Source organism: Bos taurus, chromosome 16, assembly GCF_002263795.3.
Source record: "Bos taurus isolate L1 Dominette 01449 registration number 42190680 breed Hereford chromosome 16, ARS-UCD2.0, whole genome shotgun sequence".
Lineage (NCBI taxonomy): Eukaryota > Metazoa > Chordata > Mammalia > Artiodactyla > Bovidae > Bos > Bos taurus.
The window spans coordinates 28053367-28527849 of NC_037343.1; the positions used below are offsets into that span (position 1 = coordinate 28053367).

Consider the following 474483-nt stretch of genomic DNA (forward strand, 5'->3'; position numbering starts at 1 on the left):
CAGATAATAAGTGAAAGGACCTAGGTTTGAAACCTGTTCTTTCAGTGAAATTCTAGCATTCTTACCATATTCAAGACAGAATTCAGCAAATGCCACAGTGAAAAGAAAGTGCTCTGGGAGTTTGGAGGAGACTGTATAACAATGATTCCCCCCAAATTTTCAATGAATAATAGATGTGTCTCAATGTCTTCTTAGTAGAATCTCTGCTGAGTGCTTTTGATCCCATCATTTTTGTTATTTCCTTAGGAAGACTTTTTGTAGGTTTGCCTTCACTTCTTTGAGTTGGATTTCTGACATGTTCTCTCTCATTTTCACCTTTTCCCTCTGCATTCTTGAAGACCGGTTTAAATTAGACTGTCAAATCAGTTTCTCGGTTTTTGGCAGTATTAATTTTGCTCTTTACTGCCTCTGCTGCTAAGTCACTTCAGTCGTGTCCGACTCTGTGCGAGCCCATAGACAGCAGCCCACCAGGCTTCCCCGTCCCTGGGATTCTCCAAGCAAGAACACTGGAGTGGGTTGCCATTTCCTTCTCCAATGCATGAAAGTGAAGAGTGAAAGTGAAGTCACTCAGTCATGTCTGACTCTTAGCGACCCCATGGACTTCAGCCTACCAGGCTCCTCTGTCCATGGGATTTTCCAGGCAAGAGTACTGGAGTGGGGTGCCATTGCCTTTTCCATTGTTCACTTTTTCTGGTTCATCGTTCCTATTTCAGAAAGGCTATGTTTTCTTGTTTCCTTGAGAAAATCAAGTTGAAGTTTTCTAAAATTTTCTTTTATATCCTACATAAAATATTAAGAGAACATTTGCTTCTGAGTGTTTAGGTTAAAAATTAATCTAATTTTTAACATTAAAATTAAAACCTCAGTTGCTGTGTGAGTTGTCTAATCTCACAAACTTTCTTCATCTGAAAAACAAGGTTAATAATAATATTCCATGCACAAGATTGTTACAAAAAGTAAGCGAGTTGATACATGTAAAGTACTTGAAGTGATCTGGGTCCATTCAGGAGATAGAGATCACACAGTATGCTAAACTGGGGAAGTTGATATAAAATGTATTAACTATGATCAAAGAGTAATCTATGATGTCAGGAAAATCTGCATGGTTCCCTAGGGCTGAAGGAGGCAGGAAGGACAAATGTGGAAAGGGCTCAGACCCCCACTGGAGATGTGATTTAGCCCACTGAGTAATAGAGAAATTCACTGGTTTGGCCAGACTGGAGCTGAGGGCAAGCAATAGGCACCCTTGGGAATGCAAGCTGGCCATCAACAGCCAGTGACGTGGGCATGCAATGGGAGTGTGGACCTCAGCAGGAATAGGAGCCTTTCAGAGCACCTGGGCTATGGGGATCCATGGTTTCCCTGTTGAAGGGGCTGTGGAAAGGCTTTGCCTAGCTGGGGTTGTAAAGTCACAGAGGGACCAGTTCTGTGGTTGGAAAAGGGTCTGTTGAATGAACTCATACCTGTACCACTGACCCCAGTTTCTGTAACAAAGGGCAGGAAGTCCCCTTGCTTCAGCAGCAATTCTTGAGTGCTCTCTACTGAGAAAACTGAATATTGTGTTCAACTTAAAAGAGAAATATTCAAAGGAATTCTTGTTTATTCCAGAACATATGTTGAAAAGGTGATTCAGAGCTAGAGATGATATATTGATAACTGACACAGAACTCAAAACTGTGCCTGGCTCAGTAAATATCCCATTGCTGGAGATAGCATATGCTATTATTATTGTCTTCTTTTCTTTGCCTGTGTGTGTGCTCAGTCACCCAGTCCTATCCAACCCAGTCTTTGGGACCCTTTGGACTGTAGCCCACCAGGCTCCTGTGTCCATGGGATTTAGGCAAGAGTACTGGAGTGGGTTACCATTTCCTCGAGTTTCCTGCATCTCCTGCATCTCCTGCGTTGCAGGCAGATTCTTTACCAATGAGCCAACAGGGAAGCTTTCTTTGCTTAGTAATCTTTGAATAAGGAAACATTTAACCAGCCTGTTGTGGGTTGAGAGATCACTTATACTGAAAGTCTTTAGCTCTTCTCAGCTTTAATTTGAAAGCTAATGGCACCCCACTCCAGTACTCTTGCCTGGAAAATCCCATGGATGGAGGAGCCTGGAGGGCTGCAGTCCATGCTAAGGGTCGGACACGACTGAGCGACTTTACTTTCACTTTTCACTTTCCTGCATTGGAGAAGGAAATGGCAACCCACTCCAGTGTTCTTGCCTGGAGAATCCCAGGGACAGGGAAGCCTGGTGGGCTGCCGTCTATGGGGTCACACAGAGTCAGACACGACTGAAGTGACTTAGCAGTAGCAGCAACAGATACCTATATGTAGAATCAGTATTAAGGTTAATATAGACAATCCTTAGCCCAATTATTGTCTTAATAGGCATTTATCTAATGGGACCTCCCCTTCTCTTACAGCTGACTTCCCTGATTACCAGAGGCTGATGCTTTGTGTAGGATTTGGGGGGATACAAAATCAAAGAGACCCCTTTCTCACATGCCTTGCTGCCAGAATCCATCCCTTCTTGGCCCTGCCCACAGTGCTTCCAGGGTGTAATATACCACAGCGCATCCTTTTCTATACTGGACACTGCTAGTTCTGTGGTATTATAGCAGTGACAGTCTCTGAATGGAAATGTGGGGACAGGGAAAGAGGGCATCAGTCTACCTGAAGCAGGAAAACATTCTGGTGCAGTAAATGCATAAATGGTTTTCCGGTCAGTGGAATACTAGAGAATGAGTCTTTCCCTACCTTCTTTGTGGAATTATATTTGCTTTTCTGTTTTAGAAGATGGGATATGTAGAGTCAGAAATGTATTTCCAGCCAATTGCCATACATTTCATTGTTGGTAAGACATCCCAATAGACTCTTTCAGTCCCAGAGTTGCAGTTACTCTTTGTTGTTTTATGTATCTTTTCAATATTTTACTGGGAAGTTGAGAGAAGGAATATTAGGGGCAACTAATCATGCCATATTATTATTAAGTTGTGAATCTATAATGTGGTATCTTTCTGTCATTTCTTCAAAGTATAATTAATAGTAATAGTTATAATAACAAGAATAGTAGCTGTCATTTAATAAGTGCTTGCCATATGGAAGTTACTACTCATTTGTCATTCACTTTTAATAAGATATTATGAGATACAGTATTGTATTATTTTGCATTTTAATTTCATAAATTTTTGTTTTATTTTTCTTGGGAAGAGTATATAAACTTTGGGGTAGATTCAGTAATCCAGATGAGAGAGGGAGTGTCTTTTCTTATATAGTGGATGGATAAAGGAAGCTTTTGAAGGAAAGGTTAGGAAAAGCAAATTGTGACAATTAAAACAACAGTTTAGTTGCTCTGTCATGTCCAACTGTTTGAGACCCCATGGACTGCAGCATGCCACGCCTTCCTGTCCATCACCAACTCCCGGAGTCTACTCAAATTCATGTCCATTGAGTTGGTGATGCCATCCAACCATCTCAACCTCTGTAATCCCCTTCTCCTCCTGCCCTCAATCTTTCCTAGCATCAGGGTCTTTTCAAATGAGCCAGGTCTTCGCATCAGGTGGCCAAAGTATTGGAGTTTCAGCTTCAGCATCTGTCCTTTCAATGAATATTCAGGACTGATTTCCTTTAGGATGGACTGGTTGGATCTCCTTGCAGTCCAAGGGACTCTCAAGAGTCTTTTCCAACACCACAGTTCAAAAGCATCAATTATTTGGTGCTCAGCTTTCTTTATAGTCCAACTCTCACATCCATACATGACCACTGGGAAAACCATAGCCTTGACTAGAGGGACCTTTGTTGGCAAAGTAATGTCTCTGCTTTTTAATATGCTGTCTAGGTTGGTTATAACTTTCCTTCCAAGGAGCAAGCATCTTTTAATTTCATGGCTGCAATCACCATCTGCAGTGATTTTGGAGCCCAAAAATATAAAATCTGTCACTGTTTCAACTGTTTCTCCATCTATTTGCTATGAAGTGATGGAACCAGATGCCATGATCTTAGTTTTCTGAATGTTGAGCTTTAAGCCAACTTTTTCACTCTCCTCTTTCACTTTCATCAAGAGGCTCTTTACTTCTTTGCATATCTGAGGTTATTGATATTTCTCCTGGCAATCTTGATTCCAGCTTGTGCTTCCTCCAGCCCAATGTTTCTCATGATGTACTCTGCATAGAAGTTAAATAAGCAGGGTGACAATATACAGCCTTGACGTCCTCCTTTTCCTATTTGGAACCAGTCTGTTGTTCCATGTCCAGTTCTAACTGTTGCTTCCTGACCTGCATACAGATTTCTCAAGAGGCAGGTCAGGTGACAAAATGTGGTCCACTGGAGAAGGGAATGGCAAACCACTTCAGTGTTCGTGCCTTGAGGACAATTAGAAAAGGGTATATATAAAACTTGGAGAAGGAAATGGCAACCCACTCCAGTATTCTTGCCTGGAGAATCCCGTGGACAGAGGAGCCTGGTGGGCTGCTGTCCTAGGGTCACACAGAGTCGGACACGACTGAAGTGACTTAGCATGCATGAATGCATATATAAAACTGAGCTTTCCAGGTGGCACTAGTGGTAAGGAACCCGCCTGTCAATGCAAGAAACGTGAGAGACATGGGCTTTGACCCCTGGGGAAGATCCCTTGGAAGAGGGCATGGCAACCTACTCCAGTATTCTTGCCTGGAGAATCCTATGGACAGAGGAGACTGCAGGCTACAGTCCATACAGTCACACAGAGTCGGACACAACTGGAGTGACTTAGCATGCACCCATGCATATATAAAGCTCTGGATCTATAAATGGATTCCTTTAAAACCACCACCACCCTTACACTTCTGGAAGTCTGTGCTTCCTCTGGAGGTACTGGTTTGAAGGAACACTTCTTTCAGTGATTAATTAAAGCATCTATAAGGGCTGGAAGCTCAGGCAAGCAGTTGCTCAAGGGCTCCAGAGCTCAGCATGTGCAGGGTAGCAGGCCGTGGACACCATGTACAGGGGCCCTCTCGGCCCACCAGTCTCAGCCTGGGCCCATAAGCCTATAGCCCCGCTATTTTCATGTCTTTCAATAATATTTTTTGTCAAACTATGAATCTGTGGATTTAGCTCATTGAATCCCAGTAAAAATTCTGTCAGGTGCAGAACTAGCACTGCCAAATCAATTAGCTAAATTATGACTTTTAATCATAAAATTTGACTTAATTTTTCAGTTCAAATAAATTCATTAATAAACATTTCAAAAGCTATTACAGAAAGCTCTGGAAAGTGAATGCATTTTAAACAGATTAATAAAACCAGTCAAATCACAATTAAATAATGCAGATATAATTTATTCATTTTAATAGATTAAACAAGTAAGAATAAACCTATATACATTTCTCATCGTTTAAATTGTAATGATGCAATGTTATATGTAGTTAAAATATAACTATATATTAAAATATGGGCTTCCCAGATTGAGCTAGTGATAAAGAACCTGCCTGCCAGTGCAGGAGATGTAAGGGATGTGGCTTCAGTCCTTAGGTTGGGAAGATCTCCTTGAGGAGGGTATGGCAACCCACTCTAGTATTCTTACCTGGAGAATCCCATGGACCAAGGAGCCTGGTGGGCTACAGTCCATAGAGTTGTAGAGTTGGACACAACTGAAATGACTTAGCATGCATGCATACATATTAAAAAATAATGAAGGATGAGTAACTAATTAAAAGTAATTAAAAGCATGATATTTCCTTACTATTGAAAACTGGTCATCAGCTTTTGCTATAAAGTAAGAAAATCATAGACACTGCTTCATAAATAACTCTGTTAATGTCATATATATCATAATCAAAATATCCCTGTATTTAATGAGAGAGAACAGCGTATGAAGCTAAAAAATCTATTTGGCCCAGCATCTAGGAAGTCAATCTTTATAGCAGATAGCAAATATTACATATATCATGAAACAAAGTAAGATGATGATTGAATGTAATTGGAATATATAGTTCATGATATAATCAAATTATATGTTTTAACTTACTGCATGGCAGAGTGTATATGTATATAACACATATATAGCAGAATGAATTTAAAATAAATCACTTTACCTTTCAGTCCCTTGGTTTCACCCAGTGTGTTTCGAAGAATCTGATGCTCTGTAAAATATTCTAATTATATTAAAAGAATTAGAACACTCTTGGACATAAATCACAGCAAGATCCTCTATAACCCACCTCCTAAAGTAAAGGAAATAAAAACAAAAATAAACAGATGGGATCTAATTAAACTTAAAAGCTTTTTCACAGTGGAGGAAACTATAAACAAGGTGAAAAGACAACCCTCAGAATGGGAGAAAATAATAGTGAATGAAACAACTGACAAAGGATTAATCTCCAAAATGTACAAGCAGGTCATTCAGCTCAATACCAAAAAAACAAAAAACTCAATCAAAAAGTAAGCAGAAGGCCTAACCAGACATTTCTCCAAAGAAGACACACAGGTGGCTAATAAACATATGAAAAGATGCTAGCACACCATCGCTCATTATTAGAGAAATGTAAATCAAAACTATAACGAGGTATCACCTCACACCAGTCAGAATGACCATCATCAAAAAATCTACAAACAATAAATGCTGGAGAGGATGTGGAGACAAGGGAACCCTCTTCCCCATTGATGGGATTGCAAAATGATATAGTCACTGTGAACAGTACGGAGATTCCTTAAAAAACTAAGAATAAAACTACCATATGACCCAACAATCCCACTACTGGGTATATATCTTGAGGAAACCAAAATTGAAAAGTACACATGTACCCCCAGTGTTCATTGCAGCACTATTTACAACAGCTAAGACATGGAAGCAACCTAGATGCTCATTGACAGATGAATGGATAAAGAAGTTGTGGTACATACACACAATGGAATATTACTCAGCCATAAAAAGGAATGTGTTTGACTCAGTTCTAATAAGGTGGATGAACCTAGAGCCTATTATACAAAGTGAAGTAAGTCAGAAAGAGAAAAACAAATACCGTATATTATCACATAAATATGGGCTTCCCTGGTGCCTCAGACGGTAAAGAATCCGCCTGCAATGAGGGAGACCTGGGTTCAATCCCTGGGTTGGGAAGATCCCCTGGAGGAGGGAATGGCAAACCACTCCAGTATTCTTGCCTGGAGAATCCCCACGGACAGAGGAATCTGGCGGGCTACAGTCCATGGGGTCACAAAGAGTCAGACACGACTGAATGACTAAGCATACAATGCATAAATATGGAATCTAGAAAGACGGTACTGATGCACCTATTTGCAGGGCAGTAATGGAGACACAGACATAGAGAACAGACTTACGGGCACAGTGGGGGAGGGAGAGGGTGGGGCAAATGGAGAGAGTAGCATGGAATCATATACATCACCATACGTAAAATTAGATAGTCCGTGGAATTTGCTGTATAATGCAGGGAGCTCAAATTCAGTGCTTGGTGATAAGCTAGAGGGGTGGGATGGGATGGAAGGTAGGAGAGAAGTTCAAGAGGAAGGGAATATACATATAGCTATGGATGATTCATGTTGATATATGGTAGAAACCAACGCAATATTTTTAAGCAATTATCCCCCAATTAAAAATAAATTTTTAAAAAGGAATTAGTGTCACTACACTAAGCAGTACTGCTTCACACTTTGACGGTGCTTTTGTTTCCAGCTAATAAAATCTGATGTGTTAGTCACTCAGTCATGTCCAACTCTTTTTGGAGAGGGTTTAGGGCATGTTAGGATGGGGGCCAGTAGAGGTGACGCTGCAGGAAAAGGCAGGTGTGAGCTGACACCCCGCCACCTCCTCAGGTCACAGTCTGCAAGCTTTTCATCTTCTCTGTGGTCCACCTCCTTTCTCCAGGAGTCTAGTCCCTATGGGGGCCTCCCACCTTTGAGTCTGTGGAGGAGGAGTGGGTGGTCCCCTGATCTCCTGGGGGTTAAGACCTCTCCAGAGATGGGCCCAGGGGTGGGGTGCGTGATCTGTCCAAGGTTACTCAGAAGGTCGGTGGCAGGACTGGGACTCACACCAGGCCTCCTGGGCCCCCACAGGAGCCACATTCCCAGCACCTGAGTCCCCAAGGCCCCTATTTCACAAGGTTGGTCAGGGAGCTACAGCATACTCCTCCTTGACAGGCGAAGGGAAGGGGGCACCCAGGAGGTTGGTGGAGCTGGGGCACAGGTCCTCAAAGGGTGGCACAGCTGGAGTGGGGGGGGTCACATCATGGGTTGGCAGGGATGGCTGTTGGGGGTGCTGCTGCTGCTGCTGCTGCTTCTGGTTCACTTTGTGCTCCTTTGCCTGCCGATTTTGGAACCAGATCTTCACGTGACTTTCAGTAAGCCCCCATTAGCAGCCAGCTCTGATTTCCCCTGAATGGCGATGTAATGACTGTACAGCACTTCCTTCTCCAGCTCCAGGCACTGGTGATCAGTGTAGCTGTTTTGTTATTTTAGTCCCTAAGTTGTGTCTGATTCTTTTACAATCTCATGGACTGTAGCCCATCAGGCTCCTGTGTCCATGGGATTTCTCAGGCAAGAATACTGGAGTGGGTTGTCATTTCCTTCTCCAGGTGATCTTCCAGACCCAGGTTTTGAACCTGTGTCTCTTGCATTGGCAGGCGGATTCTTTACTATGAGCCATCAGGGAAACCAGTTTGGTGTAGACTACATAGTTTTTGTCTTTGGTCCTGGTCTTACCCCTGCCATTGCCACCTTCAGCTGCCACGCTACACCACATCCACTCACAGGAAGTCTGGCTTTGCCCTCCGGGTGAGGACGGTATGCCTGGGCTGCAGAGACACTGCACCAGGAGACCAGGGCCACACCCCCGGGGACTTGGGCACCACGCACTAAAGCTCCATGTGTGTACTGATCGCTCAGTCATGTTCGACTCTTGGTGACCCGTGGACTATAGTCTGCCAGGGTCCTTTGTCCATGGGATTCTCCAGGCAAGAATACTGGAGTGGGTTGCCATTCCCTTCTCCAGGGGAGTCTTCCTGACCCAGGAATCAAACCCTGGTCTCCCATATTGTCTTTACCTTCTGAGCCACCAGGGAAGCCTCTAAAGCTCAGAGGAGGCCTGAAAGCCAGAGAGGTGGACTGGCGGTGGGAGCCCATTTACCCTTTGGTGCAGCGAAGGGTGCATCTGAGTAGCTGGTGAAGTCTGGGTACTGCAGGAGCCTAGGGGTCGAGGTCAGGCTTGGGGTGTGGGGATGTAGGCTTGTGGGCCCAGGCTGAGACGTGGGCCTGGCGGGTCCAGGTTCCCAGGGGAATCATGTCCAGCCACAGCCCACCAAGCACATAGTCCATCCACATCAGGTACACGGTGTACACGCCTCTCCCTGCTGTGTCTGCTGGGCCCTGCGGGCTTGGCGCAACTATTCACCTGGACTCCTGGCCCTTGTAGATGCTTTTCAATTGACCATTGAAAGAAGTGCTCCTTCCTTTAAATTTTTTTCTTTTTCTGCATTGGCTCTGTGGTATCCTTGAGTTTCTTACACCTGGAAACCACCACAGTGGAATTCCAGGTAGGGGAGGGCTGGTCTTTTCTTATAAAGTGTGAAGGAAAATTTTGAAAGAAAGGCTAGGAAAGCCAAATCTTTATGACAATTAGCAAAGGCTATATATAAAGATCTGGATATATAAACAGATTCCTTTAAAATCATCACTACCCTCACACTCCTGAAATTCAGTATTTCCCCTGCAGGTACTGGTTTGAAGGCCATTTCTTGGCCTACCACCAAAACAGTAGAGGTGGACCAAAGTGATAGACAAGATACGTGTCGTGGGTAGAATCCACAGAACTTGATAATAAATTGAATTGGGGTAGAGAGTAAGGGAGAAGTGAGTGTCAAGGAAGACTCCAAAGTAGAGCTGCTATTTGTTGAGACAGAGAAGACACGGGAAGAAGATGGCTTCATAGTTTTTTTGTTTATCTTGTTCTGTTTTAGACAATTTATTGACTGATATTTTATTGAGTTATAACTCTAATGTTTTGGCTAAGTTTATCGAATAGAAATGATTATTGGCACGTAAGGTAACCTTATTTGCAAAATGATTTTCCCTTTTAAAATGTCTTTCCTCACCCTCAACATTCAAATTCTTAGCAGCTTCTCAGACTCAAATTCATCCTCAAATTTTATTGTGATGTGCTGAATGATTACATATTCAAGCTTAATTTATATGAATAGTGGGAAGTTTATTCTTAAACACAGTTTTAGCTATAGTAGAATGCAGCAAAACTCTATATTGCTTTTCTTCTGTGGCCCCTACCAAGAAATATAAAGAAGGGACCCATGTGTCCTGTGTGGTACATAGTAAGTGTTCAGTAAAGAAATGTTGAGTCACATATAGGATATTCACCTACTAAATTTTTTATAAGACATTTAAAAAGAAATGAGGCATTTTTACATAGACACATAAACACACAATTCAACTATTTCTTAGGATTCATTCCTTTAGCTTGCCAACCAAACAACGTAGCTCACCACCCAGTTCTACAAGAATGAAGTCCCTGGCCACTGCAGTCGCTGACCTTCAACACATCCCGAAAGGAGTTCCAGACAGAGAGCAGGAATGAGGCACTCTGTGCTCTAGGGAAATTTGGTAGAGCTGGCCTTCAGGTAGTTAGATCTTTTCAGAAGACTTCATGAGCCTAATTTTTTTTATATCTTCTCACATCTAGAAGAGCACTAAAATCATTAAGAGACATTTGCTCCTTGTGACTATCAGCAACCTTCTCTGCACTAGCAGCAAGCCTCTGCCAAAATGTATGCTTGACTGCATGTATTCCCCTTCATCAAAATCATACATACTGACCTCTGCCAGACTCCCACCTCTGGCAAGCAGTTCCTCAGAGCCATCTGAGAGGTTGTGTCCTGGACTATAGTCCTCATAAGCACCCCCACTCCAACAAAATGTAACTCACAGCTCTCAGTTTGGGCATCTATTTTCAGTCCACACACTCTTACACTCATATTATATGCCCATAGATAACCTTTTACTAATAACTGAGGTTTTTAAATGGTAAGTTTATGCCCACATGAACTTACTTATTAATTTAACAAACTTATTTAATAAACAAAGTTTATTAATTCAATAAATTTATTATTTAATAAACTTATTAAGTATTTTGTTCACAACATAAACGTTTTGAAAATATTAAAAAGCCATTTCTTTCAAAGGTCCCAGAGGGGCTCATTCTGCAATGTCTCCGTTTTTCCTGTGCAAGTGGTTGACATGTTAGACTGAGGTCTATAACGTGCAAAATATCATATGTGCTTTTAGTGCACATTTCTGCCTCCACCCTTTTCTGCACCGTCAGTGTCGTGATGCCCTTTGCGGCTGTGATATCGCTGGCGTGGGAACCTAGAAGGCGCTGGCCACTTCATTGGCCTGTCCAGTGTTGGCCCTGATCCTGCCCCATGCCCCCAGCATCCATTGCGCGGGCCTTGAGACCACACCCCTGAAACCGCTAGCCATGGCGCCCTGGGGTTTGCAGGTGGGTCTCCAGGCGGTCCTCTTTGGTTCTTCAAGGGCATCCTCGCCTGGCGCTTTCCTTTCCAGCATGTGCGGGCCAAGCCTCACTATTCAGCCCTAAAATGGGCCCAGGCGGCCACTGGGCCACAGAGCAGCAGGTAAGGGCCTCGGGGACTGCGTTCCATAACGGCTGGGACCTCGGGACCTCGGGGGTCCGGTGACCGTTGGTTTGCGGGGCTGCCTGAGAACGGAAGGCCTCGACGTCGTTACGCAGTCGTTGTGCACCGCCCTGCGCCAGGCGCCAGTCAGACGACTGTCCCTGCCCTCGAAGAGCTCGTCTTCCTGGCGCAGGGCTTGTTGGTTTCTGTTCATGAGGCTGAGTGAGCTCTCTTCTACTCCTGCCTCAATGCGAGCTTGGTGTTTATATCCCCGATAAGTGAGTAATGAACTCTTAAAAAATTTGCGTAATATATACTTACACATATGTGTGTACACGTGACACAAATATAGATGAATATGTGTGTGATTTTATGTGAGTAAACAGACTCTTCAAAGAATTAATATATTTTATTACATTATTAACATTCATAGATGTACTTGCATTCATGGGATAAACTCCACTAAGATATGTATCAGTACATGTGTATGTATCATATGTGTACATAGGCAGACATTGTTGGATTTGATTTGTTAATGTTTTATTTATGATATTTGCACTTACATTCATAAATGTTATTGTCTATGTAATTTTTTGGTGTAGTATACAGTTCTTGTCTTGTTTGGGAATCACTGCTCTTTAAGTTTCAAGAAATGAGTTCAATGACTTTCCTTCTTTACTTGTGAAGTTTGTATATCATAAGGATTTTCTGTTCTTTGCTTGTTTGATAAACCTCACCTGTGAAACACTTTCAGCCTCGTGTCTGTTACTTTTGGGAGTAAATGAGAGCCTTTTGTGTACTTTTCTGTTTTCCTTTCAACTTCATCAAGTTGATGAAGGAAATCAATTAATTTTATTGATCTTGATTGTTTTCTGTTATACTGATTTCCCTGCCTTTAAGCTTGTTCAGTTTCTAGCTTCTTTATTGAATCCTTTATTTACTTGCAATCTTTAAAATACTAAATTAATTTAATGCTCTTCTTATTTTTAATTCTAAGAGCTGCTAAAACTGCATCCACAAACCTTAAATATGTGATATTTTCTGAATGGTTCTAACTAGAGAGTAATTTCCATTTTTATTTTCTTTTTAATCTGTTACTTTATTTAGGAGTGCTATTTCAAGTCTTCAAACTAGACAGTTTTTTAAAAATCTGTTTTTATTTTTGACTTATTTATTTGCTTTATGTTAGAAAATGTAGTCTACATAATATTATATCTTTGAAGTGTATTAAGTCTTTGGTTACCTAGCATATCATCAATTTTTATAAGTATTTTATGTGATTTGAAAGGAAAGTAAATTCTTTTATTAGGTACAGGGTTCCCTCTATTTATATTGTTTTTGTTTAGTTGCTAAGTCACGTCTGACTCTTTTGCGACCCTATGGACTGTAGCCCAAGACTGTTCATTGGGAGGGTCAAATCTTGTGTATATGTACTACTTTTTTTGCTCACTTGATCTATAGATCATTGAGATAGGTTGAAATAGCTCACCATGTTTTTGCGAAATGTCGAGTTTCCTGTAATTCTGTCAGGCTTTGCTTTGTATATTTTGAGGCAATCTTAGGTACTTAAAAGTTATAAGTATTATAGCTCTTTGATGGATTGTCCCTTCTATTATTATGTTGAGTCTCCATTTCTCCTTATTAATGCTTTTCCTTTAAATTCTATTTTGTCTGATAGAATGTTGTTAAATCAGTGTTGTTTTTATTACCATTGGCATGGTATAGTATTTTCTGTTTCTTTGTTTCTTTATTGCACGACATAATATGTCTAAACGTATATTTCAGTGGCATTAAATTGTTGTGTGTCTATTACCACAATCCATCTTCCCAACTTTCATCATCCGCAACTGAAATTCTGTACTTATTTAATACTAACTCTTCATTACTGCTTCTATCTCCTGATAGCCAGTAAAATTTGACTATTCTAGAAACCTCATTCAAGTGGATTTCTAGAAATTTTGTCCTTTGTGTTTGGATTATTTACTTAGCATGATGGCTTCTAGGTTCATCCTAGAAGTATTGTGGTCTGTGTCAAGATATCATTTTTGATATTCTGTGATCTGTGTCATTTTTTAAGACTGAATAATTCCATTGTACGTATATACCTACTTTCTTTAGCCATTCATCTGTTAATGGACATTTGGGTTGTTTTTACCTTTTGGCTTTTATGAATAATGCTGCTCTGAACATTGGTGTACAAATATATGTTTGAATCACTGCCTTTGATTCTTTTGGTATTTACCTAGAAGTGGAATTGTTGGATCATATGGTAATTCTGTGTTTAATTTATTGAAGTACGATGACAGTTTTCCATAGCAACTGCATCATTTTCCTTTCTCACCAGCATCCATTTCTTTATTTTGAACTTTTTGATACGCTTTTGCTTTATGGATGTGTTTTATAAGCAACATTTTTAGCTACATTGTCTAGTTTGATTGTTCAATCTGTCTTTAAATAAATGGAATGAGTCCACTTTTATTATTGTGATTACTGAAGAAACAGGGCCAGATTTACTTCTCTTTTGTGTTTTTTGTATATCACACTTCCCTGTCTGCTGCTGAAATTTTCTGAATCATCTATACTCCTCCTGTCTGTCTGTCAGTTATTCTATGTGTTATTTATTTTTCCAGCTCTGTTTAGGCTCCATAGATTATGTTTATGTTATTTTAGTGTGTTACCTTAGTACATATTTGTCCATAAATTTTTTCTGACAAAGTCAGTCATTTTTTAAATATTTGTTTCTGTTGACAATAACAGTCATCTGTTGTTTTTTTTTTAATAACAAGGATCTTAAGGTACAATGCCCATTGAACTTCTTCCTACCCAACACTGTTATTGTTTCAGTATTTTAATTTTAACTTTTAAAATGTAATCTTTCATTATGTTTACTGACATAATACATATTTTTTTAAATGGTTTTTTCAGTAATCTTTTCTGATACAATGTTCTTTCATTTAAAAGACCACTTTTATGGAGGTTAATGGTGTGGATCCTGGATTTGTATCCAGGTCCACCACTTATTTTGTTCTTTGATTTCTTTATGTCAAGTGAGTGTAATACCATGTTAAGTGGGTTTAAGACTAGTGCCTAACTCAAAGAGGCTTTGTGAGCATTTAATAAGTGAATATATGTAACTGTGTCTTTGTCTCCCATTGTTAATTGGAATTACCACAAATTTCGTGGCTGAGAGCAACACAAATGTATTATTTTACAGTTCTGGAGGTCAGAAGGCTAAAATGTGTAAAATGTGTTCAGCATTCCTTTTTGGAGGCTCTCAGGGAGAAATCTGTTTCCTTAGCTGTTCTTCCCTTCAGAGGTTGCCTACATTCCTTGGCTTGTAGTCCCTTCTCTTATCTTTAAAGCCTGCAGCATTGTATCTTCTCTTCTCTGACCTTGGCTTCCATTCTCACATCCTTCTCTGCCTTTGATCTTCCTATCTCCCTCTTGCATGGTTCCTTGTGATTATGTTGAACCCACTGGATAATCCAGAATAATCTCCCCATTTTGAGATTTTAGTTTAATTACATCTGCAAAGTCCCTTTTACCATGTAAGGTAACTTATTCATGGGTTCTGGGTGGTTAGGATGTGGACACCTTTGGGGAGGCCATTGTTCATTCTGTCACTTTGTATACATCTCATCTCTATGTCACTTTGTGCTGAAGTACATCCTTAATTATTCTGTTAAGTGAGGGTCTGTAGGTGATAATCTCAGTCTTTTTACATATTCAACAATATAAACTTCTTGATGGGCGGTTATTTTTGTTTCAGCATTTTTAAGACATTAACCTATTGTCTGCTGGTAACTTTTCTAACAAACCAATAAATGATATACTTTTGGCCTCTTTGTTTTTTTTTTTTTTTTTTTTTTTACAGAGTGGGTAAGGATTTTCATATGCACCAGATTGTATTGTATTGTACTATATTGATGGCATCCTGTCATCATTGATCATTGCATGGGTCTTTAAAAACTAATAAATTGTATGTTCAAGTTATAAAATAGTCACCTGCAAATTCACCGCATAAGACAATAAGTAGGTTATTAGCAACATTTATCTTCAAATCTTTCTCTTATTTTATCTCTCTGCCTTCTATAACTCCTCAAGAATTTTGTGTTTATTATTGTCAACTGGAAGGACCACAAACTATAAAGAGGTCAAAAATTGATTAATGGGGGTCTTAGAATTGCAATTGGGGGAACCACAGTTTTGGAGGAAGCCAGAACAGTGTCCCACTGGAGGAAAATAGGTAGAGTTTTTGATGGGGGAACGGGACGTTCTTGCGGGTTTAAACAAATTGTTTATTGGAGGAACATTTGTTACATATATGCAATCGGCTTATCAAGCACATCTCATATGTTACTAGGGAAAGGTATATTTTCTTTAGTCCAGTTCTTAGCATATTTCAGCAACTCAGCAGCTGTTCAGCAGTTTTATTTTAGAGTGTTCAGCAAGAGTTCAGCAAGGGCAGTGACTATGGAGGTCCTCAGGTCTCCATCATCCCTGATTTAGTTCTTTTCATATTATCTTGAAGTATTAAAAGCTTTCAAAATCACACGTGTATGTCTACAGTATATTTCTTAGCTTAACTGTTTTTGAAGTTTACAAAAAAGAAAAATATTCTGAATGAGTTTTCTAATAATTCCTCTTACCAATGATATTTTACCAAGGTTAATTGTTTTATTTTTACTGTAGTGTAATATTTCATTGTATTATTAGATCATAATTTGTTTATTCTCTTAGTGCTGGGCTTTTAGTGTTGTTTCCAGCTTTTAGATATTATTCTCAAGGCTACTGTGGAAGATTTTGTACTGTTTTCTATTGCACATGTGAAAAAGTTTTTATTTGTGTGTGTGTGTGTGTGTATGTAGGTATGCGTGCATGCCAAACACTTCATCATGTCTAACTCTTTGCAACCGCATGGACTGCAGCATGCCAGGCTTACTTATCCTTCCCTTTCTCCTGAATTTTGCTCAAACTTGTGTCCATTGTAGGTATGTGTGTGTGTGCTAAAGTCGCCTCAGTCATGCTCTGCTCTTTGTGACCCTGTGGACTGTAGTCCTCCAGGCTTATCTAGCCATGGGATTCTCCAGGCAAGCGTACTTGAGGGGGTTACCATGCTCTTTGGATCATCCTGACCCAAGGATAGAACCCATCTCTTTTTTTTTTTAGAACGCATCTCTTATGTCTCCTGCATTGGCAAGTGGGTTCTTTACCACTAGCGCCACTTGGGGAGTAGGTATATTAGGATGTAATTGCTGAGATGTAGGGTAATGTTCAGTTTTTAAAGAAGATGCCAAACTTTTCTGGAGTGGTTATATACTCTTACCAGCAATCTAAGAGATACTACTAATGTCTATCCTCTCTGCTTGATGTTGTCAAACTTCTTTTGCCAGTTGAATTACAGAAATGTTGACTTATGATCTTAATTTGCATGATCCTGATTAGTAATGACATTGAACATAACTTGTTATGTTTATTTCTTCTTCTGTGAAATGCCTGTACATATCATTTGCCTGTGTAATTGTTCTAGTCGTTTTTTTTTTTTTTAGTGTAGTTCTTTTTTTTGTTCTTGAGACTAATTTTTTGTGGTATGTATGTTAGATGTCACTTCAGTTGTTTATTGCTGTTTAACAAATCGCTCTAGAATTCACTGGCTTAAATCAAGAATGATTTATTATTTCTCTAGGCTCTAGGCTCAGAGGGGTGTTTTTGTAGCTTCATATGGCCCTGGGTCACTCATCTGACTATATTTATTTGATGGCTGGGTGGGGCTGGAAGGTTCAAAATGTCTTCACTCATGTCTGGTGGTTCAGAACTTTTCTGTGTGGCTGATGACTTGGAGCATGTGTAGTCTCAGCAGGGTAGTTGGATTTCTCCCACAGTTCTTCGCTTTGAGAGGGAGAGGGGAAGCTGGCAGGACTCTTAAGGGCTAGGCCTGGAACTGGCATAAAGTTATTTTAACAGGTCTCTGTTGGTCAGAAGAAATCACTAAGACAAGCTCTGCTTTGAGAAAGAGGAATAGACTCTACTTTGTGATAAATAGACATGCATGTAGGAATTGTGGTTATCTTTGGAGACTGCTGCTAAGTCGCTTCAGTTGGGTCCGACTCTGTGCGACCCCAGGGACTGTAGCCTACCAGGCTTCTCTGTCCATGGGATTCTCCAGGCAAGAACACTGGAGTGGGTTGCCATTTCCTTTTCCATCTTTGCAGACTATGTACCAAATATATTTTGCAGCTATCATTTCACAGTATACAGCTTTTCTTTATTAAAAGTGAGATTTATCAAAAGTTCTTTATTTTAATACAGTTAAGTATATAGACTTTTATATACACTCTTGTTTAAAAATCTTTCCTTTCCCCCATCAGAGAAATATTAAATATATTTTAAAGTTTTAATTTTGATATTTAAGTACTTAATTACACTGGAGTTAAATTTTTATTTTGTTTGTATATTTGGTGTGAATGAGAAAATGTTCAGTTTCAATTTATTCCCATGTGGTCCTTTTTTTCTAGATCAGTTTTTCCCACTGACTTGACATGTCTTTTTATTTTTTTGTCGTTTTTAGTTGTGGTCTATTCTTTTTCACGTAGAGAAATCCCTTGAACATTTCTTGTACAGCTAGTTTGGTAGTGATGACCTCTTTTAGCTTTTGCTTGCATGTAAAACTCATAATCTTTCCATTAACTTTGAATGAAAGCCTTACTGAATAGATTATTACTATTTCCCCCTTTTATCACTGTAGATATATCATGCCACTTTCTTCTGGCCTGCAGAGTTTCTGTCGAAAGTTAGCTATGAGCCTTATAGCCTTGTACATAACTTGTTGTTTTTCTCATGCTGCTTTTAATAGTCTCTTTAATTTTTACTATTTTAATTACATGTGCCTTGATTGGTCCTCTCTGTGTTGAACCTGTTTGGGACTCTCTGTACTTCCTGGACCTGGAAGCCTTTTCCAAAGTTAGGAAAGTTTTCAGCTCTATGTCTTCTCTCTCTCTTCTCCTTCTGGGATCTCTGTAATGTGCATGTTAGTATGTTTGATGTCCCAGTGAAAGTGAAAGTAGCTCAGTTGTGTCCAACTCTTCAAGACCCCATGGACTGTAGCCTGCCAGTCTCCTCTGCCCATGGAATTGTCCCAGCCAGAATACTGGAGTGGGTAGCCATTTCCTTCTCCAGGGGATCTTCCCAGCCCAGGGATTTAATCCAGGTCTCCCGCATTGTAGGCGGATTCTTTACCAGCTGAGCTACGAGGGAAGCCTAAAGGTCTCTTAAATTGTCATCTTTTCTTTTTTTTTTTTTTGTCCTGTTTCTTTTCAGTTACTTCCACTACCTGTCTTCCAGCTCATGATCTGTTCCTCTGTATCATTTAGTCTACTGATCATTCCTTCTAGTGTATTTTGCATTTCAGCACTATATTATTCATCTCTGGTCCATCTATATTTTAAACTCTTTGTTAAAAACTTCTCACTCTGTTCATCCCAAATCCTCTTGAGTTCTTTGATCATCTTTATGATCACTACCCTGAACTCTTTCTCAAGTAGATTTTCTGTCCCCACTTCATTTAATTCTTTTGGGGTTTTATCTTGTTCCTTTGTTTGGAACATGTTTCTCTGTTTTCTCATTTTGCCTAACTTGTTGTTCTTATTTCCATGTGTTTTGTAGGCTTGTTACATTTCCTGACTTTGGAAACGTGGCCTTTTATAGGGATGTCCTATGTATCCTAATCGAACATTCCCCCTAGTCAAAGAGCTATATTGTTTAGGGGTGTGCCATATGTGAGCTGTATGAGTCCTTATGTTGTGGCAAGTTGACACTTGTGGGTGGTCTACTAGGCCTGGCTGGCCCCCGACCTGGTTGGTTGCCAGGCAGGCCCTGCCTTGGGTAGAGGTTGCTGGCTACTGATTGATGGGGTTGGGTAGGGTCACAAGGTGGCTGGCTATAGAGTCCTGGCAGATGTGAAGCTGATGTCAACCTGCTAGGAGGTGGGATTGGATCCTGGGGCCACTGACTGAAGGGACCAGTGTCCCAGAGCTAGTGTTGACTTGGTGGTGGTTGGGGCTTGTTCCTGGCACAGCTGGCTGAGGGATCCAGGGTGTCTTAGGGCTGGGATTAGCCTGCTGGCAGGGTAGTCTAGGTCCTGCCATGGCAAGCTGTGAAACTGCAGTGATCCTGGAGCGGATGCTAGCCAACTGGCACGTGAGGCTGGTACAGGACTAGTGCTGGCCCTCTGATGGGCAGTGCTAGGGCTTGAGGTCTATGGCTACAGGGGCCAGGGTTTGGAGCTGGTATTTAGGCCTACCGTAGGTGGAGCTGAGGCCCGGGAGGTCTCAGAGCTAGTGCTGGTTTACTGGTGTATGTAGGCTGGCCTTGGGGCTGGCTGCCCTCTGGTGGGCAGTGCTGGAATCTGGAGTCTCTGGCTATAGGGCCCTGGAAGTATTCCACCCTCTCCCCCCACTGGTAGGAGGGGACAGGGCCCAGTAGGTCCTGGGGCTGGTGCTGGTCTACTGGTGAGTGGGAGCTGGGTTCCAGGGTCTCTGGTGAAGAGGGTCTTGTCCTGGGGCAGCTGTGGGTTCAGCACCCCGATAGCAGCCAGCCTGCTGGTTGGTGGGGCTTTGTTCGCACTTGGGCTAGTTACTTGGCCTGAGGCATCCCAGTACTGGCGCTAACAGGTAGGTGGGTAGGGGTGAGTTCTAATATGCTAGAGAGAAATTCCAAAGTGGTGCTTGCTAGTGTCCCTGTCCTCATGATAGAAAAAGTTCCCTAAAATGACTACTCCCAGTGTCTGTATCCCCAGGATGACTTCCAGTTGCCTCCTGCTTCCCTGGAATGCTCTCCAGAATCATCAGATAAGGTGTGACCCAGGTTCCTTTCAACTTACTACTTTTGCCCTGAGTCCTAGAACATGTGAGATTTTATGTGCACCCGGTAAGAATGGAGTTCCTGTTTCCCTCAGCCCTCTGGGTGTCCTGAAAGTAAATTCTGCTGACTTTCAAAGCCATATGTTCTGGGGGCTCATGTTCCTGATGCAGGACCCCTGGACTAGGGACGCTGATGTGGGGCATGGACCTCTTACTCCTCTGTATTTGTAATTTGTGAGTTGCCCACTAGGGGTCTGAGACTTAACTGTACCTTTCCTATTTTTTTATCTTTAGTCACAACTAAAGATAAAGGTATTTTCTGCTAGATTCCAGTCTTTATCATCAGTAATAGCTCTGTAACTTTTGTGTGCCCATAGGAGGAGGTGAGCTCAGGGTCTGCCTTCTCTGCCATCTTGGCCAAATTCCTATTGATTTTGTAACCTATAACTTTACTGAATTTGTTTATTAATTCTATCTGAACTAATCTTTCCATCTTCAAAGCCAGCCAACAATAGACTATTGTGAAATAATAAGAAACACATTGGCCTCTGCCCCGGTTCCTGACACAGGACTGCTTGAATTTCTGGACTGCAGAAATTCTGAATTTCTGCTTGAATTTCTGGACTGCTTGAATTTCTGGACTGGTTCCCGACACAGGACTGCAGATTTCTGTAATATACCTTGAAGTCAGAAAGTGTGATACCTGTAGCTTTATTCTTTTTTCCAAAAATGGCTTTGATTATTGAGGATCTCTCGTGGTTCCAAGCAAAGCATTTTTTTCCCTACTTTTATGAAAAATGCTATTGGAATTTTGATAGAGATAGCATTGGATCTGTTGATTGTTTTGGGAAGTATGGGCATTTTAATATTAGTTACTGTAATATGTGAGCATGAGCTAATTTTCCATAATTTTGTGTTTTGCTTCGGTTTCTTTCATCAGTGTCTTATAGTTTTCAATGTACAGGTCTTTTAATTTCCTTGGTTAAATTTGTCCTTCAGAATTTATCTTTTTTGGTGTTATTGTAAGTGTGATTGATTTCTCAATTTCTTTTTTGTGTAGTTCATTGTTAGTATATAGAAATGCAATTGATTTTTGAATGTTGATTTTGATTCCTACAGCTTTACTGAATTTGTTTATTAACTCTAACAGTTTTTTTGGGTGGAGGATGACAGAGGATGAGCTAGTTGGTGGACATGAGTTTGAGTAAGCTCTGGGAGTTGGTGGTGGATAGGGAAGCCTGGCATGCTGCAGTCCATGGGGTAGCAAAAAGTTGGACACAACTGAGCGAGTGAACTGAACTGATGGTGGTTCTATTTTTAGTTTTTTTTAAAAACCTCTGTATTGTTTTCCACAGTGTCTACACCAATTTACACCTCCCACCAACAGTGTCAGAAGGTTGTCTTTTCTCTCCATCCTTGCCAACATTTGTTATTTGTATTCTTTTCTATGATAGCTATTATGACAGGTTTGAGGTGATATCTCAGTGTGGTTTGAATTTGCATTCCTCTGTTTGATTAATGATGTTGAGCATATTTTCATGTGCCTGTTGGCCATCTGTGTTGTCTTCTTTGGAATAGAGTCTATTCATACCTTCTGTCCATTTTTAAACCAGACTTTTTATATTGAGTTGAATTAGCTGTTTATGTATTTTGGATATTAACCCATTATGGGTCATATCATTGGCAAATATTTTCTCCCATTCAGTAGGCTGTCCTTTCATTTTATCAGTGATTTCCTTTACTACACAAAAGCTTTTTAAGTTTTAATTAGGTCCCATTTGTTTACTTTTGCATTTATTTCCTTTGCTTTAGGACAAGGATCCAAAAACATATTGCTGTGTTTTATGTCAAAGAGTGTTCTGCCTGTGTTTTCCTCTAGGAGTTTTATAGTATCTGGTCTTAACATTTTGATCTTTAATCCATTTTGAGTTTATTTTTGTATATGGTGTTAAAGAATGTTCTGATTTCATTCTTTTATATGTGGCTGTCCAGTTTTTGCAGTACCCCTTATTGAAGAGACTGTCTTGTATGTTCTTGCCTCCTTTGTCATAGATTTGTTGACTCTTTGCGACCCCATGTACTATACAGTCCATGGAATTCTCCAGGCCAGAATACTGGAATGGGTAGTCTTTTCCTTCTCCAGGGGATCTTCTCAACCCATGGATTGAACCCAGATCTCCTGCATTGCAGGCAGATTCTTCACCAGCTGAGCCACCAGGGAAGCCCAAGAATACTAGAGTGGGTAACCTATCTGTTCTCCAGGGGATCTGCCTGACTCAGGAATTGAACCGGGGTTTCCTGCATTGCAGGAAGATTCTTTACCAGCTGAGCTACTAGGGAAGCCTTTGTCATAGATTGACTATATGTGTGTGAGTTCATATCTGGGCTCTCTATCCTGTTCGATTGATCTGCAATATGGATGGACTGGAAATTAATATTAGTTACTGTATTAGTTACTGTTTTTGTGTCAGTACCATATTTTTTTAAAATTTTACTTTTATTGAAGTATAGTTGATTTACAGTGTTTTGTTAATTTCTGCTATACAGCAAAGTGACTCAGTTATACAAATCTGTACATTCTTTTTTATATTCTTTGCATTATAGTTTATCTCAGAATATTGAATATAGCCCCCTGTGCTGTACAGTAGGATGTTTTTTATTCTATATATAATAGTTTGCATCTCCTAACCTCAAACTTCCAGTCCACCCCTCTCCCACTCTCCTCCCCCTTGGTAACTACAAGTCTTCTCCATGTCTGTGAGTTTGTTTCTGTTTCGCAAATAACTTCATTTGTGCCATATTTTAGTTTTCACATACAATGATAGTTGTATTTGTCCTTCTCTTTTTGACTTGTACTTAGTATGATAATTTCCAGTCCCTCGATATTGCTGTAAATGGAATTAGTTCATTCTTTATTATGGCTGAGTAGCATCCCATTCAGAAAAGGCAATGGCACCCCACTCCAGTACTCTTGCCTGGGAAATCCCATGGATGGAGGAGCCTGGTAGGCTGTAGTCCATGGGGTCGCCAAGAGTCTGACACAACTGAGCAACTTCACTTTCACTTTTTACTTTCATGCATTGGAGAAGGAAATGGCAACCCACTCCAGTGTTCTTGCCTGGAGAATCCCAGGGATGGTGGAGCCTGGTGGGCTGCCGTCTATGGGGTCGCACAGAGTCGGACACGACTGAAGTGACTTAGCAGCAGCAGCAGCATCCCATTGTACACATGTGCCACATCTTTGTCCATTCATCTGCTAATGGACATTTAAGTTGTTTCCATATCTTGGCTATTGTGAATAGTGCTTCAGTGAACACTGGGGTGCATATATCCTTTTGAACCATGTTTTTCTCCAGATACAGGCCCAAGAGTGGAGTGGCTGGGTCATATGGTAACTCTCTTTTTAGTTTTTTAATTAATTAATTTATTTTAATTGGAGACTAATTACTTAACAATATTGTAGTGTTTTTTGCCATACATTGACATGAATTAGCCATGGGTATACATGTGTTCCCCATCCTGAATCCCCCTCCCATCTTGCTCCTATCCCATCCCTCAGGGTCATCCCAGTGCACCGACCCTGAGCACTCTGTCTCATGCATCGAACCTGGAAACCTCCATACATTTCTTAATGTATTTAAATGACTGAAAAAACTCACAGCTAAAAGCTAAGAAAATTATTCTTGGCTTAAATTATTTAGTTAGAATTTACTTCCATGCAAAATTTACTTTATTTTGAGACTTTCTGTATCTTGTTAAATTTCCCTCGGTAATCAGAAAGAGACTCTCTGTCTTGCATATTTCAAAACCCATTTCCTTTTGTTCTATTCTGTTCTATCTGAGGCATTCTGGTAGTACATGAATGTGGCCTTAGTACTTAGTGAATGGTGAAATGAGTTCGGTGTCTTAGGCTTCCAGTTCTGTTGACTTCCCTGAGTTCTTTCTGATGATTTATTCTTGGGGAGATGATCTTAAAACTTATTATATTTAGTATAGAATTTAAGGTCAATTAGAATTGTATGTATATAAACACATCAATGTAAGAAGGAAAAAATTGTCATAGAGAGGAAGTTAGACAATATGGACTGCCCTGAGAAAGATAGCTAGCATAGTGAAGGCTCTGAAAATTATATTACACACAAGAAACACTTGAAGGTAATGAGAGTATTAAATTAATAAGCCTACTGGAAAGTTGGGAACTATATATATACATATATATATGTATATATATAGTTTATAGAATCGGTAGTAATAGCTGTGAAATAATTTTTTATATTTTAAAAATAACGTGAATGTATTTTTTCAGCTCATCACTTCATAGTTTTGTTCAGAAAAATATATGGAGACATTCAGACCCAATGATTTGACACCAGTAAATAAAGACAGGAACAAGGATAAAGGAAACTCAAAACCAAGGTAAAATAAGATATAATTAAATTAAAATCTCAAACATACCTGGCTAGTGATAAGCCATTCTGACAATGGAAAATATAACGTATCACATGAGAATTGAATGAGGGTTGTGGCATGTAGAAAACCTTGGTTTCTTAGGAAGTTCTTCCTGACAAGATAGGCAAATCAACACTGACTCCTTCTCCCAGACCAACTTTGGATATGCCAAAAAGTGTGAAAGAGGTTGATGGGTATGAGAAACTAATCAACAACTGCGAAATCCCAGGAAGGCAGTAGGTGGTTTGGTTCTAGATATGGACTGTGGATAGAAAACGACAGCTCAGAGCAGAAGAGGGCAGCAGAGAGCAGATGAAGAAAAGAGTGTATCAGCAAACACTCAGAAAAAAATAGTGGAGAAGAAATCTTGAAAATATTTCTGAGTTGTATTTAAACATGATGGATTGGAACCCTTGTTTTTATGGCTGTCCTTCCTAAAACCATGTTAAAATGACAGTAAGGAATAAGAGAATTCAAGATGAGATACAAGCAAGTGGGAGTACCAGTGAAATTTTGAAAGCTTGAAAATACATGGATAAGTTATCATTAATTTAGCAGAGTGGAAATTATAAACCCAAGGTGTCAGTTGGTGTAGCCCAGAAACAGGCTGATTCATCCTCCCCCATCTCCTCCCTTCCATCACTATTCTCTCCAGTCCCACAAACTCAGGAATTAAGGATATTATGTACCTCTGAAAGTGCAGAGCAGCTGAGACTGCAATCAGTTACTTGAAAGTTTGTATAAGAAGCAATCAGAATATGTATCTTTCTTCACCTCTCACAGCCAAAAGATTCTTTCTTTCTTTATTCTCAGAAATAATCTGAGAACAGCTGAGAGTAGATTAATGTATTCAAATCAAAGAGATCTTTAGTTTTCTTCTTTTGTTTAACTATGAGAAAGCTCACAGCTAAAAGCTAGAGATTACTCTCTGGGAAATTGACCAGCCAAAAGGAAAGATGTGTAGATAATGTCAGTAGGAAATACCTAACAAAATTCCCAGATTGCCCCAAAGTCAAATCTACCAGTTGAAAAACACCAGTGCATGAAGAGTTGTTTCATTGTTATTTTAGTGGTGACTCATATACAACCAGCAAACTGTGATCATTTGAGGATTGTTTATAGAATGATAGAAAGCGAAACAAATCAAAGAAGCTTGGAGGAAATACATAATACAGGGAGAAGAAAACTTCAACAATCACCACCACAAAACTATCATTAAATGACTGAACAGTAACAGAAGAAACAGTTCACATTTAGAGAATAAAAAAAATGGAGCACTTGCATAAAAATAGTTTTGAAAATTTAATTATATAATAGCAGAAGTGAAGCTTAAGAGAACAGTTGAAAGGTAAAGTTGAAGAAATTTTCCTGAAAAAAAAAAAAGAAAAAAATAGAGATAAAATACAGAGAAACAACAAGAAAAGGGATCCATAGACAACAAAATAAGATGGTAGAAATAAATCCCCAAAATGTCTGTAATCACAGTAAATACAAATGGACTAAACTTTTTCTTTTTAAATGTCAAATTGAATTTAAAAAACGTACGGTGTGAAAGCATCCTAAAATGCAAAAGGATAACAACAGATAAAAAATCAAAAAAATAAAAGTTATACCTTCTATTTCAAGGTATATGGAACAGTTGTAATGCTGTGCCATTTAAGACCATAAATCTTGTTTAAAAAATTATCAATATACATTACATACTCTTTAATTACATTAGAACTTATTTATAAGAGTTTAACTAGAAACCATTTGGAAATGAAACATAATATCTGAAAAAACAAATACTTTTCTAAATAACTAGTTGGTGAAAGGAGGACCTCTAAAGGAAATTAGGAAAAAAATCTTAGAACTGAATATAGTAATAGAAAGAAGAAAAGAAGAATTGAAGGGAGCTTAAACTACTGCATTAGTAACTATGTCACACATATAAAACTTGTGTGTTTAGGGAGAAACTTATAGTCATTAAACTGTGTATTAAAAGACAAAAAGGGCTAAAAAAATTAATGAGTTAACAATCTAAGTAGTTAGGGGTGAGAATGTAGAACAGAATAAATCCTAAGAAGGCAGAAGGAAGAAGATAAAGATTATCAGAAATTAACATAATAGATATCAAAGATAAAGAAAAACCAGCAAAAGCACAAGTTGTCAATAAACTGACAATCATTTGATAAGATCAACCAGGAGAAAGAAAGGGAAGTCACACATAGACAGGGTTGTGACACTGCACAACCCCAGGAAGCACCATTCACGATGTGTTCTCTCCTGAAACACAGATGTGCTGCCTTCTGAAACCCAGATCAGGGGAGAGTAGGGTGAGTGACGCACCACGCAGTAGTGTCATACAGTGGCTTTGTAACTAATACAAATCAGAAAAGGGACCTAAGTACAGATCTGAATTAAAAGGATAAGAGTAAATGAACTGTTTTGTGATAATAAGTTGAAAGCTTACACAAAATATAAAAATTTTAAGAAAAATATAAATATATAAGATAGTCTCAATCAATAATAGAAATATGAGCTTTCTTTTACCACTTAAATTGTTGAATTAGTAGCAGTGAATCACCACCACTCCCATTCCTCTTTCTCTTACCACCACAGACCACACACATCAGGTCCAGAGAAATTGAGTTTTTGAGTTTCTAGAAGAGTGAATCCTATCATATATAACTTATTCTACAGAACAGAAAAAGAGAAAGTAGCCTCTAACTCAGTTTTTGAGGGAAGTTTGTATAATCCTACAAATAAGTTTCATGCATGACCGCAGAAGCAAAAAAATCCTAAATAAAATATTAACCTACCAATTAAAGCAAGGTATATTAATGGATGATACATCAAGATCAAATTGTGTAGTTTATTTCAGAAATGCAAGTTTCAATGTTAGAAAATCTATCAATACCAATTAAAAGATGAAAGAGAAAGATTTGATAAAATTTAGTATCTGTTAATGATAAAAACTCTTAGGAAACCACTTGATTAAGGGCATTTACCAAAAACCAAGAGCAATAACATATTTTGAATGATCAAGTGTTAAAAGCATTCCTTTTAAATTCAGAGGAGTGACAGGAATGCTTGCTCTGTTGCCATTTCTATTCAACATTCTATCATAGGTCCTAAGGAAGGAAAAGAAAAAAGACAAAGAAAGAAAGCTGTAAGGTTTGAAAGATCAGAAACTGCAATTATTCATAGATTGTCTACAAATAAAATACAAAATAATTTACAAAATTTTATAATAAGTGAATTTATTAGCAAGGCTGCAAGATTAAAATCAGTATTTATAAGTGTATTGCTTTTCTGTGGTCCAGCAATAGATCAAAAATGTAATTAAACCATAACTATCATTCATAATAATAATGAAAAATAAAGTACCTAAAAAATTCTTTTAAAAATGATGTGTTTGCATGAGAAGATACTCAACATCACTAAATATTACAGACATGTAGATCAAACCTACAATGACGTATCACCTCACACCAGTCAGAATGGTCATCATCAAAGTCTGCAAACAATAAATGCTGGAGAAGGTGTGGAGAAAAGGGAACCTTCTTGCTCTATTGCTGGGAATGTAAATTGATATAGCCAATATGGAGAACAGTATGGAGGTTCCTTAAAAAACTAGAAATAGAACTACCATATGACCCAACAATCCCACTGCTGGACATTTACCCTGAGGAAACCATAATTCAAAAAGACACATGTTCCTCAGTGTTCATTGCAGCATTATTTACAATAGCCAGGACATAAAAGCAATCTAAATGCCCATCAACAGATGAATGGATAAAGAAGATTTGGTACATATATACAGTGGGGTATCAGTCATAAAAAGAAATGAAATGGGTCATTTGTTGATGTGGATGGACCTAGAGTCTTTCATATGAAATGAAATAAGTCAGAAGGAGAAAAACAAATATATATTAACACATATATATGGAATCTACAAAAATGGTACAGATGTACCTGTCTGCAGGGCAAGAATAGAGACACAGATGTAGAGAATGGACCTGTGGACATGGGAGGAAGGGACAAATTGGGAGAGTAGTATTAGCATGTATACTACATGTATAAACAGATAGCTAGTGGGAAGCTGCTGTATAGCACAGAGAGCTCAGCTTGGGGCTCTGTGACGACCTAGAGGGGTAGGCTTTCGGGGTGGGAAGGAGAGGGGTGTGTGTGTGTGTGTGTGCTAAGTCACTTCAGTCGTGTCTGACTCTGTGTGACCCCAAGGACTGTAGCCTACAAGGCTCCTCTGTCCATGGTATTCTCTAGGCATGAATACTGGAGTGGGTTGCCATGCCCTCCTCCAGGGGAATCTTCCCAGGGATCTCACCCGCATTTCTTAAGTCTCTTGTGTTAGCAGGATGTAGCTCATTTACTTTGTTACACAACAGAAACTAACACAACGTTGTAAAACAGTTATACTCTAATAAAAAATATATTTGACCTTTATAAGTAAAATTACAGAATTTAATTGAGAGTGCAACAGAATGTATATAGAAAATCAAAGGACCAAGAATATGTAAGCACTTTCTTTGGAAAAAGACAATTTGGGAAAATTTGGGAAAAAGACAATTTAAAGCTATCAAAACTATAGTAAATAAAGTAGTGTGATATAGAAATGAGGATAAACAAATAAAAATAAAGAACCAGGAATGAATAATTGTACACACATTTTGATTGATGACAGACTTGCTGGTACAGATCAGTGAGGGAGAGGATGGGGTGTTCAGTAATGCTGTTGTAATGATCACAAGGGCTTCCCTGGTGACTCAGATGGTAAAGCATCTGCCCGCAACGCGGGAGACCTGGGTTCGATCACATATCCTTATCAGGAGGGTACAGAAATTGCATTTGTCCTCATCCCACAAATCAGTTATAAGACTTGTGAAAGGCAAAACCGTAAGGCTGTTAGGAAAATTTATGAGAATTTTGTTATCACTGTGGAGTAAGGAAATATTTCTTAATTAAGACAAATCATACACAGATAAATTAGACTATTTTAAAGTTAAGAACTTCTATTTGTCAAGAGTTCAAAGATAAGTCCAAAGTGGAAGATACTTTTAATACATATAAAATGACCAAAGATTACCACCCAAAATGTGAAAATAACTCCTCGGTATGGCTAAGAAAATGGTAAACAATTCAGGAAGAAAAAAAAAAGAACAAAGGATATGGAAAAGTTATGGGGATAGTCATTATAATGACAAGGCAACTGTTCAAGGTGTTTATAAACCGAATCAGTTCAGTTCAGTTCAGTTCAGTAGCTCAGTCGTATCTGACTCTTTGCGACCCCATGGACCGCAGTACGCCAGGCCTCTCTGTCCATCACCAACTCCTGGAGTTTACTCAAACTCATGTCCATTGAGTCAGTGATGCCATCCAACCATCTCATCCTCTGTCATCCCCTTCTCCTCATGCCCTCAATCTTTACCAGCATCAGGGTTTTTTCCTGTGAGTCAGTTCTTCGTATCAGGTGGCCAAAGTATTGGAATTTCAGTTTCAACATCAGTCCTTTCAATGAATATTCAGGACTGATTTCCTGTAGGACGGACTGGTTGGATCTCCTTGCTGTCCAAACTGAATGGCACTCACAAAGTCCTCAAAGAAAAACGAGTTAGGAATACCTAATAAAGTTATCCATCCATAAACAGGTTCAAAGAAATGCTTTATTGTCTTTGAAGAGAAGTATTACCATATTATTCAAGTGATCAAGTATTTTTGTTGAATATACCTAACAATGGTCTCTTTTCTACTGAGAAGTATATGTTTGAATTTTCTCTGCTTTGCAAAAGTATGGTATGTAGCTGTAGGTATTGTAGGCAGTCATTTTGGATTCTGTTCTTATGAATACATTTTCCCAACATTTACAAAGTAAACAGCTAAAGCAATGTGAAAAGATTTTGGCTTTAATCCTGATATAGGTTGTTGGTGATGGTTGCTGTAGTTTTGTTTTTTTTTTTTTTATAAAGGAGGGTAATTGTGTAAGGATTGAATTTCAGAAAACTATTCTGACCTCACCCTGCCACCAACTTCATTGGGTAACATTTCTTTTTTCTTGTTGCTTTTTGATTATTGTCATCCATCATTGTATTTATCTTTAATAATAAAGTATAAAATTTCAGATAAATATTTATGTGTGTCATATCAGAGGCACAGGAAATGGGTAACATTTCTTTATCATTTAAAATAAAATTAGATGAAGATTCTTAAGTCCCTTTCAGCTTTAAAATTTCAGTAATATCAGTTAGACCTATTTAGTATTTAACCAGACTCTCCATGTTTCAGATCTGCTTTCCAAAGTGCCTATCAAAAATTGTTTGACAGGATAGATATTTTGTTGCACTGTAAAGTACAGAAGAAAGATTTAAAATTTAAGTTATAGAGAATATTAACTATAGTATCTTATTTTCTTTGTCATGTTAGAGTTTTAAAACATGAAGAAGCAAAGTATTATCAAGATGTTCTACCATCAGGGAACCGACCAGCAGGAAAGGAGACACTGAAACATAAAACGTTTGGAACAATGTCTGTACCCTTGAAGTCAGAGAAAGCAGAAGAAATTTATCAAGATTACACTCCAGGCATGTTGACTTTTATTTGCTTTTGTGGAGATGGAAAGAAGTTTTCATAGTATTAAATTATATAAATATATATAAAATATATTGAAATGGTACAAGGTTTGGTACTTTACTAATTTCATTAATCATAGAAATTAAAAGAAATACAGAGCTTACCTTTAAAGGGAACACTAAACATAATAATAAAAATAACAACAATAATATCACTGTTACCACCAACAATATCTGGCATTTCTATAGCAATTTACATTGCTCTGTCATGCATATCATCTTATTTTGTATGTGTGTGAGATAACCCTAAAAGGAGGGGGTCAGCATTTCCTTAAATCCCTAGTGCCTTCTAGCTTTGTTGTGACCCCTCTTTGTTCCTCTTGTCAACCAGCGTCTTGATTGTTCCCTCCACATACCTCCATTTTTTTGTTTGTTTGTTTGTTTGTTTACCTTCTTCCAATCCCAAATTCTACCATTTCCAAAATTTACTTTTTTTTTAAAACCACAGCTTTCTTTTCTGTCCAGCTTTGTTCTCCATTCTTCACTTCTTCCTGGAGCAGTCACTCTGTGACCAGTAACTTCAACTCCATTTTCCCATTTCTTTCCTCTGTACCTGAATTGGCAAAATGTAAACTCTAATCAACAGTTAGAAGCAACAGTTAGAACCCTGTACGGAACAACTGATTGGTTCAGGTTTGAAAAAGGAGTACAACAGGGCTGTCTGCTGTCACCCTGTTTGTTTAACCTATAAGCTGAGCACATCATGAGAAATGCTGGGCTGGGTGAGTTACAAACTGGAATAGGCGGGAGAAACAGTAACAACCTCAGATATGCGGATGATACCGCTCTAATGGCTGAAAGCGAGGAGGAACCTCAAGAGCCTCTTAATGAGGGTGAAGGAAGAGAGCAAAAACGTTGGCATAAACGAAATATTTAAAAAAACTAAGATCATGGCAACCAGCCCCATTACTTCATGGCAAATAGAAGGGGAAAATGTGGAAGTAGCGACACATTTGCTCTTCTTGGGCTCTAAAATCACTGGGGATCGTGACTGCAGCCGTGAAATCAGAAGACAGTTGCTTCTTGTCAGGAAAGCTATGACAAACCTACACAGTGTGTTGAAAAGCAGAGACATTACTCTACCAACAAAGGTCCATATAGTCAAGACTATGGTCCTCCCAGTGGTCACGTAGGGTTGTGAGAGTTGGACTGTAAAGAAGGCAGAACGCCAAAGACTGATGCCTTTGAACTGTGCAGCTGGAGAAGATTCCCAAAAGCCCCTTGGACAGCACGGAGATCAAACCAGTCAATCTTAAGGGAAATCAACCCTGAATACTTGTTGAAAGGACTGATGCTGAAGCTGAAGCTCCAGTATTTTGGTCATCTGATGTGAACAGCCCACTCATTGGAAAAGTCCCTGATGCTGGGAAGGATTGAGGGCAGAAGGAGAAGAGGGCATCAGAGGATGATATGGCTGGATGGCATCACTGATGCAGTGGACATGAACTTGGGCAAACCTTGGGCGATGGTGAGGGGCAGGGAGGCCTGGCATGCTGCAGTCCATGGGGTTGCAAAGAGTAGGACACAGCTGGGTGATTGAACAACAAAAGCAAATTCCACAATGTAATTGTCAATTTTCCTTGGTTACCAACTTGGTAAGCCTATTTTGCAGAGCACTTACATAATCACATTGATTGGTTCTTTTTCCAATTTCATGGTCTCCAGTATCAGTGAGGCACTCAGTTCTGCCTTTTGTTGTTTTATGTCTCTCTTTAGCTCTCCTTTCTATTACATACAACATCTGTTTAAGCTGTTGCAATTTAACCATGAGTCTGAATTACTTGATTATGCCTCTACTTTATAAAAACCAGGCAAGAGTACTGGAGTGGGGTGCCATCGCCTTCTCCGAAAATTGAAGAGAGAGGTAATCAAATGGAAACTTGTCTGACTCGCAGCTCCCCAGTCTCACCTGCAGTATTTGTCTCAAGGAATAATTGTGCCTTCTCTCTTTAAGGTTATTCCTACCACCTCTGTTTGGAGCTCCTTTTCTGCCATGTCCTCAGGAACTTGGGGTCCGTCTATTATCTTCTCTCTCATCTTCCTTTCTATTGGCTTTTTTCTGTCAGCACATAAATATGCTACAAGCTTAAGGCTTACCTGTGTTAAACAAAAATGTCTGTCTCGTCAAAGCTATGGTTTTTCCACTGGTGTGTACCGATGTGAGAGTTGGACCATAACGAAGGCTGAGTGCCGAAGAATTGATGCTTTCGAAATGTGGTGCTGGAAAAGGCTCTTTAGGGTCCCTTGGACTGCAAGGAGATCAAACCAGTCAGTCTAAAGGAAATCTACCCTGAATATTCATTGGAAGGACTGATGCTGAGGCTGAAGCTCCAGTACTTTGTCCACCTGCTGCGAAGAGCTAGCTCATTGGAAAAGACCCTGATACTGGGAAAGATTGAAGGCAGGAGGAGAAAGAGATGACAGAGGATGAGATGGTTGGATGGCATCACTGCCTCAATGGACATGAGTCTGTGAAAACTCCAGAAGATAGTGAAAGACAGAAAAAGTTGGTGTGCTGCAGTCCATGGGGTCGCAGAGTCAGACATGACTTAGCAACTAACCAACACAAGGAATAAATTTACCCAAGAAGATGAAATACCTGTACACTGAAAACTGTAGGACACTGATGATAGAAACTGAAGAAGATGCAAATTAATGGAAAGATAATCTCTGGTTGTGGATTAGAAGAATTAATATTGTTAAAATGTCCATACTAACTGAAGCAATTTACAGATTTAATGCAAACCCTATTAAAATTCCAATGACATTTTTCACAGAAATAGAAAAAACAATCCTAAAATTTGTATGGAGCCGCATCAGATCAGATCAGATACATAGTAGACCTCAAATAGCTAAAGCAATCTTGAGAGTGAAGAATGAAGCAGAAATAAGATAATGCATAAATGGCCAATAATTTGACAAAATAGCCAAGAATATTCAATGTGGAAAGGACAGTCTCTTTAATAAATAGTGTTGGGGAAACTGGATAGCCAATTTTCAAAGAGTAAAACTATAGACATCTATTATTCAATACACAAAAATTAACAGAAAATGGTCTAAAGACTTGAAAATAATGTTGTTGTTGTTGCAGAACATAATATCTGAAAGCAATAAAACTAGGAGGAGACCGGTGTAAAACTCTTTGACATTGGTCTTGGTGACAGTTTTCATGAATTTGACACCAAAAGCAAAGACAACAAAAGTAAAAATAAACAAGTGGGACTACATAAAACCAGTTTCTGCACACCAAAGGAAACTATCAAGAAAATGAAAGGACATTCTACCAAATGGTAGCAAATAATCATATATCTGATAACTTGCAAATAATATATCTGATGAGAGGTTAATATCCAAAATATATAATGAGCTCATGCAACTCAATAGCAAAAAAACAAGCAACCTGATTAAACTATGCGCAGAAGATGTGAATAGACATTTTTTCAAAGAAGAAATACAGATGGCCAACAGGTACATAAAAAGGGGCTCAGCATCACTAATCAGAGAAATGCAAATCAAAATCACAAAGAGAGAATCGTCACACCTGTCAGAATGGCTGTTATAAAAAAGACAAGAAATAAGAGTGTTTGCAAGGATGTGGAGAAAAGGGAACCCTTGTGTACTGTTTGTGGGAATGTAAATTAGTATAACCACTTTGGAAAACTTGAGGAAAACAGTTTTCCTCAAACTAAGAATAGAATTACCATATGATCCAGCAATTACACTTCTTGATTTTTATCTGAAGGATATGAAAACTCTAACTTGATATATGCACCCCCCATGTTCATTGCTGGAGAAGCAATGAACATGTTCATCCTGGAAAAGGCAATGGCACCCCACTCCAGTACTCTTGCCTGGAAAATCCCATGGATGGAGGAGCCCAGTAGGCTGCAGTCCATGGGGTCGCTAAGAGTCGGAGACGACTGAGCGACTTCACTTTCACTTTCATGTTCATCGCAACATTATTTTCTGTAGTATAGACATGAAAACAACCTAAGTGTCTATTGATGGATGAATTGATCAAGAAAATGTGACACAAAAACTGGGATATTAGCCATAAAAAAGGAAATCTTGTCGTTTAGGGCAGCATAGATGGACTTCACAGCATTATGTAAGTGAGATAAGTCAGACAGAAAGACAAAAACTGTGTGGGCTCACTTATATATGGGGAAAAAAACCCAAACTCATGGATGGAGAGAACAGATGGATGGTTGCCAGAGGCAGAGGATGGGGGATGGGCAAAATGGGTGAAAGTGTTCAAAGGGAACAGACTTTCAGTCATAAATAATGCATAGGCATGTACAGACAGCCCCCAACTTAAGGATGGTTCAACTTAAAATTTTCCGATTTTATAATGGAAAATTGGTGCATATCCAGTCTTTGGATTTTGATCTTTTCCTGGGCTAGCAAAATGTAGTACAATATTCTTTTATAATGCTGGGCAGCAGCAGCGAGACACAGCTCCCAGTCAACCACACAGCCATGAAGGTAAGCAACCAACACATTTATAACCATACTGTACCCATACAGCCATTCTGTTTTTCACTCTCAAAACAGTATTCAATAAATTACATAAATTATTCACATTTATTTTAAAATAAGCTTTTTGTTAGATGATTTTGCCCAACTGTTGGCTAATGTAAATGTTCTGGGCACTCCAAGGTAGGCTAAGATAAGCTATGATGTTTGGTAGCTTAGGTGTGTTAAATGCATTTTCAACTTAACAATACTTTCAACTTTCTGTGGGTTTACCTGGACATTTTGCCATCATAAATGGAAGATCTGTCATTTACAACATTACTATTATTAACAATAGTAACCACTGTTAATAAGAGTAAATTTTAAAACTTCTCATGTAAAGAAAAAAATTTGTAACTATGTGTGGTGATGGATGGTAACTAGAATTACTACGGTGATTATTTTGCAATTATACAAATACTGAGACACTATGTTATACACCTGAAACTAATGTTATTTGTCAATTATACCTCTATAAAAAGAGGAAGATGTGGTCTAAAGTATCAAATGACACTGGTAAGTCTAGTAAAAGAAGGGAAGACAATGTCCATTGACTTTATTGACCTGAATAATATGTTCACTTGAATATTGTTTTAGTGGAGTTCCAAAGCCAGACTGGAATGGATTAAAAAGTGCATAGTAGATGAAGAAATAGAATAGAGACTATATGCAACTCTTTCCATTATTTTGACTGTGAAGAAAGGCAATTAACAGATTGAGAAGCTGCTTGGATATGAAAAAGAAAAAAAAGAATGGTTAATAGTGTAGGCATGAGGGGATATGTCTAACAAAAGGTGGAAATGATTGGTTTTGGGAGGAGGAGAAACAGACATCTCCTCTATTAGTAAGAGGGCAGAAGGAAAGCATTAGTAATAGACGTGTGTTGCTTGGCTTATTTGGCAATGACTATTTGAAGGTATTCCCATCTGACGCCTTTATGTTCCTTGGAAGTGTTGTCATGAGTTTAGTTGAAATTGGGAGATTGGAGCTCTCCAGGGAGCATGGAGAAAGTCTGAAATAGCTGTTGAAAAGCCCGAAGAGTAAGTTAACCAGAAAAATAACTGTGCAGATGTACACACAGAGGGCACATAGAGTTGGGTTCATCCAGCTCTGGTGTTTTGCCATATAGGAGAGACCAAAAGAAAGGGAAAGTTTAGGATATTGACAAGAGTTTTGTTGAAAGATAGCCTTGGCTGGATAAGGAGAAAAGTGAAAAAAAAAATAGAAGGTTGATGGATTGTAAAAAAGTAATGGAACAGTGAACTAGAGGTACTGAGGAGGTCAAAGAATGGTGATGTTGGGAGTAATAAGCAAGCTGGAAGGATAAAGGCCAGTGATGGCAAGCTTTAGGATATAGTCTTGATAGTGGTAAGTTGAAGTGGACAAACTTCAACTAAGATATGAGAGGTTGTTTAGAAATGGGGAGATAGGAGCATGATGTCAGACAGGTCTTAATTCACGAACAGTAAATTTTCTAGGGGGCTTCCCATGTGGTGCAGTGGTGAAGAATCCATCTCTAGTGCAGAAGATGTAAGAGACATGAGTTCGATCCATTGGTCAGGGAAGATCCCCTGGAGGAGGAAATGGTAACCCACTCCAGTATTCTTGCCTGAAAAGTCCCATGGACAGAGGAGCCTGGTGAGCTACAGTCCATGGTGTCACAAAGAGCAGGACACGACTGAGCACACCTCTAGAATCTTCAGTTTTTCTAGAGTTCTTCCCTAGAAAACTCTAAAAAAATCTTCTAGAATGATGACAGATTTAATATGGAGTAAGTAAGCCCTCCCTGGAGCCAGGGTTCCAGATTAATTGGGTGACCAGACAATTGGTGAATGTCAATGAAAAATGGAAGAATATGATATAACAAAAAGGCATGAGCTTCAGAGGAGTAGGATTTTTTTTTTTTTTAAAGGGCAAGTTGTAATGATTTGGCAGTGGTGAATGAGGAGTAAGGAGGAAAACAAGCCACTTTCTAATCTTGAGGTATATGAGGTAATGGTGTATAAACAGCCACTACTTGAGGAGGTTGCATGTTAATTCAGTGTTAGAGAATAACAAAACTAGAGTAGGTTGCCATTCCCTTCTCCAGGGGATCTTCCCTACCCAGGGATTGAACCCAGGTCTCCTGTACCGCAGGTAGATTCTTTTACCATCTGAGCCACCAGGCCCTATGTTACTTTTCAGCATTTGTATCTATACATTTTTTAGGCTCAGTTGTTAAATTACAGTTAATAAAAGGATTTTGTATGTATTTATTTCACAGGAGGATTCACATTTAAAAGGTTTGTTGTAATAATAAGATCTTAAACATTTACCTTAGTAACCACTTACTATGTACTTTGAGCTTATTAAATATAATAATTTGACCCTTGTAACAAGCCTCTGAGGTTCTCACAGTAACAGTCTTCAATTCAAAGGTGAGTAAAGTAAAGCAGACTGATGATTGGAAGGTAAATCACAGAACTGGTAGTGGTAAAGTCGCAATTTGACTCACTATATGCTGTCGAATACTATGATGTAATAATTAGCTATATTGATTGGTATATAGAATTATGTGGTATTATTTATAGCTCATGCAGATTATTCAATTAATAATGGTTTTATTTTCAGATTACCTTCAAGCAATTAGAATTCAACAAGATGTACTTACTTCAGAACCACTGCTTGGTAAGAAGAAAGAGAAATCAAAGGAAAAGGATCAAACTCATGCTTGTCCGAAAGTTAGGAAAAAAAGACTTGCATCATATGATAGAACAGGTATGAGATACTGACCCAGCTTGTTTAGAAGACGCTACACTTTAAAAAATTAGTCTGTGGTTTTGTGTGCTTATGATGGACACATTTTATTTATTTAGTTTTTAATATTTTACTTATATTTGGCTGCACTGGGTCTTCCTTGCTGCTCGCAGGCTTTCTCTAGTTATGGTGAGCAGGAGTTCCTCTTTGTTGTGGAGTGTGGCTTCTCATTGCAGCGGCTTCTCTTGCTATGGAGCGTGGGCTCTAGGGCTCACGGGCTTCAGTAGTTATGCAGCGTGGGTTTAATTGCTCTGCAGCATGTGGAATCTTTCCAGACCAGGAATCAAACCTGTGTCTCCTGCATTGGCAGGCTGATTTCTTAACCACTGGACCACCAGAGAAGTATAACACAGATTTTAGAAGAAACAGTTTTACTGAATTTTATGTGTTTGGTTGCTTAAAGAATTTTTAAATTTTGAATATAAATTTTAAAATTCTTTTAAAAGAATTCCTAAAATGTTGGAGAATTCTGTTTGAAAACCTAAAATATCACTAGATTAAAAAATTGACAAACTGTTCAATGACTACGTTTTTAATTAAGAATAGTCTCTGAAGGTTTTGATGTATAACTATCAGTTCAGTTCAGTTCAATCGCTCAGTTGTGTCCGATTCTTTGTGACCTGATGAATTGCAGCATGCCAGGCCTCCCTGTCCATCACCAACTCCCGGAGTTCACTCAGACTCACGTCCATCAAGTTGCTGATGCCATCTCATCCTCTGTCGTCCCCTTCTCCTCCTGCCCCGAACCCCTCCCAGAATCAGAGTCTTTTCCAATGAGTCAACTCTTCGCATGAGGTGGCCAGAGTACCAGAGTTTCAGCTTCAGCATCATTCCTTCCAAAGAACACCCAGGACTGATATCCTTTAGCATGGACTGGTTGGATCTCCTTGCAGTCCAAGGGACTCTCAAGAGTCTTCTCCAACACCACAGTTCAAAAGCATCAATTCTTTGGTGCTCAGCTTTCTTCACAGTCCAACTCTCACATCCATACGTGACCACTGGAAAAACCATAGCCTTGACTAGACGGACCTTTGTCGGCAAAGTAATGTCTCTCTTTTTAACATGCTATCTAGGTTGGTCATAACTTTCCTTCCAAGGAGTAAGCGTCTTTTAACTTCATGGCTGCAATCACCATCTGCAATAATTTTGGAGCCCAGAAAAATAAAGTCTGACGCTGTTTCCACTGTTTCCGCATCTGCCATGAAGTGATGGCACCAGATGCCATGATCTTCGTTTTCTGAATGTTGAGCTTTAAGCCAACTTTTTCACTCTCCTCTTTCACTTTCACCAAGGGGCTTTTTAGTTCCTCTTCACTTTCTGCCATAAAGATGGTGTCATCTGCATATCTGAGGTTATTGATATTTCTCCTGGCAATCTTGATTCCAGCTTGTGCTTCTTCCAGCCCAGCGTTTCTCATGATGTACTCTGCATATAAGTTAAATAAGCAGGTGACAATATACAGCCTTGATGTACTCCTTTTCCTATTTGGAACCAGTCTGTTGTTCCATGTCCAGTTCTAACTGTTGCTTCCTGACCTGCATACAGGTTTCTGAAGAGGCAGTTCATGTGGTCTGGTATTCCCATCTCTTTCAGAATTTTCCACAGTTTATTGTGATCCACACAGTCAAAGGCTTTGGCATAGTCAATAAAGCAGAAATAGATGTTTTTCTGGAACTCTCTTGCTTTTTCCATGATCCAGCGGATGTTGGCAATTTGATCTCTGGTTTCTCTGCCTTTTCTAAAACCAGCTTGAACATCTGGAAGTTCACGGTTCACGTACTGCTGAAGCCTGGCTTGCAGAATTTTGAGCATTACTTTACTAGCGTGTGAGATGAGTGCAATTGTGCGGTAATTTGAGCATTCTTTGGCATTGCCTTTCTTTGGGACTGGAATGAAAACTGACCTTTTCCAGTCCTGTGGCCACTGGTGAGTTTTCCAAATTTGCTGGCATATTGAGTGCAGCACATTCACAGCATCATCTTTCAGGATTTGAAATAGCTCAACTGGAATTTAGTGTGATTTTGTTTTATTCTTTTATTAAAACTTGATGGTATCATCATATTTAATAATTTTATGCCTTTGTCCAACTTAGTTGAAATTCCCAAGTGAAAAATTCATTTAAACAGATTTTCTTCCACTAACATTTTCCAGTTTGTGCTTCTCTATACCTGAAATTTTTATTTGTATTAATATTTTAAGTTTTATAGGGCAAAGTACACTCTTCTGTTTTTCACTGAACTACTATGGTCCAAGGAAGATTTATCATAAAACTATTGAAGTTTAGACTTCAGAGTCTCTCACTTACATAGGCTTCATTTTTTAAAAAGAAAATCCTCAAAATTATAAATGCCTGAGACTGGACAAAACCTGCATGGATGTGATGGTATTCATGCCCTTGTCTAATCCTTTCCCCTTGAGTGTGGGCAGGACCTGTGACTGCTTCTAATCAGTAGAATATGAAAAAGGCAATGGGCTGTTCCTCCTGTGATTATATTACATTATATAACCCTCTTGCTAGCAGACTTCATGAGTCTCTCTCCTCTTCTGGTTTTGAAGAAGTAAGCTGCTATGACTTCTATAGCTATAAGGCAATGAATTCTATACTAAAAGCTGGAAGCTGATCCTTTCCCATCTGAACCTTCAAATGAGAATCCAGCCCCAGCAAATACCTTGATTGCAAACTAATAGAGGACTGAGTTAAGCCATATCCAGACTCCCGACCCACAGAAATGTGGGTGGCTTTAAACCACTAAAATTGTGGTTTAAATTTAAACCACAGTTTAAATGTAAATTGTAATGCATTTAGACAGCTAGTAGTGGATCTCACTGCAACAAATACAATCACTGTTGCTATGCATTATGAATTCTTAGTATTGAATATATCATTACATTGTTCTTTAGTGTGTTGAACTTGGTATCAGTGTAATAAAGTAATAATTTAGGCTTAATGACTGCCAGATAAATAAAAACAATCTAATCCTTTAATGATGATATTTATTTAATTTGCTCTCCTCACTTAGCTTCTATAAATCCATGAAAACAGACTGCTAAAGACATAGGTACTTAGAATTTTTAAAAATATTTTTGAAAAGTTTCACACAGAAAAAGTAGAGAAGATAATAGCTATTCATGTACTCACTATCTGGATATAATACATGTTAAGATTTTATAATTTTTAAAGCAAATTATAATAGGCACAGAGCTACTCTGTTACTCTCTCCTTGTGCTCTGGAGAACAATGTATATTCTCCTTTTGGATAGAATGCTTTTTGTATATTAAGTTCTTCTGATCTAATGTGTTATTTAAATTCACTGTTTCCATATTGATTTTCTGTATGTGACGTGAAGTAAAAGCGTTAGTTGCTCAGTCATGTCCAAGTGTTTGTGACCCCATGACTGTAGCCCACCATGCTCTTCCTGTTAATATTTGCTTTATATACCTTTGTTGTGTTCCTCTGTGGGATGCATATACATTTATAAATGTCGTATCTTCTTGTTGGGTTGACCCTTTTATCATTATATAATGGCCTTTGTCTTTTATTATGGTCTGTGTTCTAAAGTCTCTTTTGTCTAATACGAGTATAACTACTGCAGCCCTCTTTTCCATTTACATGGAATATCTTTTTTCCATCCCTCACTTTCAATCTGTGTATATCCTGTTTTCTGGCGTAAATCTCTTGTAGGCAGCAAGCAGATGTCTTCTTTTTTTATCCATTCACCCCCTCTACGTCTTCTAATTGGTAAATTTAGTCCATTTACATTTAAAAAGTAATCATTAATTGTTGTGTGTGTGCCTGCGTGCTAAGTCACTTCAGTTGTTCCGGGTCTGACTCTTTGTGACCTGATTGCCTGTAGCTGCCAGGCTCCTATGGCCATGGGATTTTCCAGGCAAGAATACTGGAGTAGGTTGCCATGCCCTCCTCCAGGGCGTCTTCCTTATCCAGGGATTGAATCTGTGTCTCCTACGTCTCTTGCATTGGTAGGCAGGTTTTTTATCAATAGTGCCACCTGGGAAGGCTTAACCTTCATACTACCTTTATAATTGATTAATGCACCTCATTTACTTTAAATCTCACCTTTCTGGTGAGATTTATTCTTTTTTAGTACCCTTTCTTTTCAGCTAAGTCCCTTTAACATTTCCTTTAAGGCCAGTTTAGTGATGATGAACTTTTTTCTTGCTCTTCCTTTTTTGGAGAACTCTTTTGTTTTCTTCAGTTCTGAATAACTTTGTTGAATATTCTTGGGTGGAAATTTTTTCTTTCAGCATTTTGAATATTCTGTCCCATTCTCTTCTGGTCTGCAGAGTTTCTGCTGAAAAATCTGTTTGTAGTCCTTTGTGCATAACAAATTGTTTTCTCTTGATTCTTTTAAGATTCTTTCCTTAAACATTTGACATTTTAATTATAGTGTGTCTTGGTGTGGTACTCTGGGTTAATCTTGCTTGGAATCCTCTGGTTTTCCTGAATCTGAATGTATGTTTCCTGTCCTGAGTTAGGGAAGTTTTCAGCCATTATTTCTTCAAATTATTTTTCTGGGCTTTTCTCTCTCTTTTCTCTTTCAAGGAAACCTATTTTTTTTCTGCTTTGTTTTGATGGGTTCCATTGTCTTTTCTTTGAGGTCACTGACCCTTACTTCTTCATCTAGACTGTTGTTGAACCCCTTTAGTGTATTTTTCAGTTCAATTATTGTATTTTTCAGCTCTGTGACTTCAGTCAGTCAGTTCAGTCACTCAGTTGTGTCTGACTCTTTGTGACCCCATGGACTGCAGCACACCAGGCTTCCCTGTCCATCACCAACTCCTGGAGCCTACTCAAACTCATCTCCATCACGTCAGTGATGCCATCCAGCCATCTCATCCTCTGTCGTCCCCTTCTCCTCCTGCCTGCAATCTTTCCCAGCATCAGGGTCTTTTCCAATGAGTCGGTTCTTCACATCAGATGGCCAAAGTATTGGAGTTTCAGCTTCAACATCAGTCCTTCCAATGAATATTCAGGACTGAGTTCCTTTAGGATGGATTGGTTGGATCTTCTTGAAGCCCAAGGGACTCTCAAGAGTCTTCTCCAAACCATAGTTCAAAAGCATCAATTCTTCAGTGCTTGGCTTTCTTTATAGTCGAGCTCTCACATCTATACATGACTACTGGAAAAACCATAGCTTTGACTAGATGAAACTTGTTGATAAAGAAATGTCTCTGCTTTTTAATATGCTGTCTAGGTTGGTCATAGCTTTTCTCCAAAGAGTAAGCGTCTTTTAATATCATGGTTGCAGTCACCATCTGCGGTGATTTTGGAGCCCAAGAAAATAAAGTCTCTCACTGTTTCCATTGTTTCCCCATCTATTTGCCATGAAGTGATGGGACTAGATGCCATGATCTTAATTTTCTGAATGTTGAGTTTTAAGCCAACTTCTTCACTCTCCTCTCTCACTTTCATCAAGAGGCTCTTTAGTTCTTCTTTGCTTTCTGCCATCAGGGTGGTGTCATCTACATATCTGAGGTTATTGATATTTCTCCTGGCAGTCTTGATTCCAGCTTGTTCTTCTTCCAGCCCAGCGTTTCTCATGATGTACTCTGCATATAAGTTAAATAAGCAGGGTGACTATAATATACAGCCTTTACATACTTCTTTTCCTATGTGGAACCAGTCTGTTGTTCCATGTCCAGTTCTAACTGTTGCTTCTTGACCTGCATACAGATTTCTCAGGAGGCAGGTAAGGTGGTCTGGTATTCCCATCTCTTGAAGAATTTTCCATAGTTTGTTGTGATCCACACAGTCAAAGAGTTTGACATAGTCAATAAAGCAAAAGTAGGTGGTTTTTTTGGAACTCTCTTGCTTTTTTGATAATCCAGCAGATGTTGGCAATTTGATCTCTGGTTCCTCTGCCTTTTCTAAATCCAGCTTGAACATCTGGAAGTTCATGGTTTACATACCAATGAAGCCTGGCTTGGAGAATTTTGAGCATTACTTTACTAGTGTGTGAGATGAATGCGACTGTGCAATAGTTTGAGCATTCTTTGGTGTTGCCTTTCTTTGGGATTGGAATGAAAGCTGACCTTTTCCAGTCCTGTGGCTACTGCTGAGTTTTCCAAATTTGCTGGCATATTGAGTGCAGCACTTTCAGAGCATCATCTTTTAGGATTTGAAATAGCTCAACTGGAATTCCATCATGTCCCCTAGCTTTGTCCATCGTGATGCTTCCTAAGGCCTACTCGACTTCACACTCCAGAATGTTCTGGCTCTAGATGAGGCATCACCATCGTGTTTATCTGGGTCATGAAGATCTTTTTTGTATAGTTCTTCTGTGTATTCTTGCCACCTCTTCTTAATATTTTCTGCTTCTGTTAGGTCCATACCATTTCTGTCCTTTATTGTGCTCATCTTTGCATGAAATGTTCCCTTGGTATATCTAATTTTTTTGAAGAGATCTCTGTCTAGTTTTTCCCATTCTATTGTTTTTCTCTATTTCTTTGCATTGATCACTGAGAAAGGCTTTCTTATCTCTCCTTGCTATACTTTGGAACTCTGCATTCAAATGGGTGTTTCTTTCCTTTTCTCCTTTGCCTTTAGCTTCTCTTATTCTCTCAGCTATTTGTAAGGCCTCATCAGACAACTGTTTTGCCTGTTTGCATTTCTTTTTCTTGGGGATGGTCTTTTTTTTTTTTTTTTTACTAACTTGCTTCTTTTTTTTTTTTTTTTTTAAACTTTACATAATTGTATTAGTTTTGCCAAATATCAAAATGAATCCATCACAGGTATACATGTGCTCCCCATCTTGAACCCTCCTCCCTCCTCCCTCCCCATACCATCCCTCTGGGTCGTCCCAGTGCACTAGCCCCAAGCATCCAGTATCGTGCATTGAACCTGGACTGGCATCTCGTTTCATACATGATATTTTACATGTTTCAATGCCATTCTCCCAAATCTTCCCACCCTCTCCCTCTCCCACAGAGTCCATAAGACTGTTCCATACATCTGTGTCTCTTTTGCTATCTCGTACACAGGATTATTGTTATCATCCTTCTAAATTCCATATATATGCGTTAGTATACTGTATTGGTGTTTTTCCTTCTGGCTTACTTCACTCTGTATAATAGGCTCCAGTTTCATCCACCTCATTAGAACTGATTCAAATGAATTCTTTTTAATGGCTGAGTAATACTCCATTGTGTATATGTACCACAGCTTTCTTATCCATTCATCTGCTGATGGACATCTAGGTTGCTTCCATGTCCTGGCTATTATAAACAGTGCTGTGATGAACATTGGGGTACACGTGTCTCTTTCCCTTCTGGTTTCCTCAGTGTGTACGCCCAGCAGTGGGATTGCTGGATCATAAGGCAGTTCTATTTCCAGTTTTTTAAGGAATCTCCACACTGTTCTCCATAGTGGCTGGTCTTGATCACTGCCTCCTGTACAATGTCATGAACCTCCATCCATAGTTCTTCAGGCACTCTGTATCAGATCTAATCCCTTAAATCTATGTGACTTCAGTTTGTTACTTATATTTTCTTTCTCTTTGTTGAAGTTCTCACTGTATTCATCTATTCTTCTGATTTGGTGAGGATCTCTATAGCCATTACTCTGAACTCTTTTTCAGGTAAATTATTTATCTCCAATTTATTAAGATTTTGCCTGAGAATTTATTTTATTTGAAGTGTAGTCCTCTGTTTTCTTCATTCTTATTGACTTTCTGTTTTGGTTTCTATGTATTAGATGAAACAGCCACGTCTCCGTGTCATGAAATAGTGGCCTCATGTAGGAAATACACCTTGTTGTTCAACCCTGCCCTAAATCTTGGTTGCCTCTCAAATCTTTGTGATTGTCCAAGCAGCCTATTATGTTTTTAATACCTCCAAGTATTTGAAGCTGTAAGACCTGTCAGTCCAAAGGGGAGCATCTCAGTCAGAACCTAATTTTAGGCTGATTGAAAGCCAGACTCTCAGGAAGCAGTTCTTAAAATATTCAGATATATGAGACTACAAGTGTATGTCCCATGGGCTACCAGAGACAGGTGATCTGGAGTTGTTCCTGCATGGTAGTCACGATAATTGAGGCCCCCGCTAGTGTATAAACTCACTTCTGGGAGGTAATAGTGAGCTGTGGAGGCTGAGCTCCTGGGTCTATTGCCTCTTGATGTGCCCTGGAGGTGGTAGCTGTTTAAGAACAGCTTTTAAGCGTTCTTAAACACTTTAAAAGTGTTTAAGAACACTTTTCCTATTGGTTATAGTCCTGTGGGCTCCATGGGCATAGCTCTGCTGGACACATGATCCCAGGCCATGTAGAGGTGTCTCCTGGCAGCAGCTGCAAAATTTGGGGTACCAGACAAGTTGTTAACTCTTGTTTGGGAGATACCCTCAGCTAGAGCAAGGCAGAGAACGAGCACTTCCTGAGAGCACTTCCTTAGGCCACTAGACATGTGTCAAACCAGAAACCTGCCTCTCAGGCCAAAGCTCCTGAACAAGCAAATGGACCTCTTTCACAGAGACAGTGGGCGTGTATTTCAGTCTGCTGACTGTGTAGTGCCTTTAGGGGTAGTAGCCAGCCAAAAGCTGTCTCTTTGATCTTTACAGCCCCATGGAACCAGGAACTCAAGCTCCGTTTAGCCTCCAGAGCCAGATGATCAAAAGGCATTCCCTGGGTAGTAGCTTTAAAAAGTAGAGTACCAGAAGCATGTAAGGCCTCTCTTCTGGAAGATACTGGTACTCTGGAGTGTGGCAGAGGTGATCACTGGCTGTAATGGGTCAAAGGGAGGGCCCCCAAATAGTGCCTGACAGCTAGGGCAAGCAGAGGAAGAGTCTAAAGATGGTGTCCACCAATCTCTGTCCCTGGAGAGTGCTCCAGCAGGCTCTTAATGTGTGCGTTAAATTAGATGCCTGCCTCTCAGGCCAACCCTTTAATACATGCAAATGAACCTCTTTCCCTTAAAGTCTGAGTGTGATCAGCTGCCTCTGAGCTATGTTTCTGCATGGGTGAGTCCAGTGCACAAACCCTTTAAGAGCCATTTCTCATATCACTACACTCTTGTGGGTCTTGTGGACACAAACCTTGCCAGTTTTCAAATCTAGATTTGCGGGGGGGCGGCGGGGCTCATCCCTTAGGAGCAGGTCTTAAAGTTGGGTTGCCCAATGTGAGATTCAAAACCTTTGCTTTTCAAGGAAATGCTTCAGATTTTGAGTTTCAGATTTTGGGTTGTGGGTTTTAGGCTGCTGTGCCAGGAGTGGGGTTTTGGACAAGATTGTTATCTCAGCCTCTCTAACCACTTTAATGTGGCTATCTTCTCCTTTGTCCAATATGTTGTTATTGCTCTGCCAAAGGAAATTTTCAGAGGAAATTGTTTCACATGTATCAGTCATTTAGAAGAAATTGCTCCAAATTTAGATGTGTCCATGGAAAGAGGTTCAACATCTTCCTCATCTTAAGCCAGAACTCCCTATATTCTTAACTGATCTTGAAGGTGGATATACACCAGTCTCCTCACTTTTCTGAGATAAAAGAATTACTGTCTTGGATTAGACTGTCCACCTAGCATACTTAGGGAAGTGCATCACCTTCCAATGTTGAATATATAATGTAGTGTCTGTTTTTAGTAAATATCTATGATTTTTTTCATTAAATCTGACTCTTATTAGAAAGACATTTTCCCCAGCTTTTTGAAAGATATTCTTTAAACTTACTATATATTCTGGAAAATCATTATTCTTTATTTGTCCTAAATTACTTCCATTTCCCAACAATCTCTATTAAATCTACTAAGTCAGCCAAATTACCATCAATAATGAATATATTAATTTATACTTTTACATTCTTGCATAAAAGGATTACTTTTGCCAGCAGTCGATATTCCAGCTTTTAATTTTTTGCTAGTCTGATTGGTGAGAACAACTCTCTGATTTACTAATAAAGTTGAACATTTTTTACTGGCCATTTGTCTTTTCCTGTAAATTATTTGCTCATCTTTTTATCAAAATGTTTATTTCTTATTGATTGGGCAGAAGTCTTTAAATATTTGATATATTAATCTCTAGTCTTATACAGGTTATAAACATTTTCTGTCAGTATGTTAATTATATTTTAGTTTTGTTTATGATGGCTTTTCCTGTGTAAATTGCTGTTTGTGGAAGTCAAATTTATTATTGTTTTCTTTTTAACATGCTTTGATTATTTTCCAGGAAACTTTCACTACCCCAAGTTTATAGACATGGTCTCACATATTTTCTTCTAACACATCTATAATTTGCTTTTAAGCATTTACTTCTCTAATCCATCTATAATTTATTCTTGCATATAACCTCATATTTTTCCAAATGGCTAACCATTTTCCATTATAATTTATAATCATTCCTCCATTGATTTGAAATAACACCTTTTTTACTGAATGTTGTTCAGTTGCTCAGTCATGTTCAACTCTTTGTGACTCCATGGACTGCAGCACAACATGCTTCCCTGTCCATCACCAACTCACAGAGCCTCCTCAAACTCATGTCCATTGAGTCTGTGATACCATCCAACCATCTCATCCTTTGTCACCCACTTCTCCTCCTCCCCTCAGTTTTCCCCAGCATCAGGGTCTTTTCCAGTAAGCCCATCAGGTGGCCAAAATATTAGAGCTTCAGCTTCAGCATCATCCTTCCAATGAATGTTCAAGGTTGATTTCTTTTAGGATTGACTGTTTGGATCTCCTTGCTATCCAAGGGACTCTCAAGAATCTTCTCCAACACCACAATTCAAAAGCATCAATCCTTCAGTGCTCAACTTTCTTTATGGTCCAACTTTCACATCCATACATGACTACTGGAAAAACCAAAGCTCTGACTATACTAGGCTGTCTTTTATAAATGGTTTTATGTCTACTCTAATCTGTTCTACCAGACCAACTGACCTGCCTCTTGAGAAACCTATATGCAGGTCAGGAAGTAACAGTTAGAACTGGACATGGAACAACAGACTGGTTCCAAATAGGAAAAGGAGTACATCAAGGCTGTATATTGTCACTCTGCTTATTTACCTTATATGCAGAGTACATCATGAGAAACGCTGGGCTGGAAGAAGCACAAGCTGGTATCAAGATTGCCGGGAGAAATATCAATAACCTCAGATATGCAGATGACACCACCCTTATGGCAGAAAGTGAAGAGGAACTAAAGAGCCTCTTGATGAAAGTGAAAGAGGAGAGTGAAAAAGTTGTCTTAAAGTTCAACATTTAGAAAACTAAGATCATGGCATCTAGTCCCATCACTTCATAGCAAATAGATGGGGAAACAGTGGAAACAGTGGCTGACTTTATTTTTCTAGGCTCCAAAATCACTACAGATGGTGACTGCAGCCATGAAATTAAAAGATGCTTCCTCCTTGGAAGGAAAGTTATGACCAACCTAGGTAGCATATTAAAAAGCAGAGATATTACTTTGTCAACAAAGGTCCATCTACTCAAGGCTGTGGTTTTTCCAGTGGTCATGTATAGATGTGAGAGTTGGACTATAAAGCAAGCTGAGCATCAAAGAATTGATGCTTTTGAACTGTGGTGTTGGAGAAGACTCTTGAGAGTCCCCTGGGCTGCAAGGAGATCCAACCAGTCCATCCTAAAGGAGATCAGTCCTGGGTGTTCATTGGAAGGACTGATGTTGAAGCTGAAACTCCAATACTTTGGCCACCTGATGCGAAGAGCTGACTCATTTGAAAAGACCCTGATACTGGGAAAGGTTGAGGGCAGGAGGAGAAGGGGATGACAGAGGATGAGATGGTTGGATGGCATCACCGACTCAATGGACATGGATTTGGGTGGACTCCGGAAGTTGGTGATGGACAGGGAGGCCTGGCGTGCTGCAGTTCATGGGGTTTCAAAGAGTTGGACATGACTGAGCAACTGAGCTGAACTGAATCTTTTCTACTGACCTGTTTTGCTTTTCCTATTCCAACACCACATTACTTTGGTTTCTACAGATACGTATAATATGTTAATATCTAAGTATGTAATATATATCCTCTTGATTAGACATACGTAATTTGTGTCATCTCCTTACTAATTTTCAGTGCCTCCCTTTCTCTGTTTTATACCTAATGTTAGATATAAAATATTCTTATTATTAATGTATTTCCATGTATAAGCAACTTACAAGGCTCAGACTAGGGTGAAATAAATTAGGTGCCTAGGGAACAAAATATTATCAGAGAAATGGTTATTTATGATATGCCATTGGTTAATGGTTAATATGATATGCCATATTCTAGTCCTGACACTGTTTTATACAATAGCTGAAGTATCATTTAATTCCTAGCAAAGAAACTGTGTGATTTCTGGAGGACCAGATATCTTGAACTACTTGTTAGCATTTCAAGTTTTGTCAGCATGGCTTTTAAGTGCTAAGAGAACAATATATAAAGCATGGTGAATAAAAACCAAGAAAAGAGAATGTTTCAAGAAGAAGAGAATTGTCAGCTGCTAAGATTTCAAGAAGGATAAGGTCTGAGAGGTGTCTGTTGGATGAATTCTAGGAAGAATTCTTTCCATCTCACTTAGCCATCCCTACTTTTCTGATCCTGTTGCCTCCACGTAAGAAAACACTCAACTAGCTCCTGTTCCTGGTATCTTCTCTTGCTAGTTGTCTAATTGTGGAATTGTCTTTTGAAATATCTTTCTTAAACAGAAAAATATTATTCCTCCTTTCTAGCTGCTGTTAAAATTGAATTTTAAGCTGGATTTTCTTTCAATTATACAATGCTTGTGTAAATTGTAAGTATGTTACCATTTAAATTTTTCTCTATGTATAAATATTTAACATTATCCTTAAGTAATGTCCATATTTGCATTTATATTGGATATTGGATTTTTTACCTTCTAAACTAGAACCAAATGATGATGATGTGGTACGTCATATTATTAAACTAAGAGAAAAACTTGGTTGGCAAACAGTATTACCACGGCACAGTTTGGAATACAGATGTTTCAAAACTGCAACTCAGAAGATACTTCTAAAGGTATTATTCTATTTTGTTCAGTTTTTAGTATAAAAATTAAAATTTAAAAGCTATATGTAAATCTTTGTTTCCTTCATTTTAGATATTCTGTCAAAATCAGACATCATTACATTAATCAAATTGCAATCGTTGTTTTATAGTAATTGTTTACCAAAAATGTTTGATGTAACTTCATTTCACTTATTTAAAGACTGATGAACAGATAAGACATCTCCCTGAAATTTGTGTTCCTGTTGATTAGTTTTTTGTGATTTACAAAGAAATCCTGATGTATTAATACTTTGTAGCATTCTATCCTTCTTACTCTCCTACTCCTGGTACTGATTTTCTGTCTCCTCTTTTTTCTTATCTTTTGTATTTTTTTCTTACCCAGCAGCCTCCTCAGAGAGATTTTATCTTGTCCAAGGTCACATGACTAAAGGTCAAAGCTATGATTAGAAGTAAGATCTTCCTCCTGTGACCTCCTTTATGACAGGTGATCTAAGATGGAATAGGATCATCTCTTCCTACTTTTAGTTAAGGAATTCTCAAAGTGCAACCCCCAGGCAAGCAGCATCAGAAACAGCTTTCAGAATATTAGAAACATGTATTTTCATCTTCACCCTTGACCTTCTGAATCTAAAACTCTAAAGTTGGAGCCCAGACATCTGTATTTTATTAAGCTTTCTGGGTGATTCTGATGCACAGTTGAGAACCACTGTTCTAGACCAAGGGTCAGCAAAATTTATTTGGAAAGACCCAGATAATAAATATTTTAAGCTTTTCAGACTATATGGTTTCTGTTCTAGTTACTTAATTCTGTCATTATAGTGGAACAGTAGCGATAGTGTATAGAATGAGCATGGCTGAAAAAAAATTATTTAAGAATTGGACATCTGGACTTAGCCATAGTTTTCTTTTTTTTCATTTACTTTTTTTAAAATTTTTTTAATTTATTTATTTTTTTAATTTTATTTTATTTTTAAACTTTACATAATTGTATTAGTTTTGCCAAATATCAAAATGAATCCGCCACAGGTATACATCTCTGCTCTAGAATGTTCCCATGAGGATAAATGGTCTTTTGATTATTATTCAGAGGCAGCATTAATGTAAAATACATGCATGATGGAATCAGATTCACCTAGTTTTGAATCTCTATACACTCATTATGTTATTTTGGGCAAGTTCCTAACTTCCCTGAGCTTTAGTATCTTGGACCTTGAAGTAGAGATAGTAGTGCTTACTGTAGAGAGCTATGAAAATTCAATGAGATAATGCATGTGGCATGGTATCTGGCAGATAGTGGGCATGGTAGTTTAAAAAAACATAGCTGTACATGAGTTTACTATCATAAGCTCTCTATGGACTCTCTGATAGGATATGTTTCATTTGTATGTGGAGAAAGGATTGAGAATATAAAAAGTAACACTTGTTTTTAATTGAAAAAGAATAATTGGAACATATTATTATTCTGCTTCTGTAATTAGATTATTTAATTACATATATGATCCACCTAGAATAATTGTATCTACACTAAATTTCTAGTAATCTTAACTTTTTGGAGATGTAATTTAGAGTAGAAATGCCTCAAGTAGTCAAATAACTGTAACAAAGTTCATGTAATATATAAGTCATTACCCAGAGTTTATTATTTCATTTTATTTACAGTTTTTAAGGTTGTTTATTAAGGTTTTTAAGAGCACATTATATCAGACGTCAAAATAAGAAAAAAGAAAAACAGCTGAGACAGTTGAGAAGAACAGTGTCTTCAAGGAATAAAACCTTTTTTAAATTAAAACTGAATCTAAGATTTTAAATTACAGTAGTTAGAAATTGTTCAGTTACTAAATTCTTTTTATAATAAAATTTAGCTTTTCAAAAAGACTGATTGACTTTGATGTAGAATTTTTGTCAGCAAAGTTAAAAGTTTCAAAACTGAAATAAATAAATTTCTTTCAAAACTTTTTCTTAATGTAGAATGAATGATTTCTCAATAATGCCAGGTAAGTAAGGAAGTGATGTTTAATATATTGCAATAGCTCAGAATGTGGGTTTAGAATCAGAGTTGCATTCAAATCCTTACTTTGCTACTTCCTGACTTTATGACTTTTCTCAAATTACCTAACTTTTAATTAATTTCTGTATCAATTTAAATGAGATTAAAATGATCAAGCTTTAATCTCAAATTTAAGAGATGTGAAAACTAGGTGTATCATCAAGTTCTTCAGGTTAATAAGCACGTTAGTAAGTATATAGATCAATTCTCATGGATGTTTTATCACCACATTATAAGAATGAAAATTAAATACCTTCAATCTTTAAGAAGAGTGATTTTATTGAGCTTTGCATAGACACAATTTCATGTTAGCTTCATTCAGTGATACTATTCTTTTTTATTTATTTATTTTTAATTTGACGATAATTACTTTACAGTACTGTGATAGTTTCTGCCGTACATCAGAATGAATCGACTATAGGTATACATGTGTCCCCTCCCTGTTGAACACCCCCTCACTTCCTTTCCCACACCATCCATCGAGGTTGTCACAGAGCATTGACTTTGGGTTCCCTTCTTATTTTAATCTATGTTAAAATTGTTTCAGCTTATTGAATAATCTGTTTAACCATTTTATTACTTAATTTGGTCACGTTAATTACATTTTTTTCAACCTCAGGAACCTTTGAAAGATGATGGAGAATTTATATATTGCCTCCTTCGAAAAAATTCTAAAGCTCTTTATAATCCATATGATCTTTACGTAGTGTCTGCCCACAGAGCTAGACATTGCAAAGAATTTTGGATTATTACTGCTTCATTTATCTCAAAGGTAATATTTACAAGGATTTTTAAAAATTTCAGAATCATAATGGAAAAATCATTCATTTTATAACATAATTAGACAAATTCATCTTTTGGGGTTTCAGACAAATCTGGTCATTTGAGTAACAGTTTATGTTTAAGAGCCTCCTTGAACGAGTTATTTAATAGTGACTTTTTTTCTTTTTTGTAGAATTTTATGTTTGAGGATTCAATTTTAAGAATTTTTTTTTACCTCTCAGGTGTTTTTTTAATATTTAATGTAATTTATTAAAAGAAGAACTAGAAAACAGGCATTTGCTGGCATAGTAAGTATTGTAATAATAAAAGTAGAGTATTTTCTCAGATTTTTCAGAAACTTCATTCCCAGATCTAGAAATTTCCATATTATACTCTTAGAGAAAACCTTGATATTTACCACAAGTTGTAAGTACACAATTAATTTGTTTCCATCATTTGTTTAATGTCTATCTGACTTTTTCTGCCCTTTCATTCTCCTAACTAAACTCTTAGATGTACATGGGCATGTAAATGTAAATGAAGTAGTAGACTGTGCAGATATGGAAATACCTCAAACATGTATTATCAATTGAAAGTGGAATGAACAACTTCTAAATAAATAAAAACATGCATATAAATGCATATGTGTTGATATAGGCAACTTTTATTTATGAAAGAAATTTAAGAAAATATTACATTTAGATGGGGGAGAGATACTCTTGGGAAGAGAGGAAGCATATCTTGTTTTTTGAATGTCCAAATGGGATTATCTGGAGATTGGGATTATTATGCACTTAGAAACTGTTGCATCCATGTAGTTAAAATTAAGTTCATAAATATTTTATAGAAAATGTAAAAATTATGAGATTCAAAGTAATGGTTATTTGTGAAGGGAAATCAAGTTTGAGTGTAGATGAAGTGGCAGAGGTCAGTTACAGAAAAAGCTTACTATAAAGGCAACTAGCTATGAGCCAAATACAGCTTTTTGTAATTTCCTGAATATAGTGCATGGTTTTTTAAGAAAGTTGAGTCATGTTTTGTCCTTTATATATGCAGGTTACTAAAATAGGTGGTGAAGAAGAAATAGAACTTATACCTACTTTGGAATGGCTACTAGAAAGAAGATGTTACTATTTATTACAGCAATTCAAGATATTTTGCAATTTTCGGTGAGATGAATGAACATGAAACCAATTATTTGTAGTGTGATCCTGGTGAAATTGCAATTGCCTGGATAACATCTGGGTTCTACTACAGTAATGCAATATACATGGGGAATTACAGAGGAAATAGTGTATATCATAACAATTTTTTAGATAAGAGAAATGTACTCATTTAAGTATTAAAACTCTTAACCTTTTTGGATAAATACTTTAAGAAAAAGATATTTTATATTCAAGCAAACTTAAATTATAATTAACTTACCTTTTGATTTTCATGCATTTATTCATTAAATGAATATTTATGAAAGTCTGCTAAGAACCAGACATTATTCTAGATGCTGGGAATAATGTATTGAACAAACCAAGGAATTGTCTTACTCTCAAAAGAATGTAGATTATAGTGTGTGTGTATTTGTGTTAGTCGCTAGTCATGTATGACTCTTTGTGACTCCATGGACTGTAGCCCTCTGGGCTCCTCTTCCATGGAATTCTCCAGGGAAGAATACTGGAGTGAGTTGTCATTCCTTTCCCCAGGGGATCTTCCCAACTGATGGATCCAACCTGGGTCTCCCACATTGGAGGCAAATTCTTTACTGTCTTGAGTCACCAGGGAATCCCAGATTATAGTGCGTGAGAAATAATAAAAAGAACACATGAAAACGTAACATGTCAGGTGGAGACGAAATGGTATAAAGGAAAGTAAAACAGAATTAGGGAGGTGGAGAGCTTTTTAATTTAAGGTCATTTAAAAATTTATGTAGTTACAAGTTACATTTGGCATTGCCCTTCTTTGGGATTGGAATGAAAACCTTTTCCAGTCCTGTGGCCACTGCTGAGTTTTCCAAATTTGCTGGCATATTGAGTGCAGCACTTCAGCAGCAGCATCTTTTAGGATTTGAAATAGCTCAGCTGGAATTCTATCACCTCCACTAGCTTTGTTTGTAGTAGTGCTTCCTAGGGCCCACTTGACTTCACACTCCAGGATGTCTGGCTCTAGGTGAGTGCTCACACCATCATGGATATCTGGGTCATTAAGCTCTTTTATGTATAGTTCTTCTGTGTATTGTTGCCACCTCTTCTCAGTATCTTCTGCTTCTGTTAGGTCCATACCATCTCTCTCCTTTATTGTACCCATCTTTGCATGAAATGTTCCCGTGGTATCGCTAATTTTCTTGAAGTGTTCTCTAGTCTTTCTATTGTTTTTCTCTATTTCTTTGATATTTTTCACTTAGGAAAGCTTTCTTGTCTCTCCTTGCTGTTCTTCGGAACACTGCATTCAAATGGGTATATATTTCCTTTTCTCCTTTGCCTTTAGCTTCTCTTCTTTTCTCAGCTAATTGTAAGGCCTCCTCAGGCAATCGTTTTGCATTTCTTTATCTTGAGGATGGTTTTGATCAGGGCCTCCTGTGCATTGTTACGAACCTCTGTCCATAGTTCTTCAGGCACTCTGTCAGATCTAATCCCTTGAATCTATTTGTCACTTCCACTGTATAATCATAAGGGATTTGATTTAGGTCATACCTGAATGGCCTGGTGGTTTTCCCTACTTACTTCAGTTGTAGTCTGAATTTTGCAATTAGGAATTCATGATCTGAGCACAGTCAGCTCTGGGTCTTGTTTTTGCTGACTGTCGTATAGAGCTTCTCCGTCTTCGGCTGCAAAGAATATAATCAGTCTGATTTTGGTATTGACCATCTGGTGATGTCCATGTGTAGAGTCTTCTCTTGTGTTGTTGGAAGAGGATGTCTGCTATGACCAGTGCATTCTCTTACCAAAACTTTGTTAGCCTTTGCCCTGCTTCATTTTGTACTCCAAGGCCAAGCTTTCATGTTACTTCAGGTATCTCTTGACTTCCTACTTTTGCATTCCAGTCCCCTATGATGAAAAGGACATCTTTTTTTGGTGTTAGTTCTAGAAGATCTTATAGGTCTTCATAGAACTGTTCAGCTTCTTCAACATTAGTGGTTGAGGCATAGACTTGAATTACTTTGATACTGAATAGTTTGCCTTGGAAATGAACAGAGATCATTCTGTTGTTTTTAAGATTGCACCCAAGTACTGCATTTTGGACTTTCTTGTTGACTCTGAGGGCTTCTCCATTTCTTCTAAGGGATTCTTGCCCACAGTAGTAAATATAATGGTCACCTGAATTAAATTTACCCATTCCGGTCCATTTTAATTCACTGATTGCTAAAATGTCAGTCTTCACTCTTGCCATTTTCTGTTTGACCACTTCCAGTTTACCTTGATTCATGGATATAACCTTGTAGGTTCCTATGCAATATGTTCTTTACAGCATCCGGTTTTACTTTCACCACCAGATGCATCCACAACTGGTCGTTGTTTTGGCTTTGGCTCAGCATTTTCATTCCTTCTGGAGCTGTTTTTCCTCTCTTCTCCAGTAGCATATTGGGCACCTACCAACTTGGGGAGTTCATTTTTCAGTGTTATATCTTTTTGCCTTTTCATACTGTTCATGGGGTTCTCAAGACAAGAATGCTGAAGTAGTTTGCCATTCCCTTCTCCAGTGATAGCTCCAGTGATAGCTTGGAAGAAAGGCAATGACAAACCAGCTGCATGCAAAGTCACTTCAGTCATGTACAACTCTCTGCAACTCTATGGGCCCACCAGGCTTCTCCATCCATGGGATTCTCCAGGCAAGAATACTGAAGTAGGTTGCCATTTCCTTCTCCAGGGTATTGTCCCAACCCAGGGATCGAACCTGGGTCTCTTGCATTGCAGGGAGATTATGGTGTGAGCCACCAGGGAAGCTCCATGACAAACCTAGACAGCATATGAAAAAGCAGAGATTTTACTTTGGCAACAAAAGTCTGTATAGTCAAAGCTATGGTTTTTCCAGTAGTCATGTATAGATGTGAGAGTTGGACCATCAAGAAGGCTGAGCGCTGAAGAATTGATGCTTTCGAACTGTGGTACTGGAGAAGACTCTTGAGAGTAAGGGAGATCAAACCAGTCTATCCTAAAGGAGATCAACCCTGAATATTCATTGGAAGCACTGTAGCTAAGCTGAAGTTTCAATAATTTAGCCACCTGATGAGAAGAGCCAGCTTATTGGAAAAGACCCTAATGCTGGGAAAGATAGAAGGCAGGAGGAGAAGGAAATAAAAGAGGACAAGATAGTTGGATGGCATCACCGACTCAATGGACATGAGTTTGAGCAAGCTCTGAGAGATGTGAAGGACAGGGAAGCCTGGCATGCTGCAGTCCATGGGATCACAAATAGAAACAACTAAGTGACTGAGCAACAACTAGTTACATTAAATTACATATTACATTACATAGTATCAGGATTCCTGAGGCTCTTTGAACAGAATAGTACTACTTTCACAAAGTAGTCCCAGAATGCTGATTTTTCAGGGTGTATACCCGGCAACAGTTAGAACTGGACATGGAACAACAGACTGGTTCCAAATAGAAAAAGGAGTACGTCAAGGCTGTATATTGTCACCCTGCTTATTTAACTTATATGCAGAGTACATCATGAGAAACGCTGGGCTGGAAGAAGAACAAGCTGAATCAAGATTGCCAGGAGAAATATCAATAACCTCAGATATGCAGATGACACCACCCTTACCGCAGAAAGTGAAGAGCAACTAAAAAGCCTCTTGATGAAAGTGAAAGAGGAGAGTGAAAAAGTTGGCTTAAAGCTCAACATTCAGAAAACTAAGATCATGGCATCTGGTCCCATGACTTCATGGGAAATAGATGGGGAAACAGTGTCAGACTTCATTTTTCTGGGCTCCAAAATCACCACAGATGGTGGTTGCAGCCATGAAATTAAAAGGCGCTTACTCCTTGGAAGGAAAGTTATGACCAACCTAGATAGCATATTAAAAAGCAGAGACATTACTTTGCCAACAAAGGTCCATCTAGTCAAGGCTATGGTTTTTCCAGTAGTCATGTATGGATGTGAGAGTTGGACTATAAAGAAAGCTCAGCGCTGAAGAATTGATGCTTTTGAACTGTGGTATTGGCGAAGACTCTTGAGAGTTCCTTGGACTGCAAGGAGATCCAACCAGTCCATTATAAAGGAGATCAGTCCTGGGTGTTCTTTGGAAGGAATGATGCTAAAGCTGAAACTCCAGTACTTTGGCCACCTCATAAGAAGAGTTGACTCATTGGAAAAGACTATGATGCTGGGAGGGATTGGGGGCAGGAGGAGAAGGGAATGACAGAGGCTGATCATCAAGTCGGTGATGGCTGGATGGCATCACACTGACTCAGTGGACATGACTTTGAGTGAACTCTGGGAGTTGGTGATGGACAGGGAGGACTGACGTGCTGCAGTTCATGGGGTCGCAAAGAGTCGGACACGACTGAGCGACTGAACTGAAACCTAGTTTTATAAAATTTTGTTTCATCCTTAATGTTTTCCTTTTTGTGCATTTTACTGTGTGCTAAGGAAATAAATAGATAATATTTTAAATAGCTACACTTAATATAGTAAATAGTTGAAATAACTAAGAACCTGGTAACTTTTCAGTAAGAGAAGTGAATGGATCTTATGGCAGAGAAGTTAGTCATGTAGTGAACAAGTATTTATTATGTATTTGCTCTGTTTTTCTGTTTTGGGCACTGGAGATCCACCTGGGGAAAATTATGCAATGTCTCTTTACCTATAGAATTTATATTCTAATGAAGAAAGATAGATATTGAATAAGTAAGATAATTTCAGATAGTGATAAGGACTAGAAAGATAATAAAACAGAGATGTGTGTGTATATGTGTGTTACTACTTTAGATAAGATTGTCAGAGATGTTTTTAAGTAGAGACCTCTATGTGGTGTAGAGGAGACATCCATGTGGGGTCTTGAGAGAAAGGAGTTCCAGGCAGACAATATAGCAAGTTCAACACTTTTTAGTCAGGAATAAGTTTAATGTATAATCAAAGGTAGTAATGCTGTCCCTGAAGCACTGAAGAGGTTGGCAGAAAATGAAGCTGATTTTGTTACTGTTTGGAACCGAAGGCACATACAGTGGAGATGATTAACAATTCTGAGAAGCTTCTTTTCAAGAATATGTGTAATAGTTACTTCCCTGTATTAGGTACTATTAGTGAAGCTAGAAGTTTCTGATTCTAGATTTATTAGTTTATGATATTATCTGGGACATTACTTTCTATATCTATTTATTTAAACTGTAATCTTGAAGTTTCCACTGTTATCCTTGTTGTTTAGTCGCTAAGTTGAGTCTGACTCTCTGCAACCCATCAGGTTCCTCTGTGAATGGGATTCTCCAGGCAAGAATACTGGAGTGGGTTGCCATTTCCTTCTCCATTACTGTTATCCTTGCCTTGTAATAAGTTCTCAGGGTCTATTATGCCCTAAATAAGTTTCATTGATTAGAATTTGGATATCCAGTTGGAACTGGGATAAGAATCATCTTTTTATATGACATTTGGCATCAATAAGTCCACAGTCAAAATGATTGGTTTTCTTTATTGATGTTAAGAAAAATATGTTAAGTTTTAGTCAACTTTAAACTTCTGGGTTCATTTGATTTTTTTATTTTGATTTTTAACATATTTACCACTAATACTGTAATAAGTTATGTTTCAAATAGAAAAAAAAGATAAATATGAAAACAGTAATGACTTAGGCTGGTGATGCTGTATATACAGTGCAATGATGACTTTAGCATCATTATTGCCTTTTTACCTCATGAAACTTTCTGAAGTATTAATTTCTATGGCTTGGTGCATATACTCATTATACCATCAGTGGGTTCCCCTATGATTCATCTGGGTTTCCAGGTGTCTTCTAGCATCCTGAGGTACCATGACTCTATGTGTCTGGATTAGAGTGAGGTAAGATCTTGTTTATGTGTCTTTGGAGCCTGATTTAAGGTCAAGTTGCTAGATTTGTCTGAAGCATTTTGGCTTTCCAGGGCCTCAGGCTATTTCTGATTTCCAGGTGTCATTTCTATTTAAACGACATCACCAGATTCTTTTTGAACTGCTCGAATAGCTCCCGTCTGTCTTCTTTGATTCAAAATCAGCTAATGATGTCACTAAGACTGGCTGGCTATTTGTCTCCTGGGCAGTCTTAGCCCTGCCATTTTGCCTCCCCACTGACTCATCAACTACATCAGGAATCTCACTTTGACAAATAAGAATCACATTTCAGTGTTTGTTTAAGAATGACTGTTTTCATCAAGATGGAAAAACTACTGAGATTGTGATAAAGCACTAGACAGTTTCACAAGTGCATAAAATAGGTGGCAGTGTTCATTTAGAGAAGTTAAGGGAAATTTTTTAACAATTGAGCATGTTTATTTCATGTGTGAAAACTAAGGATGATGAATAATCATCAGGGAAACTTCCATTCCTTTTGATGTAGATTCTTTGAGCTTTTAAAAGTACCAATGCATATTTTAAAAACATAAGGATTAAATAATATCAAAATGACATGTATTATCTTAAATTTTTAAAATCTTATATTTTTATGCAATTTTTAAAGATTGTTTTCCATTTACAATTGTTAAAAATATTGACTGTGTTCTCAGTATTGTACAGTAAGTACATCTTGAGCCTATCTTACATGCGATAGCTTTTACCTCTACTCCCCAACCCCTATATTGCTACCTCCCTACTGGTAGCCAGTAGTTCATATAGTTCATTTCTGTACCTGTGAGTCGTCTTCTTTTTTGTTATATTCACTACTGGGTTATATAGATTCCACATATAAGTGATATTATAGAGTATTTGTCTTTCTTTGTTTGACATTTTATGTAGCTTAATGGCTTCCAGACCATGCGTGTTGCTGCAAATGACAAAATTTAATACCTTTTTATGACTGAGTAGTAGTCCATTGTGTGTGTGTGTGTGTGTGTGTGTGTGTAAGTGTAATCCACATCTTTTTATCCATTCATCTGTTGATGGACCCTGAGTTTGCTGCCATAATTTCACAATTGTAAATAATGCTGCTATGAACATTGAGGTGCCTGTATCTTGCTGAATTAGTGTTTTTGTTTTTTTTGGATATGTAATCAAGAGTGGTCATATGGTAGATCTATTTTTACTGTTTTGAGGGACCTCCACACTTTTCCATGGTGATTGTATTAATTTACATTCCCATAAACAGTGTACAAGGGCTCTCTTTTCTCCATATCCTTGCCAACATTTGTTCCACTTGTTGTTTTTGATGATAGCACTTCTGACAGATATGAGGTAAAAATCTCATTGTGTTTTTGATTTGCAGTTCCCTGATCATTAGCAATGTTGAGCATCTTTTCATGTACCCATTGGCTGTCTGCATTTCCTTTTTGGAAAAGTGTTCTTTTGCCCATTTTTTAATCTTTTCTTTGATGTTGAGATGTATAGTTGTTTATATATGTTGGATATTAAATTCCTTGATTGGTCATATCATTGGCAAATATTTTCTCCCATTCAGTAGGTTGTCCTTTTGTTTTGTCAGTGGTTTCCTTTGCTGTGCAAAACCTTTTAAGTTTAATTAGATCTCATCTGTTTACTTTTGCTTTTATTTCCTTTTCTTTAGGAGGTGTATCTAAAAGAAATTGCTGTAATTTCTGTCAAAGAATGTCTTGTTTATGTCTTCTTTTCCTCTGGTAGTTCTATGGTATAAGGTCTTAACATTAGTTCTTTAATCCATTATATTTGTATATGGTGTTAGAAAATGTTCTAATTTATTTCTTTTACATGCAGCTGTCCAATTTGCTGAGTATCACTTATTGAAGAGTCTATCTTTTCTGCATTATAAATTCTTGCCTCTTTATTATAGATTAATTGACTTTGAGTACTTGAATTTATTTCTGAGCTCTTTATGCTGTTCCACTAATCTATGTTTCTATATTTGTGCCAATACCATACTATTTTGAATATTGTAGTTTTGTATAATAGTATAGTGTAAAGTCAGGGAGCCTGAGTCCTCCAGCTCTGTTCTTTTTTTCTCAAGCTTATGTTGCTTTTTGGGGTTTTTTGTGTTTCCATACAAATTAAAAAAATGTTTGTTCTAGTTTTATAAAAAATGCCATTGGTAATTTGGTAGAGATTGCATTGAATCTGTAGATTACCTTGGGTATTATAGTCATTTTGACAGTGTTGATTCTTCCAATTCAGGGGCACAGTATGTCTTTCTGTCTGTGTCATCTTCAGTTTCTTTCATTAGCTTCTTATAGTTTTAGAGTACAGGTCTTTTGCCTCCTTCAGTTGGTATCTTCTTGGTGTTTTATTCTTTTTGATGCAATGGTGTGTGCATGCTCACTTAATTGTGTCTGATTCTTCACAACCACATGGACTATAGCCTGCCAGGCTCCTCTATCATCCATGGGATTTTCCATGAAAGAATACTGGAGTGGGTTGCCATTTCCTCCTCCAGGGGATCTTCCTGACCCAGACATTGAAACCATCTCCTGCAGGTGGATTCTTTACTGCTGAGCCACCTGGGAAGCCTTGATGTAATGATAAATGGGATTGTTTTCTTAATTTCATTTTCTGATAGGTTTTGTTAGTGTATAGGAATACAGGAGATTTCTGTGTATTATGGGATCACTTGTTGATCATTCAGATGTTCCGCAGGTGCTGAGTTTATAAAACCTGTCACAGGTGTGTAAATGTGCTATCTGTACTGTTGTAAGGAGAGGTTTCAGCTCATTTTCCTTAGTTTCACAGCTCCTATGTCTCAGCTGTGGTTTCAGCCCCACTTCTGCATGAGGACCACCTACGGGCATCTGTGCCTCAGACTTCCCTGGAGCATCTGAGCCTGCCAGTGGCAGTGGAGTGCAGGGGCAGGGGGTGGGGGAGATGGCAGTCACAAGCACAAAGAGAGCCAGCCCTGGCAGGATCCTTTTCTAGTGTCCAGGGAGGCAGGGGCTGGTGCATGGGAAGAGGGGCTGCAATGGCAGCCTCACACTTTGTGCTTCATTCAGCAATGGCACCTCACTTCTGTGGCTCTACAGGCTTTCTTTCTGCGTGAGCATTTCTGGTTGAAGAGCTACTCTCCCCCACCCCTTTGACTGTCTCCTCACAGCCAACAGCAGTCCTTTCCTGAGGTCTGCTCATCAAACCCCACAGTCCAGTACCTATGCTTTGTCTGCACTGGCAGACACATGTCTCAGGCTGGGGCACGCAGAGCTGTGGCTCCAACCTGTGTAGGTTTCACTCTGTTCTGCCACCACAGACTGGTTGCTGTGCTCTCCTCCCAGCCCTCAAAGCTGTCCTAGCTGATCTCCCCACCAGTAAGAGGGCTTTCTTGCATGCTGAAACCTCTTCTTTCCTTCAGCTCCCCCCAGGAGCACAGGTCCCAATCCACTTCCCCTCCTTTTCCTTTTCCCTTCTTCTTTCCTTTGTCTTACCCAGTTACGTGGGGATCTTTCTTGTCCCTTTAGGTGTCTGAGGTCCTCTGCTGCTGCTGCTGCTGCTAAGTCGCCTCAGTCGTGTCTGACTCTATGTGACCTCAGAGACGGCAGCCCACCAGGCTCCCCCGTCCCTGGGATTCTCCAGGCAAGAACACTGGAGTGGGTTGCCATTTCCTTCTCCAATGCATCAAAGTGAAAAGTGAAAGTGAAGTCGCTCAGTCGTGTCCGACTCTTAGCGACTCCATGGACTGCAGCCCACCAGGCTCCTCCATCCATGGGATTTTCCAGGCAAGAGTACTGGAGTGAGGTAGTGTTAAGTAAATGCTCTGTGAGAACTGTTTCATTTGTAAATATATTCTTGATTCGTTTGTGGCGAAAGGTGAACTCTGCATCCTCTTACTCCTCCATCTTGACTCCTTTGACTCTTCTTGAAGTATGATTCTCTTTTAAAACTAGTAACCAAATGAATCTATAATGAAAATAGTAGTTTTACAGGTTTTATACTTATTTGAATATTGGAACTAAATTAATTATGTATCTATGGGAAGTTTAATAACTTAATTTGCTTTGTGCTCTGTATTCTATTGATAGGTTGGGAAAAAGGTGATACGGTTTAATATTTCCTTTAGGTAGCTCAGGATGAATGAAACGTTTTCTAGGGAATTTTCTAGTATTACTAAGACTTTACTAAATTATTCATCTATTTTGTTAGTACTGATTTACGAATATAGAATTAAGAAGTGTTTTTCTTTTCAGAATTAATAAATTATTTGTTACTTGGAAACTGACCGTTAAAAGAATTAAGACTGATAAGAGCAGGTAAGTCTATGAAATACAATTATAAAAATTTTGAGAGGAAGCCTTATTTGAAATATGTAGTATGCAAATAGATATACATGAATTTTAACTCAGTGATTAAAAAGTCATATTCTATACCCCTTATGATTAAATTTAATCTATGTCATTTTTAAAAGACTATTATAATATTATATATATTTAACATAAAATGTGTTACTATATATATAAATATAGTCAGTTCAGTTCAGTTGCTCATTTGTGTCCAGCTCTTTGTGACCCCATGGACTGCAGCACGCCAGGCTTCTGTGTTCATCACCAATTCCCTGAGCTTTCACATTTCAAAAATCGTGTCCGTTGAGTCGGTGATGCCATCCAATCATCTCATCCTCTGTTGTCCCCTTCTCCTCCAGCCTTCGATCTTTCCAAGCATCAGGGTCTTTTTCAGTGAGTTGGTTCTTCGCATCAGGTGGCCAAAGTATTCGAGTTTTAGCTTCAGCATCAGTCCTTCCAATGAATATTCAGGACTGAGTTCCTTTAGGATGGTCTGGTTGGATCTCCTTTCAGTCCAAGGGACTCTGAAGAGTCTTCTCCAACACCACAGTACAAAAGCATCAATTCTTCAGCATCCAGCTTTCTTTATGGTCCAACTCTTACATCCATACATGACTACTAGAAAAACCAAAGCTTTGACTATACAGACCTTTATCAGTAAACTAATGTCTCTGCTTTTTAATATACTGTCTAGTACATATATATACCACAGCTTCTTTATCCATTTATCTGTCAGTGGACATCTAGGTTGCTTCCATGTTATAGCTATTATTAATAGTGCTGCAGTGAACATTGGGGTACATGTGTCTTTTTCAGTTTTGGTTTCCTCAGGGTATATGCCTAGTAGTGGGATTGCTGGGTCATATGGTGGTTTTATTCCTTTTAAGAAATCTCCAAACCATCTTCCATAGTGGCTGTATCAATTCCCACTGGCAATGCAAGAGGGTTCCCTCTTCTCCAGACCCTGTCTTGCATTTATTGTTTGTAGACTTTTTGATGATGGCCATTCTGACTGGTATGAGGTAGTATCTCACAGCCGTTTTGATATGCATTTCTCTAGTAATGAGTGATGTTGTGCTAGCATCTTTTCATGTGTTTGTTAGCCATCTATGTATCTTCTTTAGAGAAATGTCTGTTTAGGTCTTTTTCCCTAAAAAGGATTGGATTGGGTTGTTTGTTTTTCTGATATTGAGTTACATGAGATGCTTGTATATTTTGGAAATTAATTCTTTGTCAGTTGTTTCCTTTGCTATTACTTCCTCCCATTCTGAGGGTTGTCTTTTCACCTTGTAGTTTCCTTTGCTTTGCAAAAACTTTTAAGTTTAATTAGGTCTCATCTGTTTATATTTGCCTTTATTTCCATTACTCTAGGAGGTTGGTCATAGAAGATCTTGCTTTGATTTATTTCATCGAGTGTTCTGCCTATGTTTTCCTCTTAAGAGTTTTATAGTTTCTGGTCTTACATTCAGGTCTTTAATCCATTTTGAATTTATCTTTGTGTATAGCATTAGGAAGTATTCTAATTTTATAGTAAGCTAATTTCCTATAGCTTTTCAGTTTTCATATAGTTTTTCACAGTAGGTGAACTGTGAAATTCCACATATTCAAGCTGGTTTTAGAAAAGGCAGAGGAACCAGAGATCAAATTGCCAACATCCGCTGGATCATCGAAAAAGCAAGAGAGTTCCAGAAAAACATATGCTTTATTGACCATGCCAAAGCCTTTGACTGTGTGGGTCACAGCAAACTGTAGAAAATTCTGAAAGAGATGGGAATAACAGACCACCTGACCTGCCGCCTGAGAAATCTTTATGCAGGCCAGGAAGCAACAGTTAGAACTGGACATGGAACAACAGACTGGTTTCAAATAGGGAAAGGAGTACGTCAAGGCTGTATATTGTCACCCTGCTTATTTAACTTACATGCAGAGTACATAGTGAGAAACACTAGGCTGGATGAAGCACAAGCTGGAATCAAGATTGCTAGGAGAAATATCAATAACCTCAGATATGCAAATGACACCACCCTTGTGGCAGAAAGTGAAGAGGAACTCAAAAGCCTCTTGATGAAAGTGCAAGAGGAGACTGGAAAAGTTGGCTTAAAGCTCAACATTCAGAAAACGAAGATCATGGCATCTGGTCCCATCACTTTATGGCAAATACATGGGGAAACAGTGAAAATAGTCAGAGACTTTATTTTGGGAGGCTCCAAAATCACTGCAGATGGTGACTGCAGCCATGAAATTAAAAGATGCTTGCTTCTTGGAAGAAAAGTTATGACCAACCTAGACAGCATATTAAAAAGCAGTGACAGTACTTTGCCAACAAAGGTCAGTCTAGTCACAGCTATGGTTTTTCCAATAGTCATGTATGGATGTGAGAGTTGGACTATAAAGAAAGCTGAGCACTGAAGAATTGATGCTTTTGAATTGTGGTGTTGAGGAAGACTCTTGAGAGTCCCTTGGACTGCAATGAGATCCAACCAGTCCATCCTAAAGGAACTCAGTCCTGAATATTCATTGGAAGGACTGATGTTGTAGCTGAAATTCCAGTACTTTGGCCACCTGATTAGAACTGACTCATTTGAAAAGATCCTGATGCTGGGAAAGATTGAAGGTGGGAGGAAAAGGGGATAACAGAGAATGAGATGGTTGGATGGCATCACCGACTCAATGGACATGAGTTTGAGTAAACTCCGGGAGTTGGTGATGGACAGGGAGGCCTGGTGTGCTGCTGTCCATGGGGTTGTAAAGAGTCGGACATGACTGAGTGACTGAACTGAACTGAAATGATGCACAGTATCATGTCATCTTCAAACTGGTCATTTATTTTTGACTGTGCTGGGTCTTCATTGCTGTGCATAGGTTTTCTCTAGTTGCAGTGAGTGGGGGCTATTTTCTTGTTACTCTATGCAGGCTTCTCATTGCGGTGGCTTCTCATTGCAGACCACAGGCTCTAGATATGTGGGCTTCAGTAATTGTGGTACAAAGGCTTAGTTGTGCTGCAGCATGTGGAATCGTCCCAGACCAGGGATTGAACCTGTGTCCCCTGCATTGGCAGGTGGATTCTTTACTATGCTGCCAGAGAAACCCTCACTTGAGCTAAGTTTTGCCTCCAGGAAGGGAAATGATTAAATCATCCAAGATAGATGACAGTTAATTCTATATTACAGCCAGATTTTCTTGTTGCTGTTAAACTTTTACTTTGAGATAATTATGATGAAAATACAGTTGTAAGAATTTATATAGAGCAATCTCATGTGCCTTTCTCACCATCTTCCCCTGGTGGTAATATCTTTCAAAGATATAGTATGACCAGGATAATGACAGTAGTAAAATCAAGATACAGAACATTTCTGTATCTTTCATGTTGTCTTTTAATCCTTTAATAGCTATACTCTCTTCCTTCTCACTCCCACTCTCAACCTGTGGCAAGCACTAATCTCTTTATGATTTCTGTAATTTTGTCCTTTGATAGAATGTAATATAAGTGAAATTATGCATTATATAACCATTGGGATTGATTTTTCATGTAGCATAACTCTCTGGAGATTCATCCAGGTTGTTGCATATATTAATCATTTATTTTTACTGCTGGGTAACAGTCCATGGTTAGGATGTACCACAGTTTGTCTCTCTTGAAGCACACCTGCATGTTACCCAGCCTTTGCTTAATACAGATAAAGCTGCTATATAAACATGCATAAACAGGTTTTTGTGTGAACATAAGTTTTCATTTTTCTGGGGTAAATCACCACAAGTGCACTTACTGGGTCTTACTATAATTGCATGTTTAATTTTTAAAGAAACTACCAAGACATTCCAGAGTGATTATGCCTTTTTTTCCATTCCCACACAATGTATTAGTAATTCAGTTTCTCCACATTCTTACTACCATTTGAAGTTGTTGCTATTTTCTATTTTAGACATTTTAGTAGGTGTGTAATAATATCTTATTGTGGTTTTAGTCTGCATTCCCCTAATGACTGATATTTAGTGTCTTCATTTGCTTATTTTCCATCTGATTCTCTTCTTTGGTAAAATGTCTTTTCATGTCTTTTGTACATTTTCTAATTGAATTGTTTGTCTTCATACTGTTGCATTTTAAGAATTCTTTTTATATTCTGGCTATGAGTTCTTTGACAGATACAGGGTTATAAATATTTTATCCTAATCTTTGGCTTATCCTTTTTAAAATTTAAGAATGTCTATTTAGCATCTACTGCATGCCAGGTATTAGGCTAATAATTAACTTGCTTCTTCAAACCATAGAGAAACTATTTGACCTCCCTGCTTTGCTGAGCTAGGTGAACTTTTCTTTTCATTGGATGATAATTACTTTACAACGCTGTGTTAATTCTGCTGTACAACAATGCGAATCAGCTATCAGTATACATATGTCGCCTCCCTCTTGAGCCTCTCTCCTACCCAACTCACCATCCCAGCCCTCTAGGTCATCACAGAGCACTGAGCTAAGTTTCCTGTGCTGTATAGGTGCTTCCCACAACTATTTTACACGTGGTATATGTCAATGATACTGTCTCAATTTGTCTCATCCTTTCTTTCCCCCACTGTATCTATAGATTCACTCTCTATGTGGGTGACTCTGTTCCTGCCCAGCAAAGGTTCATCAATAACCATTTTTCTACATTTCGTATATATGCTTTAATATATGGTATTTGTTTTTCTCTTTCTGACCTACTTCACTCTGTTTGACAGGTTCTAGGTTCATCTGCCTCATGACAACTAACTCAGATTCATTCATTTTTATGGCTAGGTAATATTCCATTGTATATGTATACCAAAACTTCTTTATGCATTAATCTGTCAACAGACATATAGGTTGCTTCCATGTCATGGCTATTGTAAATAGTGCTGCTGTGAACATTGGGACATTCTTGTTGCTCTTCACTCACTAAGCCATATCCAGCTCTTTGCAACCCCATGGACTACAACATGCCAGGCTCCTCTGTCCTCCATCATCTCCTGGAGTTTACTTAAATTCATGTCCATTGAGTCAGTGATGCTGTCTAACGATCTCATCCTCTGCTGCTCTCTTCTCCTTTTGCCTTCAGTCTTTCCCAGTGTCAGGGCCTTTTCCAATGAGTCAGCTCTTCGCAACAGGTGACCAAAGTATTGGAGCTTCAGCTTCAGCAACAGTCCTTCCAATGAATATTCAGGGATGATTTCCTTTAGGATTGACTGGTTTGATCTCCTTGCAGTCCAAGGGACTCTCAAGAGTCTTCTCCTGCACCACAGTTCAAAAGCATCAGTTCCTTGGTGCTGAGCCTTCTTTATGGTCCAACTCTCACATCTGTACATGACTACTGGATAAACCAATGCTTTGACTATATGGACCTTTGTTGGCAAAATAATGTCTCTGCTTTTTAACAAGCTGTCTAGGTTTGTTGTAGCTTTCCTTCCAGGGAGCAGACTTCTTTAAGTTTCATGGCTACAGTCACCATCTGCAATGATTTTGGAGCCCAAGAAAATAAAATCGATTACTGCTTCCACTTTTGTGTCTTTTTGCATTATAGTTTTCTCGTGATATTTATGGACTTTAATGTGCAGACCTGGGCTTTTACTCAACTCCTCCTCCTTGTTAAAGTGACAGTCTTTGCTTCAGGGATGACTGGAGCAAAAAGTGAGGATGAGAAGTTGGAAGAAAGGGGATTTGTTGCTGGGTATTAGTTTCTTGTAGATAGCATATAGTTAGGTCACTTTTTTTTATTTTTTATTTTCTTTACTTTACAATATTGTATTGGTTTTGCCATACATCAACATGCATCCTCCACAGATGTACATGTGTTCCCCATCCTGAACCCCCCTCCCACCTCCCTCCCCATACCATCCCTCATGGTCATCCCAGTGCACCAGCCCCAAGCTTCCTGTATCCTACATCGAACCTGGACTGGTGATTCGTTTCTTATATGATATTATACATGTTTTAATGCCATTCTCCCAAATCATCCCCCCCTCCCTCTCCCACAGAGTCCCAAAGACTGTTCTATACGTCTGTGTCTCTTTTGCTGTCTCGCATACAGGGTTGTCATTACTATCTTTCTAAATTCCATATATATGCGTTAGTATATTGTATTGGTGTTTTTCTTTCTGGCTTACTTCACTCTGTATAATAGGCTCCAGTTTCATCCACCTCATCAGAACTGATTCAAATGTATTCTTTCTAATGGCTGAGTAATACTCCATTGTGTATATGTACCACAGCTTTCTTACCCATTCATCTGCTGATGGACATCTAGGTTGCTTCCCTGTCCTGGCTATTATAAACAGTGCTGTGATGAACATTGGGGTACACGTGTCTCTTTCAATTCTGGTTTCCTCGGTGTGTATGCCCAGCAGTGGGATTGCTAAATTCATCTACCAATCTCTGTCTTTAATTGGTATATTTAGACCATTTGCAGTTCATTATTTGTATCTTAGGGCTTCAGTTTGCCATTTTGTTTTTTGGTTTCTGTTTGCTCTGTTTTCATTTTGTCTGTTTTTTCCTTCCTGCCTTCTTGGAGATTACTTGAACACTTTTTAGAATTCCTTTTAGGGTTATCTATAGTATCATTGTATCTTTTTGTGTACTTAAGTAACAGAAGTGTGACTTTGATGTGTCTTGGTGTGGATTTATGTATCTTTATTCTTCTTTGGGTTTCCCTGGCTTCTTAAATCTCTGTTTTTGTGTCTTTTGACAAACTTGGCAAATTTTCTTTTTTAAAAGAAATTTTAATTTATTTATTTTTGAATTGAAGGATAATTGCTTTACAGAATTGTGTTGGTTTCTGCCAAACATCAACATGAATCAGCTATAGGTATACATATGTCCCCTCCCCATCTCAACCCTCTTGGTTGTTGCAGAGCCTCAGGCAAACTTGGCAAATTTTCATTCATTATTCCTTGAAGTATTCCTGTCATTTTTATTCTCCTTTTAAGACTGCAGACACAAATGCTACATATTTTTTTTTTTTATAGTCCCAATGATCCCTGAGGTTCTGTTCATTTTTCTCAGTCTATTTTTTTCTCTTGTTTAGATTGGATAATTTCTATTTTCTGTCTTCCAGTTCACTGATTTCTCTGTTCACTTCATTCTGCTGTTGAACCAATCTAATGAGTTTTTTCCTTAGTCATTATATTTTTCAACTCTAAAATTTCAATTTGGTTCTCCTTTATGTTTTCTGTTTCTTTAATGTGTGTGTATGACTTTCTGTTTCTTTGCTTTTTACCACCCAGTGAAGATAAAAGTCCCAGCTCTCTACTCAGCTTCTTCTGAAAACCTTCCATGGGGGCCCTAGAGGTGCCTCATTGAATCTTGCCAAGGATGGAACTCTAGGTTCTCCACTTCACCTTTTTTTCCTATGGTATTTGTCTAAATTAGAATGGTTATTCTTTTAAAAGTTTTCTGTCTTGACAGACTGTTCCTTCCTGTTCTTTTAGACAGCAGGCTTTTTTCTATACCTGTTGGCATTTCCAGGTTTCTGGTTTGTTCAGCTCCAAATCTAGGATGTATGAGGCAAAAGGTAATCCAGGAAACTTAGCACCATGTCATTCCTAGTAAGTTTTTCTTCTCTTTTCTACCTTACAGTGTCTTTTGGTTGATTTATATATAACGTGCAGAGTTTTTAGTGTACTTATTTAGCTGGAATAACAGTGAAATGTACACCTACTCTATTTTCCTAGAAGCCAGGACCTGGATTTTAATAGACTTCTGTCATATATTTTCTAATACTATGTTGTGTGTGAGTAAAATTTTGGAGAATGTATTTAGTTTTCTGCTACAACAGAATGAAATTTGTTAGTGATTTCCTCATAACATCTATACTTGAATAATTAATTGATACATTTTTTGTCAGACTTCACCATTACAACTCTAAATTTGTTCCCATTTTCCATTTCTTATTTTTATAAGGCACCCCCTGTTTATTTATACCTGTGCTAACATATAAAAACAAAATTGAATACATTTTTATAGGAAAAAAGAAAGCTTTAAACATTTAATGCTGAGTAATATGAGTTCATTACTATCTGAATTTTGATCATCATTCTTTTGTTAATAAATACCAAGATTGGGTTTGCTTTTTGTGACCTTTCTTTTTCTGGGATATGCCACTTGTTTTTAGTTTGACATCTTCCTTTTTATACTAGATGCTTAGAGGAATGTCAATTAACAAATTCTTTTACATCCAAGAATAGTTCCATGTTATATAAAGCCTATATAATTTGAGGAGACCTTCTTTAAGATAAATTGCAAGGCTTTGAAAGAGGTGGTGTAAATAAAAAGAGCCCATGAAGCTTAAGCTTCACTAGCTTCATGGTATATAAAGCTTTCACTTGTAAAATGGAAAGATGAGAAAGAACTAATTGTATATTGTATATTCATATATATATGAAGAATCAGTGAAGGGCAAAGGCCCCCCTATTCTCTACACACTGTTGCTCAGGGCAGTTTGCTTTTCTCAATCCAGTTTTTTTAAATTAATTAATTTATTTTAATTGGAGGCTAATTGCTTTACAATATTGTGTTGGTTTTTGCCATACATTGACATGAATCAGCCATGGGTGTACAGTTTTTAAGGAGCATTATCTCTTCCATTCTGCTCTTTTCCAATTCTGTCCTGTTCTTTGCAGAATTGTTAGCAGTGATTTGTCTCATCTTTGTGACTGTGATCAGATCAGTAGAAAAGGCAGAAAAAAGAAAAGCGACCAACTTCTCTATTTTAAGATATGGTGGTTGGAGAATTTAAGAAACATTATCCAAATGGTCGCTAATCTAGTTAATTTTTTTCCCTGTCATTAGACAAAAACTAAATTGAGGAAATTTATTTAAATTTAATAAATACAGGAATATAATTCTTTTTGTGTATCATTGCCTAATGTATCATTGCAAAATTTTTAGAACTCAGTGGCAGTTATCACTTGTTTCCCCTTCTGTTTTGTTCTTATCACACCCAGTCCCAAAATCTTGCCTTCAATATTATCAGCCAAACCAAACCAGTAATGCTTACTAATCTTTATCAATATTATTTAAATTATGGTACATGTAATACATATTGAATATTAACTGTAGGCATATGAAACAAACCATACTAATTAACTCTAAATTGATTTTATTCATTTCAAATGAGAGATAAGTCTGTGGCAATTTTTAAACTTTCAGGTCACTTTTGTATCGCAGTCTATTTTTTGCTGATGAGTTATTTCAAGGCTGTTTGCTTTATATAAAGGGACTTTGTGAAGATGCAGTTAGTCTCAAAAAAGGTGATGAAGATAATTCAAATGCCATATGCCTTGTAAAGGTAGGTAGAAGTATCTTACCATTAGATAATGTTGGTGTATAGAAAGTAGGAAAAACAAATATAATTTTAAATGGAAGAAATTCAAACTTCTCAATCCATAGTAAACCAGCCCTATGCATGACTAATGTTCTAAAATACCTACAAAGAACATTATTCCACTCAATTTTAACAGTTAACAATAATCTTTAAATTAATAATTAAGGGAAAAAATTTCTTCCTTACAAAAAACCTAAGCCTGTTATGAGGCCCTTTCTTATAACAAAAACTCTAACATGTAATATGTTTATAAATAATCAATTATCTGTAATACATAATTGATAGTTATCAGCTGTTCTCTTATTATAGCTTGTCAAGACATTGTAATAAGTTGCTACTTACAGTGTTTGGTTAAATTTATGTGTTCTCTTGTTACACAGTTCTGTAAAGGGTGACTTCTTAATGAATGATTTGATTTATATAGTAGAGTTCTTTCAAAGAAATTAAGTACACAGACCTGTAAATTTTACATATTTAACTGAGCAGGATTCCAGCATCTTTTACTTCACTTACCCACTGTGTAAGGGAGAAGAGTAAAATAGTCATCTAGTCTTAGAGAAATAGTTGAAAGGGCTTGAACAAGTTATAAACTTGACAGTCAGTGCAAAAATTGTGTGAACTATACACATGTAATAAGATTAACACTTGCAAATGAACAGCTTATTTTTAGAATCTATTATGTATAGTGACTGACACATAGTAGGTGCTCAATGAATAGTCCCTGAGTGAGTAAATAAATCAAAGAATTAGTCAAGAAATGTTACCAAACTCAGATCCAGTTGCTTGGCCCTTGAAAGTCAATAACCAAGAGAGAGGCAGGTGTTGGTGGAAAGCAAGGTTGATTTTGATCAGAATGTCAGCAATCTGGGGAAATGGTGGACTTAATGTCCCTAGAAACCTTCTCTGAAGATCCTGCTTGGACATGAATGTTTTCAAAGGGAAAAGGGGAGGTAATCTCAGTTAATCACTGAGATGGGAGTTGGAGTTTCGCCACCACCCCTTGTTGTACAAACTTGTTTTATTTCTTGTGATCTTTTCTTAGATGCTATCTTGTTTATACAGTTTGTTCACACAGTTTGTTCTTGAGATTACTGAAGGAGAAGCTAGGGAATTAATTAGTTGGCCAGATCTCTTCTGGTCATATGTTAGTTAATCCTTCTTCATTTCTACTTATGTGGTCTATAGAAAGAACAAATAGGTTAGGTCAGATATTGAAAAGTATATTTGAGCTGGAGATGAGCAGAGCACAGGGGTGCCTGATTTAAGGTTAGTTACAGTATAGCTTTGATAAAGTGATGAGACAGAAGGGATTTCCTGATGAGAGTGGTTTCCTGCAAGGAGATGCTTACAGAAATATTAGTTAATTACTACAGATGAAATATCATTTGTATAGTTATAGTAATAATACTATTGTTTCAAAAGGATTAAATTCAAGTTAAATATTTCACAGAGGAGTATTTTTAATATGGTTTTAATGCAAGAGGAAACAGTTGGACAGCTATAATATTACATTGTTTTATGAATAAATGAGTGACAGAATTTATCAGTTAACTTATTGATGGGTGGTAAGGCAAAGGAGATGTTAGAATATCTCTGATATCTATGACTAAAGTGCTAATAGATGGTAATGCTAACAGAGTGACCCAGAGAGGTTATTAGAGATCTTAAGTCATGTTAGCTTCCCCCTGGAACATGAAGCAGAAGGGAACAAACCTTTCCAGACAATATATAATATGTGTTAGTTATCTATTATATGCAAAATGCAAAGGAGATGGATACAGAGTAAAAGACAAAGCATTGCTTTGTTTAATCTGCTTATAGTTTATTGTGCTCAGTTGCTCAGTCTTGTCAGACTCTCTGCCACCCCCTGAACTGTAGCCAGCCAGGCTCTTCTATCTGTGGAATTATCCTGACAAGAAGCCTGGAGTGGGTTGTCATTTCCTGCTCCAGGGGAATCTTCCCAACATAGGGACTGAACCTGTGTCTCCTGCGGCTCCTGCATTGGCAGGCAGATTCTTTACCACTGAGCCACCTGGGAAGCCCTATAGTTTATTAAAAGAGATAATTCTTTACATATAAAAATGATAACTAATTCTAATCATTCTAGCTAATCAGTTAGCAAAATATAAGACAAGGAATTTTGGTTGCAAATAATATTTGTAAAATAGTCATACCACAGAAATTCAGAGGAAGTAGATATTAACCATTTTTAGAGATAAGGTTGAGGCATGCTTTGTGAAGGAAAGATATTATAACTAGGCTATGCTGGACTTGAATAACCAGAGAGGAAGGGAATAGGGCAGTTAAGTAAGGGATATGAATCTGTGTAAAATATTCAGTGCATGTTTGATTTGAAAGTTACATTGAGTCTTAAACATCAGATCAAGAACAGCAGCATAAGGGAAAAGTAGGAACTGAACCTGCCTTTAAGGCAGGGATGCTTCTAGTGGGGATTGTGAGGACATTTTGCAAGAATGGGAATTTCTAAGACTGGAGAAGCCAGGATCAGATGGAAGAAGAACAGAGATTCATAGACTGAGAACTGAGCCTGGCTCAGGAATTCGAAGATGGCCAGTTGTGCACTAGGTCTAAGGGACTACACAAAGCTGCGGATGCAGATTGCAACGAGGATTGACAATGAGGAGGGAAGGAGAATAAAGCGAGGTTAAGAATGCATATGATGGGATTGTTTAGAAGTTAATGCCATGAATGGAGTTTACAAGTGTGCCAGAATACACTGCTGGAATGCAAGCATATCTTTGTTGACTGAAAAAAACTGTATAGCCTAAAAGTTGAGACTGTTTTATTTGGCAAACTTTTTGAGAAATTAAGCAGAGGAGGCAGTCTGTCAGGTATATCTGAGGGACTGCTTTGAAGGGGTAAGGGAGGAGCCAGAGTATATAGGGGATCTTGCAATGAGAACCAGGTAGTTGGAAACACAAAAGATTATTATTATCTAAATACATCTCAGGTTAATGAATTTAGTGCTTCTCTGTGTATGGGAAGATGCAAGAGTCTGGGCCCATTGAAATCATTCCTTTGATATGCACCTTAACAATCTAGGGCTAGTATCCTGCTTATCTCCATCCTGAATCCCCTCAGGGTGCACAGTTGAGGGTGGCTGGATGGAGGAGCCTGGTGGGCTGCAGTCCATGGGGTCACTAAGAGTCAGATACGACTGAGCGACTTTACTTTCACTTTTCACTTTCATGCATTGGAGAAGAAAATGGCAACCCACTCCAGTGTTCTTGCCTGGAGAATCCCAGGGACGGGGGAGCCTGGTGGGCTGCCATCTGTGGGGTTGCACAGAGTTGGACACGACTGAAGTGACTTAGCAGCAGCAGCAGCAGCAGCTACTGACTTGATGGCCGCAATATCCTGTTTCATAATATGGCAGATGACATTCCGTTCACACCTTTAAAGGGACTGAAATGTTTACAAGTAGAAGGAAAACATGGAGAAGGAAATGGCAACCCACTCCAGTGTTTTTGCCTGGAGAATCCCAGGGACGGGGGAGCCTGGTGGGCTGCCATCTATGGGTTGCACAAAGTCGGACACAACTGAAGCGACTTAGCAGCAGCAGCAGAAGGGAAAGAACACACATGAATCATTTTATCTAAAACTTCACTTTCAAATGACAAACTAAATCCTAGATTGTGACATGTGCAAGACCACAGAACCAGCTGAAGAGTGTTGGGATTTTTTATTATGTTTTCTGTATAAGAACGATTGTGCTTTATTGGACACTGTTTTGAGTGCTTAATAAAATTGTAAAATTTTGTGACTCATCCCTTTTTGGGGAGGGTGAAGTGAGTGGCGCTAGTAATTTACATTTTTAACAAGCCAGGTGATTTCTGTGCAGAGTAAACTTTTAGAACTATTCATAAATAAAAACTTGAAAGTTTCTGAAATTAATGTGATAGTGATTTACAAGTGATTTACAAGTAATTTACAAGATTTACAAGAATAATTGAAACCAAGGAGATGTAGAATTATAAAGATCAGTTACTGTAGTACGGGAATAATGCAGGCGAAGTAATAAGGACTTCAGTAGGCAGTGAGGTCAGAAAGGAAGGAAGATTTTTGAGACATTATACTGGAAACTTGGGCAAACTCTGAGACAGGGTGAGGGACAGAGAGGCCTGGCCTTCTGTAGTCCATGGGGTTACAAAGAGTGGGACACAACTTGGTGACTAAACAACAACAACGAAACTGGAAAAATCAAGACCTGGTAACCATATGTGAGACCAGGAGAGGAAGAGCACAAAGAATTAATACAAAATTTGAATGCCAGAGCATTCCATTTTTTGTTTTTGGAAGCATATATTTATAAGGTATTACACTGGAGTGGGTTGCCATTTCCTTCTCCAATGCATGAAAGTGAAAAGTGAAAGGGAAGTCGCTCAGTCATGTCTGACTCTTAGCGACCCCATAGACTGCAGCCTACAAGGCTCCTCTGCCCATGGGATTTTCCAGGCAAGAGTACTGGAGTGGGGTGCCATTGCCTTCTCCGATAACTAGGGATAAAGATGTCCATATATTTGTTGATGAAAATGTATTTTGGAAAGAGAATTAACATAATGTGGGAAAAATAAAATACTGAAAAGAGGAAGAACGATGGAATATACACAAATAGGTGAAAATTATATGTATGTATTACTAGAGGAGTTCAGCAGCACAGTTGATGGAAATTTCTCCATGCAGGATTCTGAATAAATTCAGAATGTAATTTACTTTATTTAAATTATTTAATTTTAGTCTCTCTATCCTACATCTAGTGTTCATATTTTTAAGTTTTACAGATAATGGGAGCTCCAAAGATAAAAGCAATTCCTAAGATTGTCAATTGCCCTGAATTCATAGATATTTCATAAACATATCAACTTCTGAATTTTTCTGCTTTAGTTTAAAAGTTAACTAAAGCTAACTAGAATTTAACAATTAAAATGATGCGTTTTTCTGTCTTCTTTAAAGGTTTGCTTAGATTGAGTAATAGTGTTTAAATTTGAATAATATATAAGGCATATATGATATATATAAAACAGTATAAAATATGCTATTCTTTATGATATGAAGCAATGACCAAGATATTTTATTTTCTTTTTTTTTAAATGAATTTTGACTTTCAACACTGAACATTTACTATCATTTAATTAGCTGGATAAGTTTCGAACATATTCTCTACATGAATTTTGTGAAGAACAGTTACATCAGGCTACTCAGGCATTGAAACAACTTGAAGATGTCAGGGATAAAGCAATTTCAGAAATAAAACTTACAATTTTAAAGGTAATTCTTTGATTATATCCTCTCTGTTTATCAGTTTTATGTATCAACTAAAACTATTGCTCCAAATTGCATTCCTGGAAAAAGTGTTAGAAATGGACAGAGGGACAAACGTAGTTAATTAGCCAACCAACTAGTACTGTGAATTTACTATATGTAAGATTTTTCAAGGTGCTGTGTAGAATGCAAACACACACACACAAATGTATGTATATGTATTTTGTATTTATATACCTTCAATATGCTTACACTCTAATTTAAGCTGATATATAAAAGGAAACATTCTTTGTTACAAAGTTCACAGTGGGTACAAGATAAAACCTCATATTCAAGAGAAATAAAGCTAGGTAAAACAAAACTTCCCCAAGGATTTAATAAAGAGGATTTGATAATATAATAACAGTGTCCTCAAAGCATTCTTACCCAGTGTGTTGTGACTCATTTCATAGGATTATTTTATGTAGCTTCCCTGTATAGTTAATGACAGTGCATGAAATCATAATTCACAAAGTGCAATTCAGTAAGGAACTGATGCGATATCATCTAGTTATAGAACTTACTACCTCTGCTGCTTTGGCTGAATTTGAGGCTCTGGAGGAATTGGTGAACTAGGTCTCTCTCAAAAATTTTTAAATATTATTTTTCTGAATTGAACTTTTGATAGATATGGGGCAGCAGTAACTTAAAGGCTTTATGTATTGACAGGAAGATGAAGTGGACCTATTTTCTGTCAGTGAACAAAAGCTTCTTATTCCTTATCTTATTCCTCATAGTCCCCCTAACCTCCCCAAGCCCAGTCATATGAAGACAGATGGGAACAATTTGGCCAAGGGTAGCATAAATCAAAAAGGGATTAATAAAAATATTACTGAGATGTGACTGAGATGCTCGTAAAATATTGTTCTTGTTCAGTTGCACAGTCACGTCTGACTCTTTGTGACCCAATGGACTACAGCACGCCAGGTTTCCCTGTCCTTCACCATCTCCTGGAGATTGCTCAAACTCAAGTCCATTGAGTCAGTAATGGCATCCAACCATCTCATCCTCTGTCATTCCCTTCTCTTGCCTTCAGTCTTTCTCAGCATCAGGGTCTTTTCTAATGAGTCAGCTTTTCGCATCAGGTGGCCAAAATATTGGAGCTTCAGGTTCAGCATCAGTCCTTCCAGTGAATAATCAGATTTGATTTCTTTTAGGATTGACTGGTTGGATCTCCTTGCAGTCCAAGGGACTCTCAAGAGTCTTCTCCAACACTGCAGTTCAAAAGCATCAATTCTTCGGTGCTCAGCTTTCTTTATGATCCACCTCTCATTTCCATAACATGACTCTTGGAAAAAGCATAGCTTTGACTAAACAGACCTTTGTCAGTAAAGTAACATCTCTGCTTTTTAATATGCTATCTAGATTGGTCATAGCCTTTCTTCCAAGGAACAAGCTGGTCTCTCACTGGTTCCATTGTTTCCCCATGTATTTGCCGTGAAGTGATGGGACCGGATGCCATGATCTTCATTTTTGAATGTTGAGTTTCAAGCCAGCTTTTTCACTCTCCTCTTTCACTTGCATCAAGAGGCTCTTTAGTTCCTCTTTGCTTCTGCCTTAAGGGTGGTGGTATATGCATATCTAAGGTTACTGACATTTCTTCCAGCAGTCTTGATTCCAGCTTGTGCTTCATCCAGCCTGGCATTTTGCATGATGTAGTCTGCATATAAATTAAGTAAGCAGGGTGACAATATACAGCCTTGATGTACTCCTTTCCCTATTTGGAACCAGTCCATTGTTCTACGTCCAGTTCTAACTGTTGTTTCTTAACCTGAGTACAGGTTTCTCAGGAGGCAGATAAGGTAGTCTGGTATTCCCATCTCTTTAAGAATAGTCCAGTTAGTTGTGATCCATGCAGTCAAAGGCTTTAGTGTAGTCAATGAAGCAGAAGTAGAATTTTTCTAGAATTCTCTTGCTTGTTCTATGATCCAGAGGATGTTGGCAATTTGATCTGGTTCCTCTGCCTTTTCTAAATCCAGCTTGAATATCTGGAGTTCTTGGTTCATATACTGTTGAAGCCTGGCTTGGAGAATTTTGAGCATTACTTTGCTAGTGTGTGAAATGAGTGAAATTGTGTGGTAGTTTGAAGATGGGAAGGAAAACTTTTCCAGTCCTGTGGCCCCTGCTGAGTTTTCCAAATTTGCTGGCATATTGAATGCAGCACTTTCACAGCATCATCTTTAAGGATTTGAAGTAGCTCAGCTGGAATTCCATCACCTCCACTAGCTTTGTTCGTAGTAGTGCTTCCTCAGACCCACTTGACTTCACGCTCCAGGATGTCTGGCTCTAGGTGAGTGATCCTACCATCGTGGTTATCTGAAATATTACTCATATTGTGTCTCCTTTTCTCTCATTCAGCATCACTTGGATTTGGCCATAAATATTGGTTAAGATATTTTCACTTAAATCAATTTCAGATAAGAACCTACTAGACTTACTGCTAGCTCTGTTTTAGAAATTCACCAAACTTATTTACTCCATGGAAGTATGTAGACTTAATAAAGATGAGAACATCATAAAACTGAGAATGTGTCCAAATAAAAAAATTGTGAACTAACATTGGAAACGAAAGTATCAATAAAGCATATTTTTTCTTTTTTTCCATTAGATATTATTTCTCAGAGGCTTAAGCCCTACTTTGACACAGCTCTTTAATCTGGGTAATAGACCACTGAGTTACTGGGTTCCTTGTGGCTACATCAGTCAGAGAATTTTCCCTATTTCCCAATTTCCAGAATGAATGTCAGTTGTCAGTTCCTGGGAGTACTATAAAAGCTTCTCAAGTGAATCTAAAGTAGAGCTAGATTGAGAAACATTCTTCTGGTCAATGTTTGGGACAGCCTAGCTCTGGGAAAATATAGCACAGGTATCAGTTCAGTTCAGTTCAGTTCAGTTCAGTCGCTCAGTCGTTTCCGACTCTTTGCAACCCCGTGAATCGCAGCACGCCAGGCCTCCCTGTCCATCACCAACTACCGGAGTTCACTCAGACTCACGTCCATCGAGTCAGTGATGCCATCCAGCCATCTCATCCTCTGTCGTCCCCTTCTCTTCCTGCCCCCAATCCCTCCCAGCATCAGAGTCTTTTCCAATGAGTCAACCCTTCGCATGAGGTGGCCAAAATACTGGAGTTTCAGCTTTAGCATCATTCCTTCCAAAGAAATCCCAGGGCTGATATCCTTTAGCATGGACTGGTTGGATCTCCTTGCAGTCCAAGGGACTCTCAAGAGTCTTCTTCAACACCACAGTTCAAAAGCATCAATTCTTTGGCGCTCAGCCTTCTTCACAATCCAACTCTCACATCCATACATGACCACAGGAAAAACCATAGCCTTGACTAGATGAACCTTTGTTGGCAAAGTAATATCTCTGCTTTTGAATATGCTATCTAGGTTGGTCATAACTTTCCTTCCAAGGAGGAAGCATCTTTTAATTTCATGGCTGCGGTCACCATCTGCAGTGACTTTGGAGCCCACAAAAATAAAGTCTGACACTGTTTCCACTGTTTCCCCATCTAATTCCCATGAAGTGATGGGACCAGATGCCATGATCTTCGTTTTCTGAATGTTGAGCTTTAAGCCAACTTTTTCACTCTCCTCTTTCACTTTCATCAAGAGGCTTTTAGGTCCTCTTCACTTTCTGCCATAAGGGTGGTGTCATCTGCATATCTGAGGTTGTTGATATTTCCCCTGGCAATCTTGATTCCAGCTTGTGCTTCTTCCAGTCCAGCATTTCTCATGATGTACTCTGCATATAAGTTAAATAAGCAGGGTGACAATATACAGCCTTGACATACCCCTTTTCCTATTTGGAACCAGTCTGTTGTTCCACGTCCAGTTCTAACTGTTGCTTCCTGACCTGCATACAGATTTCTCAAGAGGCAGTTCATGTGGTCTGGTATTCCCATCTCTTTCAGAATTTTCCACAGTTTATTGTGATCCACACAGTCAAAGGCTTTGGCCTAGTCAATAAAGCAGAAATATATGTTTTTCTGGAACTCTCTTTCTTTTTCCATGATCCAGTGGATGTTGGTAATTTGATCTCTGGTTCCTCTGCCTTTTTTAAAACCAGCTTGACACAAGTATAGAACTAATGAAATGGAAATGGATAGTCACTATCAGTGATGTAAATAACCTAGAGCCAATATTGAGATATGTCTAACTTAAAGTATACCTTGAGATGATAGGGAATAGGTTAACCCCTCAGAGGCCAGCATTTCCATTAGCCTCACCAATACTCAATAAAAGACCAGCATTACTAGGCCTATCACAGTTTACTTTTGTACTGATATAGTTATTAAACCATTTAAAGCTAATTTGATATCAATACTAAAAATCTTTGTTTTGAATCGTTAATATACTCAGTTTCACTGTTTTACCAATAAAAAATTCAGGCATTATGCACACTAAGTTTTCAAAGCATTGAAAAGATAAACTTTGTAATAAAAACATAATCTATTAGTAAAGTTAGTATTCCATTTGTCAGATCCAGTGTGGCTGTGCCTGTAATTGGTGTAGAAATTACCCTATTTTTTTGTCCAGTTTCTTCAAGCAGCTGTTGCAACCATTGTGTCAATAAAGAACTCATTTTTATGGCTGGCTTTGCCCAGTACCAAGAGGGAACTGCTTAGGTTAGAAGAGCTTCTCTGGCCAGGATAGGAATGTAGTGAGCAGCCAGCTCCCCAGACTTTTGGGTCACCCCACAAAGAAAAGCTATGACCAACATACACAGCATATTAAAAAGCAGAGACATTACTTTGCCAACAAAGGTGCATGTAATCAAAGCTGTGGTTTTACCAGTAGTCATGTATGGATGTGAGAGTTGGACTATAAAGAAAGCTGAGTGCCAAAGAATTGATGCTTTTGAACTGTGGTGATGGAGAAGACTCTTGAGAGCCCCTTGGACAGCAAGGAGATCAAACTAGTCCATCCTAAAGGAAATCAGTCCTGAATATTCATTGGAAGGACTGATGCTGAAGCTGAAGCTCCAATACTTTGGCCACCTGATGTGAAGAACTGGCTCATTTGAAAAGACCCTGATGCTGGGAAAGATTGAAGGTGGAAGGAGAATGGGATGACAGAGGATGAGATGGTTAGATGGCATCACCGACTCAATGGGCATGAGTTTGAGTAGACTGTGGGAGTTGGTGATGGACAGGGAGGCCTGGCATACTGCAGTCCATAGGGTTGCAAAGAGTTGGATACGACTGAACGATTGAACTGACTGACATAAGTTCTCATTGTGACTTCACCCAACCAAACCAGCAAAGCTGAGAAGTACAGAGATTGCAAGAAGAAGGTTATTGATGCTAAGAAGCACTATTTTGGAGTCCCCACTCCAGCCTCTTAGCACCAAGGGAGTATTTGCCCATCAGTAGGCCAACACCAGATGAGACCACCTGCACCTAGATCTGACCCAGCTGGTACTCACCAATGGTATCAAAGCAGGGCCTAGCAGCCAAGAGGGTTGGGGTCAGCACCACCTACTAACGCACCCATGTAGTCAGCCCCAGCACAGCAGAAGGGCCCATGCAGCCCACATTGGGGCACATCTAAAGCATATAGCTTTGGTGACCACAGGGGAGTGTGCTGCTACACCCAACAGAATATTTCCTATGTACGCATACTTCTCCAAGATTGGGAAATGTAACCCATCTACCTAGTACACAGAAGAAAACATATAGAATCAGGCAAACTGAGGAAACAGAGGAATATAGTCCAGACAAAAGAACAAGACAAACCCTAGAAGAACTAAGTGAAGTGGAGATAAGCAGTGTACCTGATAAAGAGTTCACAGTAATGATCAAAAAGATACTCAAAGAATTCATGATAAGGATGGATGAACATACTGAGACATTTAACAAAGACTCAGAAAATATAAAGAAGTGCCAAACAGAGCTGAAGAATAACATAGCTGAAATAAAAAAAATATACTCAATCAACAGTACAGTAAATGATACAGATAAATGGATCAGCACCTGGAAGAAAAGAGTAGTGGTAGTCACCCAAACAAAACAGAAAAAAGAATTTCACACAATGAGGATCATTTGAGAGACCTCTGGTCAAAATCAGCCAATATTAACATTCCCATTTTTGGGGTCCCAGAAAGAGAGAGAGAGAAGCAAGACGAGAGAAGGGGCAGAAAGCTTATTTAAAAGAAATGCCAATAACATCCCCAGTCTGCAGAGGTTTTTGCATATCCAAGTTCATGAAACTCATAGGTTATCAAACAAAATCAACCTAGATTATTTCCAGGATTCATAATAAAGCTATCCAAATTCAAAGAATATTAGCATCAAGAAAAAAACATAGCGTGTAACTTACAAGGGAACTACCACATAAGGCTAGTAGCAGATTTCTAAGCAGGAACTTTATAGGTCTGGTGAGTCGGAGGACATAGTCAAAATGCTCTGTCTAGTGCTTCTTTATATTTTCTGATTCTTTGTTAAATGTCAAGAACTTCATCAATTGATAATCCATTCCTTCAGAGAGTCAACCAGTACTCAAAACAGTTTCCAAATTGGTAAATAGCTCACCACAAACAGTGATAGTGCAAAGAAATAGAGGAAAGCAGTAGAATGGGAAAGGCTAGAGATCTCTTCAAGAAAATTACAGATACCAGGGGAACATTTCGTGCAAAGATGGGCTCAATAAAAGACAGAAATGGTATGGACCTAACAGAAGCAGAAGATATTAAGAAGAGGTGGCAAGAATACACAGAAGAACTGTACAAAAAAGATCTTCATGACCCAGATAATCACGATGGTGTGATCACTCAGCTAGAGCCAGACATCCTGGAATGTGAAGTCAAGTGGACCTTAGGAAGCATCACTATGAACAAAGCTAGTGGAGGTGATGGAATTCTGGTTGAGGTATTTCAAATCCTGACAGATGATGCTGTGAAAGTGCTGTACTCAATATGCCAGCAAATTTGGAAAACTCAGCAATGGCCACAAGACTGGAAAAGGTTAGTTTCATTCAAATTCCAAAGAAAGGCAATGCCAAAGAATGCTCAAACTACAACACGGTTGCACTCATCTCACACTCTAGTAAAGTAATGCTCAAAATTCTCCAAGCCAGGCTTCAACAGTACATGAACTGTGAAATTCCAGATGTTCAAGCTGGATTTAAAAAAGGCAAAGGAACCAGAGATCAAATTGCCAACATGCATTGGATCATCGAAAAAGCAAGATAGTTCCAGAAAACATCTGCTTTATTGACTATGCCAAAGCCTTTGACTGTGTGGATCACAGCAAACTGTGGAAAATTCTGAAAGAGATAGGAATACAAGAGCACCTGACCTGCCTCTTGAGAAATCTGTATGCAGGTCAGAAAGCAACAGAACAGGACATGGAACAACAGACTGGTTCAAATAGGAAAAGGAGTACATCAAGGCTGTATATTGTCACCCTGCTTATTTAACTTATATGCAGAGTACATCATGAGAAATGCTGGGCTGGAAGAAGCACAAGCTGGAATCAAGATTGCTGGGAGAAATAGCAATAACCTCAGATATGCAGATGACACCACCCTTATGGCAGAAAGCAAAGAAGAACTAAAGAGCCTCTTGATGAAAATGAAAGAGGAGAGTGAAAAAGTTGGCTTAAAGTTCAGCATTTAAAAACAAAGATCATGGCATCTGGTCCCATCACTTCATGGCAAATAGATGGGGAAATAGTGGAAACAGTCAGAGACTTTAGTTTTTTGGGCTCCAGAATCACTGCAGAAGGTGACAGCAGCCATGAAATTAAAAGACACCTGCTCCTTGGAAGAAAAGCTATGACCAACCTAAACAGCATATTCAAAAGCAGAGACATTATTTTGCCAACAAAGGTCTGTCTAGTCAAGGCTATGGTTTTTCCAGTAGTCATGTATGGATGTGAGAGATGGACTATTAAGAATGCGGAGTGCAGAACAATTGATGCTTTTAAACTGTGGTGTTGAAGAAGACTCTTGAGAGTCTTGGACTGCAAGGAGATCCAGCCAGTCCATCCTAAAGGAAATCAGTCCTGAATATTCATTGCAAGGACTGTTGTTGAAGCTGAAACTCCAATACTTTGGCCACCTGATTGGAAGAACTGACTCACTGGAAAAGATTCTGATGCTGGGAAAGATTGAAGGCAGGAGGAGAAGGGGATGGCAGAGGATGAGATGGTTAGATGGCATCACCGACTCAATGGCATGAGTTTGAGTAGACTGCGGGAGTTGGTAATGGGCAGGGAGGCCTGGTGTGCTGCAATCCATGGGGTCGCACACAACTGGACATGACTGAGTGACTAAACTTAACTGAATTAATTTTTTAAAAGAAAAAAATACTAAAGTGGAACATAAAGAGAGGCAATATAAAAAGCTAATGCAATTATGGTTTTAAAAATTAGGGTACAAGTTGAAAACTTACCAAGAAGTTAAATACCAGTCTAGCAAAAATATAGAAAGCATGAATGACCAATAAAAGCACAAAAATTTCAAGTATTTTTAGAATTTTAAAGGTTCATCAGTCATAAAAAGAAATCTGTCTAAAAGGAACCATTTGGAATAACTTTAGAATTATTTTTAGTAGCGTAATTTAGAAATGTTTGGTGGTATTCGTAGTACTGATGCCACCCTGTATTTTTGATCAAACATGCCATTCTTTAATAAACTACTAAGTCAGTTGTCTTTAGATATAATTATCTGAATAAAACTCTAAGGTTAGATTTGATGAATTCAGAGTTTTTCTTAATTCTGTATTATTTATTAGCATGTATGTAATACGTAATTGCCTGTAGGCATTTTTTTAAGTCTTGTTGCTGTAGCCTAGCATAGGGGCGGCAGCGTTGGACTGGGTCTTAGGATGTCTTGTATTCAGATTTGACTGTCTTCTACTGGTAGCTCAGCGTATTTGAGGAGGGCCCCTCTATCTAGGAACATGTTGATATTCATTTGTATATACTTCCTGTTTGAGTTCCATAGACATATCTGCTTATCAGTGAGACACCAAACTTCATGGATTTCATAACACATGAGATGTTTTCTTTTTCTCTGACATTTAAATGCAGTGTAAGCAGAAAGTGAAGTTTTAATGAAAGTTGTTGATAATATTTAGTTCAGTGTTATTCAGACTAATGAAAATACTGTAAGTTAGAAATCATGCATATTATTATAGGAAATCATCACTTGTCTCTCAATTGTTTGTTGAATTGTAGGTGGCAGAAAAGAAAGATATTAAAGAATATTTTGAATCAAACCTTTCTGAAGATACAACACATTTTAAGCTGCCTACCTATCGACGCTTATTAGAAGTAATTTTTAGATTCTTGATGCTGGTTGACTATATGTTTCAGGAACTCATCCGTCAACTAATGAACACTGCAGTCACACTACTTTTAGAATTATTTAATAATTCTGCTAGAATGCCAGCTTCAGTGGAAAAAAAGAATGAAAATCTCATCAAGTAAATCATACTTTTTTAATTATAAAAGGAATTTGTAATCATAGTGTTGTAATATGTTGCCACTTACAATAATGTCAGCTGGAATTTTAAAATTCTCTTGTAGAAAAATTGTTTGTGCTCAGTTTTTACAATTATCTGAACTTATTATCTCCCATTGTTTTATTTAACATTATTTATAAAAACATGAGAAAATTTCCCCAAGATTCTGCATAAGTCAAGTTGCCATGTAAGTTGTAGGATACTCAGTAAAATTTGAAATTCAGATAAACAGTAAGTGCTGGTCACTCAATCATATCTGACTCTTTGCGACCCCATGTACTGTAGCCTACCAGGCTCCTCTTTCCATGGAATTCTCCAGGTAAGAATACTGGAATGGGTTGCCATTTCCTTCTCCAGGGGATCTTCCCGACCCAGGGATTGAACATGGGTCTCCTGCATTGCAGGCAGATTCTTTACCATCTGAGCCACCAGGGAAGCCTACTATTAAAAGACATTTCTAAATATAAAGACAGATCAACTTAAAAAGTATCAGCAGATACATGCTTGATTTTTTCTTATAATCTATAGACAATATATTAGAATATGTAATGAATCCATACACTTTTTCTGAAGGAATACCTGATAGTAGAAAAGTTAACAAATAGAAGTAATAGTAGTAAAGTTACAAATGACAGTCATCAATCAGATGGAATAATTTAGATGAATTTTGTCTCTCTTGAAGAGATGGGGACTGAGCAAAGTGGCCAGGAAGGAAATACAATGTACTTTTAACTTTGTATGAAAAATAATGTTCAGTTCCGTGTTGCTGAACATAGTTCTGTTTTTGCTACATAAATCTTCTACAGATTACTGTCTTGAGTATAATTTTTAATAAAAGCGTGTCCCAATTATTATCTATACTACCAATTATTGTTTATCTGAAATTAAAATTTTAACCAGTGTCCTGTATTTTTATTTGTGAAATCTGTTAATTCTATGCCTAGTACACTGTATTTTCAAAGTTCAGAGCCAGCTCTTTTTTTTTTATTAATTAATTTATTTATTTTCCTTTACAATATTGTATTGGTTTTGCCATACATTGACTTGAATCTGCCATGGGTGTACATGTGTTCCCCATAAAGATAATTGAGAATGATTCTGGAAGGAGCCTCAATGTTCAGTTGGAATTTGAGTCAATTTCAAGTAATTTCTATTGAATACAGAATATTTGCACCTTCTATTTGAATACTACTATTTAAAAAAAACATTTTTCTTATGTTTCACAACTAGATATATCTACTCTAATTTGTGAACATGGAATCTGAACTGAAATTTTGGAATACTTTATGTCCAAACTCTCTAATTTTAGCAACATCATTTTAGTCAAATAACATTACTTTGGCTATTCTGTGTCCCTTGAGTTTCCATAGTATTAAAGAATAAGTTTGCAAATTTCTGCAAAAAAAGAAAAGTCAGCTGGAATTTTGATAGGGATTGCATTTGATAGGTAGATAAATATGAGGAGCATTTTATCTTTAAAGTTTTCCAATCTATGTACATGAAATATCTTCCCACTTATGTGAAAGTCAGTTGTGTCTGACTCTTTACAACCCCATGGACTGTAGCCCGCCAGGCTCCTCTGTCCATGGGATTCTTGAGGCAAGAATAGTGGAGTGGGTTGCCATTCCCTTCTTCAGGGGATCTTCCCAACCCAAGGATTGAATCTGGGTCTCTTGCACTGCAGACAGATTCTTTACCATCTGAGCTAACAGGGAAGCCTTTCCACTTATATAGGTATCTTTTAATTTCTTTCAACAATATGAATTTGGCTTCCCTAGTGGCTCAGACAGTAAAGCGTCTGTCTGCAATGCAGGAGACCCGGGTTCAGTCCCTGGGTTGGGAAGATCCCCTGGAGAAGGAAATGGCAGCCCACTCCAGTATTCTTGCCTGAAAAATCCCATGGACCGCGGAGCCTGGTAGGCTACTGTCCATGGAGTCGCAAAGAGTCAGACACGACTGAGTGACTTCACTTTCACTTTCACTTTTAATTTCTTTCAACAATATGAATTTTATATTTTTTTTAAAAAAACATTGTTGAGGATTTTATCCTTTTGATGCTATTGTAAATGGAATTGTTTTTTAAATTTCATTTTTGGGTTGTTCAGGACCACAGTGAGATATCATTTCACACAAATTAGGGTGGGTATTATATTTAAAAAAAAGAAAAATAGTACCCATCCTAATTTATGTGAAGTGATATCTCACTATGGTCCTGATTTGTATTTTCCTGATAATTAGTGATGCTGAGCATCTCTTCACTGGCCATCTTATGTATCTTCTATGTGGGAATGTCTAGTTATTGATATAGTCTGCATATTAATGAGGTATAAGATTTTTTAAAGACTTTATTTTTCTTATCATTTCTTAACCTAGAATACATAAGGACATGTTTGCTTTCACTGGAAAGATGACAAGTGATTATGAAGAATTTGATAATTCAAACTTATATGCTTATTCTGTTCCAAAGTCAGAAGTAAAAACACAAGACAATGAGGTAAAATAGTCTTTGAAAAGTATAAGCATAGATATTAAATGTAAAATGAAAAATAACTTTTGGAATTAAAATTGTGATTTATGATTGAAACTGAAACACACAGTCACACACACACATCTGCTCACACTGTAGAAAGCTATAATGACATTTGTTTCATTTGTTCATGCATTACTGAGTACTTATAATATACCAGGCATTGAACTAGGCACTGAAAAATAGCAGTAAGAAGAAGAAATTCCCTGACCTTTTGAAACTTCTGTTCTACTGAAGGAAACAGATAATGAAGTGATGAGTACTGTGAAAAAAAAATAAAGGAAGATAAGGGAATGCAGAACAAATAACTATTTTATGTATGTATACTACTTTACACGAAAGTAGTTAGCGAAGGCCACCCTGTCTAAAGTAGCAGCTACCCTCTTCTTCTCCCATTACTGTATTCCTCTCGCTCTGCTTTTCTTCAGAGCACTTTTTTTGCTTGTGTTATTAACTTGAAAATGACATAAACAAAATATGAAATGTTTGACTGAGGAGGCGTTACAAATAGCTGAGAAAAGAAGAGACGCTAAAGGCAAAGGAGAAAACGAAAGATATACCCATTTGAATGCAGAGTTCCAAAGAACAGCAAGGAGAAATAAGAAAGCCTTCAACCATCAGTGCAAAGAAATAGAGGAAAACAATAGAATGGGAAAGACTAGAGATCTCTTCAAGAAAATTAGAGATACCAAGGGAACATTTCATGCAAAGATGGGCACAATAAATGACAGAAATGGTATGGACCTAACAGAAGTAGAAGATATTAAGAAGAGGTAGCAACAATACACAGAAGAACTATACAAAAAAAGATCTTCACGACCCAGATAATCACAATGGTGTGATCACTCAGCTAGAGCCAGACATCCTGGAATGTGAAGTAGCTAGTGGAGGTGATGGAATTCCAGTTGAGCTATTTCATATCCTAAAAGATGATGCTGTGAAAGTGTGGCACTCAATGTGCCAGCAAATTTGGAAAACTTGGCAGTGGCCACAGGACTGGAAAAGGTTAGTTTTCATTCCAATCCCAAAGAAAGGCAATGCCAAAGAATACTCAAACTATTGCACAATTCCAGTCATCTCACACACTAGTAAAGTAATGCTCAAAATTCTCCAAGCCAGACTTAAGCAGTATGTGAACTGTGAACTTACAGATGTTCAAGCTGGATTTACAAAAGGCAGAGGAACCAGAGATCAAATTGCCAACATGCATTGGATCATCAAAAAAGCAAGATGGTTCCAGAAAAACATCTACTTTTGTTTCATTGACTATGCCAAAACCATTTACTGTGTGGACCACAACAAACTGTGGAAAATTCTTAAAGAGATGGAAAGAAGAGACCACCTTACCTGCCCCCTGAGAAATCTGTATGCAGGTCAAGAAGCAATAGTTAGAACTGGACATGGAACAACAGACTGGTTCCAAATACGGAAAAGAGTACATCAAGGCTGTATATTGTCACCCTGCTTATTTAACTTATATGCAGAGTACATCATACAAAATGCCAGGCTGGATGAAACACAAGCTGGAATCAGGATTGCCGGGAGAAATATCAATAACCTCAGATACACAGATGATACCACCCTTATGCCTGAAAGTGAAGAGGAACTGAAGAGCCTCTTGATGAAAGTGAAAGAGGAGAGTGAAAAAGTTGGCTTAAAACTCAGCATTCAGAAAACTAAGATCATGCCATCTGGTCCCATAACTTTATGGCAAATAGATGAAGAAACAATGGAAACAGTGAGAGACTTTATTTTGGGGGGCTCCAAAATCACTGCAGATGGTGGCTGCAGCCATGAAATTAAAAGATGCTTGCTCCTTGGAAGAAAAGTTGTGACCAACCTAGACAGCATATTAAAAAGCAGAGACATTACTTTGCCAACAAAGGTCTGTCTAGTCAAAGCTGTGGTTTGTCCAGCAGTCATGTGTGGATTGAGAGTTTGACTATAAAGAAAGCTGAGTGCTGAAGAATTGATGCTTTTGAACTGTGGTGCTAGAGAAGACTCTTAAGAGTCCCTTGAACTGAAAGGAGATCCAGCCAGTCCATCCTGAAGGAAATCAGCCCTGCATATTCATTGGAAGGACTGATGTTGAAACTGAAACTCCAGTACTTTGGCTACCTGATGGAAAGAACTGATTCATTGGAAAAGATTCTGATGCTGGGAAAGATTGAAGGTCGGAGGAGAAGGGAATGGCAAAAGATGAGATGGATGGATGACATCATCGACTCAATGGCCATGAGTTTGAATAAGCTCTGGGAGTTGGTGAAGGACAGGAAAGCCTGGTGTGCTCTAGTCCTTGGGGTCGCAAAGAGTTGGGCACGACTGAGAGACTGAACTGAAGTGAACTATTTTACGTGAAAGTAATTAGGAAAGACCACCCTGTCTAAAGTAGCAACTACTTTCTTCTACTCCCATTACTATATTCCTCTCTCTTTGCTTTTTCTAGAGCACTTTTTTTGCTTGTGTTATTAACTTTAAAATAACACAGACCAAATATGAAAACATTGAAAGAATCCTAGAGACTTTAATTAAGAAATCTTTTCATGCCATGAATAATTATCACCCTTACCCACAGCATTATTTTCTTAGGATTAAATTTTACATGGTAAACACATACCCTATGTGGCAATAGTAGCCTTTTTTTATGAGCTAGCATGGTATAATATGTACTTTATATACTCTTTAAAAAGTATGTTAGGTAGATTTTGGGGCTTCCCTGGTGGCTCAGACAGTAAAGAATCTGCCTACAATGCAGGAGACCCAGTTTTGTTTCCTGGGTTGGAAAGATCCTCTGGAGAAGGGAATGACTACCCATTCCAGTATTATTGCCTGGAGAATTCCATGAACAGAGAGGATCCTGTCGGTTTACAGTCTACTGCGTTGCAACGAGTTGGACACAAATGAGTGACTAAGCACAGCACAGCATGCTTTGAAGTATAATTAAGTAAATACCCAGTGAAATGTCACCCAGACTTAAAAGGTCTTAAATATCTCCTGTATGTATATAATATATATATGTACATATATATATTCCTTCTTGATGAAGCATTAATAACACAGTCTACTTTTGATGGACATTTTGGCTGTTTTCAGTTTTTGTTTTATACATTCTTGTATATGTCCCTTCTACTTATTTATTACTAAGGAGTGAAATCTCTGAGTTCTTTATTTTCAACTGTACTGAATAACGTGTAATTGTTTTCCAAAGTGCTTATACCAGTTTAAACAGTCTTTAACAATTCCGTAATCTTTTATTGCTCCATAGCCTCACCAACTTTCACCAGCACTTAATGTCTTTGCCAACTGGATAGGTTTGAAATGGCATTTTACTGTGGTTTTAATTTTTATTTCCTTTTTAGTTGCTTGTGCATTTTTAAAAATTGGAGATTCATATTTAATCTTCCATGTCTTTTGCCTATTAACCTGTATATTGTTTTTTAGAAGTTACATATATATTCTATGTAATCTATGTTATATATGTGTGTGTGTGTATGTGTGTATGTATATATATATATATATGTAATCCTTCTACTGGAAAGCATGTTATTTTTATTCCTTGGATAATGTATATTGATTATCAGTAATTCATAATTTCAATATAATAGAATTTATCATTCCTTTCATTTATATTGGTGTGTGAAATTATCTACCATCCTGGAGTCATAAAGCTATCCTCCTATATTTTTTTATAAAACTTTTAATATTCTCTTAAAATTTATCTAGAAATATTTTTTGGTGTATGGTGCATGGTAGTGTTAGGTAGCTAGAATAGGAAAAAGGAGTCCAAAATGGCGGTGGCTAAAAGACAAAGAAGGGAAAAGCCGGCGGAAATAGAACAAAGGAAGGTCCGAAGACTGGAGTGAGAACCTCAGGTAAAACAAACAGCCCTCCTGGCTAGCCCAATTTAATGGGGCAGGCTCAAGGGGAGGAGAAAAAAAAACATAAAAAGAGGAGATAAAATTGAGTTGGGGGCTTCTCTTCAGTCTTTTGGGTTGGCCCGCCTTCACGCCTGGAGGATGTATTTTTCTTTGCTTGCCAATAAAACTGAGCTATAACGCTGGTCCGGCCAGCGCTTCAAATTTTTGTTGCGGCCAGACAGAACCAAGAAAATTACACACTCCCCTGACAGTAGGATCTATTTTTATTTATTTCTATACCAGTAACCATTGCCCAAACACTATTTATTTATATCCTTTTCCTGCTCATCTGAGGTGGCAGCTCTTTGTCATTTAATCATGTGTTTCAACATATGTCTTCTGTTTCCAGACTCTGTTCTATTGCCTATTGGCCTATTCCTGTGCCAGTCTCATACTGGAGGAGTCACTTCCTTTTCTAAGAGTGTCTTGCTTATTCTCAGGCACTTCCATTTCCATATACATTTTAGAATCAAATCCTACTTGGAGGTTGATTGAAATTGCCTAGATATATAGGTAGCTGGCAGGGAGGGGGACAGGGGAGTTAATATTTTATGATAATGAGTCTTGCTACCAACATTCTGCTATATAACTCTTCTTTAATGTCTTTTATATTTTTGTTTCCTTGAAAATCTTGTGCAAGTTTTTTTTTTTTTTTTTTTGGTTAGATTTAACCCAAGTGCTTTATATCCCTAACCTGTACTCTGTGGGAACTATTATTTTATTAATAGTTGCTTCTAGTAGTTGCTTTATACAAAGATTTAGGAATAGAAGTATTTCAAGATAAAAACATATGTACTGTTTTAATTTTTCCTTAGGAATAACATTAAATCAACACTATAGACTTTTTAAAGCTATTTATATGCATTGCAGAATTCTCTACAGACAAGGTTATACTAACTTCTGTTCTCTTAAAGATGGCCTTTTTAAGTGTGTCCTATTTTTTGCTAGTTATAGCCTATTGATAACTGAGACCTGGAATTAACTAGAGTTAATTTTATTTATGTTATTGATTATAATATTGAATATTTTTCTCATGCTTATTAGCCTTTTTATTTCTCAGTTTTGATCTTTTGATGTCCTATCTGCATTTTTCTGATGAAGTTTTCTTTTTTCCTATTGAATTACAAAAACCATTTAAAAATATAGACCTAATCATTTGCCATACATCAACAATACACATACTAATGTGTTGTTTGTTTTTTATTTTGTTAATAGTGATTTTAGTATGGAATTTTTTTTCTTTTGGTCAGGCGCCAATCATGGGTATAAAAAGTTCTAACGTAAGTAGAGAGCATTATAGGATTAAATACACATAGAGTGAAGAAAATTTCTAAAATTTAGAGGACAGAGATATCCGAATTGAAGTTGCCAGCTTTACATGCTTTTGTACTTGTCTTTTTATTTAGCCCTCTCAGTAGAACTACCAGGTCAACATTCTGAATAGGGGCATGGTGAGTATAGATCAGTGGAATAATTGCCAGGGAATATAAGTGTTATGTTAGAAATAATCTTTGGATCACCTGATCAAACGGACACTGACTCAAGAAATAGGAGCAGCATGAGTATAGAGGCAAGAATAAGAAAATATGAGCAGAAAGGGATAACATTAAGTCATGTGGAGCAGAGGATTCTTGGTGTGAATAGCACAATGTAGAGTTGAACAGATTATGAGGAGCTATAAATTCCAGACTAAATAGTTGGAATCCTAGTCTGATTCTCTGGGGCCATTGCCTTGGCCAAAATGAATATCTTGCAAAGAGGTGAACTTAACATTTTGGCATAATAGCAGTACATTGCTTTTTTTTGCCTTAGAGGTGGCCCAGCTGTGGATGGAGCCAAATCAAGGGACTTAACAACCTTAGAGTTTTATAGGCAGTGCCATCAGTAAGAGACAAAGCACCACAGATATTTGAAGGAAACAGATTAAACATGCCTGTCACTCAGATAGGCTATGTGGTAGCTTATGCAGACTGCTCTGCTCTCTTTGAACTGAATCTCTTGGGAGAAGCTTTAAAAGTGTGGCTTAAATAGAGTCACTGAGTCTGTACAGGCCAGGCTCTGAGTATGTCATGTGGGAATCAGGGTGTTTTGTGTCAGAGAATAGATGACAGTGTGAGAGCTGGAGGGTTGCATTTAAAAAGGAGAGAACATTCAGTCCTTAAAGTGTTGAACATTATTTTTAACATTTCTTCAGAAATGAGTCTCTACTCCAAGACTGAACATATTTGCATATTAATTATGTGTTCTAAGTTCTGACATTTAGTACATATTGCATTTAGGAATAACAAAGAAAACTTATAAAGGCATGTGGCAAGGTAAATCATCTGGACCTGGATCTCAAGTCATCTTTACAAGGTGTCATCCATTGCCAAGTAGATATGGTTGCAGAATGACCTTTCACACTTCTCACCTCCACAGTTACCAAAATCCATAGAAGCTCAAGTTCATTATGTAAAATGATATAGTATTTGTATATAACCTCCCTGATAACTCAGTTGGTAAAGAATCCACCTGCAATGCAGGAGGCCCCGGTTTGATTCCTGGGTCGGGAAGATCCGCTGGAGAAGGGATAGGCTACCCACTCCAGTATTATTGGACTTCTCTTGTGGCTCAGCTGATAAAGAATCCACGTGCAATGTGCAAGACCTGGGTTTGATACCTGGGTTGGGAAGATCCCCTGGAGAAGGGAAAGGCTACCTACTCCAGTATTCTGGCATGGAGAATTCCATGGACTTTGTAAGTCCATGGGGTCACAAAGAGTTGGACATGACTGAGCAACTTTAACTACACACATCCTTTCAGTTCAGTTCAGTCACTCAGTCGTGTTTGACTCTTTGTGACCCCATGAACCGCAGCACACCAGGCCTCCCTTTGCATCACCAGCTCCCAGAGTCCACCCAAACCCATGTCCATTGAGTCGGTGATGCCATCCAACCATCTCATCCTCTGTCATCCCCTTCTCCTCCTGCCCTCAATCTTTCCCAGAATCAGCGTCTTTTCAAATGAGTCAGCTCTTTGCATCAGGTGTCCAAAGTATTGGAGTTTCAGCTTCAACATCAGTCCTTCCAATGAACACCCAGGACTGATCTCCTTTAGGATGGACTGGTTGGATCTCCTTGCAGTCCAAGGGACTCTCAAGAGTCTTCTCCAACACCAATTCAAAAGCATCAATTCTTCGGTGCTCAGCTTTCTTTATAGTCCAACTCTCACATCCATACATGATCACTGGAAAAACCATAGCCTTGACTAGACGGACCTTTGTTGGCAAAGTAATGTCTCTGCTTTTTAATATGCTGTTTAGGTTGGTCATAACTTTCCTTCCAAGGAGTAAGCGTCTTTTAATTTCATGGCTACAGTCACCATCTGCAGTGATTTTGGAGCCCAGAAAAATAAAGTCAGCCACTGTTTCCACTGTTTCCCTGTCTATTTCCCATGAAGTGATGAGACTGGATACCATGATCTTAGTTTTCTGAATATTGAGCTTTAAGCCAAGTTTTTAATTCTCCTCTTCACTTTCATCAAGAGGCTTTTTAGTTCTTCTTCACTGTCTGCCAACAGGGTGGTGTCATCTGCATATCTGAGGTTATTGATATTTCTCCTGGCAATCTTGATTCCAGCTTGTGCTTCCTCCAGCCCTGCATTTCTCATGATGTACTTTGCATATAAGTTAAATAAGTAGGGTGACAATATACAGCCTTGATGTACTCCTTTTCCTATTTGGAACCAGTCTGTTGTTCCATATCCAGTTCTAACTGTTGCTTCCTAACTTGCATACAGATTTCTCAAGAGTCAGGTCAGGTGGTCTGGTAGTCCCATCTCTTCAGAATTTTCCACAGTTTATTTTGATCCACACAGTCAAAGGCTTTGGCATAGTCAATAAAGCAGAAGTAGATGTTTTTCTGGAACTCGCTTGCTTTTCAATGATCCAGTGCATGTTGGCAGTTTGATCTCTGGTTCCTCTGCCTTTTCTAAATTCATCTCGAACATCTGGAAGTTCATGGTTCACTTATTGCTGAAGTGTGGCTTGGAGAATTTTAAGCATTACTTTACTAGAGTGTGAGATGAGTGCAATTGTGTGGTAGTTTGAGCATTCTTTGGCATTGCTTTTTTTGGGTATTGGAATGAAAACTGACCTTTTCCAGTCCTGTGGCCACTGCTGAGTTTTCCAGATTTGCTGGCATGTTGGGTGTAGCACTTTCACAGCATCATCTTTCAGGATTTGAAATGGCTCAACTGGAAGTCCATCACCTCTACTAGCTTTGTTCATAGTCATGTTCCTAAGGCCCACTTGAGTTCACATTCCAGGATGTCTATACTTTAAATTATCTCTAGAGTATTTATAATACCTAATACAGTGTAAATAGTTGTCAGCATGTGGCAAATTCAAGTTTTGCTTTTTGGAACTTTCTGGAATTAAAAATATTCCTCAGATGGTTGAATCTATGGATGTGGAACCCACAGACAAGGAGGGCTGACTGTATATGGTGTATGCACAAAGTAATAAACTTTCAAGATATTCCCCAAATACTTATATATGTAAACGAGCTCTTGTTACATCTTAAATAGCAATTATAACAAAAAAAGTCTGTAATTTGGAATCAGATAGTGCTGAGTTCTAATATTAAGACTGTATAGTCTTCAACAATCCATTTTAATCAAACCAAACCTCAGTGTATTATCAAACAATTATAATACATACCTACAATGCTACTGAGAGGATTGAATAAGAAAGCATATAAAGCAAAAGTCAGTGGTGCATGGTAGGTACACATCATACAACTTTTAGTATATTGACTCATTGCAATGAATTGTCACTGTTTTAACCTTCTATGAGATTTTTTCCTAATATATCTAAAGAAAGGACCTTAGCATAATGAATGGATGAATGAATAACAGAACTTATTTACTAAATAATAAGCTCCTTTTTATTCTGTTGTCAGATTGCATGTTTGAAAAACGTTTACTATTAGCTTACTCGATAAGTCAATTTAAAATATTAGCTCATCTTTTTGAGCCCTTCTTACATGAAGGTGAATGTTCTTAGAATAGCTTGCTCATCTTATTCCATAGCCTTTATTCCTAATGCTTTTTGATCACTTTCCAAATTCATATTGGAGAAACAGAACACAAGCAGGCGGGTTGGAAAATCTGTCACCCCATTTATTTCCAGGCTTGACTCAAATGAACTGTCCACCAAGTAAATACTGCGTTCCTACATCACAGCTCAGAAAAAGGAGGTGACATCATCCCATCAATAGTTTGCAGCAAGTAGCTGACCTCTACCAGAGTCTTCAAATACTTAGGAAGGACTATTCATTAATGAAAGTGAAATTTAACGTTGAAGAACAGAGATCAAACATGATGACAAGTATCCATATAAGTGTACCCCCCAAATTGAGGAGATATAAAAAATATAATCCCAGAAATATGTCACATGATGAAAACAGCTATTGTTGAGGAAATCCTCAGCCCAACATATGCTTTTAAGGGGTAATTTTTATGTGATTCACTAAGTTTTGAATCCCAAACTCCCAGTATCTACCTGGTTCATTTCTGGGACTATTGTAGTGAGTCAAAAAATACTTAAGACAGGTAATTTGGATAATAGCTCTCCTTTTTTAGTTTGATGTCATTGCTTTAGAAGCATAGATGCCTTAGGATTCTTTGGAAACATGGCATGTTGGACAAAGACATAGTCTGTTTTCAAAGTCTCTGATAGAAACACATTATAACCAAGAGTTGTTTAGAGTCTAACTTCAACCATAATGATTTTTCGATGCAGCAACAATATTACTATAGATTTTAATTAACATTCCCTGTTGTCATATTTACAACAGAATTCTAGACGTCACTATTGCTTGGTTTCTCCAGGATATAACCCAGATCTTCAGATATTTTGCATCTCAGGAAAACAAAATGTATTTCATTACTTAAAAGTTTTTAATCACAAAACTCGCTTCAGCATTGTTTTTAGCAGCTAGTTCATAATAAAGTCAACTTCACTTTCACTACTACAAGAATAGCTATAAAAACAATATCACCACTGACCATGGATGTTGTAAGAATGGAACTGAAGCCATGTGAAAAGAAAACAGTCTTAGTGTAAGGAATTGTGAATCCACCTATACCCTTGATTAGCTTAAGAACTCGTCCAGGACACCCAACATTTTTTGTTTGTTTTTTTAACTTCAAAGCACATCTGATGCTCTTACAAGAAAATAGATTGCTTATTATTGTTCAGTCACTAAGTTGATGTCCACTCTGCAATCCTGTGGAATACAGCACACCAGGCTTCCCTGTCCTTCACCATCTCCTGGAGTTTGCTCAAACTCATGTCCCTTGAGTCAGTGATGCCATCAAACCATCTCATCCTCTGTCACCCTCTTCTCTTCCTGCCCTCAATGTTTCCCAGCATCAGAGTCTTCAAATGAGTCACTCTTCGCATCAGGTGGTCAAAGTATTGGAGCATCATCATCATCCTTCCAATGAATATTCAGGGTTAATTTCCTTTAGGATTAACTGGTTCGATCTCCTTGCAGTCCAAGGAACTTTCAAGAGTTCCTTCTCCAACACCACAATTCAAAAGCATTAGTTCTTCTGTGTTCAGCTTTCTTTATGGTCCAGCCATCGCATCCATACATGACTACTGGAAAAACCATAGCTTTGACTATATGGACCTCTGTTGGCAAAGTGATCTCTGCTTTTTAATACGCTAAGTTTGCCATAGCTTTTCTTCCAAGGAGCAAGCATCTTTTAATTTCATGACTGCAGTCACTGTCTGCAGTGATTTTGGAGCCCAAGAAAATAAAGTCTGTCACTGTTTCCACTTTTTCCCCTTCTGTTTGCTATGAAGTATGTTACTGGATGCCATGATCTTTGTTTTTTGAATGTTGAATTTAAGCCAGCTTTTTCACTTTCCTCTTCCACCTCATCAAGAGGCTCTTTAGTTCCTCTTCTCTTTCTGCCATTAAATTGGTATCATCTGCATGTCTGAGGTTGTTGATATTTCTCCCAGAAATCTTGATTCAAGCTTATGATTCATCCAGCTCAACATTTCACATGATACACCCTACATATAAGTTAAATAAGCAGGTGACAATATACATTCTTGACATACTCCTTTCCTAATTTGGAACCAGTCTGTTGTTTCATGTCCAGTTCTAACTGTTGCTTCTTGACCTGCATACAGTTTTCTCTAGAGGCAGGTAAGGTGATTTGGTATTCCCATCTCTTGAAGAATTTTCCACAGTTTGTTGTGATCCACACAGTCAAAAGCTTTGGCATAGTCAGTGGAGCAAAAGTAGATGTTTTGGGGGAATTCTCTTGCTTTCTCTATGATTGAATGGGTGTTGGCAATTTGATCTCTTATTCCTCTGACTTTTCTAAATCCAGCTTGAACATCTGAAAGTTCTCAGTTCATGTACTGCTGAAGCCTAGCTTGAAGGATTTTGAGCACAATCTTGCTAGCATATGAAATTAGCACAGTTGTATGGTAGTTTCACCATTCTTTGGTATTCTCTTTCTTTTGGATTGAAATGAAAACTGATCTTTTCCAGTCCTGTGGCCACTACTGAGTTTTTCAAATTTGGTGACATATTAAATGCGGCACTTTCACAGCATCAGCTTTTAGGATTTGAAATAGCTCAACTGGAATTCCATCACCTCCACTAGCTTTGTTCATAGTAGTGATTCCTAAGGCTACTTGACTTCGCATTCTGGGATATCTGGCTCTAGGTGAGTGATCACACCATCATGGTTATCTGGGTCATAAAGATCTTTTTTGTATAGTTGTTCTGTGTATTCTTGCCACCTCTTCTTAATCTCTTCTGTTTCTGTTAGGTCCATACCATTTCTGTCCTTTATTGTGCCCATCTTTGCATGAAATATTCCCTTTGTATCTCCAGTTTTCTTGAAAAGATCTCTAATCTTTCCCTTTCTATTGTTTTCCTTTATTCCTTTGCATTATTCACATAAAAAGCCTTTCTTATCTCTCTTTGCTTTTCTCTAGAACTCTGCATTCATTTGGGTATATCATTCCCTTTCTCCTTTGCCCTTCACTTCTCTTCTCTCAGTTATTTGTAAGGCATCCTCAGATCTCATTACATATTAAAAATGGTTATGCTGCTGCTGCTCCTAAGTCTCTTCAGTCGTGTCCAACTCTGTGCAACCCCATAGATGGCAGCCCACCAGGCTCCTCTGTCCCTGGGATTCTCCAAGCAAGAATACTGGAGTGGGTTGCCATTTCCTTCTCCAATGCATACATGCATGCTAAGTTGCTTCAGTCATGTCCGACTCTGTGCGACCCCATAGACAGCAGCCCTCCAGGCTCCTCTGTCCACAGGATTCTCCTGGCAAGAATACTGGAGTGGGCTAAAAATGGTTATGGGACGAACACATTTATTTTAAATGAATAACAACAATAGAAGATTTATATTGTTTACAGTGTTCGTTGTTGCTTTTAAATATTAGAATAGACTTTTTCTTTTCTTTTTTTGGTTATCTTGAGAAAGAGAATTTGTGATAACGGAATGAGTCCTTAACCATCTGCAGTGATTTTGGAGCCCCAAAATTGAAGTCTGACACTGTTTCCCCATCTATTTGCCATGAAGTTATGGGACCAGATGTCATGATCTTCGTTTTCTGAATGTTGAGCTTTAAGCCAACTTTTTCATTCTCCTCTTCACTTTCATCAAGAGGCTTTTGAGTTCCTCTTCACTTTCTGCCATCTGCATATGGTGTCATCTGCATATCTGAGGTTATTGATATTTCTCCTGGTAATCTTGATTCCAGCTTGCTCTTCTTCCAGCCCAGCGTTTCTCATGATGTACTCTGCATATAAGTTAAATAAGCAGGGTGACAATATACAGCCTTGACGTATTCCTTTTCCTATTTGGAACCAGTCTGTTGTTCCATGTCCAGTTCTAACTGTTGCTTCCTGACCTGCATATAGGTTTCTCAAGAGTCAGGTCAGGTGGTCTGGTATTCCCATCTCTTTCAGAATTTTCCAGTTTATTGTGATACACACAGTCAAAGGCTTTGGCATAGTCAATAAAGCAGAAATATATGTTTTTCTGGAACTCTCTTGCTTTTTCGATGATCCAGCGGATGTTGGCAATTTGATCTCTGGTTCCTCTGCCTTTTCTAAAACCAGCTTGAACATCTGAAAGTTCACAGTTCACATACTGCTGAAGCCTGGCTTGGAGAATTTTGACCATTACTTTACTATGGACACTGGGGTACGTTTATCTTTTCAGATTAGTGTTTTTGTTTTTTTCAGATACATAGCCAGGAGTGAAATGATAGGGTCATATGGTAGTTCTATTTTTAGTTTTTTTGAGAAACCTCCACACTGTTTTCCACAATGACTATACCAGTTTACACTCCCATCAACAGAGAACAAGAATTCCATTCTTACCAACATTTATTATTTGTATTCTTTTCAATGATTGCATTCTAATAGGTTTTAAGTGATATCATTGTATTTTTTATTTTCATTCCCTTGATGGTTAGTAATGTTGAATATCTTTTCATTTGCCTATTGGCAGTCTGCATTTTCTCTTTGAAAAAATGTCTGTTCAGTTCTGCCCATTTTGTACAAATGAATTGCTTGTTTTTTGAATGTTAAGTTATATGAACTGTTCATATATGTTGGATATTAACCCTTTATCAGTCATTTCATTTGCAAATATCTTCTCCCACTCAATAGGTTGCCTTTTCATTTTGTTGATGGTTTCCTTTGCTACACAAAAACCTTTAAGTTTAATTAGGTCCCATTTGTTTATTTCTTTTTTTAATATAAATTTATTTATTTTAATTGGAGGTTAATTACTTTACAATATTGTATTGGTTTTGCCATACATCAACATGAATCCACCACAGGTATACATGTGTTCCCCCTCCTCCCTCCCGTACCATCCCTCTGGGTCATCTCAGTGCACCAGCCCCAAGCATCCAGTATCATGCATCGAACCTGGACTGTCAAAACCTTTCGTTTATTTCTTCTTTAGTTTCCCTTGCTTTAGGAGGCAGATCTGAAAAAATGTTGTTGCAGTTTATGTCAAAGCTTGTTCTGCCTCTGTTTTCCTCTAAAATTTTATAGTATCTGGTCTTATATTTAGGTCTTTAATTCATTTTGAGTTTATGTTGTATATGATGTTAGAGAATGTTCTAGATTCGTTCTTTTACAAATAACTGTCCAGTTTTTACATACCTCTTATTGAAGAGACTGTCTTCTCCATTGTGTATTCTTGCCTCCTTTCACATAGATTAATAGGCCAAAAGGGTGTGGGTTTATCTGGTTCTTTGTTCAGTTCCATTGATTTGTGTGTCTGTTTTGTGCTAATACCATACTATTTTGATTATTGTACTTTTGTAGTATAATCTGAAACCAGGGAGTGTGATTCTCCCAGCTCTGTTCTTACTCAAGATTGTTTCAGCTATCTAGAGTCTTTGGTGTTTCCCTGCAGGTTTTGAAATTCTTTTCTAGTTCTGTGAAACATGCCATTGGTATTTAGAGATTGCATTGAACCTGTACAATGCCTTGGGTAGTATCGTCATTTTAGTAATATGAATTCTTCTAGAACATGGTATATCTTTTCATCTGTTTATGTTGGCTTCAGTTTCTTTCATCAATGGCTTAAAAGTTTTCTGAGTTACAAGTCTTTTACTTCCTTAGGTAGTATATTCCATATATTTTATTCCATATATTTTATTCTTTCTGAAGGGACAGTAAGTGAGATTGTTTCCTTAATTTCTCTTTCTGATACTTTGTTGTTAGTGTATGGAAATACAACAGATTGCTGTGTATTAATTTTGTATCCTGTAACTTTACTGAATTCATTGATGAGCTTTAATAGTTTTCTGATGACATCTTTAGAATTTTCCATGTATAAAATTATCATGTCATCTGAGAAAATGATACTTTATTTCTTCCTTTTCAGTTTGGATTCCTTTTATTTCTTTATCTGCTTTGATTGCTGTGTCTAGGATTCTAAAAGTATGTTGAATATAGGCATCCTTATCTTGTTCCTGATCTTAGAGGAAATGCTTTCAACATTTTACTGTTGTGGATGTTATTAGCTGAGTGTTTTTCATATATGGCCTTTATTATGTTGAAGAATGTTCCCTCTATGCTCACTTTCTGGAGAGCTTTTCGTATAAATGGATATTCAGAACTTTTCTTAAAAAGCTTTTCATGCATCTGTGGTTTTTAATCTTCAATATGTTAGTGTTGTTGTTCTTCAGTTGCTAAGTCATGTCTGACTCTTTACAACCCCATGGACTGCAGCATACCAGGCTCTCCTGTCCTTTACTATCTCCCGTAGTTTGCTCAAGCTCATGTCCATTGAGTCAGTGATGCCATCCAACTATGTCATCCTCTGTTACCTACTTCTCATCCTGCCCTCAATCTTTCTCAGCATCAGGGTCTTTTCCAGTGAGTCAGTTCTTCATATCAAGTGGCCAAAGTGTTGGCACTTCAGCTTCAGTCCTTCTAATGAATGTTCAGGGTTGATTTCCTTTAGGATTGACTGATTTGACTTCTTTGCTGTCCAAGGGATTCTCAAGAGTCTTCTCCAGCACCATAGTTTAGAAGCATCAATTCTTTAGTGCTCAGCCTTCTTTATGGTCCAGCTCTCACATCTGTGCATGCCTACTGGAAAAACAAGACCTTTGTCAGCAAAGTGATGTCTCTGCTTTTTAATACACTGTCTAGGTGTCATTGTTTTTCTTCTAAGGAGCAAACGTCTTTTAATTTCATGGCTGCAGTCACTGTCAACAGTAGTTTTGGAGCCCAAGAAAATAAAATCTGTCACTGTTTCCACTTTTTCCCCATCTATTTGCTGTGATGTGTTGGGACCAGATGCCAGGATCTTCGTTTTTTTTAATGTTGAATTTTAAGCCAGCTTTTTCACTCTCCTTTTTACCCTTATCAAGAGGCTCTTTAGTTCCTCTTCACTTTCTGCTATTAGAGTGGTATGCATTTCCGTATCTGAGGTTGTTGATATTTCTCCCAGCAATCTTGATTCCAGCTTTTAATTCATTCACCCCAGCATTTTGCATGATGTACTTTGCATAGAAGTTAAAATAAGTAGGGTGACAATGTACTAGCATTTAAAATGAATGCAATTTTATGGTTTCTTAATATGGTGTATCATAGCTGATTGATTTGGGGATCCTGAAAAATCCTTGCATCTCTGGGGTAAATCGTACTTGATCATTGTATATGACCCTTTCAGTGTATTGGTGGATTCAGTTTGCTAGTATATTTTTGAGGTTTTTTGCATCTATTGTTTGTCAGTAAGATTGTTATTTTCTTATTTTGTGATATTTTTGGTTTGGGTATCAGGGTGATGGTGGGCAAAAAGAATGAGTTTGGAGGTGTTCCTTTCTCTTCAATATTTTTGGAATAGTTTGAGAAGGATGGATATTAACTCATCCCTAAATATTTGGTAGAATTCACCTGTGAAGCCATCTGGACAGGAACTTTTGTTTTTGTAAATTATTGATTCAGTTTCATTACTGTTAATTGGTCTGTTCATATTTTCTTTTCCCCTTTAAAGAAATATTTATTTATTTGTTTGGCTGCACTGCATCTTAATTGCAGCCCTCAGGATCTTTAGTTGCAGCATGTGGGATCTCGTTTCCTGATCAGCCTGGGCCCCCTGCAAGGGGAACACAGATTATTAGTCACTGGACCACCAGGGAAGTCCCTGTTCATATTTTCTATTTATCCCTGGTTCAGTCTTGGGAGATTGTACATTTCTAAGAGTTTGCCCGTTCCTTCTAGATTGTTAATTTTATTGGTTCATTGATATTCATAATGATCCTGTGAATTTCTGTGGTGTTAGTTGTAACCTTTCCTTTTTCATTTTTTTTTTTTTCTTCCAAGTAGTTTTTATTTTTAATTTTTTTTAATTTTATTTTATTTTTAAACTTTACATAATTGTATTAGTTTTGACAAATATCAAAATGAATCCACCACAGGTATACATGTGTTCCCCATCCCTTTTTCATTTTTGATTTAATTGATTTGGGCCCTCTCTCTTTTTTCTTGATGAGCCTGGCTAAAGATTTGTCAATTTTGTTTATTTTTCAAAGAACCAGCTTTTAGTTCATTGATTTTTTTCTGTTGTTTTTTAGTCTCTATTTTATTTATTTCTACTCTGATCTTTATTTCCTTCCACTATTTGGGTTTTGTTTGTCCCTCATTCTCTTGTTCTTCTGTGTAAGGTTAGGTTGTTTATTTGAGATTTTTCTTGTTTCTTGAGGTAAGTTTGTGTTGCTTAGAACTGCTTTTGCTGCCTTTCATAGGTTTCGTATCATCATATTTTTATTTTCATTTGTCTCCGTGAATTTTTTAATTTCCTCTTTGCTTTCTTCCATCATTGTTGGCTCTGTTTTGTAGTGTATTTTTAGCCTTATGCTTCTGTTTATTACCATTTTTCTTGTAATTGATTTCTAGTTTCATGGTGGTGTGGTCAGAAAAGATGCTTGCTTTGAGTTCACCTTTCTTAGATTTACTGAGGTTTGTTTTGTCACCTATTTGATCTGTCCTGGAGGATGTTTCATGTGCACTTGAAAAGAATGTGTATTCTTCTGCTTTCAGGTAGAATTCTCTCTATATATATATCAATTAAGTTCATCTTATCTAATGTTCATTTAAAGCCAGTTATTGATTTTTTTCTAGATGAGCTGTCCATCAATAAATGTTGTGTTAAATTTTCTATTATCATTGTGTTATTGTCAATTTATCCTTTTATGTTTATTACTCATATTTATTTATGTGTTCCTATGCTGGATTGGAGAAGACTCTGATGCTGGGAGGGATTGGGGGCAGGAGGAAAAGGGGATGACGGAGGATGAGATGGCTGGATGGCATCACCAACTCGATGGACGTGAGTTTGGGTGAACTCCGGGAGTTGGTGATGGACAGGGAGGCCTGGAGTGCTGTGATTCATGGGGTCGCAAAGAGTCAGACACGACTGAGGGACTGAACTGAACTGAACTGAACTGATGCTGGATTGTGAAAGTGAAAGTGAAAAGGGCTTCCCTTGCGGCTCAGCTAGTAAAGAATCTGCCTGCAATGCAGGAGACCTGGGTTTGATCCCTGGGTTGGGAAGATTCCCTGGAGAAGGGAAAGGTTACCCACTCCAGTATTGTGGCCTAGAGAATTCCATGGACTGTATAGTCCATGGGGTTGCAAAGAGTTTGACATAACTGAGTGACTTTCACTTTGACTTTTCATGCTGGTTTCATGTGTATTTACAATTGTTATTTCTTCTTGAATTGATCCCTTGATCAATCCAATAATGATGCAGTGTCCTATTTCATATCTTATTACAGTCTCTACTTAAAGTCTATTTTGTCTAAATATTACTACAACTTTTGTTTCCATTTACATGGAATACTTTATCTCTTCAGTTTCAGTCTGTGTGTCTCTAGATCTGAGGTGAATGTCTTGTAGGAAGCATGTATATGAGTCTTATTTCTATATCCATTCGGCCACTCAGTGTCTTTGGATTTGGGCAGTTAGTCCATTTACATTTAAACTAATTATCAGTATGTATGTTCTTACTGCCATTTTGTTCATTGTTTTGGATTTGGGTGGTGGCATCTTTTTTCCCCTTTTTCTTCATTGATTTTCTTCTCTTGTGAGTTTATGGCTATTTTTAATGTTATGTTTGGATTCCTTTTTCTTTGTTTTTTGGTGTATCTGTTAGATTTTTGTTTTATAATTACTACGAGGTTTTTGTATAGCAGTCTATTATAAACATAGTTAAAGTTGCTTTTCCCTTAATTTCTAATGCATTAATAAAATGTGCTTTTGTGCTCTCATTTCTTACAATAGTTTTGATATCATATTTTACATTTAATTGTTTTATGTAGATCTTAACTGCTTATTATGGATATAGACGATTTTACTACTCTTGATTTCTGCTTTATTGACTATGCCAAAGCCTTTGACTGTGTGGATCACAATAAACTGTGGAAAATTCTGAAAGAGATGGGAATACCAGACTACCTGACCTGCCTCTTGAGAAATGTGTATGCAGGTCAGGAAGCAACAGGTAGAACTGGACATGGAACAACAGACTGGTTCCAAATAGGAAAAGGAGTATGTCAAGGCTGTATATTGTCACCCTGCTTATTTAACTTATATTCAGAGTACATCATGAGAAACGCTGGGCTGGAAGAAGCACAAGCTGGAATCAAGATTGCCAGGAGAAATATCAATAACCTCAGATATGCAGATGACACCACCCTTGTGGCAGAAAGTGAAGAGGAACTCAAAAGCCTCTTGATGAAAGTGCAAGAGGAGACTGGAAAAGTTGGCTTAAAGCTCAACATTCAGAAAACGAAGATCATGGCATCTGGTCCCATCACTTCATGGGAATTAGATGGGGAAACAGTGGAAACAGTGTCAGACTTTATTTTTGTGGGCTCCAAAATCACTGCAGATGGTGATTGCAGCCGTGAAATTAAAAGACGCTTACTCCTTGGAAGGAAAGTTATGACCAACCTAGATAGCATACTGAAAAGCAGAAACATTACTTTGCTGACAAAGGCCTGTTTAGTCAAGGCTATGGTTTTTCCTGTGGTCATGTATGGATGTGAGAGTTGGACTGTGAAGAAAGCTGAGTGCCGAAGAATTGATGGTTTTGAACTGTGGTGTTGGAGAAGACTCTTGAGAGTCCCTTGGACTGCAAGGAGATCCAACCAGTCCATTCTAAAGGGGATCAGCCCTGGGTGTTCTTTGGAAGGAATGATGCTAAAGCTGAAACTCCAGTACTTTTGGCCACCTCATCCGAAGAGTTGACTCATTGGAAAAGATTCTGATGCTGGGAGGGATTGGGGGCAGGAGGAGAAGGGGACGACAGAGGATGAAATGGCTGGATGGCATCACCGACTCAATGGACATGAGTTTGGGTAAACTCCAGGAGTTGGTGATGGACAGGGAGGCCTGGTATGCTGCAATTCATGGGGTCGCAAAGAATAGGACACAACTGAACGACTGAACTGACCTGAATAGCTTTGTGTGTGGGATATTACCTACATGTACTATACATTTGCCTTTATTGGTCACTTTTTAAATTTTATAATTTTCTCATTTCTAATTCTGGCCTTTTCTTTTTTCACCCAGTGGATTTCCTTTAACCTTGTTTGTAACGCTGGTTTTATGGTTCTGAATTCTAGCTTTTGCTTGTCTGTTAAGTTTTTGCTCTCACCATTAAATCTGAAGGAGAGTGTTGCTGGATTGCATGTGCTTGGTTGTATGTTTTCCCTTTCATCACTTTGAGTTTTATCATATCACTTCCCTCTGGACTGCAGAGTTTCTGCTGAAAAATCAGCTGATAGCCTAGCCTTATGGGAGTTCCCTTGAATATTGTTTCTTAGTTTAATATTTTCTCCTTATCTTTAATTTTTGTCATTTTAATTACAATGTGTCTTGGTGTGTTCCTCTTTGGTTTCGTCCTCTGTGGGACTCTGTATTCCATAGACGTGGATGACTGTTTCCTTTCCCAGGTTAGAAAAGTATTCAATTCTTATGTATTCAAATATGCTCTCAGTCCCTTTCTCTCTCTGTCCTTCTTCTGGGACTTCTGTAATGCAGATGTTAGTGTGCCTGATTGTGTCTCAGAGGTATCTTAAACTATCTTTATTTCTTTTCATTCTCTTTTCCGTTGAGTGGCAATAATTTCCTCTATTCTGTCTTTAAGCTCACTGACCTGTTTCTCTCTATCATTTAGTCTATTACTGATTTATTCTAGTGTATTTTTCATTTCAGTTATTGTATTCTTCAACTCTGTTTGGTTGTTCTTTATGTTTTCTCTTTGTTAAAAACTTCTTGTAATTTCTCGGCATTCATACTTCTCCCAAGTTATTTTGTTATCTTTAACATCATTAGTGTGAACTCTTTCTCAGGTTTCTGATCTCTGCTTCATCTAGTTCTTCTGGTGTTTTCTCTTGTTATTTCTTCTGCCAACTCATTTAGTGTAGGAGATCAGATATGGAGAGCTGAATTGATCATCCTCTTGATTTATGTGTATCAGTTCATCAAGGTCTCTTGTTTATTTTATTTTGTTTTATATCATTTTATTGTTTTATTTCTCTCCCTATCCCCCAACTTTAACACATCCTCCCCCTCTTATGAGGAGTCACTGAAATATCATTTTTGTATTTTTCTTCAATCCACCTTCCATAAAGTTACATTGAATTTAAAAAAAATCATGTCTTGGATTTTGTTATTATACATGTTAGAATTTACAGAAATATCATTGTGCTGCATTTCTGTTTTTACATATTTTTACTCAACATTGTGCTGTGAAGATTCAACTCATATATAGGTAAATCCTGATCACATGATAATATATCACTAAACTTCCCTTTGGTGAGGGACTTGTTATTGTTAAATCCCTTTATTTCTTAATGACTTAAACTAAAGGTTGAAGTTCTGGTAGATGATTCAGATGACCACTGATCTGATCTCACCTCAGTAAGTGAGAAACACTGGATGCCACAAGCACAACAGATTATTTATGGGATGTAAGGAATCAAAAGATTACTTGAGAACTTATGCCTAGATTGAAACTAAGAGCAATTATATTTTTGTAAATAAAATATTTATACTTAAGATACTGTTATTTTTCAGTGGAGATAGTTATACTAGTTATAATTACATTAAAGTGGACTTTAAAGACTTTAAAGAAAGATTAGGACCTGTTTTGATGAATTTGAAATATATTCCTGATGTCTGATTCTTTTTCTGTTATAAATAGATAACATTTGTATCATTTTTAAAAATCTAATTTCACATGAGTGAATTTGTGTTTATCTGACTTATTTCACATAGTATGATAACCTCTATTTTGTTATTTTTATTGCTGAGTAATATTCCATTATATATAAGCACTGCACCTTCTTTATCCATTCTTTTGCCATTGGCTATTAGATTCCTTCTATATCTTGGCTATCGTAAATAGTGCTGCAGTGAACTTTAGGTTTCATATATCCTTTCAGATTGTCTTCTCAGGAGATATGCCCAGGAGTGGGATTGCTAGGTCATGGTAGTTCTATTTTTAGTTTTTTAAGGAGCCATCATACTGTTCCTCCATAGTGGTCATGTGTGTGTATGCTCAGTTGCTCACTCATGTCCAATTCCTTGAGACCCCATGGACTGTAACCCATAAGGCTCTTCTGTCCATGGAATTTTCCAGGCAAGAATACTGCAGCAGGTTACTATTCCCTTTTCCAGGGGATCTTCCCAACCCAGGGATCCAACCCACATCTCTTGCATCTCCTGCATTGGCAAGCGAATTCTTTACCAATGCACCCCCTGTTGTACCAGTTTACATTCCTGCCAATGGTGTAAGAGGGTTTCCCTTTTCTCCTCACTTTCTAGCATTTACTGTTTTTAGATTTTTTGATGATGGGCTCTCTGACCGTGAAAGTTGATATCTCATTGTAGCCTTGATTTGCATTTCCCTGATTATTAGTGAGGTTGAGCACCTTTTCATGTGCTTTTGGGCCATCTATATGTCTTCTTTGGAGAAATGTCTGTTTAGTTCTCCTGCCCATCTTTTGACTGGGTTGTTTGTTTTTTTTTTGATATTGAGCTGTATGAACTATTTGTATTTTAAAAATTAATCTCTTGTAAGTCACTTCATTTAAAAATATTTTCTCCTATTGTGTGGGCTGTCTTTTCATTTTGTTTATGCTTTCCTTTGCTGTGAAAAAGCTTTTAAGTTTAATTAGGTCCCATTTCTCTGTTCTTGGTTTCACTTTCATTACTCTAGGATGTAGATAAGAAAGTATTCTGTGATTTGTGTCAGTGTTCTGCTTGTGTTTTCTTCTAAGAGTTTTATAGTGTCTGGCCTTAAATTTAGGACTTGATCCATTTTGAGTTTATTTTTTTTGTATGGTGTCAGAGAATGTTCTAATACAGTTTTTACAACACCACTTATTGAAGAGACTGTCTTTTCTGCATTGTAAATTCTTGCCACTTTTGTTATGGATTAACTGACCATAAGTGTGTGGGTTTTTCATAGAGTTTCTATCCTGTTCCATTGATCTGTATTTCTTATTTTGTGCCACTGTAGTACTCTTTTGATTATTGTAGCTTTATAGTGTAGTTTTATATTTTGTATTATTATTATTTTAATACAAAGGCCTTTTATTTGTAGACTTGACATTTAGCCAGCTGTAAACACATTTAAGGGGATTCAGCTACACTGAAATTCTTATCAGAATGTTTGGATGCTCTTGGACAAAAGGAAGTTTTTAAATTGAAGATTTACAATATTGTAAATATTGATTTACAATATTGTATCAATTTCGGGTATACAGAAAAGTGATTCAGTTATGTATATACATATTTTTATAGATTATTTTCCAATATAGGTGATTATATTGGATGTAGATACATCCAATATACAAGATATTGAATGTAGTTCCCTGTGGGTTTTTTATTTTTGATGTAGTGTAAATGGGATTGTTTCCTTTATCTGATTTGTTGTTCTTAAATCAGAGTACATGAGAGAATCACCTGTTCAGCTTTTAGATGTTTTAGATTCCTGGACCTTGCCCCTACCTTTTAAATCTTAGGATAGGGCCTAAGAAATTATATTTTTAGGAAGTTCTTAAATGATTAATATGTACCCACTATGGCATCAACTGGAAAACTACTGCATTATAATGTATCACTTATTTTACATTATTTTTTAAATGAAAATCAATTATATACCATTAGAATGTTATTCATTTATGCCAAAGTTATTAGTTTTCATTTAAAATTAGTTTTATATTGTTGTATATAAAAGAACACTTAACTTACATATTATAACTAGCACTCTCATGTATCTGTTAAATTAGATTTTGAATAGTATTAAAGTGAATACAAATTTGAGAAAAATATGTGCACCAATATTTGAAGTAAACCTACAATTGAGAACTCCTGCTGAGAGTGATTCTTCAGAAAATTCTGAAGAGAACTTACATGAGTCTGACAAGTGCTCTGAAAAATCTGCAATATATGAAGATACATCAGAAAATGAAGTCAATGTTTTCATTAAACAATCAAGTGAAGAACTACTTCCAATGAAGAAATCAAAAAGAATGAGTTACAGCTATGAAATTCTTTCAGGTAAAGTAAATGACACTATTAAAAGTGAAAGGAAATATCGTAGCACCTGGAAAATAACATGTGAGAGAAAATTTTAGTAGTTTATGTATTATCAGTTAATAGTCTATGATTTTTATAAATGTAAAAGGATAAATTAAAATAACACATGAAAGAAAATTTTAGTAGTTATGAATTTATCAGTTAATAGTCTATGATTTTTATAAATGTTAAGGACTCTTGAATTTCTTCTCAGATCTCCTTAATCAGAATCTGGGGATGGGGTGTACTGCTAGAATTCAGTCCTTAAGTAACCTTCCCAGTTTATTCTTAGGGTTTTAGAAAGTACTGACAATATAACCTTGTTAATTAGCTGACATAAATATCAGTTTTTATATAAAAATAAATTTTTATTCTGTTTCTTTTGATGGATTCTGATAGAACTAGACTTCGATACTGAGTTTGAGAAAAATTGCATGAATGATGAGTAAGTACTAGATATTTTTGAAATTACAAGTAATTGTATTTTATGTACTGTATTCTTCTTACATATGCTTTTATTATTTTCTCTTAGACTTCTAGAATTCCCTACAAATCTCTTTATAACTCCCAACAGATTGGACTTTTCAATACAAATTCAAAATATGGTGGCTGCTATTGAAAAATGCATAAGTAAGTATTTTTTAAAGTTCAGTTAGATTCACTGTCTTTCTTTGGCAACATCCCAGGAATGTGCAGACATTACAGTATATTAGAAAGTTATAAACTCACACTCTTTGGAATCAGTCAATGTGAACTTCAAATTATTTGAGGATGTGTGAATTATACATATGGCCATTGAGTGCCTAAGTGTTGGGAATTAGGTAAATAGCCCAAGGTTCTGATTTTTTTGATAATGTACTACAGAATTTTATAGACTTAAATAAGGCATGTCTTTTATGTCAGAGCATAACTGTTGTAAATATTATTTTCACCTTACATTTTTATTAATAGTTTTCAGCATATAGGTCTTTCATCTCCTTAAATTTTTTCCCAGATATTTTTTGGATGCAATTTTACATAGGATTTTTTTCTTTTTACTTTCCCTTTCTAAATTTTCATTATTAGTGTAAGAAAATACAACAGGTTTCTGTGTTTTAATATTGTATTTTGCTGAATTCATTTATTCTAATAGTTTTTGTGTGGATATTTTTAAAGTTATCTTTATGGAGTTTCATATCATTTGCAAATAGTGACAATTTCACCTTTTCCCTTCAAATTTGTATACTTTTTTCCTTTTTCTTCTCTGATTGCTGTGGCTAAAACTTTCAATACTACGTTGAGTCAAAGGAGTGAGAGGAGGCAGTCTTGTCTTGTTCCTGAATTTAGTGGGAAAGCTTTCAGATTTTCACTGTTGGGAGTGATTTTTGCTGTTTGTCATAAATGGCCTTTATTGTACTGAGATGACACCATTTATGGCAGAAAGCAAAGAAGAACTAAAGAGCCTCTTGATGAAAGTGAAAGAGGAGAGTGAAAAAGTTGGCTTAAAACTCAACATTCAGAAAACTAAGGTCACGCCATCTGGTCCCATCACTTCATGGCAGATAGATAGGGAACAGTGGAAAGAGTGAGAGACTTTATTTTGGGGGGCTCCAAAATCACTACAGATGCTGACTGCAGCCATGAAATTAAAAGACACTTGCTCTTAGGAAGAAAAGTTATGACCAACCTAGACAGCATATTAAAAAGCAGAGACATTACTTTGCCAACAAAAGGTCCATAGAGTCAAAGCTATGGTTTTTGCAGTAATCATGTATGGGTGTGAGAGCTGGACTATAAAGAAAGCTGAGCACCAAAGAATCAATGCTTTTGAACTGTGGTGTTGGAGAAAACTCTTGAGAGTCCCTTGGACTGCAAGGAGATCCAACCAGTCCTTCCTAAAGGAAATCAGTCCTGAATATTCATTGGAAGGACTGATGGTGAAGCTGAAACAATACTTTCGCCACCTGATGCAAAGAACTGACTCATTTGAAAAGACCCTGATGCTGGGAAAGATGGAAGGCAGGAGGAGAAGGGGATAACAGAGAATGAGATGGTTGGATGACTTCACCGATTCAATGGACATGAGTTTGAGTAAACTCCAGGAGTTGGTAATAGACAGGGAGGCCTGGCATGCTGCAGTCCATGGGGTTGCAGAGTTGGACACGACTGAGCAACTGAACTGAACTGATTGTGCTGAGATCTGTTCCCTCTGTACCCACTTTTATGAGTTTTTTTCACGAATGGATGTTCAATTTTGTCAATGCTTTTTCTGAATCTATTGAAATGATCATATGTTTTTGTCTTTCTTTTGATTAATGTGGTGTATAGTATTTATTGCTTTGTGTGTGTTAAACCATCTTTGTGATCTAGTAATGAATCCAACTTGGTCATGATGTATGATCCTTTTTATGTATTGGAGGATTTTTTTGAGGATTTATGCTAATATTTTGCTGAGGAGTTTTGCATCTGTATTCATCAAAGCTATCGGCCTTTAATTATCTTTTATTGTGGTGTCTTTGGTTTTTGTATCAGGGTGATGAGGAACCTCTGGAATACGTTTGAGAATGTTGCCTTCTTTTCAGTTTTGTAGAATAGATTGACAATCATAAATTATTTGTGTGTTTGGTAGAATTCCCTAGTGAAGCTGTTCAGTCTTAGACTTTTGTTTGCAGGTAGTTTTTCTAATTACAGATTTTTTTCACTTCTAGTGATTGGTTTGTTCACATTGTCTATTTCTTCCAAATTCAGTATTGGCAGGCTATATGTTTCTAGAAGCTTGCCTATTTCTTCTGGGTTTAACATTTTGTTTGCCTATAACTTTTCATAGTACTCTTTCATAATTTTTTGTGTTTTTGTGATACTGGTTGTTATTGCTCATATTTCATTTTTTATTTTGTTTATTTGTGTCCTTTCTTTTTGATGAGCCTGGCCAGATGTTTGTCGATTTTGTTTATCTTTTAAAAATCACCTCTACATTTTATTGATATTTTCTATTATATTTTTGTTTATATTTTATTTATTTCCTCTGATCTTAATTATTTCCTTCCTTCTGTTGACTTTGGGTTTTGTTTGTTCTTTTCCTAAGTCTTTTAGGTGGTAGGTAGCTTATTTATTTAAGAGTTTTTTGTTCTGTTTTGTTTTTTTGATGAAGATCTGTATTGCTATGAACTCTTAGAACTGCTTTTTTTGCATCCCACAGAATTTGTAATGTTGTGTGTTTTTAAGTTGCATATTTGGTGTTATTTTCTGATTCTCCTTTGATTTCAATCTTGACTCATTGTGTTTTTAGTAGCATGTTTAGTCATTGTTTGGCTTTTTTCCCATTTTTCTTTTTTAGTTGATACCTAGTTTCATATTGTGGTCAGAAAAGTTGATTGAATTAACTTCTGTTCTCTTAAATGTTTTGCGGCTCATTTTCCAATTTAGATTATGTTCTATGGTAGAGAACATACCAGGCAACCTTGAAAAGAATGTGTGTTGATGTTTTTTGGATGTAGCCTTCTGTTGTTGTTCAGTTGCTAAGTCATGTCCGACTCTTTGACTGCAGCACGCCAGGCTTCCCTGTCTTTCACTATTTCCCAGAGTTTGCTCAAACTCACATCCATTGAGTTGGTGGTGCCATCCAATCATTTCATCCTCCCTCATACCCTTCTTCTCTTTCCCTCAGTCTTTCCTAGCATCAGGGTCTTTTCCAGTGAGTCAGCTCTTCACATCAGGTGGCCAAAGTATTGGAGCTTCAACTTCAGCATCCTTCCTTCCAATGAATATTCAAGGTTTATTTCCTTCAGGATTGACTAGTTTGATCTCATTGCTGTCCAAGGGACTCTCAAGAGTCTTCTCTAGCACCACAATTCAAAAGCATCAATTCTTCAGCACTCTGCCTTCTTGATGGTCCAGCTCTCACATCCATACCTGACTACTGGAAAAACCATAACTTTGACTATATGGACCTTTGTCAGCAAAGTGATGTCTCTGCTTTTAACCCACTGTCTTGGTTTATCATAGCTTTTCTTCCAAGGATGAAGCATCTATTAATTTTGTGGCTGCAGTCACCATCCTCAGTGATTTTGGAACCCAAGAAAATAAAATCTGTCACTGTTTCTACTTCTTCCCCATCTGTTTGCATGAAGTGATGGGACCAGATGCTATGATCTTAGTTTTCTGAATGTTGAGTTTTAAGCCAGCTTTTTCACTCTCCTCTTTCATCCTCATCAAGAGGCTCTATGTAGTTCTTCTTCACTTTCTGCCTTTAAAGTGATATCATCTGCATATCTGAAGTTGTGATATTTCTCCTGGAAATCTTGATTCCAGCTTGTGGTTCATCCAGCCTGGCGTTTCACATTATGTACTCTCCATAGAAGTTAAAATGAGCAGAGTGACAATATGCAGCCTTGACATACTCCTTTCCCAATTTTGAACCAGTCCAGTTGTTCCATGTAAGTTTCTTTATCCATTCTCTCACTTTTTGTCTGTCTGTGCATCATTTGGCCTGAAGTGAGTCTTTTGTAGGCCACATATTTCAGGTTCTTGTGTTATTATCCAATCTGTCATTCTCAGTCTTTTGATTAAAACATGTAGTCTATTGACATGTTTTTGTAATGGCCACTTGTTTTGCCTCTATCACCACATGATGCTTCATGCTCATCTTGTATTTTCTTTGCCTCTGCCCTTAAATCAACCACTTTTTCAAGGAGCACTGGTTGGTTCCTTTTATAGGAGAATGAATTTTAGGAATAAAAGGAGCTAGACTGTAGATGTGCTCATTACTATAGCACTGTTATTGCTCTTAGATGCTATGGTGAAAAGATCTAGAGAATGTATGTATATATACTAGCTCATATATAACTTATGCATCTGTATGTCTATATCTATTTTTTGTTTGTTTTGTTTTAAACTATGAGTTCTTGAGGCTTTCCTTGTAGCTGAGTCAGTAAAGAGTCTGCCTGCAATGCAGGAGACCTGGGTTTGATTCCTGGCTCAGGAAGGTCCCCTGGAGAAGGAAATGGCAACCCACTCCAGTATTCTTGCCTGGAGAATCCCATGGACAAAGGAGCCTGGCAGGCTACAGTCTATGACGTCGCAAGAACCGGATAGGACTAAGCAACTAAGCACATGGCACATGAATTCTTACTGATATATCTATCAGATCCCAGTCTAGCACCTTCAGGGTTCATTCTCGCCTTCTACTTTTCCTAATATGTAACTTTTTTCTCTTTTGGTGAGAAATGTGGCTCACATAATCAGCAATATAGTTACTTATTTGTTATACCTGTATTATATTTTCAGAATTGCTATCCCTACGTCTTTAAGAAGGCTTCCCAGGTGACTCAGTGATAGTGAATCTGCCTGTCAATGCAAGACATGCAGATTTGATCCCTGGGTTAGGAACATCCCCTGGAGAAGTAAATGGCAACCCATTCCAGTATTCTTGCCTGGGAAATCCCATGGACAGAGGAGCCTGGTGGGCTACAGTCTATGGAGTTGCAAAAGAGTTAAACACAAAATAGTGACCAAACAACAGCAACCACCGCTTTAAGAAACAAATATATCAAATAAGTACAGTGTTTATGTAGGGTCCTTTTAGTGTCTAAACTTATAGTCTACAATAAAAACACTGTTTTCCAAAGTAACTTAAATCAGCTCTTTCCCATCCTCTTCAGTGTGGTTGTACAGTTCATTTGTAATGACTTGTGATGTTTGTTTTTTCAAATGCTTAAAATATATGTATTTTTGTATATCTTTTTAGATCTTTGTTTATTTTTTGTTGGGGTGTTTATTTATTGTTAGGTTGTGAGAGGTCTTAATATGTATTCTGGATACAAGTATTTTATCAGATACAACATTTGCAAAAATTTCTCGCTGTCTATGCCTTAACTTTTCATTCTGTTTTTATTTTTATTGAAATATAGTTGCTTTACAATGTGTGTTATTTGTTACTATACCACAAAGTGAATCGTTACATGTATACATACATCCTGTCTCTTTTAGATTTCCTTCTCATTTCCGTCCCCACAGAGCACTGAGGAGAGTTCTCTGTGCTATGCAGTAGTTTCTCATTAGTTATCTGTTTCATACGTAGTCATTATATATGTCAATCCCAACCTTCCAGTTCATCCCACCTCCTTCCCTGCTTAATATTTATAAGTTTGTTTTCTACGCCTATGTCTCTATGCTTGCAAATAAGTTAATCTGTACCATTTTTCTAGATTCCACATATAAGCAATATTATGCGATATTTTTCTCTGACTTACTTCACTCTATGACAGTCTCTAGGTCTACCCACATCTCTGCAAATGGCACTATTTTGTTCCTTTTTATGACTGAGTATTATTCCACCATAGGTATGTACCACATCTTTATCCATTCCTCTGTTGATGGATATTTAGTTTGCTTCCATGTTCTGGCTATTATAAATAGCACTACAATGAACTTTGGAGTACATCTGTCTTTTTTTAATTTATGTGTAATTGGAGGATAATTGCTTTACAATGTTGTGTTTGGTTTATGCCATATATCAACATGAATCAGCCATATGTATAAGTAGGTCCCCTCCCTTTTGATCCTCTCTCCCATCTCCCACCCTATCCCACCCCTCTAGGTTGTCACAGAACATGGGTTGCATGTATCTTTTTGAACTATGGTTTTTCTACAGGTATATACTCAGGTGTGAGATTACTGGATCATAGGGTAGTTCTGTTTTTAGTTCCTTAAGAAACTTCTATACTATTCTCCATAGTGGCTGTATCCATTTACACTCCATCCAAACAGTAGGAGGGTTTCCTTTTCTCCACATCCTCTCCAGCATTTATCATTTGTAGATATTTTAATGATGGCCATTGTCACTGGTGTGAGGTGATACCTCATTGTAGTTTCAGTTTGTGTTTCTCTAATAATTAGTGATGTTGAGCATCTTCTCATGTGTTTATTAGCCATTTGTATGTCTTCTTTGAAGAAATGTCCATTTCCACTCATTTTTTGATTGGAGTGTTGGAATTTTTTTTTATATTGAGCTACATGAGTTGTTCATATGCTTTGGTGATTCATTTGCAAATATTTTCTCCCAATCTGTGGGTTGTGTTTTCATTTTGTTTATTAAATGTAAGGCTGCACACTATAAAACTCTTAAAGGAAAACATAAGCAGAACATTCTTTGATATAAATCGCAGCAAGATCTTTTTTGACACACCTCCTAGAGTAATGAAAATAAGAACAAGAAAATGCGATCTAATTAAACTTAAAAGCTTTTGCACAGTAAAGGAAACCATAAATAAAGCAAAAAGACAACTATCTTTTCATTGATTCTCACAGAGCTAAATTTATTAATTTTGATAAGATACAGTTTGTCAATTTTTTTGTTTTAAGAATTATGCTTTTGGTTTTGTCTCTCACAACTTCTTTGCTTAGCTTAAGGTCACACATATTATCCCTATATTTTCTCCTAGAAGATTTATAGATTTGTGTTTTATATTTAGATATGTCATTTATTTTGAGCTGACTTTTGGACAGCGTATGCAGGGTACTTTGAAGGTTGTTTTTTTTTTTTTTTTTGCCTTAGACATTCAATTTGTTCAGCTTGATTATGAACTCAAGGAGAGTAGAGATAGTGTCTTCTAATTTTTGTATCCTCATAATGATATAATGCTCTTCACACAGCAGATACACTTTAAGTATTTGTTAACTTAATGATTTCTTCTGATTTTTTTTATCATACCTTGACCCACCACCCAGTACCCATGAGTGATTGTTTCTATAATAATTAATTCCAAATTTTTATACCTGCCTTTAAATTCCATTTATCAGTATAGAATACTAGATAGCCCTCAAAGGAAATCTGCCTCAGTTTTCAGTAGTTCTAAATGTCCTTGATAATTTTAAAGCATTGCTTTCAATGGAATTTCTGAATGTACTAAACTTTGAATCATATATTTTAGCCAAAATTATTCCTCTTTGCCAAGATCCCCGCCTGTCTATCTTTACTGAGTCAGCTTTAATTATGGATTTACCTAATAAGAAGAAAAATGTAAGTGACTATCAAACCAGATGGCCAGATTGTCAGGTCCTTTTTGAAATGGATCCTGCCTACCAAGATAAAGTAAGTTTAAAAATAGTTTGTCTTAAGGAAGGAATGTTTGGCTTAAGGAACAGAAATGCACTGAAATTTTCAGATGAAAGGGATTTATTGAAAAATTAGAGTATCATAATTAATGGCAATTGGAAAATCACTCCCAGCTTATCTCCCTATTTGTCTTCTTTATGATCTTTCCTCTTTGTTTGCCTCTGTATATTTTTTCAAACCTCCACTATGAAAATAATCTTTCTCTTTTATAGTTCCCTCATAATATTGGCTTGCTAATGTTGGCCCTGACTTTTCCCATTACTATCTAACGTGGCATTTTTTTGTTCAAACTCACAAAATAACCAACTTGCCTAGCTTGGGTCAAGATTCTATCCAAAGGCTGTTTTAAGAATTGGGTAAGGTCCCATAATATTTAGAACTCATCTTTTCTAGAGCTATGTGTGAAGCGTATACACTAAAACAAGGTAACAAGCCAAGGAATAAATGACTGATGTCCTTACTACATGGCTCAAAATAACATGCTAATTATAAAGTTAAATAACCTACTAAAGCTTTACATAAAACAAAATATAAAAAGCTATCTAAATTTCTTAAAGTCTTAAGTTTCCTAAATATTTAGATATTTAACAGACATTCTTAACAAAATGAACTTCACATAAAACCATTTTAAATGTTTTAACCAAACCATTAGATTATTAGATCATACTATTATCATTTTAAAAACAAAATCCTGATTGACTTTTTAACATTTTTACTTATAGATTGCGAGTTTCCTGACTATTATTGGAAGTTCAATGGGCCAAGTTAGTATTTACAGCTGCCAGTTTAGGAAATATTGTACTATGGTAGAGAAGGCCAAAATCATAGGTACCAAAATATCATCTATGGAAGAATTAACTTCAACACAGTTTAAAAGTATACTGTCTAAATTCAGAAACTACCTTCGACAAATTGTTAATATGGCCATTGAGAAGCGCATTGGTATTTTCAATGTTATGAGTTTTGATTATCAGTTACAATGCTTACCATATGTTGAGAACATCATAGATATGAGCCAAAATCTCTTGAGATCTGTAATTGAAAGAAAGAATGCAAATCTACTGGAGGTAAGTATTTTGAATATTCCTATTGCATGAGAATCAATTTTTTAAATTTGTAACACTGTATTGAGATAACATCAGCTTATAATATTATGTAAGTTTCATGTGTACCACATTATATTTCAGTCCTTTTCTTCCTATCCTAAAGTAGCCATTCTGACAGGTGTGAGATAATATCATTGTGGCTTTGATTTGCATTTCTGTAATAATTAGTGATGTTGAACATCTTTTCATGTGACTATTGGCCATTTGCATGCCTTCAGTGGAAAAAAGTCTATACAGCTCTTCTGCCCATTTTTAAATTGAACTGTTTGTTTTTCCATTGTTGAGTTGTATGAGTTCTTTATATATTTTGGATCTTCACCCCTTATCAGATTTAAGGTTTACAAATATCTTCTTCCATTGAGTAAGTTGTTTGTTTTTTTTAATTTTTTCATGGTTTCCTTTCCTGTGCAGAAGCTTTTTAGTTTGATGTTATCCCATTTGTTTATATCTGATTTTGTTTTCTTTGCCTGAGGAGAAAAATATTAAGAGAAATGTCAAAGAGTTTACTGCCCATGTTTCCTTCTAGGATTTTTATGGTTCAGGTCTTACATTCAAGTTTTTAATCGATTTTGAGTTGATTTTTGTGTGTGGTTTAAGGTAGTGGTCCAGCTTCACTCTTTCACGTATGGCAGGTCAATTTTCCCAAAACTTATCAGATAGACTTTTCATTTTCCATTGTATGTTCCTTGCTCCTTTATTATAAATTAATTGTCCATATATATGTGGGTTTATTTCTGGGCTGTCATTTTTGTTCCATTGATCTATGTATCTTGTTTTATGCCAGCACTCTGCTGTTTGAATTACTGTAGCTGTGTAATATGTTTTAAAATGAGAAAGTGTGATGGCTCTGGCTGTGTTTTTTTCTCAGGATTGCTTTGCTTATTTGGGGTCTTTTGTAATTCCATATAAATTTTAGGATTTTTTTCTAGCTCTGTGGAAAATGTCACACATATTTTGATAGGGATTGCTTTGAGTCTGTAGATTGTCTTAGGTAATAGGGACATTTTAACATTAATTCTCCCAATCTATAAGCATGAAATACTTTTCCATTTCTTTGTGTCTTCTTCAGTTTCTTTCATTAATGTCTTACAGTTTTCAGCATACAGCTTTCATGTGTCTGGTCAAATTTACTTTTATGCATTTTATTTCCTTGGTATGATTTTAAATGAGATTGTTTTCTTAATTTCTCTTTATACTAATTCATTTTTACTATATATAAGCACAACAGATTCTTCTGTATTGATTTTAAGGCCTAGAATTTCACTGTATTCATTTATTATTTGTAATATTTTGTGTGGAGTCTTTTGGGTTTCATATATATAAAATCATGTTTTCCACAGATAGTAATAGTCTTTGTTCCTATTTTCCAAGTTGGATACATTTTATTTTCCTTCTACAATTGCTTTGGCTAGGAATCCCTGTGTTATGTTGAATAGAAGTGGTAAGAGTGAGCCTCCTTTGCTTGTTCAGAATTTAGCAGGAAGACTTTCACCTTATTACCATTGAGTGTTATATTGCCCTTGGATTTGTTGCATGGTGCTTCCCGGGTAGCACTAGTGTTAAAGAACATGCCTAGCAGTACAGGTAGATGTAAGAGACATGGGTTCGATCCCTGGATTGGAAATACCTCCTGGAGGAGGGCACAGCAGCCCACTCCAGTATTCTTGCCTGGAGAATCCCAAGGACAGAGGAGCCTGGGAGGCTCCAGTCTGTGAAGTTGCACAGTGTCTGACACGACTGAAGAGACTAAGCATGCATGCATGGCCTTTATTATGTTGAGATATGTTCCCTCTAGATGCATGTTGCTGTGAGTTTTTACAATGAATGAATGTTGAATTTTATCAAATGCTTTTACTACATCTATTGCGATGATCACATGGTTTTTGTCTTTTGTTTTCTTGATGTGCTGTATCACTTTGATCGATGTGTATAAATGGAACCATTGTGACCCTGGAATGAATAAAACTTGATCATGGTGCATGATCCTTTTTATGTGTTGTTAGATTTTGTTTGCTAATATTTTGTTGAGGATTTTTGCATCTATATTCATCAGAACTGTTGGCATGTAATTTTCTTTTTTGGTAATGTTTTGGTCTGGTTTTGGTATCAGATGATTGGGACCTCATAGAATGAATTTGTGGAGAAGGTAATGGCAACCCACTCCAGTACTTTTGCCTGGAAAATCCCATGGATGGAGGAGCCTGGTAGGCTGCAGTCCATGGGGTAGCTAAGAGTCGGACATGACTGACCGACTTCACTTTCACTTTTCACTTTCCTGCATTAGAGAGGGAAATGGCAACCCACTCCAGTGTTCTTGCCTGGAGAATCCCAGGGGCGGGGGAGCCTCGTGGGCTGCTGTCTCAGGAGTCACACAGAGTCGGACACGACTGAAGTGACGAAGCAGCAGCAGCAGCAGAATGAATTTGGGGATGTTCTGTTCTCTTCAGGTTTTGGGGAGAGTTTGAGAATGATAGGTATAAGTTCTTTGTATGTTTGTAAGTTCTTCCCTGTGAAGCTATTCTGTCTTGGACCTCTGTTTGCAGGGAGTTTTTTAAAATTACAGATTCTGTTCCAATTCTAATAATTGATCTATAAATTTTCTGTTTCTTCTTGATTCAGTTTTGGCAGGCTTTATGTTTCTAGGAATTTGTCTGTTTCTTCTGGGTTGTCCATTTTGTTGGCATGCACTTTACATGCCTCCTCCTGAGAAACCCGTGTGCAGATCAAGAAGCAACGATTAGAACTGGACATGGAATAACAGACTGGTTCCAAATTGGGAAAGGAGACTGTCAAGGCTGTACATTGTCACCCTGATTATTTTACTTATATGCAGAGTATACCATGCAAAATGCTGGGCTGGATGAAGCACAAGCTGGAATCAAGATTGCCAGAAGAAATATCATTAACTTCATATATGCACATGACACCACCCTAATGACCAAAAGTGAAGAGAAACTAAAGAGCCTCTTGATGAAAGTGAAAGAGGAGAGTGAAAAAGCTGGCTTAAAACTCAACATTCAAAAAACGAAGATCTTGGCATCCGGTCCCATCACTTCATGGCAAATCGATGGGGAAACAATGGAAACTGACAGACTTTATTTTCTAGGCTCCAGAATCACTGTGGATGGTGACTGCAGCCATGAAATTAAAAAAAAAAAAAAATGCTTGCTCCTTGGAAGAAAACCTATGACAAACATAGACAGCATATTAGAAAGAAGGGACATCACTTTGCTAGCAAAGGTCCATATAGGCAAAGCTATGATTTTTCCAGTAATCATGTACAGATGTGAGAGATCATGTACAGACCAACAAGAAGGCTGATACAGAAGAACTGACGCTTTCAAATTGTGGTGCTGGAGAAAACTCTTGAGAGTCCCTTGGACTGCAAGGAGATCAAACCAGTCAATTCTAAAGGAAATCAGTCCTGAATATTTGTTGGGAGGACTGATGCTGAAGCTCAGGCTCCAATACTGTGGCCACTAGATGCAAAGAGTTTACTCATTGGAAAAGAACTGATGCTGGGAACGATTGAAGGCAGAAGAGCATGACAGAGGATGAGATGGTTGGTTGGCATCAACGACTCAATGAACATGAGTTTTAGCAAACTTGGAAATAGTGAAGGACAGGGAAGCCTAGCATGCTGCAGTCAATGGGGTTGCAGTCAGACACTACTGAGAAACTGAACAACTGTTCATAGTCTTTTCTTATGGTTTTCTGTATTTCTGTGACATCAGTTGTTGTTTCTCATCTTTCTTATTTTGTTTATTTAGTCATGTCTCTTTTCTTCTTGGTGAGCCTGTCTAGAGGAGATTTGTTGATTTTGTTTATCCTTTAAAAAAAACATCTCTTGGATTTATTTATTTTTCTTTTTTTTATCTTAATTTAATTTTTTCACTCTCTTTTTTATTTCCTTCCTTCAGCTGACTTAATTTTTATTTGTTCTTTTTCTAATTCATTTAGGTGGTAGGCAGGTTGCTTGAGATTTTTCATATCTTTTGAATAAAGCTTGTGTCATTATGAATTTTCTTCTTAGAACTGCTTTTGCTGTATCCCATAGATGTTGATAGTAATGTTTTCATTATTTGCCTAGAGTTATTTTTTATTTCCTATTTTATTTCCTCATTGACTCATTCTTTTTTTAGTATCAAGTGTTTAGTCACCATGTAATTGTGGTTTTTTGCTTGTTTTCTTTCTATGGATGATTTCTAGTTTCATGCCATTGTGGTCAGAAAAGATACTTTAAATAATTTCTATCTTCTTAGTTTGTTGAGGCTTATTTTGTGTACTAATATGTGGTCTATCCTAGAGAATGTTCCATATGTGCTTGAAAATAATGTGCATTTTGTTTGTTTTTTTGATACAGTGTCTTGTAGATATCAATTCTTGTTATTTAGCTGCTAAGTCGTGTTCAAATTTTTGCAACCCTGTTGATTGTAGCCCTCCAGGCTCTTTTGTTCATGAGATTTCCCAGGCAAGAATACTGGAGTAGGTTGCCATTTCTTTCTCCAAGGGAGCTTCCCAACCCAGAGATCAAACCTGCATCTCCTCCAGTGGCAGGTGGATTTTTTTTTTTTTTTTTTTTTTTACCACTGAGCTACCTGGGAAATCCATAATTCCTGAAGAAAATCAACCCCAAATATTCACTGGAAGGACTGTTGTTGATGCTGAAGCTCCAATACTTTGGCCATTGGATGTGAAGAGCTGACTCATTGGAAAAGACCCTGATGCTGGGAAAGATTGAGGGCAAGAGGAGAAGAGGGTGGCAGAGGATGACATGGTTAGATAGCATCACCAATTCAATGGACATGAATTTGAGCAAACTCCAGGAGATAGTGGAGGACAAGAGGAGCCTGGTGTACTACAGTCCATGGGGTCACAAAGAGTTGGATACAACTGAACAACAACAACAAAGTTTATATCCTTATCCTCTCTATACTTAAGCACCTTTATCTGTAAATTGGGGATAATATTTGTAATTGACCTACAGAAGTTGTGAGAATTAAAGAAGTTAATGATTGCAAAGCTCTTTTACCCTTTCTGGCACATAGTGAACTTATGTGAGTTACTTCTACAGTTAGAAGAATCATTGTTATTAGTTCCAGAAAGTTGTTTCTGAGCTATATGTATTTTTAGAAAGTGGTTCTGAAAGTTATGTTTATTTTTCTTCTTTCTGGCTTCTGCATGCCCCCAGGTGTGTTTTTATAAAGGGAAGTAGCTTCCCTTTATATAGTTAAGGAAATTCCCTTATTTGCATAAGAGTTCCTAACTTGATATGTGTTTTTTAATCATAAGTTAACTTTATCAAATCCTTATTCTTTTTATCTGTTGTGATAATCATGCAGTTGTTTTCCTTTAACCTTTTAATGCAGTTAATTACATTAATTGACTTTCTAAGTTTAATTTCATATCTGAATCAATAGATATACCTTACCAGTGTGCACATGCACATAGATATATTGCTACATTATTTTTTAAATTTTGCCTTTATGCTTGCTTATAAGTGAAATTGGTCTGTAATTTTCTTTTCTTTTACAATCCTTAACTGAATGTACTACTAGTGACAAAAAGGAAGTTTGGGAATATTTCATGTCTTTCTACTACTCTCTTCTATAAAAATGTAATTATCTGTTTTCTTTGGGATATGAGTTTAAGATATTTTTCTGGAATTTAATTGGGATTTGTGGTTGGAGTCAGGACAGTTGTCTTTACTCAGTCTTATATTGTGAGCATTTTCAGTAAAATTCAGCAGGCATCATTATAAACCCATTACTAAATTATTTTATTTGATTCTCAAAACTGTAATGAGGACACCAAGTTTATTAAAGTAAAGCTACTTTGGTTCATGCAGTTAGTAAATATTGGAACTAGGATTCAAACACAGGTCTCTCTGACTTTAAAGTCAGTTCATATTAACCCTGTGATAAAAATGTATATTCAAGAGCAGGTTCACGTATGTGCATGTGCACACATATATACCCATACACCATAAAATGGATACAATTTCTGCTTGGTTAGCATAATTATCTCTAGGTGGTGAAGTAATAGGTATTTTTATTTTATAAAGTTTTTTATTGCTGTTTTTGCATGAGCATATAGTCAAGTAGAATAAGTATTTAAAAAATTAGAACATACACAAGCAATTCAAGGCTGTGAGCTGAAAATTAAACTGATATTGATTCCAGAATTATGATTACTCATCAAGAGCCCTTGAAACATGAGGGAAACTATGGTAAAATTGTAATTTAAGTATAGGAATTTAATTCTTTTGAAAATCTAATGGAATGATATACAAATACTTATAAAAAGTGTGGATGTAATATATACACATATATATGGGCTTCCCTGATGTTAAAGAATCCACTTGCAATTTGGGACACATAGGTTCGATCCCTGGGTTAAGAAGATCCTCTGGGGGAGGGCACGGCAACCCACTTCATTATTCTTGCTTGGAGAATCTCCATGGACAGAGGAGCCTGGCAAGCTAAAGTTCATGGGGTTGCAAAGAGTTGGACATGACTGAGCGACTAAGCACACCACAGCACACACATACATTTGTGCATATATTTGTAATGACTGCGTATACTTACAATGGATACAAACAGGATTTGGAATCAGATTTGGGCTTGAATTATAGCTCTGTAACTCACTAAATTTCATATTTTAGGCTTATTAATCCTTCTGAAACTCAGTTTCCCTCTTTGCAGACTAGAGAAAATAACACTCAAGTAGTAAATATGTTTTTTAAAATTTCTTAAATTGAAGAAAGTAGGGAAAACCACTAGACCATTCAGGTATGACCTAAATCAAATCTCTTATGATTATACAGTGGAAGTGACAAATAGATTTAAGGCATTAGATCTGATAGACAGAGTCCCTGAAGAACTATGGACGGAAGTTCATGACACTGTACAGGAGGCAGGGATCAAGACCATCCCCAAGGAAAAGAAATGCAAACAGGCAAAATAGTTGTCTGAAGAGGACTTACAAATAGCTGTGAATAAAAGAGACATGAAAGGCAAAGGAGAAAACAAAATATATATCCATGTGAATGCAGAGTTCCAAAGAATAGCAAGGAGACATAAGAAAGCCTTCCTCAGCAATCAATGCAAAGAAATAGAGAAAAACAATAGAATGGGAAAGACTAGAGATCTCTTTAAGAAAATTAGAGATACCAAGGGAACATTTCATGCAAAGATGGGCTCAATAAAGGACAGAAATGGTATGGACCTAACAGAAGCAGAAGATATTAAGAAGAGGTGGCAAGAATACACAGAAGAACTATACAAAAGAGATCTTCATGACCCAGATAATCATGATGGTGTGATCACTCAACTAAAGCAAGACATCCTGGAATGCAAATTCAAGTGGGCCTTAGGAAGCATCACTACAAACAAAGCTAGTGGACTTGATGGAATTCCAGTTGAGCTATTTCAAATCCTAAAAGATGATGCTTTGAAAGTGCTGTACTCAATATGCCAGCAAATTTGAAAAATGCAGCAGTGGCAACAGGACTGGAAAAGGTCGGTATTCATTCCAATCCCAAAGAAAGGCAGTGCCAAAGAATGCTCAAACTGCTGCACAATTGCACTCATATAAGTAATGCTCAAAATTCACCAAGTCAGACTTCAATAGTACTTGAACCGCGAACTTCCAGATGTTCAAGCTGGATTTAGAAAAGGCAGAGGAACCAGAGATCAAATTGCCAACATCCACTGGATCATCAAAAAAGCAAGATAAGTCCAGAAAAACATCTACTTCTGCTTTATTGACTATGCCAAAGGCTTTGACTGTGTAGACCACAACAAACTATGGAAAATTCTGAGAGATGGGAATACCAGATCACCTGACCTGCCTCTTGAGAAATCTGTATGCAGGCCAGGAAGTAACAGTTAGAACTGAACATGGAACACAGACTGGTTCTAAATCGGGAAAAGATTATGTCAAGGCTATATATTGTCACCCTGCTTATTTAACTTATATGCAGAGTACATCATGAGAAATGCTGGGCTGGATGAAGCACAAGCTGGCATCAAGATTGCCAGGAGAAATATCAATAACCTCAGATATGCAGATGACATCACCCTTATGGCAGAAAGCAAAGAAGAACTAAAGAGCCTCATGATGAAAGTGAAAGAAGAGAGTGAAAAAGTTGGCTTAAAACTCAATATTCAAAAAAAAACAACAACTCAATATTCAGATCATGGCATCTGATCCCATCACTTCATGGAAAATAGGTGGGGAAACAGTGGAAACAGTGAGAGACTTTATTTTTTTGAGCTCCAAAATCACTGCAAGTGGTTAAAAGATACTGGATCCTTGGAAGAAAACTTATGACCAACCTAGACAGCATATTAAAAAGCAGAGACATTACTTTGCCAACAAAGGTCCATAGAGTCAAAGCTATGGTTTTTCCAGTAGTCGTGTATGGATGTGAGAGTTGGACTACAAAGAAAGCTGAGCACCAAAAAACTGATGCTTTTGAACTGTGGTGTTGAAGAAAAGTCTTGAGAATCCCTTGGACAGCAAGGAGATCCAACCAGTACATCATAAAGAAAATCAGTCCTGAATATTCATTGAACAGATTGATGTTGAAGCTGAAAGTCCAATACTTTGGCCACCTGATGTGAAGAACTGAGTCATTTGAAAAGACCCTGATGCTGGGGACGATTGAAGGCAGGAGGAGAAGGGGACGACAGAGGGTGAGATGGTTGGATGGCATCACCGACTCAATGGACATGAGTTTGAGTAAAATCCAGGAGTTGGTGATGGACAGGGAGGCCTGGCGTGCTGCAGTCCATGGGATCGCAAAGAGTCGGACACGACTCAACAATTGAACTGAACTGACTGAGTAAACATGCTGTCAAAACAAAATCAGATCGTGTACATAAAGAACATAACATATAAATGCTCAAAAAAATGGGAGCAATTATTACGCACCATTCACATTTCAGTCATAGCCTTGTTACTACTACCACATTTACTTCTTAGAACAGATTTACTCATAACAGTCCTTATTTATGTCTCATGTGCATGCATGCTGAGTTGCTCAGTCGTGTCTGATTTTTGCAACCCCATGAGCTGTAGCCTGCCAGGCTCTTCTGTCCATGGAAATACTGGACACAGGAATACTAGGGTGGTTTGTCATTCCCTTCTCCAGAGGATCTTCCCGACCCAGGGATCAAACCTGGGTCTCCTGCATTGCCAGCAGACTCTTTACCATCTGAGCCACCAGAGAAACTGTCTTTATGTCTTAGCAGCATTTATTTTATGTGCAGATTACATTCAAGTTCCTTCTGTTAACAATAGAAAGGATTTGATCTTGTTAATGCTCCGGTATTTAAGCAATACTTAGAATAGTGTCTAGATGATGTCTTTTTTTTGAAATTATAATTATGTAAGTTAGTGAAAGATATTGAGTAACTACTTTTCTAAAATAATGAAAAATCATTATATAATTGTAATTGATTTGTTAATGATTTTAGGTTATAGACTCATCCTTGCAGAAGCTGGAATATACTCCCACTGAAATAGAAGAATTTTTGGAATATTTTACTTTTTTGGATGCAATTTCTTCAAAAATATCTAAGTTAGAAAAAGAGTACACAATAGTTGCTCAGCTGTATTCTGTTGTAAGGTATTACCAGATCCATGTTTCAGAAGAGCAAATTGCCATTTATAAAATCCTTCTCATCAAGTTTGGTCAACTAAAAACTTCTGTGAAGTTAAGCGAAACAAATAAAGATGCTGCTATTTCTAAATTCAGAGACAATTTGGAATCATACATCACTGGTCTACGTATTGAAGTTAGTAATTTAAAAGCCAAAGTAAGTTTTGTTTCTCATTATGTAAGCCTAGCATATAGGTATTTCCTTTCTGTGGAATCTTAAGTAAATAATTTAGTCCAAGTATTCTTAACCTGGAATCCACAGACATAATTTTGATTTGTGAATTTGAATGAGAAGTGAAATTATGTGTCTGTTCTCACTAACCTCTAACTGAAGTTTAGCATTTTCTCCAACTTTGAGTTAATGTAGACAAGCAACAGTAAAGTGGTGATTTTTTTCCATAGGCTTCAACAGACTGCTAAAGTTGGCGCATGACATAAACAGAGCTAAAAAAAACCCTGGATACTTTTTGGGCCTTAGTCTAGGCCAAACGATAATAATTCCAGCTTCACTCACTTATGAGGAGCAAACTACAATAAACACCAACATTTACTGAGCTTTAACTAAGCGTCAGTGACCATGCTACGTGCTTTATTGTTTTTCTGCATGAAAACAAACAAACACCTGAGTTTTAAAGAGGTTAACTAACTTGCTTAAGATCACAGTGAGGGCTAGGGCTCCAGAATCCTTGCTTCTTTTCACTCCCCTCTATCCCCACCACCATTACAAGTTACTATTATCATATTTATTCAATATATTTTGGTACCTAATATGTATTAAGCACAATATTATGTATTACAATTAGTTGCTTTAAAAATTTTCTGCATCTATGCAGAATCTATACTGGCCTCACACAAATAAAATAAAGGTGAAAAAATAGGCATATGAGAGTACTTGAATGCATTCAATTGCAATCTTTAAAATATTACGAGAAATTTCATATGCATGTGTACCAAGGTTTCTAGTTCACCCTATTTATATGTTAAGTGTACTAGGTTGGACACTGAGATGGAATATCTGTGTTACAGTAGGTTCATTGGAAAGTGCTTCTGGCAACAGTGTGAGGGCTTGAAGTAATCAAGGTTGGACAGAAGGAAAAATTGAACTCTAGTGTCATTGCCATGTAGGTTTCATAGGATCCTATGCTCTATGCTTAGTTGCTCAATTGTGTCTGACTCTTTGCAACCCTGTGGACTGTAGCCCACCAGGCTCCTCTGTCCATGGGGATTCTCCAGGCAAGAATACTGGAGTGGGTTGCCATGCCCTCCTCCAGGGGATCTTTCCAGCCCCGGGATTGAACCCAGGTCTCCCGCATTGCGGGGAGATGCTTTACCATCTGAGCAACCAGGGGAATCTCTAAATTGGAATGACTCTGCAGAGTTATCCTGAATGAAGACAAAAGGGCTGGTTCTTTACACATCCATGATAGAGCTATAAGTGAAAGTGAAAGTGAAGTCGCTCAGTCGTGTCCGACTCTTTGTGACCCCATGGACTGCAGCCTACCAGGCTCCTCCGTCCATGGGATTTTCCAGGCAAGAGTACTGGAGTGGGTTGCCATTGCCTTCTCCTTGGATGGAGCTATAGAGGGGGTGTAATCTTGTGTGACTTTTTGGTAAAGGGCAACCCCTGGAGAGGGTCTCAGCTAGAGTAAGCATCTATCTTTAGGTTCACTGATTCTTTCTTCTATCATCTGCATGCTATTATTGAATCAAATCCAATGAACTTCTACTTTTGTTTATTGTGTTTCTCAGTTCTAAAATTTTCATTTGATTTTTAATTATATCTTTTTTTATTTTTCTTTGCTAAGACTTTCTATTTTCCCAATGGCTTCAAGAATATACATTATTTCTATGCAGCATTGTTATAAAACCTGCTTTATATTCTTTGTCAGATAATTCGAACATCTGTGTCATCTAGACATTGGTGTCTGTTGATTATTTTTTCCCATGTGAGTTGAGGTTTTCCTGGTTTTTTGTATATGGAGTAATATTGGATTAAATATTATGCTCTAAAGTTCTGTTTCATACCTAAATGCCATGTTGGTATTTTTGTTTTAGAAAACTGTTGACCTAGTCAGATTCAGGTCCCAAGTTCCAACCCACTTTCTTTGGGCTGTGGGTTTCTTTCCATTGTTATTTCCATTATCAATATCTCTAAGGTGCTGTTCAGACCATGTGTGTGCCGTCCAGTGGTCAGTATTATTCTGGGTAGTGGTATGTTAGTTTAATCTCAGAGTCTTTGATGTGCTGAATAGGATCAGATCTATATGTGTGTAGCTCAGCTGAGCCCAGGAGTTCACACAACTTTACGTAATTACTTTCCAGAGGTCCTTTCTGTTTACAGTCTTCTCCATATTTTCCAGATTCTCTGCACTCTTTTTTTCAGTCCTCTGTTAGAAAACTGGGACTTGTTACTGTACTCTGTCAACTTCCATAACTGCACCCACATCTGGGGCAAAGTAGTAGAACACAGAGAGAAAAAAATCAACAGGGTTGACCCTCCTTAGAACCACAGATTACCAAGACAGAAAGTAAAGTTCTCGTCTCTGAGTTTCAGCTCCTGAGGCTTCCATTGCCACCACCTTAAAATTGTTTGAGGACTGGGTTGTGAGAAAAAAGAAAGAGAGAAAAAGAGGATTTCCATACTCTGAGTATTAGGAGCTGTCAAAGAAAACCCAGAGTTGAACAGTAGTCAAAGTGGTTGGTAAAAACAGATTTTCATTCAGTATGATTGCAATAGGGGAAATGATCTGTTGTCTAGGATGAGCAGACACTGAGGATGGGAATTCTGGTTAAATTGACTTAGCAAGGTTCTTACTAAAACTTAATTTTATAAGGAAGTGCACATATGAGCCTAAAAGTTACAACCTACTTAGTAGTCAGTCAGAAAGAAAAGAAAGTGAAATCGCTCAGTCGTGTCTGACTCTTTGTGACCCCATGGAGCCTACCAGGTCCCTCTGTCCATGGGATTTTCCAGGCAATAGTACTGGGAGGTGGCGGGGAGTTGCCATTTGCTTCTCCAGGGGATCTTCCCGACCCAGAGATTGAACCCAGGTCTCCCACATTGTAGACAGATGCTTTACCATCTGAGCCACCAGGGAGCCTGACTAAAGTTTGGTCAAGCAAAGAATCTTTGTCAGAACCTTTCTTGCTCCTCAAGTCAGAATTGGTAAGTTCTCCTAGAGCTCTCACTGGTTTTGCCTCCTGAAAATTCCTCCCAGGTTTCTAATACATTGAGCTTAGGTCAGGGAGAAAATGGTAAACTCATTGCTAATTTGGTAGCATTTCAAGTTACCATCTTCTTCCCCAATCTGCCTTCTACAATTTATTTTCAGGTTCCTCACCTCACTGCTCCCTCCATGTGTTCTGTCCAGGTTTCACTGGGAAAGACAGGGTGGGGCATATTTACTCCATCTTCTGATGGGTGCAATTACATAAACTTTTAAATTATTTTATTGGTATATTTAGTGACATATCATTCTGTGAAGATCTCAATTAGAATACTGCTGATAGAGTTGACAAAACTTTACCTCCATCTAAGCAACTAAGATTATTTCTCCAAGTATTCCCTCCCCCCCAAAGATAGCTCATATACAAACATAAATAAATATTAATGAATGGAAATTGCAGGAAAAGCCTAAAGAAAATTTTGTGATAATCCATTATATAAGCATCACTGATATAGATTATTCTAAACCCTCTCCATCATCACAGATACTGTTTCTCAATTGCTTAAGCTTTTGTGTTACGATTGCTATCAGTACTTGTTGGATGACCACACTACACATAACACAATGGTACATGCAGTTCCATAGGTTTGATTTTTTTTTGAAGAATAAGGTGGTAGGATCCAAATTCATTACTTCTTCCAACAGCTTTTATGTATGATACTAGGTTCTAAGAGGTATACAAAAATAAATAAGTGAAATTATCCTTAATCTGCAGAATTTTATAATGTAGTAAGAAATCAGAACAAAATTTTACTTATATTCCTCTTTGGAGGTTATTGTTGCAAATGTCCACAATTTTCTGTGCAGTGGGAAAACTAATAATATAAGGTAGCATGTGATAAACATCATTCAAATAATACCAAGTTCAGCTTCATCAGAAAAAGCAAGTAAGTTTTGGAGTGCAGGCTATCATAGGGCCCTACCCTGGAACTGCCACTTACCATTAGATGATGGGAACCTCTGAACTTCTTGAAAAATCATGGAAAATATAAATTATCTCTCAAATTTCTTGTATGTACTTAGTAAATAAGGTCTTCAATGTTACTTATCACAGGACCTGACATACAGAAAGTACACAAATTTTAGGTATTATTGTAATAAAAAAGAATTAAAATTAAGCATAATCATAAATAAGTATAAATTAAGGACAGTCTTTTCAGATAATGATTGCAAATAAAGTTTGTTGACACTTAGGTGGCATATTAAAATGCTGTCAATAAAACATGTTTAAGTTCAGAACATTACACCCTCCTAAAAATGTTTTATTATTTTTTTAGATAAGAAATTCTATTTTGTTATGTGCTAGTACTCCAGTGTCAACAGCAATGGAAATGATCCAGACTCTTTCAGAGGAAGCTGCAAGTTTAGCTGTCAAAGCTAAAACATATTCAAACTATCAGGATTGTTTCGATGATTCCCAGTCTCATATGAATTTTCTTAATATGGAAGAGCTTACACAAATTGTACTTTCAGATATTGCTGACATTGACTATGACTTAACCTTAAGGAAAATATTATGGGATGCACAAGAGGAATGGGGAACACTCTTTTGGGAATGGAGGAATAGCACTCTTGACAGTATTGATACAGAATCAGTATATAGAAATGTTTCAAAATGGATGCAAATAATCTTTGTACTAGAAAAAGGTAAAGTGTCTTTCTCAAGTTTTTCTACTTAAGATTACACAAAAATGGCTACTAGACCAGCAAGATCATTGTCCTTGGCTTTGTTACTTTACCTGTTCCAAGGACTGACCATTAATGACTGAAAAGACAGTACAAGAGTATAGGTAGGAATCACTTCCTGAAGCAAGAAAGAGATTAAAACTTTGGAAAAAATTTTTTAATTAATTAGTAACAATTTTGTATCTGTTAAAAATTGATTCTCTAGGTAGAACCCCAAATACTTCCACCTGATTCTGGCTCTTAGAACCACGGATGTTTTGATGTTAAGGACCCACCTTCAAACCCTCACTGTGTGTGCAGATAGTATACTTTGGCCAATGCGAGAAACAGCCAGAGTCATTTTGATAGGTTTTCCTTCTGCTAATCATCAAATTTGAAATCTTGCCAACACAGAGATGCTGTGTTGCACACAGAATTTTGCAAGCAATTCTGTAAAATCAAATCCTTTCCAAATAGAAAGCTTTATTCCACTTGGCAAGATAATGCTTTTATTTTTTAAATTCCTCTGATCTCTCAGCTATACCTTAAGCTATAGTTTTTTTTATAGTTTTTTTTGTTTTATTGTTTTTTTTCCTTTCAAGGAAAACACCTTATTTTGCTTGTTTTTAAATTATATAAGAAATATGACTATCACAGAAACTGTAGAAAAGAGAAAACTTGGGGACAAATCACCCAGAGTGTTAAAGCAACACAACACTCATTTTGTGCATTCTCTTTCAATATTGTGTCATATATCTGTTTCAGAGAGCAACATATAAAGTAACAAGTAGATAAAACTTTCTTTTATCCATAGTTTCCCAGATTAAATCTTGTTCACCACAGTATAGACTTGCAAAAAACTTATTCTCATCTTTCTATCTGATCAAGTCTTGAAATACACTTTGTCATTCAACATAGCTTTATAAAATAAGCCTCATCTGTACCAACTGGATAGTCAAGAATATGCGTATAGTTTTCAGTTCTCTCAAGTGCCCTACTTTGGCTATTTCTCTGTCTCCTCCCTCTTTTATAAATTGAGTAAAAGGTTATCAGGGTTGGACCTTCAGCTGCACAGGTTTTGAGTCCTGCACCCTTTGTGTGTGCTGTGCTTAGTTACTCAGTTGTGTCCGACTCTTTGCAACCCTGTGGACTGTAGCCCACCAGGCTCCTCTGTCCATAGGGATTCTCCAGGCAAGAATACTGGAGTGGGTTGCCATGCTCTCCTCCAGGGGATCTTCCCGACCCAGGAATCTGTATTGTGGTGTGGTGTTAATGCCAGAGGAAAGATCAGTTCTGGTCTACAGCAAAGTTTTTACCTTTATTTTCTACATTTCAGTGTAAAGATATATTCTTTATGAAATGATAGTGATTGGCTTTTTCCCTTAATGTTCTTTTAATGAGCAGAATTGAAAAGCCCCAAAACCAAAATAGTCTTTTGAATTATTTATGTGTACCTCTCTGTCTGTATGTCTATCTTGTCAGGGAAAATCTGGGAAACCCTGTGGTAACTAGCTATCTCTAGTATCAAATTTTGCAAAATAACTTGTTCTGATAGTTTGGGGTTTTATTCACTAGTCCTGATTAATTATTTCTCTTTATTTTAATCCATGCTTGATTCTTATGGGAGAATGATGTTAATAAGCCTCATTATTTTAGTACAGATTAATAACTGATAAAGCAGTATTACATTAAATAGCAAATTTGTTTTCTGGCTTAGAAAATGTGGACTGTATGATAAAGCTGCTGACCCCTTGCTTCTTATAGGTCTACCTAAAAATGACATGGTGACACATCTTAAGCAATCAGTGATAGATTTTAAACAAGAGCTGCCAATCATCATAGCACTAGGAAACCCCTGTCTCAAGCCAAGGCATTGGGAGGCTTTCCAGGAGATTATTGGAAAGTCAGTGTCTCTTGATAAAAACTGTACAGTAGAGAATCTTCTAGTACTCAAGGTAAGTTAAAATAGTTTGAAATAAAGTTGGCATAGCAGAAGGCCCAAATCTAAGTAGGCAAGTAAATCTACAAGGAGTAGGAAATGAAAAATAAGACATTTATGGAATGTTAGGAAAAGCAGGAGTGTAATGTATTAGTAGATAGGTGATGCTTCATTGGTGATAGTTTAGTACAGATTAATAACTGATAAAACTAGTATTACATTGAATAGTAAATTTGCTTTTTGGTTTAAAAATATGATGTACATATTATAAGCATAAGCCATTCATCGTGCCATTACTACTAGGTGATTCGAAAACAGTAATACTGGTTTTCATGCACAACAAATGAAATTAAATTAGTGTTTTTATTTAACAGTGATACTTCTTGTGGAGAGTAAATTTTATAGGAATACAATCAAAACTACAGTATTTATATAAAATGAAGATATATTAAGAGCATGTTAGGGTGGCCCTGCAAATAACTTGATATTCTATTTAAAATATACAATTAGCAGCTATTTGATTTACCTGTAGGTTTTGTTATAAAAATAAAATTTTACTATGATTTTCATGGTTAAAATTTTTCTATTTTCATGTGTAGTTTACAGTAAGCTTCATTTATATTATATGTTCCACAGTTGACAATGTCTAATATAACCAAAATAATATTTTATGCCTATAATTTTCTACTAAATGATTTGCTATAATGAGGAAATGAAGAAAATTTTTTAGACAGGAATTTTAAAAGTGAACTTTAATTTATTTTAAAAATTAATTTATATCTCTAGCCCTAAATTCAGCTGCCCTCCTGAACTCATAGATCCACCTCCGCTTATATGTCTAAAAAGTATCTCAAAGTTAACATGTCAAAAATGCACTTCTCTTTCTCCATCTCCAAAGTTCCACTCTTCCTTTATCCTCCCCATCTTAGTTAATGGCACCTCCACTTTTTTTCTAGTTACTTAAGCTAAAAATGATGAAATAATCTTTGAATCCTCTCTTGCTCTCTTTCCTCATCCCATCTAAATGTTGCATCCTTCCCTGGATCATTATCAGAGTATCCTAGCTGAACTATGGTCCAAGAGTGAATTCATCAAAATATCTAGATAGTTTCAGACTATTTAATCAGTGCCAATGAGCATTCCAAAAATCTGGCACAATTTCAACCGTCAGTTCAGTCGCTCAGTCATGTCTGACTCTTTGCGACCCCATGAATCACAGCACGCCAGGCCTCCCTGTCCATCACCAACTCCCGGAGTTCACCCAAACTCATGTTCATCGAGTCGGTGATGCCATCCAGCCATCTTATCCTCCATCGTCCCCTTCTCCTCCTGCCCCCAATCCCTCCCAGCATCAGGGTCTTTTCCAGTGAGTCGGCTCTTTGCATCAGGTGGCCAAAGTACTGGAGTTTCAACTTCAACATCAGTCTCTCCAATGAACACAAAGGACTGATTTCCTTTAGGATGGACTCATTGGATCTCCTTGCAGTCCAAGGGACTCTCAAGAGTCTTCTCCAACACCACAGTTCAAAAGCATCAATTCTTCAGCACTCAGCTTTCTTTATAGTCCAACTCTCACATCCATACATGACTACTGGGAATAAATGGAGATATTAAATAGGATGACATATGGGAACAGCAGTAGAATCTTCTTTCAGCGATAAAAACAAGAAGGGCAGCTAGTTAATTCCAAGATGCAGAGAAGAGCAGGTCTCCAAGTATCTCTGTTCTGGTGATTGAATCTGGAGATAATATATCAAGATTTTGTCCAATGGAAATTGGCAGTCAGTGCACATGGAAAGGTCTGTAAATACTCCATTAAAGTATTTTGAGAGGCATTTATCCTTATGGAGCTGTGTCAAAGTGAAGCCATGGAAAGCTGTGTCCATTAGAGTTATATTCTCTCAGACTGTTATATCCCAAGAATTATCATAGAAAGTAAAAACTTGTCACAGAATAATTAAGCAATTGGCATTAGTGCAGAGAAAAGAAAGCTGAAAGAAATAATGCTATCTGCAGATCTGCAGAAGGTGCTGTTAACTCTTTTTTACACTGACTAGAATCAGAAGAAATAAATACTGAGTCAGAAGTTTTCACTGAGCAAGAAGAATGTGAAATAGAATGGTTAAAAACTGAAAAGGGCTGCTTCATGAAAGTTAGACCATGAAGTCTCTGGTTAGGATATAAACCTAACTGGAATCAAATTTTCAACACATTCATTTAAATCTTCCGTTTTAAATGTATCAGGAATTATTTGCTCCATTGGATATTAAATTTTTTTGTTTTAGATGTTTCAGTATGAAAATGAAATAAATGAGATATCAACCTCAGCAACTAGTGAAGCCGCTCTTGAAAAAATGCTGTATAAGGTTATTGATCTTTGGAACACTACTCCTTTACATTTAGTTCTTCATCACACCGAGGCTTACTCTATCCTAATAATTTCATCTATAGATGATATATTAGTTCAGCTGGAAGAGTCTCAAATCATACTTGCCACAGTTAAAGGATCTTCCTATCTCGGGCCCATTAAGGTAAATATTACGGCAGAGAGAAATGTCTTAACCGTCTGTAGTTTTATCACTTTAATTTTTGCATCGTGTAAGCTTTTGAATGTATAAATCATTCATGTACTCATATAGAAGAGAGATTGAATATTTAGCATTTTAAATATTAAATATAACTTTTTATGGCAACACTAATTATTCATCAGGAAATGTCAGAAACTTTAATTTGGGCAGACAAGGTAAATTGACATCAAATTAAAAATATGACCATTTAAACCATGGTTTTTGCCAGCAGCAGCACTGCTGCTACATACAGCCACAGTTCTGACAGTCCTCATGCCAAAACTGTTGCCTTGAGATTCTTTTTGCTGAAGTGATATGTTTCATTTTCATTCCCTGTGCTATTTGTCTCAAAGGTTAATCCCACCTCTATATTTGTGTATCCTTACCATTATTTTAACAGCTTATATATCTATTCTAGTATAATTAGAAATTGAACTATAGAGTCAGCTTGTATTCAGTGTTCCCTCATAGTGTGTGTGCTAAGTCACTTCAGTTGTGTTTGCAACCGTATGGGGATTCTCCAGGCAAGCATACTGGAGCGGGGTACCATTCCCTTCTCCAGGGGATCTTCCTGACAAGGGACTGAACCAGCATCTCTTATGTCTCCTGTACTGGCAGGTGGGTTACCTCTTGCACCACCTGGGAAGCTCCATCGTTTTAACAGCTTCTGTATCTATTCTAGTATAATTAGAAATTGAATTATAGGTCAGTTTGTAGTCCATGTTCCCTTATAGTCTCTCTCTGAGCAGCCCCACATCCATAACATAGCTAAGAGTCATTTTAAAACTTTAGGAATCACAATAAGGTATAATAATATAGAGATATCTAAGAGTGAAATTAACATGATTGATTATAGATGGATAAAAAAACAAGAGAGAAATAGGTACTCAACAAGTGGACTTCACATTATTTACAAACACACAGACAGTTAGGGAAAGTGTCACTTATTTGGACCTGAGAGAAGAAAAACTCAGTAAATTACAAAAAAGAGATAATCCAAATAGACTGTTCTCTAACCACATTCAGTAAAATTTAAAAATGAACAGAAGAAGTAGCAAAAAATAGACCAAAACCAGCAACAACAAAATCACCCAGAAAAAAAAAAGGAAATTAATAAGCAGCTATGAGAATGTACAGGAAATGTTAATCAAATTTTTAAAATTATAAATAAGCAAAAAGAAGAGAATTACAAGTCAAACCTCGTCACAATTGGCTAGAGTTCAGTAAAAATGAATTTAATAAATGATAAACTAGGCATAGTCAAGAAGTTGAAAAGAACAGACACACGCATCCACACACACCACTTCCACTTCTAAGCAAGGAGTATGGGGACCAGGTACACCATTTTGCCTGAAATACTCAAATCATAACAGAAAAAATACATCAAACATCCTGGTTTTAGGAAAATGGACAGCAAACACTGAAGGACAAGGATCCCTGAGAGTTGGCAAACAAGCAAGTTGAGCCCTATTACTGCCCCATCATTCTGTCATTAGTTTCCATACCTGGATTGAGAGAGAGGGGAGGAATCCATCCAGAGGATGGTAGACTCCCTGGTATTAGGAGATGCTGTTGAAAGACTAAGAAGCAAAAGGAAGATAGAGTTTGCAGAATAAAGTATCAGGGAGGACAGAGCTGCACTGAAAGAACTTCAGAGATCTGTGGAAGATCCCGAGTCAGGTTTGCAGCATACCTAATCATATGAATGTGAAGAAACTAGTGGAGACCAGGACAATGGGCTTGAGTGAACTAGAAGGAACCTTTCACACAGAGCTGGGAACAATACCCATATCCACCAGCTACAATGACAACAACAACAAAAAACCTTTATAGCGCACAAGCATTAGAGGGCTTAAAAGGAAAATGCCACAATAATGTGTAATAATTAGTCCTAGATTAAATGCAGTTCTTGTCCTCCTTAACAAATCTAAAAACAACACTACAAGTGATAAAATTGCTTCTAAGTAGAAGGCAATGGCACCCCACTCCAGTACTCTTGCCTGGAAAATCCCATGGATGGAGGAGCCTGGTGGGCTGCAGTCCATGGGGTCGCTAAGAGTCGGACATGACTAAGCGACTTTACTTTCACACATCGGAGAAGGAAATAGCAATCCACTCCAGTGTTCTTGCCTAGAGAATCCCAAGGATGGCGGAGCCTGGTGGGCTGCCATCTCTGGGGTCACACAGAGTTGGACACGACTGAAGCAACTTAGCAGCTTAATTCCATCCAGAATAAAGCTTAAAAATAGGAACACAAAAATATCTAGTACTCAATATAGTAAAATTCATAATGTCTGAAATCCAATCAAAGACTATCAGACATTTAAAGAAACAAGAAAGGAGGAATTATAATGAAAAGGAAAATCAACCAGTGGAAACTGATCCAGAACTGACATAGTTATTAATTAGAATTAGAGACAAAGACATTGAAAGAATTATAACTATATTCCACATATTAAAAAGTTAAGGGAATAATGGATGATATTTTTTAAAAGACCAAAATCAAATTTCTAGAGATAAAATATGTAATATCCAAAGTGAAATAGACACTGGATAAGATTAGCAGAAGGAAGAGAAGGAGAGAACAGAGGATGAGATGGTTGGATGGCATCACCGACTCAATGGACATGAGTTTGAGTAAACTCTGGGAGTTGGTGATAGACAGGGAGGCCTGGCGTACTGCAGTCCATGGGGTCACAAAGAGTCAGACACGACTGAGCAACTGAACTGAACTGAAGATCAACAGCAGATTAGACATAGAAGGAGAAGAGTTTAGTGAATTTTAAAATATGACAAACTATACAAAGTGAAAAAAAAGAAGAGAATTTTTAAAAATAAAAAGAGCATCAGTGGCCTCTGAGAAAATAAAATAATAGACATGTAATTGGAGTCCTCCAAGAAAAGTGAGAGAAGAAAGCAGAAAAAAAAATTGAAGAATTAATGGAAAGAATTGTTCTAAATGTATTTAAAACAATAAAATCGTAGATCCAAAGAGTCATTCCACTTCAATATCAAGAAACATCATGAATTACTAATATTGAAAGGGGTAATACACCTCCCAGAATATTGGAAATAAAAGCAAAAATAAACAAATGGGACCTAATTAAAATGAAAAGCTTTTGCACAACAAAGTAAACTATAAGCAAGGTGAAGAGACAGCCTTCAGAATGAGAGAAAATAATAGCAAATGAAGCAACTGACAAAGAATTAATCTAAAAAATATACAAGCAACTCCTGAAGCTCAACTCCAGAAAAATAAATGACCCAATCAAAAAATGTGCCAAAGAACCAAACAGACATTTCTCCAAAGAAGACATACAGATGGCTAACAAACACATGAAAAGATGCTCAACATCACTCCTTATCAGAGAAATGCAAATCAAAACCACAATGAGGTACCATTTCACGCCAGTCAGAATGGCTGCTATCCAAAAGTCTACAAGCAATAAATGCTGGAGAGGGTGTGGAGAAAAGGGAACCCTTTTACACTGTTGGTGGGAATGCAAACTAGTACAGCCACTATGGAGAACAGTGTGGAGATTCCTTAAAAAACTGGAAATAGAACTGCCTTATGACCCAGCAATCCCACTGCTAGGCATACACACCGAGGAAACCAGAATTGAAAGAGATACGTGTACCCCAGTGTTCATCGCATCACTGTTTATAATAGCCAGGACATGGAAGCAACCTAGATGTCCATCAGCAGACGAATGGATGAGAAAGCTGTGGTACATATACACTCAGCCATTAAAAAGAATACATTTGAATCAGTTCTAATGAGGTGGATGAAATTGGAGCCTGTTATACAGAGTGAAGTAAGCCAGAAAGAAAAACACCAATACAGTATACTAACGCATATATATGGAATTTAGAAAGTTGATAATGATAACCCTGTATGCGAGACAGCAAAAGAGACACAGATGTATAGAACAGTCTTTTGGACTCTGTGGGAGAGGGCGAGGGTGGGATGGTTTGGGAGAATGGCATTGAAACATATATATTATCATATGTGAAACAAATCACCAGTCCAGGTTCGATGCATGATACAGGGTGCTCAGGGCTGGTGTACTGGCATGACCCTGAGGGATGGGATGGGGAGGGAGGTGGAAGGGGAGTTCAGGATGAGGAACACCTGTACACCCATGGCTGATTCATATCATTGTATGGCAAAAACCACTACAATATTGTAATTAGCCTCCAATTAAATTAATTAAAATAAATAAATAAAGGACATAGATGTCCTTTACTATGTCTAGCAACATACTTAATGATGACAGAATGAACACTTTTCCCCTAAGATCAGGAAGGGTTTTGTCTCTCATTGCTTCTATTCTTCATCATATGGAGGTTCTAGCCAGTGTATAAGGCATGGAAAAGAAATGAAATAAAAGGCAACCATACTGGAAAATAAGTAAAATATTGTTTATATTCACATGACATAATTCCCCATGTAAAAGTTCAATAAAATTACTAAAAAAGTAAATAAAGCTCATTTTAGTAAATGTTCAGAATACATGATTAGTACACACAATCGACTGCATTCTGTAGACTAACAAGGAACAACTGGAGTTTGAAATTTTAAAAAAATCAATAAAAAATATGAGATACTTAGCAATAAGTATGAAGATATATGTGTAAGACCTATCCAGTGAGAACTACAAAATCCAGTAGAGAGAAAATAAAGACCTGAATAAACAGAAGATATACTATGCTCATGCATACAGACTCAAATGTCAATATTCCTGAAAGATCTAAATATAGTACAATAAAAATCAACATGCTATCCAACTACTGGTAGAAATTAACAAGCTGGTTCCAAAGTTCTTATGGAAATGTACAGAAACTAGAAGAGCTTCAACAATCTTGAAAAATCTTCTTTTCCAACAAAGTTGGAAGAGTAACACTTCCTGATTTCAAGACATTATAATGCTATAGTAATCAAGAGTTTTATCTTGGTTAAAGGGTAGACAGATAAATGGAACAGAATAGAGTACAGAAATAAGTTCACATATATATGAGTTTTCAACAAGGGAGTAAAGACAGTTCTGAGAAGAAACAATAGTCTTTTCAGAAATGGTGCTAGCACATTGGACAGTTACATGCAAAACAAAGAAATGCTTTAAGCCATATCTTGAGGATATACAAGATTTAACTCAAAAATGGATCATAGGTCTAAAGGCAGAATTTACAACTATGAGATTTTGAGAACACAACATCAGAGAAATATTTTGTGACCTTAAGCTAGAAAGTTTTCTTCAATATGACACTAAAAGAATGATCAGTAAGTGGAAAAACTATCAGTTGAATTTCATCAAAACTTAAAATTTGTTCTCTTCAAAAGACACCATTAAAGAAAAAAATATATAAACTACAGGCTGGGATAATATCTGCAAAGCATATGTTTAATAAAAAGCTTATATTCGGAAGATATAAAGGACTTTCAAAATAAAAAGAAATGGGAAAAATATTTAAATGGACACTTCACTAAAGATATATGGATGGAAAATGAACACATAAAAAGATGCTTAACTTTATTTTTCATCAAATGCTAAAATCCCAATGAAACACCACTATAAACCTTGTAGAATGACTAAAATTAAAAAGACTGATCGTCCCAAGTGGCGATGAGGATATGGGAGAACTGAAACTCTCATACATTACTGGTGTAATGTAAAATATTATAATAAATTTAAAATTTTCCTCAAAAGTTAAAAATATATGTACCACATGATCCAGACAGTCCACCCCTAGGTATTTATTCAAGAGAAAGGAAAACTTACTCCACACAAAGACTGGCAGCTTTAATTGTAATAGTGAAAAACTAGAAATAACCAGATTTACAGTTGGTGAATAATAAATGTATCAGATCAGATCAGATCAGTCGCTCAGTCGTGTCCGACTCTTTACGACCCCATGAATCGCAGCACGCCAGGCCTCCCTGTCCATCACCAACTCCTGGAATTCACTCAGACTCACGTCCATCGAGTCAGTGATGCCATCCAGCCATCTCATCCTCTGTCGTCCCCTTCTCCCCCTGCCCCCAATCCCTCCCAGCATCAGAGTCTTTTCCAATGAGTCAACTCTTCGCATGAGGTGGCCAAAGTACTGGAGTTTCAGCTTTAGCATCATTCCTTCCAAAGAAATCCCAGGGCTGATCTCCTTCAGAATGGACTGGTTGCATCTCCTTGCAGTCCAAGGGACTCTCAAGAGTCTTCTCCAACACCACAGTTCAAAAGCATCAATTCTTCAGCGCTCAGCCTTCTTCACAGTCCAACTCTCACATCCATACATGACCACAGGAAAAACCATAGCCTTGACTAGACGAACCTTTGTTGGCAAAGTAATGTCTCTGCTTTTGAATATGCTATCTAGGTTGGTCATAACTTTCCTTCCAAGGAGTAAGCGTCTGAAGTAGAATTACTACTCCACAATAAAAAGAAATGAACTTTTGATATATACAACAACATGAATGAATCCTAAAATAACTATGCTGAGTGAAAGAAGTCAGACAAAAAACAATAGATACTGTATGATTCCATTTATATAATATTCTAGAAAATGCCAGCTAGTCTATAGTTTCAGAAAGTGGTTTCCATAGGAATCACTGGTTTCCATAGGGAATCACTGGTTTCCATAGGAATAGGATTAAGTCAGTTGGGAGGAAGGTATTACAACAGGGTTTAAGAAACCCTTTCAAGGTAATCAATATGTTTATTATCTTGATTTTGGTGATTGTTTCACAGGTATAAGCATATCTGAGAACATCAAGTTGTACACTTTAAATATATGTGGTTTATTGTATCCCATTATACCTTAATAAAGCTGTTGAAATATAGATTCGTTTTAAAAGAAAGAAATATAGAAGTTAATCTCAGAAGAGAAATATAAATGAGTTACAAGTGGTTCCTTCTGAGAAGCCACAGTTAGGGGATAGACCAGTCTACTGATTTTTCAACAATGTGTTATTAATTGATTTTCAACCATTTTTCTATTATTTAGTACTATACTAGCTGGAAAAAGATGTCTTATTCACACAATAGAATTTCCTGGAGTTAAAATAATGAAGAATACTTAAAAGTATTGGCATAAAACCTCTACAAAGACACTGTTAGGTTAAAACATAAAGCAATTTACAAAACAGTGTGCATAATATGGTTACATTTATATAAACTGTTAGAGATATTATATGTACATACACATTTGTACAAAAATGTTTAAAGAAAGGAATGAAAGACTATGCCTACCAAAAATATCTGAATATTGTCCAATAAGACAATTGGATGAATAAGACATTTTAACCTCTCCCCAAACTAAATATAATTCAATTTACATTAATTTATGTGACCCTCTAGCCACCTGATGTGAAGAACTGACTCATTTGAAAAGACCCTGATGCTGGGAAAGATTGAAGGTGGGAAGAGAAGGGGATGACAGAGGATAAGATGGTGGGATGGCATCACTGACTCAATGGACATGAGGTTGAGTAAACTCTAGGAGTTGGTGATAGACAGGGAGGCCTGGCATGCTGCAGTCCATGGGGTCGAAAAGAGTCAGACATGACTGAGTGACTGAACTAAACTGAACTGAATGTGACCCTCTATTATAATTACTTTTTTTATGTCAGTGACTGATAGTCACCTTTGGTTTGTTTCTATCACATTACTCATAAGTAATTTTATGTATTTAGATTTGTATGTATGTGCATTTTTTTATTGTAGGATCTTGTAGATGAATGGGATCAAAACTTGGCTCTCTTCTCATACACTCTTGAGGAATGGATGAATTGCCAAAGAAATTGGCTTTATCTTGAACCAATCTTTCATTCTGCAGAAATACAAAGGTAAAAAACTTAAACTATGTCATGTACAGGTAAAAAAATGTAGTAATTTATTTCCTGTAATTTTTGAGAAATAATTTCCTCACAATCGAGTATTACTCAGCCATTAAAAAGAATACATTTGAATCAGTTCTAATGAGGTGGATGAAACTGGAGCCTATTATACAGAGTGAAGTAAGCCAGAAAGAAAAACACCTGTACAGTATACTAACACATATACATGGAATTTAGAAAGATGGTAATGATAACCCTGTATGTGAGACAGCAAATGAGACACAGATGTATAGAACAGTCTTTTGGACTCTGTGGGAGAGGGAAAGGGTGGAATTATTTGGGAGAATGACATTGAAACATATATAATATCATATATGAAACGAATCGCCAGTCCAGGTTTGATGCAGGATACAGGATGCTTGGGGCTGGTGCATTGGGATGACCCAGAGGGATGGTATGGGGAGGGAGGTGGGAGGAGGGTTCAGGATGGGGAACACGTGTACACCCATGGCAGATTCATGTTGATGTATGACAAAACCAGTACAATATTGTAAAGTTAAAAAAAAAAGAGAGAGAAATAATTTCCTCAGTGACCACTCTAAAACTATTCTACCTATAGGTATAGAAATATAATCTGCCAAATCATTATTATGTAACCATCTTCCTTTTTTAAAAGATTTAAAGTATCATCTTTATAAAAAAAATCCTTATTTCTCAATTATTGATATAAAGCTATTAAGTACTGGGAAATAAGCGACAAATGTCATAATCCTTAAGCCACAATGCTAGGTGTCTATTTAGTTCTGGAATATTAGTATGGTTTTCACGTGAACAATAAATATGTTTTTAATAGTATTCACACATTAATGATAGTCACTTGCTTTGAACCATGTGAAATAATAGAGGTCCTAACAATTCCCTTGGACTGCAAGGAGATCCAACCAGTCCATTCTAAAGGAGATCAGCCCTGGGATTTCTTTGGAAGGAATGGTGCTAAAGCTGAAACTCCGGTACTTTGGCCACCTCATGTGAAGAGTTGGCTCATTGGAAAAGACTCTGATGCTGGGAGGGATTGGGGGCAGGAGGAGAAGGGGACGACAGAGGATGAGATGGCTGGATGGCATCACTGACTCGATGGACGTGAGTCTGAGTGAACTCCGGGAGTTGGTGATGGACAGGGAGGCCTGGCGTGCTGCGATTCATGGGGTCGCAAAGAGTCGGACACGACTGAGCGACTGAACTGAACTGAAAAATTGTCTGAAATTCTACCATTTCTTTTATTTGTAACATTTGAATTAATTTGTCTTTAAGTGATAGCTCTCAAGAGTACTTGAGACATGTACTCTGTAGATAGAATTGAAACTACTGGCAGAAAATTACACAAGATAGTCTAGAAGCTGTTCTGAAATAAAGTAGGAAGACCTGGGGAAGGTATTTGTAAGGCATATTAGAACAGATTACAAGAATACCTTGAATATCAGGTTAACTATTTTGAACTTTATTTTACTGGCAAAGGAGAGCTATTAGAGTTTTACAAAAGGAACGGTCTAGATGTAAGTATTGCTTTGTAGGGAACAATACACATTTTTGTTATACATGTATGTCTCTTGTCATTTGAATGTTTTAGTCTTTCATTAATCTATGGGTATTCTGATAGTTCTCAAAGGTGAAACCACATACCTTTAGGGATATGTTCTTTATGACTACAACTTAATGTCATAAATTCAAACTTTAATTCTATTTTCTACTAAAGATTTCTTAAATGATGGCAAGATACAACTCCAGGTTAAGGAATTCACATTATCACCAAGTTTTTCTTTTCAGGATTTGCTGTGAGGTTAGAAATGGGGCTTTTAATTAAGGGATGCTGAAGCCTTCTATAGAGAAAATAATTCTTTAACGGGAATTTTTGAGAGTATAGTATGTAGTGCCATTTACCCTCACTCCCAACTAAATGTGAGTTGTACTAGAACCTCCCAGAGACATTGGGAAGATGCTAAACTGTAGGTGAGATTGAAGTCTCTCCCTGCTAAGATTTTTGCTGAGCTGTAGAAATTTTTGTTTTTATGTAGTGACTAAGTCATGCCTGACTCTTTTGGTGTGGGTTGCCCTATCCTTCTCCAGGGGATCATCCCAAACCAGGGATTGAACCTGTGTATCCTGCATTAGCAGGCAGATTCTTTACCACTGAGCCATGAGGGAAGCCCATTCCTAATTATTAGAGAAATGCAAATCAAAACCACAATGAGGTATCACTTCACATCAGTCAGAATGGTCATCATGAAAAAAATCTACAAACAATAAATGCTGGAGAGGGTGTGGAGAAAAGGAAACCTTCCTACACTGTTGGTGGAAATGTAATTGGTACAACCACCATGGAGAAAAGTATAGAGGGTACTTAAAAATCTAAAAATAGAACTACCAGTGGGATCTATCAATCCCATTAAACCATAATTTGAAAAGGTACATGCACCCAAGTTTTAATTGCTGAGCTATTTACAGTAGCATGGTAACAACCTAAATGTCCATCAACAGATGAATGGATAAGGTGTGGTACGTATATACAATGGAGTATTACTCAGCCATAAAAAGAACAAAATAAGCCATTTGCAGCAACATGGATGGACCTTGAGATTATCATAGTAAGTGAAGTAAGTCAGATGGAGAAAGACAAGTATCATATGATATCCCTTAATGTGTAGAATCTAAAATAATGGCTGAAATGAAGTTATTTACAAAACAAAAATTGAGTCACAAATGAGGAAAACAAACATGGTTACCACAAGCAAAAAAGCAGGGGAAGGATAAATTAGGAGGCTGGGATTAAATTGACACACTACTATATATATAAAATACATAACTTTTCAGGATCTACTGTGTAGCACAGATAACTCAATATTCGGTAATAACTTGTATGGGATAAGAATCTAAAAAAGAATGGATATATGTATATGTATAGGTGAATCACTTTGGTGTATACTTGAAACTAACACAACATTGTAAATCAACTATTTTCCAATTTAAAAAAATTTTTAGGCTTTCCCTTCAATTTATTCTCCACCTCAACCTCCAAGCCATTCAGATTGGAGCTAGGGTAGGATGGGAGAGGGAAATTGCGTGAGCAGAAAAAGTGAAAGAACTAGATCACACAACTTCTGAAAACACTTCCTTCATTAAACTCCAACAGCAATAGCAACAAAACTCAATATATCACTAGATTACCATGCCATGTGTGGCATTTGCTTCCTTTTTCCAAGGAGAGAAAATACTGATAATCTGTAAAGGAAAATTTCTATACTTATGTTGAACCTGCTTTACATTTCCTAATCTTCTAAGATTAAATAATTATTAATAGAACTCAGATTTTCTTATATGTGCCTTTATATTCCTGCTCCTAAGTCTAGTGCCCTCTCTGCAGTTCTCTACTCCTTTAACGCTCGGATCAAATAGCTTCTTCCCCAAAACCTCTCCCCAAATTGCATTTCCTTTCTAGGATTTCAGTAGCCCTTTGTTTTGTTACATTTTGTAGGACACAGATTGCTTCAACTTATTTTATATAGAACCTGGTATATATCTGTCTTATCTCTCTGACTCAGTGTTAATATTATCTTATTAAATGATGAATGTATGTCTAATTTATCCTAGTATTCCCTACCAAGTACATCACTTGTACATAATAGACATTCAAAAAAATCTTTAGTTAGTGATTGGTCAGCAAAAATATAATCTCAGTACATTTTATAAATTGAACAATGCTGTGCTGTGCTGTGCTTAGTCGCTCAGTCATGTCCAAGTGTTTGTGACCCCATCAACTGTAGCCCAACAGGCTCCACTGCCCATGGGGATTCTCCAGGTAAGAATACTGGAGTGGGTTGCCACACCCTCCTCCAGGGGATCTTCCCAACCCAGGGATCGAACCTAGGTCTTCCACAGATGGATTCTTTACCATCGGAACCACCAGGAAAGCCCTAAATTGAACAATATTCAGTGGCAAATGCATCTAGGTTATGGATTTTAATTATAGCCCCTTCAAAAACAAAATTATCTCAAATTTTCTCTCTAAAGGCAGCTCCCGGGAGAAGCAAAACTCTTCTCTCAAGTCATTTCCATGTGGAAAGAAATAATGTCAAAAATATACAACAAACTGGATGCTTTGCAAATAGCTACCTCTGCAGGAGTCCTTGAAATTCTGCAAAATTGCAATATACATCTTGAATATATAAAGAAAAATCTTGAGGTAAAACTATAGCAATTGTAAAGTGGAGAATCATTTAATCTGCAAAATGTAATGTACTACAGAAACTAATTCCAATGTAGATTTTCTTCTTTACTCTAGCAGCCAACAATATTTCAAACTCTCACCATGTATAAGTTTATGAAAATGCTATTAAAAACAACAAAAAAATGGTTGAATCAATCTAGATGACATTAGGCAAAGTATCAAATTTTTGAGAGCTTAGTTTTTCTTAACTTTAAACTGGGAATAACTCTTACCTTGAGGAGTTTTGTGTTAAATGAGATAATGAATTTAAAACACAAGAGCTGGCAGAAAGAAAGTAGTTAATAATTAATGTTATCTATATTAGCACCACAACTATTGTTAAGTTGATAAAATCAGTAGAAGTTGAAAATGAATATTTTGATGATTGTATAAATTAATATATTTGTATATTGGTTCATATATTTTTATATTTCCAGTACATTAAAATGTCAGCTAGCCATGCATATCTTTAAAAACTGGTTTTAATATTTGAGATTTGTGGTGGACATACTCACTTTACTTCATAAACCAAGATTTTTTTTCCAGGCATTCATCCCTTTTGCTTGTTGAACATAAGTCTTAGTGGTTATGATCACCCCTCCAGAATACCCACATATGGTAGTTACAACCTACAGAAAGCTCTCTGCCCATGCATGTGTGTATGTATATAATGTATATACTTAACGAGAGAATTTAAGAAGTCTGTTGCAACCAAGAAATTGAAGATATAGGAGAGTAGTAAATAAAACAAGGATAATTCACCCACATAAGTGAGTAGTATCTCTTCCTCTGAAAAGAAGAGTTTAAGATTGGTGTGAACACAGATAAATTGTGGGTAGGGGTGGAAATACAGGAATTCTCTGTATAGTAGAATGTGAAGTGGCCTGCTGAAATGATAACTTATTCTCCAGAAGGATAGGGAATTAAGAGCAGAAAGTTGGGAACACTGGAAAGCAATGATGATAATACTAAAATACAGTGCTTTATTAATGATCAATAATATGTGTGTGTACATGTGTGTAAGACTTGGATTTTTTGTTTTTGTTTTAAATTGCTTTAGTTATGGTTCCTTTTTTTTTGGTTAGTAATTTAAGTATAACTTTTGTTGAGCACAGTATGTTATTTTGACTGATACTACTATGTATACTGAAACTTTAATAATGTGCCTTTTGTATGTAAATGTAGGCACAATGATAATGTAATTAATATCATGATTAATCATATACTCTGAATTGTATTTCTTTTGAATCTGTACAGGACTATCTTGAAACTAAAAGAATGATATTCCCAAGATTTTACTTTCTTAGCAATGCTGAACTTCTTGATATTCTATCTGATAGCAGAAATCCTGAGTGTGTACAGGTAATATCATTCATTATTCTCTGTTCAGCAATGTTATTATCCAACCAAGTCAGAATTTTATAATGTTATTGACATTTGTTTCTGGCCCACAGCCTCATCTTGTGAAATGTTTTGAAAATATAAGACACTTATTGATATGGAAACAAGAAATTGGCCCTCATGCTGTGATAATGTTCATATCTGCTGAAGGAGAAACTCTTGTGCTGCCAAAGTATGATATCTATGTCGTAAACTAAGCATTTAGACTCTGTAAATCTTCATTATTTAAAACCTTTGCTTGGAAGTTTCTGACATTTCATAGACATTTGCTAATCAAACTATTTCTTCAAAGATAATTTACTTATGTAGAGTTTTACCTTTCCATATCTATATATATTAATATATCCTATGAGCCAACACAAAGTTTCATTATATGAATATAGGTAGGAAGGAAATTTGCTATTTCCTTAGGGTTGCTGATGCTACTCCCACTGCTGTTTCCTCTGACTTCTGGTTTTGTCATGAATGGTTTCCTGGCAATTATAGTAAATGAAGTTCTTCCATTACACTAGTACAATTTGCCACCCCTTGTAAGAGCTCCCTAGCCTTTGGCATGAGGTTCCTAAAGTGAGGTGATTAAAAATTACTATGCCCAAACCTTCCCATTTACAAATCCTCTAACCCGGCCCTGACCTTGGCTTGCTATTTGGAAGATTCATTAAGGAAGCCAAAAATGTTTTGTAATATTTATCTGTTTTGCAAATTCATATTTTACTGGCTCCTTTTAATTTTTCAGATTTATTGTTTTGATGTCAAAATTTCCAAAAACTAGGTGATCTATTTTCTAATTTAAGATCTAGAAATACCAAAGACAGTATAGAATTATAGTCCTTTGGCCCATGAATATTATAGGTGTAGTTTTAAGACAGTTTTACAGACTGACCAAAGGAATGAAACATGAATAAAAATAATAAAGAGAATTTTTCATAATAATTATTTTTGAAAAAATTATAGGAAAATCCGTATAAGAAGTGGTATAGAACAATGGCTGGTAAATGTAGAGAAAACCATGTTTGATCTGGTAAAAAAGTAAGTACAATTTTTAAATCCTAAGATTATATGTATATGCATACATATTTTTAAGCTTGTTTAATTATCTACTAATATAAGTGGGAAGTACCCAGAGAAATATATGGAGTATAGTCTTTTATGAAATGGGTTTTGATAGAACACAATGGCACATGACTAAAAGGAAAACACTCATTTTTGCAGTGTAAATGTCAGTTTTAGTGTGTACTCATGGACAACATCTGGACAGTCTTGTGTACCTTGAAATTCATAAGTCTCTGAAGACTGGCCAGGACTTGAACTGACATCTACCTCTGCCTGCTTTCAAAAAACCTAGCGCCCAGGAGGCCTCTGGTTGCAGCCCACTTTAGTACTCTGCACTTCTGTCCCACTTTTGCTTCCTAAGATTGATTATTTGCTTTAGTTTTTTTAATGCTATCTTCTTTATATTTCTATCATTGCATTCTGTTTTAAAGAAAGAGCCTCAGGGTATGAATTTTTAAAACTAATTTGACTAGATCAGTCTTTTACATTTCCAATTATTTACTCCTAAAACTGTTAAAATGCGTCTGAGGGGGGAGCTCTGAGGAGCTCCAGTTCTTTATGTCTCAGTGCAGAAAGAATTTGGTGAGAGGCAAAGTGATAGATGGGGCTTCCCAGGAAGAATCTGCCTGCAGTGCTGGAGACAGTTTGATCCCTGAGTCAGGAAGATCCCCTGGAGAAGAAAATAGCAACACACTCCAGTATCCTTGCCTGGAAAATCGGGAGCCTGGTGGGCTAAAGGCCATGGAGTCGCAAAAGAGTCAGACACTGAACAACTAAACCACAATAACAAAGTGATAGATAAGAAGTGACTTATTAGAATAGGTTGCTTGTGAGGCTTACAAGCTGGTGAGCAAAAGGGTGCCTCTGTTGAGAGGCTACAGTTTTATAATCGAAGGAAAAGTAGAGAGGGGAAAGACCACCTTCTTTCTCATTCTTGACTAGACATCACATTGCTGTCATCAGCTCCTCCTTTTCATCAGATGGGGGGGTTTTCTTGTCCCTTCATGGTCAAACTAGGACTATCATGGCACTACTCAAATCAGCAGAAGGATGGTATATACTAAAAATGGTAAATCATCTCATATTTTAGTATAATGTCACATTTTCCATTAGTACATGCAGAGGAGCATGTCTTAGGAACCATTAACTTACTGAACTCACTGGGCAGGATGTGGGTCTCGTGTCATCATTGTTTAATTGTTTGGGGGTATGTCTCATGCTTTCTTTGCATGTTTTGTTGCTAAGCAAGCCTGCTTCACTTTGTAGTTAAGTAAACCTGCTTTCTTGAGTGATCATTAACTTCAGGGGTCTCCCATACTTTTTTCTTTACTTACAGTCCTCTAGTGGAATTAACTATTTAATTACCTTGTTTCTAGTTTTATTGGGAAAGCTTCTAATGTTTCACCATTTATGATACTTAGGTTTCTGGAATATACCCTGTATCAAAGTCAAGTGTTTTATTCTATTCCAAGTTTGCAGAGTTTTTTCTTTTTTATAAATAAGAATGTTTAATTATATCAAGGACTTCCCAGGTGGCTCAGTGGTAAAGAATCCACCTTGCCTGGGAAATTCCATGGACAGAGGAGCCTGGCAGACTACCATCCATGGGGTTGCAAAGTGTTGGACATGACTTAGCGACTAAACAGCAACAACAGCAATTACATCAGATGTATTATGAATCTACTGAGAAACTCACATGCACTTTTGCCTTTAATTTGTGGATGTCATGAATTATATGAATAAATTTCCTTATGTTTAACTTTCCTCGATTTTCTTATTTATTTATTGGCTCTTTATTTCCTAAGATGCATGCATGCATGCTAAGTCGCTTCAGTCGTGTCCGACTCTGTGCGACCCTAGGACAGCAGCCCACCAGGCTCCTCTGCCCACAGGATTCTCTAGCCAAGAATACTGGAGTGGGCTGTCATTTCCTTCTCCATTTCTGAAGAAAGCTATCTTAAAATATTTCCTACTTTTTGTGGATTCATCCATTTCTTTTGTGTTTTTAATATCTATCATGTATTTTGATGCTCTGTTGTTATTCATAAACTTCTTTGTAGAGTGTTTTTTTAGTCAAATATCAGTATTTATACCAGTTAGTATTTTTTATTTAATACTAATAATGCCATGCTTGTTTCCATAATCACAAAAATTTATAACACTATGTTATTTTTAACATTTCTGTGTCATGTAAATATTTCTTGAATGAAGAACGGATTTTAATTCTTGCTTTTATTTTTTTTTACTTTCTACTAATACTAAAGTACTTTTCAGTGCTGGTTAGTATGTATGCCCGAAAGATCCATTCTCTGCTTTTTTTTTTTTGGTCTTATGTCCGTCTGGGATGCTCATGTCCATGAGTGCTCATATACATGGACTTCTTACCCTCTAGCTCCCAGTTGGGTAGGGCAAATGTGAGACTCTCTGTCTGCCTTACTACAGTTTTGACAGACTCTTAAGTTCCTTTACCTAAAGTCACAGCTTTTGACAAATGGCCCTTCTCCAAAGTCCCCAGCCCTCACCAGTTTCCAGTAATATTGTTCCCCTTATTCATTCAATCCTTTGGTAACAATGACCCCCATTTGCTAAAATGTGATACTTCAAGCCCTGCTGGTTCCTTTAACCCTGCCCTCATCCTCTGCAGAGTGTACCTTCATTAAACTCTCTTCAAGTAATCTTTTGAATGTGCTGTTTCCTGCTTACTGATATGCTGCCTTTAAGCAGTTATTTTTATTATCAACTCATTTGGACTCCTGCTTGCTATCCTGTTGTTTTCTAACTGGACTTTTGGTTTGGGGTTTTCTTTTCACTTACTATTGTTAGACTGAGTTTCTTAATCTCTTTTATTGTAGCTGTGCTAAAGTTACACTTTTTTTCCTAGTGAATACTCAATATTTTAATATACTTAGTGAAGCATTTTAATCAAATTCTATAGTATCTCTGATTTTTCCCCAAAGAGCATGAGTTAATTCATAATTCCCTCTCATCACCTTGTAATTATTTAGGATTTTATTCCACATTGCTCTTAGTTCTCTATTTATAGGTCAATACTTATCCATGCTTGGGCTTCCCTGGTGGCTCAGATGGTAAAGAATCCATTTCCTGGGTTGGGAAGACCCCCTGGAGAGGGAATTGCAACTCCAGTACTCTTGCCTGGAGAATCCCATGGACAGAGGAACCTGGTGGGCTCTGGTCCATGGGGTTGGCAAGAGTTGGACACGTCTGAGTGACTAACACTTTTAATTATCCATGATTAGCAAGTTTGTGGTTTGTTTTGTTTTCATTTACTTCCTCATTTTAGTTTTTCTATTGGAAAGGATTTCTGCTCTTTTTCTTGTTATTAATTTCCCTAAAATGTTTCACCATTCTTGGTTATCTGTTCATATTTATACTGGCTAGTCCCTCTTCTCCTACAAACAAATATTAGTTTCTAATTACAAATATTAGTTTCTAGTATCTGTACCTATCAGACTGTAGGTATTGCTTGACAAGCAGAATGTGTAGGACCTAGTCCTGAGTAGAGAGAAGAGTAAGTAAGTAAGAGAAAAGTAGCTTCTCTTTCAATGTATGGAGGTTGCTTTTCATTTCTGCTGGCAGTCACAAGCTACCCATGACATTTGACTGCCACTCTAGTTCCAGCACTGTTTCATTATTTTATTTCTTATGGAAAAATGCCAATGTCAGCTTTCTTTATTTCCTTCCTTCCTCTCTGTACTTCCTTCTCCTCCTTTCTTTCCTACAGTCTTTTAAAATGTGTGGAGTTATTTCAGGCTTCATTCTGCTTCTCTGTCCAGCCCCAAACCTACGAGAACTCTACCAAACACTTCCCTGGATTTTCATTCTGAATGGCTAATAGCAGCTCAGGATGGGGGAAAGGGGAATTGGAGGAGGCAGAGGCCCATTCGTTTCCCTATTGAGAAAGCCCTCTCTTAATTAATTTACCTAAAGATTTGTCCTGGGCTCAAATCTCAACATTTTTTCCATCTGTTAGGAAATTCTCAAGTTTTTAATGCACTAGAACATACTTTCTTGTTTTCCAACTCTTTATATGTGTAATTTTTCATGTATTTTCTCTCATTTGAAGGAATATGGTTCAGAATGAAGATAGGACTGTTTAGTTAGAAATCTTGATCCACTTTCTCCTGATAGATTTTTTTAAACTTAGAACAAATATTTCCAAAACTATGGAGGAAATAAATTATACTGCACTTGTGTGTATATTCATATAAATATAAACATGGAAAAAATAAATATCAAAATAAAAAGCAAAGAACTAACAAAACCCAAGCTAAATATCATAAATATTCATGCAAGTGTGTTTATTAACTGTTAATAAAAATGTTTTGTTTTGGGAGATGCTGTTTGGGAGATACAGCAATGCAATAAGTTATGAAAGAAACAGTAAAGGTATTTCATGAAACAGTGAAAATAAGGCCATTAAATTAAATAAAAGGTCATTTTAATTGGTGAAAGGTGCATTTTCCACTGATATTACTTTGAAATAATTAAGAAGTTATTATAAATATACTTCTCAGCAGCAAAGATAAGAAAGTAATACAAATAGACACTGTAATGCAGCAAACATTTAAAGAATATTCATTTAAAATATTCTAATAAATGTTGATAAATTTTTAAATGAAGTAATTTAAGCATTAGAAGAAAATAAATTAATTTAGAGTTGAGAATTTCTAAGGCATGATGTCAGAGATAAAGCACAAGATTGAAGAATTTCACCATGTAGAAACTTTGAAGTTCTGTATGAAAAAAGAAACTCACCATAACAATATTAAAACATGTACTTTTGGCACATAATAAGTGTGGTGTTAAATTAAAATGTGGGGATATTTTTCATAATTATATTTTCTTCATTACTTTTTAAAATTAATTATTTATTTAATTGGAGGTTAATTACTTTACAATATTGTAGTAGTTTTTGCCATACATTGACATGAATCAGCCATGGGTGTACATGTGTTCCCCGTCCTGAACACCCCCTCCGAACCCCCTCCCCATCCCATCACTCAGGGTCGTCCCAGTGCACCAGCCCTGAGCACCCTGTCTCATGCATTGAACCTGGACTGGCAATCTATTTCACATATGGTAATATAAATGTTTCAGTGCTATTCTCTGAGATCATCCCACCCTCACCTTCTCCCACAGAGTCCAAAAGTCTGTTCTTTACATCTGTGTCTCTTGTGCTGTCTCGCATATAGGGTCATCATTACCATCTTTCTAAATTCCATATATGTGCGTTAATATACTGTATTGTTTTCTTTCTGACTTACTTCACTCTGTATAATAGACTCCAGTTTCATCCACCTCATTAGAACTGATTCAAATACATTCTTTTTAATAGTTGAGTAATACTCCATTGTGTATATGTACCACAGCTTTCTTATCCACTCATCTGCTGATGGACACCTAGGTTGCTTCCGTGTTCTGGCTATTGTAAACAGTGCTGCGATGAACACTGGGGTACATGTGTCTCTTTCAATTCTGGTTTCTTCAGTGTGTATGCCCAGCAGTGGGATTGCTGGGTAGTATGGCAGTTCTATTTCCAGTTTTTTAAGGAATCTCCACACTGTTCTCCATAGTGGCTGTACTAGTTTGCATTCCCACCAACAGTGTAAGAGGGTTCCCTTTTCTCCACACCCTCTCCAGCATTTATTGTTTGTAGACTTTCTGATAGCAGCCATTCTGACTGGCGTGAAATGGTACCTCATTGTGGTTTTGATTTGCATTTCTCTGATAATGAGTGATGTTGAGCATCCTTTCATGTGTTTGTTAGCCATCTGTATGTCTTCTTTGGAGAAATGTCTGTTTAGTTCTTTGGCCCATTTTTTGATTAGGTCGTTTATTTTTCTGTATTGAGCTGCAGGAGCTGCTTGTATATTTTTGAGATTAATTCTTTGTCAGTTGTTTCGGTTGCTATTATTTTCTCCCATTCTGAAGGCTGTCTTTTCACCTTGCTTATAGTTTCCTTTGTTGTGCAAAAGCTTTTAAGTTTAATTAGGTCTCATTTGTTTATTTTTGCTTTTATTTCCATTACTCTGGGAGGTGGGTCATAGAGGATCCTGCTGTGATTTATGTCAGAGAGTGTTTTGCCTATGTTTTCCTCTAGGAATTTTATAGTTTCTGGTCTTACATTTATATCTTTAATCCATTTTGAGTTTATTTTTGTGTATGGTGTTAGAAAGTGTTCTAGTTTCATTCTTTTGCAAGTGGTTGACCAGTTTTCCCAGCACCACTTGTTAAAAGAGATTGTCTTTTCTCTGTTGTATATTTTTGCCTCCTTTGTCAAAGACAAGGTGTCCATAGGTGCGTGGATTTACCTCTGGGCTTTCTATTTTGTTCCATTGATCTATATTTCTGTCTTTGTGCCAGTACCATACTATCTGGATGACTGTAACTTTGTAGTACAGTGTGAAGTCAGGCAGATTGATTCCTCCAGTTCCATTCTTCTTTCTCAAGATTGCTTGGACTATTCGAGGTTTTTTTGTATTTCCATACAAATTTTGAAATTATTAGTTCTATTTCTCTGAAAAATACTGTTGGTAGCTTGATAGGGATTGCATTGAGTCTATAGATTGCTTTGGGTAGTATACTCATTTTCACTATATTGATTCTTCCAATCCATGAACATGGTATATTTCTCCATCTATTTGTGTCCTCTGATTTCTTTCATCAGTGTTTTATAGTTTTCTGTATATAGATCTTTTGTTTCTTTAAGTAGATGTATTTCTAATTATTTTATTCTTTTCGTTGCAATGGTGAATGGAATTGTTTCCTTAGTTTGCCTTTCTGTTTTCTCATTGTTAGTGTGTAGGAATGCAAGGGATTTCTCTGTGTTAATTTTATATCCTTCAACTTTACTATATTCATTGATTAACTCGAGTAATTTTCTGACGGTGTCTTTAGGGTTTTCTATGTAGAAGATCATGTCATCTGCAAGCAGTGAGAGTTTTACTTCTTTTCCAATCTGGATTTCTTTTATTTCTTTTTCTTTGATTGCTGTGGCTAAAACTTCCAAAACTATGTTGAATAGTAGTGGTGAGAGTGGGCACCCTTGTCTTGTTCCTGACTTTAGGGGAAATGCTTTCAATTTTTCACCATTGAGGATAATGCTTGCTGTGGGTTTATCATATATGGCTTTTATTATGTTGAGGTGTGTTCCTTCTATGCCTGCTTTCTGGAGGGTTTTATCATAAATGGGGTTTAATTTTGTGAAAGGCTTTCTCTGCATCTACTGAGATAATCATATGGTTTTTATCTTTCAATTTATTAATGTGATGTATCACATTAATTGATTATGTAAATATTGAAGAATCCTTGCATCCCTGGGATAAACCCCACTTGGTCATGATGTATGGTTTTTTTACTATGTTGTTGGATTCTTTTTGCTAGAATTTTGTTGAGGATTTTTGCATCTATGTTCATCAGTGATATTGGCCTGTAGTTTTCTTTCTTTCTTTTTTTTTTTTTTTGTGGCATCTTTGTCTGGTTTTGGTTTTGGTATTAGGGTGATGGTGGCCTCAAAGAATGAGTTTGGGAGTTTACCTTCCTCTGCAGTTTTCTGAAAGAGTTTGAGTAGGACAGGTGTTAGCTCTTCTCTAAATTTTTGGTAGAATTCACCTGTGAAGCTGTCTGGTCCTGGGCTTTTGTTTGGAAGATTTTTGATTATAGTTTCGATTTCCATGCTTGTGATGGATCTGTTAAGATTTTCTGTTTCCTCCTGGTTCAGTTTTGGAAGGTTATACTTTTCCAAGAATTAGTCCATTTCTTCCAAGTTGTCCATTTTATTGGTATATAGTTGCTGATAGTAGTCTCTTATGATCCTTTGTATTTCTGTGTTGTCTGTTATGATTTCTCCATTTTCATTTCTAATTTTGTTGATTTGATTCTTCTCCCTTTTTTTCTTGATGAGTCTGGCTAATAGTTTGTCTATTTCATTTATCTTCTTAAAGAACCAGCTTTTAGTTTTGTTGGTTATTGCTATAGTCTCCTTTGTTTCTTTTTCATTTATTTCTGCCCTAATTTTTAAGATTTCTTTCCTTCTAATAACCCTGGGGTTCTTCATTTCTTCTTTTTCTATTTGCATTAGGTGCAAAGTTAGGTTATTTATTTGATTTTTCTCCTGTTTCTTGAGGTAAGCTTGTATTGCTATGAACCTTCCCCTTAGCACTGCTTTTACTGAACCCCATAGGTTTTGGGTTGTTGTATTTTCATTTTCATTTGTTTCTATGTGTATTTTGATTTTTTTAAAATTTCTTCTGTGATTTGTTGGTTATTCAGAAGTGTGTTGTTTAGCCTCCATATGTTTGTATTTTCAACAGTTTTTTTCCTGTAGTTGACATCTAATCTTACTGCATTGTGATCAGAAAAGATGCTTGAAATGATTTCAGTTTTTTTTAATTTACCAAGGCTAGATTTATGGCCCAAGGCTAGATTTATGTGATATATCCTGGAGAATGTTCTGTGTGCACTTGAGAAAAAGGTGAAATTCATTGTTTGAGGGTGAAATGTCCTATAGATATCAATTAGGTCTAACTGGTTCATTGTATCATTCAAAGTTTGTGTTTCCTTGTTAATTTTCTGTTTGGTTGTTCTATCCATAGGTGTGGGTGGGGTATTAAAGTCTCCCACTGTTATTGTGTTACTGTTAATTTCCCCTTTCATACTTGTTAGCATTTGCCTTACATACTGTGGTGCTCCTATATTGGGTGCATATATATTTATAATCATTATATCTTCTTCTTGGATTCATCCCTTGATCATTATGTAGTGTCCTTCTTTGTCTCTTTTCATGGCCTTTATTTCAAAGTCTATTTTATCTGATTATGAGTATTGCTACTCCTGCTTTCTTTTGGTCTCTATTTTCATGAAATATCTTTTTCCAGCCCTTCACTTTCAGTCTATATGTGTCCCTTGTTTTGAGGTGTGTCTCTTGTACTGCATATATAGAGGTCTTGTTTTTGTATCCATTCAGCCAGTCTTTGTCTTTTGATTGGGCATTCAACCCATTTACATTTAAGGTAATTATTGATAAGTATGATCCCATTGCCATTTACTTTGTTGTTTTGGATTCGAGTTTATAAACCTTTTCTGTGTTTCCTGTCTAGAGAAGATCCTTTAGCATTTGTTTAAGAGCTGGTTTGGTGGTGCCGAATTCTCTCAGCTTTTGCTTGTCTGTAAAGCTTTTGATTTCTCCTTCATATTTGAATGAGATCCTTGCTGGGTATAGTAATCTGGGTTATAGGTTTTTCTCTTTCATCACTTTAAGTATGTCCTGCCAATTCCCCTCTGGCCTGAAGAGTTTCTGCTGAAAGATCAGCTGTTATCCTTATGGGAATCCCCTTGTGTGTTTTTGTTGCTTTTCCCTTGCTGCTTTTAATATTTGTCCTTTGTGTTTGAGCTTCATTAATTTGATTAATATGTGTCTTGGGGCTGTTTCACCTTGGGTTTATCCTGTTTGGGACTCTCTGGGTTTCTTGGACTTGAGTGGCTATTTCCTTCCCCATTTTAGGGAAGTTTTCAACTCTTATCTCCTCAAGTATTTTCTCATGCCCCTTCTTTTTGTCGTCTTCTTCTGGGACTCCTATGATTCAAATGTTGGGGCATTTAACTTTGTCCTAGAGGTCTCTGAGTTTGTCCTCATTTCTTTTAATTCCTTTTTTTCTTTCCTCTCTACTTCATTTATTTCCACCATTCTGTCTTTCACCTCACTTATACTCTGTTCTGCCTCAGTTAATCTACTGTTGGTTCCCTCCAGAGTGCTTTTGATCTCAGTTATTGCATTATTCATTATTGATTGACTCTTTTTTATTTCTTCTAGGTCCTTGTTAAATATTTCTTACATCTACTCAATCCTTGTCTCTAGTCTATTTATAACTCCCATTTTGTTTTCAAAATTTTGGATCATCTTTACTGTCATTATTCTGACTTCTTTTTCAGGCAGACTCCCTATCTCCTCCTCTTTTGTTTGGTTTGGTGAGCATTTATCATTTACCTGCTGAATATTTCTCTGCCTTTTCAATTTGTTTAGATTGCTGTGTTTGGGGTGGCCTTTCTGTAGGCTGGAAGTTTGTGGTTCCTCTTTATTGTGGAGTTTTCTCCCTGTGGGTGGGGTTGGACGAGTGACTTGTCAAAGTTTCCTGATTAGGGAAGCTTGCGTCTGTATTCTGGTGAGTGGAGCTGGATATCTTCTCTCTGGAGTGCAGTGAAGTGTCCAGTAGTGAGTTTTGGGATGTCTATGGGTTTGATGTGACTTTGGGAAAACCTGTATTTTAATGCTCAGGGCTGTGTTCCTGCCTTGCTGGAGAATTAGTGTGGTATGTCTTACTCTGGAACTTGTTGGCTCTTGGGTGGAGCTTGGTTTCAGTGTAGGTATGGAGGCTTTTGGATGAGATCTTGTCAATTAATGTTCCCTGGAGTCAGGAGTTTTCTGGTGTTCTCAAGTTTTGAATTTAAGCCTTTTGCCTCTGACTTTCTGTCTTATTCTTACAGTAGCCTCAAGACTTCTCCATCCATACAGCATAGATGATAAAATATCTAGGTTAATGGTGAAAAGATTCTCCACAGTGAGGGACACCCAGAGAGGTTCACAGAGTTACATGAAGAAGAGAAGATGGAGGAGGGAGATGGGGTGACCAGGAGGAGAAGAGGGGTGTCAAAAGGAGAGAGACCAATCTAGCCAGTAATCAGTTCCCTATGCTCTCCACAGTCTGGAACACCCAGAGAGGCTCACAGAGTTACACAGAGAAGAAGGAGGAGGGAGATAGGGGTGACCAGGAGGAAAAGAGGGGGAGTCAAAAGGGGAGAGACCAGTGTAGGCAGTAATCAGTTCCCTAAGTGTTCTCCACAGCCCAGAACACCCAGAGAGATTCATAAATTTAAGTAGAGAAGAGAAGGGGAAGGGAAGAGATAACAAGTGACCTGGGGGAGAAAGGGGAGAGTCAAAAGGGGAAAAAGCAATCAAGCCACTAATCACACCCCTAAGTAAAAATGGGTACTGAAGATTAGATTCTTAAAGGTACAAAATGGTTAACAAATACCAAAAAGCAAAGATTAAAAATCTAGAGTAGAAATTAGACTCTCAGTAATACAATATTAAAAATGCAAAACAAAATCAATCACAAAAATTATAAATATATATATATATATGAAATTTACTTTAAAAATAGGGTCTTTTTTTGCAAGGTAATAGTAGGTTAGAAAAATGAAAATTAAAGGAGTGATAAAGAACTTTAAAATTAAAAAATGATAATAGTAAAAATATATCTAGCAATTTCTCTGGAGCTGTTGAGGGCAGTATGGGGTCAGTTCAGTTTCAGATAGTTCCTTGTTCCAGCTTATACTTCTTCTTAAGGTCTATAGAGAAGACCCCTTCCAATGCTTAGTCAATGTTAACTACAGGGTTTTAATACGTTGCACCTGTCCCTTCCAGAGTGGTTCCCCCTTCTTTGTTTATTTTGGCTTCCTCTGTTTGCAAGTCTCTTCAGTGTCTAATTTCTGCCCTGACATAAGGCGGAAAAGGTGGTCACTTATTTAGGCTCACTTGTTCAGTTGTATTGTGGGGAGGGAGGAACACTGCAAACAAATATCACTGGTGTGTGTGGGGAGTGCTCCCAGTGTATGGACCACACTGGGTTTGCTCCAGCTCACAGTGGTGTGTGCTTTCCCAGTCTACACTGCTCAGGCTCTGCTGGGATACTGTTCAAAGCAGGCCCTGCATTTTATGCACTTCCCAGGTCTAAGCTGCTCAGGTTCATGTTCTCGGGTACTCCGCAAATGCACAGACTTGGTTGGACGTGTGTTCTGTGCCCTTCCCAAGCAGCTCAGGCAACCAGGTTCTTGGCAAGCACACTGTCCCAGGTGGTGTCGTAGCATCTCAGTTTCCCAAGTGCGCCACGAGAGCGCTGTCTCAGGTGTGCTGTGTGTCTCCTCTGGGGAGCTGGTCTCAGGCTGCAACCCTCCAGGCAGATGTCAACCGTCCAGGATCCCAGGAAGACTTGGTTAGCAACTGGGAGCCTGCTCACAGTTTGGTGGAGTACGCCGTCTCTGGGGCAGAGATTGCCCCTTGCCTTCTGGCTCTGGCTGTCACTCGCCTGCCTCTCTGCTTCTGGTGGGGGAAGGGACGGGTCCGCAGCCAGCTAGGTCTCCTTTGGTATTCATTCAATCCTTTTTTCTGTGAGCAGGCCAGGCTGCACCTTATGTTAGAGCTTTACGCAGGAAGGTTCTCTCATTTTTTTTTCTCTCTCTGGCTATCCCACAGTTTGGGTTGCTATCTCATGTTAGCTCCCTCAGATTGTCCCCAGGGCATTCAGGTCTGGTCCTTACCCTAAGCATGCAACCTGCTCCTTCTTGTCCAGCCCCCGCTAGCTGGTGGCGTACACAGGCGTCTGGGCTACTTCTCCGCTGTCAGTTGCAGTTAGGCACCTATTCTGTGGGTTTTTTTTTTCCTCTCCCAGTTATGTTGCCCTCTGAGATTCCAAAACTCCCCACAGACCCACCGATGAGAGGGTGTCCTGCTATTTGGAAACTTCTCCTCCTTCATGACTCCCTCCCCAGGACAGGTCTCCATCCCCAACTCTTTTGTCTCTCTTTTTGTCTTTTATATTTTGTCCTACCTCCTTTTGAAGAGAATGGTTGCCTTTCTGGGTGCCTGGTGTCCTTTGCCAGCATTCAGAAAGTTGTTTTGTGGAAGTTGCTCAGCATTCAAATGATCTTTTGATGAATTTGTGGGGGAGAAATTGTTCTCCCTGTCTTATTCCTCCACCATCTTAGGACCACCCTCCCCTCTTCATTACTTTTAAAAGTTAAATTATCATTACTTTTTAAAGTTAAATGTAGGGCTTTACTGTTAAAAATCACCTGATCATTTCAGTCCAATATTCAATTTTGTTGAAATTATTTCAAATACTGTTTTTACCATTGATAGTATTAGAAATTCAAAGCTAATAGGTGTCATCTCCTAGTTTAATATAGTCCCAGGTGGCACTAGTGGTAAAGAACCTGCCTGCAAATGCAGGTAGACACGAGACACAGGTTAGATCCCTGGGTCAGGAACATCCTCTGGAGGAGGGCATTGCAACCCAGTCCAGTATTCTTGCCTGGAGAATCATATGGACAGAGGAGCCTGGTGGGCTATGGTCCATAGAGTCACAAAGAGTCAGACTGAAGCAACTTAACACACATGCACACCATCCCAGAAACTCAATGGTTTTATTGGAAATGTGCAGATGATGTTAAAGAGGAATTTAAGGAATATACATTATGCATGAATTAAACCTCTATTATCTCTGCTTTGTTATTTATATACCTAAATTAGAACAGAAAACTCAGGGAGCCTAAAGGAAAATTCCTGTGTTATCTTATGCTTAATCATTAAATGGCCACAATCAGTGATTAAATATAAATATTATAAATTTTTTTTTTTGCTTATAGATTTATAAGTCAAGGAGTTGATGACTGGTACTACCAACAGTTTTCCCTATGGGTGCTGTCTCATCCAGGACAAGTGGTACTCACTGTGGTAAGTAAATACTTCTTTGATGTATCAGTATTTAATCTGTAACTACATGCCCAGAAAACAAAGATTTAGAAATAAACCATTATGAAGGTTACTGATATATGTAACTCTGAACTGCATCAAAAAATAAAATGGAGAGATGGTTGACTTGATGGACAGACACCTGACAAAGTAAATATTAACGTTTATTAAGGAACATAGTGATAGGTATATGGGTATTCATTTTATAATGTCTTCAACTTGTCCATGCTTTTAGAAATGTTCAGGATAAAATGTTGAAGGAATATAACTCGTGAATTATTTTGTTGTTTGTTCAGTCATGTCTGAATCTTTGTGACCCCATGGACTGGAGTCCACTAGACTCCTCAGTCCTCCACTATCTCCCCAAGTTTGCTCAAACTTGTCCATTGAGCAAGTGATGCTATCCAACCATCTCATCCTCTGTTGTCCCCTTCTCCTCCTACCCTCAATCTTTCACAGCATTAGAGTCTTCTCCAGTGAGTTGGCTCTTTGCATCAGATGGCCAAAATATTGGAGCTTCAACTTCAGCATCAGTACTTCCAGTGAATAGTCAGTGTTGATTTCCTTTAGGATTGACTGGTTTGATTTCCTTGCAGTCCAAGAGACTCTGAAGAGTGTTCTTCAGCATCACAGTTCAAAAGCATCGAGTCTTCAGTGCTTAGCCTTCTTTATGGTCCAACTCTCACATCCATACATGACTACTGGAAAAACCATAGCTTTGACTATTCATACCTTTGTCAGCAGAGTGATGTCTCTGCTTTTTAATACACTGTCTAGTTTGATCATAGCTTTTCTTCCAAGGAGCAAGCATCTTTTAATTTCATGGCTGCAGTCGCCAACTGCAGCGATTTTGGAGCCCAAGAAAATAAAATCTGTCATTCTTTCTACTTTTTTCCTTTCAATTTGCCATGAAGTGATGGGACTGTATGCCATGATCTTAGTTTTTTGAATGTTGAGTTTTAAGCCAGCTTTTCACCCTCCTCCTTCACCTTCATCAAGAGGCTCTTTAGTTCCTCTTCAGTTTCTGCCATTAGAATGGTATCATCTGTTTATTTGAGGTTCTTCATATTTCTCGTGTCAAGCTTGATTCCAGCTTGTGATTCGTCCAGCCTGGCATTTTGCGTGATGTACTCCGCATATAAGTTAAATAAGCAGGGTGACAATATACAGCCTTGATGTACTCCTTTTCCAATTTTGAACCAGTCTGTTGTTCCATGGCTGGTTCTAACTGTTGCTTCTTGACCCGCATACAGGTTTCTCAGGAGACAGGGAAGGTGGTCTGGTATTCCCATCTCTTTAAGAACTTTCCACAGTTTATTGTGATCCACACAGTCAGACTTTAGTATAGTCAATGAAGCAGAAGTATATGTTTTTTAGGAATTCCCTTGCTTTTTACACAATCAAGCAAATGTGGCAATTTGATCTTTGGTTCTTCTGCCTCTTCTAAACCTAGATTGTACAACTGGAAGTTTTCAGTTTATGTACTGAAGCCTAGCTTGAAGGATTTTGAGCATTATCTTGCTAGCATATGAAATGAGCATAGATGTATGGGAGTTTGAATATCATTTGGCATTGCCCTTGTTAGGAACGGGAATGAAAACTGACCTTTTCCAGTCCTGTGGCCACTGCTGAGTTTTCCAAATGTGCTGGCATATTGAGTGCAGCACTTTCACAGCATCATCTTTCAGGATTTGAAATAGCTCAACTGGAATTGGATCACCTCCACTAGCTTTGTTCATAGGAATGCTTCCTAAGGCCCACTTGACTTCACGCTCCAGGATGTCTGGCTATAGGTGAGTGACCACATTATACTATTTTTTTGTATGGTTCATCTGTGTATTCTTGCCACCTCTTCTGCTTCTATTAAGTCCTTGCCATTTCCGTCCTTTATTGCGCCCATCCTTGCATGAAATGTTCCCTTAGTATCTCTAATTTTCTTAAGTGATCTCTAGTCTTTCCCATTCTATTGTTTTCCTCTATTTTTTTGCATTATTCACATAAGGCTTGCTATTCTCTGGACCTCTGCATTCAGTTGGGAATATTTTTCCCTTTCTCCTTTGCCTTTTCTTTCTCTTCTTTTCTCAGCTATTTCCCCAGTCTCCTCAGAAAATCACTTTGTCTTCTTGCATTTTTTTGTATTGGGGATATTTTTGGTCACCACCTCCTGTACAGTATTATGATTCTCTGTCCATAGTTCTTCAGGCACTCTGTCTATCAGATCTAATCCCTTGAATCTATCTGTCATTTCCACTGTATAATCATAGGAGATTTGATTTAGGTCATACCTGAATGGTCTAGTTGCTTTCACTACTTTCTTCAGTTTAAGCCTGAATTTTGCAATAAGGAGCTCATGATCTGAGCCACAGTCAGCTCCCAGTCTTGTTTTTGCTGACTGTATATAGCTTCTCCACCTTGGGCTGCAAAGAATATAATCAATCTGATTTCAGTATTGACCATCTGGCGATGTCCATATGTAGAGTCGTCTCCTGTGTTGTTGGAAGAGGGTGTTTGTTATGACTACTGTGTGCTCTTGGCAAAACTCTGTTAACCTTTGCCCTGCTTCATTTTGTAGTCCAAGGCCAAAATTTCCTGTTACTTCAGGTATCTCTTGACTTCCTACTTTTGCATTCCCATCCCCAATGATGAAAAGGACATCTTTTTATTTTGATATTAATTCATAGAATCATTTGGCTTCTTTGGTATTAGTGGTTGGGGCATAGACTTGGATTACTGATGTTGAATAGTTTGTCTAGGAAACAATTCGAGATCATCTGTCATTTTTGAGTTTGTACCCAAGTACTGCATTTCAGGTTCTTTTGTTGGCTATGAGGGCTACTCCATTTCTTCTAAGGGATTTTTGCCCACAGTAGTATGTATAATGGTTATCTGAATTAAATTCTCCCATTCAGGTCCATTTTGGTTCACTGATTCCTAAAATGTTGATGTTTACTCTTGCCATCTCCTGCTTGACCATGTCCAATCTACCTTGACTTATGAACCTAACATTCCAGGTCCCTATGCAATATTGTTCTTTACAGCATCAGACTTTACTTTCGCCACCAGACACAAGCACAACTGAGTGTCATTTGTGCTTTGCCCAGCCTCTTCATTCTTTCTGAAGCTATTTCTCTGCCCTTCCCCATTAACGTATTGGACACTTTCCAACCTGGGAGTTGGCGGGGGGGTACATCTTCCATGGAGTGTCATATCTCTTTTCCTTTCATACTGTTTATGGAGTTCTTGAGGCAAGACTATTGAAGTGGTTTTTCCATTCCCTTCTCCAGTGGATCACTGGGCAAAACAGGTCTTACTTACTGGGCAGAAATCAGGGTATCAGCAGGGCTGTATTCCTTTATCCATTTCTTTGTCTTTTTTCCATCTTCTGGAATTCTTTGATTCATAGCCCCTTCCTTTATCTTCAGAGCTACCAGCGTCACCTCTCTTTGACCATTCTTCGGTAGTTTATCTCCCTCTGTGTAGAAGCAGAGAAAGTTCTCCAATTTTAAGGATACACATGATTACACTGGCCCCACTCAGAAAATCTAGAACTTCCCTGTCACAAGGTCTTAATCAACTGTTCCCATCATAAGGTGACATATTCACAGGTTCTGGGGATTAGCACATGGGTAGAAAAAAAAAGAAGGGGAAAAAAGAAAAAGAAGAGAAATTATGAGATTTGTTATGGAAGCTAAGGGAGGAGAGAGGGACGTTTTTTTTGTTTGATTTTTCTCTAGAAAAAGTGAGTGGTAATCATTTTTAAATGCTCTAGAAAGGTCTGAAAACTCCATTATGTCTGTCAGTTATTAGGGTCAACATGAACCTCAGAGATAGCAATTTTTCTGGAGTAATGAAAGTAAAAACCATATTGCCATGAGTTACTATTACCAAGTATTTTGAAAGTACACTTGACCTTGAAGTTCTCTGTTAAGTTTTAAAATAACATTACATTTTTTTACTTTTCCTTGACCCACCCTAATTTTCAAGTCTTTATTAAAATAACCTGGGGTAATGGACACAAATTCTGATTATCTGATTGGTCTCCTTTGTCATTCATTTGCCTGAATATTAATAAAGTGCTCTCAGATCTTAAGTCAAGGACTTATTTAAGCTGTTGTTTATGAAGACAACAAAATTATAATTAATCAATATGCACATTTCTGCAGTTTACCAGGCACTGAAATAATCAAATCTGCTGTACTAAGAAAGGATCTTTCCCAAACACCTGGTCTTCCAAACATGCTTAATAATTAGAAGCAGTCAGTAATCTGTTTCCAAAAATATTTTGTGATAGATTTCAACTTCACTTACTGAACATATTTTTGTTTTCCCATGTCTGCCTTACTTACTGCAAATTTCCCATCCTGGTATGAAATTTACAACTTCCCTTCCTCTTGTAAACACTTCTACATATGTAACATAACTAGGAACTATCTCTGAGTGGACACCTGTTGGGATAATAAAATGTTTACATGCAGTAGCCACTAAGAGAATTTCAATATAGATTTAATCAAACTATAGTGGTTGAGAAGTCCTCTTTGTTTAGCTAAATAAATAGATAAAATCTAGTTCATAGTCCCATTTACCATATCCAAACCTTCCCTCAACCTACATTGAGGCAGCCTCGGAGAGGGTCTCAGCCCACTGGTTGCTCTCTCCTGAGGCTGTGAATCTTGAATAAATACCTCAGGTGTGACAGCACAGTGACTTTTGATCAGACTCTTCTGTGGCATGACCATGACTATGGTTCCTGATGCCTGGCCTAGATTCTTGCTTCTGCCCAGTTCCTAAGCCTCAGCTCTCACCTCCAGCTAATCTGCTATTAGAGGTTTACAAGATGCTTTCGGGAAGTCAGAATTAGTTTCTGTTGCATGCTGCCAAAACACTAACTGATACATCAAGTTTCCCATGTGGGTACACTTATCTTGCCCTGGAAAGAAAAAAAATCTCACCATTCTATGTATTACCTCTTTGCTAATTATTCTAATATTTATTTCTTCATAGCTCCTCTTGTGTATTTCTTGAGAGTGCTAAGTAGCTTCAGTCTTGTCTGACTCTTTGTAACCCCATGGACTGTAGGTTGCCGGGCTCCTCTGTCCATGGGGATTATCCAGGCAGGAATACTGGAGTGGGTCGCCATGCCTTCCTCCAGGGGATCTTCCCAACCCAGGGTTAAAACCCACATCTTTATGACTCCTGCATTCGCAGGCAGGTTCTTTACCCCTAGTGCCACCTGGAAAGCCCATGTATTTCTTAAGCACTTCAAATTCAGTATATCCCAAATGAATCCATTGTGTCCCTTCACCTACAGCATGCTATTCCTTCAATAGATATAATATCTTAGTGAGTGGAATCACAATTCACTTAATTACAGGCCAGAAACCTATGGACCTCATGACATATCTCCCTCCATTAAATGCCAGGTCAATTTGACTTAAGCCAGTAGCCTTTTTAAAACTTCTCTGGTATGTATGGAAAGAGTGACAAAAGATGGATCAAATAATAGAAGTTATGTGAGGAACTAAAAAGCCTCTTGATGAAAGTGAAAGTGGAGAGTGAAAAAGTTGGCTTAAAGCTCAACATTCAGAAAACGAAGATCATGGCATCTGGTCCCATCACTTCATGGGAAATAGATGGGGAAACAGTGGAAACAGTGTCAGACTTTATTTTTTGGGCTCCAAAATCACTGCAGATGGTGACTGCAGCCATGAAATTAAAAGACGCTTACTCCTTGGAAGGAAAGTTATGGCCAACCTAGATAGCATATTCAAAAGCAGAGACATTACTTTGCCAACAAAGGTTCATCTAGTCAAGGCTATGGTTTTTCCTGTGGTCATGTATGGATGTGAGAGTTGGACTGTGAAGAAGGCTGAGCACCGAAGAATTGATGGTTTTGAACTGTGGTGTTGGAGGAGACTCTTGAGAGTCCCTTGGACTGCAAGGAGATCCAACCAGTCCATTCTAAAGGAGATAAGCCCTGGGATTTCTTTGGGAGGAATGATGCTAAAGCTGAAACTCCAGTACTTTGGCCACCTCATGTGAATAGTTGATTCATTGGAAAAGACTCTGATGCTGGGAGGGATTGGGGGCAAGAGGAGAAGGGGACGACAGAGGATGAGATGGCTGGATGGCATCACCGACTCGATGGACGTGAGTCTGAGTGAACTCCGGGAGTTGGTGATGGACAGGGAGGCCTGGGCGCTGCGATACATGGGGTCGCAAAGAGTCAGACACAACTGAGCAACTGAACTGAACTGAACTGAAAGATCCTAAAAATTACAAACTTAACCTATTTCTGAGTCCCACTCAGAAAACAGATATAATTTAAACAGATATAATTTAAGCTTGGAATTATGATACCGTTATTACTGTCCCCAGGTTCTTACTTAGCCTAAGTGATGATAGATAAAGAATATAAAATTTAGAAAATATAAATGTTGGTGATAAATATGTTTTCATTTATTAAAGAATAAGGCTCCCACAAGCATTAATCAAAGTTCAATTTCTAAGTGTCAAATGTATACAAATGTGTAAGCTCTGTCTTTTACACACATATGATGACTCTTGCATAATACACACCACATATCATTGTTCAGTAGCTCAGTCGTGTCCACCTCTTTGCGACCCCATGGACTGTAGCATGCCATACTTCCTTGTCCTTCACCATCTCCCAGAGCTTGCTCAAACTCATGTTCATTGACTCAATGATGCCATCCAACCATCTTGTCCTCTGTTGTCCCCTTCTCCTGCCTTCAGTCCACACCACACCACTCTTGAGAATATCTATTTTCATTTATAAAATTTATGCTTCAAAATTATTACTTTTATATCTTATTTTTTCAGAGCCAGATCATATTTTATAATGATTGTATCAAAAGTTTTGTGAGTTCTCATCCAAAAAAAGAGGTGGAAAAAGTCCATGCTCATATGATACATCATCTAGAAGAGGTTGCAGAGCTGGTGGTGCTGGATACTCATAACTCTCGAGCAAAAGTTGTACTAGGGGCGTTGCTTACCCTGTATGTTCACTGCAGAGACACAGTGAGAAATTTACTACTCAAAAGTATTTTCAATGCAGATGATTTTGAGTGGACAAGGTAGGTAGATCGAAATTACAACTCTAAAATAACTTCTCATATACCTATCTCAGGTAAGTTAATTCTCTACCTCGAATTTTGTCTGACCTGAGTTTTATCTCTCTAGGATTTATAGAAATTCTAAGCAAATTCCGCCAACTTAAGTACATATTTCTGTGCTTTCTTCTTCCTCTTTTCCATTGTTCTTCTCCTTCATTTTAAGTTATTTTTGTTTTATCTTCCCGAACTGACCACACTCCTCTTAGCTGTGTTTTCCCTTTTACCATTCAGCCAGAGGGCAGTTTTCAATGGGTAGTGAAAGAAGCTCTACCTCAAGCCTCTTCTTCCCCCCACGTGCTGTCAGTTCTGGGACAGACCAAGCTGGTAAACAAATCAGAGGACATTCCTAGCCAATTCTCTAACTCAGAACTCCCTTCCTCCTAAAAAGTGCAAGTCACTCAGTTGTGTCTGACTCTTTGCAACCCCCATAGACTGTACAGTCTGTGGAATTCTCCAGGTCAGAATACTGGAATAGGTAGCTATTCCCTTCTCCAAAGAATCTTCCCAACCCAGGTATCCTGCATTGCAGGTGGACTCTTTACCAGCTGAGCCAACAGGGAAGCCCAAAAATACCTGAGTGGGTAGCCTATCCCTTCTCCAGCCGATCTTCCCTACTCAGGGATTGAACTGGAGTCTCCTGCATAGCAGGTGGATTCTTTACCAGCTGAGCTACAGGGAAGCCCTTCTTCCTACCCAGGGGCAATAAGTATATAGTCATATACATGTAGTATTTCATATACAAATATGAAAGTATAGAAAAATAGTGCCATTGATTTTGGTGAAGAAATCAAACATAAGATTCCTATAATAAATATAGTTTCAAACTTCTGAATTAATTTTTTTCTTAAGTTTCCTCTCTTCATAGGAAAACAACTGCCTTACCTGTATAAAATCCTTGATTCTCAAAGAAAGTTTTTTATTTTTTAATAAATTCTGTATTAGCATAAATTTCCTGATTTTAGGTATGACAATTTCCTTTAAACTCTAAGGAAAATAGAGTGAAAAGAAGCTGTTGCATTTGACTGGCACCACTGTCTACTATGTTTTATCAGAATACTTTATATTGTATATATATATTCATATGTTTGTTTTACTGAAGTATAACTGTATACATTCTTAATTGCTAAAAGAATATGTCATGTCTGTGAGCCCTCACGCTGCATAAAGTTTAGCATGTCATTATTACTTTCTATTGACTGTCTTTAAAAGTGAAAACTAAAAGTGGAAGAGCATTTACAGAAAAGCAAACTAGGAGAAAGAAGATTCTATTAATACTAAGACTCTGAGTTATTTATGATTCCAAGGGTATAGCTTCCATATAGTGTGCCTTGGTGTCCCATGGCACCATAGGGCACTCACAACTGTAATATTTTTTAAACTTTTGAGAGACTATAAGGACACTATAAGATACCAGAGTTTCTTTGATGACTCAGTGATAAAAAATCTGCCTGCCAACGAAGGAGAGGCTAGTTTGATCCCTGGGTCAGGAAGATCTGTTGGAGAGGTAAATGGCAACCCGCTCCAGTGTTCTTGCCTAGGAAATCCCATGAACCAGAGGAGCCTTACAGCCTATAGTCTGTGGGATTGCAGAAGAGTCAGACAGGACTTAGAGACTAAACAAACAAGGGATATATAACATCAGTAAGATAACCAGCTACTAACAGTTTGAAGCAGTTTACAATGTTAATATCAGATCATGCTACAACCTTTCAGTGACCTCTTATCTTTGCAAAGGTAGGTTTTTGGCAGTGGCCCTGTTAAAAAGCAAGCACAGGAAGTAAGTAATGTGGCACAGGAAGTAAGATTGGCATGATCCAATCTCATTTCAAAGTTTGAAACATTATGCAGTGTACAACTGGTACACACAACCCTCCAGTTATTTAAGAATGAAATAAATACATTTTCTTTCAATGTATTTGTATAATTTAAAAAATTAAGCTACTGTAATTCATTAAGACAAAAATGCTTCTTAAGCTGCTTTGGGCCTAAAAATTAATAAAAGAAACTATGAAATATTACTTATACACTACAGGTATAGTGAAAAATCTTTTCCTAAATACATACAATATGGTCAGTTAAGCTATGACAAAGGAGGTAAGAATACAGGTAAGAAGACAGTTTCATCAATAAGTGGTCTTGGAAAAACTCAACAGCTCCATGGAAAAGAATGAAACTAGAATATTTTCTCACACCTTATACAAAAAGTAAACTCAAAATGGAATAATTACCTAAATATATGACCTGAAACCGTAAAACATTCAGAAGAAAGCATCAGCTCAGTTCAGTCGCTCAGTCGTCTCCGACTCTTTGCGACCCCATGAATCACAGCACATCAGGCCTCCCTGACCGTCACCAACTCCCGAAGTTCACCCAAACTCATGTGCAACAAGTCGGTGATGCCATCCAGCCATCTCATCCTCTGTGGTCCCCTTCTCCTCCTGCCCCCAATCCCTCCCAGCATCAGGGTCTTTTACAGTGAGTCAGCTCTTCGCATCAGATGGCCAAAGTATTGGAGTTCCACCTGCAGCATCAATCCTTCCAATGAATACCCAGGACTGATCTCCTTTAGGATGGACTGGTTGGATCTCCTTGCAGTCCAAGGGACTCTCAAGAGTCTTCTCCAGTACCACAGTTCAAAAGCATCACTTCTTTGGTGCTCAGCTTTCTTCACAGTCCAACTCTCACATCCATACATGACCACTGGAAAACCATAGCCTTGACTAGACAGACCTTTGTTGGCAAAATATATCTCTGCTTTTGAATATGCTATATAGGTTGGTCATAACTTTCCTTCCAAGGAGTAAATGTCTTTTAATTTCATGGCTGCAGTCACCATCTGCAGTGATTTTGGAGCCCAAAAAATAAAGTCTGACACTGTTTCCACTGTTTCCCCATCTATTTTCCATGAAGTGATGGGACCAGATGCCATGATCTTAGTTTTCTTAATGTTGAGCTTAGAGCCAACTTTTTCACTCTCCACTTTCACTTTCATCAAGAGGCTTTTGAGTTCCTCTTCACTTTCTGCCATAAGGGTGGTGTCATCTGCATATCTGAAGTTGTTGATATTCTCCTGGCAATCTTGATTCCAGCTTGTGCTTCTTCCAGCCTAGCATTTCTCATGATGTACTCTGCATATAAGTTAAATAAGCAGGGTGACAATATACAGCCTTGACGTACTTCTTTTCCTATTTGGAACCAGTCTGTTGTTCCGTGTCCAGTTCTAACTGTTGCTTCTTGACCTGCATATAGGTTTCTCAAGAGGCAGTTCATGTGGTCTGGTATTCCCATCTCTTTCAGAATTTTCCACAGTTTATTGTGATCCACACAGTCAAAGTCTTTGGCATAGTCAATAAAGCAGAAATATATGTTTTTCTGGAACTCTCTTTCTTTTTCCATGATCCAGCGGATGTTGGCAATTTGATCTCTGGTTCCTCTGCCTTTTCTAAAACCAGCTTGAACATCAGGAAGTTCACGGTTCACATATGGCTGAAGCCTGGCTTGGAGAATTTTGAGCATTACTTTACTAGCAGTGTGAGATGAGTGCAATTGTGCAGTAGTTTGAGCATTCTTTGGCATTGCCTTTCTTTGGAATTGGAATGCAAACTGACCCTTTCCAGTCTTGTGGCCGCTGCTGAGTTTTCCAAATTTATTGGCATATTGGGTGCAGCACTTTCACAGCATCATCTTACAGGATTTGAAATAGCTCAACTGGAATTCCATCACCTCCACTAGCTTTGTTCATAGTGATGCTTTCTAAGGCCCACTTGACTTCACATTCCAGGATATCTGGCTCTACGTGAGTGATCACACCATCGTGATTATCTGGGTCATAAAGATCTTTTTTGTACAGTTCTTCTGTGTATTCTTGCCACCTCTTCTTAATATCTTCTGCTTCTGTTAGGTCCATACCATTTCTGTCCTTTATAGAGCCCATCTTTGCATGAAATGTTCCCTTGGTATCTCTAATCTTCTTGAAGAGATCTCTAGTCTTTCCCATTATGTTGTTTTTCTCTATTTCTTTGCATTGATCACTGAGGAAGGCTTTCTTAGGCAGTATGCTTTTTGACATTTGTCTTAGCAATTTTTTTGGATATATCTCCTCAGACAAGTGAAATAAAAGCAAAAATAAACAAATGGGACCTAATCAAACTTAAAAGCTTTTGCAAAGCAAAGGAAACCATCCACCAAACTAGAAAACAGCCTACTAAATGGAAGAAAATATCGGTAAATGATACATCTGATAAAGGGTCAATATCCAAAGTATTAAATGAAAAAACCTCACACAACTCAATATCAAAAAAGACAACCCAGTCTAAAAATGGGCAGAGGACCTGAACAGATGTTTTTCCAAAAGAAATACAAATGGCCAACAGATGTATGAAAAGATGCTCAACATCACTAATCATGAGGCAAATGCAAATCAAAACCACAATGAGATATATCACACCTATCAGAATAGCTACTCTCAAAAAGACAGCAAATAACAAGCATTGTTGATGATGTGAAGAAATGGGAACCCTCATGCACTACTGATAGAAATGTAAGTTGGTATAGCCATTCTGGAAAACAGTATGGACGCTCCTCAAAAATTAAAAATGATCTACCAATTATACCATGTATATTTATCTGAAGAAAATGAAAATACTATTTCAAAAGATACATGCACCCCAACATTCACTGAAGCACTATTTACAATAGCCAAGATACGGAAACAGCATAAATCCATCCACAGATAAATGGATAAAGAAGATGTGCTATATACATCCAATGGAATTTAACCATAAAAAAGAATGAAATTTTGCCATTTGCATCAATATACATGAACCTGGAGAATATTAGGCTTAGTGAAATAAAGATAAATACTGTGTATTTTCATTCATATATGGAATCTAAAAAATAAATGAACAAATATAACCAAACAGAAACAGATTCATAGATACAGAGAACAAACTAGTGGTTACCAGAAGGAGGTTGCGATGAGAAGTGCAATAGAGGTAGTGGAGATTAAGATGTACAAACTACTAGATATAAAATAATAAATTATGAGGATGTAATATCCAGCAAAGAGAATACAGTCAATAGTAACTTTATATGGAGTATATTCTATAAAATTGTCAAATTACTATGAAAGTGAAATTCGCTCAGTTGTGTCTGACTCTTAGTGACCCCATGGACTGTATACTCCATGGAATTCTCCAGGCCAGAATCCTGGAGTAGGTAGCCTTTTCCATCTCCAGGGGATTTTTCCAACCCAGGATCGAACCCAGATCTCTGGCATTGCAGGTGGATTCTTTACCAGCTGAGCCACAAGGGAAGCCCAAAAGTACTGGTATGGGTAGCCTATCCCTTCTCCAGAGGATCTTCCCGACCCAGGAATTGAAACAGGATCTCCTGCATTGAAGGCAGATTCTTTACCAATGGAGCAGTGTACACTTGAAACTAGTATAGTATTGTAAGTCAACTACAATTTAAAAAATTCATTTCCTTCAACAGTGACTTCTGTCTCTTCATCTGAGACTTTCCAAGGCAGTAGTTTATAATTTTTAAAATTTTATTTTTAACTTATGTTTTAAATGTACTCATTTTTATATTTATTTATAATCTGCTTTGTTCTAGAAAGGATTTAAAAGGGTTTTATGAAGGATATACAAACTATTAGATGACAGCATAAACTAAGATATAAATGAGCTACCAATTTAACTCATAGTGGTTTCCATAAGAATGTAGTCCTGGACCACTAATGTAGTGGTTATAATGAATAATGTCTGAAACTACCTTCTTATGGAAGCCATAAAAACTTCATAGAGATGATTGTTATGTAAATCTTCCATTTATGCTGACCATCATACCAAAGTAGCATAATTCTAACAACGCCATTTTTCTCATAGGGAAGAGTGTTCATGTTTGTAGTCTTCCAAGTTCTAGTAGTTCCTGTCTAATAGAGCAATTGATGAATTATCCACCAGTCTTTTCATTTGATTTTTTGATGTTTTTAAATCAACATAATCTTACTATGTTTCTGCATGTGAAAAAAATTTTAAATCATTTTGCCCAAATAGTATGGTCATTTGAAATATTGTTTTCAGACATTTGCAATATAAATGGAATGAGAAACAAAAGTTGTGCTATGTATCTCAAGGAGATGCCAGCTTTACGTATGGCTATGAGTACTTGGGCTGTACCCCAAGATTGGTGATTACACCTCTCACTGACAGATGCTGGCTAACTCTCACTGGAGCACTACACTTGAACCTAGGAGGTTGCCCTGCTGGTCCAGCTGGTACAGGAAAAACCGAGAGTGTTAAAGATCTAGCAAAAGTAAGTGGTTTCTATATCTAGAATAAAAACTTCTTTTTTTTAGTCACACAAACTTTAAAAGTTATCTTAAGTTTACACGTCTCCTGTTGTTAAAGTACTCATAATATTTAGCAAACACATTAACACATTTGTTAATTCATACATCATCATTTAATTTTGAATGTTTAATGTGTGCTGGGACTTAGGATCTTGGTAAGTCAACATAGTTGACTTGGACTATAATAATGAACTAACGTCTATGTAAATGGTAGCTTTGTCCCCCCTTCTTTCCTGAAGAAGTGATTCATTTATTTTGAGCTCCATACACAGATTTTTGCCTAGTCTTTGTGACAAACACGAGTGTTTATGTGTATGTTTGTGTGTGTGTGTGTGTATAAGAAAAAGAGACAAAGAAGCAACTGATGAAAGCAAAGGGTATAGTTTATGATATTGCTGAAATGTTTTTTCTTAGTTTATTTGTTTATGTGTTTAAAAATATGACCTTAAGCCTCCATGCACTAATCAACTATAATAGTATCCGTGTGTTAATCCTAAACTGAGTCTTGTGGATTTCTAAATTTGGTATAAACACCTTTATATTGTAAAACTTTTCTTGAAAGAATAAAGATATTTTATTACTCTGGAAGTTTTAAAATTAGTATTTTGTGTCATAATTAAATAAATATGTTAAAATATCGTTTTTGTTTCCCAGTCCTTAGGCAAACATTGTGTAGTCTTCAACTGTTTTGAGGATTTGGATTATAAGGTAAAGCTTATTCTTATATACTCAGAAAAAAACTATTGTACACAAAAAAGAAATAATTCAGTGAGGATTAAAAGAATAAGGAAAATATCTTACACATTAAGTATTAATATAACTATAAATGCTATTCTTTTAAACTAACAGAAAAGAAGTTTTAAATGTAATTGAAACTTAAAACATTACACAGTTTACCTTTATTCAGCTGAACCACTTCTTAAGACAGAGATTTTCCAATGTTTTGTCAGGGAGGATCTTTTCAAACAAAATTGGTATGAAACATGAATATATAAAAAATTAAGAGTACTGCTTCAGTAATATAAATTTACATATTCTAACCTACACTTTTGTTTACTGAAAATAAAGAACAATGAGGCTACTATGAGTAACACAAAAATTTGAGTCAGAGGTTATATAAGTGATTACAAATTTATGTCAGCCTTATTTTGTTTTGGTTGCATATTATTTAAGATAGGTCTCATAGCATTCTTAAATATTTATTAAAATGTCATATGCCTCTGTGCCTATCACAAATTTCCTTAGTTTCAAAACACTCCAATTTATTTTATTTTGCAACTTAAGTCCAAACCTTTTACATTTTGCTGAGATCCTACATTTCCAATATGTATTCACCTGGCACATTAAAAATATCAGTAAATATGAATAAGCTGATTGAACTATTATTCTTAAAACACTTACCAAATAGCCTGTCTGTCCTCCCTGGAAAGTACCTTTACTGGGGCTCTGCAGGAGTGGGACTAGGGTAAGGTGAGTGACGCTCTTACCCTCTAAGCAGAGTTCAATGAGGAGCCAAAAACTTAGTCATCAAAATAAATAGTATTTTAGTGCAATGTATTTTTTAAAGAATCAAGGTATAACCCAGCAATCCCACTACTGGGCATACACACCAAGAAAACCAGAAGGGAAAGAGACACGTGTACCCCAATGTTCATCGCAGCACTGTTTATAATAGCCAGGACATGGAAGCAACCTAGATGTCCATCAGCAGATGAATGGATAAGAAAGCTGTGGTACATATATACAATGGAGTATTACTCAGCCATTAAAAAGAATACATTTGAATCAGTTCTAATGAGGTGGTTGAAACTGGAGCTGATTATACAGAGTGAAGTAAGCCAGAAGGAAAAACACCAATACAGTATACTAATGCATATATATGGAATTTAGAAAGATGGTAACGATAACCCTGTATGCAAGACAGCAAAAGAGACAGATGTATAGAACAGTCTTTTGGACTCTGTGGGAGAGGGTGGGTGGGGATGATTTGGGAGAATGGCATTGAAACATGTATAATATCATATAAGAAATGAATCGCCGGTCCAGGTTTGATGCATGATACTGGATGCTTGGGGCTGGTGCACTGGGATGACCCAGAGGGATGGTATGGGGAGGGAGGTGGGAGGAGGGTTCAGGATGGGGAACATATGTATACCCATGGCGGATTCATGTTGATGTATGGCAAAACCAATACAATATTGTAAAGTAATTAACCTCCAATTAAAATAAATAAATTTAAAAAAAAGAATCAAGGTAAATGCCCCCCAAAAACATGATAAACAAAATATCAAAGTTTTAGATAAAGACAGGATCTGATTGCTGCAGTCAGTGGGAGGAACCGACTTTTTCAGGCTTCTGAGCCAGAGGGGCTCTCTCCGACTCACATCTTGCCCCTCAGCAGCACCTAACAAAAGCTCCTCTTAGAGTTCGAGCATTCCTCAACAGATACTCAGTCCACAGACACTTTATCTGGCTTCTTCGTTTCAGTTTATAACATTTACATATCAACAGATTTCAACACAGACTTTCAGTCTCTCACAAGGACACTGGAGGATCTAGCCACCCTGGGCTTGCCCATTGTAAATGGCAGAAGCAGAGTAAGAGCTGCTTGCATTTGCTGTCCCCACTCCAGCCTGGCCCCAATCTTCCACTCCTCTTAAATTAGTAGTTCAGAGATCTGTGTTACTGAGCTTCCCTGGTGGCTCAGCAGAAAAGGGTCCGTCCCTAGGTCGGGAAGATCCCCTGAAGAAGGAAAAAAATCCCACAGACAGAGGAGCCTGGCAAGCTACAGACCATGGAGTTGCAAAAGATTCGGACACGACTTAATGACTAAACATCAACCGTCTGCATTACTACCAGGCATTGACCACTAACCCTTGAGTCTTGGCCAGACCTAGAAAGGAGAACTCTTCCAACCATCTGCTGGAAAACTTTTACTGCCAGTACGTGGTTCTGAGAACACGGCACCCAGGAGATTGCTCAGTTATGCGAATGTGAATTGTGCTTCTACTTTCTCACTCTTGTGAGCATCAGTTTGCTGCTGCTATGTTTAAACTTTTAGGGCTTTCCCGGTGGCTCAGCAATAAAGAATCTGCCTGCAATGCAGGAGACTAGGGTTCAATCCCTGGGTTGGGAAGGTCCTCTGGAAGAGGAAATGGCAACCCACTCCAGTATTCTTGCCTGGCTGGCTATAGCCCATAGGGTCACAGAGTCAGACAAGACTGAAGCGACTTAGCACGCACACGCATTTAGACTTTTACAGGAGACAGGCAGAGTAGTTGAGCGGTCTTAGAGTCTAAAAACTGCTGCTTTCAGCCCTACACAAATGCTTGAGAGGGAGACATGCAGTGTTGGCTTAGTTTGGGTAAAATGGGAAGAACTTGCAGAAATTAATGTCTCAGTAAAAATGCTCACCTAAATAATAATTTCATTAATCATTTTTTTAAGATAATGGGGAAATTCTTCTTCGGATTGGTTGAGTCAGGAGCTTGGTGTTGTTTCGATGAATTCAATCGAATTGACGTGGAAGTTCTCTCTGTGATTGCCTCACAGATGCTAACAATTAAGGCAGCAAAAGACAGCTATTCTGTCAGGTATTGGCTAAATGTGTTTATATTTTGGGAATGGAAATTTGATGTACACATACTGCTTAATTATTATTTAATATTTTTTCTACCATGAGTGTTTGGGTTTGTTTCTTTTGTTTTCCTAAGCACACACCAAAAAGAATGGCACTTAACTTGAATGTTTCCTTTGTTTGGCAAATAATATGAAAATATGAGTAGTTAGCTTGCAGACTCTTTGCCAAGCTTGGAACAGTATTCTTGGCTACCAGGAAAAGGAGGCAAATATGTTCTAATTACTTTTCTTTTTGAGTTTAAAATCTCTTAGTACCTATTCATTTGATGATATTTCATTTGAAGAAATCAAAGGGGTTTTTTTCTTTAATTCTACATATTAAAAAAAAAAAAAAAAACAGTTATACTGACCACACACGGGAACCCTTCTGTTGTTCCATTAGTCTGGATTAATATGCTTTTATTTAAAAAATCCTTTAATAACAATATTTGTATGTTAGGATTACTAATGTATACTAATCCAAGCAAAATTTTTTTTTCTTTTCAAATAAATTTAGGAACTTACATGATTTCCTTTTTTAGCATACTTGGATTTGTGGGTTTAAAATTTCAATTGCAATCTAATAATTCTAACTCAATCTAATGGGCACTCACTTCTGGCTTTGCTCTCAATGTTAATAGGCTTCACAAGTCTGTGGATATAACTAGAATTACAGTAATTCACACTTCACCAATTCTTCACCACATCTCAGCTTCTGCAAAGTTTTCCTCAATTCCTCATTTTCCTCATTTCAAAACCTTAGGTTTTGTCCCAGTTGTCCTTCCATTCCTGTTTGACCACCTTCATCGGTTCAGGGGGTTTCTCTCCACTGTCTCTTCCTCTGGTGCCAGCGGCATGACACTATCCATGCCGAGGTTCTACTTCACGATGTTCCCAGAATTATTTAAAATTGGGTGTTGGGAAGTGGGCTGTGTTTCATTTTAAAGCAAGAACTCTACTGAGGCCATTCAGTGTTCCACTGTGTCATCCAGGCAGAGCTTTGTGTCTCCTCAGATTCTCTTCTCTGTATAAGTCAGTTGATTCAGATGGGTACCCTCTTGCCTTGAGCCTCACAAAACTCTCTCATCAGTTCAGTTCAGTTCAGTTCAGTCGCTCAGTCGTGTCCGAATCTTTGCGACCCCATGAATCGCAGCATGCTAGGCCTCCCTGTCCATCACCAAACCCGGAGTTTGCTAAAGCCTGGCTTGGAGAATTTTGAGCATTACTTTACTAGCGTGTGAGATGAGTGCAATTGTGCGGTAGTTTGAGCATTCTTTGGCATTGCCTTTCTTTGGGATTGGAATGAAAACTGACTTTTTCTAGTCCTGTGGCCACTGCTGAATAGACATCATCAGACATGATCAAATAAATCTGAATCCCAGCAGAGCTCTTGATTTGACATAAAAAACCTTTTCTTTCCCTTTCTACTGTTTTTTTTTTTTCCCCCCAGCATATTCTGTTTGGATTTAATTGTAACACAGTCTCATGAAGTTTTGCAAACTCCTTTGTAGTTTTAAGATACTTTGGCTTACAAAAAGCAGTTGTCTTAATGATGAATACTGTAATGTCTTGTAGGTTTGTACTGGAAGGAAAAGAAATACGTATAAATATGTCTTGTGCAGTATTTGTCACCCTAAATCCTGGGTAAGTATCAGTTACATCTGTGGTAGGAGTTCAGTTCAGTGCAATCGCTCAATCATGTCCAATTCTTCATGAACCCATGGACTACAGCATGTCAGGCTTCCCTGTCCATCACCAACTCCTGGAGCTTACTCAAACTTATGTCCATTGAGTCAGTGATGCCATCCAACCATCTCATCCTCTGTCGTCCCCTTCTCCTCCTGCCCTCAATCTTTCCTAGCATCAGGGTCTTTTCTAATGAGTCAGTTCTTCGCATCAGGTGCACAAAGTGGTAGGAATGGACACAGGCAAAAATCCTTTTTTTTAATCTTATCCATAGACAGAGTTGGCTGACATTGTATATTCATCACTCATGCTCCATCATGCTTCTGAACCCCTCCACTGCCCACACCATTTATAAGCAGCTACAGCTCTGTATTTGTCCATGTGGATGATATCATATTAAGCTTCTGACCAAGGGAAATTTCCACTTTATGAATAGCCAGAGAGAAATGAAAAGGTTGGTAGTCTGTCACAAAGGGGACATAGGCAGAAAAGCTAATCAAAGTAGCAGGAGTAACAATATGGTAGTTTACATGGAGTGGAGACTGGGCAGACTCAATAAATGTGTTGATGGAATCAGGGAACTGATGTGAGGTGAACTGTGGGAGGAGGCATAGGAAGAAAAGAACATAAACTAGGAAGCTCTATGAGTTAAAAGCACAATAGAAACCATCTTGTAAACCTTTTGTTTTCAGATAAAGGTCACATAGAAAGGCAATAGAATTACTGTTTGGGAGAAATTTATGTGGTTCTCATTTGAAAAACTGAAAACTAATACAATATTGTAAAGTTTAAAAATAAAATAAAATTTAAAAAAATAAAAAATAAAATCAATACACCTAAAAAAAATAAAATAAAAACTGAAATATGATGTTTTCTGTTTCTCTGTTTTTCTTATCCTCTTAAGATACAAAGGTCGAGTGGAACTTCCAGATAACTTAAAATCTCTGTTTCGCCCAGTGGCAATGATGGCTCCCCATTATCAAATGATTGCTGAAGTAATGCTCTTTTCTGTTGGTTTCAAATCTGCAAAATTACTTTCTGGAAAGCTAGTTAACATTTACGAATTAGCTAGCAAGCAACTCTCGCAACAGGTAACAAACTGTTTTTATCAAAGCGAAGGTGATTACATGAAGCATTAAATGATAACTTTTCAGGTATTAGTCCAAGAATGACCTGGAACTAACATTCCTATCAGCATATTAAGTCCATGCAACTTGTATGTAAGGCAATACGTAAATCAAAGTTCCAAGCTTTCCCTGGGATCTGATCTGGAGAGAGCAGTCAAGTAGCTCTAATTTTAAATTATAGGCTACCTTCTCCATGCAAGGAAGATTACATCTAGAGCAGTTGTTTTCAAACTTTATAGTGCATCAGAATAATTTGCAGGACTTTTTAAAACATAAGTTGCTGGACCTTACCACCAACTTTCTAGTTGTCTGAGGTGGGGCTTGAGAGTTTACATTTCTAACAAGTTTTCAAGTGTTCATGATGCTGCTAGTCTGAATGCCCCACTTTGAAAATTATTGTTCTAGGACATGCCAACTTTGTGTTTATTTATAACCCAGAATGGTTTGGGCAGCTAACCAGATTATCTCCAAAGCGTTCATTTTTACAATATATTCTTTAAATGTAGCTCTCCATTTTAGAGAAAACTTAACTCAGATAATGATTTTTAAACTCCTTTGAAACTTGTTAATCTTTTTTTTTTTTTTTTTTTTTTTGAGAAGGAGACTTTTAGAAGGACAAGTTTGGGAAAGAAGTGAGAACATTAGAACCAAAACTGAGGGTTTCTTGAATTCATAACACTGTTTCTCTTCATAGCATAGATGATTAGTGATTTAACAATATACTATATGCATTTATTTTCAAGTTGTTCATTTTTCTCCAGAAACTTAATAACTCAAATATTTTAATATTTGATAGGATCATTATGATTTTGGCCTGAGGTCTCTGAAGACAATTTTAGTGATGGCTGGGAAGAAGAAACGGGAGCTTAAATGGTCAGTTGAATTTTGAATTGAGTGTAGATCAAAAGGGAGTTACATAATACTGGGAAAATACTGTGTGAAATTTTAAGTAATGACAACAAGATAAAATAATTCTGAGCTCCCAGACTCGAAATCCAGAAGCCATAAAAGAAATAATTTATAATAGTCAAAAATTACTTTTTGTGAAGTCAAAAAACAAATGAAAAACTAGAGTAAAGATATATGCAGCTCCTGTTGCAGTTAAATAACTCATCCTCTTAGTATATAAAGATTTCTAGAAAATTGGGGGATAAACAGTCATATAGAAAAATGGACAAAGGAAATCAACAGACAGTTCTCAGAAAAAAAGAGACATAAAAGTCCTTTAAATATATGAAAATACACTTAACCCTACCCATAATGAGAGAAATGCACATTACAGTTACACTGAAAATTGTTTCTCACTTATCAGATAGGCAAAAATTTTTAAGTGTTCAGAAATTTGTACTGGTGAGACCAAACAGAAGCAGGCATTCCTTTTCATTATTGGCAAGCTGTGTACTTTTTGTCTTGTCTTGATTTGGGGCTGTATTCATGTATCACCTATTAATTTTTTTTAAATATGTTACAAAAAGACATATCAATATACTATTTACATGAAATGTTTAAACAATAAATGTTATAGATTGTTTATAGGTACAGTAAAAAATACAAAATGTTTCATGGGAGGAGAAAACAATAGGAATAGGCTATAGCTCCACTGTAATATTTTATTTCTTACATAAAAGAACTGTAGCATATCTTGCAAAATGGCCTGTATAATATAGATGGAATGTAAATAGGTGTCTACTATGAAATGTCTTTTAATTTTATAAAATTAAAGATAAATAGTACCAAGTAATCAGCTCCCTGATGTCCTCATGTCCTTAGTCTTTTTTTTTTTTTTGGCCGCACCATGCAGCTTGTGAAATCTCAGTTTCCTGACCAGGGATTGAACCCAGGCCACAGCAGTAAAAACCCAGAATCCTAAACACTAGGACAGGGAACCCTCAAGTTCTCAGTCTTTCTTATGTTCACTTAATTCTGTGTGTGAGTAAATATTCCAGGGATAGTGGTACTCTTCTCATTTCAAAGTCCTTCGTTGTTCTCTGCAAACTTCACAGAAAACTCAGAGTTCTCACAGCTGCCTGCTGTTGGAGTTCCCATTTCCAATGTACTCTCTGTCTGTCTCCTGACACTGAAAGTAGCTCTCTTCTGTCTGTTGCAAGGGTAACAGCCACCCTTCTTTGATTCTCCCAAACCTTCACACACATGATGTGATTAAGTGAAGCTGACTGTGTTATGAAAAGGACTGGGGAATTTTTTTTTTTTTTTTGTCAGAGGAAAGTACAGTGAACAATTTAAAAATGAATATTAGACAATTTGCTTTTTAAAAGTCCCTTGACCCTTCCTAACACCTTAAATTTTAATTGTTCTTCTTGCCTCTCTCCTCTTCCCTTCTCTGTCCCTTCCTCTCCCTTGACTCTACCCAGTGCTTTGTAAGGTTTCTAATTTTGTCTCTTAGGCATGCAAGAGTACTACAATTTTTTCTCATTTCTTTATGCATGGTGATTCAACCCTCCTTTTTTTACACCTTCTCTTTCTAAATTATGTTGATGGAGTCTAACTTTAACCCCCAAATAGAGTTTAAAGGTGTTTATATGTAAGAAAATAATAAAGGTGTGTTAGTTTTGTAGGGCTGCTGCCATAACAAACTGCTACAAAAGCATGATGTCCAAAAACAATGGAAATGAATCTTCTCGTAGCACCTGAGGTCAGAGGTCTGAGACCAAGGTTGTGGACAGACCTGCTCGCCTTCTAGAGTCTCTTGGGAGATTCTTCCTTTCCTCTTTTAGTTTCTGGTGGTTGCCAGCATTCCTTGGTGGAAGGTCACATCACCCCAATCTCTGCCTTCATCTTTGCATCACCTTCTCAACTGTATGTCTCTGTCTCCTCTCTTATAAGGAACATGTGACTACACTTAGACCTGAATGATTCAGGATAAACTTCTTTCAAGATTCTTAACTCAATTAGATCTTCTGCCCTATCAATAATATTCACAGAGTTCCAGGGATTAGGAAGTGAATATATTGGCAGGGTTGGAGGGGTAGGGAAGAGGGGGGAATTTTTCTGCCTACCATAGTCAGCCTTATCTGTTTTTCTCTAAACCGCCCCTTTTGTTTAGAAAATAAACTATAAAACTGACCACAGTACTGGGTCACAAAATGTCTTAACTAATTCCAAACAACTGGTATCATGAAAACAATCAAAACGGGTTTAAAAAGTTACATTTAACTATGCTTTTCTTCAGCTTTAGTTGACCTTAGTCTAGAAGTTTTCTTTTTTATTCTTAAATTACAAGACAGTCCCCACAGTAATCTCAGATACCATCCCCTAAGTTGTATAATTTTAGTGAAAAACATGGTATTGTAACAATTTTACCATTTTTTATATAAGCTGTTATCTCACCTTGTCTATATCTAATAGTTAGTCCCCAGCCAGACACACTGTTATCCCTATTTTTAAAATTTCTTTTAATGTAAAGCAATATCTGTCTTGAGAAAAAAGTGGGAAAGGTCAAGGTTACTTACTAGATCCCCAGCAGGGAAGTGTGGGACCCTTTCTGTCCCTGGTGTGGCCCCTCACTTTGACTTCTGGTCCACTCTCGCCCTCTCTACCAAAACACCTTCAGAAAAAAGACTCACTGATGTATTTACAGAGGAATGTGTAAACAGCTGATGCCAGCTCAGTGAGTCTTCCATCGTAAAGATAGAGTGCTTACAGAAGTGGACTTTGACGTCAGAGAGACCTGACTGAATGCCAGTTCAAACATTTACCAGCTATATGACACTGAGTGTGTTATTTCATTTTTCTGAGTATCACTTTTCTTACTTCTTAGCTTTTGAAAAAATTAATGAAATTTCTTAAACAATTAAGCAAAAGGCCTGGTAAAAAAATACTCAATAAATGTTATCTATTAGCTCTTTTTATTATGGGGCAAAGGCTTAAAAGTTACCACCATCCCAATGAAGAATTTCAGATGTCAGTAGACAAGAGTATGGGAGGGATGCTAGGGCAGGGAAAACTTTTCTTCCTTTTTATCTCCAAAGTCATACTATACCACATGTAGTTACTTTTTCCCCTTTTGACTGCATGTTTAATGTATAAAAATGTGTACTGGAATGTTTAGTATATGAAATATATGTGGCAATAAACTGTGTGATAACAATATATCAAAAACTTTTGTTATAATTAACAAAAATATTAAGTTGGCTTAAACAGTAGAAGGAATTTACTTTTTCACCCAATCAGAAAATCCAGAGGTGGGGCAGGATATAATCACTTTGATTTGAGTTTCCCTTTTATTTCTCTGAGATATTCTAAGCACTGCAGTCCTCCCTGTCAGGGTTATTTTTAGACTGGCTTCATTTTGGGTAGCAGGATGGCTTCTAATAATAAATGGAACTATCTACACCATTGAACTGAAGTCCCAGACCACTCTGAGTGGACAATTCATTTGTCTACCCCTGAATCACTGTGTCCAAGTGACTGCTATGTATTGATTGATTAGAGCTGTGGTTATATTCACTTCTTGAATATTTGTTATGTCATATGCTTGCTTTCTGAAACTCTCTCAGACATACAACCTTGGCAAATCAGAGATAGCTACCCTAGAATCTGAACCTGAAACTAGAGGAAAAAGAAATAGGATATACACAGAGTCCACTCTGGCAAGGGTGACAGCAGTGGCAATAGCTGCCGACATTTAGCAGAAATTAGCAGAGACAGCAAGCCGCTCTAGTGCAAGCATCAGGCTCTAGATGCAACAGGCATGGCTCTCTGGTGGCAGCCATTGATGGTGGCAGCCATGTCTTCACAGGACCAGTTCTATAGCTCAACTTTGTTCCCAGCTACATAGCCTGCAAGACTAGTTCTCTAGTCATCCTAGGGATTTTTAATAAATCATTTTATTTTTCATTTGATGTTAACCTGAATACATTTCTATTTTGAGTTGGAAACAGCATTACCCTGAGTTCTAAGTCAGTCAGGGCCCATCCCTGGAGCTGGGAACCAGATTAACCTCACCCAAACCACATAGCTGCTTTGAAGTGGGGAAAGGAGGAAAAGGTATTGGGATAGCCGCCATTAAAAAAGAATATTAATGGTCTTTAACATCAACAAAACAAACTTGCTAACTTGTTCTTTGCTTTCTTCTACCATTAAAGTAACATCAGAGACATTTCTGAAACAGAGGAAACTCTGATAATTATTGAAGCTATGAGAGAAGCTAGCTTACCAAAATTTCTTCCTAAAGATGTCCTACTTTTTGAAAAGATTATGAGAGATATTTTTTGTGGAGCAACAGTTTCGAAAGTAAATCAGATTGTCCTGGAGGTAATAAGACCTTTGAAAATCATTACAAATCATTTATATGTGGAATATCAGTTAAGATAAGAAACTATAATAGATGTGAATTTAAAATGTTAGTTATTCCTGAAATTCTCTATTCATGTTAGAACTTGGGACATAAAAATACTTGGAGATATATATTTCCCATGAATGAAGAACTTTCAGTACATCTTGGCATAATGGAAACAAGAACAAATTGTGTACCTTTAAGGAAGGAAGGCTGTTAACACGTATTTTACTCCTCAATTTTCTCATCTTTCAAGTGAGAATGATAATGTCTGCTCTTCCTACTTTCCAAAGGTGCTTCAGTTCAGTTTAGTAAGGTTCAGTCGCTCAGTTGTGTCTGACTCTTTGCAACCCCATGAATTGCAGCACGCTGGGCCTCCCTGTCCATCACCAACTCCCAGAGTTCACTCAGACTCACGTCCATCGAGTCGGTGATGCCTCCAGCCATCTCATCCTCTGTCGTCCCCTTCTCCTTCTGCCCCCAATCCCTCCCAGCATCAGAGTTTTTCCAATGAATCAACTCTTCTCATGAGGTGGCCAAAGTACCAGAGTTTCAGCTTTAGCATCAGTCCTTCCAACTAGAGAATCAAATTATATCAGAATTATGAATAAAGACTTTAATGTGTAAATACTTTGTGATCATTAAAATGACACAATTTCAAAGCCATTTTTGGGGCTTCCATGGTGGCTCAGACACTAAACACACAAAGCCCTTTATACTTTCTCTTATGTATATAAAACCATACAGTCAAAGCCTTAGTTTAGGTAGAATCTCAGTGTCTTCTGTCATTGTGATACAACCTCCTGCTACTCCCTCCATTCTAATATATTGTCATATGGCCACCAGAGTTGCTTTCCTAAAACACGTTTGATCACTTCAGCAAAGCGGCTGTTGAAGCAACTTTGCCTCTAGTACAACAGTCAAATTAATTATCTTGGCCATAATGCCTTTCACAATTTGGTCAGACCAGATTATCTTTCTCATACTGAGCATTAAAGTAAGAAACTAGGAAAAAGAGCAATAAAACAAGTTCTCTGAAATGAAACCGATAAAAATAATGAAGGAAACGGCAGAAATCAACCAAATACAAATAAAAATTATAGGAAAAACAACAAAACCAAAGTTATCAGTTTGATTATATACAGACCTCAAGCAAGAATGATTAATAATTGAAAAAGAAACAATGATATTAGAGATTTAGAAGTGATGAGAACATTATGAACAACCTAAGTTAATAAATGTAAAGCTGTAGACATGTTGCATTAAGCAACAGGGAATGGGAAGTGATCAATGAGCAAAAACAATTTTTAAAGATACTCAAAGCAACTTCTTGCCATCCTTGCTCCCCAAAATTCAGACCCAAATGGTTTTATAGTTTTAATTGGAGATTATATGCTATAATTCATATATGTACCCTTTTGAGATAACCTTTTTTCAGATTTCCGATATCACCTAATAAATGGCTTTTTTTTTAAATTTTATTTTATTTTTAAACTTTACAATATTGTATTGGTTTTGCCAAATATCAAAATGAATCCGCCACAGGTATACATGTGTTCCCCATCCTGAACCCTCCTCCCTCCTCCCTCCCCATACCATCCCTCTGGGTCGTCCCAGTGCACCAGCCCCAAGCATCCAGTATCGTGCATCGAACCGGGACTGGCGACTCGTTTCATACATGATATTATACATGTTTCAATGCCATTCTCCCAAATCTTCCCACCCTCTCCCTCTCCCACAGAGTCCATAGGACTGTTCTATACAAAAGTGTCTCTTTTGCTGTCTTGCATACAGGGTTATTATTACCATCTTTCTAAATTCCATATATATACGTTAGTATACTGTATTGGTATTTTTCTTTCTGGCTTACTTCACTCTGTATAACAGGCTCCAGTTCCATCCACCTCATTAGAACTGATTCAAATGTATTCTTTTTAATGGCTGAGTAATACTCCATTGTGTATATGTACCAAAGCTTTCTTATCCATTCATCTCCTGATGGACATCTAGGTTGCTTCCATGTCCTGACTATTATAAACAGTGCTGCGATGAACATTGGGGTACACGTGTCTCTTTCCCTTCTGGTTTCCTCAGTATGTATGCCCAGCAGTGGGATTGCTGGATCATAAGGCAGTTCTATTTCCAGTTTTTTGAGCAATCTCCACACTGTTCTCCATAGTGGCTGTACTAGTTTGCATTCCCACCAACAGTGTAAGAGGGTTCCCTTTTCTCCACACCCTCTCCAGCATTTATTGCTTGTAGACTTTTGGATCGCAGCCATTCTGACTGGTGTGAAATGGTACCTCATAGTGGTTTTGATTTGCATTTCTCTGATAATGAGTGATGTTGAGCATCTTTTCATGTGTTTGTTAGCCATCTGTATGTCTTCTTTGGAGAAATGTCTATTTAGATCTTTGTCCCATTTTTTGATTGGGTCATTTATTTTTCTGGAATTGAGCTATAGGAGTCGCTTGTATATTTTTGAGATTAGTTGTCAGTTGCTTCATTTGCTATTATTTTCTCCCATTCTGAAGGCTGTCTTTTCACCTTGCTAATAGTTTCCTTTGTTGTGCAGAAGCTTTTAAGTTTTATTAGGTCCCATTTGTTTATTTTTGCTTTTATTTCCAATATTCTGGGAGGTGGGTCATAGAGGATCCTGCTGTAATGTATGTTGGAGAGTGTTTTGCCTATGTTCTCCTCTAGGAGTTTTATAGCTTCTGGCCTTACGTTTAGATCTTTTTTTTTTTTTTTCTCTAATTTTATTTTATTTTTAAACTTTACATAATTGTATTAGTTTAGATCTTTAATCCATTTTGAGTTTATTTTTGTGTATGGTGTTAGAAAGTGTTCTAGTTTCATTCTTTTACAAGTGGTTGACCAGTTTTCCCAGCACCACTTGTTAAAGAGATTGTCTTTAATCCATTGTATATTCTTGCCTCCTTTGTCAAAGACAAGGTGTCCATATGTGCGTGGATTTATCTCTGGGCTTTCTATTTTGTTCCATTGATCTATATTTCTGTCTTTGTGCCAGTACCATACTGTCTTGATGACTGTGGCTTTGTAGTAGAGCCTGAAGTCAGGTAGGTTGATTCCTCCAGTTCCATTCTTCTTTCTCAAGATAGCTTTGGCTATTTGAGGTTTTTTGTATTTCCATACAAATTGTGAAATTATTTGTTCTAGGTCTGTGAAGAATACCATCGGTAGCTTGGTAGGGATTGCATTGAATCTATAAATTGCTTTGGGTAGTATACTCATTTTCACTATATCGATTCTTCCAATCCATGAACATGGTATATTTCTCCGTCTATTAGTGTCCTCTTTGATTTCTTTCACCAGTGTTTTATAGTTTTCTATTTATAGGTCTTTAGTTTCTTTAGGACTTCTTTCGGTTGCAATGGTGAATGGAATTGTTTCCTTAGTTTCTCTTTCTGTTTTCTCATTACTAGTATATAGGAATGCAAGGGATTTCTGTGTGTTGATTTTATATCCTGCAACTTTACTATAATCATTGATTAGTTCTAGTAATTTTCTGGTGGAGTCTTTAGGGTTTTCTATGTAGAGGATCATGTCATCTGCAAATAGTGAGAGTTTTACTTCTTCTTTTCCAATTTGGATTCCTTTTATTTCTTTTTCTGCTCTGATTGCTGTGGCCAAAACTTCCAAAACTATGTTGAATAGTAATGGTGAAAGTGAGCACCCTTGTCTTGTTCCTGACTTTAGAGGAAATGCTTTTAATTTTTCACCATTGAGGATAATGTTTGCTGTGGGTTTGTCATATATAGCTTTTATTATGTTGAGGTATGTTCCTTCTATTCCTGCTTTCTGGAGAGTTTTTATCATAAATGGATGTTGAATTTTGTCAAAGGCTTTCTCTGCATCTATTGAGATAATCATATGGTTTTTATTTTTCAATTTGTTAATGTAGTGTATTACATTGATTGATTTGCAGATATTGAAGAATACTTGCATCCCTGGGATAAAGCCCACTTGGTCATGGTGTATGATCTTTTTAATGTGTTGTTGGATTCTGATTGCTAGAATTTTGTTAAGGATTTTTGCATCTATGTTCATCAGTGATATTGGCCTGTAGTTTTCTTTTTTTGTGGGATCTTTGTCAGGTTTTGGTATTAGGGTGATGGTGGCCTCATAGAATGAGTTTGGAAGTTTACCTTCCTCTGCAATTTTCTGGAAAAGTTTGAGTAGGACAGGTGTTAGCTCTTCTCTAAATTTTTGGTAGAATTCAGCTGTGAAGCCGTCTGGACCTGGGCTTTTGTTTGCTGGAAGATTTTTGATTACAGTTTCAACTTCGGTGCTTGTGATGGGTCTGTTAAGATTTTCTATTTCTTCCTGGTCCAGTTTTGGAAAGTTGTACTTTTCTAAGAATTTGTCCATTTCTTCCACATTGTCCATTTTATTGGCATATAATTGCTGATAGTAGTCTCTTATGATCCTTTGTATTTCTGTGTTGTCTGTTGTGATCTCTCCATTTTCATTTCTAATTTTGTTGATTTGATTTTTCTCCCTTTGTTTCTTGATGAGTCTGGCTAATGGTTTGTCAATTTTATTTATCCTTTCAAAGAACCAGCTTTTGGCTTTGTTGATTTTTGCTATGGTCTCTTTTGTTTCTTTGGCATTTATTTCTGCCCTAATTTTTAAGATTTCTTTCCTTGTACTAACCCTGGGGTTCTTCATTTCTTCCTTTTCTAGTTGCTTTAGGTGTAGGGTTAGGTTATTTATTTGACTTTTTTCTTGTTTCTTGAGGTATGCCTATATTGGCTTTTTTTTGGTAAGGGTTTCATATATGTATTTTGTGCTTATTGGATATAAAGTTATATACATAGCCTATTAATTATATTTTTCAGAGCTTGATATCTATTTTTACTGATGTATCAGTTTCTGGAAGGGGTATATCAAAATCTTAACTGAAATTATTGATTTATCAATGTGTCTTGCATGTCTGTCAATTGTTACTTTATGTAATTTGACGCTATAAGTTGCATATGTTTGTTTATTCTTTAATCACTATACTCTTTTTCTGGATCGTATGCTATATCTTGCCTTAAGACCTATTTAGTCAGATATTAAGATTTCTATCCAACTTTTTTATGTGTATTCATATTTTTAGAATCTCTTTTTCCATTCTTGTATTTCTCAAACTTTCTATGTTTCTCTGTTTGAACTATAAGTCTTATGGGAGATGTATCAGTGGACTTTGTTTTCTTGTAATTCAGTCTGTGATTATCTGTCCTGTGTTGATTTTAACTTTTTATATTCATTATAGATTCTGTTATCTTAAAATTCATTACTGTTATAATATGTATTTAATTTCTTTTTATTCCTTGTTTTCTCTCTCACCCTGCTCTCTGTGGGATAGATTGAATTTTCTTCTGTGTTTATTTTGTGTTTATTCTCTATGGTGCCTCTCTTAATTGAAGACTGACATCCAGCATTATTTGTTCCTATTTATTAATTTTTTCAATATCTATATATTTTCCCTTTCAAAACAAGTACTTTAGCTTACTCTTTGGTCTTCCCCATACTCTCATTCTTATATATGTCATATCATAAATTTTTTTTTTTGGTGATTATTATTTTTTTATTTTATTTTTTATTTTTATATTATTATTATTATTTTTTTTACTTTACAATTTGTATTGGTTTTGCCATACATCAACATGCATCCACCATGGGTGTACACGTGTTCCCCATCCTGAACCCCCCTCCCACCTCCCTCACCGTACCATCCCTCTGGGTCATCCCAGTGCACCACCCCCAAGCTTCCTGTATCCTGCATCGAATCTGGACTGGTGATTATGGGAATTTTTTTCCTTTTCCTTTTCTTTGGGCCTAGTTTTTATAAACACGTATGTTTGCCCACACAGGCATGTGCATGCGTTTAGAATACTGTAAACTAACAAGATATTTTATAAAACTTTCTCTTCATATCTCTTATAGACTTCAATATATTCCTTTTTTTTAGTACTTCTTCCAACAGTGTTTTTCAGTTAGGTTTTGTGTGACAAACCTTTGGCAACTATTTCTCATATGCCTTTATATTTAGATTACAGTTTGGCTGGTTATAAAATTTTAAGTGTAAAGTTCTTTTCATTTAATACATTAAAATATTTAATATCTTTAAAATATTATTACATTTTCTCTTGTTCCACTCTTGAAATGATCAGTGTCACCTGTATGTGTTCATTTGTAGTGTATCTGTTCTTTCTCTCCAGAAGCTTTTACATTTTTCATTTGCCTTTGGTATTCTTAATTTCAGTATAAATTCTCTTGTTATGAATTTTGGTATTCAATAAGCCCTTTTAATATGTAATTTTGAAGGAGACATATAGTGTAAGATTCTTTGTTCCACATGATTAAATGAGTTAGACTTTTCCAGACCAACAAGTTGCAGTCCACTCTAAACCATGCTTAGTTTTTTTCATAGCACTTATCTTTGTTTTACATTTTTTAGATTTTATTTGTTTCATTATTTTAATGAAAGTGCAATTTGACTTTTTTCTTTTTGCTGGGTGGTTTCTAGGAGAAAGACAGTGGATATTTGCATCTAAGTTTTGCCTGCATTTTGAAGATTTCATTTGCATTTGAAAGATTTTCATTTTGCTATAAAAAAGGAGGAAAATATCAGTTGACAAGTGTTCCTTCTCTGTCTTATGTAAACATCTTACTATTCTTCTCAGAGAGAATGTGTAAATTCCTACTCTCCTTCCTACAGTTACAAGTTTTAAATCCTTCCAGACTGAAGCGACTTAGAAGCAGCAGCAGTGTTACCTTTAACATTTTTCAAAACACAGCTGAAACAAATAACATTGGCATTGTAATAACATTTCTGCATGTAGATTAATGATTTTACTTTTGAACCTCATTATTTATTCACCTTTTCATCAGTTTTACAAGTTAATTTATAGCTTATGGAAAAGTTTTATATATGATAATATTAATTTATTCAGCTACTTCCTCCTTTGTATAATTTTTACATTGATAAATATGCAAGCTCTCAACTGTTTAATAAAATGTTACCAAATTGTACTATATGGCTCATAGAAATGGCACAAAGATAATTTAAAGTTATGATTTTAATATTCAGTGTGGAATAATTCAGTCTCTTATTTAATGGTGTATTTTTGATGGCTTACACAATGACCAATCAATCATATATAACACACCCACATAGGAAGGCATGTTATTAAAAAATACCCTGTAGGTGTGCTGTTTATTGTTTATTTGTGATACAAGAATCTGAATTGCATGTGGAATAAGTTGGAATCTATACAACTTATTCACATTACTGTCTTTAGCAGTATTCAACGTGTGTAGGGATCATTATCTCAGAGCAACCAAAGAATAACCTGAGAATTACTAAAACCATATCATGTTATAAGAACTACATATATTTTGTCATCCAGTTAACTCCAATGAACATCTTATACAGCCATAAATATTTTAGGTCAGGATTATGATTTTATTTCAAAACCTTCACCAGGTGGGATGACCCGAGTATATCTGAAGATGTCTTCTTTTATTATCCCAGTTCTTCTGATCTTCTGTGCATCCCATGCTATCTTTATTCCACACTTGTGTGACTTTTTCACTTGTATCCAGGCAGTATCTAGGTTTGTATTAGTAACTGCAGAGATTCCTAGTTTCTACATCTGAAACTGCAAGCAGTGAAGGCCATAAGTGGGCAGTCTCATCAACTTTGTTTGGAAGAGGTTGCTTTTCAAAAATAATTTCCTACCTCCAGTTAGCCTTACATAGAGTCTATTTTTCCTCTGTTTGTACAGTCTTGCTGAGTGTGTGTGTTTTCTTTGGCTGCTTCCCATTGTAGGAATGCAAGGAATGAGAAATGGTGTAGGAGAGGCTAGTGAGAAAAAGGATAAATCATACTTTTTCTGTAGACATAGATACCAATTATATCAACATTGAAGTAAACCCCACTTTAGGAGGAATCATGCTGCCCTATAATTCCTGTGTTGAAATAGTAAATATCTTTCAAAGGTGCAGCCACTTCCTGGGATGATCTAATGTATAACCACGTCAAGTTTTTCATCTTGTAAATTTTGCTATCTTAGAATATTCCTAACATTGAAACAGTAAAACAGTCATTACAGAATTGAAATTCAACTTTAATGGTGATTAGAGTTAAACACAGATTAACAAATAAGCAAAAATGAAAATACTTATCATTGTTCTCCTTTCAAAAAATTCCACAAAGATATAGAATCTTTTACCTTTTCTTCACTGTAGGATCATTAGACAATTATACTGTGGTAACAGCTAGTTCTTAAATGCATCATAAAGCATGTCTTAAATTGGGAGAGGATCTATGAATTTGCTACCTGGGGGTCCGTGATCATAAAATTTTCTGTGTATTTTACTTTGGTAGGGGAAGTAATGTTTTCATTATTTTGGAGTTGGTGAACTAAAAAATTAAGAAATACCATCATAAAGTGCTGTATTTGCTACCTAGAGAGGTTTTGTAAGATTACATATTAAAAGTTTAATTTGCAATGAAATTTAAATTAATGTATTTTTTTTTCTATAAGAAACTAATAGAGATTGCAACACAACACTTGGGCTTACATCAGTGGCCAGCTCAAAAAGAGAGAATCATACAGTTTTATAATCAACTTCAGGTAAGTGTAGAATGTCATGTTAGCAATTTGCTTCCGTGTTTAAATAGGTGTGATCAAGGAAAAATAAAATTATGATAAAAGATATCTACTATAATGTTCTTCAAAATAAAGTTGTTTGTTAATTAACTGTTTATCTAGACTTTGTTATTTGATCCCTCACTTTCAGTTCAGTTCAGTTGCTCGGTCATGTCCGACTCTTTGCAACCCCATGAACCACAGCACGCCAGGCCTCCCTGTCCGTCGCCAACTCCCGGAGTTTACCCAAACTCATGTCCATTGAGTTGGTGATGCCATCTAACCATCTCATCCTCTGTTGTCCCCTTCTCCTCCTGTCTTCAGTCTTTTCCAACATCAGGGTCTTTTCAAATGAGGCAGCTCTTCGCATTAGGTGGCCATAATATTGGAGTTTCAGCTTCAGCATCAGTCCTTCCAATGAACACACCCAGGACTGATTTCCTTTAGGATGGACTGGTGGATCTCCTTGCAGTCCAAGGGACTCTTAAGAGTCTTCTCCAACACCACAGTTCAAAAGCATCAATTCTTCTGCACTCAGCTTTCTTTATAGTCCAACTCTCACATCCATACATGACTACTAGAAAAACCATAGCCTGCACTAGATGGACCTTTGTTGACAAAGTAATGTCTCTGCTTTTTAATATGTTGTCTAGGTTGATCATAACTTTCCTTCCAAGGAGTAAGTGTCTTTTAATTTCATGGCTGCAGTCACCATCTGCAGTGATTTTGGAGACCAGAAAAATAAAGTCTGTCACTGTTTCCATTGTTTCCCCATCATTTGCTATGAAGTGAATAGGATAGGATGTTATGCTCTTAGTTTCTTGAATGTTGAGTTTTAAGCCAGCTTTTTCACTCTCCTCTTTCAGTTCTATCAAGAGGCTCTTTAGTTCCTCTTCACTTTCTGCCATAAGGGTGGTGTCATCTGCATATCTGAGGTTATTGATATTTCTCCCGGCAATCTTGATTCCAGCTTGTGCTTCTTCCAGCCCAGCATTTCTTATGATGTACTCCTTTTCCAATTTGGAACCAGTCTGTTGTCCATGTCTGGTTCTAACTGTTGCTTCTTGACCTGCATACAGGTTTATCAGGAGGCAAGTACGGTGGTCTGGTATTCCCATCTCTTGAAGAATTTTCTATAGTTTCTTGTGATCTACACAGTCAAAGGCTTTGGTGTAGTCAATGAAGCAGAAGTAGATGTATTTCTGAAACTCCCTTGCTTTTTCAACGATCCAGTGGATGTTGGCAATTTGATTTCTCGTTCCTCTGCCTTTTCTAAATCCAGCTTGAACATCTGAAAGTTCTCGGTTCACATACTGTTGAAGCCTACCTTGAAGAACTCTGAGCATTACTTTGCTTGTGTGTGAGATGAGTGCAATTGTGTGATAGTTTGAACATTCTTTGGCATTGCCTTTCTTTGGGATTGGAGTGAAAACTGACCTTTTCCAGTCCTGTGGCTACTACTGAGTTTTCCAAATTTGCTGGCATATTGAGTGCAGCACTTTGACAGCACTGTCTTTTAGGATTTGAAATGGCTCAGCTGGAATTCCATCATCTCCACTAGCTTTGTTTATAGTGATGCCTCCTAAGATCCACTTGACTTTGGACTCCATTATGTCTGCCTAAACACCATCATGGTTATCTGGGTCACTAAGATCTTTTTTGTATAGTTCTTCTGTGTGTTCTTGCCATCTCTTCTTAATATCGCCTGCTTCTGTTAGGTCCATACCATTTCTGTCCAAGGAGGCAGGAGGGGATGTCAGGCTATACACAAGTTTGCAACAAAGGGAGCAGGCAGTGTGAACATCAAAGATCAGCTATCAAGTTAAGGGACTTAGCATTCTGTGTATGGGAAGATGCGGGCCTCTGGGTTCCCTGAACTCATTCATTTCATAGGAACCTCAGCTATCTGGGGCCAATCCTGTTTTCTTGTTCACCTTAAGCAGTGGCGGCTGGCTGCTTCTTGCATTTCCCCAGCTCCTCAGCAGTCATCATGGTGGGTGGTGCAGGGGTGGGGTCACAGAATCCACTGGATCACAATTTTGGGAGCCATCATTCACATTTGAAGGCCAGAAAGCACCGATGGCTATGACATTTCTTGCTTGTTGATATGGCAGCGGGTATTTTCATTTCACACTATTTAGAAATATTCATGGTATACAGTTGTACAGGAGACTTTGTTAATGCAATAATCTTTATTGATCTTTTTTTATGGCTTGTGTTTTTGTGTCCTGTTTTTAGAAATCTTTTCTATCTTGTCTCATCAAGGTTTTGTCAGTAATTTTTCTGAAATTTTTAGATACTTGCATTTCTCACTTTTAAGTTGTCTGCGGTTTATTTTTCATTAAAATGTCAAGTAGGAATTTCGTTTTCCCTGTAAGAAAGTGAAAAGAGGAAGTTTTATTCTGACTCTTTGTGACCCCATGGACTGTAGCCTGCCAGGCTCCTCTGTCTATGGAATTCTCCAGGCAAGAATACTGGAGTGGGTTGCCATTCCCTTCTCCAGGGGATCTTCCCAAGCTAGGGATCAAACCCAACCCAGGGATTGAACCTGGGTCTCCTGCATTACAGGCAGATTTTTTACCATCTGAGCCACCAGGGAAGCCCTTTCCCTGAATGGATAACCAGTGTTCCTAAGACTTCTTTACTGATATATGATTTCTCATATAGTAAGTTTTCATATATAAAAGGATTGATTTCTTCTGTACTTTATTATTTGTCCTGTATTTCTATCTTTGTGACAACACCACACAGTCTTAATTATCATAGGCTTATAACATGTCTTTATATCTGTTGGCACCACTTAGAGTTGCTGACTGGGTTTGAAAATTAAACTGACAAAAACAGATAAACAGGAGAACCTACACATTTTATTGCATTTTTATATGTACACCAGAGTCTTCACAAAACAATGAAGACCTCAAAAAATGATCAGAACAGGATGCTCTTTTACCTTTTAGGCAAAGAAATGTAAATTTGTGGAAAATTGACACTCAGAGGCCATATAATCTTCTCTGAGGTGCAGTTTGCATTGGTTTAGGGAGGGAGGCAAGTTAATGGTTGGCTTCTACATAAGAAGTACAGGAATGGTTATCAGGACTGAATTCCAAATTTATAAAATAGTTCTATATAATCCCTTATCTGTTTCATGCTGATAATTACTCAGGAAGCAAATGAAAAGAAATAATTCCTTTCTGGGGAAACTCACATTCAATGACCAAATTTTCTTGGTAAAGTGTTTGGACAAAAAGAAGGTAAGGGAGATAGAGTCAGAAATCTTTCTGAGTCAGTTTTTGAAAGGCTATTCCAGTGCTCAGTAATACCAGATGCCTGTGGATGGTAGGAAGTGTAGAAGGTCCATAGAATTCCTTGACAATCAGCTCATTTTTGAGTGACTCTTGCATTAAAAGGTTGACACCATTGTCACGTTGCACATGGTCCAGATATTCAAACACATGACACAAATTACTTTCAACAGATGTGATGGTGTGCCTAGAGTTGGTCAGTCGGATTGAAATAGCAGGGCCATAGCTTGAATAGCGTTAATATCAGTGAAACACCACCAGTAGACCCAATAGAAGGGATCAAAGATCTGATGTAGGATCTGCCAGGTGTAAGTGGGGATCATTCATGCCCTATGCAGTGTGGCTTCTCTCACTGAGACAACTGTGTCAACTTTTGGTAGGAGTCACCAGTCTGAAGTTCAGTGGTAGCGTCAGAAACACACAGTTCTTTATTTTGTGCAGTCTGTGATGGTGAACATGTTATGACATCCAGTGTGATGTTGCATCCAGAAAGCTGTCATGGCAGCCTGGGAAGAGAAATTGATCAGCAGCTTAATTCTAATTCTGGGTAATCTCATCAGAATGGGTCCTCACCATGGGCCCTTGAATGACTTAGGTAGTTTGATCAGCAGCTACCATTTGTCTCCACAGTACAAAGCCCCATATAGGATTATCTTTAATCTTCTGTTCTGTAGTTTTCCAAATGGCACACCAAATAGACCATCAACAAAAGCCCAAGAATTGGAGTTCTTCCCAGGGAGCAAAATAAACAAGACTTCTTTTGATTTTTCATAGCTGACTCTGAAGCTAGACATCAAGAGACTTCAGGTTTCAGCTTAGTTGAACCATCAGTAAACCAGACCAAAGCGTTTGTGGAAATCTTTGTGAATCAAGGGTCAACTGAGCCATCAGCTTTGCTTTAGGAGTTTAAGTGGGGTATAAAATTGCTCCCAGAGAAATAGCTGCCATTCTTTCATATAAAGCCGTGATGCCCCAGGACCAGCTAGCTGCAGTCCTGAATATATAATTTCCATTTGACAAGCAAGGCTTTTTGGATCTTTCTCACCTTGCCAGTTATAGAATGAGACTATCAGACCAGAGAATCACAAAGCTTTCATGAAGGTATAGGGGTTGAAATGGAAGTAAAAAGATGTTTTAACTTTATCCATATTTAAATTTTAATGTATATGTGTGAGACATTGTTAAAAACAGTTATTTCTTCAATGTTCTTGCAATAGTCCAAAGGAGATGGTGAGGGGCCCACTCTGATGTTTAGCATCTGACCCACTCAGTCCATTTGGACTGCTCTAACAAAACACAATAGATTGAGTGGCTTACACAACAGACTTATTTCTCACAGTTCTGGAGACGGGGAAATTCAAGATCAGAGTGCTGGCAGGTTTTATTTCTGGTGAGAACCTTCTACCTGCAGATGGTGAGCTGCAGGCCACTTCTAACACTGTCCTCACATAGTAGAAGGAGAGCAAACTCTCCTTTCTCTTCCTTTTCTTATAAAGACACCATTCCAACACGCGGTCCACCCTCATGACCTCATCTAAACTTGCTTACTTACCAAAGACCCCCACCTCCAATACTACTGCACTGGGTGTTAGGGCTTCAACATTTGAATGTTAGGACACAAAAATTCAGTTCACAACACCAAGGTAAGGCAGGCTATTGTGGTTGGGATAAAGAAAAGATGGTATCATGCAAAAGTTTTCAAAGAGATTAGAGAATGAAAAAGGCAAGTATTATACTTCAGACAGTTGATGCTATGCTGTACTTAGTTGCTTAGTCATGTCTGACTCTTTGCGACTTCATGTACTGTAGCCCGCCAGGCTCCTCTGTCCATGGGGATTCTCCAGGCAAGAATATTGGAGTGGGTTGTCATGCCCTCCTCCAGGGGATCTTCCCAACCCAGGGATCAAACCCAGGTCTTTTGCATTGCAGGAGGATTCTTTACCAGCTGAGCTACCAGGGAAGCCCAGACAGTTGGACCTAGTGGTTTTATTGACTAGATTAGGGAGAAGGAAACGGCAACCCACTCCAGTGTTCTTGCCTGGAAAATCCCAGGGACGGGGGAGCCTGGTGAGCTGCCGTCTACGGGGTCGCACAGAGTCAGACACAACTGAAGCAACTTAGCAGCAGCAGCAGGGAAATAAGAGAAAGAACAAATGTAGGGGAAAAAAGATACAGATTAGATTATGTTGACTTTGAAAACGATGTGTGACATCCAGATAGAAGTATTTAGTAGTACACTGAAATTTCACTCGCATTTAGAATCAAAGACTGAGAAAAATGTACATTTTTAAAAGGAGTCATTAGAATTCAGATGATAGTTAAAGATACTCAAATGGATGAAATTGGATAGGGACAATGTGGAGGAGAGAGAGACAAGGATGAATTAGGGAAGATTAACATGGAAAGGACAATCAGAACTCAAAAGAGAAAAAACAGAGAACAGGAAGCCCAGATAAATCTTACTACAGAAGTCAATCACAGAGAAAGGCACAGGAGTAAATGAGAATTAGAAAGTGAAATAAACTATTAAATATAAAGAATGAAAATCATTCTTTGAATGTTAAAATTGGGAGACTTATGGTGATTTTAATATTTGCCTAGTCAATAAAACAGAACCCAGATTACAACTGATTGAAAAATAATTTGAATGAATGGTCCATGGATATAGTCAGAGACGTATTTGTAAATAAGAACTTTGAGGTTTCAGCTTTGTTGAATAATCAGTAAACTAGAATTAAGCCATAAATCTGCAATTCTGTTTTAGGCTTGTGTTGGTGTGATGTTAGTGGGTCCAACAGGAGGAGGAAAAACAACCGTCAGAAGAATTTTAGAAAAAGCATTAACACTATTACCAATTGAAGAATTCTTATTGATTGAAGAAAGGGACTCTATTTCACAGGTAAATATTCTACTAAATAAAATATTTCTCTTTTTGTTTAGGTCTTATTTTATACTTCAGTAAAAATTTTTTACTTCGGTAACACTTTTTGTTCTCTTTACAGAAGTATGTTTTTTTACTTGTCAAATTTCTTGCTAGGAATTTTGTAGTTAGGAGTCATTGTAGTGAACAAGATTTTTTTCATCTGAATCTCAAACTGATAGATGCTAGTGTAAAATAAAATTATAAAATATATATGTTGTATTTAGTCATTTTACCTAATTGACTAACAGTTTTAATTTTTGTTTAGGTAATCTATTGAATTATCTTCATTCTTCAGTTTAATATGGTGTATCACATTTCATTTCTATTTCATTTATTTCTAGCTGATTTTATGATTTATTTCCTTTTACTAACTTTTGGTTTCACTTGTTATTCCTCTAGTTGCTTTGAAATATCTTCAAATGACTATAATTTTTTCTCTTTTCTAATATTTATATATTTTTATCTTATTGAATTGATTAACTCCCCAAGACAATCTTTTCTAATATTTATATATTTTTATCTTATTGAATTGATTAACTCTCCAAGACAATGTTAACTGTAATACTTTGTTCCTTACATTATCTAAAATGCAGTTGCTATGTCTGTATTTAATATGATTTTGCTCTCAATCTATAATGGGTATTCTCTATCACACATTGGAAATCACCTTTTAGTCTCATTAGATTTCAGTTTTTTACTCCTAGAATTTATGAAATTATTTCTCAGCATGTATTTTTAATATTTTATCTGGTTAATTTATAACTTATCTTGATAGACTTACTAATGTTGAAGTGTCCTTAGATACCTAGAATAACTCCTACCTTTTCAAGACATATTTTTATTCAATATAAAATTAGACTCTAATAAATAGTATGCATTTTAATTATCTTACTTAAAGATTCGTGGTTGGTAATATAGTCCAAAAGGCTAAGAAACTCAGGTTCTCAATTACGTGGATTCTTTTAGTGTGCAATATCCTGCTTCAAAACCATTCGTGTGGCAGCTCATAATTCTTTATCCATTATCAATAACTGTTAATTCTCAAGCAATTATTATAATTAGTAATAGGTAAATTATCACATCAATAATAAAAATAAATAGTATTTATACAGTACTAAATATGGACCAAATACTAGTGAAAACACCTTTACTTGAATTATCTCATTCAGTCCTTACAACTCAGTGGGCAGAAATTTGTTTTATTAAAAATATTTTTTATATTGCAAAAGAAATATGTACCATTGTGAGAAATTTATAACAACTGCAAATACTTTGTTATATTTCTTTTCATTATTTTTTAAACTAAATATGTTTATAGATAATTGAGATAGTACTATGTATAAATGATTTCAAATTTTCTAATGTTGGCTTTTTCACCTAACGTTATATGCTGAGAATTAACCCTGTCATTAAAAACTTCTTGCAACATCATTCCAATAAGTATATTCTGTATATATGACTATGTGTGCATGTCTGCTAAGTCACTTCAGTTATGTCCAACTCTTTTGTGACTCTTTGGACCGTAGGCCGCCAGGCTCCTCTGTCCATGTTATTTTCCAGGCAAGAATACTGGAGTGGGTTGCCATACCCTCCTCCAGTGGATCTTCCTAACCCAGGATTCAAGTGCACATCTCTTATATCTCCTGCATTGGCAGGCTGGTTCTTTACCACTAGTGCCACTGGGAAGCCCACATATGACTATTTGTTGTTTTTTTGTTGTTCAGTCACTAAGTCGTGTCTGACTTCTTGCGACCCCATGGACTGCAGCACGGCAAGCTTTCCTGTCCTTCACTGTCTTCTGGAGTTTGCTCAGACTCATGTCCATTGAGTCGGTGATGCTATATAGCCATCTCATCCTCTGCCACCCTCTTCTTTTGCCTTCATTCTTTTCCATCACCAGGGTCTTTTCCAGTGAGTTGACTGTTCCCGTTAGGTGGCCAAAGTTTTGGAGCTTCAGCATCAGTCCTTCCAATAAAAATTCAGGATCAATTTCCTTTTGGAATGACTGGTTTGATCTCCTTGCAGTCTAATGGACTCAACAAGAGTCTTCTGCAACACTACACTTCGAAAGCATCAGTTTTTCGGTACTCAACCTTCTTTATGGTCCAACTCTCACATCCGTACATAACTGCTGGAAAAACAATAGCTTTAACTATATGGGCCTTTGTTGGCAAACTAATGTCTTTGGTTTTTAATATGCTGTCTAGGTTTGTCATAAGACTTCCCAGTTGGTGCTAGTGGTAAAGAACCTGCCCGTCAATGCAGGAGATTTAAGAGATGTGGGTTCAATACCTGGGTTGGGAAGGTCTGCTGGAGAGAGCCATGGCAACCCACTCTGGTATTCTTGTCTGGAGAACTCCACGGACAGAGGAGTGTGGAGGGCTACAGTCCATAGGGTCGCAAAGAGTTGGACACGACTAAAGCGACTTAGCACACATGCATGCGCTAGTTTTGTCATAGGTTTCCAAACCTGAGTCTCTCCTGTATTGCAAGTGGATTCTTTACTATCTGAGCCACAAGGGAAGCACTGTGTATGACTATACTATAATTTATTTAGTGATTCTTTCATGTTTATTATTTTATATACTCTGCTGCTACAAAGTTGCTTCAGTCATGTCCAACTCTGTGCGACCCCATAGATGGCAGCCCACCAAGCTCCTCTGTCCCTGGGATTCTCCAGGCAAAAATACCGGTGTGGGTTGCCATTTCCTTCTCCAGGGAATCTTCCCGACCCAGGGATTGAACTCAGGTCTCCTGCATCACAGGCAGATCCTTTACTGCCTGAGCCACCAGGAAGCCCTTTATATATCGCAGTGTGTATATTTTAATCCCAAAGTCCTTGTCTCTGCCCCTCCTTCCTAGTTGGGAACCATAAGTTTGTTTTCTACATCTATGAGTCTATTTCCGTTTTGTAAATAAGTTCATTTGTATCATGTTTTAAGATTCCATATATAAACAGTATATAATATCATTTGTCTTTCTCTGACTTCCTTAACTTAATATGACAATCTCTAGGTCTATCTCTGTTGCTGCAAATGATGTTATTTTATTCTTTTTATGGCTGAATATATTTATATAATATATAGTAGTATATATATTATATATACTGAATATATTTCATTGTATATATATATACATACATATATATATATGAAATAGAAAATGTTCATTTTCTATTGCTGCTATAACTAATAACCACAATGACATGGATTAAAACTACACTCATTTATTATCTTCCGGTTCTGGGAGTCAGATGTCCAGTACGGGTCTCACTGGGCTATGATCCAGATGTCAGCAGGTTGAGTTCCTTTCTGGAGGCTCTAGGGAAGAACTCTTTCCCTTGTGCATTCAGTTGTTGGCATAAATAAGTAGGTCCCATTTCCTTGCTGTCTGTCAGCGGGAAGCTACCCGTACCTTCTGGAGGCCCCTCTCAGATCTTTGCACACTGTCCATACCTCTAGATCCTTGTGTACTGCCCTGTTTCTGATTTGCTGCCTTGCTTTCCTCTTCCAATTTTAACTCATACAATTAGATTGAATTCACTTGGATATTCAGGATAATTTTCCCATCTCCAGATATGTCCCTTAATTACATCTACAAAGTCCATTTAGAAGCATGATGGTTTTTTTTTTTTTTTGTCCCATTCTTTTCCTAGGGATTCATTTGTGTGTCTGTGAAAGCTGCACAGTCGTGTCCAAATTTTTTTCGGCCCCATGGACTGTAGTCTGCCAGGCTCCTCTGTCCATGGAATTCTCCAGGCCAGAATACTGGAGTGGGTAGCCGATCCCTTCTCCAGGGGACCTTCCCAACCCAGGGATCAAACCCTGGTCTCCTGCATTGCAGGCAGATTCATAACCATCTGAGCCACCAGGGAAGCCCAAGAATACTGGAGTGGGTAGCCTATCCCTTCTCTAGCGGAACTTCCTAACCAAGAAATCAAACCAGGGTCTCCTGCATTGCAGGTGGATTCTTCACCAGCTGAGCTACCAGGGAAGCCTCATTTGTAGTATTCATAATTTAAAAAAATAATTATTTGGATATAATGGCTAATTTTAATAAGTCAACTTTTATTATTTCTTGCAAAGTGCTACCTTTATAAAGAATCCTTCTTTCAAGCAAAAGATCTTTCCTAAAACCTCTAGTAGGAATGATACAAAAAAATTAGACAATTTTTCTATAGTCAGTATCTTTAAAAATCACACTGGATTTTTCTCAGATTTCAGGAAGAAGAGGAAAAATAGATATTTGTATTTTAAATCCAAAGTGTATCACTCTCAGCGAACTATATGGACACCTGGATCCTAATACTATGGAATGGGCTGATGGATTATTATCAGCAACAATTCGGAATTACGTATATTTAAACACTATAAAATACTCAAACAAAGACAGCGAATCAAAAATCTCAGATTCTGCTAATGTAAGTTCAGTATTGAAAGTTTATTTTGTTTCACTATTATAGATTATTTCATTGTTTATCTAATGTTTGATATCAAAGTTTCATTAGATACTTACTAGCATATATTTTAGACGTCCCTAATTTTAAAATTATTATGATCAGTTTCAAAAAGGGAAAAGTAATGAGCTATTACAAAACAGAAAATATACCTTGTGGATTTTGGGGGGTTTTAAATTAATTTTTATTGGAATAGAGTTGCTTTACAATGTTGTGTTAGTTTCTGCTGTACAGCAACGTGAATTAGTTATACATATAAATATATTGCCTTGTTTTTAGATTTCTTCCCATTTAGCTCACCCAGAGCACTGAGTACAGTTCCCTGTGCTATATATTAGGTTCTCATTAGTTATCTCTTTATACACGGCAGTCTATATATGTCAATTCCAGTCTCCCAATTCATGCCACCCATCCATTCCCCCCTTGGTATCTATAAGTTTGCTCTCTACATCTGTAACTTTATTTTTGTTTTGTAGATACGTTCATTTCGCACTCTATTTTTTAGATTCCACATGTAAGCAGTATCATATATTTGTCTTTTTCTTTCTGACTTACTTCACTCAGTATGACAATCTCTGGTCCATCCATGTTGGTGCAGATGGTGTTTTTATGGCTGAGTAATATTCCATTGTATATGTGTACCGTATCTTTCTTTATCCATTCCTCTGTTGATGGACATTTAGGTTGCTTCCATGTCCTGGCTATTAGAAATAGCGCTGCAATAAACATTGGAGTGCATGTATCTTTTTGAATTATGGTTTTTTCCAAGTATATGCCCACGAGTGGGATTGCTGGGTCATACGGTAGTTTTATTTTTAGTTTTTTCAGGAACTCCATACTGGTCTCCATAGTGACTGTACCAACATACATTCCCATTGTGTACGTGTACCATTGTGTTTTAAAATGATTAATAAATGATAAAATGAAGTTAAAGGTACTTGCTTTTAAAGAATAACACAGTAGATTAAGCGTAAGTAGAGGATAACCTAATGATTCCAGCACCACCAATGTAACTTCCAAACTAATGAGATTCAAAAATACTTCAGTAAAATGTGTAAACTATTTAATACAAAATTCATCAAAGAATAAATATGAATAGCAAAAAAACTGTAAGTTTATATTCTTATTAGTAATAAGTAGAGATTAGTAGTGAATTTCGTTTACTATATACTATATTTACCCTATCTGTGTGTGTGCGTGTGTTAGTTGCTTAGTCGTGTCCAACTCTTTGCAACCCCATAGACTGCAGCCCACCAGGCCCCTCCATCCATGGGATTCTCCAGGCAAGAGTACTGGAGTGGGTTGCCATTTCCTTCTCCATATTTACCCTATACTAAAGTGTAATAACAAAAAAGATAATATTTGAAACCAAACAGATTTTTAGAAATAGAGAACTAATATTTGATAATTATAAGGTTGTGAAGTAGAGATTCATACATGTCTGGTGGTAGTTTTGGAAATACATATTGATATTTTGTCATTTTGTTTGATTTAGAAATCTATTCCTAGTAATTTGTCCTAAGGAAATAAAATTTTGTTGTATTATTGCTGTTTTCACATTGAGAATGGTATATTTAAAAGAATTAAAAGTGTATTTGTCATCTGTGCTATACTTATTTTTGACAATCAATGAAAATAAGTTTACAATATATTCTTTTGTACATTCTAACTTTTCAGTAACACCTTTCCCTATTCTAATATTATTGTTATATCACTGGTTACTTAATAACAACATATAATAAAACCTTTTAAAATTTTCATGTGTATTAATATAATTTATTTTGGTGTGTGTGTTTAACATAATTTTTTCCCAAATGTAAAATTGTTCTGACACAATTGAATAATTCATCTGCTTCCCACTGTTGTTGTTAGAAAAGATGCTAAATCTTATTTAAATCTTCTTAAATTTATTGTTATTTGTTTTGTGGCCTAAATGTAATATATCTTAGATAAAGTTTCATGTGCACTTGAAAAGAATGTTAATTCTGCTGTTTTGGGATAAAATAGTCTATTAAATCCATTGGTCTAATGTATCACTTAAGACCAATATTTTCCTTCTGGGCTTCTTTGATGGCTCAGCAGGTAAAGAATGCACCTGCAAAGCAAGCAGGAGAAGGCAATGGCACCCCACTCCAGTACTCTCGCCTGGAAAATCCCATGGATGGAGGAGCCTGGTAGGCTGGGGTCCATGGGGTCGCTAACAGTCGGACACGGCTGAGCGACTTCACTTTCACTTTTCACTTTCACGTATTGGAGAAGGAAATGGCAACCCACTCCAGTATTCTTGCCTGGAGAATCCCAGGGATGGGGGAGCCTGGTGGGCTGCCGTCTCGGGGTTGCACAGAGTCGGACACGACTGAAGCGACTTAGCAGCAGCAGCAGCATTAAGGTTAAAGTATATAATGTTGGACCCACAATTTCACATTTTAAAAAATCTGTATACAGGGGAAAAAATGGAGTAGAGCATTGGGCTCCAAAATCACTGCAGATGGTGATTTCAGCCATGAAATTAAAAGACAGTTACTCCTTGAAAGGAAAGTTATGACCAACCCAGATAGCATATTCAAAAGCAGAGACGTTACTTTGCCGACAAAGGTCTATCTAGTCAAGGCTATGGTTTTTCCAGTCGTCATGGATGGATGTGAGAGTTGGACTGTGAAGAAAGCTGAGCGCCAAAGAATTGATGCTTTTGAACTGTGGTGTTGGAGAAGACTCTTGAGAGTCCCTTGGACTGCAAAGAGATCCAACCAGTCCATTCTGAAGGAGATCAGCCCTGGGTGTTCTTTGGAAGGAATGATGCTAAAGCTGAAACTCCAGTACTTTGGCAACCTCATGCAAAGAGCTGACTCATTGGAAAAGACTCTGATGCTGAGAGGGATTGGGGGCAGGAGGAGAAGGGGATGACAGAGAATGAGATGGCTGGATGGCATCACCGACTCGATGGACATGAGTTTGGGTGAACTCCAGGAGTTTGTGATGGACAGGGAGGCCTGGCGTGCTGTGATTCATGGGGTCGCAAAGAGTCGGACACGACTGAGTGACTGAACTGAACTGAACTGAATAATGTCTTATCTACAAGGATGATAATTGCAGACTTTTGTAATAGGAAAAATAATTGGAAATAGCCTTGGACTTATTTTTCTTCTTCCCAATGAGACTTGGGAATTAGAAGCACCTGACTATTATTTGTTGCATTGCTAAGACCTGATTGAAACATGATGCTCACACCAATGTTTGGTCTCTCTCTTCAGAACCCTTACTGTGCCCCTAGCACAGCTCTAGATTTTGGTCTTCTCTTCCTCTACACTTGGTGGTAAAGGAAGCCAGTGCCAGTCAACTGATGGTATAATACTCAGCCTCACTGAGGAGATAAATAGGACATTCCCTGCACCCACCACACCCCCAGATAATGAAGATCAGAATTCCTCAGAGATTGACATAACAACCTGTATTTGAATCACCTGGGGAGTATATTAAAAATGGAAATCTTGGGCTTCATCTCAAACCTATTCAATCTGAATCTCCAAAGTTGAGTTGTTAGAATTTAATAACCCTGCAGGTAATTCTTATGTCCCTTAAAATATAAAAACTCCATCATGAAGGAAGGTCTAAGAAAAATATACACCAAAATGTCAACTGTCTTTTTTTTTTTTAATAGGTGATGGCAGTTCAGAGAACTTTTTCTTTATTCTCTGAGCTTTGCTGTAGTACTTGAATATTATAAAAATATGTTCTATCTTTATGAAAACAACAACTAAAATAAAAGAATTTTCTGAAAGAAAATGACCAGTAGTCATAACTCAATTCCATTATACTGTCCCGGTTACATGTTTGCCTTTCAGCTGCAAAACCTCTTATATTTTTATTACTCAAAAAAGTGTATTGACATATAGACCATTTGAGTACAAAAGTATGATCAAATAAAAGTTTAAACATTACTGATTACATATTTTAGGTTTTCAAGCTTGATTTCTCTGACACAGCAGATTCTGATTATCATATTTTTGAGAAGGAGATGGAGAAAGATATTAAAATTCCAGAAAGTCAAAGTAAGTATTATTAATAAATTCAGTAAAGATTATTGATTAACATAGAAGAAAAACTGAACCAACATGAGCTCTATTTACATCTTTAAAAACATTTTTGATGAGTGATATTTTGTCCTTGTACCATTTATTTTTTCCTCATGTGTTTATTTAAAACTTTTATATATTAGTGTACATATATAATTATATATATAAATACTAGCACTTACATAGCCCATTCATTTTACAAATGACCATTAATATCTCACAAGAACCAAGTAGATACTAAAGGTAGGAATAAATATCAGGTTAGAAGTAGCAGTGGCAACCTACAATAGTATTTTCAGACAATCTAAGCATTCCTGGGCCAAATCATACAACCCAAGCATATTCATCTCAAATGAATTGTATACCCATTATCTGCCAGTTTGCTATGTGCCAGGGGGACAGAGAGTACTCATGAAAAGATCCCTGCTCCAAAAGAGCCCAACAGTCTACTGCAGAAGCCCCAGTCATGGCTTTCTCTACTCCATGTTGAATGTCATATCAATATATCCACCAGTAGTATATTTATGTTCCTGACTTTGAAAGAGATTTCTGCTATTGTTTCTACATCTTCAGGATTCCTGAATTTTGTGTATCAGTTTTGGTATTCAATGTGGGAGAGTACAGTGATTGAGCGTGATATTTCTTTCATCAGGGGATCCAAGGCAGTTATTTCAGCCTCAGGCAGGCTGTCTGGATCCCAGCTCTACTCTCCTGTTCTTCTGGGATGCTTTTGTGTTTCAGGTGTTTAACTGTTTTTTTAATCTCTATAATGATCTGTGTATCCTGACCAATAGACTTTCTAATATTGTGGAGCAATGTGCTGGGTGTAGAGTGTGCAAAGTGAAGAAAATGAGTTCCCCAAGTGAAATACTCTTAACAGCTGTGACTACTTGATTCTTTCTTCAAAGGACATCCTATTTCCCTTTATTTCCCAGAGGCAGCATATCCAAAAAATATTCCCGGGTTGAAAGGGGAAACAAACCATATTGTTATGGAGAAACTAGATTCATGGCTCTTTCTCTAACTCAAATTTTAAGGGTTAATTATACAATTCAGCAAACTAAGAATACCAAAACAATATTTAAAGTATTGCTAAGTATGTGTTATGAATATTCACAATATATACGAGACTCATTTAAGCACATTCATTCTAGGGTTTTCTAGGACATCATTCTTCATCTTAATTAGAAAGTACTTTCTAATTAAAAGAGAAAATTAGCAAGATTGTAAGGAGAGGAGAGTGAGGTTTTTCTCAATTACATTACAAATATTTTTCTTTCCAGACTTTGATTGGCAGTGGATTGTCTTAGATGGTCCAGTGGATAGTTTCTGGGTAGAAAATCTAAATTCTATGCTAGATGACACTAGGACGTTGTGCTTGGCAAACAGCGAGAGAATAACTCTGACTAGTAAAATCAGAGTGATCTTTGAAGTGGACAGTCTAGCTCAAGCTAGTCCTGCTATTGTCAGCAGATGTGCAATGGTCTATATGGTAAGTTTCTAATACAAATTTCTTACCAAAGAAAATTTATTATTTAGTCATTATCTGCAGCATTTTATGCTTATTTTGCTTCCTCTGGATTCAGCAGGGCTATCCTAGTAGGAAATTTTATGTCCCCTGGTGGGCTGCCGTCTGTGGGGTCACACAGAGTCGGACACAACTGAAGCGACTTAGCAGCAGCAGCAGCAAAGCTTCCTACTGCTGCTGCTAAGTCGCTTCAGTCGTGTCCGACTCGGTGCGACCCCATAGACGGCAGCCCACCAGGCTCCCCCGTCCCTGGGATTCTCCAGGCAAGAACACTGGAGTGGGTTGCCATTTCCTTCTCCAATGCATGAAAGTGAAAAGTGAAAGTGAAGTCGCTTCAGTCGTGTCTGACTCTTAGCGACCCCATGGACTGCAGCCTACCAGGCTCCTCCGTCCATGGGATTTTCCAGGCAAGAGTACTGGAGTGGGGTGCCATTGCCTTCTCCAAAGCCTCCTAACCCAGAAGTAAATACGAATGTTAATTACTACTGTTACTAATATGCTTAGTCGGTCCACTCAGTAATTGGAATGTCAGTATTTTCCACAACCATGCGTAAGTAGTGATTTCAATAGGTTGAGTTACTTGATAGGAATTATTTTTCCAATCAAGGAATGTTTGCCCTGAAGGCTTTTCATGACCACTCCATGACTCTTGCATGCATTCTCAGTCGCTTCAGTCATGTCCAACTCTGTACAACACTATGGACTGTAGCCCACCAGGCTCCTCTGTCCATGGGATTCTCCAGATAAGAATACTGGAGTGGTTGCCACGCCCTCCTCCAGGAGATCTTCCCGGTCCAGGGATTGAACCCAAGTCTCCTGTGTCTCCTGCATTGACAAGCAGTTTCTTTATCCACTGAGCCACTTGGGAAGCCCCTCCATGAGTCTCGGGACTTACGAAATGCATTACCAATGCAGTGGTAAGGAATAGAAAATACAGCAAAGAATGAATGTTCCCTACACATGAAATTAATTATTAGCCATGATTAGCCCTATGTTCGGAGAAGGCAATGGCACCCCACTCCAGTACTCTTGCCTGGAAAATCCCATGGATGGAGGAGCCTGGTGGGCTGCAGTCCATGGGGTCGCTAAGAGTCAGACACGACTGACAACTTCACTTTCACTTTTCACTTTCATGCATTGGAGAAGGAAATGGCAACCCACTCCATGTTCTTGCCTGGAGAATCCCAGGGACGGGGGAGCCTGGTGGGCTGCCGTCTATGGGGTCGCACAGAGTCGGACACGACTGAAGTGACTTAGCAGCAGCAGCAGCAGCCCTATGTTCTAATCTCCTTAGCTCAGTGTAACCACTGAACTGCTGATTTTCTGGGTAAGCAGTTCCTCTTACCACATGTGCATAGAACACAGCTCCCTACACATAATCCTCCAGTTGCTTGTTGTTGTGTAGGATTGTGGTTAAAAATCAGGAAGAGTAATTCTTTAAAGTGTTTTTGATCACTTGCCCTTTAATGAATGCTGATGCTAAACCATTATTTGGCAGGGGCAGCAGTGAAATAAAGAGATAGTAAGAAAGTAGGTGGACACTGTAATTTTATTTATTAACATTAAATTACCTTGTGCTTTCTATTATTAGAATCCTGTTGATCTGGGATGGGAGCCTTATGTTAAGTCATGGCTTCTGAAAAATTCTAAAATTATGAATAAATCAGAAGTGGATTGTCTTGAATTGATGATTAAAAGTAGTGTCCCAGATGGACTACAGTTTATAAAGAAACATCAGAAATTTCAGCCATTTCCTGTACAAGACATAACAATTGTTACAACTCTCTGCAGAATTCTTGATGCATTCTTTGAATTCATGAGTAAAACTGGAATCTTTGAACTACGTGAGTTTTTGCCCCTAAGTCATATCAGTGATATTATATCTTAGTCAATGTCAGTTATTTATCACCTTCTATTTGATTATAAAAGAAAGAAAGGAAAGCCAGAGGTTTTCAGTCCATTTGAACCAAGAGCAGACTTGCACATGAAACAAATTAAAAATCATTTATAAAAGAGTATATCAATAAATTGATATCTCTAAGTGCTTAAGGGTAACAAGAAAAAATAGAATAAGGAATCCTTGTAGGTCTCTATCAGGGGATAATAATTTTTACTATGTTTTAAAGAGTCTCAGAGATAAAAATAGTGGGGGGAAAAAATGGTCCAAAATCCTAGCTGTAATCATACAAAAACATACACATGGAAAGTAGTAAAATATGTGTAAGAAGAAATCAAAGTGTCCAGAAAACTGTACAGCATTATGGCTAAAGGCATGGTCTCTGGAGTCAGAATGCCTACATTCAAACACTGGTTCTATCTGGTTCCTGAGAAAGTCGTTCATTCATGTCTGACTCTTTGCGACCCGATGGACTATACAGTCCATGGAATTCTCCAGGCCAGAATACTGGAGTGGGTCCTTTTCCTTCTTCTAGGGGCTTTCCCCACCCAGGGATTGAACCCAGGTCTCCCACATTGCAGGCAGATTCTTAACCAGCTGAGCCACCAGAAAAGCCATATTTGGTTCCTGGTGAGATGGCAAATTAGCAAAAAAACCCCAACCCAGTTAGGATCTATTGAATTAAAGAAATTGTGAGAAATCCCTGGGGAGACAAGATGGCTAAGGTTCCTGTGAGGGAAAACAGAAACCCTGAACAGAAGAGAACTGAATACTACCATGAGTGGGAGACAAAATGGAGGAGAATATTTAGGTTTTCTCTTTCCCCTTCTCCTCGTGGTTCTGAATGGGCTATTGTTCTTCCCTTTGCCAGTTAGCAAACCACAGCATAACTAGAAGCAGCAGTAGGCAAAGGACCAGTGATGATTCTCAAAGAGTTATTAAGATGGTTATTATAATATAGTATCTCTAGGAGCAAAATATATGGGCAACAAACGAGGTTCATTAGTTTGTGTTATAAGAAGTCAAGGATGAATGACCAGAAGGCTGAGGGTAGCTGCCTCAGTAAAAAGTCATGATCCCTTGCTCATTTCCAAACCTGACCTGGCTTTCAGGCACAGAACTCACTGAATAGAAGAAGCTGGGACCCTCTGCACAATCATGGGAAGTAGTTACAAAATAGTTACTAGTCCTTCTCCAAAGGGAACTGTAACCATTTTCTTGAGTAACTTAGACTAGGGAGAAAGGAAGAAAACATTTTGGGGATTGGCCAAAAAGTTTGTTCTGTTTTTTCTGTGCTTAATTATCTTTTAACTTAATTTCAAAATTTTTTGTTAGATTGTGTGACAGCTGTCATACGAGCATGCATTTTAAAAAAACTTATCAAAATTAGTGAATTTTTGTGTAGCCATTTAATACTCTGGTTTCTCTTCAGATCATATAAATCTTTAAGCCTTTGTGTGTGTGTAACCATTTTAATATTGAAGATGGAAGAAAAAAGGAACATTTTTGGCACATTTGTTGTTGTTCAGTTGCTCAGTCATGTCTGACTCTTTGCGACCTCATGTACTACAGCATGCCAGGCTTCCCTGTCATTGACTATCTCCTGGAGTTTGCTCAGACTCATGTCCATTGAGTCAGTGATGTCATCCAATCATCTCATCCTTTGTCACCCCTTCTCCTGCCCTCAATCTTTCCAAGCATGAGGGTCTTTTCCATGAGTCAGCTCTTCACATCAGGTGGCCCAAGTATTGGAACTTCATCATCAGCATCAGCCTTCCAATGAATATTCAGGGTTAATTTCCTTTAGAATTAATTAGTTTAACCATCTTGCTGTCCAAGGGACGCTCAGGAGTCTTCTCCAGCACCACAGTTCAAAAGCATCAATTCTTTGGCTCCCAGCCTTCTTTATGGTCCAACTTGCACGAATGTACATGACTACTGGAAAAACCATAGCTCTGACTATACAGGTGTTTGTCAGCAGAGTGCTGTCTCTGCTTTTTAATACCCTGTCTAGGTTTGTCATAGCTTTTCTTCCAAGCAGCAAGTGTCTTTTAATTTCAGCTGCAGTCACCGTCCACAGTGATTTTGGAGCCCAGGAAAATAAAATCTGTCACTGTTTCCACTTTTTCCTCTTCTATTTGCCTTGAAATGATGAGGCCAGATGCCATGATTTTAGTTTTTTGAATGTTGAGTTTTAAGCCAACTTTTTCACTCTCCTCTTTCACCTTCATCAATAGGTTTTTTAGTTCCTCTTCACTTTCTGCTATTAGGGTTGTGTCACCTACATATCTGAGATTGGTATTTCTCCTGGCAATGCCTGATTCTAGCTTGAGATTCATCCAGCCTGGCATTTCTCATGATGTACTCTGCATATAAGTTAAATAAGCAGGGTGACAATATAAGCCTTGTCATTCTCCTTTCTGAATTTTTAACTAGTCCATTGTTCCATGTCTGGTTCTAACTGTTGCTTCTTGACCTGCATACAGATTTCTCAGGAGACAAGTAAGGTAGTTTGATACTCCCATCTCTTTAAGAATTTTCCACATGGGCTCAAAATCCATGAGTTCTATCTTCCAGACTAGGAATATTCCCACAATTCCACACTGCTCCCCCCTCTTCTCACGCCACCAACCCCTCATCAGTTTGTACTGTTTTAAACAGTAATTTTTCAAATGTGAGTGTAGAGTCTTCCACAGTCTGATAAAAACAATATAACCTTTAGCCTTTGCAATGACCCATTTCCCTTTAAATTTCTTTCTATGGAGAAGGTTCCACATGTCTTATCTTGCTGGTTATGAAGTAAACAAGGATCCCATCTTATACTTGCGAGTTTTGACAGTATAGACACAGAGAATTGACAGTTCATACTCGATGATGGATTACCTCTTGTCTTAGTGAAACAAGCAGTAATCTGCAACAACCCCATGAATCTGGGATTAAACTGGATGCTTTCTGGTCCTTTGAAGAAAGTGTCCCCAGAACACGTGTGAATGATACTCACAGAAGGCACTCAAGAGCACCATTCACCTGTTTCTTACAGTGGATAAAACTCAGGAACAGCCAAGTGGGAGAAATGCGCGAAACACAGGGGAAGAGGGTGGGAAGCTTCCATCTCTCTCTGAGAGCATCACTCTTCCAGCATCTTTCTGTGTTCATTCTCCCAGAAGTTCCCTATATTATTTTAATATAAAGAAGACAAATATTATAAAAGAAAAAAAAGCCAAGGAATAATGAGTAATCATTCACTCTTTGTGTTCCTCTGTGAAATGGATGACTTGAGAAAAAAATGAATGATGGAAAGTAGAAAAGAGACAGCTAAAAACTGTACCTGTGTGATGTTTACTTTGATATAGTTTTCTTTGAAACATACAGCTTTCTTTTTTTAATGCTTCATGTATTAGAACTCATTTATTATTTACTTCGTAATGCACACCATATTTGATGGTGGTGACCTGAATGTTTTAAAGTTTTTATTTTGGAATAATCAAACTTACAAAAAGTTGCTAGAATAGAATAAGGAACATATATATACAGATTTGTTCTTCAAATAAATAGTAATCAATTCAACAATTGCAGATACATTCTCTGCTCCTCTCATCTTAGAAAAGATAACATACTTTTGATGGGATAAGATAACTAGTTGGTCTGATAAGTCTAAGATACTGATGTGAAATAAGGATGTTCTATGACAGTTCACAAAGTAAACAGTGGTCAAGGTTGCATGTGTGTATTCTAAGTCACGTCAGTCGTGTTCGACTCTCTGCGATCCTATGGACTGTAGCCCACCAGGCTCCTCTGTCCATGGGATTCTCCAGGCAAGAATACTGGAGTAGGTTGTCTTGCCCTCCTCCAGGGGATCTTCCTGACCCAAGGATCAAACTTGTGTCTCCTGCAGCTCCTGCATTGCAGGTGGATCTTTATGGCCAAGCCCTGGGGGAAACCCATGTTAAAGATAACACCTCATTAATTAACTAGCTAAATTTTAGGTCTGTTGTTAATTGTGGGAAAATTCTCTTTCTTTTTTAAGGTGAAGATTTGAAGGACATTTCATCTGAGGAGATAATTTCACATTCAAAAGTTTCTGTTAAATTCAAAGATGTGGAAAACAGGTCAGCTACATTCATTCAAAGATATGTTTTATTAACTACTAAGTGCCAAACACTCTAATAGAAACAGGATTATCTGTCAATAAACCAATAATCTGTGACTTCCTAATATCAAAATTCAATTAAATTTATTTTATTCTAACTTAGAGTCTCTGTATATCTAATACAAGATCACCAGATTTTGGTAAGTTATCTAGGTAATATGAATACGTTTGTCCAGACACTACATTTTTGAGAGTGGAATAAAGTTGATGTGAATTTATTTTATGAATCTGCCCTTATGAGCTGAGAAATGTTGAACAAGTTACTAAATATTTTTGGTCTTTGATTTTTTTCATTTATAAATAAAACTGGAATAATGCTGTGATGTACCGGATATCTAGAGTAGTAGCTGGTGTAGAGTAAATGTTCAATAATTATAGTTATAGAAACTATAGCGATATAGTTGTGCTCACCCCACAATTGTGCCATTTTGTAGGATAGGGTTTCACTATTGAGGCTTTCCTATAATCTCATTATGAGATCCTGAGACATTTATGCCACATTTGCTTTTAAATGATAGAACATTGTAACTCGGGTTTTTACCTGTCAATTGTGCCTTCAGATTCTTTCATTTATCTACATCTTGATCATCAGCATCCTAGACCAAAAGTTTATTATTTCTTTCCTATACTGTTGCTATAACCTCCTAAATTTTTCCAGTTTTCTAGTCCATATCCAACATGACAACTATATATTATTTTTAATTTTTATTAAATAGCAAGTAGCCATAAAAGGATATTTATAAAGTATATGTAAGATATAAATAATAATATACAAACATTCATATATACACCACTGAGTTGTTTTTAAAAAGTACTGGTTTATCTTTGAAGTTCCCTAGTGTACCTATCTAAAGCTTATGCCATCCCATCATCTGAAATAACTACTATATTGAATTTTATGTTTATTAATACATTCCTAAGCAGTATATTTTTCAACTTTGCACGTTTTAACTTTAGTGGAATCACTATGTTCTTCTGTGACTTGCATTTTTGTTCAACGTTATGTCCCTCTGATTAATCCATTGTACATGTAGGAGGTCTTCATTCATTTTCACTGTGTATTTCTTTGTGAAAATATGTCACAATTTGTCCATTCACAAGCATAGGTTTTGACTATTTGGTGACATCCATGTGTAATTGTCTCTTGTGTTGTTGGAAAAGGGTGTTGCTATGGTCAGTGTGTTCTCTTGACAAAACTGTTAGTCTTTGCCCAGCTCATTTTTTACTACAAGGCCAAACTTGCCTGTTACTCCAGGTATCTCTTGACTTCCTGCTTTTGCATTCCAATCCTCTGTGATGAAAGGAACACCTTTTTTTGGTGTTAGTTCTAGAAGGTCTTGTAGGACTTCATAGAACCAGTCAACTTAAGCTTCAGCATTAGTGGTTGGGCCATAGACTTGGATTATTGTGATGTTGAATGGTTTATACAACATTTTAAAGGCATTATAGACAATTATTAAAGACAATGGTCTATACAGTCAGCAAAAACAAGACCTGGAGCCAGCTGTGGCTCAAATCATCAGCTCCTTATTGCAAAATTCAGGCTTAAATTAGGCCATTCATTCTGACCTTAATCAAATCCCTTATGATTACACAGTGGAGGTGATGAACAGTTTCAGGAGATTAGATCTGGTAGACAGAGTATCTAAAGAACTAAAGATAGAGATTCATAACATTTTACAGGATGCAGTGATTAAAATCATCCAAAAGAAGAAGAAATGCAAGAAGACAAAGTGGTTGTCTACGGAGGCTTACAAATAGCTGAGAAAGCAAAAGGCAAGAGAAGAAAAGGCAAAGGGGAAAGGGAAGGATATACTCAATTGAATGCAGAATTCCAGAGAACATCAAGGAGAGGTAAGAAGGCTTTCTTAAATGAACAGTGCAGAGAGATAGAGGAAGACAATAGGATGGGAAAGACTGGAGATCTCTTCAAGAAAATTGGAGATATCAAAGGAACATTTCAAGGAAAGATGAAATGAATACAGAACAGAAATGGTAAGGGCCTCACAAAAGCAGAAGAGATTAAGAAGAGGTAGCAAGAATATATGGAACTACACCAAAAAAAGTTCTTAATGACCTGGATAACCATGATGGTGTGGTCACTCACCTAGAACCAGATATCCTGGAGTGTGAAGTCAAGTGGGCCTTAGGAAGCATTACTATACACAAAGCTAGTGGAGGTGACAGAATTCCAGCTAAGCTATTTAAAATCCTAAAAGATGATGCTGTTAAAGTGTTGCACTCAGTGTGTCAGCAAATTTGAAAAACTAAGCAACGGCCACAGGACTGGAAAAGGTCAGTTTTCATTCCAGTCCCAAAGACAATACCAAAGAGTGTTCAAACTACTGAACAATTGCCGTCATTTCACATGATAGTAAGATTACGCTCAAAATGCTTCAAGCTAGGCCTCAGCAGTACATGAACTGAGAACTTCTGGATGTACAAGGTAGATTTAGAAAAGGCAGAGGAACCAGGGATCAAATTGTCAACATTCATTGGATCAAAGAGAAAACAAGGGAGTTCCAGAAAAACATATACTTCTGCTTCATTGACTATGCTAAACCATTTGACTGTGTGGATCACAACAAATTGTGGAAAATTCTTCAAGAGATGGGAATATCAGACTACCTTACCTGTCTCCTGAAAGACCTGTATGCAGGTCAAGAAGCAACAGTTAGAACATTACATGGCGCAACTGACTGATTCTGAATTTGGAAAGGAGTATGTTAAGGCTGTATATTGTCACCTTACTTGTTTAAATTCTATGCAGAGTACATTACGAGAAATGCCAGGCTGGATTAATCACAGCTGGAATCAAGATTGCTGTGAGAAATATGAACCACCTCAGATATGCAGATGATAACACTCTAATGGTAGAAAGTGAAAAGGACCTAGGGTCTCTTGATGAGGCTGAAAGAGGAGGGTGAAAAAGCTGGCTTAAAACTCAACGTTAAAAAAACTAAAGTCACAGCATCTGGTCCCATCACTTCATGGCAAATAGAAGGGGAAAAAGTGGAAGAGGTGATAGGTTTTCTTTTCTTGGGCTCCAAAATTACTGAGATCAGTGGCTGCAGTCATGAAATTAAAATATGTTTGCTCCTTGGAAGGAAAACTATGACAAACCTAGACAGCATATTAAAAAGCAGAGACTTCACTTTGCTGGGAAAGATTCATATAGTCAAAGCTATGATTTTTCCAGTAGCCATGTATGGATGTTAGACTTGGACCATAAAGAAGGCTGAGTGCTAAAGAATTGATGCTTTTCAATAGTGGTGCTGGAAAAGACTCTTGAGAGTCTGTTGATCTGCAAGGAGATCAAACCAGTCAATACTGAAGGAAATCAACCCCGAGAATATTCATTGGAATGACTGGTGCTGAAGCTGAAACCTCAATACTTCGGCCATCTAATGCAAAGGGCCTATTCATTGGAAAAGACCCTAAAGATGGGAAAGATTGAAGGCAAAAAGAGAAGGGGGCAGCAAAAGATGACATGGTTAGATGGCATCACCAACCCAATGGGCATGAATCTGAGCAAACTTTGGTAGTGGAGGACAGGGGAGCCTGGTGTGCTGCAGTCCCTGGGGTCACAAAGAGTCAGACACGATTTAGCATCTATAGCAACAACAACAGCAAAGCGTAAGTTGTTTTTTCAATTTTTTGGTTTTTACAAATATTATTGTGATTATTATTCTTGTGTGTGTCTCCTGGTATTTATATGCAAGAGTCTGATTTTTTGAAAAACATAAATTAGAATGTTCCTTTGTTTTATGGCCATTTAATGACTTTGCATTACATTTAGAGTGGAAGGAGAAGTTTTGGCACAGCTTAAAATCCCCTGCCTGTATCTCCAGACTTATCTCCTAAACTTTTCAACTAATTAGGTATGCTTCAGAGACACTGGATTTCTTTTTCAGTTCTTCAAACTTGTTGTAACCATTTCACCTCATAGTCTTCTCACATGTATGTCTTCTTCTCAAAATGTTCTTCCTCTTACATTTTTCAAAATTGCACTCATTTTTCAGGTCTCAATTTAACTGTTCGTTGTTCAAAGAAGTTTTCCCTGACTCCCAAACTCTAAATTAGCTATCTCTACTAATATTCTCCACAGCATGCTTGACTCTTCATTCTTTACACATATCATGGTTTGGTATTCATTTTCCTATCTCCAAAATAAGTGATCATTTTTGTTTTGTTCACAGTAACTGAGATATAGTAGGAATTCAAGAAAAAATTTGCTGAACAGTCTCTTACATGTGAGGGGAAATGTCAAATAGGATTATATACATGCATTATACATTAACAATTGCCAATAAACTTCAGTGATACATTTTTAGGATTTTCATAATTTACAAGTAATTTTATGAAAACTAAATCTTGAACAATTCAAAATATCCTGAAATCAGGCCCAGATCTTTTGGTTAGCCCCATCATCATCTGTGCTATCACTATGTTATTTGAGAGTCCCACAGCCCAAGATAACCTGGGTTGACCCAGACTGAAGAAGACTCTCCCCAGATTCACACTGCCCGCTTTTAGCCAATTGGATTTCAGTCAACCTATACGCCTTGTTTGAGAAGAGTACAGAGTGGATGACTATTCACTTATGTCTTTCTACATTAAATGGAGACTTACCAGATTCTCTCCCAAGAGACAGATGAACTCTTAAGTAACAAATTGACCTAACATAAAAGTGAACATCATTTATTACCTGAAATAAAGTTTGACTACAAATCTTTTACACATATGATACTTTAAAAATAAAAATAGTATCAGTGTATAATTTACATGACTTACCAAAGGTAAATTATACATTAACTCTAAAACTTCCATGTTAATACTTAACTATAAAAAATTTTAGTAACAAAATTTTGATGTGATAATGCAATAAATTGCTAGACTGCTTTCTAAAAATTTTAATCTTCACCTTTCCACATCTGCCTACCACAGGGATGACAATGCACGGTACATGGCAAAAAATCCTATTAAATTAAAAAAAACAATTCAAAAGCTTTTTGTGTTTGCATTTACTTGGGCATTTGGAGGAACTTTACAACGTGAAGATGAACATGAAGATGACCTAATATTTTATCCAAGTTCTGAACCTGATTCACCTTCAAAAGTAACCTATGATTTTGACAACCTTGTTCGTGAATTATTTGAAGGCAATGCACAAATAGGTAAGTTCTAAGGGAAAAGTCATAATTATGCATACTTCAAAATGTTAATTTGAAATTCATCATTGGATTTATATTTATTTAGCTCATCTATGTAAATGTGAAGATTAGTGGTAAAAGAGGGTTAAATAAGTACACTCTAACATCCCTAATAGGACTGTGACAACTGCACAACGAGGAGGAGGCCCAGCTCAACGTCCAGTGTAGGCTCTGACCATCCCAACACCAGTCACAAGCCCTATCAAGGGGATAACAGTCAGCATACACCGAAGAGAGAAAAAGCAGACATCCATACTAAAAACAGCCTCTAACAAAAATTACTAGACTCATGGAGTCTACATGGGGACACTCTCACATTAAAAACAGCCCTTTAAGACTGCAGTACATAAATATTTCTCCTAAACTCATAGAGTCAGAGAAATATGAGTAGAATGAAGAAGCAGAGGAACCACTCCTAATTAAAAGATCAAGATAATTCCTCTGAAAGAACAAACAATGAAACACATATTTGCAGTCTACCAAATCACAAGTTCAAAAAGGAGTAATGAAAATACTGAAGGAGTTAAGAAAGGTTATTAGTAGAAATGCAGATTACTGTCAGTTCAGTTCAGTCACTCAGTCGTGTCCGACTCTTTGTGACCCCATGAATCACAGCACGCCAGGCCTCCATGTCCATCACCAACTCCTGGAGTTCACTCAGACTCACATCCATCGAGTCAGTGATGCCATCCAGCCATCTCATCCTCTGTCGTCCCCTTCTCTTCCTGCCCCCAATCCCTCCCAGCATCAGAGTCTTTTCCAATGAGTCAACTCTTCGCATGAGGTGGCCAAAGTACTGGAGTTTCAGCTTTAGCATCATTCCTTCCAAAGAAATCCCAGGGCTGATCTCCCTCAGAATGGACTGGTTGGATCTCCTTGGATTCCAGGGGACTCTCAAGAGTCTTTTCCAACACCACAGTTCAAAAGCATCAATTCTTCGGCGCTCAGCCTTCTTCACAGTCCAACTCTCACATCCATACATGACCACAGGAAAAACCATAGCCTTGACTAGACGGACCTTTGTTGGCAAAGTAATGTCTCTGCTTTTGAATATGCTATCTAGGTTGGTCATAACTTTCCTTCCAAGGAGTAAGCATCTTTTAATTTCATGGCTGCAGTCACCATCTGCAGTGATTTTGGAGCCCCCCAAAATAAAGTCTGACACTGTTTCCACTGTTTCCCCATATATTTCCCATGAAGTGATGGGACCAGATGCCATGATCTTAGTTTTCTGAATGTTGAGCTTTAAGCCAATTTTTTCACTCTCCACTTTCACCTTCATCAAGAGGCTTTTTAGTTCCTCTTCACTTTCTGCCATAAGGGTGGTGTCATCTGCATATCTGAGGTTATTGATATTTCTCCCGGCAATCTTGATTCCAGCTTGTGCTTCTTCCAGTCCAGCGTTTCTAATGATGTACTCTGCATATACGTTAAATAAGCAGGGTGACAATATGCAGCCTTGATGTACTCCTTTTCCTATTTGGAACCAGTCTGTTGTTCCATGTCCAGTTCCAGCTGTTGCTTCCTGACCTGCATACAAACTTCTCAAGAGGCAGGTCAGGTGGTCTGGTATTCCCATCTCTTTCAGAATTTTCCACAGTTGATTGTGATCCACCCAGTCAAAGACTTTGGCATAGTCAATAAAGCAGAAATAGATGTTTTTCTGGAACTCTCTTTTTCCATGATCCAGCAGATGTTGGCAATTTGGTCTCTGGTTCCTCTGCCTAAAACCAGCTTGAACATCTGGAAGTTCACGGTTCACATATTGCTGAAGCCTGGCTTGGAGAATTTTGAGCATTACTTTACTAGCATATGAGATGAATGCAATTGTGCGGTAGTTTGAGCATTCTTTGGCATTGCCTTTCTTTGGGATTGGAATGAAAACTGACCTTTCCCAGTCCTGTGGCCACTGCTGAGTTTTGCAAATTTGCTGGTATATTGAGTGCAGCACTTTCACAGCATCATCTTTCAGGATTTGAAATAGCTCAACTGGAATTCCATCACCTCCACTAGCTTTGTTCGTAGTGATGCTTTACAAACAGAAGCCAATTACAATTTGGAAACTGATTTTCTAATATAAAAGCTGACCTAAAGGCAATGATGGCAAACTGTACAAAGCAGAAGAATGAAAAAGTGACCTGGGAGATAAAATAATGGAAATCACTTAGTCAGAAGAGCAAAGGGAAGACAAAAGAACAAGAAATTAAAGCAATGTATGAGACCTATTGAATAATATAATGCATTCCAATCTATACATAGAAGGAATACCACAAGGATGAAAAAGAGAAAAGGGAATAAAAAATGTATTTGAAAGAATTATGACTGACAGAAGTTGGAAGGGAGAGTCAAGAAGGAGGGGACGTATGTACACCTATGTTTAATTCATGTTGATATATGGCAGAAATCAAACCAATGTTGTAAACCAATCACCAATCACTTAAAAATAAATTTCTTTTTTAAAAAGTATAAAATAACTTTAAAAAAGAGATTATGGCTGAAAACTTTCCAAATCTGAAGAAGGAAACAGATATACAGATATAAGAAACCCACATTAGGGCAAAGGACACACACAGATTGAAAATGATGGAATGAAAAAGTATATTTCATGAAAACTGAAATGTCAAGCAGGGATAGCAATATTCATATAAGACAAAATAAACTTTTTTAAAAAGGCCATAAAGATAAAGAAGGACATTATATAATAATAAAACAATCAATACAAGAAGAGAATATTACAGTCATTAACATATATGCACCCCAAATAGCACCCACAAAAATCAAATAAGCATTAGCAGAAATAAAGGAAAAAACTGACAGAAATACAATAATAGTAGGAGACATTAATGCCCTGTCATGCCAGTGGACAGAGATCTTCCAAACAGAAAATCAATAAAGCAATGGAGATAATAAATGATAAAACAGTTAGACTTAATTGATATTCTCAGGACATTACATGCAGAAAAACCAAAATACATATTCTTTTCAAGTACACATGGAACATTCTCTAGGAGTGACCATATGCTGCTGCTGCTAAGTCGCTTCAGTCGTGTCCAACTCTGTGCGACCCCAGAGATAGCAGCCCACCAGGCACCCCCGTCCCTGGGATTCTCCAGGCAAGAACACTGGAGTGGGTTGCCATTTCCTTCTCCAATGCATGAAAGTGAAAAGTGAAAGTGAAGTCACTCAGTCATGTCCAACTCATAGCGACCCCATGGACTGCAGCCCACCAGGCTCCTCCATCCATGGGATTTTCCAGGCAAGAGTACTGGAGTGGGGTGCCATTGACTTGGACACAAAACAAGCCTCAGCAAGTAAGCCAGAAGGAAAAACATCAATACAGTATACTAATGCATATATATGGAATTTAGAAAGATGGTAACAATAACCCGGTGTACAAGACAGCAAAAGAGACACTGATGTATAGAACAGTCTTATGGACTCTGTGGGAGAGGGAGAAGGTGGGAAGATTTGGGAGAATGACATTGAAACATGTATAATATCATGTAAGAAACGAGTTGCCAGTCCAGGTTCGATGCACGATACTGGATGCTTGGGGCTAGTGCACTGGGACGACCCAGAGGGATGATATGGGGAGGGAGGAGGGAAGAGGGTTCAGGATGGGGAACACATGTATACCTGTGGCGGATTCATTTTGATATTTGGCAAAACTAATACAATTATGTAAAGTTTAAAAATAAAATAAAATTTAAAAAAATTTAAAAATTATTTCAAGCATATTTTCTGACTACATATTAAGAAAATATTAGAAATTAATCACACAAGGAAAAATGAGCAAAAGAATGATTACATTGAGGCAAAACAATATGCTACTACAAAGCCAATGGATCTATGATGAAATCAAAGAGGAAATTAAAAAATACCTTGAGGCAAATGGTAATGAAAACACTGCTATAAAAAACCTGTTGGGTTCAGCAAAAGCAGTTCGTAGAGGAAGATGCATAGTGATATAGGTCTTCCTCAAAAAACAAGAAAAATCTCAAACAAACTAACCTATCATCTAAAATAATTAGAAAAAAGAACAAACAAAATCTAACGTCAGCAGAAAGAAGGAAATAAAAATCAGAGAGTAAATGAAAAAAATGGAGATTAGACAAACAATAATAAAACATCCCCCAAACCAAAAGCTGGTTCTTTGAAAGAGTAAACAAAAATCAGTAAACCTCTGGCCAATCTCACCAAGAAGAAAAGAGACAGGGCCCAAATAAACAAAATAAGAAATTACAGAGGAGAAATAACAACTGACAACAACAACAAAAAAAACCATAAGGGAATACTATGAACAATTATTTGCCAGCAGTGACCCTGAAAACCACAGTGGTGTGATCACTCACCTACAGCCAGACATCCTGGAATGTGAAGTCAAGTGGGCCTTAGGAAGCATCACTACAAACAAAACTAGTGGAGGTGATGGAATTCTGGTTGAGCTATTTCAAATCTTGAAAGATGATGCTGTGAAAGTGCTGCACTCAATATGCCAGCACATTTGGAAAACTCAGCAGTGGCCACAGAACTGGAAAAGGTCAGTTTTCATCCCAACCCAAAGAAAGGCAATGCCAAAGAATGCTCAAACTACTGCACTGTTGCACTCATCTCACACGCTGGCAAAGTAATGCTCAAAATTCTCCAAGCCAGACTTCAACAATACGTAAACTGTGAACTTCCAGATGTTCAAGCTGGTTTTAGAAAAGGCAGAGGAACCAGAGATCAAATTGCCAACATCCAATGGGTCATCAAAAAAACAAGAGAGTTCCAGAAAAACATCTTTAAAACATCTCTAAAACTTCTGTTTTACTACTATGCCAAAGCCTTGTGGATCACAACAAACTGTGGGAAATTCTGAAAGAGATGGGAATACCAGATGGGAATACCTCCTGATAAATCTGTATGCAGGTCAAGAAGCAACAGTTAAAACTGGACATGAAACAGCCAACTGGTTCCAAATCGGGAAAGGAGTATATCAAGGCTGTATATTGTCACCCTGCTTATTTAACTTATATGCAGAGTACATCATGAGAAATGCTGGACTGGATGAAGCACAAGCTGGAATCAGGATTGCCGGGAAGAATATGAACAATCTCAGATATGCAGACAATACCATTCTAATGGCAGAAAGTGAAGAAGAACTAAAGAGCCTCTTGATGAAAGTGAAGGAGGAGAGTGAAAAAGTTGGCTTAAAACTCAACATTCAGAAAACTAAGATCATGGCAATTGATCTCATCATTTCATGGCAAATAGATGGGGAAACAATGGAAACAGTGAGAGACTTTATTTTGGGGGGCTCTAAAATCACTGCAGATGGTGACTTCAGCCATGAAATTAAAAGATGCTTGCTCCTTGGAAGAAGAGTTATGACCAACCTAGACAGCATATTAAAAAGCAGAGATATTACTTTGCCAACAAAGGTACGTCTAGTCAAAGCTATGGTTTCTCCAGTAGTCATGTATGGATGTGAGAGTTGGACTGTGAAGAAAGCTGTGCACTGAAGAATTGATCCTTTCAAATTGTGGTGCTGGAGAAGACTCTTGAGAGTCCCTTGGACTGCAAGGATATCCAACCAGTCCATCCTAAAGGAAATCAGTCCTGAATATTCATTGGAAGGACTGATGCTGAAGCTGAAACAATACTTTCGCCACCTGCTGCAAAGAACTCACTCATTTGAAAAGACCCTGATGCTGGGAAAGATTGAAGGCAGGAGGGAAAGAGGACAACAGAGGATGAGATGGTTGGATGGCATCACCAACTCAGTGGACATGTGTTTGAGTAAACTCCGGAAGTTGGTGATGTACAGGGAGGCCTGGCATGCTGCAATCCATGGAGTTACAAAGAGTCGGACATTACTTGAGTGGCTGAACTGAACTGAACTGAATAATATACAGTACATGGTAATAATCAGAACTTCTGGGTAAGATTTCAAACAATATCAGATAATGAATGATTCATCTTACTTTCTGGATCCAAAATAAGTCAGAGATAATAAAACTTTGCTTTTATACAATTAAAGATTAGAAGGAAAAATGATAGGCCTGTTTTATGTGTTTGGTTATACCTTTAATAAGGAATTATTATTTCTGATCAAATAATCACATCTCTCAGATAGAGATTATATTCTTAGTTAAACATTCCATGAATGAGACTCTTTATTTATTTATCATTTTCAAATGTAGGTATCAACCTTCCAAATGGTGAACATTCTATTTTTGGGTATTTTGTGGATATACAGCAATGTGAATTTATACCATGGTCAGAATTACTTCCTAATATTCAGACACTAGTACAAAGAGGTAAGAATTATTTTAAGAGTCATGCTCTAATTTCTATAAATTATTGATATTTTATATATACAAGTGGTTATATCAGCAACTTTGAGGACTGATGTATTCCAAGTCTGTTCAGGAACTCATTTGGATGGTTTACAAAATAGTCTTTAAAAAATAACCTTTGAATATTGCTTTCTGAGAAAGTTTAAATGTATTAGTATTTGATTGAGACCGTTGTACATTTTTAAATTTTAGTTAACTAAAAATCTTGCTAGTGGAAGTGCTCAATATTTTAATTAGCATGATTATTGAAAGGAAAAAAGGTAAAGGACCTCTTCTGAAACAAGTAAAACATATATGTAGCAACTCGATTGTAAAGGAACTTGCTAATTAAAAATAAATAATCATAGTTGGACAAATATGCATATGTGCTAAATCATTTTTATTCTCAATTTTCTTCTATGTATAGAAGAAAAAGATAACAGAAAATTGTTGTACTTCGAGAGTTTAGTTGAAATTGAGGCAGGAGCTTAATATGGACTAATATGCTTCATGTAGATTTCTTGCAAATATAAAAAATTCAATGAATGCAAATTGAATTTAATTACTTTGAGATGAGGTTTCTCTCATAGAGAGTTTCAAAATTTAGTTATAAGAGTTTTTGACAGAAAACAACTAGAAATCTCAGAAACATGAAGCATCCAGAAAATTCTAAATCTAAATTAATTTCATTGGAAATAGCAAGGTTCTAGTGTACAATATTTACCACAGTATTACAGTTATTTGAAACCCCAAATTGTGTATCATATGGTAATGCTAATATTGGTCATTTTTTTTTCTTTTTTTTTTTCTTTAATAGAAAATTATTTAATTAGTATACATGTGTTCCCCATCCTGAACCCTCCTCCCTCCTCCCTCCCCACACCATCCCTCTGGGTCGTCCCAGTGCACCAGCCCCAAGCATCCAGCATCGTGCATTGAACCTGGACCATTTTTATCCTTAGTTTTCAGCATGAAAAAAAATGAACTATCAATGCACATAACTCAGTGTCTTAGTGTACCATTCCACCCTTACAGGAAACTATAGAGGTGTTTTCTCCAAATCTAAGACATTGCTTCCTCTGGCCCCAACTTTACACTAATTGTAGGCAAGGGTTTAGAAGAAACTCAAACTCTCCAAGCTTTCAAACCCAAACTCATAACAGTAATCTGAGTACCACTGTATCACTTTTGATTCACCACTATATAATGCAAATCAGAAGTCCTGGTGTCAGACCAGGCTACTGTGGTCTGTGGGAAGATAACAAGTTCCAGGGTCAGGAGCACTGTAAACCCATATGCAATTAGATCCAATCTGTTGAATGAAGAGCAGCTTGATTTGGTTCTTGCAGAGAGGTCACTGCAGATCTTGGTGGCAAGGAGCGCACTCCAAGTACATGAAGATAATGGACAGAAATTCCAAGACTTCTCTCTTCAGAGAAACTTTGCCACCTCCCTTTTTAAACTCCTAATTTTGCTCTGGAAGGACTGATGTTGAAGCTGGAGATCCAATACTTTGGCCACCTAATGCAAAGAGCCTACTCATTGGAAAAGACCTTGATGCTGGGAAAGATTGAAGGCAAAAGGAAAAGGGGGCAGCAGAGGATGAGATTATTAGATAGCATCACCAACTCATTGGACATGAATCTGAACAAATTCTAGGAGATAGTGAAGGAAAGGGGAGCCTGGCATGCTGCAGTCCGTGAGGTTGCAAAGACTCGGACATAACATAGCACCTGAATAACAACAATAACAACAAATATATATACATGAAAGTATAGGTACAATTATGTATTAAAATATGATATCAGATCAGATCAGTCGCTCAGTCGTGTCTGACTCTTTGCGACCCCATGAATCGCAGCACGCCAGGCCTCCCTGTCCATCACCAACTCCCAGAGTTCACCCAGACTCACGTCCATCGAGTCAGTGATGCCATCCAGCCATCTCATCCTCTGTTGTCCCCTTCTCCTCTTGCTCCCAATCCCTCCCAGCATCAGAGTCTTTTCCAATGAGTCAACTCTTCGCATTAGTTGGCCAAAGTACTGGAGTTTCAGCTTCAGCATCATTCCCTCCAAAGAAATTCCAGGGCTGATCTCCTTCAGAATGGACTGGTTGGATTTCCTTGCAGTCCAAGGGACTCTCAAGAGTCTTCTCCAACACCACAATTCAAAAGCATCAATTCTTCGGCACTCAGCCTTCACAGTCCAACTCTCATATCTATACATGACCACAGGAAAAACCATAGCCTTGACTAGATGAACCTTTGTTGGCAAAGTAATGTCTCTGCTTTTGAATATGCTATCTAGGTTTATTATGTATAAATTAAATCATATCATGCATCAATTTTAATCTAAAATAAAAGACTATTTAACATCATTAATTCATAACATTTAAGGATATCGATATCATTTTTCCCATGGTAACCCATAGTATAAAAGATTGTTTGAGCATCACACTTCAAAAATTACCTTTTATGATCAAAGTTTTTTTTTCCTGAAAGCATTTTTTGTTTGAAAAGAGTACCCCTAATCTGTAGTCTTTTCATACTGATTATGATGTTCTCGAGGCAAGAATGCTGGAGTGGTTTACCATTCCTTCAAGACCTTCTAGAACTAACACCAGAAATAGATATCCTTTTCATCATAGGGGATTGGAATGCAAAAATAGGAAGTCAAGAGATACCTGGAGTAACAGGCAAGTTTGGCCTTAGAGTTCAAAATGAAGCAGGGCGAAGGCTAACAGAGTTTTGTGAAGAGAACACACTGGTCATAGCAAACACTTTTCAACAATGTGAGAGACGACAATAATCATACTGATTATATTCTTTGCAGCTGAAGATAGAGGAGCTCTATATGGTCAGCAAAAATAAGACCTGGAGCTGACTGTGGCTCAGATTATGAACTCCTCATTCCATATTCAGGCTTAAATTGAAGAAAGTAGGGGAAACCACTAAGTCATTCATATATGACCTAAATCAAATCCCTTACATTTATACAGTGGAGGAGATAAATAGATTTAAGGGATTAGATTAGGTAGACAGAGTGCCTGAAGACCTATGAACAGAGGTTCATAACATTGCACAGGAGGTGGTGATCAAAGCCATCCTAAAGAAAAAGAAATTCAAGAAAACAAAGTGTTTGTCTGAGGAGGCCTTACAATAGCAGAGGAAAGAAGAGAAGCAAAAAGCAAAGGAAAAAGAAAAAGTGTACCTAGCTGAGTGCAGAGTTCCAGAGAATAGCAAGGAGAGACAAGAAGGCCTTCTTATGTGAACAATGCAAAGAAATAAAGGAAAACAATAGAATGGGAATGATATAATGGGAAAGAATAGAGATCTCTCAAGAAAGTTAGAGATACCAAGGGAACATTTCATGCAAGGATGGGCACAAGAAAGGACAGAAACATCAAGGACCTCACAGAAGCAGAAGAGATTGTGAAGAAGTGGCAAGAATATACAGAAAAACTATACCAAAAAAAGGTCTTAATGATCCGGTGTGGTCACTCACCTAGAGCCAAACATCCTGGAGTATGAAGTCAAGTGGGCCTTAGGAAGCATTACTACACACAAAGCTCGTGGAGGTGACAGAATTCCAGCTAAGCTATTTAAAATCCTAAAAGATGATGCTGTTAAAGTGTTTCACTCAACATGTCAGCAAATTTTGGAAATTCAGCAATGGCCACAAGACTGGAAAAGGTCAGTTTTCATTCCAGTCCCAAAGAAGGGCAATGCCAAAGAATATTCAAACCTGTACTACTGCACTAATTTCACATGCTAGCAAGATAATTCTCAAGTACTTCAATCCAGGCCTCAGTAGCGCGTGAACTGAGAACTTTCAGCTGTACAAGCTGGATTTTAAAAAGGCAGAGGAACAAGAGATCAAATTGCCAACATTTGTGGCATCTCAGCGAAAGCAAACGAATTCCAGAAAAACATGTACTTCTGCTTCATTGACTATGCTAAAGCCTTTGACTGTGTGGATCACAACGAACTGTGGAAATTTTTGAAAGAGATGGGAATCTCTTACCACCAGACCACCTTACCTGCCTCCTGAGAAATCTGTATTCAGGTCAAGAAGCAACAATTAGAACTGGACGTGGAGCAACTGACTGGTTCCAAATTGGGAAAGGAGTACATCAAGGCTGTATATTGTCACTCTGCTTATTTAACTTATATGCAGAGTACATCATGCAAAATACCAGGCTGGATGAATCACAAGTTGGAATCAACATTGCCAGGAGAAATATGAACAATCTCAGATATGCAGATGATGCCATTCTAATGGCAGAAAGTGAAGGAGGAACTAAAGAGTCTCTTGATGAGGGTGAAAGAGGAGAGTGAAAAAGCTGGCTTAAATAAAATTTTAAAAAAAACAAAAAACAAAAAACTCAACATTCAAAAAACTAAGATCATGGCTTCCGGTCTCACCACTTCATGGCAAATAAAAGGGGAAAAATTGGAAACAGTGACAGATTTTATTTTCTTGGGCTCCCAAATCACTGCAGATGGTGATTGCAGCCATGAAATTAAAAGTCGCTTACTCCTTGAAAGGAAAGCTATGACAAACCGAGTGAGCATATTAAAAAGCAGAGACATCACTTTGCCAACAAAGGACCATATAGTCAAAGCTATGGTTTTTCCAGTAATCATGTATGGATGTGAGAGTTAGACCATAAAGAAGGCTGGGCACAAGAATTGATGCTTTTGAACTGTGGTGCTTAAGAAGACTCTTGAGAGTCCCTTGCACAACAAGGAGATCAAACCAGTCAATACTAAAGGAAATAAACCCTGAATATTCATTGGAAAGACTGTTGCTGAAGCTCCAATACTTGATGCAAAGTATCAAGGCCACCTGATGCAAAGAACCAACTCATTGGAAAAGACTCTGATGCTGAGAAGGATTGAAGGCCAGGAAGAGACGGGGGCAACAGAGGATGAGATGGTTGGATGGCATCATTAATACAATGGACATGAATTTAAGCAAACTCCAGGAGATAGTGAAGGACAGGGAAGCCTGGTGTGCTGCAGTCCCAAGGGTTGCAAACAGTCGGACATGACTTAGCAACTGCAACAACAAATCTGTGGTCACCAAGGATGTATTCTGAAGCTCAACATTCATTAATATTCAATAAATACTCACTTTTATTAATAAAACAATTTCCAGTGAATCCTGAGTGGGGATATAGGAAAACATATTATGTTTCCTTCTTCAATAACAAGATGGAATAATAGGACTTTGATGGTAAAGTTAATTAGTAATATTAGACAATTTGGGACTATTATGCTAAGTTGATCCTACTTTTCTTTCCATATTCCTCTTACGTTAATACCCTGTGTGTGGTGTAAACTGCTTCTTGTCAATCATCTCCATGCTTTCCTGTCTCTCTGTGAATAAAGTATTCGTGTGGTCAATTGGTTTTCCAATTAAACCTTCCTTGTAGCTAAATGTGGCCATGTAACCCAGTTCTAGACAATGAAATGTGAACAGAAGTGGACAATGGCACAAGGAGAGGGTGGGATGAATTGAGAAAATAGCCTTGAAACATTATCATGTGTAAAACATTATCATGTGTAAAACATTATCATGTGTAAAACATTATCATGTGTAAAACATTATCATGTGTAAAAGGGAGCTCAGCCCAGTGCTCTGTGACGACCTAGAAGGGTGAGGTGGGGGGAAGTGGGAGAGAGGTTCAAGAGGGAGGGAATATATATATATATATATACTTATGGCTGATTTGTGTCATTCTACAGCAGAAATCAAGACAACATTGTGAAGCAATTATCCTCCAATTTAAAAAAGAAAAGAATGTATTAATATTAATGTTTTCTGAGTTGCAAATATGGTGGCAGGACCTAAAATAACCATCTGGGACCTAGATATGGGAAGTGCATGTTAACAATGGCAGAAAAAGACGAAAGAAGCAAAGTGTGGGTTCCTGATACTGTGTGCTTACATATAAGCCCTGGACTGTTTTGTAAGAGAAGAATAAAATTCCACCTTTGAAACACCATTGTTATATTTGTATCCTTACTAGAGCAGACAGAACTTGTATCATAATTAATATAGATTTTCCTATAAATAAGGCAGTAACTTGAAAAAAATGGTGATACCTGACGCTAACTTAAAAATCAGTTGTTGGCAGCAGAGACTCAGTGTAGAAGTCTTGCTTGAATGCTCATGACCCCTGTTATGCCATGGCTAACCACCTGGCAAAACTGCCACCTGTTGTATTTTGGAAGCAAATCACGTGCTTACCAAACCTGTTGTTCAGTCATTAAGTCGTGTATTACAAAAGGCTAATTTTTTAAATATGTAAGTAGCTTCTACAGTTCAAAATAAAAAGCCAGTTGCCCATTTTCTATGAAAAAAATGGATAAAGAATATAAATAAATAGTTCATAGAAAAACAAATGACTCTGAGATATAGTTGACTCATAATAAAAGAAATGCAAAATAAACTAGAATTAGATTTACATTTTTTTTCTCCTATAATATTGATGAGGATCAAAAAGTTTGATACTTTTGGCAAAGGGGCATGGCCTCAAAGACTTTCAAACATCAGAGGACAATTTGTCAATATCTATTGAAATTATAAATCATATGTAAGTTTATAGTGACCCAGCAACTCTACTTATAAGAAATTATTTGGACATATGTCCAAAAATGACATAAACTTAGCTTTATTTGTAATAGCAAAAGATTGGAAACGCCATAAATATCTATCACTGGAGCACTGATGAATATTTTATTATACATTCATTAAATGCAGTGCTAATCAGAAAAAAGTCTTTAAGGTTATAAAAGGATCTCTAAAATTACACTACACTTTTTAAAAATTGCAGAACAGTCTCCATATATTGGGAATTAGGTAACTAGGACATAGGTATGAGAAAGAGACTATGTATGCATACCTTTGCATACCATAGTTTTGAATTGTGTACCATGTGAATGTATTAATTTTTAATTTAAAAAGGAGTAAAATGAAAGATGAGGAAGTGAGGCTATGTAGTATTTAACCCTTTTGAGAGTTTTGGCTGTGTAATAGGAGGCTATGGGATCAAGAGAGATTTGGTTTCCTTTGGGGCATGAAATTGGCCATATTCACCTGATTTTTACTAAGAAAAATATCAATTTCATATGGTTCAATCACTAAAAAGATTGGCGATACTAGCACATATATGTTTATACAATGGAAAATTCCAATAGAAAGGAGAGACTGATAGTGATGAGGGGGAAGGATTACCAAAGAAGTGATGTTCTTAAAAAAAGGATTGCAGGAGTCTTTGGCAGGAAAGTTACTTTCATTTTTACTGGAGGGAAAGTAGAGGAGACACTTATGTTGCATATGAGGGCATTTGAGTATGTTTGGTGGTAGAAAAATCAGAGTTTGTATGTGGCGGACTTAGAAATGTGTGTTGTGAGTTCACCAGCCTAAAGTATGAATGAAAGGGAAATTTTCTGAGCAGAGGTGCCCAGGCACTTGGAAAAATAGTGGCTTATATGTATATATTTAAATTGGTTAATAATATACAGACTTTTCTAGAAAGTATTTAGTATCTAAAAGATGAAATTAACATTTATTTATAGGTCATTTAAAACTTTTAAAAAATTTTAACAGGAACTTCAATACTAGCTGATCCTCAAGGATCCAGTGAAAACCTTTTGAAGATAACAGAATGTGGAGAGAGCGTTAATTATATTGCTACCAGAGACACAACATGCCTTTCTTTCCTTGTAAGCCTTCTTTTAAAGAACTCCTGCCCAGTACTTCTCACAGGTATTAAAAATATTTAAATATAATTTCAGAGTTAGGAAGAGCTTAATCGTTATGTAGTCCAAACATTTTATTTTACAAGTGGGAAAAAATATGCCCTGAAAAGATTTAGTATCTCTTTCAATATACATTCTTACTAACAGTGTATGATTGCCCATTTCCCTAGGTTTGCCAATTTTTTCTGTTTAGTCTCTAAATTGTGTTTGACTCTTTGCGACCACATATACTGTAGTCTGCCAGGCTCCTCTGTCCATGGATTTCCCAGTCAAGAATATTGGAATGGGTTGCCATTTCCTTCTCCAGGGGATCTTCCCTACCCAGGGATTGAACGCACATCTCTTGCATTGCAGGTGGATTCTTCATTGCTGAGCCACCAGGGAAACCCTGTTTGCCAATACAGAACATTATAAATCTTTTTCCTCTTTTCATTACCTTCAAGGCAAATTCCAGAAGTAGAACTATTGGATTAATATAAGTATGACCTACATAACCTCTGGGCTAAAGTCCTTAGAGGGCCATTGGCATCATTGATTGATTTACTTCAGTTTACACACATAACTCAGAGAAGGTACTGGCACCCCACTCCAGTACCCTTGCCTGGAAAATCCCATGGATGGAGGAGCCTGGTAGGCTGCAGTCCATGGGGTCGCTAAGAGTCAGACACGACTGAGCAACTTCACTTTCACTTTTCACTTTCATGCAATGGAGAAGGAAATGGCAACTCACTCCAGTATTCTTGCCTGGAGAATCCCAGGGACGGGGGAGCCTGGTAGGCTACTGTCTGTGGGGTCCCACAGAGTCGGACATGACTGTAGCGACTTAGCAGCAGCAGCAGCAGCACACACATAACTACATGCAAGTCAAAAATAAAAAGAAACTGCCTGATTAAAAAAACAAAAACAAAAACATGTACACATAATTCCTCAACCCATTGTTAAAATATTTCAACCCTTTACCGTTATCAAAGGAGAAATTCAAATACAGATTCTACTCTTTCTTAACATTTATTTCAACCCATTCAGTTATCTTTTCTAAGTTGTATTGCCTTTCACCAAAGGCAATAGTATCACTTTCCCAGTTCTGTATTCAAAGTATTCAGGCAAAATGAAGCTGGAACTCTCAGATAATCCATACCTTGCCTTCAGTTTGGTCAAAGGAAATTCTTAGTTTTACTTAATATTTGGTAAATTATAGGATCATAATTTTCTGTTCTGTTGCAGTAAATCACTAGTCATCAGATTTGTTTCCCAGATTGGGTTGGCAAAAAATTTCAGGGGAAAATAATTTCATGTAGTAGTTCTGCTGTGCTGCAAGCAAAAAGACATTAGATAAAAGATAATGATTAACTCCTAATCTTCTCTTTTTTAAAAGATGTAAATAATTCAAATGATTTTGAGAGGTTTACATACTACCTTTTTCTACCCATTCTTAACCACATTTATTAAATGGAAGAGCAAAAATACAGTTTTCATGCAATTCTCAAATATTACATGTTATTGTTTCATTTTAATATGTTAGAATCTACTCATTTTCTTGTATATAAATCTAACCTAACATATTTTTTCCCTTAGGAGACTTTGGAGTTGGAAAAACCGCTGCCATTAATCAAATGCTTGAAAAGTTAGAGGGCTCAGGAGCATTTGATGTGAAATATGGATCAATTTTAGGAGAAGTCCTATTATATAATGAAATTAAAAAATCAAGGTTGTATGCATTAAACTCTAAATTTGATTTGTCCGGTAAAAACATAGTTTGCCTTAATGTATAAATGTACCATAGTTTAAAGAAGGAAACCTGTTATGTGAAAATGCAGAATTATTCAAAAGAGAAGTGAGAAGAAAATCTCTACTTTTCCAGAGTATTAACAACTAGATTAATTTCTTTAAGTGAAAATTTCTTAATTTTATTTTAAATAAAAAACTAAATTTAAGATCTCAGTTTGTTCTATATAACAAAGTACAATTACAAGCTATTTTCCTTCCTGGAAAATTGCAACTAAAACATACAAATACGATGTAGCATATATCTGGGGTTTTAGTTTTTGTTTTTTGCATTAAAAATAAATTTCCTTCTTATCAAATATAAAAAGTATTCTTTACGAAGAAATTTGTCATTCTGTATGTCTCTTCCTGAGGGAAAAAAAGGAATGAAAAAGAAATCTAAATTGTGCAAATAAAGATTGTAAGTGTTTTAAGTTGATTCTGATTCTGTTAAAATATTAGAGAAGCCCAACATTGTTTGAATTGAATAAGAAACTGTAATTGTGGAGAGATTCATATTGGACCTTTCCTCTAATCATGAGTCTTATATGTCCAATGACCTGTGTCACATGTATACTTGGATATCTCCTGAACATCTCTACATTAACATAGCCAAAGTATAACTCTTGATTTCTCTTCCAAATCAATTCTTCCTCCAGTGTGTCTCGCTGAAATAAATGAGACCCAGTTATTCAAGCCTGAAACCTACAGATCATCTTTGAATTCCCCCTTTTTGCTTCACCTGCCCATCCCCAATAACCTGTCTCATTCCTCCCAACCCCTGTGTCCCCATTTTCCTCTGCTGCATGGCCAGTCTTCTATTAGTCAGATCTGTGCTGTCTTCAAAATACATCTGAATTCCTCTGCTTCTTTTTATTCAATGTCACTTTTAGTCCACCATCATCTACTTCTCACACTGATGATTTTGTAATATTAATAGTATCCTTCTACACCTAAATAAGGGCTTAAAAAAGCAGAGAAATAATTTTTGAAGCATTTAATACAATAAGAATCTTTCCTTATCTGAATTATGATAAAAAATAATGGAGTCTGAAAAAATTGATTTTACTATATGTTCAGTATTTAAACTGAAGTGACCATAAAGAAAGATAACATAAAAAAAAAAGAAACCCCTGAAGACAAAACCAAAATAAAGGTGAATGGGCCTTTTGTTGAGTGAGCCATAAGGCAAAATGCATTTTATAAAGGGACAAGAGAGTTAATAGCTTACCATCCGTAGAAAATATCCTATAGCCTGGAATTTTAAGAATTTGTTCAGTTTGTAAGCCCATGTTTTGTTAAATTTGAATATCAATTCTAATGGTAACTAATTTTATCTTTCAAAGTGTGAACAGGAAAAAGTGTATAGTTGTTTCCTAGTAGGCAATAAGAGTAAAATCAGCCAAACCCTGATACTTCCATTATATTTTGTTCAATTGGCTACTATGGTAAATAAGCTAATTTTGAATCCTTAAAACATTTTATTCCAATAGCTTCAAACAGAATATCAGCATCTTGCTTTCTGAAACTCATAAGACAGCAACTGGAGGTCTAGGTATGTATTACAGTAGTTTTAAAAACCTTCCTATCTCAATCATATGCATGTCATTTCATACTGTCAAATATCTCAGAATAAAATTTTCAATTGTTAGTTTAAAATTTAAAATCTGAGAAACATCCTCTATCATCTCAAACTCTTCTGCCCTACTCGAAAGCTAGAAAGAATGCTTATGGTAGAGGGGTACTAAAACTTCTTACCAGAAAACTGGTATCCTGGCTCATTAGTGGAAACAGACTAAGTCTAGAAGTAACTGAAAGCAATATCTGTCTATCCTGCTCTTTAATGCTTTTAGAAATACTGCAGTAGAAAAGTTGTGATTCTATAGCAGTTCTCAAATCGAGCTTCAGGAGCCTCAGCCTTAAAAATCTGATTTAGTAGTGTGGGGAGCAACAGCTCTGTTCTGAAGACGAAAAGATGCGTGGTCCAGAGATAGATATAGAATGGGAAAGGGAGTCTGGCCCCCAAATTCCTGTCAGAGAGTTGTTTGGTTTTGTTTTTACCAAAATAATCATCCAGCCCAAATAATCCTTCTAGATGAAGCTCATTCAAGGAATATGTCCTAGTTTCAGTGCCTACATGCTGCTTTTAGCGTTTCGTGTGTAATTTTGTTATAAATATAGTATGTTGCAAACCTAAATATTTTAAAAGCAGAGAAAGTTATATGTGTGCATTGTGCATAAATAAAAAGAGGGTTCTATGAGTTTTCATGGATTTCCCAGGTGGCTCAGTAGTAAAGAATCTGCCTGCCAATGTAGGAGACGCAGGCTCGATCCCTGGGGCAGGAAGATTCCTTAGAGTAGGAAATGGCAACTTACTCCAGTATTCTTGCCTGAGAAATCCCATGGACAAAGGAACCTGGCAGGCTACAGTCCATGGGGCTGCAAAGGGTCGAACACACTGAGCGTCTGAGCACACATGAGTTTCCTACTGTTCCATTTGACTATGGCTGCAAAGAAACACTCTTCACCACACAAAAGTAAGGAAACACTTGGAAACATTTTATAGTTGGTATTCCTTCTCTCACTGAAATGTCCTCAGAGTAATTTCTTGAAATGACAATAGTAGAGTAAAATTATGTGATTTTTATATTTTTAATAACTTAGTAAAGCTCAACTATTCTGAAAGTATTCTAACGTGACCTTTTTCTATATGTGGCATCATAGATAAGATTACTAAAAAGGCAGACGTTAAAACTGATGAAAGTTCATTTAAAAATAGCAATAAAGGAATTATAGTCTCTGCAATAAATTTTAACATCAATACGTCAGCTGCCAAAACTAAGGAGATGATTCTTAAGAAGCTAGTAAGAAGAACTAAAGATTCTCTTGGAGCACCAAAAAACAATAGGGTAAAACATCTCCCATACCTGTTGACTAATATGCTTATACTACTCAAGTGATAGTGACTAATTTTAATTAATACTAATATATGGGAAAGATAAGTGTTAACTACACTCCTGAACATTACTAGAAAATTCACTTTATAATGGAAACTTTGGTTTCCAGATCAATATAACTCCCTTTACAACATGAAGAATTGTACTGATTCAGAATTATTAAGGCCCAAAGAAACTACTGGAATCTGAATTAAATGTGAGTAGATAAGGCCAGAAAATGAGTTAGATGTCAGTGACCTTTTACTGTATATGTCAGCACATTTTTTTTCCAAAAGAAAGGGAGATAACTTTGTGATATCCACAGCACCAAGGAGAGGTACTAAGAGAATAGCTTTGTAATAACCTGGACAATTCCTACTTTCTTGAAGTGGTACTGGGCGTTCCTTATTTTTATCTTCAGTCTGCTTAGTGCATTACTAACTGTCCACTTGTTGAAACAAACTCTCTGTCACAACTGAAATTTACAATCAGTGATTCCAGTCATTTCCTAAAATAAGCTGAAGGTCAATATTCAGGATTGTTTAGTAAGAAAATCACATGGAGGCCCTTAAGAACCCCTGAGTTTAACCCCTGTGCCCATCAATTTAGAGAGCTTTCAAGGGTTTGAATCAGATTTCCCTTCCTTAATTTTAACTGAAGATTTAAATAAACTTTATGAGTCTTTACTTAATTGGGTATGTCTTAAGGATTTTGAAAAGAATAATAATTGGTCAACCTAATCACAGAAATGAAAAATTCACGTAGGTGAAATTTTGGTCAAATTGGTTTACTTATAATTACCCAGTTTGTGATAGAAAAACAGAGTATCTTACCCAAAAAAGATGATATGATAGTTACAAATTATGTAATTAGATAATTCAAAATAAATGGCTGTCTGTATTTTTTAAATCTTTACTTGTTTTACAAAAATAAATGCAATCTAAAGGGCTAATTCATGAAGAGATAATTAATACAATCAGTACACTTTAAATGCATGATAGTTTCAAAGGTAGAAAGTAACACAGGTTTAAAAACTGTAAATGTACCTGACTTTTCTGCTGGTTGCCCCTGACCACAGCATTTGCAGCAGAATTTCAAAAGTCTAGTTCCAGATAACAATTTTATTCCTAAATCAGGACACATGTTAAATAAATAATGAAATACCTAAAACAGTGCATTGCCAATAGCAGGCATGCAATAGGTAAATGCTGCATGAATAATATCCACGTTCCTGTGTAATAGCCTTGATAAGATTACTTTGTCCACCATCAAATACATTTCTAACTATAATTAGACGTAATTATTGGAAGTCTATAGAGAAAGAGTCGAAGAAGGCGATGGCACCCCACTCCAGTACTCTTGCCTGGAAAATCCCATGGATGGAGGAGCCTGGTAGGCTGCAGTCCATGGGGTCGCGAAGAGTCGGACACGACTGAGCGACTTCACTTTGGCTTTTCACTTTCATGCATTGGAGAAGGAAATAGCAACCCACTCCAGTATTCTTGTCTGGAGAATCCCAGGGATGGGGGAGCCTGGTGGGCTGCCGTCTATGGAATCGCACAGAGTCAGACACGACTGAAGCAACTTAACAGCAACAATAGAAAATGAGTAGTTTCCACTATTTTGAGAGATTACTGTTTTCTAAAATCATATCTTCAAAATAGAATTTGGTCATCTGCTTTTTAATAGAAAAGTACACATATAATTTTCTTCTTAGTATATTCTTAGCATAGCATATTTAATATTCCTAATTCATACATCGAGTTTAATATATGTTTTTAAAACCTTTTGTCTTCTTTAAAGATTGTAATTTTTATTGATGATCTGAATATGCCAGAATCAGATATGTATGGAGCACAGCCACCCCTGGAGTTAATCAGACAATTATTAGATATGGGAGGAATTTATGATACTGAAAAAATTACATGGAAGGTACAGTTTATACTAAGGTTTTCTTTATGTTAAATGTTGTTACGTAACAATAAGTTAAATATTTCTAACAACGTTGAGTGAGTTAAGCAAGATATTTAGAAAATCTTGTCAGATGGACATAAAGTCAAGATCTTAATTTAACAATTGTAATTACATCTTGCAATTCAGCACAAGTCTATGGGTTCACAGAAATTCTACTTTTAGTAGGATTAAATCTTAATAAAAATTGCAAGTGTGTCCTATAGTTTTGGTTTCTGAGTCAAAAAAATGCTCACTATTGTTAAACACATTAATAGTTATTCAAATTTTTCAGTGCCTCAGCAACTATTACATATAAGAAAAGCTAGTGAAAATGTGGCTTAAGAAATACATTCTTAATCTCTATGTAAGACTATTTCACATCTTTATTTTCAAGAACATAGAGGATTTTCAGACCTTACATACAAGGTCAAAAAAATTCCAAAGAGATATTTTTATGTAATTATTTTTGGTTCACTGAACTCAATCAGAAGGGTTTAATATTTTAAAAAGTAAATGTACTTTTCTCCTTATTTGGGTCTTTCTCTGGAAACCCTGGTTTCTAGAACCAACCTTATCATTTCAACTTCCTGGGCCTTGTTTCCTCATCTGTAAAATTAGATGGTTGTTTCATGTCTCAGATAAACTTGGTCCTAGGATCCTGGCTGACATACACTTGCTGGTGAGTGACATCAACTCAGATACCACTCAAACTGTCTAAATCAACCATCAACCCAAGGCAGAGAGAAGAATGGAGATGCAGCCCCCAGGAAGAATCCAGGAGACTGGGATAAAAAGAAGGCAAGAAATGGGTGTGAAATGCACAACCTAAAGAATTTTCTTGAAGTGACATGAAAATAATGAGGTAGCCTCTTAATGGTATTTCTAAGGCCTTGGGCATGAACATATGCAGGAAAAACAAACCTGAAAATGCCCCACCATGCATAAACTGTATTATTTCATTATGCTTCCAGCTTTACAATGCCATGTTGTAATATGTCAAAATACTATGTAAGCAGTCAAACTTCTTCTCACCCAGTTAATCCTATCTTCTCTACAGACACATTCACCAGGCTTTTCTCCTCATTTCTCACTTATTACCAGAATCCTTTTCACTAGCCTCAGTAACATATTCTTTATTTTCTAATGACTGGTTTTTAAGAGGAAAAAAGAGGGGGGGGGGGGGGCTATTTCCAGATGACATTTAGAAGGCCTCCTAGAAGTAACATGTCTTGGAATTATATTTAGAATGGGTTACTTCTTATATGCAGAGTACATCATGCAAAATGCTGGGCTGTATTCTGGCATTACAGTTTCACAAGCTGGAATCAAGATTGCCTGGAGAAATATAAACAACCTCAGATACACAGATGATACCACTCTAATGGCAGAAAGTGAAGAGGCACTGAAGAGCCTCTTGATGATGGTGAAAGAAGAGAGTGAAAAATCTGACTTAAAATTCCACATTCAAAAAGTTAGATCATGGCAGCTGGTCCCATTACTTCATGGCAGAGACTGGGAAAAAGTGGAAGCAGTGACAGATTTTACTTTCTTGAACTCCAAAATCACTGCAGATGGTGACTGAAGCCATGAAATTTAAAGGCACTTGCTCCTTGGAAGAAAAGCTATGACAAACCTTGACAGTGTATTAAAAAGAGGAGACATCACTTTGCTGACAAGAGTCTGTATAGTCAAAGCTATAGTTTTTCCAGTAGTCATGTATGTACGTGAAAGTTGGACTATAAAGAAGGCTGAGCTCCGAAGAAATGACGCTTTCCAATTGTGGTGTTGGAGAAGACTCTTAAGAGTCCCTTGGCCTTTTCCAGTAATCAGCCTGAGGTGACCCCTAAAAATGATGAGCTATTCACTTGACCCAGAAAACCCCACAAAATCATGCAAATCAAGAGGTTCAAATCTTCATGTTCACTTTAAGAACACTCGTGAAACTGCCCAGGCCATAAAGGGTATGCATATCCGAAACGCCACCAAGTATCTGAAGGATGTCACTTTAAAGAAGCAATGTGTGCCATTCCACCGTACAACGGTGGAGTTGGTAGGTGTGCACAGGCCAAACAGTGGGGCTGGACGCAGGGTCGGTGGCCCAGAAAGAGTGCTGAATTTTTACTACGCATGCTCAAAAATGCAGAGAGTAATGCTGAACTTAAGGGCTTAGATGTAGATTCTCTGGTCATTGAGCACATCCAAGTGAACAAAGCCCCCAGGACGCGGCGCAGGACTTACAGAGCTCACAGTCGGATCAACCCCTACATGAGCTCTCCCTGCCACATTGAGATGATCCTTACTGAAAAAGAACAGATTGTTCCTAAACCAGAAGAGGAGGTTGCACAGAAGAAAAAGATATCCCAGAAGAAACTGAAGAAACAAAAACTTATGGCCTGGGAATAAATGCCGCAAAAAATAAATGCAAATAAAAGTAAAAAAAAAAAAAAAAGTCCCTTGGACAGCAAGGAGATCAAACCAGTCAATACTAAAGGAAATTGGTCCTGAATATTCATTGGTAGGAGTGTTGCTAAAGCTCCAATACTTCGGCCACCTGATGTGAAGAGCCGTCTCATTGGGAAACACCTTGATGCTGGGAAACACTGAGGGCAATAGAAGAAAGGGATGACAGAGGATGAGATGGTTGGATGGCATCATCGATTCAATGGACATGAGTTTGAGCAAGCTCCGGGATATACTGAAGGACAGGAAAGCCTGGTGTGCTGCAGTCCTTGGGGTTTTAGAGCATCAGACACCACTTAACAACTGAACAACAGCAACAACTTCTAAGAAGACAGACTAATACTGTCATTGATAAGGACAAAGTAAAGTAATAAGGTGATTAATAGTTAATCCCGCTAAGGGATCATAAGTATTAATAAAGGAAAAAGTATGGGAGACCCTTGGAAGTTAACGATCATTCAAGAAAGCAGGTTTGCTTAACCACAAAGCCATGTAACAGAAGTGTGAGACATGTCCCAAAACAAAACAATAAGTTGTTGATTGCAAAGACATGTTTCTCTGTGCACACTAATAACAAAAATATAAAGACAAGGTGACATTATACCAAAACCTCATATGATTTACCATTTTTAGCATAGACCACCTTTCTGCTGATATGAATAGTACAATGACAGTCCCATTTTCACCATGTAAGGACAAGAAAACTCCCATACCTGATGTGGAGGAGGAACTGATGATGGTAGCTTGACATCTACTCAAGAATGAGGAAGAGTGTGGTCTGTTCCCACTCCCCACTTTTCCCTTGATTGTAAAACTATAGCCTACTAAGTTCTGGGTGAGGCATCCTCCTGCCCATCTGCTTTTTAACCTCACAAGCACCCTATTCTAATAAATCACTCTTATCCCTTTGCCTCTTGTTAAATTCTTTCTGCATTGAGACATAAAGAACCAGAGCTCCTCAGAGCCCCCAACCTGCCTGAACATTAAAAACCTTTTGTCCTTTGGGGGCTGGGAAATAGGTATGTATGTTTCACTTTCTGCAGATACATTCAGTCACTCCTCCTTTTTACTCTTCCCACAGAATATCCAGGATCTCTCGCTAGTTGCAGCTTGTGTCTTTCCGGTTAGCAGGAGGTATATTAGCCCACGTCTGCTCAAACATTTTTCCATTCTGGTATTGCCTCATCTCCCACAAACTGCCATAAAAACTATTTTCCAGGTAATACATCTAATTTATTTTCTAATAAAAAACAAATTTAATTCTATAGTATAAGGGAAAATATGAGAAATTAAAACCACTAATATTAAGAGAAAACTCTCTTAAGGGGATGGATTTTTTTTCCCTCTGTATTTTCTGGCTTACTATTATAATTTGTCTCTAAATATCAAAAATGTAAGTTATTGTGCATAAGAAATACAGGTGGGGCATGTTTAATGAATGTTTAAAACAAATCCCAAGTTTTTTTTTCTCAGAGATTGTAATCCAATATATCTGAAATGGAGCTCAGCAATCTGCATTGCCAACAAGTACACTTGGATTTTTGCTAGTATTTGTTTTTTTATTTCCTTGTAGAATAAAAAATTGAGAGAAGAAATTCTGAAATATCTTATTAGAAAAATGCCTCAATTTGAAACCTAGTTTGATTAGAAAAATATATGCAAGTTTACTAAATTCTTCAAAACTAATTATGTCTTTTTTTATTTTCTTTTTTAACTTTACAATATTGTCTTTTTCTTTTTTATAACATAAAATTTAAAGATTATTTTTTTAAATCTATTTTTCAAAAAGTACTTAGTAATTCTACAGGTGATCAATAATCTACACTTCAAAAAACCTGGTATAGAATATATACATATACCAATCTTAACTGAGATAATAGTTCTATCACTTTATATTTCTTCTAGTAACATCTCCTGGGCAACAAGGATATGGAAGAATTTTCAGTTTACTAGTATTATACACACAGGTGGAGCATCAGTTGTCCCCAGAAAACACATAACACAGGCCTCTAAATCTTTCACCAAACTAGGACCGATTGAAATTTTCCTCAGTTCTCAACATCCTTTGTACTAGTCTGGCATCTGTTTAAAATGAATTCTGATTACTAACATTTTAAACAAAATTGATCTTCTATTATAGCATATACATCTCCTTTCTAGTAGGGATTAACTAAAAATAGTCTGTTCTTAAAAGTTTTGGCAAACTAAATTATAAAATTTCTCTTTAAAGGTTCATTTGGGAACATATTTCTCTATCAATAACTTTGCACCAGAAGTTCAGAAAACTAAGGATCAAATAATATCTTGCTGTCTAGCTGTGTACCATCAAGTATGTCAGACTATGTTACCAACTCCAACGAAATGTCACTACATGTTTAATCTTCGAGATATATTTAAGGTTTGTTTTAAAACTTCATTCACTAACTTAAGTTTAAAATTCAACTTGAGAAAATGCAATTTTACTGAACTGACTTTCTCTCTCCATTTCCCTACTCACTGATACTGTCAACACTTAATTGTTAGAAGGGGGAAAACAGAGCAATTCAAGTTGATTAGTTTTGCTGTTAGCAGCTTATCCTATAAGCCAGTTAAAAAGCATCATTAAAGTAATTCCATGCAGAGAATTCAATGATGAAACCTGTAAGACTGTTAAAAAGTAAACCCACCTACTGACACCGGGTTGTGGTGAATCAAAGCTCAGTGTTTATTGTAAGGCGCCATACAAGGAATCTGAGACAACTAGTGCTCAGGCAGCTCCACCTGCCCAGAGGGTTTCAGCCAAGGCCTTTTAAGGACCAAGTGAGGGAGGGAGTAGTAGGGTCTATGATCAGCTCATGCACAATGCTGTGATTGGTTGATGGTGAGGTAACCAGGCCAGGTCACAGGTGTTAGCATTATCAATCCTTAGGCTCCAGTAGGTCTGGGGCCTATGTTCTCCTGGTCATCAGTAGTAAATTATTCTATTTGGTGGGGGTTTTAGCATCTGTATAAAAATTCAAGAATTGTGCATCTAGGTACTTCAAAGAGGAGCTAAAGCAGAGAATATGAGGGAGGAGTCTGCCCCATAAGGGGACATGCTGGCTAAGATTCTCATCAGGGAAAGAAATGACAAGGCTATAACATAGATTTTGGTTTTGCTTTTTTCTGAGAGTTTATTGCAGCTCTCAGACAAATGAAAGCATGTATACATTTCATAAACATGCTGAATTTTTGCAAGCCTTGTTTTTACACCAAAGAATGTTGCCAACGATGCTGATTTAGTCAAATAGTTTTCTGGATTAAAATGTTTAAAAAAAAAAAACTTTTTTTGGTTTGCTTTTTATCTCCTTGCTATGAGACTTTAGCCCAAAATAGTACATGTATTTGAAATGGGTTATAAATTTTTTAACCCAAATTGGCAATCTTAGAACATTAAGAAGCATCACTTATCTCCAGCAATCCTGTGAGGAGTTTTTGAGCCCTGTCCCTCTAAGGGTGACACTATACAAGTTTTCTCTGATTTATAACTTGTCCATCTCATCAGAAGTTCAGATTATCACGTGTAGGAATTGACAATCCTTGCCTGGGATTATTGCTCTATTTTTATGGAAACGTAAACCTGCAAAAAAAAAAAAATGAGGCTTTACTTTGCAATCTACCTGATAATGGTTTTTTAATTGTTGTTTTTAAATCCCTAATAGCTTCTTCTAGGTTTGCTGCAAGCTGACAAGTTTGTTGTTAACTCCAAAGAGATGGCTGCTCTGTTCTTTGTTCATGAAGCCACTCGAGTGTTTCATGATCGCTTACTTGAAGAAGCTGAACGGGCGCTTTTCTATCAGATTCTTTCGAAAGAACTTGAGAATTATTTTCAGGTAAAATTATTTAAAAAATTTTTGTAAATGGTATCTTGAGCAAAAGTGTTGTTTTATAAACATCACTAGACGTATCTATGATGTTAACTAAAAACTTTATTAACAATTCCATTTTTTACTTGCAAATGTCTAAATAATTGTAGATTTGGAACAATTGAAATGATAAGGTCTTGATGCCTTTACTCATGTGTTTGGCCTTTTAAGAGCCTTGAAATCGCTCATTTTCCTCCAGGACTGGCAGGCATGAACACTTTGACCCCTCATCCTTCTCCAGCCCTTTGAATTTTAGTTTGTGCGTGCTTCTCTAGTCCAGGTCACAAAGGAAAGTGCTTCAGTAACTGATTCACTAACAGTTGTGACTAAATGAAGTGGTGAGCTCAACTCCATTACCCTACCTCTCTGCTAACTCCTCTCAATTCCTTTCCAAAGATGATGGTTCTTTTCTTTTTTCTCTTCTTCGGTAGCGCCGGTTTCTCTCTCCCTATTCATAGCACTATAGGAAATAAACTCAAAGGTGCAACTTTATTTACAACATGAAGAAGAAATTTGGAATACAAACTTTATACATAGAGATACACACATGCATGTAAGCCCAGCATACAACACATATACATATATGTAAATCTGTCTTTATGTATACATACATTTGTATACACATATAATTTTTTTCCTTTTATCTTTTGGCCATGCCATGTGGCATGTAGGATCTTAGTTCCCCAACCAGAGATTTAACCTGCACCCCTTAGATTGCCAGCATGGAGTCTTAACCACTGGACCACCAAGCAAGTCCCCATATATATTTTTTAGATAAATCACAAATTCAGAAATCTTTTAAAAAACTTTTCTAGACACTCATCATTACTTTTTTTTAATCCAAGTTTCCTGCTCCTCAGCCTAGACCCTTCTTGGTATCATCATTCATGTTAATCCATAACACTTCTGCCCTCCAACTTTTTAAACATCTGGTAAAATAACATTTTCACTAAGCAGTTATCTCCACATCCACCAACAGCTCCATCTGCTTATCCAGAATTTCTCAGGGCTCTACCCAGTGTGCAGTTCTTCTTGTCCCTCTTTGGGGCTACTCTTTGGTGATGCTTCACACTCATCTTACTCCTACTTTCCTTCACACAGGCAGTAGAATCTCCAGTCCTTTCTTTTCTCACTTTCCTTCCCTAACAACCTGAGAAGCAGTTGAATACAGAGGTTACAAACACAGGCTCTGCCCAAGTTCAAAGCCCAACCCTTCCATTTATGAGCTATGAAACCTGTAGCAAGTGACCCCTCTGTGTTTCGGTTCCCTCATCTCTAATGAAAAGGTAGTAATTGTACCTACTTCATAGGACTGTGGTGAGAATTAATGGCACTAACTTGTGTAAAGTGTTTACAACAGTTTCTTACACATAAGTGCCCAGTAAATGTAAGCTATCATTGTATTAAAAAGGACCAGATCTTATATCTACTGTTCAAAGACAGGCTGGTGGTTTGGCAGAAAGAGCCTGAATGCTATATTTAGACCTTGGCTTGACTTCTAAATCTGTCTCATATTACTCTGGGTACTTCATTCTCAACATGAAAAACCGTTTGCAAAACCATTTCCAGTCTTCCTTTACTGCACGCTATGTACTACCCTGATGCCGCCTCCCTGGTGTCCCGTACCTCAGTATTGATACTATCATTCAAGCCTCCATCCATGTCAGAAATTTGAGCCCCTCACCTCATACTTTGGCCAGTGCAGAATGGTCTCTCTTGTCTCTTCCTTTATTCATATAGGTCCCTTCCCTTGGCTCACTCCTGACCATCCTTCAAGATTCAGCTTATGCTTCCTTTCCTGATGCTTTTCTCTAGCCTAAATCACATTCTTTCCAGGTTAAATGTCTTTGTATTGTCATAGGACTATGGGGTTTTCCTATCCATAGAACTAATTAGAATGTAATTGCCTATCTCTTTCTCTAACCAATGAGTTCCATGAGAACAAAATCGTTAATTGTTATCCTCACCTAAATCTCCAGAGTTTAACATCCTCCCTTACCCCTAGCTGGTACTTGATAAATACATCTGGGATGAATGAATAGATAAAGGAATGAATGAAGGAATGCAGAGGCTTTGCTAAAATAACTATCTAAAGAGAGCTTATTTCTGTCCTGGGAGAAGAATCTAAATTCTTGCCTTATACATTCCAACTGCAATTTAGTTTTAAGACTTTGCTAGACCAAAGAATAGATGTAGAGGCAGCAGAAAATGAGTGAGCAAATACTTAGAGACAGGTCTTTCCCTAGTAGGAGTTAGTCCCACAGACAGTAAGAACAGCTACAGTACCCCCAAATTAAAGAACTATTACCCAAACCTACTTTAAAAATTTAAGGATGTAAATTATTCCTGTAAGAATTTGGGTTTATACAATTCCATTTAGTCAGTTGTTTGACTGGTTGACTTTTTAAATAGTAAAATGTGATAGCTCTAATAACAGTTAACACTTACAATGTGCCAGGCACTGTTTTAAAAGCTTTACCCATCATTACTCAATTAAATCTTCATAACATCTCTGTGATTTAAGTCCTGTTATAATCCTCATTTTACAAATGAAGAAACGGAGGCAAGGTGAGATTAAGAATTTACCCAAGGTTGCATAGTTAGTTAAGTGGTGGAGTCCTGGCTATCTGACTTCAGATATTCTCTTAACCATCATGTCATATTGTCCCTCGACCTTCCTTTAGCCTTTTGCTTAAACAAACACCTTCTGAGAGCCTATTAAGAATTTCCAGGGCCAGACATCAACTGAGGTAAGTTCTAAAACCTCCTTAGAACTAATGTAAGCCCTGCCTCCAAGCACCTTACAACCTAACAGTTGCAATACATTTCTGTAAGCACTGTAACAGGCCCATCCACACACCACCATAGTAGGACAAAAGAAGAAAGAATAATTTTATCTCAGTTTTAGGAAGACGGAAATGGTCAGACTTCAAAGAAGGGGTTAGCCCACGAACTTGGTCTGAAAGACAGGCAAGGATTTCTCAAGTGAACCAAGAAAGCAAATATGGAAGCTTGCAAATCTATGGTGGTGGATAACAATTGACTAGGGAAAGATTCTGTTTTTCAGATTGTTGGTGAGACCTCGTGGTGTCAACATGTTATTCCCACAGCAGCAGTTCTTAACCTAGAGACTGTAGATTCTCAGAGTTCTTAAACAGAACTGTATTTCAGTGTATTTGGTTTCCTTTGCAACCCTTGCATTTTACTATATGTGTTTAAAATGTTATTCTTATGAGGAGTCCACAGGTTTCACTGTCAGAAGGGGATCCATGGCACAAAAAAAGGTTAAGAACCCCCAAGACCTAGACCTACTGTGCTAAGAACTTCTCTGATACAAGTACATTGTTTTAGTCTTGATAATAAGTAAAATTGTGCTATTAACAATTTCTATTCAATCACCTTACAATAGATCCAATGGACCAAAGAAAAACTGATAAATGACCCAATTATATTTGTGGATTTCTTGGATGTAAACAAATCTCATAAAAAGAAGACCTATCAGTATACCAATGACTATAATAAACTTGCCGAAGTACTTACTGAATTCCAAATGAAGTTGAATTCAGCGTCTTTGGAGGTAGAGACATATACTATACAAAAATCTAAGGAATACTATTTTCAAATATATATATATATATATGCACACACATATATACAGGCTTCCCTGGTAGCTCAATCAGTAAAGAATCTGCCTGCCAATGCAGAAGACTCAGGTTCGTTCCCTGAGTTGGGAAGATCCCCTGGAGAAGGAAATGGGAACTCACTCCAGTATTCTTGCCTGGAAAATCCCCATGGACAGAGGGGCCTGGTGGGCTACAGTCCATGGGATTGCAAAACGTCAGACACGACTGAGAGACTAACAGTACACATATGTATATGTGTATGTAAAATCAAATATTTTTGAGATGTGTGTGTATGTATAAGAGCGAGAGAGATCAAAAAATGCACCCTCAAATTTTAGTGCAGTCCAGTAGAAGTATAGGTTCATCTTATTTTGCCTCATTTAAATAAAAGGTGCACAACTGAAGCGGTAAAATGTTGAATTATTAAAGTTAAGGGAATTAAATGCAAGAGAGGGTGTGGCAACAAGTAGCAACAATATAGCTGGGAATAATTCACAGTCTTTCGAATTGTGCTGTGCTTAGTCACTCAGTCGTGTCCGACTCTTTGCGACCCATGAACTGTAGGTAGCCCTGTAGGCTCCTCTATCCATAGGGATTCTCCAGGCAAGAATACTGGAATGGGTTGCCATGTCCTTCTCCACGGGATCTTCCCAACCCAGGAATCCAATACAGGTTTCCCGAACTGCAGGAGGATTCTTTACCATCTGAGGCACCAGGAAGTCCAATGGGAAACTACATTCCCATTACAGTTATGAGCAAAGGTGATTTGGAACATAGACACCAACAAAATCAGATACCATACACGGATTCCTTGAGGCTTGTTCTACCCCAAGACAGAGAAATAGAAAATCAGCCTGGATATTGCTGCTCTCCCCTTCATTCTCTTCCCTCAAGCCTATGCCCGCCTCCCAATCTTGCTCATCAGAATATTGGCAAAAGGACAGTTCTCATTGTGCACACCTCTTTTCCATAAATATAAACTACTTTATTGGGTCTAAATTATTGGATTACCAGATTAGTCGTTCTCACTTCTATATCTTATATGTAAAACCACAATGAACACTTAATTTTTCTATGCCTATAATCACTCTATTTTTTTTGTTTGTTTGTTTCCCCTGGTAGATTTCTAATTCCTTGGTATTTTTCAAGGAAGCCATAGAACACATTGCAAGAGCTACAAGGATCCTTCGACAATCAGGAAGTCATATGTTACTGGTAAGAATTTAAATTTTTCAAATTTTTTAGTATGCAAAATAAAAATTAAGGAAATTCAATAAAAATTCTGCTTACAGAAATTTAATTTTTGCACACTTTCTGTTTATGAAAGCTCATATTCATTGACTTGTATGACAAGATCCTTGTCCTCTCAAAAGTGCCTAAAAGTTCACCAGCTATTTGTTTTTGGAAGGCATTTAATGTGTAAAAACAGTGGTGGGTCTGGCACCATCTCTAGCATATCTTCAGTATTAATACAGTGTCTGTGCAGGTGAATCTTGACTTCAAAAATAATACAATTCCTTGAATATTTATTTAGAAAAATGAGTCGTTGCACAAAATTTTACTGCTCATGAAGGCAAATGAGAGTTAAATTCTTGGAAATTCCGCCAATACCTTAAATAGAGAAAAGCTTTCAGAAGGCTAAATAAAATCCAACGTATTCAACCAATGATATGTCACATTATTATGACTGTTTAATTTAGTCATTCAAATTATGTTCTCAGATCACAAAAGAATTACTACTGGAATCAATAACAGGAAGAAATTTGGAGTATTCACAAATATGCAGAACCTTTATAATACATTCCTAAGTAACCAATGGGTAAAAGAAGAAATCACAAGAGAAATTAGAAAATGCTTTGAGGTGAATGAAAACAAAAACACAACATACCAAAACAAAAAACAAACAAACAAACAAACAAAACACAACATACCTAAAGCAGTGCTTCGAGGGAAAATTACTGCTACAAATGCCTATATTTTATTTTATTTTGGAGTATAGCTGATCAACAATGTTGAGATAGTTTCAAGTGGATAGCAGAGGGACCCAGCCTTACACATACATATGTCCATTCTCCCCCAAAGTCCCCTCCCATCCACGCTGCCACATGAGATTGAGTAGAGTTCCCTGTGCTATATAGTAGGTCCTTATTGGTTATCCATTTTACATATGGTAGTGTGTACAAATCTCAAGTAAATAACCTAAGTTTCCACCTTACAAAACTACAAAAGAAAAGAAAACTAAGCCCAAAGAGGAAGTTATATGAGAGAAAAGATGAGAGAAGATAGTAAAGAATAGAAAAACAATAGAGAATATCAATGAAAATAAACAAAAAAGATTCTTTGAAAAGATCAACAAAACTGGCAAATCTTTAGAGAGGATAATCAAGAGAAAAAAGGCAAGAACACTCCAACTATTAAGATCAAGTATTTAATATACCTTGATGAAATGTACACCTTCCTCGAAAGACATAAATTACTGAACTGAAGAAATATAAAATCTGTACTTACATAACTAATAAAAAGATTGAATTAGGAATTTTTAAATGTCCCGCAAAGAAAAGCCTAGGGCCAAATGGCTTCACTAGAGAATTCTAACATTTAAGGAAAAATTAAATCAGTCCTTTATAACTCTTCCAGAAAATAGAAGAAGGAATACTTCCCAGCTAATCTATGAGACCAGTACCACCCTGATACCAAAACTGTATAGACATCATGAAAAAAGAGAACTACATACCAATATCACTGTGAATATAGTTGTTAATTTTTAAATGAAATATCAGCAAACTGAACGTAACAACATATGAATATTATATATCATGGCCAAGTGAGTTTTATTCTAGGAATGTATGTTTGGTTTAACATCCCCGAATCCATTAATGGAAAAGGAATGAACTGCTGATGCACACTACAGCACAGAGAACCTCAAAACCATCATGCTAACTGAGAAGTCAGATGCAAAAGACTTCTTACTGTATGATTTCATTCATAGGGCATGTCCAACAAAGGCAGATCTATAGAGAAAAAAAGCCTATTAATGGTTGCCTGGGACTGGAGATTAGAAACAGGATTGACTACAAATAAGCTTGAGGGATATTTGGGGAATGATAGAAGTACTCTAAAAATGGATTGTGGTGATGGTTTCATAACTCTGTAAATTTACTAAAAATCATGTAATTGTGCACTTAAAACAGGTATAGTCTATAGTTTGCACCTTAATAAACTGTTTTAAAAGGGTAAAACTTTATCATCATTCCCAAAGAGCACTTCTTGAGTGTTATTGCCCACAGTAAATGGAAAAAGACTTTTTTGAATCCTTACAAATGAAGAGTCAAATGTTGATAGTCACATTGCAGTGATTTTATAAGCCTATCTATGCTATTTTCAGTGCAGTTATTTCATGTAGTTCAAGAGGCTGTGAAGAGAAAAGATTAAAATATTGAAAGTGTTTGAGTGCCTTATAAGATTTTGATAAAATACTTTATGTTTCATGTGTTTATCAAAGCATTTTAAAATAGTCTTAGGTAGTTTTACTAACTTTCTAGCACATCTAAGTAGAAAACTTTTTATTTCTGTTTAATAAAATTTCTATTTTTTTTTTTCTTCCCAAGATTGGAATAGATGGATGTGGAAAAGAAACTTGTGCGACTCTGGCCTGTTATTTGGCAGAACACAAAATATACAGGGTGCCTTTATCTCACAATTATGCCTACTTAGAATTCAAAGAAGATTTCAAAAAAGTGTTTATGCAAGCAGGATTAGAAGGCAACCCCTCTGCTTTGATAGTTAGTAATCTGAACCTAGATCAAGTAAGTACTTTTTGTTTTTATTATTTGCTAAAGTTTAATATTTATGTGGGGTATTCCCAGGTGGCACAGTGGAACCCTCCAAATTTAATATTTGGAAAGAAAATATTTATCTATGGTCCTATTAACCTGCCATATCAATTCTTTTCATTATTTTTCATGCTTATCCAATCATAGCCTATAGAGTTTATGAATTTACAATCATTCTGTATATAGTTATACATAAGTACCACAATAAAAGAATTTTCTGTTTCTATAATTTTAACTGACTACTTGGAAGTAATTTATCTGTGTAACTAAAGTCATCCATTTTACATTAAAACCAGTTTTATAATCTGTCTTTTAAAAATAGCCCTTTCATCTGTATCCACTGTCTGATCATGAAATCTACAATGTGCTCTCACAGAGTTTGAGGCTTCTGTTTCTGTTCTTTATCCTTCTGCTCAAGTTTCACCAAAGCCAAGACCTTTCTTTGCAGCTTATGCCTTATTTATATGTAAGAAAAAAATGTTAATCGCTCAACTTTCAAAAAATCTATTCTTTTGCATAAGTTATACCCTTCCACAGCCAAAGCATAATTAGGAATACCACCTCAGATTGTATGTACTTCTTTGTGGAAAAAATTTCAAGGGAATATTGTTTATTATCTATGATCCAGAGGTGGATAGTTATTAGTATTGTTTCAAACTCCCATTTTGTTTTTTCTCCTGATACTGGGCCTCTCTCCCTAGAGTTGTATGTGTCTGTTTGTTTTTCATGTCATATTTTGAAAGTAAATCCAAGAGCCATGTCATATCTGCTATTCTCCATAATATCCAGTTTTTCTGCTTTAACTATATATTCTCCCCTTCCCAAATTTGAATATTCTGCTCCTTGATCAGGTTGAGGTTTCTGCCAGACACTTGCTAGATTTCAGAAGATGTAGTTTCTCCCCTGCCAAGAATGTATTATTCTAATTTAAGAAACTATTTTTTCAGAAATCCACTGTCAAAGCTGAATTGAACATGGCTCCTGTGTTATTCAGGGGTTTCCCTGGTGGCTCAGCTGGTCAAGAATCCGCTTGCAATGCGGGAGACCTGGGTCCAATCCCTAGGTTGGGAAGATCTGCTGGAGAAGGGAATGGCTACCCACTCCAGTATTCTGACCTGGAAAATTCCATAGACTGTATAGCCCATGGAATTGCAGAGTCGGTCATAGCAGAGCGACTTTCACTTTCACTTTCCATGTTATGCAGAACTTTAAGGTTATTGCATCTCCTTTCCAGACTTTTTCTAGCCACATCATTGCTTTCCACATGAATCCAAAAAAATGATGTTATGACTTTGTTAAGTTTGTTAACATTTGTTAAGTGCAGGGTACCAGATGGTGAGCTACAGTTTAACAAAAGACAAGAGAATCTGAAAAAGAAGTTTATTACTCAGGTTCTGCAGGAGGTACACAGCATGCTTTGAGGGAACCGATGGGAAGTCAAGGCAAAGTGCAGAGAGAGAGAGAGAGAGGTAGGACCAGGGCACACGCCTTGATTGGGGGTACAGTGCTTTGCAGTGCTTTTGGAGTTTCCAGGCTAGGGCCAGATTGGTCAATTCAAACCCAACAAGGGTAAGTTCCATGGGGGTCTTATCTAAGGAGCACATATAGGGAAGGCTCTGGGAAGCAGGGAAGACTTGACACAAGGGCTGTTGGGAAGTCATATCAGAATTTACATTTGCTTTTAATTCTGTGGGTTGGTATCTAAGGCATGTGCATCCATGAGAGGTATAATGTCAGTTTAAATCCCCCAGCAGGCTGCTTGGCCAAACAAAATGGGTGCTGAAGCAATAATACTATGGGGTAATTTAGCTAGACTCTCAACAAGTAGGCAATAATCAGAGTACTTAATAAATCTTTGGTGGTTCTCCATCATGTCTTAGGTGAGACAGGAAAGCAGTTAGCCCCATGTCACCTCTGTCAGCCTCTATTGGACGCAGCCCCCCAGTTCTCTGCCGTTTCTCAACTGGGCTGAAATACCAGGTCCCTGTGAGTGGCTAAAGAATACTGTATCTTGAGGCACTGATAATGCTAATAATGCTTTTTTGTTAAAAGAAAGCTTGGATTTATTCTAAAAACCAAAATGCTCATACTTTTTTTTATTACTCCTCTGGTAGAATTTCTTTCATTGCTGCTTCTCCTCTGTTACCTTCCCATTCATTTTGGAACCCTTTATAGAGATGTTCTTGGTTAAAATAAGCTTTTGGCCATGTGATTTCTAATAGTTTGTGTAGTATTCAAACAAAAAAATAGAGATACCGAGAACTGCTATAAACTGTGTGAAGCAGAGTCCCTGCTCAACTTAATCATTGCACCCACTCCTCCCACGCCTCCTCCCCATGCACAGCGCAGTGTTTGGCATGCTGTCGGTACCAAATCTGTTTCCCTAATGTTTGAATAAATGAATGAATAGATAAAGCTTATTTTGACTCAGAAAAAAATGTTTTTGATGGGCTCACATTAAAAGAAGTTATTTTTTTGATCTAAGTTCTCCTGAAACACTATTGCTTTCTCGATTAGCTTTGTCCAGAGTAGAATACATGCCCAATTTACTCATTCCTGATTAAATGTATGTTTTGCCTAAGGAGTTATTTATGGAAGATTTGAACAGCATTATTAATTTGGGGAAAATACCTGACCTGTTTGAAAATGAAGAGCTGGATGCGATTGCCCTCAAGCTTAGAGCTCTTGCCGAACAGTCTGGTTATGTCGATAATAGGCAAGCTTTACTTTTGTTCTTCCAAAAGGTACATTTTTGTGGATTGCCTTTATCAAATTGTCATATTAAATTGAAAACAGACCATGTTCAAATTTCACAAAATTTTATGCTAGTGTCCACTATTTGTTGAAAATAATGCTGCAATGAACATAAAGGTCTGCATTAAAAAATAGACTGTGTTTATAATTCTGTACATGAATTTCAAGTTGGATAATTTCTTTGGTTTTTTACATGAGTTTTTAAAGCTATAATAATGACTGCCATCCTTATACACAGACACACCATAGGCAGGACAAACATGAGCAAGAATCTGGGACTGACTGGCTAACAATGACTTAAAAAAATAATAATACCTTGAGGCAATAAGAGAAATAAGATCCCAAGATTATTTCACACCCTGTGATCCATTTCTAGCCAATGAAGTTTTTTTTATTTCAGTTGTATGCTGGTAACAAGCCTGGAAAGGAAAGAAACAAGAATTCCTCATCCCCCTAAAAAGCCCTAGAACTGTCCAGGAGGTTATGGGTTATCCAGGTAGAGCAGGTAATATTCAGAATGAACTCGGCAGTGGGCTTGCTGTGAAAGAATCAGCTTGATGAGAGATATCAACTGGACAAATTAACTAGGCATTCTGTGTCTTTAAGACATGGTGAATGACCAGTGGCTGAGTGAACAGATAGATATGATTACCCAAGCCAAAATGTTCACTGGTAAAGTACCACAGGCCAACTTATTTCTCAAGTCAGTTTCTATCTTTTATGGAGACATTTGAAAATTGAACTGAACCACCATCCCTTCCTCAGCAGATACTTAGTGATCTTGCACAACAAAAACATGTAAAAAATTCTGGGAATGGAATCCACAATTGTAAGAGAACAATATAATATAAATGGATGTTTGAATTGAGTTGTATTTTAAAATGCTGCAGTAGAAAGAAGGATAGGAGTTATCCTGAAAACTTGTGGCACTCTAGCACTTCTTTACAAAATTGGTTTACCCAATAGATTGTGAGTGGAAAAGGAAAATAAATTCTGATTTAGAGTGTGGCGAATAGTGCCCTCCAGAAATAAAAAATAAGAATCCCAAGTAGAAATCAATTTTAATTTTATATATATGCCATACTTTCAAAAATGATGTGAGGTTTTTTACAGTAATAATAAATAGTGAAAACACATTTTAAACTGTTGGATATCTTCAAGTAGGAGTTTGCAAATGGGCAAAGCAAAGAGAGGTAATTTCATTTTGTGGGTTTTCCCAGGTGGCTCAGTAAAGAATATGCCCACCAGTGCAGGAGACACAAGAGACAAATTTCAATCCTTGGGTCAGGAAGATCCCCTGGAGTGGGAAATGACAACCCACTCCAGTATTCTTGCCTGGAAAATGTCCATGGACACAAGAGCCTAGTGGGCTACAGTCCATGGGGTCACGAAGAGTAGGACACAACTAAGCACACATGCAATTTCATTTTCAATTTAAAGATTTCTGTATTTTGTGAATTTTGCATTGAGTTGCATTTGTTTTTATAAAAATTTTAAAGACAAGCAGGAGGGGGAAAATCTTACCCTTTAGTCTTCCTTCAGCTTTACCACTCTTATTTGGCAAAATAGGTTGCCTGATACTCAAAGATATTATCACTTTGTACAAGTTGAACCCTTTGAGTTAGATGGACCATTGACTCACTGAAGCTGCTTTCAATAATGTGGTTTTATCATAAAGTGATGTAGGCAATGAGGAAGGAATCTGTACCCTGTGGTCAGTCCTTCCAAGAAGCCAAGAACAGCAACAACACAACCAGGTTTTAGGTGGGGCAAGGATGCAGGCAAACTTCTTTGAAACTAGCACTTTGCCTAGGACCTGAAAAATTATGTAGAATCTAATACTACTTGGCTGTAATCCTTCAGCTGTAGGAGTTTATTAGTATCTCTGAGGTGTTATGTACATAACATTGTTCTGATTCTCTGCATCTCTTTTAGCTTTAATTCATCTGTTTCTTTCTTTGAGTTTCTGTGAGTCTTAAATGCACACCACTCCAGAGGAAACAGTTAAATAGACAGACTCATCACCATCTGGTACAAACTGCCCTACTGAATAGAGTTCTAGCACCAGATCCCCTTATAAAGGATGGTTTATACAAGGAATGCTCTGAGTCCAGTGACTCCCCTACCCAGTCCATCCAGCTGAAGCCAAGAGGGTGAGGTCCTCTAGAACAGAACCTGCCTCCTTTCCTCAGAAGGGCTCTGTTAAGCTTGTAGTTTCCCCTGGAAGGACTCTGATTTATGACAGATACTCAGTACATGATTGATAGGTACTCCCCCCATTAAGGAAAAAATTGAAACAAATTTTAAATGGAATTTTCCATATAATATTTTCTTCAAAGAAGTGGATTGCATTTAAACAAATTATATTTTTATTAATTTTCAGAGAATACATAAAAATCTTAATATTCTTATGACCATGAGCCCTACAAGACCTAACTTTCACCAAAACTGTAGACTATATCCTTCCCTGATCAGCTCCTGCACAGTTGATTGGTATGAGAAGTGGCCGGAAGAAGCTCTGCTGATTGTAGCTGACACTTTCTTAAGAGAAAAAGTGGATATCAAGAACAGAGAGGTAAATATAACCCCTTTAAAGAAATCTAATGCAAGTGAAGATTTCAATTTATTATCAGAATCCAACAACACTACATCTCTGAATGACAATGAACCTTAGGTGGGCAAAGAGAGGCAGTTCTGGGCAAAATTATGAAATAAGTCAAGTGTTTGTCTTGACTCTTTATCAACTCCCCATCTCTTTTGCCCCCTAATTCACCCTGTCTCAATGATGCCGAGATTCCTCACTGCTGGGGTCTCTTCACTGTTCTGCTCTCATGGTAGACAGCAGATTTCCACAAAGGTAAACCACCTCCATTTTGCATGCTCTGGTAAGGATACTGCAACCTTCTGTGTTCTTCTTGTGAATTTCACTGGGTTGGTTACAGCAACACAACTACAAAGAAATGAGAGCACAAGCCACACGCAAAATTACCTCAGAACTCATAAGCCACAAGTCAGTAAGAATCTGTTCTAGAGTGATTCAAATGAAGATCCCGAGAGATGTTGGCAAAAGAAGTTGCAAATTCAGAGAGGCCTGAAACTCTGTGGGGCCTAGAAAGGGGCTTACAACCTTACCTCTCCAAGTGTTTAAGGAAAGCAAAGGCCAATAAGGGGTAGATTCAGGGTGGAACCAGCAAGAAATTGCAGCTGAGTTAAGAGTGACCGGTTTAACTAGGCTTGGTGGACTGGAGATGCGTAAACAGGACTAAATTATGTTCAAGTCAGATTCTCTCTGAAGGTAAGCAAAGAGGACACTCTTTCTACTCTAGTTTTGCCTACCTGTATCTCTACAATGATTGATCCATTGATTTCCATAAGGAACGGTTCCAGCCCCCTCCCCCAAACCCTGCAAAATACCAAAATCAGGATGCTCAAATGAAAGTGAAAGTCACTCAGTCGTGCCTGACTCTTTGAAACCCTATGGACTATAAAGTCCATGGAATTCTCCAGGCCAGAATACTGGAATGGGTAGCGTTTCCCTTCTCCAAGGGATCTTCCCAATCCAGGGATCAAACCCACATCTCCTGTATTGCAGGTGGATTCTTTACCAGCTGAGCCACAAGGGGCGCCCAAGAATACTGGACTGGGTAGCCTATCCCTTCTCCAGAGGATCTTCCCAGCCTAGGAATCGAAGCGGGGTGTCCTGCATTGCAGGCAGATTCTTTGCGAAGTGAGCTATGAGGGAAGCCCTGGATGCTCAAATCCCTTATATAAAATAGTATAGCATTTACCCATAATATGTGCACATTCTATATTTTAAATCATCTCTAAATTACTTGTAATACCTAATACATTGTAAGTATATGTAAATAATTGTAAATACAATGCAAATACTATGTAAATAGTTGCCAGCACAAGAGAAATTCATATGTTGCTTTTGGAAACTTTCTGGAATATTTAAGAAGTATTTTCAGTGGTCGTTTGAATCTGTGTGTGCAGAACCCACAGATACAGAGGGCTGACTATACATCCTTTAAGTCCTTACATTTTTCTAGCTTTATTTTACTCATGAAAATTGGGTATCTTGCTATCAATAACCTACTTTAAAGAAAGGAAGATAAGAGATAAAGCACTATAAACCTTGGCCATTGACAGTGTACCCTAAATCCTTGGAGTGCTGCAGCAGAAATAAGGGAAAAACCTAGCTGAGATGTCATTTATTGTTAACCTTTTTTCTTTTTGTCTTTTCCACTCTAAGCTCATCCTAACCACTAAAACTCATGTATTTTTAGTCCCATTCATCCAAACCCTTTTTCTGTGTCTCCACATCTCAGAAATGACAAATGTATTTGCATTGTCAATTTTCTTTTGTGTGTGTATTTAGACTGCTTTCTCTTAATTCTTAGAAATTACTATTTTTCAGAACTTAAAAGAAAGACTAGTTCCAACATGTGTCCAAATCCACAGAAGCATAAAAGAGTTGAACATAAAATACTTTCAAACAACTAGAAGGCGTTATTATATCACTCCCAATAACTACTTGCGATTCATGGATACATTTGTCCACATTTTGAAGTCCCGAGAGAAGAAAATGCAAAAGAAGAGGTAAGACTTTGAGACCAAGTCAGATATATATTTGTGCTCTTATTTGTGAAAAGGGATACAAATGCAAGTGAACCCAAATCCACCTTTTCATTGGAGGGAAAAGAGCAAAAGCTACAGAAGATCTTAAGAGGTAGGTGTCTATCTCCCCTGTGGTCATTCACAGGTTGCCCCTGTAAAGGCAAGGCTGACAGATTCTGCCAGTGAAGAAGCAATAGACTATTAGAGTCAGACATGGACATTGAAAACAAGAGTAACCAGCATTGCCATTCCCAATGTCCCTTATCCCATGAAATGAAAGTGGAAGTCACTCAGTTGTGTCCAACTCTTTGGGACCCCATGGACTGTAGCCACCAGGCTCCTCTGTCCATGGGATTCTCCAGGCAAGAGTACTGGAGTGGGTTGCTATTTCCTTCTCCAGGGACTCTTCCCAACTACAACACTGATAGTGGGATGCCCTGTTGCTGAGAAATCCATGGAATGCTGCAGCTCCGCAGTTTTAGAACCTTCAGCTGGACCTGGGAAGGGTGGGGGGAGGAAACCTGAGGTAGAAAGTCTCATATCTAATCAGAACTCTAGAGTCGTTGAGAAACAATCTCATGGCAGCCTCCCAGAAGATAAAGACAGTGGGAAATAGTCTTATAGCATCTGCTCACAAGCATTCCATGCTCTCATGTTCCAGAAGGATCACAGACTTATCTCAGTTGTAGTTAAACCTTCTCCTGTGTGACCTATATGAAGGCATAAAAAGTTGCCAGGGTACCATGTGAAGGCATTCCTTTACAGCTCTATCCTCCAACCTGTCATTTATCCAGCTGAAAAAGAACAGCCCACTCTATCAGATATCCCAGTTAAATGCACTGATAGGGACTTAGACCAAATCCATTCTTGGACAACATTGGGTGAGAATGGCCATGATGACTGCCACTTGGAGGACAGACCACAGACAGATTTCGTATCTTGAGCCAAGCCAGTTAAAATTGTTATTGATCCAAATGTGTCAATAATTGGCATTTGCCCATACTCTGCCTTTATTGGCCAGCTGGAAGCCCAGGGCAATGAAAATTTTCACCACCACTCATGCTTGAGAGTTTAAACTAGTTTGTATGTGGTGCACGAATATAGACCTGACATTTACAGAAGCAGTACCAACCTCAGCAGCAGCATTTTACCCACATGGTATCAGAATCTCATTTATTTTTTGTCAACAACTTTGAGTGGTACATTCAACATCAATTGTACAACAGTTGCTACAGTCTGTGAAAACAATCCTATTAGTTCAAAAGGTTAATCTTGTTCCATTGTTTTACATAAAGGCCATTCACTCCTCTGGGTTAGCAGCTCCTAAAATGCTTCTGAAAGTCCATGGATTAAGCCTTTTGTTGGTTGGTGATTAAATTGAGTATGATGGCCACAGGCTGGGTAAATTGGCCAGATGCCCTATAGACAAGAGTTATAAGGAATTAATGGAACTTCCTTCTACCTCCAACCTCCAGGTTTTAAGGTGTCCCCTTCCCACCATCCAGGGTTGTTGCTCTCCATTTGCAGTCATGATTGGTATGACCAGTGTCTGTCACAATCACTTCATCCACAGTCTTCCCCATGTCTTACCCACATTGTACATCCTTAAGTTGCTCAATAGTTTCTTCCTTATTACCTTGAACTATTGTAGAACATCTCCTTACCCCCCTGATGTGTAATCAGGATTACCATAAGTTATCCCCTTATGTGCATGATCATTATCATCAATATCCAATAGCGCTTATAGCCATCAAGTATAACTATTTTGTAAAAAGAAGCACCAGGTGATAAGTCCCAACTTCATAGCTCTTCTTTACTTCTTACAAATCCAGTAAGAAGTTTCCCAGGGATAGATATGGGACAGGAAAAAAGGGAAGGGAAGGGTTAATTATGTGCTTTGGGTCTCTTACAGCCAGTCCACGCCTCTTCTCCACCCCCAAAACATTTAACATCCTGTTTCAGTGGGAGATACCCTTTTGGGAAATAATCACTTTTAAAGCCCAGATTACGTGTCATAAGAGTGCGCTTCATTGGGAGCTTAGTTTCAGTTGTCTGTGTTTCTTTAGTTTTCCCTTAGAGTCCATTATATTTTTAATATCACCTGTTTCTAGGGGGTCATATGTTTACAAATTAAATGCTAAGCGCAACGTCTGATGTACACAACACACAACAAATAACAACTCTTTAAATAGGTAAATAGTATAAATAGACTTATTTTAGGAAGATCACTCTGGTATGGAGAATAAATTGGAGAGAGACAAAAAATAAAAACAAGACTTGAAAGCTAATGTGGTAATCCACATGAGACTTTTGAGGACCTATCCTAGAGCTAGATAAAAAATAAAATATCAAAAATATCTGTGTAATTCACAATTTAAAGGGTATGGGTGATGATGTTCTCATAGATTATGAAAGCCCAAGAAATAGAAACCATATATTCAATTTTTAGAAAATGCTCTATGGAACTTATTCCCTGTCTTAGAACTAAAATTTTGTGGACCAATAGCTTAGTAGTCTTCTTATTTAAATCTTCCATTTATTTTATTCCATACAAATGTATATTTTCAGTTTTTTATTCTAGTGAATAGATAAATGAAAAAATATCAAACTTATCTTATTGTTTCTTATTTAAAAAGAAAATTTGTTTTGGACGTTATTAGATTCACAGGAAGTTACAAAAATAGTACAGAGAGGTCCAAAGTACCTCTTACTCAGTTTCTCTCGTGCTCACATTTTACATGACTGTAGTACAACATCAAAACCGGAAAACTGTCATTGGTACAATGTGTGTTTATAGTTCCATGCCATTCAACTTTATCATTTGTAGCAATTTGTATAACCACAACAGCAAGCAAGATATAGAACGAGTTCATCACCACAAAGATTCCCCCTACTGCTACCCTCTTCACAGTCACTCCCACTCTTTTCCTCCTCCTGTTCCAAATACCTTGCAACTGCTAATCTGTTCTGCATTTCTCCGTTTTTATTCTTCACATACAGAGAGCGATAGTGCTTTCACTCAACATAATGCCTCTGGGATCTAAGCTATTGCATGTATCATGAGTTTATTCCATTTTATTGCTAAAGTAATAGTCCCTATGGGTGTACCACAATTTGTCTAACCATTGAAGGAATTTGGGCTGATTCTAATTTGGAGTTATTATGAATATATCTCTGTACAGGTTTCTGGGCAGATACAAATTTCTATTTCTCCAGGATAAATGGCAAGAGTGTAACTGTTAGGTCCTCTGACCTATGAAGAAAATATCAAATTGTTACTCAAAATGACTGTACTATTTTTTGTAGTTTTATAAATTATGTATGGGAGAGTCAGTTCCTCTGCATGCTTGAGAGCATTTGGTATTGTCACTATTTTGTATATTGACTATTTTAATAAGTATGTAATTATATGACATTGTGATCTTAATTTACACCTTAATGGTTAGTGATGCTGAATATCTTTTCATGCCCTTCTTTGCCATCCATATATCCTTTTCAATTTAATGTCTCTTCATATCTTTTTCACATTTTCTAAATTGTTCAAGTTTTTCATTGTTAGTTTGGGAATTCTTTATATATTCTAAAATAAGTCCTTTGTCAGATATGTGGATTACAAGTATCTTATTCCAGTTGGTAACTTGTATTTTCATTCTCCCTTTCACAGAGAAAAGGGTCCTAATTTTTGATGAAGTCCAATTTATGATTTTTTTTCTTTTATAAATTATGTGTCGCGTATCTAAGAACTCTTCACCAAACCCTAGATCCTGATCACTTTTTCCTATATTTTCTTCTGAAAGTAGTATAGTTTTACATTTAATTCTATGGTCCATTTCAAGTTAATTTTTGCATAAACATGAGGTGTAAGGTTAGGTTACAGCTCATCTGATGTAACTGATGCCCCAGCACCATTGGTTGAAAAACCTTATCTTCCTCTCTTGCTTTTGCACCTTTGTCAAAACTGAGTTAGGTGTACTTGTGTGGGTTTACTTTTGTTTTCTCTATCTGTTCCGTCAATCTTCATATCTATCTCTCTGCCAATACCAATATAATCTTGATTACTGTCACTATGTAATCAGTCTTACAATCAGGTAGAATAATTCCACCCACTTTATTCTTTTTTTTCAAAATTATTTTAATTACCTTAGTTCATTTGCCTTTCCATATAAATTTTAGAATAAGCACATCTATACATAAAAAACATTTTTTTTTTACTGAGATTCTGACAGGAAACCTATATATCATTTTGGGGAGAATGGGCCTCTTTACTATGTGGTACTCCAGTCCATGATTACAGTGAATCTTGCTTGGCTATTATTTTGTTATATCTATACTTTCTTAATTGATGCAAAGAGCTGACTCATTGGAAAAGACCCTGATGCTGGGAAAGACTGAGGGCATGAGGAGAGAAAAGGGAATGACAGGATGAGATGCTTGGGTCATTGACTCAATGGATATGAATTTGAACAAACTCCAGGAGATAGTGAAGGACAGAGAAGCCTGGTGTGCTGCAGTCCATGGGGTCGCAGAGAGTTGGACATGACTGAGCAACTGAACAACAACAAAATGCTCTCTTAATACTTTCTTTCCCTTCAGGGAACGTTTCCATATGGGCCTATCCAAGATCCTGGAAACAACTGCTCTAGTCACAGATATGCAGGAGGAGCTCTTGATTCTTGGCCCTCAAATAGAACAAAAAACAAAGGTGTGTTTGATTTTGGATCTCTTTTTTAAATTTTATGGTTTAACATGGAATGGTGTTTGAAAGCAGAAGCTGATACTTGACAAATATGGGTTAGAACTTCAGCTTTATTACCATGCAGCTGTGCAACCTCTCTTAGTCTTAGTTTCCTTATCTGTAAAATGAGGAAAGCGGTAACAACACAATAGCAAAGTAGTAACATCATTGTCTTTTTTAATTTATTTTTATTGAAAATATAATTGGTTTATAATATCGTGTTAGTTTCTGCTATACAACCACATGTTTCAGCCATATGTGTACATATATACCCTCCTTCTGGGACCTCCCTCACACCCAGCCCCATTCCAACCCTCTAGGTCATCACAGCACCAAGCTGAGCTCCCTGTGCTATGCAGCAGCTTCCCACTGTCTATTCTGTATGTGGTAGTGTCTGTACGTCACTGCTGCTCTTTCAGTTCGTCCCACCCTCTCCTTCCTGCCCTATGTCCACAAGGCAGGGAATTGCCTTGTGCCTACATCTGTGCAAATTGCCATATGACCCAGCAATTCCACTACTGGACATATACCCTGAGAAAACAGTAACTCAAAAAGACTCATGTACCCCAATGTTCATTGCAACACTATTTACAGTAGGACATGGAAGCAACGTAGATATCCATCGACAGATGAATGGATAAAAAAAGATGTGGTACCTATATGTAATGGCGTATTACTCAGCCATTATTATATTCTAATAATTAAATGTGATAATTGATATTATCATGTGCTCGGTCGCTCAGTTGTGTCTGACTCTTTGTGACCCCATGGACTGTAGAACACCAGACTCCTCTGTCCATGGAATTTTCCAGGCAAGAATACTGGAGTGGGTTGCCATTTCTTCCTCCAGGGGATCTTCCTTCCCTAGGGATCCAATCCACATCTCCTGCATTGGCAGCTGCATTCTTTAATACTGACCCACCTGGGAAGCCAATAATAAGTATTTACCTAATTATAAAAGAAATAGAAAAATCTGCAGTTATTACTTAAATACATCTGAAATGCACTGTGATAACTTGCAGTTGGCCAAGTATTCTAAAAATCATTACTCATCATCAATCTTTATATGTATGAAATTGTATGAAATTATATTTGTATGAAATTATAATTTTATGAAATTATATTTGTTGTAATCATTTTTATTAGTCTATTAAACAAATATATTTTGAGGTGATTTGACAAATTCTGTAAGAATGAAATAAGCTATTTGATTTCTCTTTTTAAAAAGATATCATGTCTCTTAAAACTTATTTTAAGAAGAGTTGTTTGGTTCATTAGGAGAAAGAAATCCTAATGGAAAAACTACAGAAAGATTCCCAAGTGGTTGAGAAAGTTCAGATGCTTGTTAAACAGGATGAAGAAATCATGGCAGAAGAAGTAAGAATCGTAGAAGAGTATGCTCAGGTAAAATTAAAATATACTCAATGAAAGTCACTTAGAGATTTGCAAAATTGTTTCCTACCCCAAAAATTTAAAAGTCAGGCTCAGTTCAGTTCAGTTCAGTCACTCAGTCGTGTCCGACTCTTTGTGACCCCATGAATCTCAGCACGCCAGGCCTCCCTGTCCATCACCAACTCCCGGAGTTCACTCAAACTCAGGTCCATCGAGTCAGTGATGCCATCCAGCCATCTCATCCTCTGTCGTCCCCTTCTCCTCCTGCCCCAAATCCCTCCCAGCATCAGAGTCTTTTCCAATGAGTCAACTCTTCGCATGAGGTGGCCAAAGTACTGGAGTTTCAGCTTCAGCATCATTCCTTCCAAAGAACACCCAGGGTTGATCTCCTTCAGAATGGACTGGTTGGATCTCCTTGCAGTCCAAGGGACTCTCAAGAGTCTTCTCCGACACCACAGTTCAAAAGCATCCGTTCTTTGGCGCTCAGCCTTCTTCACAGTCCAACTCTCGCATATATGCATGACTACTGGAAAAACCATAACCTTGACTAGATGGACCTTTGTTGGCAAAGTAATGTCTCTGCTTTTCAATATGCTATCTAGGTTGGTCATAACTTTTCTTCCAAAGAGTAAGCGTCTTTTAATTTCATGGCTGCAGTCACCATCTGCAGTGATTTAGGAGCCCAAAAAAATAAAGTCTGACACTGTTTCCACTGTTTCCCCATCTATTTCCCATGAAGTGATGGGACCAGATGCCATGATCTTCGTTTTCTGAATGTTGAGCTTTAAGCCAACTTTTTCACTCTCCACTTTCACTTTCATCAAGAGGCTTTTGAGTTCCTCTTCACTTTCTGCCATAAGGGTGGTGTCATCTGCATATCTGAGGTTATTGATATTTCTCCCAGCAATCTTGATTCCAGCTTATGCTTCTTCCAGCCCAGCGTTTCTCATGATGTACTCTGCATATAAGTTAAATAAGCAGGGTGACAATATACAGCCTTGAGGTACTCCTTTTCCTATTTGGAACCAGTCTGTTGTTCCATGTCCAGTTCTAACTGTTGCTTCCTGACCTGCATATAGGTTTCTCAAGAGGCAGGTCAGGTGGTCTGGTATTCTCATCTCTTTCAGAATTTTCCACAGTTTATTGTGATCCACACACTCAAAGACTTTGGCACAGTCAATAAAGCAGAAATAGATGTTTTTCTGGAACTCTCTTGCTTTTTCCATGATCCAGCAGATGTTGGCAATTTGATCTCTGGTTCCTCTGCCTTTTCTAAAACCAGCTTGAATATCTGGAAGTTCACGGTTCACATATTGCTGAAGCCTGGTTTGGAGAATTTTGAGCATTACTTTACTAGTGTGTGAGATGAGTTCAATTGTGCGGTAGTCTGAGCATTCTTTGGCATTGCCTTTCTTTGGGATTGGAATGAAAACTGACCTTTTCCAGTCCTGTGGCCACTGCTGAGTTTTCCAAATGTGCTGGCATATTGAGTGCAGCACTTTCACAGCATCATCTTTCAGGATTTGAAATAGCTCAACTGGAATTCCATCACCTCCACTAGCTTTGTTTAAGGCCCACTTGACTTCACATTCCAGGATGTCTGGCTCTAGGTGAGTGATCATACCATCGTGATTATCTTGGTCATGAAGATCTTTTTTGTACAGTTCTTCTGTGTATTCTTGCCACCTCTTTTTAATATCTTCTGCTTCTGTTAGGTCCCTACCATTTCTGTCCTTTATCGAGCCCATCTTTGCATGAAATGTTCCCTTTGTATCTCTAATTTTCTTGAAGAGATCTCTAGTCTTTCCCATTCTGTTGTTTTCCTCTATTTCTTTGCATTGATCGCTGAGGAAGGCTTTCTTATCTCTTCTTGCTATTCTTTGGAACTCTGCATTCACAGGCTTATATGTGTCCTTTGCTCCTTTGCTTTTCGCTTCTCTTCTTTTCACAGCTATTTGCAAGGCCTCCCCAGACAGCCATTTTGCTTTTTTGCATTTCTTTTCCATGGAGATGGTCTTGATCCCTGTCTCTGTTCCAACTTTGCCTGTTTTTCATTTTTTTTCCCAGAAAATATTTATATTAATACCTACTACATGCAAGGTACTATTAAGTGAAGTGCAAAGACAGAGGGTCCCTTAAGAAAATAGATAGTCTGGTTCTTCTGGTTACAATGAATAAAACTCATTCAACCCATATCAGAAATGCATGTGGCCTCCAAGAGGATCATCTGAAGGATGGAAGGGTTGGTTGCGGTGGCCTCCTCATTTCCTCAATGCTCAGCAGGAAGCCCTGCAGCTTATTTGTGTCCAAGTGAGGGGATTTACCTATTATGTTATCCAGCTTGAAGTAAATAAGCAATTAAAATATGGACAGGTAGCTTGAAAAGGGTTCTCAGAGAAACCTTGGATTGAAAATAATGCTAACACTGAAAGTACAAGCGAAGAATGAGAAGACGGCAGGCCGATACCGCTCGTATCTCTGATATGAACTATTTATTCTTCAGCCATGTTTTTAATGATGATCTAATCAGATCTAACAAGGAGCCAAGCAAAATATTTTGAAATTATCAAAAAGGCTATTAGAAATATCTATTCACATTCACTATTGTTTATAATAAACCTTGCCTAAATATTTATTGTGATACTTTGAGATATTAGCTAATGATAGTAGCTTTTGTATTTAACATACATAAATAATTCCCCCAACTGAGGTTTTAGCTAATATATATATATATTTTTTTTAATTGATGGAGTTGCTCCATGAAAAACCTTTGCACATGAAAAATGTGAAATTCCACTCTCTGCCTTCTCTGACTAGGGGTGGCCATTGATCAGACCAGGGTTGAACATTTGGTAATCTGCTACACCAGACTGGTTCCTATTGGAATTCTGACTGGAGGGAACAGAGGGAAATTGGCCAGTTTAAAAAGACAGAATTATTCAGGCAGTGAGAGAAGTGATACAAACCAAATAAACAGTCCTTAGAACTGCTTTGTTTTCTGAAGATGATCTGATAAGAATTAAAAATTATAAAATAAGGCACCTTTGACATATATCTGTACAAGGAATCTGTAATTTCTTACTTCTTTCAATGAGACATTTTAAAACATCTTTCCAAATTACGATAATTATTACCGAAAAGTCCATGAATCCTGATTAATTCTTGTTGAATAACTCATCAAAAAAATGGGATGTATGGGTTTAGAATAGTGTACATTGCATTATCAACTATATTCATGGAAGAATGAACTTCCATTTTGAGTAGGTGTCAATGAGGATCTACCATCTACTTACAATTTTACTTATCTTAATAAGTGGAAGGATTTTCTACAGACAAGATTCTGATGCTGGGCACTATAAGTACAAGTTATATCATAGTATGACCTCTGGCCCTTCACCTTAGTATCACATCACCAGGAAAGTTGGAACAGCAGACAACAGAAGTATTTCTAGAAGTCATTCATATTTGTAATAGCATGTAATAACTTAATTATACAGACAAGTGACTCTAAGCAACATAAACATAACCCCCAAGTCAGCTTGTTAGCGAAATCCCAAAAATATCCAGTCATTCCAGCACCACCTTTCATGATAGAATACCCGACAAATAGTCAGTCAAAAGGGTAAAGAGAAATTGATCTTCAGTTCAGTTCAGTCGCTCAGTCGTGTCCAACTCTTTGATTGCAAATAGAATGTCTTACTTTTGCATGTCTTACAAAAATGTATAACCCTGCACACATACTGGCAAAATTCCTTCCAGGAACTTGGAAGGGGATCTGTGCAGCTGAGGGGTTTTAAGCTTCGTTAGCTTTACAGAGAAGCTAATGAAGGCAATGGCATCCCACTCCAGTACTCTTGCCTAGAAAATCCCATGGATGGAGGAGCCTTGTAAGCTGCAGTCCATGGGGTTGCTACAAGTCAGACACGACTGAGTGACTTCACTTTCACTTTTCACTTTCATGCATTGGAGAAGGAAATGGCAACCCACTCCAGTGTTCTTGCCTGGAGAATCCCAGGGACGGGGGAGCCTGGTGGGCTGCCGTCTATGGGGTCGCACAGAGTCGGATACAACTGAAGCGACTTAGCAGCAGCAACAGCTTTACCGTAATCTGTCTTTAACCGGCATGTTCAGTCACTTAGTGTGTCCAACTCTTTGCAACCCACGGACTGTAGCCCGCCAGGCTCCTCTGTCCATGGACTTCTCCAGGCAAGAATACTGGAGTGGGTTGCCATTTCCTCTTCTAGGGGATATTCCTGACTCAAGGATCAAACCGGTGTCTCCCGCATTGGCAGATGGATTATTTAGAATTCCATCTTTAAGTGGACCACTCCCAAAAGGGCAACGTTAAAACTACACTAAGCCTAACACAGAAGGCAGAAAACACTCAATGTTTTCGCTTGTCACAGATAACTTCTCATCAGAGATTGCAAAATACATTAATTTAGGACAGTAACACATGTTTCTAACAGTGCAAGCATGTGTGTGCATCCCTAAGTCATACAGAAGCATAACTTATGGGCACTGTAAAAATGTTGCATTACATTTTCCAACTTAAAAATATAAAAATTTTAAGTATGCAACTATATTTATTCATATGTATTTAGGGACTTATAACTTTATTGCAGAAAGCTGACAATGAATTAAAAAGTGTACTGCCAGCTCTCGACAAGGCAATTGTGGCTCTAAACGCCCTGGATAAAGCTGATGTCTCTGAATTAAGGTGAGTAATTTACTGAAGTCTCTTTTGAGTTGCAAGAACTCAAAAATACATGGGAAAAGTTAAGTCTATATCCCACTTTTAGAATAAGCCATGTTACCTATCGTGGGCTCTGGTACCAAGCTTCCTGGGTTGGAATTCTGGCACTGCTGCTTTCTAGTATACAGCCTTTCTGTGTCTCAACTTCTTTTCTATGCAACTGGGGTAATAATAAATGCTGAAAGGACTGGATGAGTTGAAACATGTAAAATGTTTAGAATAGTCTGGCATAAGGCAAGTGCTCAAAAAAGATTAATGCTAACTGGTTTCCTCTGATTAAGCAGGCCTTTTCCCCTGCCCTTGTACTAAAGCTAAAGAAAACTAACCTAATGCTTGAATTCCTTGCATATGCCTTGGTTTTATTTATTTATTTTTTGGTTTGTTTTTTTTAAAACATTATCCCTTGTGATGTTGCTAATGTACATTTCACTTCACTTCAAAATGCCAGACAAATGAAATGCCTTTGATATGATCTTCATTGCTATTCTTAGGACATGCAGCAGAGACAGTTTAGTCCATTCTCTTTCCCACCTGCTGTTTCCACAACTGAAGGGACTTAGCATGCACAAACATGTGTCAGCTGATTCAGACGTAGCTAAGAGGCAACTTCCAAAGTTCCAATAATTACGTCATTAATAACTTAGGATACAAATTCCCATCTACCCTCCTCCCTCAACTCTCTATTATCTGTGATCTTTAGAGTAGGAATTTTAGATCAGGATGAATAATAATCCAGAGGATGTGTTTAAAGGGAGTTGCACCTTACAGCACCCTTCAAATTACAGGAATAGGGTTGACTCTCAACTACCCCAACTGTTTCTGTCAAGTGGCTATCAGTAAACCAATCCTGGGATGAAAGAGGAGAGGTCCTTCTTTTAAAGAACTCTGCAGCAAATACTTTTGTAATGAAAATAATTAACATCTAACTTGTATGTTCTACATAGTTAAGTGTTATTCATTTCATCTTTCTAAAGCAAAGATACCCATGTTCTAAAGATACTCAAATTTTTGAAGATACCCAATAATGAAATAGCTATATATTGGCAATTAGATCTTCTTACCAAAAACTTGTTAAAAATCTGTGTGTGTTATCTTTTGAGATAGTTTACAGGGTGTCTTTGATTTCAGTTATGAAGTTGATTAGATTTAACCATTTATTACAGAGTATATACACGGCCTCCTTACCTTGTACTGACTGTCATGAATGCAGTTTGTATTCTTCTGCAAAAGAAACCTAACTGGACTACAGCAAAGTTACTTCTTTCAGAAACTGGTTTCCTAAAAAAATTGATTAACATTGACAAGGACAGCATACCTGAGAAGGTAAAAGTTCATCTCTAATTAATGCATAATTGATACATTCCATACTTATAATCTGCAAGTCCAATGGAAGTATTAACACTGGAGTCTTGCATTAGAATTGGAAGACAATGGTGAGGGTAAAAGATCAGAGAGCAAGCTGTATATGCAACTGTAAATGGTTTTCTGGAAGTGATAAAGCAATATGTCACCAAAATTAGAAAAATGTCATGTCTCAGGATCTGTTTATATAATGAAATAGGAGAGGTCAATAGTGGGGGAAATTTTTTTCTGGATGGATTATAAAACCCTATGAAAGTACAAGGTATGGATAAAGGTGTCTGAGATTTTTTAATTGATATATAATTGATATACAACATTATATTAGTTTTAGGTGTACAGCATACTGATTTGATATTTGTATACATTGCAAAATAATCACCACAGAAAGTCTAGTTAATATCCATCACCACACATAGTTACAAACATTTTTTCTTGTGATGAGAACTTTCAAGATTCACTCTCCTTGAAACTTTTAGATATACAGGATTAGTAATATAGCCACCATGCTGTACATTATATCTCCAGGACTTATTTATTTTATAACTAGAAGTTTGTACCTTTTGACCACCTCCACCCATTTTCACCATCCCTAGCTCCCCACCCCTGGTAATCACCAATCTGCTTTCTGTATCTATGAGTTCATTTTGGTTTCTGTTTTCTTTTTTTTTAGGTTCTATACATACATGAGATCATATGATATCTATTTTTCTCTGTCTGAGTCATTTCACTCAGTATAGTGTTCTCAAGACCCATTCTAGTTATAAAAAATGGAAGAATTTCCTTCTTTTTATGGCTGAGTAATAGTCCATTGTGTGTGTGTTTTTTTTCACATTTTCTTTATGCATTCATCCATTAATGGACCCTTCAGCTCCTTCCATGTCTCAGCTATTGTAAATAATGCTGCAGTTAAAATGAGGGTGAATATATCTTTCTGAGTTAGTGTTTTTGTTTCCTTCAGATAAATACCCAGAAGGTAACTTACTAGATCTTTGGCACTTCTGTTTTAATTGTTGAAGAGATCTCTTACTGTTTTCTATAGTGATTCATCAACTTACATTTCTACTAACAGTGCACAAGTATTCCACTTTCTCACCTACAGTTGTTGTTTGTGGTTTTGATAATAACCATTTTAACAGTGATAGCTCATTGTAGTTGTTTGTATTTCCCTGATTATTAATGATGTTAAACACCTTTGCATATACCTGTTACCTATCTGTATGTCTTCTTTGGGAAAACATGTATTCAGATCCTTTGCCCATTTTAAAATCAGATTGGTGTTTTTGCTGTTGGATTAGATGAATTATTTATTTGGGATACGTGTGAGTGAGTGTGTGCCCCTACTTAGTCGTTCAATCATGTCCGACTCTTTGCGAGTCTATGGACTGGAGCCCACCAGGCTCCACCAGGCTCCTCTGGCCATGGAGTTTTCCAGGCAAGAATACTGGAGTAAGTTGCCATTTCCTACTCCAGAGGATTTTCTCAGGGATCACACCTGAGTGAGTGAGTGAAGTCGCCAAGTCGTGTCCAACTCCTTGCTTCCCCATGTACTGTACTGTAGCCTACCAGGCTCCTCAGTCCATGAAATTTTCCAGGCAAGAGTACTGGAGTGGGGTTGCCATTTCCTTCTCCAGGGGATCTTCCGGACTCAGGGATTGAACCCGGATCCCCGGCATTGTATGCAGACGCTTTACTGTCTGAGCCACCAGGGAAGCCCCCGACTTTCTGAGAGCCGATGCTAAAGGAGTCACTGCTTTTTCAACGTAAATGAAAAAGCTCTGGCCCCCAGGCCAGCAGACGAGTTCTGTGGATCATGGCCCACACTGGTCCCAGGGAAAACCAGAAGCTTCGTGGGAAATGGGAGACGGAGGTCCCCCTGAGGCAAGGAGCCGGCCCGGGCGCCGAGGTTAGAGCTGGTAGTGAAGGAAGGAAGGAGGCCCGGCACCCCTGGGGCCGACCTCGGGCCGGGCCGTGGCTCCTGGTCTGTGGCTGCACAGGAAGACTTGGGGCACCAGCCAAATGCCTGGAAAGCAACAGCAGCCTCGGGTGTGAAATGGTCCAAATTAGGAAGTGCAGAGCTAAGGGGGACCACTCCCAGCCCCTCCGCGAGGGTCCACACCCGGGGCTCGGGCAAGTCCCAGGACAGGACACACGTGGAGAGGGCGCGGCGGGCAGGACGGGCCCCACACCCTACGCGGTGCCACCAGGCCTCTTCTGCTTCTTCCTTCACGGAAGGCAATGTTGCCATCTCACGTCCAGGCCTCCAGATGGTGATTCCAGGCAGGCGGATTCTTTACCACTGCACCACGTGGGAAGCCCCATTTATTTTGAATGTTAACCTTTTATTATATATATGGTTTGCAAATATTTTCTCCCATTTTCTAGATTGCTTTTTCTTTTCATTGATGGTTTCCTTTGCTGTGCAACTTTCTAATTTGAGGTAATCAACACTTACTTGCTGCTGCTGCTGCTGCTGCTAAGTCGCTTCAGTCGTGTCCGACTCTGTGCGACCCCATAGACGGCAGCCTGCCAGGCTCCCCTGTCCCTGGGATTCTCCAGGCAAGAACACTGGAGTGGGTTGCCATTTCCCTCTCCAATGCATGAAAGTGAAAAGTGAAAGTGAAGTCTCCCAGTAGTGTCTGACTCTTCGAGACCGCATGGACTGTAGCCCACCAGGCTCCTCTGCCCATCACACTTACTTATTTTTGCTATTATTGCCTTGCTTTTGGTGTCAAATCCAAAATCACCGAGATCAATGTCAAGTGGCTTACAGCCTGTTTTCTTCCAGGAGTTTTATGATTTTGGGTCTCATGTTCAAGTCTTTAATTAATTTTGAGTTAATTTCTGTATGGTGTAAGATAGTGGTTCAGTTTCATTCTTTTGCATGTAGCTGTTCAGTTTTCCCAACACCACTTATTAAAGAGACTGTCCTTTCACCTATTGTATATTTTTGGCTCCTTTATTTAAATTAATAGACCATATACACGTGTTCATTTCTGGGCTCTCTACTCCATTCCATTGATCTGCTGCTGCTGCTGCTAAGTCGCTTCAGTCGTGTCCGACTCTGTGCGACCCCATAGACGGCAGCCCACCAGGCTCCCCCATCCCTGGGATTCTCCAGGCAAGAGTACTGAAGTGAGTTGCCATTTCCTTGATCTATGTGTCTGTTTTTATGCCAGTACAACATTGTTTTGTTTACCACAGTTCTGTAATATAGGTGGAAAACAGAAATCAAGATGCCTCCCTCTTTGTTTTTTCTCAAGGTTCGTTTGTCTATTCACGGTCTTTTATGGTTCCATACATATTTTAGGATTGTTTATTCTATTTCTGTGAAAAATGCCATTGGAATTTTGGTAAGTATTGTTTTGAATCTGTAGATTGCTTTGGGTAGCAAAGAGTATTTTAACAATATTAATTTTTTCAATCTATAAGCACAAATGATCTCTCCATTTATTGTGTCTTCTTTAATTTCCTTCATCAATGTCTTTAGTTTTCAGTATCAGATATTTCACTTCTTTAGTTAAATATATTTTTAGATATTTTATTCTTTTTGATGCAGTTATAAATGGGATTTTCTACATTAGAAAATCTAAATTTCTCTTTATAAGAGTTTGTTTGTGTATAGAAATGCAACTGATCTTTACATACTAGTTTTGTCTACTGCAACTTTATGGAATTCGTTAGTTCTAACACTGTTTTGGTAGAAGCTTTAGGGTATTCTACATTTAATATTATGTCGTCTGGAAATAGTGACAGTTTTATGTCTTCTTTTTTAATTTAGTTGCTTTTTTTTTTGCCTACTGTCTATGGCTAGAACTTCCAACACTGTGTTGAATAAAAGTGGCAAGAGTGAGCATCCTTATCTTGTTTCTCATCCTATAAAAACAAATTTCAGTTCTTCCTCATTGATATGATGTTAGCTATGGCTTTGTCACATATGACCTTTATTATGTTGAGCTATATTCCTTCTAAAGCCAACTTGTTGAGCATCTTTCTCATAAATCAAAATTGAATTTTGTCAAATGCTTCTTCTGCATCCATTGAGATGATCATATGATGTTTACCCTTCATTTTGTTAATATGGTGTACCACATTGATTGATTCGTGGATGCTGAAGCATCCTTAAATCCATCCCTGGAAAAAAACCCTGCTTGATTATGGTTTATGATCCTTTTAATATATTGTTGAATTCAATTTGCTTATATTTTTGTGTATTTTTGTGTCTATGTTCATTAGAGATAATTTTCTTTTCTTGTAGTATCCTGTCTGGTTTTAGTATCAGGGTAATGCTATCCTGATTAAAAAAACAAAAATGAGTTTGAAAGTGTTTCCTCTTCTTCTGTCTTTTGGAAGAATTTGAGAAGGATTGGTATCAACTCCTCTGTATATGTTTGGTAGAATTCACCAGTGAAGCCAACTGGTGCCAGACTTTTGTTTGTTGGGAGGTTTTTATTTATTGATGGTGGCTCAGATGGTAAAGAATCCACTTGCCATGTGAGAGACCTGGGTTCAATGTCTGGTTTGGGAAGGTCCCCCTGGAGGAGGGCAACCCACTCCAGTATTCTGACCTGGAGAATTCCAGGGACAGAGGAGCCTGGCAGGCTGCAGTCCGTGGGGTCGCAGAGTCAGACATGACTGAGCAACTTTCACTTTCACCTCAATCTTTTTACTAGTAACCAGTCTGTTCAGATTTCCTGATTCTTCATGATTCAGTCTTGATAGGTTGGATATTTCTAGGAATTTATCCATTTCTTTTAGGTTGTCCAGTTTGCTGGTATATGATTTTTCCCAGTGGTCTGTTATGATTTTTTATATTTCTATAGTATCAGTTGCAACGTCTCAATTCTCATTTCTGATTTTACTGATTTGCATGTTCTTTATCCTTTTTCTTAGTGAGTCTAGCTACAGATTTTTCAAGTTTTATAAGAAAAACAGCTTTTAATCCTATTGAGTTTTTTTCTGTCGATTTTTTAGTAACCATTTCTGCACTGATCTTTCCTTCCATTAACTTTGTGCTTCATTTGTTCTTCTTTTTGTCATTCCAAGAGGTGTGTTAAATTGAGAAGCCTACCCCTCAGACTGAAGTTTTGATATAAGCAAATAGCCTCTTTCACTGGAAACCTTGGCACGTTCAGTCAGTCCTCTGTGTTGGGTCCTGGGATGGGTGAGTCCCCATGGACCTTTTAAGGGATGTTTCTCAGATTGCTATAACCTTTTGAGTCTTGTGGATACAACCCTGTTGACTTTTAAAGCTATATGTATTGTGGAATTTTTTTCTCAGGTGCAGGTCCTGAAGTTGAGCTCAGGGTTGTGAGTTCCCTGCCAACTGTGGGACACCACACCATGGCAAGGTTGTGTCTCAGCCTCTCCTACCTGTTACAGTGTGGGGTCTTATCTCTTTCATCCAAGTATAGGAGTCACTCAGGTAGTTTTTGGTTTTCTTCCAGATATTATTGCTCCCTATGTGTAGGGGGCGCTAGTGGTAAAGAACCCACATGCCTTTGCAGGAGACGTAAGAGACAGGGGTTTGATCCCTAGATCAGGAAGATCTCCTGGAGGAGGGCATGGCAACCCACTCCAGTATTTTTGCCTAGAGAATTCCATGTACAGAGGAACCTGTCAGGCTACAGTCCATAGGGTCACCCAGAGTCAGAAATGACTGAAGTGACTGAAGCAACTTAGCATGCATGCGTGTGTAGCTGTAGATTCAGTGTGGCCATGAGAGGGAGGGAGTTCAGAATCCTCCTATGTCACTACCTCGAACCAGATCTCTGAGATTTTTTTTTCATTCATGTAACAAATGTTCATATAAAACAAACACTGTTCTGAGTACTTTACAAATTCTGATTTATGTGTGAGAAGATGAGGGTTAGATTAGAGCACAGAAAAAAATTTTAATAAGGTAGTCTGGACACCTAGTAAAGGGTTTCACCGGAGCAGATTTAATTCTGAAGAATGTAGATTTACTGTAGGACTGCAAGAAGGATGAGAGAAGGACCAAAGTCCTGAGCAAGCAGTGGAGTTCAGGGCACCAGGAGAGTGGGAGGCCATGTAGAGTCCTTACCCAGAGAACCACTTGATCTATACCTTGATTTCAAATTTCCAGTCTCCAGAACTGTGAGAGAATAAATTGCTGTTGTTTTAAGTCACCCAGTTTGTGGTAATTTGTTACAATGGCCACAGGAAACTAATACTGATTTTGGTACTACTTGGTAATTGCTGCTGCAACAATATTACCTAATAATATAGAAATGGCTTTGGATGTGTAGATGCTGGAATAATATCTGAACAGGGACATTACATAGGAGCCAAGCTGAGAGCTAAGTTCAGGGGCAAATTGAAAGGTTTATATACATATGAATGGTACCGTCACAGCTGAAGGGGTGAATACTCATTAATTAATTCCATAAATATTTATGGGTTATTTTCCAGGTAAGAGATATTGTGAGACATTATAATAGTTTATAAGACCAACTTATTGATGTTATGAAGCTTTCATTGCAACAGGGAAAACAGACATTAAATAGCTAACAACACAATTAGTTAAAATAATAATCTGTGCTATTAGGAAGTATAGAGTAGTACCTGAACAAGGTGAATGTTTTTAGCAGAATATGTGTTGCTACCCATACCACTCATGAATTAATGCAACAAGTTTTCACTCTCTGAAGTATTCTTAGCAAAAATGATTCCCTATGGTTATGCTTAAATAGATCTTTCAACCTCAAAAAGTAATATCTTATCTATAGAAATGAGATTAAAAGCCTAACAGCATTTTAAATGATAATAAGAACACAAGTAATCATTAAGAATGGACCACATTCCATCTGAATTATTCAGCAAAATGATCCTGTCCTTCCAGGCAAGAAAGGAAATGCCTGGTTAGAAAGGTTGGGACACGGAGTATCAGTCTGAGAAAGATTTCCTTCTGATTATTTCTCCCCAAAGTATAGGAGAAATACTATATAGCTAACTCTAAACTAGGTTGTACCATTTAGATGAGGTGAATCCATAGACATGTGACACAGCTAAGCTATAGAACAATGTCCTCAGTGAGCCCCAGCATGTGCCAGGCCATACCACCATCATTGGCCAGACAGACCTTTGCATAGGACTGTGCCCTGCCAAATGCTTCTTATGGAACAGAAGTGAGGGTGGTTTTCCAGGTGACCACACATAAGGTACACAAGAAGACTTCAGACCTCCTTATGCACCACATTCCACACAACTAGAGAAAGAACTTGTTTTATTTTCATTTTAAAATGGAGTTCTTTAAAAAAAAAAAAAAACTATAATATAGCTACAATAACAGCAACAGTAGAGGCTTTTCCCCTCTTCTTTAAAATATTAGTGATACTAGAGCCAGTTTGTATCCAGGCATATCTTACATTCTATTTTTGAAGAATAGTTGAGTATTTTTATTGAAACAAAATTTATTTCTAGTGTAGATTGGGGAAAACTTCAGATCAATAATATTTCTCATGTAACATGAATTGTTCTCTCTAGGCTTTCATAAAACTGAAGAAGATTTTAGTCTTACCTGATTTCAACCCAAACAAGATTGCTCTCGTTTCTGTTGCTTGTTGCTCTATGTGCCAGTGGGTTATAGCCTTGAATAACTACCATGAAGCACAGAAGGTATGCTTTTCCCTCTTAAACACCTGTAACAATTTGCAAGTGATAACGTCATTGTCCCAGAAAAGCATTTAATGCTCAAATGAACTTCTGTGGAAAGAATGCTTAATGAAAAACACTTTTACAACCATATTATGTTAACTCTTAGACATCAAATTCTCGTGTCATGTTCTTGAATTTATGACAACTATGCTATTGTTTTATTTGTTTTAATGTTTCTCCATATTAAGTAATTTCCCTTTGTACACTAATTCTAAGAAAGCTTAAGAGTTGACGTATGTAAGTGTCTTTTAATCTTAAGTGGTATTTTTAACAGTGAACTTAAGCACTTAAATTTTGTGACATTCTGTTTAAGCTGGTGGGCCCTAAACAAATCCAAGTGGCTGAAGCTCAAAATGTCCTAAAAATAGCACAACAAAGGTTGGATGAGAAACAAAGAGGTTTACAGCTGGTAAGAAATTTCTTTACTTGTTAGACTCTCAAAGTCTTTATGAACTAGACAGAAACATCAGGAAAGAGTCATTATCTCAATGACTTTATCAGTTTAATGTAAAATAAAGATAATAATACAGGTAATGAAAAGATCAATTGTGATTAATTAAATAATATAAGTACTATAGGGCTTTCCAGGTGTGGTTGTTGTTTAGTCAGTAAGCTGTGTCTGATTCTTTGCTACCCCATGGACTGCAACATGGCAGCCTCCTCAGTCTTTCACTGTCTCCCAGAGTTTGCTCAAATTCGTATCCACTGAGTTGTTGATGCTATCTAACCGTCTCATTCTCTGCCACCTCCTTCTCCTTTTGCCTTCTATCTTCCCCAGAATCAGGGTCTTTTCCAGTGAGTCAGCTCTTCACATCAAGTAGGCCAAGTATTGGAGCTTCAGCTTCAGCATCAGTCCTTCCAATGAATATTCAAGGTTTATTTCCTTTAGGATGGACTGGTTTGATCTCCTTGCAGTCCAAGGGACTCTCAAGAGACTTCTCCAGCGCTACAATTCCAGAGCATCAATTCTTTGGCACTCAGCCTTCTTTATGGTCCAACTATCACATCTGTACATGACTACTAGAAAAAACCATAGTATTGACTATACAGACCTTTGTCAGCAAAGTGAAATCTCTGCTTTTTAATAAGCTTTGTCAAGTAAAGTTTGTCATACTTACCTTCCAAAGAGCAAAGTGTCTTTTAATTTCATGGCTGCAGTCAATGTCCACAGTGATTTTGGAGCCCAAGAAAATAAAATCTGTCACTGTTTCTACTTTGTCCTCTTCTATTTGCCATGAAGTGATGGGACCAGTTGAACGATCTTAGTTTTTTGACTGTTGAGTTTTAAGCCAGCTTTTTCACTCTCCTCTTTCATCCTTGTCAAGAAGCTCTTTAGTTTCTCTTCACTTTTCTTGCCATTAGAGTGTTACCATTAGCATATCTGAGGTTGTTGATATTTCTCCCAGCAGTCTTAATTCTAGCTTGTGATTCATCCAGCCCAGCGTTTCACATTATGTGTTCTGAATATAAGTTAAAAAAGCAGGGTGACAATATACAGCCTTGTAGTACTCCTTTCCCAATTTTGAACCAGTCAGTTGTTCTTTGTCTGGTTCTAACTGTTGCTTCTTGGCCTGCATACAAATTTCTCAGGAGACAGATAAGGTGGTCTAATACTCCCATCTCTAAGAATTTTCCACAATTTGTTGTGATCCACACAATCAAAGGCTTTAGCATTGTCAATGAAGCAGAAGTACATATTTTTCTGAAATTCCTTTGCTTTCTCCATGATCCAGTGGATGTTGGCAATTTGATCTCTGGTTCCTCTGCCTTTTCTAGACCCGGGCTATACATCTGAAAGTTCTTGATTCATGCACTGTTGAGCCCTAGCTTAAAGGATTTTGAGCATAACCTTTTTAGCATGTGAAATGAGCAAGTTGTACAGTAGTTTGAACATTCTTTGGCATTGCCCTTCTTTGGGATTGGAATGAAAACTGACCTTTTCCAGTCCTGTGACCACTGCTGAATTTTCCAAATTTGCTGGCACATTGAGTGAAGTGCTTTAACACTATCATCTTTTAGGATTTGAAATAGCTCAGTTGGAATTCCATCACCTCCACTAGCTTTGTTTGTAGTAATGCTTCCTAAAGCCCACTTGACCTCATACTCCAGAATGTCCAACTCTAGGTGAGTGACCACACCATCATGGTTATCTGGATCATTAAGACCTTTTTTGTATAGTTCTGTGTATTTTTGCCACCTCTTCTTAATCTCTTCTGCTTCTGTTAGGTACTTATCATTTCTGTCCTTTATCTTGCTCATCCATGCATGAAATATTCCCTTGATAGTTCTAATTATTTTATGAGATCTCTAGTTTTGCCCATTCTGTTGTTTTCCTCCATTTGTTTCGTTGTTCATTTAATAAGGCCTTCTTATCTCTCCTTGTTCCCCCAGGTGGTACAGTAGTGAAGAATCCACCTGCCAGTGCAAGAGATGCTGGCTGGACCTTTGCGTTAGGAAGATCCCCTGGAGTAGGAAATGGCAACCCACTCCAGTGTTCTTGCCTGGAAAATCCCATGGACAGCAGAGCCTGGTGGGCTACAGTCCATGGCATCACAAAGATTCGGACACGACTGAGCAACTGAGCACACACACACATAAATACTAACGTACAGGTCTTACTGCCTGACACATAGTAACACACTCAGTAATGTTAGCTAATGTTATATCACTAATATATTAATTTACCATTTATCCCAGGACATCTTTATAACTTCAGTTTACTGAAGACTTAATATCAATCTATGTTTTTTTTAAAAACTGTTTAGCCTGTTTCTATTAATTACTTTGTTGCTGTGTAAAATCATGGTTATTATTTTAATGGGCTTCCCAGGTGGCTCAGTGGTAAAGAATCTGCCTACCAGTGCAGGAGACTTAAGAGACATGGGTCTGATCCCTGGGTGGGGAAGATCCCCTGGAGAAGGAAACGGCAACACACTTGAGTATTCTTGCCTGAAAAAGTCCCATGGACAGAAGAGCCTGACGGGCTACAGTCCATGGGGTTGCAAAGAAGTCAGACACGACTTAGCGACTAAGCACAAGCACATTCCTTGGATGTCTCAATTTTAAATAAGAGTATCACAATGAAAACTAAAACTAGAATTGAGATCATTAATCCCTCTCCCCTACATAGCTCACATACCTTTTGAGAATGGGTAAGGCAATATACTTCTGAGACGGCCACTGACATCTTTATTTGGACTTAACGTCTTTCCCTACATTTTGATGTAGTTACCAACATTTTAAAATCTGAAAATTTCATTTAAAATCTACATTCTCTTGAAAATTCAGGAAATCTGACGGCCTAAGCTAGCATTCTTACATGGCTATCATAAACCCCTCAATTCACTTCAAGTATTTATATTACCTACCTGGTCCCATAGATATTTCTTGCAAGCTTAAAAGATATAAAAAGTATTGGACATTTTTTAAGGAAATAACAACAAATTTGAACTGAATTTATTTTATGTTGCTATGTAGTTTTATTGTGCTTATTTTTGATGCTTGGTATTTTCAATTTGGATATTTACTCAATTTTCCTGATGTCCTTTATTTTGTGTGTGTGTTTTAGTATTTTCACTCATCTATCCAACAAATGTTTGTTTACAGTATTGCTCATTTGTTTTTATTATTGTTGCGTGGTATAAGACAGAAAGATAAACTGCAAATTCTTTTCAGAATTGTATTCGCTAATACTCCACATTCCCTTCCAGGTCTACAGGCTTCATAAGAAGTTTCTAATATTTTAACTCATTGAATGCAAACAAGTATATTTTAAATGTGTATTTTTACATTTGTGTGCTCAGTTGCTCAGTCGTGTCTGACTCTTTGTGGCCCCATGGACTGTACACCACCAGGCTCCTCTGGCCATGGGATTCTCCAGGCAAGAATACTGGAGTGATTGCCACTTCCTACTCTAGGGGGATCTTCCCAACCCAGGGATTGAACCTGAGTCTCCCGTCTCCTGCACTGGCAGATGGATTCTTTACCACTGGTACCACCTGGGAAGCCCCATTTCTACACTTAATATTTTAAAATTGAGTGCAATAGTTAACTCCATTAGTTTTAAACTCTTTGTTGAGATTTTCTACTTACTCAACCATGCACTGTCTCCCATTTTATAAACAGGTTTCTTTGTTCACCTGGGTCCTAGTATTAAAAAAAATTCTGAAAAATCTCTGAAACTTTGGGGAAAATAAATAATACCAGAACCTTAGTTTAATTATATTTCACTATATATTGACATTTATATTTCACTAAATGTGTTACCTTGGAGGCGCACAGTAACTGTCTGTCATATAATAGAAATTTCACGTGTTTATTTGAATTGATAAGCCCTACACTTGAATATTTAAATAACTCACTAGTTCATAAGTAACAAAGAAAGAGTTTTCTGAGTAATCTAAACAGAAAGTATAAGCAAGAAAAGAAACCAACATAATACATGAAAGAGCAAACAACTGAATAATTATTATGGGTGTAATAGGACTAAGTAATAAATCATTAGAATAACCATGCCAAAAGTCACTAATGTGTATATTTTTGTGAAAATTAGGTATTTTCACAAGGATAACATCTTAGAAATCGGAGGAGAAATTACAGATCACTAACTGTATTCAGTAGGCATAATTTTGTATATACAATTACATGTACATATCATATTCAAGTCTTCACGCTAAACCCTGTCTTCAGAGATTTTGAGGACATGAAAAAAGAATAATAAGACTATAAGACCATAGCCCAGGAGATAATACCTGGCAATGTATAATTCCTTCAAAAAATGATTTTTGTAGCCAGTATAGATCCATGTGGACTTACCAAGCTAAAACTTTATGACAGCTGGAAGTTGATAAGAATTTTAAAGAATGCCTAGGATTTACATCCATTTAAGGGAGGAGTCCAGGCATAAGGGAAGAATACAAGACAAATCCCAGAGGCAAGAAAATTTAGGAAATGTTTAGAAAATATGGAATAAGCCAATCTGGCTGTACTGTAATATTGAAAAGGAGATGAAATTGGGAAGGAAGATTGGGATTAGGTTGTGGGTGTTTTTGTTGGCAGGGTCAAAACACTGGACTCTCTCCTTAGGCAATCTTTTCTATAAGAATTCACCAAATGTTTTTGAGCAAGGATTATCAAGATAAGTGGTAATTTAAGAAAACAGTTTCATCAACTAATCATGAAAATATGTTTTCTACTTAACAGCCTGTGCTTAGTCGTTCAGTCGTGTCCAACTCTTTGTGACCCCATGGACTGTAGCCCTCTAGGCTCCTCTGTCCATGGGATTCTCCAGGCAAGAATACTGGAGTGAGTTGCCATGCCCTCCTCCAAGGGATCTTCTCAACCCAGGGATCAAACCCAGGTCTCCTGCATTGCAGGCGGATTCTTTACCATCTGAGCCATCCAGAAAGCCCCTACTTACAGCCTAGGGATAATTTAATAGTTGCTTCATCCCACCAGTCCAACTTCAAAAACTCATTAGTTTCTAGTGATCAGAGTACCTGGGATGAAAAATGTTCCATCGGTTCCTTAAAAGAAGGAAACTAGATATGATACAAAGTTTTCTGTGAAAAATAAATCAGAAATGAATCTTCAGATACCAAAATTGTAAGAAAGCTTATCAAGGAAGATGGAAGTTTTTTTAAAAGTTCAGTATCAAGTAATCATTCATTTAATTATCGCAATGTACATTTTCATTGATAATATATCTATCTTTCCAGGAAGATTTTCCAGGATGTGAAATGAAATGGTTACACACCATATTTGCATAAATGACAGATAAACTCTTAAGGCAAAATGAGAATAAGAATTTGTCTCAATACTGAATTAATTGTCTTTCAGGTTGAAGAACATCTTCAGTCTTTGCAAGAAGCCTACAAAGAGATTGTTGCTGAAAAAGAACTATTAGCCCATCGAAGAAAACTGGCCACCAAGCGCCTACAGTGTGCATCTATCTTACTAACTGCCTTGGAAGATGAGAAGGCAGGACTTTCTTTGGTTTTATATCTCCTTCATTAATTTCTACTAGACTTCACAAACCCCAGATGCTGCTTTCATTGAAGGCCATATCATACTGCTTAAAACTATTTTACTATCAGTTTCCCTTTTAAGATCAGTAGACAGTTCCATAATGGCAGTGGCATGGGAGTAAAGGATACCAGGTGGCACAGGAGTAAAGAATTCACCTGCAAACACAGGGGACACAAGAGACCCGGTTCAATCCCTGGGTTGGGAAGATCACCTGGAGAAGGAAATGGCAACACACTCCAGTGTTCTTGTCTGAAAAAATCCCATTGACAGAGGAACCTAGCAGGCTATAGTCTACAGGGTCACAAAGAGTCAGACACTACTGAGCACATACACAGGCAATTCTACTGAGATAAAAATAAAATAATCTTGATTAAATAGTCTTAAAACAGGGGTAACAGAGTAAAAGGATCAAAAGGTTGTGCCTAAAACATCAGCACACTTTGTCTGATGAGGCCCAAAATAATAAATCTGCCTATGAGTATGGCATGAGTTTTCCTGTTCTAGCAGAGAAATAACCCCAGCTAAATGTAGAAACATGGGTGGGGCTGAAATGAAGGGTATGTCTTTAGACCGGAAAAGAACATTTTTGTTTTGTTTTGTCAGTCTTCTGACCTATTTTATCTCATCTTTTTATTTCTCTTCTAATTCATCTGCTTTCTCTATACTTGAATCCTTAGTCAGCTGAGTAGAGTCTTGGTTTAAGTCATTACTCAGCTATCTCAAAGAATCTTACAAAATTCTCAAGATAATTTTAATTTACTTTAATTGTTTAGATAAATATATATCACAGAAGACTGCTACGGGGCAGGGAGAAAGAGGTTATGAAATGAGACCAACCAGAGAGAGATCACAGAGGAAGATTACTGATATCCTTGTGAATCAAGAATATGTTGAGAGGAAGTAGAACAGCTTATCTCAGATCTTAAGCTTTCAGATGATGTGGTTCTTGCTCAACATGCTTTTATTCTTGATCAGTCAAGCGCATACGCAGTTGTAGAAGGAGGGTATGTAGCCAAAGAATATGGATTCAGATCCTAGCTGCATTCTTCAGAAGCTTTGTGAACTTGCTTAACTTTTCTAAGCTTTAATGTCTTGATCTTAAAATAAAGTCAATGGGCTTTTACTTAACAGAATATTGAAAGCCTCTCATGAGATTTTTTTTTAAATGTCAGTCAGATAAGTAAATATTCAAAAGTGCTGGTCATTATTACCATCATTGAACACCATTAATAATACATTATCAGTTCAGTTAAGTCACTCAGTCATATCCAACTCTTTGTGACCCCATGAACCACAGCACACCAAGCCTCCCTGTCCATCACCAACTCCCGGACTTTACCCAAACTCATGTCCATTGAGTCGGTGATGCCATCCAACCTTCTCAGCCCCTTTCGTCCCCTTCTCCTCCTGCCCTCAATCTTTCCCAGCATCAGGGTCTTTTCAAAAGAGTTAGCTCTTCTCATCAGGTGGCCAAAGTATTGGAGTTTCAGCTTCATCATGAGTCCTTCCAATGAATATTCAGGACTGATTTCCTTTATGATGGATTGGTTGGATCTCCTTGCAGTCCAAGGGACTCTCAAGAGTCTTCTCCAACACCACAGTTCAAAAACATCCATTCTTTGGCACTCAGCTTTCTTTATAGTCCAACCCTCACATCCATACATGACTACTGGAAAAACCATAGCCTTGACTAGATGGACCTTTGTTGGCAAAGTAACATCTCTGCTTTTTAATATGTTGTCTAGGTTGGTCATAACTTTTCTCCCAAGAAGTAAGTGTCTTTTAATTTCATGGCTGCAGTCACCATCTGCAGTGATTTTGGAGCCCAAAAAATAGTCAACCACTGTTTCCACTGTTTCTCCATCTATTTGCCATGAAGTGATGGGACCAGATGCCATGATCTTTGTTTTCTGAATGTTGAACTCTAAGCCAACTTTTTCACTCTCCTCTTTCACATTCATCAAGAGGCTCTTTAGTTCTTCACTTTCTGCCAAAAGGGTGGTGTCATCTGCATATCTGAAGTTATTGATATTTTTCCCAGCAAGGTTGATTCCAGCTTGTGCTTCATTCAGCCCAGCATTTCTCATGATGTACTCTGCATAGAAGTTAAATAAGCAAAAAAAAAAAAAGAAGTTAAATAAGCAGGGTGACAATATACAGCCTTGACGTACTCCTTTTCCTATTTGGAACCAGTCTGTTGTTCCATGTCCAGTTCTAACTGTTGCTTCCTAATCTGCATACGCATTTCTTAAGAGGCAGGTCAGGTGGTCTGGTATTCCCATCTCTTTCAGAATTTTCCACAGTTTATTGCAATCCACACAGTCAAAGGCTTTGGTGTAGTCAATAAAGCAGAATTACATGTTTTCCTGAACTCCCTTGCTTTTTCGGTGATCCAGCAGATGTTGGCAATTTAATTTCTGGTTCCTCTGCCTTTTCTAAAACCAGCTTGAACATCTGGAATTTCACAGTTCACATATTGTTGAAGCCTGGCTTGGAGAATTTTGAGCATTACTTTACTGGTGTGTGAGATGAGTGCAATTGTGCGGTAGTCTGAGCATTCTTTGGCATTGCCTCTCTTTGGGATTGGAATGAAAACTGACCTTTTCCAGTCCTGTGGCCACTGCTGCGTTTTCCAAATTTGCTGGCATATTGAATGCAGCACTTGCACAGCATCATCTTTTAGGATTTGAAATAGCTCAACTGGAATTCCATCCCCTCCACTAGCTTTGTTTGTAGTGATGCTTCCTAAGACCTGCTTGATTCACATTTCAGGATTTCTGACTCTAGGTGAGTGATCACACCATCATGATTATCTGGGTCGTAAACATCTTTTTTGTACACTCCTTCTGTGTATTCTTGCCATCTCTTCCTCTTCTTAATATCTTCTGTTTCTGTTAGGTCCATACCATTTCTGTCCTTTATTGTGCCCATCTTTGTATGAAATGTTCCCTTGGTATGTCTAATTTTCTTGATGAGATCTCTAGTCTTTCCCATTCTATTGTTTTCCTCTATTTCTTTGCACTGAAAAGTGCAAAGGCTTTATACAAAGGCTTTCTTATCTGTCCTCGCTATTCTTTGGAACTCTGCATTCAAATTGGTATATCTTTCCTTGTCTCCTTTGTTTTTTGCTTCTCTTCTTTTCACAGCTATTTGTAAGGCCTCCTCAGACAGCCGTTTTGCTTTTTTGCATTTCTTTTTTTGGGAGATGGTCTTGCTCCCTGTCTCCTGTACAATGTTATAAATAATATAATGAATCATTATTTTAAAAATTATCCTACTTTATCACACAAAGTATTTGAAATGGCTATCAGTCTTAGCAAATATGAGAGTACAAATCCAAGAATAGGACTCATGTTCTCCTCAAAAAGCAGTTTGTGTTTTCATATGATCCATTGTTAATTTTTGGAGAAGAAAATGGTAATCCATTCCAGTATACTTGCCTGGAAAATCCAGTGTACAGAGGAGCCTGGTGGGCTATAGTCCATGGGGTCTCAAAGAGTCAGATACAGCTTAGTTGGCTGGACAACAACAACAAACTATTAATTTTAATGCAACTATGGCATAAGAATAGATAGTAACAGCAATAATAGATCCACCCTGGAGACTATTACTATCTAAAATGTCTTACAATAGAATATTTTATATTAAATATCAATAACTTTTTACTTGAACGTTTAGACTCGATGGCAAGAAACAATTGATCAAATAGACAACAAGTTGGAAGGAATTTGGGGTGACATACTTATTTCAGCAGCATGCATTGTCTACAGTGGAGTGTTAACAGCAGAATTTCGCCAATTGATTGTGGAAAAGTGGCAGAATCTTTGTACTGAAAACAACATTTCTTTGTCTTCTAACTTTTCTTTAATTGAAGTCATGGCACAAAAACATGAGGTAGTAACATATTTCTGTTATCCAGTTAAGTGATTGTTGTTGGTTTGGATTGCGTGTGTGCGTGTGTGTGTGTGTGTGTGTGTGCATGTTCACACGTACCTTGGGGCTTGAATCCATTCCTGAGATTATTTTATAAGTAAAAATAAAGAAGTCTGCTTTGTATTTTTTTAATTATACTTCATATACCTCAATTAAGTCGCCTTAAGTTTCTTATCCTCTGGGAAACAGTCAAAAATATCCCTTTTCCGTTGTAATTGTACTATCTTATAAATATAGCCATTTCCTCTCCCAGAAACCCATCTAATTAATAAAATCCTTCTTCTTGTCAAACCATAGTTAGTGGTCTCAGAAATATCCAAAATTATAGACCTTACATTTATCAATTTATCAATAAGTATTTATTGTGTTATCTATGTAAGTTCTGTGCTGATGTTGCAATGGCAAAAAAGAAAACACCTGTTTTTTCATTCATAGAGAATAATTTTGGATTGATTCTCCCACTAATAACTTAAACTGACCATCAAAAATACAACCCTCAGAAGCGAATACTGGCTTTTCATTTTCACAATGCTAATAATGAATTCAAACCAAAATATATCCGTAATTGGGATTTCCCAGGTGGCGCTAGTCGTAAAGAATCCACGTGACAATACAGGAGACACGAGACGTGGGTTTGATCCCTGGGTTGGGAAGATCTCCTGGAGTAGAAAGCGGCAACCCACTCCAGTATTCTTGCCTAGAAAATTCCATGGACAGAAAAGCCTCGTGGGCTACAGTCCATGGGGTCACAAAAGCTGAACACAGCCGAGCAACTGAACACACATATCACGTATCAGTAATTACAGTATACGTAAATGGACTAAATGGTACAGTTACAAGTCTAAGATTGTAAAACCACATAAAAGTATAAACCAAAACACAAAACAGAAGCTACATGTTTTTTAGAAAAGACACAGTTAAAACATAAAGAAGATTGGCAATAAAAATGTAGGAAGAAATTTGCCATTTATTACCAAAAATAAAAGACAATAGACTTTAAGGCAAAAAAATGATTGCTAGAATTAAATAAGCTTAAAATTAGAACTGGTTTAATTCTTCTTCAAGATTATGTTAACAATTCTAAATGTTTGTATCAAATAGCATGACCTCAAAAAGTATAAAGCAAGCATTAAAATAACTATAGATAAAAATGGACAAATCTACAATCATAGTGAAAATTTAACACATTTCTCTCTATAACTCACAGAAAAAGAACACACAAACCAGTAAGAATAGAAAAGATTTGAACAATGTAATACACAAATAGACTTATTAATAGGTTAATAAGACACTGCAGCCTACACTTAGAGCGTTCACATTCAATGCCCATATAGAACATTCACATTCAATGTTCAATATAGAACATTACCAAAATTGACCATGTAATGGACTATAAACAAACTTGCAACAAATATCAAAGGAATTGAATCATATAGACTATACTATCTGACAAAAAAGCAGTTGAGCTAGAAGTATATAAAAGCTTCTCTTAAAATCCTCATATTTCGAGAAGTTAGGAAATGTATTCCCAAACTAACCACAGGTCAAAGAAGAAATCAGAATTGAATAAATGAATCATTGGCAAAAGATTTTCTTTTGAGATTGGGAACATAACAAAGGTATATCTACTATTTCTGCTTGTATTTACTACTGTACTGGAGATTCTAAACAGTACAGTAAGGCACGAAAAAAATAAAAAAATATTAGAATGGGGAAAGAAGAGAGACAAAAAATATATAATGTTGCAGATTATATGTATCTCAAAATCCAAGAGAATATGTAGATATATCATGAGCATTGATAAACATTTAGCAAATTTTCTGGAATTAAAGTCAGTATACAAAAAAGCCAATTGCATTTCTATATACCAGCAACAAACAGGGTGCATGATGTTTTTAGATACAATTTATCACAGCATCATACTGAATCTATAAAAAAGTTGTGTTAAATTATAGAAATAAAACTATAAAATATTATTGACATAAATTTTAGGCAACCTATGTAAATTAAGAGTTATACCATGTTCATGAATTGGAAGACTCAATATTTTGAGATTGCCAGTTCTTTCCAAACTGATCTAAAGATACAGTGTAATCCCAGTCAACTTTCCAACAGGAAGGGATGTGTGTTTGTGTGTGTGTGTGTGTGTGTGTGTGTGTCAGATGACAAGCTGATTTTAAAAGTTATAAGAAAAGGCAAAGAGCCAAAATGTCCAACACAATGTTGATAAAGAACTAGGTGGGAGAATTTGCAATATCAAGATTTACTTTAAAGCTACAGTAATTAAACAGTGGTATTATTTATCCTTGTGTGTAACAATGTAAGGATAAATAGCTATACCAATGAAGTAGAACTGAGAGCTCAGAAACAGATCCCTAAATAGGTAGAACTTTGATTTATTTCAAAGGTGACACTGTAGTGCAATGAGGAATGGGTAGGCTTTTCAGTAAACAGTGGTGGATAACTGAATATTCATTTTAAAAATTGACATTATTTTATACTACACACAAAAATTTCATTGAAGTTAAATTATAGACCTAAATGTGAAAGGCAAATTAGTAAGGTGTAATTTAGGAGAATGTATTCATGACCCTAAGTAAAGAAAAGATATCCTAAGCAGAACTAAACACAGAAGAAAAAGTTGACCAATTGAATTACATTAAAATACAGACCTTCTGCTCATCAAAAGACACAACTGAGAACATAAAAAGGAAAGTCAAAGTACAGAAAAGGATATCTGTAATACATATGTTCAACAAAGAGCCCTATTCAGAGTAGAAAAGAGAGCCATTATAAAGCACTAAGCAAAAGATACGCAGCCCAGTAAATAAATAGGCAGGAGTCTTGAATAGGCAGCTCACAAACCAGACTATCCAAATAGCCATAAACATAGGAAAGGTTCTTAACCTCATTATTAATTAGGGACTGAAAAGTAAATCTAAAATGAGACGTCTGTTGTGACGAACATTCATCCCTACTGATAAACAAAGGAATGTAATGTCCTGAATAATTAGTCATCTTACCAAAAATTTCATATCCCAGTTGTTTAAATTGTTCATTTCTTTAGTTCGTTTAAGGGCTTCCCTCATGGCTCAGCTGGTAAAGAATCTGCCCACAATTCAGGAGACCTGGGTTCAATCCCTAGGTTGGGAAGATCCCCTGGAGAAGGGAAAAGCTACCCATTCCAGTATTCTGGCCTGGAGAATTCCATGGAGTGTATAGCCCATGGGGTTGCAAAGAGTTGGGCACGACTGAAAGACTTTTAAAGATTATTTGCCCTTTTAAAGATTATTTGAAAATCTGTAGGATTCTTTAGTATCCTGTACGATATTAAAAGATGTGAAGAAGTTTATGAAACAACCAAAACTCTAATGATTTCTTTCCAGATCCGCCAATGGCATCAACAGGGACTTCCTCTTGGTCAGTATTCAACAGAGAATGCCATCTTGATCAAGAATGGCCTGCAGTGGCCACTGCTGATTGACCCACATAAGCAAGCACACAACTGGATCCGTCAGATGGAAGGACCTCGGCTGCAGGAGCTCTCCACTGAGGATAGCAATTACATCCAAACAATTGAGAATGCCATGAAAACAGGAGGGAGTGTCCTCTTGCAGGTATTTAGACAAAATGACCTAATTCCAGATAGCTAACACACAGATTGTAAGTGATAGGTAACTTTGTCAAGGGAAAAAATGATAAATAAATAAATGCATAAATAAATGTAATATATTTCAGTTCTCTCACGTCTTTCACTGGTATTTAGACATTAAAGATTTACATGTTTTAAATGCTGTGCCATTTCAGCTGATTTATTTGTTGTAAAATGAATTTTTTCTTTATTTTATTTATTTTCAGAATCTTCCTGAAAGATTACCTCCAAGTTTAAAGGAAATTTTGAAGAAGGATATCTACCAGAGAAGAGGACAATACTTCATAAAGATTAATGATTCTGAGATTGAATACAATTCTAAATTTAGGTAATGTCTTTCATAGCTGAATTGACTCAAATATTTATACTTTTAAAGACAGATAATATTGTAGGTCCCATATTTCAGCCCTGATAAGGTTCTCCTGGTGAAAAAAGTCAGATGGCATTTTGAACATTCTTTTTGTTTTCGTGTTGCCAGTAGCACATAATAGTAAACAGAATGAAGAACAGATTTTTATGTATAAAGTCATTCCAAACCAATATTTTCAAACTGTGCCTGATAGAAGCTATGGGTTCTATGAGGAGTCTTCAGAAGCAGTGCAAGAAGGGCAGCAATCAGGACGCCCAGCCCCACTTGAACCCATGGACCTCAATTTGATCTGTTTGCACAATATTTTATTTGGGCAGGAAAAGCTTCTGCTTCTTTAAAAAACAAAATCCACTTCTGCTACCTAGAGCAAAAAGATATTTTGCCTAGATAGATAGAAACATTGTGTCCATGTTCCAGGCAGTTATGGACCTCCAGGAAACCAATTCATCAACATATTTCACAAAGCACTATTATACAGCCAGATTTAATTACAACAAAAATACAATTCCCAAGGGAATAAGACTTTGTGTTATCAGGTATGTGCATTCTCTCCTTCAGTTCATAATCAAAAGATTATAGTAAGCAAGTAATCAGTAATGAGAATTAGAAGGTGATTTTAATGGTCCCTAGCCTGGTGCATTTAACTTCTTTACAGGGACTCTGACAGACTGACTCCTTACCAAGTTGTCCTGACTCTTAAACTTGGTCAGTGAATCCTCTAACTTGGGCAGAGCTACCAAATTCTCACTCCTCAACTAATTCTTACTCCTTAGAATTTTCCCTTTTTAGCCTCCTTCCTTCTGTTAGTAACACATTTTCCAAAGTATGTTTCTCAAAGCATCATTTCCAGGGATTTAGTTGGGGTGGGAGTGGGGGGTCACTCGAAAAAGGAACTCTGCATTTTTTTTAAAGACCTGGATGGTATGGGGAGGAAGGAGGGAGGAGGGTTCAGGATGGGGAGCACATGTATACCTGTGATGGATTCATTTTGATATTTGGCAAAACTAATACAATTATGTAAAGTTTAAAAATAAAATTAAAAAAAATTCTTATAAAAAAAAATAAAGACCTGGGTTAAACAAAGTTAAACAAGATTCTTTCCTACAAGGGCTTAAAATCTCTTTATTTGTTGAACAAATCCTCTTCAGAAAATAGTGTTCTACAGAATATACTTTGGAAAGCACTGTGTTAACACCTTCCTTCTCACTGAACACAGCCTGATTGATTAAACAACAGCTTACAAATACTACTGAAGTAACATCGACCTGAACTGATAGCCTCGTCCCCATGTTTGAATTGCATGTTTGAAGAGGTGGTGGAGGGACTATTTTAGAGGGGAGACGATGACAGATTCCTTCTCTCTCATTTGTTAGCCATGTGATATTGGCAACTTATTTAACCTCTGTAAGATAGCATATTCAAAAGCAGAGACATTACTTTGCCAACAAAGGTTCGTCTAGTCAAGGCTATGGTTTTTCCTTTGGTCATGTATGGATGTGACAGTTGGACTGTGAAGAAGTCTGAGCACCAAAGAATTGATGCTTTTGAACTGTGGTGTTGGAGAAGACTCTTGAGAGTCCCTTGGACTGCAAGGAGATCCAACCAGTCCATTCTGAAGGAGATCAGCCCTGGGATTTCTTTGGAAGGAATGATGCTAAAGCTGAAACTCCAGTACTTTGGCCACCTCATGCGAAGAGTTGACTCATTGGAAAAGACTCTGATGCTGGGACGGATTGGGAGCAGGAGGAGAAGGGGACGACAGAAGATGAGATGGCTGGATGGCATCACTGACTCGATGGACGTGAGTCTGAGTGAACTCTGGGAGTTGGTGATGGACAGGGAGGCCTGGCGTGCTGTGATTCATGGGGTCGCAAAAAGTCGGACACGACTGAGCAACTGATCTGATCTGATCTGATCTGAAGCCTCAATTTCACCCTTTATAAAATGTTGTTTCATTGCTAAATCATGTCTGACTCTTTTGCGACGCCATGGACTGTAACCTGGCATGTTCCTCTGTCCACGGGTTTTCCCAGGCAAGAATACTAGAGTGAGTTGTCATTTCCTTTTCCATGAGATCTTCCCAACCCAGGGATCAAACCTGTGTCTCCTGAATTAGCCGACGATTCTTTACCACTAGGCCACCAGGGAAGTCTGGTGCAGCCCAAAATACTGGATTGCTATGAAAACTAAAAATGATCCAGAATCTGAGCATTCTTGAATGCTTCCACTGTTTCCACATAGCTCCAAGCCACCATCACTATCTGTCACATTTTAACCAGTCTCCAGAGGAACCAGAGATCAAATTGCCAACATCCACTGTATCATGGAAAAAGCAAGAGAGTTCCAGAAAAATATCTATTTCTGCCTTATTGACTATGCCAAAGCCTTTGACTGTGTGGATCACAATAAACTGTGGAAAATTCTGAAAGAGATGGGAATACCAGACCACCTGACCTGCCTCTTGAGAAACCTGTATGCAGGTCAGGAAACAACAGTTAGAACTGGACATGGAACAACAGACTGGTTCCAGATAGGAAAAGGAGTACATCAAGGCTGCATATTGTCACCCTGCTTATTTAACTTCTATGCAGAGTACATCATGAGAAACGCTGGACTGGAAGAAGCACAAGCTGGAGTCAAGATTGCCGGGAGAAATATCAATAACCTCAGATATGCAGATGACACCACCCTTATGGCAGAAAGTGAAGAGGAACTAAAAAGCCTCTTGATGAAAGTGAAAGAGGAGAGTGAAAAAGTTGGCTTAAAGCTCAACATTCAGAAAATGAAGATCATGGCATCTGGTCCCATCACCATGGGAAATAGATGGGGAAACAGTGGAAACAGTGTCAGACTTTATTTTTTTGGGCTCCAAAATCACTGCAGATGGTGACTGCAGCCATGGAATTAAGACGCTTACTCCTTGGAAGGAAAGTTATGACCAACCTAGATAGCATATTCAAAAACAGAGACATTACTTTGCCAACAAAGGTTCGTCTAGTCAAGGCTATGGTTTTTCCAGTGGTCATGTATGGATGTGAGAGCTGGACTGTGAAGAAAGCTGAACGCCGAAGAATGGATGCTTTTGAACTGTGGTGTTGGAGAAGACTCTTGAGAGTCCCTTGGACTGCAAGGAGATCCAACCAGTCCATCCTAAAGGAGATGGGTCCTGGGTGTTCTTTGGAAGGACTGATGCTAAAGCTGAAACTCCAGTACTTTGGCCACCTCATGTGAAGAGTTGACTCATTGGAAAAGACTCTGATGCTGGGAGGGATTGGAGGCAGGAGGAGAAAGGGATGACAGAGGATGAGATGGCTGGATGGCATCACCGACTCAATGGACGTGAGTTTGAGTGAACTCCGGGAGTTGGTGATGGACAGGGAGGCCTGGCGTGCTGCAATTCATGGGGTTGCAAAGAGTCGGACATGACTGAGCGACTGAACTGAACTAGCTTCCTTCTTGTCCCCTGTCTTCCCTCTGCACAGGCTACTCTCAAGACAGCAACTAGAGTGGTCCTCTTATAAAACATCATGTCTCTCCTCTTCTCAAATTCCTCCATTGGCTTCTTGCTCACTCAGGGTGAAAACCATAGTCTTTACAGTGATCTAGTAGCAAATCAAAACTCCCATTATGTAGCATTTTTTCCTCTTCCTTATGCTTAGACCAAATATGTATATAATTTATGGTTGTATTTTTATTTATTTTTTTCCTAAAAATTAGTTTTATTGAGATGCAATTTATATACAATAAAATTCACTCATTTAAAATGCAGATTTGATAGGTTTTGACAAACATAGACAGTCCTATAATCATGACTCCAAAGAAGATGTAAAACATTCCATCACCCACAAAAGTGACTCAGGCCCATTTGTAGTCTTTCCCCTACCCCAACCTCCAGGCCCAGGTGACCACTGATTTTCTGTCACAGTGATTTTAGAAATAGAAATTCTTCTTTCACTCAGCATGATGCATATGAGATTTATCACTGCATTGGTATGTGTCAGCAGTCTGTTTCATCTTATTGATGAGTAACATTTCATTGTAGGGAAAGGAATTGGTGTTTGTGATTTTTTTTTAATTTTTGTTTCCAGATAGTTTTATTAAAATTTTACATAGTATATTTATGTAAGCTGTTATTTTCTTTTTTTAATTATTTTTTTTTTTACTATTTTTAAAGCTCTAGATAGTACTTAGTATAAACTGAGAGCCTACTTTGTGCACAAGGCTGAATAAAACTAAAAATTAATCTTGTTTAATTCCGGAAGAAATATTTTTTTGTTATTAAATAAATTTGTTTCATTTTTTTCTCCTGCATATCCTTTGAATAATAACTGGTGCCTTTCTCACATTTTAGGTTATATGTATCTACAGAAATAGACAACCCCTATTTTCCTCCATTCGTTTATAGCTTTGTTACTATGATAAACTTCACAGTAACATTCCAAGGTTTTCAAGATCAACTCTTATCTATTGTATTAAGTCATGAAGTTCCCCATTTAGAAAATCAACGTTTCCAGCTCTTAGAGAGTATTTCCCTTGATGCTAAGACTCTTGAAGAACTGGAGCAAAAAACATTAAATTTACTAGAGAATGCACAAGGTAAGTTAAGATCTTTAGTGATATTAGTAGATCCTTGCATACCTTTGTAAAGGACAGAATAAAAGCTGAAAGGACTATTCTGAATTGTTACCAAATATGTGTGTGCTAAGTTGCTTCAATCCTGTCTGACTCTTTGTGACCCTATGGGACCATAGCCTGCCAGGCTCCTCTGTCCGTGGGATTCTCCAGGCAAGAATACTGGAGTGGGTTACCATGCTCACCTCCAGGGGATCTTCCTGACCCAGGGATCGAACTCATGTCTCTTACATCTCCTGCATTAATTAGCAGACGGGTTCTTTACCACTAGCACCACCTCGGAGGTTCCATAGGAAATTCCAAAGATTTTAGAAGCTCTGTGCCAAAAATGAGAATGAAGACCAAAGATATATTTCATATTATAAATCACTAAATAAAGTATATGAAACTATGAAACTTACTATGAAACTTTAAATGCACATATATGCCTGGAAAGATCTGACTTTGTTCCTTTTCTATTTTAATTACACCTAAAAGCTGTTTCTTAGTAACCCATGACTAAGCTGTTCTATTAATCACAAGACTAGTTACATAGACAAGGTTTCTATATCTGTTTCTCATGCAAGATTGGAATCATAGTTGTTAACTTCTTGGGGAGCAAAACCAAAACATATAGGTATTATGTAAAATACATAGAGAGCGACACAATTGATCTAATGAGATTCAGGAACACAGCCTCTCCTATTTTCTGACAAATGTCATATTTTGCTATAATCTTTTCCTAAATTGGACAAACAATAGTTATAACAAGACAAAGGAAAACTTCTTTATGATAACACACATTAGTGCACTATATTCTGTTATTATGCCTTTAGCATTTATTCCCTATCAATTGTTTCTCTATTTAGAGTCTGAGATATTTTTAAAAGGCTACAACTTTTTACAGATAGTACACTTAATAAAAATTGTTCTTGGAAAAAGCTCAATAAAAGACCCCTTGATTTTGAACATATTTTTTTCCTCCTTTCCAAGTTTTAGTAAAAATAGATTATCCTTACCATCCTTTTGTAAATATTTTATATTTGGTGTGACTCCTCACCCACTGTGGGGAAAGGTGAGTCAAGGGTAGTGACTATAAGAAGCAGCCCATAGTTTAGATCCAGATGTAACTTAGACTGCTTCACCTGCATCAATAAGAATATGGTTTCCAGATCTTCAAATGTAATAATCCCATGATTCCTTTCAACGGCCATGTCAAGCTGTGTTCAGTTCTGGATGCCATGTTTCAAGAGGGCTTTTCTCAAATTGTGTCCAGAGGTGAGCATCAAGGGGTCTAGAAATTGTATCACTGAAAATATTTCTAATTTGGACACTAATTTCTCATTTAAATGCTTTCTTTACTGCAATCACCCTCTGTGTTTTTTTCAATCTGATTTTATTGAGGCCTTCAATGGCTAAGTCAAAGATCTGTCTTGGAAAATGTCACATTGCACTCGAAAATATGGGGGTTATTTTCAAATATCTTTTGATATTGATTTCTAACATAATTCCACAGTGATAAAAGATCAGACTGTATGATTTCAGTACCTTTGGACCATGAATTTTTTGCACCTTGTTTTATGTTCCTAGTTTTTATGGCTCCTAGTTTACAGTCTATGGGAACTTGAATAGAATTTGTATCCTACTATTGTGTAAAAATCATATAAATCTTAACTATGTTGAATTGATTCACAGTGCTTTTCAGGTCTACTATATTCTTCTACTTCTTTGTATAGTCATTCTATTAATTTTTGAGAGTTTGATATTGAAACTCCAACTAAAAATCTTATCTACTTAAAAAAAATTGTAAGATAACCAACAAAGACCTACTGCATAGCCCAGAGAACTCTGCTAAATATTCTTTAATAACCTAAATGGGAAAAGAATTTGAAAAAGAATAGGTACCTGTATATATACACCTTTCTCAGTTGTACACCTGAAACTAACATTGTTTGTCAACTATATTCCAATATAAAGTAAAAAAAATTTTTTTAATTAAAAAAAACACATGAGGGAATTCCCTGGTGGTCCAGTGGTTAGGACTTCATTCTTTCACTGCCTAGGGCATGGGTTCAGCCTCTGGTTGGGGAAATATATTCTTGCGAGTCATGTGTCTTGGCCAAGAAAAAAAAAAAGAGCACTTGAAAAATGGGAATAGCTCTACTATAAAACAGTAGGGTTTAAAATGGGAATATGAAAGTTGTCTTACACATTTGAAAGGGATAGAACTATTATGTGTGTTTCTAAAGCAGTGTTTTTTTAAAGGTGAGCAGCAACCCATTAGTGGAATGAAAAATCACTTTTATTGATCATTATCAACCTTGTTTAGTAAAATAGAACACAATGGAAAATACCAGAGTACATCATGTAAAATAATGGTGCTGTTGTTATTTTCTGAAAATTTTATTTTCATTTTCTGTGTGTATAGAAGATCAAGTGGAAATGCGTTCCTTATGATGAAATGGCTATTTATTATGTGCCTATAATAAAAATAAAATCCTCACACATTAAAGTAGTATAAAGAAGAGACTAGAGGATGGGAAGGGGGAGGCATATGTACTATTAATCAAATTTTTTAGAAACATGGCCTATCTTCATTTAAGACAGGTCTATGTCCAAAATAAAACCTACAAAAGGCCAATAGTAAAACTCTTAGATAAAGAGCAGAGAATGAGGAGATTGCCATGAGGAAATAATTATTTAATATTCCAATGGTTTTTATTTAAACTCATTTTTTGTCTTTAGGATTTGTATTAGATGATGAGGAAATTGTAGACATCTTAAGAAAATCCAAGATGACTTCAAATGAAATTTCAAAGCGAATCAAAGCAACAAGAAAAGCAGAAAGTGAAATTGAAGAAACACGCAAATTGTATCTCCCCATTGCTACACGGGGTGCCCTGCTGTACTTTCTAGTGTCTAACCTTGCACAGATTGATTACATGTACCAGTTCTCCCTAGACTGGTTTCGTCAAATTTTTGTTTCATCAGTAGTTTCCAAAAGCAAAGAACAGGAAGAACACAGTCTGAAAAGGGAGAGAATGTTTCTGAAAAAAGGTCATGAAATCACAAATCTCTCAAAAGAGCCTAAACTGGAAAGTGAAAAAAGAACCTTAGATAGACATCTTAAAAATTCAATAGATACATTGACAAGAATCATTTTTAAGGTGAGACATTCTCAAAGGTGAACTTTGCACATTTATTTGACCCAGCTAGGTTAGCCTAACAGTTATGCTTTCTTTATAGGTGGTCTCTTCAGCTCTGTTTAATCGACATAAACTTTGCTTCTCCTTTGGGCTTTGCACTACAATCATGCAAAATAATGCTAATGGAAATTTAATGCAGAATGACATTGGATCCCTACCAGAGGAAGAATGGAACATCTTCTTAAATTCTAGCATGCTAGTAAATATTAAAGGTGTAATGCCCCAGCCTAAACTCAACAGTAAGTAAAAATAATTGCTCTAGATGTACTAAAAACCCATTAAACACATTTCCTGAAAAGTACTAAAAGATCTCTAAGGTGCTCCAAGTTAGTGCTTCTACACTGATTGAACTAAAAGCAATTTGAAGTCAAGTACAATATCTAATTCGTCACTGTATCCTCTGCACTGTTGAGCATATTAGGTGAAAGTGAAAGTGTTAGTCACTTAGTCATGTCCAACTCTGTGACATGTGGACTGTAGCCCGCTAGGCTCCTCTGTCCCTGGGGTTTCCCAGACAAGAATAGTGGAGTGGGTAGGCATTCCCTTCTCCAGGACATCTTCTTGACCCAGGGATCAAACTTGGGTCTCCTGCATTAAAGGCTATTCTTTACCATCTGAGTCACCAGGGAAGCCTATAACTGATACTCAATAATTTTTGAATGAATAAATAAGTGACAATTGCTAGGTTTTTATAATTCTAATCTATAAAGCAGAATACCTAATGCTTGTCAATAGGGACACACACACACACACACACACACACATCCTTTGATTAAATACCATCAGAAGGTGAATTTTACCCTCCTAACTATAGTTGCCCTCAGTTTCTTATGAAAATTCCCTGAAAATTTGAACCACAAAAATCATGCTTATCCAAAAGATTAGGCAAAATACTTAAGTATTGGATCTTTGCAGATGCTCCAGTGTTGTATATTTTTAATATGTTTATTTTTTAAATTATGGTAAAAATATACATAACATAGAATTTGCCATCTTAGCCATTTTTCAAGTGTACGGTTCAGTAGCATCAATACATCCATATTATTGTGCTGTGTTGTAATTTTAAGTTGTTGCTTAGTTGCTAGTTGTGTCTGACTCTTCGTGACCTCATGACTGCAGCATGCCAGACCTCCTTGTCCCATCTCCTGGAGTTTGCCCAAGTTCATGTCCATTGCATGTCCAGCCATCTCATCCTCTGATGCCCTCTTCTCCTTCTGCCTTCAATCTTTCCCAGCATCAGGGTCTTTTTCCAATGAGTTTGCATCAGGTGGCCAAAGTATTGGCCAAAGATTCAGCTTCAGCATCAGTCCTACCAGTGAGTATCAGGGTTGATTTCTTTAATATTGGCTGGTCTCATCTCCTTGCTGTCCAAGGGACTCCCAAGAATCTTCTCCAACACCACAGTCTGAAAGTGTCATTTCTTCAGTGCTCTGCCTTCTTTATGGTCCAGCTCTCACAACAGTACATGACTACTGGAAAGACTATAGCCTTGACTGTACAGACCTTTGTCAGCAAACTGATGTCTTTGCTTTTTAACACACTAAGTTTCTCATAGCTTTTCTGCCAATAAGGAATTGTCTTCTAATTTCATGGCTGTAGTCACCATCCATAGTGATTTTAGAGCCTACGAAAAGGAAATCTGTCACTGCTTCCACATTTTCCCCTTCTATTTGCCATGAAGTGATGCCATGATTTCAGTTTTTTTATATTTAGTTTTTAGCCAGCTTTTTCATTCTACTCCTTTACCCTCATCAAGAGGTTCTTTAGTTCCTCTTCGCCTTCTCCCATTTGAGTGATATCATCTGCACATCTGTGGTTGCTGATTCTTCTCGTGGCAATCTTGATTCCAGCTTGTAATTCATCCAGCCCAGGATTTCTCATGATGTGCTCTGCATAGAAACAGGGTGACAATAAACAGCCTTGTTGTACTCGTTTCTCAGTCCTGAACCAGTCAGTTGTTTCACACAGAGTTCTAACTGTTGCTTCTTGACCAGCATATAGGTTTCTCAGGAGACAGGTAAGATGGTCTAGTATTCCCATCTCTCTAAGTTGCAACACATTAAATTGAAAGGAACTCTGACATTCTCCCTGAGGAGGAAAAAGTGGTGATTTGTCAATTGTTTTGAGACTATTAGCAGAAACTAGAAGTCAGAATGAAAATATGAAAACAGTTGCTATCCAGACATTTGGATAGTTTTACTTTTTCTTTGCTTTTGTAGTACCAAAAGCTAGCACACAGTAAATGTTTGGTAAATGACTCTTGAATCAATGAATGTTCTTTTGAATTTATTAAGATTATCTTGCTTGAAAAAAAATAGGCAACAATAATTCAATGGCTTTAAAAATTAAAAATGTATACAACAGGGTATCTCAGAAAATTCCAAGGAAAATGTGAACAGCCAAGCATCAATATGAAAATAACTACAGACTGCTGTTAACATAACTCAACTTCTAATAGTTCTCAGACTCTGCACCTCACAATTCTAGACACCATATTTACAAGAGGGTGAATCTGAGTGGCATAACCTCGTTCAGAACTTTATTCCTCAACTACTTGCCTAAGCGGAGAAGGCAATGGCACCGCACTCCAGTACTCTTGCCTGGAAAATCCCAAGGACAGGGGAGCCTGGTGGGCTGCCGTCTATGGGGTCGTACAGAGTCGGACACGACTGAATCGACTTAGCAGCAGCAGCAGCAGCACTCATCTAAGACCAAGAGACAAGATCATGAAGCAAAACAGGTGGCCAAAAATTCAGCAGCAGCAGCCAATCTAAGAGGCGTCTTCTGTGGTTGCAATCATTAAAACATTCTCGGCATACTTCAAGAAATAACAACATCATATCACCATGTTGTACACCTGAAACTCATATGTTGAATGCCAATTATATTTTAATTAATTAGTTAAAATTATTTTTCAGTTCAGTTCAGTCACTCAGTCGTGTCCGACTCTTTGCGACCCCATGAATTGCACCATGCTAGGCCTCCCTGTCCATCACCAACTCCTGGAGTTCACCCAAAACTCATGTTTTAGCTCTCAAGAAAAAAACAAAGATATTTAATAGCTTCCATTTTTAATTATGTAAGCAATGTGTATTGATTATAAAAGCCATTATAACCTATACATACAGAAAAGAAGTAAATAAATTCTACCATCCAGAGAGACAACTACTATTAATATTACTATGTTTTGTCCTTTCACTTTTTTCTTCCAAATATATATTCTTTATATCTATTCATATTCATATATGTTCATTTTTTGAAACATAGTTAAAATACAGTGTTAACCTTAGTTTCCAGTGTACTACATAATATTTTGACATTTGCATACATTGTGATTTGATCATAATCACAACAAGACTAGTAACCATCTGTCTCCATACAAAGTTATTTAAATATAATAGCCATATTCTTTATGCTGTATATTACACCCTCATGATTATTTATTGTATAACTGAAGGTTTGTACTTCTTAAACCCCTTCATCTATTTTGTCCACCCCCACCACCTTCTGGCAGCCACCCATTTGTTCTCAATATCTATGAGTTTGCTTTTGTTTTGCTTTGTGTGTTTTTTAGATTTCACAAACAATCTAGATTTAGACTCCTCATGCAGTATTTCTCTTTCTCTGTCTGACTTATTTTACTTAGCATAATACCCTCTAGGTCCATCCATGTTGTTACAAAAGGTAAGATTTCATTTTTTTATGCCTGAGTAATATCCTATTGTATGTGTATACCACATCTTCTTTATTCATTTGTCTATCAATGGAGCTTGGAATGCTTTCATATCTTAGTTATTGTAAATCAAGCTGCAATGAACATTGGGGGGCACACATCTTTCCAAGTTAATGTTTTTGTTTTCTTTGGGCAAATACCCAGAAGCAAAATTGCTAGATCATGTGGTAATTTCCTTTTTAACTTTTTGAGGAACTTCATAACTTTTTCCACATTATGTGTACCAATTTACAATCCTCTCTTGTTCCTTCAGTTGAAAGTAGTTCCTCTGCTTTTCATTTTACTTAACTTTCTCTGCTTCTGTAAATTTAGGTGAAACTGTTATAAAGAAGCAGAAAAAGTTATTGTAAAAGGTACTGTTACCTATTGTGGTCTCAAAGGAGTGTTCTTATGTGGGAATGTCCCTCTGCAGACTGTGTGCCCCATACCTTTGGTGGAGGGCTGGATTTTATGTGGATTCCAGTCACATTTTTCCTCAGGGTGTGTTGGCAGTTATCACCTTGGTAGGAATTGTAGCTGAAGATAAAGGAGCTAAAGCCTGCACAGAGTGTGAGGGGGACTTCCCATCTATTCAGTGTCCATCACCGTGGGAGTCTGCTCCCAAGGTGCTAGAGCAGAAGCCCAGAGGGTTGAATTCCAGCTGGTTCTGTTCCCTTTACGTGTATGTTTTTCCTCCTTCCCCCTGTTGGGACCCTTAACCCAAAGAATGGGGGTGCTGAAGCCAAGGATGCTCATGTGCTTACGGAAGTCTTGTGGGTGTCTTCAGCTCCCCTCAGACACAGCCCACAGTTGCGTCTTTTCCCTGGTCATGACCAGCCCAGGTCTAGTGTTGCGCTCTGTAATGGAGTAAGTGGGGCTGAAGCACTCACTTGGCTTGGACTGGAGTGCACAGTGAGGTGGTCACAGAAACCCAGCAGCTGTGCTGCCATCCACAGTCTGGGCTGCCACTTGAGTAAGTACCAACAGTGGCCACTGCTGCTCACCTAGGCTATGCCCCAGGCCCCCAAGTCGCCTCTGCATCCCTAGGTAGAGTCTCTCCATAGCTGCTGGCAGGCTTGAATTCAGTGTCATGCTCTGGCATGGAATGAGCAGATCTGGACATTCACTTGGTTCGGGTAGGTGAGGTCTGGGGGCAAGCCAGCACCCACATACTCTTCCCAAGTGGAGTCCAGCCTTCTCAAGCCTTTCTAACTGTCCATATGGTTCTCTATTCAGCTAATGGACTTGTCTTCTACACATAGGACCCCAGGACTATGTGTAGCCATTCTATGGCTTGTCTGACTCACACACCAGGCAAGTGTCCTTCAAAAAGAAGGGAAAAGTTAAGACTCTCACAGAAAAAAACAGGAGTTGAGAGAAATAATTACCTGCTCAGTATAAATGCTAAAGGAAGTCCTTCAAGTATAAACAAAAGGATAATAGAGAGCAACATAAAGCCATATAAAAATAGTTGATTCTATAGTAAAAGTAAATAGATTTAAAAATATAGAAATGTGTACTATTGTAATTTGGATGCATAGAATTTAAATGACAAAAAGCATTTTGAAAACTATAAATCTGGGATTTGCTTAGTGGTCCAGTGGTTCAGAGTCTGCCTTGCAATGCAGGAGTCACAAGTTCAATCCCTGGTCTAGAAACTAAGATCCCACATACCACGAAGCTACTGAGCCTGCGTGTCACAACTAGAGAGCATGTGCTGCAACAAAAGATCCCACATGATGCAGCAAAGATCCCACTGCCACAACTAAGACCCAACACAGCCAGACAAACAAATAAATAAAACACAAAAGAACCCTATAAATCTATGTTAACAGGTATATAATATATAAAGATGTGGCTTGTGATATCAGTAAAATAAAATGTTGGGGTAGCTATTAAGAAGAAAGTTTTTGCATGTAGTTGAAATTGTTTTTCTCAGTTGAAAATACAATGCTATAACTTTAAGATGCTTTATGTATTTGCACTTGTAACCCTCACAGTTAATTTTGTGTGTCAGTTTGGCTGGGCTAAGAAATACTCAGATAGCTGATGAAACGTTCTTTCTTTTTCTAAAAGTGTATGTATTTATTTATTTATTTATTTATTTTTGGCTGTGCTGGGTCTTCATTGCCATGTGTGGGCTTTCTCTAGTTGCAGCAAGTGGGGGCTACTCTTCATTGCAATGCTCAGACTTCTCGTTGCAGTGGCTTCTTTTATTGCAGAGCATGGGCTCTAGGGTATATGGGCTTCAGTAGTTGTGACACACAGGCTCAGCAGTTACAGCTCACAGGTTCTAGAGTGCTGGCTCAGTAGTTCTATTGTGATACACAGGCTTAGTTGCCCCTTGGCATGTGGAAACTTCCCAGACCAGGGATCAAACCCATGTGCTCTGCGTTGGCAGATGGGTTCTTAACCACTGGACCACCAGGCATGTCCCTGATAAAACATTATTTCTGACTATGTCTGTGAACTAAGATCCCAAGTGTCTCACGACCAAAAAACCAAACATAAAACAGAAGCAATGTTGTAACAAATTCAATAGAGACTAAAAATGATCCACAGCAAAAAAAAAAAAAAAAACTTAACAAAAATAACATTAAAAGGAATAAAATACTTAGGAATAAACTTAACCAAGGAGGTGAAAGACTTGTACAAAACACTGCTGAAAGAAGTTAAAGAAGACACAAATAAATGGAAAGACATCACATGGTCATGGATTGGGAGACTTAGTATTGTTAAGAAAGCCATACTAACCAAAATCAATCTACAGATTTAATAAAATCTCTATCAAAATCTCAATGCCATTTTTTAAGGAAACAGAAAATTTCTTCCTAAATTTCATATGAAATTTCAAGTGATTCCGTATAGCCAAAACAATTTTGAAAAAGAAGAAAGTTGGAGGCATCACATTTCCTGATTTCAAACTACATTATAAAGCTACAGTAATCAAAACAGTCTATTACTGGTATAAAGATAGACAAACAGACCAAAAGAAAAAAATAGAGAGCATAGAAATTAACCCTTGTGCATAGGATCAAATAATCTTCAACAAAGTTATGAAGACCACTCAGTAGAAAAAGAGCAGTCTTTTCAACAAATGGTATTGGACTATTAATCAGCTATATCCTAATACAAAATAAAAAGTTTAAAATTTGTAAGAAAAAAAATAGAGGAAAATAATAGAATTGGAAAGACTAGACCTATTCAAGAAAATTAGAGATACCAAGGGGAATATTTCATGCAAAGATAAGTTCAATAAAGGACAGAAATGGTATGGACCTAACAGAAACAGAAGATATTAAGAAGAGGTGGCAAAAATACACAGAAGAACTATACAAAAAAGATCTTTATGACCCAGATAATCATGATGGTGTGATCACTCACCTAGAGCCAGACATCCTGGAATGTGAAGTCAAGTGGGCCTTAGGAAGCATCCCTATGAACAAAGTTAGTAGAGGTGATGGAATTCCAGTTGAGCTATTTCAAATCCTAAAAGATGATGCTGTGAAAGTGCTGCACTCAATATGCCAGCAAATTTGGAAAACTCAGCAGTGGCCACAGGACTGGAAAAGGTCAGTTTTCATTCCAATCCCAAAGAAAGGCAATGCCAAAAAATGCTCAAACTACTGCACAATCACACTCATCTCACACGCCAGTAATGTTCAAAATTCTCCAAGCCAGGCTTCAGCAATATGTGAACCATGAACTTCCTGATGTTCAAGCTGGTTTTAGAAAAGGCAGAGGAACCAGAGATCAAATTGCCAACATCTGCTGGATCATCGAAAAAGCAAGAGAGTTCCAGAAAAACACCTATTTCTGAGTTGTTGACTATGCCAAAGCCTTTGACTATGTGGATCACAATAAACTGTGGAAAATTCTTCAAGAGATGGGAATACCAGAGCACCCGACCTGCCCCTTGAGAAATCTGTTTGCAGGTTAGGAAGCAACAGTTAGAACTGGACATGGAACAACAGACTGGTTCCAAATAGGGAAAGGAGTACATTAAGGCTGTATATTGTCACCCTGCTTATTTAACTTATATGCAGAATACGTCATGAGAAACTCTGGGCTGGAAGAAGCACAAGCTGGAATCAAGATTGCCGGGAGAAATATCAATAACTTCAGATATGCAGATGACACCACCCTTATGGCAGAAAGTAAAGAAGAACTAAAGAGCCTCTTGATCAAAGTGAAAGAGGAGAGTGAAAAAGTTGGCTTAAAGCTCAACATTCAGAAAACTAAGATCATGGCATCTGGTCCCATCACTTCATGGCAAATAGATTTGGAAACAGTGTCAGACTTTATTTTGGGGGGCTCCAAAATCTCTGCAGATGGTGACTGCAGCCTTGAAATTAAAAGACACTTACTTCTTGGGAGAAAAGTTATGACCAATCTAGACAGCATATTAAAAAGCAGAGACATTACTTTGCCAACAAATGTCCATCTAGTCAAGGCTATGGTTTTTCCAATAGTCATGTATGGATGTGAGAGTTGGACTATAAAGAAAGCTGAGTGCCAAAGAATTGATGCTTTTGAACTGTGGTGTTAGAGAAGACTCTTGAGAGTCATTTGGATTGCAAGGAGAGCCAACCAGTCCGTTCTAAAGGAGATCAGTCCTGAGTGTTCATTGGAAGGACTGATGATGAAGCTGAAACTCCAATACTTTGGCCACCTGATGCAAAGAGCTAACTCATTTGAAAAGACCCTGATGCTGGGAAAGATTGAGGGCAGGAGAAGGGGACAACAGAGGATGAGATGGTTGGATGGCATCACTGACTCAATGAACATGAGTTTGGGTAAACTCCGGGAGTTGGTGATGGACAGGGAAGCCTGGCGTGCTGTAGTCCATGGGGTCGCAAAGAGTAGGACAGGACTGAGTGAGTGAACTGAACTGAAGGAAAAAAATTGGTGTTGGCAAAACTGAGCATTCATATGCAAAGGAATGAAATTGAACTCATATCAAGTATAAAAATCAACTCAAAATGGATTTAGGACCTAAACATAAAAACTAAAACTATAAAATTCCTAGAAAGCTTAGGGGAAAAATCTTTCTAACATTGGACTTGGCAATGATTTTTTGGATTTAACACTGAAACACAGGCAACAAAAACAAAAATAGACAAATCAAAATTATATCAAATTAATGTATATCAAAATTATTACATATCAAATTTATATCACAATTTAAAACTTTTGTTCATCAAAGGACACAGTCAACAGAGTGAAAAGGCAATCTAAGAAATAGAAGAAAATATTTCAAACCCTATGTCTGATAAGGAGTTTATATTTACATGGAATATATAAAGAACTCCTACAGCTCAACAACAAAAAAATCAAATAACCCAATTTTTAAATACTTGAATAAACATTTGTCCAAAGATTAAATACAAATGGACAACAAACATATGAAAAGATGCTCAACAACACTAATCATAGGAAAATGCAAAGCAAATCTACAAAAAGATATCATCTCACATCCATTTCTTTTTAAAAAGAGAAAATAAGTTCTGGCAAGAATGTAGGGAAAATGGAAACCTGTTGGTGGGATTGTAAAATGGTGCATATTTGGAACATAGAAAACAGTACAAGTGAAGTCACTCAGTCGTGTCCGACTCTTTGTGACCCCATAGACTGTAGCCTATCAGGCTCCTCCATCCATGGGATTTTCCAGGCAAGAATGCTGGAGTGGATTGCCATTTCCTTCTCCAGGGGATCTTCCCAACCCAAGAATCGAACCGGGTCTCCCACATTGCAGGCAGACGCTTTACCATCTGAGCCACCAGAGAAGCTAGAAAACAGTACAGAGCAGTACAGAGTTTCTTCAAAAAAAAACCTGAGAATAGAATTATCATATGATCCATTAATCCTATGTCTGGTTATGTATCTAAAAGAATTGAAAGCAGGGTCTCAGAGAGATATTTGCATATAGTGTTCATAGCAGCACTATTCACAATATCCAATAGGTAGAAGCAACCCAGGTGTACACTGGTGACTGGATAAAGAAAATGTAGTATATACGTAAAATGGAGTATTATTCAGTCAAAAAACGGAAATCCTATCACATAGTACAACATGGCTGAAACTTGACATTATGCTAAGCAAAATAAGCAAGTCACCAAAAGACAAATACTGTATGATTCCACTTACATAAAGTACATAAAGAAGTCAAATCCATAGAAACAAAAGAATGGGTGGTTACCAGGAGCTAGGAGGTGGGGAAATGGGAAAAGGATTACCAGGAGCCAGGAGGTGGGGAAATGGGAAAAGGATTACCAGGAGCTAGGAGGTGGGGAAGTGGGAAAAGGAAATGGGAAAATGGGTACAGAGCTTCAGACTTGCAGGAAGTTTTGGAGATCTGTTTCACCACAACATGAATTATAGTTAACACTACGGCATTGTACACTTAAAATGGTTAAGGTAGTAAATTTGGTGTTATGTGTTTTATCATAATTGAAAAATTACATTTTATGTAATTAGTTTTTATATAAGATGGCTTTTTCCTCAACAAAAAATATTTATTAAGTATGTACTTTCTAATGAGTAACTACAGGTAAAGGATACATCTCTTCTTATGTGATCACGTTTCCTTTTTTTGTTAGGCATATATGAAACCTGTAAAAATCAACATCTTCAGTGGGTGTCAGATTCCAGGTGGAAGCAGTGTTTTTATATCAGCAATGAACTAGAGCCTTTTTCTCTTCTATGTAAATCCCTGTTATCAAATGTGTCACAATGGAATGCTTTTAAAAACAGTAAGGCTGTATATTTGCTGATGAGCACAGCTTTCTCTTCAGAAAATGGTTCCTTGGAGGAAAGTGAAAAATCACCAGAGATAGGTAAAGTATTCAGTGTCTTAATCTAACTTCATTGCATATGTGTATATAGATTATCAAGTTATCAATGTAGTTCAATATCATGAAAAAACTAAAGGGAGGAACGTAACTATATAATAAGCACTTGTTATTTAATGTAATTCTCATTCCACATTTTTCTCCATTTTGCTTTGCTTCCAGATTTTTGCCACAAAATACAATTATGTTATGCAAAACATGATCAGCCTTAGATATATTTCCTTTATTTTTATTTCTCTGGGATAGCCAGAAATGGAATTGTTGGGTCAAAAGTATAGTTTTTATATTAATAGTCGCTTCCAAGTTGCCTTCCTTGAAAGTCTGTGATAACTTACATTTCCACCAGCAATATATGAGTGCTCCTTTTCAAACAAGAGTATTGGTTCTTTTTCACTTTTACCAATCTGAAAAGTTTAAAGTCTTTAAATTTATCTATCAAGTTTAAGTACTTTTTCAGATGTTTGCTGACCATTTGAATTTGCTTACTTTGCCCATTTTCTACTCCATTGTTGATCTTTTTTTTGTCCATTTGTTAAGAATCCTATTAGTATAATGTTGTTGTTCGGTGGGTCAGTTGTATCCAAATCATTGCGACCCTGTGGACTGCAGCACACCAGGCTTCCCTGTCCTTCACTATATCCTGGCTGCTGCTGCTGCTGCTAAGTCTCTTTGGTCATGTTCGACTCTGTGCAACCCCATAGATGGCAGCCCACAAGGCTCCCACATCCCTGGGATTTTCCAGGCAAGAACATTGGAGTGGGAGCTTACTCAAACTCATGACCATTGAGTCAGTGATGCCATCCAACCATCTCATCTTCTGACACCTCCTCCTCCTCCTGCTCTCAATCTTTCCCAGTTTTAGGATCTTTTGCAATGAGTCAGCTCTTCATATCAGCTGACCAAAATATTAGAGTTTCAGCTTCAGCATCAGTCTTTCCAATCTGGGTTGATTTCCTTTAGGATTGACTGGTTTGATCTCCTTGCAGTCCAAGGGATTCTCAAGAGTCTTCTCCAGCACCACAGTTTGAAAGCATCAGTTCTTTGGCACCCAGCCTTCTTTATGATCCAGCTCTCACACCTGTATATGACTCCTGGGAAAACCAGAGCTTTGACAATACAGACATTTGTGGACAAAGTGATGTCCCTGCTTTTTAATACGCTGTCTAGGTTTGTCATAGCTTTTCTTACAAGGAGCAAGCGTCTTTTAATTTCATGGCTATAGTCACTGTCCATAGTGATTTTGGAGCCCAAGAAAATAAAATCTATCACTGTTTCCACTTTTTTCCCTTTGATTTGCCATGAAGTAATGGGACTGGATGCCGTGATCTTAATTTTTTAAATGTTGAGTTTTAAGCCAGCTTTTTCACTCTCTTTCATCCTCGTCAAGAGGCTCTTTATTTCCTCTTCACTTTCTGCCATTAGAGTGGTACATATTTGAGGTTGTTCATCTTTCTTCTGGCAATCTTGATTCCAACTTGTGATTCATCCAGCCCAACATTTCGCATGATGTACTCTGCATAAAAGTTAATTGAGCACGGTGACACTATACAGTCTTGTAGTCCTCCTTTCTGAATTTTGAACCAGTCAGTTGTTCCATGTCCAGTTCTAACTGTTGTTTCTTGACCTGCATACAGATTTCTCAGGAGGCAGCTAAGATGGTCTGGTATTCCCATCTCTTGAAGAATTTTCCACAGTTTGTTGTGATCCACACAATCAAAGGCTTTAGTGTAGTCAATGAAAGAGTAGATGTTTTTCTGGAATCCCCTTGCTTTTTCTATGATCCAGTGGATGTTGGCAACATGATCTCTGGTTCCTCTGCCTTTTCTAAATCCAGCTTGTACGTCTGGAAGTTCTCAGTTCATGTAGTGTTGAAGCCTAACTTGAAGGATTTTGAGCATTACCTTGCTAGCATGTGAAATGAGCACAGTTATACAATAATAAAATTATTTACTTATAATTAATTAGCATAACATGGTATTAATTTTTGTCTTGTTAAAAATATTAAACAGCTCATTCAAATATTTTTCAAAATCTGTCATTGCTTATTGGATTTGTCTATAATATCTATAACATAAAAATGTTTAAATGTTTGTTATAGTTAATTATGTCTGTATTTTCTTTTATAATTTTTTAATTTCCGGTTCTGATTAAGAGGTGTTCTTCTTCCCTTAAAGTTTTCTCTCGGGTTCATTATTGTTTTATTTTGTTGCATTTTGCACTAATCTATCTTGGATTCATTGTTTATTATGCTGTAAGATAAGAGTCGATATCTTTCATTTAAAGGCACTCTTTACTGACTTTTTGTTAAGTGAAGATCTTTTACTTTGCAAGTAACCCCAAGTTTATCCATTTTTAACTAGATGTTCATGTATTGTGGACTTTTTAAGATCAACAGAATATATCTTATCTATTTTAAAAAGCTATTTCTCTTATCTAAGTTGTATTTAAAGTTAGACTTTGAGGAAATAATGTAGAAATAAAAGATTGGTAGAAATGATAGCTGTACAAAAGAGACACAGATGTATAGAACAGTCTTTTGGACTCTGTGGGAGAGGGAGGGGGGATGATTTGGGAAAATGGCATTGAAACATGTATAATATCATATAAGAAATGAATCGCCAGTCCAGGTTTGATGCAGGATACAGGATGCTTGGGGCTGGTGCACTGGGATGACCCAGAGGGATGGTATGGGGAGGGACGTGGGAGGAGGGTTCAGGATTGGGAACAGGTGTACACCCATGGCAGATTCATGTTTATGTATGGCAAAATCAATACAATATTGTAAAGTAATTAGCCTCTAATTAAAATAAATAAATTAAAAAAAAAGAAATGATAGCTGTATATAGAATAGATGGAAATGAAAAGTAGAATTTTTCCCACCTTGCAAGAAAGTGTGATCCTGTGGTGACTGTATCAAGGGTAAGTGTGACTCTCTATCAAAGGTAAGAGGGGTCAAAGTTTTTAAATATATTTTTATAATATTCAGTTTTTCAAAAACTTGAAAATCATTGCATTTCCATTTGATCCTTATTTCTTATATCCGTTATAGGTAGATTCTGAACAGAAATCTCTAGCCTCTAGAGTTTATTGTTTATATTTATTAGTTATTAGTTTATATTCTATTATATGAACAGAAGTCTCTAACCTCTAGTTATCAATTTATAAACAGTATATATTCAGGATCAGGTCATAAAATATTGGCTCTGGCCTTTGCTTCTAATTTCTTTTCCTTCTGTCATCCATCATCTTTTCTAGTTCTCATTCTTCAACCATTTCACCAGAGACAAGTTGAAAGTTAAATCTACCTTAAGATATACCTCTTTTACAATATTAAAGATAGTTAGAGATGCCTGAAATCTCACAGAAATCTCACTTTAAAAGAAGTTAGCAGTGTTTTAAACAAAACCTCACAATTTTATAGTGAAAAAAAAATCATTGTATTACCTTTTGGTGATCCAAAGTATTTTATTGTTAATCTCAGTTTCTCTAAATTTTATCTAGCTCAAGTTTTTAATGAAAATGAAGAAATATACAGTTCTATAAATTTTCCCTGGGAGAAACTCACTCCATTTCAAAGACTTATTTTGGTAAGATGTGCTATGAGAAAATATTGATGTTCTAAATGTTTTGAGCACCTTATCAGTAATTTAAACTATTTAAATTTTAAACTTTTATGAGCAAAATATATAGATTTTGCAGTCTAATATTTAATGAACATTACTACTAGGGGAAAGCACTTACATTCCATTTTAATGTGCTTTTATGTGATGGGAGTTCAATTAGAATAACATTCTTAGCATCTTTCTGCACCCTTATTCATTCCTCCCTAGAAAGGAGAAAGAACTTGTCACACAGGTAATCTGAGAGATGAAATCAGTGTGCATGGCTTAGCCCTTCTCCCCTGTCCCTTTGGGGATTAGCCTTCCTGCAAAATGCATAATTTCTGCTCTGCTTCTCAATGCCATAAATTGTACAAGAACGTACCAGGGATTTTTACGGAAAAGTCAAAGACTGCCCAGCACTGCTTGAGACAGAAAAGTCTGCCGAATTCTACGGTTTAGTATCAGGAAGTACACCCACCTAAACCATATCCACCACCTTGGCCTGTATTGATAATAAAGGTGGTATTTTCCCTGATTCCTCTATTAGTCAATGCCTCAGAATCTGGCTGTGAGGTTGGCAGGTTAGCGATGTGAATAGGTGTCATTTGTGAGCCCTTTAAAGTAAGTAAAGCTTAGCATGTACTCTGCAGTTTTCATAAATTATCTCATTTAATATTCATAATCATCTTGGGGGTAGACATTATCATTTCCCCTTTTTATAGAATGCCTAATTGAGCCAGGACTGAAACTCAGACAATTTGACCCTGAAATCTGTGCTTTTACCAGTAACACCATGTTATACTTGCCAAAGTAGATTCTTTAAAGTAGATTTTTCTCACTGATGAGTAATCTGTGTATTTAATGTAGGTATCAAAAGCATTCAGAAATGAGATATAAATAAAACCTCAAAGTCTTAAAAAAAATAAAAAAATAAAGTAGATTTTTCTAAATTTGCCCTTATCACATCAAACAATCTTTAATTTTCACATTTAGCCTCTAGTTTGCTGCTGCTGCTGCTAAGTTGCTTCAGTCGTGTCGACTTTGTTCGACCCCATAGAGGGCAGCCCACCAGGCCCCCCCGACCCTGTCCCTGGGATTCTCCAGGCAAGAACACTGGAGTGGGTTGCCATTTCCTTCTCCAGTGCATGAAAGTGAAAAGTGAAAGTCAAGTCACTCAGTCGTGTCGATTCTATGGACTGCAGCCTACCAGCCTCCTCCGTCCATGGATTTTCCAGGCAAGAGTACTGGAGTGGGGTGCCATTGCCTTCTCCAGCCTCTAGTTTAGGGAGGAGGAAATCCTTCCTGTTATTTCCCTTTTTCTCTAACTTCCTGAAAATGCCAGCCTTAACAGCGAATCATCTTTCTTTTGGTTTCTGCGTTAAATTTTATTTTTACATCACTTTAAAATTTACTCATGCTGTTGCAGAAAAAGATTGCACCTGACTTACAGACATTTTTATCGGGGCTGTGATTTCGTTTTCTCAATACTTCAAGTACAATTTATCACTAACCAATTGAATTTGAGTCTTTGGAGATGTTTCTTATAAAATTTCAAAATCTCCAGTAAAGATCACCAAAATAGCAGAGACTATTTTAAAATATTCTATGTCCTTATATCTTAAAGTGAGTTGTTTTCTTTCCAACTTTTTATTGTGGCATAGCATACATTCATTATTTCATTTACTCCTGATAATAATTCCTCTTAAGTTTATTTAAATATAAAATTCCGTGGCAGTAAGTACATTTACAGGATTGTGAAAACTCACCACTAGCCACCTTTAGAAATTTTTATCATCCCAAACACTGTACCAAAAAATTCCCCATTATTTCCTCCCATTAGACCATGGCAGCCAGCATTCTACTTTCTGTCCCTCTGAACTTGCCTATTCTGTTGTAATTTTTGTTCAGTCATTAAGGCGTGACCAACTCTTTACAACCCCACAAACTTCAGCACACCAGATTCCTGTCCTTCACTATCTCCCCAAATTTGCTTAAATTCATGCCCATTGAGTCAGTGATGCTATCTAACCATCTCACTCTCTGCCACCTCCTTCTCCTTTTGCCTTCTATCTTTTCCAACATCAAGGTCTTTTCCAATGAGTTGGCTCTTCACATCAGGTGACCAAAGTATTGGAGCTTCACTGTCAGTCCTGCCAATAAATAGTCAGGGTTGATTTCCTTTAGGATTGACTGGTTTGATCTCCTTGCAGTCCAAGGGACTCTCAAGAGTCTTCTCCAGCATCACAATTCCAAAACATCGATTTTCAGCACTTAGCTGTCTTTATGGTTCCACTCTCACATCTGTACATGACTACCAGAAAACCATAGCATTGACTATATAGACCTTTGTTGGCAAAGTAATGTCTCTGCTTTTTAATACGCTGTCTAGGTTTGCCATAGCTTTTCTTACAAGGAGCAAACATTTTTTAATTTCATGGCTGCAGTCACTGTCTACAGTGATTTTGGAGCCCAAGGAAAGAAAATCTGTCACTTCATCCACTTTTTCCCTTTCTATTTGCCATGAAGTGATAGGACCGGATGCCCATTATCTTAGTTTTTGAATGATGAGTTTTAAGCCAGCTTTTTCACTCTCCTCTTTTACCTTCATCAAGAAGCTCTTTAGTTCCTCTTCACTTTCTGCCATTAGAGTTGCATCATCTGCATATCTTAGGTTGTTGGTATTTCCACAGAAATCTTGATTCCAGCTTGTGATTCATCCTGCCTGGCTTTCACATGATGTACTCTGCATGGAAGTTAAATAAGCATGGTGACAATATACAGCCTTGACCTACTCTTTTCCCAGTTTTGAATCAGTCTGTTGTTCCATGTCCAGTTCTAACTGTTGCTTCTTGACCTGAAAACAGGTTCTCTGGAGGAAGATAAGGTGGCCTGGTATTCCCATCTCTTTAAGAATTTTCCAGTTTTTTGTGATCCACACAGTCAAAGGCTTTAATGTAGTCAATGAAGCAGTAGATGTTTTTCTGGAATCCCCTTGCTTTCTCTATGATCCAGCAAATGTTGGCAATTTGATCTCTGGTTTCTCTGCCTTTTCTAAATCCACCTTGTACATCTGGAATTTCTCAGTCGAAGCCTAGTTTGAAGGATTTTGAGCATAACCTTACTAACATGTAAAATTAGTTCAATTGTACAGTAGTTTGAACATTCTTTGGCACTGCCTTTCTTTGGGATTGGAATGAATACTGACCTGGATCACAGTCTTGTCATGGCAAAGGGGCTTGCATAACTCTATGAAATTATGAGCCATGCCTTGCAGGGCCACCCAAGACAGACAGGTCATAGTGAAGAGTTCTGACAAAACATAGTCCACTGGAGAAAGGAATGGCAAACCACTCTAGTATTCTTGCAGCAAGAACCCCATGAACAGTATGCCTATTATAGATACTTCATATAAGTAGAATCATGCAACATTTATCTTTTTGTGTCTGACTTATTTCATATAATGTCTTCAAGTTTCATCCATGTTGTAGCATGTGTCAGAATTTTTTCAAAGCTGAATACTATTGCATTGTATCCATATGCCACATTTTATTTATCTATTCATCTGTCCATGAACACTTGGGTTGTTTCCACCTTTTGGCTGTTGCAAGTAATGCTGCTGGAACATCGGTATATACATTTGTTTTTTTGTTTTTATTTTTGTTTGGGTTTGGTTTTTTCTTCTTTTGAGCCAAAATTTTCAAATTGAGAAATTTGACATAAAAATCCAGATTTCCAGCATTTATTAAAAAATTAGAAGATCAGCTAATACGTGGCCCACAGTCATCCATAGCAATACTCTCTGCCCTTTTGGAGCAGTGTATCATAGTCTTCACTGCTCCCAATTATTTCCCGACACTGAAGTTGAATGCTATTTGCCATTTAACATCATATTTGCATAACTTTTTATTATACAGGAGAATTATTTTTCTTCAGCCCAACCCACTTCTCCAGTTTATGTTATCCACCTGACAACTTTATTCCTCTACTCTGTATGTGGATTATTGATGCAATTATGACATTAAGATGTATTTAAGCTATAGTAACTGAAAAATACAGACTACTTAACAGTCTGTATAGTAAAAACTCCATTTGTGGGGAAAAAAGAACAGGTTAGAGAGATATTCATGTGTATGTAGAAAATATAAAGAACAACAAGAAACAAATAGTGGTTATCTAGGAAATAGGGTCTTCATATTTCAATTTATACTTTTTAAAAAATTTTATGTAACAAGTTATATAGCAAGTATTATTTGAATTTCATGTAACAAGTGTGTATTACCTTAACAACAAAATGAACTAGATTTTAAAACCCATGCTGCATTACTCTCCCCCATTAAGCTCCAAGTGGTTTTAGTTTGTCACTAGCAACTTTATGAGTATAGTCATCCTATTTACCAAACTCCGGGTCAGAAGACATGGTCTGATAAAATGTTAAGTGTATGTATAGGGAAATTGAGTTTAAATATTTGAAACTGGGTCTGATCTGTAAGAGTCAGAAATTGAGACTGCCACTTATGAGATTTAGAATATACTAGGGAGAAGACTCAGCCTAGTTAAAGGATATCATGGAGCTCCACAGGGGCAAGGACTTTGTCCAGTTTATTCAGTTCCTTCCATTTATATAATCCATTGGACAGAAAAGAGGGGGAAAGATGACAATGAGGAGATATGGACATGGGGAAATTTTTCAGAACTATATGTAGCTTCTTAGAAAAGAGCTAATAAAATTTATTTCAATGGAACCCATTTCTTCAAACTTTTCTTTCTGTCCCACTACCCCCCCCCTTCCAATTTCTTGGGGTTAAAAATTACATAAGTGGAGAAATTTAATAAATATTTGCTTGATTAATAAAATAAAGAAGGAACCAGCAGCATGATGGTGACAAAAGGTGACAATCACGTTGGGGAGACAGATTCTTAGCAGTGATGGACCACCCCTAATGGTGTTTCACTCGGTTGATTCTCACACTTTCGTAACTGGAAATACTGGGGGGACTCTGCTGTTAGACCCCAGATTCTATGTGTGCTGCCAATTTTCATGTTTAAAAATACAGATGTTGCAATTAATTAAAAATTTGAGATTAATTTTTCCAAAGGATACAGAAAAGAGCAAACTCAACATAATGAGTTTATATTAGGTTTCTTTTAAATATGTGAACTTGCCAATAGTTGATGGTTTTTGACGATGACCCATGGTTTAATCTAGTACCTCCACACAGACTGACAGACACATACAGTTTTAATTTTGCCTTAAATGATGGAGTCTCTGAAAATGCTAAGCACAGAATGTATGATCATTCTGTAAAGAAATAGCACATAAGTGATTAGTTTAAAGCAGTTTTCATGGAAAATGTCTGAAATTTGCAATGACTTCCAACAGATGAATTTCTATTTACCACCTGTATACTGTTTGCAAAACCTTTTAGTCCCTCTAAACTTCTCTGCAGATGTGTCCTCAGTTTGTTTAAACACATAAATATTGTGCTATTGATTTTCATTTTATTAATGGAAGAGTCGGTACTTTTCCAACTATGCTATCCTGGATTTTCATCCTCTAATACCGTGGGGTTTTTTCTTGCTCTAGATATGTACAGCAGAGGAGGAAAAAAACCCAGGCACAAGGTCTCTTTTTGCAGAGTCAGGGACCCTAACTTGGATTTGCACGTACAAAGTAAGATCGCAGTGTGTGAAAGATAGAGGCACCAGATAGCCCTGGCATCTAGGAAGGACCATAGGATGGTCAAGAGCAGTGGTGGGAGCTTTCCCACCACACATAGACTCCCCTCAAATTTTCCCAACACAAGGAACACCACAAAACTTTTGAAGGGCAACCTAAATACTGAATACTTCTTAGTGTGTTTCCTCTTACCACAGGGGATATTCCCTTGGGTAGTTTTTAAAGTTACTTATCTATCATGGTTTCTTTCTTAGATAAAAATTCTTAGACCAGAATGTTTAAAGAATTCTGTGGAAAGGTTTATAACTGAAAAAATAGGAAATGAATATATTCACAGCACTGGAACCAGTTTGAAGGAATCATATGAAGAATCCAATGCCAGGACTCCACTAATACTTATTCACTCCCATGGTAAGCTACTTGTGGACAGTTAAGATGACATGATGATGTTTTTCAAAAGATGTAGAGAAGTAGGTTCTGTGTCAGGGTGTTCTGTGTTTAAAATATTTCCCTATTCTTAAATATTTGGGGAAATTGTCCTATTCTTAAATGTCTTAAAGAATTGGGCTTCCCTGGTGGCTCAGATGGTAAAGCATCTGCCTGCAATGTGGAAGACCCGGGTTCCGTCCCTGGGTCAGGAAGATCCCCTGGAGAAGGAAATGGCAAGCCACTTCAGTACTCTTGCCTGGAAAACCCCATGGACGGAGGAACCTGGTAGGCTACAGTCCATGGGATCGCAAAAGAGTTGTACACGACTGAGTGACTTCACTAAATATCTTAAAACTGTAAACTATATTAAGGATGAATCTTTGAAACAGATTCACAGATATAAAGACCAAACTAGTGGATACCAGTGGAGATAATGAAGAGGGGAGGGCCAAGCTGGGGTACAGGATTGGGAGGTACAAACCACAATGTGTGAAATAAATAAGCTACAAGGGTATATTGTACAACAGAGGGAGTACAAACAGTATTTTATGATACCTATAAATGAACTATAACCTTTAAGAATTATGACTCACTCTGTTATACATCTAAAAGTTATTTATATCATTATTGTACATCAACTATATCTCAATTTAAAAAAATAAGCAAATAAAGCAATAGCACATTTAAAAAAAAAAAGAATGACTAAAAATGTAAAAGAACAAAGAAAAATGAGTTGTCCCAGATTCATGAATATGGAAAAATTTATCAGGGCTAGTTTTGTATGCAGAAAATACCTCCCAAACACACATATTATTGATATGAAATTTGGGATTACCCTTGCTTTATTAACAATTTTAATTCCCATTGACCTGTGAAAAAATGTTATAAAATTATCAGAAATATCTCTGTTGATTGTATGCTTGTGTGCTTCAAGACTTCAAATGCATTTTTTACTTTATCTTGTCTTTGCTCTACAGACCCTAAGCAAAATATTTTCTCCTAAGGAAAATACTTTCTTCATTTATTTTCTGCCTTCCATTATCTTCAAATCAAACATGTCTTTAGAACTCACCATTTTCAAACTTTGATTCTATTAGGAAAAGCCTTGTTCAAAGTGCCCCCATGTAGAGGCTTTCTCATCTGAAACTTTTCCATGTAAAGCAGCTGGCTATATGCCTGACACACTCATAACAGTGCTGTCTATTTCTTGAAAACTTAGCCTGACATGGCACCTAGGGCTGTGGCCATCACATCTATGTTCCAAACATCTGTCACCCTGTTAGACATGGCTTGACATATACACACTACATATAATAAAACAGATAACTAATAAAGAACCTACTGTATAGCACAGGAAACTCTACTCAGTATTCTGTAATTATCTATATGGGACCTATATGGGAAAAAAGAGTGGCTATATACTATATATGTATAAGTAATTCACTCTGCTGTACAGAATGGAAGATAGCACAACATTTAGAAACTTTGCTGCCAAAGCTTTTTCACAAAACATAAGATGCTCATACCTAGCTGCATGAAAGGCTAAAAATGAAGCATTTTAGCTGCGCACATGGCCATTTGGAGTAACACCAGGGTTCAGCTATAGAGGAGGAAGGGACAAGTAAGTGCTGGAGTAAACAACCCACAAGCCTACTACTGCTGTAGTAAATAGTATCACCCCATCTGTCACCCCATTAGATGGGGTTTGACATATGCACACTGTATATAATAAAATAGATAACTAATAAAGAACCTACTGTGTAGCACAGGGAACTCTACTCAATACTCTGTAATGACCTAAATGGGAATAGAATCTAAAAAAGAGTGGCTATGTATATGCATATACATATATGTGTGTGTGTATATAGATATATATATATATATATGACTCACTTTGATGTACAGCAGAAACTAACACAGCACTGTAAATCAACTATACTCCAATAAAAATTAATTTTGCAAAAAAGAAAATGGAAGAACCAAAATTTGAGCTCTACCTTCTGATTTAAAAGACTAGTTTTTCCATTATGTGTACACCTTTTCCCACTGCCACTTAATAAATGCTAGAATGTATTTTTAAAGAGGTGATTAAATGACTCTACAATAGTATGTATCTTTCCATGTTGTTTTACAGGGATCGACCTCACCAATACGCTCCTGAAATTTGCACAAGAGTTAATGGGAACAACCAATCATGTGACCATGATTTCTTTGGGTCGTGGCCAGGCAGCTAAAGCAGAAGCCCTCATTGTTAAGGCCCTAACCAAAACAGAGCAATGGGTCTTCCTCCAGAACTGCCATCTTGCAGCATCATTTATGCCAAGGCTCTACACTATTGTAGAATCGTAAGAGTTTTACATTTATTTGTAAGGGCTTCCCAGGTGGCTCAGTGGTAAAGAATCCACCAGCCAATGCAGGAACTACAGGACCCTTGGGTTCAATCCCTGAGTCGGGAAGATCCCCTGGAGCAGGCAACCCACTCCAGTATTCTTGCCTGGAAAATCCCATGTTCACAGGGGCCTGATGGGCTACAGTCCATTGGGTGGCAAAAAGTCAAACGTGACCGAGCAACTGAGCACCCGTGCACACATAAGAGATCAGATTATTATCAAAACAATGAGCTAAAACTGGAAATGGCAATGTACAACTGTGCTTAAACAGTGATAAAATAAAGTGTTAAGCCACTCAGAGGTAATGTAGGCTATTTTATGACGATTCTATTTCTCCAAGAACTTGAAAGCTACACTAGGAATATATCACTTTTTATTAGAAGAAAAGACCTCTTTAATTTTTACTTTCCATCCAGTTTATCAGTTTCTCTTTCTCCCCATCTCAAACTCTCAATAGATATACACTTGTACATACACATGTATATAGAAATGTACATGTGGCATAGTTTGTAATATCCTATTGCTTCCACACAGCAGAATATAATACCTCATATCCATATTTCCCAGGTGGTGCTAGTGGTAAAGAACCTGCCCACCAATGCAGGAGAATTAAGAGTCATGGGTTGGATCCCTGGGTCAGGAAGATCCCCTAGAAGAGGACATGGCAACTCACTCCAGTATTCCTGCCTGGAGAATCCTGTGGACAGAGAAGCTTGGCAGACTACAGTCTGTAGGCGTGCAAAGAGCTAGACTCAAGTGAAACAACAAGAACAGCATCCATAATTTCAGTGATAATTTTCTTTTTTTTTTATTTTTTATTTTTTTTGATAATTTTCTTTATAGGCTGTATTTGGTACCTATTCTGACTTACTCTAGTTCAACCCATTGGCTATTTTCTCCCAAAGTACTTGCTGACTCAAGCAAAAATTCCCATAGGTTCAGCCTTCTTCTTTGCAGTGAAAGTATTTGGAAATAGAATGCTCTAACTTTGCTTGAAGAATTAGCAAAGTGTTGAGTTAGTAATGTTTTAACAAATTGCAGTCTATAGCTTTTTCACCAGATTTGCGTTTCTGTCTGCTTTACTGAGTATGGCCAATACTGTGTATAAAAGTGCCTTTATTTATTTTTTTTAATTTTTTTAAATTTATTATTATTTTTTTTTACTTTACAATGTTGTATTGGTTTTGCCATACATCAACATGCATCCACCACGGGTGTACACGTGTTCCCCATCCTGAACCCCCTCCCACCTCCCTCCCCGTACCATCCCTCTGGGTCATCCCAGTGCACCAGCCCCAAGCTTCCTGTATCCTGCATTGAACCTGGACTGGCAATTCATTTCTTATATAATATTATACATGTTTTAATGCCATTCTCCCAAATCATCCCCCCCTCCCTCTCCCACAGAGTCCAAAAGACTGTTGTATACATCTGTGTCTCTTTTGCTGTCTCGCATACAGGGTTGTCATTACCATCTTTCTAAATTCCATATATATGCATTAGTATACTGTATTGGTGTTTTTCTTTCTGGCTTACTTCACTCTGTATAATAGGCTCCAGTTTCATCCACCTCATTAGAACTGATTCAAATGTATTCTTTTTAATGGCTGAGTAATACTCCTTTGTGTATATGTACCACTGCTTTCTTATCCATTCATCTGCTGATGGACATCTAGGTTGCTTCCATGTCCTGACTATTATAAACAGTGCTGCGATGAACATTGGGATACACGTGTCTCTTTCCCTTCTGGTTTCCTCAGTGTGTATGCCCAGCAGTGGGATTGTTGGGTCGTATGGCAGTTCTATTTCTAGTTTTTTAAGGAATCTCCACACTGTTCTCCATAGTGGCTGTACTAGTTTGCATTCCCACCAACAGTGTAAGAGGGTTCCCTTTTCTCCACACCCTCTCCAGCATTTATTGCTTGTAGACTTTTGGATCGCAGCCATTCTGACTGGTGTGAAATGGTACCTCATAGTGGTTTTGATTTGCATTTCTCTGATAATGAGTGATGTTGAGCATCTTTTCATGTGTTTGTTAGCCATCTGTATGTCTTCTTTGGAGAAATGTCTATTTAGTTGTTTGGCCCATTTTTTGATTGGGTCATTTATTTTTCTGGAATTGAGCTGCGGGAGTTGCTTGTATATTTTTGAGATTAGTTGTTTGTCAGTTGCTTCATTTGCTATTATTTTCTCCCATTCTGAAGGCTGTCTTTTCACCTTGCTTATAGTTTCTTTTGTTGTGCAGAAGCTTTTAATTTTAATTAGGTCTCATTTGTTTATTTTTGCTTTTATTTCCAATATTCTGGGAGGTGGGTCATAGAGGATAAAAGTGCCTTTAAATGAGGGTCTCTGCTTCTTCATGCCGTTATTCTTCTGCTGTGAGCATCCACAAGGGAATTATGAAACCAAAATGCAGCTGTCTGGCTTAACTTTCTAAAACCTTTACTAATAGTATGCATTCTGTTCTCAGACTATTATTCTTTAAGCAGTTTAAAAACTATTTCCTAATTTCACTTTTTCACATTTGTTTCATTACTTGAATCAGAAGATGAAGATTACTTAATTATATGATTTCAACAGATGCAAGCTCTGAAATATGACACAATAATTTCTACTAGATTTTTCATTATTAATTCAAAAAATATTTGTAGGAAACCTACTATTTGCCAGAAATCATTCTAGAGACTAAGGATACAGCATGGACCAGACAGTCATTGTATCAGCATTCAAAAAGTGTATTAAGACATAAAGGAGCAATAGAATGACAGTATTGTATCATTTTTTTAATTAATAAAATGTTCTTCAGAACAGTTTCAAAAGCTTAATAAGAGTAATTGACAATCATTAAAACTATGCTATATAACCAGTTGCCTGAGGAGGCCTTACAGATAGCTGAGAAAAGAAGAGAAGCAAAAGGCAAAGGAGAAAAGGAAAGATATACCCATTTGAATGGGTTCCAAATGGGTTCCAAAGAGTTCCAAAGAATACCAAGGAGAGAGAAGAAATTCTTCCTCAGTGATCAATGCAAAGAAATAGAGGAAAACAAAAGAATGAGAAAGACTAGAGATCTCTTCAAGAAAATTAGAGCTATCAAGGGCATATTTCTTGCAAAGATGGGCACAATAAAGGACAGAAATGGTATGGACCTAGCAGAGGCAGAAAATATTAAGAAGATATACATAGAAGAACTATACAAAAAAGATCTTACTGACCCAGATAACCACAATGGTGTGATCATTCACCTAAAGCCAAATATCCTAGAATGCGAAGTCAAGTGGGCCTTAGGAAGCATCACTATGAAAAAAGCTAATGGAGGAATGGAATTCCAGTTGAGCTATTTCAAATCCTAAAAGATGATGCTGTGAAAGTGCTACACTCAATATGCCGGCAAATTTGGAAAACTCATCAGTGGCCACAGGACTGGAAAAGGTCAGTTTTCATTCCAATCCAAGAGAATGACAATTCCAAAGAATGTTCAAACTACTACACAATTGCACTCATCTTACACGCTAGCAAAGTAATGCTCAAAATTCTCCAAGTGACGTTTCAACAGTACGTGAAACAAGAGCTTTCAGATATTCAAGCTAGATTTAGAAAAGGCAGAGGAACCAGAGATCAAATTGTCAACATTTGTTAGATCATTGAAAAAGCAAGAGAGTTCCAGAAAAACATCTACGTCTGCTCTATTGACTATGCCAAAGCCTTTGACTGTGTGGATCACAACAAACAGGAAAATTCTGAAAGAGATGGGAGTACCAGACCACCTGACCTGCCTCTGGAGAAATCTGTATGCAGGTCAGGAAGCAACAGTTAGAACCAGATGTGGAACAACAGACTGGTTCCAAATAGGGAAAGGAATACATCAAGGCTGTATACTGTCACCCTGCTTGTTTAATTTATATGCAGAATAACCCCAAAACCCCAGCTTTCACCAGGTGGCTTTTCACCAGAATGTGGGGGGCTCTGAGGGACACAGGAGGGTGCACGGGCCGCAGGGGACACCGCCTCAGCACCTCACCCACCTTGTGGCTCAGAGCTGAGGGGGTCACCCCACAACGCCCCCCCACAGAGTGCTGACACCACACCGTGGACAGAATGCCCCGGCTGACCGAGCTCTATAATCAAGGGCAATCTCAAAACTGAAAATTCTTGAAGCAGACCTGAGGTCAGGTTTCTTACTGTGGAACACTCAGACTAAGAGAAGACAGCTCCTCAGAGAAACCGAGTTTCTGGGGAGCTGAGTTCGCAATCACCCACCGGATCTCTTCATTGATGGCGTCCAGCCGCTCCTGCAGCATCACAGTCAGAGTCTTGGCATTGGCCTACCCGCTGGGTGACAGCTGAATGGCCAAGCTGAAGAGGGTGACCCTGTCGCCCTCGCCGTCAGACACGCCCTCGTCACTCTCGAATGCCTGGGCCATGATGTGAAATGCCAGGCTGGATGAAGCACAAGCTGGAATCAAGATTACTGGGAGAAATATCAATAACCTCAGATATGCAGATGACAGCACCTTTCTGGCAGAAAGAGAAGAGGAACTAAAGAGCCTCTTGATGAAAGTGAAAGAGGAAAGTGAAACAGCTGGCTTAAAACAACATTCCAAGAACGAAGATCATGGCATCCAGTCCCATCACTTCATGGCAAATGGATGGAGAAACAATGGAAACAGTGACAGACTTTTATTTTCCTGGGCTCCAATATCTCTGCAAATGGTGACTGCAGCCATGAAATTGAGACTCTTGCTCCTTGGAAGAAAAGCTATGACCAACCTAGACAGCATATTAAAAAGCAGAGACATCACTTTGCTGACAAAGTTCTGTGTAGTCAAAACTATGGTTTTTCCAGTAGTCATGTATGGATGTGAGAGTTGGACTATAAGGAAGGCTGAGTGCTAAAGAATTGATGCTTTCAAACTGTGATGTTAGAGAAGACTCTTGAGAGTCCCTTGGACTGCAAGGAGATCCAACCAGTCCATCCTAAAGGAAATCAGTCCTGAATATTCATTGGAAGAACTGATGCTGAAGCTCCAATACTCTGGCCACCTGGTGTGAAGAACTGACTCATTGGAAAAGATCCTGATGCTGGGAAAGAGCGAAGGTAGGAGGAGAAGGGGACGACAGAAGATGAGATGATTGGATGGTATCACCATCTCTATAGACATGTGTTTGAGCAAGCTCCAGGACTTGGTGATGGACAGGGAAGCTTAGCGTGCTGCAGTCCATGGGCTTGGAAAAAGTCCAACATGACTAAGTGACTGAACTGATACTGATATAACCAGAGGATGATCAAGGGAAATTAATACTTCTTTATAAAATCAAGCCTTTAAATATTTATTACTAGTACCCTAGCAGCCCACACAGAGAGAGGAAAATGTGAAAAAGTTTTCTTAAATTTAGGAATTAAAGGAATATGTTCACAATATATTGCCAGGAGGAAAAATAGAAGGCTAAAAATTGTAGCCTGTATAGTACATGTATGTATAGCATATATCATATTTTTATTTTAAAAATGAAATAGAGAATCAGAGAGGGAAAAAAATGAAAAATATAGTACTTACTTCATCAAAGTTCAGATTTTATTTCTCTGTTTTGTTTGGTGTATTTTTGCTTTTGTTGTTTTGGGGTTTTTTTAATACTTATTTATTTACTTTGGCTGCACTGGGTCTTAGTTGGGGCATGTGGGATCTTCACTTTGGCATGTGGACTCTTAGTTGCAGCATCCCGGATCTAGTTCCCCAACCACAAGAATCGAACCTGGGCCCTCTATGTTGGGAGTGTGGAGTCTTAGCCACTGAACCACCAGGAAAGTCCCTTGGTTTGTTTTTTAAATTAAAATAATTTCAGACTTGCAGAAAAAATGCTGCTGTAGCCACACGTTCCAGGAAACAAACTCACTCAGAAGGACAATGCAGATAGTGGAGTGCAGTTTATTACACCGGCGGGCCCAAGGCAGAGTCTCCTCTTAGCCAAGGACCCCGACCAGTTTTTGCGAAAACCTTATATATCCTAAGTGTACTGGCTCAAACCCACCTCCCCAAATTCCTTGAAACTAGTCCAGACAAGGTAAAAGAGAGATACAGTCAAAGTTAATCCATGATTCATGTGTCAAAAGACTAGATAAACAGTGGATATTTATCAATAGGCCTGTGGTCATATCCCAGTAAACATAATGAAATTTACCACTTTGTTCTCTTACAGAGATAATTAGCATATTCTTTATGCAACAGAGAGTCCAAGTACAAGTCCTGAGGCTCTTTTATCTGGGGGGTCTGGTTTTCCATTGGTATGCCATTTCTATAGACGCCAGGCACAAAGTTCAGAGTCCATTGGGAGGGTACCATGCGTGTAGCCTAATGTTCGCAGCCTGGCCTAAGATGGAGTCCAGCTCTGTCTGTTTCCTCCTTCAATGCAAGAATGATCCAAAAACTCTCCTCTACTGTTAACCTCTTTTCCTCGTTTACCCTATCATTTCTTTGTATGTACATATGTGTGTATGTGTGTATGACATTTTTTAAATCCTTTGAAAGTTAAGTTCAGTGTCAAGGCAGACACAATGCCATTTGACCTCCAAGTACTGTAGTGTGTGTCTGTGTCTGTGTTAGTCGCTCAGTTGAGTCTGACTCTCTGTTACCCCATGGACTGAGGACCTCAAGTCTTCTTGAGGTCCTCTGTCCATCAAACTATCCAAGCAAGAATACTGGAGTGGGTAGCCGTTCCCTTCTCCAGGGGATCTTCCTGACCCAGGGATCAAACCTAGGTCTCATGCATTGCAGGCAGATTCTTTACCTGATTATCTAATCAATAGAACTTAGTCATATCTAGCCTGTTATCCCAATAATATCTTTTATTGCAAAAGGAGAAAAATGTTAGGTCCAGATTCCAATTCAGGATTTCACACTGCATTCAATTGTCATGTCTCTTAATTCTCCTTTGTTCTAGAATAGTTCCTTAGTATGTTTTTGTCTTCTACAACTTGGACATTTTCTGAAAAGTACAAGCCAGTCATTCTGTAAAATGTCCATCAGTTTGGGTTTGTCTGCTATTTTCTCATGGTTAGAGTTACTTTATACAGTATTGCAGGAATACCACAGAAGTGTTATTGAATCTTTCTTTGTACATCATAGCAAGAAGTAACTGATGTACAAAGAAAAATTCAACAACACTTCTGTGGTATTCCTGAAATACCACACTGTTCCCACTACTGGTGACATTTCTCATTTTGATTATTTAATTAAAGTGGTATCTACCAACTGTAGAGACGCATCTCAAACTTTTCCCTACTACTATTAACTTCCATTGATAATTTTCGGGTGCATAATTAGTAGACTATTTGCCAAATGGTAACTTTCTAACGCCATAATTTCTTGTAAATTTTAAATTAAATTCTACTATTAGGAGATTTTCTCTTCCCTATTTATTTATTCATTTGTTTACTTACATCAGCATGGACTCACGGATTTCTATTTTATTTAGTGGATTATAATCTGTTACTGTGAATGTTTATTATGATGTTCAGTTGTGCCAGATTTGACCAATGGAACTCTGGTTTTTATTTTGTTCTTAATTTGTCATTTTTCCCAAGTTTTTTGCAATGAACCTAGATCATTTTTGTACCTAAGTGAGGGAAGACTACCTTTTCAAAATGGGAATTAATGGATCTTACTGTCACGCGAGTATATGTTCCTCGGTTCTTTGTCTCGTCACAACAAAGATTTGGAGCAACGGACATTAAAGCCCTCAGCGCGTCACAGCTCTAGAGTCTTGGACAAATCATGTTATACCTCTTAGGCAAATCAGTGTTACAGCTGTATTTTATTTAGAGAGAGAGAGAGAAAGAGCGCACGCACGCGGGAGAGAGAGTCTGTGAGAAAGTGCTTTGGCTCCTCCTTTTATATGTTTTTTCCTCCACCTGGGCCTCCCCCATGCAAATTGGGCTTAGCCAGGAGTGCTGTTTGTTCTGCCTGAAGTCTTCACTCTGGTCCTCGGACCTTCCTTGTCTTTTAGCCACTGCCATTTTGGAATCCTTTTCATATAGAAGTTCTTACGGTTAGTTATTAAAGTGATTTTCTAAGGCCATTTTAACATTAAAACAACTGTGATTCTTAGAACATATTGATTTCATTAAAATTTTTCACATTAAAATATTTATAAATGTTTTCTTTTTACAGATTTAATAGTCCAGATGTGACAATAGAGCCTAAGTTCAGGCTATGGTTAAGCTCAAAATCAGACAGTTCTTTCCCAATTCCTATCCTTCAAAAGAGTTTAAAGGTAAGGGCAATGTATAAGAGATACTAGTATTGACTCTGAAGCACCGTTTGAATGTAAATTATCTTGTATTCATGATTCTGAATTAAGAAGAGAGTGCTAATTCTAGTATGCTAAATCTTTCCTGTGCTCAGCCTAACATTGTGGACCAGAAGGATGCAAAAGTATAAACAAGATCCCTGCTTTCAAGGGATTGGACAGTTTAAATGTTTGTTTTCTCAAACAAGGATGCTTAAACTTCCAGCTCCCATAAACCAAAAGATAGAGTAAAGAATTTGGGTCCTTCCTTGCCTTTTGCTTCTCTAGCTTCTTCCTGTCTCTGGTCCCCCCTAACTCTTTCACAATTTGTTATTAATTCTCTGAAAAGGATCTGGCAAAAAGCAGGTTGAAACTATTGACTAAAAAGTCCTATTTAAAAATTATTTGTGACTTCTACTCATATCCACCATTAAGTTTAAATAAATACTAAGAGTTGCGTCAATTCTGTTAAACAAGTGTCCAGTTGACCAAAAGATGGAGTCCTAATAACAAAGAAGACTGACCGTGGCACAGGCAGAACGCATGCCCAGATATGCAGACACATGCACACTTCCGAGTTTAACAATTAGTGTGAAGACAGAGGAAATGGGGTGGATGGGCAGTTTCCTGATAGAGTCCCAATCCAGCCTGAGAATAAATCAAGTTTACTCTTGGGAAACAAAGAAACTTCTCTCTGTCACACTGACCCCCAGCTCTTCCCAGATCCCTGGGTGTATTTACCCAAGCCCACAGTACTGAGGCACTTCCCAGCTTCCCTACTCCTGGAGAAGGTGGGACATGGATTGGAGAAATCTGCAGCTTTTTGTCTGAGACTCAAGACAGCATTTTATCTTCATCCAGGAGAGGGGGATATGAAAGGTGGCGACAGAGGTAAAACTTCAAGGAACATTTTAAGTGCTCTGTGAATAAATCAGTCAGTCTGATCCTTAACTCAGAAATCTCACGTTCCACAGGAAACTCTACTCAATGCTTTGTGGTGACCTATATGGGAAAAGAATCTTAAAAAGTGTGAATATATGTATATATAACTGATTCACTTTGCTGTACAGCAAAAACAACCTTGTAAATTAACTATACTCCAGTGAAAATTAATTAAATAAATTCAAATTTAAAAGAAATTTAATGTTTATGTACACACACACACACACACACACATATATCATAGTACTTATCTACACATATTTATACATATCCTACATACGTATCCATATAATTGAAATACACATACACATATATATGTCTATGTGTGTATGTCTATGAAAACTGTGCAAGCAAAGAAACATTTTCAGACCTTTCGGTTTTAGACTTACAGTCATGCTCTTTAAAAAAAAGCCCTCCAAGTAATTCTCTTTCCACTTCACCTCCTGTACCTCCTCATTTCAATTTTCCTAGGTAAGAAATCAATCAATTTTCAATGAAAACAGAGCACTTTAGTAACACACCAAGTTATTTGTCCTCTTTTTCCATATCACTGATGATTAGATACTTTTGTTGGTTCCACAAGTTCTCTGTGTACTATATGTGATGCCCCTTCTCTCTGCTGCCTTGCCGAGGCCATGCAGCCCTGATTCTGTTACAGCCACTTAGCTGCCATCAAGCATTTAGAATATAGGAATTCTTCACTTTCAACTTTCTAAAAAGCTGGGCTTGCTGAGCAAACAGGAGTGCTTTTAATAACATTGTTGTACTTCTCATTTTAAAGTACAAATTGGAACAATTGGAAATCTGATACAATCCCTTTACAGAAGTTTTCAAATGGGACAAGAATAACACAAGATTTTTTATTTGGTACTGAATCTTAAAAAGAGTTATAGTCTTAGCAAGTTCTGTTATCAGATATAGTCTTAGCTAGTTCTCTATGTAAGTAAGAGTCCCCCACCCCCCCACCAGTCCTAATGCCTGTGTCTGTCCTCGCCAGTTGTTTTTACTCACATCTGTTTTAAAGATTGCAGTGGAAAATCCCCAGGGACTGAAAAATAATTTACTTCAGACATTTGGATACAGTGGGAGTGGAGAGATAACAGAAGAATTATTTGAAAAACCTGACTATGGACCATGGTGGAAAAAAATTTTATTCAGCTTGTGTTTCTTCAATGCTCTGATCAATGAAAGAAAAATTTATGGAATATTGGGCTGGAATATTGCATATGCATTTAGTTCTTCAGACTTGGAGGTAAGTCTGGTACTTTGTATATAACACCAAATAAGTAGTGATATGGAGAAGGCAATGGCACCCCACTCCAGTACTCTTGCCTGGAAAATCCCATGGACAGAGGAGCCTGGTAGGCTGTAGTCCATGGGGTCGCTAAGAGTCAGACATGACTGAGCGACTTCACTTTCACTTTTCACTTTCACGCATTGGAGAAGGAAATGGCAACACACTCCAGTGTTCTTGCCTGGAGAATCCCAGGGACGGGGTAGCCTGGTGGGCTGCCGTCTGTGGAGTCACACAGAGTCGGACACGACTGAAGCGACTTAGCAGCAGCAAGTAGTGATAAGATAAAAAAAGCCTAGTGTATCTACACAAATACTAAATGTTTTTCATGGTACTAAAGTAACAAACTCTGTAACTAGGCGATGAGGGCTGACTAACATTTAAAAGCGGGGACCTGGAAACCCTCTTTTCAGGAATCAAATCAGAGCTCCTCTGCTTATAGCTGTACAGGATTTACAAGTTATTTGGCAAGCTTACTAACCTCTCTGGGTCTTAGTTTCCTTGGCCAAAAAAGTACCTCTGCCAAAGGGCATTGTAAGAGGCAGACTAGGGACTTCCCTGGTGGTCCGGTGGCTTAATTCTGTACTTCCAGGCAGGGGGCTGGGGTTCAATCCTGGTCAGGGAACCAGATCCCACATGTTGCAACTAAGATCTGTCACAGCCAAATAAGAAAATAAAATTTTTTTAAGAAAAATAAGAACAGACTAGTCAATACAGTATGAATTGTAAAGCACTTAAAACAGTGCCTGACACATAAAAATCACCACAAAAGTGTTTGTTGTTTCTACTTATTCATTTAAAGCAAGAAAAATTACATTGACCCATTGTAGGAGGGAAATTTTAGCTGAAGAGTCTTCACTATTCTTTATATAGAACCCTTTATTTGTGTTTAATATTGCAAACTATTTTTCTTAATTTACAGTGTTGTGTTAGTTTCTGGTATATAGGCACAGTGATTCTCTTTTTCATATTCTCTCCCATGTGGCTTATCACCAGATATTGAATATAGTTCCCTGAGCTATGTAGTAGGACTTTATTGCTTATCCATTCTATATATATAATAGTTTGTATCTGCTAGTTCTGAACTCCCAATCCAGCTCTCTACTGCTTCCCCTATTTGGCATCCACAAGCCTGTTCTTTGTTTCTGTGAGTCTGTTCATTTGTGTCATAGTCTAGATTCCACTGGAGAAGGCACTGGCAACCCACTCCAGTGTTCTTGCCTGGAGAATCCCAGGGACAGGGGAGCCGGTAGGCTGCCGTCTATGGGGTCCCACAGAGTCTGACACGACTGGCATGACTTAGCAGCAGCAGCAGCTAGAGTCCACACATAAGTGAGATCATATGGTATTTGTGTTTCTAACTTACTTTGCTTAGTATGATAATCTCTAGGTCCATCCATGTTGCTTCAAATGGCATTTTTTCCCTCCTTTTTTATGGCTGAGTAATACTCCATTCATCTGTCAATGGCTATTTAGGTTGTTTCCATGTCTTGTCTATTATAAATAGCACTGCTATGAATGTTGGGATGTGTATATTTTTTCAAATAATAGTTTTGTTGAGATATATGCCTAGGAATGGGATTTCTGGGTCATATGGCAACTCTCCTTTTAGTTTTTTGGGGAACCTCCATACACTGCCTTGATTCCCCATACATCCTATTTGGTTCAGTTTCTCTGGAGAACACTGCCAAATACAACAATTAGGGGAATATTGATTAAAACCACAATAAGATACCACCTTTCAGTACCACGGTGGCTAAAATAAACAAACAAAAATGTAGAGAAGCAGGCACTATCTCATACAGCTAATTTAATTGTTAGTAACTTTCCAGAAGACAATTTGATAATATATTTTGAAAGCCTTTAAAGAATTCCTGTTACTATTGATATAGACGAAGATAGTCACATTTATAAGATTGATTGCCAAAATTGGGTTATAACAGAACATGTATAGTGTGATCTCACTTCTGCACACATAGAGTATATATTTATTTCAGTATAAATATACACAGATGGTTTAATATACACTAAACCATCTGCAAGGGAAACAAATGGTAGGACTGCGGAGGGCCAGGTGTTGGCAGGGTCATGCAAAGAGCGTGGGGTGAAAGGCAGCAGCTTTACTTGGCTCAGGTTGGAATTTATGGGCTGCTGCTGTCCTTTTGGCATTTGGCAGAGAGGCTTGCTTAAACAGAAGCAGCTGGTTACATGGTGGCTGCTGCTGCTAAGTCACTTCAGTAGTATCTGACTCTGTGCGACCCCATAGACGGCAGCCCACCAGGCTCTCCTGTCCCTGGGATTCTCTAGCCAAGAACACTGGAGTGGGTTGCCATTTCCTTCTCCAATGCATGAAAGTGCAAGTCAAGTCACTCAATCGTGTCCGACTCTTCGAGATCCCATGGACTGCAGCCTACCAGGCTCCTCCATCTATGGGATTTTCCAGGCAAGAGTACTGGAGTGGGGTGCCATTGCCTTCTCCGTACATGGTGGCGCCGCTCTCCAAAAGAAGCAGCCTTCCCCTCCTTTGTCCTCCCCTTTCATGTGGCGAGTGTGAGAGCATTCTTCCCAGTGGCAAAGAAACAGACTGCCTGCGTGCCAGGATATCTGAATCTGGGTACCTGATATTCAAGTAGTTGTCTAGAAACGCCAAATGCTAGCACCTTGAAACTGTGGGAAATTGGATTGCTGTACAGCCCCTCTCATTAAGTGGAAACTTCTGGTTCAGTGGGAAGTTGAGTTTGGACTCAGCTCCTCCCACTAGGGGAGGAGTTTCAGGCCCAGTCAGCTCCCTGTCAGGCAACTTGGAGAGTTTCCTCAGTGGACTGACAACTGACTGATGCTATCTGCCAGCCCATAGGACTAAACGTCAATATAGTTTCCACCACATGTAGGACTACCACCACTTTAAGCTCCCCAAAGTCTGGACCTGAGCCACAATGACAAGACCAAGAAAAATAACATATCAAACAAGATCCAGTAGCCAAAGAGAGAAAGAACACAGGAAATAGAACAGAAAATTATAAGAGCCCATAAGGATACAAAAGTACGTACACATTTTACACACATGATTTTTTGTTCCATGAGCACATATCAAAGAATTTTTAACTCACTGATAAAAGAATCAGCAGAATGGTAAAACTGATTTTTAAAAGTATTTGTTGTCTAATTACTAAGCCGTGTCCAACTCTTGCAAGTTGGAAAAGGACTGTGGCCCACCAGGCTCCTCTGTCCATGAAATTCTCCAGGCAAGCATACTAGAATGGGTTGCCATTTCCTTCTCCAGAGGATCTTGCTGACCCAAGGATCAAACCCGCATGTCTCCTGCATTGCAGACAAACTCTTTACCACTGTGCCACCAGGCTCCTTTTAAAAGTATAGGATAACAGAAATATTTAGAATTATTTAAACAATTATAATGAAATATGATTATCAAATTACATATAAAACTGCCAAATGCCATACAGGCAATAAAATTGTAACCTTGGGGTTGTAATTTTCTTTAGGAGCCAGAAACCATTTGTATTTCTACAAGACAAAATTTCATTTGCATCATTATCAGAAAGAAACGGATACAGGGCCAACAGTTTCCTATAAGTTAGCCTATACTTGTCCAGAGTTGTAAAGTGCTCTAATCAATAGGAAATAGTAAATCAAAACAAAAGCAGATACTCCTGAAGTATTTGCTAATCCTTGAGTGAGCATGTTAAACAATGTTCCAGTATGACATTGAAAAGTATATGGTCGTCCTTTTGCCTTTTTTTCAAATTTTTGAATTTTTATTTGTGTCATTAGCTCAATTTATGATTGTAAATATGATCAATTTATGATCCCCAACAATTATGTATTATCCCTAAAAGAGGATCAGTGTCACTGTGTTTCGGCATGATTCATTTACACACATGTGGAAAGAGGCGTTAATTAGTACATAGGCTCCATGTGCTCTCAACTAATTGAAGTTGTATACACACACCGTGATTCTTGAACTTAAAAAAAGAGTTAGATGGTTAGAGGGAGATGAAGGGAAAAATGGTCATGGTTGGGACTTGAGTTAATGGCTAGAAAAAACAAATAGAAGGAATAACTCAGAGCATAGGAAGAAAGTTACAATAAGATGGAAATCATAAGGCACAAATGAAGAAGGCATTTAAAGGGAACACCTAAAAATATTCAAATGATATGAATTCCTGAGGAGAAAACTGAATAGAGAGAAAAAAAAAGAAGAAAAAAGCTGTTTTATTGTCTCTGAACTGATGAAAGATTTGAGTTTACAGATTGAAAATCCTTCCTAATTCAGGCAGAGTTGTCATAAAGACATATTTGGACATAAGCTAGAAAATTCCTGAACTCCAAGCTTCAAAGACAAGTTATAAAAGAACAGTGATGACACTTGTCATCCACCATCACTAGCTAGAATGAAGTGGGATAACATCTAGAGAATCTGGGAGATTAAGACTGCACGCCAAGAATCTTATTTCCAGCCAAAATATCATTCACTCTGTCAAAGTAAAGAAAGATATTTGCATATATGCAAGGATTTAGATAATACATAACTCGTGTTCTCTGTCTGTGGAAAATGCTTAAGATCTACCCTATGTACAAATATATCAGAACAGAGCCCCAAAATAAAGGAAAATGAAAAGAAATTGAAACTGTGGTGAACAGTATGTTGTTAAAACTTACAATAGATTATTAAATCTAAATAGATAATAATAAACAATTGAGGGTGAGTAGTCTAAGTGCTAAATATAGATTATTTAAGAGGAAGATTCATACAAGAAAAATTCCCTTAATAGTTTTAAGCTGAGTTTTAGTAAGAGTACTAAACTATAGTTTACTAAACTTTATAGAGTACTAAACTGTAGTAAGAATACTAAGGTATCTCAATAAAGCCTAGGAGTTGGAGTGGAGGGAAGCGTGTACATGAAGAGTGAAGGAGGAGAGTGAAAAACTTCCAAAGAGTTTATGTGAGGAAAGAAAAGATGAGAGGAAGGAAGTATAAGTTTTCTAAATGTTTCACCTTATTGCTAGCTTTAACATTAGAGAATGCAGAGGAAAAAATAGGGAATTGGAAAACTTTGGTAGGAAAATAATTGACTTCTCTTCATTTGAATAAAGGAATGTTATTTTAATATGAATTCAAGGAAAGGAAAGGTAACCTGTAATGGAAATGGTATAATGTTTAAATTAATGAAGATCAAAGGCAAATAAATAACAATTTGATCAACCTATTAAAATGAGGGAGGGAGAGAAACAACAAAGTAAACTAATAATGTAAAGTAATACAAAGGGAATATCAGTTTTTACATTAAATGTAAATGGATTGCAATCTTTCATTAAAGAAGCAAAATTATTACCAGGGTTACAAAACAAAACTCAATTTTACAGAGTTTATATGAAAAACCCTTACATCAATGAAAAAGCTTGAAACTACCAAGAAAATAAAAACAGCAAAAAACAGGAATGGTAACATTAATATCAGTCAAGATGGATTTTAAGCTGAAAAAGCACCAAGTAGTAGAGAGAGAAACAGTTTATGAAGATATAGCAGTCATGAAAACCTAACTTTTACAGTGCTTTCTCTCAGACATGGTTTTAAGTACTTTATGAATTAACTGAAATCTTACAACATTCCTAAAAACAAGGTAGTATGATCCTTAGTTTACAGTTGAAGTTCAGAGAGGTTTGGCAATTTGCCTAATGAGTGAGCAGAACAGGCTCGACTCGGTCACAGGTGGTCTAGCTTCAGAGTTTGTGCTCTCAGCTATTTCATTATGTGGTGTCTTTATTTATCACAACTGGTACACTGAAGGCAATGGCACCCCACCCCAGTACTCTTGCCTGGAAAATCCCATGGGTGGAGGAGCCTGGTGGGCTGCAGTCCATGGGGTCGCTAGGAGTTGGACACGACTGAGCGACTTCCCTTTCACTTTTCACTTTCATGCATTGGAGAAGGAAATGGCAACCCACTCCAGTGTTTTTGCCTGGAGGATCCCAGGGATGGGGGAGCCTGGTGGGCTGCCATCTCTGGGGTCGCACAGAGTTGGACACAACTGAAGCGACTTAGCAGCAGCAGCACATATACACATACATGTATGTCTATATAGACACGTTTATCTGTACATATGCATTATATAAATGTATATGCGTATGTGATTATTGTGAAAATTTCAAAAAACTCACAATTAGATCTAATAAGCAAAAATAAGACAGAAAATAGTACAATTGACAAACTTGATTAACAGATGTAGATAGAACCTAACATCTTTCCAAAAGACAGTTCATATTTTTTCATACAGCTAAGGAACTGTTAGAAAACTTAATCGTAAACATGGCCACAAAGAAAAATATTTAATGATTTTATGGGTCACGTTCTCCAGTCATAATCTAATAAACTATAAACGTTTGATCCAAGAAATCTTAACAAGTTGTAAAATAAGAAACACAGCTCTAGATAAGAATATTAAAAGGGAAGATAAAGAGAATATTAAAGAAAAGTCATAAAATATCTCAAACATAATAGAAATTATACTACTTTATACCAAAAAAAAAAAGAAATGGTGCTTCCCTTGTGGTCCAGTGGTTAAGACTCTGCCTTCCAATTCAGGGAGTGAGGGTTTGATCCCTGGCCCAGGAAATAAGATCCCATATGCTGTGGGGTACAGCCAAAAATGTGGGGGCTTCCCTGGTGGCTCAGATGGTAAAGAATCTGCTTGCAATGCAGGAGACCCAGGTTCAATCCCTGGGTCAGGAAGATTCCCTGGAGAAGGAAACGGCAACCCTCTCCAGTATTCTTGCCTGGAGAATTCTATGGACAGAGGGGCCTTGCAGGCTACAGTCTATGGGGTTGCAAAGAGTCAGACACGACTGAGCGAATAACACCACCATATCAAAAATAATGTGAGAGACAAAAGCTATGCTCAGAAAAAAAAAAACTAACTCAAATATTCATTATTAAAGAAGAGTGCAAGAAATAAATATTCATCTTAAGAAATTAGAAAAAATAAAAATTAAATATAATTTTTAATATTAATGAAATAACACAAAATGTAGAAAGGAAAAATAAATTGTAAAATTGGTTTTTGATGAGACTAATAAAGTTTGGAAATCTAGATGAAACCAATGATTTCCCAGAAAAATATGAACTTTCTAAATTGACTCATTTTGATATATGGCAAAACCAATACATTATCGTTAAGTTAAAAAATAAAATAAAATAAAGAAATGGAAATGTTGACTAGACCAATGGCCATAAGAAATTGCAAATAATACCAGAATGAAATGGTTTCACAACTTATTTCACTCTGAATTTTAAAAAACAGATATATTAATATTATTTAAACTATTCCAAAACTTAGAAAAAGATGGCAATCTCCCCAATTCATTCTATGAAATCAACATAATTTTAATATGAATACCTGCTGCTGCTGCTGCTGCTGAGTCACTTCAGTCGTGTCCGACTCTGTGCGACCCCATAGACGGCAGCCCATCAGGCTCCCCCGTCCCTGGGATTCTCCAGGCAAGAACACTGGAGTGGGTTGCCATGGCCTTCTCCATTGTGTGAAAGTGAAAAGTGAAAGTGAAGTCACTCAGTCGGGTCTGACTTGTAGCAACCGCATGGACTGCAGCCTACCAGGCTCCTCCATCCATGGGATTTTCTAGGCAAGAGTACTGGAGTGGCTTGCCATTGCCTTCTGGAAAAGTACTATAGGCTAATTTCACTTAGGACTTCATATAAAAATTATATATTAAACTTAATAGGTTTCAGCAATGAAGCAAAGAATGATATACTGTGCTCAAGTGGGGTTTATTCCAAGAATGTAAAAATGGCTCAGTATTTGAAAATCTATAATCTCAGTTTAAATGATCAGATCAATAGATATAGAAAAGTCTTTGTTATGAACCCAGGTACCATTCCTAAAAAGAACTCTTATAGGATTCAAAGCAACAGCTTAAATATGAAAAAGACTACCACAAACCTAAAGCAAATATTATTCTAAATAGCCAAACACTGAAATTGTTTCAAAGAAAACCAGGAATCAGACATGGATGCTTTTTATCACCATTGTCATTCAACATTGCCTTAAAAGTTCTAGTAAATGCAATAAGATAATTCGTATTAATGCTGTAAAAGAGAAGCAAGAAAAAAGAGGAAAAAGCTACCTTTTGTTGATGATATAATTGTGTATCTAGGAAATCTGAGAGACTAGTTTAAAAAAAAGACCTGTTAGAAGTAATGAGAAATTCAATAAAGTGGCTCAATAAAAACATAAGTATATAAAAGCCACTAACTTTTCCCCAGCAGTAAACACCTAGACATGGAAGCATAGTACAGTCAGAGTAGTGACAAATTTTTTTTTAATATTCAGGAACAAATTTAATAAAAGCTGTATGCATCCTAAATAATGAACACTGTAAATCAGGAAGTAGAAAAGAATAACATTTGCTGAGAGCTTAAAATGTTCTGATTACTTTATATGAATTATTTAATTCTCACAACAACCTTATGAAGTAAGTATGCTAATTATCCTCATTTTAAAGATAAGGAAATGAAGGCTCAGAACACTTAAAAGACTCTCCAAAGTTACACAGTTCTTGCAGTCTGCTGCCACATCTCTGTTTTCAATCCTGCCTTCTCTCTTCAATAGGAAGACTTCCCGTATCATAAACTACCAATTCTTCCAAAATTACGTATCACATTTAATGTCAATCCAATTGGAACCCTATTAGGAAGATTCTGGAATTGATAAAGTTTGCATAGAAGAAGACACACTGAAGAATAAACTAGAAATATACAAAAAATTAAAATACTGCAAGAATCTCCCTTCACCAGATTATCAAAACATATTTTTAAAAAATCCACTATACTAAATCCAATATTGTTTGGCAGAAGTAGACAGCAAATCAGTGAGACATAATAGAGAATACAGAAATAGATCTGAGTTTATATGAAATTTTAATATTTACATAGAAAATATTTTAACTCAGTAATGAGGGCTTTTTTTTTTTTTTAAGTAAAAGATACTGGTTACTCTGGCCATCCAGCTGGGAGAAAATTGGTTTGGCCCTTTATCTTATACTGTATACAAATATAAATTTCAGAATGGAGTAAACTTTAAATGTATCAGTTCAGTTCAGTTCACTCGCTCAGTAGTGTCCGACTCTTTGCAACCCGATGAATTGCAGCATAGTAAAACAATAAAAAATCTTTAAAAATAAATTTGGGAGATTACATGTACAATTGTGGAGTTAGGGATAACTTAGCTAAAATTTGAAACCCAGAACCATAAAAGAAAAGATAGGCATGTGTGATTATAAAAACTTCTATATGGAAAATGGCGACAAAATAAAGTCAAGAGACAAATCACAGATTTAGGATAATATCTGCAATGCAAATAACTTACAGAGTTAATGTCTATAATATACAAAGAGCTCTCACATTTTAACAAGAAAAAGACAATCCAAAGGAAAAATAGCTAAATGTACAGAAAATCAAATCTTGACCAATAGACATAAGATTCTGAAAATAACCAGTAGCAAGTGAACTACAAATTAACAGCAAAGTACAAAAAAATTGCATAGGGCAACCTCTCCTAGCAGAGGAAGGGATGAAAGAACAGTGGAAGGAATGAGAGAACGGTGGCAACTGTTAGTGGAAATATGAATTGTTGCAGCCATTGAACAACAGTAGCCAAGATATGTTGGTTGGGCAGTTGCAGGATGTTGTATATAAAGATAGGAACACAGAAAAAAAAGATGAGAGGGAAGGAGAGATGAAAGATAGGTGAAGGACTGAGGGAGGATAGAAAGGAAGAGAGAGAGGAGGGAAGGTCAGGAGGGAAAAAGAAGGACTGAAATCAATTTATGTGCATATAGTTACATAGGGGGCTTCCCTTGTGGCTCAGATGGTAAAGAATCTGCCTGCAATGCAGACGACCTGGGTTCGATTCCCCCTAGAGAAGGGAATGGCTACCCACTCCAGTATTCTTGCCTGGAGAATCCCATGGACAGAGGAGCCTGGCAAGCCCGTCCATGGGGTCGCAAAGTGTCGGTAAGCGTAGCTCAAGACATTGTTAACAATGATGGCCTCATGGCAGGGGCTCTGAAGGCTAGACAGTAGGAGAAAATTTACATTCCTTTGTTTATCCTTTTGTATCTTCTGAGTTCAGTGTGTGCTTGTGCATGCTTAGTTGCTTCAGTCGTGTCTGTACAACCCTGTGGATTACAGCCTGCCAGGCTCCTCTGTCCATGGGGATTCTCCAGGCAAGAATGCTGGAGTGGGTTGCCATGCCCTCCTCTAGGGGATCTTCCTGACCCAGGGATCGAGCCTGCGTCTCTTAATGTCTACCTGCTTTGCCAGGCGGGTTCTTTACCACTAGTGCTACCTGGGAAGCCCTCTGAATTCAATACTACGTGTTTGTTTTGTCTATTCAAAAAATAACAATATTAATCAGTTAAGTAATTCAAAGTTTGTTCAACAACAATGAGTAAAATATATAGCCTAATATTTTTATTCTTTTTTTTCCACGTATTTTTAAAGATAAAATATATGCAGCTGTTTGAGTTGTTGATTCTATGTTAAACCATGAAAACAACCTGAAAACGTATGCTAAAATAATGAAAACTAGTGCATTTTCTACAGGTTGCCATAAAGGTGTTGGAAAATTTCCTGAGTGCTCAATCCAGTATTCCTTGGCAGACACTGCGCTACCTGATTGGGGAGGTGGTTTACGGTGGCTGGGTGACTGACAGCTGGGACAGGCGATGTTTAAACACCCTTCTCTACAAATTTTGTAATCCCGAAGTGCTAAAAGATGACTTCAGTTTCTCTACCGATGAGGTAAGAAAAGGATTTATTTTCTTAACATTACTGATTATGTTTAAGGATTGCGCCATTATTTAAAATCTACATTAAAATAAATTTTAACATTCACTTTTTTCACTTTCTACTTATGTATTTATTTATGGCTGCACTGGATATTCATTGCTGCATGCAAGGTTTTCTCTGGTTGCTGCGAGTAGAGACTATTCTCTAGCTGCAGCCTGTGGGCCTCGCACTGCAGCAGCTTCTCTTGCAGAACTCAGGCTCTAACTGCAAGGGCTGAGCAGTTATGGCACTCAGGCTTAGTTGCCCCATGGCATGTGGAATTTTCCTGGACCAGAGATTAAATTCATGTCCCCTGCATTGGCAGGCAAACCTTCAACCACTGGACCACCAGGGAAGCCCTTAACATTCACTTTTAATGGTGTTTATTAACTTTCAGTGCGGCTTCCCAGGGGTCACAGTGACAAAGAATCCACCTGCCAACGCAGGAGATGCAAGAGACAAGGGTTAGATCCCTGAGTCAGGAAGATACACTGGAGGAAGAAACAGCAACCCACTCCAGTATGCTTGCCTGGGAAATCCCGTGGTCAGAGGAACCTGACAGGCTACAGTCCGTGGGGTTGCAAAGAGTTGGACGCAACAAAGCACGCACGCACACACACATAACCTTTAGAATTACAAAAGTAAATGACCATCACTCTATCCATTACCATTTTATCTACCTATCCACTCTAAAGACCCTCCACAGATGACCTGGGTATGACCTCTGTCTCTCCTTCTCCTCCTCCCACCAGGCCCCTACCCACTTTACCATGATCACCCAGATGGCATTATCTTTCTTCTCATCTTCCTGGGAATTCCCTGGTGGTCCAGTGGTTAGGACTCTGCACTTTCACTGCTGAGGAGGCAGGTTCAGTCCCTGGTAGGGGAACCTGCAAACTGTGGCACGCCCTCCCCCACCCCTAAAAAAAATTATCCTTCTCATCTTCCATTCACCTCCCCTATACAAATTGCCAGCCATCACAGTGATGCCAAGTCCTCCCTCCCAACTCTCAGGCCAGAGGTCTGCAGGATTTTTGCGCTGCTAGCAACCATCCACCAAGGGCACAACCTGGAATGTATGCTATTAAATGCAGCATATGCTGGCCAGTAAATGAAAAGAACGATAAATGGCTCATGCCCCCTGGGAACCTAGAGTATAAAATCCAAAGCACAAGGAAGCAGAAGCAAGTTAAGCTGTGCTGATCTGATCCGCACTTGTCGACTGATGTCTTTTTCTCATTTAATGCTCAAAACAACTATATGAAATAGATGTTATCCCCAGTTTCAGATGAAGAAACTGAGGTGCTCAGGGTGCAGCCACATACAGTAAGGAGAGCTGAGATTCAAGGAGTCCACCCCAAGCACTGAAGAAGACGAAACTCCGCGTCATCCCTCGTCCTCTCTCTGTTTAGTGTTTCACTTCCATCCAGGCCTCCATCTTTGTGGAGCAAGAGTCTCCAGTTTACACACAGCAGTTGTGCCCTGGCAGATGGTTGCTAACGGAGGGAAAAATCCTCCAGATCTCTGGTTTGAGAGTGTGGAAAGAGGACTTGACATGAATGAGACGGGTCAGAATTTGCATAAGGGAGATGATGGAAGGTGAGAAGGAAGATGACACAATCTTTTAAGGCAGGAAAAGCTATGAGTTGTTTTTTAGATTTCCATTAAGAAAAAAAAAAAAAACTTTTAAATAATGCTCTAGTTGTTTAGAGTCTAAATTCAACCAAGGAAATGGCAACCCACTCGCCTGGAGAATCCCAGGGACGGGGGAGCCTGGTGGGCTGCCATCTATGGGGTCGCACAGAGTCGGACACGACTAAAGTGACTTAGCAGCAGCAGCAGCAAGATAAAATTATCCTTGAAAGTTTTTTAAATTGCAAAAAAGTACAGTGGGCATAGTTTTGTATACAGACTGTTACTTAAGTATGCTCAAGAGAATATGAAGCATAGTAACATAGAAGCATATAATTCCACTGGCAGAATCCTATCAGACTACAGAATAGATTCTAACATCATAAGTTCAGTTATTTGGTTGCTTTAAATGCTGCAATTTTATGACAGTTTTGTCATAAAAACTTGCCAGCTCTTCCTGTTCCTTGTCATAATCTTAGTTTCTGCAGATAATTTTTTATTAATGTCTCTCTTAGTTGATGTTTCTCTGTGCTTGTGCTTGTGTTCAGTCACTCAGTCATATCTGACTCTTGGTGACCCCACGGACTATAGCCCACCAGACTCTTTCTTCCATGGAATTTTCCAGGCAAGACTACCAGAATGGGTTGCCATTTCCTTCTCCAGGGGATCTTCCTGACCCAAGGATCGAACCTGAGATTCCTGCGTCTCCAGCATTGGCAGGTGGATTCTTTACCACTGCAGCACCTGGGAAGCCCCGATGTCTCCCTGTGGCCCTCACTAATTGGTCAATGTTTTCCTTGAAGCTATCAAGAAAGCCATCACTACCCACTTTCCTGGCCATGTGAACAATGCATTTCTCTTCTTTGTCAGTGGTCAGTTACTCCTTTTTTTTTTCTTCTCTCTAACACTTAAGGCCTAGGACCAGACCTGACACAAAATGTTTATTCTATAGTGTTTAGTGTTCTATTGGTCAAGCAGCCACAGAATCAGATTGATAGGAGAGTTAAATAATTTGAGGCAATGTTTTTAAACTTTCAAAATCCTTGGCCACAGATGTTTTACATTCTTTCCAGATACCAAATATTCTCACTCCCTCTCAGACCCCTGAAAGTCCTCATTCCATTAGTGTTAAGGTCAAGGATCTTGAGCAGATGAGACTCTTTGGGTGCAGTTCCTTTGGTGTAACTCCTTAAGTAGTTCCCCTTCATTTGACGATCTTTTCATTAAAAGACACTTGGCAGTCTGTATGGTAGAGTATATGGCGACCTCCTCCAAGAGGATTTATGCCGACACTCCAAGCCTCCCAGCACTGCTGCTGCCAGTGCCCCTGACCCCACAGCAGGCCACTGTTGACCCACACCTCCGCAGGAGACTCCCAGACACTCACAGTCCTCATCACCAGATGAAGCCTGAAGCATCTGACCTGTCACAAAACCAAAGTCCTCTAGAGATTCCTCTTGCCGTTGCCAGCTCTTCATTTGTGACAACCAGACTGCACAAAACAGAGCTCATAAAGAAAGCATGCCGCCCCCACCTCAGAGAAGTCAGTCTCCAGCCAGCTCTGGCCCTCAGGAAAATCCACTACTTTATAAAATCATGAGCAGGAAAAAAACCTTTCCCTGCAAGGTCTGATGACAAAGAATGTCCAGCACGGTGAATGGTACATTGGAAAATACCGTCTTCAGGGCAGTGGAAGAGGCATTACTGAAGAAGAACAGGGCCCACTGAAGGAGGACACCACCCACAGGACAGAGCCCTAAGTGTTGGTGGTGTTTTATGGGAACAAAGTCTACAGTGTGAAAATACACTTGCTGGAGAGGAATCAGCAGTTTGCCCTAGGGATGGGACTCAGAGGAGACAAAAGTTTTGACTCGGTGGAAGCCATCATCGAACACTACAAGTGTTTTGCTGTTAAACTCATTGATGGGAAGATAAAACGGATCCACAGGTAGCAGTGTTACTTGACTCAGCCCTTCCCTCTCAACAGACACTTCTCGCCTACGTAGCACGGTCTTTGGTCTTTGTTTTATCTTCAGATCAGTGGCTCCAATGCCTCTATCATTTTTTCCCTTTATTTCAAAAGATTATTCTCTATAGCTTCTTTGATTTTGTAGAAAAAATCATGGAAACTGGAAAATTAGTCATGATTTTGAAAGCTCACACCACAGAAGAAATATGCATAATATGCAAAAAAAAAAGTGGCTTTTACAAAATAAAAACTAAAAGACACTTGATCTACGCTCAATGGCCACCATATACATCACAAGCAATGATGGGAGAGGCATAGGACTGTGTCTTCCCTGCAGAGAGGGGAAAATGGAAGACACACAGCAGTCACTAGTCCACAGAAATTCTGAAACCCAAATGGGTAAATGCTGCATTTCCTTGATTAGGACTCAGTCTTATTTCCTGCGAGGATTCAGAGGCTCTTGCCTCCCTCCACTGGGATCTTGGTTCCATCCTCTGAGTAAGACTTCCAGTTCCATAGAAAGTAGCCCTTGCTGACAGCTAAATAGTTTTCTCACATGCTTCCTGTCTGTAGTTGTACAAGTACCTGAAGTCCTCTCTCCATGTTTCACTGCCTCTGTCCCTTTTGGTTCACGCTGATATGATTCACTTTTAACACCGTGCATCTCTTATGAATCAGTTTATAATCTAATAAACAAAGCTGCACTAGCACACATCCTTGGAGCGGTGTAGCTGCACTCTTCTGGCTCAAGGTTACTCATCAGGTGACAGTCAAGGTATCGTCTGGGGCTGCAGTCATGAACGCTTATCAGAGGCCGGAGGATCTACTCCTAAACTCACTCACAAGTTCATGGGTTGGCCAGAGGTCAACTCATTTTCCATCATTTGGGAGCACTGGGGCTGCTTGATGGCCCTCAAAACATGGCAACTGGCATCCCCTGAGTGAGTTAACCAAGAAGGATGAAAGAAGATGCAGTGCCTTTTGAGACCTGGTCTCCAGAGTCTCACTCCAGAGAGAAATGGGGAGATATTGGTCACAGGGTTCAAACTTTCAGTTATAAGATAAATAGGCTCTGGATCTAATGTATAGCACGATAACTATAGTTAATAATACTGTATTGTATACTTGAAATACGCTAGATAACAGATGCTAAGCAATATCACTGCAACAACAACAACAAAATAACTATATGGATGTGATAGATGTGTTCATTAATTTGATTGTGATCATTATTTCACAACTTACATTTATATCAAATTATCATGTCATACACCTTAAATATATATAGCTTTATTTTTCAATTATGCCTCAGTAAAGATGGTGGGGAGTAGGGGTAGACAGAGGGTAGAATAATATATATGTTATGAGCTGAATTTTTTTTAATAAAATTTTATTTTAAAGCTTAAAAAAAAAAACAAAGTCCCACTCCATCCCTTCCACTTTACTTATGTTTGACAGAAGCAGTCACTTAGTCCAAGCTCCAGTTGAGAAAAGGAGAATTAGACTCTATCTTTTGCAGGGTTGACTATTAAAGAACTTGACATATTTTTAACCAGCACAGCCACATTTATCATTATGACTAAATAGGTTTTTAAAAACATATTTTTTCTTAATTAGTTGTGACCTTGGATCAGTCAAAGGAATAACTGCTTACCTTACAGAGCCTTTATCCAATCAGTACTTGGTTATAACTTGTCAACTGGGAAATATCCCTGGCAAACAGGAAGAAAAAGCTTTTCATTTCCCTATTAAATAACTTTTTAACTCACTTGTTTTTTTTGTTTGTTTGCTTATTTTAACTGGAAGTGTGTCCCTTTTGACCACCTTCCCCAGTTTTGCCCACCCCAGACTCCCTTAGTCTCTTCAGTTATTAAGATCATGCTCACATGTCTGCTATAGGCTTTACCAAAGTAAAATGACTTCTTAAATCTTGAGTGTACCCATTATCTGTGGCTGTAGGTCATTGAGGCAATGGGTAGTCAGAATCACTCTCCTTTCTTTTTTCCTTTCTCTCTTTTTCCAATGAGAAAGTTATATGTGTCTGTCATGAAACTGCACTTTATAATATAGCCCAAGTGCAACTTTTGACACAAGTATCTAGAGTATACCATCAACAAATAAGCATAAAATGATGTATAAAACTTCATGGGGAAATATCATCTTCATACATTGCCAAAAGTAAATGTCTCAGTAGGTAAAAACTAACCAGTGTTTAAATTTTCACATGTATTAGCCACTGCCAAAATCTGGAAGCATGAAGGACTACATACGCATTATCCAGTCCTTACCTGAGGATGACCCTCCTGAGCTCCTAGAATTACACCCTGAGGCCACAAGGGGTTTCAGGGAGATCCAGGCCCAGAAGTTCATTGATAATCTCATTGGCATGCAACCAAGATTTACCATCACCAACCTCATGTTCAGGTAAGAACTCACCAGGAAAAAATATTAGTTGTAAATTATTAAATATTCATTTGAAGATATACAATATATTACTTACAGAAAAAATACAGTCAAAAAACACAGAAACTAGATTCTTCAAATGACAGAGAAGCAAGTTTATATACACAGGAGCACACACACACATATAATTACCAAGCCTGTAGTAGGTGCCAGATAAATCTTCATTGAGTGAGTGAATTGTACCTGATGGGTGGTATTTTTTAACTGAATCTGTATAAATATGAAATGTTATATTTACTTCTATAGGACCTATACATGCATGTGTGTGTGTGTTTGTGTGTGTGCTCAGTCACCCAATAGTGTCTGACTTTTTGGGGCACCATGGACTGTAGCCTGCCAGACTGCTCTGTCCATAGAATTTTCCAGGCAAGAATACTGGAGTGGGTTGCCATTACCTATTCCAGGGGATCTTCCCGATCCAGGGATCAAACCCCTTTTGTGTCTGGCGGATTCCTTGGCAGGCAGATTGCTTACCCCTAGGGCCCCCTGAGAAGCTCACATTTTTTTCTGTATACCTAGAAAAGCTCTGAACCCACTGGAATCTTGCATTCTCTCAGTCTTTCTGTCTCTTTAGACAACACGACTCACGTTAAAATGGGGACGTCCGTGGTGGTCCAGTGATTAAGACTTCACTTTCCAATGCAGGGGATATGGGTTCAGTCCCTGGTCGGGGAGCTAAGATCCCACATGCCTCATGGTCAAAGACCCAGAACATAAAACAGAAGCAATATTGTAGCAAATTCAATAAGGACTTTTTTAAATGGTCCATATATTTAAAAAAAGTTTTTAATGACATCTGACTGGATTTGGCTATGACTTCAGCTATTTGTTCATATCCATCAAGATCAAATCTACTGACACAAAATAAGATCATTGGATACTCATTTCACTGACAAAATGAACATATATTAACTACCTGTGACATAGAAGGAAAGCTGACATTTAGAGATAGAAGACTATGCAACTGGAACTCCTTCAGTATGTCCCCGGAATATCACGTTGAATTTCCTGCAGGCCCTACACGTTTAAGGATTAATTCTGCACTTTTCTTTTTTTAATGAGGTTGACAACAACCCCTGCTTTTTTAGGGGGTGGGGGCACCACGCAGCATGCAGGGATCTTAGTTACCCACCAGGGATGAAACCTGTGCCCCTCCCTCTCCCTGCAGCGGAAGCAGCATAGTCTTAACCACCGGACCGCCAGGGAAGTCCAGTTCTGCACTTTTAGCGTTCAGTAAATAAACCAGTAAGAGATGAGATGATTATAAGGGAATGCTTTTAATAAGCAGACCAAATATGTGTCTTAATATCCCTTTGGTCATGTGGAGAGGCTACGATTATTGCAGTTAGGCCACCTTTGCTAAAAAGTTTATTAGAAACTTGTTTGTGGGACTTGACTTGAAAGATCTCTCACATTCAAGGTAATGTCTTCAGTGGTAAGCAAATATTGCACTTAGAATATGAGTTTGATTTTTTAAATCTTTCGATCCTTCAACAATTTGGATGAGTTCCACTGAGTAACCCTACTTTAATGTCAAAAACAAAGCGTAATGACAAAGGTAGGAAAATGTTAGTTCATGCGAGTTGCAAACTGTCTCAGAAGCAGCTCTTGTTGTTGTTGTTGTTGTTGAGTTGCTCAGTCATGTCCAACTCTGTGCAACCCCATGGACTGCAGCACTCCAGGCTTCCCTGTCCTTCACCATCTCCATCTTCCCTGTCCTTCACCATCTCCGGGAGTTTGCTCAAACTCATGTCCATTGAGCTGATGATGCCATCCAACCATCTCATCCTCCGCACTGTTAAACTAAATACACAGCTTATCACCAGATTATCACTTACTTCAAAGGACCACATTCATTCAGCTGTGTGAAACCTGGACTGTTTGCTGGAAAACCAGTATATATACATATGTGTGTATATATGTATACAGTTACACTAGTATATAGAGTAACAGAGTGATGGAACTCAAAAGAGGTGTACCCCATTCCCTCTTCATCCACTGTACAGGGAGGTCCTATCATCTCCCTGGACCCTAACTTCCTCATCTATAAAAGGATTCCAAAGACCTCCTCTGTCTTCAGTGTTTGTATGGCCTTGCTTACCACTACCAGACCTATACACATGCTGTTCTCTTATCGCCACCACTGAGTGTGTTACCAGGAAGCCCTGTGTATGAACACAGAGGAATCTGACATGCATTTGAATAACCTATCAAGCTACTGAAGCATCCTCTGTCTGGTTGCCTCCTCGTTTGCATCCCAGTCTTGGTACTTGTTTCATGCAGATGCATTCAGATGAATACTTTTCAAAGAAATCTTAAGAAAACTTTAAAAATATGTATCTCCTTGCAAATGTCTGAAGTGCATTGGGCAGTTTTCTCACCTGTAAAATGAAATGAACTCCATGGTCTCTGTAAGTCTCCATGGTCTCCATATCACAGTTCTGTGGTTCCATGAATTTGCGTATACCTTCAGATGGGGCCCACATAGAGGGCCCTCCCAGATTAGACAAGCCTATATCTCCTTTTTTCTTTTGATTTCCTTGCAGTCGTGAGAAGAGCAAGGATGAGCTGGTGATGGCAATTTTATCGGACATGCTAACGCGGCTGCCACTGTCTGTAGAGAAAGAAGAATGGGCTGGAACTCCAAGCACACTGAAGTACATCATGTTAAGCCCCATCTGGGAGTCTTTTCATAAAGATCCCAAAGGTAAGCCTGGGACATGACCTTTCTCCCCTCACCCCAGCCTCCTCAGGAAAGGACTCCAGCATCAGAAGGACAAAAGTTATTAACAAAGTAGAAAGGCCAATGTGAGATGGAAAACTAACTCCGTAATGCCCTCTTCTCTCTCCAAGCTGGGTGATGGGGAGCAGAAGAGAAAATTATGGGGGCAGGGGTAGACAGGGGGAAGGTCCATGACCCCAAGACAAAAAGTAAAGGAGTAATAATGATGTAGAAAACCAGAAAGGAGCAAGTCTGCTTGAGAGAGTCTACAGAGCTTTTAAGTCTCTGTCCTTTTTGCATCTCTGCCTGATGGACAGCATTTTGGGCAGGGAGATTTAGATGGGCCCTCTGACCCTCTCCAAGCTGGGAGACTTCTGAACTCTGAGGAGCAAAGGGGAGGGAGGGACGGCAGATCCAGAGAAGACAGAGCAATCCTCGTTGTCCAGAGTTGGCTCCACACCCAGCTCTGAGAGGCCAAAGTGTTGAACTGTGGTAATTTACCCTATTAAATTTTCCGCATCCATACTTTAACCCTTTCAAGAGATTCAACCGTTGCTGTTCACCTGAAACTGTCACAACATTGTTAATCTGCTACACCCCAATACAAAATAAAGTTTTAAAAAAAAATTCATTTTGGAGCCTACAAGCTAAACTAATGGTTGAAAAAGTCAAAAGAATAATAATATTTCATGACACAAATATTTTATGAAATTCAAATCTGAGTGCCCACAAATAGAGCTTTATTGTGGTGCAGCCATTGTTTGTTTTCACGTTGTCTATGCCTGCACCTGCTCTACACTGGGAGAGTTGAGTATCCCACAAAGCCCAGGATATTTACTAACTGGCCTTTTGCAGAAAATAGTTTTCAGTCCTTGGGCTACTCACATCAAACTCCTTTAATTTCCAAACCTTACATCTCTCCAAGTAAAGCCTCATCTTATCTGAAAGATGCCACAGTTTTTTTCTCTTTTTAATCCAGGCTATGATCCACTTATCCACTGTGTCTTGCTAACCTTTTTGATCCAAGAAATTGAAAGATTTGATCAGTTGCTATCTATTATACATAAGTCTCTGAAAGATCTTCAACTTGCTATAAAAGGAGAGATTATCCTTACCCAAGAATTGGAGGAAATATATGATTCTTTTCTTAGTACAAAAGTGCCCAAACTGTGGCAGGTAAGCAATTATCCTTTCCCATTCACATGCTTGATCGAAATAAATCCCCTAGTTCTAGGGAAAGAGTAAGTTAACTATGGTATAGACTCATGACGAAATATTATGTATCCATTAAAAGATGTTGACTTTTGTATATACTTTTGGTGACAATATATACTTTTGGTGTGAGTATATATTAATAAAATCTGAGAGGGCAATTTGGCAATTCTACTTAAATAAATTTATCTAAGAGATATTTGTTGCAAGGCTTTTTATGTTTCAGCATAAAGTTGAAAACAACTCGAATACCTCTTAATGGAAATCTGGTTAGATAAATTATGATACATTCAAATAATAAGGTATGTGTTATATGCTAGAAAGATCTCTCAGATGTATTGTGAAATTTTTTTAAGTTTTAGAACACTAAGTCATTTTTAAGGATTATAAAAATATGTATACTTCTATAAAACACACGCTTACATAAATGTGTGTAAAAACACATATGTTTTAGATTCAAGAAACCCAAGTTAAAATTTTGAAAGTTCAAAAAAGGGAAAAGCACTGGGCTGACAGCCCCATCCCACCCTGACTAGGGCATCCAAGAGGCACATCAAGGAGGATGGGACTGAGAACAGGCCCACAAGGAGAGCACGGGCCTGGCAGGGGCCAGCTGGCACCCAGCACCAAGCTGAGCTCGGGCCCAGGTCAGCTCCACGGCAAACTCACTGCAGGCCGAGGTCTGCTGGGAACCAGTGGCTGGAGGGAACCAGGCAGCTGTGTACAGTGGGATGGGGAGAAGGTGGGGGTAAAGGGATGTTGCTTGTACAGAGGGCTGATGGCTGTAAAAATTTATTTTGAAAATTAGGAGCTGGGGTGAAGTGTGTGCTGCCTCAAAATTCTGGCCTCGCTTGGCCCTTTTGCCCTCTGGCAATAAATTGTTTCTATTAGCCAAAAAAAATTCTATAGGCAAAAAATAAAAGATCATAAGAACATATCCAGAATGCAACCCAGAGAGACTAAGAATGGAAACTATGAAAGAGCTATGAAGATTCACAGAGGGCAAACAGACTGTCCAACATTAGTTTGATTGAAGTTCGGAAAGAGAGAAGAGAGAGGATGAAGCAGAGGCAGTAATTAAAGGAATAAGGGCTGAGAATTTTCCAGAATTGATAGATGTAAGAAGTTCAATGAATCCCAAGCAGTAGACATCTTTTTTAACTTATGCATAGATACATCCTAATGAACCTGCAGAAAATCAAAGAAAAACTCTTCAAAAGCAGCTAGAAAAAAGTAACTTTCAAAGGAATGGAAATGGTATCTCCATCGTGTCAAATGAACTGTTAAACTAAAATTGTATATACAAAACTTTTGTTTCAAAAATGAAGATAACGGGAATTCTCTGGAGGTCCATTGGTTAAGACTCTGCCCTCCAGTGCAGGGAGTGAGGATTCTTAGCTCCCTGGTGTGGGAGCTAAGATCCCACATGCCTTGTAGCCAAAATAAAATAACAGAAGCAATATTGCAGCAAATTCAATGAAGACTTTAAAAATGGTCCACATCCAAAAAAAATCTTTAAAAACAAAAATGAAGATGAAATAAAACAGACCAAAATGAAAAAATGCTGAGAGAGTTCATCATTAGCAAACGCTAAGGGAAGCCCTGAATGCCTTTCCTTATTTCCAGCAGGAAGGTGGAAGGAGGTAAAGGGGGAAACTCTGAGACATGAGAAGGAATGAAGAGGCGGAAAAGTGGTAAATGAGGTGGTGAATAAACTTTGACAAAAATAAAAAGCAACAACAATATTAATATCCAGTGGGATTATTTTTTTAAAGAAGGATAGAATATTGAACATTTTGAAATGGAAAGGTCAAGAATAGAAAGGGTCAACAATAACATATAAGCCAAGGTTGGGGAGGATATGGAATTTTTAGGTCTCAGAGAAGGAAGTTAAAAGTAATAATAACCCATAGATTTTTACAAATTAAGTATGCATGCTGTAATTTTTAGGGTAATCACTAAAACAATTGAAACAAATTGAAGAGGAGGGAGAAATGCTTGTTATATTATTTTGTGAATAAAAAAAATTTTAAAGATTCAAAATGGCATATACAGTATAATCTCAACAATATAGAAAGTATATAATCCCCTGCACATGAGTATCAAGACACATGTACAGAAGTATTCAGAACACCATTATTTACAATGGTAAAATACTGGAGACAACTGAAATGTGTCATCCACAATAGGATGGAAAAATAGACCATACCAACAGCGAAAGGGAATGAACTACAGCTACAAGCATCAGCAGGATATGCTCAAAAAGAAGGATGAAATCATACACACACAGACAGACACACAGTCAATTCTTATTATTTGTGAATTACATCTTTGTGAAATTGCCTACTTTCTAAAATTTATTTGTAATCAAGATGGGTGCAGACACATGAAAAGATGCTCAACATCATTCGTCATCAGGGAAGTGCAAACCAGAACCACAGTGAGGTGTAATTCCGCATCCTACTAGGGCGGTTACCTCCCAGGCGGCACGACTGTGAAGAGTCCACCTGCCAGTGCAGGAGATGCAAAGATGCGGGTTTGATCCCTGGGTCAGGAAGATCCCCTGGAGGAGGAAATGGCAACCCACCCCAGCATTCTTGCCTGGAGAATCCCATGGACAGAGGAGCCTTGCAGGCTACTGTTCATAGGGTCACAAAGAGTCGGACACAACAGAGCACTCACTCACGCTCAGGACGGACAGAATAAAAATGCAGACAATAATAAACATTGCAAGGATACAGAGACATTGGAATCTTCATATACTGCTCTTGGCAAAATGGTGTAGCCACTTTTGGAAAATAGTATTTTATTTCCTCAAATAGTTAACCATAGAGTTGCCATTTGACCCAGCAGTTCCAACCCTAGGTATATTCCCAAAAGAAGTTGAAACATGTACCCACACAAAAAAGCTTGCAGCAGCATCATTCAGAGCCAAAAAATGGAAGCAACTCAGATATTCCTGATGAATGGACAGAATCCTGATGAATAAATTATATGGTTTGTGAATTATATCTCAATAAAGCTATTTTTAAAACTTATAGTAGAAAACATAGAGTTTAGAGAAAGCAATGACGATTATAAATACTTAAAAACTGAGTGAAAGCTGTGAAGAGAATTGAGATATTGGATCTGCAAACTGCACACACTTAGAATCATAAGACTTCGCAGCTTGAAAGGATCTTGGGTTCCTCTGCTCCAATATCCTTGTTTTACAGATGTGGAAACTGAGCAGTGGAGCGGCTTCGAGACTCACTGAGAAAGTTAAGTAGTGAAAGGGCTGGGAGTCACATGCGTTCAGATTTAAGTCGAGAGAGCGTGGCTCAGTTGGAATCCTCTAGGTTTAGTTACCTATGGGTGAAATGAGGGCATATCTGACCGAATGGCAAGAGCTGAAATTAGCCAGGGGGAAATGTATGGCTTGGACAATTAGGTGTACAATAGTACCATTTAGAGACAGAGTGAGCAGAAACAGAGGCTGTTCGAGGGCAGATGCTGACATCCTGTTTTGGACATGAAACATCTCGAGAAGCTAGGGGAGGCTTCCAAGTGAAGTTATCCAGGAGAAAGTGGATGAGAGTGCGAAGCAAGATATCGGTACTATCAGCTTAGACAAAGTAGTGGAAACCACAGTGAATTAGATCTGAGAGAATGTAAAGTAGGGAGAGAAGAAGGCTGAGGGAATATTAGGCAACACCGCCTGAAAGGGAGGGAAACAGAAGGAATCAAAGAATGAAACCCTAGAAGTAGAGAATTCAAGAGAACGTTAGGATTGAGTGTGGACACAGAAGTCAAGGCAGGAGAGGGAGGAAGTAATCAACTTAGTCAAAAGCTGTAGAGAATACAAATTAGACAAATGAGAGGGATGAGTCTAGGGTGGAATCATGAATATGGAATGTATAAGGTCCTTGATGACTTCTAATGGAGACTTTTTTTATGGTGGTAAGAATGATCAAGATCTATTCTCAGCAATTTTTAAGTACAAAATACCATATTATTACTATGCTTTGCTGCTGCTGCTGCTGCTAAGTCACTTCAGTCATGTCCAACTCTGTGCAACCCCATAGACGGCAGCCCACCAGGCTCCCCCGTCCCTGGGATTCTCCAGGCAAGAACACTGGAGTGGGTTGCCATTTCCTTCTCCAATGCATGAAAAGGAAAAGTGAAAGTGAAGTCGCTCAGTCGTGTCCGACTCTTAGCGACCCCATGGACTTCAGCCTACCAGGCTCCTCCATCCATGGGATTTTCCAGGCAAGAGTACTGGAGTGGGGTGCCATTGCCTTCTCCAATTACTATTCTTTAGATCCTCAAAAGTGATTCTTCTTCTTATGACTGAAAATTTGTACTCTTTGATCTACATTATCGTATTTCCCCCTCCCATCTACTTCTGGCAACCCTCATTCTTCTGATGAACATTGTTTTTATATAAAATTTGTGTAGAGATTTTATCATGAAAAGATGTTGAATTTTGTCAAATCCTTTTTGTGCATCTATTGAAATGATCATAGGATTTTTATCCTTCATTCCTACATTGTGGTGTATCACATTTTTTGATCTTCATGTTTAACCATCCTTACCTCCCAGGGCTGAATCCCACCTGATCACTGTTTATGATCCTTTTAATCTATTCTTGAATGCAGTTCGCTATTCTGTTGAGGATCAAACAAGCAGGATTGCATGTTAGGTGGCTTGTGTATTTAAGATAGAAGAATGTGTTAATAAACAAAGGGATGGAAAATGGAAGTGGAAGCTTCAGAAAAGCAAAAATAGTCCAGAAGTGCTGTGCAGTCACAGGGGCAGGAACCAGCTTGACTCGAAACTGGAAGGAAAAGAGATGGGGGAAAGAGAGAGTGGATGGAGATTTATAGAATTTTGTATAGGGAAAGGCCAGAAAGTTGAGATTACTTAGACTTAATGGCCTGTGAAGGTAATCTTCCCAGATAAGGGGAAAGAAGTGGGTGGGTAGAGGGGTGGGCAGCAATGAAGACTGATTGGAGAACTTAAAAAGAACGAGGAAAGACTAGCCAGGATGGAAACTTGCAAGTGTTTTATCCAAAGCACTGTTAAGATCATGCTGACTTGCCCTGGTTAAGAGTTTTCAGATTTCTCACCAAGTGCTTTCAGTTGGAAAATAGCATCCTCTTGCCAAGTTATCTATTTCTGGCAATTGAGTCTGTCGCCAAAGTGTACAGACATGTCCTTAATGACTTCAAAGACAAATCTTTAAAAACAAAAATGATGTGCCTGTTTCTCAATCCCAACAGAAATATGCCTACAAGTCAAGTAAAGCCCTGAGTTCCTGGGTGAATGACCTCATCCAGAGGCTGAACTTCTTTAACACCTGGGCCAAAATGGCGTATACTGCAATGCATCATCGGTATGTAGAAAGGCTGCTCTACGTTTCTGCATCATTTTTACTTTGAGCTTAATGGTTTCACCATGTAATTTCACATCCTTGACCTCTGAGTTCTCACTGCAACATGTGAATTTAAACAAAAGAGGTATTCTTTTTTTTTTTATCTAAAAAATTTTATGATATTTTATTTAAGGTACAAATGTGTTAATTTCAGTATTTTTTAAGCGCTTGGGGTTTTTTATTTTAAATTTTATTTAATTGAAGGATAATTGCTTTACAGAATTGTGTTGGTTTCTGCCAAACATCAACATGAATCAGCCATAGGTATACATATGTCCCCTCCCTCTTGAACCTCCTCCCATCTCCCTCCCCATCCCAACCCTCAAGGTTGTTACAGAGTCCCAGTTTGAGTTCCCTGAATCATACAGCAAATTCCCATTGGCTATCTATTTTACATATGGTAATATAGGTTTCCACGTTACTTTCTCCAAACATCCCACCCTCTCCTCAAAAGGAGGGATTCTTTTATTCAGTTTAGGAGGAGGAAGCAGAGGCCTAAGAACTGGAGAGTTCCTTCCAAGGTCACTTTACACTAAGAGACAGATGTAGAAACAGAACGTAACACATTCCTCTTTCTGTTACGCTACACTGCGTCATGTGACACTAGCAGGAAGAAATGTGAAAAGAAATAAAAGCTAAATACATATAATTTAAAAAATTTTAATATATAGCACAAAATAATATGAAAGGCATGACAGGAATTCACATTTACGGAGTGCCTCACAGGGTGCTGGGCTTCCCAGGTGGTTCGGTTCAGTTCAGTCCAGTCACTCAGTCGTGTCCTACTCTTTGCAACCCCATGGACTGCAGCACGCCAGGCCTCCCTGTCCATCACCCACTCCCAGAGCTTGCTCAGACACATGTCCATCGAGACAGTGATGCCATCCAACCATCTCATCCTCTGTCATACTCTTCTCCTCCAGCATCAGGGTCTTTTCCAATGAGTAAGTTCTTTGCATCAGGTGGCCAAAATATTGGAGTTTCAGCTTCAGCATCCGTCCTTCCAATGAATATTCAGGACTGATTTCCTTTAGGATGGACTGGTTGGATCACCACAGTTCAAAAGCATCAATTCTTCAGCATTCAGCTTTCTTTATAGTCCAACTCTCACATCCATACATGACTACTGGAAAAACCATAGTTTTGACTAGATGGACATTTGTTGGCAAAGTAATGTCTCTGCTTTTTAATATGCTGTCTAGGTTGGTCATAGCTTTTCTTCCAAGGAGCAAGTGTCTTTTAATTTCATGGCTGCAGTCACCATCTGCAGTGATTTTGGAGCCCAAAAAAATCAAGTATCTCACTGTTTCCATTGTTTCCCTATCTATTTCCCATGAAGTGATGAGACCAGATGCCATGATCTTAGTTTTCTGAATGTTGAGTTTTAAGCCAACTTTTTCACTCTCCTCTTTCAGCATTATTGGTCAGGGCATAGTCTTGGATTACTGTAATATTGAATTGTTTGTCTTGGAAGTGAACAGAGATCATTCTTTCATTTTTGAGATTGCATCCAAGTACTGCATTTTGAACTCTTTTGTTGACTATGATGGCTATTCCATTTTTTCTAAGGGATTCTTTCCCACAGTAGTAGATATAATGGTCATCTGAATTAAATTCACCTATTCCAGTACATGTTAGTTTGCTGATTCTGAACTTCCAGATGTTCAAGCTGGATTTAGAAAAGGCAAGGAACCAGAGATCAAATTACCAACATCCACTGCATCATCGAAAAAGCAAGAGAGTTCCAGAAAAACATCTACTTCTGCTTTATTGACTATGCCAAACCCTTTGACTGTGTGGATCACAACAAACTGTGGAAAATTCTTCAAGAGATGGGAATACCAGACCACCCGACCTGCCTCCAGAGAAATCTGATGCTGGTCAAGAAGCAACAGTTAGAACTGGACATGGAACAACAGACTGGTTCCAAATAGGGAAAGGAGTACGTCAAGGCTGTATATTGTCACCCTGCTTATTTAACATATATGCAGAGTACATCATGAGAAATGCTGGACTGGATGAAATACAAGCTGGAGTCAAGATTGCTGGGAGAAATATCAATAACCTCAGATACAGATGACACCACCCTTATGGCAGAAAGGAAAGAACTAAAGAGCCTCTTGATGAAAGTGAAAGAGGAGAATGAAAAAGTTGACTTAAAACTCAACATTCAGAAAACTAAGATCATGGCATCTGGTCCCATCACTTCATGGCAAATAGATGGGGAAACAGTGGAAACAGTGACACACTTTACTTTTTTGGGCACCAAAATCACTGCAGATGGTGACTGCAGCCATGAAATTAAAAGACACTTGCTCCTTGGAAGAAAAGCTATGACCAACCTAGACAGCATATTAAAAAGCAGAGACATTACTTTGCTGACAAAGGTCCATTAATCAAAGCTATGGTTTTTCCAGTAGTCATGTATGGATGTGAGAACTGAACTATAAAGAAAGCTGAGTGTTGAAGAATTGATGCTTTTGAACTGTGGTGTTGGAGAAGACTCTTGAGAGTCCCTTGGACAGCAAGGAGATCCAGCCAGTCCATCCTAAAGGAAACCAGTCCTGAATATTCATTGGAAGGACTGATGCTGAAGCTGAAACTCCAATACTTTGGCTACCTGATGCGAAGAACTGATTCATTTGAAAAGACCCTGATTCTGGGAAAGATTGAAGGTGGGAGGAGAACGGGACAACAGAAGATGAGATGGTTAGACGGCATCACCGACTAAATGGACATGAGTTTGAGTAAACCCCGGGAGCTGGTGATGGACAGAGAGGCCTGGCGTGCTGCAGTCCATGGGGTCACAAAGAGTCAGACATGACTGAGTGACTGAACTGAACTTTCACTTTCATCAAGACCCTCTTTAGTTCTTTCTCACTTTCTGCCATAAGGGTGGTGTCATCTGCATGTCTGAGGTTATTGATATTTCTCCCAGCAATCTTGATTCCAGCTTGTGCTTCATTCAGCCGACATTTCACATGATGTACTCTGCATATAAGTTAAATAAGCAGGGTGACAATATACAACCTGACGTACTCCTTTCCCAAGTTGGAACCAGTCTGTTGTTCCATGTCTGGTTCTAACTGCATACAGATGCTTCTTGACAGATTTCATACAGATTTCTCAGAAGGCAGGTAAGGTGGTCTGGTATTCCCAACTCTTTAAGAATTTTCCAGTTTATTGTGATCCACAAAGTCAAAGGCTTTGGGTTAGTCAATAAAGCAGAAGTAGATGTTTTTCTGGGACTCTCTGCTTTTTCTATGATGCAACGGATGTTGGCAATTTAATCTCTGGTTCCTCTACCTTAGTGGTAAAGAATCCACCTGCTGATGCAGGAGACACAGGTTCCATCCCTGGGTTGGAAAGATCTGGAGAAGGAAATGGCAACCCATTCCAGTATTCTTATCTGGAGAATCCCACAGACAGAGGAGCCTGGTGGCCTACAGCCCATAGAGTCACAGAGAGTCAGACATGACTGAGAATGCACACACACTCACAGGAAGTAGGTACTATTATTTATCATTCTCATTTTAGAGATGTGGCTGCTGCTGCTGCTAAGTTGCTTCAGTCATGTCCAACTCTGTGCAACCCCATAGACGGCAGCCCACCAGGCTCCCCGTCCCTGGGATTCTCCAGGCAAGAACACTGGAGTGGATTGCCATTTCCTTCTCCAAGGCATGAAAGTGAAAAGTGAAAGTGAAGTCGCTCAGTTGTGTTCTACTCTTTGCAACCCCATGGACTTCAGCCTACCAGGCTCCTCCATCCATGGGATTTTCCAGGCAAGAGTACTGGAGTGGGTTGCCATTTCCTTCTCTAATGCATGAAAGCGAAAAGTGAAAGTGAAATCGCTCAATTGTTTCTGACTCTTAGCAACCCCATGGACTGCAGCCCACCAGGCTCCTCTGTCCATGGGGTTTTCCAGGCAAGAGTACTGGAGTAGGGTGCCATTGCCTTCTCCATTAGAGATGTGGAAATTGACACAAAAACATGGAGCAACTTGCCCAAATTTTCACAGCTAGAAAGTGGAAGTATTGAGATTTGAACCCGGAAAACCTAGTTCCAAAGTTTATACCAAACTGTCTCTTTCACCATTGAACTATAAGTGAATGTTACTGTTTATCTTCTTAGAGTAGGCAGTAGCTCAAACCCAATCTGCAAGATTCCACAAAGCCCAGTCAAGATTCCTACTATAATAACCACATCACTTGTTAATTGCCTTCCAGGGCTTTGTGTTCTCAAAAGCTTTAAAGCCATAGCTGGTTTTCATTAAACTATAGGATAAGAGTCCAGAGAAGGGGGAGACTTTGAGATGAAAAGGGAAGGAGGAATCCAGGAGAGGCTTAAAGAAATTGCTGAGATCATCTGAAAATGTACAATTATTATGCCTCTAACCACACCAATCTGTGGTCTGCCTTCCAATAGGTATATGAGACTTGTCACAGCTTGGAAGCACTCCAGTTCATCACCTAGCCAAGACCCCAAATACCCCACTGAGCCAAACCATGAATTCTTTGAAGGATTTCCTGCAAGATATTGGCTCCCAGCTTTCTTCTTTCCACAAGGTGAGCATGAGAACCTGAACCAGCCCTATACCTGATCCAGGCAAGTCTGTCCCCAACCCCTCCACCAGCACTCTCCCTGTCCTCTTCCTTTCTGGGATGAGAGGTCCCTAGGATAGCCCTGCTCGCCACCCCCACCAACACACACACACACACACACACACACAGGCACCAGGGCCTCTTGCATGGACTAGAGCAATCTCTCTCCTCCCTCCCCATCCACATCCTTCCCTTGCCCCATCTCCTCAAGCACCAGAGTAGACCCACATCCTCACCCTGGCAGGAGTCTCACTTCCTCATCTCTAGGTCATTAATATGAGGTCAGAAGCCAACAACATTAGACGCCTCCCCGAAGTCCCTACATCTTAAGAGTGGACTCCTGCAGATGGGCACCTGCCCAAGGGATTGATCCTGTGCTTCAGCCATTTCATTCATTTATTCATGTAATAAGAATTAATGAATAAATGTTTGTTGCGTCTAGGCCCCACCAGCTTGGTACAAATGTCCAGCAGGAAAGACAGCTATTCAACCAGAACCTGTTACAATAATATATGGTCAGGGTGTAACGAGAGTTGTAAAGGGTCCGCACTAGACTGTAAGATCCACGAAGGCAGGAGCCAGGTCCGTTTGTATTCCCTATTGTATTCCAAGCACCAAAAAAATTCTCAGTAAATATTTGAAGAAAGAGTGTCTTTCTAAATGAATATAAGAACAGATGAATATTCTTAGAGCCTAAAACAGGAGGACCTAAAGTAAGGGTCAGGAAAGGGAAGGCCACTATGGAAATAACTTCTAAGATGAGACTTGAAGCTTCCTTCTTACCAATTAGATATTATCCAGGTAGGGACAGAATAAGAGGACAGCAGTTAGCACCCTTGGACACGACTGAAGTGACTTAGCAGCAGCAGTACTTACTAAATATAGTACTTATTAGTACCCAGGTGCCAGGCACTCTCTAAGGGTTGTGTGTGTGTGTACGATTTTTAAATTTGTATTTATTTATTTGGCGGCACTGGGTCTTTGTTGCTGCCTGGGCTTTTTCTCTAGTTGTGGAGAGCAGGGTTTGCTCTCTTGTGGCGGCACGTGGGCTTCTCATTGCAGCGGTTTCTCATGTTGCAGAGCATGGGCTCTAGAGCGTTTGGACTTCAGTAGTCATGACACTTGGGCTCAGTAGTTGCGGTGCCTGGGCTCTAGAGCACAGGTTCAGTGGTTGAGGTGTATGGGCTTAGTTGTCTTGTGACACATGGGATCTTCCTGGAGCAGGGATCGAACCCGTGTCCCCTGCATTGGCAGGTGGATTCTTTACCACTGAGCCACCAGGGAAGCCCAGGATTTTGTCTATATTAAGTCACTCAATTCTCATGACAATCTTACGATGTTGTTACTATTATTATCCCTATTTTCAGATAAGAATACCTAGGCAGAGAGAAGTTGTAATTTGTCCAAAATCACACAATAAGTGACTGAGCCAAGGTTCAAACTTAGCCTATCTGACTTGGAAATTCACGTTTAACCACTGCACTAAACTACGAATAGCATTTTATCAGAGAAAATATCGTCCTCTCCTGGAGCATTTAGCCTTCTGAAAGGGGCACGGAGAGAGGTCACTTCTGGCTGGGCCTGTAGAGATGGTCTCTTGGGCATTGAAGAGTTGTAGGAAAGTTTGAGAAAGATTATCTAAGGCTACAGGCTGAGCAAAGGTACTGAGTCTGGCCCAGTAAGTGGGTATTTAGAGTAGAGGAGACATGCCAGTATGACAGGGTTTAAATTGCCCTGTCAGTCAAAAGAAACTAAAATTCACTCTCTGTGCACTGGTGTAGTGGCTTCTAGGCAGCAGTGTTACATGATCAAGAAGTAGAATGGAGTTACTCAACTGGCAATTTATGCAGAACAAGAATTAAACAAGAGAAAAGGAGCTAGTGGCAAGAAGAACAGTTAAGAATTGTGTTAGGTATCTTGGTATCAAGCTACAGAAGGCAATCCAAACTTGTGTAAGCAAAAGAGGGCAAGTTATAAGCACATATAAGTGGAAAGGAAGCCAAAGGGGCCTGGCTTCAAGCATGGCTGGATTCAGGTAGTCAATGTCACTACATGTGACTACCTGAATGTCACTCTCAGGCTGCTTCCTCATGTCTGAGTTCTGTTTTTGCTATATCTTGGACTCTTTTTTTTCTCTGCTGCACATAGGCTTTCTCCATGCAACCAAGGGAAAAAATGGCCACAAGAATGTTAGCATATCCAGAGGAAAAAGGGCCTTCCTCTTCCTAATGTCCATATGGGTTGTGGCATGTGGGATCTAGTTCCCCAACCAGGGCTCTAACCCAAGCACCTTGCCTCGAGAGCACGGAGTCTTAGCCACTTTTCACCAGGGATGTCCTCATATGTCATTCCTTGAGAAAGGCTCGACACACTTGGGTCTTGGCCTTGCCCATGGGCCCCATGTTTGCTGCCAGGAAGATAAGGTACTTTGATCAGCCAAGACTGGGTCAAAAGTGATCAGGTCCAGGGATCCATAGCCCCTCTCTTCCCATGTTGAATATGGAAGGAACACTGGGCCTACAAATGCTCTCCATGTTTCCCAGGAAGCTCGTGCTACTTGCCAGACTAATATCCCCAAGTCCTTAGGGAGGCAGTTGGATTTATACTCTCCCCCTATCCCGCCCCGTCTCGCACCCACCATGGGTGTTTCCTGACACTTTCTTCTCCACTCTTCCCTTCCCATGAGATATCAGTGTTGCTAATCCCCACGGGAAACTTTGGGACAGACACAGCTCCTGAGTCCCTGAGACTCACAAGGAACTTGGTGCGTGTTTTTCTCCAAAGCCTTTCTTATCACTGTGCTTCAAGACTATGGACGGTCCCAAGGAGTCTCTACAGATGCCCTGACTTTTACCCACCATGTGATCTCGGACACCACCGACGTCAAAGACAAGGAGTTCTCCATAATCATCCAGAAGAAACTCAACATAGTCAGGAGAGCCTTTAAGGTACTGGAATACTTCAGAGGTTGGAAAGGATAATCATTCATTCATTCAATCCATCCATCAATCATTCCATCAACAAACCTTCATTCCTCATTTACCAAGTGCCAGGCCCAAGGCTAGGCACTAGAGCATGGCAGTCTCCCTTCAAGCCCAAATGCCATCAAATGCCATCTCTCCCACTCTGCTTCTAGGGAGTTGGGAAGAACTAGAAATATATTAAATGAATAAGATTCAGATAAATAAATGAACTTTACAACTCTCCCCTGACATAAATGAAGACTGAATGTTGTTAGATCAGGATTTGAAGATGGCATTTCTTTCTTTCTTAAGATTTTTTTTTTAATGTGGACCATTTTTACAGTTTTTATTTATTACAATATTGCTTCTGTTTATAACTCTTCCCTGACATAAATGAAGACTGAACACTCTATGTCAGGATTTGAAGGCGGTATTTCTTTCTAAGATCTTTTGATGTGGACCATTTTATGGTTTTTTTAATTATAATTTTGCTTTTGTTTTATGTTTTGGGGTTTTTTTGTTTGTTTGTTTGTTTTTTGGTCATGAGGCATGTGGGAAATTAGCTCCCTGAGCAGGGATCGAACTCAGACCCCCAGCATTAGAAGGCAAAGTCTTAACCACTGGAAGCCCCCAAAAGTAATATTTCAAACAAATAGGGCAGATCTCTCCTGAGTGTGGCTCAGCTGAACTGCCTGCCATCCAGCAACCCACTCACTCCAGAGTTCAGCCACTTTCAAGGAGAAGCCCCCACCCAGCCTGCCATGAAACTCAGGGCACTCAGCAAACGTGCTGATTATGCTGGACGCAGTTTATCTGGGCATGTGAGTGCTGACAGCTAGGTGCTCGAGGCCAACCCTAACCCCATCACGCTCCCGCCATTGTCCCACTGGTTTGAGGGCCACTCTTGTGGTTTACTAAAATATAGTCTGTTTTAGCAATCTATTTTCTATTCCAGGACCAACACCACACAGGTCAAGAAGTTTTAAGTTATATATGGAGACTTAGTAGAGAAAATCCTGAGAAGGCAATGGCACCCCACTCCAGTACTCTTGCCTGGAAAATCCCATGGACGGAGGAGCCTGGTAGACTGCAGTCCATGGGGTTGGAAAGAGTCGGACACGACTGAGTGACTTCACTTTCACTTTTCACTTTCACGCATTGGAGAAGGAAATGGCAACCCACTCCAGCATTCTTGCCTGGAGAATCCCAGAGACGGCAGAGCCTGATGGGCTGCCGTCAATGGGGTCACACAGAGTCGGACACGACTGAAGCGACTTAGCAGCAGCAGCAGCAGTAGAACAAATCGTTCCTCATTTTTCCTTTTTTTTTTAATTGAATTTTTATTCTATTACTTTTTTTGTTTTTACTGTTTTTGATTGCGGTAAAATAAACATAACATAAAATTTACTATTTTAAGCACTTGTAACTGTACCGTCCAGTGACATTGAGTATACCCACACTGTTGTGCAGTCATCTCCAGGACGTTCTCATTTTTTCAAACTGGAACCCCATACCCATTAAACACTCCCCATTCCAACCATCCCAATCACCACACTACTTTTTATCTCTAAAAATGTGACTACTGTAGGAACCTTATATTAGTGGAACCATATCGTATTTGTCCTTTTGTGACTGGCTTACTCGCTAGTGATAAAGAACCCCACCTGCTGGCCTGGTAAAATGAGATCCAAAGCATTATTTCCTCTTCAATTTTTTGGAATAGTTTGAGAAAGATGGCTGTTAACTCTTCTTTAACACCCTGTGAAGCCATCTGGTTTGCAGCAACCAGGAAACCAGGACTTTGTTTTTTGGCAGTGTTTTGATTCTGTTTCATTACTGACTCAATTTCATTACTGGTAATCAGTCTGTTAATATTTTCTACTTCTTCCTGATTCAAACTTGGGAGATTGTACATTTCTAGGAATTTATCCATTTCTTCTAGGTTGTCCATTTTATTGGCATATAGTTGTTCATGGTAATCTCTTATGATCTTTTACATTTTTGTGGTCTCTTTTGTAACTTCTCTTTCATTTCTGATTTTATTTGGGCCCTCTCTCATTTTTTTCTTGATGAGTCTAGCTAAAGGTTTATTGATTTTGTGGTACTTTTCAAAGAATCAGCTTCATTGATTCAGTTTCATTGATCTTTTCTCTATTTTTAGTCTCTATTTTATTTACTTCTGCTCTGATTTTTATTGTTTATTTTCTTCTACTAACCTTGAGTTTTTGTTTGTTCTTTTTCTAGTTCCTTTAGATGTGAGGTTAGGTTGTTTGAGATTTTTCTTGTTTCCTAAAGTAGGCTTGCATCAGTGTAAACTTGTCTCTGAGAACTGTTTTGCTGCATCCTGTAGACTTGGGATCATTGTGCTTCCACTTTCATTTTCTTAAGGTATTTTTTTTTATTTCCTTTTTGATTTCTTCAGTCACCCATTGGTTGTTTAGTGACCTATTGTTTAGCATCTGTATGTTTGTGTTGTACAGGTTTTGTTCTTATTAATTTCTAGTCTCCTAGCATTGTGGAAGGCAATGGCACCCCAATCCAGTACTCTTGCCTGGAAAATCCCATGGACGGAGGAGCCTGGTGGGCTGCAGTCCATAGGGTCGTTAAGAGTCGGATTCGACTGAGCGACTTCACTTTGACTTTTCGCTTTCCTGCATTGGAGAAGGAAATGGCAACCCACTCCAGCATTCTTGCCTGGAGAATCCCAGGGATGGGGGAGCCTGGTGGCCTGCCGTCTATGGGGTCGCACAGAGTCGGACACGACTGAAGCGACTTAGCAGCAGCAGCAGGGAACTTGATATGATTGCAGCAATCTTCTTAAATTTAATGAGACTTGTTTTTATGGCTCAGCGTGTGATCTATCCTGGAGAAAGTTCCATGTACACTCAGACCACTTGCTCCTTATAGAGGAGAACCTCTGCAATTGTGATTATCCTATTTGGGGTCTGCCTACCTCAGGTATAGGTCTTCAGTAAATACTGCATTTCTGCCCCTCTTACCTGTCTCATTTTGGTTCCTTCTTTATATCTTGAGTTGCAGAAAATCTTTTCTACTGGTCTTCAGATCATTCTCATCGATATTTGCTCTGTAAAGATGGTGTGGCCATAGGAGGAGGGAGCACAGGGTCTTGCTGCTCTGCCATCTTACTAGAAGGTTGACTTGTTTTGTCACTGTTTCTGCTCTCTTTTTAAAAAGTGACCTAAGGATTACAATTCTAGAAATTTGAAGTTTTACTGTATTTGAAATACTTGTCAATCCAGGATCATCATATATAGATCAAAACCTACAAATTGCTCATGCTCTCAGAGAAGGAAGAGAATGAAGTACTTACCTTAGAACCTGGCAATGAGTATCTCTAAGGTGAAGTACTCACCTCAGAACCCACAGGGCAATGGCAGGGAAGTGCACCTCCTCTTTGGCCTCCTCCCTGACCGTCCTCTAGATGCAGCTTCTATTAAAGGGAACATCTCACCTGGGACCCTCTGACACCACCTCTCTTTGTTCTTAGGGAACAGACCCCACACATGTTGGAGTTCACGTCTTTGGTTTATTCATTGAGGGGGCAAGGTGGAATCACAAAGAAAAAATACTAGAAGACTCGTTACCTTGTGAGATATGTTGTGATTTTCCTGAAATATACTTCTTGCCAACAAAGGTAATCTCCCAGATGTTTTCACAAAGTTCTAAACCACTGAGCTTTCCCTCAGTAGTACCAACCATTCCTTCTACTTCCCATCCTTATGATTTCACTAGGGAGATTCGCCAATATACTTCAGACTACAAGCATGTAAAATAGCCCCCAATACTCCTAAAACCTAAAATAGATGCTGTACAAACATCCAGTGTGATTTCTCAAGAATAGGTACTATAAAGCTATACTAGTGACTCTAAAAAATCAGGTATAATTCTATATGCATTTACATAACTGAATAATCACCTAAAGTTAAATGTATTCAATTTATAACAAACTCCCCAAACCTAGTATAAAAGAAATGTGAGCCGCTGGCTTACTTGAACTGTGTAATTTGAGTATTTATTTATTTTTTAGATTTCTACTGAAAGATCAACTGTGTCTAAGCAGACAGAGCCAGAACTCTATACTTTTGAATGCCCGGTTTACCAGACACCTGAGAGGTCGAGTATTTTGACAGCTGCTGGTTTATCCTCAAACTTTTTAACATCTGTGTACTTATCCACAAAGAAACCTCCTAGTCACTGGATCACAATGCAGGTTGCACTGCTGTGTGAGGAGAATGAAAAATAAACTTCCTTAACAAACCATATAATTGTTGACTCTAACCAGTTACATGCTTCAAGACATTCACATGTAGTCAATATCCTTCATGAAAAAAATCTGTGTGATCACGGCAGATTGGACAGCGCCATCTCTTCCATTTGTACGTGAAAACTTGAACATGTAGGGGAAGCTCCCAGCTGCTTCCATTCTAAGCAATGTCCCTGTGGGTGGGCTCTCCTCTAGGGGAGAGAACATGCCCCCAGAAAGCAGAAGGTCTGACTTTTCTGAAAGGGAAAGCCACGGCAACTAGCATGGCATTAGGGCATCTAATTCTTAGGGAATTTTTGACTTTAGAGTGATTTCTGCAATTATGTACAATAAAATATGTACGTGAAGAGTAGTTCTTTGGAATACTTTCCCAGGTGGCTCTGAGAACACAGAACATGACACTGTTGGCCTGACTGCAGACTTCTGAGACAAAAAGTCTTCCCTTAAAGAAATGATCTTGTACTGATTTCACCAGATTTTCTCTTTCCACTGAAAAACCAACACTGAGAATTCAGTGTCAAAACTGGATGAAAAATGTGAAAATTGCATGTCAAAATGTGTTTCTGTAGGTAGGTTTTTATTATCGAGCACCAACTATGCTGAACACTCATAAAAATTCCTATGCCTTCAGGCCACCTATATAGCATGTGGTATATCAATCTTCATACATGAAGAAAGCGGTGCTCCTAGAGCTTGAGTTGCCCAAGCTCACACTGCCAGAAGTAGGGCTTGGATTCAAAGCCATGTTCGTTGTCACATTACCTCAGCAGTGGGCCCACTGGCAGAAAACAAATCCCATGTTTCCACAAATGAAGATCAAACAATCCCTTCTGTCTGTAATAAGGGGGAGAAGAGGTTGTAGAGAGGGCTCACACCAGAACTAGACTCTAATAGCCATGAACAAAATATTAACATCTACTTACTTTTGTGTCTAGGAAACTACACTGAAAGTCACATTATCAAAAACATATACATTGAGAATCTAATTACATACAGTACTACAGAAAATAATTATAAAGACCTAGCCCCTGTCATTCACGAATCAATAAGAAAATGACAAAATATAGGATTTTAACAACAGAAACAAGGTGAGGTCTTATTTGGTCCAGTGAATTCATTAAAATAGTTTTAGGAATTATCCATGATTTGCTAAAATAAAACAGTCCATGAGTTACAGAAACCACCAATAAGCAAACTCTTTTCCTCAAAGAGTACAAAAATAAGACCAAGAATCACATGATGTGATATTTTTAACTTACTTGGTTTTGGAGTGTATTCTGACACACCTACCTTCTGCAAAGTCATTTCACACTGAGAAGAGAGATAAAGAAATGGTGTCTGATCTCACTGACACACAAATGTCTCTCACATACATGTACTGGCTTTCAAATGCACTTGGGTGCATTTGTAATTAATACAAATTCATCTGAAAGTATTACTGAGTCTATGACACTTTTGATCATTCCTCTATTTTCTCAAAGAATAAATACTAAATCTATGATCACCATCTGCAGGTTGAGATCCTCCACTAACCCTTTTCAAGCTCTGATGTCTGAGAACCTTGATGCAAACTGCAGTTTGCCAGGGGTCTCAGTCTACCTTTTGGATTTCTCGTGGTCCAGGAGGGACCCAAAGGATCCTGGAATAAACCAGGGGTTGGGTGGGGATCTAAGGATTCCTGTTTTGGTCCCAACGATCCCAGAGTTACAGGCGGAAAAAAAGAGAGATATTCCGAAGTGGTCAAAGCAACATCTTTATTTTCAACTTTATTTCCAACTTAAAACTTCATTATAAAACTTGTCAAAAAAAAATGTCAAAAACAAATTAAAAACAAATTGTAGCACTGTGTTGGTAACACCGCTTTTTTCATTACCAAGAAAAGAATTAATGGTCCTTCTTCCTCCCCTAATGCTTCATTGGTGAATCCAGTATAGAACAAGCTGGGACAACATTTTCTGATGCCAGAAAAAAAGCATTAAAAAACTGCTTGCATACATCAGTACTAATAAACACTGACAATTTCACCAAAACCACATTTAAAGATTACAGGATGTGGAACACTTGAGCAAACCAACTTCATGATCACATCAACACAAGCACAGTTATATACACTTCAAACTGCAGCACAGAATAAACGCTGCATATCTAAATGGCTCATATATAAAATGTATAATTGAAAACCCCAACATACAGACTATATTTATTAGGTTTGCCTATGTTTAAGATACTGAGAACAATTTAACTCTGAATATGAAAGCTCAGTGAATTTGCTGCTGTTCCATTATAGGACAATTAACAATGAGACTATATCAACTTAAGTAGAATTTAATGGCTAAAGCTACCTTATACACATCTGTTAAACTAAAAAATAATGATTTTAAACTATTCCCTTAAATTGCTTTTAGACAAATAGATTTCAAAAGATGAACACAACACTCCTTAACAGGGAGTAGAGTTCTGTAAATATAAAGGATATGCAAAATGCAGTATATACTGCATGAACTAACAGTAGCAAAAACACAGTTAATTAAAAAAGTCAAAAACATATAAAAATATTTGCCTTTCTGGAAATGGCAAATTTTTAAACACCAATCTGTGTAAAAAGGTTTAAATAGTGATGTTACTCCAAAAATATATATTTATTCTACTTTTCTATTTGCAACAGTTTATAAAGGCAAACAAACACCTGCAGTTGAGGTAGCAAAGCCAAATTCATAAACTTTGGATTAGGGAAAAATACCCTTCCTATGTTTTAATAGCGTCTTTCATACAATATTAAGTGAATTCTCCTTGTTTCAAAATGTTTAATTCACATGTATTACTTTACAAAACTTAATCAAAATACTGCAAATGTTTGTTTAAAAGATATTGGGTTGGATAAAAAGTTCGTTCAGGTTTTTTATGGAAAAACCCAAATGAATATTCTGGCCAACCCAATACTTAGTTCTGAAAATTATTTCACATTCAAAATACTATACAGAAAAACCTGAAGTCACCATATATTACATAAAAGCTATGTATTTACAGTTTCAAATGCAGTTTTAGAAGCTGAGGTTAAGCAAACCACTACTAATGGTCTTCACTAAACAGTGTCCACTATCGGTTACTCCCCTTCCCATACAGCATTGAACAGACAGTCGGTTTTTACTTTCAAATCACATAACTAGAAAATGATTTAATTTAAAGGGAAACAAATGAAAATTCTATCCCCTTAATGCAAGAAAACATAAGTGAACTTTAAAATGTAACAGTGTTTTTATTTAAGACAAAAACCAAACCAACTGGACAAAAGAATCAAAATTTGAAAGGTAATCAAAAATCCTGAACATCAGTATTCAGTGCATTTATAAGACTGTTTTTTGTTCTCAGATTTTTAAAGATTAAAAATTTCCTAAGTGCAAATTCTATTTATATTTTCCTTATGTTAATTGTTATGATTCAAAAAACATGGCTACAGGAAAAGACTTACTATTTGGCTCTATCTCTAGTCCTGCCTGAAAAAGAAATATACAGATTCTGTCAGTGCAATGAAAGAAGGTTCATTTTTTTTTTTCTTTTTTTTCTTTTTTTTTTGCAAACGGAAGATAGAACTGCAGGAGCATTTAGAGGGCGCCCAGAGCAGAATCAGTAGATGTAGGGGACTATGCGGTAGGGGACTCGCTGGCAGTACTTCTCCCACGCCAGGCCATACTTCTTCCTACAGTGGTGCTCGTCGCGGGCTTCCCGGTGCACCAGCAAGATGGTGAAATAAATCACGTAGAAATACGGCAGAATGTGATTGAAACCTGGGGAACAAAAGTAAACAGTATTACCTAGTATTTTTATTTTTCACTACACAACTACACAACATTGTTTCCTGCGCTTCCCCAAATAGCCTAAAACTGGGGCGTCCCGTTACTCCATTTTCTCCATAATGGGGGAAACAACTAAACCAGTTCATAAAATCCCACTGCTGTGTGGCAGGAGTTAGTATTTGAATTAAAAGCTATTCAAAGAAGAGTGATTAATCCATCCTAACAATCCTTCATAATCAGAACATCTGCCCTTCTAATTAAAGCAAATCTCTCCATTTCCTCCCCTCTGGTGCTCAGGGTGAGAACTGCTAGCCATCACTGTGGGGCAGGCAGAGCAGGGCAGACAGCACTGCAGGGTGTGGGCTGACCCGGACACACACAAAGCCATGTGTGCCTTTTCTTAAGAACCAAATTTTTTCAGAATCCATGTACAGCGAGTCATGAATAAAAGGTTAATTAATTCCTACATAGTCCGCTTAGGAAAAAAGCTACCAGACACAGTTGAAAACAAAGTTTTGCTTGCAGGATTTTAGAGTAAAACTTCATGCTCTGTGAATTCCTAATTCCCCTCAGACACAGGATGAATGAGGTGCTGGAAGCAGAACACAGCACTCCGTCGGGGAACGAGAAACCCCAACCTCTAACAGAGACAACACCCAGACCCACAGAGGACAGACATGTGTGGGCGGCCTGGGAAAGAGTCCCATCAGCTCTCTTCCTGAATGCTTACCGCATGGGAGGGACCACGCCAGGGCCATGATGAGATCACCCAAGTAATTGGGGTGGCGAACAAAACCCCACCATCCAGAAACAAGAAGATTTTTTCCCGTTGAAGTATGAATGGTTTTTAAATCTATACAGAAATTAAAAATACATGTTTAAGGATTCTAAGACAAGCAGATACATAAAATCTTTACATAATGCAAAAATACAATAAATATAAACCAATACTTACGTGCAAGCCTTGGATCAGCGGGGTTTTTCCGGAATGCATTTTTCTGAGAATTTGCACATCGGAAGATTACAAATCCGCATACTGTAATTTTTTTAAAATTTAATTTGTTAACAATTTACATATAATCTTTATTTTAAAGCATCTGTAATTTCATTCAGAAATGATTCCTGTGTTCCAAGGAAATGTCCAAAGTACAGAAGAGTCTGATTTCTTAAGAACAATTCAAACCCTCTCAATCTCAGGATGACAAAAGAAGATCCAGTCCTGATATCTCACTATCTTACAGCTTTCCTCATCTACCTGGGGACACCTTGAAGGCAAAACTAACAAATATGCATTACTATTCATGGTGCACCCATGAATAAAATCTACTGCAGCCCACATTACAATAAAATCAATACTGGAGTTCATCTGTTAGTTATGATATCTACGGACCATAACATGAATGCTTCATTAATAAAACTATAGCTCAGAATCTGTACCAGAACAATATGCACATAAATATTAACATATGCCAAATCCCACTGCAAGCCTCTTAAGCTGGTAGCTTTATTTCAAATTTCAAAACGTCAAAACTAAGAGGCCCTGACATATGACTATGTATCATCAGTCCTCAATAAAGTAGTAAAAAATAACTCTACTCCCCATTTTTAGCTTCACTGTAAAATAGACATAGCCTGTCTTGAATAACACACAGGGATGTGTTAACCAAACCAATAGTGAAATTAAATCTTAATTTCAACCAGAGACTTGAATTTTTCTTCTACCATAGATATTAGTGTAATGAAACTAGCAACATTTGAAGTTCAGTGCTCACTTTCCCTGCCCTCCCTCTGGTGGATGTGTTTAACGACCAGTGTAACAAAAGAAAAAGCCCATCCTGAATCCAACCTGCTACCATCAGCCAAGCTGTACTCCTCACTCTTCCCCACCACCCTGGTCAAGCTGTTCCCTCTGTCCAATGTGTCTGTCTCCCCATGCCACTTTCACTCACCCAACAGATCAAAAACCACATTCTCCAGTAAGTTTACAGTGATATTCCCCAGAGAGACGTGCTCTCTACCTTAAACTCCCATCATATTTGCTCTAACAGTCCCTCCTCTAGACTCTTCCTGTGCCTCAATCCAGTGTCTGAGAGTGTTATTTCTTCTGTAAGAGCATAAGCTCTAGGAAGGCAAGACCATCTTCCTATTTTTCAAGTTACTACCAGAAAAAGAGGGCTCTCAACAAAAAAAAGTGAACCATTACTAAAACAATAAAATTGTATTGTTTTTAACAATAATTGTATTATTTTTAAATAAACAGCCTCTTGATGAAAGTGAAAGAGGAGAGTGAAAAAGTTGGCTTAAAGCTCAACATTCAGAAAACTAAGATCATGCCATCCAGTTCTATCATTTCATGGCAAATAGATGGGGAAACAGTAGAAACAGTGGCTGACTTTATTTTGGGGAGGCTCCAAAATCACTGCAGATGGTGACTGTAGCCATGAAATTAAAAGACACTTACTCCTTGGAAGAAAAATTATGACCAACCTAGACAGCATATTAAAAAGCAGAGATGTTACTTTGCCAACAAAGGTCCATCTAGTCAAAGCTATGGTTTATCCAGTGGTCATGTATGGATGTGAGAATTGGACTGTAAAGGAAGCTGAGCGCCGAAAAATTGATGCTTTTGAACTGTGGTGTTGGAGAAGACTCTTGAGAGTCCCTTGGACTGCAAGGAGATCCAACCAGTCCATCCTAAAGGAGATCAGTCCTGGGTGTTCACTGGAAGGACTGATGTTGAAGCTGAAACTCCAATACTTTGGCCACCTGATGCAAAGAGCTGACTCATTGGAAAAGACCCGGATGCTGGGAAAGATTGAGGACAGGAGGAGAAGGGGACGACAGAGGGTGAGATGGTTTGATGGCATCACCGACTCAATGGACATGAGTTTGAGTAAACTCCGGGAGTTGGTGATGGACAGGGAGGCCTGGCGTGCTGCAGTCCATGGGGTCGCAAAAAGTCAGACACGACTGAGCGACTGAACTGAACTGAATAAATTTTTAAACAGGTGTTTTGTTCAAAATGATGTTTAAATAACTACTGAAGAACCCAAGGAAGAAGCATCCTTTCTCTTTGCAAGATGCAAGAATCTTTTATGACTTAACTCATCCATCACAGATTATTTCATACTTGAGCTAATCATGGCCATTTAAAAGGGCACGCTGTAAACATGTGATACCACAGTACAACAGACTCAGTACACAGTATTTAATACACAGAGACTGAAATTAATACTCACGTTTCAGAGCAATGATTAGAGAAGCCATTGGCCAAGACAGTTCATTTGGATGACTGACTAAATAAAAGGCCTGAAAGCTGTAGATAAATGGAACCCACACCAAATCTCCAAAAGCCAGCATGAATCCAAATCCATCATGGATAATGTCCATGGTTGTCAATAATGCTTCCTAATGGGTACAGAGAAGGGAAAAAAATGTTTTAAAGTTTAGGGAGAAAAGCTTCTATGTTTAAAGTATTCAAATAAAGTACTAATTTACAGTCAAATTTACAAAAAGCTAAAGGAAGGTGGTTGTTGTTCAGTCACCCAGTCGTGTCCCACTCTTTGTGACCCCATGGACTACAGCACACCAGGCTTCTTCACCATCTCCCGGAGTTTGCCCAAGTTCATATTCATTGCATCAGTGATGCTGTCCAGCCATCTCATCCTCTAAGATGAGACAGTACAGCAACCTAAAAAGTTTAAAGGCAGGAGTGGGGATCTGTCTCCCTTGGCACAGGTATCACACTGAGTCATTCTGCTTCATCCTCTGTCACTCTAGCCACTCCCTCCACGATCCTGAACCACAGAGCTCCCAATGCCTCTTCTGCCTCCCCGCCTCTGCCTGGAACACCCTCCCCCAACTGCAGCTGAAGCCTGGCCTGTACTGCCTTCCTCAACCCACCACTCGCTGAAGCCAACTGACTGTCCTGTAACTCAGCGGCCCTCTCTACTCGACTGGAAGATGCGGGGAGCACCGGTTCCCACCCCAGCACCGAGTACAGGTGCGCTGACCTAGCTAATGTTGTTCAGTCACTAAGCTGTGTCCAACTCTTTGTGACTCCATAGACTGCAGCACTCCAGGCTTCCAAACCTAACTTCTGAGCATAATCTAGCTTTTCAGGTAGCCTGTCCACACTACTCGGCATCATGGGAAACTGCCTGCTTCACTGCTCAGGGTAAACCAGGGCCTGAATGCACTCTCTTGTGGATCTGGCTGGCACGAGCCAGAAACCTGCAGGCCCTGGAAGTGGAGACAGCCCTGTCTCAGGGCATCCCTAACCTGCCTCAGACTCTAGTACTCAACACTGACCAGAAAAATTAGCGAGTATAATCTCTATTAAAGAATCAATGTTTTAGGTTAAAGAAAAAGAGTGAGATCTCCAAAATGTATTCCCCCCTCCCCAGAAAGCAAACAAAAAGACCACAGAACAGAAAAATGGATGTTACAATTTCCGGGCCTGTTGGGTCACCCTCTAGTCAACACGCCTATTCTTTTGCACTGGGGAGCAGCCAAGATAGCACACGAGGGATGACGACAGGGGCACATGGGAGTGGGCAGAGGAAGTGACAAGATACCAACACCTGGTGCCAGGAGGGGCGGGGAGGACCCCCAACCCCACCCAGTTCCCAGGGACTCAGAGGGCTGCAGGACAGAAGCAGAGGCTCAGAGGAAGGGTCATTCACATTCAAGTTCATAGTCTCCATTTCTCAAGGTGTGCCACATTAACACGCAGAGGAATTTCTATCACTCAATCAAATAAGAAAATTATTAAGCATCCACTAACTAAACAGCAGCATGCCAGATACTAAAGAAAACCACAAAATCAAGTTTCTTCTTCAAGAGGCTAACTATAATCTGGCTGAGACAGTGATGACTTATTTAAAAAATAACTTCCCAACTTTAATCCGCTACCATGGGTAAAAAACTGCCGCAAGAGTTTTGCCTTAAGACACAATCATTTTTTGTTAATTAACAGAAGTCAACGTTTGTTTCAATCTCTAGAAAATATGAATTTCTAAGTCACTTAAAAAGTGACCTCCATGACAAGACAGAAAACTCGAAGGAAGAATTACTCATCATCAGATAGGAATTTAAAAAAATAATCTCTGAGGGGATAAAACAACAGAGGAAATATCATCTGGCTTGTAAAACATACCCTACCATCTTCTGAGCATCTATTTATTACATAATCAAAGAAAGACCTCCAACTGGCAAGATGAAGTGCATTTATAAGAGCTGGTGTTTTTTTTAACTTCAGAAACATGTTTAATTTTGAGTATTAAACATGGCTGAGAATTTTGGAATTTTCAGAGGACTCTGTATCAGATGCTCCCAATATCTTTGCAGTTTCCCAGGCTGAGCCCAGGTCTGCATTTAGTGGTAGGAGCTCAGTAAGAGTCCAAATGTGGCTACCTGTACTCAAGATCTGCTTACCTCCAAGAGGTCCTAATCTCCTCCCAAAGAAAAGGAAGATTATCAACATATCAATATCAAGTTCTCAAAGTCGCCTTGACTGAGTATAACCAAATAATACAATTTTTCAAAAACATCTTAAAGAAGGACTTTCTCTCAAAATGTCAACAGGGTGCCATGAACACTTGCTTTGGAATATCATGATGTAGGACCATCAATTTTGTTTTTAAAATTGAAAGAAAACTTAATTTAGAATTTGGAGGAAATGATTACAAAGATAATAGTAAATGATAAAACAGTTGTAGAACAGACCCAAAGAAGATACTGTTTTCAAGAGTAATATATTTTCAAGAGTAATTAATATATTTAGATGAGACAGAGACTAGCAAACATTGCCAGTCTTCAAGTAGCAGAAAGAATTGATCCTGCATCAATGTATGAGAAAAGCCACATTAAGAGATCAGTGTCATTTAAACTGGTTTCCTCAGTGTATCATGATTTCTGATTTTATATCCATCTGATTAAAGTTATTCTTTGTATTCTGAAACACCAACAATAAAACAACTCCCCCAGTATTTAAGAACTAGCTGCTCCTTGATAATCCAAAAAATACTATCCTAATTCAATGACGCTTACTCCTTGCAAGGAAAGTTATGACCAACCTAGACAGCATATTAAAAAGCAGAGACATTACTTTGTCAACAAAGGTCTGTTTAGTCAAGGCTATGATTTTTCCTGTGGTCATGTATGGACGTGAGAGTTGGACTGTGAAGAAAACTGAGTGCCGAAGAATTGATGCTTTTGAACTGTGGTGTTGGAGAAGACTCTTGAGAGTCCCTTGGACTGCAAGGAGATCCAACCAGTCCATCCTAAAGGAGATCAGTCCTGGGTGTTCTTTAGACGGAATGATGCTAAAGCTGAAACTCCAGTACTTTGGCCACCTGATGCGAAGAGTTGACTCATTGGAAAAGACTCTGATGCTGGGAGGGATTGGGGGCAGGAGAAGGGGATGACAGAGGATGAGATGGCTGGATGGCATCACCGACTCGATGGACATGAGTTTGGGTGAACTCCAGGAGTTGGTGATGGACAGGGAGGCCTGGTGTGCTGCGATTCATGGGGTCGTGAAGAGTCAGACACGACTGAGCGACTGAACTGAAGTGAATTCAATGATAGTATTTGATCCATCCATTTTCATCCATTAGAATCACTAAGAAAAGAAGTTTTATTTATATGAATCGGTCACACCCACTAATTCAAGATTCACAGATCTTAAATATCTAGCGGCTGACAGAGCAGCTGACACACACGGACACCTACCACCTGTTAGCGCTCTCTGTGTGTCAGCTCACTGTGTCACGTGGACCCACGTTTCATTTAATCTTCATAAGCCGTGGAGGCAGGTTAGGTTCTCCTCACCTTGTGTGTAAGAATCTGAGGCTTGGAGGAGAAAAGTCACTCACCCACACCCAATGCCATCTGACTCCAAGGCTCTTAAAAATTACTTACCTCATTCCAGAGAGCATCTACCACGTACAGGAGCTGGAAACTGTTGACCAAAATCATTGCTAATGATGGAACAGCGCGATTCTGTTCCTTCATCTCAGCCAAAAGCATCACAAGGTTAATGACCACCTAAAACAAAAGGGGCAGGTACAGTTTCCAGAGAGAAAGGTGGTAATTTCCCAGCCGAGAAAGCTGCAGACACACCTCACTGAGAAGCCATCATCAGTGATGAGACACATCAATCCCTTGATAAGATGTACTGAGGTGGACACTTATTCTGTGGGAGTCTTGCCAAAGACACACAACCTAGTCCGATCATGAGAAAATGCTGGACTAACCCACATCTAGGGGCCCTCGTACAAAATAACCGAGTATTCTTCAGAAGTGTCAAAGTCATGAGAGACAAAGAACGACTAAGCAACCGCTGCAGACTAGAGGACACCAAATAACAAACAAGTGCACAGTCAGGCCCTGAAGAGAGTCCTGCAACAGGAAAAGGCCAACAGTGGAAAAACGGTGAAAACCTGAATAAGGTCTACGGGTTTAATTAAAACTACTATAAAAGGTGAATCTGTCATTCTTTTTTTTTTCTCTCTTTTTTTTAACTGCTATTCTTGATAACTATATTATGGCTCTGTCAGACACCAACATTGGGGAAAGTGATGTGAAGGAACTCTTACTTTTGCAACTTTCGTACAAGTCTAAAATAAGGTAAAAGTACATTTTTTTTAAAAGGAAGAAAATATATTTTTTCTTCATAAATTCATCTACACTATTATTTTCTTACATAAACACAAACTGATATAGTCAAAATAATACAAACTCTTTTAACCTATAACCTATAACCTATAACTTATAACCTATAACCTATAACACAACATCTTAACCCTTGGACTATATTTAATAAAGTAAGAAAATATTTGAAGTAGACAAATTTATGGAAATTTATAATTATTCCTAAAAACATACCACCTATAAGCTCACTTCAAAACTGTCTACATTTCTTTCTAAATGCAAGACTAATTTGTACTACTGAACTGAAATTTAAAAAAAAAAAAAGACATACCCATCCAATCAATCCGGGACGCAATTCACAAAAGTACTTGAGATCAAAAGTACCAATCCGAGGGTTTAACTCCCGGCCAATGAAGAAATCATAGATGGCATTTCCTAAGAAGGGAAAAGTTTTTATCCAAACGGGATTCCAAACCCAACTATGAGACTTTAAAACCGCACTGCTGTCTACTACCCAGGGTCACAATTCAGTCATCTCCAACAGCCTGGCAGATAGTCGGGGAGGACACGCAGGGGACGCCGGCCCCATCTGGAAATATCCATGCTGCTATAGGCATGGGACCTATGGGGCCCAGATTCCTGGATTTTGAGGGAACTGGAGTTTTTTTTTTAATGTAGACTCACAATTTTTAAAATAAGTCATTTAATTTTTTTTAATGTTTTTAAATACTTTAGAATTGACCAATTTATAATCTCTATTATTTGATTTTTTTAAAAAGGATATGTACTGTTTCAAACAAAATATAACATAAGCCATAAATGGTTATAACACTAATGTTACTGAAATGCTGTAACTTTTTAAAATGTCTTACTGTCATCAAGTGACTAAAAAAGGAAGAATAAACAAACAGGAAAGCATGAGGGGAGAATCACATTTTCTTCCTTTTATTTTTCTTAAAATTATTTTTCATCTTTTTTTTCCTATTTCTCATCTCTCATAAACTGAAGAAAGAAGAGAATTCTATGAAAGCCTAGAATTGGATGCTGAGGGGCCAGTGGGGGTGGGAGGGCACGTTCGTGGGAGGCGTTCATGGGACCCACGCAGTCTAACGCTGCTCACCAGAGCTGGCCGGCGACAGTTCATCCTGGGGCGCTTTCAAAGCCCTGGCATAGAGGTAAACACTCAAGCCCGTGGCAAAAAGAATGGCTGCAAGCGCAAACTGCAGGAAGTGACGGTACACATAGTAAAGCTCGACATTCCAGAAGAAACACGCTCCGACGAGTGCAGATGTCAGGATAAAAGCATAGAATCCTTTAAAGAAAAAAGCGGGGGGGTCAAAAAATTAATGTTAACCCAGGGTTCACAAGAGATTTATACCATTGTAAAATAATGCAACATTATTTGTTTAAGTCTTAGTTTCATTACCCAGGCTAAATATACACAAGTGCATGAACAAGCAGTGCCCCTGAGGTTAGCAGTCTTCAATACAGATGCTACATCTCCCATACAGACTTAATCAATAACAGTATGTTAATTAATAACATAATTATTAATAGGACTTAATAATGACATATTTTTCATTGTGAACAGTCATCTGCTTTTAATTAAGAGAGAGCTGAAAAGAGGTGCACCAAAATTTACCATAAAAGAACCTCAAAATTCATATGGTCCAAACGCTCAGGCCCAAAGTCAAATGGCTAATTACTGACAGAGCTGGGCCAAACACACATTTTAAAGTGAGTGAGTGAAGACACTCAGTCGTGTCCAACTCTTTGGGACTCCATGGACTGTAGCCTACCACGCTCCTCTGTCTATGGGATTTTCCAGGCAAGAGTACTGGAGTGGGTTGCCATTGCCTTCTCCAGAGGATCTTCCCAACCCAGGGATTGAACCTGGGTCTCCCGCATTGTAGGTAGACGCTTTACCATCAGAGCCACCAGGGAAGTCCTGGTGGACACATTTTAAAACCCTAGGGTAATCTTGGTTATAAATTATGAATATTTTTATCTGAAATAATTTATCAATAATGGTCTCAAAGGACCCTGAATCGTACTCTATCTCCCAAACACAGACCTCAAGACCCTGCCCTCAGAGAATACCCCAACACGAATGCCCCCTCCAGGGCCGGGCAGGAGACTGAGGGGACCAGCGGGCTAGAGACACCAGGGAGGGACTGCTGGGGCCCAGAGACAATGTCCATTCCAAAGTAAAAGAGACCACAAGGCCCCATGAGAGGAACCCCTGTTCCAAGCTAGCCCTGGTACAGCTTAACAGAGAGAGGCTGAGTGTCTGCTTTTTCTTCTGACCCAAGGAATAGTTTTCCTTTCAGGAGTCGAGTGTCTGCAAAAACTGTCCTCTAAGTCATCAAATCACATTTGGATAAAAACAGTCTAACACAGAAAAGAGGTAGATATTATAAGAATTCTGAAAGGGGGGTGGGAGGAGAGTTTAGGAGGAAGGGGACACATGGGTGCCTATGGCCAATTCATGTTGATGTACGGCAAAAACCATCACGATACTGGAAAGCAATTATCCTCCAATTAAAACACATTTTTTTTAATTAAAAAAAAAAAGAATTCTGAAACCAAAGTTTTTGTAAAGTAAAACTGTCATCTCTAATTAACTATTTAAATCCATGTTTTCCACATATCATATTTACTCTAAAGAGTAACTTTGTAAAACACTCATTTAATGCTCATAAAATTTATGAATATTAAAGAAAAAGAATGGTAGATGAAGCAGTTTCTTGCTCTTGCTCTCTCGCCTATGTGGATTAAATTATTCAAAACATCTTAGGACTCTCCTTAGTTTATAATGGTAAAATCTTATAATGCTAGCGTGAGAGTAATCAGATGAGGTAATTTTAAAAAGAAGGATCAAGCAAAACTGGTCCAGCCACTGCCAGCTCCAAGCCCAAGGCTACTGTGCTCAGCCTGGGAGGAGCTGCGCCTTCAAAGGGAAGCAAAAACAGAAAAGAAGAGCACTCAGAAGTAAATGGGCACCTAGAGAGAAGCCCACAAAACACAGATAGTGACAGACCTGATGGCAAGAAGTGAACACCACCCCATCCCTCCCCAGATTCAGCCTCACTGGGGAAACAAGGCATAGGACAGATTCTAAAGCTGGTTCCAGAAGCAAGGAATCCAGTCAAAGTAAGCAAAATATCTGACAGTAGCAGCAGACAAGTGTTATGCAACCACCATGGGTCAGGTGCTGAGCTAGGCTCGATGCTTTACACACCTGGCACAAGAGGCATCTTGAGTATCTCTGGCTTCCCCTCTGAAGCCCAGCAGAGGGATTTCAGATACAGTGGATGCTAGGTGAGCCACTGAAAAAAGCATCCGCAGTCAGACAGGTGAGAAGCGACAGGATTAAAACCGTCCAAGAATTAAAAATGATAATAATAATTCCCAAGGGAAGGAAAACAGTCTACTCAGTCTAGTTACAATGGAAAATCATTTAAGGATAACTACACTATATATATGCCTGGAGGAGGGCACGGCAACCCACTCCAGTATTCTTGCCTGAAGAATCCCCAAGGACAGAGGAGCCTGGTGGGCTACTGTCCATGGGATTGCAAAGAGTCAGACCCAGTGAGTGACTAAGCACAGTGCAGCACACTATATATACGTTTATTTCTTAAGTTAATGAAACTTCATCAGTCTTTACATGGCAAAGGTGGGCTGATCCTCTTCCTCAGCACACACTCCTACCACAGGAGGGGCTGGATCAAGAGGGACAGGGCCCTCTTGTTGAGACGTTCAGTGAGACTTCCACTCCATCCACTCAGAGCTCCCCCTAATGAGCGCCTTCTACAGGCTAGTCACTCTGCTGATGAGGAGGATACCACAAAGACACAGCCAAATCCCAGCCCACAGGCCGCCTTCTCATGGGGAGACCCCCGTGAACAGACAAGCACACTGATGTCTGGAAGGCCTATCATAGAGGAAAATAAGGCAGGGTAAAGGAAAGAAAGGGACCTGAGGGCTTCTCTGAGCAGAGAGACATCAGAGATGAGGCAGCTGACACTGGGGGAAAGTTTTCCAGGCAAAAGCACTGAGAATATAGCCTAGAGATGGCCCACAGGCCAGCGGCCGGAACAAATGGGCAAGAACTCCCAAGAGCAGGAGTGGCCAGGAAGCCCACATCAGTGTAGGACTTCACTTCCTGGAGATGACTCAGGATGATAAAATGTTTATGCAAAACTGCTTCAGTGAATGATAAATGCTATTAAGAAAATAAAACTGGGGCTTCCCTGGTGGTCCAGGGGTTAAGAATCCAACCTGTAATGCAAGGGACACCACCAGTTTGATTCCTGGTCCAGGAAGACCCCACGTGCCACAGTACAACTAAGCCCATACACCATGACTTCTGAGCCTGCATGCCTAGAGCCTGGGATCCGCAACTACTGAGTTCACTCATTACAACAACTATTGAAGTCCACGCACCTAGAGCCTGTGCTCCAAACAAGAGAAGCCACTGCAGTGAGAAGCCTGTGCACCGCAAACAGAGTAGCCCCTGCTCACTGCGACTAGAGAAAGCCTGCGGGCAGTAACAAAGACCCACCATAGCCAAAAATAAATTAATAAGTAAATAAAAAGAGAATAAAACTGGAGAGAGGAAAAGAGTGACTGAGGGGCTTGTTACTCTAAACAGCATAATTTTTACATATTGGCTGCAGGTGTGAGCAGTTTATTTGCATGCCCTTTAGACTACTAAGAAATAATTAACTTTTTACTGCTCTGGTGCAATCAGCTTTGATAGTTTAAGAGTACAACACCCAAAAGTCTGTGCTATCAAGTCATCAATTTGAGTCTTAAAAAAAAAAAATTACCATTTAATCTGTACTTGAGTCTTCTTCCATCAGTAAGAGGTGTTCCTTCTACAACCTTAAAAGAAAAGTTTTTTTAATTAAAAAATTTATAAAGCACATCACTTTACCGTGTGTGTGTGTGTGTCTTGTAAAATCACCTAAATTTCAATATGCCCAACAAGGAGGATTGTCTTTTGGTAGGAAAGTTTAGTAACAAGTTTCAAAAATCTTTGCAGCATGCCCTTTGGTGAAGTAATTCCACCTTCAGTTTATCTCAAATACAAATCTAGTAGTGACTTCTCTGTGTACTCAGACTATTGCAACAGCCACCCTCCCCCAACCATCCCATGTCCCACCACAAGACTAGATGTGTTTTCAAAAACCTGTACATCTAGTTGATCTCTAGTTCAAAATCCTTCAATGACTCCCCACTGCTTACAAAGTGGAGAACAACTCCAGCACCCCACACTTGTGCAGTCCTTTCAATCAGGTTCAACCCCACTCACCCAGTTCACTATGGCCCATACAGTTGATGGCAGGAACTCATATACTTTCTTGCTCTGCTATTTATAAATATATGCTCACCCAGTTATTCAATCATTTCATGTGATTCTTTTATCTCCAATAAGAGACAGTGAGTATGTTCACTGGACCATTGTATCTCTTCATGTGGATCACCCACGGCATCCCCATTAAAAGGTACTCCAGAAACACATGTGAATGGGATGAGTTAAAAAGTTCACATGCCCAATGGCAACTAAATTTTACTCCCCAATATTCAGAAACAGCGAAATCCATTATAAATTATACTAATATGGTATCATCTGTCTTCGGCCAAACTACTATACTCTTTCATTATCTGTGAAAGGGAACCCAGTAGAAATGTAATGTCTGTTTGAGATCACAGGATTAGCAAAACCACAGGCTAATTTCAAATGATTCTTATCTATTAAAGGTATCTAACAACTCCTGTGTTTGGTTTTAGTCTGTGAAATACATATATATATATAAGTAAATATATATAAACCCCATCAAAACTGCTTTTCTCAATAAATATTATCTAGTTGACCTAACTTTACTTAAGTTTATCTGAACTTGTGGTTTTTACTGTAGAGTCTTATTACAAAAATACCTGAAAATTCACATCACAAGAATACCTGAAAATTCACATCACAAGAATCCTCTCTAAGGCCACTGTCATGGTGAGGTCCCAAAGTATTTAAAGTTTGCAGCTCTAGCCTCCTATCACTGGCATTCTCCATTCCCAATAAAACTGATCCTTCGTCTACAGACAGTGGCAAACCTGCAAAGCCCTAAGAATAAGATCTTTAAATGAATTATTTATTCATTAAGGAATCTCATGTTCCTTTAAATATATCCAAGTAGAGGATTCTACTGAAAAAAAACAAACAAACAACTATACTCAGCAATGAGGACAAGTTTTAAAGACACTGCATGAGATCAACGGTCCAAACAACAAATTTCTGAGATGAAAATTTAAAAACTTATCATATTTTAAAAAGTAAAAGAAGTGGACTAAAGTCCATTGAGCTCAGTACCCTATCAGCTGATAATTTAAAATTCTGCACCTGAAATGACATATGAGGAAACTTTTTTCTTCCCCAGAAACCTCTGCTATTATTCGGGCTATTTTGCAAAACAGCTTATTCTTTTCTACTTGGTTTGGAAAGTTACACAAGAACCCTTAATCAGATTCTTAAAGTTCTACTTGATAAGCAAGTGTTACAGAACACAAAGAGTAAAGGTTTAACAAACGAAAATTTCTAAGCTTGGGTGGTCGTGACCATGGACAGCTTTTAACCTTAAAACTACTATCAATATCTTCACATAAACATGGGAATGGAAGGAAGACCACCTCACTGCACTGCGCCCCACCAACACAACCTTACCTTTCCAATCGGCAGTAAGTGGAACAGAGCCTGAAGGAGAAACCAGAGCAGGTAGGCCCCAAAGACTCTGGTTTCCCATAAGTCACCCAAAGCTGGCAGAGGAGGCGGGAAATTCAGAAGACTGGGCTCTTTCTGCTTACACATCAACAGCAACAGGAAGAGGAAGGCCGGCAGGCCAAGCATGATGAGAAAAACACCTGTAAATAATCAGTGAGCATTCAAGGCTCTTATTTCAATCCAGGCTAGTTTATTCTTTTTCAAGAATCACTTGAGTTTCTAGTGAAGGTCAGAACTCAAGTCTGGCTAGCTGTTTGAAACCAACGTCTAATGCTCCATGAGATAGTCCGCATGTCCACCTGTTACATCTTCTGGGAAAGCAACCACAGGCATAAAAGTAGTAAAAAAACAGCACACATCCAGAACTGAAGAGCTAGATTCCACCTCAGAAACCAACCTCTAAAACATTCAAAATCCAACCACAATGGGAGTAGATATGTTGAGATTCCAGCAATCTGAAGACTGAACATCTAAAAACTATCTATTGGTCTAATCTTTAAAAAACAGAAACTTTATATCCCTAAGTTTCTAATAATTAAAACAGTATCACATTCAGGGCTTCCTTCATGGCTCAGCGGCAAAGAATCCGCCTGTCAGTGCAGGGGACGTGGGTTCAGTCCCTGATCTGGGAAGAGCCCACATGCCGCAGGACTAGAGCCTGTGCCCTAAAGCCCTGGAGCTGCAACTACCGAAGTCCATGCCCCTCGAGCCCGTGCTCCGCAGCAAGAGAAGCCACCGCAGTGAGAAACCCAAGCACGGCAACCAAGAGCTGCCCCTGCCCACCACAACCAGAGAAAAGTCCGCACGGTGATGAAGACCAGTGGGCCAAAAATAAATAAGTAAAATTATTTAAAAAAAAAAACAAAACAGTATCACATTTATGTAGCATGTGCACAGACTGTTAAGCAATGTTGGACACCGCCTAGAGTTACAACTTATAAAATACACAGCAGTTAAGCCATGCAGAATTTTGAACCACTTGACACCAAGAAGTCCTTTCTTGGTATAACCTCATAAAACCTCACCAACTCCACCCACTTAATAACTCCGTCTCTGAATGCTTCAGATCTTTGACCCTCAAAGGCAACCCGTCTAGCAGGTAAGGTAGACACCATGACCCCACTGGAAGCATGCAGCTTATTCCCAGTGTTACTGCCAAGCAAGGCCCTGGCACCATGGTCTGATTATTAGCAGATTTCCCAATCACCAATCGTTCACTGTCCTTCCTACATACAACTATCATACCAACCTTCCCTTCGTCACTTTACACTTCTTTGCTCAAAAACCTATGAAAAGATCGCTAAGAGTTTTACATACAGCCACAAGGGCACCCTTTCTCCTCTATGATAACCCTCCCAAATACTCCCACTCAGGCCTTCGTACCTGTTGTTCCTCCTCACTGAAAATTCTTTCCAGGCTCCTGCCAGGCTCACTCCCTGGCTGCCCGCAGATTTCATCAGAGAAAGGCCTTTTCTGCTCACTTTACAGCAATGACCACTCGCCCACCCTTCCTGCCCTCCCCAGGCTGATTCTGATGCCTACCAGGCACTCCTCCGAACTCCAAGTCCTTTGACTGTGTGGCTGTCACTTCAGAGGTTCTCAACAATGCAGGTCTTTTTGTGACAACTATTTCTTCCTTCGACTCTACTTCTTTTAATTTGATCTCTTCTCTTCTCGCACGAAGGCTATACTGTGTAGGTATATAACTACTCTCTTGTGACAAGTGGAATTTTTCCTATTTAAAAAATAAAAAGTATTAAGTATCTAAAGTCAATAAGTATCATGAATGCTACCACATTAACTAATTCAGTATCTTAATATAGCCATATAAACTAATAAATTTGTTAAATTACACTTTTTTTTTTTTAACTTTTTATTTTGTGTTGGGGCACAGACGATTAACAATGCTGTGATCGTTTCAGGTGAACAGTGAAGGGACTCAGCCATGCATCATATACACATATCCATTCTCCCCCAAACTCCCCTCCCATCCAGGCTGCCACATAACCCTGAGCAGAGATCCATGTGCTATATGGCAGGTCCTTGTTTGTTGACCATTTTAAATATAGGGTATACCTGACCACCCCAAACTTCACAACTATCCTGTCCCCCCAACAACCACAAGTTCATTCTCTAAGTCTGCGAGTCCCTTTCTGTTTTGTAATTCAGCTCAGTTGTGTCATTTCTTTTTAGATCCCACACATAAGGGATGTCATACGATACTTCTCCTTCTCTGACTTCACTCAGTATGACATCCTCTATGTTCAGTCTTAATTCAAGGACAGAATTTTAGAAAAGATTCTAAGGAAAATGATGGTTTTCAATGTGCTTCTTTAGAGAAAGTCACTTTAAGAAAAAGATGGCCCAAGAGGAGGGATGAGCCACGTCATACCTGTGTGTGTTTGTGAGGCATGTCATTCCTCTCGATGAGCTCGGGCTCCCCATTGTATCTGTTGATGCTGTTTCCAAATGGCTTCTAAGTTGAAGAAATTAAAACATTTTAACCATAAGAATGGCAATTTAGTAAAAGGGAACATGATGGCAAAAATTCAGTGTTGTGAAACCCAGCAATAAAACCAAAGATTTTCACAGTCTGAACTCAGCCTATTTCAGCCTATTTTTGCTAAAAATGAGATGGAATAGAACTGACTAGAATTTCCCAATCTTCAAAAGATTGGCTCTCAGAGGTTTCTATTGCGTTGGCCAAAGAGTTCATTTGGATTTTTCTGTAATATAACGTTTTTCATAACATGTTTCGTCTTTTAAACAAAATTAGACTAAATCTTGTAATTTCACTATTCAATAAAAGATGCTCTAAATAATAGGAAATGAAGAAATAGTGGGTACTTTCAGAGTACTACTAGTAATCTGTGAACTGCCTATTTTCTCAATTTCATCTACCTCATTTTTATTTAACCTTACATTTTCTCTCCCAACCCACTCCAGTATTCTTGCCTGGAGAATCCCATGGACGGAGGAGCTTGGTGGGCTACAGCCCACGGGTTGCAAAGAGTCAGACAAGACTGAACGACTTCACTTTCACTTCACTTTCTCTCCCTAATTCTCTTTTCTCAACTCAGTCTCTTTCCTTGAATGCCATTCTCTTTAAGCAGTGGAGGGAATTTCTTATTGATGGTACAAAAGGAAGGACTTAAATTTACAAAACATTTTTCAGGCAATGTGTGGCTGAAATCTGTAACTTTGCTTCTTTAAAGTCACAGACAGATTATACTGCTAATAAAGCAATAGGAGGAAAACAAATTAAAAAGATAAATATATCTTTTGAGGGGCTAGCTATCAGAAGACAACATTAATAGAGGACCAAGTTCTAGCTCAAATCAAGGTCTAACTGAGCAGTGACAGCATTCAACATATACTTAAGTTTATCAAAGTGCCAACGAGCCACTTAGCAGTGGTTTTGCAAATGTCCAGCATGTGACCCACAGCAACCACAAGTGTAATCCCGTAACTTAGCCAGTCAACTGACCCTAAACTATAATGACGGCAAATTGATAGGGTATCCACGCTGAAGCAAAGTAATGCAAATAGTGCAATCAGGAGTCCAAAAGAACGAGGATGACATGATGTCAAAGCTACGTGCAGTCTAAGTACAGTCTTTCATGCACATCACACCATCCTCAACTCAGCAATGAGTCCGTGGTGAGCCCAGGGCTCAACTGGTGAAGAGCAAAGCTAGTCTGTAGCTCTTGGGTCACCAGGACTGTAAGGAAGTTACACTGTAAAAAATATAGTGGTCATTAAAAGCTAAAAATGACATGTGACAGAAAGCATACAACATTTGTTCCTTACCCCGAGTCATCTGACTAGTAAAGAGAGCCACTGACAAGGTTCAAACTCACTAATAATCATCAAAATGCAATTTAAAACAGTGAGTTGAAAATCTCTGATGATCATATTGGTGAAAAAAAAAAAACAACTAATAACTATTATACTCAGAATGAGAAAATAGTCATTCATACCCTACCTGAACTGGTAATAAACCTTCTTGAAACAATTTGGCAATATGCAGTAAAAGCCTCAAATCTACTCTATCCATCTGACAGAGCAGTTCCACTTATAAGATTTTATCCTAAGGATATATCAGATGTGTAAGAATATTTGTTTATAATAATTAAAATTTAGAAAGAAAAAAGCTAAATGCCTATCAACAAGGGTGCTAACAATTACGTTACCTCCATACAATTTGTAGTAAATCCAAACAATACTATTCAACAACAAAAGTGAGGTAGGAAAATATAATAGACGGTTATTCCAAATATCTCAAAATTTTTAAATCTGACTACAAAACACTATGTAATAATCCAGTTTTTTAAGGTTATTAAAAATCTGTGTGCATTTTATCCAGGAAAGAGGTAACATTAAGTGAAGAGAGTAAACAATGACATTTATTCAATTCTGTTTATTTATAATTTTGATTTGGTCTATGATCCAAATTATTCATTGTGCAAGGTCCTACAGGTTCTGCATACCCTAATATTTCCAACCTTGAACTGTGAAAGTAATTCAATTAAAAGTGTCATCTTTGAGTACAGAAGGTAATTAAGTACAGTGATACTAAGCAAGAATGTTTTTATACCATATATTATGTCTCATCTCATTCTTTTCTTTTAATTTTTTAAATTTCTTTGTCTCATTATTTTCTACATGAACTTTTATTTACGATAAAAACTTAGTTAAATCTATAATTTGCATCTATTTAAAATTTAAACACTGCTTTTTTTCTTTTAAAACCACAATATTAAGTAACACTCGAAACTTAAAAACATTCTTTTTCACGGCACTTAAAAGCATTATACCTTCTATTCTTCCAAACATTCATTTTCTAACGTAACCTTTCCAACTCACCACCTTAGATTTGATGTTTCCCTGACATTTTAATATTATTAACTGCAGATCACATGCGGACACATAAAGGGGGAGACGTGATCTGGGCAGACTAAACGCTATCTGAGACTGGAGGGCTCCCAAATACACGCACCAGCACCAGCGGAGTCAGTTTAACTTCCAACATGTCTTTCCTGGCTTCCTTCCTTGCTTCCTTCAGGTCAGCCTGGTACGATGCTGAGGCGGATCGGCGGGAACCTTTTGGGAGCCGGCCAGGGGACCGGGAGCGAGACCTCGAGCGGCTCCCCCGGCGTCTGGAGGGAGAACTAGAAGTCGAGCCACTTTTCCTTTGCCTGAAGGAGGTTAAAGGCTAGAGAGGGAGGAGAAGGCAGAGCTTCAGCGTTTAAGTCAAAACACATGCAGACCCACGCTGCAAGAAGGGAGCAATGGCGGTGATTGGCATCAGTGCTTCTAAAGTCACTTCAGGAGCTCATGGGAGCAGAGCATCCATCCAATGAGGCCAGTGACAACTGCGGCAATGGCCCGTCTCTCCTGAGGCCAAGGCACCCTTTCCACTCCTAACTCTCCTTTGATGGTACTGCCAGGAAATGCCTATTCTAAATCAAGTAGCTATATATTGTCCCAATAACATATACAAGAGATACAATAACATTGACTCAGACTGAGATGGGAACTTCCCTGGCAGTCCAGTGGTTCAGACTTCGCCCTTCCTGATTCAGGAGGTCTCGATCCCTGGTCGGGGAATTAAGATCCCACATGACTTGCGGCCAAAAAACCATAACATAAACAGAAGCAATATGTTAACAAATTCAATAAAGACTTTTAAAAATGGTCCACATCAAAAAAAAGAAAAGAAAATCTTTAAAGAAAAAAAGACAGATGATGGGACAAAAGTAAAGAGCACACAAAAAATAACAAGAAAATCAGTCCCACCGTTTCACTCCAAATAAAACAGTCAGATTTTTTTAAAAAGTCCAAGACTGGGTTACTTAGTAATATTTTACCCTGCCCTAACCTACTCCAAATGTTTCCAGGGATCTAGGCCTCAAGGAAGGCAAACTACCCCCCAGTCCAAATCCTTCCCACCCACTTTGTGTGGTCCCAGAGCTAAGAATGGCTTTACAGTTCTTAAATGACTGCAAATAAACTCAAAAGAAGAATGAAACTTGGTGGCACATGATTATCTGAAATTCAAAGTTCAATGTCTGTGAATAAAATCTCATTGAGACACTGCCATGCCCAGACCTCCTCTCACGCTGCATGAACTATACATCCCACAGTGCCTCAGACATCTGCAACCTGTCCTTTTACTCAAAACTGTCACAGACCCCTGGTCTACAGCACTTGAACTGTGGTCCATAGGCTGTGGGCTCGAGATGGGTTACTGATCTGAGACAAGGAATGAAATTGAGAAGAAATGAGTAGAAATTTTTATAGCATTTTGGCCAAGTCAATTTATGTCTATTGAATCTGAGAATTAAAAGTCAGGACTTTTATTTTGTACTTTTTTTTTTCAATTGCCTAGTAATTATGATATATTAATAAGTACTTATATACCATGGATCAGATATTTTCAAGCTCAGGTCCTCCAGATAAGTTGAGAAGCCCTGGGCTCAAATCTAATGAATGTCACTCTCCTGATTAAATCTCAGTGTTTAGGATGAAGCCCAAACCCCTCCGGTTCTGGTTCCTTCTTAACCCTCCTCTGGCCCTTGTCCACCACACCCTTTCAGCACTGGTTGTCTGTGTCCACCCCCACCCAAGCCTTTGGCACACAACCCACAGTGGAAGCCCCTGGCCCCATCACCTGAGTTTCTCGATCTGTCTTCAGCACTCAGCTCTGAAAGCCTGCCCCAAAACCCCAAGCCCTTCCCTATTCTTGTTATGCTCCAGTACCACCCATGACAAGCTGTCACAGAATGGCAGAGTGCATTAAACCAGAGAGAGTGTGATCTAAGTGTCTGACTTCAGCAGACTGGGAGCTTCTGAGGAACACAGCACTGTGCCTCATTCATACACTTCCAGAGCCAAAATTAGGATATGACCCAAAGCAGGAGTGTGAGAGCCAGACCTCACTGCTCTAAGCTTAAAAACCACACCTACCAGGATTTCCCAATTATTATAAACATGGTCTATAAACCAAGGAGCGCTTACCTTGATATCACTCTCTTTCAATTCAAGTTCAGTTCCATCTTTGTATTTCACGTTGTAAAGCTGGGAGTTGCTGTCATGGCTCAGAATTTCTACTTCATAATAAAGCGAACTCCCAGGCCATCGACCTCTTACCACCTCACCATCGGCAAATTTCCTACTTGGCATTTTCAAAAATCTGTCTGAATAGTTTAAAAAAAAAAAAATAAGAGTCTAAGCATATACACATTTGTCTTTTCTCATTAAACACTAAAATATAACTTTCCAAAATGTTTAACTGGTCAAGACTTTCGGGCTAAGCCTCTGGAGGAAAGAGTGTACAATTCCTGTTTTACAGTTGAAGCTTAAATATGTTAACTGTTTTGTCCAAGGCACAGAAAGACACAACGTGAAGTGGCAGAGTCAGGACACAGAGGTTCTTCTCTCTGCCTCACCATATTTCACTGGAAATCACTCTATACACAGCAGTGTTACTGAGGATTAAATATGACAAAACAGAAAGGCTCAGATGATTTGCACCATGCAAAACACCACCCACCTACAGTGACGACACTTCTTTAATTAGCAAGGCACAATCTCACAAAGTACACATATTTTCTGATTTATAAATCTACATAAACAGTAGTTCCCTCCTTATCCGAGAGGGATATTTTCTAAGACCGCCAGGCATCCCCAGTGGATGCCTGAAACCAGAAAGTACAGAGCCCCATATATACTATGGGGAGATATACTATAGTCCCTTGGATACTACACATACGTACCTATGATAAAGTTTAATTTATAAATTAGGCACCACAAGAGGATAACAACAATAACTATCAATAGGACAAATATAGAACAATTGATTCTTGAGAGTCCCTTGGACTGCAAGGAGATCAAATATAATTAACATTATATAACCTACCAAGAGCAAGAAAAATAACTTCAAATTGAAAATGAAGAGCAAATTTGGGGTTTTCACAAATCTTTCAAGTTTTACAGCTGAAGTCTCAAATGTATACCAAGTAATTCTGCCAACCACATAACTAGGCCAGTATCCTAGCTCTTTTTTTCAAATGCCTACAAGCAAACATCAACCTCCAGTCATAGCCTTCTTTTCCAGTGAACCAAAGCACAGCCCATGAAGCCTGGTATAAGAACACCACCCTAAGAAGCCATAAGCAATCTGCAGGAATTGCCACTTACATGAGACCTGTTTGCTACTTTTTTTTCAAACATGGACTGATTGCTGGGTGCTTCTAGCTTTTAGGTAGTAAGAGCTTCTCCCTCAATGGACCAGCAGATTCGCATTTCCACAGGACAAAACCAGCTCCTCCTGACATCTACACAACACCAACTGAACAAGCTAGACCCTCTGAAGAAGGCAGTAAGACAGAAGAATCTCTCCTTGCATCACCTTCATCCCCGAAATATCCTCTGGGCATACAAACAGACATTCCTCACTCGGCTCCTGTCAAGAGCTGATTACATAACAATGCCAACATCTCAGAACTTTTGAAGACTCTCCAGAATTAAGAAAGGAGAAAGTCACATTATCACACCCCTCCTGAGAAAAAGTCTTTCCCAAGCATCACTTTTCTTCCCTGTTAATCAATCATCTGAGAGGCAAACTTCACAAGCTTCACTTGTTTAGATAGATAGGAGCTGGCTGGGTAGATGAAAGAAAACAGAAAGACAGGTGGTGATTAGAGCATGTCAGTCCATTTGCATGTTAGGTACAAGACACCTACCTGAGATAGCATTACTGGGGAAATGAAGGGGTTTGGGCTGGGGGCGGGGGGAGCAAGGACAAGGAGCCCAAATGCTCTGAGGATGAAGTCCCACCTGGCTGAGTCCCGAGAGGGGAACTTGAAAAAAAGAAGGTGGTGGACACCTTGGGACCCGGAGGAGGGGCACAAAAAAGGAAGGTGACAACAGCAAGTTTTGCCTATTTCAACATTTGGCTCCAAGCCTCCAAACACTCAGAGGAAGGAAATGTGCCCGCTTCTCTCTTCTCTTCTGCCCCTTCCTTCCTCTCAGACCCCTTAAAATCAAACCTCTGTTATCAGTACTAGTTCTCTGATGCCAGTTGACCAGGGTTGGCAGAAGGCAATTACATCTTTCTACATGAAGATGTCATTCAAGTTTCAAATAACTCTTTATAAACTTTTGAAACCCAGTCCCTCAGGAATTAAGGGCTGCCTGTGTGTGCTAAGTCACTTCAGTAATGTCCGACTCTGCGCTACCCATGGACTATAGCCTGCCTCTCTCCATGGGATTCTCCAGGCAAAAAGACTGGAGTGGGTTGTCATGCCCTTCTCCAGGGGATCTTCCCGACCCGGGGCTCAAACCCAGGTCTCTTATGTCTCCTGCATTGGCAGGCAGGTTCTTTACCACTAGCGAAAATCCCTTGAGCAGATTCTGTCCCTTTCGGAAATTTTATTGCACAGATACCACATACACAGTATCTATCCAATACTGGTCATAGGTCAATGCCAAAGAGGTTTTTCTGTTATCAATCAAATATTTGGGGTTAAACAAATTAAGATATCTCACGGATATCTTAACTCTAAACTCCACTTAAAAGAAAAAGAATTAGGAAAAGCAATCTTTCATATGGTGGTTGAAAAAGGAAAAAAAAAAGGGACAAACCGGCATTCTTCTCAGAAGACCTCTATCTCATACACAAATGTTCCAAAAGATGAAACCACCACCATTATGATGGTACACCTCCACTCTGCACGAGTATCACACAGTGCCTCACATCCTAACCCTGCAGGAGTCACTAGGCAGGTAGGACAGAAAAGCCCCAGGACATTTATGCAGTCACCGTACCATCACCTCCTGCTGCTACTGCTGCTAAGTCGCTTCAGTCGTGTCCGACTCTGTGCGACCCCATAGATGGCAGCCCACCAGGCTCCCCCGTCCCTGGGATTCTCCAGAACACTGGAGTGGGTTGCCATTTCCTTCTCCAATGCGTGAAAGTGAAAAGTGAAAGTGAAGTCACTCAGTCGTGTCAGACTCTTAGCAACCCCATGGACTGCAGCCTGCCAGGCTCCTCCGTCCATGGGATTTTCCAGATAACAGTACTGGAGTGGGTTGCCATTGCCTAGAAAGTCAAAAGATAGGCCTCCCTCAAAAGGGAGGTTTTAGCCAAGTATGTCTGCAAAGAAAGATTCTGTTTACTGAACACAATGACTTCATCCCCCCATTAGCAGTGGAAACATGGGGACCCTCAGGCTTTTCTCTATTAAGCCACATGCTTGCTAACTTCAGTGTCAGTTGGCACTGGAATCCTTACACATTTCGGCTCCAATATGTTACTGTTTATCAGCACAACAGAATGTGCTATTCCCTGCTGATCACATCTTCGGTCATCTTTCTTCACTTTCCCAAATCAGTCTAAACATGGCAAAGAAAGGGGAGTGCAAATGAAGTCTCACAGCTTCCCTCTTCAACACCTGCACCCAAGGCTGGCCTACCCGGCAAAACCCAAACAGGAACCCCTGGCCTAGCTCCTGCCCCTGCCGCAGGGTGCAGAAGAAACTGCCATCTTCCTGGCTGCACAGGCAGAATGGCCCCACTATAGACCTAAGCAAAATAAAAAACTGAAGGAGCAATAAACTCCCTCCTACTCACCCTTTCCCCTCCTCTCTAGACAGCTCTCAGAAACCAAACTTAAATTGGACTTGGCGCTCGATCTAAATTAGTGCACACACACCCATCCTTTCCTCCATGGCAGTTACTACGGTGTCTTTACAGATGTGCACGTGCTTATTTGCAAGGTCCCTGAGGGCTGGGACCAGAAGCATGGGTCTAGCTGGGTCCGGCCGGGTGCAGGCTCCTCCACACATCAAGTAAGCAAGTTCACTTGCTCCGGGTTGAACCCTTGAATCGTCCACGCGCTGTCCAATGTATCTACTGGGTCATTCTGAGTATCAACAGCCTGATTCCCGATCAGACCGCGTAATTATTTTGGTGAACCGCCTGGAACCAGGCCCTTTGCAGTCAGGCGCTTATTTTTTTTTAAGCCTTAAAAAGATGTATTAAAAAGAAGGGGGGAAAAGGATCGAGCTTTAGCAGGAGCACCCAAACCTGCCTAACTACCCGTTTTTTGAGTGCGCAGAAACACCGGGCGGGGGAATGCAATGCATGCAGCCAGCCTTGGAAGTCGCCAGAGACGGTCACGACCCTCCAGGCCAGTGACAACCACCGACAATTAAAGTCAACTTGGCAACCCCACTTCCCCGTCCGCCAGGCTGCCGCGCCTGTTCTGTCTACCCAAGAGCTGGGCCCGCCAAGCCACCCGGCTAATCTGTCAAAAAAGCGCTCAGAGCAGTCTTGGGAGGGCCGATGCTGCAGGGCGGGGACAAAGGCACCGGGGTGGATCACCCACCCACACATCCTCCCCAGCCAACATCATTTTACCCCGACGCGGCGCGTCCAAAATGGAGGGAAACGTCGGCAATTTAAAACCACAGCTTCATTTCCGCAGCTGGCCGGGCCGGGCGCACTTCAAGCCTCGCCAGCAGCCGCCCGGACCGACCCGGAGGAGGGGAGGGCGAAGCCGCTGCTCCACGCCAGGCGCCCCGGGACCCCTGTCCATCCGCCGCACCCTCCCCGCGGGCCTCCCCCAGATCCCTTGGAGACCGCGCTGCGGGGAGCGGGGCGGGGTTTCGGGAGCTCACCTGCTCAGTGATCCTGCGGGAACACGAACGGCTTCGGGAGAGTCGCAGAGCAGCAACCCGGCGGCGGTTCCGCGCGCGCGACACTGCCCGCTTTCGCGCTCTCGCGCTCCGCGGTCCCGCGGCCCGGGCGCGCGCCTCCCCCACCCCGCCCTTTCCTCGCCCCGCCCCTCTAGTCAGCCTTCCCAGGGTTCCTATTGGCTCCTCGGCCTTTTGAATCATGCCCAGAGCTGTCGATTCGTCACGAGACGTGGCGCGTCCGCCCCCCCGGCCCCACCTAGCTGCCTGACCAGATCTGCGGGTGGCACATCTCGGAGCATTAGCTCCTAGCTCGGCCTACGAAGGCTGTGTTTCCCCCGGCCTTATCTCAGCCGCCAGACCCACGGACCGCTCGCTCTTCCCCACCCTTTCCCTCCCGGCACTCGCGCCACAGTTGCCTGGCGATACAAAGCAGGGAAATTGGTGTATGAAGTAGTTTGGCGAAAGAGATCGTAAAAAGCTGTAAAGAAAATAAATTTGCATAACGATCACTAAAGATCAACTTTCCGAGGCCGAAAGTACTTCTTGCTGAAACACTATTAGTGCTCTCCTTACTGTGTTAAAAAAAAAAAAAAAAAAAAAAAAAACCTCTGGAAACCCGGACGCAGTGGCTCCGAAGGCAACCTGGGACTCCTTTGTCTTGGCAATGGCTGCATCTCGGTAGAAACTGACCTGGGACGGTAGCTTGGGGGCTGTGGGGGCAGTGGGGCCAGTGGGTGGATGTGGGGGTTGGCAAAGAATGTCCATGGGTTCCCTACAGCTCACATCGTTTCTAGGACTGCTGATGTAAGGAGGAGAATCAACATTACGGGGAGGTCCTGCAGAGATATAGTAGAAAATACTCACCAACGTGCTGTGTCGCACAGAAAATTCTGTCGGTGTACACTGAGATACCACTTGACCTGCACACCCGCAACCCCGCAGCTTTAGTTTTACTTGGCCTCCAGAATGCTGAATCATTACACTGTTGACGACGAATCTGTTATGGATCCTAAACCTTTTTTTTTTCTTTCTCTCCAAGTTATCATTATTGGTTAGTTGGTTTCCTTCCTCTGAGGTCAAGAGTTTAAAGCAGTCCACTGAGGTTCCCCATTTTGCAGTGTGGTTTTAATCCAAGTATTTTTTTAACCCAACTACTAGATTAATCTAACTTACTATATAAATTTAAGTGAATTTCTATTTTGGAAGCACTGTCCATTAAATTATAATAAGTGGACTTTACCATTTATAGCCCAGCTTCCGGTGCAAGACTGCTCATATTCTCAGTTACAACTACAAAACACCCAGGTTTACAACTACAAAAAAAGTAAAAAACAAATAACACATTGAGCTTTCTCTGTCTTCCACATCCAGTGTTGAATGAGTGGTGAATTTCCCAGTTTAGTTCTCAGACATTTGTCATCCACAGTTAGCCAGTTGTGGATTTTCAGAAAATATATAGTCACTTCAAGAGCCGTACCTTGGCACTGGTATTTCCCTGGCAGTTTAGTGGTAGACGCCAAGCTCCCTATGCAGCGGACATGGATTCGATCCCTGATCTGGGAACTAACATCCCAAATGAAAGGCTCAACCAAAAAAAAAAGATTAAAGCATAACCAGTGGCTACGAGTGGCACAGTCCCTGTTCCCACTGAGTAGTGGAGAAGAAAAGCCAATCAGCACTGCCACTAAAGCAGCCAAAAGACGTACGTGGGGCCAGGAAGGCTTAGATATGAAATACAAGAAATGTGATGTCTTCTAATGTGCCCATTATTTGGCTCTGCTTCCCAGAGGATCTGGGGTATCAGGTCTGACACATGTCTTTCAGGATACAGATCTGGGTACAATTTCCCATGGCATGAAGAAGTACAGCTGGACTCATTTGGTACTGTTTATAACAAACTCTTATGCACTGTGAGCTGCAGAAAGCCTTCTTTCATAAAGTAAAAGAATCCCAAGAGTTGTCTGATAAAAATACATGTGTTTTGTTTTGTGTTTTTTTTGCTATTTTCCATTTCACTTTATTATTTTTTTTATTTTATTTGAAAACACATTTTTACCAATGTTGTTTGACCTGATTGGCTTGTATTCACATAGCTATGGAGTTCGTGATTAGCATGATGAAATAATTAGGTTGGTCTTGACACAATTTTTTCTTTCATTTTTATTTGAAGAACTTACATTTATGTATATTTGCAACACTTACTTATCCCCCACTTTTTTTAATATTTAACTATCAGAGGCCAGAAGGAGAGACTTTCAGTACATGGACCCAAGTATACTGCTATCTTCAGCTTCAGTGGAAGGATTTAAAAGAGGTAAGGCTAGTGAGAAAGAAAAGAAGAGGCAGGAGTTGGTATAATAATCATAGTAACTAGTTTTATTTATTAAGTTCTGTCCTCTGCCTCCTGCTGCTCTAAGGACTTTTTGTATCTTCATTTATTTATTTCACTTGACCCTCAAGACATCACTGGGCCCTGTGAATCAGTGTGAATTTCAGTTCTAACACTCACTTTCAGTCTTCCCCTAGCCAGTTCTCAAAGTCATGATTCCCTCATCTGTAAAGTGGGGATAATAAGTGTACCTGCTCTACAAGGTGATTGTGAGGATTAAATCCAATTATATTAGGTCGGTGCAAAAGTAATTGTGGTTTTGCATTGTTGAACTTTGCTGTTTGATATTGGAATACATTCTTAAATGTGGTTATGTTATACATCATTTTAATGCACAATTCTTGCTTTATGCTTCTTTGCTAATGACATTACTTGCTATTTATTTATATTTATTTTAGGCTAGGGAAATGATGTTAGACAAAAAGCAAACTCAAGCAATTTTCTTGTTTGAGTTCAAAATGGGTTAGGGTTAGGATTGGGGTTAGGGTTGTAAAGCAGTGGAGAAAACTCTCAACATCAACAACGCATTGGGCCCAGGAACTGCTAACAAACGTGCAGCACAGCAGTGATTCAAGAAATTTTACAAAGGAAATGGAGTCTTAAAGATGAGCAGCTCAGTGGCCAGTCATCAGAAGTTGACAGTGACCAAATGAGAGGATCACTGAAGCTGATCCTCTCACAACTACACGAGACGTTGCCAAAGAACTCAACCTTGACCATTCTACAGTCATTTGGCATTTGAAGTAAATTGGAAAGGTAAGAAAGCTCATTAAGTGGGTGCCTCATGAGCTGACCAAAAATCAAAAAAATTGTCATTTTGGTGTGTCATCTTCTCTTATTCTACACAACAACAGCAAACCATTTCTCCTTCTAATTGTGACATGAGACGAAAGTGGATTTTATACAACAGCTGGCAACGACCAGCTCAGTGGCTGGACTGAGAAGTTCCAGAGCCAAACTTGCACCAAAAAGTGGTCAGGGGTCACTGTTTGGTGATCTGCTACCAGTTTTATCCACTACAGATTTCTGAATCCCAGTGAAACCATTACATCTGAAGTATGCTTGGCAAATCCACAAGATGTATCAAAAACTGAAATGCCTGCAGCTGGCATTGGTCAACAGAATGGGCCCAGTTCTCCATGACAACGTCCAGTCGCAAGTTGCACAACCAGTGCTTCAAAAATTGAACGAACTGTGCTATAGAGTTTTACCTTGTTCCTCTGCCATATTCACCTGACCTCTTGCCAACTTACTATCACTTCTTCAAGGATCTCGACAGCTTTTTGCAGAGAAAATGCTCCCACAACCAGCAGGAGGCAGAAAATGCTTTTTCTAAGAGTTCGTCAAATCCGAAAGTATGTATTTTTTATGCTACAGAAATAAACTTATTTCTTGTTGGCAAAAATGTGTTGATTGTAATGATTCCTATTTTGAATAACAAAGATGTGTTTAAGCCTAGTTATAATGATTTAAAATTCACGATCCAAAACTGCCATTACTTTCATACCAACCTAATACATATTGAAAGGTATAGCAGCCAACAGCTCTTATTACAGCTTTATTTCAAGTTCATGGTCAGCATTTTTAATCAATTGTAAATAGATTAACTGGTGTTTTCAATAGCATATGTGTCAATACCTTTTTGATGCATTTGTTGTTTTTTTAATCTAAGTCCTTTGAATCCTCCTTTAGCATAGATTGGCTTCCTTCATGGCTCAGACAATAGAGAACTCACCTGCAATGCAGGAGACCCAGGTTCAATCCTTGGGTTGGAAAGATCCCCTGGAGAAGAGATCCCACTCCAGTATTCTTGCCTGGAGAATCCCATGGACAGAGGAGCCTGACAGGCTACAGTCCATGGGGTTGCAAAGAGGCAGACACAGCTGAGCAACTAACACTTTCACTTTCATAGTATAGATTAACTGGTGTCTTCAATAGCATATGTGTCAATACATTTTTAATGCATTTTTGTTTTTTATCTAAGTATCTAATCCTTGGAATCCTCCTGTAGTGCTAGTTTATTAAATATAAGACTGCTGTATCCTCAGTCTTTTGGTCTATACTATTCTAAGTGAAAAATCTAACCCACTCACCGGATTTAATTTTTTTAACATTTAATTACTTATTTGGCTGCACCAGCTCTTAGTTGCAGCATGCAGGATCTTTGATCTTCATTGCAGCACATGAGATCCTTAGTTGCTGCATTTGAACTGTTAGTTACAGCACATGGGATCTATTTCCTTGACTCACAATAGGACCCGGGCCCTCTGCATGGGAGCACAGAGTCTTAGCCACTGGACCATCAGGGAAGTCCCAGATTTAATCTTAAAATTTAAAGATCCTTTGTTCAGAAAGTAATTATTATTAAAACATTTTGTTTTTAACATTTGCTGATTAATAACTTTTTTTAATTAGCATAAAATTTACATGGGTATGTTGGGGGTCCTGAATTATTTTTCTGCACAAAAAAACTTCATACTCCATAGCATGACATATAGGAAAGGGCTTCAGAAACTCTTGCCCTCATAGATCTTTGCCCCAAGGTGGGCTTCCTCTGTTCCTTTTTATGCCTATCTGAACTTTCCCACCCACTTCACCCTCCATTTCTACAAAATTTCTGATGGGGCCATGGTCACATTGCTTGAATGCCTTCTCCCTTTTTCCAAGAATGGGCTTCTTGCTCATCCTCAGCAAAGCTTCCCCCATCTCTCTGCCTGCATGGCACTGCCACATATGCCTGTCACTGCCTTGCTGTGTGATGGGCATCCTGAAAGGCAGGAATTGTATTTAATTTCTCTTTGTGTCTCACCCCATTAAAGAAATGACTGGTTAGCTAATTATGAAATTATGTGTCATCTATGTTTCTCCAAAAGCTAGACTAAGCAAATTCTCTCCCTCTTGGGCTAGTAACTGAGATTCTTCTGAGGCTGGGTAAAGGGAAGAGGCAATGGAGGTTTCACTGGCACAAACTGTTCCCATTAAGCCGGGTAGATGAGAGAGCTTTCTGCCTTAGAAGCACAACTCGACTGCCCTCCCCTCCGTGTCTCCCTTGCCCCCAGGCACCAATACTCACTCTGCTGACCATTCTTCCCTCTGCCCTGGTCTCGATCTCTGAGCCCTTATCCGTCTTAATCCAGAATATGTTTCTATTAAGAACCTATTGGATACTTCACATGGGGTTTAGACATAACCCAGACAAATGGTTTGTGCTGGCACAGTGGCTAAACTGTAAATCCCTGAGGGCAGCCTTCCACCCCCACCTCCCACCCAGAGTCTCTCTGGGGCAGACTGGGGGCTCCAGGGTGGGACAGAGTGTATTTGTTTGTGTTATATGTAATTGCCACGTTGCTTCACTACGGGCCAAACTAAGCCTGAGCTCATCAACGCTAATGTCCAACACTTACACTTCTCTTCAGTGATTGCTCCGGCCTTATCACTAAAACTGCTCCACACCCCTTAGGAAAAGTGGGGGGCACCTGCAGTTGGCATCTGGGTGGTGGAGAAACGGATATTATGGAGAGGGGACTAATGTCTAATGAGAACTTGCAGTGCGGACAGCACTTCCATTCCTTATCCTTTTTTTTTTTTTTTTAATTTGTCTGCCTCGGGTCTTAGTTAGAGCACATGGGATCTTCATTGCATCATACAGATCTTTCACTGTGGTGCACGGACTCTCTAGTCGTAGTGTGTGGGCTCAGTAGCTCCACAGCATGTGGGATATTAGTTTCTGACCAGGGATCAAACTGGAGTCCCCCGTATTGTAAGATTGTATTGCAGATTCTTAACCATTGGACCATCAGGGAAGTCCCCTCCTTATCTTATTTATGACTCAAATCAACTCAATGAAATAGTTATCATTATGCCCATCTTTAGGATAAAGAAATAGACTCAGGTCGACAAACATGCCAAGGCACATCCAGCAAATAAGTGCTGGAGTGAAAATTCTAATCCAGATCTAAAGATTCCAAAGCGTCCACCCTTTCTTCTGCCTGAGCCCCTCTGGTTCCTGGGGCAGTCTCCTGGTTCTCCTAGCCATTAACTTCTGATTGTTACCTGCCCCCACTGTTGAATCAGCTGGAGGCTTCTCAGGCTGATCAGAATACAGCTCATGGGCTTTTTGTCTACCTTTTGAAGACACAAAACCTTTGTGACTGCGCCTCTGAGCACACCTGGCATGCAAACGCCCTCGCCTCCACTTTTGATCCTTTCCTCCTCAACTCTCGATTCCTATGCCCTAATTCTGCAGGTTTGCCTGAATGCCTTTCCCCCTAGAGGCTGTCTTAGAAGATTCACTTTACCCCTGTAATTTTTTTTCCTTTTCTTTTCTAAGTATCACTGTACTCGTTGTACTCCTGCAATGCAGGAGACCCAGTTTTGATCCCTGGGTCGGAAAAATCCCCTGGAGATGGGAGTGGCTACCCACTCCAGTATTCTTGCCTGGAGAATCCCATGGACAGAGGAGCCTGGTGGGCTACAGTCTATGGGGTCGCAAAGAGTCGGACATGGCTGAGCGACTAAGCACAGCACACAGCCAGCGCAATTAAATCTGTTTAAAACATGTTTGAGGGGGACTTCCCTGGTAGTCCTGTGGGTAAGAATCAGCCTTCCAATGCAGGGGATGTGGGTTCCATCCCTGGTTGGGGAACTAGATCCCACCCACATGCCCACAGGGCAACTAAGCCCATCCACCCACTCTAGAGCTCCTGTACCACAACTAGACACCCTCCACGGCCAAATACTGATAAGTAAATATTTTTTTGAAAGTTTGAGGGAGATGATATAAAATACCTGAGATGAATGTTTAAAATCAGATTTTCAGAATTGTTTTAAATTTCTTGATTTTACTTAAGCAAGTGCATCCTGTTGATTGCACAACCTAAAGCCTATTTGAAGTACAATAGTGTATTATTTTATTCAGAACACACATCTGCATAAATGACTAATTATATATCTAACTATTATGTCTATTAAAACAGGGGACTTCCCTGGTGGTTCAGGGGTTAAGACTTCACCTTCCAATGCTTTGGGTGTAGGTTTAATCCCTGGTAAGGGAGCTAAGTGGAGAAGGAAATGGCAACCCACTCCAGTGTTCTTGCCTGGAGAATCCCAGGGACAGGGGAGCCTGGTGGGCTGCCGTCTATGGGGTCACACAGAGTCAGACACGACTGAAGTGACTTAGCAGCAGTAGCAGCAGCAGGGGAGCTAAGATCCCACAAGCCTCAAGCCTTCCCCCCAAAAAAATCAAAATGTAAAACAGAAGTAATGTTGTAACAAGTTCAATAAAGACTTTAAAAATGGTCCACATTAAAAAAATGGATGAAATGTAATTGCAACATAGATGTATTTGAAAACTGTGCAGAGACAGCCTGAATAGCCATTCAAGAACTCTAAATATTATTTAACATGAGTAGTTTGGCAGAAAAAAAATGCATCATCATACTAAGTTACTTAAGACATTTCTTTGCTTATTTATGTTTGATACAAAAGACTGATCACAGAGACAACCACCTCTATGTAGCAAAGTAAGTCGTGGTACTCTGAACTCTGAGTCTTCTCCAGGGTAAGTCATATTATGAAAGAAAATGCCATTTTTGCCTATATGAGTACAGTTATTACATACTTAGATTTCTGAAATCTCAGTAATATAACCTTTTGACTATGTAATGTAAAAAAGAAAGGTTTACCTTGGACCATTCAGAATCATCCCATTTGTAAAGTAACAAAAGTACAAGATTATAAGCCTTCCCATAGCATTGGAAGTGGAAGTGAAAGTCATTCAGTCTTGTCTGACTCTTTGTGACCCCTTGGATTTCTCCAGGCCAGAATACTGGAGTGGGTAGCCTTTCCCTTCTCCAGTGGATCTTTCCAACCCAGGGTTCGAACCCAGGTCTCCCACATTGTAGGTGGATTCTTTACCAGCTGAGCCACAAGGGAAGCCCTCCTATAGCATTAATCTTCCAAATAGCATTGTAGCAGCACCCATCAAAAATGTCATTTCTACAAATATACAGCTTTTTTATTTTAATTTCCACTTCTTCTTTTCCCTGTTTTACTTTCTGTGATGTTCTTTGTGTTCATTCTCCTGGCCTTTCCATAAATCAAGGGCAAGACACCCATTCTGAACAGAGGGGAGATGCTCCCATTTTTCTGGGAATCACCTCCCACTGGCCAAAGCAGGCTACTCAGATCCCTTTATGTTCATTTCTCTTAATGGTCTGTGTTTTAAACATACTTTTGCTTCCCATATGCCTACTAGACAATGTATATGCCTGTGAAAAAGTCCCAGAGTGCCGAGCATGAATTTAATGGGATGCCCTTCTTAATGTTCTCAAGTCATAGTCAAATTAGGGAATTCTTATTTCTTATTATATCCAAAGGGAAGTATAAATTCTGCCAGTTACTTTGAAAATCCTTTGCTCACTAATAATAATCAGTAATATTTATAAGTACTACCGTTTTTTGCTCCTTTTTCTAATGTGGTAAAATGCATATAACATAAAATGTTTCCTCTTAACCACTTTTAAGTGTGCGGTTCAATGGCATTAAGTACCTTCACATTACTGTACACCCATCATCACTGTTCAGCTTGATAACTTATGGTGAACGATGCTGCTGTATTCATGGTCTCTGAAGAAGATTTAACTCCAGGACCGAAGACAGTCTCAGTCACTCTGTGCTTTGTGTAGATTTTATTTAAAGTGAAAGTGACAGAAAAAGCTTCTGGCATAGACATCAGAAGGAGGACGGAGAGTATCCACCTCGCTAGATTAAGCCTTATATACTTCTTGACTAGCTGCTGAGAATAGATAAAAAATACCTCAAGGCTGTGAGAATTTCGCCCAGACCCTTTCCTGTAACACACATCCAGGGATGACATCAGCACGAGATTAGCCAAAAGGAACAGGTTAACCCAAAGCTCAAGGCTGTGGAAGTTTTACCCAGGCCTTCTCCCATAACATTCATCCAAAGCTCAAAAAAAGTATGTCCTTGAATAAAAGATACTGCTGCCTACAAGGCCCAGTTGTCTAAGGCAAAAGAATGTGAAAAAGAAGGAACGTTTACCTCCTCCTTAAAGGCGCCTTAGGCTTGGACTCCTTATCAACCTCCCTAAGTTAACTCTCTCAGTCTCCAGAACTTTTTTTCATCTTCCCAAATGGAAACTCTGTTTCCATTAAATAATTATTTCCCCCCTCTCCAGTCCCTTATAACCATCATTCTACTTTCTGTCTCCATTAATTTGTCTATTCTATATACCTCATTGGAGAAGGCAGTGGCACCCCATCCAGTACTCTTGCCTGGAAAATCCCATGGGTGGAGGAGCCTGGTAGGCTGCAGTCCATGGAGTCGCTGAGGGTCAGACACGACTGAGCAACTTCACTTTCACTTTTCACTTTCATGCATTGGAGAAGGAAATGGCAACCCACTCCAGTGTTCTTGCCTGGAGAATCCCAGGGACAGGGGAGCCTGGTGGGCTGCCGTCTATGGGGTCGCACAGAGTCAGATATGACTGAAGTGACTTAGCAGCAGCATATACCTCATATAAGTGGATTCACAAAGTATGTGTCCTTTTGTGACTGGCTTATTTCACTTAGAATAATGTCCTTAAGGCTCATCCACATTATAGCATATGTCAGAACTGGTTACCTTTTTAAGATTGAATGATTTTCCATTGTATGTATATACCAAACTTTGTTTACCCATTCACTCATCAGTGGACTCCTGAGTTGCTTCCATCTTTTGGCTATTGTGAATATTTCTGCTCTGAATTTGGGTATAGACATATACGACTTCCTACTTTAAGTTTTGGGATTCCCAGGTGGTACTAGTGGTAAAGAACCCACCTGCCAATGCAGGAGGCTTAAGAGACATGCATTTGATCCTCGGTTCGGGAAGATCCCCTGGAGGAGGGCATGGCAACCCACTCCAGTATTTTGCCTGGAGAATCCCAGGGACAGAGGATCCTGGTGGGCTACCGTCCATGGGGTCGCAAAGAGTCGGACACGACTGAAGCGACTTAGCACACATACACATATCCAGAAGTAAAATTACTGGATCATATGGTAATTCTGTTAAATTTTTTCAGGAACCTTTGTGCAGTTTTCCATAGCAGCTGCCACGTCTTCTACCTTTAGGTAGATTTAGCAAGGAATACTCCCTGAATTCACACCAATGCCTTTGAGATCTTACCCACAGGTTGGTGTCCACTGAGGAAAGTACTCGCCTCTAGTAGAATAGGGCTAGCCTGGGGCATGGCACGTCCCAGGTTCAGCAATCCAACTGAGCACTCCTGAAAATCACGTGCCCATCGATGCCCATGGCACTGTGAACTTTCTTTGTCATCTGGCCACAGGCTCAGGAGTGTTTCATGACAAGTTTCACTCCTTTTCGGTAAGATTTGGATTATTTTCAATGTTCGCTCCTGTTGTCCATGTGCCAAATGTTAGAAATTCTGGATACACTTAGTTAATAATTAATGACCTCCCTGAGCTCCCTCTACTGGCTCTGCCTCAACCAGCTGTGGCAGGGGAGAATTCTGCTTCTTTCTTCCAAGAAGAGGTCAATTTATAATCCTCAAACCAAGAGGATGGAGCAGAAGATGTTTAAAAAGTAGCTAGAAATGGATGGGCTGCCAGGGGCACTTTCAAGACAGAAGTCTGGATTGTCTGTGCCATTCTTGGCATGGGTAGGTGGTGCACAGTCTAGGAACCCTTCTAGAGCCTTGTCGCTATGGACAGATGAAACCGAAAGCAAAGGGGCTGGAAAGCTTTCAACTTGTTATGCACTAGAGTTCAGAGAGAATAAAAAAATATCTGACTCCCTTTGTTGCCTGTTTGAAGTTTCTAAATAGGAAGAACAAAACAGGCTTAAATCACATGAGAATCACTCCAGCATGACCAGGGCCTGAAGATTCCATCTTGGTCCCAAGGTGGAGGAAAGGGCGCTCTGTCAAGATGCTCTTGGGGACTTCTCTGATGGTCCAGTGGTTAAGAACCCGCCTGCCAGTGCAGGGAACATGGGTTCGATCTCTGGTCTGGGAAAACTCCACTTGCCTCAGGGCAAGCTGTAGGTGTGCGCCACAACTACTAAAGCCCGTGCTCCCTAGAGCCTGTGCCCCACAGCAAGAGAAGTCACTGCAGTGAGAAGCCCGTGCACCGCAACTAGAGAAGGCACTGCAGTGAGAAGTCCATGCACCGCAACTAGAGAAGGCACTGCAGTGAGAAGTCCATGCACCGCAACTAGAGAAGGCACTGCAGTGAGAAGTCCATGCACCGCAACTAGAGAAGGCACTGCAGTGAGAAGCCCGTGCACCGCAACTAGAGAAGGCACTGCAGTGAGAAGTCCATGCACCGCAACTAGAGAACGGCCCCCTCTCGCTGCACTAGAGAAAGCCCTCTTGCAGCCATGAAGGCTCAGTGTAGCCAAAAATTAACTGAGTAAATAAATAATAAAATGGTTTTTTTTTAAAGATATTTGGGGAAGCACTGCAGACAGTCCCCGGCCTAGACTGGCCAGAGCCCTTGGAGGGCTGTCAAGTATAGATGAAGGGCTGTCAGGTGTAAATGGAGGGCTGTCAGGTGGAGATGGAGGGTGGTCAGGTGGAGATGTGACCCAGCGCAGCCAGCAGAAGGGCTTGTCTTAGCTGCTGCTGCTGCTGCTGCTAAGTCACTTCTGTCGTGTCCGACTCTGTGTGACCCCATAGACGGCAGCCCACCAGGCTCCCCCGTCCCTGGGATTCTCCAGGCAAGAACACTGGAGTGGGTTGCCCTTTCCTTCTCCAATGCATGAAAGTGAAAAAGTGAAAGTGAAGTCGCTCAGTCGTGTCTGACTCTTAGCGACCCCATGGACTACAGCCCACCAGGCTCCTCCATCCATGGGATTTTCCAGGCAAGAGTACTGGCGTGGGGTGCCATTGCCTTCTCCGCTTGTCTTAGCTAACAAAGACTTAATGCTACATGTCCTTCACTCATAACTGGTTCCATCACATGTCACTCAGCATGATGTGTTTGCTGACTTCTCACTCCAAACTGAGGATGGGCACTGTTTCATCATCTTAGTAGTCTTTGTGTCCTAGCCATGGTACGGGTCCATGGTTTTTTGAATGGATAAACAAAAGATGAAAACACACACACACACGTGGAACAAAAACGGGCAGGAAAGAATGAGAAGACCAGAGAAAGAGAATGTGCCACTACATTTTCTCTGTGGTTGCTATAGTGACATGGTCCTACCAGCTCAGAGAGTTTCCAGACCCTCGGGGTCTGCCCAAGTCACGGTCCAGTGGTGCTGCCCCTTAGCATGCGGTACCCTTACTGCATGAGGGGAGGAAGGTGACAGAATGCTAGCTGAGGGCAAGGTCACCCACACATGTGTTCAGCAGTGGGGGTGGGGGTTGTATATCCAGGCATGATTAATTTAAAGGACATACAGGAGGCAAGAAAAGAATAAGGAAATGTGTGGAGTTAGGTCAGTGCTTGGACCCACCCTCTGTCCTGCACACAGAAATGCAGCAGCTCACCACAGGCCAGCCAATGTCTGGGACTACAAAGATACGTACGAGATCTACCTAACACTCATTAAAACTCTGCTAGGTGCCAGCATCTTGTGTGCACATAGCTCTATTAATCCTTCCAAAAATCCTGTGAAGGGGGAAATGGTATACCCATATTGCAGGTGAAGAAACTGGAAAAGGGGTTCTCTGGCTTGCCAGGTTGACACAGGGAGTAAGTGGCACAGCTGGGAAGAGAGACAAAGGCTGCCTAACTTGGAGCCCATGGTGACTTATGAGGGGCCAAGAGAGGCCAGCCAAGAGCGGCTGAAATCCCAACTGGTCTCCAGAGATTCGGGACAGGAAACAAGATGTCCTTGGTGGTAAGTCTGTTCCACCCCTTAAAACCAGTAATTATATACCCAGTGAGGGTGGTGGCTTGATGTGTGGGTGTTGGCTCATGAACTGTAGGCTCCAGGAAAGCTAGGACTTGTCATGTGATCTCGTTATCTGCCCTGTTTGCTGGCAACTGGAGCTGTGCATGGGCTTCCTTGGTGGCTCAGTGATAAAGAATCCACCTGCCAATGCAGGAAAGTTAGGTCTGATCCCTGAGATGGGAAGAGCCCCTGGAGAAGGAAATGGCAACCCACTCCAGTACTGTTGCCAGGGAAATCCCATAGACAGAGGAGTCTGGAGGTCTACAGTCCATGGGGCTCCAAAGAGTAAGACACAACTTAGCAGCTAAACAACAAAAAGGGCTGTGCACAGTGCGCTGAACACACCCAATCAGTTGCCTGCTGTTTGGCACAGCTGTCTTTTCAGGCTGTGCTCTCTGTAACAACAAACACCCAGCCCCCTGCAGGGCTATTTGATGTCACAAAATCCAGCCTTCAAACTCTCCTTGTCTGCTCCTATCAGAAGTTCCTTCTCTTACAGCTCCCCTCGGAGCCTCAGCTACACCCCCAGGAGAAAAAAAGAAATGCAAGAGATAGAAAATCAACATCTTTATGCCTAAGCGTAGAGTTAATCCATATTGCATTCTAAAGTCTGGAGTTTGTGAGACTGGTTGGGATTTGTTACATAACTAATTGCAGTTTGTTCTGAAGTTAAGGCAATCCTGAGTCAGCGCCCAGGCTGGAGTGTCTGCCTCACAGAGTCGCCTGGCTATTGTTCCGCGCTTGCTTTTGACTTCACATTCTGGAGTAAAAGGTCGTTGCAGACCCAACACGTGAGCAGGAAGTGGGCAGGGCTTGCTGCCCTGCCTGGTGGTTCAGGAAAGAAGAAACAGAGAAGTCATAACCTCTGCGGTTTGGAGTGTGTTGCAACATGAAAATCCGGAAGCTTGTCTTAGAGGAGGCTGATGGGTCGAAGTTGGCAGCAAAGTGGAGCCTTTACCGTCGGCACCTTAGGAGTGGAGCCAGCCTTTATCCTCCCAAGAAGCACCCAGGTCCTGGCAGCTGGTAAAACCATAAACCTTTGCAAAGAGTCACCGAAATGTAACCCTGTCCTCAGAACAGCATAGTTGGAAGAGTGTTTACAAGAATGCAATTTGATTTTTTTTTTAATAGTTTGCTTTTCTGTAAAAACTAAGTTCTCCCTATGGTTTGACTGGAATGAAAAGCACATGGAGCAGTGGTTATAGGAATGGAGGAAACATGGGTACCCCAGCCCCTCCCCACGTGCATTTCAGGGTACAACCTGCCTGTTTAAGCCTGTGGATCTGCTTGATCTTGAAAACCTGTCAGGTAATCTCACAGATGGTCGAAATTGCCACCTAGATCCATGCCAACCCAAATGCTTAAAAAGTACTGCTTACCGGCTAGCCAGGAAAACTTTGTTGCTGGAAAATTGCTTGAGAAGAGACCACAGAGTTTCAGTGAGGACATGCCAATTAAGGATAAAAATACTGAAGTTTGATGGAATGGAACATCATGATGGAGCCACAAGAGATATACTCTATGACAGTCACATCGAAGGCATTCTGAGGACACAGGCAGGGTGAACCTCACTGGCTTCCAAAATCTCACGGACCATCAAGAGGGAGAGAGAACAGCCTCCCTTGGGCCCTCTGCCTGCCCCCCGCAGCACCTGGCTCAGCAGGTAAATGAGACTAAACAATGGAGACTGGGAGTGGTTCTACCACGCTTGTTTGAGGAAACATCTGAGTATCATCTGTTAACTGAGTTGCTCCCAAGTTTCTCATCATACACTTTTAACTAGTTTCCAAGCGCACCCCCAAGGCCGACTATGATGCTGATGGTTCCCAGTGAGAAGCTCTCACAGGCTGGGGTCCGTGGAGGGCTGGCAGAGGCTGTGTCACCTGTCCAGACTTCTATCCCCCAGGTGAACAGCAGAGTCACTTTGATCTTAATTAGCATTTGGGATATTAATATAAACACCCGACTCCCAGGACAGGGAGTCAGCCAGCTCAGGGAAAACCCCAGGAGGTGGAGTTCTCAGGGATTGGGAGTGGGCTAGCCTCTGAAGGCCACACAGAGTTCTTCAGTGAGCCAGGGTCACAGCTCATGTCTGCCCGGCCGCCCCAGATGTTTCCCGGAAGCCCCCCTCCTGGTTTTGGCCTGCCTGGCTCTGTTTGGTTTCTGAAAACAAAGAGAAGAGGTTGGGGTGGGGCGCGGGGGGGCAGGCCTGAGACACGCAGGAAAGCCATTGATGGCTAGGTTAGCACATGTCAAAACACATCAGCCCCAGAGCTCCAGGAAGACAGTGCCATTTTGTATGGAGTGGAGAGAATATTCTGATTCACGGGGAGGGCACTATGTCTTCAGAGACCCTAGTTCCCAACATTTAGTTCCCATGAGTTTCCCAACTCATGTCTTAGCATGAGTGCTCAAACACTTCAGTCATGTTTGACTCTGTGTGACCCTATGGACTGTAGCCTGCCAGGCTCCTCTGTCCTCTCCAGGGATGAGTACTGGAGTGGGTTGCCATGCCCTCCTCCAAAGGGTCTTTCCAACCCAGGGATTGAAACCGCGTCTCTTAAGTCTCCTGCATTGGCACGTGGGTTCTTTACCACTAGCGCCACCTGGGAAGCCCTCCCAACCTTTGGCTTATGGCCAAAGGGACTTCTTGGGGGCGGGGAGGTTTGGATGCAAGGGAACTGGTGAGCAAGGGGGCGTTTGCCTCAGGGGCCCTTGCTCTTCCCCTGGGAGCCCCTCTTTTGGGCCTAGGCTCCTGTCTGGACAGACACCGGGTCTGTCACAGCCACAGGCCCTGGTTGCTCTGTGCTTCCCTTGGAAATGCCTCCTGCCAAGTTGTTCCTGGAGCAGTTGGGAAACGCCCCTTCCCATGGGCAGCACTCATCCTATAATTAAAAGGTTGCTTTTCAAAGACACTTGTAATGATCCAAAATGTTGCCAGAAAGAAAATGATATAGTTGGCACCCCTGCGGCACTGCATGGGGGCCCATCTGCACAGTGCCTGGCATGGTGGTCAGCCCACAACAAAGGGTACCCACCCCAGGACGTGGAGAAGGGGCTCGGGGGTCTTGCAGAGACTCATTAAGGACAACACCCTATGCGAGGCCCAGCAGCAGGGCGATGGGAGAGGAAGTGGGGCCCAGAGGGGGACGTCGGAGTCTGACTCAGCGAGCAGTGGGAGGGCATCCTGCAAGCAGCCCCCTGAACGGAGGGGCCGGAACAGAACTTGGAAGGATTCCTACTGGGCTTGGTGTTTAGAACAGGGAGAGGCCCCTTTCCTCTCTCCGCCCTCTCTGCTTTTCCTTCATTCCTCATCACCCCATTTCCACACCACCTCCACTGAGTCTCCTCCGTGTTTGCGTGCTAAGTTGCTTCAATAGTGTCCAACTCCTTGTGACCCCATGGACTCCTCTGTCCGTGGGATTCTCCAGGCAAGAATACTGGAGTGGGATGCCATTTCCTCCAGGGGGACCCTAATCCCTGCCCTCCCAGGACCCAGGGTCTTCCTAGGGCTGTGGGGCATCTCCACTGCCCCTCCCTTGTCTGCTGGCCTCTGGTCTGGCCCTGACCTCCCTCCTCAGATTAGCGGCTGGTCTGGACCTGAGCACACACCAGGGTGAAGCGGCAGGCAGTCACAACTGGCCAGTCTGTCCTTTCCTTTCTTATCCAAGGATTCGAAACAGTACCCACAATAATGGGGCTTCGACCCAGTATTCAAAACATCACCAGGACTTCCTTGGTGGTCTAGTGGCTAAGATTCCTTATTCCCAATGCACCTCCTTCTACTCCTCCATCTTCGACTTTATTGCTTTTTTATTTTTTGATAGGGAGGGAAAACACTCCACTTTTTCAATCCAACTAAAGAGCCACCTGTAGGCCACCTCCAGGGCTGGGCTCACCAGCTCACAGGATGAGGAAGAATCCACCCTTGTCCCCTGCGGAATCTGCCCTCTCGAGTGAGGTCAGGAGGCGAGAGGGAAGGTGGGGTGCAAGTGCCCTACCGCCGAGCATGTACAGCTCAGGGCACAGCATACCCATCTCACCTGGACCTGTCTCCATCCTGCCTAGGCCCACAGAGGACTCTAGGGGAGGAGGAGCCTGCGGGAATCCCTGCACAGCTGCTTCCCAAGCTAGAGCACCGAGCTCTGTGAGCAGGTGACTTGGGACTCTCTACCTGCCCCCTGCCTTTCCAGGAATCTTGTTACCCTTCTGGGGCCTTACATCCGGGTCCTTCGTTGTCTATAGTCTCAAGGTAGAGTATCCTTCACAATTTACAGATGAGGACAGTCAGATTCACAGAGGTGGAGTGGCGTGCCCAAGTTCATGCAGTTGGAAGGCTGCAGAGCCAGGACGCAGCCCTCCTGCCTCCAGCGAGCCTGGCCTCCCGGTTATGCAGTGCTGTCCCCGCCACAGGGAGAGGACTCATGGGCTGGGGACACGCCAGTGGGGTGACAAGGGCAGGTGGTATTCGAGGTGGGCCTTGAGGGATTGGCAGGATTTCAGGAGGGGTAGAAAAGGCGGAAAGAGAGCAGAGGGCACAGAGAGAGGGAGTCAGGGAGGCAGGGAGTGCAAGCCAGGTGCCAGGGAAGGCTGATGGCCCAGGAGGAGCCCCAGGCATCTTAGGAGGCAGTCCCTGCATGTGACCCGCCAGCCCACCCCCTCCCGAGGCAGGACAAGCTGCTGATCCTTATTCTCATTCCTCACCATTATCCACTGCAACTCCAGCTTTACCAGTGGTAGCAGCCAAAGCCTTGTGCTTTATATCAGGTGAAGGTCACAGTGGCCCATGTAACCTCACTCTGCAACATCGCTAATGGGCAGAGGCCCTCTCTGAACTGTCTGTACAATAAGGACTTTTGCAGCAAATTGCAAAAAGAAAAAATGTGGCTTACCTACACACACACACACACACACACACACAAAAGGAAATTACTTTATTGGTCCCTACCAGGGAAGGGTGGAGCTTTCCTGGTAGCTCAGACTGTTAAAGAATCTGCCTGCAATGCAGGAGACCAGGGTTCAATCCCTGGGTCAGGAAAATCTCCTGGAGAAGGAAATGGCTACCCACTCCAGTACACTTGCCTGGAAAAATCCCATGGATGGAGGAGCCTGCTAGGCTACAGTCTATGGGGTCTCCAAGAGTTGGACATAATTGAGTGACTTCACTTTCTTTCAGGTAGTCTGGTCCTCTGTCTTATGCTGGACTTCCCAGGTGGTGCTAGTGGTAAAGGAGCCGCCTGCCAATGCAGGAGAACTGAAAGATGAAGGTTCGATCCCTGATTGGGAAGATCCCCTGGAAGAGGGCAACCCACTCCAGTATCCTTGCCTAAGGAATCCCATGGACAGAGGAGCCTGGAACGTGGAGGGTCACAAAGAGTCAAACACAACTGAAGCAACTTAAAAGCAGCAGCAGCTGTACTGTGCACATTCGAGAAAAAAATTAAACAAAATGAAGAACATTCCCGGAAGATGCAGCCCCCCATCAGGGTACAAGGTCTGAAGCAGGACCCACACAGGCTGGATGTCTATACCACCACATCTCACCCGGGAGCCCTCAGACAGGGCACAACCTACACAGTTGTCTGTGGCACCTCTGGCAGATTATAGGGAGGGGACAGTCCCCAACCCAAGCATACCAGCACCCAGAGGGAAGGCAGAGAGAGGAGGCTGATCCCTCTGGCAGCCCCTCCCCCAGATAAGAAACTCTGCTGATGGAGAGAAATGCTCTCTCCGTGTTGAGAAAACTAATCATCAGGGTTGGTTTTGTTTGTTTGTTTGTTTGTTGCAGAAACTCAACAGCAGGTGAATAAATGACCTCTCTATTTTCATTGCACTCTGTAGCTTACAGTGAGAGGTCACCCACGTTTCTCCTTTGATCTTCTCAAAAAAAAAAAAGACCTGTCCCACCGGTAAAGGGGCAGATATTTCTCACTTCCTTTTTACAAATAAGGAAGCTGAGATCTAAGGGGCTGGTTTGCTTATCCTGTCTCACAGCTAGCAAGAGGCAGAGCCAGAACTAGAGCCAGGCTTGTTGAAATCTAATCCCAGGCTCTTTCATACTTTTATACTCCGTGTTCAAACATCTAACCTGTCAGGAAATCCTGGTAGCTTTACCTCCGAAATGCTGCACACCAGAATCTGACCACTGATACCCTCCCTGCTGCCATCTCTTGCCTGAATTATTGTAACAGCCTCCTAAGTGGTACCCTGCATCTGCCTTTGCCCATGGGCTGCTTTCTACACAGCCACCAACTGATTTTCTCTTCTTGAAACTTGAGGTCTTGTCAGTGATCTGTTTTAAACCTTCCGGTGGCTTCCCTTCTTTCACAGTGATACACAAAGCCACCCCCACACCCTCCACTGGCCTCATCCCCTGCCACACGCCCCAGGCTCACTTGGCTCCAGCCACCCTGGCATCCTCGCTGTTGGCTTCCATCTCAGGGCCTTTGTACATGCTGCCTTTTCTGCTAGAACATTCGCCAGCACAGCGTCCTTCTCTCCTTCAGGTCTTGCCCCAGTGTCCTCTTCCCAGTGAGGTCTCTTTGGACCACTCTGTTGAAAATGACAGTCCCCCAGCACCACACATTTCCTTTCCTTTTCTCCAGAGCCCTTTCTCCTGGTGTCACTCCTTTTACATTCATCAGCTTTTCTGGGCTAGAACTGCTCCTGCAAGGCGGGGAGTTTGTCTGCTTTCCTAGCCCTAGAGCAAGGGTATGGCGCATAACAGGTGCCCCCCAAATGTTGAACAGACTGCCCTGGGGTGGCAAGGGGGTGCAACTTGCTGCCCTTTCTTCACAAGGACAGACACAGTGGTGGTGTAACAAGATGGCCTTTGAACAGCAGGTGCGGAGAGAGCAAAGTCTCCCTTCCTGGAGTAGTGCCCCTTTGCAGCCAGTCCCCTGCCTCTTAGCTACGCCAGCGTTGAGGAAGTTAACCTGGTGAATTTCTGGAGATCCGCATCTGACAGACTCCTTTGTTAAGGCAGAACAGTATGTTTTTGGAACTTTTGTTTAAATTTTTTTTTTTTAAGTTTCTAAGAACTCTGCCTGTCAGAAATGTTCAAACTCCCTTTACTTGGTCCCCACCTATCGGAGATGTTCTGGAGAGAAGAGAAGACGAAAAAAAAAAAGAGAGAGAGAGATCAGGAAAGGAAACAAGAGCAGCTCAGATGGAGTGTAAACAGATCTCTTAGTCTTCTTTGAATGGCACCTCTTGGGGATGGGGGCAGTGCTGGGCCTGGCGCTAGAATTGCAGCCGCCACTAGGAAGCCCTGGAGCTGATACCTCTCGGCATCAAGAGTCCAGATCCTGTGCTGACACTCTTTTAGCATCCGTGCACTGCCGGGGCTCCCCTCTGCCTGGATTCCAGGAGAACAGGGGCTTTCAGGTGCCAGAAGGTGGAAAGTAGAGCAGTGGAATGAGACAATAAAATCCAGTATTTGTCCTCAGGGACAAACTGGATTCAACTCCCTCACCTGAAGTTCATGATCTAGGAGTGGGGGAGGTGTGCTCCTCCAGAGGGTAACTGGGGTCCTCCTTCCAGGGGAAGGATGCAGGGAAGGATGGAAAAAACCAGAAGCTGGGGGAGAGGCAGATGCCTGACAGGATGATCACGGGCGGTGGCGGACGCCAGAGGAGCCAGGCTGCAAGCTGAGGTGGGGTGACAGGGCTGCCTCCCCATCGGCTCAGCCCCTGGGATCCCCACTGACCGGAACCCATGAGGCCTCTCCTTTCTTAGTCAATTCAGTAGAAACATGCTTCTTACGCTCATGTACACAGAAGCATTATTCCCAACAGCTCAAAGGTGGAGACAACCAGTGTCCCTGGAAGGATGGATGGAAGTACAAAAACTGTCTATACGTACAATGGAATAGGATTCAGCCTTAAAAAGGAAGGAGCTTCTGACACATGCTTCAGCATGCATGGACCTTGAGGACATCAGGCCAGGCAAAATAAGCCAGACACATAGGGACAACGCCTGTGTGATTCCACTTACACGAGGTACCCAGTCAAGTTCATAGAGTCAGAAGGCAGAATGCTGGTTGCCAGAGGCCTGGGGAGGGGAAGGGGAGTTGTTTAGAGAGGATGCACTTTCAGTGTGAGATGAAATGTGTGATGATGGTGATGATGGTTACACAACAATGTCAATATGCTTAATGCCATTGAACTGTACACTTAAAATGGTAAATTTTATTTGTTTTACCACAATTAAAAAATGAAAACCAATTTCACAGAATATATGTCTGGCCGCATTTCCCCTGCAGAATCTATTGGCCCAAACATCGTTATTTATTTCAGGGAGGACTATAGCACAGTGGGCAAGAACATTGGTTTCAGAGACATGTTTCCTGTATTGAGGTATGTGACCTTGGAAAAGTCCACGCCTCATTTCCTCATCTGTGAGATGGGGATAATGATAGCGCTTACCTCATATGGCTTGTTATAAAGATTAAAATGGGTGATGCACTAAGCTCTTGGCACAGCTCCTGACGTATAGCAAATCCCCCAAACAAAGGTTCACTCTCATTAACCACTATATACTGTGCACAAAAGAACACAGGACTTCATAGGAAAAGAAGTTACCCCAACCTGCCCCACATTTAGAAATGTCCCACACAGTCTAAAGTTTGGACCAAACAAAACACCCACCAGAAATCAGCAGCGCTTCATCACACACAGGGGTGTTTCTTTACTTTAACAGATGTTGGGAGTCAGAGTCAATAACTAGATTTGGCAGCGGTTGATGGAGCTGTCAGTTGAATCAACATGTATTTACTTAAGATACTTCCCTGGCAGCCCAGTGCTTAAGACTTCATGCTTCAATGCAGGGTGCATGGGTTCGATCCCTAGTCAGGGAACTAAGATCCCACATGCCATGCAGTGTGGTCATAAATTAGAAAAAAAAAATATATATATATATATATATATACTGAGAACTTGTTTGGGAGATTGGAAACACAGATGGGAACAAACAGAGCACCTCTACCCTCAGGGAATGTGTGTTCTAGTGAAACAGTGAATGACGGCCCTTCCTCTTGGTGAGCCCTAATAAAACAAAGTTGCATCATGAAGACATCTACAAGCAGGAGACCATAAAAGGAACACAACTAAAATAAAAGTAGTCCTTCTTGGCAGAGGAAGTGACAAGTCAGCTTAGGACACCCTTATGTGCTGACTACGCCCAGGGCTGGCTGGGGAGGGGTCACGCTAGCAAAGCTTCCTAAAGGAGACCCCGTCTGGTCATTCAGATCTTAACTGAAGTGTCATCTTATCTCAGCACCTGACCTTTCAGTTGCCCTTCCAGTGCTCTCCAGGACGTTCCTGTTATTTTAACAGGATCTCACGTTATCCTGCTCATTCCTGGCCTTTCCCTTCCCCGGGGTGAGAACTCCACGAGAGCAAGGACTGTTTGTCTGGCCAGCACCTGACAGGTGCTCATGGTGCCTGCCTGTAAGATGAGGCCCATGCGCAAGTTCTCACCGTGCTCCGGAAGTGCGCTTGCGTTAAGGACCTGGGGCGCCCCAAGACCACACAGACTATCAACCTCATGACTCTTCCCAAATGCGATTCAAATCCTTGAGACTTGGGACTTCCCTGGTGCTCCAGTGGTTGAGAATCTGCCTGCCAATGCAGGGGACACGGCTTCCATCCCTCGTCTGGGAAGATCCCACGTGCCGTGGAGAAGCTAAGCCCACAAACCACAACTCCTGATGCTTGTTGTCCACAGCAAGAGAAATCACTGCAACGAGAAGCCCACACACCGCAACGAGGACTCAGTGCAGTCAAAAATAAAATTAATCAAATAATAAAAAGGAGAAAAACAGAAAAAATACAAAAACAAGTACTCGTCACTTAGCCACCCTTTCGGCAGGAGTGATGGAGACACAAGGAGAGGAGCACAGCTGTGGTCGTCCTGTTGGTTCCCCCACACAGCCCACTCCTCCGAGGGAGGCTCGGGAAACCAGCAACACTGTGACAAATGCCACACAGTCTTAGAGGGAACTAGAAAAGATCTTTAAGCAAAAGAGTAGCCCAGTTTATCACTGTCTTTACTCAAAGCACTCAGAGTAGCCCAAATTATCTTGAAAAAGTACAAATGTGGGGGACTCATACTTTTTGATTTTAACTTACTCTTTGTAGAGACTCATAGACCTAGAGAATGAACTTATGGTTGTTGGGAGGAAAGATGGGGGAAAGGGATAGTTAGGGAGTTGGGGAAGGTCATGTACACACCACTATATTTAAAATGGATAATTCATAAAGACCTACTGTATATCACATGGAACTCTGCTCAATGTTATGTGGCAGCCTGGATGGGAGCAGAGTTTGGGGGAGAATGGATACATTTGTTTGCCTGAATCCCTTCCCTGTTCACTGGAAACCATCACAACATTGTTAATCATCTATACCCCAATACAAAATGAAAAGTAAAAAAAAAAACTTAGTCTTTGTAAGTCATCAAAACTGTGATAAAGAAGATAACCATGGCTGATTCATGTCGATGTATGGCAAAAACCATCACAATATTATAAAGTAATTATCCTCCAGTTAGAATAAATTAAAAAATTTTTTAAAAATAAGATAGCACAAGGATAAGAATTTAGATCAGGGGAAGAAAATTAAGTCCAGAAATAAGCAACCACATTTACACTCAGTTGACTTTTGACAAGAATGCCAAGACAATTCAGCAGAGAAAGAACACTCTGCAATAAATGATGCTGAGACAATTGTATCTCCACATGCAGGATAATGAAGTTGAACCTCTACTTCATATTCAAAAATCAGCTCAACATGGACTTGAAAACCCAAATGCAAGAACTAAAACTATAAATCTTTTAGCAGAAAATAGCAGCATAAATTTTGTGACATTGGATTAGCTGATAGTTTCTTAGATACGACACCAAAACCACATACAACCAAAGGGAAAACATAGCTAAATTGGCATAATCCATCAAAATGAAAAACTTTTGTGTCTTTTAAAGGACATTAAAGGACACTATCAAGAAAGTGAGGGGACTTCCCTGGCTATCCAGTGGTTAAGACTTCTCATTCCAATTTAGAGGATGTGGGTTCAATGCCTGTTTGGGTAGCTAAGACCCCACATGCCTCCTGATCAAAAAGCCAAAACATAGAACAAAAGCAATATTGTAACAAATTCAATAAAGACTTTTTAAAAAATGGTCCACATCAAAAAAAAAAAAGTGCAAAAACAACCCATGGAACAGAAGAGAGTTTTGCAAATCAAATATCTGATAATGGACTCATTTTTAGAATACATAAAGACCTTTTATAATTCAATAATAAAGAGTTAAATAATCCAAATTAAAAATGGGTGAGAGATCTGAATAGATACTTCCCACAAGAAGATATACAAATGGTCTACAAACACATGAGAAAGATTCTCAACATCAGTAGACACCAGAGAAATGCAAATCAAAGCCACAATGAAATACCACTTCACAAGCACTAAGATGGAGAGATAAAATAAGATAAAATAAAATAAAAGATAAAATAAAAGATAAATCTAAGATAAAAGATTTAAAATCTAAAAAAAATATATATCTAATATATCTAAAAAAGATAAAATAAAAGATAAATCTAAGATAAAAGATAAATCTAAGATAAAATCTAAGATAAAAGAGAGAGAGGGAGTAACAAATGTTGGCAATCGTGTGGAGAAAGTGGAACCCTCATGTACTGCTGAGAGGACTGCAGAATGGTGTAGCCACTTCGGAAAATCGTTGCTGCTGCTGCTGCTGCTAAGTCGCTTCAGTCGTGTCCGACTCTGTGAGACCCTATAGATGGCAGCCCACCAGGCTCCCCCATCCCTGGGATTCTCCAGGCAAGAACACTGGAGTGGGTTGCCATTTCCTTCTCCAACGCATGAAAGTGAAAAGTGAAAGTGAAGTCGCTCAGTCGTGTCCGACTCCTAGCGACCCTATGGACTGCAGCCCACCAGGCTCCTCCGTCCATGTGATTTTCCAGGCAAGAGTACTGGAGTGGGGTGCTATTGCCTTCTCCCCAGAAAATAGTTAGGCAGTTTCAAAAATTTAAACATAGAATATGACCCCTAGGTATACAGAGAAATGAACACATATGTCCACACAAAAACTTGTACACAAATTTCATAGACGCATTATTTGTCACAGCCAAAAAGTGGAAATAATTCTTTGTTGTCCAGTTCATCATCCAGTGAGGGGACAAGCACAGTGTCACACCTGCACCTAGGAATGTTACTTGGCCATTGTATTGTATTGCATGCGTGGTCACTCAGGCGTGTCTTGACTCTTTGCAACCCCATGAACTGTAGCCTGCCAGGCTCCTCTGTCCATGGTATTCTCCAGGCAAGAATATTGAAGTGGATTGCCATCCCCTTCTCCAGGGGATCTTCCCAACTCAGGGATCCAGCCCAGGTCTCCTGCATCGCAGGTGGATTCTTTAGCATCTGAGCCACCAGGGGATTTGGCCATAAAAGGGAATAAAAACCTGTTACAACATGGATGAACCTGGAAAACATCACATTAAGTGAAAAAAGCCACTCACAAAAGATCACATATTGTATGATTCCATTCATATGTAAGGTCCAGAATAGGGAAATCTATAGGAACAGAAAATAGATTGCCTAGCTCTGGGAATGGAAGCAGGAATGGGGAGTACTGTTAATGAGCCCAGGGTTGTTTCTTTTGGGGTTCATGAAAATGGTCTAAAATTGGTTGTGGAGATGGTTACACGACTCTGTAAATATACTAAAAACCATTCAGTATACATTTTAAATGAATAAACTATGTGGTATGTGAGTAATATCTCAATAAGGCTGCTCTGTATTTCCCAGGTGGACAGGAGTAGGGAGACTATGAAGGGTGAGAGAGTCTGTTGCAGAAGCTGAGTGGAAATAATGAAGGTCTGAGTCAAGGGTGTGGCCCTGACGGTGGAACACTGGGTTAGGGGGGCCTGAATGTGGAGACAAGGTCGAGCCCACAGGACTGCATCACTGCTCTTGTGTGTGTGTGTGTGTGTGTGTGTGTGTTGTTGTTGTTGTTGAGGTAATAACAGCTGGTGTTTATTGAGTACCATCTATGTGGCTGGGTCCCCTGGAACATTTCCTTTATTCCTTACTGTCTGTAAGAAGGAGACTGTTTCCATTCTGTGAAACTGAAGCACAGAAGGACTAAAGAACTTCTGTGCCAGGATAACACGGGATGTGGTGGAACTGGAATTTGCACCAAGGGGCTCAACTGGAAGCCTCATGCCTCTAACTACACCACCCCCCGCACCGCGGGGTTTCTGGGTGAGTGAGCTGAAGGAGGGGGCGTCTGAGATAAAGAATACCGACAGAGGGGCAAGGATTTGGCAGGAACTGGACAGGTTCAGTCTGGGATGTGATGAATTTGAGATGCTTCTGGGATACCATCGATATTCCGTGGAACATCGGGTTAATGAAACAGGAGCATGAGACAGAGGAGGCCAAGAAATGACAGATTTCCGCACCTTCGATGGTATCTGTTCTCCTCAGGAGTGGATGAGAGCACACGGAAGAGTCTATTCCTGAGAGAAGAGAGACGAGAGTAGAGATCCGAGGTCCTGGGGACTGCGTCCTGGGAGCAGTAGAAGGGGAGGGCGAAGGTGTGAGCCCTCAGGTGCAGCCACTGGGGGTGGGAGGAGGGACAGGTCTGATCACAGTGGGGAGGTGGGGCGGAGGGAGGGAGGCGGGGAGCACAGATCTCTGTGAGAACCACTGAATACAGTCCTTCTGCACCCGGTGGTGAGAGAAGGCGAGTGTCTTACACAGCACCCTCCAGTCCCAGATGCCTCCAGGCACCAGCCCAGCCTCTCTGTGTCCGTGACGTGGAGACTCCTGGGGGCCAACCCGCCACACTGGGAAGAATGCAGATGCCCGCGGAAGCCAAGAGCAGGAACAGCGGCGGCAAGGGTTTCTGTCTCACTGCTTTGGGAGCATATTAAGGATTTCAGCGGTAAAGAACAGTAAGCTGAAGTTTGAGGATTTTTTGAAACTATAGATTATATTTTTTCTGATGCAAAATTAGTTGTAACAGGGTTTGACCAAAGTTTGGATTCTGCTCAGAAAGCCAGTGTCATATCTTTTTGCCTTTTCCCTGATGCTGGGAAAAAGATTGAGGGCAGGAGAAGAAGGGAGCGATAGAGAATGAGACGGTTGGGTGGCATCATCAACTCAATGGACATGAGTCTGAGCAAACTCCGGGAGCTGGTGAAGGACAGGGAAGCCTGGCCTGCTGCAGTCCATGGGGTCACAAAGAGTCCAACATGACTGAGCGACCGAACAACAGCAACAGAAAGCCAGCCTGTTCCACTACGCTTTCTTGTTTGTCACGCTTGAGGAAATCTGATCTAACGTAAAAGCAGCAACCACAGCCGCACAGCTGGCCAGCTGCCACAAATCGTCCCCACCTGCTCTTAACCTCTTCAAGCTCCTTTCCTACGCTGCTACATCCAGACACCCCACATAGAACGCGTCCCTGAGGACCCTTTCGTGTCACCACCTCCAGTTCACTGCTTGCTGAATGGCTGAATGACCCACCCACCTGGGAGCAGATGCCCCACTGGTGCTTCCACATAGAAATAAAGGTCACCTCTTCCCTGCTGGCTCAGCTGGTAAAGCATCTGCCTGCAATGCGGGAGACCTGGGTTTGATCCCTGGGTTGGGAAGATCCCCCTGGAGAAGGGAACGGCTACCCACTCCAGTATTCTGGGCTGGAGAATTCCATGGCTGCCTAGTCCATGGGGTCACAAAGAGTCTGACACGAATGAGTGACTTTCACTTTCACTTTTCTCACTTCTCTTTATGACCCCAATGAGGACGCCACCCAAGTTTTTCTTTTTTTAGTTAAAGATGCAGAACCTCTCAGAGTTGAATTGCTAATCAGCATCTATAGGGTAAAAGTGACAGAAAGTATGGGTGTCCTCCCGCCAGCTGGGGTCTTTCATAGCCCTGCTTTGAACCATGGCCTCTGCAATGGCCCAGCTGGGGAGGTGATTCCACTTCTCCTTTTGAGCCACTTCTCTTGAGTCCGGCTGTCCTTGAGTGTTTCTGTGGGGACAGCTGCCCTGAACTCACCTAAAGGGATGGACTGCTTTTGAAGGACCTGGAGGGCCGACCCCCTTCTCCTTCATCTTGCACCCACTGTTTATTCCTTGTCCTTTTACGTCTGAGGGTGTTCACTGGGGTCTGGAGGGCAGGGGAGCAGCGGACAGAGGCCTAGAGGGCTGTATGCAAACACATTCAACCTGAATGAACCAAAGAGAGATAAAACAAACCTTTAAAAAAATGAACTCCCTTAACAGAGTCCCCAGTGGGTCTGTAGCCCTGGCTGCTTCTCTCAAGACTGCACACTCTGCTCGGTGGGAGCAGATGGCCTGCTGGAGACTTCAGGCAAACTTCCTGCTACTCTGTTGAGACCATGAGGCCCTCCCTAGTCTCTGCCCGCTGTGCCAGTCTGGGTTGCGGAGTCTTGGGCCTACCGGGCTCCCAGTCCAGGCTAGAAGAGACCACAAAAGCCAGAGCCAGCAGGAGGAGTCTGGGCCCCCTCCCCACCCACACCCCCACCAGGGCCCCTGCTGCCAGAGGAAGAGAATCACCTTGTTATGCGAAGACCAGAGTCAGGAAAGGCCTGGCCCCAAACCAGCCCAGACCCAGCAGGTCAGTCCAGCCCTCTGGCTCTCAACCCTTTGTCAGGAATGCACTGGGGGGAAGGGAAGGCACAGCAGAGGGGCACAGCTGCAGAGATGCAGGGGGGTCCAGCCACCCAGAGCAGGAAGGGGCTTCAGATTCAGGGGAGCCCCCTGCTGGCAGAGAGCAGAGGCTAAGAGGGCACGGGACCCAGTTGAGGAAGGAGGGTCAGGGCAGCAAAGCCTGGATTACTGACCTGGGGACCACATCACTCTTCCCTTGGTGTCTCCTTCAGCATCCGTACAGTGGGCGCATGACCCCTGCCCTGCCACCTCACGCTCCAGACTTGACCTCAGCTTTCTCACCTCTGATCCTGCCTGCCCAGCCCTCCTCCTCTCTCAGACCAGCTCCTGCTGTCCCCCCAGGCCCTGGGGTGGTGGAAAATGCCTTTCCCCCCAGCCCCCACCCACACAGAATAGGCCAATTCACCTGAAGAAACACCAGCACTACCCAGTTCCAAATGCCCTGGGAAGAGACTGAATGGCCAGCCGGGCTCATGCGCATCTAGGCAGAGGTGTCTTGTTGAACCACAGGTAGTGACCCAGGACCAATGTGGTGGAGCGGGTAGAACGGCTGGAGGCAGACAGATGGCTGTGGCTAAGGGGCTTTGGAGGATGCTCCAAAAACATCCAGCCTGAGATGCCATCTTACATCGAGGGATGCCGGAACAGAGCCAATGAGCTGAGGCGTGGACACACCGAGCGGGAGCAGCTGATGCGACTTTGAGTGTGGCGTCTGCGGGAGTCCAGAGTCTCATGCTCTGGAGAGGTCCAGCTGGAGGTGTGCTTCTGGGAGCATCAGCTTCCAGGAGGTAAGTGAGCCACAGGAAGGAGATGGCCCACAACGAGAGGGAGGGGAGCAGGGGCTGGAGACGGGCAGCGAGGAGCGCCAGGGATGAGACTGGCAGGAGATGGAAGAGGGGAGGCAGGAGAGGCAGGAAAAGTGAAAAATACAAGGCAAGATGGAATCCAAAGGAAGAGGAGAAAAGGGCTGGTGTTGTCAGAGGTCAGGCAAATGAAGCGGGAAGGGTGAACAGCTGGGAGTGGGTGTGAATAGAGATGCCCAGGGAGTGGTGATGCTGAGTCTGGAGGGAGAGGTGGGCGATTCCCAGGTGGAGAAAGGGTGAAGCCTAGGATGAAGAATCGTTGCATGCAGAGACACAGCAGGAACACAGTGCATTGGGGCCACCTGAAGCAATATGGAATTGGCAGTGAGTGGGCTGGGGGTGGCAGAGGGGTGTGGGAAGTAGAAGTGAAGAGGGAGAAAGCAACCACATCCGGAGAGGTGTCTTAGGGCAGGTTGAGCTGTCCACATCTTCTGTGATCAGGGTTGGCAAACTGCAGTCCACGGCCGAATCTAGCCTGCTGCCTATTTTTGTAAACGTTTTATTGGAGCACAGTCCCACCTAGACTAGAATGGCAGGGTCTACCATGTGGCCTTAAACTGTGTGCATTTGGCCCTCTACAGAGAAAGTTTGCCGCCCTCTGTAGACAATGTTTCACCACTGAGCAAGAAGAACAAGAGGATCAGAGACCTGGCCGGCGCAGGGTAGGCAGAGGTGAGGTGAGTGAGACTAGAGACAGGCAGAGGGTGAGGAGCTGTGGCTGCCATCCTGGTGAGAGCTAGTGCTGACCTGGGCTAAAGCGGTCAAGGTGAGGGGGCTTAGCTTTACAGGAAAGGCAAATAAAATCCTTCGAGGTAGTCTGAAGCACTGGGTTGAAAAAGATGTTGTTGTGTAGATGCTAAGCCATGTCCAACCCTTTGTGACCCCATGGACTGCAGCACACCAGGCTTCCCTGTCCTTCACCATCTCCCAGAGTTTGCTCAAACTCATGTCCATTGAGTCAGTGATGCCATCCAACCATCTCATCCTCTGCCACCCCCTTCTCCTCCTGCTCTCAATCTTTCCTGGCATCAGGGTTTTTTCCAGGGAGTCAACTCTTTGCATCAAGTGGCCAAACTATTGGAGCTTCAGCTTCAGCATCAGTCCTTCCAACGAATATTCAGGGTTGATTTCCTTTAGACTTGACTGGCTTGATCTCCTTGCTGTCCAAGAGACTCTCAAGAGTCTTCTCCAGCACCATAATTCGAAAGCATCAATTCTTTGGTGCTCAGCCTTCTTTATGGTCCAACCCTCACATCCATATATGACGACTGGAAAAACCACAGCTTTGACTATAAGGACCTTAATTGACAAAGTGATGTCTATGTTTTTTAATACCCTGTCTAGGTTTGTCACAGTTTTCCTTCCGAGGAACAAGTATCTTTTGATTTCATGGCTGCACGAGAAAGATGCATGAGAAAGATGCAAACATCAGCAAGAAAGATGTCACCAAGTCACAAATATCATGTGGAGAAGGGCAAGAAAGAAGAGAGAGGCACAAGGACCACGATATTTTGCTTCTAAATTAAAATATCTGTTTCTGTTTCATTGAAAAAAATACGAAACTTTGGCCACTGGAATTCCTTCTTTGCTGAAAGATGCTTTATAATAAAGAAATACTCTTGGAATTTGCTCACATCTGAAGATTCTGAACAACTGCCTTTTTTCTCCTTCTTAATGACAGGAAATAGGAGATTTGACGGGGTGTTTAACCAGACTTGCAAGCCCAGTCTGCATCTTGAAAGAGGAAACGACCAGAGGTGGGGTTAGGGGTGGGGAAGGGGGAAGAGTGAGGCCTGAGATGCCTGTGTTGCAGATCCCAGGAGTCAGCTCTGGGCTTTGATCGGCAGGGTCCAGAGGAGGAAACTCATGGGCCAGAGGAGAGGCATGGCCTGGGTGAGCTGGCAGGAAGCCTGGGCTACGAACAACAGGGAAAAAAGCTTGGGAGTCATCCCTGTCACCTGCATAAGCAGGAGTTCTGTCCCAGGGGGCAATCTGGACGTCTGATAACCTGAGAACAGACAGAAGAAGCTGTGAAGAAATGATGTGGGTCACTGGGGGTGGTTAGCCTGTGGGCCTCAGTGGGACAGGAAGTGGGACCTGAGAAAGTAATGTGACAATGCCTGATCAGCCCAAGCTGGGGAAAGGAAATACTAAGCCTCGTCTTCTTCTGGGTGAGCGAAGTGGGCATGGTGGGGTCCTGCTGTCCCAGTGTCAAGGCAGAGGTGCAGGCAGGGCCGCAGCAGTCTGTGAGCTGAACTGACCAAGACCCGGGCATCATCTCCCCTGAAACCTGGGGCCTCCTCTGAGACATTTGTTGACTTAAAGACACAGTAAGAGCTGTAAATTTAAGTTTTATTCAGGGTCTTGCTGAAGACAATAACCTGGGAGACAGCCACTCAGCAGCTCAGAGGAAACTACTCTGCAGAAATTGGGGAGAAACCAGTTTCTGTATGATTTTTGGCTAGGAAATACATCTGGGCCAGCATACATCTTGGTAAAAGATAACTGCTAATCACGAAGAACAGATATCTGAAGTTCATGATTTTAGTGCTTTCCTGTGAATGGGAAGATGCAAAAATACTCCCCTAAGCTATGCATCTAACTATCCAGGGGCCCGTTTCATCAAAGCACAGGGTGCCTAATCCTGTTCTTCATCCTGAATTCTTCTCGGGGCACACTGTTGGTAGGAATACAGTGGGTTAGGACGTTGGCCCTTGTAGACTCAGTGGTGAGCCACACTTTGTTCTTGGTTCACACGTCTTCGGCTGCAAGTATGCAGGATGGCTGTGAAATAAACTGTCGGCACATGAGGAATAAAATGAAAGGCCGTTCCCTTCCTCCACCCAGAAAGACAGACGGGCCTTCATGTCCCCCCAACAGGCTCTCAGAGAGAGAGGAAAGGCGGGGGAAGCAGACTGATTCCTGATGCTTCAGGGGCTGCCCAGCCCCAAGAAAAATCCACTTGGGTTGCCTAAGGCCTGGCAGGGCCAGAGCCCAGGCCTCGGTCTCCTCCAGTGGGAAGGCCAGACTGCCCAGGGGACATGGCATGAGCCCTGGACGAGTCCACAGAGCCCCCCTCCCCAGGCTCAAGACCAGGGTGGGGGGATCCCAGTATATGCCTGTGACCGCCCAGGAAGAGCCTGTGGGGACATCTGGGAGCCCCTGGAGGCGGGGGCAGTGCTCAGGGAACTGTGGCGTAGGCCCCTTCTCCTGTTCCTGTTCCCCTGAAAGCCTTTTGATTCCTGATGAGCCCATGGAGTTGGTGGGGGAGGAGGGGTCCTCAGAAATCAAAAATGAACAATCCCCCTCAGGGAGATACAAGCTCCAGGTGAGATTAGTTTAGGGGAATGATACTGGTTGTTTCTTTTCCATTCCAGGGTTAAGGGTACAAGAGTAACAGATCCTAACTTTTGCCCCAAAAGGCAATTTATTGGAAAGAGGATCAGGAAACAGAAGGAAACCAAAGGTGGAGGAACAGCACAGTGTCTGGGCCCTGGGGTGCCAACAAAAATCAGCAGTGCCCCTAGGCTGGCCTCTGCTTCTTTGCCCCCAGGTGTGCAGCATGACCAGAACTAACTCCTGTTGAGCAGTTACTATGTGCCAGGCACTTACAGAATGGAGAACTTAATATGTGTTGTTAAATCCTCAACACAACCCCCTAAAGTAGGTATTGATAGTATCAATCTCATTTAGCCAGTTTCACATCGAAGCACAGAGAAGCTAAGCCACTTGCTGAAGGTCACACAGCCAGGACATGGAAAGCCATACCCTCTCCACCGCTCTACTGTGCCACCTCCAAAGAAACAAGGGTCACCATGAACTGCATGAACCTCCTAGATGTGTCTTCCACCCTTAGCTACCCCTCTCAAAATAACTTGACAAGTCACCAGGGAAGGCAGGCAGGAAGACGGTAGATGGGTTGCTGCTATGCACCTGTGTGTATCACAGTTTACACACTTTGCATGTGTCCTCATCTCAACCTCACAATTCCCGGAGAAAACAGAACCCAGCAACGAAGTGACCCGCCTGGAGCCACCGCAGCTGAGGAGGGCTGGGCCGTCTGGGGCGTAGAGGCGGGGTGTGTTTCTCGCTCTCCCCATCCTTGGCCACCGCAGGGGGTGCTCCTGGCCCGCGTGGGTGCAGCAAAGACTGTCCCTGTTTGTATCTTCCCGAGGGCCATCGGGCGCCAGATAAGCACCAACGATGTGCACGGCCTTTGGGATGGATCGATCCGAGTGCTGTGTTCAGGTTCTCCAGGTCTTCAGGTCCTAACGCTATGGGTTTGGGGCTGGAGTGAGGTCTGCTTCAGAAACTTGCAGGCACCTGCAGGGCCGGCCTGCGGGAGCCGCCCTCTCTGCGGCTGGAGCAGCTGAGCTCACTTCCGGTCTCAGTTCTGCTCTGGGCTGGGGAGCCGGGGAGGCGGGGGAGGGGACCGGCGGGGCGGGGGGCGGCCGTGGCGCGTCCTTCCGCAGAGGATGGGTGTGCCCGGGGCTGGGCTGGACTGCGGGGGCAGGAGGTGCTGGAGGGGAGGGGGCATTGCTGGGGCAATTCTGACCCTTTCGCTTCCCTTCGCGGAGGCGGTGGGTGGATGAAGGTCTGGACAGACGGGCTCGTGGGGCTCTCAGAGGCGCTAGGGGCTGAGGTCCAGGGAAGAGTCAGAGGCCTGCGATTGACCGCCCAGCTTGGAGAAGTGTAAGGAGCTTTCTGGGGCCCTTGCTCTGGGGAAGGGACATTGTTCTTTCTCTGGCATGTTCTTTCAAACCAGAAAAAAGGAAGTTGAGCCCTAGCTAGGGACTCCAGTTAGACCTGCACGCATGTCCCAAGGGGTCAGGGAACTGCGAGCTGCCAGGTAGAGACCACCTCCCGCCTGACATGGTCAAGCTGGTGTAATGCGAAGGAAAAAAGAGGAACGGGTTTTTCTTTCCTGAGAACGAAGAAGATAAAAAGAACAGTGAGCAGGCCTGATCTCTCCTAGGTTTTACTTTCACTGTTTCTAATCTGTTGTCTACAACCGAGTTTGCTTTTCTGCCTCCTAGCTCTGGGTAAGCTTCATTCTGCATCTATTATCCTTTGACTCTATGCTAATTACATCCTGAATCTGTTCTCACCTTTACAGCACTCTCTTCCTCGCTGTTTTTTTTTTTTTCCCCTCTCTTTTTGCATTATACAAAGACAGCCCAGTACAATTCACAAAAGACAATGGACCCAACTACTGGGCTACCTGATGCCAGCCTCTGACTGTTTTTGAAACAATACAAGAATTATACAATATCCTTATACCTTTGTTCCTCATCACCAACCCAGAACTTGGAACCCTCATCTATATAATCCCCTAGACTCCCCCTGGAAGAGGGGCACAATTCTTGAGGCATGAGCCTGCTGCGTCTTCCCTCCGCCGGCAGAAGATTAAAACCACCTTTCTATTTCCTGCAAACTCTGTCTCCGTGTTTTTTATCTGGCTTCGGTGGGGAGAGAATGCCAAGATTTTGGCGGCATCAAAGCCGGATGTCCCATCGAGGGGCCCCAGCTGAAAAGTGGTAAGAGAGGTAAGAGAGAGAGAGAGAGAAAGTGTGTGTGTGTGTGTGTGTGTGTGTGTGTGTGTGATGGAGGAGGCGTGTCTCCAAAATTACACACCTGATCCCCATGCTCTTTCCAGAAACACACAGGAGCTGAAGACCAGGCACTGCAGAGCCACTTCTCCCCTTCATCCTGGCGGGCAAGGTCTTCAGAGACCCCTGGCACCCATCCCCCGCCAGAAACAGGAGGGGTTTGCGTGAGATGATCCCTGAAGGGCTCCCACCTCTGACCCCCAAGACCATTGAGTTGAACCCCCTGGACTGTGTGCAGAAAATGCAAGGAGAAGGAGGGAGCAAGCCAGATTCCAGGAGGGCTTATTTAGGAGTGAGCCCTGTGTCTGCCAACTACTCCTATTTAGAGTCAGGGTACCGGATCCGCATTTTCATCCGCTCACACTAAAACCTGAAACATACCACACTGACCCTTATGAGATTCCAATAAACCACACCTTTCCACCCTCTGCTTCCCCTGGTCCCCCAGGTCTGTCCTGCTCTCTCTTGATTTCATTCAGGTCTCTGCCCAGACGTCCCTCAGAGAGGTCTTTCCTGACCTCTTGATCTAACAGGTAAGTCATTTTGTAGTGTAGGTATGTTCCATGCAATGTTTTGGAAATACTTGTACTTAAAAAAAAAAAAATTGCTGTGAACCTAAGACTGAAATTGAATTGAGCATCCTGTATTTTTATTGCTCAATCCGGCAGCCCTAAGGCACGGGGACCCTGTATCCCCAACCCCCTGACAGTGGGGCCATTCGATAGTTGGAGTTGCCAGGAGCAGCTGCCACTCCTGCCCTGAAAAGAAGGCGTGTCCTCTTCCAGGGCATCCTGCTTGGGAATTTCCGTGCTAGGAACAAAACCTAAGGGCTGTCTTCACTTGAATTCTCTTCCTTTGGGCTTCCAGGTGGTGCAGTGGTAAAGAATCTGCCTCCCAATGCAGGAGACGCACGTTCAATCCCTGGGTAGGAAAGATCCCCTGGAGGAGGAAATGGCAACCCACTTCAGTACTCTTGCCTGGAGAATCCCTTGGACAGAGAAGCCTGGCGGGCTTCAGTCCATGGGGTCACAAAGAGTCGGACACGACTGAGCGACTGAGCACACATTGTCTTCCTTTGCCCCGCTTGCTGCCTCAGATGCTCAGGTGTTCTGCCCGAGACCCCAGGTGATTCCACACTGCAGTTGACAAGTGTGGGTACACTGTCCTCAGGCAAATGTTCTGTGCAACAGTCAGGAAGGGGGAAATCCCCCCCACCCCTGCCACACTCATGGGTTCTTTTGGTTGCTCTAATAATTCAATTGACACAAGACAAATTTTAAAAAATTAATTCATATGCATGGAAGGCTCAGTGGTAAAGAATCTGCCTGCCAATCGGGAGAGCAGGAGACCCTGGTTCAGTCCCTGGGTTAGGAAGATCCCTTGGAGGAAATGGCAACCCACTCCAGTATTCTTGCCAAAGGGCCTAGTGAGCAGAGTCTGACAAGGCTGAGCACCTGAGCATGCACGCTGATAGAAATGGGACTCCCGAAATAACCAAAACAGGATGTTTACATATCATTTTTAAACAATTACTTACTTGGTATTAACAAAAGAGCTTGTACTTGGGGTTGCAGACTAATGAAGTAACACAGTTTGTTTATGCATCTTTCTTAGCCTTGGATTCCCTAACTCTGGTGATAAGAATGCTTTTTATCCTTCCTGTACAGGGAAGATACCTTCACATGGGAGATTTATTTCCCACTTTTAGGGGAGATAGGAGAGTCAGAGTGGGTTTTTTAATTATTTATCTATGTACTTACTTGACTGTGTCAGGTCTTAGTTCTGGCACGTGTGCCCTGCGCTGAGTCCCGCGGGATCTTCTGATGCTGTGCCCAGATTCTCTAGTTGTGGCCACGGGCTCAGTAGTTGCTCCAAGGCATGTGGGTTCCCTGAACAGGGATCGAACCCGACTCCCCTGAATTGAGGAGACTTCACTGGTAGCCCAGTGGTAAAGAATCTGTCTTGCAATTCATGTGACTCAGATTCGATCCCTGGTCAGGGAACCCACATGCCTTGGAGCAACTGCTGAGCCAGTGGCCACAACTAGAGAGGAGAGGAACTTTGGACCCAGATGTGTGCAGAAGGAAGACTACAAGAACCCACAGGGAGCAGCCAGCCATCTAGAAGCCAAGGAGATGGATTCTCCTCCCCAGCCTGCTGACAGCTGGATCTTGGACTTCGAAGCCTCCCAAACTGGAAATGACACTTTCAGCTGGTGAAGCGTCCCCCAGTCTGCAGCCCTTCGTTACAGCAGCCTGACAACCAGTGCAGGGTGCTGGTCTCAGAGCCCAGCGGCTGGCTCTGCCCTCTCTGGCTGGTGCCTCCCATCTCGCAGTCCACCCAGTCTGGGGGCGGGGGCGGTCTCCACAAGGACAAGTTTGTGGTGAAGCCTCAGGTCACCCTGGGCTTCTCGGCTCCCTTAACTCTTGTCCGAGCAACAGGAAATTCAGACCAGCTAGAGCTGGAAAAGCCTTGTGGGCACATAAATAAAGCAGCATGGAGGTGCACTTTCCGGGGTCCAGAGCTGGTCTGTGCTCGCGTGACAAACCTCAGTGAGGCAACACACTCACTCCACACAGTGGCCGAGACTGTGTTTTATTTCTCTTCGTGTTCCAAGCACCTGGTACACAGTAGGTGCTCAATAAGTGTCAGCCCTTCCTACAGTAAAACACAAACATCCTACTTCAGGCAGCAGAGAAGGATAATTAACAAGCTGGGAAGCGTCCACTTGGAGGTGGGCAGTTTGATCTGGGGTTTTAAGCACCCGTTCTGGGTGTCAGGAACTCCCCACCCTGGAGCCGGTATCTGCTGCTGGGTGACCTCAGACAACTCCCACCTCCACTCTCTGGGATTCCGTGTTTTTATAAAACGGGGAGTCTTAGTACCTGATGAGGGGCCCATGGTCTGGAGCTCTGCGCTTGTGGGAGGGGCTGGGCATCAGTGGAGAGGTCCCAGGGCCCCGAGCCCAAGATTTGCCATCAATGCTGGCATATAATAGGAAAGAGCAGACAGACACTGCTGGGGGGGCGGAGAGACCCTGGAGGCAGCAGGTGACCAGCACACTGGGCCTAGGCTCAGGGGACCCTGGGGCTAGAGGTGAGTGAGAAGCTCCGGTCAGACAATGTCTCCGTGTCCGGCCACTTTCACTCCCAGCTTGGCCTGCTGGTCGCACAGAACACACGCTGTGCTTTGGCCCCTATTCGAGCCACCTTTGTCACAGGTGAGTCATGAGGAACGGGACTGCCTTAAGAATCCAACTCCAGTCTTCTTGGGAGTCTGGAGGTCCAGGCAGTTGGAGGACCACCCCTCTTCATGGATGACTGGGAGGGCCATGCAGCAAGCCGCCCCTTCTCTGGATGAGGCTGACCCGTGGTGGACCGCCCAGTGCTGCTGTGGCCTTCTGGGGGAGCTGTGGGTTGTGGGGCACAGGCCTGGCTTCAGCCCCCACCCCTCCACTCACCCTCCATCACGGACTGGACTTAGGTGACTCCCAGATGGACCCCTCAGAAGGAGCTGCAAGGAGGGTGGTCAGCTGGGGGCTAACCTGAGTGATGGGATCAGCGTCAGCTTTTGAGTCACACAGTCAAGGCCATCTTCCTCTCGGCCCCTTCAGCCAGTGACTAAGCCAGGTGAGGGCACCGTGGCCAGTTCCACCCCGCAGCCTCCTCTAATGGGCACTGAGAATATGAGCATCCACTGGGCTGCTGAGACCAGAGGCAGCTTGCCAACTGATCCTTCCAGCCCTGCTCGCTCCCCTTTTCTCTTCTGGCATTCAGTTCAGTGGCTCAGTCATGTCCGACTCTTTGCGACCCCATGAATCACAGCACACCAGGCCTCCCTGTCCATCACCAACTCCCGGAGTTCACCCAGACTCACGTCCATCGAGTCAGTGATGCCATCCAGCCATCTCATCCTCTGTCGTCCCCTTCTCCTCCTGCCCCCAATCCCTCCCAGCATCAGAGTTCTTTCCAATGAGTCAGCTCTTCGCACGAGGTGGCCAAAGTACTGGAGTTTCAGCTTTAGCATCATTCCTTTCAAAGAAATCCCAGGACTGATCTCCTTCAGAATGGACTGGTTGGATCTCCTTGCAGTCCAAAGGACTCTCAAGAGTCTTCTCCAACACCACAGTTCAAAAGCATCAATTCTTCTTGGCTCAGCCTTCTTCACAGTCCAACTCTCACATCCATACATGACCACAGGAAAAACCATAGCCTTGACTAGACTAACCTTTGTTGGCAAAGTAATGTCTCTGCTTTTGAATATGCTATCTAGGTTGGTCATAACTTTCCTTCCAAGGAGTAAGCGTCTTTTAATTTCATGGCTGCAGTCACCATCTGCAGTCATTTTGGAGCCCAGAAAAATAAAGTCTGACACTGTTTCCACTGTTTCCCCATCTATTTCCCATGAAGTGATGGGACTGGATGCCATGATCTTCGTTTTCTGAATGTTGAGCTTTAAGCCAACTTTTTCACTCTCCACTTTCACTTTCATCAAGAGGCTTTTGAGTTCCTCTTCACTTTCTGCCATAAGGGTGGTGTCATCTGCATATCTGAGGTTATTGATATTTCTCCCGGCAATCTTGATTCCAGCTTGTGCTTCTTCCAGTCCAGCGTTTCTCATGATGTACTCTGCATATAAGTTAAATAAGCAGGGTGATAATATACAGCCTTGACATACTCCTTTTCCTATTTGGAACCAGTCTGTTGTTCCATGTCCAGTTCTAACTGTTGCTTCTTGACCTGCATACAAATTTCTCAAGAGGCAGGTCAGGTGGTCTGGTATTCCCATCTCTTTCAGAATTTTCCACTGCTGGCATTGCTCCCGCATAAATCTTTTGCACCCCCAACTCTGGCTCAGCGCTGGCCTCCTGGAGACCCTCTACTGATGCCCCTCATCCACACACTCTGTCTGCTTCCACCTCACGGGGTAGTATCTGAGCCTCAGGTTCACCACTGGTGAGGGGACGGAGGACCCGACCCTTGCTCCCCCTTGCGGCCCCCAGCACCCAGCAGGCAGGTGCCAGACATAGTGAGGGGCTTCCCACTCCGGAGGCCTCAGCATCTGCCCAACCAAAAGGCTGCCACTAAGAAACAAAATACAAACTCTAAAGAGACCCAGAGAGACTGGGCAGCCCATAAACAACAAGCAACAAAGTCTGTCTGTTCTCCTAGGCACCCACCCTCCCGTCTCCCCTGCTGTGGGGCAAAAGAGGCTGCATGGGGTTCAGGGCACCCCCTTCTGATGTTTAGAACGCCCTTCCTCAGTCACTGCCTGCAGTTTGGGGAGCACACCTCTAGCCCCCAGGTTTAGAGAGCTCAGCCCCTCAGAGGCTGGCAGATGTGTCCTGTGCCCCAAAGGAGCCAGGTCCTGAGCAGCATCCACAACCACCCCCTTGAAACCCCTGAGAGCTTGCATGCCACAACTAGAGAAGCCCGCGTGCCCACGATTACAGAAGCTGGCAGGCCACAGTGCAGCCAAAATCACCTCCCACCTCGCCCCATAGAGGAGAGCAGACAGCCTTGGGCCCTCCCCAGGGGTGGTCTGGCTTCCTGCCCTGTTGCTAACACCCACTGCCCTGCATCCGAGAGGCTGCGAGTGCCTTGAGGGTCTTTCACATTTGTCCACATCCCTCCATCCCAGCTGGCAAGGGCCAGGGAGCGCCTTGTGGGGCGCTTCCTTGAAAGGCTCTGGACCACAGAGAACAGCCCGCCCACTGTCCCCACCGTGGGATCCCAGGGCACTCCAGTCCCTCTTCCTTTCGGGTGTGTGGAATCCTCTCCTGTTTCCTAAGTCCCTTCTCCAGGAAAAAAACCCCCATGCTTTCCATTTTTCCTCACATGACTGGACTTTGAATCCTCTCATCATTTTGGCCATTCATCCTGAATGTGTTGTGATTTGCTGCTGATGGCTTTCCAAAAGTGGGGTACACAGGGCTCATCACAGCCCCCCAGGAGTGGTCAGATCTGCTGGATCCCCAAGGAAGACTCTGTGCACACATTTTTGTGGACACACCTTGAGGTCATATTAGCTACCTTGGTCTTAACGCAGAGCCTGCAGTCAGAATGTGTGGATTCACATCCCCTCTCAGTCAGTTTCACTTTGGATAAATTACTAATTTCTCTGTATCTCCGTTTTCTTAACTATGAACGAAGGACAGTAACAGAACTTCCCAGTCCCAAGGCGAAATTCAAGGGAACGAAATGACAGCTATCGACCGGCAGAGGGCGCTGCACACCCGCTCTCGACTGGCTGCACTGTTGAACGCGACCGCCAGGAGTAGCCCGAGCGCCGCCGCCCAGTTCCGTGGGACGAGGAGACCCTCTGGCCCTCACCTGCAGCAGCGAACTGGCCGCGCTGGGGGCGAAGGGAAGCTGGCTAAACCTACCCAAGAGACTGGCTGCTTCGTCCCTGTGCCTCACCTCGCCTTCCTGCAAGATTTTCAATAGTTTGCTGCAACCCCCTCTCACCCTGATGCGGACCCGAACCCCAGATGCTGTGGCCAGTGAGCCCGTGTGAAGGGGAGCGCTGGGCTGATGGGAACTGTGGGGATGGTGTATCCTGGAGTGATGCGAAGTCTTTGAAAGAATGGAATGCCATTGCAGAGCTGCAGCACACAGACACACACAGATACAGACACACACACGCGCGCGCGCACACACACTGGTGAACCTGGCCTCATCCAGGAATAGGATAAGGCTGCGTCTAGCCCAGCTTTTCCTCTATTTCTTTGCATTGATCTCCTTCTTCAGCGATCAATGCAAAGAAATAGAGGAAAACAACAGAATGGGAAAGACTAGCGATCTCGTCAAGAAAATCAGAGATACCAAAGGAACATTTCATGCAAAGATGGGCTCGATAAAGGACAGAAATGGTATGGACCTAACAGAAGCAGAAGATATTAAGAAGAGATGGCAAGAATACACAGAAGAACTGTACAAAAAAGATCTTCACGACCCAGATAATCACGATGGTGTGATCACTGACCTAGAGCCAGACATCCTGGAATGTGAAGTCAAGTGGGCCTTAGAAAGCATCACTACGAACAAAGCTAGTGGAGGTGATGGAATTCCAGTTGAGCTATTCCAAATCCTGAAAGATGATGCTGTGAAAGTGCTGCACTCAATATGTCAGCAAATTTGGAAAACTCAGCAGTGGCCACAGGACTGGAAAAGGTCAGTTTTCATTCCAATCCCAAAGAAAGGCAATGCCAAAAAATGCTCAAACTACCGCACAATTGCACTCATCTCACATGCTAGTAAAGTAATACTCAAAATTCTCCAAGCCAGGCTTCAACAATATGTGAACCGTGAAATTCCAGATGTTCAAGCTGGTTTTAGAAAAGGCAGAGGAACCAGAGATCAAATTGCCAACATCCGTTGGATCATGGAAAAAGCAAGAGAGTTCCAGAAAAGCATCTATTTCTGTTTTATTGACTATGCCAAAGCCTTTGACTGTGTGGATCACAATAAACTGTGGAAAATTCTGAAAAAGATGGGAATACCAGACCACCTGACCTGCCTCTTGAGAAATTTGTATGCAGGCCAAGAAGCAACAGTTAGAACTGGACATGGAACAACAGACTGGTTCCAAATAGGAAAAGGAGTTTGTCAAGGCTGTATATTGTCACCCTGTTTATTTAACTTATATGCAGAGTACATCATGAGAAACGCTGGACTGGAAGAAACACAAGCTGAAATCAAGATTGCCGGGAGAAATATCAATAACCTCAGATATGCAGATGACACCACCCTTATGGCAGAAAGTGAAGAGGAACTCAAAAGCCTCTTGATGAAAGTGAAAGTGGAGAGTGAAAAAGTTGGCTTAAAGCTCAACATTCAGAAAACGAAGATCACGGCATCCGGTCCCATCACTTCATGGGAAATAGATGGGGAAACAGTGGAAACAGTGTCAGACTTTATTTTTCTGGGCTCCAAAATGACTGCAGATGGTGACTGCAGCCATGAAATTAAAAGACACTTACTCCTTGGAAGGAAAGTTATGACCAACCTAGATAGCATATTCAAAAGCAGAGACATTACTTTGCCAACAAAGGTTTGTCTAGTCAAGGCTATGGTTTTTCCTGTGGTCATGTATGGATGTGAGAGTTGGACTGTGAAGAAGGCTGAGCCAAGAAGAATTGATGCTTTTGAACTGTGGTGTTGGAGAAGACTCTTGAGAGTCCTTTGGACTGCAAGGAGATCCAACCAGTCCATTCTGAAGGAGATCAGTCCTGGGATTTCTTTGAAAGGAATGATGCTAAAGCTGAAACTCCAGTACTTTGGCCACCTCATGCGAAGAGTTGACTCATTGGAAAAGACTCTGATGCTGGGAGGGATTGGGGGCAGGAGGAGAAGGGGACGACAGAGGATGAGATGGCTGGATGGCATCACTGACTCGATGGACGTGAGTCTGGGTGAACTCCGGGAGTTGGTGATGGACAGGGAGGCCTGGCGTGCTGCAATTCATGGGGTTGCAAAGAGTCGGACACGACTGAGCCACTGATCTGATCTGATGTGAGCCCAGCTTTTCAACCTATGTCTGAGGTCTGAGTGGCTCCGGGTGGTCACCCCCTGTCCCGACCCCCGCCTTGTGCCCCTCCGCACTGCATGGGGTGCACTCACAGTGTTCAGGTGTTGTCTCACTTTTCCCAACAGCGCCTGTCCCTCCCACACACTCAGGGGCCTACAAACTCCCAGAACAGGGTCTCCCTGGTGGAGAACCCCCAGGGGTCACCAGGACAGGCTGTCCCAGGTAGGTAAATTAGAAGGATTTGGGGAATAGGATACAGAAACAAATATTTGAATTTGACTTTTCCCCTTGGCAATGAAATGGGGACAAAAGCCCCTTTCTGGTCACAGTGGGGAAGCGTATCACAGCTCCCTTTCCTCTTAGTGGGGGAGGAAGCATTTTGATCAGGCCTAAAGTAGAGAGAAAGTCCTGTTTCCCAAATGTCTGCTAGGCCTTTGGCAGCCAAGGGAAGATCAGGAGTACATAGCTATGATGGTTAATTTTACATGTGAAGTAGACTGGGCTGTGGGGTGCCCAGACGTGGTCAGATATTCTGGGTGAGTCTGTGTGATGTTTTTGAATGAGATTAGCATTTGAATCAGAAGACTGAGTAAAGCGGATTGCTCTCCCAATCTGGGTGGTCCTAATTTTGTTTTTTTAATCTTTTGGGCACACCAAGCAGTATGTGGGATCGTGGTTCCCTGATCAGGGATTGAACCCGCATCGCCTGTGTTGGAAGCCCAGAGACAACCAGTGGACCACCAGGGAAGTCCCTGGGACGTCAGCATTTTCCTGTCTTCAGACTTGACCTGAAGCATCAGCTCTTCTGGGTCTGGAGCCTGCCTGCCTTCAGACCTGAACGGTTGCGTCCAGCCTTGTCCACTGGAGCTATGTTCTAAAATACCCATTGGATGCCTGAAACTGCAGCTAGTCCGGAAGGGGCCCTGTGCGTGACTCTGTTTTTTCCTATACATGCACATACCTATAGTAAAGCTTAGTTAATAAGTTAGGCACAGTAAGAGATTAACAACTATAATAATAAAACAGAACTATCATAGGAACTTCTCTGGCGGTCCAGTGGTTAGGACTCTGTGCTTTCACCTCTGTGGGTATGGGTTCAACCTCTGGCCAGCGAACTAAGATCCCTGCAAGCCACACAGCATTGCCCCCCACAATTTACAATTATAAAAATATATTCTGGACTTCCCTGGCAGGACAGTGGATAAGAATCCACCTGCCAATGCAGGGGACAGGAGTTCAATCCCTGGTCTGGGAAGATCCCACATGCTGAGGAGCAGCTAAGCCTGTGCGTCACAATTACTGAAGACTGCACACTCTAGAGCCAGCAAGCTGCAACTACTGAGCCCATGAGAAGCCACCACATGAGAAGCCCATGCACCGCGACTGAAGAGCAGCCGCTGTTCTCCACAACTAGACAGTCTGTGTGCGGCAGCGGAGATCCAGTGCAGCCAAAACCAAATAAATACAATAAAGCAGTATGTAGTAGTAGTGTTAGTTGCTCAGTTGTGTCCGACTTTTTGTGATCCCATGGACTGTAGTCCACCCGGCTCCTCTGTCCATGGGATTCTCTAGGCAACAATACTGGAGTGGATTGCCATTCCCTTCTCCAGAGGATTTTCCTAACCCAGGATCAAACCCAGGTCTCCTGTGTTGCAGGCAGATTCTTTACCGTTTAAGCTACAGGGAAGACCTCAAGCAGTATGTACACGTCAAAAAATATGCATTATAATAAAAGTTAAGTAAATCTCTATCTCAAAATATTGTGGCGTACTCACCCTTCTTGTTATGATGTGAGATGATAAAAAGCTTACGTGATGAGCTAGAGTGAGGTGAATGGCGTGGCATTAGGCTACCACTGACCTTCTGATACATCAGAAGAGAACCATCTGCTTTAGGTGATCTTGGATCACTGAGCCATGATGATGTCAGTGGCTGAGTAATGCGCAGACGAAGCTGACGGTTGGGGATCCCAGGAGGGACGGAGCAAGAGTCCAGAGATTTCATCATACCACTCAGAGTGCTGCACAGCTTGTGAATTGTTTCCGGAACTTTCATTTAATATTTTTGGACCCCACTTGACCCCACTTGACCATAGGTAAGTGAAATCGTGGAAACTGAGACTGCCGATAAGGGGGACTACTGTGCCACAGGCCTGGGTCTCCAGCCTGTTAACTGCAGACTTGGAGACTTGCCAGCTTCTGTAATCACACAAGCAATTCCACATGCATATATAGATATGAAATCTGATTTTCCTTGTGATATATATGTGCATATACACAGACCCCACTGGCACTGTCTCTCTGAGGAACTCTAATGCAGTATCCTAATCAGAAGAGCAACACAATATTCTCCTCCCTCCCACATTGGCAAAGACAAGTCCTTTGAGCATATGGAGGAATATCGTACATGAGCAAATCTGTTGAGTCAACGTTTCCTCTTCGGAGTCCGTCCTTGGGAACCGAACCAACTGTGTGGTGAGGGTGTCTTGTGCACATAGGGTGTTCAGGAGGACATCTCGGTCCCCTGCCCGGCATCCTGCTGGGCCCTGAGTGGCAAGTGTCACTTCCCAGCCAGTCACGTCCTGCTATGGGAAGTGGGGCTCCTCACGTTCCTGGTATCACGGCCGCTGCTCCCCACCTCTGCTGTTCATGCTGCCCCCGCTGCAGCGCCGTGGTGTGCAGTCCTGGGCAGTGAGTATGGGTGACCGGCACCTGCTCCCAGCCTCCTCTGCCCAGTGTCACATGGTGTGTGTTTTGTCTGTTTCCACAGCCCTGGGTGTGCACCCCGCCGTGCCAGCAGGGCAAATAGGTGGTGGGTCGTTTAGCCACTAAGTCACGTCTGACTGTTGTGAACCCATGGACTGTAGCCCACCAAGTTCCTCTTTCCATGGGATTTTCCAGGCAAGAATACTGGAGTGCAGTATTCTCCTCCAGGGACTCTTCCCCTGCTCTCCTGCATTGCAGGCAGATTCTTTACCAACTGAGCCAGAATAGGAGGCAAGTACAAAACTCCTGTTAAGCTGCTTTTAAGTTAGGTGTTCTGTTACTTGAGGTTGGAAGCATTTGGTCAGATTAGCCTCGGTATCCCCAAGACACCCAGTGAGCCCCGGCTCGAATGTCTCCCCCTTCCTCTAACAGACTCAGGAAAGCGCTGGACCAGTGGACTCACTCTTTCCTGCACCCCAGGTCGCCTCACCCGATGTCCCGGCAGCATACGCAGGAATCCAGGCAACACCCACATGCGTGGTCTTCAGCAGCGGTCCCCAACCTTTTTGGAACCAGGGGCCAGTTTCGTGAAAGGCGGTTTTTCCACAGACCAGGGGTTGGTGGATGGTTTCGGGATGATTCAAGTGCATACCATTTATTGTGCACTTGTTTCCTATTATTATTACATCAGCTCCACCTTAGATGGAAATGAGAAGCATCCCACAATCTTGTCTCCTAAAGGGGCCAGTACTCTTTACTTTTTCTCTGAACACTTAAAGCAATTTAGGTAGAAAGCATCTCATTTTATCTTAGTTTTTGATATTTTTAAAAATTAAAGTATAGTTGATTTACAATGTTGTGTTAATGTCTGCTGTAAAACAATTCAGTTATACATTAGCATATGTTCTTTTTTTCAGTCTTTTCCATTATGGTTTATTACAGCATATTGAATATAGTTCTCTGTGTGATACACAGAGTAACTAAGTAAGACTTAGTTGTTTATCCATTCTGTATACAAAAACTTAGATCTGCTAACCCCAACCACCTACTCCATCCCTCCCCTAGCCCCTTCCCTGTTGGCGACCACCAGTCTGTTCAGATAGAAGGCATTTTAAATGGTTGTGTTTTCCACAGAGGGTCTAAACATGTAGAAGAATGTTAACCCAGGCACCACTGTGGGTTCCATGGATAAGGACTGTGTCCCCTAGTTTTACATCTTCTGCAAACACAGTCCTAGAACCTTAATGCCTTTTTCTTCTTTTATATAATCAGCATCAATCCCTCTTCCTCTCGTGAGGACCTCTGAACCTCTCTGGAACCCTTGGAATCTGGGGTGGCACGGGCTGGGATCTCAGACGAAAAGTGCACGGTATCTCCAATTCTCCCCCGCCCCCGTAGACTCTGCCTCTCACCGTGTGCTTCTCGCATCCGCAGCCTCGGGGCTATCGGAGAGCAGCGCTGCACACCCCCATGCCCTGCTGACTGCTCTGCTAGAAACCCCTTCTCCACTGTCACATAACAACTGCTCCTTCTTGAAGCCCAGGTCCTCTGGATGCCAGGCGAATGGACTTCCCCACCAACCTCAGGCAACATGTATTATTTCTTCATCTGTTTCGGTCATTACACATAACTTGTTACACACACATTGTGCTTTTGGTTTTGTAAACTAACCTAAACCCAAATAGTTCACATATCTCCTCCCCACTTTCCCCCTACACAGGGCAGGAGCCTTATTTTGCTACATGCTGTGTGCTCAGTCACTCAGTCGTGTCCAACTCTTTGGGGCCCCATGGACTGTAGCCCGCCAGGCTCCTCTATCCATAGAATCTTCCAGGCAAGAATACTGGAGTGGGTTTCCATTTTCTATTCTAGGGGATCGTCCCAACTCATGGATTGAACCTGTATCTCTTACATCTCCGACATTGCAGGCAGGTTCTTATCACTAGCGCCACCTGGGCAGCCCGGGGCCATACTTCAGAGGCAAAATATCCTTCCTCTCCCTCTTCCCCACCTTACAGTTCTAGAGAAGAAAGGGTCAAAAGCATCCAGTCAGCCACCTCCTGAAATTGTCCCTGTGACTTGAATCACTCCCTTCTTTCTGGGTGTTGAGGCACCTGTGTATTCGTGATGGAGTTTATTGTGAAAAGAGGACTTTAAACTGAGCCACGATCTTGGGAAAAATGATCTTTTCAAGCTTATTCACATTATTTATAAGCTAATTGTATCTGAGCTTGGCTAAATTCCAATTATTAATATATCCCATCTCTCCACACTTACAGCTGCCCTTGTCTAGCCCTGAGATGCAGCTTGCAGAGGGTGGGAGTGAGGAAGACCTTGGCTCCACCGATAACAACTGCCTCGTGGAGGCAGGGCTTCGGTAGATGGCACCCCTGGTTACCCCCAGCTCTAAACTCTACTAGACAATTGTCTTTAATCTTAAGCTCTTTGGTATCCTCCTCTTGATAGTCATGCTTTTTGAGTTTATAGACCTAATCCCACCCCTGTTGTTTAACATCCATTCTTGTCACTTAATCCATGAGGATTTCAGAAAAGAAATACCCCAAATCCAGAAGGTCCATCCTTCTCTGTCTTTTGCTAACTTGGAGGCAGTCTGAACAGCTCTCTGAATCCTGGCGCATCATCAGGTTACAAGCTGCATCTGAGATCTCCTGCCATGAAGTGGTTGGTGAAACAAGGGACCTGCAAGAAAAAACATCCCACTTCCGGTCCATCTGCTGCCCAAACCTTCTGGACCTTGTTGACTAACGTGTCTCAATACTAATGAGAGAATCTGATAGTTTCTAAGATGATAATAAGTCGAAAGTCTTTCCCTTATTTCTGAAAATGTAGGAAAGGAAAGGAGTTTGGAATTTTGAATAGCTCCCAGTTAAAAAAAATATTAACCCCTCATACAGGCAAAAATATTGGCATTTACCCCTAGAGACTTGTATCTTAACATCCGCTTCATGCCCTAAATCTTTGGGCACAGAGGGTGGGATTACTTCCTCAAATCAAGCAGATTCCCCTGCCATGTGAGAAATACAAAAACAGAAACAGAACAAGGGGCTTCCCCGGTGGCTCAGCGGTGAGGCATCCGCCTGCCAATGCGGGAGACACAGGTCTGATTTCTGGTCTGGGAGGATCCCACATGCCGTGGAAAAACTAAGCCTGTGCACCACAACCACTGAGCCTGTGTTCTAGAGCCTGCGAGCCGCGACTTCTGAGCCCACGCACTGCAGCTACGGAAGTCCTCATGCTCTAGAGCCCGTGTTCCACAAGAGAAGCCAGTGCAATGAGAAGCCCCCGCACTGCAGCTAGAGAAAAGCCCTTGCAGCAACCAAGACCCCGCAAAGCCAGAAATAAATAATAAAATTACATAAATATAAAAACACAACAAAAGGCAGCGACTTCATAGGCTGCTGGGCATGGACCTCTCACTTCTTTGCCTTGAGAGACCTTTTCGTATTCTGTCAGTCAAGAAGAAACAATTACTCCATCCTTGGTTAGGTGGGAATTTTAAATGAAATAAAACTTAAAAACAATTCCCTCAGGTACAAACAAACTTATCAGAGGGGGGGAAAAGTCTTCAGAGCAAATTCCTCACAGTAAGTGTAGACATGAATAGTGTTCTTGGTAAGAGGGCAAGGAAGGTGTGTGAGAAAAGTCCTTAACCCCGTGTTTCTAGGACAGCAAATCAGACTCCTGAGGAATCTCGGGGAGGCGAGCTTGCTGCTTCCACTTGACGTTCCCTGTGGACGGCGGGCTACATGATGGACACGGGCACAAGTTAACGGTGACACATCGCTGTCAGGAGCGTCTTGAAAAGCGAGTCAGTGTCTGAAGTTGGCCACAGACGTGGGCTATGGCCAGCAGTTCTATTCCCAGGCACACGCCCACGAGAAGCACATCCCTGTGGTCACCAAAGGCACACGCTGGCTGGACACTCACAGCACCGCCAGCCCTGGGGGTCCCGAGCTGGGGGCTGCTCAAGCACGGTGAGAACCATCACCACCACACACGTTATAAACTCACATACAATATTAAAACACGAAAAAGCACAAATCCCTTTAAATAAAGCACAAAAACAGCCAAAATTCATCCATGGGGTTAGACGTCAGAAATATTTCTCCTGGGTATGGATGGAAGGGAATACAAGGGGGCTCTGGGGTCATGGCCGTGTCTTTTCTTGATCCGGGTGCTGGCCCAGTGGGTGTATTTACTGTGTCGTTAGTGGGTTGTACATGTAAGTGCCCTTCCCGTGAGCTTTGCCAGTGCTGAGTCACTTCGGTTGTGTTCAACTCTGTGTACCCCCATGGACTGTGGTTCACCAGGCTCCTCTGTCCATGGGCTTCTCCAGGCAAGAATAATGGAGTGGGTTGCCGTTTTCTCTTCCAGGGGATCTTCCCGACCCAGGGATCGAACCTGCATCTCTTATGTCTCTGGCATTGGCAGGCAGGTTCTTTACTGCTAGTGCCACCTAGGAAGCCCCTGTGTGTTTTACTATAAGTTTAAAAAAAAAAAAAAAGAGCTAAAATGTGGTGGGGAACGCTGGCTGTGAGAACTCCTGACAGCAGCCTTGGTGTGGGCTTGGGCGGCCCCCAGGGCAGGAGCCCGTCTGGCCTGGGAGGCGTCATCTGCCCTCACTTCAGGCATCCCCACTGCAGGGAGGCGGTGCTCTTCCCGGGTTGACAGGACCAGTCTGCAGGGTCCCAGAGCTCTGCTCAGTTTCATTAGCAGAAACAGGAAAAGACACAACTCCGTACTATGCATCGTTTCCAGCGTCCAGGCTGTCCATATGAATTTTTGTTCCGGGCGCCTGGGACTGATGATAAATATAATCATAAAAGAATAGACATCACTGCCACATCCCAGGTGACTCCCATCAAAGAGCTTTGAAGACTAGGTCTGCAATGTCTCCTCCCCACAGATGGTGTCACAGACATTGGCAACATCAGTTCAGTGTTAGAATAACCCCCTCAGCCTTTGCTAGGACAGGCCCTGTGGCCCAAGAAAAATGGGAGGACAGTGGCTCTTTACACCCGGTCCACAGAGGGGCTGTGAACTTGACCTACGTGACCTCCACTGCTCTGGCAAGGTCAGAGAGGTTGTGTTCAGTTCTTGCTACTGAATGTCACTATCAGCCTGGCCCACCTGTGGTAGGGACCCTCGGCCGTCTGCAGCCAGGCCACGAAGCTTGAGCTGGAATGGCGTGGCAAAGACCCAGACACTGAACTTTCCGGCTAAGAGAGCAGAATCACCAAGCCAAGGTTGAGGCCACTGTGGGGATGACTGCCTTCCCCTTGGCACATCTCGCTGTCACATAACTGCTGATGCAACAGCTCAGGGTATCATATCTCATGATAATAAGCTCCAAGAGAACATCTTACTTGCAACTAAGGAGCCTGGCAAATCTTATCATATGGTCTCTTAGGATAACCTCTTTGCTATATATCACGGGATTGAACCTAGAATGAACATCATGGTCTCCAGGAGCAAGGGAAACCAGAGATCATGGTGCACCCAACCTCTACCCCATTCCACCCCCGCTCCCTGCTCCCCTGTGAGCCTCGGTGAACAGGGGAGGAGAGGTGAAGACATTCAGCCAGAAATGAGGCTGGTGAAAAAGGAAACCATTCAAGCTGTTCTACCTCAGGCTATGAAAAGCCTTCTTTCACTTCCCTGACTCCATAGTTTGGAAGAAAAAATGCAAAGGTTAAAACGAGGCCTTTTAAATGGTCACATAATTTGCACTAATGTGCCATCAAGCTCCTTACAAACCACAGGCTTGCGGATATTCTTGGCTGAAAGCTAATTGGCCTCTAGGAAATCCAGGAAGAGTGGGAGGAACTCACGGCCTCAGGTGCCCTCTGCTTTCTAAACTCCAAAAGTGCTCCTGGTATCTGCATGCAGTGACTCTGCGGTAGGTTACAGACGAAATACAGTTGGGCTTCCCAGGTGGCGCTAGTGGGAAAGAACCCGCCTGCTAATGCAGGAGACGTTAAGAGAGGCAGGTTAAACCCCTGGGTTGGGAAGATCCCCTGGAGGAGGGCATGACAACCCACTCCAGTATTCTTGCCTGGAGAATCCCATGGACAGAGGAGCCTGGTGGGCTACAGTCCATGGGGTCGCAAAGGGTCAGGCACAACTAAAGTGACTTAACACGCACTCACTGAAAAGTAGAGGGTATTCAGTAGCCCAGAGAAAATCAGGGGGCGTGTATCTGCAGCCCTGCATTTATCTGACAGGCTGCTCGATGAGTCTAGGCACGGCTTGCGTGCCTTATCAGTCGCGTCTCTTTGTGACCCTATGGACTATAGCCTGCCAGGCTCCTCTGTCCATGGGATTCTCCAGGCAAGAATACTGGAGTGGGTTGCCATGCCCTCCTCCAGGGGATCTTCCCGACCCATAGATAGAACCCATGTCTCTTCAGCCTCCTGCATAAGCAGGTGGGTACTTTACCACTAGCGTCACCTGGGAATCCCAGGTGGTGCTCAGGTGGCTCCATCAAGAACAGCGCTCTCTTCCGCGGACACGGTTAGACAGAAGTGCAGAGTAGCATTCAAGAAGATGAAAGCAGTGCCCGACACCTTCCTTAGTGATGGGGAGACATGCAGAAGGAGGCCCAGAGAAAGCTTTTACAACTGAGCGTATTTTAAGGTCAGGATCACAGTCAAGAGAGCCGAACAAGCTCTTTTTGACATCACATATCTTTGATAAGAGCAACTGGTAAAATAAAAACAACTCTTTGTCTTAAGTATTTCATCTTTTTATTTCAAAACAAGAGAGGATACCAAGAAGCAGAAGAGTGAAGCAGTTAAAACCAGCAAAGCTGCCAAGTAGGAAAGGGAAGTAGAAAGGGAGGAGTGGATCTGATTTCAATGACATGGTTGCTAAAAGCAAACACAGGGCTCCAACGCGGCAGACCTAAGTCACATTAAGTCCAAGGACTTCAGCAGGCTTGTTGATCCACCACTGACAGGGCTAGCTATACCCCTTTTCTGCTGAACTTTACACATTCTAGACACATGTCATGCACATACAGGTTACACTTTATGGTTACATGAAATTGCATGCAATTCACACAGAGAATCATTTTGAAGGCACTAGTGTGCAGCGGGAGCTGCGGCTTTCTGGCAAGTCCTTCCTAAGTTGTCTTGCAAGTGGTCCTCCTCTTTATTTATTCGTATTTAAAACTTTGGTGCAAAACCTAGGTGCCATCTAATCCCACCAACCCTGCTCACTCTTTTGGTTTCATGTCTCACCCTCTCTTCCACTTTCCCTTCTCAAAGACAGACGCCAAGCTTGGAAGGTAATGTTTTCCTGATGACAAGATCTCCTTTTATTTGGATTTACAAATAATTGGAGTCAAGCAGCAACTGACAATCCGTTGCTTGAAAACAAAGCTGCTACCAGTTTCTTTTATTCCTGACATTCAGTGAGGCCAGTAACTCAGAAATTCCATGAGATAAGATACATGAAGTTCTGTATGACATTAATTTCTAATACCAGCTACAACATGGCCTTGAGTATGTTTAAGTCAACTTTTAAAGAGTCGTTTCAGTCCATACTGCCCTAAGAGGTTCAATCCCAGATTATAAAGCCCCAGATCCATGGGCTGCAAACACTCACATCCTTAGCAAATAAAATAGCTCTGTATACTCTTTAAGGACATAAATGTACATTTCTAGTTTTAAAACTGTGTAGCGAAGCAAGATAACATGGCAGACTAAGCCATTTGGACCACAATTAATTCACCTTCAAATCCTACCAACTGGAGCTCTTCTACAAGATGCTGATGGACCAAGAACTCAAAAGGTATGAAAATGAAAACGTATTTAACATACTAAATCTTGTAATGGAAACAGTGTAGGTTGCTGTCCAACTGGAAAGGTTTCTTCCTGACTACCCCACTTCTCAAAAGATAAAAAGCACCAAAGAGACTTCCTGTCATTCACGCCTATGCTCAGTTCAACTCCCCAGAGGTCAGCAGAGAGCACAACGGAACTGATTTTTGTTCAGGTCAAGTAAAAGGTTTTGAAAACGCCTCCCATAGGTGGGGCGACGGAACTCTGTGCTGGAGCTTACCTGGGTTGACCTCTGCCTGCAGTCCCACTCCACCGATGCACAGATGCAGCTAGTCCCAACTCACCCACTCTCTCTACCCCAGCTACAGAGCGGAAACTTGCAATGTTGCTATAATTACAGACTGCTTCCTCATTCAGTCTTATCAAGCAAACCAAAAAAAGATGAAAATGTGTAAATACTGTAATTGAGTTTCGAATATTTTGCATCAACTGCAGATGTCTCAAGACAGAATCTTCTTTCTAGCTCAATCACTTTTCTTAGAAACACTTCATTCTCCACCC

The 474483-nt window shown here is 39.2% G+C and overlaps 3 protein-coding genes, 3 long non-coding RNA genes and 1 pseudogene across 8 annotated transcripts; 5 read left to right on the plus strand and 2 right to left on the minus strand.

The window, feature by feature from the left end:
* Positions 1 to 8095: 8095 nt before the first annotated feature.
* LOC785251 (homeobox protein CDX-1-like) lies at positions 8096 to 8875 on the minus strand. The gene is given in 3 exon segments (XM_010813194.1): positions 8096 to 8337; positions 8340 to 8428; positions 8655 to 8875. Coding segments are annotated over 3 exon segments (552 nt in total).
* Positions 8876 to 11731: 2856 nt separating this feature from the next.
* DNAH14 (dynein axonemal heavy chain 14) lies at positions 11732 to 389432 on the plus strand. 2 transcript variants are annotated; one of them, XM_059875675.1, is made up of 86 exons: positions 11732 to 11905; positions 24792 to 24901; positions 31355 to 31516; positions 38705 to 38832; positions 51715 to 51845; positions 54503 to 54655; positions 55702 to 55814; positions 65901 to 65963; positions 75151 to 75289; positions 80483 to 80614; positions 89829 to 90076; positions 92489 to 92609; positions 116429 to 116699; positions 117117 to 117162; positions 117250 to 117347; positions 124628 to 124788; positions 125535 to 125879; positions 135401 to 135742; positions 140090 to 140459; positions 142242 to 142432; positions 144702 to 144947; positions 152702 to 152823; positions 156880 to 157051; positions 158333 to 158437; positions 158530 to 158648; positions 159431 to 159505; positions 172973 to 173060; positions 179919 to 180172; positions 186298 to 186529; positions 187221 to 187274; positions 190014 to 190159; positions 191760 to 191828; positions 192775 to 192961; positions 193794 to 193870; positions 198103 to 198271; positions 206855 to 206944; positions 213026 to 213160; positions 217401 to 217604; positions 221596 to 221689; positions 222997 to 223205; positions 224833 to 225085; positions 229166 to 229247; positions 234236 to 234465; positions 240687 to 240803; positions 248438 to 248596; positions 250165 to 250297; positions 251847 to 251908; positions 253078 to 253262; positions 255093 to 255221; positions 258784 to 258921; positions 259933 to 260100; positions 261383 to 261553; positions 264996 to 265163; positions 266332 to 266424; positions 268818 to 269015; positions 271625 to 271786; positions 274180 to 274371; positions 276217 to 276398; positions 281010 to 281118; positions 282430 to 282555; positions 287169 to 287263; positions 288463 to 288622; positions 296165 to 296296; positions 296649 to 296744; positions 302174 to 302314; positions 306041 to 306256; positions 309682 to 309912; positions 310154 to 310275; positions 314669 to 314913; positions 317674 to 318095; positions 318175 to 318373; positions 328446 to 328682; positions 332199 to 332284; positions 338231 to 338387; positions 340540 to 340750; positions 348961 to 349063; positions 351045 to 351272; positions 361954 to 362151; positions 368013 to 368203; positions 370789 to 370949; positions 371944 to 372140; positions 377438 to 377550; positions 382015 to 382154; positions 384975 to 385138; positions 388662 to 388808; positions 389202 to 389432. In XM_059875675.1, the coding sequence occupies exons 2-86, from the start codon at positions 24825 to 24827 to the stop codon at positions 389415 to 389417; spliced, it is 13803 nt and encodes a 4600-aa protein (XP_059731658.1). In that variant the 5' UTR covers positions 11732 to 11905; positions 24792 to 24824; the 3' UTR covers positions 389418 to 389432. The 2 variants fall into 2 exon arrangements, with proteins under 2 accessions (XP_059731658.1, XP_059731657.1); XM_059875674.1 differs by lacking the exons at positions 11732 to 11905; positions 24792 to 24901; positions 31355 to 31516; ... (1 more) ...; positions 51715 to 51845; positions 54503 to 54655 and having other exon boundaries at positions 55357 to 55814; positions 186427 to 186529.
* Positions 257077 to 257691, plus strand: LOC107133226 (large ribosomal subunit protein uL22-like; annotated as a pseudogene).
* Positions 389433 to 391178: 1746 nt separating the features above from the next.
* LBR (lamin B receptor) lies at positions 391179 to 419456 on the minus strand. 2 transcript variants are annotated; one of them, XM_059875341.1, is made up of 14 exons: positions 419094 to 419456; positions 414690 to 414868; positions 412669 to 412884; positions 410062 to 410145; positions 409212 to 409404; positions 407613 to 407809; positions 405724 to 405778; positions 402009 to 402200; positions 401220 to 401323; positions 400157 to 400282; positions 396472 to 396640; positions 394188 to 394268; positions 393963 to 394085; positions 391179 to 393223 (listed from the first exon to the last, which is right to left on the minus strand). In XM_059875341.1, exons 2-14 carry the CDS (start codon positions 414852 to 414854, stop codon positions 393063 to 393065), a joined length of 1866 nt encoding a protein of 621 aa, XP_059731324.1. In that variant the 5' UTR covers positions 414855 to 414868; positions 419094 to 419456; the 3' UTR covers positions 391179 to 393062.
* Positions 419457 to 432639: 13183 nt separating this feature from the next.
* On the plus strand, positions 432640 to 440918 carry LOC132342449 (uncharacterized). Its single transcript, XR_009490830.1, has 2 exons — positions 432640 to 434346; positions 437860 to 440918. It is a non-coding gene; the product is annotated as an uncharacterized lncRNA (long non-coding RNA).
* A 4980-nt stretch (positions 440919 to 445898) lies between these two features.
* On the plus strand, positions 445899 to 450903 carry LOC112441821 (uncharacterized). The gene is made up of 2 exons (XR_003029706.2): positions 445899 to 449199; positions 450619 to 450903. It is a non-coding gene; the product is annotated as an uncharacterized lncRNA (long non-coding RNA).
* A 2423-nt stretch (positions 450904 to 453326) lies between these two features.
* On the plus strand, positions 453327 to 456857 carry LOC104974401 (uncharacterized). Its single transcript, XR_811873.4, has 3 exons — positions 453327 to 454820; positions 454931 to 455416; positions 455751 to 456857. It is a non-coding gene; the product is annotated as an uncharacterized lncRNA (long non-coding RNA).
* Positions 456858 to 474483: the final 17626 nt, after the last annotated feature.

Excerpts from the sequence above, each read along its gene's own strand:
- DNAH14 (XM_059875675.1), top strand. The coding sequence starts at position 24,825 with ATGGAGACATTCAGACCCAATGATTTGACACCAGTAAATAAAGACAGG. Across the intron at positions 250,298-251,846 it reads AATGAAATTAAAAAATCAAG|CTTCAAACAGAATATCAGCA; the intron begins GTTGTATGCATT and ends TTATTCCAATAG. Across the intron at positions 271,787-274,179 it reads TACTTTTGTTCTTCCAAAAG|AGAATACATAAAAATCTTAA; the intron begins GTACATTTTTGT and ends ATTAATTTTCAG.
- LBR (XM_059875341.1), bottom strand. The coding sequence starts at position 414,854 with ATGCCAAGTAGGAAATTTGCCGATGGTGAGGTGGTAAGAGGTCGATGG. Across the intron at positions 410,146-412,668 it reads AACTGACTCCGCTGGTGCTG|AAGCCATTTGGAAACAGCAT; the intron begins GTGCGTGTATTT and ends TCTTCAACTTAG. Across the intron at positions 409,405-410,061 it reads TGCCTCACAAACACACACAG|GAAAAATTCCACTTGTCACA; the intron begins GTATGACGTGGC and ends TTTTTTAAATAG.